A 547,038-nucleotide genomic window follows, 5' to 3' on the forward strand; every position below is an offset into this window, starting at 1 on the left:
GCCATCTGGTAGATAAAAGCGGTATTACACTTTCACTTTGAAATTCGTCCAAAAAGGCATATTTATTAGTTAAATATGAACTCATAAATGACGAGATAACTCGTCAATGGCGGTGAATGAGTTAAACATGGAAAAAGTCAGATTTTCATGACGCTAAGCGGAGTTTGACAGGTTAGGTGTGCGTTTTACAGAAAAATAATCAACACCCATGGAACATTTCTTAACCAATCAGAATAAAGCATTCAACAGGCCCGTGGTATAATTGAAAATAATGCACACCCGCCACCTGTACTCCGCTTTGGTCATGCCCCATGACCACCTTGGATGTGCATTATTTTTTTGAATAATTCAACGGCCCTTGGTCGATTATTCCTTACATAATTCAAAGCAGGACAGGAGTCAATTATTTGGCTTATACCACGGTTACCACCAGCATTGCTCTGATGGTTATTTTAAGACATTTGACAACACCCATGGAACATTTATTAGCCAATCAGAATAAAGCATACAACAAACATGTGGTATAAATGATTATTTCTATTGATATTTACCTTTATCAATAAAATAGTGTATTGTTTAATTAGCATATTTGTGTTTTGCTTTGGTACCGAAATGAATACAGTACAGAGAACTGTGAAGTTTAACTGGTATTGGACTACTGAAAGTTTGGTACCTTGACAATACTAATGTGTTACTACAGAAGATTTGTAGATTTTTTGACTATTTATGAGTATTTATAAATAGTTGCCTTCCCAATGCATGTTCTGTGGATTGCTTACCGGTCATAATAGCCCATCTCCATGATTTTCTGGCTACAGGATATGACATGGGTTTCTCCTTAAATGCAAGTTCCTGAAATTTGTACTTTATAATCCACCAGATGAAAATCATAAGTCCACCAAAAGTAACTAGTCAGGCGTCAAACTTTAATAATTCAGCTTAGAGAGGATTGTTCAAATCCCTAACCACAAATATGAGAAATAATAGTGATTCTTACCTCAGCAAACAATACAAATTATCAAAAAAAAAAAAAAAAAAACATCTGCAGATGACTGGTGGTCAACTTAGCTTTTTTCAGGCTCCGACTATTGTCATTTTCTGTTCCCAGTGTTTAAAACATTGTTTCCCAAGCAATATGCAAATGATATTGGCAAATATAAGCTGTAAACTAATGGTTGGTTACCCTCTAATAAAGATAATTTTAATTTCAGGGAAGCAAATCAAATTGCATTCGACGAAGGCTTTAGACAAAGCCCGGCGAATAAATTCCTGGGAGAAAAACCTTGTCAACATTTGCTGGCGATTGTCACAGAAGGACAGAGAGGTGAAAGACTTTCAACACGAATGACGCTTCCGCCCCATCCGAATGGACCCAGTCGTGAACTTCTCCCTATCTCAGCCCTGCAGACATCCCTTAAAATAGCCGCCGTTTGAAATCCCCCTGCAAGATTTCCTCTGTAATGTTAGAAAAGCTGAATTTTCCCAGCACTGCTAATAAACTCACCAAACCTCGGCCTTTCATCCTGCCATTTCGAATGCAGGAAGTGTGACGTGCTGATTACTTTTAAATATATTGCCTTTAACCTTCTGTCAACTAATTACCATAATACCCATCATGCCACACTGAGGAGAATAAGCGGCCGTCTCTTCTTTTGTGTAATAGTAATTGCATTCTTAATTTTAGAGGTTAAGCGTACTAATGGCACACGGGGATTCGCATTCAGGGCGGTTAGTGTGGAGCAACCTGCAGAAATGACTTCTACATGCTCAAAAACATCTCCGAGGAGTATTTAACAGTTCAAAGAGTAGTTCAGTTCACTGACAATCTGAGTGACCTCGTGGTCTGATTCATGTTTAGTTCATTGGTGCAGCTAGTAGCTTTAAATTGCTGGTAATTTTAAAAGTCTGATCCACAGGGATTCAACTAAAATGCGACTACACAGTCAACTGGCACAGTTTTTTTTTTTTTTTGAACAAAAACTAAGGAAATGCACAAGTCATATTCATCCCAAAATTATTTTGCTTTAAAAGTTACAACCATTAAAACCATTACATTTTCATTATTGGGCTCAACGTAATCTGCTAATTTTAATAAAAAGATTAAAAATCAATCATGTCAGTACTTAATATAACAGTGTATGCTTATATACTGCTGAATGTATACTATGCGTAGTGGCCTTATAATCTGTGAACTAAAGAGACAATATTAAGTATATATGTATAATGAATCATATATAAAATGGACCTGACAGGCCACTAATCTTTTCTAACCTTGTGAAGGTTGGATGTTTTCAGATAAGATATTTTCAGGATAGAAAGCAGAGAGATAAGAAATATACATTTTATAATCAAATATTGATTTTTTCATCCCCTATTTAGATGGCATGCCATCACAATGACACTGAAATCTGCGGTCACCTTTAGGATTGGGTTTTGTCATTTTTTATGTCATGTGGTGCATATGCTCACAGTTTGAATCTTTACAGCCTAGTTTGATATGATTTATTGCTTTGTTTGTTTATACAAACTGCAAGCATTGTTTAAAAGATCACATTAAGGACTTTTTATGAGTTATTGTGTCCGTTTAAAAATGGTCTTGTGTCATTTATTTTTATAATTCATGCTTGTATGCACATGTTCTGCTCTGAAGACCGTAATCTAAGTTCTTGGTAAACTCCTACACTGTCATTATGAAGTAAAGTACTGTAATCACCCACTAAGACAGCCTTTCATTACCCATCTACCCCTGATTTACATGCTGTACCTCATTCCTGATTTACACGCAATGTTCTGGATTAAAGCAACCCATACTGGACAAACCAAAACCCTTATACATTCAGGATTAACACGCACACATATACAAAGTGGGCTTTGTTTCGTTTTGGCCTGCTTGCAATATTTTAGAAAGCGATAGAAGGAGAAAACAGGAAATAATAAGAGGACGAGGAAACTTTCAGCCAAACTTTCAGGTGCACAGGTTAATGGTTAGTGTTAACCACCCTTTGGCTGCAGATAATGTTCAAATCTAACACTTTAGATTTAAAGGAGCACTCCACTTTTTTGAAAATAGGCTCATTTTCCAGCACTCCTAGAGTTAAAAGTCCGGTATTTTACCTTTCTTTCCCGCTGTCCTCCCGTATTAGTATTTTCCCTTAAATCTCCCGTATTTAAACCTGCATTATTAAAAAATAATAATACCCCGGACCCAGGCGGGGAAAAAACAAGAATACAAAGTCGGCAACAAATTTGTACAACAACTCACTAAAAGAGTAAAGGAAAGTTATGTGAAATGAAAAGAAAAACTGTAAAAGAAAAGCAATATGAAATGAAAAGAATGCGTGGAATGAAAAAAATTAACATAAAAATAAATAATGAAAAAATAATGAACAGAACAGAAATTATGCAAATAAGCCTTATAAAATGTATTAAAATGTAGTAAGGGATACTGGAGCTTAGTTGGGGTGGTGGGACTGCTCACGGTGGGCGCTGGAAAATTTCCCTTACTTTTTCAATCCAAAACTTGACAGGTATGATGTCAAGGATTCTGTTTCTCTCTCCCTGTCTCGTCCTCGACCCTGGGGACAATAAGACAAACAGACCAGTTCCTGCAACCGTGAAGGTCATCACACCGTTGATCTACTGACCGTCCTTCTACGAGATGCCCATCCGATGCCTGACCAGCGACCACCGGCGGAACCAGTTTAATTTGCTTACCCGTTCTCATACCCCAATAGTATTTATATATAAATATATATGTATCTCTCTCAAGGGTTTTTTCCCTCCTAGGAGTTTTCCCCCTGGACTAGCCAGGAGGGTTTTTCTCCTAGGGGGTTTTTTCATCCCCTGGAGAGTTTGCCACCTGTGGCTTAACTTACTACTTTACTGTATACGTTACATTTTTACTATGCTCGTTTTTCTATGCTTTTCATACATCTATTAATGTAAAGCTGCTTTGAAACAATTAACTATTGTAAAAAGCGCTATATAAATAAAATTGAATTGAATTGAATAACTACAGATGAGTCAATAAATAGAAAAAATATGGAAACCTTTGGTTATTTTTGAGCGCGATGCTAATGGTCTAATCAGATTCAATGGATTATGCTAAGCTATACTAAAAGTGGTACCGCCAGAATCGAAGATCGACTGAATGAATTCCAAAACCGTAAAACTTAAATTTCAAAAACAGTGCAGTGTTCATTTGACACTTTCTGCTGGTTTTGCCTGGTCTCACTGTTAATACATATGTTTTGATCATCGTTCTGAATCTGATCTTAAACAAAAGTCCTTTACAAAAATGCAATTATTTCCACTTTCTGCTCAAAATTTTGTAACTTTAAAAAAAGGATGGCGGGGAATGAGTTAATACGTAACTTTCAAAAACACAAAACGTATTTTTTTGTATGTTTACATAGATGCTGAAGCATACAAAAGACGTATTTGCAACATTTAATCGTAGCATTATTACATTTTTACAGCTACAAAAAATAAATTAATTAATTAAACCATTTACAAATCTTTCATACCATAAAGATTCCTGTATAATTTCCATTTAACCATTTTATCAATAGTGTTACCACCCTAACCCAAATCTTACCCTAAACCCAAACCCTGTTTATACCAAAAATAAAAATATAATCAATTTTTTTATACAATGTAATGGACAGAAATTCTAGGAAAATATTTGTTATATAACAATTAGGGGTGGGTCGTCCGATATTGGCAAAAACGGCTGGATCGAATATTGTAGAAGTCAGGGAGCAACATGAATTTACACAAAGTTGCACTTTAAATTGTCCAAAGTTGCACCTTAAATTTCATTTTGAGTTTTTGTGCTGACTAATTAAAAATGTTTCTACTAGTCCGTTTGAAACATTTAAATAAAATGAAGCAGCAGTATTGCACAATGTTTCATTGAGTCTTGAATTTGCACAGTCATTTGTTGCACAGTAAAAAGTTTGAGTTCTGTAGCTCTGTTTAAGCATAATGCTTTTTGTAGGGCTAACAAATGTGTTATTTGCAGTTTAATTGATAAAAATAGGGATAGACATGGTATTGGATCGTATCGACAGATACAGTACTCAAGGTTTTAGTATCGACATTGGGATCAGACATGAAAGTGGTGTCGGCCCAGCCCTAGTAACAATACTAACTATATAGCCTTTAAAGGATATTTTAGGCCACTAATACAGTCCTACCCAAAACAGTTTATTAAAATCATGTACTGTTAGAAATAAAAACAGACAGACAAGTGTAATCACAATAATTCATTTATTTGCAAAATTTTAAAAGCAGTACCAAAATAGTTAAAATGAGGATGTGCTGCAGCCGCAGTCATCTCTGGAGGATATGAAGTACAGAAGTATTATAGTTATTAATCCATAAGAATGTTAATCCAGATTCTCTCTGTCGTGCATTTCAAAATTCAAAAGAACATCGACTGAAAGACGTCAATGTTGCAAATCTGTGATGTAGCATGACAATGAGCGTTTGATATCACTGCCGTAAAGAAATGTGTCGTAAACTTCCTGAGGTGCAATATTTACATTTTAATTCAAAATGAACTCTCAATTTGATGTTTACGGTCGCTGCTGAGAACTGGAATTAAGATCGCTGAATAAAGATTTGAATTTGGATTTGTTCCTCGCAATCATATTAATTTAAAAAAAGTGGATGACAGCGAATTAATAATATTAACACCAATTTGAATTTATATTGTGTTTTGGTGTAATTATTGTTGCGTAGAAAAAAACTGCAAAGGAGCTGAAACAAAATAAATGGCACTGCGTCACAACATCATTTGGACCTATTTTTTTGTCATGTAAAATAAGAACATGTTGATCAACCTATCGTGAGGTAATATCTAGTTTTAACTAATGGTCTGTTGATAATGTTAAATCTGATGGGAGATTAGAGATTGTGAAAAGGTTTGATATGGTTTCAGGGATGGTGGGGAGTCGTCTGGAAATAGCTAAAGGCTGGAGGCCTGTGCTGCAGGTACATTATCTGATAAAAAGCAAAGATTCAGCCGGCTTTTCTGGAGGTGCCATTATCTACAAAGAAGAAAAGAAAAAGATAAAGAGAGAGAGATGACAGCGTGATAGTATCACCTCAGTGGTCCACTGATGGACAGTTTTCATTCACCACCTTTATGACATCACTCACTGTTTTTTGCAACTAACATAAAAAATCTCATATTTGCGTTTACTTTCCAATTACTCTTTTGTTTTCAAGTGTGTATATGTATATTTTGTCAGTGAATCATTTACAAAACAGTCCAAATGATTTGGACTTCATGAGCATCTGATCAATGTCTTACATAATTGTGGTTTTCAAATAAATAACCAGCTCATTTTATTCACATGTTTACAAAAAATATTTACTAGATGTTTTTTTTACTGGAAACAAGAAGAAAATGATTTGTTCGTCACGCTGTAGCCTCATTTCAGTCCGTGCTTTTAAAATGGAGCAGCTAAGATGCATGAGAGGAACTTTGCAATGTTCCCCAGCTTCATCCATCTACCTGTCTCTAAACATAAATAAAGTAAAATAAAATAATCTCCAGAGTCGCAGCAGGAGGTGAAGATTGATTTAGCTGAGTGTGGCAAGTCTCTGGTTATCTGCTCCCTGTTCAACCAGGCCTGCCGTTCCCAGCATCGGGATGGGAAAGTGGGGCAGTGAAGGTTCAGTAATGGAACGGAAGTCTTATCTCCCTCAGCGAGCGCCATCATGTTCCAACTGCCGGGGATTAGGCGCAATACCTCTCTGGGTAAAAAAAATCGTGCTAAAACATGGTACATAGGAAACAGGACTGCTAGCTTGATTGTTTTGATGGTAACATTCACTGCTTTAGCTATGAAAAAATAGCTACCAAAGACTATGCATGTCATTTATTTATGTTTTGTATTGTTAAAGGGATAGTTTGGCCAAAAATGATATTTAACCCATGATTTACTCACCCCCAAGCCGTCCGAGATGCATATGTCCATCATTTTTCAGACAAACATATTTTCAGTTATTTTAGAAAATGTTTTAGATCTTTCAGTTAATCAAATGTAAAGTTATGGGGTCCACGTCCTCCAAGTCCAAAAAATATGCATTTATCCCCCCAAAAAAAAATTTGCATCTCGGACGGCTTGGGGGTAAGTAAATCATGGGTTTAATATCATTTTTGGCCGAACTATCCATTTAACATAACAATGAGCAGTTCTGGAGCACCATTGACCACTATAGAAGGATAAAAACACTATGGAAGTCAATGGTGCTTTGGTTACAAACATTCCTTAAAACATCTTCCTTTGTGTTCACGAGAACAAATATATTATTTATGTTTAAAGGTGCAGTGTGTACATTTTAGCGGCATCTAGTGGTGAGGTTGCGAATTACAACCAATGGCTCAGTCCACTGCTCACCCCTCGCTTTTGAAACGCATAGAGAAACTATGGTAGCTGCCACCGGACAAAGATGTCATCTTCGGAGACAACTTAGTAAAAAAGTTTGTCCGTTAAGGGCTTCTTGGCGGCACAAAATGGCAACTTCCACGTAAGGGGACCCTCAGTGTATGTAGGTAAAAACGTCTCTTTCTAAGGTAATAAAAACATAACGGTTCATTATGAAAGGTCTTCATACACCTCTGATAATATAGTTTTGTATATTATTTAGCATTTCTGTCAAGTGATCCTTCTAAAAATTACACACTGCACCTTTAAAACAGCTTGAGAGTAAATAATGGCATATATCTCTTTAATTTATGTCTTTATTATAGTGTAAACAGTATGTAGAATTTACTGTACATTTCACAGCCAATACAATCATACAATAAATAATACAATAGGTATTCACTTTGATTTTTCCAGCTTGCATTTTTAAATGCTATTATAAAATGTGTAAATCTGAGGTGCTTATTTTAAGAGATTTTGAAAGTGTTTTGCACTGTAATCTTACAGATTTCGTTTTAAAGGAACACGCTGACTTCTTGGGACTTTAGCTTATTCAACGTATCCCCCAGATTTAAATAAGTTCCCCACAAAACATACCATACATACGATACTATTTGTACATATCATTTTCATCTCCGTGCGTCCCGTAACTCACCCACTGCTAGCTTAGCTTAGCACAAAGACTGGAAGTAAATGGCTCCAGCTAGCATACTGTTCACAATAAGTGACAAAATACAGCCAACATTTTCCTATTTATATGTTGTGATTTGTATAGTCACAGTATGTACAAATAACAAGGTCATATGAGACACAGTCATCTTTTAACCGTATACATACTGGGAACTATATTCTCAGAAGGTGAAGTACTGCTAATTGGGTGGAGGGATTATCGCAACTGAGCGAACTCTCTGGGAAAATGTTTGTCACTTATTGGGAACAGTATGCTAGCTGGAGCCATTTACTTACAGTCTTTGTGCTAAGCTAGGCTAGCGGTGAGTAGGACAGACAGAGTACGTCACGTACAGAGATGAAAAAGGTATGTATGGACTTATCTAACTCTGGGGGATATGCTGAATAAGCTAGAGTCCCAAAAAGTTGGCGTGTTCCTTTAAGGGTTAACCTCTGTAAACCTTTATTTATTGTTTTCTACCAAACATGTTTCTCTCTGTGTATGAGATTCTTTGGACATCAGTGAGTCTGTGAACAGCATGAACCCTTGTCTTTCCCTGCAGGTATACATGACTCTATATAGATGCAGGTATCTCTCTGGAGACAAATAGATCTTAAGATCAGTGGCTCCCACTTGACCTGGATAAAACTGCCCTACTTTAAATAACCAGGAGCCTTTCAGGCCCAAAACAATGAAGATTTAAAACCTCTATTTATTTACCTCCATATCACAGCGCTCCGAGTTTATCTGTCATCCTGCCGATGGGATAATGTTACTCTGGCTACACATAAAAAATGATGTGCAGCTCAATGTGAATACTTTGTCGGAGAGGAAAATATGGTTGTGCTAATAACAGTCAAGTGTCTGGCTGTAATATTCTCACCAGTCCCTCTCTCATAATAACTGTTATCAGAGCCCAACCCCGTATCGGTGTGGAATCACTTTTTCTTTCGGGTTGATAGTCAAATCTTTGTAATAGTTCATGGATCAAGCAATTGTCCAGTGCCAGTTTACAGTACAATAGATGCTACTGAAATCACCCGATGGCTCTCCATTATCAAAATAACTATTGACTTTGCAACACAAATAACTTTCGATTTTTCTCGCTTCCTTCTGCGCATTAAACACGGATTGATGCTCTTCTTCAACTTTTATAGAGTTTTGTATTCAGTGTGTTGCACTAGTGTAATTAGATGACAGATGATGATGTCATATAGATGATTATACCACGGGACCATTGAATGCTTTAATCTGATTGGCTGATGAACGTTCTGAGGTGTGCAATTATTTTCTGGGAAATGCACGGCCAATGTTGTTCCAGGTAGTTCCAGGCAGCTCTCTTGACCGCATTACAGTTCAATATCACTTTGCATAGTTAACTGTAATAACGGACTAACAAAAACAACATGACAGACTCTCTCTTTCTCTCTCTCCCGCTCGCTCTTTCTTTCTCTCCCTGTCGCCCCGATCTTTTTCTAATAACTTCATTAATAACTGCATTAGAATGCCATCAACGACTCAAGCCTCCATTGCCAGCTTTAAAATGACGAATAAACAGGCTAAAGAGCAGTTGAGACGCGGAAGAAATATTCCTACTCACAATAGCGATTTAAGTAGAAAAACCGGATGAATCCCTTTAAATATATCATGTGATTGATGTCTTGAGGTGTGGTAACCGTAATTATAAGAATTTTTTTATACGTAATTAATAATTGACGATGGGCCGTTGAATTATTGAAAAATAATGCACACCCAATGCTTCGTGTCGTGGCCGCATCACCACCTCGGATGTGCATTATTTTTCTAATAATTCAACGGCCCGTCGTCAATCATTCCTTATGTATACATTTATCTTATAAATTACAATAAAATTGTATTAAGTGTACCTACAAACATCATGCCATCGTGGGCTTGTCTAAAACTTTTCTATAAACAAAACTAAAAAACTTTTTATTGTTATAATGCAAACCAAACCTCTAAATATCTTAAATATAAGAAAATGGAGAAAGACAAAGTTGTATTTTGAATATAGAAAATGAACCTGGGCATTGTGACATATACATCATGTTTTCGTTAACGTTGTTTTTACTGACAAGACCATGCACAAGCCAATAGCATTAAAGTTAATTGTTGTCCTACCCAGTCTCACGAAATTTCTTAATATAGACACGTAACTTTTTGATTCTTTTTTCGTGATATTGCCACGAATTTCTGTGTTTTTTCATGATCGTATCACGAATTTCTGTTTACGTGTCATTGGTTACTCAACTGCTTTTTCCTATTTTCAAACCATTCAGTTTAGGCTTAGATTTGGTGTTTGCATTAGGATGTCACTTTAAGTATTGGTTTGTACAAATTTTTCAGATTTTTTTTTATATTTTCTAATTTTTAAACCATTGTCACCTGGCGTTAGGGTTAGAGTTGGGTTTGGGTAAGGATGTCATTTTATGTAAATCTAACCCTAAACCAAAGCGACAATGGTAAGAAAAAACAGTTAAGTAACCAATACGTGACAATGACACATAAACAGAAATTCGTGATACGATCACGAAAAAATTAGGAAATTTGTGAAAATATCATGAAAAAAGAATTAAAAAAGTTACGTGACTATATCACAAAATTTCGTGAGACTGTGTTTTCATGATAATAAAAAAGTCTCTTCCCCAAATTTTCATTACTGTAAAAGAAAATTTTCAATGAAACCGAGATTTAAAACCAAAATATTAAAATGTATCACACGGCTCTTTGGAATGCTTGATTCTGATTGGACAGCCACACATTTGCAGGTTTGTTATTTCCATATACCACCCTCTCAAAACTAATAACACAAGATAACCCGGATGCTGCAAATCAATTTGACAGGTACAGTTTAAAATTACACAAAAATTAAATATAAATATGTCTTTTAATAACATAATGACATTATATTTACAAATGATTAAACCAAATAGTGTGTTTGCAAAGCTATCTCATGAGAACTCGACATTTTACTATTTTACGAGTTGGCTATCTCGTATCAATTTATACGACCACGTTCATAAGTTTTGGTACGATTTGCCTTGACCCCTGTGACGTTGGGGTTAGGGGCAGGGTTATGGGTTTGGTTTCGTTGTTGTTTTTTCATGAGAATCGTATGATTTTGCACGATTAACTTCGTGTGAATTGATACGAATTAGCCAACTCCTAAAATATGTATGATTTTTCGTGAGATCACGCTGGTATTTGTGACATTTGAACCCTATTTAAAACCCAAAATAAACTGTTTTGCTCGCAAATGAGCTAATCAAATATTTCAATTCAATATTTAATGTTCCTCATCTTTCTTAGAAGGGAAATAGCCGTGTAATAAGTTGAATAATGTACAGGCAGCTGGTTGTTATGGCAAATTATAAAACGGCTCGTTCTGGTTCTTCATTCTGATTGGTTGAAACGCGTTCTAAGCCGTGATAAAATACCCCGGTAAACCCACGGTTCAGACCGCATCACAAGTATCACTGCGCCACTGTTGCTGCGTATTGATTTATGAAAATAAACACCACAGTCTTTAATCATTTTTTTATTTTTCTACCTTTGCACAATTATGGCGATATCCAGATAAATGTCAATAAATAAAACATTTCATCAATAAAGAGAAAACGTTCTCTGAAGTTTTTTTTGTCTTATTGATATTTCCGCTATTATCCACTAGAGGGCAATCTTACCCAACTTAAACACTGAGGCATTCACGCGACACAACAGCGTTGTGGTGGATTTAGCGTGTGTTTTGATCAGGCTCTGAATCTGATCTCTTACAAAGTTCTTCACAAAAATGGAATTATCTCCGCATTTAGCTGAAAATTTGAGAGGTGATAACTGATAAGACAACAAATGAAGGTAGGATGAAACGTTTTTTGATGTTGTTGGAAAGCGGATGGACTGTTCTTTCATTTGATATCTTATGTTTATTTATAGAAGATCATTTTTCTGTAAGGCATTCAACTAAAACTGGGTGGCAACTTTAAAAAAAACGCTGACGGGGAAAAAGTTAAGCATGCTTACAAACATATTTGATCATCACTTCAACAGTTGCACGATATAAATGTTAATGTATAAATTAGATGAATGTTGATTTATAAAATAAACACCACAGTCTTTAATCATATTTTCATTGTGTCTTTGCTGCGTCTCTGTTGTTTGTGAACTGCGCTCTGTTTCAGTCACACTTGATTCTGAGGAACTACTTTGTTTGGCGGAAGAGTAATATTTATACTAATATAATTACAACTTATTTGTGTTTTATTTTATAAAATCCCGCTAACGTTATGCATATGAAGTAACCGTTTTATAAACGCAATAAACCCCTCGAAGCGTTGGGTCACCAGTGCACCCTATAACAGCCAAGGGGGTTTACAACGCCCCCTAGCTGTCATAAAATGCACTGGCAACCCACTGCTTCTTGGGGTTTATTGCTTTAATTAACCCCTTCCTGATCACAACCTGATACATCATCCCTCACATAACACCCATACATGGTTGACACATAGTATTTGTGGACTGATTTTTTTTGGCAAAAAATATTTCGACTTAAAGGCGGAGTCCATGATGTTTGAAAGCCAATGTTGATATTTGAAATCACCTAAACAAACACGCCCCTACCCCAATAGAATCTGGACCTTCTGTTGATAGACCCGCCCCACACTTACGCAACCCGGCATTTGATTTGATTTGATTGGCTATAAGTGTGTTTTGGTAGTCGGCCCGTTTAATTTTCCAAAGCGTTTTTCAAACATCGTGGACTCTGCCTTTAAAGTATGATAAACATGTATTAAAAATATAAGATATAATAATTGGAAAAGTATTTATCAATATTTGTTTTAGAAAAAACTACAAAGAAAACTACATAAGAACATAAATAAACAGAAATGATTTAAAAAGAAAAAGACTGACAGTCAGAGCACATGAGATGTGTAGAGGTTTATAAGAGGAGACATATAGCCTCCGGGTGATTTGTTTAACTTTGAAAGGTTCTTTGGTTTTGTGTTAAATTCGCTGCGAGCGCACAGTACCAGATCATCTAACTCTTTTCCCAAGTGGCACCAGCTAACACTGCCTGGTTCCTGTGCGTGGGTAAGGAAGTGAGATAGCCACGAGGGAATACACGACAGATCTTGTTTGGTTAGCGGCTGCCCTGAGTCGCACTAAACAAATGAAACAAACACATGTTCGCATGTGCTTATACCTCCCGTGCTCAGCCTTATAGTTTTCAAAGGTATATCTTAAGAAGATCTTAGTTGTGTATTAAAGAGACATTTCATCCAAAAATGACATTTCTGTCAATATACACTCCCCTAAAGGATTATTAGGAACACCTGTTCAATTTCTCATTAATGTAATGGTGTGGGGGATGTTTTCTTGGCACACTTTAGGCCCCTTAGTGCCAATTGTGCATCGTTTAAATGCCACAGCCTACCTGAGCATTGTTTCTGACCATGTCCATCCCTTTATTACAACCATGTACTCATCCTCTGATGGTTACTTCCAGCAGGATAATGCACCATGTCACAAAGCTCGAATCATTTAAAATTGATTTCCTGAACATGACAATGAGTTCACTGTACTAAAATGGCCCCACAGTCACCAGATCTCAACTCAATAGGCATCTTTGGGATGTGGTGGAGCTTCGTGTCCTGGATGTGCACCCCACAAATCTCCATCAACTGCAAGATGCTATCCTATCAATATGGGCCAACATTTCTAAAGAATGCTTTCAGCACCTTGTTGAATCAATGCCATGTAGAATTAAGGCAGTTCTGAAGGTGAAAAAGGGTCAAACACAGAATTAGTATGGTGTTCCTAATAATCCTTTAGGTGAGTGTATACACTTTTTTGTAAAAACACAAAGCGTGAATGCTACTTTCTATACAATGAATGTGAATGAAGACCAACAACTAAAATGCTGGGTTGTTTTAAATCCATTGTTGGGACAAATATAAACATTTAATAAGCATTTTTTGGAGTGATTAAATAACGGTTCTTCCTGAAACAAAGCTATTGTATATTTTAAAAACCTTCCCATCGAGAGTCATTTATAAAGCATGATATCTCCCAGTCACCATTTAGTTTCATTGTATTAAAAAGAGCAAGAATCACTTTGTTGAACATTCTACTTCTTTTGTCCGCTTTGATATGTAAAAAAATGGAGAAAATAAATCCTATACTGGTCTGAATCAATACTTTAACTTTTGGGTAAACTATTGCTTTAGGGGAATTAAAAGATTTAAGTAAAGGAGACGAAGAAGAAGTTTGAGTAAAATGTGATGGGGATTACGTACATTAGGAGATGCTACCAAATCTCTACCTGTCAGTCTCCACAGCTGGAGGTTGGCCCCTCCCAGAGGCTGATGGGAAAAAATGCAAAAGCCATCCTCTCGGATAATCCATACCGAGCACTAATCTGCTGAAGTGTACTTTGAATCACCTGGTGCACTTTCTCTTGACATCGTTGTAAGCTTTGAAGTGGGAGCCCACACAAAAGGAAAATGGATGGAAAAGGCTTAATCTAACTAAAGAGAATGATGCAAGGATTACTCTTTCATCCACACGCTGAATCATTACACCCGTCGGCCGGCGCTGATGGTGCGCTTGAATAAGTGGCCATCACCGAAAGCACCGTATTTTGAAAAGGCAGGATGTGTTGTTTCATTGAAAAAGTATCGAAGTGTGTAGACTCAAGGCTTTTATATTAACCCCTTGAAAATCAAAGGCGGTGAGTGTGACGTCTCTAATTTGAAATGAAAGGAACATCCATTCATAATTTGGCCGCCCACCGCTGCACTCCGGCCCCAGAGCTCTTCAGTCATATTTCAGCTCGCACAATGTAATGCTTTTTGACAAGTAAATTGCTTGCCTTTTTGCTGATAGAGTCACACATAAATAATGAATGCTTAGTAATAGCCACAAGAATAATGCATACCAAAGACTGATGCAAATGACAAGCTTATAATTGATGACAAGGTGTGTCTATTTAGAAACATAGCTTGACGTTTATGCACCAAATAGTCATGGTCCAAAAAACATTATTATTTGTAAATGATGAATTTTGCCGCGAATGTCCATTTCCTGCTTAAAAAGTCCAGCCAAAACTAGTTTCCGATGCTGACTAGCTGCGGCCTGACAACCTCCACAATGTCATCACTGTCTATGCGAATGCATCTTTAACCTGTTTTTATAACATATTTGCCAAAAATGAGCGTTCACCAAAACTATGACCTCTCCGTCATTTCTCATTTTCGGATCTTTAACGCTCTTCGATTCTGTTTATCCAACCGTCGACTTGACCCGCACTGATAGCACACCTGGGAATGACAAAAGCAAGCCCGTCTGCCCTCCACCGCACACCGCAGAGGAGGAAAACACAGCGGACAGTGATTGAAAAGTGTCGTCAATACAAGGGTTTTGTTTTTCTTGGCTGGAACAGCTTGTTGTCTCAGAGTGACAGATGACAAGACGTTCCTGGGTGCTGAGGAGGTAGCGATGATTGCGCGAGGAATAATGAAGGGCACGCTGACAGCAAGCATGATTACATTTAGATCTTTATCTCCCCTGCCAATAACCAACAACGGCTGCTTCTTTACCTGCTGGGATTAATTAAATCAAAGATAAAGATAATAAAGGTAATTGCAACTGTCGTCATTATGCTTCATAGTTGGATGCATGCTCCTGCTGTTTACACACACACATATATACAGAGGTAGGGTAGAGGTAAAAAACACTTTCTCGTTATATATATTGGGCCCTATTTTAACGATCTAAGCGCATTGTCTAAACGGGCGTGTCCGATTCCACTTTTGCTCATTTAAAGACAGGGAAAATGGTTTGTGCGCCAAGCGCACGGCCTAAAAGGGTTGTTCCTATTCTCGTAATGAGTAATGGGTGTGTTTTGGGCGTAACGTGCAATAAACCAAAGCTAGTCTCAGCTCTCATCCCCTTTAAAAGCCTGTTGCGCTGATGCCATGCCAATTTTTTATTTAGATGCCGGAAGTTTTCATTTGTATTGAAATTGTTATTTTTTGGTATTAAAACCTTTAAAAGTGGTTTTCTTTCAGTCATGGATGTAAAATTAGCAGGCTTTTAATTGCTGTAAATGGACGGATAGCCTACATGTCAGTGTTATCTCAAAAAAATAATTTACAAATATGTGGAGAGCTGTTTCAGCACTCAGACAGTGCCGTGAGTGAGTGTTCTGAAAAGCATTACTTAAAAACGGTTCTCATCTCATCATATACAATAAATCCGTGGGCTAGTATTTAAAAAAACATTTAAAAATAAATGCAATATTGTTTAAAGCAAAACATTTAATTACTTACCAGGCTACAGGTGAAACTGCTCTTAACGTCTCATAATCGGTTCTCATTTATGTCCAAGAGACTCAATAATAATCTTTTACATTTTAATTCTTTGATTAAAAGCACCACCGGCAAAACCAGTTTAATTTCCTTACTCGTTTACATATATACAGTATATATATAGTGTGTATATATATATATATATATATATATATATATATATATATATATATATATATATATATATCCCAAGGGTTTTTTTCCTCCTAGGACTTTTTTTCTCCCGGCTAAAGAAGTCCGGGTTTTTTCTCCTATGGGGTTTTTCAACCCGGGAGTCAGCCTTCATTGGCTTAACCTAGCACCCTCTTCTATACATTACATTAGTAATACGCTCGCTTATAATGTTGTTTCATAACTGCAACAAATTCTGCTGATTATGCTATCTGTATTATGTTATGCTATCTGTCTATTTTTCTGTGTTTTTCCCTGCTTCTATTTATGTTAAGCTGCTTTGAAACAATTATTAATTGTGAAAAGCACTATATAAATAAAATTACATTGATTTGAATTGATTTTTTCATATTTTAAAACGTTTATGTGCTGCTGCGCATCCATGCGTGTAATAAGCAAATGCGCATTGTCGTCCCGTTTATAGGCGCATATTACTAATGCGCTCATTAAATAACAAAAACAATATTGCAATATTGTTTTTGTTATTTAATGAGCGTGTTAGTAATATACACCTATAAACGGGACAACAACGTAAGTCAAAATAGCAACGCACCAACAGTGCGTCTGAACACACATCTGGTCATTTTCAGACCAGAATGCCCATGTGCGCAAAATTGGGTGCAAATGCATTTGCTATTTAAACAACATGGCACTAAACGTTAAAACTAAAATTGCGCCTGGTTGAAACTAGCAAAAGACGTGTTGTGCATTGCGCTGCATTGCGCTGGGTGTATGATAAAGCCAATTGTGTGAATCATGCGAAACCGCATTTAATGTATGGTAGCTGGTACATCATGTCTCAAATGACTTTTTTTATCAACATCAAGATTTTAGGTTGAAATGTATCATCTTTAGTCATCTGGTCATCACTTCTTTTTAGATAAATTGTTTATTTATTACTTTTATTAAATATTCTTAAACACATTTTTTATTAAATCCAATCATTTATAGAACTGCACTTTTATTCAGATAATTTTATCTATAGCAATTTACAACAGTATAGGAAAATAATTAACTATTTTCCCGCCATCGTAAATTAAGAGAAAACATTTGCATAAAAAAGGTGTTCCTGATAAGGTTTTGTGTTAATCTGTAATACCGCAAGTATCCACTAGATAAAAAAACTGAAACAAAAAAATTATTTAATAATTTTAAATTCTTTCTATGTTTTGATAATCATTCTGAATCTGATCTCTAACAAATTCCTTCACAAGAAATGCATTTATTTCAGCTTTTTGCTATTTTTTTTATTTTTTTTTTAAGAAAAATACACGGATTTAAGAGTTTATAAACAGAGAAAAAATATAGATAGGATGAAACTTTTTTCCCATTTTGTTTGTTTGTTTTTTGTTTGTTTGAAAGCAGAGGGTCTGTTCTTTCATTTAATATATTTGTGTTTATATATTTATAGAAGAAAATGTTCCTGGAATGTATTTTGTAAAGCTTTTGTGAAAATCACAAAAAAATGAAGTAAAAAAATGTCTGGCAGGGAATGAGTTAATTTATTCATCTAGGTGAGACAATTTCATTTTTGAGACAATACCTACTGAACAAGTGAGAGAGAGAAAGAAAAGCAGAAGAGAAGATTAAACATCATATCCCACAGCAGGACATACTTATATATATTTCTATATGAACGTTTTTCATGAACAGCTGTGGCGGGGATCATTTATGCGAAATAAGATTTCATCTTTTTTGATCCTTTGATCAAGACATGAGAATGATTGGTGTGATGCATTAGCTTGGGAAACACTGTTCATTATGGACTGTTTAGACTTTCTAGATAAAGAAAAGGTCCTCAACGCATAGCACGCTTTTCCATCCACAAGCCATTATCTGCGGAAACTCAAGACTTCCGACTCCGCATCAAAGCCTTTTGTTATGAAAGAGGTGGAAAATTGCCGAGCATCATCTCACATGAAACAAGTAAAGGAGATCATCCCTGTGATCTTCAGCCCTCGGAGACCCACAGCCATAAACTGCATAATGATAATATTATAGGCGCCATAAAACTCTGTTTTTGTAGTCCCGCAAAGCTCGTTAGACAGAGATATCAAACTCAAAGTATTACCCTTGAATAACTTTGGCTTCAGAAGTTTAAAGATTCATTCACTTTGTATCACATATTCATTGTAGCTGCCAGTGTTTGGAATGATCTATTAATGGGAACATTTTCTTCCAATTCTTCTCTTTCTGATCTCTCAATCTGAAACGATTAATGTGAAAATATTTTTTATCTTTAATCAACCAAGTGTTCAAATCAGAGTGCGTGTGGCGGGCTTCTTAAACTAAAAGTTTTTTTTATGTTCTGTGTTGTTCATTTTCCAGTCATATCCAGTTTTACCCTTTCTGGAGACATTTTTTTGAAGATTTCTGTTTCATCAATTTTTCTGCAACAATTTCCTCATATCTCAAATCTTTTAGTTACAGAAGAATTTTGAGTCCATATCTGTGGCACAATTTTTGACTTTTTTTTAATAGAGCAGGGGTGTCAAACTCATTTCAGGCTAAGGGCCGAATGGTAAATAATGTCACTATGTGAGGGCCGGGTATTTTTTAAACCTTAGTGTGCTGATAATTGTGTTAATATTAACAAAACAAGCTACAAATTAATTAGCAAGAAAACTAGAGAAAGACACAGCTCTGTGAAAACTATATTTCAAAAAATAGCAAAAATGTAAACACTAAAGTTAGTGCACATGCGTTAGCCGCTTGCTATCGTGACTCTCTGACAGTATATTAAGAGTTTAAACAACGGCATCATACATCATTAATCCAAGCAATAAAAACGGCGATAGAAACTAACAATTTACAATCATTTAAGCATTTATGTAAGCTAACCGGGTCATAGCAAAACTGTAAGTGAGCATGTGTTAGCCACTTGCTAACATGACACTCTGACAGTATATTCAGAGTTTATTAAACAACGACATCATTCATCATTAATCCAAGCAATAAAAACGACAATAGAAACTACCATTTTACACTCATTTAAACAAGTATGTAGCACTTACAGGTTGTGGTTAGGAGACGCATGTTGTTCCAAATAAAGTGGGTACTGAACCATCTTTCATTGCCAAACATCTAGTAAATCCCTCCGTGAAAAAATAATTTTCACAGCCAAACTTTTAGTATATCCTTTCTTGAAAAAATCTTTTTAACAACAGATTCTTCATATATCTTCATCCTTTGGTAGTGAAAACAACACAAACTGAAAACACAGCGCGATATGATGTTTACACACTACCTACGTTAGCTGTGGGCAGGTCATAGTTTTCGTTTCTCCCGCGGGCAAGGCTGTACCCTGCTGAAAAAAACAGCATCAAACCAGCATGGGTATTATGCTGGTCTATGCTGGTTTAGCTGGTGGTCACCAGCATACCAGCACTAAAATACACCAAATGCTGGTATGACCAGCATAGGATGCTGGTGCTAATGCTGGTTTAGCTGGTGCTAATGCTGGTTTGGTGCTGGTTTGCTAGTAAACACCAAAACACAACTTATGCTGGTCTTGCTGGTATGCTGTTTTTTTCAGCAGGGTAGGCGGAGATTATTACACAAAGTGTTGTAAAGTGTAACGTGGATAAAGTCAGGCAGGAGATTCAAACCATATGACGACTCGTTTCAGCGATTCAGAGTCGACTCCCTACTTTAGAAGCCAATAACTTTATTAATCGTGCCCTTTTTGGTTCAACTACTTTGCACATAATTGTTTACATTGATGGACAGCTACATTTTGTATCTGTGTGGCTATTTAAAACCGTAGTTGCAATGTTAAACTGCTTTTAGCAGCCTCCCTTCCCTCTCTCTGTCCTTATTTATTTATTTATTTTTATATTTTTTGTCCATAAAGTGTGCCAGTGTGACTCTGGTCTTCCTAGACTCCCTAAACTTTTTGGTGCTACATTGACTTTTGGGAAGAAGTCTGCTGCTGTGTCTCAGGAAAAGTGAGCATTAAGGGTGCATGCTGACCGAAAAAGGGGGCCCATGAGCACCCTTTATAAAACGGTCTTGTGGACTTAACGGAAAGGCAAACAAGTCACATGAAGTGTGCAATTTGGGATGCAGCCAATGGTTACGCCGTTTTTGACTTTTATGACTCAACTTGTATACTTAAACGTTCTGATTTATTTGTATGAATTCAATATTTGGCTTGATGGCTACATCTGGTGGAAATTTTGTCTCAATAGCCCACTTAGAAATCCCCTTACTGATAAAAATGATGATTTGTCAAATACTTATTTTCCCCGCTGTATGATCGACTTTCAGATTTTGGTAACACTTAAGTTTATAATAAGCTTGTACATGTATTTGTTAACATTAGTTAAAGCATTAGCATGGAATTAGAAATACTAAAAGTAACTTACTCAACATTAAGGCAAATGTTTGATTTGAACTCCAATAAAAATGCAATTTTCTACTGGTCACATCTTTACGTGATATAAAGGTCAGGTCAGAGTTTACCACTTAAACACAAAACCATTTATAAGGGTCAATATTTTGAAATTGAGATTTATGCATTATCATCTGAAAGCCGAATAAGCTTTCCATTAATTTATGGTTTAGGAAATAGGACAATTATTGGCCGAGATGTCCAAAAAAGTATTTGGCAACTGCATCTATTGTCCAAAAGAAGTCCTTAGCAACTGCATCCTGTCACAAAAATAAAGTTTTGATATATTTATGGTAGGAAATTTCCAAAATATCTTCAGGGGACATTACTTTAATATCCTAATGATTTTTGTCATAAAAGAATAAAACATTTTTACCCATACAATGTGTTTTTGGCTATTGCTACAAATATACCAATGCAACATTTTGTGGTCCAGTGTCACAAATATCTTTGCATGAGGTTGTGTTTCCAAGCATTGCATGCGTAATGAAAGTCACTGGAACGAAAAGTGACCCAGTTAAGGTAGTTAGAATTTACAAACTATGGACTTTTTCTACAGAAAATTAGGCAGGGTTTAAGTGTCCATTAACTCACCACCATTGATGTTCATCTCGTATCCCACATTGGTACAGTATAGGCAGCAGTAGACATGAGTGTCCATTTGTAATGAGATTTCTAATGACACTTAAAATCATTAATGGAGGTGTCACATGAAAACAGACCTCAGATCTCAGCTCTCTTTTTTTAGAGCACAAGACATTTTTGCTTACTAAGGTGCAGTGTTTCATGAGGTTATATAACAAATGCATACAAATTTGTGGTTGCCACACCTTACAACGTGTATTAAAACTAAAAAGGTTGTGCTTTTCCCCTGGTGATTCACTTGGCATTTGTTGAGAAGGCTTGGGACATATGGAGGGATTTAAGCGTACAATACTTGTTTTCACGACCATATGGCTTTTGACACTTCACTTGATGGGTAACACATTAGTATGAATAACACAGGTGATGAATAATGAGGAATAAATACAATCTGTTCAACTTCCTTACATATGTGTAACTGGCTTGTCTCACACATTAACTGGCGTTGTTTGTATTTAACGTAATTAGTTACAGAGATTGTGCAGTAATTGATCTTCTCTCTCTTAACAATGTTTCAAAGTCAGAAAATGTTATTGCTTGTTCTGCGGTAGCTCATGGTTGATAAAGTTGACACAAATCAATGTCTTGTGATAGTGCAGATTAAGGGTGGTATTATCCCCTTCTGACATCACAGGGGGAGCCAAATTTCAATGAACTATTTTTTCACATGCTTGCAGAGAATGGTTTACCAAAACTAAGTTACTGGGTTGATCTTTTTCATATTTTCTAGGTTGATAGATGCACTGGGGATCAAATTGTAGCACTTAAACATGGAAAAAGCCAGATTTTCATGATATGTCCCCTTTAAGGCCTTAATGACAAATGGCAAAAATAAATATATAAAGAAAAAACCTTCCTTGAATTACAAAGGCCAAGCTTGAAAGTGTCACCAGTGTCTAAGTCTTTGGAGACCCATCTGACCACAACATATTTCAAGGTGGCAGCGAGGCCGGTCCAGCGGTTGTCCTGTGTAAGCACTACAGCAAAGAAGAGCCACCGAGGCCAAAAGATCTCTGCAATGCTGACTCCATGCATTCTGTCTTTAAGACTCTTAGCTTACAGAGTTCATCTGAGGAAATACAATTGCTCTACTTTACATAGTGTATGTTTTTACAGTACTACATAAACCAAATGGTAAATATGTATAAAATTGCTCCCCCTTTGCAGACTATTAAAGGGGACATTTCACAAGACTTTATAAAAATGTAAAATAAATATTTGGTGTCCCCAGACTACATATGTGAAGTTCTAATTCAAAATACCCCATAGATAATTTATTATAGCATGTTAAAATTTCCACTTTGTAGGTGTGAGCAAAAATGTGTTTTGGGTGTGTCTTTTAAATGCAAATGAGCTGATCTCTGCACTAAATGACAGTGCCATGGTTGGATAGTGCAGATTAAGGGGCTTTATTATCCCCTTCTGACATCACAAGCAGAACAATGACCTATTTTTACGTGCTTGCAGAGAATGGGCCGACTGATTCAAGCTGATAGAAGAGCAACTTTGACTGAAATAACCACTCTTTACAACCGAGGTATGCAGCAAAGCATTTGTGAAGCCACAACACGCACAACCTTGAGGCGTATGGGCTACAACAGCAGAAGACCCTACCGGATACCACTCATCTCCACTACAAATAGGAAAAAGAGGCTACAATTTGCACGAGCTCATCAAAATTGGACAGTTGAAGACTGGAAAAATGTTGCCTGATCTGATGAGTCTCGATTTCTGTTGAGACATTCAGATGGTAGAGTCAGAATTTGGTGTAAACAGAATGAGAACATGGATCCATCATGCCTTCTTACCACTGCGCAGGCTGATGGTGGTGGTGTAATGGTGTGGGGGATGTTTTCTTGGGACACTTTAGGCCCTTAAGTGCCAATTGGGCATCGTTTAAATGCCACAGCCTACCTGAGCGTTGTTTGTGACAATGTCCATCCCTCTGATGGCTACTTCTAGCAGGATAATGCACCATGTCACAAAGCTTGAATCATTTCAAATTGGTTTCTTGAAAATGACAATGAGTTCACTGTACTAAAATGATCCCCACAAATCTCTCTCACAAATTGAATTAATTCCCTATATTCTTATAATTTAAAATGGACTGCCCTATATGTAATGTGTGGAGTTGCTGTGAATGTACAGATTTCCACACCAGTCATGAATAACCGTACTTTTCACATATCGGATGTTCCCTAAGAGTGTGTCTGTCAGTATAGGCAGTGATGAGCAGATGACTGTTGTCATATAATCTGTTGTTTTCCAGCGGGCTGCTCATTATATCGGTAATGAAGACTCTTCCAGTGTGTATTCAGGTTGGACAGCAGTCCCTAGCGTGAAGAGCCGAGGAGGAGATAGACATATCTCTTAATCACAGAGCAGTGGTCAGACAGAGACTGAGGAACACAGACTTATAATCAACAAGCTTCTGTGTCCACAGAGACCAGATCAGTCTTTCCACCTCCAGAACCCAGGAGGACTCGGTGAAGACTCAAGCTAATCCCTCAGCCAGATCAGTGAGAGGACGAGCTGAAGCCCTTTAGCTAATGAGGCACCTGCTGAGAAACCCTCATGGTTTCATGCAATAAAACACATCAAATCAAAGACCAAGTAAATGGTGGAAAAAGAGACAGACTGAGGAGGAAGATGAAACACAGATGGTGAGTTTATTTGAAGAAACAGACTGGCTCAGTAACCTATTGATATCTATTGAAAGACAAAAAAAATTGATTCAAGAAATAAGTTTATCAATAAATACAAAGCAACTTTTGGTCTCAAACTAATTGTCCCTTAAAGAGTTAAAACTTTCAAATTTGTTTAACTTTACAACTAAAGTTAAATATTAGGACACTCTAACTCTATATATTTACTACTGTTCTGGAAAAAACGCAGACATCGCATTTGGGATTCAAAATAGATTTTAGATGGGGCAACCTTCTGATCTCTCTGATGAAGTCGATACGGAAGTGTCTTAAACTGCAATCCATCGACTGGCCAGTAGAGACAGGCTCCAAGAGGGAGTCAATTCACATAGAGCCTCATGTTAAAATGACCAAGTTTACAGTAGAAAATAATATGAAGAGTTTGGTTCCAAAAAGTGATAAACGCTAGCCTGACGTTGTCATACTCAATTCTAGTCAGAATTTGAGTCTGATACCGCTCCATTGAGCTATAATTATGAGGCGTGTCTCAACCGAAAAATGCCTCTGCACTCAATTGGATAGACCTACGACCAATCAGAGCAACGGAGTGTGTGACATACGTTGAAATAACGTCTTTTGCAGCCTGACCGAACTGCTAGTTATTTCGCTACAATGACACTAACATTGTGATTATACTAAGTCTGAGTTAGCGAACGTACATCAACACCTACTAATGTTTACAACATTTCGTTTATATCACAACATGAAGTATTTACTAAGTCATACAGTAAGACTATCTCTTACCATTTGTACGTAGAGTAAACTTCATCCACGACGATACCCATTACGTTGGCTTGAAAATATTGGAGCCTAGCACGTCCCTCCACTTATTCAGCAACCACGATTCCGGGCTTCAGAAAAGAAGCTGGCAACGACCGCTAATTATATCCATCTCGTCATGCACGCCGAGTTGCATCGCCGTGATACCAATTTCAGTGGCGACCAACTTTTGCCGAATCCCGTAGGAAGGACGGCAAAAACATCAACAAATGCCTTGCTCGCGTTTCTCTGTTCCTCTTTTAAAATCAATGCTCTGTCGATATCTTTTAGAACAGACTCAATGTCAGAATCCACACATCTGAATTCTCCAGCGGCAGCCATTTCGTTGTAAACAGATACAACACACGCGCTCTTTGGTGACGTGGTTCATTATTTACTGTTGATCATCTGTCCATCATCGTATAAAGCCCGCCCTGACAATTTGATTGGTTTGACCAGCTTTGGGTCTAGCATAGTAGCTCCTCAACAGAGAAACCCCAGACCGATCTTCCCGTTCTCAAAATGTTGTGGGCGGGGCTAAGATCGGCTGGCACCCAGATAAAAAATCCGACAAAATCCGAAATCCAAAATCTCTGCAGAATGCAATAAATCCGCTTAACAAATCAATCGAGCAGGACCAAACATCGCTGTCAAGAAAGTTCAGCAATGCCGTCCCAAGGATGACAGCAGCATGAGAGTGTTCTTAATATGAGAAAGTGTTTTGATAAATCAACTAAATGAAAATAACATGACAAAGATGAATGAACATTTATATATTGATTCAATAGATATATAGCATTTGAACAAAAAAAGTTGTTATAGTTTAGTTATTTTGTAACAAAAAATAGTGCTTTTTATCTTGTCACTTTCTTGGTATAGAAAACACATTTTTACACAAATTAGTCAAAATGAATTTATTGCGTTTTGGAACCAAACTCTTCAAATGTTTACAGCCTGTTTCAAAAAGTGTTTTTAGTCTGTATAGCTAATTTTGCCTTTCATGCCAACTGTGAGGGGGTGAATTTTTCTGTAACGTATATTAAGCCTTTAAGTTCTGCATAATTAAGGGCGTGGCCACTTGAGTGACGGGTGAACTGTCACTGCTGTCACTATAGTCAAGCTAGATGGGTATGGTTTCAGCAACCTCAGCTTCACCCACGTCCCGCCTCTTTACCCATTTTCGGTTATCCGCAAGTGATGCCAAGATGGCGACGGCAGACACAGCCTAGTGTTGGGCGATATGCCCCATTTTGAGATCGTCCTATCGTCAGCCTGTGAGATCGGCGATACACGATACTATCGGGGGGGCGGGGCAGTAGTTTACTCATTTTTTTATTTGTTAATTTTTTACTCATTATAAGTCACTTGATTGGTGGACAAAAAAGAACAAGAGCAACACCGTCATGACCGCAACCTTCTTAAAACTGATGCCTTTAATGCGAGCGCGTCATTAAAACCCTAATCATGATTACTTAATAACTGTAAAAACAAGCATCTGCGCACACACACACACGTGCGCGCACATACAAACAATTCAAGGCATTGGTTTAGTGCTGTTGCAGAAGACTACACGTGTCAAGCAGTGGTGCTCTCAGAGGTGCCTTTTAAAACGCATCGGTCCAGCGGAACGCGATCATATTTTAAACACAATCATATTTAAACACGAGGGACGTGTTGCTGCAACTCCATGAAATGCATATCATAAACAGTATTACTACCTACTGATCTGTCTTCGGACAGAGCGCAGCTCTCCGCATTTCCGTGAGAGTGAGAGAGACGCCAATATGCAGCGGGTAATATTTTAAACAAAAAGTAAAGTTTGCCTCAGCTCGCATGAAATGCATTAACCTGAACAAATACACAAGGATTACTACTTTAGTTTATGTTTAGACTTCCGACAGATGCGAGAGCGCGTGCACGTGAGACAGACAGAAGCGCAGCTGGATTTAGTGCTAGAAGGAGTCCAATACGCGCGCATTAAGTACAGGTACGTGCAAGAAGGAATTCTCTATTTACAAGCTCTCCGCGTAAAGTGAAGCCCACAAACCCTCATGCGAGGAAAAGCATGCAATGTGGATATTAATGTAAAACTATGATGATAATAATAACCATTCGCCAACTATCGTCATGACTATCGCCATGAAAGCCTCTCATTGGCGATATGTCTAAAGATCGTCGATACACGATACTATCGTCTATCGGCACAACCCTAACACAGCCTACTATTGGCTTCAAAAAAGCTCTTCACAAACCAATGGATGATGTCACATGGATATTTCATCCAACCATTGTATCACCTGTCAAATGTGGGTAGGTTTCTTCAAAAATACCAAATTTTGAGCAAAAGCTGAGATAATTGCATTTCTGTGAAGGACTTTTGATAGAAATCAGATTCAGAATGATCCTCAAAACATACACAGAGTTTGAACTGTTTGCCCTAAGGGATTACTTCCGGGTTTTATAAGTTGGGTAAGATGGCCACCTGGTGGATAATAGCGGACATACTGATTGCCGGAAAAACTCGTCATTGCCAGGGAAGCGTTTTCTCTTAATTGATGAGTTAGTATGAATCGTCCCAGCCTTACTTTCAATAGGAGGAAGCCACGCCCAGTTTAAGAGCTCCAACCTTGTTTTGGGGCTTCCGGCGCCTTTTGGAAATGTCCACACAAATAGTTGGTTCAACTTAAAAATATTACTTGACTAATTGTTTTAGGTTGAAATTAATTAAAATTTTTAAGGCAACCTGGCAAGCCACTGGCACTGAGAACCACTTGAATGTTATGGAGCTGTCTGATCAATTGTAAAAAAAAACAACAACCGCAATGCAGGTTTGGGAAGAGGGTGTGTGGCTGGCAAATGACAATTGTTAGAAAAACAGCTGCAAACACTGTATCAGGCACTTATAGGGCCCTATTTTAAGCGCATTGTCTTAAGCGTACGGTCTAAATGGGCGTGTCCAATGCCATTTAAGGACAGGGAAAATTGTTTGTGCGCCGAGCGCACGGTCGAAAAGCGTTGTTCATATTCTCCTAATGAGTAATGGGAGTATTTTGGGCATAACGTGCAATAAACCAAGGAGAGTCTTATCTCTCATCCCCTTTAAAAGCCAGTTGCGCTGGCGCTATGTCTAATCCCTATTTAGATGACGGACTTTGTAAAGTGAAAAACTAAGGGGAGGAAGAAGACCCCCAGTTTAAGAAGTTTTATTGAAATTTTTATTTATCGGATTAAAACCGTTTTCTTTCAGTCATGGAAGTACAAATAGCAGGCTTTTAATTGCTTTAATGTATTGATATCCTGCATAATCATTGTAATCTCATAAAATGATTTGCAAATATGCAAGAAAAGGTTTGTGTCATGGTCCTGTCTTCAGGTCACAGTTTTTAAGTCATAGTGACAGGATCATGGCAGCCCAATGTTTTGAGTGAGAGCACTGGCTTTGTTTTTTCATTGCCATGTGCTTTCTGTTTCGTCTCCTGACCCCGCCCCCTTGTTTCCTCGTTAATCATCCCATTATTGTTTGAATCATGTCACCTGTTCCCCTCTTGATTTGTTCCCCTATTTAATGCCATTGTGTTTGCTGTCCTGTGCTTGTTCGTTTTGTACTGTTCATGTAAGATGTCTATACTATTGTCAAGTCAAAGTCAAGTCTAAGTCTAGTGTATTTTTGTCAAGTTTATAGTCTGTTTAGTGTCAAGTTAAGTCTGTTTTGTGTTTTGTTTGCATAGTGTGTTTTGCCCCCTCGTGGGTTGTTTTCTTGTTTCTATTTTAATAAAAGTATCTCTTAAACTGTCTGCACGTGGGTTCGTCTCATGTTCCTGACAGAACGAACGAGCCACTATTGAACCCAGCAGACAGTCATCATGCATCGGACACAGGATCCCGAATGGTGGAAGTCCATCACCTCTCAGACTTTGGCGGGCAAGAGCCCGTTTCCTCCCCAGAGAGGACTCTCCCTGCAAGACTACGCCCTGGCCGTAGAGAGCAGCAAGGGAAACTATCCCGACTTCCTGGCCAGCGAATACTTTGTGGCTGGTCTCAATGATCCTCCACCTGTTCCAGAGCGGGAGAGCCTGGTCTCCCTACCCTATTGGGAGATGGTTAACCGTGTCGCTCAACAGCAACAGCCCCGGGGTGAGAGGGGGTCGTTCCAACCCAAGGCCAGACCCCTACCGTCTATTCCAGAGGGTCGCATCTGTGGGGTACTGTTGCAGGAGGACTCAGCGCTCACCACTCCAGTCCCTGCAGGCTCTGTCCAGTCCCCTGACCTCAGAGGTAAACGAGAGCGGAGAATCTCATGGGAGTCGGCCTCCGAGGGGTCCTCTTCAGAGCCTGTCACTCCCGTCACAGTACCTCTCTCTTCTCCCGTACTCTCTTCTCCTCGGCCTAAAAGGAAGAAGCGGAAGAAGGGATCTTAGGCTCTCAAGTTGGCGCAGCCAGCCCAGCCGCCGCTGTGCTCGGCGCAGTCGCCGCTGCCCTCGGCGCAGCCACTGCAGCCAGAGCTGTCTGCGCAGCCAGCCCAGCCAAGCCTGCCCGGACTCCTCGTCCCAAACCCTCTACCTCCGCCCCAGGACCTAGGATCCCTTGCCCTCCCAGCTCCACCCCACCTGGACTTCCTAATGTGAACTTTCTTGTTCCCCCACCCCCCCTCCCTTTAATTATGTTTTTGTTATGTCACCCCAACCCTGTTATTGTAAGTTGTTTGCCATTGTGTTTGGGTATTATGTTTTATTGGTTTTTCTGTTTCTCAGTATGTTTTGTCTCGTGTCTAGTGTGTTCCCTTGGGGGATGCCAGGTGGCGTCCCTTAAGAGGAGGGTCCTGTCATGGTCCTGTCTTCAGGTCACAGTTTTTAAGTCATAGTGACAGGATCATGGCAGCCCAATGTTTTGTGTGAGAGCACTGGCTTTGTTTTTTCATTGCCATGTGCTTTCTGTTTCATCTCCTGACCCCGCCCCCTTGTTTCCTCGTTAATCATCCCATTATTGTTTGAATCATGTCACCTGTTCCCCTCTTGATTTGTTCCCCTATTTAATGCCATTGTGTTTGCTGTCCTGTGCTCGTTCGTTTTGTACTGTTCATGTAAGAAGTCTATACTATTGTCAAGTCTAAGTCTAGTGTATTTTTGTTTAGTGTCAAGTCTGTTTAGTGTTTTGTTTGCATAGTGTGTTTTGCCCCCTCGTGGGTTTTGTTTTCTTGTTTCTATTTTAATAAAAGTATCTGTTAAACTGTCTGCACGTGGGTTTGTCACATGTTCCTGACAGTTTGTACTCTAAAAATAGAAACAAGAGAGAAAGAATTTACAAACGTGCGGAGAGCCAAAGCGTTTCAGCACTCGGACAGCACCATGGGATTTTTAAAAAGCATTACTTAAAATGTTTCTCATCTCATCATATCCACAGGTACAAAGTCATCATATACAATAAATCTGTGAGGTAGCATTTAAAAAACATTTAAAAATAGATGCATTTGTTTAAAGCAAAGCATTTATTTACTTACCAGGCTACAGTTGAAACAGCTCTTTACGCCTTCTAACGTCTCATAATCGATCCTAATTTATGTCCAGGAGACTCAATAATAATCTTTTACATTTTAATCCTTTAATCTATCATATTTAAAAGCGTTTTTGTGCTGCTGCGCATTCATGTATGTGATAAGCAAACCCACGTTGTCGTCCCGTATATAGGGGCATATTACTAACACGCTCTTTAAATAACAAAAACAATATTGCGCCATTGACTTTAGACTTTAGAGCAGGTTTAAGTTAATCAATGGTTTTAGTTGCCTCAAAATAGCAACTCGCCAACAATGTACCTGAACACACCTCAATTTCAGACCCGAATGCCCATTGGCGCAAAATTGGGCGCAAATGCATTTGCTATTTAAATAACATGGCGCTAAACGTGAAAATTATCATTGCGCCGGGTTAAAACTAGCAAAAGACACTTGCGTCGCGCATTGTGCTGCATTGCGCTGGGTGTATGATAGAGCCCTGTGTGCTATCGTATTTGTTCAGCATTTGAGGAATAAATGATGTTAATTTACAGAGGTAAAATTACAAAATGGCCCTGTATGAACATCATCTGAATGCATTTCACATAATAGTTAGTAAAACCTGACAATATATGTTATTATTAAAACAACTTCCAAGTAGATGAGTGAAAATACAACATCTTCCTTGTGTCACCTTGTGTGGTATGTGTGCATAGAGGTGTCAAAGAGACACAGCCTCTGGTGTACGACCTGCTGCGGTCACACACAGGTACCAGCGCTTGTTTAATGATCTGAGACCAGAAGCATTTCTTGTAATAAGCTGCAACAGGGTCCTGGAGACATCAAAAGTTTTTGCATTCTGTACATTTTTTCTATCTATGTCTTCGTATGTGTCAAACCATTTCAGATAAAATGGCTTAAAGTCATGAGAGAAAACATATGTAAATGCTTTTGTTTCGTCACTTTTGGGAAATGCTACAGATTAGAGATGGATTTTGATTATTTTTAATTGAAATAAGAAAGCTCAGGGCTTTGAGAATATGCAGGCTTTTGAGACATACACTAGAACCATCATGCATTTAAACAAATCTTTTATAAAAGCAGGAATTTAACTACGTAGATGTCTTGAGATGTTTATCACATCTGTTGGTGAAAGTTTTGCTATTTCACCAATATCCGAGAAAATGTTGAAATCAGGTCACTTAACAAATCAAATTTCACACAATTTTATTAATTACATCCTCCACCGGTCTTCTCACACAACAAACATGGCTTGCAGTAACAAAAAGCTTTAGCAGAAACTTGTTTGCAGATAAAAACAATGGAATGCAACCTGAGAGAACGTTTACAAAGCTCTCTGGGACAGGCAGCGATCTCGACTTTACACCCGAGCGACCCGAATGCCCCCTAATGTGTCAGTCTTGAAGGCAGTCACGCATGGGTCTAGCTAAAGTTTTTTTAATTGCTCCCAAATGATCAGTCGTGAGAACAATCTGGACCGAGGGTTTCTGAGTAAGGTGAGTAGCGCAGTTACTCCTGACTGAATGGTGTGATGTATCGCTGTATGTTTCTGATAGGTAAATCTTCTCCCCTCCCAACGCGTCGAGCAGCTCAGACGACACTTGATTGAGCTCCTTAAATGTTTGAAGGCATAAATAATCTTGGAATAGTGACATTTCTTTTCAAACTCTGGCAGTCTAAGTCAAGCGTGATTAATTAAAATGTGTGACATTCACCATCGAGGGATTAATTTACGAGCTTTAACTGTGTGAATCGTTTTTGTGACTGTGTGAAAGTAACAATTCAACATCACACCCTCCTTTGTGAGCACTTGGTTGACGTCAGACGTTGTTTGAGGTACTTTAGGTCTTAAGATTTGGCCAGTGGGCCATCTTTTGTTATGTTTCTGGTGACAACGGATCCAGATTTCTTTAATAAGATTAGCTGTCATGTTGTTGGTCTATATGGACTAAATTCAGCTAACAGATATGGCAACATCCTAACTGGAATTGAACACTATAGGCAGCAACAAGCAATACAACAAGTATACATTGAAATCAGCCTGATCTCACGAATTTCCGTGTAGTCACAGAATATTATGCTCATTTATTCGTGTCATTGTCACGGTCTCCACATTTTTCCGTGTCCGTACCACGGACTTTCTTTTCCGTGTCAGTTTCACGTATTGGTAACTCAATTGTTTTTCCTGTTTTCTTACCATTGTCTTTTGGGTTTTGGTTTACAACAACTTTCTGTTACATAAAATCACATCCTAACCCAAACCTAACTTTAAAGCAACACTATGTAGTTTCCATGTAAAAATGACTTACAGCTCCCCCATGTGGTTGAAAAGCGCAACAGTGCCTGGTATCAGACACTCTTCTGCAGGCAGGGGGAGGGGCGGGGCTGTGTGCTCTACCCTCCACCACCACTTTCAGAGTGTGCTTGTAGCAGCTAGGAGGTTGCTCTGGTTGCAGCAACAGTACAATTCGTCCAGTTAAAAGTTGTTCTATCACTGAAATAATTTAAGAGATGTTATTTAAAGGTAAAAAAACTACATAGTGTTGCTTTAACCCTAACGTCAGGCTACAAGTGTTAAAAAATCCGGGGAAAAAAATATAAACCAATAGATAAAGTGACATCCTAACCCAAACCCCAAATCTAACCCCAAACCCAAGCGACAATGGTTTAAAACTAATTGAGTAATCAATATGTGAAACTGACACGGAAAAGAAAGTCTATGGTACGGACACGGAAAAATGCTAAGATCTGTGACAAAGACACGGATAAATGAGCAAAATATTCCGTGACTATAGACGGTTTCAGCAGTAACAACATAAACAAGCGGCTGTCGTGGTTCGCACGTAACTTTCGGTAAACTTCGCTAAGAATAAATAACAACAAAGTTCTTTAAATATACTTTATGTATATAACAAGCAAAAAACAACACATAGATTACCTAGGAAACCAATTTTTTTTTTTATTTTCGACGAGACATTTGTTCAAGAGATCAGTTTAGCAACTAGTCAGACCATTAAAAAAACAAAACGGAAGTAAAGTTCGGATCCATACATGTATCACGTCAACGCACGTGCGTCCGATGAAACCATCTATACCACGAAAATTTGTGAGATCAGGTTGCACAAATAGATCTGCATACACAAACCACACACCTGACTCGACCCGAGTATGACATCATAAGCTTAGCATGTTGCTAAGCTAATGATGCAATATTACCCAAACAATGTTAATATAAAGATTAATTTAAGGATATATATTTGCAGGGTAAAAGATTAGTTGGTTGAACTTAAAAAATTAAGTTACATGGCTGCCTTAAAATTAAAATGAGTTCATTCAATTTAAAAATATTAGTTAACTTTAACTCTTTTTTATTTTTACTGTGTGTAGGGCCAACCCAGAGGTTAGCTTCTCAATGGTTCCCTCAGCAAAGTCAATAGGCTTTTTGACAAACATGGTTTTATTGTGGTAAAAGTGTAGTAACAGTGTTTTTTTAATCACTAACCATGGTTTAACTATGGATTTTCAATACCATGTTTATTTTGTGGGTACCATGGTTTTACTACAGTAACCATGTTTTTGTTTTAACTGTAGTAAAACCATGGTTCATATTTGTAAGGGGATTATCGCAAAAATAAGCTTTGTGATCAATTTACAACTTTTTTTTGTAAATAAAACCTAAAAACATCCCAACCCTTTCAATAAGCAACCCCTAAAATCACAGGGAAATAAAAAGTGAAAAACAATATTTTAGAAGTAGCTAATCCTGGTTGTAAGCTTAAACTTAAAACAAACTATACATTTATTTCTGAAGTCTGATTGGTTGATTAGTCTGATTGGTCAGCAACTTGTAAGCAACCACAATTTTAAAGCAGACTGATCTCACAAAAAGTCGTGTTATAGTCACAAAAAATTTGAGTAATTTATTAATGTCCACGGCATGAAATTTAGCTTTTTTCGTACCTTGAGCACAAATGTCTTTTTGATGTCACTCACAAATTTCTATAAATAGTTTTTCATGTCCGTTGCACGACCTTCTTTTTCGTGTCATTTTATGTATTGCCCTCTCATAGATCTTTCCCACTTTCTTGCCATTGTCGCATGGGGTTGGGGCTAGAATCACTTTCTGTTACATTTTTAGACATCATAATCCAACCCCCAAATCTAACCCCAACTCCAGGCAAGAATAGTTTTAAAAGCGGAAGAAAAACATAAAGAAACCAATACATAAAAGTAAATCCTAACCCACACCCTGAATCTAACCCCAAGCCACAATGATATAAAAAATGAGAAAAAAATTAGTAAACAATACATAAAATGACACGAAAAGAAAGTCGTGCTACGGGCACGAAAAACTATTTATAGAAATTCGTAATTAGAGTATCAAGACAAAGACATTCATGTTCAAGGCACCAAAAAAGCTGAATTCCGTGCCATGGACAAGCATAAATTACTAAAATTTTTCATGACTATAACACACTTTCCGAGAGATCATGTTGTTAAAAAGACATGCAAACACTTTAAAAAATTACAAGTGTGGGTAATACTGTGTTTTATGTGGTAGAATAACATGAAAATATTTCCAGATTGTGTTAACCCAAGATTTTTATTAAGGCATTTAACCAAAACCCCATTTAAAATCCTTAGATACGAAGATAAGTCCTAAAATGCTAACATAGCAGCAATTCACACAATATAGAAACAAAACTTGCAAATCATAATTTTTTCACCGTTTGTGGTCTCTCACATTTCGAAAATCTAATAAGATCTAAAAAAAATCTTTTGGTGTGGCCCTAGCTTAAGTCTACTAGGATTTTGTACAAAGCTATATATTTATGATCTTTGTTGAGTTGAAAGAGATCAATATTTTGTGGCATTCTTCTAAGACCTCTTCATCCGCTCCATTAGAAATCACTGGAGTTTGATAGAATAATTACAGTTTCTGGTTTCGATTTGTTAATCTTTGAATATGAATGTAGCACTATATTGGTCATGTCATCTTTACTATAATTTTTTGCAAAGTTGTTCTGGCTTATGCAAATATATTCAAACACGGGGTGGTCTTGCTCTTGGCAGACTTCTGGACGGAGGTCCAAGACTGGCAAAAATATTAATTTATTTAGCAAGCCTCCCGAAGAAGAGAGACCCTTCATGATGAATGGCATGGCAAAACGTCTCTTTGCTGATATATTGCATTTCCTAGGGAAAGTTTACCTTTGGAGGAAGACAGATGTTGAATTTAATCCCATAAATTTAATGTTAACCTTTCCTCTGGGTCGTATAAATCTTTTTGGCATGAAGGGAAATGTATATTCAAGCACAATTGCAACCAAGTTGTATGTGCTCCCGGAATGGAAGATTACCAGTCAACTTTATGATGTCCCATATGTGTAATCTGGTTGTTGACGCACGCTGTGGAATTGGTTGAGAGTTAAGCTTTGGTGAGTTTTGCTGAGTGCAGTCACTTCCTTAAGTTATCAGAACTTTGCAGACAAACTTCTTGTACGCACTTATTTCTGTTTCATTACAGCAGCATATGTCATTTTGGATGATTCAGCAGAATAAGTTTGCATGTTAATTTGGAAATCCTGAGAGTTGTTGTTGTTGTTGCTGTCTGTCTCTCAAGACCCATAAAAGTGATTTTAATAACTGAATTTACTGTTTCACAACATTCTTGTGACGTTATTAAAAACCTTGAGATGGAGACCATTGGAGACCCATATTTACTTCTAAAGGCAATACAGATTAAACAGCATGTAGAAAGGAATTACTAGATTAAATGAAATGAATATAATATAAAAAGAATAATACAACAATAAATGAATGATATAATTAGATTAATGATAAATAAAATAATGTAATAAATTTAATCAAACACAAATATATTTTTCTACTCAGATCTATCACTGGTCTTGAGCAAAGCAGCTAACAGAGTGAGAAACGTATTGTTATTCACAGTGAAGTGATTTTACAATTAACTCAGTGTTTTAATAAAAAAAATACACATTCTTTTCTAGGTGACATATTGAAATGTAGGTGTAAATGTGAAAGACATCCGAACCTGTGTGTCAGGTGTATAAAAAAACTGCGAGAACAATGAACAAGAGTAAAATAAGTTGAATTTTGCTTTTGATATATGAATTGTGGTTAACCATAAAACATTTAATGGATGGATTTTGGGGCCCTGTGCCCCGCAGCACCTCACCTTGATAGCTCGTTGGAACATGACATCGGCAGGGGTCTATCTTATGCCATGGCAGTTTTATAACACTTTATTATTAATATCTGCATTTATATTATCATTAATATACCATTATTAATACCATTGTCAATACTACAGTATCATTATTAATATTATTACTACTCATCATCCCTATTACAACTACTATTATCATTAATATTATTGGATATATTAAGATTACCATTATTAATATTACTATTATTTTTTATTATTTTTTATTAATATTATTATTGCTATTACTACTATTATTACTTATTATTTATATGATTTATATTTTCTTCTTTCTGATCCTTCACCCTCCCTCTAAGTATGGATGAAATTTGTATTTTTGTTAATTTGTTTATCATTACTTTTATTTCTATCTGTCATTTCATATTAATATAATTGTTCATTATTATTATTATTGTTAATAATATTCCTATTATTATTATTATTATTGCTATTATTTCCCTCCTTATCCATTTTGTTTATTTATTTACCTGTCTGTTGTTCCTTTATTCAAAAATGTTCCACTTTTAAATCCAATTACATTTACAGTTATACACACACACACACACACACACACACACACAGACACACACAAATCTTACTGGTTGTTATGTATGTTTTGTTGGTCTATGTAATTGTATTTTGCATTTCACTTCTAATCTGTAAATATTGTAATTGTCTGTTTGCAAAAAAAGAAAAATTATGGGCCCCCTTAAGCCAAAGCCCCCCCCAACCTTGCCCGTTGGCACTGTTAACTATGGCGCGCAGGTCTGTTAACAACATACAGTATACTTCTAATAAGGTGGTCAAATATTTTTACTTTACTTTTTTACTTTAAAGCAGGGGTGTCAAACTCAAGGCCCGCCCCCTCATTTCATCTGGCCCCCGAGAGCTTACAAATTATGTTAATTATGTGGCCCGCGAGAGATTACAAATTATTTTATTGTTATTATAAGTTTTATTTTTTGCAGGTTACTTTCCTTTTTTTGTCCTGCCAAAGTCTTTCTGTAATGTAATTATAGTGATATTGCGGGAGAGAGAACGCAGTGCCCCGCCCGCGCGCACTACTTGAGTGGCTGTGTCTCAATGCGAAGGCTGCAGCCTCCGGAGGTCGCATTTCCAGGCTGCATACGTCATCAAGACTGTCTTGTTTCAGAATATTAACAATGATAAAATTGAATATTATTCTTAGTTTATAGTAAATAGTTGTAATATGAGTATGACTTGCGAATGTAATGGTCAGTTAACTTAAATAAACCAGGCTTGATGACGCTGCATATGCGACCTCCGCATTTAGAAACGGACAGTCTCTGCTCGTTCTTTCTCTCCCTCTCTCACGCACGCTCACGCGAATCCAGCGAGAAAATGTTTTCGGTCTCGTTTACAGAAAAGTTTCGCGATGTACAGCTGGGATTAGTTTACAACGCGTGTATTCCCGCTAAATACGCGAACTAATGACTCATCTGAACCGATTACTTTTAATAAACGATCGAAACTATTGATCTGTAGCCTACAACACTGAACTCATGAGACGTCAGTCAATCAGACACTTAAAGCAAGGTAAAAAAAATCACAGCTTTTTTGCAAAGAGGGCAAGAAATGACAAACGAGAGTAGATGTGTCTAATAAATGCATATTGTGGTGGAGTTTGTAAAACTCTTTATTAGTATCTTAAAATGCCTCTCATTTTCTTACCTGCACAATGAAGGAAAAGAGAACATTTTGAGTGTGCTCACATACAACATGTGTTTTTGATACCACAATTAATTTTAAAATAATCTGTAGAATGGTTGTACACTATACACTTTGTCATTATTTGCCTGGGCTTCTACTTTCAAAGCTAGGTATTAATTGAGTTATTAACAAAACCAATAGTAAGCAAATGCAGAGAAAATTATGCATGTACAGTAATAAAAGAGTTGATACATTCATACAGTCGTTCAAATACAACCGGCCCTTTGAGAGCAACCGTAACACTGATGTGGCCTGGGATGAAATTGAGTTTGACACCTCTGCTTTAAAGGGTAGATTTAAATAAAGAAAAACTAAATGTTTTGGGTAGTTTTTGACTTGTAACTAACTTCTCTTAGTCTACGGCAGCCGTGGAGTGCAAAAAATAAAAATAAACGCAAACAAGAAATGACAGAGAAATTGGACATTTTGGAGAAATAAGAAATCACTACACATGATATGCATACAAAAATATATTTATTGCGGCTACAAATAAAAATTAAATTGAAAAAACATTTTTTAATTAAAAGCTGGGGCGAGCCCAGGGCCGGGCCCCCTATTGGCCCAGGCCCATTTGCACATGCATACCCTGCATGCCTAGACGCTACGCCACTGAGTGATGGGGAAGAGACCGCCTATGCTGAGTCTGAGTCAAAACCGAGTTTTTGAAGCGTCGTGACAGAGTCCGTTGGTTTTCAAATACAGTCGAGTATGAGTTAAGTCCATGTCTTTGAGGAAGCAAGTCTGAGTCGAGACCGAGACCTTTAGAAGTCGAGACCAAGACCATAAAAACATGTCAGTTTTCATATTCATGATTTAATATCACCCCAGTTAATAATCAACAGTTAGGCCTACAGACTAAGCTAAATTGGGAATTGTTTAGAGGAGCAGTCTTAACGTCTTCTGCCTATTTTTTGAGAGATAAATAAAAACTGCTCTGATGACAGTATCTTTGCATTGCACCATGGGATGTCATTTTCAAATAATGCCCGTCAACATTGCATTTTATGTTTATTGTTATGTGTTGTGTGGTTTTTTTATATGAACTTCTTCTTTCATACCATTGTTGAGTCTTGATATAAAAGAAAGCTGTCGCGTGAAGTGATGTCTGTAACTTAGCGTCCTCGCTTCTTGCTCTCTCGCTGATTGACGTGTGGGCATGCTTTTCCGGGGGAAGTGCCCATAAAAGAAATGATATGTTAGGTCTACCCATGATACGTCAGCTGGACCCATGTTCGAAATAAATTATGGGCACTTATACTTACTTATACCACGGGTCTGTTGAATGCTGCATTCTGATTGGCTGAGAAATGTTCTATGGGTGTTGATTATTTTTCTGTAAACCGCACACCTATCTTTTCAAATGTCTTAAAAATAGGCACCAGAGCAATGTTTGTGGTAACCGTGGTATAAGCGGAATAATTGACTCCGGTCATTTGAATTATTTGAAAATAATGCACACCTGCGGTGTGCCTTATTTTCTTATAATTCAATGGCTCGTCGTCAATTATTCCTTACATATGGGATGGCCAAAGAGTGAGTGAATTATGAGACAATTTTCATATATGGGTGAACTATTCCTTTAAGAAATAGAGCTGAGAGAGAGAGAGAGACCTAAGCTGTAAGCTTTGATTCATCTGATTTATCTACCTGTGTGAGAAAGTCACAGTCCGGTGATCAGCGTTGCTCACATATTTATAGCCACCCCACAAACAGATAAACAGTGCTAGTCAATAATCTGCCACATATGGGCTAAGGAAGCTTTCAAAAAATGATTAAAATTATAATTGCAATCAAGACGCTACCTGTAAATGTACTTTTCTATAGATTTGCATAGTTTATTGCTATGTTTTTGACTAGATTTTCCCATAGAGTTTTAAAGATTTGCCATTTTAAATGACACATTGCTATCATTACTTCAGAATGATTGACATTTTTTTGCCTGCGGTTTGATCTTTTGCTATTATTTTTATCTGACATCGCTTTGCCTGCCAGGCAGGTCTGTCTACGTCTGTCGATGAAGGTAGGCAAATGGGACATCTCACTTCTGCCTTATCTCACATCGGTCCGACTGCCCACGTCGTCTGTTTAATTTACCGAGGGTTGAAACCTGAAAAACCTCAGACAGTGTCAGCCTCCCCTGATCTTTCACAGGACAAAAGATGAAGCTTCGAACACAGGCCAGGCAGCTTAACTTGTGGGATTTATACTACGGCTTCCTTTTCATTTGTTCCTAAATCTGAGTTTAACTTTGACAGGCAGACGTGCTTTGTTCTGTATCTTTAGTCCCGTGCTAAAGTCTCCCTGCAGACTATTAGGAAATCTTTTCCCATGCCCCTTGTGTGATGTTGTTATGGCACGTTTAGTACTGTTTATGTAGGCCTGTACATTAATTGAAAACATTGTCATATTGTGATTTAGCCTTTGGTATTAATTGCAAGTGTTAAATGTGCGAATGGGTTCACATAATTATGAGTATGATGTCACTTTAGTCAACTGCAGAATAAAAACAGATTTCTAAATGTTTACTACTACCATCTGCTGTTCATATATGATATTTGCTGAAATATCATTTTTTATTTTCTGAAAACTCTATTAAATCACATTCAAGAAAAACATCCTCGCTCATGTCAAAATGTTCTTTTTCACTTTTCTTTAAAAATTATAATTTGTATACATCTTTTTAATTCCTGAATAGCCAATATACCGTATCACACTGCGTTAACCACCCATAATAAATGTCCCTAATTTGATAGTTAGCTCATGTTTAGAAAGCCTACACACGTTTCGCCATTAACCTCCTTTAACACAATAAAAGATATTTAAATCATTGCTTTGAAGCCGTTTCAGCGCAATTTTATTTGTTGTTGCTAAGGATACACTGTCACCATGGCAGTAAAATCATCTCTAATACTAATATCACTGCTTTGCCTTTCTGAAATAGACCACAGGGAGAAGAAAGCATAGCCATGGATAGCTGAGAAGAATATCTCTGGCCACAATCTAAGTCTGGTTAAAGGATGCTTTGTAATTTATCTTTCATAATTCAAGCCACACGTTCAGAAATAGCAATGCACCGTTTCCCTGTAGAAAAGTCAGTGCCTTCAGTTTATTAATGCAAATTGACAGACTGGCCCAAAAAATAATTTGTTTATGTGAAAACGAAAACAATGTTTTAAGATTTTACACAGTCTCTATAGAACATAAACCACTGCACTGCAAATAACAAAATAAATAACTTATATCAATGAGCATTTGATACACATTTATTTGCCTACTTTTTAATGTACTGCATATATTTATAGATTATGTTTAATTAAATATAAATTTATGTATGGAATTAATTTTTTTTTTTTTTATAAATATCAAATATACATTTATAAAGAGATTAATGGCTGTGCCTCTAACTTCGAGAAAAAAATTCAATTATGCATTTAACAGACTACGTATAATGGTGTTAAAAAGTGTTTTTGCATGTTTGTCACACTTTAATGTGTCAGATCATAAAACAAATGTAAATATTAATCAAATAACAACTTAACTGTTGTTTATCACACCTGAGTTTAGTTTTTCTAGTCACACCCATAGACTGTAAAAAAGATGGACGACGCCTGTTCGCTCTCTTTCATTGGTGAAAAGTGAAGCCGCCAGTGTCCCGATATGGCGCTGACATCTTGGGTCTTGAGTCTGCGCAATAGCGATTTCGGGACCATTCATGCGCAGTAGTGAGCAGGAAGGGAAGGCGCGAAGTCAAAACCCCGCCCTGTCTCGTAGAATGCGCATATCACACGATATCAGAGCTGTCAATCATGACGTGACACCACTGTTTTTATATCATTAAATAACTAACTAAACACAAACCTATTTTAAAAACAAACATTTGAATTTACATCAGCGTGATAAAAACTACAGTAAATGACAGAAACCAGCTTTGGAAAAAAGATAATTGAAGTGTAATTAATTTTTTTAGTTGGTCTCAAGTCCCATTGAATAACATGGGGAGGCGGGGTTTATGACCTATACTGAGACCAGTCATGGGGGGCGATCGAGACGTTTTGGCTTCACTTTTCAGGGCTTGTGCGGCACGCTTGGTCACACCCTAGTCTATTTAAGAAATCACTTAAATAAGACCTGCCTGACAAAGTGAAGTAGATCTAAAGATCCTCAAAAGCTACATATCATGTTGAGATCCAAATAAATTCAAAAACAAATGAGACAGAAAGTGATTGAGATCTATCAGTCTGGAAAAGGTTATAAAGTCATTTCTAAAGCTTTGGGACTCTAGGGATCCACAGTGAGAGCCATAATCCACAAATAGTTAAAACATGGAACAGTGGTGAACCTTCCCAGGAGTGGCCGGCCGACCAAAATTACGGCGACTCATCCAAGAGGTCACAAAACACCAGACAGCAACATCTAAAGAAGCGCAGGCCTCACTTGCCTCATTTAATGTCAGTGTTGTGCCGGAACGAGTCCATTGAACGAAAGTTCATATTTTGGGCGAACGTGAACTGAACACATTGTATTACTGCCTGATGAACGTTACTGTGAACTCATTCATTCTGGTGTCTGTGAACGGCACGCTCTCTCAGTTTAACGTCGTTTAATAGGGTGCCAGATTTCTTTTATGTTCTTTTTTTGGGTCATTTTTGCCTTTATTAGATAGACAGTAATAGGGTGAAGTATAGGGTGAAGAGAGGGGTATGGGATTGGCAAAGGACCTTCGAACTCAGGTCGCCAGAAGTGCGTCTGCACCATGTGTCGGAGCACTGTCCACTAAACCATCGGCTCCGACAGGGTGCCAGATTTCTATAGAGTCTTCCAGATGAAAATCTGACTAAAACACACTGTAAACAGGCCTTAATGTGTAGCGGGGAAAAAACACGCAATCTGGCAACACCCGCCAACAGTGTTTCACCATGGCGATGAGGATGGGAAAAATCGTACATTTCTCTGCAAACTTTGCCCGCCGGCTTTCAAACAGAAAATCCGGAATTTCGTCAAATCCACAGCAAACCTGAAACGGCACATTGAACATTGAAAGGGGGTCACACACCAGACGAGAAGCGCCTCATCTCGTCATGTATCTAAAAATCAAGCACATTATGTTCTATAGACGGTTTCATTGAACGCATGTGCACTGACGCAATACACGTCTGGATCCGAACTTTACTTCCTGTTTCGTTTTTTTTAATGGTCTGACTAGATGCTAAACTAATCTCAAATGCCTCGTCGAAAATAACAAATGTTTTGGTTTACTAGGTAATCTATGTGTTGTTTTTTTGCTTGTTATATAAATAAACTATGTTTAAAGAATTTTGTTGTTATTTATCTTAGCAGAGTTTACCGGAAGTTGCGTGCCGACCACGACAGCCGCTTGTTTATGTTGTTATTGCTTAAACCGTCTATAAATGTACGCACACACTGACTCTGGACGCTGCTGAAATCCCTACTGTGCCACAGAGCGCCACTCACATAGTTTAACAATAAATAACGATTAACATAGACTGCTAACGCATATTTTGGATCTTGAAATACAGTAGACTCTAAGCTCATGCTATTTAACATTCACGTGCGGTGTGCGATTACCATAAAATAATCTCAAATTTAGAATTTGAATTAAACAAAACATATTAAATTATACGATGCAGTGCTGTTGGTTGGTAGATATTTTTTTTTCAAGTTTTAAATATACAGAATAATGTGTAATTTTAAAAAGATAAATTAATGTATTTTATAAAATATCATAAAACTATTGCCCCCAGACCAAGCCCCCCTACAAACCACCAGCCTCCCTCCCTCAGCCCTGCCACCATCTCGCAACCCCCTCCCCAAAGTTTGAGAACCACTGCATTAGATGACTACTGCCACAATATGAAATGTAAAATAACAGTACGTACAGTAATTTGTACTTATTTTATTTTCATTCATTCAATTCTCTTTGCGCTGTCTGGTGCTTAAGACTTAACTCCGCCAAGGCCGGTCCCAAGCCCTGCTGAAATAGGAGGAGGGTTGGGTGTGGAGCTAGCAGCCCCACCCCGTTAAAAACAACAAACGACAAAAAAAATGGAAACGACAAAAAAAACTTATTTTAAGAGATGGCTATTCGTGTGAATTTGTACGATTCATATGTTAATCATATAAAAATAACATTTTTAATACAACAACAAACATAGCACAAACCCTGACGTCACTGAGGCGAATTGTACAAAAACTTTTGAATGTGGGTGTATGAATAACTATGAGATTGTTTTGGAAATAAACCAAAAACCACTTCTAGAATATATGTAAGTAAATAAATTCGTATTTCGTATGAGCTGAATAAGGTGAGTAGCTCTGCAGTGCATCAGCAATAATACGATTTAAAAGTGTGAATCAATAGGTGCTTTTATTTTAGCTTAATTTCAATTTATTCCTGTCAGAGTTGTACGTTGTTTTGTTCCTTGTTATCGTCTGCTCATCTCCCTCATTGAGTTAATTAGTTATCATCATTGTTAATTTAGTCCTAAACCTGTTTCAGTTTACCTCATTGTCCTCCTTGGGTATATACATACCGTGTCCCCCATTGTTTTTTGTCTTGTATCGTTAATGCTATGTGTGTGTATGTCTACCTGTTTATCATTTTGTATATTAAAGTTTATCATTTATTCTTACTCATCATCCTTCCACAGTCCTTTTTTTAAGGATGTATAGCAATATAGAAGCATTCAAGACCATGTTGACTCCTTCACAGTGATTTGTTTGTATGCAATAATGTAACATTATAAATTATTTGACATGCTGACATTAGTTTAATTTGGTCATCAGCGTCTTATGTAATTTATACAAATAAATTATTGACAGTTTTTATATTTTCCCTGTGCATTTTTTCCTATCTTGTTTCTTCTCAAACTCTGATATGATGTTCAGACTGTGGGGCTCTGTCCGTCACACCGCACAAACCACCTTGGCAACCTGTTTGTGATTGGATTATAGATTGATTACATGCCATTCAACCATTCACACCAGACAGAATAGAGTGAATAAGAGACAGAGTTTGCATTCAGTATAGTCTTGCAATCAGTGACAAGAAAAAAGGCCTGGATTGGAGCAGCAATCACATACTGTATGTCGCTTAAAACATCTGTGGGTATTCAAATACTTTTTCATAAATGGAAATTTCTTTAACTGTGGCTTTTGGCACATTTTGAACTTAAATGTTAACTTTTAAAAAGATCTCTTGACAAAAATGCAATATTATATACATAACTATATTATCAGTGGTGTATAAAGACCTTACAAAATAAACTGTATTGCTTTTATTAGAATGACCCGGAGGCAATCACAGCCGTGATGATATAGAGCTATATCACACGACTCCGAGAGCGATATTGCTTTTATAAAACAGTTCGACGGCACACGTTTGAAAAACGAAAACTAGAAAACAACAACAGAGTTATTTTAAAAGCCTCTTTGTTTGAGAACTACTTCTTCCGCCACGGATTTGAGGGCGGCCAGAATGACAGGTAAAACTTTCGGCTGCTTTGAAGCTCATAACAACTCAATAGACGGAAAAGCCGTTACTTTATATTACCGTTTCTTGGTCACAAAGTGTAGTTTTAAGATTAGTTCAGTCGAGAATGTATATGTATTATATTTAAATCTACAGTCGATTAGTAAAGATAGCGCCTGTTTGAACGTTTGCTTAGTGAGATTCGGTACGAATGAGAACCAAAGCATGAGCGGACGTCAGTGTTCACTCGCCCCACTGACCACCGCCCTCTCTGGGCTACATCTCTGACAGGGATTCCCTGGCTCTCATGTTGGCCTTGTTTGTTTATGATCGTCAAAATGAGATCAAATCAGCAGTATTTGGTGTCATGATCAAACTATTACTTGTTTTTTATTCATATTTAGTGTCTTTTGTGTTGTTATTGTTTTGGCGCGAGGTAAAAGTGAATAAAACTATACTTGTATAACGTTACTATTGCGTTCTCATTTATTCTTAACGCGATACGAGCACTCGGTTATTATTATTAAACTTTGTTCTTGTCAGTACTATATAAAACTGTTTTTTATAAGTGTCAGAGAGATGTTTTTGCATGCTGCTTATAAATATACCAGTGGCGATATCTCATAACATGTTTTAATAGTCACGTCACGATACAGTAAATGATCAATGTCCACATTTAAAAGCTGCAGTGCTTACCTGCAGTTCCACGGTGTTTTCGCGTTCTGATAATAGATATTGCTCCAGAAAAAAACGAGTGTTTATATTCCTCTTTCCAAGTGTTAATCGTCCACACGATGTGACAAGACATTTCTCCCATTAACTTTAACGTAAAATCCAAGAGCGCTGATCTTTGACGGAGTAATAACTTCTGATTGGGGATTCACAGACTGATTTATGAGCTAGTGAACTAATGAGACACATGGAGTGTTTAAAAACAGCGCGTCTGTGTTTTTCCATTCAGAGATGAGCCTGTTTAGAACCTCCATTCACTAGGTGGCGGAATGATACGAAAGGTGAAGCGGTTACAGTGCCTTTATCAGCACAATATCACATAGCTCTTAGCCAATCAGATTCGAGAACCAGAAAGAACTGTTGTATAAATATATATATATGTTGTATAAAATATATACACACAGTATATTCTGCATGATTTCCTTAGTATTAATATTTTTTTCTCCACACAATTGGTCATTTTGGGTCCCTTAACATGGCCGAAAACTCAACAACTTTAAGCTTTTGAACTGTTTGTGAGCATGTTTCGTCTCTACATTACCTTAGACGACGACATGTTTGTCCTGTGGCAGCTATTGTAGCTTCTCTTTGCGTTTCGAAATAGAGGTTGGTTGCATTTCGCAATCTTAACGCTAAATTTGACATGCTAAAAATATAAGTTATGCCTGAGTGAAATTCTCATCCATGCAGAAAATGAGAAAACACTCTACAGTTTCACAAAAGGTACAAATGAAACAACAACGCAGGCCATCTGTTGCCGGCATCAAATCAGTGAGAGAACACAATGACCTTTTCTGATGTCACATACAACATATGCCGGCCGGTAGAGTCAAGCTAAAGGATGTGCAAAATCTGCCAACTTAATAAACAACAGAGTTATTACAATACAGCATTAAATACTGCTGTTGTATTCCTGAGGATTTAAATATACAAGGTCGACATATGGTACAATCAGTGTCGTCAAAATGAAAAAGACAAACAAATGAGACTGCAGTATTTAAAAAATACACTCGGGATGAAACCTACAGCTACCTTTTTTTTTACTAAATCCCACGGAAAAGATATTTTTCTGCATACTGAAGTCATGTGGAGTGTCAGAGAGGATATTGGTGAAGTGGCTTAACATCTTGTGCTTACGTTTCTCTCAAAACTTGTCGAGCAGCCTCGGATGTTGGAAGTGTGAGGCAAGTAGTCTCACGGATTACTGTCGGGGCGTAAAAGAGGCAATTAATCGGAGTCTTAGAAATACTGTGATATACAGTGAAACTTCAAGGCCTTGCAGAGTCCTTTCAGACAAAATGATCCGGTGCTCACTAATTTGTGCCGAGTGGGCAGAGGGAGCGAGATGGAAAAACTTCTTTAATGTGTTTGTGCTAAAGATATGTGACTAATTGAAATATGCTGGACCGTGCCATCTATAAGCTCGTGAAAATGATCTACAGTGTGGAAAACAATGAAGCGTTTTGCAACATTTAATGAACTGCCATCAACCAAATCATTGTAAATGTAAAATGATAAATATTGCATACAGCGGACACATTGCAGCTTTGTCATTTATTTAAAGATTTTTGAAAAATTTTGTTACTTTTTCTCTATCATAATATTTTATAAAATTCATCCAGAAACAATCCTTATTTAAAGAGTAGGAGTTTAATGCTATTTTATGCATTCTGACTTATTAAAACTGTTTAAGATTTAGATTACTCATGCTAAACATAGGCAAAATGAGTATTTCTCTTCTGAATGCACTTCGCCTGGGTTCGTACAAAGTTTTTTTTCAAACATGAAAGATTCATACGTAACAATGTCTGCTTTATTTCTTTATAGGCAATTTTAGTGCAGGAAGTACAGTGGAAGTCCTTATATGGGCACTTACTTGTTATAGCGCACACACTAGTGTTGTAGTTCTCGAGACCGGTCTCGGTCTCAAGACCGATCTTAAGACCACTTTTTAAAGGTCTTGGTCTCGTCTTGGAATCGACCGCATTTTTACTCGTGCTCGTCTCGGTCTCAGACAAAGAGGACTCTGAATTTTATTTCAAGACCGGTCAAAACCACAACTGATGGCACACTGCAAAAAAATTATTTTCAAGAAAAAAATTCTTAGTATTTTTGTCTTGTTTTCAGTAAAAATATCTAAAAATTCTTAAATTAAGATGTTTTTTCTTGATGAAAAAACGAAAGTCTAGTTTTTAGAGCACTGTCCAGGTGTTTTTAAAGTAAGTTGCTTTTCAAAATCATACTTTCCATACGACTTTGAAACATGATGATTAGATTATGACAAAAAATCTGTATTTTTTTGACACAGGCATCGAACTCACACTCCTCACTATATTTATGTCATGGGTCCCACTGCCCAGCCCAGCACTTCTATCAAGAACATTTGCTTTGTTGGTGACCGAGTCCAGAAGAAAAACACAGGCGAACACAAATGCAGTTGAACAGTTGAACCTTCACCACCACAGGCTGGTCTGATTGAAAGTGGCACAGGCAAACCATTACCTCAGGACTTGCTTTTACAGTTCTCTGTGTCCTGCTGTCATTCTGGATTTGTGCTATGTAACATATGACATAAATAGCAAGAGACATTTTTCACCTCGTCCTCAGTTTCCTGCCCAACTTTACTACTTTCTTGTAAACACAGCTATTATTTATTTGTTCATTTTTTTCCAAATTCAAGTTGGAAATTCTCATAATAAGTCCATTGTGAAAACTGTAAAATTAAAGATTTCATTTTGCAATATTCAGCAAGTTATAATGAGTTAATTGCTTTATAAAGCATTGAATGGTTTTATCTTTTTATTCTATTTATAGGTCTATTTATAATGTTTAACAAGTTATCATTTAGTTTTACATAACTATTTTCTAACCTTTGAAAGTTTGCACCCTTGTATTTTGAGGGCTGGTGGTGTTTACCTCTTCATTTCTTTATTGAGGAACATTGCTCACTTGAGTTCAATATATGTGTGGCACCATGACATGTTGTTGACATGAACTTATAAGCAATCTGTTGTTGTAAATGTATTCATTTGTTTCCAGGAAAAACAAATACTCATTAAAGGTATATATTGTCTGTAGCTTGAATTTACTGTAAGTTGTTTTATATACTGTAAGTGTCTGTGACATGCAGAAACGTAAATGTTTGATGTCAGTAAGTAGCAAAGTATACAGAATAAGTCATTTTGCCACTTATTGTAGTTTCAATAAATGCAAATTTTGCTAGTTTGGTGAAGAGGTTTTAAGATCTGAATAAGTTTTCAATGCACATTTACCTATTACTTTATGCAATTATACTTAATGCAATTATCTAATCAACCAATCACATAGCAGTTGCTTCAATGCATTTAGGGGTGTGGTCCTGGTAAACACAATCTCCTGAACTCCAAACTGAATGTCAGAATGGGAAAGAAAGGTGATTTAAGAGATTTTGAGCGTGGCATGATTGTTGGTGCCAGACGGGCCGGTCTGAGTATTTCACAATCTGGGATTTTCACACTCAACCATTTCTAGGGTTTACAAAGAATGGTGTGAAAAGGGAAAAACATTCAGAATGCGGCAGTCCTGTGGGCGAAAATGCCTTGTTGATGCTAGAGGTCAGGGGAGAATGAGCCGACTGATTCAAGCTGATAGAAGAGCAACTTTGACTGAAATAACCACTCGTTATAACCGAGGTATGCAGCAAAGCATTTGTGAAGCAACAACACGCACAACTTTGAGGCGGATGGGCCTACAACATCAAAAGACCCCACCGGGTACCACTCATATCCACTACAAATAGGAAAAATAGGCTACAATTTGCACAAGCTCACAAAAATTGGACAGATGAAGACTGGAAAATGTTACCTGGTCTGATGAGTCTCGATTTCTGTTGAAATATTCAGATGATAGAGTCAGAATTTGGCGTAAACAGAATGAGAACATGGACCCATCATGCCTTGTTACCACTGTGCAGGCTGGTGGTGGTGGTGTAATGGTGTGGCTGATGTTTTCTTGGCACACTTTAGGCCCCTTAGTGCCAATTGGGCATCGTTTAAATGCCACGGCCTACCTGAGCATTGTTTCTGACCATGTCCATCCCTTTATGACCACATGTACTCATCTTCTGATAGCTACTTCCAGCAGGATAATGCACCATGTCACAAAGCTCGAATCATTTCAAATTGGTTTCTTGAACATGACAATGAGTTCACTGTACTAAATTGGCCCCCACAGTCACCAGATCTCAACTCAATAGAGGATCTTTGGGATGTGGTGGAATGGGAGCTTTGTGTCCTGGATGTGCATCCCACAAATCTCCATCAACTGCAAGATGCTATCCTATCAATATGGGCCAACATTTCTATATATATATGTGACACCAGCTCCACAATAATAGTCATATAAAATTAACCTAATCCTCCCAGAATGCCCCATTTTCAGTGTGATTAAGCTCCGCCTCCACTGACTCCTGCCACAGGAAGTCAGTTGTTTTGTGTTTGTTACTGTCTAAATTTATCTTCCTGAGAACAGATGTCACTATTCATTACTGAATTGTCCAAATCAAAAATCTAAATCAAAACCTCCTAATATGTATCATTAAGTACAGATAAGCATACATTTGGTCGCAATATGTATGTATATGTACTGTATGTTTCTTTAACGTACTAATATGGCACCAAAATGTACCTTTCCTTGGCACCAAAATTTACTTCTCAGGTGCTAATATGAAATCTTTAGGTGCAAAGATGTACTTTACAGCTCCAATGACCGCTAGGGTACATATTGTGACTTTTTTAACAGTGCATTGTAAATATTTTATTTATATGACAAACATCACTAGGCCTATAACTTAATATGAGGAATCAGTCTGGAAAACATTTTTTTATTTAAGTTTGTCTGGGTGTATTTTCCGTGTGTGTGGTGGGTTAACACATCTATGGCGGGTAGATGAAGGAAGATCTTCAGGCCCCTTGCAAACCTCATGTGAGGCGTCTCAGCACCAGATAAGACCTAATCCCTCCCAGAGAGCTGAAAAGTCAATACACACACACACACACACACACACCAAAGGAAGCTCCAAATCTTTGTCTAGAGTAGCACAGAAACAAGAATCAAAGATTTATTCTGTGCACAAACATTTAAAAAAGCCAAACCTATTTATTGAAACATAGCATAATTAAATATGAATATGAATAATTCAATATGAAGTCATGGATCTTGAATACAAGACCAGATTCAAATAAAGAAATAAAGTTAAAGGGAAAGTTCATCCAAAAATTCATTTGCTCACCTTCAAGTACGTTCTTCCAACGCTGTATAAAAGTTTTGGAGCACCATTTCCATATATATATTGAAAAAATACTTAATAAAAAGCATTGCTCAAAATATCTTCCTTTGTGTTCGTCAGAACAGAAAGATTTATACAGGGTTGGAAAAAGTTGAAGGTGAATAAATGATGACAGAATTTTCATTTTTGGGTGAACTATCCCTTTAACATGTTGGATGAAGTGTAGTTTATTTGATATTGCATGATATTCCAATTCTGTTTGGCTAATAATCACCCCTGAACTGTAGCAAGATAATGGTTGGAATTCACTGTCATTTATTATGTTATTATGCTTTATGTTTATGAGAAAACTGGTGCCAGGCTGCAGCCCTCATCTCTCATGTTCTCCTCTATCGCTTTCTCTCTCTCTCTCTCTCTCTCTCTCTCTCTCTCTCTCTCTCTCCACCTCCGCTCCGCTCCAAGTATATAGAAGCTAACGAATGACTAACATTTCCCTGGAGAGTGTGTTAAATAAATAGACCACCAGGCATTCTGACAAAATAGAAATGATCATATCATTAGACGTAACGCATCTGTCAGGAGAGAAAAGACGTTAAATTCACTTTACAATCACAAGGAGTCGCACTAAATTTGATTACCGGCTATATAAAACAGTGCGGCACATTAGCGGCATAGTAAAAATGGGCATCTCTCATAACAAGTAATGTATTTTATGATTCACAGTGCCATCATCACTGGAGTGTTTCATTTTGATTGGATCATTTTACATTTCTTTGAACAAATTAGGCTCTTCAAGTAGCGTAACGCTGCGCCTTCTTTACATCGAGCAGAGTACACATTGTCAGAAGGAATCAGAAGGAACACATTGTTTTGATTTTCTCTTTTCTTGGTGTGCACAAGGTCTGGAGACTCTGCACTTTTTAATAACAATACCAATGAGATAAAGAGAGAGAACATAAAAATGAAATATTGTGAATATTAGAAAGATGAATGTTTAAAACTGAAAAAATATCTTAAAAATTAAACAAAACTAAATACATCTCTTGTGTTGACAAATTTTCTGATTGTACTAAGTACAGTATATACAAAATACAATATTTCTACAGTATTAAAAGCTTTTTCATTTTGTCATATAGTCATACTAAGTACTTGCATTATTTTATAACAGCTAGGATTTAATACACACCGATATGAGCATTTTTATCTGGCTTGGCCATTTTAAAACTTGGATAACTGGTCTGGCTACACACTAGCACTGATCGCTGGTCTGGTCTATACTCCATCCCTGATTACTGGTCTGGCCTATACTCCAGCACTGATCGCTGGTCTGGTCTTTACTCAAGCCTTGATCGCTTGCCTGGTCTATACTCCAGCCCTGATTACTGGTCTGGCCTATACTTCAGCACTGATCGCTGGTCTGGCCTATTCTTTAGCACTGATCGCTTGTCTGGTCTATACTCCATCCCTGATTACTGGTCTGGCCTATACTCCAGCACTGATCGCTGGTCTGGTCTTTACTCAAGCCTTGATCGCTTGCCTGGTCTATACTCCAGCCCTGATTACTGGTCTGGCCTATTCTTTAGCACTGATCGCTTGTCTGGTCTATACTCCATCCCTGATTACTGGTCTGGCCTATACTCCAGCACTGATCGCTGGTCTGGTCTTTACTCAAGCCTTGATCGCTTGCCTGGTCTATACTCCAGCCCTGATTACTGGTCTGGCCTATACTTCAGCACTGATCGCTGGTCTGGCCTATTCTTTAGCACTGATCGCTTGTCTGGTCTATACTCCATCCCTGATTACTGGTCTGGCCTATACTCCAGCACTGATCGCTGGTCTGGTCTTTACTCAAGCCTTGATCGCTTGCCTGGTCTATACTCCAGCCCTGATTACTGGTCTGGCTTATACTCCAGCCCTGATTACTTGTCTGGCCTATACTCCAGCACTGATCGCTGGTCTGGTCTTTACTCAAGCCTTGATCGCTTGCCTGGTCTATACTCCAGCCCTGATTACTGGTCTGGCCTATACTCCAGCACTGATCGCTGGTCTGGCCTATTCTCCAGTCCTGATCGCTGTTCTGGTCTATATTCCAGCCCTGATTACTGGTCTAGCCTATACTCTAGCCCTGATTACTGGTCTGGCCTATTGTTTAGCACTGATCGCTGGTCTGGTCTTTACTCAAGCCTTGATTGCTTGCCTGGTCTATACTCCAGCCCTGATTACTGGTCTGGCCTATACCCTAGCCCTGATCGCTGGTCTGGCCTATTCTTTAGCACTGATCGCTTGTCTGGTCTATACTCCAGCCCTGATTTCTGGTCTGGCCTTTACTCCAGCACTGATCGCTGGTCTGGCCTATTCTCCAGTCCTGATCGCTGGTCTGGTCTATACTCCAGCTCTGATTACTGAGCTCGTCTATACTCTAGCCCTGATCGCTGGTCTGGCCTATTCTTTAGCACTGATCACTGGTCTGGTCTTTACTCAAGCCCTGATCGCTTGCCTGGTCTATACTCCAGCCCTGATTACTGGTCTGGCCTATACTCTAGCCCTGATCACTGGTCTGGCCTATTCTTTAGCACCGATCGCTTGTCTGGTCTATTCTTTAGCACTGATCGCTGGTCTGGTCTTTACTCAAGCCTTGATTGCTTGCCTGGTCTATACTCCAGCCCTGATTACTGGTCTGGCCTATACTCTAGCCCTGATCGCTGGTCTGGCCTATTCTTTAGCACTGATCGCTTGTCTGGTCTATACTCCAGCCCTGATTACTGGTCTGGCCTATACTCTAGCCCTGATCGCTGGTCTGGCCTATTCTTTAGCACTGATCGCTGGTCTGGTCTTTACTCAAGCCTTGATTGCTTGCCTGGTCTATACTCCAGCCCTGATTACTGGTCTGGCCTATACTCTAGCCCTGATTACTGGTCTGGCCTATACTCCAGCACTGATCGCTGGTCTGGCCTATTCTTTAGCACTGATCGCTTGTCTGGTCTATACTCCATCCCTAATTACTGGTCTGGCCTATACTCCAGCACTGATCGCTGGTCTGGTCTTTACTCAAGCCTTGATCGCTTGCCTGGTCTATACTCCAGCCCTGATTACTGGTCTGGCTTATACTCCAGCCCTGATTACTGGTCTGGCCTATACTCCAGCACTGATCGCTGGTCTGGTCTTTACTCAAGCCTTGATCGCTTGCCTGGTCTATACTCCAGCCCTGATTACTGGTCTGGCCTATACTCCAGCACTGATCGCTGGTCTGGCCTATTCTCCAGTCCTGATCGCTGTTCTGGTCTATATTCCAGCCCTGATAACTGGTCTAGCCTATACTCTAGCCCTGATTACTGGTCTGGCCTATTGTTTAGCACTGATCGCTGGTCTGGTCTTTACTCAAGCCTTGATTGCTTGCCTGGTCTATACTCCAGCCCTGATTACTGGTCTGGCCTGTACCCTAGCCCTGATCGCTGGTCTGGCCTATTCTTTAGCACTGATCGCTTGTCTGGTCTATACTCCAGCCCTGATTTCTGGTCTGGCCTTTACTCCAGCACTGATCGCTGGTCTGGCCTATTCTCCAGTCCTGATCGCAGGTCTGGTCTATACTCCAGCTCTGATTACTGAGCTCGTCTATACTCTAGCCCTGATCGCTGGTCTGGCCTATTCTTTAGCACTGATCACTGGTCTGGTCTTTACTCAAGCCCTGATCGCTTGCCTGGTCTATACTCCAGCCCTGATTACTGGTCTGGCCTATACTCTAGCCCTGATCACTGGTCTGGCCTATTCTTTAGCACCGATCGCTTGTCTGGTCTATTCTTTTGCACTGATCGCTGGTCTGGTCTTTACTCAAGCCTTGATTGCTTGCCTGGTCTATACTCCAGCCCTGATTACTGGTCTGGCCTATACTCTAGCCCTGATCGCTGGTCTGGCCTATTCTTTAGCACTGATCGCTTGTCTGGTCTATACTCCAGCCCTGATTACTGGTCTGGCCTTTACACCAGCACTGATTGCTGGTCTGGCCTATACTCCAGCCCTGATGATTGGTCTGGTCTATACTCCAGCACTGATCACTGGTCTGGCCTATTCTCCAGTCCTGATCACTAGTCTGGTCTATACTCCAGCTCTGATTACTGGAATCGTCTATACTCCAGCCCTGATTACTGGTCTGGCCTATACTTTAGCCCTGATCGCTGGTCTGGCCTATTCTTTAGCACTGATCGCTTGTCTGGTCTATACTTCAGCCCTGATTACTGGTTTGGCCTATACTCCAGCCCTGATTACTGGTCTGGCCTATACTCCAGCACTGATCGCTGGTCTGGCCTATTCTCCAGTCCTGATCGCTGGTCTGGTCTATACTCCAGCTTTGTTTACTGGACTCGTCTATACTCTAGCCCTGATCGCTGGTCTGGCCTATTCTTTAGCACTGATCGCTTGCCTGGTCTATACTCCAGCACTGATCGCTGGTCTGGCCTATACTCCAGCCCTGATTACTGGTCTGGCCTATACTCCAGCACTGATCGCTGGTCTGGCCTATTCTCCAGTCCTGATCGCTGGTCTGGTCTATACTCCAGCTCTGATTACTGGACTTGTCTATACTCTAGCCCTGATCGCTGGTCTGGCCTATTCTTTAGCACTGATCGCTGGTCTGGTCTTTACTCAAGCCTTGATTGCTTGCCTGGTCTATACTCCAGCCCTGATTACTGGTCTGGCCTGTACCCTAGCCCTGATCGCTGGTCTGGCCTATTCTTTAGCACTGATCGCTTGTCTGGTCTATACTCCAGCCCTGATTTCTGGTCTGGCCTTTACTCCAGCACTGATCGCTGGTCTGGCCTATTCTCCAGTCCTGATCGCAGGTCTGGTCTATACTCCAGCTCTGATTACTGAGCTCGTCTATACTCTAGCCCTGATCGCTGGTCTGGCCTATTCTTTAGCACTGATCACTGGTCTGGTCTTTACTCAAGCCCTGATCGCTTGCCTGGTCTATACTCCAGCCCTGATTACTGGTCTGGCCTATACTCTAGCCCTGATCACTGGTCTGGCCTATTCTTTAGCACCGATCGCTTGTCTGGTCTATTCTTTTGCACTGATCGCTGGTCTGGTCTTTACTCAAGCCTTGATTGCTTGCCTGGTCTATACTCCAGCCCTGATTACTGGTCTGGCCTATACTCTAGCCCTGATCGCTGGTCTGGCCTATTCTTTAGCACTGATCGCTTGTCTGGTCTATACTCCAGCCCTGATTACTGGTCTGGCCTTTACACCAGCACTGATTGCTGGTCTGGCCTATACTCCAGCCCTGATGATTGGTCTGGTCTATACTCCAGCACTGATCACTGGTCTGGCCTATTCTCCAGTCCTGATCACTAGTCTGGTCTATACTCCAGCTCTGATTACTGGAATCGTCTATACTCCAGCCCTGATTACTGGTCTGGCCTATACTTTAGCCCTGATCGCTGGTCTGGCCTATTCTTTAGCACTGATCGCTTGTCTGGTCTATACTTCAGCCCTGATTACTGGTTTGGCCTATACTCCAGCCCTGATTACTGGTCTGGCCTATACTCCAGCACTGATCGCTGGTCTGGCCTATTCTCCAGTCCTGATCGCTGGTCTGGTCTATACTCCAGCTTTGTTTACTGGACTCGTCTATACTCTAGCCCTGATCGCTGGTCTGGCCTATTCTTTAGCACTGATCGCTTGCCTGGTCTATACTCCAGCACTGATCGCTGGTCTGGCCTATACTCCAGCCCTGATTACTGGTCTGGCCTATACTCCAGCACTGATCGCTGGTCTGGCCTATTCTCCAGTCCTGATCGCTGGTCTGGTCTATACTCCAGCTCTGATTACTGGACTTGTCTATACTCTAGCCCTGATCGCTGGTCTGGCCTATTCTTTAGCACTGATCGCTTGCCTGGTCTATACTCCAGCACTGATCGCTGGTCTGGCCTATACTCCAGCCCTGACTACTGGTCTGGCCTTTACTCCAGCACTGATCGCTGGTCTGGCCTATACTCCAGCCCTGATGATTGGTCTGGTCTATACTCCAGCTCTGATTACTGGAATCGTCTATACTCTAGCCCTGATCGCTGGTCTGGCCTTTTCTTTAGCACTGATCACTGGTCTGGTCTTTACTCAAGCCTTGATTGCTTGCCTGGTCTATACTCCAGCCCTCATTATTGGTCTGGCCTATACTCTAGCCCTGATCACTGGTCTGGCCTATTGTTTAGCACTGATCGCTGGTCTGGTCTTTACTCAAGCCTTGATTGCTTGCCTGGTCTATACTCCAGCCCTGATTACTGGTCTGGCCTATACCCTAGCCCTGATCGCTGGTCTGGCCTATTCTTTAGCACTGATCGCTTGTCTGGTCTTTACTCAAACCTTGATTGCTTGCCTGGTCTATACTCCAGCCCTGATTACTGGTCTGGCCTTTACTCCACTGATCGCTGGTCTGGCCTATACTCCAGCCCTGATGATTGGTCTGGTCTATACTCCAGCTCTGATTACTGGAATCGTCTATACTCTAGCCCTGATCGCTGGTCTGGCCTATTCTTTAGCACTGATCACTGGTCTGGTCTTTACTCAAGCCTTGATTGCTTGCCTGGTCTATACTCCAGCCCTGATTACTGGTCTGGCCTATACTCTAGCCCTGATCGCTGGTCTGGCCTATTCTTTAGCACTGATCGCTTGTCTGGTCTTTACTCAAGCCTTGATTGCTTGCCTGGTCTATACTCCAGCCCTGATTACTGGTCTGGCCTTTACTCCACTGATCGCTGGTCTGGCCTATACTCCAGCCCTGATGATTGGTCTGGTCTTTACTCCAGCCCTGATTACTGGTCTGGCCTATACCCTAGCCCTGATCGCTGGTCTGGCCTATACTCCAGCACTGATCGCTGGTCTGGCCTATTCTTTAGCACTGATCGCTTGTCTGGTCTATACTCCATCCCTGATTACTGGTCTGGCCTATACTCCAGCACTGATCGCTGGTCTGGTCTTTACTCAAGCCTTGATCGCTTGCCTGGTCTATACTCCAGCCCTGATTACTGGTCTGGCCTATACTCCAGCACTGATCGCTGGTCTGGCCTATTCTTTAGCACTGATCGCTTGTCTGGTCTATACTCCATCCCTGATTACTGGTCTGGTCTATACTCCAGCACTGATCGCTGGTCTGGTCTTTACTCAAGCCTTGATCGCTTCCCTGGTCTATACTCCAGCCCTGATTACTGGTCTGGCCTATACTCTAGCCCTGATCGCTGGTCTGGCCTATTCTTTAGCACTGATCGCTTGTCTGGTCTTTACTCAAGCCTTGATTGCTTGCCTGGTCTATACTCCAGCCCTGATTACTGGTCTGGCCTTTACTCCACTGATCGCTGGTCTGGCCTATACTCCAGCCCTGATGATTGGTCTGGTCTATACTCCAGCCCTGATTACTGGTCTGGCCTATACCCTAGCACTGATCGCTGGTCTGGCCTATACTCCAGCACTGATCGCTGGTCTGGCCTATTCTTTAGCACTGATCGCTTGTCTGGTCTATACTCCATCCCTGATTACTGGTCTGGCCTATACTCCAGCACTGATCGCTGGTCTGGTCTTTACTCAAGCCTTGATCGCTTGCCTGGTCTATACTCCAGCCCTGATTACTGGTCTGGCCTATACTCCAGCACTGATCGCTGGTCTGGCCTATTCTTTAGCACTGATCGCTTGTCTGGTCTATACTCCATCCCTGATTACTGGTCTGGTCTATACTCCAGCACTGATCGCTGGTCTGGTCTTTACTCAAGCCTTGATCGCTTCCCTGGTCTATACTCCAGCCCTGATTACTGGTCTGGCCTATACTCCAGCACTGATCGCTGGTCTGGCCTATTCTCCAGTCCTGATCGCTGGTCTGGTCTATACTCCAGCCCTGATTACTGGTCTAGCCTATACTCTAGCCCTGATCACTGGTCTGGCCTATTGTTTAGCACTGATCGCTGGTCTGGTCTTTACTCAAGCCTTGATTGCTTGCCTGGTCTATAATCCAGCCCTGATTACTGGTCTGGCCTATACCCTAGCCCTGATCGCTGGTCTGGCCTATTCTTTAGCACTGATCGCTTGTCTGGTCTTTACTCAAGCCTTGATTGCTTGCCTGGTCTATACTCCAGCCCTGATTACTGGTCTGGCCTTTACTCCACTGATCGCTGGTCTGGCCTATACTCCAGCCCTGATGATTGGTCTGGTCTATACTCCAGCTCTGATTACTGGAATCGTCTATACTCTAGCCCTGATCGCTGGTCTGGCCTATTCTTTAGCACTGATCACTGGTCTGGTCTTTACTCAAGCCTTGATTGCTTGCCTGGTCTATACTCCAGCCCTGATTACTGGTCTGGCCTATACTCTAGCCCTGATCGCTGGTCTGGCCTATTCTTTAGCACTGATCGCTTGTCTGGTCTATACTCCAGCCCTGATTACTGGTCTGGCCTATACCCTAGCCCTGATCGCTGGTCTGGCCTATTCTTTAGCACTGATCGCTTGTCTGGTCTTTACTCAAGCCTTGATTGCTTGCCTGGTCTATACTCCAGCCCTGATTACTGGTCTGGCCTTTACTCCACTGATCGCTGGTCTGGCCTATACTCCAGCCCTGATGATTGGTCTGGTCTATACTCCAGCTCTGATTACTGGAATCGTCTATACTCTAGCCCTGATCGCTGGTCTGGCCTATTCTTTAGCACTGATCACTGGTCTGGTCTTTACTCAAGCCTTGATTGCTTGCCTGGTCTATACTCCAGCCCTGATTACTGGTCTGGCCTATACTCTAGCCCTGATCGCTGGTCTGGCCTATTCTTTAGCACTGATCGCTTGTCTGGTCTTTACTCAAGCCTTGATTGCTTGCCTGGTCTATACTCCAGCCCTGATTACTGGTCTGGCCTTTACTCCACTGATCGCTGGTCTGGCCTATACTCCAGCCCTGATGATTGGTCTGGTCTTTACTCCAGCCCTGATTACTGGTCTGGCCTATACCCTAGCCCTGATCGCTGGTCTGGCCTATACTCCAGCACTGATCGCTGGTCTGGCCTATTCTTTAGCACTGATCGCTTGTCTGGTCTATACTCCATCCCTGATTACTGGTCTGGCCTATACTCCAGCACTGATCGCTGGTCTGGTCTTTACTCAAGCCTTGATCGCTTGCCTGGTCTATACTCCAGCCCTGATTACTGGTCTGGCCTATACTCCAGCACTGATCGCTGGTCTGGCCTATTCTTTAGCACTGATCGCTTGTCTGGTCTATACTCCATCCCTGATTACTGGTCTGGTCTATACTCCAGCACTGATCGCTGGTCTGGTCTTTACTCAAGCCTTGATCGCTTCCCTGGTCTATACTCCAGCCCTGATTACTGGTCTGGCCTATACTCTAGCCCTGATCGCTGGTCTGGCCTATTCTTTAGCACTGATCGCTTGTCTGGTCTTTACTCAAGCCTTGATTGCTTGCCTGGTCTATACTCCAGCCCTGATTACTGGTCTGGCCTTTACTCCACTGATCGCTGGTCTGGCCTATACTCCAGCCCTGATGATTGGTCTGGTCTATACTCCAGCCCTGATTACTGGTCTGGCCTATACCCTAGCACTGATCGCTGGTCTGGCCTATACTCCAGCACTGATCGCTGGTCTGGCCTATTCTTTAGCACTGATCGCTTGTCTGGTCTATACTCCATCCCTGATTACTGGTCTGGCCTATACTCCAGCACTGATCGCTGGTCTGGTCTTTACTCAAGCCTTGATCGCTTGCCTGGTCTATACTCCAGCCCTGATTACTGGTCTGGCCTATACTCCAGCACTGATCGCTGGTCTGGCCTATTCTTTAGCACTGATCGCTTGTCTGGTCTATACTCCATCCCTGATTACTGGTCTGGTCTATACTCCAGCACTGATCGCTTGTCTGGCCTATTCTGGTCTGGCCTATACTCCAGCACTGATCGCTGGTCTGGTCTTTACTCAAGCCTTGATCGCTTGCCTGGTCTATACTCCAGCCCTGATTACTGGTCTGGCCTATACTCCAGCACTGATCGCTGGTCTGGCCTATTCTTTAGCACTGATCGCTTGTCTGGTCTATACTCCATCCCTGATTACTGGTCTGGTCTATACTCCAGCACTGATCGCTGGTCTGGTCTTTACTCAAGCCTTGATCGCTTGCCTGGTCTATACTCCAGCCCTGATTACTGGTCTGGCCTATACTCCAGCACTGATCGCTGGTCTGGCCTATTCTCCAGTCCTGATCGCTGGTCTGGTCTATACTCCAGCCCTGATTACTGGTCTAGCCTATACTCCAGTCCTGATCGCTTGTCTGGTCTATACTCCAGGCCTGATTACTGGTCTGGTCTATACTCCAGCACTGATCGCTTGTCTGGCCTATTCTGGTCTAGTCTATAGTCTAGCACTGATCGCGGGTCTGGTCTATACTCCAGCACTGATCACTGGTCTATACTCCAGTCCTGATTACTGGTCTGGCCTATACTCCAGCACTGATCACTGGTCTGGCCTATTCTTCAGCACTGAACGCTGTTCTGGTCTATACTCCAGCCCTGATGGCTGTTCTGGTCTATACTCCAGTCCTGATCACTGGTCTGGTCTATTCTTCAGCACTGATCACTGGCCTGGTCTGTACTCCAGCACTGATCACTGGTCTGGCCTATTCTTCAGCACAGAATGCTGTTCTGGTCTATACTCCAGTACTGATCGCTGGTTTGGTATATTCTTCAACACATATCACTGGTCTGGTCTAAATTAAGAAGTTATTTATAAACATAATACAAAGTTACCAGATGCAGTTATGTGTATTATAGCACAGACTATGATACTGTATGGCCTAAATATAATTTCTTTTAGCAGATGTGTGAGACAATAAAATGCACCATAGTTTTATCTCGTGCAGATGCACCACAAATGCACCTCGAAGTTCAGCACCATGGACAGCGGTCAGAAATGTGAACCATAAGTCAATGTACAATATTAAGGCCCCCACCGTACGAAGAGATAGGCTGTTTCTCAATATGCGTTCTTCAGCAATCTTGCGTCCTTGTGTCTACAGGGCGCATGAAAATACCTGCATGTGTTCTCGATATTGAAGATGCATCGAGTGCAGACTTTGGCCCTTTGGCCAAACACTCCGGACTTGTGATCCTCCTCAGAGTCCACACTTTGATGACATCATAGAGTGCAGACTTTAGGGACCCTTGGTGCAAGTCCACGTGGGTGCACTGGTGTCGTATTTTGGGACAGACTCAAGCATCAGGCCGTAAATAGGAAGAGAAGTTGCCCGTCAGTGTGAACTCCTCCCATCCATTGTTTGATTGGTCTGATTGCTCTTTTGCAAGGACTTCTGGGTTGGTAAAGTGCCCGGAGACCGCATCAAGGGGCAAAAGGGGGCGCTGATGAGCACACTTTAAAGCGTAAAAATGACAGATGGGACACCCTACGGACTCATAGACTAAGCGAGCAGCGCAATTTAAGGCCTCGAGACCGAAAGTCCACATGAAGTGCGCCATTTGGGACAGGGCCTTGCTCGCTGAAATCGCTTTATGCCCCAGAAGTCATTGTGGCAAAACAATGGCGGAGGTCAGGTGACCAACAGGAAGATCGCACACATCTCAAATCTCACAAGTGAGTTCTGTGTTCTCGCAACCTTCTGAGTTCGTTCTTCTAATGTCACCTGGCAAGACCAGTCTTCACGAGAACGCAAGTCCGTTCTTTGCGTTCTTGGAATTGAGAAACAGCCATTGGTTTTGAATTGTGGAGGAGAAAATGGAGGAGAGAAATATGTTCTCTTAAGATTATTTGGCAAAAATAATATGTTTTGTATCTAAGCCGCAGTGGAGAACAGTTGAGCAGTTTGGCTTAATTATTTACTTGACTTAAATGAAAGCGTTGTGTTCATTCTAATCCCTTCAGCAGTTGTTCTATTCTCAACCCTGAAAACCATAAGCAGTAAAATAAAGGTGCTTATTTCCCACAATTCAAATAAAGGAGACGAGGTGACACCGTGCATCATGTGAATAAAGTCTGACAGCGAATTCCTTTTGAAAGTGAGCACTTAGTCTGAAAAGCAGAATAGTTGTACTTTAAATCAACTCTATATCGGACATCAAATTTACATTAAAATAAACTGAGCTTTTCCTCAGATATAATACACATTTTTCTTTGTCTTCTGCCTGTCCTTAACCGCTCATGGGAGTCTTTAGTGAAAATTTGTGACTGAATGGTCTCTTGGTGCCAGTAGCCCATCAGTGTTGTCATGAAATTGTTATCCAATGACTCCCAAGGGATTAGTCACATGACATTTACAGCTCAAGTGATTGGCTCATAAACCCTAGCTGAGGGTAGGGTAGGTACAGTATTATTAAATTTATTTGTCATTTGGAAGTAACCATAATCTACAGTTACTAGCCCTTCATGTAGGTAGTGCCTTGCTTGTTTTTCTACAAGTGTGCAAAAATGTAATTTTGAATTTAGCATGAATCTGCTCTATTTATGTTGCTTCTGTATTCACTTTCTCTTGGGTTTGATGTATGACATGCACTGACATGTACATCCTCTCAAACACTGTATAACCTTCAGTACCTGTGTCTCTGCCTCCCCCATTTTTTTCAGATTGTGTTGCTTTTAATTCTTGTCAGTTGTGTAGATGTGATAAAAGAGGAAGTCTTTGTAAATGCTTTTCTGCCTTACACACAGCAGCTCGCACATACACACCCCATGGGGTTATCAGGAAACGGTTTGCCTCACCAAATGTTCATTATGTCCCCAGATAGTGGAATTGGCAACTTGTCACCATCATTGATTTCTTTTAAACTGCAATTTACATGGATATTTGTGGGTGTCCTTCAGGCAACCAGCGTCCCCGTAGACCAACCCAACACCCTCACCAAACCTTGCTCATACACAAAGGTAACTCTCCAGATGTACATTTTTTCCTTCTTTCTTGGAAATGTTGGAAAAGAACCTGAAAGTGACTTTTCTGTCAGCAAATATGCCGCGTTTTCAAATGCACTACCATTCTCTAGACGTTTTTTCTGCAGTAAATGTCACCAAGTAGTCGCACCGCTGGTATTTTAGATGAAGTCTAATGACATTTGACAGGAAAAAAATTGCCTTTTGTTTTGTTAGCGAAATGTCAACATCAATGCATGTATGTCTACGATTATTTCAGTTTAGAAATCTATCGATCAGCGGATTGGAGGAGTTGCTGCTGCATGGATGTGTGTTTCCAGAAGTTAATGTAAGGTTAGTCATATAAGGATAAGTGTCATTGTCATCATACTGTATTTGTGTGAACATGTCTTGCACCTTCATATTGATCATAAATCATTTTTAAATAAATCATATTTCAACTTTTTTTATTTGTTTGGTTTCTTCAGCACTTGTTCTATAAGTTTTTTTTTCATAATCCAGCTCATATCATTCCCACAGGATCATTGGAGAGTTTAAGCACACAGGAAAATCACAAACGCTTTTTGAAAGAGTTTCACCTGAGCCCCGAGGCAATCCCTGCCAAATGGCAAAATCTCAAACGTAACATCAAAGTAACACTATGTCAAACTTAGGAACACGCTTTTGAGACATAATAAAAGACAATATTTATGATGGTCTGTGTCAGAACATATTTTAGTTTTGTAGAAATGTTTAGTTTTATTAAGTTTATGATTAATGCACTGCCGTCAAACACATTTTAAATCAAAGAGGGAGAATCATCACCTGTAATCTGGGCTTTCATCTGCAGACACAACAAGAGACGAACGGAAGATTCCAGGTTCAATAGAAGTTAAGCTGTATCGACAACATCTGTGACATGATGTCAATTACCAAGGAAAATACTATTGTTTGTCCCTTAGTCTGTGAAAAAATATGTTTAAAGTAAGCCTGTACTTTTTAAAATAAAATAAAACTACAGTGGAATAATTGTTTATATATAAAAGATTAAAAGATTTTTAAAATCTTGGTTAACATTTTAGTCAAGTGTATATATATATATATATATATATATATATATATATATATATTTATATCTATGGTATAGATGATAAAATATAACAGAATTTGGATTTATTTTGGATGCTTTCTTTCACCAAGATAATTCCCATAGTTGCATTTGTGTTATGCCTTAGTTTGGATGAGTTTATTATTATTCTGTTATGTGGAAAATATATAAATAAAGAACGAGTTAGTCTGTCCAAACTTTTGGTCTGTACTGTTCACACACACACACACACACACACACACACACACACACACACGCACGCACGCACGCACTCACGCACTCACGCACGCACACACACACACACACACACACACGCACACACACACACACGCACACACACGCACACACACACACACACACTTTATTAGAATTATACATTCATTTGACAATAATGTGATACAGTTACTTACTAACCTATGAAAGAAATTGGCTATTTTTACCTGCCATGACCATATCAAAAACAGATAATTCATATTTGTGCAAAGTAAATAAATAAATAAATAATCTATACAGAAAAGATGCTAAACTTATACATATCTCACCCACTGGAATTACATTGGAAATGCATTACCGATAAATCATCCAACTACAGTATATACAGTTTCCTATACTTCTATGCTTTTATATTTCTGTTTTTTAAACTTATTTATATACTGCATTGAGCAAAAGGCCACAATATAGGTGCATTAGTGTACATGTATTTCGTTTTCAGAACTGAGGGGCTACCAACATTTTATGTGGTAATGCAATAGACAGAAGGCAACAGATGCTGTTGGGAGCTACTAAAAAAAATGTTATAGTTTAAAAGACTATAGTTCAAAATAAAGAGACACATAATTGTAAATACTGTCCAATTCTTAGTCACATCAAATGTATCATCAAAAAAAATCTTTATATCTTTTGATTTAGCATGCCAGTATTTAAGAATAATAGATTAACAAAAATCATTTCAAACAAATGTTTTTAACTTTTTTTTATTTATTTTAATTTATTTTATTTTAATAATTTTATTTAATTTATAAATATACCAAATTGTTATTTGCTGTTTATTCATAATGTATAAACGTTTGTTAATTTATACAAATTGAAATGTAAATAGTGTATATTTATTATCCTTTATTTTACCAGGAATAATCCCATTGAGAAAAAAAAAAACTCTTCCTCCAGGGAGTCCTGGCCAAAATGGCAGCACACACTTTTCACACAAAAATATTTCAAGACAGACAATAGAAAAAAATCCTGTCCAGCACTCAGAACTACAATTCTTAAAAAGGAAATATATAAAAGTTAAGTAAAACAAGAACATGATTCTTTCAGATAAGACTCCAAGAGGTTTCTAAAAATATTTAAAGATGGGAGCACATCCGGCCACAAAATACTCTCATTCCATAATCTAGGTGCTTAAGAAGAAAAGGCAGTTTTGCCGAACTCTGAGTATGATCTAGGCACAGTTAAAAGTAATTTAAAGGATGATCTAGTGTTACTACCAGAACAATAAGATAAGAGACTATATAAAAAGGCAATTTACCTATTAGAACCAACCAAATCAAACAAAGTACAATGATGGGTACATGTAGGAGCATTAGTCACAAATCGTATTGCAGCATATACTATCTAATATATGCACTGAACATTATGTTTTATGTACTTATAAATGTTGTAAATTGTTTGTATTGTTTACTGTTACCACATTGTAACTGTACAACAAAAATAACAAAATTATCTTTATTTTCGTTTTCTCTTAAAATGAAAGAAATTTCAGGATGTCTTTTTACGGACCCCTAAACTCTGACTTTAACCATTACAGAGTAAACATATCTGCAACTTTTGCTGTCCCCGCCAGATCTCACTCATCCAGTCTGCTCTTTCATCCCACAACATCCCATCCGTCACTCATTCAGGGATGAAGGCTGAGTTGCACGCCTGCATGTAATGGGACGGGATATGGGCGTGTCATCGGCCGTGATGTCAGAGCGCAGGGACTCTCATGATTGGCTCTAATTACAATCTGCGGCAGCAAATAGACACGCGTCCTGCATGATTGGATTCAAAGTGGCTGGTGCCAAAAAGCGCAGAGCGCGTAGAAGCGCTTTCAAACGCGAGGAGGACGCGTCGCTCCTGCCGAGCAAACATACATACAGACAACCAGACAGACAGTCAGACGCGCAGCACTTTTAACCCTAGTTATTTACGGCAGTGTGAGGCGGAATAAGCAGATATACCTGGAGCCTTTCGCGTGCGCAACTGAAGCAGAGCAACTCCAGAAACATCAAGCAGAACAAGTTGAACAAAAGCTGAGCGCTATGGCATCGGTGCCCAGCAGCCAAGTCAAATGCAAGTTCAAGAGGAGGAGAAGGAGAAGGTCAAAGCGAAAAGGTAAAGTTTCTTGATATTGTTATCCTTGTTTTTTCTCCTACAGCCGAAAGGTCGGAGGCAAATTGGCTCAAATTTGCAGCATTAAGTAATGCGCAGTTACGCGGTGACATTACAGTCTGTACAGTTGTTTGGTCCACATTTCCGTTTCGCGCGTCGCATCAGCATCATTTCGGAGGTTAAAGCAGCATCAGCATCGCTCCCCTGTCCAAGTTTTGGCAACATATGAAAGCTCCGTTCAGACGGACACTGATGCGTTGTTGGACGCAGACAGACACGCTTGCACCGTTTTTTTTTCTGTCTGTGAGACTCATGCTGCATTCAAACAGTGTTTTGGGGGGCTGAGTTTTGTCCTTGTCGTAACCTAAAGTATAAAATTTGACCTCACATGATGTGAGCGACTGTGAGGTTCTCGTAAGCTTGTATAAAGAAATTTCTAAATAAATAAACTCTATTATAACTATAGGCTACTATATATATAGGGTCTGCCTTATCTAACCTTTAAAAATGCTTTTTTGCTGCAACATACTGTAGTCGAGTTGATAAATAAACAATACATTTAATTTAATTTAAATAAAGCTGGTTAATTTAAACGAGAACAAACTAAGGTGATATTTACTGTAAGCTACCACACCAAAATATTTTCCAGTGTATAGCATACGTATCCTATATAGGAATGTTGAAACTATACATTACATGTACATTAGCTTTTTAAATTTATTTTTGCACCAGGCTTTTAGTTATGATACTGTAGTTTGTTCGCTGACCCTGCTGATAGGATTGGTGACACCGTTTGTTTATTTACATTATACAGTATGTATAGTTAAAGAGACATAAAAAATAGATTAACTGTGGGAATACACTTTATTACACAACTATAAAGTGTAAATAAAAACCATAGAAACACTTAGTTATGTACAGGTGGTCTAAAATGTATTTGTAAAGAGTTTTAGTTACACTGCCAATACAGATACCAAATATGCTGTATCCACCAAATTTTAACAAAAACAACTATGTTATTATATTCTCATTATTATAATTAATAGTCGTTTTATTGCCTTAATAATTTGACAACTAAGATAAATATGATTGAAATGCTGCCAATATAATTCCAATCGTTGATAATAAATCAAGTGTTTGATGGCAGTCGGGTGCCATAGCTGTGACAGGTTTGTGTGGGATCACTGCTTATCGTGTGACCCGACAGGTGCGCGGGCCACAGACTGGATGGGCTGATAGCGCGGCATTGATCGGCTGCATTGCTCCCAGTTTTGTCTCTTTGCCTTAACTGTCAGATGCATGTTGATTTTTTTCACTATCTGTATTGTTTTATCTTTAATTACCACCTTCAAATGTGCAAATCTTAGAACCATCACATCAAAAGTTCTCATAAAAGATTAAACTAAGCTCTCCAACAATGTAAACATTTTGTGTAATGTGTGTACTGTAGATGACATCAGACTGAGCGAGTGTAGATGTATTTCTGATATTTCTGATTCACGTACATCTTTCTTTAAAGACATTGTGATGCAATTATTCGTTCTAAACATTCAATAAAGATCCATTAGCAATAGGCGAGCCACATACTGCGACCTGACCTGTAGCCCAAAATATTAATAACCCAAGATATTGACTATAGCTGTAGTGTAAAACGTAGGCAAATATATTTACATAATGGAAATGACGGAATTGGTCACACAACATTAGGTCTCGCATATAAACATTAGACGAGTAAGAGAGTGTGCGTTTGTGTGTTCGAATGGTTAATTTATCAACTGAACTAATGGGGAACGATGATGCCGGACAGAAGGCGACATCTCCCCTTAATTTCCACCAGAAACCCAAAGCGATACATTTTGGAAGTGCACTTGTGTTTAACCGGTCAGCTATTTATAGCAGATTTTATCTCCATTTTCCGAATTGTGTTCGTGTTTGTTTTATAATAATCATTATCATGATGATCATCATTCTTTTGGAGACAATGCGCTTTACTCGGGGGAATCGAGGCACAATTAATCACATAAAACCAGATTACGTCAACAGATTGTTTTAACTTCTCCCATCTAATCTCTTCTAATGGAGATGAAAACGTAATTCTGTGTCTTGTTCTAATAAACGCTCATCTTTTTGAAAGCAATAACACAATTCGTTTTATTGTCCTCTTGGTAAATTTCCGGATTATATTGACATGATGGTTTAATCCCAAGCAAATGCTTCAGATTATTACAGAATGTCCGGTGCATTAAAACTGATGTGTATTCAAAAGGATGTAAGCAGATTTCGGCCCTGATGCCATTAGTCGTTTTTCTTCACAGTTTTGTTCATTTTTTAGAAAGCGTAACAGTTAGACTACAGGTTGCAGAGGTAGCAAACAATAAAAATAAAACCTTGTAACTAGGGCAGTTCTCATGATATTAAGTGTGTGCTTTTTTACTTATGTATTCAAGAATGGAAAACAGTAGGACATTTGTTGACCTCTTTAACTCGAACCACAGAAAGTCAGTCGGCATTAAGGCAACATATGTTAAATATTAAATGATGCAATGTTTAATATTTCAATGATGTAGGTAAGTGAATTAAGATTAGCTTTAAACTAGGTACAGGTTAGTCAATCTTGTAATGTTTGACTGCCCTGCTGTGGTCATACAACACAGGATTATACTTATACAAAGCCACCTTTCCAAAGACAAATGTGAGTCTTGCATTTCAGAATACTTTCGAATGTTGGTGCATTAGATTTGAGCTTTATTCATGATAATATTTTTTTAAATGCTGACACATGTGATGCTCTCATATTGTTATCATGATGGATGCCGACAGGCATTGTGTCCGACTTGTGCTGTATCACACGCGTCCTGAGATACAGAAGGTTGATCGGGTGCGGTAAGAATTTACTGACCACCAAACCAGTTTTGTTCGCGTTGCTTGGCATGCAAATCCTCATAGCTTTATTTAGTGCTTTTTATCATATCTGTTTATTTTATACATTTTAAGCTTGTGTCCGAACACGCAAACCCACCTGCCTGTCTTTTTGTGTCGCGTGTTGTGATTCAAAATATCAGATGTCTCGTAGTGCTGTTTAATAAGATTTAAACTCTTTCATTGTGACGTTTGGTAGATACAAAAGTTTTTTGGATTTAATAATAAATATATTCTTGATTTATAAATATATGATTTAGCTCAGGCATGATCCAGACACCCCGATGCACCGGAAAAGGAAATGCATTCGGTTTTGCCCCGAGTCTACTTCATTACACACTTCTCTTTGTGCACGTTGTTGATAAGGCATTTTTTTGGTGAACGCCGGTATAACACCGCTAGCATTTAAGAAGTTAATGAAGGTCGTCACCGGCGGCAACCAGAGACCATCGTGACGGCGGCGTTTGAATTCACAGACACTTCCCTGATTAAGCGTGAAATATTCCTGGTTCAGGACACACCGTCCTCCACAGTACACTTGGCTGGGGAGGGGGAAATGATATTAACACCGAACGGTTTCGGCTTCCTCCAGAGGGACCGTCGATAAAGTGACCGAAAGAAAGGAATAGCACAACTTTACAAATTAGCATAATTAGTAATTATCTCTTAATAGGCCCTCTTGGCTTTCGAGAATCTGCTCTTGATTTTCTGCTTAAAGTTCATGCGGTGTGGAGGGAACAAAACAACACGTTTTTATATGGAAATGTATCAGTACCACACAGGAGCTGTTGAGATAAACGTCCGAGTAAGGTTAGACAGTATTCACAGGACAGGAAAAGTGAATATTTATGCATTTATATGCGTTTTGCATGTAAATATAAACATGGTCTTTTTTACAAATATAGTCAAAGCTATGATGTACCCGTAACAGTTACCCATTTAAACCATTTTGTGATTCTCCATAAGTTATTCAATCGTTAATGTTACATCAGAATTTCAATGCAGTCCTTCACATCATAGCGAAATATAGATATTTTCGGTTCTGTCTTGCCCGATAATCAAAGTAAACAAACCCGCGTCTGGCGTGCGCCGTGAATGGGCTTGTTTTTTTATCAGCCTGCCCACTTGTGATGGTGCTGCGAGCAGTTATCAGATGATCAGAGTAATAATATTACAGGCTATGAGAGCTGACAGCACAAGCACATCTCCATAAATACCTCCTGCCTGGAAAAGCAGCACCGCGCTGTTATGTGGGCCACAAATCAATTAACAATGCCCACCAGACAGAACTACTGACGTGACCACTTTTAATACTGCTAAAATAGTTGCTTTGTGATCATTTTATTAATATTAATAATGGTTATACTTATGATGAGAAATGTTATAATTATTTAATTACTATTAGTAGTAATTTATGGGTGCTTTGCAATATAATCTTTATTTTACTAATGCCAAGACTAATACTACTTATGATAATAATAGTAATATTTATTAATAGTAGTAATGTATAGGTTGACAAACTATCAAATTATTACCATGACATTATCTAAATAGTCAAATGGATAAATATCTTGATTTTAATGGTTTGATGCCATAATTAATTAAATTTATTTTTTTTAGTTCATCTGTTTTTAATTCGTCTGTGTGTCTTCTTCTAAGTGACAGACCAATTCACACAAAATGTCTGTGATCAGATGTAAATATCTTTGATATAAACAACAAAATATTTGGAAATGTTATTTGCTTCCTTGTAAAAAATTAATCATATCTCTCTATCCTATATATATACAATAATATAGTTTAATTTAATTTTGTGCATTAGTATTGAATTTCCTTGCTGTCCCCTTTTTTAGCCATAGCCCACTGGTTGAAAAAGCCTTGTTTAGGATATCAGTGTGTATGTCAAAATATGATTTAAACATTATTAACACTTACAGAATGTTATTTATTCAGTCACATCAGTATTAAAACAAGTAACTGTAAATAGTGTTTTATTTTTCGGTATATTTCGTTTTTTTTAAGATCTATATTTTCCCGCCTCTTGTAATCCTCCAGAATCCATGAATCTCTGGAACCACGTTCTCCATAAAACGCTTACTTAGCGCTTAACTACCGACCGTATCCTTGCTCATGCATACGTCTGTCTATCTTGGTTACGGTATTATTATTTAGATATGAATGTAATGGCGACAGGCTTGAGTGACTGCAATATGAAAGATTTGCTTTGTCGATGATAGTGGCAGTGAAAATATATGAGGCTTTATCGCTTTCCACTCGCCGTCGGCGTTAAATAACGTTTTCCTTCCTTATGCCCTACAGTAAAGCTGCCTTCATCCATCGATTTCAGCATCCTTTAGGGGCCATGCAATACGACCACGCTTATCTAACAAATCCTTTAAAAAACATTTGTGTGCATTCGGTTTATCTGTTCTTTTATGTTGTTTAATCTGACAGATATATATTTTTTAATTACTTTGACTTCCTACTATCATTATTGGCAAAGTGACAACATTTCGTTTCTTTACTCATTGTTGTGCCAAAGCCATGTTTGTTTTTGGACAGATCTGATTTGAACAGCTGCGACACTGACACTTAACACCGGCTGCTATATTTGCATTCAAATATTGTTGGGATTGCTCATCTATTTCGTGTGATAGCCCTGAGTGTATTTGGTTTTCACACCATGATGACACTGGCATACAGTGTTGACACTCGGGGTATGATTGGGTGAGTTTTATGTACTGCTGGACAACAGTTTTTTTTCCTTTTGTGTGTGGATGAGTGACCTGTTCTGACTAGAGTTGAATGATATGTTGGACGCTGGGTAACATGAGATATCGGACTAATATGACACAAAATATATAAAAACACTGTAAATATGTGCAGTAATTGGTTAAGCCTTAAAATGTGAAAACAACGTGCTGCACCCAAGAGAAAAGCAACGAAAAGCAAGAAAAAAAACTGTAATTTTTTTTTAATTATCACCTTCACAGGTGAATGTCTTTTTTTTAGCCTGAATGTTTTATTGTACATTTGTGCTTTATTTAGAATGGCACTTGAAGTTGTTATAATTAAAACTAGCAGGTCTTCACATGTGAAGCTTAAATTTGCATTTTAAAATGAAGACAAGAAGCGTGTAAATAAGTTGAATTTTAAAACCGAAAATGTTGCAAGAACCCTCACGTTATAAGCAGACTGCACACTTACCCAACATGGCTACTTCTCATGTAAACACAATTTCTACAAGTACATACGGGCATGATGGCGTGCTACTGCATAATAGGACTATAGTCATGAATGGGTGATTCTCACGAAAACTTGGTTTTAAAAATGTCAAGCATGAAAATGTAAAAATTGCTTAAATTTACTTTTTTTTCCCGCCAGACATTGAAAAACAAAGTCTGGAGTAAATGGGAAAATTAATTTAAAATCTTTTACTTATCATTTAACACTTTTTGTAACAAAAATTTGTCCTAAAAAATCTCATTACCGCAACAGTCAGAAAACATCAACACTGACATATTTTCAAAATGACATGACAAACCTGAAAGAACATAATTTGGAGATTCTGCACATGCATTTAAAATCAAAGTATTATGCTTCTATTAATTAAATTAACATTTAATAAGCATCTGTTGCGGTAATGATAATCAAAATGTCGTGTAAGCATTCTGACAAGACAATATTTCAAATTAACTGTAAAAAAATGATCTTACCTGGTAGCCATCTTGAAGTAACTGGTCCATGTGCTTGGTCACTCAAAATCAAACTTTATTAAAATTCTGTATGTGTGCTTAAACTGTTCTCAAAAAGTGTTGCGGAGGATGAGAACATCATGTGGACAAATCATTTTCCTAATTTTTCTTCATTATTATTATACATGAATATTCAGTAAATATTTTTTCTGTCATCTAAAGTAGTCTAGCAAAACATCCATTTATTTTTTTTCTTAATATTTTTGTGTTAATTTGATTAAATTACAACATAACGCATGTTCAAACACAGCCGGACACATTGCGGTAATGAGAATTTCAGCAAAAAAATGAGATAAAATGTACAATTATAAATTCTTATGTTGAAATCACACATTGTGCAAGGTAGAACACAGTATTGTGTTAATTCTGATGCTTTTTAATGTTACTATATTACACATTTTAAAGCTAAAATCATTAGTGCCGTGGTGTTTCAATGGTTTCGTGAGAATCACCTGAATAAAGAGCGCCGTAAAGCACGATGTGTAGGTGTTTGAAGTATGCATTTCATAATAACATTTTAGCTGTGATTAAAGACTCTCACTCTTATTCTGTTCCTTTATCAATTGTTTTTCTGTTAAATATCTCTCTTTTATTTTTATTTTTTTGTAAGCCTTCTGAATCTATAGTCTGGCCATGCCAGCACATCCTCACCACCAAGTATCTCTGACCACATCTCAAAGAAATTCAATGGCTCTTCTATCATCAGACGACTCTCACTAAAGTAGTGTGTACTAAACCTAATTGAGTGCTCTATCGAGTGCAAGTGAAAATAATCTCATAACGCTTATTTAGTGTGTAAGCGTGTGCGTACGGGAGAGACAGAGATAGAAAAGCAATGATAGCAATGGCTGTATATATAGAGCTGATGATTCTGGTCTGTCTGCACAGTTGAAAGAAGGTCATTGTCCTGCTAATGTGATGGGGGTTCATTTTCACTTGAAAAGAGCGTTCGAACAAGTAGAGTCTTGAATGTGTTGCTCGCTTACATGCATGCACATATCAGTGTATTACTATACATAGACATACAAAAGTGATGTCGGTGCCATATTACCCATCTACAAAATTATTTTACATTTTTTTATAACCTGTTTATCTTATTCTTTGTACACTGTCAGTTTATCAATTGTGTATTTGGACAAAACGGACAAAAATGGACAACACGCTAAACCATTAGGGTATATTTGGGCAGTATAATTTGGCAAAAAGGCAAACCACAGTGTATTAGGGAATCTGGGGTTTGCAAAATGCATAGAGAAACAAAAGCTTATAGGTAATAAAACGTTTTATTTGTTATTAAAATTGCAATGAATTTGGAAAGAAAAACTGTAATTTGTTTTGGAATATTGTGGTGTTTTTTTTCTACAAATTACTTATCTTTAATAAATGCACGTGTCCTCATGGTCTTTAATTAAAAACGCATCCCTCACCGAAACGATCTCTCTTTACTTTCAGTCATTCGGTATGGCAGGTGGCGGGGTCGGAGAAAAGATCGCAGCCATTAGCAAATAGCAACATGACGAAACATCAAACAATTTAATCAATTCTCGATGGACGATAATTTTTTTTCATTTCAAAAACCGTTTCACTTGGCTACACGTAACCAAGTGGATAATAAGACAAAACTGTTTCCGTTTAATGGCAACTTTAATATTTGTTAATCCTCTACTGTGGTAATATTTTGTAGTTTTTTTATTATACATTTCTAAAAACATTTGTGTTGTGTTGTAATTTTTTTGCCAAGCCTCCTTAAAGTCCCCTTGAAATCAAAACTGACAATTCTTATTGTTTTATGGAATTTTGCAACGTTCATTATAAAATATCCGTGCGAGTCATTATTTAAAAAAAGAGGTGCCCTCATAAATTTTAATCAAAATTTGAAAAAGTACCTCCGCCCTCTTGTGGCGATCGTTCTCTGATGACATCAGCTACACAGCTTGGGCGAGAGCATCCGGTAACTCCGCCCTCTCCAACTGTCAATCTGCTGCAAGTAGTGTTGGAGACCGGTCTTGAGACCACTTTTTAAAGGTCTCTTCTTGAAATCAACCACATTTTTACTCGCTCTTGTCTCAGTCTCAGACAAAGAGGACTCAGAAATGTATTTCAAGACCACAACTGATGGCACATAACAAATTTATTTTTTATCATTAATTTTATGCAGTTTATTCAGGTTTGGCATTGTTTAAGTTTCTCCCAATGACAATTTTTCTAATTTTATTACTAAAAACACCTGCATTGTGTTAAGTGGATGGCACGCCATGGAAAGACAGTTCAGATTAAATGGTTAAGTTGATTTCAGCTCTTTAGTGTTTGTTCACTTTGATTTGCTTATAGACAAAGATAAATTCCCTGCAATGCCTTTGATTATTTTATCAACTTCTCTGATGGCATACAGGCACGCACGCACGCACACGCACAAACAAGAAGTGCCTAATCATTTGCATATTCCACATTTTATTATAAGTGTTTTAATGCAGTGACTTGTACTGGTCTTGGTCTTGACTTGGTCTCTACCCTTTAAAGTCTTGGACTTGTCTCGGCCTGTCTTGGTCTTGGTCATGACTTGGTCTCGGTTTAGGTGGTCTTGACTACAACACTAGCTGCAAGTTCTATTTCCGAATGAAACGCCTACTTTTCTACGTCAAATCAGTTCTCAGTGGAAAACACAAGCCACGCCCACTATTTTCCCCATGTGATATTCAGTTTGACTCAGAAATACTTAATAATACGAAAGTCGATTGCGACTTTCTGTTCACAGGGAATTTTATTTTTTCTCAAGGTAAAGCTTCAGTTTATAATCCAAACACACACTGTAAACAAAAAAAAAAATAGGTGGGAGCAAAGACTTTTTTAATCAACTCAGACTTACAAGTTTAGTATATAACTATAATAAATATAGTAAGTTACAATGACTTATAAATCTGAGTTGATTAAACAAAAAATTAAAGCATCAAATATTTTTTGACAGTGCACGAATGCAAATACATACAACATTTTTTATGCATCTTTAACTCTTTCCCCACCATTGAGGAGTAAACTCGTCAATTAAGAGAAAACGCTTCCCTGTCAATGACAAGTTTTTCCGGCAATCCATATTTCCGGTATTATCCACCAGGTGGCGCTCTTATCCAACTTATAAAACCCGGAGCAACCCCTCACATCAATCAGTATGAACTCTGTGTATGTTTTGATCATCGCTCTGAATCTGTTCAATTTTGTATTTTTGAAGAAACCTACCCATATTTGAGAGGTGAGAAAAAGAGAACAAATTATTATTATTATTTTTAAAGCAGAGGGTCTGTTCTTTCATTTGATATATTGTATGTTTATATATTTAAAGAAGAACATTTTCTGGAAGGCATTTAACTTAAAGGTGCACTGTGTAATTTTTAGCGGCATCTAGTGGTGAAGTTGCGAATTGCAACCAACGTGTTAGTCCACTGCTCACCCCTCACTTTTGAAACACATAGAGAAGCTACGGTAGCCACCACCGGACAAACATGTCATCGTCGGAGACAACTTAGTAAAAAAATTGTCAGTTTGTAGAAAAATGGCGGCACAAAACTGCAACTTCCATGTAAGGGGACCCTCGGTCTATTTAGATAAAAAGTTCTCGTACTAAGGTAATAAACACATAACGGTTCATTATGAAAGGTCTTTATACACCCCTGATAATATAGTTTTGTATATTATTTTGCATTTTTGTCAGGAGATCCTTCTGAAAAATTTCACACTGCACCTTTAATAAAAATGCTGGCAACTTTTTTTAAACGCTGGCGGGGAAAGAGTTAATGAAATATATGTATAAAGAACTAAGATGTCAATAATTTAAAGTTGCACATCCTTTTTGGCCACAACTGTACTGTACACTCTATATTTATTCTGATTGGTTGAGAAATGTTCGACACGTATGCATTATTTTTTTATTAACACACACCTAACCTGTCAAAAGGTCATAAAATAACCAGCAGAGCAATGTTTGCGGTAACTTTGGTATAAGTGGAATAATTAACTCCGGTCCTTTTAATTATTTAAAAATAATGCACACCCGCGGTGTAAAATATTTTCGCATAATTCAATGGCCAGCCATCAATTATTCCTTACATATTGTTAAGATACAAATCTAATACTTTAATAAGCAGTGTTACTCTAGTACTCAAATAAGCATTAAAATACATAGCACACACAAATAATAATAAATGTGATTTTTATGGGGGTGTATAGCTTGAATGTAGTTAAATGCGTGAATAAGTATAGACAGAGGTCACGTCGGATGTCGACATGGCTAATGATGCTGACTACTTTTGGGAACAACACTTTCATCCGGAGCGTTACCATGATGCTCACTAGGTTCAGGAACAGATCTGAAAAGTTTCTCTTACTCATAAAAACATGAAAAGCTACACATATCCAGTTTTTTTCTGAATAGTGCACCACACACGCGCACACACACATAATAATAAATGTGATTTTTATGGGGGTGTATAGCTTGAATGTAGTTAAATGCGTGAATAAGTACAGACAGAGGTCACGTCGGATGTCGACATGGCTATGGATGCTGACTACTTTTGGGAACAACACTTTCATCCGGAGCGTTACCATGATGCTCACTAGGTTCAGGAACAGATCTGTAAAGTTTCTCTTACTCATAAAAACATGAAAAGCTACACATATCCAGTTTTTTTCTGAATAGTGCACCACACACGCGCACACACACACACACACTCACACACACACACACACACATACATAACACACAGTGGCACGCTGTTGCAGAGCCTAGACAGGGCAGTGTGATGAACTCACTGCAGCAGGAGCTATTATCTTGTTGTCACCTGTTCCTGCAATTCTCCCCGCCTGCCACTCTCAGCTTGAGTTGAAAAACTATTGAGAGAGAGAGAGAGCGAGAGAGAGAGAGAGCGAGAGAGAGCGAGAGAGAGAGAGAGAGAGAGAGAGAGAGAGAGAGAGCTCTGTAATATGTACTAGCAAATTTGTGTGAAGGTCAAGAATAGAATAAAGAGCAAGTTGGCCGTGTGTAAAGTGTGTTATCGGGGTGGTGCTTGGAAATGTTGTCTAGGTACGTGCAACATTAACGCATTTGGTGGCCGGCAGTGATGGAATTTTTGCACTCCTGTGGCAAAATTCATTGAATTTGAGGTCCAGCACATCGTCAATTCTGGATGTGAGAAGCAGGTCACATGTAACTCATAGCTCACCATTGACATGGTATGGAGCGAGCAGCCGCGGAGCACAACAGGTCTCCAGTGAGGCCGCCCAGCTGTCACCGCGCGTTCATATACCTAACTGAGCTTAGCTGAGGATGAATGGCCACAAAGTATCAGGGAGACGGAGGGCGAGCAAGACAGCGAGAGAAATGGTAGACGGGGCTCGCTGCCAGATGGAGCTTACAATGTTGCTAATCTGTGTCTGCTTGTTTGTGCGAAGAGCTCCTGACAGGAACACAATTCACTTCTGTGGCTGGATCACAGTGATAGCGTTTAAGGCTTCATGTTGCCGCTGCTATCAAGAGCACAAATCTGAATGATTACAGATGCTATGTAGATATTTGTTTTTTACTTTCGTGTCATTGTTTTTGCTTTGGATTTTCCTTGTATATTTTTATTTGATTTATTAAGTTTTAATTTATATTTGTTTCTTTTAAGTTAAAGGAATAGTTAACCCAAAAATGATAAATAATGTCATTAATGACACACCCTCATGTCGTTCCAAACTCATTTATCTTAACATAGTTTAAGATGTTTTATACTTAGTCCGAGAGCTTGTTGACCCTTCATTGAAAATCTACGTACGGTATACTGCCCTCCAAAAGCTAAGTACAGTATCTACGCAAACACTGAAACTGAGAAAAATGGCTTTAAAGTTTTTTACACCAGCCAGTCAAACATGTTACTGCAATTTTGGCACACATGTTTCTCTGAAATGGGACAAAATTGAACCACGAGACTTTGTCACAAGACACAACAGATCTCGCAAAGCCCATTTTAACCCTTAACTCAATTTCGACCAAATGCGTAGTTACTGCGCTTTGGCTTTGTAGGGCAGTATACTGTCCGTGTCCAGAAAGTAAAAAAACATCATCAAAGTAGTCCATGTGACATCAGTGGGTCAGTTAGAATTTGTTAAAGTAACAAAAATACATTTTGGTCCAAAAATTATGTCTTTATTCAGCAGTCTTCTCTTCCGCGTCTGTTGTGAAGCGCATGCGCAAAACTAAAGTCACGTGACTGCAGTGACACGGATGACGTGTTATCCTCAGACATGTTTGCAACGTTTTTTTTTTTCAAACTTACAGCGTGCGTCTCCCTCAGACTGTAAACGAAAAAATAAACAGCTGTGGGGCACCAGATAACACGTCAGCTGCGTCAGACGTCATCCGTGTCCTAAACCTAAAACATCTTAAACTTTGTTTCGAAGATGAACGGAGGTCTTACGAGTTTGAAACGACATGAGGGTGAGTCATTAATGACATTATTTTTATTTTGGGGTGGACTATCTCTTTAAGGTGTTACTGTTACAGTGTAATAACACATTATAATAACAACATGTGAAGAGTTTTGTTGTTTTTATTTTTCAGAAATCGTGTTTTTTAATTGTGCATTCCAATTAATATCAATTCAACTGCAGTTGGTTTGTTTTCATTTAAACCTTCAAAACTTAAAAATACAGCTAAGTAGCACCATAAAACAAAATAATAACATGATATAATAATAAACATGTTTTGACAAAAATGTAAAAAAACTGAGTTATCTAGTTTTGCAAAACGAAACTCTTCATGTACCTACTATAGGGTTCGGTTTAGAATAAGGGTTAGTTGCATGTAATTATGCATAATTTACTATATTAATGTAATGTAACATATAACAAAGGCCTGCTGTAATATAAAGCGTTTCTCTTGCATTAAAGAGGACTTCCCTCCTTTTTGATTTGCAAATTGCAGAGCTGTGGGGCTAATGAGGGAGACACATGTTTGAATGATGTTTTTCCCCAAGGATTTATAAAGAAGAGTTGCATAATGTTGCTTTTATATGGAAGTTACACTGCTGCGCATGGAGCTCTTCAAAAGTATGCAGCCTACATGCTGTCAACTTGGTTTACACCTGCCTCAGTCTGCAGTCAAAGCCAATCACCTGAGCTGTTACTGTGGTCTCACAGCAACATGACAACGCTGATTGGCTGAAGGCACAGCAAGAACGTGAACAATCTTAAGCTTTTCGGTCACTAGCTTTTCTGCAGGATGTGATGTCGAAGGCAGCAGAAAAGAGTTTCTATTATAATTGAAACAGATGTTTTTGTTGCTTGCAGTGTAAAATAACACAATTTAAAGGTCCACTGTGGAGATTTTATTTATCTGCATCTAGTGGTGAGGTTGTGAATTGCAACCAACCACAGCTCACCCCTCTATTTCGAAATGCAGTAGAGAAGCTACGGTAGCCGCCATAGATATGTATGAAGGCTAGATGTGTTAAGGCGGAGTCTCTAACATCATCACCTGGCGGCCATCTTACCTCAGGCAGCTCGCTCACTCATAGCATTAAGGTTTAATGGTGCATGTACTTTTAAATTACCATAACTTGCATAATTTTCTACCAACGGTTTGGTTTCTTACAAACACTATTAACGTGGCTATAATTCTAGATGCTTTAACATGTTTCATATATGTTTTTAGCATAAATTTGCCGTGTCATAGGTACATCTTTGACGTTTATAACAAACCAAACCGTTTGAAACTGTAAAAAATGAAGCAAGTTATGGTCATTTAAAAGTACCTGCACCATTAAAAGACAATGCTACGAGTAAGCGAGCGCCCTGTGGTAAGATGGCCGCCAAAATGCGGGCGTTCCACTCAATTGGCCAGCTGCGAGGGCGAGACATCTAGCCTTTATACATATCTATGATAGCCGCCACCAGACAAACATGTCATCATCTGAGACAACGTACTGTATAGGGACAAAACGCGCTCTATCAATGCTATCTCACGAGAATTCGTACATATTTTATGAGTTGGCTTATTCGTATTAATTCATACGACCACATTCGTAAGTTTTGGTATGATTTGCCTTGACCCCTGTGATGTTGGGGTTCGGTAAGGGGTTCGGTTGCGTTGTTGTTGTTTCTTCATGAGAATCGTACATTTTTGCACAATTAAGTTCGTATGAATTGATACGAATTAGCCAACTTGAAAAATATGTAAGATTTTTTGTGAGATCAGACTGGCTCTATAGGACAGTTTTTCCGTTTAGGGCTACTGTAGAAACATGATGACAACTTTTATGTAAGGATACCATGTTGTATGGAGTTCATTATGTAAGGTCTTTATACACCACTGATAACATAGTTATGTATATTATACTGCATTTCCGTTAAGAGATCCTTCCAAAAGTTTTTCAATTAACATTTGTAATGAATAATCATTGAAGTTTGGAAAATTAAAGATATCTGCATATTTACAATAATTTCTAAAGAGATCTTTTTGAAAACCATTTTAATTTGTTTACATGTCCTCTCTTTCACTAATATTTTTAAGATTTTAAAACATACGGGATTCTAAATACCTGGATTACTCTTAATAATTTAACTATTCCTGTATCTCACTCAGTAGAGCATTGCATAGCAGTGCAAAGGTCATGGGTTTGATCCACAGGGAATGCACATAAATGTATAGCTTATAATGCACTGTAAGTCGCTTTGAATAACTGTCTGCCGAATACACAATGTCTTCAGATAAAAGTGTGAGTTAAATGTATAGATGAAACGTATGGTGTATGTACAGATTATTTACAGAATTTGGGCTGTAGGTTTAAGCAGGCCAATAATGGAGTCCTCCAGTGCTGATCATTTGGAGATCACCGATCAGTCCTCAGTGGAAATCTGTGTGTCTGAATTCTGGTCAATCTTGAGGAATCTATCAGGGGACATATAGACGGGCCTATTGTTAAAAGGATTAAATGTAATATCATTAGGTTTGGGACTCTAGAGCTGAGAAGCCAGCGAAATGGATTTATTGTCTAATTTTCACTCATTAGACTTCCATAATGAACACCCTGTTCGGCACACAGAAGAATTTCACTCCATGATTGAAGACATCCTGTCTGCCCCTCGCCTTGTCTATATCTACAAATTCCTCCGGCTCTCACTCCACGGGCCGGCGAAAGATTGCAATTTGATCCTTTATTGGCCATCCGCAGGGGCTAGCGGCCAAGCGTCGAAATGCCCATTATCGCCTCCTAAGCAGGTGTTGTGATGTATTGCACCTTTATCACGATGCAGATTTGTGGCAAGTTGGGCAATCCATTTTTCAATTTGGTCTCCTGCCTGAGATAAATGAACAGATGTCCATTGATTTTCTCTCTCCTGCAGTCACAAGCCTTGTTTACACCTGACAGCCACGACTTTATAGCTGAGTGATTATTTGAAGTAACACGCATTATAATTAGCCATTTTTAATTAGTCTGACAATTGGCAGCCCATTTACCGAGGTTCTAATTGTACACGTCCCGCGCCCCTCTTCTTTCCTTAACCTCCAATGAAGTGAGTCAGCTGAATTGCTTTGCAATGCTCGAGCTAAATCAATGCGACCCTCCACCCTTGCCAAGGGCCACTCACCACTTATCACACGGCTCTTTAGAGGGAGCGCTTTTTTAACACACACACTCTTTTATTGACTGGCCCGGAGCGGCCCCTAACGCTTTAGTGAAAAAACATCCATTTCAACTTAATTTAATGGTCATTATAGTTGTCCCACATTAACACTTATCGTTGCTCGTAAGGGCCAGATATATCTTCGTGATTAAACATTTCTTCCGTCTAACTTCTCCCGACTAAATAAAGACTGGATCGCATTTCCACGTTAGATATCTCTCTTAGTATGTTTGGTTATTTTTGTCTTCTGAAGGAACGTCGTGCAAAGTCCCAAAGCACATGTCATCTGCTTGTGTCTCCGATTCTATTTGACAGGATCACAAAGCCCAGAGCGTCTTCACAGGATTCTGTTCACCAGCTGGTTATTTAGCTATAAATATACACATATAAAACAAGTCTTGCTCGCTACCATCTTGTACTAATGAATGGAGTCAAGTGGCGCGCAGCAGATATGCCCCTCAAATGCACGCTGTCACCATCTATTTAATTGAGCCTTTGAAAATGGTCCTATTGTCTTAATGTCAGCGTCCCATCAGCCCACAGTAATATGTGGCTTTTACTGTTGTTGAAGCTATGACAATGTATACAGGCTCTGGTTGGAGTTTATGCTACGTTCAAACATGCAGTGATTTGATCAGTGGAGGTTGCCAGGTTGCCGTACCGTTGGATGCCCTAACATTGTTGGTGGCTTTTGAATCTGACCATGAATGTGTTGTGCTGCTGATAAAAATCAAAGTCTTCTTGCAACTTGAAGTTCTTGCAAGGGAAAGCATTTTATGTATAAACCGCAGCAGTGTATAATGCATCATATCTTGAACAAGATGAACGATCAATGCCTAAATACAAAATCTGATTTTATTATATTTTTTATTCTATCCCTGAATGTGAGTGAAAACAAATCATATAGATCAGTAAAAGCCCTTGCAGTTACATTAACTTTTCCTTCATCTTGTACAAATTCAACTACAGCAGGAGATGGATCAGCAGGACTATTGGTAATCATTATATCCTTTGGCAGCTCATTTGCATAGACTGCTGGACACACCCTTAAAGTTTGTGTCATTTATGTCGCCATAAACATACTAAAATAACTTCTGGTTGATTTTTCATCATATATAACTTTCATGATACATGCACATCTTAAATGGAGGATAGGAAGTGTTATGCACCTTCTTCAGACTCTTGCAGGTGCCACCGAAGGAGAAACAGCAAAAGAGTGATCCACAAAATAGGACCAAAAAAGTGGAGCAGTAAGAATCAGTCAGGCTCGGTGAAGAACAAACAGCCCCACGTGTCATGCTGAGTTGTGCGGCTTGCTGGGAAAGGGGGGCAGCCGTGACGTCCTCCATTGCAGGGGTCAGTGGGCCTGGTCCTCTAGAGCTGATCCTCTAAAGACCAGCCATGTACTCAGGTACAGTCATGCTCCGCAGGTGCAGGAGAAAGATGAATTCCTAGAGCTCCGAATGAGGGGTTAAGCGTTAGGGTGACTGGCTGTCCCAGTTTAGTAAAGGACAGGATGATGGATGGACTGTGCAGGTTGGAGAGGTACGGGAAAGAGGTTGTGGAGACAGGTGATAGCATTTTAAAGGAAGGCCTAAGTTGCTTTATCCTCGGCTGTTGAAGTGTGGGGTTGTTAGGGTTAAATGCGATGCACTTGTTTGTGTCGAGAGTCTAAAGGAAGGCACACGGCGGAGAAAACGAGTAGGCTTAGAGCTGTGAGGAGGCAAGGGAGAGTAGATCTCAAGCTCCATTGAGCACAATTACAGGGAAATGACAGGAGGATTGGGACAACAAAGAAGGCCGAGAGGTGCTGTTATTTGACGGAGCGATCCAGAGAGTGAAAGTTAGAAGGTTAAGGCCTTTATGTTTGTTGTCTCCCTCCTTTTGTTCTTCTCATGGTCTCAGCCGGTTAGACAGAGGTGGAGAAAAGAGCCTGGGAGTGATGGGATTAAGTTTGGCTCGTTTGAGGCAAATTGGCAGTTTCAGGGAGAAGAGGAGGGATGCTGGCGTGCAGGGAATGTCAGTGATTATTATGGGGTGGGCACAAGTCGCTGCTGCCTTGCTGTGAAGGGCCTGTGAAACACAACTCGGCTTCTGCTCAGCTTGAAGATGACAAGTACACAGTCTCTACAGGCTGGTAGTGCGCTCATCACAAAAGCCTCCGCTGTTTCTCTAGCTTCACGCCTTTGAACGGTCGCTCACACAGCAGCGAATGTTTGTCAAGACGCCAATGAACCCCTTGATCTTCATGTCTTAAACTGAGCATGTCTCTTTTAAAAGATTCATCTTGCTTTGATTCCTATGGAACCTTAAAGGGATAGTTTACCTAAAAATTGTAATTCTGTTATCCATCTTGGATCTTCAACAATGCATCACTTCCTTCTGTTAAAGAATTTCAATCTGCATGTTAAGCTTTCCAAACATGACCACTTTGCATTACATTGCAAGTTGTATGTCAGTAACAGATGGACATTTAAGTTGGTATTCATTCTTCTTTTAAATTCCGGTGAAGAGAGTCAGAGTCAAATCGGTATTCATTTTGGGGATCCTCGTCCTAATTAAGGTGGCCAGCCTGATGCAATTACAAAAGCAAATGCTTTATTATTATCTCAGTACTACAGTTTGAAAGCATTTCAGCATGTCATATGCTTTCCGCTTAGAGCACTGGGAATCACTTGGCAGCGAACGTTGCAGTGAAGGAAAAAGTGTCTGAAGCCAGGCATCACTGCTTTGAAACAGATTTTTCAGAGATGTTGCTGCACACTGTGTGTCAGTATAAAGCTACTTACATTAACATAAAAATACACATTTGTTCTAGGCAAGTAGTGAAGGGTAATAAAGGGAGAAAGACAATTGGCAGTGTTGGGGGTTTCGGAAAGTGGGACAGTTGCACAGCTGTGGTGCATTGTCAAGGGACTCCTGCATTGGTGCCACTGTATCTCATTGTCATAGAGAGTCAGGACAGGGATATCACATAGCAGGTTGTCTATTATTGCCTGATGAGTGTTTCTGGGATTTTTTGAGTTCAGGCAAAGAGTGAAAACAATGGAGGGGGCAACATATAGTTATCATTAATGCCATGTCATTTGAATTGCATTGTGGTATACTGGTTGAGGATCATATGAATGTCAAGGTTATGTTGTTTTCTTGTTTAATATAGGTTAAGGTTAGTTAAGTCCGGTTTTTATAATTTGGGGGCTTTTATGCATTTATTTGGGTAGATTTAGTAGAGAGATGACAGGAAAGTGTTGGGTGGATATAGGGGACCAGGATCGGCAAAGGATCACAGAGACGGAATCGAACTTGGGTCGCTTTGATCGCACTGCTATGTATGTTGACGCACTAACCACAGGGCTATAGGCGCAGACTTGTTTTTTGATTTACTTATTACATTGTACACTATCTCCGGATATGCATTGTTGTTATGCATACTTTATGCATTTTTAAGAGCCATTTCAGATGTCGGAATCACAGTGGTAAAGTTGTACAGTCCCAGTATTTTCATCAAAGATCAGCCACCTTTTTCCCTTAGGAGTGCTTACCAAAAGCTGCTGCTTGGGATCACTACAAGCCCATTGTCCCCATGAGGAAAGCACTTAACCTCTGTGTAAAGTTAATGGTGCTTTTCTACAATAACGTCACGAAGACACATGCAGTATACCATAGTGTGTGATATAAAAATTCTAGATTACTAAAGTTTTTAGAGCCATTTGTAAGTTCATTCATTCAAACAATGTAGCTCTGTGGTGCTTTTAACACCTCCATTTAAAGCTCACATAACACGGTTTTTGCTTATCTTGTGTTACTCTTGAGTACCTCAAGACACATCCTTCATATATCCAAAGAGTCTTTAGTTTTATCAGATTTATAAAAGCTTTACTGATTCTTTCTGAATAAACCCAACTCCCTCGAGGCGTACCGTGGGCGGAGCGAGTCATGAGCAAGCAACACACACAAAACATTATCCCACTATCTCTGGATAACTTATGATTCACTACATGTTTCTTTAGTTTTCATTATATGCACTTCCGAGCCGATTGCCAACAAAACACAAACATTTGATGCAGTTTTTCTTACCGCCCGATTGGGACCGTCCCATTTCAACGAAATCCAGCGTTAAACAAATACGCATGCACAGCTCCGCTGCTACCCCGGATAAACAAACTATATCCATTGCTTTAATAATGATGGGTTCTTTGGGAAGCTGAACAAGCTTAAATATCCCTCACAATAACAACCCACTTCTTTGGTGGCGTTAATTTCTTGTCAGCTCTTGGTTGGTGTGTGTGCACTATTATGGTTATAATGCCCATATAAGGACTTCCACTGTACTTCCTGCACTGAAATTGGCAATAAAAAATAGAGCAACACAATTACGTATGAATCTTACTGAATCTTAAAAAAACGTAACGGAACTTGCATGAACCCTGGCGAAGTGCATTCGGCACAGAAATACTCTGTCACACGTCCAATGTTAAACAGTGTTAATAAGTCAGAATGCATCTAATAGCTTTAACCCCCGCTCCCCCTTCCTTAAGAAAAGAGCCTAATACAGCAATTTTGACTCAATGAACCAATTAGTTCAGGGCAGGACTATATGTTTTTGTGCCAGAAACATATAAACCAGCTTGAATCCATTATTTTTGCAAATATCTTTTGTGACACTAGTGACACAAACTAAACACTTCACCTTCAACCTATAGATGGTTAGAGCCAACCTGTGTTATAGCAACATTACTTTTATTCACAGCCTCACACACGTTTATAGCTGTGGTATTCGAGGAGACCATCGAGATGCACACGATACTGTATATTTTTTCCGCTTCTGAAAGGTAGATTTGGGGTCATTGGTTTGTTCCATTGGCCTTTAACGTTCCATAGTATAATTCACTTCAAACGTCCTTTGTTAGTAATTTCAACGACCAGTGCTGTTAAATGCCTCTACACATTTCCAAGCCCTATCTTCAGTTCAAATAGATCAAGCGAGTTTATAGCCTTGGTTTGGTGTTTATCCCTTCCTTCGTGTCATATAAATTAGATACGTGTTACTCGGCTTGATTCTCACAGGCAGTTGGCACTACAGAGCCTGAAGTGAATGATGGTGTCAGTGAATTGCATTGACTCTCTGTCTGAATATATGGGACAGCTAAGGTGATGACAGATAAACGGGGCCCGTGAGAGAGTGCAGAGAGCCACTCCAGATTCTCATCTCAACGTATTTCACTCTGAATTATTGTCCTCTTTCACCACAGAGGGCTCTCTTGCCTATTTGGAAACCTTGCAGTCAGGCCAGTATAGGCGCGCATTTGCCTTTGCTTGCACAAACCTGTTTGCCACAAATGTCTCAGACATATTCGGAATGACATAAACAGTGAAAATTTTTGAAGAAAAGTAGTAGTATATATAAGTGTGCACTGTTTGCTAATTATGTAATACAATTATGACCTTTTACGTTGCTAATGTGAAGTATACAGCTATATCCCAGAATACATTGCACCTGCCTTGACTTGAATGAAAGCAATAGGATGTAAACAAGGAACAATTCCTTTCAGACAGATTTTATTAAATTATCAGAATTATAAGTGCATCTGACTTTGCGTCTTATTCACTAAGCATGCGAGCGCACAAATTTGTTAGTAAAATTTGCGTACGGACATTTTAACTAACAAATCATGTTTTAACAAAAACTTTCGTACTAAAAATTATTTTAAATGTATGCAAAAACGTAAGACCACACATATGCAATATGCATACATATGCATGATCAAGGAAAAAATATATATAAAATATATAACACAGATATATATTATAGGGTTCTTTTTCCTTGTCCATGATTATTGTCACATGGAAGTTGTTCTTACGTTTTTGCATACATTTAAAATAAATTTTTGTATGAAAGTTTTTGTTGAATCATGATTTATAAGTTAAAATGTTTGTACGCACATTTTACGAACAAATTTGTGTGTACGCATGCTTAGTGAACGAGACCCATTGTTTTATTGTAAATGAGAATTTTTCATCAGACACTTAATGGATTTTGTCGACAAACTGGAATTTCTTAAGCGGATTTAAGTGAAAATTAATTTGATAAAAATATTATACATGCCAAGAGATTGAATTACTGTAGCTTTATTTATTTTAAATTTATTTTATAAGTTACAATAACTATTTACTAGTCACTAGCGATAGTTTCACGTGCGCATGCAAAACTAAACTTTATTTAATTTTTGCTCCATGTCCCCTTAGGGGCTCCGTATGAATCCAAGTTGACTTTACTTAAAAATTTAAGTGAATTTTTTTACAGTGCATGTACACTTTTGCATAAAATGTGAGTTTGTTTACTTGAATTCAACTCACATAAAGCTAAGTACATAAATCAACCTGCAATTTTTTGTTTCAATCAGGGATGGCGATATAGAGACAAAAGTTATGGATTGCTTTTTTAAAAATTCAATATATGTTTATATCTGAGTACTACTGTTTGAAAGATTTGTTTCATACTGCATAATGTTACACATAAAATTTGTATTAGAAAGTATACAGTACTGTGCAGTATAATATATGTAGTTATTTGTATTCCATTCTGAGCACAGCCCTCGCCTACAAAAAATCGAAAAACACTAGACCGATAAATGAAAGTATGCCACAGTCCTTGCCATTGGCAGGTTTTGCCTGCGTTTTTTGATTGGCTCGGTTTGTTTAAGCCCAAAATGTTTCCTAATGGAGTCATCAGGCCCCACTCATTGGCTAATAGTTTAATTGAGTCCATCTGGAGGTGGCTGTGATGGGGAGGCCGTCGCCGTCTGAAGGCACACGGAGGGTAATTTGTCATCCTGTAGATTCAGTGACTGGCGTGCTGTTGCGGGGAAAACGCAGGGAAGCTTTTGGCAGCTGCCCAGAACATCAGAACTGCAATGATTGGAGAATTTTACGTTCACATGAGATTTCAGAATGGGTCCAAATATCCTCTGTGGTAGATAATTTTATTATATTTGATGCCAGGTACAACCAAACGTCCAGAGAGGTAAACAGCAGGGTGAAAATGTGGAATATTGCATTGTTACATATAATACATTGTGGACACTACAGCAATTTCGTAGGTTATAAGGCACAACATTCTGTAAACATAAATTTGGCTCCATCCATAAAAACTGCATTCATGCGATAACATCACAACAATACAGTAAGACACATTTTTCTGTTTTGCAACGCCAGACGCTCAAAGCTTTAGTTGGTGACACATGGGCCCTTGAAATATCTGTATACTGGAGCGCCTTTGAACTGTCAGCGCCTGCTCTTGTCAGCTAGCATTACTTTACCTCCCTCCCTGAATATTTATATATTTTCCAGTAAAACACATTTGATGCATTTGCATTTGCTTTTGGTGAGAAACATTTGCGATTGCAATGAAACAAAATCGGTATAGAGAGGTGTAGAGTCACATGTCATAGATGAATGGAGCCACTTTTCATTAAAAACACAGTTGTGGTCACTGCATTGACCTTTAAATGCTAGCTATAGCATGTATGCTAACTAGCTCAGGGTCATCCATGCGTTGTGACTTTATTATAACAGCAGCAGGACAATGCCCATGGGTCTAAGCCACATCTACAGACTGAGAGTTATTGTGAACTGGTTGTTTCCCGATTTGACGTTCAGAGACCAGTCAGGTTGAATGTGCCGTGGCTGCCTGAATGGAAATTGGAACGCAATGTTTCTATTAGCTCGTAACAAAGTGGAAGTCACTGAGCCGACCTTTTTCCATTCCTGCAGTTGGATATTTGTAAAATTACGTCTGGGGTCGACAAATTGTGCTCCCGTTTAAACAAAGGAGGACGTTTGGTGACACCATAATATGTAAAATGCTAATTCAAAACACAGTACTGTGACTTTATAATGTGACCTAGAACTAACAAAAACAAGGTGACTGTTTTAATGTTCCCAATGTGGAGGAACATTGCGAATAAATGTTTTAAAAAAATACTTATGGAAATATTATGTAAAACCTGTAAGTCATTTAACATTTCTTTTTCAGACCTCAACATAAATATACAGTACCAAATTAGTTTTTTATTTTTGTAAGTTACATTCACATTTATGCATTTGACAGATGCGTTTATCCACAGCAACTTGCAGTGCATTCAAATATAAAAAAATTGTCAGTATGTGTACTTCGTTGGATTGAACCCATGACTTAGTGTTTTTATCGCTTTACAAAGAGTGCTAAAAAACATTTTATGTTAATGTTTTCTGGGCAACACTTGTTGTTACATACATGTAATTATTATAGTAATAACAGAATCTAGGCATAATTACATATAACTAACCCACTAAACCACACCCTATACCTAACCCCAACCCTATAGTAAATGCATGTTGTTTATTATAAGTACTGTGTACTTGAATGTATTATTACACTGTAACAGTGAAACCTTAAAGTATAAACATTTTCTGTAAAAGTTTTCTTAGCAATTTTCTATTTAACTTGCAATCAAAGTCACTTTAGGGCAGGGGTGTCCAAATTCAGTACTGGAGGGTCAGTGTCTTGCAGAGTTTAGGTCTAACCCAAATCAAACACAAGTAACTAATTAAGGTCTTACTAAGTATACTAGAAACTTCCAGGCAGGTGTGCTGAGGCAAGGTGGAGCTAAACTCTGCTGGACAACGGTCCTCCAGGACCGGGTTTGGGAACCCCTACATTAGGGAGTCATGCGACTAGGCGGACATCTTTGCAATGCGTCTGGGCAATTATTTTAGTCATGCCAAGACTAAAGTCCTACATACTTGAATGGGAAATCGAGTGCTAACATATTTAAAACCAACAATTAAACCAGACATCAACTGTACCAAACTTATTTTTCAATGTCATCTCAGATACTGCGCATCCGTACAGGTTGTCAAGTGACTCGCATGACTCTGTACTGTATAGAGCAGGGTTCCCCAAATCTTACCCTGGAGGGCCGGAGCACTGCACTGCAGAGTTTAGCTCCAACCATGATCAAACACACTTGAGCAAGGTCTTCATGATCACTAGAAAGTCACAGGTGGGTAAGATTTATTAGGGTTTGACCTAAACTCCGTAGTGCTCCGGCCCTCCAGGGTAAGATTTGGGGAACCCTGGCATAGAGCAACAACCCAGAGAATCATCGGTTGTTATCATTAATATTTTTTCCGGGACGCGTCTAGGCAAAGATTTCGGGTGTATCTTCCGGAAGTGAATTTGTTGACCGCATACGTCATCGAGGTTTATTAATTCAGGTTCTATTTCAGAAAAGCAACAATTAAATTTCAAGGTAAGAATGAAATGTGTGACGCATGACGTATGCAGTCAAATACGACTTCCAGAAGACCACCAGAAATCCTGGCCAGGACACGTCCTGGAAAAATGCCACCTATTGTCTTATAAGCCCACACGATTTGCCCATTAATATTTTACAGAAGTAAAATGGGTTGCAGTTGCCATTTTATGTAGCCTGCCGTTGTCATACTCAATTCTAGTCAGAATTTGAGTCTGATACGGCTCCATTGGGCTGTAATTATGTTTCAACCGAACCAGGACAAAAAATGCCTCTGCACTCAATTGGATAGACCTAAAACCAATCAGAGCAAACCAAGTGTGTGACCTATTGAAATGGCGTCTTTTGCAGCCTGACCTGAACTGCTAGTTATTTCACTACAATGACACTAACATTATGATTGTACTACGTCTGAGTTAGCGAACGTACATCGACACCTACTATGTTTACAATATTTCATTCATATCACGACATTGTGAGTTATTTACTAAGTCATACAGTCAGACTATCTTTTACCATTTGTAAGTTAGATGAACTTCATCCACAGGCTTCCGAAAAGGAGCTGGCAAAGACTGCTAGTTATATCCACGTTGTCGTGCACGCAGATTTGCTCATTTTCTTTGTGTCCCATCTTCTTAGCGACCATCGGAGCCAGCTGCTAAATTAAACTTTTGCCAAATAGCGTAGGAGGGATGGCAAAAACATCTCTCGGATCAACAAATGCCTTAATCGTGTTTATCTATTCCTCTTTTAAAGTCACTGCGCTGTCGAAATATTCTAGAACAGACTCGATGGCAGAATATTCACAACTCAATTCTCCAGCGGCAGCCATCTTTGTTGTAAACGGATTCAACACAAGCGCTCTTTGGTGATGTGGTTGATTACGTTACTGTTGATCATCTGTCCATCATCGTATAAAGCCCTCCCTGACAATTTGATTGGTCCAAACAGTTTTTGTTCGAACATAGTAGGGCCACAACAGAGCGACTCCAGACAGAACTTCCTGTTTTTGAAATGATGTGGGCGGGGCTACCTTCGGCTGGCACCCAGGCTACATTTTATGCCTGAAATACCCACTAAAACCTAATCTGCTCAACATATGCATGTTTGCTAGGAACCGTCCAGAGTCCAGTCCAGTGTAAACTGCAACACACAGACATTCCTGTGTACCTTATTGACATGTGTGTGCTATGTGAACACGGATGTGCTCTGATTAAGAGGATGCAGAAGATGACAGAACTGCATTAGTTTGATGTATGTGCTGTTAGCCAGTGAGCAGCTCATTTCAAATGTAGCACCTGACTCGCACATGTAGTCACACCTGAGTGTGAGTGAAGATTTAGTGCTTGCGTCACTGTTTTGAAGTCATTTTTCGAAGTCCTGATTTATTTGTTTGGGATCCGCTAATGAATTATGTTTCTAGGTCAGGAACAAGCTAAAAAGGTAAATTACCATCATTTGTGCTAGACCGAGTATTTTTCGCATGTCTGCATGGAGAAGGCACGGCCGTTTCTCAAGAGGACCGCCGCAGAAACGACCGACACACAATAGCGAGGGGGGACATTTGTCTTCATTTTACACATGATGCATTCACCACACATTATCTCCTGGAGGCGCGGTGACACAAATATGATATGAATAACTACTGATATCTGATAAAAGCACAGGGTTTGAAAAAACAGACAGCATGCTAAAGTATTCTACAAATGTATATGTCATCTATCATTTAGAGGAGTGTTTGTTTTTGCATGGGAGCAGATTTTATACGTATTGCAATTCTTCTGCTTAATAGCAAGACTGCTCAGACATACACCAGTAGCAGTACAAGACACATAGGCTCTGTTTCAAACCCTAGAGAGCCACCTACAAGGACAACATTTTAGGCTTCATAAGCTCGTTCATGATGCAAGACAATGATGTTACAAAAGGCTGCCTTATTTTCACCAAAATCAAAGGCAGATTGCATGTGTCCAATGAGGATAAGGAAATTCCCAAATGCACTGTGACAAGCCGGGTTAATATTTTTGCATTTTATTATTTTATTTAAAATGCTAATCTAGTCGGCACATCATTATTTACTATGTTCTTACACAATGTCTTACACCAGACTTGGAACAGCGACCCAAGCTACTGTACCGCTTGGATTGTTTTACATGAAACCATGTGTTTTCTTCTGCTGTTTCCAGTCTGGTGTTTATCCTAATGAAAGCATTTTAGTCAGTCACACCTTCTCTAAGGCCCTGGAGTAAAGTCAGGTCAGCGGTGTCTCGTGAAGTCCCCCTCCTCCTCCCCTTCTGCTATCCTCCTTGCATTTTCAGGTCACCGTCGCACTGTGTGATCATGACGGTGTCAGCAAGTCACCCGCCCATTACAGACACCAGAATGAAGCTTTGACATTGACACTGTTGCTCTTCCTAAAGGGGCTGGTTTGGCGAGACATTGGCTGTGCGTGTGTGCGTGTCTCAGCGCGAGTATTAAATCAAATTTCGGGCCAACGAAGGTGTCGCGGTTGAAGGATTGTTATAATGCCGCACCTGTTTGGCAAGCCCGGCAGTTCTGTGTAATGAGCTTGGGCTTGTTTATGAGCATGTGAAAGTTCTTGTGCATGTATTTCTGTAGTTCACATATGGTCTGTGTACATTTTTTGTCTCAACTTTTTGCAAAAAAGCAATCTAGGATCACCAACTGTGATCAGCAATAGTCAAATAATTTACTTAAAATCTGTCAGAGAGTTCATTCAGTGATTCACGATTAATTTCAAAGTTTTGATGGAACGGTTGGGAAATGTCAGGAGCAGTGCAGATGTAAGCGGTCCGATAGTGGTGATTCACGTCTCCCGCCGTGTCCTCGCCCACCGCGCCTCGGTGCTCGAGCGGGTTGGGCTTGTAGGCACGTGGCTGCAAGGATTTGCTCGCTGAGGCTGGAAGTCATGCTAGATTAATTAAGAAGGAGCCTGCTGACTTTCAAGTGGCACTGGTGAAATTAACTTCACATCTCAGCCCCAAATTCTGTGTTATTTCAGCTCTGATTACGACTCTCATTGCTTTGGCTCAAATGAGCCTTAGAAGCCAGCACACAGTTGGAGACGGCCAATTCCTCAAATCAGAGCGCTGGAGATGAGGGGACCTTTTTCAAAACCCCATCAGATTAGAGAGGGTAATCATAACACAACAAAGACACGTCGATATTTGCAGTCATTTGTGGAAATGTTGATGGAGGCAGGTGTTGCGTTGAAGCGCTGATTTCTTATTTAGTTGCGTGCATTTAAAATTTTGAAGGTTGTTTTTGAGTTGCACAGAAATCATAATATTGTTTATTTCTATCCATAAGTTTTACTATATTGAGTTAGAGGTATACATTTGTTCTAAGTGTCAATTCACAGTCGTGAAATGAAGATTATCTGCATTATACCATATCTTAATTTAAGCAACCTGGCAACAGCATAGCAACATATAAACACTCTGAACATCTTAGTTATCACCTAAAGCAGACTAGCAACGCTACTGCAACCACTTTAAGCAACCTAGCAATGACATAGAAACATAAAAACACTCAGAACATCTTAGTAATCATATAGTGCCAACCTGAACCCAACTAAGCAAACACCTACAGCAAACTAGCAATGATATAGGAACATAAAAACACTTACAACATCTTAGTAACCATACAGCACCAACCTGAACCCACCTTAGCAACCACCTAAAGCAACCTAGCAATGAAATAGCAAAATAAAACACTCAGAACATCTTAGTAACCATACGGTACCAACCTAAACCCACCTTGGCAACCACCTACAGCAAACTTGTAATGGCATAGCAGCATAAACACACTCAGAACATCGTAGTAACCATACAGCGCCAACCTGAATCCAACTTAGCAACCACATACAGCAAACTAGTAATAGCAACATAAAAACACTTTCAACATCTTAGTAACCATACAGGACCAACCTTAACACACTGTAGCAACTACTTTAAGCAACCTAGCAACAACCTAGCAACATAAAAACACTCAGAAGATCTTAGTAACCATACAGCACCAACCTGAGCCCACCTTAGCAACCACCTAAAGCAACCTAGCAATGACATGGCAAAATAAAAATAACCCAGAAACACCATAGTAACCATACAGTACCAACCTGAACCCATCTTAGCAACCACCTACAGCAAACTAGTAATGGCATAGCAACAGAAAAACACTCTGAACAGGTTTGAAACCATACCGCACCAACCTGAACCCACCTTAGCAACCACTTTAAGCAACCTAGCAATGACATAGCAACATAAAAACACTTAGAACATCTTAGTAAAGATACAGCACCAACCTGAACCTACCTTAGCACCCACCTAAAGCAACCTAGCAACGACATAACAACATAAAACACTCAGAACATCTTAGTAACCATACAGCCCCAACCTGAACCAATCTTAGCAACCACCTACAGCAAACTAGTAATGGCATTGCAACATAAAACCCGTACAACATACTAGTAACCATACAGCACCTACCTTAACCCACCTTAGCAACCACTTTAAACAACCTAGCAATGAAATAGCAACATAAAACACTCATAACTTCTTAGTAACCATACAGCACCAACCTGAGCCCACCTAAGCAACCACCTAAAGCAACCTAGCAACGTTATGGCAACATAAAACACTCAGAACACCTTAGTAACCATACAGCACCAACCTGAACCAATCTTAGCAACCACCGACAACAAACTAGCAATGGCATAGCAAAATAAAAACACTCGGAGCAGGTTAGAAACCATACAGCACCAACCTGAACCAATCTTAGCAACCACCGACAACAAACTAGCAATGACATAGCAACATAAAAACACTCAGAACATCTTAGTAACCATACAGCACCAACCTGAACCCACCTTAGCAACCGCCTAAAGCAACCTACTGTAGTAACGGCATAACAGCAAAAACATTTACAACATCTTAGAACCTGAACACACCTAAAAACACTCAAGTACAAGCCAACATCACCCACTTTATTCAAAAACCTTCACTCAATGTAACAAAAAAATAATGTTGTTTCTGAAAGTGTTGAATGTGTGTGGTCTATCTGTCTGTTTCTAGAATTCTTTACGTCCATACATGTCATCATGTATTACGGTCAACTTGCACCTCCCTTTGGGACAATGGCTCCTTGTCAGGATTAGAGCAGTAGATTCAGAACAGGAGTCTGCCAAAGTCAAGAGCTGCCTGTGTGTGTGCGTATGTGTGCATGCATGCGCATGTGTGTAGTGTTAGCTGTCCAAAGATATCCCTCAACCTATAAATATCACACAAATAAGTTGTGAAGGATTTGTAAAATTTATAAACTAGTTAGCTTTTCAGATTAAACAAACATTCAACAATGCCTCAATTTGAATTTGAAGTAAACACCCAGAAAAAAGACTTGAAAAGACTTTGTCCATCCAAAAAAAAAGTGATTTATTTATCTTTTCCCAGACTTATTTATATTCGGTATATGTATTCATATATTTTTTTAGCTTTGGTTATGTAACATTTAAACACTTTTTATCTAGAATCCGTGCATCCTTGCACACAAACGTCACCTTTCTGTGTCATTTGGTATTAGCTATCCTTTAACATATACAGAGATACACACAAACACATACACACCCCTGATGTCCCTTACAGTGCCCTGCAGGTCTTTGTGTTGTTGTTGTTTTCAAAGTACCAGCCTGGTGCCCCACCTGCAAGCTGTTGTTGACCTTCCGTACCAATATCCAACCTCCATCACTGTCTCATGTCAAGTCCGTCCACCCCAGGCTCAACACACACACACACACACACACATACACAGACATCTGTACGTATCTGTACCTAATGGCACATATTAGGACCCATTTAAAGGGTACTGCCCCAGTGACAGCTAGTGTACATATTTTGACTTTTTTTTTCGAACAATGCACTTATTATAATTTGGCATATGTCCTATATACTTCATACTTCAAATCCTCAATCTGACAGATGTTTTCAACTTTCACAGACACAGAGAATATGTTCTTACTGTAAGTCAGCATTTTCTCTTGGTTAAAATATAACTTTACTATCTGTCCAAAAGTTTCACCCTGACAGAAGGTTCTGTCAGTATATGTTATTGTGAATCTGACAGCTTTTAGGACATACAGTAGCTATAGGGTGTAGTCTGGATAATTACTTAAACACACATCTCTTTATTGTCCATTGACCACACTCATTCACAAATCCACATCTTATATAAATGTAGAGGTTTAATTTCTGTTGTGTAAGACCTTCTGTCTGTTCTTGTCAAACCACTGTGTCACACCCTATGATATGTTTCTATAAAATGCTTCCAGAAAACTTCACAGAGCAATAAAGTTTTTTTATTTGGATTCAAGGGTTCAAAGTGGACAGACCTGTGCCTCTTTGGTAATTTTTTATATATTTTTTTGCATCTGTCAATCACTCTGCCTGCTGGTCGATTATCAGAAGTGGTCATTTCACCGAATATTGGTTCCAAAATCTACCGACAGCCTTGTTAACCCTCTGGGGTCCGACCATTTTGGGACACTGTCAGAGGTTCTGACATGCTCTTACATTTGGTCTTTTTTCAGTTGCTTTAAACATATTAAATGGCAATTGTCTCATACCACTGCGTTCAGCACAAACTGGGCTAAAATATTATATGAGCTACATGTACATGTTTGTATTTTTGAGAGAAAAATGTTTATGCATGGTTTTTAAAAAAGCAAATTTTTTAAGTCACTGATATAGGTCCACAAAACCCATACTAAACATGTTTTAACAAGATTTTTCTAAACAGAATCTAGTAATCTAGAGTTTTTTCTTTAAAATGATGTGAAAATCATCCTGTCTACTTATTCACATAAAACAATATATTGATTTAGAAATTGTAAGACACTTTTTGTTTTGAGGGGCCGTATGCGAGATTTTCTGTTTCTATTTTAAAGGTGCAGTTTGTAGATTTTAGCTTCATCTAGTGGTGAGATTGCGAATTGCAACCAATGGCTAAGTCCACCACTCACCCTTCCCGTTCGCAAGACATAGAGAAGCTACAGTAGCGCCAAATGTATCCACGGTGTATGTAACTAAAACGGCTCATTCTAAGGTAATAAAAACAATAGAGTTCATTATGTAAGGTCTTTATACACCACTGATAATATAGTTATGCATATAATATAGATCCTCCTAAAAGTTACACAGTGCACCTTTAATAGACCAAAAAATAAATATGGATGGTCATTAAAACTTGTCCAAAACAGGAAAGTTGGTGGAAGTCAATGACTTTTGCTCAGTACATCATGTCCTGCTTTCTATTATATAACTATCATATAAAACCCTGGTCTCTAAAATCAGCTGACCCCTAGGCATGGCATTTAACCTGAAGAAAACCTTCTTCATAGAGGGTGCAGTCAACCTGCAGTATGCCGATAACAAGGTGAAAAGAAAGTGATGTACGGTTAGTTAGATCATTATGGTCCCTTCCTCTGCTCATAATCATTACCTAACCTGTAGAATTCAAACGGGGTTTGTTCATACAGCCATTCCCACCAAATCAATGCAATCATTGTTTCATGAACTACCTCAGTCCAGTATCGCCGTGGTATATTTATTTATTTAATTATTTCATTGTATGCTGTTTGCAAGCTGCAGTGAAGTCATTGTGAAGCAATCATACTCATCTCCTGTGATTATTGAGGACACAGCGTCTGAATTCACACATATTGGAATGGCAGCGCTCTGTCATGAACCAGATCACAACATATCAGAGGTGCAGTATAATGGGAAGTTAAAGAATGACTTTGCGCTTCAGCTAGTGTGAATTCATTTCGCTTTTGTCTGGCACCAGCCACCCCGGCCATTGTTACGCTAGTCAGTGATGGAATTGGATTTTTTTTCTTTCTTTCTCCCCTTGCTGGTAGGAAACATCGTTGATTATATATATCGTTGTATTACCATAAGTTGTGATGGGAAACTTAATTAAAACAGATGGTTACAAAAGCCACCAGATGATCTTTATGTTATGATGGTAAAGGACAGAATTACAAATGTCGGCGTACACAGACTATTGGGTGATTCTCACGAAATCCAGATTCAGAAGGTGTCCAGAATCAGAATTTTTAAAAAGCCTTTGAAGACAATTTGTTTTTTGCACATATAAGATTAAGGTCTGAACTTACTATAACAATTATTTTTAGAGGATTAAAAAATATTTCCTAACATTTTTTTAGATTATCTTTATCAAAAATTATCATTTCCGCAACATGATATTATATTAACTCATTCACCGCCAGCCTTTTTGAGAAAAGTTGCCCACCTGCATTTTTGTGATTTTTACAAAATTTTCACAAAATTCCTTGCAGGAAAAATTATTTTCTATAAATATATAAACATACAAATTATATCAAATTAAAAAACACACCCTCTGCTTTCAAACAAACAATAAACAAACAAACAAACAAACAAAATGGGGAAAAAGTATAAAAAAGTATATTTACTTTTTCTACTTAATTTAACCACTGATATATGGATATTTCTCTTCCAAAAATACAACATTTTGAGCAAAAAGCTTAAAAAATTGCGTTTTTGTAAAGAAATTTATGTTACAGATCAGACTCAGAATGACTATCAAACATAAAGGCAGTTAAAATAAATCATTAAATCTTTTTAACTTCCGTTTTTGATAAATTCGGTTTGGCGCCATCTGGTGGATAAAAGCGGCATTGCACTTTCACTTTGAAATTCGTCCAGAAAGGCATATTTATTTGTTAAATATTAACTCATAAATGACGAGATAACTTGTCAATGGCAGTGAATGAGTTAAATATATGCATTTACAAACTCATGTGCTATGATAAACAAAATTTCAACTTTTATCTGGAGAGAAAAAATAAGAACTGCCTACCTGGTAGCCATCTTGAGTGTCACAGTCAATTTACAACAAATTTTTAAACAATGATTGAAAATTGTTGCGGCAGATGAGAAAATTGGTCTTGGACACATTTATTATTTGTCATTACTGTCTCTACATTTTACCAATGATTACCAAATACCACATTTCTTTACTGTAAATGTTTATAGTATAACGTGCACTGAAGCTTTTTATTTTTTAGATTTTTTAATTATAAATATTTCCATGTCAAAGAACCCAAATCCAGTCATGGACACGTTGCGGTAATGACAATTTTCCCCTTAAACGTGGAAAAAAATTGAAAAGTTTGTATGATGTCATTTGAAATCATGTGCAAAATAGTACATGAAAAGATGTTTGTAACTGTATGCTTCTTATTTTGATACTCTTACTTTGCATTTACTTTCTTTATCAAAATGTCTTATGACACCTCATAAGTCTAATTTCGCGAGAATCACCCTATTTGTCTGTTTACCTCACGTCCTTACTCCTACCTGACTTACTCCCAAGTTTTGGCTGTGATTTAAAATGTTTGAAAACCTACCAGCCCCTGTTTTTCGTACTTTATTGCTAGTCTGGCATCACTCCTGATGTAAGATCTCATATCAAGCTAATAACTCGTTCAGGGTCTAGTTCCCCGACCCAAAAAACAGCCCGCTTGCAAATTGTTAACGCAGCAAATTCATTATCCTCTGATGTTTGCTGACAATGAATTTTAAATGTCTGCCTCTGCATGCCTTACCGCACATAAAAGACACGCGTTTAGCAGCGTGTGTGTGATTTTGCTCTGAAATGGCAATGTGGCCTTTACCTCCCAGGCTGTGTGCGGTCTCGATCACTTACGTGAGTCTTTATGGCATTAAGCAAAGAACAAAAATATAGAAAGGTCACTTTTAATACCTTTACTGCACGGTAATCAATTTCGGGTTTCGAAAATGCACATGTACGTATCTCTTGCGTGTTTAGCCAGCACGCTTGCTTTCTGACAATTTACAGCCAATAGCCGTGACCTCCATTTATTACTTTGCTAAAAATTTCCTAACTTTGTGAAAGCCACGTCCAGTCGTCTTCTCATCGTTGCGAATTGAAATGAAAGCTGCGGTGCGTGTAGCATAAAAAATTCCACACAAACAAACAGGCTGTTCAGGCTGTTTCTCTCAAAGCGACATGAACCCGAGCGTAATCCTTCTTCTTGGAACCACGGTAGCGTTAAACTAACTGGAATGAGTGCGGTGCACTCGCTAAATGGAGGGAAACAGCTATTCACAATGTCCCTATAAACTGCCTGTCTTGTAAACTGGAGGATTAAAGCACACGAAATCCCCTTTCCTTATTTCCGCTGAGACAAAGCAGAGCCGGCCAAGCCACTCAACTCTCGCCATCAGCAACCAGACCTTGCCCTTGGACAACCACGGCTGCAACATAAATCTCTATGAAGCTATCCTGGCATGCATTATATAGTATAGACCTACTTAAGCTTTTTTATTTTTCATGAAGAATATCTATGAAACTTTACATGCACCGGCCCCGGGCGTTCGAGAGCATCACCACAAACAAACAGAGAACGGTTAGGCAGTTCACACCCTGTGTGGCGACCGTGTGTGCGAGCGCTATAATATTCCGCTTACTGAGTCTAGTCAAAGCCTTTAAATCCCCGGGGTCCCACTATCGTATCTACAAATCGAAATCAGCATGCGATAATATGCTTTTAATAGCAATGTACAGACGATATAATATGACATAACAGCGCATAATTTGAAACCACATTACTGTAGAGAGGCCTTTAAATGCCGAACATGCGCTGTTGTAGCCTGTAGGGTTTATTGCGGCGCTAGCTGTCGTAACCGGCCTAATGGTGGAAAGTGAACTCATTAGAGGTCCGTCACCACAAGAGAGAGTCTATTACGGGGATGATTGGAGTGCTGAAGTGCAGCTTCATTTCTATTCAGCACATGACCCGACGTGAGGAGGGGAAGTGCTTTCAAAAGAGCACGGTCAGGCTTGACTGCCGGAAGAGATTTCCTCCCTCACCACTCCCTAAATTTATCAAACACAGTTTTTTCTACCTTTCTACTTTCTTTAAATTTTTAAAAATAAATGTGCTACAAATGGTTCTTCAAAGCAATAGAAGAGCCATTCAGAGGATCCAATAACATTTATTTCTTACCTTTTCATAGTCTAAAGAATCTTTATCCACTAAAGATATGTTTGTGAAGCAGAACGATTCTGTGGATGTTAAAGGTTCTTCAGGGAACAGCCATTAAAGGAGGGGTGCATGATCTCTGAAAGCCAATAGGTGTGTTCGAGATCATCCGGCGCTGCGCAGACCGATCAGCGAGGTTTGCCGCTTGCAGTCGAGGGAGGAGCTAAAAACGGAGCTGTCAAGCAGGACACCTGCTTCTTGCCGTAGTGTTGTGTGTGACGTGTTTTCTTTTTTTTTTAAATCGCGAATGAATTGAATTAGATGGTGAATTTGATAAAAACACAACTTTTAATAAAAAGTTTGTTATTTCATTTTTATTTTATTACATGACACAATATAACATATTTACGATTATATACAAATTAACGTGTTTTACCGGTTATAACACATGAATTTATAATGTTTATTCGTTGAACTGAAGGTTGGATTAAACATGAAACGCAAGTGATAGTTGTCCTCAGTTAAGTGACCAATCACGAAGAGCTTTGTCATCATCACAACTCTGTGCAGCCGCTACTAACCGGCATGCACTGCTTCAAGTCAGCCGCCGATCGGTCTGCGCAGCGCTGCATGAAGTCAAACACACCTATTGTTTATATTTGAAATCACCTAAACAAACACGCCCCTACCCCAACAGAATCTGGACCTTCTTTTAATAGACCCGCCCCACACATATGCAACCCAGGCAACGATGACGGTTAGGAGACACGCCCCTTACTGCTGATTAGCTACAAGTGTGTTTTGGTACTCGGCCCGACTCATGCACCTTTCTGTTTTTAATGTTTGTCTCTAATGTTTTTGGGAAGCAAATTTTAGATTTTCGTTTTTGTAAATGTAGAGTCTCCTGTTAGCATCTTAAAGGGTTAGTTCACCCCAAACCACCAAGTCCTTAGATTGCCTTCAACTCATTTGCATTTAGGATGTTTTCACATCTGTAGTTTGGTTCATTTGCAAAAATGATACATTGTAGCTTTTTTAGCAGTTTTGATTCCTTTTCATACTACACTGATCGCTCTTGTCTGCACCAGTTGAAACGAACCAAAATTCAGTCATGTAATAGGATCCACAATACTCATTGGCCACATGTATTTGAACGTGTTTCCTAAACTGCTTCTCGATTGGTCAGAATCAATGTGTGCGAAATTCCAACGGAACCCCGGAAGGAAACAAAAAGAAGGAAAGACAGCAGATACCATGGACAGACGTCTGCGCGCTGTGATTATGTTTGCGTAGTTGTTATACAAACTGTTCATTTCCAGAATGAATTGCGGATGCGACTTGAAAACAAAATTTGAATTCACTACAAACGGCGAAGACACCAAATTTCTGAGGCTCCATCCTCACCTCCTCGCAGGAATGTCCGCGATCATAGTGCTAATATTGCTAATAGAAACTGTCAACAAACACTTACTCATCCGATAATGTACTCCGCATGTGACTACGGCAGCTGGTTTAGTCCAAAATGCACAGTACTTTTGCAGTTAGGTCAGTTCGATCGTGTTCTCACCACAAACGAACCGCTCTAGAGTTCGTTTGAAAACGTACCGAGACCACCCTACTGAAAAATCCAGCTAAGACCAGCTTAAGCTGGTGAGCTGGTTTTAGCTGGTCTCCCAGCTTTGTTATAGCTGGTTTTGCTGGTGTAGCAAGCTGGTCTAGCTGAACTTAGCTGGTCAGGCTGGAAGACCAGCTGACTGCCAGCATGACCAGCTTTGTCAGGCTGGGAGGACCAGCGTAAACCAGCTAGTGCCACCTTAAACTAGCTAAAACCCACTACCAGTTTATGCTACCAGTTTATGATTGTTCAATAGGGCACCTATTCAAGGAGGTCTCGGTCACTGTTTGGTCCACTTTTGGTGCACAACAGAGTTCGATTGCTGCATTCTCACCTGCCCAAACGAACTGCACCAGGTGAGCAATTGAACTCTGGTACGATTCAACCGAACTAAACAAGGCAGGTGTGAAAGCACCCTTAAAGCACATACCCAAAAACGTCACATTTTTGCTCACACCTACAAAGTGGCAATTGCAACATGCTATAATAAATTATCTAGATGCTATTTTGAGCTAAACTTCACATACATACTCGGGGTACACCAAAGATTTATTTGACATCTTAAAAAAGTCTTGTGAAATGTCCCCTTTAAGGAAACAAAAATGATTCTTCAATCGCATCGCTGTGAAGAACCATTTGAAGCACCTTTATCTTTTTAAATTGTGGTTGATCGCCATTCGAGAAATCACCCACGATTGCCCAGCGCACTCGTTTTAAAATCAAAAAGCGAAACATTCATTTAATGCCTTCATTACTCTTTGATCCTCGTATCTCCTTAAACGGAAACAATCCTTGACAACCTTATTATGATTAACATATACAATGCAGCTCTTGAGAGCACAGTCCTTCTCTAATGCCACACAAAGCCTTAATCCGCCAGCAGTTTCCCAGTCAGAGCCCATTAAACTACTGTACTGAGCACCATGGGTAACTTCATCATAGTGGCAGCTGTACTAACCCCATTAAAGAAAGCTTTCTAATTAGCCCGCACTGCAATGGGTGCTGTCTTCAGGCATGTACTTACTAAGGGTGTGTGACGAACCTCATTGTGATAGTCTTGGATGGGGTTTGTCCTCGGTAATGAGGCTGTAGCATTAGGCCGTATGCATTATGCAGAACTAGGAACATGGCTTGGTAGTTTTAGAGAGTAAACATATCAGTTTCATTCAAAGACTGAGTTTGAAGCATTGCATTTGGTAAACAAATACATTATTAATACAATAAATATGATGTTTAAAAAAAGTCAAATTTGCAGTTAATATTGTTTGAAAGATCAGCCAACATACAGTATATTGTGTTTTGGATACTGTATGCTGGGTGCCACCAACTAGACCACCACTAAACCAGCAACTTGTCTTGCATCCTGGTCTAAAATCATATTTTCAAAGAGCCAGAATGAATAGTTTTCTTACTTCCATGTAGATTTGATGAGTTTTGTTTTAAGCACTAATGTGGAATTTTTAAATGTGCTTTTTTTAAATATTTCTGTGAAATTTTAGGAGTCTTCTCACAACTGGTCTACAGATTTTTTCCCTTTTTCTGCTTAGGTTTTCTGTATAGCCAGTCACGTATGAAGACTGCCGCTCCATTGGTAGATAAGTCTTTCCCACACCGGTCTATTATTGTTGAGTCATCCATTTCCGATAAACCTGCCACTAAATGTCTAATATAAACAAAACAACTGACACTTTACATGTCAGTCAGATGGTCTGTTCCTGTATGAGCAAAAAGACCAAACAAAAAAGCCGAAAATACTTTATCACAGTTTAATACACTTTATACAGTTAACTGCAAACTGAACATCTTCATTAATTAAAATTTACAGAAGTAGATAATTGAAGCTGGTGTTCTTTATATCAGGTGACAGCGGCTGTTCAATGTAATAATTTTCTCTGGTAATTAAACCAGACATCTGCCTCACATTAGATGATCTGTCTTCCAATAGCACTTGCCAGCGACCGCTGAGCCTTCACTGTGTCCACCGGCCTCTCGTCTGTTTCTCTGATAAGCCCGACACATTTTCGCCACGCCTGCATGTGAAGTGGCAGGTGGAGAAGCATCGGTCATCAGAAATTCACTGGCTGTTATTGGCACTCACACCATCACACACATAATAGGAGTCCTAAGACGATCTGCACCTTCTTTAATTCATCTCTCCCCTCATTGGGTGTCTCTGTGCCTTTTTTTGTACACATTGGCCTTAAATTTTGAGGGCACTTTCATTAAAAAAGCCTGGGCTTTTAATGCAAAGATTGGAGGTTTAATCTTAAATAGGGGGTACATCAGAGTGGAAAGGTCTTAGGGCCAGATTTACTAAATGGGGCAAATTAGCATGAGAGCGCAATTCCAAAAAAGCGCAGATGGGAGTGGTAATATATGCGGGTTATTTACTAAAAAGGTGCAAATTAAACAACACAGGTGTAACAGCTAATATCCATGATGACCAATGCAGTCTACTTAGAGCAGCGCAAATTAGTTCAGGGTCCCAAATAGGCAAAGCTGATGAGGTGCAGGTGATCTACTAACACCTGATGCGCTTGAGTTCAGCACCACTGACATCACAGCGGACAATACGGGGTGTGAAATCCCAGCTAACGAAGCCAAAGTACACAGAGGACAAAAAAATGAAGGTTTACAAGAAGTTTCGAAACACTTGGTATTATCTTTTGTTAGTGACTCCTCTTTTATTTCCTCCAGCAAATAAAGAACATGGCTTGTCAAACAATATTTTTGAATAATATGTTCCTCTGGCATTCCAAATAAACTGTTATGTGTTAAAAATCTTCTGCCTTGTACCACACGCTCTCTGATCTCTGCGATGCCTTCTCTTATCAGGAACAAATTCAGCCATTTTTAAGCACATTAGTAAACATGAGTTAATCGCGTTGCGTAAGTCATTTAAATAATCTCCTCCCATAAGTTTTGCATCTGAAAGGGTAACTCCTAGAAATGCATTTGGAAAAATAACTAGACCACATCTTTTCAGCCCTAATTATCCACTGTGCATCTTTAAGGTCTCATTATAGACAGTAAAATCGGCGCACGTGCGGTGACGCGATTACATGTCTGCCCGGAACTTTACTTCCGGTTTCTGTTTAATGGTCTGACTAGTTGCTAAGCTGAACTCTTGAACAAATACCTCGTCGAAAATAACAAATGTTTTGGTTTCCTAGGTAATCTACGTGTTGTTCATTTTGCTTGTTATATAAATAAACTACTTTTAAAGGACTTCGTTGTTTTTTATTCTTCACTGTAAAAAAAATCAGTAGAAATTGCAGCTTGGTTGCCGGTAACTTGCCGTGGATTTGAATTTATGTTATTTACTGGTAACATTTTGTTCAGAGTTGGATGAACATTAAACATTTGCAGGTCTTTGTCTTTATAGAGTAAAACTAAAAAAAACAGCATCAAGCAAAACATTCTGGGAAGCAAAAAAAAAGGTTGATGATGATTTCTGGTTCCCAGAATGCTTTGTATGAGGCTGTTATTGTATAGTTAATATGTACTTGTTAATATTTAAAATGTATTTAACTTTGAACAAACTCCTGCCAGTAAATAACATACATCCAAATCCAGGGTAAATTACCAACAACCCAGCTGCAATAACATTGTAATTTCTACAGATTTTTTTACAGTGTTGAGTTTGTCGGAAGTTACATGTGTTCCATGAAAGCCGCTTGTTTAAGTTGTTACTGTTGAAACCATCTGTAGTTGTGTGTACGTCTTATGGCGTAGCCATGATGGCGTAGGCTACGTGTCAGTTCAATACCTGTCAAACACTCCCGTTTTTCCCGGGAGTCTCTCGTATTTCACACCTCTCTCCCGCCGGCCTCCCGTTTTGTTATTTCTCCCGGAAAACTCTCGTATTTTTAATGGAATAATACATAAATATATTATTTGAAGGATGTCCAGTTGCCAGATCTTTTATGAAACGTATCCTACTCACACAATAAACACATCATACAAATTTGAACCCATTTTTGACCGCAATCTACAACTCAGTTGCGGTGTTGATTTCTGCGCAGGTAAACGGGGAAAGTTGAATCAAGCATCACTTTTAAAAATGGCATTGGAAAGCTCAGGTGGTGTTACTGCGAAAAATTATATATAGCTGCAAATTTAACAAAACCGGCAGGACGGAGGAGTTTAATTTCTTACTGTAAATCAACATTGGCAATTCCCATGCTTTTTGCAAAGTATGTCGCACTGAATTTAGTACCGGACATGGTGGGCAAAAAGATGTAAGCAGCACAATAAATCATAACGGGACAATTGTGCTGTGGAGGCAAAGAGCATAGACATTAAAGAAATAACTAAACTTGCGCTTTGGCTGCTGGATCGTGGGTCAACGGTGCCGCCATATTAGGGGTGGAAACTGCACCATTAATCTTATAGCAACTGGAGTATCCGGGTGATTCTCATGAAAACTTGGTTTTAAAAATGTCAAGCATGAAAATTGCTTAAATTTACTTTTTTCCCACCAGACATTGAAAAACAAAGTCTGGACTAAATGGGAACATTAATTTAAAAACTTTTACTTATCATTTAACACTTTTTGTAACATAATTTAAAAAATTAGTCCTAAAAAATCTCATTACCGCAACAGTCAGAAAACATCAACACTGACATATTTTCAAAATGACATGACAAACCTGAAAGAACATAATTTGGAGATTCTGCACATGCATTTAAAATCAAAGTATTATGCTTCTATTAATTAAATTAACACTTAATAAGCATCTGTTGCGGTAATGATAATCAAAATGTCGTGTAAGCATTCTGACAAGACAATATTTCAAATTAACTGTAAAAAAATGATCTTACGTGGTAGCCATCTTGAAGTAACTGGTCCATGTGCTTGGTCACTCAAAATCAAACTTTATTAAAATTCTGTATGTGTGCTTAAACTGTTCTCAAAAAGTGTTGCGGAGGATGAGAACATCAGGCATGGACACATCATTTTCCTAATTTTTCTTCATTATTATTATACATGAATATTCAGTAAATATTTTTTCTGTCATCTAAAGTAGTCTAGCAAAACATCCATTTATTTTTTTTTCTTAAAATTTTTGTGTTAATTTGATTAAATTACAACATAACGCATGTTCAAACACAGCCGGACACATTGCGGTAATGAGAATTTCAGCAGAAAATGAGATAAAATTTCCAATTATAAATTCTTATGTTGAAATCACACATTGTGAAAGGTAGAACACAGTATTGTGTTTATTATGATGCTTTTTAATGTTACTATATTACACATTTTAAAGCTAAAATCATTAGTGCCGTGGTGTTTCAATGGTTTCGTGAGAATCACCCATCCAGTATCCATGTGTGTAACCACAGTAGCAGCGTGACTGTCAATGAAGAAGCAGCTAAGAAAGTTTAACCCACAAACGAAGAAGAACAGCAACTTGTTGTTTATGTTTTGAGAAGACCAGCAGTGATTGAAGTAAACAAACAGCGACTTTTGTTGCAGTTTCAGCTAAATCACTTTTCAACTTTGCCCATCTTTGTTCTCACCGTCGCAAACAGAAATACCTATGACGCATTATTTTTAATTTGACGGGAGGGGTTTTAGTGGACCATTCACAGCGTTTGCGGTCCACGTAGAACTGACACGCTGTTAAAAATTTGCCGGGGTGCACATCAGGCTACGCAGAGGCTACGGCGTAGACCTTACACACGACTATAAATTGGACTTTAGTAAATCCCAACAGTCTTTATTTCATGCCAAAATGAAGCAAGCTGTTAATAAATCTGGCACATAGTCTTTTGATTTTTTTATTTGAACCAGTAAGCAATGTGGGCAGAAACCGTGAAAATGGGTGTGTTTTTTATGTTTCTAAATACATAAAATATCTGATAAAAAACAAGTTGTTTCCACCCTAACTGTCTTTTCAAGCACTTATCATCAGCATTAAGTACTCCGCATGTTAGCTGGGTCATTCTGACACACTAAGTAGAGCTGTTAACAAATCACGCTAGCAACAACTGTTTGAGTTGCTTCTCTCACTCAGGTCGCATTGAAAATATTGGAGCATCTCAGCCACACATTCACCCCATTATCACCCGTCTATCCACAGCTGTCCTGCAGTGCTACACTGATCATGATGATGATGATATGATACGAATTCAACAAGACCAGGCAGCTAGTGTGTTTGCTAGCTTCTGTAAAACAGAGGAAAACAGCGGGCATAGCTTCAAGCTCATGAAACGGTTATGAGTTACCTAAAAGGTTACTTTAACACATGTATTATTAAAACTAATCCATGTATTTTTAGTTTTATGTAACAGTTGCAAATTCAGAAGGAGCGGCTTTCCAAAAAGAAGCTAAGCTTCACGCTAACTCGGTTTATGCAAGCTCCTTAATCTTCACACAGCATAATCAAAGGCTTTTTATCACCGTAGAACAAATTAGACAAGACTATGAATTATGTTTGATAGTCATGCCTTCACCTCTGAAAGTCCTTGGATTCTCATACCTTCATAACATGCTCTCAAAACCTGTTAAGCTAACAACAACACTCCCTCACCCCTATTTTTTCCTTCAGTGGTATGTTCTTTAATAAAATGCAACAATCAATCTGTTAACCTTGGGTGTAAGAGTAGACGTTTCATCGTACTCACACGCGTTGCCGCGGTTACGTGTCTGGACAGAACATAACTTCCGGTCTATAGCCGTTTCTCAATACCAAGTACGCCAAACTCGGACTTGTGTCCTTTGTAGTTCGAACTTGCAAGTTCAGACTCGCAGGAACGAACTCCTGACGCGAAATGCATTATGGGAAACTTCGCTGTCATAAGTCCACACAAGTCTCCTCTGATGCATCCTCGAAAAAATGGGCGGATCAAGAACACATCCGGGGATTTTATGTGAACTTGGGCTTGATGCGAACTTTGAATTGGAACAGTACTTGGGCCGCGTCTGATGACGTTTCACGAGTCCACGAGAACGCAAGTACAGACAAGAACGCATATTGAGAAACGGCTTATGTTTGTTTACCCAGCAGTGGTCACCAGCACTGCTAGTAAAAATATCCCATATTGTGCTCAGAAATTCTGAGCTAGTCCATGTAAAGTTAGACAATTTCATGACCTTTTAACCCATGACATGGCCACTGCTTGGCCAAGTGGATGAAGTCTTTAAGGCTAGATCAGAGGTCATAGAAAGGCTGTGCTCTCGTCTGTCAAAGCGCAAACTCATCACACTGAAATATTCATTGGAGTCATCGTCCCATAATGGACATGACCACCTTCGGTCGCAGAGGGAATAATGTGTTTCAACACGGCCATCGGTCAGCAAGCGATCCCCCTTGACTTGAACTTCCTGCCCTTATGGATCAACCCATTTCTATGCATTAGTTTCCTTGCAGAGGTTAGCACTCTGGTCTCCAGAAATCCCTGTCAGAAGCGGTGAGACATTTATAGTCCTGTCTTTGAGTGACATGCTGGGACATCTGGGTGCAAAGGACACTGTCGGCCTGCCTGGAATTATTCAGACTTAACAGATGAGACCTTGCGTAGGTCCGGTCATCAAGACAGGCTTCTCCTAAGGAGGTCATAGCACAGCTGTAGGACATTACTGATGGTGTCTCCGGTGACCCTATTTTCCTCAGGCTTTGTTTTGTTCCACCTTTCAATTAGAAATGTCAAGAGGTCTTAATTGAATGTAAGCTTTAGATGTTTCTGCTTAGTGCAGATCTTTGAACCTATATAGATGGGTTATGGGTAAAGATGTTTTCTTTAGGGTACAGATTTGCAATGGAATAGAAAATGGGACTTAGATGAAAAAAAGGCTATGTAATGAGAGAAATCATTAAATTTTGTTCCATTATTTAGCATTCACAAGGTTTTTATGAGACAAGGATTAAGGGTCTGTTTCAATCTCCAAATCAAGGTATCGTGATGCGTGCCTCAGCCAGCACAGCTGAGAAATTATGGATACTAGGGCCCACTACTGTAATATGTCTGCAGCCCTAGGGTGCATGACTAAACGTTAAAAAATCTTAGCAATAAACATTTTATTTGCAACTTGCTACATACAACAGATGTAAGAGGCAATGCGGAATGATTTTCAGGCCCTATTAAGCAATCTCTCCAACAGTTAAAAGAGTGGTATGAATTCTCGCAGGTAAATTTTACAGCAAGATTTAACCAGCAAATGAGCACTTTATTCTCATTCTAATGAGTAAATCGTGACATTTTCGCCCGTAACCTTTAATGTTAATGAACAGCATCAGGAGGTGTCACCATTTTTTTCCCCGTAGAAACACCAAGCATTCAGGAGACATCGTGTTTTTTTAACTCTATATTCTCGTACAGTTCCAGTGTTTCAAAATGACAACTGAAACCTTCCCAGAAGCTGCTTGAGCAGCTGCGGGTCATAATTACAGATTAAAGCTTTGCATTGGAAAACAAATGCTTTGTATAATCAATGGGGGCAAATCTTCTTTTGAAGCTGTCAACAGTAGATGATAATTAAAAAGGAAGTTGGCCTAAGATGCCTTACATTTTCTGGGACCTTTGTTATTTGAGTTTCTAGCCCCATCTGTGTGTTAATCAAAATGATGTTGATGGTGCATTCCTTGTAGGCCAGTCCTTATTTCTCTCATCATTTATATGAAACGCATTCAAAACACGCGGAGTGAATATCTAAAAGGCATAATATAATGAGCTCAGGTGCAAATGCCGCTAAACGCCACCTCCGCCATGTACATCTTTTCAGGTGATTTCTCAATAATAAAGAATATTTTAATGATTATGTTTGGCGAGTGTTGCTTTTTCTAAATCCGTTATAAACGATTCAAATTCCCAGTGATTATAGATTCCTGCTGATCAAAGAGCCATAAAACATGAAAGAGCTTTGAATTACATCGCCTTTGAAATTCAGAATTGATTTCAAACGGTATTATTAGTATGAATCGCGTTTATTCATCCCAGCCCTAATAATGATATTAACTACAGTAAATATTCTTGGCGCGTATTGAACTGAAAAAAATTATTCATTCAATTTGCTCAGTTTTTTGAGATAAGTGGTTGCAATGGTTTTATTCAAGCTACATTTAAACAAAAAAATTAGAAAGGCCAAACAAAACAAAAAAAACTTTTGTTTAAATGTAGCTTAAACAAACCGATTGCAACCACTTACCTTTAAAATTTGAGTAAATTGAATGAATATTTTTTTCAGTGTGTATGTTCATTAAATAATTTCACTTCAAATCTGCCTCAGGCCATTCAGAAATAATCTTTTTTTGCATAATCCGTTAAACGTCACATTGTCCTCTATGTGCACGGAAGACTTATGTAAAATGACCAGAAATCACATTCAAACTTTTACTCCCCTTGTGAGCACTTTATCCTGAATACAACTTGAATGTGCCAGCACCCCCTATGTGTGCTTCAGTTTCTTCATTTTTGCATTTTGAATTTTATCCTTTGCAATGTTTCTAGTTAAATCTTTAGTGATTTTGCAACTGTTTACTATGTCTTGTTAAAAGAAGTATGTTTTTAGAAGTGTAGTTTTTTTTACTAAAAAAACAAATAAGAGTGCATGCACTTAGAGGGTTTTGCAGTAAAAGACAAATTTGTTAAATATCAATGAAGTGACTTAAGTGACTTTTCTGAAATTAAGGTATTTTATTTACTCACAAATAACCTTTTCATTGCCATTAAAGTGAGATTACTGATCCTAAATATAGGAAAAAATGTAAAAAATGCTAATTTACAAGAAAACATGTAAGACGCCCTTAGGGCCAGATTTACTTGCACCAGCTTGCAAACAATAATTTAGGCGTTAAATAATGACTATCGGGATTTACTAAAGACGTGCAGTGGATATTTAGCGCTGTAAAGATGTGGTCTAGGTTTTTTTTTTTGCGACTGACCATATTACGGAAGCCGAGAGAGGACATGCACTATTATTATTTTTGCTTGCTTGTTTTCTCGTGATCACGACTTAATTTCTCGTGATCTCGAGATAACAAAAGTTGTTTTCTCGTGATCACGACTTAATTTTCTCATGATCTCGAGAAAACAAAAGTTGTTTTCTCGTTATCCTGACATGATAATCCAAATGTCATAATGTAATTTCCTGTCAATATAATATTGAGTGTATTTTGAAGTGGACTGCTAATGTATATGAGTTATGGGCTAATGTATACGGTCTTCGCCGTAACCACACGTGTAGCTAATGTGTAGACTTAATAAATAAATAAAGTTGGACAAATCATGTTCGTGAATTTAGGGACCATCTCTAAAGTAATACTGTACACGTTTCTATCTTCAATAGTATTTAACAGTTTATTTAAATAAATATCAACAATCTAAAAAGTGTGCATTATAGCTGACAACCACATAAACACGTTGGTTTTGTGACTGTTTGTTGACTTTCAGTCATAAATGCTGTTAAAAGTAGAAACGTGTATTGAGTGACTTAAAGACGGTCCCTAAATTCACCACTGTAAAATTGTAAATATTGACATCTATTTCCGCTTGAGCGAATCTCTGATCCAAGTAAAATCTCGTTTGTTCATCAATGCTAATTTAGCAAAATATGCTTTTGCTGTTTACAAACAAAACATCGAGTACACGTAAGCTTTAATCACATCACAAAAATACAACTTTTGTTATGTCGAGATCACGAGAAAACAACTTTTGTTATCTCGAGATAACGAGAAATTAAGTCGGGATCACGAGAAAACAAGCAAGCAAAAATAATAATAGTGCATAGCCTCTCTCGGCTTCCGTACCATATTGCATATGCATTTCTAGGAGTTTTCCAATCAGACGCAAAAGTTATGGGAGGAGATTATTTAAATGATTCATGCAACGCAGTTTACTAATGTTTGTGCGTGTGATATTACTGGTATTGGTGCCATTATTTAAAGCCGAAATAAAGCCTGTCTTAAATCATTTTGTGCTTGAAATGGCTGCAATTGTTGTTGGCATTACAGAGAGCGTGATACAAGGCAGATCATTTTTTAACACGAAACAGGTGTTTTAACACTTTGCCAAGCCATGTTATTTTTTGTTTACTGGAGGGAATTAAAGAGGACTAGGAGAAGTCATACAATACCAGGTGTTTCAAAACTTCTTGTAAACCTGTCCTCAGGTTTTTTTCAGTGTATTTTGGCTTCGGTAGCTGGGATTACACCCCCCAAATTTTCCACTGTGATGTCCGTGGTGCTGAACTCAAGCGCATCAGGTGTTAGTAGATCACCTGCACCTCATCAGCTCTGCTTATTTGCGACCCTAAACTAATTTGCGCTGCTCTTAGTAGACTGCGTTGGTCATTATGGAAATCAGCTGTTGCGCCTGTGTTATTTAATTTGCGCCTTTTGAGTAAATAACCCACAGAAATTTCCACTCCCATCAGCACTTTTTTATTTGCTAATTTTCTCCGTTTAGTAAATCTGGCTCTTAGAGGGGTTTGCAACTCTTCATATGTTGTTTATTTGTTTATGATCAGAATAAATTGCACTACGCATGAAAAGTCACGAGTAACTGTTTAACCAATGTTTGACATCTGATAGCATCATAGCTCCAGACAGACCATCCACCCTGTAAACCCAAACTAGCAATGCAAATTGGGAATTCATTGAGCTTTTTAAATAATATTATATGAGATATTACTTCCTCTCATTCATTGCATTTCATAATCTATATGAAAAGAATGCATAATAGCGTGGCCTCAGTAGATTGTTGCCTTAGAGACCGAGCTTTAAAAAAAGCAATTGTGTATATGCTGAATGTTTAGTATGATGTTCAGTTTAAACAAATGACACCAGAAGTTTAATATAAGTTATATTTGTATAGATAAATAGTCAGTTTTGGATAGCTACCGGAAAACTAAGAGCTTTTACAGCTTATTGCTAAAAACAGAGCCTTTAGGTTCTCCTGGGTTAAAATGAGACTATTTCTCATAATATTGAACATGAAGTCATGGACTGAATGGTGGGGGTTCTTTATTGCAAAAGCCAGATTAGCATTGCATGAGCTGCAATAGATCAGCTGCTGATTGGTTAAGCCTTTGGCTAGGATATCTCTTCTTACTTCAAACCCCTTTACGGATGGCCTAATGCCATCGCCTGCAGGAAAAGACACGATTTTCCTTCATATGATTATTGCGCAGATGATGGCAAAGTTATGTGCAGGCTCTTGAGACCAGACTGTGATTTTAAAATGTTGAAATGCCTTTTTACACTGAATAGTGGAACTATTAATCTCAGTTATAACTGGATATACAGTAGCTATAGGTTGCTTGTCAGCACGGACGGGGAAAGGAAAGTAACAGGCATACGTAAATGGTTTGTTATCCACATAATTCAAGCCTATAAAATCTTTTGCACATCTTTTACAGAAAACATCCATGTATCATTCTGATCCCATATGACTGAGAAAACAACATAATTTTTATTTCTCCGGTGAACTGATAACAGATAACACAGCTTTTCCTTTAGGGACGTGTAAAATTCCTGAAATTGGCATATCCTATTAAACAAAAGCTATTCAGGGGAGAATTATGGCTCGTTTTTGTCGATTTGACCCATAGTGAATTCACTCAAATTAACCTTAACTTCCATTTATCTGCCTGAATTTGGTTATTATATTATCCCCAAAGCACAATCACTTCATTTGTATCTTCATTATCTACATTCAAGCTGCGATACGGCAATAATGAGCATTTCTAGATAGAGTTTCTCAAATATCTAGATATAAAAATCTACCAAAGTCATTTTAAATTACATTCATTGAGATTAAAGTGTCACCATGGCGCTTGTTTCCTTGACAACATAGCTATTTACTAAAGCTCACTTTGAGGAGAACATAAAAAGTCTTAATTTTATTCTTTGTTATTTCATTACGTGGCCTTGTTTCAAAGCCTGTGAAACATCTTAATTACGGTTGCGGTTTGGTAAAATCAAGATAAAAGAGAATTTGTGCCTATATCAATTCAACCCCGTGTTTATTTTCATTATTAGTTGACTAGCATATTTATACAGACAGAACATTTTTGTTGCGATTCTTGATCTACAAAACAAAACGTAAAAAAAAAAACGTGCTTTTGGGAATTGATTGAGCAGGTAGGAATGTAAATAATATATAAAGTTTGCAGAATTTAATCTCAGAATTCTGTCATGTTGTCAGGCAGGAAGGAACACAGAAACAAAGAGCGCTGTACATTTCTGACAAGCTACATACAGTCGTTTTTTTCAACATAACTGATGTGCACCTCATTTGTTTGGATTTTTCAAGCAAGGCAAAAACCTAGATGATAGATGAACTTCTGCAAAGTTTTTTTTTCCATCTCCAGATACCTCAAAACGCAATACTCCATATGTGGCCGCTCCCTCCAACCCGCCTCTGTGTCGAAAAGTCTTTGGTGCTTTTTGATGTTTGCCCGTGTACTTCATTATTAAAGTGTTAATTAGTATATCTTGTCTTATGATGGCAAAGAGGACTGATATTTTAATTACCCTTCTTGTAAACTATACTGCACATTAAACATTATTTCAATGGATTAATACCTACAAAGCACAGCAGGGTCTCATTTTATTTATACAGGATCTATGTCACCCTGCCATCTGTGTGTACATAAAGTAAACACAATGTGCACCATTAGCGTCTTACAGGATGTTTACACCTGGTATTAAGATGTGTTTTGGACAGGGTGCAAAACGATTAAACCAATTAATCTAATGTAATGCACTGAGCACAATGGTTTTTCCATTGGACATGACTTCTTTAGCAAGATCTTTCATTGATAACTGAAGCGACTGCTCTTCGCCTCTTTCATTTTTGTTTTATTTTGCGAGCGTTTGAAAATTGCGCCAGCTTAATACATCAATTGTTCTGAAATATTAGCTCTTACATATACAGTGGATATAAAAAGTCTACACACCCCTGTTCAAACTGCATGTCCCCGTGACCTACAAAATGAAACCAAGATGAACCATTCTGGAACCTGCTCCAACCCAATTCCCCACCTCAAACCTATATATTAAAGTTAATAACAATAAGAATAATTTTGTGGTGAAAAAATGGCAACTAAAGTTGTACAATAACCAGGTTGCATAAGTGTGCACACCCTTTTACAATAGTGATTGTGGCAGGGTTCAGAAGCAACCAATCACATTTAGACTTAAGTTAAATATGAAGTAGTACATACCTGTCATCAATTAAAATAACTTTTTAACTATTAATGAAGTGTGCCTGGTCCTAAAGGATTTTTTCTAAGTATCATCCCACTGAAAAAGCCATTGTCTGTGTAGAGCTTACTAAGCAGGTACATGATCTCATTGTTGAAAAATATCAATCAACAGAGGGTTAAAAACATTTCCAAGACCCTGAATATACCAATAAAAAACAATAAAAAAACAATAATCCACAAATGGAGAAAATATGGCACAACATTGACATTACTAAGACCAGGAATCCACCTAAAATTTATGAGAAAACCAGAAAAAAATGGTAAGGAAGGCTGCCAAGAGGCCTGCAGCAACATTAAAAGAATTGTAACAATATCTGGCAAGTACTTTTTGCTCCCTACATGTGACAAAAATCTCCTGAATTCTTCATGTTTGGGCTATTAGCATTTTTTAACCAAAAATATTATGAAGTCCATCTAAAGTTTGTAAAAACAAATATTTCTATATCCCAAATCCATGTGGAATAATGTATTATAGTCCATTGAGACCAAAGTTGAACTTGGGCCGTTATACCAAAATATATATTTGGTGCAATAAAACCCACATCACATCACCAAATGAACACCATGCCCACAGTAAAGCATGAAGGTGACAGCATCATACTTTGTGGCTGCTTTTCTTCAGCTGGAACTGGGGTTTTTAATTAGGGTGGATTGAATAATGAATAGCTACAAATACCCATCAATTTTGACCCAAAACCTAAAGGCTTCTGCCAAAACACTTAAGATAAAGCGAAATTTCACCTTACAGCATAACAATGACAGAAAGCACACATCTAATCAACAAAGGAATTTCTTCACCAAAACAAGATCAAGGTTTTGGAATGGCCCAGCAAGAGTCCGGATCTAAATCCCATCCAAAATCTATGGGGTGATCTGAAGAGGGCTGTGCACAGGAGACACTCAACCAATTTGACAGATTTAAAATGCTTTTGCAAGGAGAAATGGCAAAATATTGCAAATTCAAAAAGTGTGAAATTGATTGACACATACCCATTAAGATGATGAATGCTGTGATAAAATCTAATGGTGCTTAAACTAAGTTTTAGTTTAAGGGTGTGCACACTTATGCAACCTGGTTATTGTACAACTTTACTTGCCATTTTTTCACCACAAAAGTTTTCTTATTGTTATTAACTTTAATATATAGGTTGGAAGTACGGAATCAAGTTGGAACAGGTTTCAAAATTATTCATCTTGTTTTCATTTTTTAAATCACAAAAACCTGCAATTTTAACAGGGGTGTGTAGACTTTTTATATCCACTGTACATGTACAAAACTCTGTGCAACATGTTTACTAATGACACAAGCAGGGAACCCTGACATAATATTAGTGCGCATCAATTTAAACCCGTCATTTCTTTAAATGTAAGCAGAGGGACTCGCCCACAGACCACCCCCTCAGTAATCAGGACAGAAGCGGCTGAAAGTGGACAAAATAGACAGATTTAAATACATGGTGTGAACATGAATGTGGCTCTCTTATCCACTTGTAATCCGATTGATCAAAACGCATATTAAAGGGGATATTTCACAAGACTTTTTTTAAGATGTCAAATAAATATTTGGTGTCCCCAGCGTGCATACGGTTTTGTTCAAAATAGCATATTAATAATTCATTATAAAATGTAAAAATTGCCACTTTGTAGGTGTGAGGAAAAATTTGCGTTTTTTTTTGGGTGTGTCATTTTAAATGCAAATGAGTTTATGAAATGCAAACACTGATCACCATGATGGTGGTTTGTTGAAATTGAAACATAATTGACCTGACAATCATTTTTTCTCTCTTTCTCTCTGCACTAAATTGCAGTGCCATGGTTGGATAGTGCGGATTAAGGGATGGTATTATTATAATAAGATCCCCTTCTGACATCACAAGGGGAGCAAAATGACCTATTTTTCACATGCTTGCAGAGAATGGTTTACCAAAACTAAATTACTGGGTTGATCTTTTTCACATTTTCTAGGTTGATAGAAACACTTGGGACCCAATTATAGCACTTTAACATGGAAAAAGTCAGATTTTCATGATATGTCCGCTTTAACAGTAAGTATACTGTAAACAGCCTCTTATTGTAGTCAGCTAAGCTTATAAGCACTACTGTGTATGTTATACTATTGCAATTTTTATGGATATGTTTAAAAAAAAAACATTTAACTTTTCGTCTAATCATTCGATGAATCTATCCAACGCATAAAATATCAGCCCAGTCTCACGAAATTTCGTTATATAGTCACATAATTTTTTTATTCTTTTTTCGTGATATTATCACGAATTTACAGTTTATTTTTGTGATCGTATAACGAAATTCCGGGTTTTGTGTAATTATCACGTATTCATTTAAATAATTTTGCGTTTGGAAGGGAAACTCCTACAAATGCAAATGAAATAAGGTCAGTTGCAAAAACAACTCCAGGCCTATTTGACAGGCTTGAGAAAGATAATCCCACTGTAAATACAGTGTATACCTGTGACATAACATCTATACAGGATAAAAGTATTTGTACTGTATACTCAGCATTAAATGCGCTGTGGATTAAGGCTGGAATGAATTCAGATCCAATAATTAGAGTCTCTGAAGTGCTTTGCAGTATCAGACATTTCAGATCAGTCAATGGTCTAACAAATTCTGTCACCTGTGCATTTTACCCCCAATATCAATGCGTTTTCTGCGGTGCCTACAGTATTTGCCTACTGCCAACTCTCAATGAGGCTCAGCCTGTTGGTTCTCACACACACACCTTTTTTCTGTCTTTTCATGTTCATGTCTTTTCATCAGAGCATTATTAGCAGCAGTTAAAGGTGCTTTGGTGTAATTATCAGACCGATGCCGACTGCACTCGTGCAGTGTTGTCTGGTATAAAGGGCCGCTCAGCAGAGCTGGCTATGAATCAATGGCTAATAAAAATGTTTGCTAAGTCCGTCTCTGACATACAGTAGAGCCTCTGTTAATGCTGGTCACAGTGGCGAGACTACTTAAAGGAATAGTCCATTTTCTTAAAAAGAAAAATCCAGATAATTTACTCACTACCATGTCATCCAAAATGTTGATGTCTTTCTTTGTGACGAGAAGAAATGTTTTTTTGAGGAAAACATTGCAGGGTTTTTCTCATTTGAATGGACTTTAATAGACACCAACAATTAATACTTAACTCAACACTTAACAGTTTTTTTCAACGGAGTTTCAAAGGACTATAAACAATAGTTTTTACAATGAAAATAACAAATATACACTTTTAAACCACAATTTCTCGTCTAGATCCGGTCCTGAAAGCGTCAGCGTGACCTCACGCAATACGTCATGACGTCAAGAGGTCACAGAGGACGAACGCAAAACTCCGGCCCAGTGTTTACAAGAGTGTTGAAAGAGTAGACACGTGACCTCCCTACGTCACTACGCATTTACGTTAGGTCGCGCTGGACCGGATCTAAACAAGAAATTGTTGTTTAAAAGTGTATATTTGTTATTTAGGTCCACAAGTGTTGAGTTAAGTATTAATTGTTGGTGTCTATTAAAGTCCATTAAAATGAGAAAAATTCTGCAATGTTTTCCTCAAAAACATAATTTCTTCTCGACTGAACAAAGAAAGACATCAACATTTTGGATGACATGGTGGTGAGTAAATTATCTGGATTTTTCTTTTAAGAAAATGGACTATTCCTTTAAGGGCCAGGGGGGCACTGGCCCACTCAGATTGAGAGTTGTGTCACCCGGTCAGAGACAAAAATAAACCCACCCATAAATTATAATAATCTTTTTAATAAAAACATGCATCATTTAGAAATAAATAACTATTTATATAAAAGGTTTATCATTTGCATGTGTTTATAAACCTTGCAAATATGCAAATATTAACATTAAAAACCATTTTAAACAATTTGAATAACATGGAGAAGGCAGGGTTTATGACCTATTCTGGGACCAGTCACTGGGGGTCGATCGAGACGTTTTGGCTTCACTTTTTGTGGCTTGTGCGGCACGCTTGGACATGACACATACACTCCAAATTATCTTGAGTTACCACAATATTTCCATAAAAACAGTCAGTTATGTCTTAAAGTGAACGCAAACGTGTGTCAGTATATGGATCTGTGCTTATTCGGTCTTGAAGTGAGAGTTCCCCTAAAGAAATTTGGTCCTTATGTTAATCAAACAACCGTAGACAAAAGGAAAATCACTTATTTAGCTTTACAAATATCAAATACTTTTCATTAAAGGAACAATATGTAAGAAATTTATATAAATGAATCATAAAATGGTCCTGATATCTCACTAGACATTAAGAAATTTCAACTTTCATTTCAAATGCTTATATCACTGACAACAGTGGTCTGGCCAGGATATTGTCATTTAAAAAGTGGAGTTGCAGCCCTCAACTGATGTTTATGTTGTCATGTTGTGTATTGGCCACCAGTTGTGTGAATGCAGTACCAGTTTTAGCCACAAGTTTTGTTATTGCAATACCAGTTTTGGCCACAATCCTACATACTGTTCCTTTAATACTACTACTGATAACTTTGTTCTTTTCTTTTTCCATATGCTACATATGCTGGGACTAGGGTAAGCCCTGTCTGGGAAACCACCCTTATATTTTAAAATGATGTAATTTAAGAGTAGGCATTGAGGTCCACCCTATTTTACCAAGGTCTACTCAGTTTAAAATTTCTGGCTTTGTCACTGGCCTTAGCCATTCTTCTTTAGCAGAATTTCAAAAACAAAAATACAGTCATGAAAAGAGAGAATTCCCCTTTTATAACACTGAACAGCTAGCGAAATAATAAAAACAGGCCTGCTCATACATATACATGACACCGTTGTTTTGGTTGAGGGAAAATGTAAGACGCGTTTAACACTTTATCGTGTTATTCTGTGTTTACTTGCTAACAAAAATAAACATTCAAGGAGGCATAGAAAAGTAGGACGTGTTCCTGGATCACAAATCCCTTGGTGTTCTTAGAGAAATATTTTAGGAGAGTCCTGAATCTTGTTTTTAAAGGACAAGTTCAGTATTTTACACTTAAAGCCCTGTTTTCAGATTGTTTATGATGAAATAGAACGGTGTTGACTGAGGTTTGGACGTGTGGTGCTGGCCCGGGAATTTTCGGGTGTTTGTTCTGTCACCTCCCACCTCTAAAATGGCTGTATAGGTGCACAGAAACAATCCTTCCTAAAATGCATTAAACTTTCGTTTACAAAGACGTGAAACTCACCGAGTGGTCAGGGGTGTTCACTGATATGATCACACAAAAATCACTGCAAAAGATGCTTTCCAACAGGTTTTATCGTAGTTTTTGTCCAACTCCATTGACTTGTATTAGATGTGCTATGAGGTACGATATTACTCTGCACCGGGAACGTTGTTTGTATTCTTGCAATTGGCAAAGGCGGATTATCGCCACCACCTGGGCTGGAGCTCTCAGCAGAAGAATATACGGGTGTGAGGCGTTTGGAAAAATAAGTTTCCAACGAATGCTAAAACACCTGTTCGAAAGCATCTTTTACAGCGATTTTTGTGTGAGTATATAAGTGAACACCCCTGACCACTCGGTGAGTTTCACGTCTTTGTAAACGAAAGTTTCATACATTTTAGGAAGGATTGTTCCTGTGCACCTATACAGCCATTGTAGAGGTGGGAGGTGAAACAAAAAAACACCCGAAAATTCTAGTGGCATATGTCGAAATTTCAGTCAAATCCATTCTATTTCATCATAAACAATCTGAAAACAGGGCTTTAAGTGTAAAATACCGAACTTGTCCTTTAAATAAACAAATTCAGACCCATATATAACAGACCAAAATGTAAAAAGAGAGAAACATTTTTTTTTTATAGGCTTAGAATGTAGATATGAAAATAAAGTGAACCTAGTATAAAAGACATAATTTACCCTAAGTGATCAAGGGCTTAGTAGGTACCATTTAAGTGCATAGACTGCAGGTTTGTTCGATTTCATATGGTTCTGTGCAGAACGATCTGTGTATGACGTCAAATACCAAGAGAGCAATTAGAAAAACCACGTGCACCATGCGAGTTGCTGTTGTGGCATCAAAATCAAAGTACATTGTGGTCTGTACAGCCATCTGAAGTGTACATTTAAAGCAGACTTGCTCCTTCTGTCAAAATAAAGGGAACGAGGGTCTGTCCATCTCACGAAGTGGAATGCACTTCAACGAACTCGGACCACCTCCTGTATATCTGCTTTTAAAATGTTTGTTTTTTTATAGAGGTTTAAATGGTTTTGGAGTATATAAATACGGTATAATCCAAAATAGCCTATGCCTAAAATAAACCATATGTGAGGCGTCAGGGATAAGTTTAGGGTTGTATAGGAGTGTCCTGTGTAAATGACATTGCACATCAGATGATAACATGATGTGCTCTCATGCAATCACTTACTGAGGCAGATGACATCGTATCCTGTCATCCCTCAACTTTCCTGTATAAAAGTGGCACAAAAGCCAGTAAAAGCGAGAACATGAATGTAGTAAATATAGGAAATCCCCACAAGGATAGGCAGTATTAATGTGTGCAGTGCTGAACAAGGACATGCTGTTTGGATACATCGGTCAAGAGTCCCTTCTGAATTTATGCTTCATTTAGTCACATGAATCCTAAACATGCAGCTGATCTCTGCTCGGATGGAAAATGCAGTACACACCCATACAAAAGCTGTCCATTCAAATAACCTTTTCTGTCCAAGGTACCTAATAAAGTTTTATATAATGTACTGTACATCATTAAGTGCCATGTGGCTCAGTAAGTAGAGCTTAAGCCTAAGCCACGAAGGTCATTGGTTCGATCCCAGGAAACACATATAGACTCAGAAAAAAGAAAGTTGCTAAATAGCACTAAAACGAATTTGTAAATTTAAATTGTAATAATATGAATTTTGTGATTGGCCTTTAAAATTTTCTCGACAATAGTGGTATCTGTCAGAAGGTATTAGCATTGCTATTGTGGAGTAGAGAGCTCTCGGGGTCAAGAATCTCTTGAGCATTGAATTATTTGTCTCTCGTTTGCATCTCTCTATCTACTTCAGTCACACTCTCATGGGTCTCAGAGCTTTAAAATGCCCTTCAACAAAGCCAGGCAGGTGGCCACCCATACAAATAAAACAAATTAATCTAGTCGCTTTACAAATAAGGAGCCCGGCTAACAGCGCGCTGCCAGAGGCTTATGTCTCACCATTATGGGAACTTGCTTAATTTGTCTTTTTTCACTCAGGAGGACAAAGTCAATGAAAGTGCTCAGCTGGCAGCTCAAAGTGTTATCTGTTTTTTACCTTTCGTTTCAATGTAAGATAAAAGATTAAAGCGTCAGCAATGTTACATTTCTTGTATTCATTGTTGATAACTTAGCATGTGAATAATGAAGCGCTTTAGTCTTTCAAAAACTGCAAAACGAATGGCATAAAATTGATTCTCAGCAAATACAGTCATGATTATGATTGTTATGTATTGTCTTCGCTAATATACACTCACCTTAAGGATTATTAGGAACACCATACTAATACTGTGTTTGACCCCCTTTCACCTTCAGAACTGTCTCAATTCTACGTGGCATTGATTCAACAAGGTGCTGAAAGCATTCTTTAGAAATGTTGGCCCATATTGATAGGATAGCATCTTGTAGTTAATTTGTGGGATGCACATCCAGGGCACGAAGCTCCCGTTCCACCACATCCCAAATATGCTCTATTGGGTTAAGATCTGGTGACTGTGGGGCCATTTTAGTACAGTGAACTCATTCTCATGTTCAAGAAACCAATTTGAAATTATTCGAGCTTTGTTACATGGCTGGCATTGGCTGCTGGAAGTAGCCATCAGAGGATGGGTACATGGTGGTCATAAAGGGATGGACATGGCCAGAAACAATGCTCAGGTAGGCCGTGGCATTTAAATGATGCCCAATTGGCACTAAGGGGCCTAAAGTGTGCCAAGAAAACATACCCCACACCATTAAACCACCACCAGCAGCCTCCACAGTGGTAACAAGGCATAATGGATCCATCTTCTCATTCTGTTTTCGAGACTCATCAGACCAGGCAACATTTTTCCAGTCTTCATCTGTCCATTTTTGGTGAGCTTGTGCAAATTGTAGCCTCTTTTTCCTATATGTAGTGGAGATGAGTGGTACCCGGTGGGGTCTTCTGCTGTTGTAGCCCATCCACCTCAAGGTTGTGCATGTTGTGGCTTCACAAATGCTTTGCTGCATACCTCGGTTGTAACGAGTGGTTATTTCAGTCAAAGTTGCTCTTCTATTAGCTTAAATCAGTCCGCCCATTCTCCTCTGACCTCTAGCATCAACAAGGCATTTTCGTCCACAGGACTGCCGCATACTGGATGTTTTTCCCTTTTCATATCATTCTTTGTAAACCCTAGAAATGGTTGTGCTTGAAAATCCCAGTAACTGAGCAGATTGTGAAATACTCAGACCGGCCCGTCTTGCACCAACATGCCACGCTCAAAATTGCTTAAATCACCTTCTTTCCCATTCTGACATTCAGTTTGGAGTTCAGGAGATTGTCTTGACCAGGACCACACTCCTAAATGCATTGAAGCAACTGCCATGTGATTGGTGGATTAGATAATTGCATTAATGAGAAATTGAACAGGTGATAATCCTTCAGGTGAGTGTATAATGATATATTAAATTTGTCTTAAAAAGTGGACAATAAGATCTGTGCTATTGAAATGTGTTTGGGTGTACAATTCGTCTTGATATTCCATACACAAACAAGAATTTAAAGCCACAACAGATTTTTTTATTTAAGCGTCAGAGTGGGTAAAGATGTTTGTGTAACAGTACATTGTGAGTTGTTGGTGCCAAAAAATGTTTTGGGTGCAAATAAATAATGTAGGATATGTCTTAATCAGGAGTGGGACCTCGGGTCCTGGAGGGCTTATGCTGCGTTCCAGGCAGGTTTTTAAACCCGTGAGTTACGACTTCAAAACCACGACTCACGACCCTATGCGTTCCAGGCAGCCTGTAACTCGTGTTTTAACAACCTTCTACCTGTGAAAGTGCACTGGAACGGCAGTCAAACCCGTGACTTCCCACCCGTGAACTCGTACTACATCGATGTACTCCCAGTTCAGAGTCGTGAGTCGTCGTTTTGAAGTCGTGAGTTACGAGTTACAGGTTGCCTGGAAGGCAGCATTAGTCCTGCAGAGTTTAGTTCCAACCCTAATCAAACACACCTGAATTTAATTTCCAAGTAATCCTGAAGACTTTAATTAGATTTTTCAGGTGTAGTTAATTAGGGTTGGAACTAAACTCTAGGTTCCCCACCCCTGGTCTAAATGAATCGTGTCAGATATGTCAGAAAATGAATCATCTACAACAATTTGAAGTCAACATTCTTTACTGTCATGCCTATTTCTTCAGCAAGGTCAAGGTGCCGTAATCTATTTTCATGTCTTGGGTTGTGTTAATGATCACTTTTACGATCCAAGGACATCACTGTAAAACCAACATGCATGCAGTGAAAATTTTTACTATTTATCAACAAAAGTCATTTGACTATAGTGAGAATAGCTATCAATTTGATTTTACACCTTCACAGGGAAGCCTTTGTATGCCCAGGAACCAGTGTTAGGAACCAGCCAGGCTTTCCCTTTTAGTATCAGTGTAGAGACTGTCTAATGTTTACTGACACTAGTGCTTGAGTGGTAATGATCGCCTTTGGTGCTTTCCACCACGTTTGTCTCAATGATGGCCGCCAGTGAACTCCAATCAATAACACAGCCAGAGAGGCCTTTCATAGCATGTTTCCTTCCTCGACTCGCCTGAGTTGTTCTCCCAGCACCTCAAGAGCTGTTTTCCTCTCTGTCATTTCTAGTCAGGCTCACTCACACTCCCTCTTCCATATTTAAGAAACAGCGTAAGCCAGCCTACTGTACTGTAGCTTGTAGTGCTGTAGTTAAAGCCACCTAAATCAAGGCCAGGTCAAGACCAAGACCAGAGTGACTCAAGACAAGACCAAGATTTTAGAAGTTGAGACCACGACAAGATTAAGACCAAAATGATTTAAGACCAAGATTTTAGAAGTTGAGGCCAAGTCAAGACTAAGCCCAGATTGACTCGAGACCAAGATTTTAAAAGTTGAGGTCAAGACTAAGACCACAGTGACTCTAGACCAAGACAAGACCAAGATTTTAGAAGTTGAGGCCAAATCAAGACTAAGACCAGAGCGATTCGAGACTAAGACAAGACCAAGTTTGACAAAGATAAGAATAAGAATAGAGTGACTTAAGATCAAGACAAGACCAAGATTTTAGAAGTTGAGACCAAGACAAGATTAAGCTCAGAGTGACTCGAGACTAAGACAGGCCCAGTTTTTTTGAAGTTGAGACAAAGATATGACTAAGAATAGAGCGTCTCAAGGCCAAGACAAGACCAAGATTTTAGAAGTTGAGACCAAAACAAGACTAAGACAAGAGCGACTTGAGACCAAGACAAGACCAAGATTTTAGAAGTTGAGACCAAGACAAGACCAAGTTTTTTTTTATTTGATACCAAGATAAAACTAAGACCAGAGCGACTTAAGACCATGACAAAACCACGATTTTAGAAGTTGAGACCAAGACAAGATGACCAAAGCGACTCGAGACCAAGACAAGACCAAGATTTTAAAAGTTGAGACCAAAACAAGACTAAGACTAGAGCGACTTGAGACCAAGACAAGACCAAGATTTTAGAAGTTGAGACTAAGGCAAGATGACCAAAGTGACTGAGACCAAGACAAGACCAAGATTTTAGAAGTTGAGACCAAGACAAGATTAAGACCAGAGTGACTCGAGACCAAGACAAGACCAAGTTTTTTTAATTTGATACCAAGATAAGATAAGAGTAAGAACAGAGTGACTTGAGACCAAGACAAGACTAAGACTAGAATGACTCGAGACCAAGACAATACCAAGATTTTAGAAGTTGAGACCAAGACAAGACTAAGACCAGAGTGATTCAAGACCAAGACAAGACCAATATTTCAGAAGTAGAGACCAAGACAAGACTAAGACCAGAGCGATTTGAGACCAAAACAAGACCAAGATTTTCGAAGTTGAGACCAAGACAAGATGACCAAAGTGACTGAGACCAAGACAAGATTTTAGAAGTTGAGACCAAGACAAGATTAAGACCAGAATGACTCGAGACCAAGACAAGACCAAGTTTTTTTAATTTGATACCAAGATAAAAGTAAGAACAGAGTGTCTTGAGATCAAGACAAGACTAAGACTAGAATGACTCGAGACCAAGACAAGACCAAGATTTTAGAAGTTGAGACCAAGACAAGACTAAGACCAGAGTGATTTGAGACCAAGACAAGACCAAGATTTCAGAAGTAGAGACCAAGACAAGACTAAGTTTTTTTTTATTTGATACCAAGATAAAACTAAGACCAGAGCGACTTAAGACCATGACAAAACCACGATTTTAGAAGTTGAGACCAAGACAAGATGACCAAAGCGACTCGAGACCAAGACAAGACCAAGATTTAAAAGTTGAGACCAAAACAAGACTAAGACTAGAGCGACTTGAGACCAAGACAAGACCAAGATTTTAGAAGTTGAGACTAAGGCAAGATGACCAAAGTGACTGAGACCAAGACAAGACCAAGATTTTAGAAGTTGAGACCAAGACAAGATTAAGACTAGAGCGACTTGAGACCAAGACAAGACCAAGATTTTAGAAGTTGAGACTAAGGCAAGATGACCAAAGTGACTGAGACCAAGACAAGACCAAGATTTTAGAAGTTGAGACCAAGACAAGATTAAGACCAGAGTGACTCGAGACCAAGACAAGACCAAGTTTTTTTAATTTGATACCAAGATAAGATAAGAGTAAGAACAGAGTGACTTGAGACCAAGACAAGACTAAGACTAGAATGACTCGAGACCAAGACAATACCAAGATTTTAGAAGTTGAGACCAAGACAAGACTAAGACCAGAGTGATTCAAGACCAAGACAAGACCAATATTTCAGAAGTAGAGACCAAGACAAGACTAAGACCAGAGCGATTTGAGACCAAGACAAGACCAAGATTTTCGAAGTTGAGACCAAGACAAGATGACCAAAGTGACTGAGACCAAGACAAGATTTTAGAAGTTGAGACCAAGACAAGATTAAGACCAGAATGACTCGAGACCAAGACAAGACCAAGTTTTTTTAATTTGATACCAAGATAAGAGTAAGAACAGAGTGTCTTGAGATCAAGACAAGACTAAGACTAGAATGACTCGAGACCAAGACAAGACCAAGATTTTAGAAGTTGAGACCAAGACAAGACTAAGACCAGAGTGATTTGAGACCAAGACAAGACCAAGATTTCAGAAGTAGAGACCAAGACAAGACTAAGACCAGAGCGATTTAAGACCAAGACAAGACCAAGATTTTCGAAGTTGAGACCAAGGCAGGGTTAGACCAAGTCAAGACCATGCAGACTAGCGCTCCTCAAAATAAACTGAAAGATCTATATAACCCAACTCTAATTTATCCCACAAAGCATTGCAACATAATTAGAAATAAGTTAATGATTGCATTTGAAGCCCGAAGGTTTACATCCAATCACATTAATGATAATAATTTAATAAATTAAATGCACCAAAATAGTGTATATATAGTGTACAATATAGTGATATCCCCACAGTTGTGGTCTTGACGGGTCTTGAAATTAAGTCCTCCTAGTCTAAATTGAGTGCAGTCACGTCCGAGACCTTCAAAAAACTTGTCTCGTGGACAAGACTGGTCTTGTGCACTATGACACTGGTAGTTTGCTTGGTCTTAGTTGGTTTCCACTGCTCAAGATTGTCTGCTTTTATGGTTTAACGCTTATACACCACAATCCCAGAAGCCCACCCACACCACACGTCCTTAAGGGGATATTTGTGCTTCGGAAGAATATTATTCCAGTATTTAATCATTTTAACTCAACAGTCATATTCTTTTCATTTCTTGATTACTCAAAGTGCGAGAAAAGTGATTTGCATAAACCGCAGCACCATTTCGTTACTGTCATTCTCATTAAAATATAATTACATTGAAGATGTGATGATCGTGTCAGAGATAATAATAAAAAGAAGAGAAAATATGTTCCAAACTAATGATTAAAATGCAACATTTTCAGTCTAAAATTTCTCGTCTGCAAAATGTTTAAGGGAAATATTAGATCGTAACCGCTATTAGATGGTAATCAGAAATAAAAGACACATATACAGCACAAACACACTTTATTCAAATGCAATAATCAGAGTGGATATTTTCTGCATTGTATGAAAAGCAGCATGTGTAATTGGTAGACTGTATGACTGATGTGTTCACAGTTTGCTGTTGAGTGATTAGCAGAGGGTGAGACATTCATTATGAATTCCTTTCAGGGGTAAAACAGGGCATTTCTAGGACATTCAGAAGGCTGTCTGAACCCCCCTCCTCCCTCCCTTCTTCATCAAGCCCTCCCTCTCCCTTTTCCTGTTAATGAGGTTTATTAAATTACAAATGTTCTTCACACGTTTTAACAAAAGATTAAATTGGCAGAGCTCTATGGGGAATATGTTTTTATAATGCAAGTGCAATTAGCAAAAGTAAGGCAGGAGTCTGAAGAACCCAAGCAAGTCTTGGCGTAGTTCAACATGAAGAGTTAGCAGACAGAAACACGGCCAATGACGGGACGTAATCCTGCACAATCATGAGGGCTTGAAAACGACACCCTGTAATTAATAGTGCCAAATTTCAAGTATAAGTTGCTGCTAACTAAACATTTAATGTACATGGACACCTTTTGCCTCAATCGGCATTTACACTTAATAATGTGATCGGATTAATGTGTGTGTTTATATGGCACAAACTTCCAATCAGATTTGATCGTTTGACATGCGCGCATTGGACAAATGTAGTTTTGCGTCATTTTAAGATGCACATACAAGCCATCTGTCCAAAATCGCTGTGCGTCTATTTCAGGTCATAATTAATAAACAACAAGGACACAGAGCTTTGTGATGTGCTGATTATCAAGCGGCAGCAAAAACACCCATTTACGTGTGCCCAATAAGCTTGTTTGACTTCACGCGGTGCTGAAGAGACCATCCGTGGCAACGAGTCCAAAGTCCACAGTTTTTCTTTGTACTGTATCGCTACAGCGGCGCTGCACAGCTCTGTTTAAAGTCGAACACACGCGTTTGTGGATCAGAGTATAAATCATGGACTGACCGGACAACGCTGTCTCATATCACTTCACAGAGAATTGGAAGGAGATTATGAAAATTTAAGAATGACAGGACAGTCACTTCATGTGACTTCCTTCAACAACATAAGCTGGTTTTCTTTGCGTCATATGTCATTACACCAATTCTACATCATTGCACATGCGCATAGCATCCCAGTTTCAGTTATCAAGCCGATCAAGTGTTTACATGTAACATGAAAACATTAAAAACAATTACAATTGTCTATGTAAACGCAGCTACTGATTGACTGGTGACTGGATGATGAAATAAGAGACAATGGATGAATGCGATTGTTGAGAACTTGGTAGATACATAAAGAAAATATAATGAAAAGGCACATATTATGGAAAATCCACTCTTCTGGTGCATTCACACCAGCCGCAGTAGAGGCGTCAAGCGTGAGTGATTTCAATTAAGGGTGTCACAATTTCGATTTGAAATCGAAATCGATCGAAATTAAGTCACAACCTCGAACTTCGAATAAATAAATGGAATTGTCGATGCTGCTACGCCCCCATAGTCACGTCTGGTTGGCTTGCCAAGCTTTTGTAGTGTAAACGCACATGTGGTTGAATGTGTTCGAACAGCCACAGGAGACCGCCTTCTCTCCGCCCATTTATTTAATCTGAGGTACTGAACACAATGTTATACGTCTTTTCTTGTGCGAACACACGGTGTACAGCGCTATTTTTAGCCTTTCATTGATAAAACTAAAGCAGCTGATCTCCGCACTTTGATTTTGCAAGCGTGTGAAAGTTGTGCAATCTTATTTCATCAATTGCGCTGAAAATTCAGAGAAAGCTCTAACATATAAATGTGCAGCATGTTTACTTACAACACAAGCAGCGGACTCCGACATAATATTTGTTTGCGTCAATATAAACTCGTCAATACTCCCGCTAGCGTTTAAATGACAAGGTGCAAAGCACTGACAGGAATGTTCATCTGACAGGAAGTTTCATTTTATCAGGCATGTGTGTGTACCATGTTTTTCCACTGGCATCAGGGTTCAAGGTCAGATATTATATTTATAAAAGTCTATTCTAAAAATGGTATAGCATTTTTTATGCTTTCAAAAAAAGTAAAAATTAAAAATGTAATCGAATCGAGGATTTGGAGAATCGTGACACCCCTAATTTCAATGTTAAGTCAATGTAAAGACACGTTGTTTATGGCGTCTGGAGGTCTCATGGCATGAATGAGAAACTTAGCACAGCTTGCTAGACGTGAATCCGCTTCATTCCCTCGTCTAGTTCACGCGAATGACACAAATTGAGCATTGCCACGGGAAATGCGTGAGTTGAAAAATCTGAACTTAGCTGGAAAATTGTGACGCCTTAACCAATCAGGAGCTTGCTCTAGTAGTGACGTGATTACAGGAAGTGAGCAGAGTCACAGAAGCCCCTCCCATGACGCAAATTTCCACGTGAATGTTTCGAATGACTACAATTTCACGCACGAATGAAGCACTAAACCCAAAATGTTCAAGCATCCAACTACATGCGAATAGCGCTTTTTTGACGCCTCTACCGTTTTTGGTGTGAATCCAGCATTACAAAGTGTTTGGACATAAATGTGTTTTGGCAGTGTGTGAACACAACAACCTTACAATAAAACAAAATCCACCTCTCCTTCTTTTTAATCCCCATTAAACCAAGCGGTCTCATTAGACATGGTGTTTTGATTTTCTTGGTAATGTGATGTTACAAAAGCAAAGCCCCGCCCACGACCAGTGACTGATGGGTTAATTTTCAGTCTATTGAGGCTATTGTCTATCTTATCTATTTTTATCTATGTTTAACCAAAAGTGCTCACTGTATGTTGGTAAGGGAGTGAGGAGCTGTAGCTCATTTGCATTTAAAGGTACACACATGAAAACAGTGCTTTTTTGCTCCCACCCAAATAGGGACATTTTGGACATGCTTTGACAAAGGATCTGTGGGGTATTTTGAGCTGAAACTTCACACACAGAGGTCATGTTTCACATTGACCTCCATGTGAGAATTACAGCATTACTGATAACATTACTAAGGACATATTATGAGGTTTCAAGGTTGCAATGTGTAGAATGGTACACATTCAGTTCTTTTGAGAACAGTGATTCGGTCATGTGAAAGCACCTTTAGTGTTATTCCTTTTTTTGTTGTTACTTAGGTAACTCATTGTTCTTTTGACCTTTCCTGTCCTACATCAAATACGAAAAAAAACTCCCTTCCTTTTTTCTTACACACAAACTTATGCCACAACAGCAGAGTCATAAGCAGAAGACATCATCTCTGAGGTGGGAAATAGGGAATTCTGTACAGTGAAAAGACCCAGTTGGCAACTTGCCCCATTTTACAGTTGTGAATAGATGATGGCAGCAGTTCAGTTTACGTTTGTTTCCTCATTTTCTTGCGAGAATACCGAGTGCCAGGATTACACATGTTCTCACAGACGTCTCTCTCTTTTTTTCTCTCTCGCTTACACACGCACACACACACACTCAAACACTCATCGCTCAGTCATAGCTCCCAGGGTTGTCTCTAAGCGTGACAGATAGATCTCCCGTTTGACTGGAAGAGGGCAGGGAAGGTTCGAATGGAGGAAGGAAAGGAAGGAATGAGGGATGACTGGCAGTCTGGACCCAGAACTGACAAGTCACAGCTAATTACACTGCTGAGAAGACCAGCTTAGGCCAGCATAAATTTTCATTCTGGTTTATACTGGTTTGGTCATGCTCTAGCTGGTCTCTAGTTGTTCTCCAGTTGTGGTTTTAGTTTTTTTGCTCAGTGGTTGCTCTCGGACTTGTCGGAGATCCCGTTTATATTTCATTTAAAGGAATAGTCTACTCATTTTCAATATTAAAATATGTTATTACCTTAACTAAGAATTGTTGATACATCCCTCTATCATCTGTGTGCGTGCACGTAAGCGCTGGAGCGCGCTGCGACGCTTCGATAGCATTTAGCTTAGCCCCATTCATTCAATGGTACCATTTAGAGATAAAGTTAGAAGTGACCAAACACATCAACGTTTTTTCTATTTAAGACGAGTAGTTATACGAGCAAGTTTGGTGGTACAAAATAAAACGTAGCGCTTTTCTAAGCGGATTTAAAAGAGAAACTATATTTTATGGCGTAATAGCACTTTTGGGAGTACTTCGACTCGGCGCAGTAACACCCTCCCTCTCCCATTATGAGAGTGAGAAGGGGAGCGGACTTTTCAGGCGAGTCGAAGTACTCCCAAAAGTGCCACCACGCCACAAAATATAGTTCCTCCTTTAAATCCGCTTAGAAAAGCGCTACGTTTTATTTTGTACCACCAAACTTGCTCGTATAACTACTCGTCTTAAATAGGAAAAACGTTGATGTGTTTGGTCACTTCTAACTTTATCTCTAAATGGTACCATTGAATGAATGGGGCCAAGCTAAATGCTATCGAAGCACACAGATGATAGAGGGATGTATCAACAATTCTTAGTTAAGGTAATAACATATTTTAATATTGAAAATGAGTAGACTATTCCTTTAAGTATTATATCAGGTAGGTTTTTGTCCCATGACCTGCGGTGCGCTTGCGGCATTCTGAAAAGTTCAGATGTTTTTTACTCGATGTGGTGCGGATGCGCCTAGAAAAACGAGCGTGTCGCACCGGGTGCGCGTCGCAACCACGTCACATGAGAGTGCATACCTTGTGCCTACATTTGAAAATAACGAACTTCAGTGTGCAAAAGACGCGATATGTGGAGAGACTGGCGGGAGAGATCCTACCAAGGATTTCACTGCATGTCATAATGTGTATGGTTGTGTATGCTTCTTTATAGCTTGGTGTGCGACTGTATAGTTTGGTGGTAGATCATTGAATTAATTGCGCAAAAGGTCATGGATTTGAACCCAGGCAACACACATGCTGCTAAAAAATGTACAGTATACCTTGTAATGGACTGTAAGTTGCTTTGGATTAAAGCAACTTACAGTCCGATTCAGGATTTGACATGTACTTTGGTGTGTAAGTGTGTATTAGTACATTAACGATATGCAAAAGGTACAAATCCCAAAGTAAACAATGACGTAAGTTATTGTTTCCAATGTAAATCTCTTTTCTTGGACTACAACAAACACACGGATTGTAGGCAACAGTTTACTTCCTGGACTTGTTGACGTGGACATAATTCCTCCCGCTTCGGACTCACAGCCTGTAAGTTAACTCCTGTTAGCATTGCATTGTGAGCGAATCTTTCAAACATGGTAAGGAGCGTCATATTTCTGCCTGACGTCAGAGGTATTCAGGCCAATCATAACGTACAGATTAGCTGATGCGGAATGAATCTCACCAGAAAAAGGTGACCAGCTATTCTTTTAAAAATTTTTAGCTGTACCTATAAACCTAGAAATCGTGAGACAAAATAGGAACTGAAAGTTTCAGTTGGTCTACTCAGATGCACACACACACACTCAAACTGTACACACTCGTCTTATCCAACAAAAGCATGCTGATGGGTTGAATTATGCTGACAGGCTCCAGTCAAAGAAGGGGGCTGTGTCACACGGAGAGAGAATGAAACATGTCTTTGTGTCAGCTGCCTCACTTTTTAAATGGATGGCCCTGCAATCTTGCCATCAGCGACTTATCTTCTCAGAAACGGAAAAAGCCGGCACCTCGAAGTACTCCATATAATAAATCACCGTAATTTGTTACAATTTTAAAAGACAAATATGACAGGATGGAATTACTTTGCAGTGCGGCAGACAGTCATTTGCAAACGCCATAAAATACAGGTATAAATCGCACACCCAGAAGTGCAACAGATCTGTCGCCGGACTCCCATTTTACCCAAGACTCTTTGGTAATTTTCCTTGGTGGCTTTTTGACCTTTCCAACATGCACAGATAAACAAGATGTTATTGAATGACTGCAGCTTTGACGCATCAGACTTGCAGAGAGAGATAGACCTGCCTACCTGTGAAAAAGAGCCTAAAGCCACACACAGGTTTGTTCAAGTGTGCCTTTCAGATGCATCGTGCGGGCGTATGACTTGCTTTTGATAGCTGCGAGAAGTGATTTGCTCTGTACATTTTTACCAGACGCCTTTCGGCACCTGCTTTTGTCAGGTTGTGCAAGGAGAAGAAGGGAAATGTCACGAAGGTGAATAGTAACAGATGCTCTTTCATCAAAATCCTTTACTTAGTGAGTGAAACCCATTATATTGTAAAACAGCCATTTAGATTTTTGTAATGTCTCAGTATTTTCTCATAGAGAGCGATCAAATTATTTGGAAGCAATGGGGATGTTTAATTAAAGTAAAAACGAAAAACCGACTCAAAAGTTTCTCACTCCTAGGTCTCTTCTGGAAGATGTCTTAAACTGTGCTCAGATTTGACGGTCAATCAAACGTCTGATCCATGCGATCAATATACATTTTTATAACTGTTTGCCTTGTATGTCAGCACATTTGTGGCCATCTTTATTTCTACTAAATCGTTTGATGATTGTGTTTTTAAAGTAAAATGATGATTTGATACTTTGTAAGGAGGAGGGGAAGTGAAGAGACAGAGGTAAGAAAAAATAGTTCTGAAATATGACTGTAATTCTGCTGGAGTGTATTGAGGATTTTCCTCGTCCCTCCGACAAAATCCCACCATTTCAAGAGATTAACCTCGGCATGCGATAAATGTTAAACTTCTTTCCCCTCCAATTTCCTTGCAGCAGACTCCAGAAGCCATAGCGCGTGCCAGATAATAAATGATCACCTAATTCACTCATGCACAAAATATATTTCTGAGGACTGGAGTAGAGAAGTCGTACCGTAGATTCTCATTTGGAGCACCGCATGTACCTACTGCTCCGTCCGAATGGACAATATATAAGCATTTTGTGAAATGCATGCATTATAATTTGTTTCCAACTATAAAGACGCAGACATTGGTAATTTTGCATTATCAAATTCCAGATTTAAGTCTAAGGTCTGAGTCATAAACGTGCTTTACGAACGGGCCTTGCAGTGACTGATTTTCTTCAAATGAAGAGAAATTAAGATATTTTTTCCAATACAGTGGATCAAACTTTGATTCTTATTGACGTCTACTGTATGATAATTTATTTCAAAATATGTTCTTTTACAAACAACACAAAACATTAGAGGGTAATTGAAAATTAACCCACAAGCATCTTTTGCAATCCACTTTTGCTAATTTAACGTTGGGAAAATGGTTTGTGCGCCTAGCACACAGTCTAAAAGGGTTGTTTCTATTCTCGTAATGTAAAAATGTAAATGATGTAAAAAAATTAGTTGTTTTCATTTGTATTGAATTTTTTTATTTTTTATTAAAACCTTTAAAAGTCGTTTTCTTTCATATGGAAGTCAAATTAGCAGGCTTTTAATTGCTATAAATGGAAGGATAGCCTCAAAAAATCTCAAAAAATAATTTACAAATATGCAAGAAAAGGTCCCCAGCTCTCGGACAGCCCGTGAGTGTTTTGAAAAGCATTACTTAAAAAGGTTCTCATTTTACTATATCCACAGATACAAAGTCATTATATATAATAAATACGTGGGGTAGCATTAAAAAAAAAAACGTAAAAATAGATGCAATATAAATAAAGCAAAACATTCAATAACTTACCAGGCTACATGTGAAGCAGCTCTTTACGCCTTCAAATGTCTCGTAATGGACCTCATTTATGTCCTTGAGACTCAATAATAATCTTTTACATTGTAATTCTTTAATTTTTCATGTTTAAAAAGGTTTATGTGCTGCTGCGCATCCATGTGATAAGCAAACGCGCGTTGTCATCCTGTTTAAAAGCGCATACTAATGCGCTCATTAAATAACAAAAACAATATTGTGCCATAGACTTCAGACCAGGTTTTAGTTGATCAATGGCGTAGTCTATTTTAGTTGCCTCAAAATAGCAACACGCCAACAATGCGCCTTAACGCACCTCATTTTCAGACCAGAACGCCCGTGGGCGCAAAATTGGGTGCAAATTCATTTGCTATTTAAACAACGTTGCGCTAAACGTGAAAATGATAATTGCACCGGGTTAAAACTAGCAAAAGTCACTTGTGTCCGGGTGTATGAAAGAGCCCTAAGTCTCAGTCTAAGTGATCAAATTATAGTCGGGTCTTTATTGTGACGTTGAATTTAGATATGTGAATCACAGCATGCAGTAGCACATCTGAAGATCATTTATGAAGAGTCGTAAGGAAGGAGCTTTGTCAAAAAAAGATGAAAGAATAATGAACAAAAACCCCCACAGCTCAAACACCTTGCGAAATGCCACCTCCCCATCTGAATTATGCATGTGGACAAACAGTGAATGACTAATTAATGTCCACGAATGGCACAACAAAGGCATCCCATCGCTCCTGTTTACTGTAAATAAGCCTTATGGCTTTTACCTCCTCAAAGCAAAGGATGCTGGGAAGGAACTGGGGTGCAAACCCAAGAGCTGGATATCCAGATGCATTAGTTTCACCTCAACACCTGTAGTCTTTACCCCACAGATAGTCTAACCACCTGCGAACAAGCAATCAATATGCTTGTGGGTTTATATAAAAATGTGAGTTTGCAGTCTTGGCTCGCACGTTGAATGTGTGACACTGCTGCCTGCTGCAGTCTGCTGATAATATGATGGAGCTGTCTGAGATGGATGCGGTCAGAAATGCAGCTATTAATATTTGTGGTGGTGTGCGTGCGGTTGAAATGTCACGGACAATCTGCCGGGCTAATGGCCCGTATTTGTTAAAGCAATGTTAATCACCTCTCTTTTACTTATAATTCACAGAATTACAGCTTTCTTGAGGCCAAACCTTAAATGGGAAAGTGTGGTTTGCGTGCTGCCTGTCATCACATTATCATTATGACACATGACTAACCTTAAGAGAATAGGTTCTTTTAGACTACCTTAACAGATTGTTAAAGCAACACTATGTAGTTTTTTTACCTTTAAATAATGTCTCTAAAATTATTCCAGTGATAGAACAACTTTTAATTGGTCAAATTGTACTGTTGCTGCAACCTGAGCAGCCTCCTAGCTGCTACAAGCACACTCTGAAAGTGGCGGTGGAGGGTAGGAAACACAGCCCCGCCCCTCCCCCTGCCTGCAGAAAAGTGTCTGATACCTGGCACTGTTGCGCTGTAAGTCATTTTACATGGAAACTACATAGTGTTGCTTTAAGGCATCACAGACGCGATCTTGACACAAAGGCTTAAAACGGTTACATAAGGTAGACAGAAACAATATGCTGCTTTTTCAAATGAAAATGAGTTTAATAATCTGTGGCAAAATTTCCTCACCAGCATATTCCTAAAGATTGAGAATACTCTTTACGTTTGTTTTACTATTTAAAAACTGACAAACTTTTTATATAAGGTTTAAAATATAAAAAATGTGCAAAAGCCACATACTAATTTATGGATTTATTTAGCTATAAAAAGTAAAAAAAATCGAATAGAATAGAAGTTTAGGTTTTTAACCGAAATAAAAATGTCTGATTAATCGATTATGAAAATATTTTTTTAGTTTTAGCTAGTGTTGTACTTTTAGAGACCACTTTTTAAAGGTCTTGGTCTCGTCTTGGAATCGACCGCATTTTTACTCGTTCTTGTCTCTGTCTCAGACAAAGAGGACTCGGAATTTTATTTCAAAATTGTATTTTGTTTGAATAAAACAACGCCCCTCTGTCTTCTTCTTCATTGGATAACTCCTCTCCCAGGGATCACAGGATAACGAATGAACACTTCGGGATCTTACCTGAAGGAGTAGGTCATCCAGAAACTTTTCGCCTACTATTTTTTGAATACTTTGGGACATACTACTCGCCTACTGCTTTTTGCCTACTACTGTAAATATTATGAAAGTAGGTGGTTTCAGATGCACCCAATATCAGTTTAGGCCAAAGTTTGTCAGCTTTGCATTTGTCTATCATGGATCAGGCATTCCCATAATGCATTTGGATGAGCTCAGTAAAGAAAGATTGAGGAGTTGAGAGAAATGTTGACTATAAATACATTAAAATTTAACCCAATTTTGTTGCATCACCATGTCACCTTAAATCACCAACTCTCAACTGAAGACTCCTAGTTACTTTTGGGTATACTCACATTCTCCTGCGAGCACATTGCAAAAAAACTTTCTTACTTAGTATTTTTGTCTTGCTTTCAGTCTAAAAATTCTTAAATTAGGATGTATTTTCTTGATGAGCAAAATGACCTAGGAAAATAACTCTAGTTTTAGACAAAATAAATAAATAAAGTAAATTAAGTCAATTAGTGCTTAAAACAAGCAAAAAATCTTGAAAAAAAAAATAAGAAAAATGTTCTTGAAATAAGTTTACTTTTTCATAAACACTTAAAGCGACACCATGTAGTTTTTCAACCTTCATAATAAATTTTCAAGACCCTTGTGATAGTATATCGACTTTAAATAGGTTGAATGACATGTCTACCATAGCCTGACAGGGTCTGTATCCTTTTACTCGTACTTTAAAACTTAGGGTTTCGGGTAGTAACCAGAGCACAAAAAAACCTACAAAATTCGACTGCTTTTCGGCATACGTCACTTCCTTCACACAAATTTTTTAACGTGAATTTTGCTGGAGGCTACTGAAGGAGTGTAGAGAGCAACTTCCATTATGTGACTCTGTGGCACCGTGTTGGTGTCATGGACCTATGGCACGGGCGACCCGGGTTCCATTCCCCTTTAAGGCAATTTTTTATATAAACTCACGATCTTTATTCATATATAAATGCGATCTTCTTTATAAATGACGACGATTATCTTGCATATAGTTCCCTGTATTCGGATGCTGCATTCACGTGTTCACGTATTTACCTTTCTTTTACTGTCTATCTATGGTTTTACATTACAATCCAGGATGCTATAGCAGTCAGTCAAACTTGCTCAAACTCACACAGTGTAAAACCAAACCCTATTTATTTACCAATCCCTATTCATTCACCAATCAGATCCGAGCGGTTCTCTCTTCTCTCTTCCTCATTTGCTGTATTTCGCTGTCACTCGATTTACTTGGATTTGGAGTGACAATTTTACACAAAAAAAGAGGAAAAATGAGCGCCATTGCGGAAAATCCTGGCTAGGGACAGAGAGACGATGCAACAATATTTGTTTGGAAAAAGGCAAGGAAATACTTCTGATCGTTTCTCAATTGGAATGCTGCAGCCTCCGGCGGTCACATATGGAGGCTGAATACGTCATCAAGCCTGGTTTATTAAGGTAAATTGAGCATTACATTCGCAAGTCATAAGCATACTGCAACAATTTACGATTAACTAAGTATAATAGTCAACTTTATAATTGTTAATATTCTGAAATAAGCTTAGAAATACGACATCCGGAGGCTGCAACCTTCAGATTGAGAAATGGCTTCTGCCACGAGTTCCTCATCAGAAAGTTGTAACATGACTGCGTTTCTCCCTGTTGTCTCAAAATGTTGATCGTTTAGCGTTTTAAAGGTTTAGTTTTAAGTTTAGTTTTAAGGTTGGCCAGTTCTTTTCCTTTGCGACAGTGCTGCGGCGCTTGTGGCCTCCATGTCTAGCGCCCGCTAGTGGCCAAAAAGTTCCGCGGTGTGCCTTTAATTTAAGAAATTTTTCTTATTCCATTAGCATTTTTTTTTTTTGCTTGTTTTTAGCATAAATTCATCTAAATTTTATATTTTTTGTCTAAATTTGACTTATTTTCCTAGGTCATTTTGCTCATTAAGAAAATACATCTTAATTTAAGAATTTTTAGACATTTTAACTGAAAACAAGACAAAAATACTAAGTAAGAAAGTCATCTTTTGCAGTGCAACGGCAGTGACGCGACGCCAATGGATCCACAATTCAGTTCGGCAAAACATGACATCATCCATTTCATGTAAACAAGAAACGTTAATGTGTACACCCTGTGTGAATGAACCGTTAGAACAATGGAGCCAAACCTAATATCATGTTTATGGTATTGTATGTGGGACACAGTCATCTATAACGTATGCCACTCAGAAATATTCACGTAATTGTATTGTGTGCATCCGGGGGCAGGTCAAGTTGAATGACAGTTGCACAGCTTGCTTTCTTATCCATCCCCGCAAGTGGCCCAAGGTGCGATAAACCAAACCGCACACTAGTTAAAAAAAACAGACTTTGAGGGCCAAACACACCTGATGAGGTTCAAGTTGGAATAATGTGTGAGTAAGCCCTTAAATCACCAAGGTCTGCAAGATTGCTATATGGTATTTTTAATTCTAAAGACCATCACCTGCATTTAAACAATTATTTTGGATATCTAACAGACATCTAAACAACTATCCAAGTTTCACTGTTAGATTGCAATGGTTATGACATTTGCCTTCAGTCCAAAAGGCAGAAATATCTGTGAAGAAGGCATATTGACAGTTCAATGGCTGTTTATGCTAGAATGGAGCCGGAGAACTAGACAGCATATCTTTCAGTAAAGTTATACGCTGAAATACCCCCTCCTTTTCCGAACACGGTTTGCCACAGTCTGCTCAAATCAAAATCACCATGTACAGTCGAGACCCCTGAAAGGTGGTATTACCTCTTTACCTTTATCCCCGGCTCTTAATTTATTCATGCACCTTTGGTTCACTTGCCAAGTTTTTACTTGTAGGTTTAAGAAGACAAACAGTGCGGCAAATCCGTCGCAGCGCTGTTTGACTAAATGACATTTTGCTCCGCCGCCATGCTAATCGCAAAGAAAACAGAGGCAGATCAGTGCTTAAGACCACTTTGTTTCAGGGTGAATGTTTCTCAATGTGTCGCTGACGAGACCCTTGAAGTGCTCGCTGGAGAAGCATTTCTGAACACACAGTCTCATTTAGTCCCAGCAGTCAGCGGTAAGATGACACATTAGTATTACATTATATTCTACCGGATATGAACACAGAGAATTTGTCTGTAACTGCACACGCATTTGTGTTTATTTCAACATTTTGATCTTAAATCCCCCCTCTGGTTTTGCATTCACATATACACTCACCTAAAGGATTATTAGGAACACCATACTAATACTGTGTTTGACCCCCTTTCGCCTTCAGAACTGCCTTTATTATATGTAGCGTTGATTCAACAAGGTGCCGAAAGCATTCTTTAGAAATGTTGGTCCATATTGATAGGATAGCATCTTGGAGTTGATGGAGATTTGTGAGATGCACATCCAGGGCACGAAGCTCCCGTTCCACCACATCCCAAAGATGCTCTATTGGGTTGAGATCTGGTTACTGTGGGGGTCATTTTAGTACAGTGAACTCATTGTCATGTTCAAGAAACCAATTTAAAATGATTCAACTTTGTGACATGGTGCGTTATCCTGCTGGAAGTAGCCATCAGAGGATGAGTACATGGTGGTCATAAAGGGATGGACATGGTCAGAAACAATGCTCAGGTAGGCCGTGGCATTTAAAGGATGCCCAATTGGCACTAAGGGGCCTAAAGTGTGCCAAGAAAACATCCCCCACACCATTACACCATCACCACCAGTCTGCAGAACAGAATGCCTTGTTATCAGGCATGATGGATCCATGTTTTCATTCTGTTTATGCCAAATTCTGATTCTACCATCTGAATGTCTCAACAGAAATTGAGACTCATCAGACCAGGCAACATATTTCCAGTCTTCAACTGTCCAATTTTGGTGAGCTTGTGCAAATTGTAGCCTCTTTTTCCTATTTGTAGTGGAGATGAGTGGTACGGTGGGGTCTTTTGATGTTGTAGCCCATCCGCCTCAAGGTTGTGTGTGTTGTGGCTTCATAAATGCTTTGCTGCATACCTCAGTTGTATCAAGTGGTTATTTCAGTCAAAGTTGCTCTTCTATCAGCTTAAATCAGTCGGCCCATTCTCCTCTGACCTCTAGCATCAACAAGGCATTTTCACCCACAGGACTGCCGCATACTGGATGTTTTTCCCTGTTTTTGTAAACCCTAGAAATGGTTGTGTGTGAAAATCCCAGTAACTCAGCAGATTGTGAAATACTCAGACCGGCCCTTCTGGACCAACAACCATGCCACGCTCAAAATTGCTTAAATCACCTTTCTTTCCCATTCTGACATTCAGTTTGGAGTTCAGGAGATTGTCTTGACCAGGACCACACCCCTGAATGCATTGAAACAACTGCCATGTGATTGATTGATTAGATAATTGCATTAATGAGAAATTGAACAGGTGTTCCTAATAATCCTTTAGGTGAGTGTATATGGGATGTACAAACATGCAAATAATATTTTAACAGGTGCACACTGTTTTGGTTGTCTAGTTTCCTTTATTCTGTAAAATAAAATAGAAAAGCAACATTTCGATCAATAAAGATTTTCATCAGACACAAAGATCTTTATTGATCGAAACATTGCTTTACTATTTCTCTTATTGTAAGAAATAAAGAAATGATCTTTAAAATTTCTTTATTTAACCTTATAATGTCAGACACAACTGCTTTTCGGCTTACATTACCAAGTCCGTATGAGCTATTGGTTAACCACGTCATTCCAATTACCACTTACAATGCCACTGGTGGTGCGGAAAATGGCACACTTCACCTTTAATGTTAATGGAATACAGGTTGCGCTGATAATTACAAATAACCACACGTCTAAAAATAGTGTTACTATTGGTAACGAAGAATGTCTTCGGGGTGAACTTGATATTTAGCTATAGAGTCTAAAACCTTATCACAGGTGGCGTTTCAGAAGGGGATGTACTCTATCAATCAAATTTTGGCCTTGACCCTACCCGTTTTATGAATGCCTACCGCCTCATTGTGATATGTCGAACCCAGGCTGCGGTGGTTCCCTACCAGATCGGTAAAGGTTCGCGATCGGTCTTTGTGTTTCTGCCGTTAATGTCAAATGAAACAGGCCTGATGTGTAACCTCCCCCACTTACACACGGTGCTGATAGAGAGCCCGAGGGCAGAGAAAACATTATTTGTCAAGAGGGAAAAGACTTTCATTTCCAGTTTGTCAGTGCGCAGGTCAGTGATTGTGTGGGTGATTTATTACACATCTGTACGAGACACGAACGGTTACTTTTGACTCTACGCTGCTCTGACAGAGTCACATTTTCACTTTGTTTTCTTCAGGCAAGTGAATTACTCCATTAAAGCCACAATCTTACAGTGGAAGTTCAAGTAGTTGTTGACTTTTTAATGCAGTACATCTTACATACTATTTTGTTATCTTTTAAGGCATGAGCTTTGTTTACTGAAGACAATTACGCATTTACACGTTTCTTTTAAATGTATGGAGCCTTAAAGGGGACATTTTAAGACTTTTTTAAGATTTCAAATAAATATTTGGTGTCCCCAGAGTACATACGTGAAGTTTTAGCTCAAAATATCATATAGATAATTTATTATAACATGTTAAAATTTCCACTTTGTAGGTGTGAGCAAAAATGTGCCGTTTTGGGTGTGTGCTTAAAAATGCAACTGAGCTGATCTGTCGTGGTTGGATAGTGCAGATTAAGGGGCTGTATTATCCCCTTCTGACATCACAAGGGGACCCAAATTTGCTATTTTTTCACATGCTTGCAGAGAATGGTTTACCAAAAGTAAGTTACTGGGTTGATCTTTTTCACATTTTTATGTTGATTAAAGCACTGGGGACCCAATTATAGCACTTAAAGTCAGATTTTCATGATATGTCCCCTTTATTAAATGAAACAGATCATACAGAAAATAAACTTGCAAAGAATGCACGACTGCCACAGCTCGTGGGCTCGCATAATGCATGTATTAACAAATGACTCACTTGCCGAAGTTGAAGCTTTGATCGTAACAGTTACGGATGAGGTAGCGAGCGAGTGAACGAGGAAGAACACAAGTTCAACGGACTGCCAGATCCCAGCTGTTTGAGGCAGCACCATTGACGTCTGTTGTCGGAAAAACATCAGGGCCGCTACTCCGAGGCACAGTGCCGGATTTGCCGCACTGTCATTTAATGAGATCGCATTGCTCATCAAGGTTCATTTGCCGTGCATAGGCAAAATAGATTTAATTAGCCCGATGCCGAGCACCGTGCGCATGACTGTAGAGTTTCCTCAGAAAAATAATGACACATTTTCATGTAACCATCAAATTCTAATTAGACTGTTGGGTTTATGGAAAGCGTTAAAGTTCAGCAAATGACAAACAAATGTGTTGCCAATTAGGCATTGTTGACAGGCATCTATGTGTGACTTTTCTCAGTCACTTTGTTCGTTTGTTAGTCATTGGGCCCGGGTTCATTGTCTTTGGGGGGAATTGATATGCTAGTGTACAGCTGAGCCCTGTACTGGGTCATTCAGGCTGGCAGTGACTGAATAGCGCCCGTTGTTGGCCTTTCTCAGCAGGATCCGGCACTTGCCAGCTAGCAGTTGCGCGTGACTGCGGAAACGGACCACCAGAGGCAGTGTGCCGGTTTGAGAGCTGAGCGTGCGGATAGAGCAGATGGGAAAGTTACGATGAACGCTGTTAGTCTCAAATATCAGGAGATCTATAGATACAAGCAAATAGGCCTATAGTAAAAATGATGTGGATTTACAAGGAATAATGATCGACACCATTGCACATTTACACTGAAGATCACCTGAATTCCCATAAAAGGTACATTTTATTACTTAGATGGTGCTGTTTCATAACTCAGGAGATTTGATTGAGTTTAACTTATTGATTTACTTGAAATAACAATTTATTTTGAACTTTTTTATTAGTAAGGAGTTGTTACAAATTATATAAAATGTATTAAGTTATTTCAATTTTATTTTTATAATTTGTAGCAACTCCTCACTAGTCGAGAAAGTTGAAATGCCTCTGTAAAAATTGCTTTGGAGAAATACGTAGTAATGTATAATGATCTGGATTTGTGTAATTTTGAAAAAGAAATGTCTAAGTTCATATTAAAATCATCAATAATTTTAATGAAAACTCTATTGGAGACATTTATGAAATACATTTTTTGTGAAAAAAAATCTCCTTCTTTCAGGAGAAATATTTAAGACGCAGGAAATGCTAAAGTTTGCATTTGGTCTCTATTTAATCTCATTGATGTTTACGAAAAATAATGGAGATATTAAAGGGATCTCATCTGTGATTTTTCTTATGGGTTGATCTTTTTTATTCCAAAATTAAATACTGATGCGTTTAAACTATTACTATTCAACTTAAAAATATAAGGCAACCAGGTAACTTACTTTTTTAACCATCTAACAAATCTTTATTTAAAGTGTGTAAATACAGCTTTTTTACTGTTAATGGATATACTAATCTGTGTAAAAAAGAGAAGTGCAGAATAGGAAAAAAATATATAAAAAATGTTTTTTAACTCTTTCCCCGCCATTGACGTGTTATCTCATCAATTAAGAGAAAACATTTGCATGAAAAAAAACTTTATATTGTGAATATCCACTATGGCAGTTACCAAATTTAATTATAATTATTAATTATTTATTAATTTTACACTCCATGTATATTTTGATAATTGTTCTGAATTTGATCTCTAACAAAATTCCTTTACAAAAAATGCAAGTATTTCAGCTTTATGCTAATTTTTTTTTTTTTTTTGAAAAATACCCATATATAAGAGTTTATAAGCAGAGAAATTTTTTTTTTCCCCTGTTTTGTTTGTTTGTTTGAAAGCAGAGGATCTGTTCTTTCATTTGATATATTTGTACGTTTATGTTTAGAAGAAAATTTTCTTGTAAAACTTTTGTGAAACTTTTCTGAAAAACACGAAAAAATGCTGGTTGGCAACTTTTAAAAAAATAAAGGCTATAGAAATATTTAATACGCAGGAAAAGCTAAAGTTTGCATTTGGTCTCCATTTAATCTCATTGGTGTTTACCACAAATAATGGAGATATTAAAGAGATCTCATCTGTGATTTTGTTTGTTTGTTTATTTCTTATGGGTTGGTCTGTTTTTTATTCCAAAAATAAATACTGAAGCATTTAAACTTTTACTGCAAAAAAACAAAAACTTTATAGTCTGTATGACATGGGTAAATGATGACCAAAATGTTTATTTTTGGGTGCAACGTTCCTTTAAATGAAAGGGTGTTAATTAACGGGAGTTTAATTAAGTGGAAAATAAACAACATTGCAATACTTAAAATAAATAATGTTTCATGTTTGCATATTAGAGTAAATGTAAACTGCAAGATTATGGCTTATTTAACACTTGGTTATCCTGGTTATGCCCAAGATAACACATATGCAATGCTCATGCGCTCATGGCATTATTTCTAGGATATTTTTTCAGTGTTTCTTAGACCTCTTTAAAACCACAATGTATATTCGTATACATGCACACACAAGTGTAATGAAGTCTAAAAAACAGCCCGTGTAATACCCCTCTCCCCCTTTTGCTGTGACTGATTTATGTATTTCCATGGCGTTTGGTCTTAATTGCATAGTCACACTTGTGTGTGAGTCAGATGGTGTCTGATGGATGCTGAATGAGAGACTGTGAAGCATCTTTCACACACTGGAATCACTTCTCTCGACGGAGCTAGATCTGGCGTAGCAACATGTGGCAGGTGGTGAAAGAGGGATGAGGGCAGGGGAAAAGAAAAGCCGGAAGGAAGAGTACATCAGCAACAGATACATCAATTATACCACCGTGTTTGAGAATCTCTCGTAGGCGTTTGGGAAACAATGACATGTTTATAATCACATAGAGCCTCCTAGTCTAGTCTAGATGTTAAGAAGTTTTTCAGTATTTCTCTGTATTGGAAACTTCTGCATTTGTGATCCAGTCAATAAAAACCCAGCTAAAATTATTTTTTAAAGGAATAACTGTTTTTTAAAATGTAAAGAACAATCAATATTAAAAATATCAAGGTTATATTTTCACAGAATGAGTATGTGTATGAAATCAATGTAACATCATTGATCGAAAACAAACTTTGATGTTCACAATTTTTAGATTACAAGACTTTAGCCTTGACTTAACAGACAGGGTCACGTAAAAACTCAGGCTTTTGGTCTGTGTTTTGGGTGCTCTGTTCTTGACTGTATCATAAAATATAGAAAATTATACTTTATGGCATAAAACTGAAACATTATTTTAATGTTAACTTCACCATTTTGCTGACTAAAATCTGATTCTGAGTTCAGTTCATGTGGTTGGTGTGAAGTGGTTTTTGATCTCAGGTATGCACCAGCAAACTTTCCTTGAAACAGTGGTATGAAAAGTGGAACACGGGTGCTATTGGTTGTCATGTAATTTACGTTTCATTCCCAGTCACTACGGTTATAGTATGAATCATGGATTTGAAGTGTAATATACATCCAATACATTTGTTTGGTTTCTCTTCACTGAATTCAATTTCGCCCTATAAAGTCCATAAAGGCTTAAGCTGGGCTTCAGTCGGCGTGTTGAGAAATAATGTGGAAGATGAGTCTCAGCAGAAAGCTGCGATTCACCTCTCCCCCCGTGGCCTTCGATCGGCACAGTTTTGCCCCAGACAGATGAGTTTTCTCTTGGGAAGCAGCGTAGGGGATGACCCAGCATGGAGCCAAAGCCACATGTTAATGCGAATGTAATCCACATCCTTCTATGGAATGATCCCCGTGAACCACTGCCAACATTGCCATGCCTGCAAGCATGCTCTCTTTAGCACTTTCTAGTAACTGAAACCCCAGCCAAGCCAGCTGAGTTTGTATGAGTATGCATTTGTGTGCATGTGTCAGTGCTTCTCTTTGTGTTTATGCAGTTTTAGTCTAGTTGACATGCATCCTTGCTTGGATATACATATACGTTTTTCTGAAGTACCTTAATGAAATGAATTATTTTATTAATGCTAACATTTAATACTGCTCATACTAGATGACCTGAACTAAAGTATTATTAAATTGAGGCATTGAGTATTGAAACTTTTGCGTGCTCACGTGAAACTAAACGTGAAACGTGAAAATAAACGCGATAGTTTCACGCAAAACTTTCACGTGCTCACGCAAAACTTTCACGTGCTCACGCAAAACTTTCGCGTGCTCACGCAAAACCTTAATGTGCAGAATTTTTTTAAAGTTTAGTTTTGGGTGCGCACAAGAAACTTTTGCTTTCACGTGCGCATGCGATAGTTTCACGTGCGCACACAAAACTAAACGCGATGGTTTCACGTCCGCACGCGATAGTTTCATGTGCGCACGCAAAACTAAACTTTATTTAATTTTTGCTCCATGGGGCTCCGTACTTTTTTAACTTAAACCAACCAACAAATCTTTATTTACAGCTTTTTTAATGTTAATGGATATACAAATCTCTGTAAAAAACAGAAGTGTAGAATTGGAATAAAATGTTTAAAAAAATTTTTTTAACTCTTTCCCTGCCATTGACGAGTTATCTCGTCAATTTATAGAAAACATTTTCATGAAAAAAAACTGTTCCTGATGAGTTTTTATGGTTATCTGTAACACCGCGATTATCCACTAGATGGCACTTACCCAATTTAGAAAAAAACGTAAGCAAATTTTGCATTTTCACACTCCGTGTATGTTTTGATAATCGTTCTGAATTTGATCTAAAACAAAATATCTTCACAAAAATGCAATTATTTCAGCTTTTTGCTAAAAAAATGTTTCTGAAGAAAAATACCCATATTTGAAAAAAAAATACAAATAGGATGAAACGTTTTTTTTCTCATTTTGTTTGTTTATTGTTTGTTTGAAAGCAGAGGGTCTGATCTTTCATGTGATATATTTGTTTGTTTATATATTTTTAGAAGAAATTTTTCCGGCAACCTTTCAAAAAAGATTTAAATAAATATAAAAATTTATTTTAAAATTCAATTATATTTACTATTATTATTTTCTGTGCTATATTTACACTACTGTTATTAAGTATAAATGTTGTTAATTATGCAAACAATAATATAATATAATATAATATAATATAATATAATATAATATAATATAATATAATATAATATAATATAATATAATATAATATAATATAATATAGGGCTGGGAAAAGATTAATCGCGATTAATCGCATACAAAATAAAAGTGATTTTTGGCATAATATATGAGTGTGTGCTGTGTGTAATTATTATGTACATATAAATACACACGCATTCATGTATGTATTTAAGAAACATTCTCATGTGTATATATATTTATTTATATTTTTATATATACAAATGATTTATAAATAAAAAAAATCTGACATGAATATGTGTGTGTGGTTAAATATACACAATCATTACACAGACATATATTATGCAAAAAAAATCACTTTTATTTTGTATGCGATTAATCACGATTAATCTTTTCCCAGCCCTATAATATAATATAATATAATATAATTTTAAATAATTAGAAATATTTCACTGTGCTATCACACTATCCATTTTCAAGTTTAGAATAGCTGTAATATTCACAAAAATAAAAACATTAAGTACAGATGCATTTATATTAAGATTAGGAATGTAATGGTGCTTTCATTCTAGGAAACGCACAGGCAAATGTATGTGCATTTAAAGTGCTAATGTTTATAACGCAGCTAATTTCAGAGAACATGTTAGCAAGGAACATTAGGACTCCGTGAACCTCGGCGGCGCAGTGAGTTAGCATTTAGCGGCCCTTTAATCTGATGACACCGCAGCTCTCTGGAAAATGGGCATGTGATATACGGAATTTAAAAGAGCCATTTACTCCGGGCTGAATGACCTGCGATGATTGCTACAGATACTGCCAGTCAAGTACAGTCGCCATTAGAAGTAAATAACTGATAATGCTGCAGTCAGCAGCCTCTTTATCCTGCTGTCCCTATTACAAAAGATTCAGGAAAGCAGCGAAGAGCATGAATAAAAGGTTGTGCGGGGCTAGTTGTCACATGAGGTACCTGTCACAAGGTTAAAGTGTAATACTTATGTAATGCTTATGAAATGTTTGTTGACCTAAAGAATGGTTTGATATTTTTGTGTCTTGCATATTTGTAATTTGACATTATGAACGGTTTAGTGATTCATAATTGTATTACTGTTTAAATCTTGCTGAAAAGCATTTTATGAGCTTATAATAGACTATTAAATGGCAGGTATCCATTATGAGAGCCTACCCCATATAGTGTGACTACTTGCGTTTGTTCAGCGAACTGTATCTTTAATTCCTAGGCAATAATGATGGAAACGTTCAGCGTACAGGTATGTGTGCATACATACTGTAAATTAACTTACAAAAATAAAATATTTATTGACAACTAGCCCCCATCTACTTTTTCGTCGCTAGCCCAGATGTGGGAACTTTCCAAATTCATTATCACAGGTCACAACAAACGTTTAAAGCTTGAAACTTTAATCTGCTGTGCTATCAAAGCGTATCCAGCATTCCCAGCGTGGAATCGCACCTTTATCGTAATGCGGTGGGTGAGTCAACAGTTAGCGTGTTTGTGAATGCAGAGCAGGTGGTCAGCGATAACCTCTGCCTATCTCTGTAGATAGCAAGGCAATCTGGAATGAAATCTACTGATGGCCGCCCCAGCTGTCAATCAACTGCCTTTGGTTCTTGCTCTCTTTTGTGTTATTGGGTGAAAGGTCATGTGAAAGACATTGCTGCGGTGCGTTATTGGTAAAACTCTAATATCTGTCCACTATATATGTTTTTAATCATCTTTTTCTCCTTTCTTCTCTCTTTGCTTCGCACAAATGGATGTTCACCTCATGCTGGGACTCTTTTAACAGGTACAGTAACCTATACGTTTCCACATACAACCATTTTTCTTTTGTCCATGGTCTTTGCTGGTCAGCATGCTGTTCATGTTGTTCACTTTAGGGACATTTGAGTGCTTTTGGGTTTGAAAATTTGTTACACAATGTCTTGTATTCAGACCCTTGTTATTAATGTTGAACCCCTGATCCTTATGGCACAATATATGACCCTTCTGTTCAAGCACCCATAATAGTAAGGAAAAAGTTCACACCCATAATAGTAAGGAAACATGGATGTAATGACTATTCACATTTTCACAATCTAAATGTTTATTATTAAATAAAAATAATGCCATTATTTACTCACCCACATTGTTTCAACTCATAATAAGCTGCGTGCACACAGCCTACACAGTGTCGGCCATCTCCTTCGATAAGGTCATTAGGAGGCGTTCCAAATTCTTGTTGCCACTTCCTGTCACCTAGTCACAGTCGCTTTTGTCACATGAAAGTTGCCAAGTATCCTTTAAAAAATCTAAATCATGCCGTTGCTAGTCGCTGATGGTGTGCACGCAACTTTATGTGGTCATTTTTCCAGTGGAGCACTAAAATGGAAATTTGAAGATACCTCACACCGTGCTTTTACAAAAAATAAAAAATAAATGCTATGATGCTGTTCAATTGAAGAAGACCAGTCCAAAAAGTGATTTAGTCCATTATGCTTATCCATATACAGTAAAAGCTGATCTTCGGGTCTGGCGGTACCACTTGTAGCATAGCTTAGCATAATCCATTGAATCTGATTAACCTATTAGCATCGCGCTAAAAATAACCAAAGAGTTTCAATATTTTCCCTATTTAAAACTTGACTCGGTTACATCGTGTACTAAGACAGACGGAAAATTAAAAGTTGCGTTATTGCTAGGGATGCTCCGATCAGGATTTTTGCAGACCGATACCGATCACCGATTTGTTGTCTTCGTGATCGGGCGATACCAATGCCAATATCGATTTTTCAAGCTGATATGCAAGTTCTTTGATGACTGTAACTGTTAACATTTTTTTTTAGATAAAGTAATACCACAGATGTTGCCTTTGTTATATTACCTTCAGTATTATATTATTGTGTTAATAGAGATTCAAATAAATTAGCACAACAAATATTTCTTCTGAAAAGAGAAATTTAATATGCCTTTAAAAAGGCTTTTTCTGTTCAAAGTAATGAAATTTAAACACTTCACAGTCTTAACTGTATGAATTAAACATTTACGCATTCGTATGAACGGTTCTTTAGTGAAGAGTAGAGAGTGATTTTATTCTCGATGAATTAGGTTACTGTAGCTTTAAGACGCGAGAGAGATCACTCCGTTCACGTGCACTGATGACTGAGGCTTCTGTGTGTCCGCACACCGGATGTACGTGGACGAGAGCAGCTGTGAGGAAAAGAAAAGTTTAAAAGCTCAAAACTTTAAAACGCATGCAAATAATAAACGTTCGGCATGAGGATGCAATTGTCCGCAATAGATGTGTGTTGTATACGCTGTTTGATGGGAATGTGAAGACGCGTCGCGCTGTTGATCGGATTACGTCCTCATAGAAAATACACATATCTCTGCAAAGGCAAAGAGAGAAATCCAAATCTGCACGTTGCACATGAGCGACGAGTTGTAAAAAATGCTCACACTGCGTAAAAATGGTCTCTAACTGCAGCCGCATTCAGAATCCCTATAAGACAAAAGTAAACAGAAAGATCGGTTCATGAGATTGGCAAATTTAGCGAGGACCGATCGAGTCATTTAATGCCGTTATCCGATCTGCAAGCCGATCGATTGGAGCATCCCTAGTTATTGCGTTGGTAATTTTTTAGCAATGCTAATGGTCTAATCAGATTCAATGAATTATGCTAAGCTATACTAAAAGTCGTACTGCCAGACGTAGAGATCGGCTGAATAGATTCCACAACGGTAAAAATCAAATGTTTAACTCTAGGGGAGCTGGAAAATGAGCATATTTTCAAAAAAGTGGAGTGTCCCTTTAACAGCACACTTTTCAAATTTCACAGTTTTAAGATGAAATAACAGCGTTTTAAGTGAATTACAACTTACATTTCATTCTGTTCCTCCCACAAAGCTATTTTGCTTGTGATATTATAACATCCGTAACTCTCCAAATGTCTTTACCTATCCAAACCTATGAAAAGAAAGGTGGTTGGTGAAATAAATTTGCTCAAACTGAACAGCGTACAAGGCTTGACAATAGACCTCTCTACATAATTGGAAAGCTAAATGTAAAAATGTAGAATAAAAGTTAATAAAACAGCTCCTTTAAATGTGCCCTTTCAGTGGTGCTGTCATATTTCAATTTGAAACACAAAGCGAAGCAATATTAGGTTCCAATGAGGCATAATAGAGAACAGAACCTGAGGTTACAATCAAATTTAAAATACCGAACATGATGGAAAGTGTGAACACGCAGCCATTATTTACCGAATAATAAAAAGACGTTCGCCATTATGAACATTCTTCCTATTACTTCTATACTACGGTGGTAATGTACTATGAAGGTTGCACTTTAGAGAGACCTTAATTAAAATGGATGCCTTGGGCATTGTGAGTGAGCTGTAATATATCATATCATTGTGTCGGAGATGCAAGGACACAGATCATTGGCTACTGAGGAATGAAGTCAAGTGATTGGATAAAATGTCACAGTTGGTTGCTGGCGATGAAGTGTTGGCTCCACAAATAGTACCAAATTGTATTTTTGTTATTGTTTGCGGTTCCATTCAAATGAAGATACTTGCTATTTGTATTAGTGAAAGTCAATGATCTCTATTAAAATAGCTATAACTTTTGGTTTGGGGGTTTTTGCTAGACATGCAAAGAAATTCCCATAACTGTATTTTCGGGGAGGGTCTGTTTTGGGGGAATGGGTCATTAAGTTAGTGCTAAAGTATGCAGGACCATTTCTTCAATAATAATAAAAAACAATAAAAAAAATAATAAATAAATGAAGTATATATAAAACATATCGTCGCTGCCTGATGAAACTTACGTATGTCCAAAACAGTTACTTTTCAGGAAGTGAAAAAAACACCGTATATCAAAAGCAGTTGAATGTAGCGTTGTCATACTTGGTACGGCATCTTTACATGTAACCATATTCTTGCCAGTGTAATGATATAATCCACATTTGACCAAAATTGAGTTTAAATGGATTTACGTGCATATTTTACAGTAACGGTGGTCGATACGCGTTCTTCCGATCATTAATTAGAATGGCCAAGTCGTGTTTCATATTGACAGATGAATACGCTCAGTTTATTAAATAGCCTACGTCTTAGTTTATTAAATATTAATTATAAATGTATTAAATGTCTCTTGCAAACTATGAAGGGACAATGAATCAATACACTGACATGGTAATACTAGACAGATACTTTGTTTGCACAATCCTACCATAATTTTGTCACTCCTAGACGTACGTCTGGCGTCAGGGGGAAACGTTTACCTTGATGAAGGAAAATCATTGTCTCACCAGGCTATTTTATCCGGTTATCCAGTGCTGAGCTTCAATGAAACTTCACGAGACCGGCATGATGCTTCCACAGGGCGGGAGATACGCGGCGTGATTGACAGCTTTGACACCAAATGGATATACGTGAAAATCAGATGACATGATTTCACAACCTTTCATTGGCCGTTTAGATATGTAAAGCATACTGTATACAGAAATTAACCTGGACATTCAATGCGTCGAAAAATCTCAAAATCGGCAAAATGGACATACGTGGTTTTCATCGGACAGCGACGATATATTTTAATCAGCATTAAAAGTAAAAAATTTAATACAAAACATTTATTTAAGACAAATTTTATATATACATATTTTGTATTATATTTTTTACTTTTAATGATTATATTATTTCTTTATTATTATGCACTGCAGTATAATTTGAATTTTTGCATAATTGGGCATGCCTGAATTTAAAAGATTCATATAGCCGCATACTTTGAAGTAAATTGATAAAAATAGTTTTATTTTACAAAAAAACTTTGTGCTCCACAACTTTTTAAAGGTGCCAATTCGGACCTGCCGGCGGGTCCGCAGAGTTTAAAGGGTTAAAGTTTATGTCTTTGTTTATTTTAAGTTATAAACAGAACTTAAACAAAATGCCCTTAGCTTTTCAATTGTGACTTACTTAGATTTGATGTTTCTATGCATGAACTCTCAACTAATGATGGACTGGAGCTACAGTACACAAGGACCGCCTCCCTCATTTCCATGTTGCGGAAAGTAATGTTAAAACTAATTTTTATTTCAACATACTCAAAAGTTTTTACTTTCTTTACTGTCTGGGTGGGTTTTTGAAGGGGAAGACGCTGCCATGTGCTGAAGAAATACAAGAGTTTGACTGACAGCTGGATCACACAGTATTGATTGAATCCGCATCTCTGCCTCTGTATGTTTTAGCTGAGCTTTGTTTGTTTGGTTTCGTTTGGAAATTCTCTTTGGTTATTACATCGTGTGGATCCAAGTTATTGCCTGGTTTGAGCAAGATTGACAATCCAGTCATCATAGCTAATCCGATCTGTAGGTGCCATTGAATTGTACGAATTATTTAAAGGGACGGTTCAGAAAGATCTAACTAATAGTTTTGGAGGTTCATAGCTTTAGTCCACCATCATGTTTATTATACGAAAAAGCAGTCAAGGTGGTTTTAATCTAAATATTGTGTTTCACAAAGAAAATGAAGATGAATAAATGATGACAGAAGTTTCGTATTTGTAACACTACGCAATATCGTATAATAAGGTGCATTGTGTAACTTTTAGAAGGATCTCTTGACAGAAATGCAATGTAATATATCGTCGCTGTCCGATGAAAACCACGTATGTCCATTTTGCTGATTTTGAGATTGAATGTCCAGGTTTATTTCCGTATACAGTATGCTTCACATATCTAAATGGCCAATGAAAAGTTGTGAAATCATGTCATCTGATTTTCACATATATCCACTTGGTGTCAAAACTGTCAATCACACCGCGTATCTCCCGCCTTGTGGAAGCATCTCGCCTGTCTTGTAAAGTTTCATCGAAGCTCAGCACTGGATAGCCAAATAAACATAGCCTGGTGAGACAATGACTTTCCTTCATTGAGGTAAACGTTTCCCCCGACGCCAGACGTACGTCTAGGCGTGACAAAATTACGGTAGGACTGTGCAAACAAAGTATCTGTCTAGCATTACAATGTCAGTGTATTGATTCATTGTCCCTTCATAGTTTGCAAGACACATGTAATAAATGTGTAATTAATATTAAATAAACTAAGCGTATTTAATAAACTAAAACGTATAAACTGAGCGTATTCATCTGTCAATATAAAACATGACTTGGCCATTCTAATTAATGATCGGAAGAACGCGTATCGACCACCGTTACTTTACAATATGCACGTATGTCCATTTAAACTCAATTTTGGTCAATGTGGATTATATAATTACACTGGCAAAAATATGGTTACATGTAAAGATGCCGTACCAAGTATGACAACGCTACATTCAACTGCTTTTGAAATACAGTTTTTTTTTACTTCCTGAAAAGTAACCGTTTTGGACATACATGAGTTTCATCGGACAGCGACGATATATAACTATATTATCAGTGGTATATAAATAAAATGTTTTTTTTTTGTGCACAATGTGCCTTATTTTGAAAGTGAGTTTTCTATTTATAGAGGTGATCTGATTACATTTTGATATTGTGCCTGATGAAGACCTGAATGTGGAAACGTTGCACTAAATTAGATTATATTTGCATTTTTTTGTCACTATGTTCTGTCTATGACGTTTGTCCTGTTGTGGCTGCAGTAGCTTATGCGTTTCAAAAATCGAGGGGTGAGCTGTTGGTTTCAATTCACACCGCTTGATGCAAATCTACACACTGGACCTTTAAGAGATATATATTTCTCTATTTTTTGCATTCACAATAGTTTTATTATTGTTATCGCTAATTGAATATTATTACTCATCATGGTCCATAAGCTTTCAGGCGTATTGCGTGATGCTATAAAACGCAGCCACACCATCTGCATATGGATTTTGTGCCATTTCCTAATCAGAGTTCTTGTTGACTTTAGTTGGCTTTATTTTTCCCACAGTATTGATGAGTCATTGTCCAAAGCCTTCGTAAATTCCAGTTAAATAGGAAGAGAAGAGAGGGTGTCAGAGTTTGGCTGTGGACCGGAGAGCAGCTGCTATTAGCCGTTAATTCTAAAACAAATTATGCAATTAGCTCCCCCATTAGAATGTAGGCCATGCAAGAGGTCGACACAACCTTCACTTGATCTACTCCTGAGTAAAGATGAGAAAAGAAGGGAAATAAAGACCCATTATATTCGTAAATGTTAGCTTTCGGTACGGGGGATTTTTGTAACGCTATACCGACTGGCTTTTATTTATAGGATTTCGCATAATGAAGTTTCAGTGGTATTCGTGTCTTAAACAAAGAGGCAAATTGTCTGTTCGTTGGAGATAATATTGTCAAGGGAGCTAGACGGTGAATTTCGTCACTCGGCCCCTGAGAAGAGGGGATTTCAAGGTGTTTATGAGAACGTTACTCTCAATAAACAGTGTATTAATTACAAAATACACTTGCATTGTCTTCAATTATGTCATCCTTGTTATTTGCTCATATTATTTCATTTCCGAGCCAATGGGTGTTTAGATGTTTTTATTTCCCGGGATTCCAATGGCTGTTCACATCCTCACGTAAAACACAGACAAACTAAGTGTTGTAATTATAGCTTTCCTCTAAAACCTAGTGCCTAGCTGTGTATTGTTTACACAAAGAAGTGCTGTTTACATGTTGTTAAGCTAAAGTACTCATATGGCGCTTTTCCATTGCATAGTACCCCACGGTTTGGTTTGGTTTGGGTTAGGTCGGGTCAGCTCACCTCACTTTGGCTTGGTTAGCTTTTCCATCGTGTTGGAGTGGGAGGGATTATAGGCGTGTCGTTATATTTGCGCGGCCTACTGCTGTGACATCATACAAGTGAGAGCGTCGTTGTACATTCCCATACATGTATTTATTTCTCAGTCCACCACAAAATAAAAATTGACCACCACAAATAGATGTTCACAAATCGTGTTTATCACTACCTCTGTCTCACATGACAGTTTCTGTTCAAACACCTGTGGCGTTAGTCGACGCACTCAGCTGAGTCTCATTTAAGTTGCATATATGCAGACATGCAAGTCGTTAATGTGCCGCCACAAACTGCAAGTCTGGAATATAAAATGTTATGGTGTTCCTGATTCTCAACCTGTGGATGTTTTTCATCGCTAAAAGGGAGCTTACAGCAAAGCACAGATGACAACAGGTTTACTCGAGACAGTGCAAGCTAGCATGAAGCTAAAGCTAATCTTTTACATTAAAGCGATGACACTGGTAGTGATGATTCTCTCAGACCAATCAGTGATCTATAGTGTTTTCACATCACATTTAGTATCAGCTCAGCTCGCTTGGAACCCCAACCGAGGTGGTACTAAAAAAAGTATCGGGTACCACGTACTGCACCCAGTGGAAAAGCCCCCAAAAGTAGGCTGACCCGACCCAAACCAACCGTGGGGTACTATGTAATAAAAAAGTGCCATAAGTATGAACCTGGACAATAATATATGGCACAAAATATTGTTCATTTACAGTTATCTTTGATAACAGTTAACTGTATTCAGTAATGCTGTGCATTATTAAATCTTATACCACAATTGTGCCGCATTACCACCTTGGGTGTGCTTTATTTTCGAATAATGTAACCCGGCCATTGTCAATTTTTCCTTACAAATATAACATTTATAATAAATTTTATCCATCATATTCAATGAAGTAGTTGCAATGCATTCTGGGATTGGTATATATGTTTGCATTTTTGCATTTATACATTTGGCAGATCCTTGATCAAAGCAAAGTGCAGTGCATTTTAGGTATAGGTTTTAATTGTATGCGTTTAATAGTATTCATGTTATTTGTCATGCTGATAAAAAACAATTGCGAAATGACGTTGTTTAGATTAACTGATGTTATGCAAATTTATTACACGGCTCTCTGGAATGCTTGATTCTGATGGTCAGTTGAGACATTTGCAGGTTCGTTCTTTTCAAATAATAACCGCTTCAAAGTAATAACGCATAGCCGGTACTACTTGTACGATTAAAATCGCTCCGCGCCAATAAAGACCAATAAAGATTACTGTTTGGCACCATCTTGTTAAGAATGGACAAGAACAAACACTGTTAAGAATGGAAAATTTCGACATTAATTTTAACATGTACGGAAAAAACAAAACATTTAAACAGTGGATAGAAGAACGAACAACGACAAGACACAGAGAGCTTACTAAGACTGAACTTGACAAAATAGAGCATGACAGCTACGAAGCCAACACACAAAGAAATACAGAATGGGCATTAAAACTTCTCAAAGACTGGCTAAAAGAGAAAAAAATGGAGACAGACAAGTATGAAGCAGAGAATCTTAATAAGGTATTACGATCATTTTATGCATCTGTGCAAAGTTTCGCGGAAGGATAAAAATGTTAATTTAAACCAAATATGCCAATAAAATGTTTAAAATTCATATTCATGTCCGTTTTTTTTTCTTATGTGACAAGTAGCCGTGTAATAAGCGGGATAATGTAGAGGCAGCCGGTAGTTATCGGGAAAATAAGCCCCTTCAGTGTGATACAAGACCTCCGCTTTGCGTCGGGTCCTGATCACACTGTCGGGGCTTATTTCCCGATAACTACCGGCTGCCTCTACATTATCCCTTACAAAATGTAATTTATTTCTTGTGCGATAAGTCATGGTGTCGGATGCGTTTTATTTAATAATATTTAAAGAATGTTCATGTGACTTTTACGCATGTCAGGTGACCTGTAAAGCAAAAAAACTTTGCAGTTTTGCGATTTATTTCTAGTTCGAAGTAAAAAAATTGCAAATAATTGCAAAAAGCTTTTTTGCGATATATGGGAATTTATGCAAATGTTTTCATTGGGCGCATTTTCAATTCGCTATTTCAATCTGCGCAATTTGAAGGGTAATGAAAACTGTTGTTTAGCTCAAGACTATAGCATTGTAAGAACCATGCTCTACTAGGTGTACATTTTTAGTTCCTCGCCACTGTTGATACGAAAGCAAATTGTAGCTGCAAAAACATGTTTAAAAGACCACTTTAGGATGAGAGATAAGTTATTTTATTTCAGTGACTCGAACAATGCTTTCATGAGGATTGCTGTGTAAAGGTTCGCCTGATAGGGTTTAAGCCAACATGGCTGGAGTAATGGGCTGGGATGCTATCTGTCCTCACCAGAGAGGTAAATGCCGCTCTTATCTTGAAATGTTTAGCCACATGTTTAAATCAATGCCAAAAGGGCAGGGATAAAATAAACAAACATGAACGCACACATACACAATGGACCTTCTGAAGCTAAAAACTCAGCAGGAATGTGTGGTCTCTGCCAATGTCAGGTCTCACAGTCTTAAGCATATGCAGGTTTAGAGGTTTAGAGATTAGGTCAAACTTTAGCTGAGCTGTCGAACAAATGGTGTGTGATTAGTTAACAATTTAACCGCATGTCTCGGAACTGGGTTAAGTTTAGAGAATCAAATGTACGAAAACATTGCTGTTATATTGCTGACTTGATGTCAAATACAGCACAATATATATATATATATATATATATATATATATATATATATATATATATATATATATATATATATATATATATATATATATATATATATATATATATATATATATATATATATATATATATATATATACTGTACAGGCACCATATGGTATAAATAGACAGGATAAATATTAATATTAATATAAATATTAAGGATATTATAAGAATATACTCTTTTTAATATAACACAGCCAACACTTATTTTAACATGACAATGGTTCTCATTCACTAAGCATGCGTACGCACAAATTTATTTGTGAAATGTGTTTTGGGACGTTTTAACTAACAAATCATGAATCAACAAAAACTTTCATACTAAAAATTATTCTAAATGTTTGCAAAAACGTAAGAACAACTTAGACCACACATGCGCAATAATCATGAACAAGGATAAAGACCCCTATAATATATATCTGTGTTATATATTTTATATAATTTTTCCTTGTTCATGATTATTGCAAATGTGTGGTTTATGTTGTTCTTATGTTTTTGCATAAATTTTAGTATGAAAGTTTTTGTTGAATTATTTATTTAACAAATGTATTCACATTTGTAAGTTAAAACATCCGTACGCACATTTTACGAACGAATTAAGAGACCCATTGTCTGTGTCCAAAATCGTCTCATATACCCTCATTCCCTATTAGTTTGTTAATATTGTCCACTTGAATTGGTGAAAGAAAACTAATTCAGACACCACTTTGGTCACTTGTGTCAAGAAGTGGGAGTTAATTTGGCACGCGCCTGACAGTGAAGCGGTAGCGTCTAGCAGTTGAGTTTTCATCGGTTGTGCATTCATTTTTTAGGTTCTTTATGACATTGAATAAGTATATTCACTATAATTTTGGACGTTGTTAGGCACGACGCGAAGCGGAGTAGCTAAAACCCCATTCGCTTTTATAAAATGCACTGTAACGCCACTGCTTTGCGGGGCTTATTGCTTTTATAAAACGGTTACTTCATATGCATAGCAGGGTTTCATAAAATAAAACACAAATAAGTTGTAATTCTATTAGTACAAATATTACTCTTCTGCCAAACAAAGTAGTTCCTCAGAATCAAGTGTGTCTGCAACAGAGCGCAGATCAGCAACACAGATGCAGCAAAGACACAATGAAAATATGATTAAAGACTGTGGTGTTTATTTTTATAAATCATCATTTATCTAATTTATACATTAACATTTATATCGTGCAACTGTTGAAATGATGATCAAATATACTTGGAAGCATGCTTAATTATTTCCACGTCAGCGTTTTAAAAAAAGGTTGCCACCCAGTTTTAGTTTAATGCCCTACAGAAAAACAATCTTCTTTAAATAAACATAAAATATATCAAATGGAACAGACCCTCCGCTTTCAAACAAACAAACAAAAAACGTTTCATCCTACCTTCATTTGTTCTCTTATCACCTCTCAAATTTTCAGCTAAATAACTTTTGTAAGAGATCAGATTCAGAGCCATGATCAAAATTTACACAGTGTTTTTAGTGTTGAGTGAATGCGTCAGTGTTTAAGTTGGGTAAGATTGCCATCTACTGGATAATAGCGGAAATATGAATTGACGAGATGACTCAACAATATTTATTGACATTTATCTGGATATCACCAATAATTGTGCAATTGTAGACAAATTAAAAATATGATTAAAGACTGTGGTGTTTTTTTTCATAAATCAGTACGTAGCAACAGTGGCGCAGTGATACTTATGTAATGCGGTCTGAACTGTGGGGTTACCGGGGTATTTTATCACGGCTTAGAACGCGTTTCAACCAATCAGAATGAAGGACGAGAACGGGGGTTTTATAATATTTCATTTTCAACGTTTTTTGAAACATTCAAATAGACTCTACTTGAATTTAATATATTTTAGTTATAATTACTTTTGTAAATCGAATTTAAAGTGGACAGAGAAATGGGAATGTTGCGTCTTTACATAATTGGTTTATTTTGTAAGTTGTTAATATTTATGAATTTATTACCCTTTAATAAATGACAATGTCCACAATGCTTTGGCTCCTTGCTTACAGCCACACAAATAGCCAAAGCTCTTTCTAAGACACAGAGCGAGTGAATAGCGGAAGTAATGGTACTGACCTCTCATCGTATTGTTTTGGGTGATAAAATGCCGCCTGATAAATGAGACCAAGTAATTGGATTATGATAAAAAGGTTTTCAGATTGCGGCATGAATGGCCATTTGAAATTGCATTAACGTTCTTGACGAAAAGGCGAAGGTAATGGTGAAAGCCCCGTCTATTCACGCTTTTGTTCTAGCTCCCGAGTCAAAGGGTACGCGTTAAAAGGAGACTTTCCTTGCTTATTGCTGATGTAATTATCTGTGTGACCACTGCACACATGAATTATGTAAAAGAAGCCGAATATTCGAAAAGCAGTTTTAGTGGCCTTTCGGAAAGATGGAGAATATTACTGCGGAGTCCTTTAGCGCTGCCGACTTCTTTGTACCTCATTATTGTTGCATAAAGGCTTTAATTTGGACCTTGTTCCTCATGTTATAGCCTTTTTCGGCCTTTACAATTTTAGAATTTTTATTAGGTCAGCAATGAAATGTCGTGCATGTCTAAATCACTTTTAAATAGTGACCGAGGCAAGGTAATACAAGGTTATTTTTGCATAACCTTTTCTTACAGAGGCAATCGTATTTAAATCCTTACTACCAGAGTTTTGTGTGTATTGAAACAAGTGCATAGCACATATAAAAAATATTCAAGCCCATCCACTTATATAATATAAAAATGCACCAAAAATTAAAATTACTGGCTGAAACAAAAAATTCGGGACATAGTTGAGTGAACTATAAATGATCATAATTAAAATGAGAGGTATTTGTGAGACCTCCAAGTGTCCAACATGCACTCTTAGAAAGGATGTGCTAATTTCGTACACATCTTTTTGTGTTAAACTTAAACCTTATAAACTTTAGCTTGAATGCACTGGAATGTGCCCAGCGTGTTTACACATGGTGCAGTTAAAAAATGTATTCTAGTAAATGGCTCGCAATAGGATGGCGAACTTGGCGTAGTGCACACCCAATTTGCTGTAATCACAAATTGTACAAGCAATTGCACAAGCAAATTAGCACCTTTTATTTAAGATCTCAGTAAATGAGTGCATTACGGGCTTTCTTGTGTTTGTCTGGAATAATCATTGATGTATATTTACATTGGGATCTTTATTAAAAATTCCAGTCAGCTGAGAGTCAGCAGAAGGGATTCTTTTTTTGTTTGTTTGTTTTTATAATTGCATTATTTACTTGATTTTTTGATTACCTATTTGTCGAAATAGCACAGATGTTTCACCCACCTCCTTTATCTCCAAAAGGATGAGCAGATGATGTGCTTCCTCAAGCTTGTTTTTTCTGCTTTATACAGCTGGAGAGGGGAAGAGCCAGACAGACTGAAGAATGCAGTGGAAACGTTTTTCGTCATTTCATTAGCCGTGTTTATATTTAGAGACTTCCCTCATTGGTCAATTGAAGATTCAGATTCATTGAAGTCCAAAAGAGTCTTGTCTCTCAGAATCGCACTAAACCCTTATTTTAATAAAACAGCACAGGTTTTATTGACAATTTTTTAGGAAACAACTTCAGCAAATGATGCTGCTCTCGTTTTAATTAAATTTGAATGCGTAAAACAAGCTTTTTGCAAACTTTGATCCAGATGCATCTAGCAAGCTCGATTTAATTTGCTGTTGCTTCTAAAATGTAACAAAATACAGTTTTGAATCATGTGTTATTCAAATAACATGTGGCTACAAATTAGGATATAAAAAAAAGTAAATTCACAGGTTATGATATTGCATTTTTGTGGACAGACAAATTGCTTGTGGTTGGAATCGTGTTGCATCACATGCAGTCATTGTTAGAAACTGAATCTTTCCAGAAAAGCCTCTCCCATGATGCATTGCAGTAAGCTCATTGATTAAAAACACTCTTTTTTTGTGTCCACATTTGCATGCTATAGTCTATTAAAATTATTGTCTTAAATCGTAGTTTGTAGGAGATGGTCCTCATTGCAGAACACGACATCCAGGGGGCGAGGTTGTGTCTAAATCCAACTCTTCCCACTTTATATACTTTGCTCCGCCAAATGAACTAGTATATTTGCGTTGTTGCAGCCTGCAATTAATTGCAACCTGTGGTCACCAACATTCGCTCTTATCAGTTTAAGTCTAAGTTTGATTAATAATATAGTCGAGAAAGATTCACAACTTAGTAAGTAATGATCACAGTTAGGTGTAAGGGGAGGTAAGGGACACGTTCGCGACAGGGTGATATCACTGAAGGGATTCATTTGCAACCTAGTTGGCTGTACATTATCCCATTTGCACGGCTATTTCTATACGAGTAAATATGGAAACATAATTTTATTTGATATCTTTTATTAGCAGATTTGTAAAAAAAAAAGTAAACCTTCTGTGAGGGAAATCTGTTTCCTAATGGCTTTAAGAAAAGATGCGTTAAAACAAGTTCAAAGTCCATACAAGATAAACATTCAATTAATTAATTTCTAAATATCATGCCATATATGTTAACTCATTCACCGCCATTGACGAGTTATCTCGTCAATTATGAGTTAATATTTAACTAATAAATATGCCTTTCTGGACGAATTTCAAAGTGAAAGTGTAACCGCTTTTATCCACTGGATGGCGCCAAACCGAATTTATCAAAAACGGAAGTTAAAAAGATTTAATGATTTATTTTAACTGCCTTTATGTTTGATAGTCATTCTGTGTCTGATCTCTAACATAAATTCCTTTACAAAAACGCAATTTTTTAAGCCTTTTGCTCAAAAGGTTGTATTTTTGAAGAGAAATATTCATATTTCAGTGGTTAAATTAAGTGGAAAAAGTACATATATAATGAAATGTTTTTTCCCCATTTTGTTAGTTTGTTTGTTTGTTTATTGTTTGTTTGAAAGCAGAGGGTGTGTTCTTTAATTTGATATATTTTGTATTTTTATATATTTATAGAAGATAATTTTCCCTGCAAGGAATTTTGTGAAACTTTTGTTAAAATCACAAAAATGCAGGTGGGCAACTTTTCTCAAAAAGGCTGGCGGTGAATGAGTTAATTAGGGTGACCATAAGTGCCATTCTTCCCAGACGCGTCCTGGCCAGGATTTCGGTGTGTCTTCCGGAAGTTGTATTTGTTAACTGCATACGCCATTCAGTGAAAAAAACATAAGACATACAATCATAGTTTCATTCTTACCTTAAAATGTAATGGTTGCTTTTCTGTAATAATAATAATAATCCTCTATGATTTATGCGGTCGACAAATAAGACTTCCGGAAGACGCACCCGAAATCCTGGCCAGGACGCGTCTGGGAAGAATGGCACGTATGGTCACCCTATGTTAATATTATGCATATTTATACTGTATACCTTTATAGGTATTAAACTGCGCATGGTAAGATTACTCGTAGTACCTGAAATGTTTTACTCCAAAACATTATAGCAAAAAACCTTACATTTCACATTAAAGGCACTACTTTTATTGTAGTCATAAGTAAAGTTTGTTTTTCCGTCAAAAGAATAACTTTATTTCGTTACGACTCAATGCGGAAATGGTAACGTAACAACAAGTGTATGACGTGTCTTGTTGTAAAACTGCCGACCAATCAAAATGCAGTGGGAAGAGACCTCTGGACCTGGATCCCGCCCCTGGATCTGGATCCAACCCCACCCCCAGGATGTCGTGTTCTGAAGTAAGGTGCTACTGGTTTGTTGGGTTGAGTATCCTTAAAGTACCCAAATGCTAAAATTAAGCACTGTCCTTGTGAGAGAGAAAGGAATTGAGTGATGCTTCACATGAATAAATTAAACTTTATTGTTAAAGGTGGGGTGCATAATTTTTGTTGGGCCGAGTAGCAAAATACACTTGTAGCCAATTAACAGTAACTGTGGGTTTACACCAGATGCGAGTTCAACGATTTGCGCGAGTAGATTACATTCAAAGTCAATGCAAAGACACGATCAGATGCGTCCTTGCTTGGGGCGATGCGAATGATGTGATATGGGCGGCGCGTTTGCCGTGAAAACACACGCTATTCGCCCTTAACACGTCTTTGCCCAAGTTGAAAATATTCAACTCGCGCGAAAAATTTGCATGACACGAAGTTAAATCCCACGAGTAATCTAGAGCGAGCAGCGCGATGCGATTGCACGCTTCGCGTTTGGTGTAAACCCACAGTAAGGGGCATGTCTACTAACCGTCATCGTTCTCTGGGTTACATACTTTTAGGACATACTATAAAAATAAGGAACATAAGGTTTTGTTAGGGTTAAGAGATAAGAGGGTTTAAAGTAGTTCCTTACCATTCTTAGCTAGTAATGTTAAAGAGCACCTATGGTCCGATACACGATTTTACATTTCCTTTGGTGTGTAAGTGTGTATTAGTACATGTTAACTCTTTCCCCGCCATTGACGAGATATCTCGTCAATCAAGAGAAAACGCTTCCCCGCCAATGACGAGTATTTCCGTCTTTTCGCAATACCGCTATTATCCACTACGTGGCGCCCTTCCGCAACTTTTTAAAACCGGAAGTATTGGCCGATGGCAAGCTGCTGCATGTCCGTGTCTGTTTTAAAGATCGCTCTGAATGGGATCTCTATGAAAAGTCGGTCACAAAAATGGAATTATCTCTGCTTTTTGCTCAAAATGTGGTGTTTTTGAAGAAACCTACCCATATTCAAAAGCTGATTACAAAAGAACTACTGAAGGTAGGATGAAACAGGTTTTTTGTTTGAAAGCAGAGGGTCTGTTCTTTCATTTGGTATATTGTGTGTTTATATATTTGAAGAAGAACATTTTCTGGAAGGCATTAAACTTTGGTGAAAATCATGAAAAACGTGGCGCTGGCTGGCAACTTTTTTTTTTAAAAACGCTGGCGTTGAAAGAGTTAACGATATGCAAAAGGTAACCCCAAGGTAAACAATGACGCGAGTTATCATCTCCAACGTAAATCTCTTTTCTTGGACTACAACAAACATATGGATTGTAGGCAACAGTTTACTTCCTGGACCGGTTGACGTGGACAAGACCGCCATTATCATAATTCCTCCTGCTTTGTCCCACAGCCTGTAAGTTAACTCCTGTTAGCATTGCATTGTAAGCGAATCTTTCAAACATGGTAAGGAGCGCCACATTTCCTGCTGACATCAGAGGTTTTCAGACCAATCACAACAAACAGATTAGCTGGCCAATCAGGGACACAGAGCTTTTCAAATCTGTGTGATATAGGAAGAGAGTGAAATCTGGAGCTACAAAAGTGTACGGTATGTGGAAAATAATGTGTTTTTTACCATAAACCACGCAAACACGTTGTATAATACCAAATATACACAAAATAAAGTTGTTTTTAGCAATGAAATAGGTGCTCTTTAAACATATTTTCTTTTAGGCTTAGAACTAGCAATTGAGCTATGGAAATGCACCGCTAAACTGCCCATGGATGTTTACCAATAGTCCGCACTTTATTGGCTTGTTAATGGATGGTTGTAAATTGCAGGCGACAAGACCTGGGAGCACCAGACCAGAGTCAGACGTTGCAAATCATCTTTTAGTTTTCCTCACAATTGCTTTCAGTGTAAGCTTTAGGGAAAACAAGTAGTAGTAATTCATGTGTTGTTATACTAGTTGAAGTATACTGCATATTCTGTTCCCTTGTGTCTACCGATGTACGTTCCTCACACTGCCTGCATTCCATCCGATCCTGCCATTAAAGCGGTGACCTGAGTGGATAAATAATCACCCTGTGCCAATTATCTTAACACACTGGCGGGTAATATTCACTCCCCTCTTTGCGCCTCTGCGTGTTGCTTCCGATAAACGCCGTGTTTGTTTAGCGCCTCTGTACATTCGCACTTCTGACACCTCCTCCCCTCGCACACAGCTGCGGGACTCACGAGTGCCGCTCGGAATCTAGACATGAACTTCTTTCTACCCAAACGTCTCCTCTAACAAGCGTATGCTTTGGGGAGACCAGGAGCGAGAGAGAGAGAGAGAGAGAGAAAGCTGTAACACGTTGTTAACAATTATTCTGCGAATTATCCCGAATCTCATTAGACTCAAGCTGCACCTTTTAACCTTGTTAGCTGTGCTAGAATGAACACTGGCCCCAGAATGCATGTTGGGAAATGAAAGGTGGATCAGCCAGGCCAAGGTGTCTGAGCTGTAAATGCAATTGAAATATAGATATAGCACAATCCGGTTTATAATAGTGAGTGACGCAACAAAATTGCGCTATTTTTGGATATTTATTGTGTTGGATGAGGGACTGCTTCACTGAGGCTGTTCAAACATGCCGTTGAAACAGGCTTATCTGTGCAAAGTTTAATGAGGAGTGGTGTGGTGTTGGTAAGTAAGACACAACAAAAGCTTTGTCGTTCATATCAGCCGGTGCACACGCCGTGGAAGAGCTGCAGGCATCGCCAGGCATGCTGGGATACACTGATATGATTCCTGTCTCTCGAAAAGCATCTTCAGTTTGACTAATTACTTTTCCACTGCTCTAAATATGCTGGTTTATGATGAAATTCGTCATGTTCTTGATGATGATAGCCATGATATGAATTCATGCATTTTAAATGCACATGCAATGCTGTTAGGCCGGGAGTAGGGAATTTAAGGAAAATAAAAAAATGTCTTCAGTATTTGTTTTCTTGGCTTGGAACCCCCTCACTTAGTCCATACTTCTTTAAGTAGTATGCAAAAGCAGACACAAATGTTTGTGCAAAGCATCGCAACTGTGCGACACATTCGTACACCAAAGGGCAATAGAGATGCAAAAACAATTGAAGAGCTCAAATGCAAAATCCCCCATCAGTGCTTCTGAAATGTTTTGTTGTAAATGAGCATTTCTTTTCAGACTCTTATTACACGGCTCGTTGGAATGCTTGATTCGGATTGGCCAGTTGCGACATTTGCAAGTTTGTTGTTCTCAGATACCAATGCTCAAAATATATAATATAGTGTAGTAAACGCTTTGACTCTTGAATGCATTCTCTGGAATCCTCTCGAACGGAGGTTTCTGGTTTCCGATTGGTTGCTGCAGAAGGTTTCTGCTTTCCGATTGGTTGCAGCCGTACCGCGTCACAGCTCATTACCATAGAGTTCAGCTGATTTCAACTCTCCTCGACGCTCACACCGCACATTACACGGCGCTGCTCGTCGGAGCTTGCTGCCGGCTCTCATTGAAAATAAATAACTTCCGGTCACTTTAACGCTTTCGCCGGTGGCGGTGGTTACACTATACATACTATACATTATCCCCAGAGGCAGTCTTAACATAAGGGCATAGGTAGGCGGCTGCTTGGGGCCCCCTACCAGCGGTCATAGTAGGGGGCCCCATCCAACCTAATAAATAAATAAACCCTAATCATTACGAACACTTCAAAAGCATAGTAAATTGTATTAATATTCTTAAGAAATACGTTGAAACTTTGAAGTAGTAGTTAAAATGTAAAATTCATGTTTATGTGTCACTACACACACATACACCCCCTTCTTTCACAATGAAATGGACTAGTCCGGAACGGTTCACGCTACGCGGCATGAAAGATAAACACTGTAAAACTTTTACAGTGTACTTCATCCATCACCCAGCACCTTAGCTTAATTGCACCTTAATGTTTGTTACTATTGTGTTATTGTATGTTTCTTGTTTTATGTATAATACTTTGGCAATGTTGTAAGTGATACAGTCATGCCAATAAAGTTCCTTTAAATTGAAATGGATAAACACAGAGTGACAGGAGGACTGGGAAAGTACACGAACAGAGACGAATTAAAACAAATATAAATACGTAAATGAAACAATCTTACCCAAGCGGCTCAAATAAAAGAAAAAAGCGATGATTGGGCTTTGGTGAGTCAACCGCCTAGTTCTGCTAGTAATATCCCTAGCCCTACACTGATAAAATGATTTTGTGGTGAAAAAACTAATTAAACTTTATGTTATGTTGGGGATGTTTTCGTGCTGTTAAGTTTTAATTTGGCCAGAACATTCTCTGTGTTTCAGCAAATGGAGTGATTTTTGGTGACAAATCTTATTTTGACACATATTTTGAGAAAATGCTTTGAAAAATTTTCAAAGATTCAACAATACACTTTAGGCAAATTCATAACCTTTTTGTTATATTCGTGATGAAAACATTCACTAAATTATACTGCTGTAAAAATCTGATAAATTCTTGATTTCAAACTTTTTTGCAAAAATTTGTTAATCAACCTCTTTAATTGCCAATGATTTTTTTCAAAAACTCACTCAAAACTGATTTGGGGATATAACACGCAGACACACACAATTACTTATTTTCAATATAAAAAGTGATTGTGGACTGGATTTTTTTTACCTTTTATCACAGTCTTGGGGATGTGAAAGATTAGTAACAACGTGGTTTTGACATATTGTTAGTTTTTGTGCAGCATCAGATTTTAATTTGTTCCCCCTCATTTACTGTCCGTGGTTGTATTTGCCCCATTGGGTTCCATCGTGACTATTAGTTTGTGTAGTGCTACACTTTGTGTGTTCTCTGCTTTCCATCTTCATTTTGGAGTAAAACCATTTTTTCGTTCTTTTTTAAAGATCGGATGGGGGCCCCATACATACCTTCGCCTTGGGCCCCAAATTTGCTAAATCCGCCACTGGCTATCCTTTATGGATTTTGCCAACAAACCGGTATTTCCAAATGGCCTGAGGCCAGGATTAGGCAGATTTGAAGAATACTGAATATTGAAAAATATTTGATGAACGTATAATACGTGCCGAAAGCATTCGGCCAATTATCTATTTTTTAACGGAGGTGGCATTTAGCGCCTTTTGCATATTCCTGCCCATCCAGCCTGATTTCACACAAAAAATTTAAGTATGAGGTGGCTATTTGTATCAATTTGTATGACGCAAATGTGTGATTATTATAGATAATAAATAGATAATAGATGGATAATTACATAATTATTATTATAATGAAGCCACATCTCTAAACCCAATGTCACTGGGGTGAAAACAGATTTGCACCATTTCTCTCTTGCAGCATATGCTAGGTTATAATTTCTAGCTAATCTACAGTTGCTAATAATAATCTACCTTAAATATACTGTAAAACTAAAAGTGAGGCCCGAACGGTCTGGATTTTGGAAGTGGGCTGTGCCGTTCTAGAAGAACTAAATCGAGTTTGGGAGGATAAAATTAGAGTCATATGTGTCACAGGCAAGGACAGATTGCTGTAGCCCAAGCGTGTTGTTGGGTGTTTTTCATGCTTGGCAGTTGCCCGTGTTGCGGTGGCCAGTAGGCGAGAGCGGTACGCTAATTGAAGTGGAGGAAACTGTGTGCTCGGGGAATACGCCTCGGTCCCCATCACCTCCACCGCCTTTGCTCCCCTGAGGTGTGTGAAATTGTTTTGGGTATCTGTGTCATAGTAGTCAAAACTTCAGTGCTGGAAGCTACTCATATACACACACATCCATATTCATTTACACAATTATAAGCTTTGTGTCTTGTAGCCCCTAAGCATACATGCCCATCTGCCTTTGATACTAGGCGTAGCCTACTATATGCACAGAAGGTGGGTGATTTTGTCTTTTTAGCACCTTTAATTAGGCTGTATAATATAATTGTCTATGTGGGAAGTATAAAGGTTAGAGCAATTATTAGCAATTATTTCAACAACTAACATTGCTTTTGTTACTCTGCAAAGCATAATAATGTAGACTGAGCAGAAGTTTGTTAAAGGCCAGGTAATTGGTAAGTATACCAATAACATTATCATCGTACCAGAAGTGGTAACAAATAACACATTTTTTATAAAAAAAGTTATACCAAAAGTGTAACCAATTTTGGTATTACAAATCATACACTCTTTTTATTAGCCAAAAGCTCAAATCATTTGATCACTAATCTAAAAACTTAACATTTTCTACTGTGCATTACAATTTTAACCCATTCTGCATGTTTATTAGATTCACTTGTGTTTAGCCTGCTAGTAATATTTGTAGGCATGGACCAAATTGAGGTCAATGGAGCCTGGGGTAACACATTGTTGAGAGGTGGGGGAAGTCAGTTGGGTGCAGCGGAGGTTGGTGCGCATGTTTGTGTCTTTTTGGCCCAGGCCTGGCAGTGAGGGAGATGAATGGTCCCCTCCACCCGCCACACTAAGTAATACGGTGGATGATAAATCGCTGCTTTCATTGACACCAAAATTGGAATCATTGGGTCCAGGAACCAAAAAACTAGGAAGGGCCCTTTTTGCTGGCACATAGTCATCAGTTAAAATGCCATACCTGAGGCCACACAGGGTATATTCCCTCCTCGCCCCTCGCTTAGATTAATGATGGGAAATGAGTCGGGGAATAGGGACCTTCTTAAGACACGGCCCCTCTGTGTTTATCGCGCCCTGGCCTCAAAAAAAAAGGTGCTTTACACTAAAAAGCTTTTTGGGGAAAAGAAACAACGAGCATTTATCTTTTTGTGTCATTTAAGGTAACACTACAGTGACAACTGGCACTGTAAATGTTGCAGGGTACATAGGGTACTTATTCAGCCTTTTCAGCAAATCAGTTTGATTAAAAAAAAAAAAAAACGTTATAAAAATGTGGTATTTGTTAAAATGCATTAGATAGCATAAATTAACAGTGAGCAATTTGCATTTTATTCATCTTTGTTAATGCCAATACAATTGTTCATGTTAGTCGATTGTGCATTCACTAAGGATAAAGGGATAGTTCAGTGGAAAATAAAAAAATAAACCCATGATTCACTCCCTCTCGTGCCATTCGAGATACATATGTCCAACACAATTTGAGTTATTTTAGAAAATGTCCTTTCACTTCCAAGCTTTTGTGATGGTAGAAAATAGGGTCTATGACTTTAAAGCCCAAAAAAGTGCACCCATCCTTTACAGAAGTAATCCAAATGGTTCCAGGGAAGCTAATAAAGGCCTTCTGAGGGTAATCTATATGATTCTGTAAAAAAAATCCATATTTTTAAATTTTATAGACTATAATCACTAGCTTCTGTTAGTGGCAAATGCACATTCACAAAAGTTTTAGAGTAGGATGACAATGCGTAGTGATGTAATGATGAACACAAAGGCACGGAGAGATCAAAACAATGCCTGTCACAAATAAGTCGTCGTCGTCTAAACCAAGGATTTTTAAGAAAATGGCGGAGGATCTCGATAGTGATGGGGACGAAACTGCCTATGCAGAGTCCGAGTCAAGACAGAGTCTTTGAAGGGTCGAGACCGAGTCCATCGGTTTTCAAATACAATCGAGTCCGAGTCAAGACCGAATCTTTGAGTCAAGACTGAGTCCTTTAAGAGTCAAGACCGAGTCGAGACCAAGACCATAAAAACATGTCAGTTTTCATATTCATGATTTCATATCACCCCAGTTAATAATCAACAGTTAGGCCTACAGACTAAGCTAGATTGGGAATTGTTTAGAAGAGCAGTCTTAACGTCTTAATATGGATTATGCTTTTACTATCATTAAAAAAACCCTACCACATGCATCATCTTCTGCCTATATTTCTAGAGATAAATAAACAGCTCTGATGGCAGTATCTTTGCGTTGTACCATTGGATGTCATTTTCAAATAATGCCCATCAACATTGCATTTTATAATTATTGTTATGTGTGTTTTTTTATATGAACATAAAAAATGCGTTGGTCTCGAGGACTCGGTCTGAAATTACGAGTCCTTCTCCTCCCACTGTGGGCCGAGACTGACTCAAGACCTTTGAAGGAACAAGTCTGAGATGAATCCGAGAAAGCAGAAATCGGTCTCGATACCGGTCTCGAGTCCAAGACCGGACTCGACTACTACATCACTAGATCTTGAAAGAAGACAACAGCATATTGAGTTACTGTAGCAAAAAGTTACTGAATTACTGTAGCAAAAACAACTCACTTTTATGTTTTGGTAAAAGTCTATTTTTATCGGATCGTATGCTACGCATAATGCGCATTGCCCGCTACAGGAAGCTAGTTATTATAGTTTATAAAGTTTCAAATATGGATATTTTTCTTACAAAATCACATCAATTAACCTCAGAAGGCCTTTATTAAGCCCCTGGAGATTACTTCTGTGAAGGATGGATGTACTTTTTGGAACATGTTTTTTAACGTTATAACGCTTGGAAGGACATTTGAAGAGTTTGGTTCCAAAACACAATAAATGAGCCTGGCTCCGCCCTCCTACGTGCTTCCGCTTAATTTTCATTTCGCTTCAGCACTACGTCTGGGACTGCTCTGTAGAGTTTCGTTTTCTCCTCCAAAAATCTGCAGGTCCAATCAGCGAACAGATGGGGGTGGCTAAGAACGATGACGTTGAGGTTGTGCGTCAGTTTGAGTAGTTCAGTAATGGCAGCGGAGAAAGACGTGAGAAAAGCTATTCGGTCCATTGTTGCAAAACTGCAGAATATACAGAAGTTAAAGCCGGAGCAAGAACCAGGTTTGCTAAGTTTTGTTCGTCTGATTATTCGTACTTGTTGTATCCGGCCGGTTTCCGCGCATGATATACATCACGACCACACGTTAGGCAGATCCTGAGTGACTCTGGGCAGATCCAATAGTTTTAAACTTCAACAGAGGACCCTCCTTAACAGAAGTAACGCTTTGCAATGAAGCGTGGCCAGACTCTCTGTACAAATGAAATGAATGTACGAGAGTCTGGTTGGACCATGCTAGCAATAAATGCCATGTAAAAAAAAATAGTTACCGCCAAAATCAGTATTGTATCAGTTTAGTATTAAAAGGTAAATTCTTAATAATCCAATATCCGCCGTGTATTTCTGTTATCTTTTCTCCGTTTATTCCCAAAACGCGATAAACGCCACTCCTCCTTCTCTGCAGAATGTAATAAATCCGCTCAACCAATCACAGCGCACCATTCCATGTGAAAGTTTGTAACAGAAAATAGTGGTTTTCATCTTGTCACTTTTTACCGAAATTCTTCGTTTACTAAAATAATTCAAATTGTGTTTGTCTGAAAGATGATAGATACATGTATCTCGGATGGCTTGAGGGTGTGTAAATCATGGGGTAATTTTCACTTTTTTTATATAAACTTCACAGAATTCCAACATCACAATGAAAGAGGCATATTTGTGCGGCACCATTACTGTGAAACTAAATGAGTGCATGTGAAATACTTGTGAATGATTACAGACCCATGTTTGAGAATGATGATTATTACTCATTCGCCACTGTTTTATGCAGATGCTGCTCATTTGCATATTTTACCCAGGTGTGACAATCAGTGGAATGGGATTATCTCTGCAAACATGGAAATTCATGTAATTCAATTTCTCCTAACAAAACAGCCCCTTTGGTATTTTAACTTTCATTACAGTCACATAAAAACGACTTTTGCAGCCATCTTTTTTATTACCCGGTTATTTATTGTTTTTCTTACACATTTACTGCACACTCTAAGCTATAATGATGTATTTTTTTTCATGTAAATGTGTCTATTCTTGTGATGACTCAACTTCAGTCACAGATATGTCAGACTAATTGCTATAATCTACTCTAACAGAAGGTCTCACCAGAGGTTCGCAAATGCATTTAACAAGCATAAACTCCTTACTAATAAATTCTGTTTTAAAAGAACAGTTCACCAAAAAATATATTTGTCATTATTCAATTACCCTTATGTCTTTACAACCTGCACATGGGTTAAAAAACAACTTAGCATTGGGTTCATCCGCTATTGCCCCAACGCTGGATTGAAAATAACCCAGCATAGCCCAGTGCTCTTAGCTAGTAATAAACCATAATTCATGGCTATCATTGGCTCTCATGGGATTATAATGGAGGGGTCAGACTAAAGGGCTCGTTATAGTCGTGCATAGGTCCTACGGCGTAGCTGCGACGGCGTAGGTTCCGCGTCGGTTTTCATTTATACTATTGCGTCGTCGTCCCCGTCGAAGCGCAAACACACGCACAAACCACTGGTTGGCAGTATCCAAGCGTGTAACTACAGTAGCAGCGCGACCGTCAAAGAAGAAGAAGCTCTGCAAGTTAACCCACAAACGAACAAGAAACAGCAACTTGTTGTGTATGATTTGAGAAGACCAGCAATGATGGAAGTAAACAAACAGCAACTTTCGTTGCAGTTTGAGTTAAATCAATCCTCAACTTGGCTCATCTTGGTCGCAAACGGAAATACCTATGACGCACTTTTTTTTACCTGACGGGAGGGGTTCTGGTGGACCAATCACAGCACTTGCGGTCCGCGTAGAACTGACGCGCTGTTCAAATTTTTGCAAGGTGCATGTCAGGCTACGCAGAGCTACGCACAGGCTACGGATAGCCTACGTCGTAGCTACGCCGTAGAACGTACGCACGACTATAAATCGCCCTTTATAAGATGAGCTTTACATCTCACAGTAAAGATCACAACCCAGTTCATGCTGTTGCCATACAATCTTTATATTTTATATTTTATATTTAGCCTGAAATTAAATTGTATGTTGTCTCCGTTCAAAACCTTAGTGAGCTGCCTTGCTGTCTACATAGGTGTCTACCTTCTAAAGCATCATCTTAATTCTCGTGGGATCAGGACTACATCAAAACATGCGTCTTTGGCAAAAGATTGATCTACTCGCTCATAAAGCAGAGTCTCTGAGTGGTCATGGGTGGGACGTACCCAATGTGACATCACATTGGTAGGGGATCCCCAACAGCCTGTTTTGTGTGACACACACACTGGTGACTCATTTTCTGATAGAAACACATTTAAAAGTGTATTTTTAAGGTTAGGGAGGGCTTTAAAATGCTGTTTAGGTAGGCGCCTCACTAAGTTTCAGAATGCATCTATATATTTTATTCAAAATTATATTGCAGAGCAGCCCTGGAAGTTAATGACAATTTATATGTGGCAGAGGTACCTTTTTAGCATACGTTGTGTACGGTAAATTGGAGGTTGTTAATGGTAGGGTTGTTAATAGTTAAAACAAACACTGTCTTACTGATGATTATACACTTGTAGGAAGGTAAAGAGGTGTTGAGAATGTTTCAAGGTTAAAGAGACTACCGTCTATGTTTATAGGGGGCAAATCAAGAGACGCAGAAGAGAAAACTTAACTTGCTATGCAGCTACTCCTCTTATGAGACATTCACATTTATGTAGCACTTAATTGGATGTGAATATCTCGTCTGGTAATGTTCGTGGTCAACTAACACTCAAAAACTTGTAGGTGATTGTAATACATTAGCTGGATAACACAGACTCGTGGGGTGTACATTGGTCTTAGCACCTCATACGTTTTTTTTTTTGTGACAAACTGAACTCATCATAAAACAGTATTTACACATTTTAAACACGCTAACTTTAGCAATTCACCATATTTAATGAATGGGATGAGATTTAAGATGTATTGAAGTTGAAATGCATTTATTGACCAATAGTACCTAGCTATCACTGGAGTGTTCAAAGAGTACACCTTTGCACTTGAAAGTGCTCATTTTAGTTGTGGGTAGGTCCTACGCGTAGCTGTGATGGCGTAGGATACGCGTAGGTTTTCATTATACTTCTGAGTCGTCATCCGTGTCAACGTGCAAACACACATGCAGAATGCTGGTAGGCAGTGTCCACGCGTGTAACCACAGTAGCAGCATGACCGTCAATGAAGAACAGCTTGGCCAGTTTAACCCACAAACGAAACGTTTGAGTTAAATCACTCTTCAACTTGGCCCATCTTTGTTCTCACCGTAGCAACTGGAAATACAGATGACGCAGGTTTTTTTTTTACCTGACGGGAGAAGTTCTAGTGGACCAATCACAGAGCTTGCAGTCTGCGTAGAATTGATGCGCTGTTAAAAATTTGGCAAGGTCCACGTCATGAGGCTACGGATAACCTACAGCATAGCTATGGCGTAAACCTTACGTACGACTATAAACTGGACTTAAGAGTTCATTTTACCCAGCATGCAATTTTGGCTAAAACAAGGGCTGTCAATTTGGGCTGTCAGTGAAAGTTTAATTCTACGTACACACCAAACACGGGGCATCGCGTTACTCGCTCTAGATTACTCACGGGTTTCAACTTCGTGTCATTGAGTTGAATATTTTCAACTTGGGCGAAGACTCGTTTGAGGCGAAAGGCGCATTTTTTTTTTTGTGACAAACTATCTGATTGCATCTTTGCATTGACTTTGTATATAATCTACTTGCGCAAATTCTTGAACTCGTGTTTGGTGTGTATGCCCCATAATAGACATAGCCCAAAAATAAACTATACGTAAATGCTTAGAACATGTAAAATAAATGAAACTTTGAACATCTGTTGACTTTGCTTACATGATAGTACAACTCCAAGTTGTTTAGGCAAAAAACGGCATGTAACCAAATTCAAGGTTATTTAGGATGGAAGTGGGTTACTCATAGCCAGACTATATCGGGTCTATAGTTAGCCAAATATATTGGTACGTCAAGGGTAGATATTTGTTCCAAATGTATACATACATGTATATAAATAGTACATATTAGGTACTATTTGTGCATCACTTTGGTTTCCAGATTAGGGGTCGAGACCCCCAAGGGGTCACGAAATAGCGAGTGGGGGTCACAAAATAATTTAATAATTTTTTTAACAGTTAGAAATATCATATTGTAACAACATATAAAAAAGTAGTTAAAATAAAAATAAAATCCAGATTTACATTATCCTCAATCGTGATAGGGGGTCGTGAATCGCTGGTACCGTTATTTTGGGGTTCGTGGGCTGAAAAGTTTGGGAAGCCTTCATATACTGTAGGGTACTGCCTTTGTGACAGCTTGGGACCACTTTTGACAATTGTTTTGGAGCCAGGTGAAAGAAGAAGAGAAACTGAAAAAGTAAGATCATTTGCTCGAAAATGAAAGTTCAGCACCATATATTTATAAAGCTAGTAATTTAAGTCAGAATAAAACAGCACTTACAACCTGTTACTTACCAGGTTAACACACAAATGTTACTTACCTGTATATGTTAGTAAAACAGGGTATCCAATAAGAAAAGTTTTAGCCATTTCTGTACAAGAATAGAGTCTGAATGTGAGTTTTTTAAAACAGTGTGTAAAAAACATTTTGCTGTTGTTAAACATAAGTTATCGAAAACGTTGACACAACCTTTGTAAGACCCAAAAGTCTCTCAAAAAGGGTTGATTAATTCAGGTCAATTTTACCGCTGGCTGTATTGTATGCAGATCTTGTTGCCAAACAGTGTAGAAAGAATGAATTAATGTCAGATCAGTTAGACTCACAAACACAAAAAATGCAGAAAATGAAAATTAGACCATGCATCTTGTCTGTTTGATATCCTCAAGCTAACAAACAGAAAACAGCACCAAAAAAGTCAGCTGAAGATCCGTGTTTATTTCACTGAGCGCACATGTCTCTATAATTTGTTGATTTTGAGGGGCCTTAAGATTTGAAAGCAATTAAAGCGGCTTGTCCAGAAGCATCAGGAGCATTTGCACGTGCTACTGTTTCAAGCTCTGCTTGCTGAAACACAGCCACAGTGTCTTTTATGACCCTGAGCCTAAAATACCAGCATGTTGCGACAAAGGAAAATAAGTGTGCCCTCAAGAGTCGCTTTCTGATCCGCGTTCCCAGGCGTGATGCTGGAATAGAGGGCTCTCTACTTGGTTCTGGAGATTCTAGACTGCTTAAAGTAGCCATACAATGTCTAAGGGTTATATAAATAGCTCGGTTTCTCCTGCCTTCAAAGGAAGAAAGAGATGAGAGCAAACAGAAGCCAGGTGTGCGACAGTCTAAGTAAAAGACATGTAGCCCTTCTTCGGATGACTCACTAATGGTGCTGCTATGTTTTATGACTTCTGAAAACACATTATGACATCACAAGGGCGGCATAGCTTTGATGTAGCCTAAACACAGAAGAGCGATAATATGCCGATATTGTCATTGGAGAACTATCAGAAAGGATTTATCTTGTTTTTTTCATTCCTCTATGATACATTTGGTAAATTAAAGTGTCTCATTTGGGGTCATTTTGAAGATAATGTGAACAAGACCACAGGGATGTCCATTTATGATGCATTAGAAGATGTTGTGGCACATGTTGACTTGAAAGACATCCAAAAGCTTTTCTTGGAGTGAGTGTGAGTCATGAGACTAATATATGTATTCGTAGGAAAACAAAGAACAGAAAAATCATTTTTATATGAAACAACCACAGTTATATTATTTAAAAGACCAGAAATTGGTGGGAATGTGATTGATGTCTCGTTATTAAGTGTGTTTGAATAGCTAGACTGGCTGGTTCTAACTTTTAAAGGGGACATTTCACGAGGTTTTTTAGGATGTCGTATAAATCTTTGGTGTCCTTTGGAGTCCATATGTGAAGTTTAAGCTCAAAATACCATATAGATCATTTATTATAACATGTTAAAATTGACACTTTGTAGGTGTTAGGAAAAATGTGCCGTTTTGGGTGTCCTTTTAAATGTAAATGAGCTGATCTCTGCACTAAACAGCAGTGCAGTGGTTGGATAGTGCAGATTAAGGGGCGGTATTATCCCCTTCTGACATCACAAGGGGTGCCAAATTTCAATGAAGTATTTTTTCACATGCTTGCAGAGAATGGTTTACCAAAACTAAGTTACTGGGTTGACCTTTTCACATTTTCTAGGTTGATAGAAGCACTGGGGACCCAATTATAGCACTTGCATGGAAAAGTTAGATTTGTATGATATGTCCCCTTTAAAGAATTATGAAAATACTCTCATAATATACTCGACCTCGTGCCATCCCAGATGTAAATGACTTCATTCATTAACATACATACATCAATAAAGTAATCAGGCTTTATAGATAAAGTAATGTTTCAGGCTTTATACATTCACAGATTATAAGGCTAGACTGTGATTCTAGGCACCTGATGCCCCATTTGCAGAAGCATTCAGGTGATCAGTGATTATAATCACTGCTCTTTTAGTGTTCACTTTTATTGCATTCTTCAGCCTCACTACACAAACAGATGCTGTGTATTCTACCTGCCTTATACTCTAAAAATGCTGGGTTATTTTCAACAGCGTTGGGTCAAAAAGAGATGAGCCCAACCCACTGGGTTGTATTTACTGGGTTTTTCAGCCCAAAATGCTGGGTTGATTTAAACCATTGTTGGGTCAAATATTAACAATTAATGGGTTAATTAAACCCAATGGTTGGGTTCTTCCCTTTTTGACCCAACACTGGGTTTTACAGTGTAGGGCCACAAACTAAAGCAAGTGCATACTAATACCAGGTATAAAAATGAATAGTTTACACCAACAATTTTAATCTTTCATCATTTACTCTCCTAATGTTGTTTCCTATCTGTATTACTCTAAATACCACTTGAAGGCTGATATTAAAATGTGTCATTAACCACCCAGCTAAATGCCAAGTAAATAAAATATGTTATCAAAATCTTGGAAAATAGGCAGAATTGTGTCCACTGTTGCCACTATAACCACGCCCCACTCATTGGGAAAAAGCTATCGTCTCTCTCAACTTTTCGGCCATGTTTTGCCCCAATTAAATAATTCTAAACACTGAAATGTGGAAAAACTGTTTAATGGTGTAACGGTGCAATTCAGTACTATGTAGTAGAGGTCTACACGGGTCCAAAAATTCCTACCCAAACCCAAAGAGACCCGTAAATGTGCTAGACTGAACCAACCCGGATCCGTCTATTATTTAAAAGCTGGACCCGGAACCGACGCGGACCCGTATATTATTTAAAAGCTGGACGCGAACCCGTCCGGGAAGACACAGACCCGACCGGCAAATATTCTTTAGATAAATGTTATTAATAAGTCAATAAACAAGTAGCGAAACTTTTTGTCTTACCCATAGAAGTTAGCATTCTCCCTCATATCCTTGTACCTGACTGTGATGCACAATTCTCATTGCCAAGAAAGTTTCATACATGTTATTCTTCTCTTGACGATTGAAATGCTTAACGATTCCAGCTTAAAAAGTCCACTTTACAGTCATGGTGATTAATAACACAGTTTTACATTTGTTGTTTATCTGGTCAACTTGCATCGTTTGCCCATTTGGATTAAAATAACGATTGCACGTTCAGTGCCATGGCTGCTTTCGTTAGCTAAACTTTAGATATAACAGCAAGACGGTCAAAGTATAATATTATAAAAATTAGAGAAGTCAGTGCAAAACGCGCGGTAAGGGGGAATAAGACCCACCTTCTAAATAAAAGAGCCAATTGTCAAAGGTAAAGTCATTGCGTCTCACTGCAGAAGCTTCTGACTGGTAGGCAGAGAAACATTAAAAGAGCACATGCGCGTTAGCTGCCTGGTTGGAGCAACCAAATCTAAACTTTTTAACGCAGTTTGAGAGTCATAGAAAAAATGTATGTGACAGTTCATCTAAGTTTTTCTTGCTGATTTTGAAATATTTTATTTAAATGTGTGTTTGTTCTCCGAGTCCGATCGACTCGGGTATGACCCACAATGCTAAACAGACCCGAGACCTGAAGTAATAGATTGAGACCCGACCCGGACCCAGCTGATCATTTAAAACATAGACCTGAATCCGTACGGGTCTCGGGTCGGGTCCTCAGGTTTCAGGTCTTCCGTGAAGACCTCTACTATGTAGTTCTTTGTAGTGTTTCAGCAATACATTTCTAACATTTCTATTGTTTTAAGAAACAACAATCTGAAATGACTTAACACAGACTTTAATAATCCAGTTTAACTGAGAAATTTTTTAAAACGTTATCTTTGGAAGTCTTTGGAAGCCATACAAAATACAGGCTACTGTAAGCTTTATTTTCGGCAGTATTAAGGCACTTTTGGACATTTTAAAGGGGACATATCATGAAAATCTGACTATTTCCATGTTTAAGTGCTATAATTGGGTCCCCAGTGCTTTTATCAACCTAGAAAATGTGAAAAAGATCAACCCAGTAACTTAGTTTTGGTAAACCATTCTTTACAAGCTTTTGAAAAAATAGGTCATTGATATTTGGCTCCCCTTGTGATGTCAGAAAGGGGATAACAACGCCCCTTAATCTGCACTATCCAAACACGGCACTGCCATTTAGTGCAAAGATCAGCTCATTTGCATTTAAAAGGACACACCCATAACGGCACATCTACAAGTTGCAATTTTAACATGCCATAATAAATTATCTATATGATATTTTGAGCTAAAACTTCACATATGTACTCCGGGGACACCAAATATTTATTTGACATCTGAAAAAAGTTGTGAAATGTCCTCTTTAAGTAAACGAAGTGATATTGTTCATTAATCTAACTAAAGCTGAAAACGTTGTAAAATGGCAGCATGCAAATTAAATGATGATATATGATTTATTTACATAGTTTCCAGTACTCTATTGCAGGCAAAGACGTCCAATCAAATAAGTTAGACATTTTTTATCTGTATTTTTTTTAAAAAGATGATTCTGGCTTTAAATGCATAGTTTTGTTTTATTATTAAGAGGAAAGAGAGCTATTTCTGTGAATGCCATAGTCATTTCACATCTGCATTAACCGCATGTACTCTGTCTTTCCAATTTCACATGCAGTTTTCGCACTAAAAAGGTCATTTTTCTAACTCTTTGTGCGCAACGCAAATCAAAACTTAACATTTAGCACATTTTGTTATTTTACGAGGCTATTTCTAAGTAGATCAAAAGCCAATAGATTAATTATCAAAACATTTTAAAACAGCTTCCTATTGATTTTTGAAACACTCTCAGTCCCCCTGTGCCTCTCTCATCTTTAATGGTGCCGTGCATGGAAAACTGCATCCGGGCTGCCCCATAATTTGAAAGTCTCAATGTATCAACATCAAACACTTCTTTAATTGACTCAGAAACACACTTAGTGCACTGCATGCGATTGGAAATGGGATATTATGAACTGTCAGTTTGCATTTGTCGGAATTTTTTGCTCTGGGATTTGGAAAAGGAATGGAAAACACAGACCGAGGTGAATAGCGGCAGTGAAAGGCTAAGTGAGCGACCATTTAAAGTCTTTATCTGTGCTCTAAACACACACGTCAATGTTTTTGTCATTCAATGTTCAGGTTGGTTCTTTATGCATTCTGTGTCCAATATTGGCCACACTTGTGCTCAGAAAGGTCAGCTGTCTCCGTTGAGCGTTTTAATAATAGCCACTATAAAAGTGAATCCGATCAAAGCATGAATCGTCACCACAGCCTTCACTCCCGTCATCTTAGCGTTTCACCTTGATAGTGGTTTCTTTATGAAGTACTTTCATTTTTGTTTTCATTCCCTTCATTTTCTCCGCGAGTCCCCAGTGAGCAGCGCCTGAAACTTATGACTAGCCATGTCTACAGGCATCACGGCGCAACCAAAGCATGGCAGAATGACAGATCGCGCCTTCAATATGTACTGACAAACAAATTAGTGAGAAGATGCTTCGCGCTGCATAACAGATGTGGTGCGCGCCGCAGTACGGAACAGCCGACAGAAAAAAAGAGAAACAACCGCTCCCCATCTGGACCAGTGAGGGCCCAGCGGGCCGCTTATTCCAAACCGAAACAAAAGAGATGGGATGCCCTGCACGTGCAATAATGACAGACATGAATGTACAAGGGGGTTACTTTAACTTTACTCAAACAAGTTTTATTTCTTTACTAACAATATCCAGTTGTGGATATGTTCTGTCATTTTTGACATTTTATTTGGAATCGTTTTTGCTTCTTTTCTTGCATCTGAAATAGAGATGCACCGATATATCGGCTAATATTTGGTCTATATATTTGGTATATATATATTAGGGATGCTCCGATCGATCGGCCGCAGATCGGTATCGGCTGATAACGGCATTAAATGACTCGATCGGTCCTCGTTAAATTTGCCGATCTCGTGAACCGATCTTTCTGTTTACTTTTGTCTGTCATGATACGGCTCCTCAATGCGGCTGCACGTAGAGACCATTTTTACGCACTGAGAGCATTTTTATAACCCGTGGCTGATGAGCGACGTGTAGATTTGCATTTCTCTCTTTGCCTTCACAGAGATATGTATATTTTCTACGAGGACGCGGTCCGGTCCTAACATCACGACCCGTCTTCACATCCCCATCAAACAGCGTATACAACACATATCTATCGCGGACAATTGCATCCTCATGTCAAAAGTTTATTATTTGCATGCGTTTTAAAGTTTTGAGCGTTTAAACTTTAATTTTCCTCACAGCTGCTCTCGTCTGCATACACCCGCCGCGCGCACACACAGCAGCCTGTCATCAGTGAGTGCACGTGGACAGAGCGATCTCTGTCAAGTCTTAAAGCTACAGTAACCTAATTCATCTCTCAATAAAATCACTATCTGCTCTTCACTAAAGAACTGTTGTACTTCATACGAATGCGTGTATATTTAATTCATACAGTAAAGACTGTTAACTGTGTATTTTCATTAGTTTTTACAGACATAAGCCTTTTTAAAGGCATATTAAATTTCTCCTTGCAGAAGAAATATTTGTTGTGCTAATTTATTTGATTCTCTATTAAAACAATAATATACCTAATTACTGCAAGTAATATAACAAAGGCAACATCTGTGGTTTTACTTTATCTAGAAATTTTTTTAAAAGTTACAGTCATCAAAGAGCTTGCATATCAGCTTGAAAAATCGGTATCAGCATTGGTATCGGCCGATCACGAAGACAACAAATCGGCCTGCAAAAATCCTGATCGGAGCATCCCTAATATATATATATATATTTTTTTTTTGATGATTAGTATCGGACGATACAGACAACCCTGTATCACGAAAAGATGTACCTATAGTAACGTAAATTTGTGAGTCTTTTCCGTCACACTGACAAGCTTTTCTGAGTTTTTGCGTGAACATTTCACATATTTCTGTTTACGCATCACTGTCATGTATTTGTTACTTAACTGTTTTGTCCTATTTTCAAACCATTGACGCTTCAGGTTAGGGTTAGATTTGGTGTTTGCATTAGGATATCACTTTAAGTATTTGGTTTATACCTTTTTTCATGATTTATTTTTTATATTTTATGATTTTTAAATAATTGTCGCCTGCTGTTAGGGTTAGAGTTGGGTTTGGGTAAGGATGTCATTTTATGTAAATCTAACCCTAAACCGAAGCGACAATGGTAAGAAATTAGGACAAAACAGTTGAGTAACAAATATACCGAGGCCCTAAGGTGACATTGGAGCAAAAAAAATCTAAACTTTAGTTTAATGTGCTCACGTGAAACTTTCGCGTGCTCACATGAAACCTTCATGTGCAGAATTTTTTTTTAAGTTTAGTTTTGCGTTCTCAAAATTAAATAAAGTTTAGTTTCGCATGCGCACGTAAAACTATCGCGTGCGCACGTAAAACTATCGCATGCTCAAGTCAAAACTTTTGCGTGCGCATGAAACTAAATCTAAACTTTAGTTTCATGTGCTCACGTGAAACTTTCATGTGCTCACGTGAAACTTTCATGTGCTCACGTGAAACCTTCATGTGCAGAATTTTTTTTTACGTTTAGTTTTGCGTGCTCAAAATTAAATAAAGTTTAGTTTTGCATGCGCACATGAAACTATTGCGTGCGCACGTAAAACTATCGCATGCTCAAGTCAAAACTTTCGTGTGCACACGCGATAGTTTCACGTGCGCATGCGATAGTTTCATGCAATAGTTTCACGTGCGCATGCGATAGTTTCATGCAATAGTTTCACGTGCGCATGCGATAGTTTCACGCGATAGTTTCACGTGTGCACACGATAGTTTCACGTGCGCACGTGAAACTATCGTGTGCACACATGAAACTATCGCATGCGCACGTGAAACTATCGCGTGTGCACGCGAAAGTTTTGACTTGAGCATGCGATAGTTTCACGTGCGCATGCGATAGTCTCACGTGTGCATGCGATAGTTTAACGAGAGCACGCAAAAGTTTAATGTGAGCATGTGAAACTAAACGCGGTAGTTTCACATGCACACGCGAAATAAACTTTCTTTAATTTTTGCTCCATGTCCCCTTAGGGGCTCCGTACAAATACGTGACAGTGACACGTAAACAGAAATGTGTGACATGTACGCACCCCCTCTGCCCCATTTCTGTGTTTTTGTCATACTTATTAGTACAGTGTGTTTCTCATGGCTGCTTGTCTATGAATAAATTGTCAGCAGAGAAAGCTTGATCTCCATCTCTTGCGATGCTGCTATCTGTGACTGAAAAACTAAAGCAACAAACAATCTACAAAAAAAATAAAAGTGACAAAAAAATAATCCTTTCATCCTAGTTACAGTGTTAAACGGCTGTCGACAGTGCCGCCGATGTTTCTCACATTGATAACGCAAACAACAAAATGAAAAAGACATTAAGAAGTGCTAGATACAGTAAGAGAAAGCACGGGTGACAATGAGAGAAACAGCGAGAAACCCTTTGCAAAGAGGAGGTGATTCATTAGATGGAAAACAGACAGGGGAAAAAGGTTCGAATGCATCCTTGTTGTGTGGTGGGTGGAAGACTGTGAATGACAGTGAGATAGTAAACAAGACGCGCTTGATCTGAGGCTGAGCGTGTCGAGCTGACGGAATAAGAGACGGAGATCTGATAATTCAGCGTGATATATGAAGTCGAGTGTCTCAGGTGAAAGGATTGAGTCTGTGGACTAGACTCAGATTAAAAACAAACATTGTCATACGGTGTAACTGTTCCTCTGCTCGATGCCACTGTGGACGTCTAGCTGAATCACAAGCATGACTATTGTTAGTAGCAACTCACAGCAGTGAGGTGGATATTAAATTGCACACAACAGTCTATGTTTTGTTATAACTGGGCTTGCAATCCTTCTTTTTAATTATGGGGTTCGCTATAGCAAACATCATTGTTACTGTTGATCACATGTATGGGTGGGGACTTGAACTAACACCTTACTTAAGGTATTAAACATGTACTACAGACTAAATGGTGTGGATTGGTAATGAGAGGGGTTGTATTACCTTTATAGGTCTTACATACAAACCAGCATATCATTAAAGTGTTAAAGTAAGATATTTTGTCGGCACTGTCAGAAAAAAGGTACAAAACTTGTACCTTTTCTGTCACTGGGGTGGTACCCTCAAAGGTTTATTTTTGTATCATTATGGGTATACAACACATTGAAATGTTTTACCTTTGGGGGTACAATATTATACCCTAAGGACCTGTTTTGTACTGTTTTAGGGGTACAAAACAGTTAACTGTACCTTTAAAGGTACACAATAGATCTTTAAGGTACAGTAATGTACCCAAAAAGTTGCAACATTGTATTATGTTTAGTTTAACTGTAAAGGTACAAAATGGAGCCTTAGGGCAGTGGTTCCCAAACTTTTTCAGCGTGTGGCCCCCCTTGTGTACCGTGCATTCCTTCGCGGCCCCCCAAATAAAATTTGTGACAAAAAAACTGTTCTAAAACTCAACATTTTAATTAAAAAAACATTAAATTATACAAAAAGGTAATGCTTTTGGTTAGTAACCTTAATTTTTTAGGTTTAATTACACAGAATTCATGATAAATTAATGTATTTCATAAAATGTCATAAAACTGGGGCCCCCCTGGCATCATCTCGCGGCTCCCCTAGGGGCCCCGGCCCCCAGTTTGAAAACCACTGCCTTAGGGTACCAACCCAGCGACAGAAAATGTACATTTTTGTACCTTTTTCTGACAGTGTAGGGAATTGGTGATTTTTTTTTATTTAACCCTAATAAGACCCTTGGGGACAATCTTACCCCTAAGCCACTTTTCTTTAGTTTCAAAACATGGTTCCCTTCATCTCAGTGGAATAAGATTTTGTGACTTTTCCAGATTATCTGTCAAGATTCATATAAAAAAACTGTGCTTGATTCGGTCGTTCTAAAGAGGCGTAAACATTTTACTTAAATAGTCCCTTTGGGGGTAAAAATGACTCCAATTGAAAATGAATGGGAAATGCAAAAACAAATATTTTCTTTTTATTTGTCAAAAAAATCAATGCATCTAGAACAAATCTGAAATTTTCAACACAGAAAAGTAGGCCTGGTACTAGAGCACAAATGCAATATAGAAAAGACATGCTCAATCACACACACACACACACAAAAAACTGATTGCTACAGAGAGCATTTTTTACAGAATTTGAAAAAAAAACAGCCACAGATGCAAAACAAAAATGTAAATTGGTGGGCTCACACAGGTGCGTGCACACACACACGCGCACACACACAAACATACAGACTCACACACACAAAGTCACAGTAAAAATTACACACACAAAGTCACAGTAAAAATTACACACACACACACACACACACACACACACACACACACACACACACACACACGCACACACATACACACACACACACACACACACACCTGCACGCAAATACAGACACACACACTAACATTCAGTCAAATTTCTGTGGCATTTTGTAAAAACAGACATTTCAAAATGCATCAAAAACTACAAAAATTTCTACTATTTAAAATAATATTTATTTTTAATGTCCTTTCTAATGTTTATTTATACATGAATTCACAAAATGTATGACTAAAGTAGTGATGTGAGCAGTTGGCCACATCCAGTGAAATGAATAGGTCTCTATGGGCCTCTGCTGGTCGAAATAATTTAATTCCTAAACTCTAATTCTTTTATGTTTTTTTTTTTCTAAACACCAAATGGCCGAATTCAACACATAACATCCAGATCAATTTCTAAAAACAATTTAAATCAAATTTAGATCATAATTTATTTGAATTTTTCACAAAAAAATTATATTTTACAGGCAAGCTAATGGTGTAGTTTAGGAATGTAGTGGTAAACAGGTGCAAAAGTACTTCATATCTCAAAAAACACAGCCTTAATGTATAGATGGGAAGTAAACAAAATATTATATATTTTTTGTATCATTAAAAATGTATATATTTTTTGTAATCACTCTTTTAATCTCTGGGGTCATTTTAACATCCGCGGAACTATAACATATACATAAAAATCGTGTCTTATGACATTGGTTCTCAAACTGGGGGCCGCGAGATGTGTCAGGGGGGCCCCCAGTTTTATTAAATACATTAATTTATCATGAATTCTGTGTTATTAAACCTAAAAAAAATAAGGCTAATACCAACAACACTACTTTGTATAATTTAATGTTTTGTTTAATTAAAATGTTAAGTTTTAGAACATACATTTTCTTTGGGGGGGCCGCAAAGGAATGCATTGTACACAAGGGGTCCGCACGCTGAAAAAGTTTGAGAACCACTGCCTTATGAGGGTTAAATTATACATTTTTGACAGAAACAAAAATAAACAACTGGTTGGCACTTAGATCAAATTGTGATTTTAATTTTTAATGACATTATTGCATATGCCGGTCTTTACAGAAATTTTATCTCTTGACTAACTTTATGGTTCCCCTTAACATTTCGATCAGTCTGAGTTGGCTTGGGGGTGTTTCATGTGTGCTAATGTCTGCCAGTAGAAGCTAGAGTATAGTGGGATAGCAATTTTCTACTTCCCAACACTTTTGGAATGAATCCCAGACACCTTCTGATGAAGCCGCCTACGGCGTTGTGTCGTGATCAGCCTCATCTTGCCCTGACTGGCCGTGGCGTCATGACCATTCGTGATGGAGTGATGGACAGAGAGTTGAGACAGGCCTCTGGAGATCCATCGTCAGTATGATAGCCAGAGTTTGAATTAGATTTCTCATTGGTGACATCATCTGGATGCAAAAGCTTAAGTCAAACACAACTCCATCTGACCTGTTTTTAATGTTGTAATAATATATAATAATAAGAATGTAGATGGGGTGTAGTGAATGTGGTTACCATTGTGTTGCTGTGGTTATTAGGGTACCCTAAATGTTTTTTTTATGCATTGAAATGCAGTTGCACTGTAAAAAAAGATTTATTGGTTGAACTTAAAAAAAAAGTTGCTTAGTTTTCACTCATAGAAGTCAACTAATATTTTCAAGTTGAATTAACTTTTAAAGGGCACCTATTATGGCCTTTTTACAAGATGCAATATAAGTTTCAGGTGTGCCCAGAATGTGTCTGTGAAGTTTCAGCTCAAAATACCCCACAGATCATTTATTATAGCATGTCCAAAATGCCCCTATTTGGCTGGGAGCAAAATGCGCTTTTTTAATGTTTGTACCTACAGCTTCTCACTTCCTTACAAACAGACAGTGAGCGCTTTCAGTTAAAATAGATCTGATTAATACAGTCTGAGTCAATAGTATCTAGTGGACAGATGATATCTCACTGAGGGTGGAAACTATGGTAATGTAGGACTGTAAGTGGGTATCGCTTCATCAATGTGACCTCACATTGATAAGAGAATCAAAACGGCATGTCTGCTTTGGTTTAATGGGTATAAAAACAAGGAACATGGATTTTTTTATTGTAGGGTGGTTGTGTTCACACACTGCCAACGAGCCCTATTTTAACGATCTAAGCACATTGTCTAAAGCCAACAGTCTAAATGGGCGTGTCCGAACCCACTTTTGCTAATTTAATGACGGGAAAAATGGTTTATGCGCCAAGCGCATGGTCTAAAAGGGTTGTTCCTATTCTTGTAATGAGTAATGGGTGTGTTTTGGGCATAAAGTGCAATAAACCAATGAGAGTCTCAGCTCTCATACCCAGAGTTGGGTAGAGTACCCAAAATCTGTACTCAAGTAAAAGTACAAGTATCAATCTAATTATTTACTTGAGTAAGAGTAAAAAAGTATTAGATGAAAAAACTACTCAAGTAGTTACTCGTTACTTCTGATCTGATAGAGAAGTAGCGCAAAAGCACTGAATTTCAGACTACTTAGAGGGTTTTCACAAACCTCACCTTAAAAGTCTCATTGTTCTGCTTATATACGTAAAACCTAGGTTAAAGTAAAGCAGCCTATCTCAGTCCTGCAATGGGTACATTAACATCACATAACGTGTCATTTGAGAAAAAATCTCAAACACACACACACAGATGTTTTTTTGACGGTTAAATCTGTATTTTTTTACGTTCGCAACACAAACTTGTCAGCATCTGCCTTTAAACATGCAAACAGTAAACAAAAAAGAACGTGTGTTTAAAGTGTGTCTGTTTGTTATCAAGTTTTTTATGAATAGGTTATTTTCATTGCCATTAAAGTGCAATTACTGATCATAAACACGAGTTTAATAACAATTATCATTTTAGAATTTCATATGGAACTTATCTGTTTGTGAAAATCAACTCTACATTTATTATAATATATAATACATGTTTCTTTAAAAACATACTTTATTTTTTTATTTTTATTCATTCTTTAGGAAGGATTTAAATAAAATCCCATTTTTATTTGAATGTATTTTCTACACATTAGTAAGGTGTCCGGATTTGTATGTAAATGCAAGACATTGTTACATTATGCTGTTCAGTTTGCTTCGTTTTGTGGGGAAATGATATGGAAATGTGCAGATGTGATTGTGCTGTTTGTATGGTTTAACTTACACTAGGATTTGTCATCGCTTGCACAAGAGTGCATATGGCAAAAACACTTGGACAGTGTGTGAAATGACCATTAATAGTGTTCAAATAGACAATACTGTGACACTTACCACTTTGTTTTTTCAGGTTGGATTTGGAATTCCTGTACGCTGCGATGTCAGCTCGTTTAGTGAACAAAGCATGCATCGCATTATGATACTATTCTATTTAAACCTTTTGGAGTGAAAACATAGACCGAACTTTAACTCACGCGTGATCTGCCTCGCACAACGCACACGCCCTCTAAGCGCGGTTGCGCGCTAAAGGGTGATGCGTATAGCCACCTCGCAACACACGCAGCCTCTCTAAGGTCTCGCGAGACTTTCAAACTTTTTTTAAATATATATTATATATTCATTAATTATTACCATTTCACAGTAGCGCAGTAACGCCGCCAAATGTAGCGAAGTAAAAGTACAGTTTTTTCACTAGAAATGTACTTGAGTAAGAGTAAAAAGTTTGTGCTGTGTGTAATTATTATGCATATATAAATATACACATATTTATGTATGAATTAAAGAAACATTTTCATCTTTATATATATTATTTATATTTTTATATATTTTAAATTATATATAAACAAAAAACAATATTTAAATAAAACATTTCTTAAATGTATATATATGTATGTGTTTGTGTTTAAATATACATAATATTTACACACATCACAAACTCATATATTATACAAAAATTCTAGATTAATCTATGCCCAGCCCTAATTTATTTACTTACCAGGCTACAGGTGAAGCAGCTCTTTACACCTTTTAAAGTCCCATAATCGGTCCTCATTTATGACCAGGATACTCAATAATAATCTTTTAAATTTGAATGCTTTCATTTTTCATATTTAAAAACTTTTTTGCGCTGCTGCGCATGTGTGTGATAAGCAAACCCGTGTTGACGTCCTGTTTATAGGTGCATATTTCTAACGCGCTCATTAAATTACAAAAACATATTGTGGCATTGACTTTAGACTTTTGAACAGGTTTTTGTTGGTCAATAGCGTAGTCTATTTTTGTTGCCTCAAAACAGCAACGCGCCAACAATGCGTCTGAACACACCTCATTTTCAGACCAGAACGCCCATGGGCGCAACATTGGGCGCAAATGCATTTGCTATTTAAACAACGTGGCGCTAAACGTGAAAATGATCAATGCGCCGGGTTGAAACTAGCCAAAGACACTTGCGTCGCGCATTGCGCTGCATTGCGCCGGGTGTATGATAGAGCCCATTGTGTCCAAACACCTTGTAAAAGTTGATTTTGCATAATAGGTTCCCTTAAAGGCAACCAGGTAACTTACTTTTTTAGTTAAACCAGTGTAGGGTGTTTTAGGAGGTTAAGGTGGTACCAAGTGGTTTTTAAGGTGTTCTTGTTGGCCCAAGTTGGAAGAGTCCATCCTTGATAATCTATGATAGTCTGGTCCCTAAATATAGATTGGATTTCTGAAAAGTTTCAAATGGTGCAAGATGAAAAAGCAGGCAAAATAATAACTCTTTTAAAGTTAAAGACAGCTAAACAAGACTACCCAGATAGACACAGGTGCAAATGCAGAGTGGCACAATTTAACATTTATTTATTCTCCCATTAGCCTGCTCCAGTGCCGCTATTACACCAAAAGGCTTTTAGGATAAATCCAGCAAATGGCTTTTTCTGCGAGTGTGGTTTACTGTATACTTGTGGTTGGCATGTACATGAGTGCTTGAGCTGAGGTTGTGAGCTAATTGCAAGTCACATTGCATGGCAGAAAGATTTTGACAGCAAAACGGGCTAAAGAATTCATAATGGAGTGCTTTGGGAGTTCATGACCTCTTCTATCAGTAAATCATAGGGTGGATGGGATCCTTGATGTTTACAGTGCTTCTTGTTTTGCCTCTCTTTTTATCTACAGATTTAACCAAAATCATATATAGCTTGTTCTCTGTAACCCATCTCATAAATATTTTACCACCTATTTTGGTATCACTATGGGCCCTATTTTAACGATCTAAGCGCATTGTCTAAAGCGCACAGCGCAACGTCTAAATGGGCGTGTCCGAATCCACTTTTGCTAATTTAACGACGGGAAAAATCGTTTTTGCGCCGAGCGCATGGTCGAAAAGGGTAGGTCCTATTGTAATGGGAGTATTTTGGGCGTAACGTGCAGTAAACCAATGAGAATCACAGCTCTCATTCCCTTTAAAAGCCAGTTGCGCTGGCGCTATGTCTAATCCCTATTTAGATGACGGACTTTGTAAACTAAAAAACTAAGCGGAGGTAGAAGATCCCCAGTTTAAGATTAATGTTAAATAATTGTGTTGTTTTTCCCTTATATTGAAATTGTTGTTTTTTTTATTAAAACCTTTAAAACCCGTTTTCTTTTAGTCATGGAAATAAAAAAGCAGGCTTTTAATTGCTTTAAATGTATGGCTATCCAATATCATCAAAAAATAATTTACAAGTATGTAAGATAAGGTTTGTACTGTAAAAATACTTTATTTGTAACAAACAGGAGATAAAGAAATTACAAAAGGCTCTCCTCACGTTTCAGCACTTTGGACAGCGTTTTTTTTAGCAAAGAGTTTTTTTAAGCATTACTTACAAATGTTTCTCATCTCGCCATATCCACAGGTACATCATATACAATAAATCCGTGAGGTAGCATTAAAAAAAAAACATTTAAAAACAGATACATTTGTTTAAAGCAAAGCATTTATTTACTTACCAGGCTGCAGGTGAAGCAGCTCTTTGCGCCTTCTAACGTCTCATAATCAGTCCCGATTTATAAATATGTCCAAGAGACTCAATAATAATCTCTTAAATTCAATCCTTTAATCTTTCATATTTAAAAGCATTTTTGTGCTGCTGCGCATTTATGTACTTTGTGATAAGCAAACCCGCGTTGTCCTCCCGTTTATAGGCGCATTTTACTAATGCGCTCTTTAAATAACATAAAACATATTGCCCCATTGACTTTAGACTTTAGACCAGGTTTTTTGTTGGTCAATGGCGTAGTCTATTTTTGTTGCCTCATAATAGCAACGCGCCAACAATGCGCCTGAACACACCTCGTTTTTCAGACCAGAACGCCCATGAGCGCAAAGGGGGCGCAAATGCATTTGCTATTTAAACAACGCGGCGCTAAACGTGAAAATTAGGGTGGAAACTAGCAAAAGACACTTGCGTCGCGCATTGCGCTGCATTGCGCCGGGTGTAAGATAGAGCCCTATATGTTGATGGTCCCCTATGACATTCGTTTGACTTTAAGGACCATTGTGCCGAGACTGTCAGCTTTATATCTTCTAAAACTTTACTGTGATGGTGTCCTAACAGATATGAAAAAAGTGTGCATTCCTGATATAAGTAAATTCATTTTCATTTAAAGAAATGTATTTTTGTTGTTTTTCTAGCTACAGTGTAGATTGATATACTGCAGTTAGATATAGATATTAAATATTTATCTTGTGACAACCTCTGATCCTCCACCCACCCTGACCAATAACACATCATCATTCCTACTGATTCCCACCTCCTAAATTATAACACATAATTCAAAAAAGCACAAAAGCTGCGCTCATTAGGTTAATTTAATCATGTTTTGTGTATGCCTGCAGCTGTAGTAGGCGGGCGATTAGGATTTGTGCCCATGGAGGGTGGTGTTTGCAGCGGCTAGTATGCTAAACCTCAGTCGCTGGCATGAAACAGAGCAACAAATGTAAAGCAGATGGCCGGTGCACTATGTCTTCTGTTGACGCTAATCAGGTGCTAACTATTATTCTGTCTGCTCGCTCAGATTGATCCTGAAACCAACGGTCCTCTTGCTTTTACATGGACTGTCGGACAAACCACTGAGTGGTTGTGCCGACAGTACTGGGGATGACCTGTGTTCAAGCCTTAAAGCTGATGTATATGTTTAATTGTTAAAGTCCACTTGAAATTAAAATTTACCATAGTAGACATGGCCATCCACAATAAAAAAATTTGTATAACTTTTTTTCATACCTTTAATCATACTATGAAAATGGCTGCTGCCAGCTGTATTTCTGAATGCAATGTCTACTACTCTAGATCAGTGGTTCCCAACCTGGGGTCCAGGCCACCTTTAGTTGAGTTCACGGGGGATCTGATATGCTGATATGCTCCAATAAAGATGCATAAAATGTAGCACTAATAATTTTATATGAAAAAGTTTTTTTTTAAATCATATGCTTATAATGCCAAGATAAGGTATTTAAATATTATCTTGTGTAAAATAATTTGAATTTTGCTTGCTACATCTCAACATGCTTGTTAGCTTAACTCTTTCCCTGCCATTGACGAGTTATCTCATCAATTAAAAGAAAACATTTGCATAAAAAAACTTTTTTTGTTAAATTTTTTTATGTTAATCTGCATTACCGCGATTATCCACTAGGCACACTTACCCAATTTATAAAAAAAACGAAGCCAAAACGTTATTTACTCATTTTAAACTCTGTGTATGTTTTAATAATCGTTCTGAATCTAGGGCCGTATTCTTAAAGATTCTAAGAGTCCTCTCGGAAAACTCTTAATTTAGCTTAAAAAGTTTTACGTAGGAGTCTTAGCTTAAGAGCGATTCAAGACTGATCTGAGAGTAACTCTGAGTAAGGAAAAGACAAAAACTTATCTTAGTGAGGAGGCGGGGTTGACCCCGTTGCTACGTGTGACACAATCTTTTGAAGACTGTGATTGGTTGGTTGTCCAAGAAGGAAGAAAAAGAGTGCTTGTAAGTATAGGATCTATATTAGCCATCAATTTGAAATTACATGTATACTTTTACCTATTATATTACATAAAAATTGAGAAAATATACAATGTATAATCAATGTATTATTTATTGACTTATTTAACATATAGTATAAACTTTATATATATATATATATATATATATATATATATATATATATATATATATATATATTTATATATGATGTTAATGTCATACTTAACATATTAGATAGGAAATAAACAGCAACACAATGTTCTGTAAGTTTGTGTGATTACTTTGTTTTATAGACGTCTGTAACAGACCTAAATCATCTCTGCTGCATAGTTGCATTTTTTCTAGTTACCGAATCTGTTACTATAGTTAATGTAGTTATTACTTTTATTTCTGGCGCTATATTATATTATTATGTCTCGGTCAGAAACATGATTCCTGCACGATCTAATTTGTTGCATGTTATTAACTTACTGTCATGCATTGTGTGCATTTGTTGTCTCCCTCTTCATGTTTTGTCCACTTTCCCGGATGCTAAAAAAACTCTTAAGCCTCTTAAAAGTCCTCGTCCGTGCTCCTAACAATTTTGACCACTTAAGACCACTTTTAAGGGTTAAGATGCTTTCTGAATTACTTTTTTCTTTACTAGGATTTTTTCTTTAATTATAAGTGTAAACGCCCACATTTCTAAGAATTTTCTTAGAATTGCGTCACTAGGAGCTACTTTTTGCATTAAGATTCTTTATAAATACGGGCCCTTATCTCTAACAAAATTCCTTCAAAAAATGCAATTATCTCAGCTTTTTGCTAAAAAAAAAATTCTTAGCAAAAAAATAGAGAAATACCCATATTTAAGAGTTTATAAGCAGAGAAAAAAATATAGATTTGAGATTGTTTGTTTGAAAGCAGAGGGTCTGTTCTTTCATTTTATATATTTGTACGTTTATATATTTTTTAAAATGAAAATTTTCCTGGAAGGCATTTTGTGAAACTTTTGTGAAAATCACAAAAAAATGCTGGCGGGCAAATTTTCAATAAATGGCTGGCGGGGAAAAATGGCTAGAGGGTTTGGGACTCGGACTGTCATATACAGTATGTACTTGGGAGGGGGGGGCAAGGAAAGAAAGTTTTGGGAACCACTGCATCAAAAAGAAAAAAACAAGCTGTGCCATCAGTTTTCTAGTTCAGTATTCTGTTTCAATTGGAAATACTTTAGTTGGTCACAACTTCCGGTTCCCTGAGACTTTTGGTTTATCCTAGACAAACATCATACTAAAGTCTTGTGAAGACAATACTAATATTTAAAACAAGTGGTCAATGTTTGGGTGATTAAAGCCCCATTAACACCGCCAACGACTAGCAGTGGCAGAGCGACATGATCTCATTCATTCCGATGTAAGTTTGGTGACGTCCAGTGACATGAGTGACCATTGGCAACAAGAAGTGGGCATGTCCCACTTCAAAGCTGAGAAAGTTGAACTTTGTGCAAATAATAAATGACTTTCAGGAGTAACTACCAATGGGAGTGAAGCAGTGGAGCTCATGTCAGTTTGTAACTGTTACTAGGACACCCAGAATTAGGAAAGCCTCCTAACAACCTAATTGAAAGAGATGGGCGACACACAGCGACAAATTGCTGGTGGTGTATACAGTACACAGCTTAACATGATCCAGTTAGCCCCTACTGGTAGATGTTGTAACTGTACGTTCTGTATTTTATTCCAAAGACATCTTTTTGTAATTAATGCAAGTGGCATAGATGCTACACTCAGCAGCTTTAAACTGTTTACTGTTATAAAAATGTATTGTTTGTAGGACCTTTACGCACACATATACACACAATGTACATGGGTATGCACACAAACACACACACACACAGATGGTTAGCAGACACGAAAGGTGTCATTGCCAAGCTCCAGCTGAGCGGCCTGACAGAAATCCGATTCCAAGCGCGGTGGTGAGACAATGCGGCCTCCCTCATTTGCCACTTTACTAGTGTTTAATCGGTGGTCTCCCAGACAGAGAGAGTGATTGAAAGAAGCGGAAAAGAGAGAGAGAGATACAAAGAGGGAGAGCGAGTCAATGATTTCCCTACTGCCTTTTTGAATAGTGTCTCTAGTGTCTCATCTGACCTGGTGGTTATGAGGAACCATGGAGAGATGTGATTGGCTCATTACCTCTGCTCGCTCCTGATAGCCGGGGAGGGAGGGCCGAGACCCCTCATGTCTTGCTCTAAATTTACACATACACTGCAAAAAATTAATGTCTTAGTTAGCTTTGTGTCTTGATTTCTTAAATAAATATTTAATTTTTTTTAATCGCAATACCTGATAATAAAAATGACCCAAGGTACCTTGTTTGCTGAAAAAATCACTTGGGATAAAAATGTCTGTGACGTAAAGATTTGAGGATTGGGTGGTTAGCTTTAGCAGTTAGCATTTGCTATACATGTCATAACTTCACACTCTGGCTACAATAGCATCAACAAGACAAAACTAAATCTTTTGCAAGCAAGATATACATTACAAATATGTTATTGCATTACAGTATGTGTTTTACCAATAGGTACCCTACTGAAAAGACCAGCTAAACCAGCCCAAGATGGTTGGCTAGATTTAGCTGGTTTCCCAGCCTGGTTTTAGCTGGTTAACTTGGTGTAGCATGTTTTTTTACACTTTCAAGTCGGTTAAGCTAGGAGACCAGCTGATCCACCAGCTTAAATCAGCTTGAATAGGCTGGATGCTTGGCCAGATGAGCTAATAAAACCAGGACAGAAAATTCTAATGGTTTTATTGGGAATTTTATTGGTTCTAATGGAATATGACCCAAAACACACTACAGTGTGTTGGTTTTTGTTGGTCTCTAATGGTAAGTATTGGTTCTATGTATTGGTTCTAAAGAAATATGGCCCAAAACACACTACAGTGTAGTGGTTTTAATGGTAAAAGCTAATGGTTCCTATTGGTACTTTAATGGAAACCATTAGAATTTTCTGTAATGGTTTTATTGTTTTATTCAGCAGGGCTGGTTGGCTGGTCTAGCTGGTTCAAGATGGAAGTAGCTGGTTTAAGCCAGTCCTCCCAGCCTGACAAGGCTGGTTAAGCTGGTTTTCCAGCCTGATCAGCTAAGACCAGCTTGACTAGCTAAAAAAATGTCACAAACTCCTCTAAAACCAGCCTGGCACACCAGCTGAAACCAGGCTGGGAGACCAGCTGCCAACCAGCTGGTTTTAGCTGTTCATTTCAGTAGGGTTAGAAGCGCAGGAAAGTAATTCGTCAGAGGAAAAGTTTCTTTAACATTTTAATCTAAACTTGAACATTTGCAATGTAAACAATGTCAGCAACATGTCGTTCAGACAGCAACTGTATAAACAGACACTGGCACTCAACGCTTTGTTTGAAGAGGATTAGAGGTCGAACACATAGGACGCGTTCTTGTTTTCTAAAACATCCCTACAGAGCAGAACCAAAAGGGGTCAGATCCAGAAAAATACAGACATAATGCATGTGTAAATGTTGTCCATTTGGCACATACAGTATGTACATAGAGTAATGATTAAACTATAGTACACACTGCAAAAAAATGACTTTCAAGAAAAATTGTACTTAGTTTTCTGTCTTGTTTTCAGTAAAAATATCAAAAAATTCTTAAATTAAGATGCTTTTTCTTGATGAGCAAAACAACCCAAGAAAATAAGTCTAGTTTTTAGACAAAACATATAAAATTTAAGTGATTTTGTGCATAAAACAAGCAAAAAAATCTGCCAATAGGGTAAGCAAAAAAATCTTGAACATTTTTCTGAAACACTAAATTCAAGAAAAATTTGACATCACTTAAATTTGACATTTTTAGTCTAAAAACTAGACTTATTTTCTTGGGTCATTTTGCTCATCAAAAAAATACATCTTAATTTAAGAATTTGATATTTTTACTGAAAACGAGACAAAAATACTAAGTAAAATTTTTCTTGAATGTCGTTTTTTGCAGTGCAAGTACTCAAGGATAGGTGTAGTGGGAACAATGGTGGCCGATGACTTTACTTCCGAGGGGTGTGAATTCAAAATATGTGTTCGGAGTGTCGTGTGAACCTAGCCTGGTAATACCATCCTCTGCTATTTTGCTTCGCTTCATAGACAGAGTCTGGCTGGGCACAATTGACAATCGTTTTCCTTCTCGTGGGAGGGGCTTGTCTGAAGTTTAAAATCATTGGTCTAAACGTAAGCCAATCACACATAACATTTAGATATGATGTGCTTTATGCGCCGGATCAGCCGCATCGATCGAATCTCTGCTGTAAAATACACGTATGATGTGAAATACCGGAGTTAACATGGCTATGAACGACTTTTGCAGATTATGTAAAGTAAATCGGGCCATAGCTAGTTGAACACTATCCTAACGGTGGCTTTCCACTCACGTCTAACGGGAGGAAAGCCCCTCTCTCCTCTCAAACTCTTCCACCAGACAACTATAACCATATGTAAATTAAATCTTCCTACCTTATTTTCTGGTTAATCAGGAATGTCACCAAAGAATGCTTGCCCACGCGTCCTCCACCATTAACTGTGAACAATATAATTCCATTCCATGATTTCTCGATCGTTGTGCACGTCAAGCTGTGCTGCACACAGTTTCTCGCTGACGATCGGTAAAGTTGATAAATTAAACTTTTCCAAAAACTTGTCGGGAGTAGGGCAACAACATAATCTCCATTCAAATGTTTAACAAACACTTTTCTTGTTCGGGTTTTAGTTGGCAAGTGCCGGTTCTCCACAACAGAGCAAATAGCTTTCTGTGTCTCCATGTCCACAACAAACTACAACCGTGACTCGGCGTTTAGCGTCTATGTCACGGCTCTCAGCCCGCCCTCTGTTCGTTGATTGGACGGTCGTTTTGAGACCGGGGGAAAACGGTTTGAATGGGAGGTATCTCAGACTGAGTACAGAAGCGTAATGAAATTTAGCGGAAGTACGAAGTCTGACGTAGTCAGGCTAGTGTGAACCATGTGCATCATGTCAAAATTTGTGCCTGCTGCAAACTCTTTGAAAGGGTTTATGATAAAAGAGACACTCACATTCACAAAATACTTGCAAGACACTAACTTTACACTAAACTCTGATGACACATGAGATTAAGCGAGTATTTGGCAAACGCGATCGTATTTTGATATGACGCGCGGCGTGATGCACATAAGTTTACATGATGCGCCGAACACATATTTTGACATGAGTCACTGAGTGGGAATACTATGGTACTTTCAATTTATACACTAGCATGGTACTGAATTTTACAGTTATATTATTCATCCATTGGTGAAAAGTGAAGCCGCCAGGTTCCCGATACGGCGCTGACATCTTGGGTCTTGAGTTTGCGCAATAGCGATTTCGGGATCAGTCCTGCGCAGTAGTGAGCAGGAAGTAAAGTCGCGAAATCAAGGCCCCGCCCTCGCAGAATGCGCATATCACAGCTGTCAATCATGACGTGACACCACCATTTTTATAGTATTAAATAACTAACTAAAAACTATTTATTTTAAAATCAAACCGTATAATGATGGCAAAGCACAGAGCTTGTTAGATACCGTTGAACTTGAAGAGACCTCCACATCATAGCACAGAATCTGTCTCAGCACTTCTGGTGATTGGTCGACGACAGTGATAGCACCACCCATCACTTATTAATGTCCTCTTCTCCTCAGTCATAATTCAGGAAGTGACACAACAGGAAGCGGACAATGGAGCCCCCGTATCCCCACTGCTGTGTGCTGACATTCAGCACTTCGCTTGTGCTATATGTGACCTACAAATCCTCCACACTTCTGATGGAGGAGAGAGAGAAAATCTCTTGACCACTGCTTGGGAAAGCAAAATAATTGGATTCCTGCTCCTTATCTCACTCAACACATTACAAGTTGTCAAAATTCCCTGCTGCCAGGCCTCGTCACGTTTCAGTCAAGCAAGAGGGATTTTGTATGGCTGGCTGATAGGTGAGACTGATTTAGATTGTGTAGGGTTTTTTGGCATCGGGGCAGTGGTTTCCGACACGTGCCTGAGGCTTTCACATGACAAGGTTTGGTGGACCGAACTGGTATGAAGATACCACGCTGATCTTTTGACTTGTGTCTTTTTTGTTGGACGTTGTTTTGATATAACAGAATTTTGCACTTTGTTTTGCTCAAGTGATTTAACTTGATTCCACTGAAATGGTGGATTTGTATTTGACTCAAGTCTATGATGTGAAATAGATGGACCCATAATCCCTTGCAAACAATAAGGTCTTAGTTGAATCCTTAAGCACAGGAAGATTTTGACATTTTCTGAAGAAAGAAATTTCTATTGCACTTTAATACCATGAGTTCTCAGTTATATTTGATGTATGTATCAACATTGTCTTATTAACATAGCATACAAACTTAAGCATTCAATTTGATTGGTTGATAGGATTGCAGGGTTATTCTGGCTCAAAATGAGATGCAGGTGTGCTGGATTGTTATTGCAGTACCTACAATGATGTTGACCAGGAACACACTGCAAAAAATGACACATGCAAAATTAAGTGTTTAAGAAAAAAGAAAACTTATTTTCAGATTTTTTTCTCACCCCATTGGCAAATATTTTTGCTTGTTTTAAGTTTAAATACTTGAATTGTATATTTTTTGTCTATAAACTTGACGTTCTTTTTTATGTCATTGTACACATCAAGAAAAAGCATCTTGATTTAAGAATTTTTAGATATTTCTACTGAAAACAAGACAAAAACTAGGGATGCATCGATAGGATTTTTGTGCCGATACCGATTTAAACAGACAACTTCTGGCCAATACCAATATCCATGCCAATACCGATATTAAACACTTGTATACGATACTATATAGTTGGTCTATTAGCTTATTTCTGGATCAAATTATTTTTACTGAACATGGATTGGATCTAATTAACTGACCAACATAATAAGAGAGGCACAAATTAAGTTAAAACAAATATAATAAGACAGCACGACAACCTTCAAAGGTGGTTTTTGTTATTCAGCATTTATTTTATTAACAATATTAACTCGTTTTTTACATATAATGGATTTCTTTATGCAGTTAATTAAAAAACAATCGATATCGGCCTTTCTCGTGCTATTGCCGATATGCCAATGGTTTCAAATTCATCAAAAATCGGCCGATAAATATCGGTGGCCGATACATCGGTGCATCACTACAAAAAACCTAAGTTAGATTTATTCATTTTTTTGCAGTGCATGTCCTACTGGACAAAATAATAAGATTATTTGGTTTTTCAGAAGAAAAGTCTGAGAATACCTATTGCTGTGAGAAATAATTTAGATATTAAACTGCAAATAATTAAATATGCTATACTTGCATTCCTGTAAAATTCGTAAAACAATATAAAATTGGTTGAAAAGCAAAACTGCATTGGAAATTTAGACATATATCTTGAATATATGTGCATTTAGTCACACTTCACAAGCAAATGTATTGTTTATTTGATTCAATTTATTTTATGGAAAACAAAATTGTAAGGAATAGGGTTTATTTGTCTTTTCTTTTGGCCCGTGTCAAAAGAACCTTTGTCTCTAAAATGATTAGTTTTCTAGACATGGCTGGGGTTCCCAGGGACCTGTGTATTCCCACGACACCCTGTAAACTAGTAGTCCGAATTAAAGGAGACAATCGCCTTTTCTCCCGAATTCCGGTATCTTTGTGGCACGGAGCACATCTTTCTTTTTAAATATATAAATTTAAGCTTAAAGGCCATAGAATGTAAAACTGTATTTACCTAGGCATAGATGAATAATACGAGCTCTATACATATCATGAGCCTTCATATGTAAACCTCGTGCATGCAAAAGACAGCTGGAAAACAGGCCAATCTCAACATAATACCAACTGTGACATCACAGTCGAGATGCACGCCCCAACATTAATTTAAACATTAATTAAAATGTTGTTACAATGCTAAAAACAAAGTTGTGACTGCTGTTGCGTTAGCGCTATATATGCTAGTTAATGCTATATGCTAACGATTAGGCTGAAGTTCTACTATTGACGTTACAGTTACGTTTTGCAGGTCCATACTGAAAAACACAAACTTTCACATCCATTAACAATCTTCAAACAATTGATTTCTCCTCAAATTCTGTATCTTCATCTGATACAGACTCAAACATAAGATCTGTTTACACACACACAGAGCTACTGAACTGAACTGCTCTGTGAACCAGCCAATCAGAGCATGGCTCAACATTATTAATGTGATATTTTTAAATAAGGTAATAATAGACTATTTCATTCATTCTATTTCATGATTTTATTGTGGTAAAAGTGTAGTAACCGTGTTTTTTGGTGTATTGGTTACTATCAGCAAAATCATGGTTTTATTACACTAACCATGAAAACATGGTTATTTTTAAAACCATGGTTATTTTGTGGTTACCGTGGTTTTACTACAGTAACCATGTTTTGTTTTAACTGTAGTAAAACCATGGTTAATTTTTGTAAAAGTCTGTATAATTTTCGCACTTAATAAAGCAACATACCTTCTATGTAGATACCAGAGAATAATTTAACAGATTATTTTAATGCACCTTTAACCATACAGTATATGCAAACATGGAAATACGTATAAAGAATAACGTATACTGTATTGCATAACATGATTTTTGTTGTGCTTTTTATGATGCTGTGAAAGTCTTATCTCTTAACTTTAAAAAACCTTCACTGCATTAACATTCATGATTAATAATGCATCAAATATTTTTTATTGAGTTTCAGCACTGCACTCTGCTAGCATTTATTTAGGTCAAAATGTAAAGAGAATATATGGAATTCAGTGTCTGTTTGTTATTGTCCTGTCTGAAGTGATCAGATTTGGAAATAAGTTGCATGTCCCATTTAAATTATTAGACCTCTATGACCGTCCATATGACCTATGGCTAGCACACCCCCATTATTACACACTTCACCCATTTCATCTTTTTTTTTTACTTTTGTCAGCCCATTAAAATTATTGATCATTATGGGATGGTAGAAAAGGTGAGATGTAATTATTGGTCCAAGCAGCTCTGTCAGTTCCCCATAGTCTGGATTGAGCCCGACAGAGTCCCTAATAGGGACCTGCAGTGTTAACAACACACACACCCTTCGGTATAGAGAAAACAAGACTGTGACTGTGACTATGTGGTCAATCAGAAAGTCAACCTAGAACCTCATTTTCCTCTGCAACCAAGCCAAGACACATATATATTATTCTGTGCAAAATGAAATGCATATACTTGACGTGTGTTATTGTGTTTGTGTCCATATGTGTATTTAACACATATATTATTCTTCAATTAGCCAGCGATAAACCATAGACTATCAAAAAGATGGACAATGTGTCACCATAGACTTCCACTGTAGAAAAATGAACTCACAAATCACTTTGCTTATAAAAAAATTGTACAAAGTATTTCAGTCCTAGATATATCTTTTGTATTTTTGCATAATTGTGTTGTAACTACAGTAAGACATTTATGGAGCCCCTAAAGGGACATGGAGCAAAAACTAAATAAAGTTTAGTTTCGCGTGGGCACGTGAAACTATCGCATGCTCACGTGAAGCTTTCGCATGCGCACGTGAAACCATCGCGTGCCCGCGTGAAAGTACCGCGTTTAGTTTTGCATGCTCACATGAAACTTTCGCGTGCGCACATGAAACGAAAGTTTCACATGAGCACGCAAAACTAAACTTTTTTTTAAAAAAAATCTGCACATGAAGGTTTTGCGTGAGCACATGAAAGTTTCACGTGAGCACATGAAACTAAACTTTAGATTTTTTTACTCCAATATCACCTTAGGGGCTTGGTAGAAATTAACCACTATGTTGTATATATTTATATTTATTATATGCTATATTTACATGTATGTGGTTTCTTATTTCTTTCCAGAAAAGATGAACATGTTGTCTGCTTTGATCGCCCCCTTTAAATACATGAGCCCAGCGGCCAATGGGACAGAAGATGAAGACACTTTGAGTCAGTATACACAATTATCAACACACAACACAACAAACCTCCTTTAAATGGTGCTACTGTATCTAGAGAAAAATAACTTCTTTTAGTGCCTAACAAAGATATCCAAGATCAGGAAAAGGAAAATTAATAAAAAATGTGCATGCCAAATTTGGCAACACAATCACTTCTTGCATCACACTGACTTTGATTTGGGGGAACAAAACAATGTTTTTGTTCCTTTAAATATTAACAATACTTGTGCCAAACTATTGATTTAGGTTTTTGAAGAAGTAATTTCAATTACGCTTTTACTTTTGTTTTGATCTAAACCTAAAATTCACAATAAATAAACATAAAATAAATTCCATATTTAAGAAACGTACTGTATACCAAAAGTACTGATACACATTTAAACTCAGAATTCATGCTTGCGTTGATGTATTAAATTGTATTTTCTCCGCTAAACTTCATTTGGTTCCGTCACAACACAGCCGGGGTGTGAAATAGAGGCTTTAATGTGCGATCAGACTTTCACACACTGAAATCTCATAACCGTCTGTTCTTCTGCATCACTAAAGCGCCTGCTTTGCATTGTATATGGGACAGATGACTTGTACCCACTTTAAGTATAGACTCCAAGCCAATTTTGTGCGGGAAAATTACAAAGTGATTTTCCAAATAGTGCCCCATTTAAGACAGTTAAGACTTTCCCACAGGAACTTTTAGGGGTGTTTTGTGTGGGGAGGTGTAACGATTTCTAATAAAATATATCAGATTTTGTATAAATTAACTTTCATCAGATCATGTTAGATTACTGCATGAAGTTGAAATGGACATCAAGCTCATACAGAGAGTCTGTAGCTATGTAAAGTAAAAAAAAAACATAATATTGTGTTATGTTTTTGCTAAAATAGTTTCAACCTAATACTGATTTTCTTTTTCAAACTCTTTTAGGCACCAGCAGTGCCGAGGTGAAGGAGAACCGTAACACAGGAAACCTCGAGGACTGCACTGTTGTACCATCAGACTGCCAAACACTCTTCCTGTCGGATTCACCCAGGGATGGGATGTCCGGGCTCAAACGAAAACGTCCATTGGAGGAGGACAATAACGGACACTTGTGCAAATTGCGTATGTACTGCAAGAAACTGGCATGGTCCGACGCACCAAAGAATGCTCTGGTCCAGCTGAACGAGCTAAAACCAGGCCTGCAGTTCCGGATGGTCTCTCAAACAGGGCCGGTACATGCACCCGTCTTCTCTATTGCCGTAGAAGTTAACGGCCTCACATTTGAGGGAACTGGCCCAACAAAGAAAAAGGCTAAGATGAAGGCAGCTGAGATGGCCCTCAAGTCATTCATCCAGTTTCCCAATGCACCGCAAGCTCAGCTGGCCATGGGTAGCTTGAGCAATCCCACAGCCGACTTCACCTCGGACCAGTCCGACTTTCCAGATACGCTATTTAAAGGGTTCGAGCCAGACGGTTGCCGCTCTGCAGAGAGCGAGCTGCTTTCTAGCGCCTTCCGCTTGCGACACACTTTGGACTTGATGGTTGTACAAGCCAGACAAGGAGACCCCTGCCTACCCCCACCTTCTCCACCTGCACCACCACCCCAGCCAAGCCCCGTCGTCCTCCTCAACGACCTGCGTCCCGGTCTGCGATATGCTTGCTTGATGGAGTGCGCGCAGGGCAAACGAGCGCACCGCAGCTTTGTCATGGCCGTTCGAGTAGACGGCAGGATATTCGAGGGCTCGGGTCGCAGTAAGAAGCAGGCGAAGAGGCAGGCGGCTTTGTGCGCCCTGCAGTCCCTCTTCAACATCAGGCTGGCACCTGAGGCGAGAGCGGGACTCCGGCCCAGCAGGATGAAATGCCCTCATTTGCCCCAGGTGAGTGTGCCAGTCCAACCGCTGGCAGCCCAACCGTTCCATACGGCGGGCCTTAATAACCAAAGCAGCGGGAATGCTGGGATACGGAACAGCCAGCCAAGACTTAATTAAGAGGGAGGAGATAATGTTTGGGGAGGCATGGGGCAGTACAGATGGATTATGGGAGAGAGTTTAGGCCGTATCACTGAACAAAATGTGGAAGCGGTTTATGTTAGCACACAGGCTTTAACATTTACTTTGGGCAGGACAGGGTGGCATATCTAGCGTAAACACACACATGTTTGTGTACTTAGGAAAGCAAAAGGACCAGAGGTAAACAGAATCTATCCGCAGATCTGTTCGAACGGAAAAATGATGTAAATGAGGGAAATTATCTTGACTCCGTAGAAAAAGCCACGCTTTGACAAATGAGGTTTTTTTCCATGTGTTTATAGAGCTGAACTGCAAAAGAATTGTTATTATGCATATTCTCTAGTCTGCTCATGTATGACACGCCAGTGTCTATAAACATTAATTCAATCTGTTGCCCAAAGGAGATTGAAAAAAAGCACAGAGCAAATCGACAAACAAACCTCCGACCCATTTTTGTCCTATTTAGTCAAATATGTAAATAGCAATCATGCCGAGGAAACAGATCTTTTTTTAAATATACTTTTTTGATCCCCAATGTGAGGGTCAAAATTTCAACATATATTCTTCTTTACACGCTTAGTTTAGCGCATAACGCAAGAATCGTTCACAAAACGACGTGGCTAATCAGTTTCGAAGTGTTTAAGTGTGTCTATGTTCTCAATGATAATGTTTGCGCACTGTATTAGCATTCAGCCCCCTTCCTGTACAGAGCCGACAGGGAAAATGTTGTCTTTCCTCTCCGAATACAGCAGCCGAACAACCTGTGCATGTTTGCCGGAGAGAAAGTTTTTCTTTCTGTCCTCGCTACGCTCTTTAACTGGATTTATAAGAGGATTTGCCTCACCGGTTTAGTTCCAGAAATGTACTTCCTTGCGGAAATTCTTGAAAATCCGAAAACAGCGTCTGCCGTTGAGTCTCTCGGAAGCGATGTCGGGAACATGAAATGCGACGTTTTTCTTCTTTTCCATCACACAGCGTCATCTGGGCAGTGGATAACCGTGTGATGATTTCTCAGTAGTGTGGAGATCTAAGGGTTGGATGGTGCTCACACCACAGCCTGTTGGGTCTCCTCATGTGCCACAGGGCCCTGCTGATAGCAGCTGTTGCCAGACTGAATTCAACACCTCACATCTCTCTATGTCTCTCTTCAGTGCAACTGTGGCTTATGTTGACTACATACATAAATTGCTTGTCATGATAACATTTCTATCTATTGTATAATACACACTGCAGTGTTTTGCAGTGAAATGCGACTTTCAAAGGATTCACATTTAAGTATTGATTTCTAATTCAAACCCTGCTTTATTATTTATTTACCATATTTTGAGTCGTTGGTTGAGGAGTGCTTGTGCCTTTAGGGGGGCAATAACACAAATAAGAGATTAAGATAAAAACGGAAAGAGAGAGATAAGGGTCACCTTTGGAAAAGGACTTGGAGACTCCGGTGGCAAGAATGCATTAATATATATATTTTTTCTGTACGAAGGGCCAACCATATAGCTTTATGTGATGCCTCCGGCAAATATGAACAATAACTTGCAGGGTAGACTTCTCCAGCACCGCTTAAATGAAAAATTGAACCGTCATCCATGCTCCATGGCTTGTTGCCCACATCCCTATGCCTCTTCACATCTCTAAATAATGACACACTCACACACATGCCCATGTACCCTGCAGGGATTTAACTGCATTCCCTATGAAAGTCAATATAACATTGAAGCAGTAATATGAAAACCAGGTACGAGCACAGACTTATTAAGTTACCTCGAAAATGTCTATCAATCATAGCACCTAGCGTTCCCTAATTTTGTTTTCTAGCCAAAAGGACACGAGTTGCAGTTGCAACCGACGAATGACCCTCGCGTGCATCTTCTCACCCAAACACTGTCACCTTTACCTTCACCATTTCGGTGGTCTCATGAGTATAAATGCAGGGGGCATCAGAAGTAAAATGATTGCTGAGTGTGGTTAGGTTGATTGGTCACTTAATCTCTCAGCACAGTCACAGATATCTGCAGCGTTGCCAAGTCAACCCATAGACCCTGCTACGACAGGAGAGAGCCAGAGTGTGAGCACAGGACGCCCGTCACCGAAACCACAGAACTTGTTCGGGTCACTGGTGTCATTAACCTTGGCCACAGAGCATTTGACTGCAGAACTGCCCTCGGCGTACCCCTAAATCACAATCATAGTTTAATCACGAATAGGTGAGATGGGACAGTTTCACCTTGCGTAATGTGTTTGAATCAGCACTTGGTAATCGTTATGGGTCGGATCAGACCAGGGAAGATGGTGTTAAAGGGAGGGGTAAGAAAGTAGAGAGACGTTTTATGGGTGAAGGCAGGGTCAGATTTTTGACTTTCAAATTTTGCATGTTGATTTCGATCGAATTTGTGTAATGTATTTAAGCATGGTAAGACCAATGGCGTCTGAACAAGGACAAGACCTACCCACTTTTAAAAACCAATGATATTGTTCTGTTCACTTGTCAGAGTGCCATCAGTCAAATCCATTCCACTAGAGGAATGTCCTAATAAATTAAACTTCGTTCCGCGTTTCAGCTACAGCCTTGACTTCTACCCTGCTGCTTCCTTAAAGAGCACCAATTATCCGATTCGTGATTTTACATGTCCTTCAGTATTGTTTTTTATTTTTTTGTAAGGTTTATTTGTAAAAATTCAAAACTAAGGCCAAGTCCTGGATTAAAGCAACACTAAAGAGTGTTTGCTCTTTGCTCCCCCTACAGGTTTGAAGTGGAATTGTCCATTACCACTGTTACATTCACTTACTTGTCAGTCCGCCACAAAATTAAAATTGACCACCACAAATAGATGTTTGCACATCGCGTTTATCACTACCTCTCTCTCACATGACAGTTTCTGTACAAACACCCGTGGCGTCTGTTGATGCTTTCCGGTGAGCCTCATATAAGTTGTATTTAAGCATATATGGGTGATTCTCACAAAAACTTGGTTTTAAAAATGACAAGCATGAAAATTTAAAAATTGCTTAAATTAACTTTTTTTTCCCACCAGACATTGAAAAACAAAGTCTGGAGTAAATGGGAACATTAATTTAAAAACTTTTACTTATCATTTAACACTTTTTGTAACATCATTAAAAAAATTAGTCCTAAAAAATCTCATTACCGCAACAGTCAGAAAACATCAACACTGACATATTTTCAAAATGACATGACAAACCTGAAAGAACATAATTTGAAGATTCTGCACATGCATTTAAAATCAAAGTATTATGCTTTTATTAATTAAGTTAACATTTAATAAGCATCTGTTGCGGTAATGATAATCAAAATGTTGTGTAAGCATTCTGACAAGACAATATTTCAAATTAACTGTAAAAAAATGATCTTACCTGGTAGCCATCTTGAAGTAACTGGTCCATGTGCTTGGTCACTCAAAATCAAACTTTATTAAAATTCTGTATGTGTGCTTAAACTGTTCTCAAAAAGTGTTGCGGAGGATGAGAACATCAGGCATGGACACATCATTTTCCTAATTTTTCTTCATTATTATTATACATGAATATTCAGTAAATATTTTTTCTGTCATCTAAAGTAGTCTAGCAAAACATCCATTTAATTTTTTTCTTAATATTTTTGTGTTAATTTGATTAAATTACAACATAACGCATGTTCAAACACAGCCGGACACATTGCGGTAATGAGAATTTCAGCAGAAAATGAGATAAAATTTCCAATTATAAATTTTTATGTTGAAATCACACATTGTGCAAGGTAGATCACAGTATTGTGTTAATTCTGATGCTTTTTAATGTTACTATATTACACATTTTAAAGTTAAATCATTAGTGCCGTGGTGTTTCAATGGTTTCGTGAGAATCACCCATATGCGGACGTGCACATCACAAATGTGCTGCCACAAACTGCAAGTCTGGAAATGTTATGAAATGGTATGGTGTTCCTGATTCTCAACCTGTGCATGTTTTTCATCGCTAAAAGGGAGTTTGGGAACTTATAGCAAAGCACAGATGACAACAGATTTACTCGAGACAGTGCCAACATGAAGGTAAAGCTAAACATTATAGTGATGACGCTGGTAGTGACGATTTTCTCAGACCAATCAGTGATCTACAGTTTTTTCGTGTCACATTTTGATATCAGCTCGGGTCGCTTGGAATCCCAACCGAGGTTGTACTAAAAAAAAGTATTGGGTACTACGTACTGCACCTATTTTGTGTTTTTAATAATTTCACCTGCTGCACCCCCACGACACAACAAAGTAAAACAGCTTTTAGGCTAATAAAGGAATTATTTAATTAAAAGGCACCAGAATACAAGAAAATTGGCAAAATTTTGTAAACTTTGAAGCGATTATAAGCTCAGTACCTTAAATAGCACAAAAACAGTTCAGTAGGCCACCATTGTTGTTATAGTTGTCAAGTACTCACGCATGCCTGTATACTGAACACTCTGCGTATGATGTCACCAATTTTTACAGATTCCTTAAAAAAAAACCTTAAAAACACATTTTCAAAAGTTTGCATTTTCAGGACCCTAAAACGGCAATCATGTAAACGAACATAAAAGGTTGTTTTTGGTTGAAAGTGTTGTCGGGTAAACGTTGCTAAAAAGCAAAACGAACCAGGAAAGAGTATTATTTTAGGACAGGTCTCAAATAGTAGGATGAGCTTATAAAGGGTTAAGTCTGTGATGGGAGGAGAATGTTGGACAACCAGGGGCCTTATTTATAAAACTGTGTGTAGAATCCTTACTAAAAGTCTACGTACGCATAAAAGCCAAAAAAGCGTACACAAAAAATAAATCTGATTTATAAAACCATGCGTATGCACACCAGCAAGCAATATTTCTTTTATAAATCACAGATCACCTGAAAATGTGCGTATGTGAATCTGCCTCACATCCCGCACTATACACGCCCATTTTTAACCATAAATAGTCGATGCAAATCACCTCCTGATTGCTGATCCTCATATTAATGAGACTGGCATCCAATTGTTAGTTCGTAAGCTAAATGCGCCCAGCCAATAAACACAAGCCATTTCGTAATCCTCCAGCATTGCAAGCACGCAGCATTTATATATTTATATATAGCAATTATATGCTGTAACACCTTGCCAAAATCACAGCATAAACAAGAAGAATCACTCAAATAAAATAGATATGTGCTTCTTTTGTGCACGCGTCTGAAAAAAATAAAGGCATTGTTAAGGGTGGAAAATAGAGAATCATGAGGTCAAGCTGAAAATTTAAAGCTGTCGAATTGCTGGAATGCCTTTCAATATTATTGCATCATTATAAAAAGAATTGTAAATTGTCATCAGAATAAAACAGACACAAGAAAATGTGTGAACTTTAAGTCTATTATATTATGTCTCATAGGTTTCTCATGCCTTTGAGATGTCTCACTGAGAAACAACATGTAGGTGTCTTGCGTTATGCTCCAATGAGTTATGTCGCTCTTTTGATATATGGATGCAGAATGTATGCATGGACTTTGACTAATCTAGCATGGTAATTTCCCCAGCAGAGTGAATTAAGACTGTTTTCATACACGTGAAGGTGACCTTGTCCAACAGCCTGCCATTTGGTGATTATTATGTCTCTCTCTCTTTTTCTCCCTCTCTCTCTTTCTTTCTCTCTCTCTCTCTCTGTTTTAACCCTCTGACTTAATCACACCAGATATAAACAACCCTCCAGCAGCCATGAAGCAAAAATCATTAATTAAGACTGCCACAAAAAATTAGAGATGGTGGGACGGTAAGAGGAAGAGAGAGAATGCAGATTGCAGAAGTGTGAAACAGACATTATCAGTGTAATTGATTAACATTATCAGCACCTACTGGCAGGATGTCCACATAACAGGCACTGTTCATTTGTAAAAACAAGGCAGTTGTTTCGATTGCCTGGGTGAAATGTGAATGTACACGCTACCATACAGTACGCAGCATATACATAAACTCAATTTGTGTAACCACGCTTTGCATTTGCAATATTTCTGCAAGGGCTTATTTGGCAACCGATAAATTGTGTATTAGGGCCTGCGTATACTTCACCCTTCGAGTCTGTTTCGTCTCTCGGACACACAGATTCCAAAGTATACTGTACCACGGATACGCACGGATGGCCACGATCGACACAAATGATTTCTTATACAAATGATTACTCTACCAGGCCATCAGGGCAGCACTGATTCATGTCACATACAAGGACATTTACCAGAGTCGGCGCCAGACCATAACTAACAGGGGGGCACGCGGCTTCCAACGTAATCAGAAACAATAACGTGCAAAAACAAGGCATAAAACATCAAATACAGTGCAAGCACATACTCATACAACTGGTAGACTGTCAGCTCATTCCCATATAAAGTGCAAATGATCACAAACTACAGTAATCAGTATATTACCATAATCACGTCGCAATTGCTGTTCACGGTCTATAGCCACACTTCACATTTAAGCTTACGTATATTAAAACAATGTTAACTTACCTTTTAAAAAAGCTGAAGGCGGCATGTGCGAACATTAAACTTCCTTAAAACAGTGTCCTGTCCTGTAGATTTGAAAATTCCACCTCAACCTTGTTGGCTTTAATCTCTGAGTTTGAGCCAACCGGTGTTTGCATGAAGACAGATGGAGCAGGCAGTGCTGGTTCGTTCTAAATGTTTTAATATCCATATTTTACAAGATCCATAATATGCCGCAAAAAACACGTTGCTAGTATCAAGTCACAATAATATGCTAAAGATGTAATGATGTACGAGACGCTGCAATGCAACCAATCAGAGAAACTGGTCTATTTTAATTTCAAAAAGCCTATATCAACTATATTTTGTTTTGATTACATTAAAAGTCATGAAACATTCAATGTTTACTTTATTTTAATTATTCTTGATATATATATTTAATTAATAAAAAACTGTGTAGGGGGGCACAACAACCTCTTTGGGGGGGCACGGCCCACAAATGCCCCCCTTGACGCCGGCCCTGACATTTACACATTTCAGATTTACTGTAAACATGGATTAGTGCAGATATACAAGCGCTGTCTCACGAGAATTCGTACATATTTTACTAGTCGGCAAATTATGGCAAGCCATTTTAACTTTTATTTGTTGAGTTCTTGATATCAACTATTCAATTTTCACTAGTTAAAATTTTAATTCTTGATATCAGAAATTACATCTCTACTAGTAACAATGTTAATTCTTGATATCTGTAATTGTATTTTCACAAGTAAAATGTCACCATAGGCTGCCATTCAAATTCAATTGTTGATATCAACAATTACATTTCCACTAGTAACAATGTTAATTCTTGATATCAACAATTCAATTCTTTATATCAAGACATTTCCACTAGTAACAATTGAATTCTTGATACAGAGAACTCGATTGTTGATATCAATAATTTAATTCTTGATATCAACAATTAACATTGTTACTAGTGGAAATGTAATTTCTGATATCAAGAATTACATTTTTAACTAGTGAAAATTGAATTCTTGATATCAAGAACTCAACGAATAAAAGTCAAAACGGCTTGCCATAGACTAATTTGTATTAATTCATACGACCACATTCAAAGATTTTTGTACGATTTGCCTTGACCCCTGTGACGTTGGGATAAGGGGTCGGGTTTCATTATTGTTTTGTTTCTTTCATGAGAATTGTACGTTTTTGCACGATTAAGAATTAGCCAACTCGTAAAATATGTACAAATTCTTGTGAAATCAGGCTGGATATACAGACATTACTATTAGAGACAATAGGCCCTATTTTAACGATCTAAGCGCATTGTCTAAAGTGCACGGTCTAAATGGGCGTGTCTGATGCCACTTTTGCTAATTTAACGACGGGAAAAATGGTTTATGCGCCAAGCGCACAGTCGAAAAGGGTTGTTCATATTTTCCTAATGAGTAATGTGTGTGTTTTGGGCATAACGTGCAATAAACCAATGAGAGTCTTATTTCTCATCCCCTTTAAAAGCCAGTTGCACTGGCCCTATGTCTAATCCCTATTTAGATGATCGACTTTGTAAACTGAAAAAATTTAAAAAAAAAGTGTTGTTTTCATTTTTATTGAAATTTTTATTTTTTAGGTTTGAAACCTTTAAAAGCCGTTTTCTTTCAGTCATAGATGTACAAATAGCAGGCTTTTATTTGCTGTAAACGTATTGATATCCTTTATAATCATTGTAATCTCATAAAATAATTAGCAAATATGCAAGAAAAGGTTTGTACTCTAAAAATACAAACAAGAGATAAAGAATTTACAAACATGCGGACAGCCAAAGCGTTTCAGCACAAGAACAGCACCATGGGATTTTTACAAAGCATTACTTAAAATATTTCTCATCTCACCATATCCACAGGTACAGTGTCATCATATACAATAAATCCGTAAGGTAGCATTTAAAAACATTTTAAAATATATGCATTTGTTAAAAGCAAAGCATTTATTTAGTTACCAGACTACAAGTGAAGCAGCTCTTTACGCTTTCTAACGTCTCATAATTAGTCCTCATTTATGTCCAAGATACTCAATAATAATATTTTACATTCAATCCTTTAATCTTTCATATTTAAAAGCATTTTTGTGCTGCTGCGAATTCATGTATGTGATAAGCAAACCCGCGTTGTCGTCCCTTTTATATAGGCGGATAATTTACTGCTCTCTCTTTAAATAACAAAAAACATATTGCGCCGTCTATGGCGTAGTCTATTTTATTTGCCTCGAAATAGCAACGCACCAACAATGCCCCTGAACACAACTCGTTTTCAGACCATAACGCCTATGGGTGCAAAAGTGGGCGCAAATGCATTTGCTATTTAAAAAACATGGCGCTAAACATGAAAATTATAATTGCGCAGGATTGAAACCAGCAAAAGGGTTGCGCATTACGCCGTGTGTATGATAGAGCCCAATACCTCTATTTTGCCATGTACATGTACACGGCATTGCTTAAATAATAAGCTCAAAATAATAAATATTTTACTTCAAATAAGTAATTTGGATTACTTTAATAATTGATGTTTGTGCTTTAAGAGCTTCATTTTGTTAACACCCATATAAGAAAATACCATGACAGCATTGTAATATAAAATTATTTGTTTGCGTTCAGCTGAAGAACGCAAGTCTTATACATGTGGAATAGCATAAGGGTTAGTCAATTTTAATATTTAGGTGAACTGTTCCTTTAACACTGAGTGCTGTTTAGACACAAAATAAATCTGCTTACAAGAGGACACCCGAGACATCATTGAAATGAGTGAAATGAGTTACTAGCAGGTGTAAGCCTCGATCTGTCTAACCTGATCAATTGTGATTGGATCACCCAGGTGTTAACAGGCCTTGTTGAATTACCTCTCTCTCCATAATCACACACGCACAAACACTCATCTATTACACCTGACTCTCTCCAGTGACTACAGCGCATGCTCATAATCATCTCCCAATGAGATCCTCACACTTCATTAAAAGCATAATCAGCTTCATTACTGCTCCATAGAAGCCCAGCTAGCAAACAGGCTCAGATAAATCACAGACGTTGTCTGGGCGTAGAAGGGGGTTATCTTACAAAACCAGGTGGAAGAATGGAGACCCGAGGAACCTATTGCATGGCCTTATGCATGTAGCATACAGTTAAATATACTACAAGCAAATATTATAATTAGATATTTCTATAAATATACTAGTAAATAGTTAATAAGACCAACTGTGGACAACACTACACTTACAGCATTCATGTGCTTCAATTGTTGCAATCGCAGCGCAACATTTTACTTAATTCTCTAAGCACATAATGCACGATAAACTTTATATCATGAACAATATTGTACTCTGCTCAGACACATAAAAATGCTTAACGTACAGTAAAATGTCCATGCATATCGTAGTAAACAATTTATAAAGCTGCTGTCAGAAGGACATTAAAACAAATGACCACATGCTTGGTATTTTATCACAGGTATGTATCACACACACACACGGCTTCAGGGCCTGGTCTGGCACAACACTGTAAGCATGATTGCTGTTTGTCTAAAGGCAAGAAATGATCTGGCACATGAGGTATGAGCAGGTAAAGAAACGGACCTGATGAGAGGAGGTGTGGGGAGGGGGGTGGAGCAGAACAAAAGACCTTCAGGATTAATTAGGCGTCAGATTGGTTGCGGGGCACGGGCGCTCTGCGCATGCAGAATGTCCTCTCCGCCCGCTGGGTCATAATTCAGGCCCGCGTACAACATGCTTGTGTATTTCGTCATTTCTTCTTTAGTGTTGTTGTTTGCTTTTACTTACGTTTGCAGCCTTATTGGGTTTTTTACAGCTTGTTGCAAAGCTTGGGAAGTTGAACTTCAAGTTGTTTCTGTGAGTTTTCTCTCTGCAGCATCGGGTTGCCATGCAAATTATTGTGCCACCGAATTCAAGTCCCATAAGAGGTTTTGACCCCATTCAGTTGTATTTTTAGTCGTGTTTGTCATTTATCTGCTGCATAGTGACACATTCTGTATCAAACATTTCAGTGGTATAAAAACGAGGAAAGCGTTAACGGACCACCTTTCAACCTTTCCGATTATGTCATTTTCCCAGGCACAGGAAATTCCAGTCTTTGAATACCGATTGGCAATTCAACAAGGAACTAATGTTATGAGCTTAATCGGTTTCCTGACCAAGAATCCTTGCACTCACTTTTGAAAGAACATTGTGATATTCAGAACATGGCTAATGTGACTCACAAAGCATTTCATCCATTTGAAATGATTAATTGTTTGAGGTGACTTTCTGGAAAACATTTCTGTGTTTAAGTGCAATGGAAAAAGTGCATGCATACTGAAGTATAAATGATTCATTCCATAAAATCTTTTAAGTAACTTAAAAATTCATACACTCACAAATGAAAATAAAGTATTTTTGCAAAGGCACTGAGTGACAACTGCATGTCAAAAATAACATGAAAGCACTTTGTAAATTACCGAGCCCCTAAGGTGACACTGGAGTAAAAAAATCTAAAGTTTAGTTTCATGTGCTCACGCGAAACCTCCATGTGCAGAATTTTTTTTTTAAAGTTCAGTTTCATGTGCGCAGGCTAAAGTTTCACGTGAGCACCCATATAAACCCAGAATTCAGCGAACGTCAAGAACAAGAAAACGGAAACATCAATCAGACCGAGACGCAGGATTTAAATTACGTTACACGGACCATGTTTAAATTTCAATGTTTCGGCACAGAAATACCAACTTTGTCTGGTATTAATAAGCTGCACATTGGAGTGCTGGCTGCTCCCCGCGGTGCTGAAGACGCGTGATGGCACTATGCACAGATATTTACGTGCAATCTATTGGAAAGCGGAGGAGTCATTCGTTGGATTAGTAAAATAACGAAATTATAGCTTTTAAATGGAAAAAAAAATGTTTACGTTTAAAAGTGCACAACTCTTCTCAAGGGGAAGAAAGCTATACTTTTCCCCTTTCGTGCAACCTATCGGAAAGCGCAGATGAGTTTGGTTAGTAAAATAATGAAATTATAGATTTAAGTACAAAATAATATTTATATAAAGAGAAATATTGACATTAAAAAGTGCAAAACTCTTCTTAAGTGGAAGTAATAAAGTAAAATAACGAATAATAATTATATAATAACGAATAATAGTTTCCAATAGGTTGCACGTAAATATATGTGCATGTGCCACCAGTACTCTGTCTAAGGGCGTCTTCAGCACCGCGGCCAGCACTACAATGCGCAGCTTATTAATACCAAACAAAGTGAACAAGTTGGTATTTCTGTGTAGAAACATTGAAATTTAAACATGGTCTGTGTAACATTATGTAAATTACGCGTCTCTGTCTGATTGTTGTTTCCGTTCTGATCTTGTTCTTGACGTTCACTGAATTCTGGGTTTATATTGCACCGCTTCAGTGCAGTATAGCCACAGAGCTATTTAACAAGCACGATCTTCCGAGATTATTATGCTACTTATAATTCATTAATAACTGCTGTTTTCTTGTGCAAAATTAAATATTTATAGTTAAATGTTTATATACATATATTAAAAAAAATAATAATTTGGGCGCACGGACGCCCCAAGGGGTCGGCGGCGCCCTTAGCATTTGCCTATTCCGCCAATGCCCAGGGCCGGCCCTGCACACGATGGTTTCACGTGAACATGCAATACTAAACTTTATTTAACTTTTGCTCCATGTCCCATTAGGGGCTCCGTATTAAATAGTCAACTGCACTGTAAAGAATTATGTTACTTTAAATTAACAAAATAAGTTATGTCACCTTTTTCAAGTCAAAACTTACAATGTGTTCGCGTGGTTTATAGTTAAAAATACATTATTTTCCACATACTGTAAATTTTTGTAGCTCCAGATTTCACTTTCTTCCTAAAACGCACGAATTTGAGAAGCTCTGTGTCCCTGATTGGCCAGCTAATCTGTACGTTGTGATTGGTCATTTCTGGTCCGAAATGAGATGCTCCTTACCATGTTTGAAAGATTCGCTCTCAGTGCAATACTGCCAGGAGTTAACTTACAGGCTGTGAGTCCGAAGTAGGTGGAATTTTGATCCGTGTCTTACAATCCGTGTGTTTGTTGTAGTCCAAGAAAAGAGATTTACGTTGGAGACGATAACTCACGTCATCATTTACTTTGGGGTTTGTACCTTTTGCATATTGTGTACATGTACTATTACACACTTACACACCAAAGGAAATGTAAAATAGTGAATCGGAGGATAGGTGCTCTTTAACTTCATGCTGCATTTTTTTACAGTGTTCACTATAATAAATGTTTTCAAAAGTAATTTGATAGTTTTTGTTTTAAGAACAGACTATATTTTATTTTTGTCTTTTTTACTGAAAATCTTCAGATAAGGGTGAGTTACCTTGTGTTTTTTTAATTTAATTAATTAATTATTTTTTTATTTTTTCATTTTTGAGAGATCCATTCCTTTATTAAATATGGGCATTGCTGATTTTAGACCATTGCATCAACGGTGCTTTTCCATTCCATGAATGCATTTATAATAAATAAGCTGAGGTACATAACACATACGTCTGTCGAGACGTGTCTTTTCTATCCATTTTAGCCTTTTATGCATTCAACACTTTTGACATGTACAGTGAAGGCATTTGCGGTATTCAAGTTGCCTCACCACCTCAGCACGAACAGGGAATTTCCATTTACTGCGAATCTCTCAATATATGAAACACTGACATTTTTAAACCTCACCTCCACTAATGGAGATCACACTCCACACAGGTGGCTAAATGAATAATGACAGGGCACATTTAGTTCTTGTAGCTCAATTGGAAGAGCATTGGGTTGGCAGTGCGGTTGTGGGTTTGAATCCCAGGGAGCACACATACAGTCTAAAAATGCTGGGTTATTTTCAACCCAGCATTGGGTCAAATGGGGACAAACCATGGGTGTAAAATAAGCGGGGGGCATACCCCCCCACACATACACACACTTTGAAATAAAGATGATTCTGTCCCCAGCACTTTTCAACGCAGGTTCTGGCTAGAGGGGATACAGCTATGGCCAAATATTGTGAGATGTTTGGTTTAGGATTAGGTTGATACACCTAAAACCTAAATTCCGTAAAATGTTGGGGGTAGGATTAGGATGAGAACAGCACTCATCCGGCGAGATTTCAGATTTTGGCCATAGCTGTATCCCTTCTAGCTTTCTACTCGCCGCCACCATTCCCTGCATTGTTTTATGTTTGTACTAAGATTGAAGAGAAGTAACATATAACTAATTATAGGTGAGCATTATAAGGCAAATCATTTTTTAAATATATAAATATATAATCTACTGACAGCCCTGCCACCCACCAATTTTAACTCTTTTACCGCCAGCGTTTTTTTTTTTAAGTTGCCAGCCAGCGCCAGCGTTTTTCATGATTTTCACAAAAGTTTAATGCCTTCCAGAAAATGTTCTTCTTCAAATATATAAACATACAATATACCAAATGAAAGAACAGACCCTCTGCTTTCAAACAAAACCGTTTCATCCTACCTTCAGTAGTTCTTTTGTAATCAGCTTTTGAATATGGGTAGGTTTCTGCAAAAACACCAAATTTTTAACAAAAAGCAGAGATAATTCCATTTTTGTGACGGACTTTTCATAGAGATCCCATTCAGAGCGATCTTTAAAACAGACACGGACATGCAGCAGCTTGCCATAGGGCAGTACTTCCGGTTTTAAAAAGTTGTGGAAGGGCGCCACCTAGTGGAAAAATAGTGGTATTGCAGAAATACGGAAATACTCGTCGTTGGCGGGGAGGCGTTTTCTCTTGGTTGGCGAGATATCTCGTCAATGGCGGGGAAAGAGTTAAAGAGCACCTATTGTCCAATTCATTTTTTTTTATTTCCTTTGGTGTGTCAGTGTGTATTAGTACATGTTAACGATATGCAAAGGGTACAAACCCCAAAGTAAACAATGACGCGAGTTATAGTCTCCAACGTACATTTCTCTGACTACAACTAACACTCGGATTGTAGGCAACAGTTTACTTCCTGGGATTGATTTGTAGACAAGACCGACATTATCATTATTCCTCCCGCTTCGGACTCACAGCCTGTAAGTTAACTCCTGTTAAGGAGCGTCATGTTTCCGGCTGACGTCAAAGGTATTCAGGCCAATCACAATGTACAGCTTAAAGGAATAGTCTTCTCATTTTCAATATTAAACTATGTTATTACCTTAACTAAGAATTGTTGATGCATCCCTCTATCATCTGTGTGCGTGCGCGTGGGCGCTGGGGCGTGCTGCGACGCTTCGATGGCGTTTGGCTTGGCCCCATTCATTCAGTGGTGCCATTTGGAGATGAAGTTGGAAGTGGCCAAACACATCAACGTTTTTCTCATTTAAGACGAGTAGTTATATGAGCAAGTTTGGTGGTACAAAATAAAACGTAGCGCTTTTCTAAGCGGATTTAAAAGAGGAACTATATTTTATGGCGTAATAGCACTTTTGGGAGTACTTCGACACGCCTGAAAAGTCCGCTCCCCTTCTCCCTCTCATAATGGGAGAGGGAGGGCGTTACTGCGCCGAGTTGAAGTACTCCCATAAGTGCTATTACGCCATAAAATATAGTTCCTCTTTTAAATCCGCTTAGAAAAGCGCTACGTTTTATTTTGTACCACCAAACTTGCTCGTATAACTACTCGTCTTAAATAGGAAAAACGTTGATGTGTTTGGTCACTTCTAACTTTATCTCTAAATGGTAGCATTGAATGAATGGGGCTAAGCTAAATGCTATCGAAGCGTCGCAGCGCACTCCAGCGCTTACGTGCACGCACACAGATGATAGAGGGATGTATCAACACTTAAGGTAATAACATATTTTAATATTGAAAATGAGTAGACTATTCCTTTAACAAAAATGTATGGTATGTGGAAAATAATGTTTTTTTTTTTTACATAAACCTCGCAAACACATTGTATTATACCAAATACACAAAATAACATTGTTTTTAGCAATGAAATAGGTGCACTTTAATATGCCGGCTACGCCCCTGTGACAAACCAGCCGTTGGGTTAAATTAACCCAGAAAATGTTTATATTTGACCCAAGAATGGGTTAAAACAACCCAGCATTTTAGGTTGAAACAACCCTGCATAGGTTAAATGACAACCCAAGAGGTTGGGGTGGTCCCTGGGTTGAAAATAACCCAGCATTTATAGAGTGTTTGATATACATTGAATGCATTGTTAATTGCTTTGGATAAAACCGTCTGCCAAATGCATAAATGTAAACGTTTGAGTGTATCTCTAATGTACCTCTCGTAGCTCCATCTTGTGGTGATCTTACAAACTAACTAGAGTTAAAAAACTTAATAATAGACATTGACATCTCTACCTGTGCATGCCTCAGTGACTGCCATGTCAAATTAGTACCTTTCGATTTGTACACAAGTGTCAAGGCACAACAGTGTGTGATACACCGGGGTCTGTCATATGTACTGAAATCTCAGTTCAGCTGCTGTAACCACCCACACAGAACCATTAACCACCATGTTAAACATCCGCTAGATGCCGAACTCTCTCCCAGAGAGCATGAGGGAGGGTTACCGAGGTTTCAATACAGCAGCTAGTTTTACACACCAGCTATCACCTTCCAATTATAGGTGGGAGCGATGTGACCACAGATCAGTGCTGTAAATCAGACCGGCTAGCGTACGAGCACAGTTGGATGCGAAGGTTACGACTTCCAGCAATGATATGTCCCTGGGTGATCCACTCGAGGAAAAACGCGGTACCATAATTGACTTTGCCTGCTGCTACACCAAGTGTACAGCACCCTGGACAAACCGACGGCTAATGATGGAAATCTGTGTCAGGAGAGGTCACAAATTGATATGCAGGTTTAATAACCATCTGACACGATGCGGAAAGCTTTAGTTCACGGGATAGTGGTTCTGATGAGTTTGTCATGTTGTGTTAATAATACAACGATTTCTGGCTGGAATATAATTGACTGAAGGGAGCGTGCTTTTATAGCTGGACTGTACAAAACTCTGGGTGCATTTTATTGTAAATCGCTTACCAGTTTAGTTTCTTTTAAATGTCTGTGCCAGCCTTTTCGTGTTCATAAGAGATGTATAGTCTTGTGCTATTTCACCTTTGTTATTGACGTCATGTTAGGTGAAGCATGCAAGCGAGAATTCTGCAAGTGTGCCATTATTTGAATGATGAATCACGCTGTACGAGCCCACACTCCTGCTGTGTGTCCTTTACAAACAATAAATTCATTTCCACTGTTATTTCTCATCTGAAAGAAATGGGGTTGCTATAATCTTGGTCTGACCACTGACTTTTTTAGAGTCCCACAGCATCATCCTCTTCTTGCAGTTTCATTGGCTAATGCTTTTCTTGGAGAAAGTGTGGACACCTGATCCGGAGGTTTTTGTTCTGAACCATTTGTGACATGAAAAGACATTAAAGGTCCCGCCTTTCTGTGTTTTTGAAGCTTTGATTGTGTTAACAGTGCGCAATATAACATGTGTCCATGTTTCACGTGGAAAAAAAACGCGGTATTTTACTATTTTTCACACAATTTACTTATCTGTATAGCGCTATTTTCACTGTCCTAAAAACGGGCTGATGTCTTCTTTGTTCTATGAAGTCCCTCCATCAGAAATACATAACGAGTTCTGATTGTGTAGTTTGTTTATTGTGTTGTGATTCGATAGCAGCTTAGCTTGCCGTTAGCTTAGTTGGTGACTGACGTATTCCTGTGGGCGGAGTTTAGTCAAAAAACTGTTCTAGTGACATCATTAAAGCAGGAAGTAGAGTGCTGTAGTCCAAACCGGCCGTTCACTGTACACTGTAAAAAATACTGTAGAAGTTACAGTATTACTGGGTATTACTGGCAACTAGCTGCCAGTAACTTACTGTAGATTTTACATTTATGTTATTTACTGGCAACAGTTTGTTCAAAGTTAAATGAACATAAAACATTTTCAGTCTTTATATTAAAGCAATAAGTCCCATGAATCAGTGGGTTACCACTGCTTCGCGGGGTTTATTGCTTTTATAAAACGGTTAAATCATATGCACAACGTTAGCAGGATTTCATAAAATAAAACACAATAAGTTGTAATTATATTAGTACAAAGATTACTCTTCCGCTGAACAAAGTAGTTAACAGAGCGCAGTTCACAACCAACACAGACGCAGCAAAGACACAATGAAAATATGATTAAAGACTGTGGTGTTTATTGTTATATATCACGTTCATCTAAAATATACATTAACATTTATATCGTGCAACTGTTGAAGTGATGATCAAATATGCGTGGAAGCATGCTTAACGTTAACTCTTTCCCCGTCAGCGTTTTTTTTTTAAGTTGCCACTTAAATGCCTTACAGAAAAAATGATCTTTAAATAAACATAAAAATATCAAATGAAAGAACAGACACTCCACTTAAAAAAAGTTTCATCCTACCTTCATTTGTTTTCTTATCACCTCTCAAAGATAATTAATTTTTTGTGAAGAACTTTTGTAAGAGATGAACATTACTACACGGTGTTTTCAGTGTTGAGTGAATGCGTCAGTGTTTAAGTTGGGTAAGATCGTCATCTAGTGGATAATACCGGATGTATGAATTTGAGGTAGAAACTCCTCAGAGAACGTTTTCTCTTTATTGATGAGATGACTCAACATTTATCTGGATATCGCCATCAATTGTGCAATTGTAGAATATATGATTAAAGACTGTGGTGTTTATTTTCATAAATCAGTATGCAGCAACAGTGGCGCAGTGATATTTATGTGTTGCAGTCTGAACTGTGGGGTTACCGGGGTATTTTATCACGGCTTACAACGCTTTTCAACCAATCAGAATGAAGAACCAGAACGAGCCGTTTTATAATCTACAGTAAGTTACTGGCAACCAGCTGTATAATTACAGCAAATGTTTACAGTGTAGGCTTTAAAGGGGGAATTATGTTAAAGAAAATATATTTCCTGGCAATGAACTTTGAGCTTTATCATTTTACAGGTTTAATTTATGCTATTATAGCAAAATTACACACTAACTATAGGGTTTAAAAAATGGGATAAGGAAGAACGTGACCTTTAAGCCTTTCGAGGGTGATAAGATTTTAGTTTTTACATTATGTTTGGGATTGTAGATCTTAAATCTGTGATGTCTGCATACAGTAACAGACAAAGTCATAGTGCCTTCAAATATCACAATAGAAAAAGTTTCAATCAAAGCAAAGAAATATGTCAGAATTGTGTATAGATTTTCTAGCCGTACTTTTAAGGTAAGTCAAAAATAGTTTTGCTTTCTGGTGGGTTGATAAACAATTTTGTGTATCAGCCAACCAATCAGCCTGGAAGTTGCACATTTAGATTTTTGTGTGAACATTTAGAATCGCATAAGCCCCGTCTGATCTCAGAGACAGTATCTGCTTTGTTCTTGCTTTATTTTGGTTTATGGGAATTTGTATGAATCTGTCGATTTTTGTGCATTTTGAAAATGTATGAAAATAAAGCAAGTTGGACTTTCAGATATGTTTTCAGACCCTACTACGTCTTAATCACACTTGAAAAACAGATTAGTTCACCCCAAAATTAAAAAATATATATATTATTTGCACATTTATTTACTCAATGTGAAGTTGCATTGGTTCTTGCGTGTCTCACAACTGGTCGTCATATGAGTTTCGATGAAACACACAGTCATGAAACACACGAGAACCAATGCAATTCCATGTGCAAAACATATTTAAAGTTGTCATTGTTTGCTTACATTACATGTGTGGTGACTAATTAAAGAGTAACTAAACCCTAAACCAACTTTTTTTAGTTAATGATCTGTAAGAATGGGGCTTTATAAGTGCTGTTTATTCATTATAGTAACTTTTTTGACATTTGGATATAAAGTGTTTCAATACTACAATAGCCTATATGGTGTAAAATCGCCTAAGTGCTGCCCCCTTCAGGTTGAACGGTGGCTACTGCAGTTAAATTTTCCTATTGGATGTTGGATCCAAAAAATACGTTGTGACTAACCAGGTTCAAGCTCACCACGCCCTTGTTACCCTACAGTCACATTAGCTACAAAAGTGAGCGATACAGAGCGGCACGCACCTGCTTGATGGGCGTTCCTTAGCTAGTATCTAAAAGCGGTATCAAAAGTCACTTCAGAGGTATATTGTTAAGTTATAAGAACGATATTTTTGGATTTCAAAAGTATTTATTTCTCGATAAAAGTAACAAAATATATGAGATAAAATGCCAAACTTATCAGATATATACAGAAATACGCATTTTCCGCCATCTTTAATTATTTTCTTCGTCACGCTGCCCCTTCACTCCGATTGGCAGTCGCTTTGTCGCATCGCTCAGCATTTGCATAAAATAGCCTGCTTATCTATTTTGGCCACACCTTGCTTGTGCAGAGGCGAGCTCGTCGCTTGTCGCCGGCAAACGGCCACTCCCATTGAAAATGAATGGTAGCCTGTCGCTCTGTCTCTTGTAGCTAATGTGACTGGGGGGTAACGATCTCACCACACACTTGGTACGATCTCAGTTCGTCCCCTCTATCTCCATTGGGGTCTGCCCACGTTTCTTGCATTTTTCAAATATTGCCAGTGGGTGGAGTCAGGCCCTGTCCAGGGGTTTAGTTACTCTTTAAAAGCTCAAAATATTACTTTTTTTCTCGGAAATCTATAAATTCAGAAGACATCTATTAAAGTCGCCGTGAAACGGAAGTAACAATTGCCTAATTTTACCCGTGGTGACTTATATCCGAGTGAAACCAGATTCTGAAATGAAATTAGGCAGGGCTGGATTTGAATTTGTCCATCGAGATCTGATAGGATAATTTGAAGTTGGGTCGTGTTGCTAATTGCTAATCACAGCTATCTTCTCCAGGACCCAGCCCACCTGCCATACCATATAAGGAGGGGAAGAGATTTGCATTTTTGATTAAAGGTTAGGGCACATTAACAAAGAAATAATGAAGCTCACAGATAAGTCATTTGTAAAAAATACCACAATATTCGATAACATATTAGTTTACAAAAATGCTCAAAATTGTGTATTTTTTAAGAAACCTACGCATATTTGAGAGGTGATAAAAAAAGGCAGATTGAGATATTTGTTTGTTTGAATGCAGAGGGTAAAATATGATAATTTTCTGGATTTCAAATTTTTTAACTTTGTAAAAATCATAAAAAAACACTGGTGGGGAAAGAGTTAATGATGGATGGATGCACTTTTGGAGCTTTGAAATGTTAATTCTCGGTCAGCACTATTATAAAATAGCAAAGAAGAGCCAATATATTATTTTTATATAAATCTGACTGTCTTCAGCTGAAGAAAGACTTAAACATCTTGGATGACATGGGGATGAGTAAATAATCAGTAAATTTTCATTTTGGGGTTGAACTACCCCTTTTAACATCACTCGCAAAGACCGAATGCACATCACACATCAATAAGCACACATCAAGCAAAATAACTTACATCAGGTACTCTGACTTTACCAATCTCCAACACGCCACAACGTACGTCTGACATTTTCTCTTGATTCCTTGTTGACTGTTTAGAATTTGAAAAGAACACCTGAAGCTATGAATCAAATGTCAGGTGTTGCAGTCTAGTGGAACCATATCAATACTGAGTGATATATGACCTGCTGGAGGGTTTTCACAAGGCACACGAGTGTCCAGATTATTCGACCATGCCGGAAAGGCCAATCCATGAAAAGGTTTAGTGCTCGTGCGGTACCCATGGGTTTGGACGCTGGCTACACTTTTTCTTTCTTAACAGCTGAAATTTGTACCCTATTTCACACCCTGTTTTTAGTCATTCCTGTGAATTTGAGGCAGGATTTGGTTTGGCACCATATATGGAGGGTTTCTTCAAAGGAGACCGGCTGGGTTTGAAGTGCTGTCTGGGATGATGCGCAGTGCTGTGGCTGGTATCTTCAAGGGAAGCAGAGATGATGGAGTCGCGATGTGTCTGGTTGATGGTCAGAACATTCTCGCTTAAAGAAAACAACAAAATGCTGCTTCACAGGGTGTTTAAATGCGTCTCATCTCTCGTAGCAGATGGAAAGTCCTTGTTCGGCTTTAGTCGCAGCATTTGAGGCTGCGTGTGCAAATTTTTCCAGTCGTAGGTTGATTTGCTGGATGTATTTCACTTTAACACCTCATAATAATGACTGGGCACCAGTCACAAATTAGTTTAAAGTTTTGTGCGTTAACATTAAATTAAAATGATATTTAAGTGACAAAATTACAGCCAATCAGGGTGTATTTAATGTTAAAAATATGCATTGAAATTACGACTAGGCATTGAAATTAAATAAGAAGTCTCCAAAAGGTTTTGATTAGGAATGGTTTACTTTTTGTCTGAATCCAAGTGCATACTGTCCGATTGTGGCCACGAATTGGAAATCCTAAGTCCATTTTTAAGTCTAGGTCAAAACATGTTTATCATTATGTTATCATGTTATTATTTTGTTTTATGGTGCTACTTAGCTGTATTTTTTAAGTTATGAAGGTTTAAATCAAAACAAACCAACTGCAGTTGAATTAAAATTAATTGAAATGCACAACCAAAAAACGAGATTTCTGAACAATTAAATAAACGGTGGTTATCTCGTTTTGCAACGAAACTCTTCATATGTAACACGTGACCTCCCTACGTCACTACGCATTTACGTTAGGTCGCGCTGGACCGGTCATTTTCTTGTCAAAAATGACAATCGTTTCGCTAGATAAGACCCTTATGCCTCGTTTGGGATCGTTTATAGTCATTTGAAACTCCGTTGAAAAAACTGTTAAATGTTAAGTATTAAATGTTGGGCTCTATTAAAGTCCATTCCAATGAGAAAAAAACTGCAATGTTTTCCTCAAAAAACATAATTTCTTTTCGACTGAACAAAGAAAGACATCAACATTTTGGATGACATGGTCGTGAGTAAATTATCTGGATTTTTCTTTTAAGAAAATGGACTAATCCTTTAAGTTTTCTGTTTACTGTGGGAGGGGTGGTCACCATTTATATACCTTCAGGACACTTAAAATATTATGTCACAAGTTAAGTTTAGTTATTTGTTTAATACTTTTTGAAGCTTCAAGAGTCAATCACCATCCACTCCCATAGTAACCAGAAAACCCTTCAAGCTTCAAATGGACCCAAAAGTGTTAAATAAAGCTACTCCACTTGACTTGTGTCATATATTCGAAGTGTCCTCAAGAGATATTTAATGAACTATTTCTTGTTGTGGATATCGCTGATGTTTCAGTTGTTGTACAAAAAGTAAACATCCTAAAACTGCCACAACAGTTCAATTTGCAATAAAAGACCCTTGCAGAAAAGTCACATGAATTTCACATGTGCAAATTCACACGTGAAATGTGTGTTTTGGAACGTTTTTGTGTGGGTCCTGTGTGAATCACATTTGAAATCAGTGGAGCACATGTTGTGACATGTTGTCCACATGTCAAAAATTGTCACCACATTATGCATGTGATCACATATGTCACGAGTTCAGTTGAGTCAATTGTTTAACACTTTTGGGTCTTTTCGAAGCTCAGTCACCATCCACTCCCATAGTAACCAGAAACCCCAAAACAATCCTTTTTAAAAAAATCTGCATTTGGGGTTTGAAGAACTAAGAAAGACATTGGGGGATCAAACTTCATGAGTGTGAGGAAATCATAACAAAGTTTTCATTTGTGAGCGAACTATCCCTTTAATGATAACTAAGGTCCTACAGTGTGATATGAGTCTAAGCTAGCAGAGCCGGCCCGTCCAACAGGCAATACAGGCGATTGCCTGGGGCCCCGCGACAAGACGAGGGCCCTCCATGCATAAAAATTATTTTGTGGTTGCACAAATCTCATAGACGCGACCAGCAGGCAGTACACACTGTGTGCGCATGGACCTTATTGTTTAAAATAGAGATCACAAAGATGGTAGGTGAAAAAAACACAGGGATTGAACAACAGGATAAATTCCCCACACATCAATCTACAGTAAAAATTATAATAAATACAAAACCTTAGTATAAGTAAAGACATAAAACATTAATTTGCATAATGTTAAAGGGACACTTCACCCATTTGCATTAAGCTTTGTATAGTTAGAACCCCAGTCATGTTTTTGAATGGTCGTGCATCATTTCCTCAGTTCCCGCTGAGACGGGAGAAATACAGATTTCAATGTTGCACTTCCTTCTTTCAATGATGTAAAAATCATCATTTTGTATCATTGAAAGAAGGAAGTCCAATATCTTTGTTGAGGGAGTGAGACTACAAACACCCCTTTTCACGGTCAAATAGGCACCAAATTATAAATGTATGTCACTTAACGACTACAAATATGACACACTTTCAGTAAAGATTAATGTTTCTACGGAAGAAATGCTCCTTTAATGACACAATGGCGCTTGCGGAGGTGTGTCTCATTGCGCATGCTTGGAAATGAAACATTTTGGATTATGGGTAATGTAGTTTCGTAAAACAACACAATGTATACGTTACATCTTTCAATAAAGATAAAAACAAGACTTATTTTAGTGAGGTAGGCTTTGGCAAACTATGGCATAAAACCATACGTTGTAGGAGGTGAAGAGAAAAAGAGGAAAGCCGAGGTATTTTCTGCTTTACATTGTTTAATGCCTATGCTAATTTAAAAACATTAGAAAAATGTCCATCACCCTTTCTAAATTAACCCACATGAAAAAAGACTATTATACTGTATAATTTACTGCAGTAAACTGTATAGTAAAATTTTTAGATACTAAAAATATACTATAGTAGGGTTCAAAAATAGTATACAGAATACTGTATCACCCTATAGTAATTATTTTGTATTAATATCCATGATATTTGTATTGATAGATACAGTACTGTACTTCTGTTGCACTAACAGCATATTGCATAACGTGTTTCACTTAATAAAAACATCTACACTTAAATACATTTTCATTTTTTTTTGTTTTAATTCAACTTGTCAAATTGCATTGCTATGATTTTTTTTTCACCAGTGTGGCCCATTTTCAAGGTCTCGCCTAGGGCCCCATAACCCCAAGGGCCGGCCCTGATAGCTAGGATTATATTTGTAAAAATTTTACTGCTTAATTCATATTTAGATCTGTTTTTGATCAAATCCATATTTGATCCATCTTGTTTTAAGTAAATTGAAGTCTTTGGTGTTAGTTGTGGGCATAATGAGGATAGCAATTCTGTGGCCTTTCTGTCTACAGGGCACTTTACCATCAGACGTGGATTAATGAATGGTGTGTTAACACCCCTTGCGGTCAGACGAGGGTCTGCCTGAGTGGCGCTTGTTAAGAGCTCTCTCTCTCTCTCTCTCTCTCTCTCTTTCTCTCGCTCTCTTTCTCTCGCGATCTGTTTCTTCTCCTGTACCCCCTCACAGCCTCTATCCCTCCGTCCTCCTCCTCCTCACGATTTCATTGTAAGGGGCAGGTCATGTTATGCCTTTGAAGTAGCCTCTTGCCTGTCCCCTTTATTTGATGCATTATGTATAAAGGCATTATTAAGCCATTTTCCTCTTACCCTTGGTTTTGTATCTTGACAGAAGGGTTAATCGGGAGGGATTGGTGCTGAGCCTTTAAAACACAGTCTTACCTACTGCCGCCTCTATTTTTCTACCACATTTTCGTCAGGTACACATAAGCTTATTTACGACAGTGGAGCTGCTAGTTGTTCTATTTAAACTTATTTGAAATAGTAAAACTTCAGTCAAGCTAGTCTTGAAAAATCAGTATAGCTAGCAACAGAATGATGAAATATGCATATGACTGCCCGGATTGGTGAACTACACCTCGAAACACAGATAATACAGGGTCGAATGCACACGGGCTGAGAATTAAGGCCATGCAGGGCCACACTGGTCGCCAGCACAGATTGAACTGATCCTAAAAGCTGCTTTTGAATCTGTTTGCCCGTTCTGTATGTTCAGATGGCCTTGTTGGAGCAGGACAGTTTTTGGGCGTCAGATCCATGCGCACACGACCACACGCTCCCTATCCAACAACATCTGTTTTATATGGCTGCAGAAGTGCAGATGAGTCCATCTGTAATAATGTGATTACGATCCTCGCCGCAGGTTTGTTAGTGCGCATCTGCGTTATGACCTGGAAAATAACTTTACTGAGCTTGATCGTCAATGTGTTTTTTAACCGCACCATTTGTCACTCTCACCCTAAAGAGCCGTTCGGACTGACGTTGATTTGCAGCTGCAAAGTACATTTTTAAATAAAAGTTGCCGATGCGACGATGTGAAGCAAACTTTATGCAAATGAGCCGAAATGCGGTAATTCAACTAATGTACAGTGCAGATGCTGGAGTCGAGGAACGCTCACTAGCAGCCAATCGCACGTGTTTGTTGCCAATTTAAACACTGGTAGTGTGAACGCACCCTTTAACTTCTAAGACATGATTTCACCCCTCGGGTCTCTTTTCACGTTGCGGTGTTTTGTTTCGGATTGCGATGTGTCTGCGTCTTTAATGTGAATATCCCCGTGAGTACTGTACCAGCTGTTCAACACTGTAGTAGCTAGGTAACAAGTCAGAAAGAAATGCAAACTTCACAGTTTAACCTATGCTTTTTATTTAGCACAACTTCCACAGATCAACAGCAAAAAATATAAGCTGCACACCAAAGACAACTGTTGCAGGGACTAGCAGCAATGCGTTATACTAAAACTATGTTATACACAATAAATATATATATATTTTAAGGTAAATTATTAGGTATTATGTTGCAACCAAAAGATGGCTATTCATAAAAATTTTACAAGGTATCTTACAACCCATGAGATCATGGTTGCATCATCATTTGATGTTCAATGTTATAAAAACTGGATCCTGAAGCAAATCCAGGTAAAAACTACATTCCACTTTTTTGAAAATATGCTCATTTTCCAGCTCCCCTAGAGTTAAACATTTGATTTTTAGTGTTTTGGAATCCATTCAGCTGATCTCCGGGTCTGGCGCTAGAACTTTTAGCATAGATTAGCATAATCCATTGAATCTGATTAGACCATTAGCATCGCGCTAAAAATAACAAAAGAGTTTTGATATTTTTCCTATTTAAAACTTGACTTTTCTGTAGTTACATCGTGTACTAAGACAGACGAAAAAGCGGTTGCTTTTGCCTTGGTTACTTTCAATAGCAGGGGACTATTTTCGGGCAGTGCGTAATATCACTACGCCTGCTGCAGCCATGTTACAGCAGCTAAGTCTTTGATTATTACGCCGGAATGAGAGTATAGTTCCTAGCCATACAGGCCTAGAAAATCACAACTTTTAATTTTCTGTCTGTCAGTACACGATGTAACTACAGAAGAGTCAAGTTTTAAATAAGAAAAATATTGAAACTCTTTGGTTATTTTTTAGCTCGATGCTAATGGTCTAATCAGATTCAATAGATTGTGCTAAGCTATGCTAAAAGTGCTAGCGTCAGACCCGGAGATCAGCTGAATGGATTCCAAAATGGTAAGAATCAAATGTTTAACTCTAGGGGAGCTGGAAAATTAGAATTTTTTCAAAAAAGTGGAATGTCCCTTCAACAGAAGCAAAGCTTCCTAATAGTTCCTAAACAGGCCATTGCTTTTATCAGGTCAGCTTGTTCCTACACAACCTCCTTTTTCATAGTAGAGGTCATCTGTACCAGGCCACCGATTTGTCATGATCCCCGTTGGCTATAGGGTCAAGCCCACTGTCCATCCCTCAGGTTAGGTCTTTTTTATAGCGTGGAAGGACCAATGCTTTCCAGACGTTATTTGTGTTGTGGTTCTTCAAATGGGACAGATGAAAAGGCGATGTGTTTTACAACACTGGTGGGTCAGCCAGGCTGATCTGACTGACAGCTCCCCGCTGATAGAGCAGAAAGCGTGGCCGGCTGAAAATCTGTCCCGCAAGCTGCAGGGCCATCTGGACCTTCCACACGTTAAAAGGTTGGACGCGGTTTCAGGCGACATCACAGTTCATTGCGAAAAGCTTTGTCAGCAGTTTTCTTGTTTCCTTTTTTGTTTTTGCGGAGTTGGAACAAAACTGTAAACCCTGAGAAAAGCAAGAAATGGTGAGGTCCTTGTAAAGCCGAGGTGAGAGTTAATAGCGTGGGTTACGGCAGACAAACGGGATGGGTGCCTGGCACTTTGAGATGTTTTCAAAGCTCCTGAGGCAGGCTACCAACGAATATTGATTTTCAAAAGACCCATCCCGGGCAGCAGGCAGGAGGATGATATAGCCACGGAAAGACACTATTAAAACTTGGTGAATGAATTGTTAAATACCTCTATAAAGAAATAGGAGACATGGCCCCATTTCGTTGCAGGCACGAGTGCTCTGTTGGGCCCTGATAAGCGTTTGGGGGGAGGTTTCTGACAGATGGCCCTCACACGCGCCGTCCTATGATTGGATTCTCTCATGCTGGAGACTGTAAAGCATGGAGTCGTCACGGTCGCACTGCTAACAAATATATGATGCTTGAGTCACACAGCAGATGCAATTAATGGTGGGAGGGTTGCATGTTGTGTTGAGAAGAATTCTATTTAAAGGAACACGTGATTGTTTTGGCTTGAGTTTGAAGGATTTTAAGATTTATTAGGATGAACAATAAAACATATAACACATTTTATAATTAATTTTTACTTTTCCAGTAACATTAATATGTAAGTCCAATAACATAGTTGGTATTGTTGATTTATCAAGCAAACAGGTGTGTTGAAGCAGCATTGTATTCCAATTGTAATTGGTTTTACAATCTGAACATTGAAACTGAATCTCTTTCAACTCTCAACGCCAGCTTATTTAAAAAAGTTTTCATTGGAATCAGTTGAAAACATGCGCCGGCCGCGGGAAAAAACGCTGAGCGCCGGCTTATTTAAAAAAACGCTGAGTTTTCATTAGAATCAGTTGAAAAAATGCGCCGGCCACGTGCGTAAAAGCTTTGGTGTGCACGCCCCTTTAATGTCATGTACTGTTTGACATATATTTTACTGTAGTTTATAAAATGGTTCCAATTCTTGATTCTGATTGGTCAATAGCTGTGCTTTATTCACGATAAAACACGGCTATGACCGCTTCACCCAAAGGTTTTATTTATCACAGCGCCCTTAGCAACACCCTCAGCAACCACACGTATCAGTTTTAGAATGGTTTGATGTTTCTTTTTGAGCTTTCATGCATATTACACATTGGAACGTTGTTGCTCACGGTCAGGGACTATTTTTTTCTAGCGTTGTGCCTAATGCTGCGTTCAGACCAGCCGTGGTAGAGGCGTCAAGCCAGGGTGATTTCAATGTTAAGTCAATGTGAAGACGCGTTGATGCGCAAATGAGATGTTTAGCGTGGTAGACGCGATTCCGCCTCATTTGCGTGTGAAGTTCGCGCGAATGGCGCAAATTGAGCGTTGCCATGGGAAACGTGCGAGTTAAAAAATTTGAACTTTGGCGGAAAAACATGCTCTAGTAGTGCCGTGATTACAGAAAGCGAGCGGCGTCGCAGAAGCCCCTCCCATGACACGAATTTCCGCGTGAATGTCTCGATGACTAGAATGTCACGCTTGGCTTTCACACACGAATGAAGCGAGTAAATTCAAAATGTTCAAGCGGCAAACTAGACACGGTAGATGCGAATTTGATGCCTCAAATGCGGCTGGTGTGAAACCACAGTAACAACGCCCTTCAGTTGTTACTTATTAATGATACAGCACAGCCTCTTGTACCTTATTGCTTACATAAATATAAGCAGCACAGTGCAAAGCTTCATGTGCTTGTTGCATAATATTTAGGACCTATAATAGATAAATGCTATGCTTGCTTTCCTAATAATACTCTATATGCATGTCAAATCTGATGCAATGCTTATGACATATAAATGCGCACACTTTAATAAGGATTGGTTGGTTCAACTTAAAAAAGTAAGTTACCTGGTTGCCTTAAGCTTTTGAGTTAATTCAACTTAAAACTATTAGTAAAAATGTGCACTGTGTACATTTTAGAAGGATATCTTGACAGAAATGCAATATAATATACATAACTATATTATAAAAACCTTACATAATGAACTGTATTGTTTTTATTACTTTAGATTGAGACATTTTTATCTACATACATCACGGGTCTCCTTGTATGGAATTTGCTGTCATGTTTCTACAGTAGCCCTAAATGGACAAACTGTTCTACAGAGCGCGTTTCATCTATTGTGTCTCAGACGACATCATGTTTGTCCTGTAGCTGCTACTGTAGCTTTTCTTTGCGTTTCGAAATTGAGGGCGGTTGCAATTTGCAATCACAACACTAGATGTCGCTAAAAAAACACATTACACCTTTAACTCAAAACAAGTTGTGTAAAGTTTTTTTGGCCTTTTACATTTCAAAAATAATGCAAAAAAAAAAAAAATTTGTGAAGAAAGTAATAATTTCTTATACGTTTCCTAAATTTAGTTGGTAGAGTTGGTTGATAGGCAGAGGGCAAAATCTTAGTTGTTCACATACAGTAAGAAAGAGTTTAGAGTAAAATATATCTTTCTCTCTGCTCACCTGAGCACATGCAGCAGAAATCTCTGCATACGCCTTTTCCTGCAGAGGACATTATGCATTGCCAAGACCATTTTGTCAGCCAGATGTCCCAGAGGAACAGACTTCTGGGTCAGGAATCAGTCGGGAAAAGTTCCCTGTTGACATTTGTGTTCCTAGCACAATATTGACTTCTGAGGGGGGATGATGACTCCAGTATACTGACAATCTACATTACATTAAAAAAGACTGCTGGAAAAAGAGCTGAAACCTGTTTAAATGTTAAGGCATTGGTTATGTTTACATCATATTTGAACAATTGTCTGAATTTTTCAACAATTTGCAAAATAAAATTGTATTACTTAATACCACTGCAAATATTAGAAGTTGGGGAGGCTTGTGGAAGATACTATGGCTCTTTGGTTTCATGCAATAATTAATATTGTGTATATTTTGCCCATAATAAATGCATGTATTTATATTTATATTTGTTTCATGCAATAATCAATATTGTATATATTTTGCCCATAATAAATGCATTTATTTATATTTATATTTGTTTAATGCAATAATTAATATTGCATATATTTTGCCCATAATAAATGCATTTATTTATTTATATTTATATTTACACTGAAAAAAAGATTTATTCAATTTACTAATTTTTTTTTTAAGGTAAGCGGTCGCAAACAATTTATTTAAGCTACATTTAAACAAAAGTTGTTTGTTTTGTTTTGCTTATTTTTTTTTTTTTTAAATGTAGCTTAAATACATTTTTTGCGACCGCTTACCTTAAAAAGTTGAGTAAATTGAATGAATAATTTTTTTCAGTGTATATTTATATTATTACTATATTATATAAAGCAGTATATAATCAGTCTGGCCAACACAGTGTTTTTTTAAGAACCTTCTTTTCCAACTATAAAATCTTCTAGGCAAGTGTAAAGCGTTCTTTTTTATTTAAATTATTTTGGATGCTTTTTGCATTGAACATCATAATGACAAAATGATTTGCTTCCAAAAGTGAATGGAATGGAATAAGTAGCACAATTTTAAAAGTTATAAACCATGATCTTACCAAATAGCACTAATATGTGTAGTGCAGTGTGTCATATTTGATTTTTTCTTCCCAGACAGCCGAAACATCCATCAAAAGATTTGTTTTTTTGCTTTGACACATGCTTTACACCTTGCAACCAGAAAAAGGACTCGGATTGCAGTTCTTCTCTGATTTGTCAGAGTCGTCTTTTTGCACGATTAACAAGCAACACAAATTCTGTAGCACTGTGCCAGAGACTAAATCACAGTTTTTCCTCTTTATTTTCCCTCCTTTTCATGGCCTCTTTCAAGGTATTAGAGTTCCTTTTGAGTGCTCTGAATATTTTATTCCTGCCTTTGATAACTAATTTCAGTCCATTACCTGCAAGAGGTTTTTTTTATTTTTCAAATCAGTGCGACATTATTCGTTATTCAGAGTCGTGAATACAGATTTATGCTAAAGACTTCATTATTGTGGCATATCTTCAAAAGAAATCAAATGATTTGATTGCCATTAATGGTTTGTGTTGAGACAAGTCTTTGAAATTTAAAAGCTCATAATGTACTGTTGGCATGTACCAAACAAAAGGCAGACGCCACTTAATTCTCCTGAAATAGCCGGAGCTCTGGATGTGCCTTTCACTTTCTATATATTTATTTCATTTCCATATACTCTTCTCTGTTTGTGAATGTGTGTTTGCTAGAAGCATCACTAGTACTATTTCTCATACACTCCAACAAATCCTAAACATTAAAGTCAATATGAAATTGAAATTGACAGTTCTTATTTTTTATGGAATATTGTAGATTTTTTAAATTATTAATCCGTGTTCTTATTTTTAAAAATCCATTTGCCATATAATCTTTAATCAAAAATGTACCCCTGTCACAAATTATGACATGAAGGCAGGGCAACGCATATCATTATCATTGTTTATGTCATTTATCCATTCTCCCAAATGCGCCTCTACCAGCAGCAGGTGAAATTTGATATATTGGAGTATGAAATTTTATACAGAAATTATCCAATTTTTGTACCACCAAACTTGCTCGTATAACTACTCGTCTTAAATAGGAAAAACGTTGATGTGTTTGGTCACTTCTAACTTTATCTCTAAATGGTACCATTGAATGAATGGGGCTAAGCTAAATGCTATCGAAGCGTCGCAGCGCGCTCCAGCGCTTACGTGCACGCACACAGATGATAGAGGGATGTATCAACAATTCTTAGTTAAGGTAATAACATAGTTTAATATTGAAAATGAGTAGACTATTCCTTTAAGCAATCAGAATTTAACTTATTATAATATTAAAGTACCGAGCCCTAAAGGTGACATTGGAGTAAAAAACATCAAAAATTTAGTTTCATGTGCTCACGCGAAACCCTCATGTGCAGATTTTTTTTTAAAGTTTAGTTTTGCGTGCGCATGTGAAACTATCGCTTGGCACACGTGAAAGCGAAAGTTTCACGTTCACCCGGGATAGTTTCATGTGCGCCATTAAAATAAACGTGATAGTTTCACGTGCGCACACAAAACTAAACTTTTTTTTCTTCATGTCCCCTTAGGGGCTACGTATTAAAGTAATAATAAAATAAAATAAAATAAAATAATAAAATAAAATAAAATAAAATAAAATAAAATAAAATAAAATAAAATAAAATAAAATAAAATAAAATAAAATAAAATAAAATAAAATAAAATAAAATAAAATAAAATAAAGAGTTATGATATAATTACTATACATGACTTATAAGGACAGACAGGAGACATTAGAGACCAATATATTATATTTTGACTTGGGCCAATAAGAAACATCCTTGCAACTTCTTAGCCACGTCCTTAGCCGTCATCACACCACGAACTTCGCTTTAATATATTTTCTCACTCACCCTCATTCATTGCAACCATATGTTGAATTTATAACGTATCTCGGGCACATTGAGTCAAACTGTCTCTGAACGTGGGTGTCAATCCAACGCTAGGCCACGCCTCTGTCTTTAAAGTGTGGAAATGTTTGGCATCCCTCGTAATCCTTTTAATGTCACCAATAAAAGATGTTTTATTAAGGTGACATTGGGCTTAGTGTTTAATTACCACTGAGAGACATTTAAAGGTGTCTGTGCTGCTGGCTCGGCAGGCTCACGCTAAAGGCGCACACTTGTTTTTAACTGCCAGCTAAAGAGCCGCTCGTCATTTAAAACAATCAAAAAGCTGATTGATGATGACACACTAAACATATTACTGATATTTTTAAGGTATAATCTCTATCATATAATCCCCAATATCAAAGTAAGAAATTATATATTGCATAAAGACACTTAATCCTATTCGTATTTCCTGTAACATTGCATTAGCAGTGCAAAGGTTGTGGGTTCGATTCCCAGTAAGTCATTTTGCTGCATAAATAGCATATATGTAAGTGTAATTAATTGTGGCAAATTTACCCAAACGTTCTTATAATGCTCCCCATTGTTTTATATTACATTTTATATTATTTATATGGTAACACTTTATTTTACGGTGTCTTTTTTACACATGCTACATGTAATTATTATAGTAATAACAGTTAATTATGCATAATTACATGCAACTAACCCTAAACCAAACCCTAATCCTAACCCCAACCCTATAGTAAGTACATGTTATTAATGATTATTACTTAGTACTTAAATGTATACTTACATTGTAACAGTGATGCCGTAAAATAAAGTGTGACCATTTATATTAATGTGTTTGGCAGATGCTTTTATTTGATGTTCTTGCGAATCAAATCTGTAACCTTGCCTTACTCTCCAGTTGACCTACAGTATTCTGTCAGAAAAAATGGTACTTAGAAGGACAGTATCATTTAAAAAGGTCCTAACATGCATCGTTTAGGTACAGATATGTATACATGTGGATTTGATACCAATATATACCTGTGAGGTGCTAATATGAACTCTTTAGGTGGAAAAGTACTGGTCCACAGTGTTCAAATTATGTTAAAGATTATGAGGAGGTCCCCCAGCTAGGCCCCCATAGCCAAGCCCCCGTCATTATTGGTCGCCGTGATTTTACAAAGTAAGATGTGATCCTGGATTAACGTTCTTATCAAAGTAACCCCAAATTACCCTTAACTCCAACCCTAACCATTTTTATTCCTCAAATAAGTGTGAAATATCCTACCCTATCTCACGGCAAGTTGTGTTATAGTCACAAAATATTTGATTAATTTATTATTAATTAATTATTATATTTGACAAGGTTTTCCGCTTTTTTCGCGCCATATAGTACGAATGTCATTTTTTGTGTCACTCAGCAGGAATGTATTTAAATAATTTTTTGTGTCCGTGGCACGACTTTCTTTATTGTGTCATTTTATATTTTGTTTTCTCAAAATTAAAACAATGAGAAAACAAAATATAAAAGAAAGAAAGTCGAAAAACCATATATATTATAGAAATTGGTGCTGAGTGACACAACAAAGACATTTGTGCTCAATGGCACAAAAAAAGTGGAAAATCGTGTAAATAACACAAATAAATGTATCAATTTTTTTTTTACTATATGACACGACTTGCCGTGAGACTAGGTTGGAAATATCAGTTTGAGAAGATTTAAAAAAAACTAACCCAATCCTAAATCTAACCTGTCAATTCCTCCAGAAAACAGCGTGAGGCGCACTTTTTTATTTAAGACAGAAATCTTTTGAATTAGTTTATTCCGAAATTTGGACAAATAATGCACAATATCGCTTTGCGGAGATTTTCATAAATTTTTAATTCGTTTATTATTTTAATTTTAATAAAAACCAGGGGACCCCCAATTTATATTTTTGTGCTTGATAGGGGGTCCCTCAATGTTTAAAGGAGGTCTGGGACCAGCCCTTCCTCCTCAATTCGAACACTGCTGCCCCAGTGACCGCTAGGGACATTTTTAGACCATTTTTTTTCATAATACAAAATTAACTCACACAACATCTAAAGTACAAATATTTTCAATGCAATCGTATTAGCATTATATGGAAAAAGCTCTTGCACTACTGGTTTTTAAATGTATTAGGTTGATTCTTAAATAATTAACAGCTTGTTTCACACATACAAATTCAGAGGCATAAAAATGTTTACGAATCATCTGGTTACATTAATATAATATTTAATTATATACACATCGCATACACTGATACTGTATGCAATACTGTCTTTCCACATGTAAACAATGCATGCATATGAAAATAATTAAAAACAAATGAGCTCATGTTAGTATTTTTTGGCTGTCAAGCTCATGTTCACATTATTGTTAAGAGGTGTGCCGAGTCCACAGGCGGGCGCATCACTATTATGCTAAGACTGTTCTCCAATCAGTTCATCAGCGGCCACATGCTGTGAACATCCTCAGTAAAGAGGTGTGCATCTGTTTCTCTCCCTGAGCACTTTGCCTTCACTTTATTCAACCAGCTGCCTGGCCGACCCCTCAGAAGTCATAATTATTATGTGACACAGTGTGTGTGTGTGTGTGTGTGTGTGTCCTGTATGAATATGCTCCTGCCTGCATACGCAGCTAATTGCCACAGACAGTACCATAACAACATGGTGTGATAAATCTAGGAACAGCTGTACGGGACAGGGTGGGCTCAAACCTGTCTGTTGAATTCAGACACAGTGTCCAGGTTATTTTTCAGCCTGGTGGCCTCAACCTCGTGCCCGTCGAGATGGACAGATGGTCCATTTGAGACGCAACCAAACTAATCACGCTGTTCCATTAGCGAAAGTGTCTCTGATAAACGCCTGACCACGAGCGCCCGTGGTCTCCTCACCATCCAATTACTCTATCGATGGACAATGTTTTGACACATATTAATTGGGTCACCGTGTTAGTATGTGAAAAGAAAAAACGCCACAGGGAAAGTCATTGTGCGATCATGAAATAGCAACGGTAGCTCGCTGAGCTGCTCCTTAAATATACATGAGCTATATGATAAAAATCTCACATCTATATGAAATTTCCAGAGACATAAAGATATTATTCTTTATCATATAGACCTCAATGAGATTATAAATATAAATGTTTTGAGTATTATCTATAATAATATTATCTAAATATTATCTACCTATTTCGAAGTCACTAAGCAAATGTAATTTGTGACATTGACCTTTCTTGTTTCTATTAAAGCACACGTTGAAAAATGTTCATGATGGGATAACATTGATCATTGTTTTTTGCACAAAGTTGTGGAGCTTGAGTGCATTTATACATAGTTTTTATTGTTTTTAAAAATATATCCACACTATCAAAAAAATGGCCCCGAGTTGTCATTGGGATGATACCTTTTTAAAATGTACACCACTGCAACTAAGGAGTTTATATTAGTACCTCAGGGGTACATGGGTCAGTGACGAAAACTGTTTGGCAAGATGAGAAATTCAAAAATATTTGTAAAAATCTTGTTTTAAAGCATGCATCAGGTTTATTTCAATGCATGTAGTGTATTTATGTTAATTGTATGCAATAAAAAATTACATTTGCACCATTTTTATGAAAGTTAAGACTGAATTGACCTCAAAATGGTCAAATGGTGTAACCGCCAATTGCGCCAAAGAATGAGAAATATTAAATTTTTTTATCCAGCTTGATGGCATGTAAACATAATCATAAAAAAGTCATTTTAAAATATAATTTTATTAGTTATTTCTAAATGTTAATTTTAATGCTTTTTTGTAATATTTGTTCTGACATATGCTGAAAACAGCTCTGTTTTCTAAATAATCTTTGACAAATGATGTAAAAATGTATGTAAAAAATCATATTACACTAAAATAGATGATTATATTTTATTCCACATTTTTTATGAATATATTTATATTTTCATTTTAAAAAAATACTAGTTACACCACATTGACATTTTTGCAATAATCCCCCAAATATTCTTTCAAAATAAAAAATAAAACCAGAAATGTTAGACTTGGTCCTCAAAAAAAAGAGAATGTATGCAAGTAATCTTCACATTTATTTTAAAATTTTAACCCTTTTACATTTAATTGAACCATACGCACACAAAATAATTAACATCATGTCACTGACCCACATATTGGTACCAAAAAGTGCATATTAGTACTTCTTAAAATGCATATTGGTACCAAAATATGTACATATACACTCACCTAAAGGATTATTAGGAACACCTGTTCAATTTCTCATTAATGCAATGGTGTAATGGTGTGGGGGATGTTTTCTTGGCACACTTTAGTGCCAACTGGACATCGTTTAAATGCCACGGCCTACCTGAGCATTGTTTCTGACCATGTCCATCCCTTTATGACCACCATGTACCCATCCTCTGATGTCTACTTCCAGCAGGATAATGCACCATGTCTCAAAGCTGGAATCATTTCAAATTGGTTTCTTGAACATGATAATGAGTTCACTGTACTAAAATGGCCCCCACAGTCGCCAGATCTCAACCCAATAGAGCATCTTTGGGATGTGGTGGAACGGGAGTCTCATGCCCTGGATGTGCATCCCACAAATCTCCATCAACTGCAAGATGTTATCCTATCAATATGGGCCAACATTTCTAAAGAATGCTTTCAGCACCTTGTTGAATCAATGCCACGTAGAATTAAGGCAGTTCTGAAGGCGAAAGGGGGTCAAACACAGTATTAGTGGTGTTCCTAATAATCCTTTAGGTGAGTATATGTACCTTAATGGTTCTTATTAGGACATATTTAAAGTGTACTGCTCCAGTGACAGCATGGGAGCATTTTTGACCACGTATTTGACAGTGAACAATATAATGTTTGTCTTTGTAATTGAATGCTCCACCATGTGATGTTATTATACACGTACACAAAACTATCAACCACATTGAAAATATTTTTATGCAGGCAGCAAACTTATAAAGAACTCATTGTGTTTGGCAGGAGTTTGCGGATGCGATTTTTCACCTGGTTCGGGAGAAATACACAGAGCTGGCCGGATGCTCCTCGCTGCTGCATGCACGTCACAAAGGCCTGGCGGGCATCGTCATGACCAGAGGTATGGCAACGTTTCAATCGGCTTGTGAATTATTTAACCAGTTCAATATCGAGAGAGAAAGCACCTCTACGTCTCTGTCTGTCTTCTGAGCATGGCAGCACCTCTGCTGAGTTTGGAGCTTCGTATGAAATATTTAGTATTTTATCACCTGTGAAACAAAAATTGACAATATGAGTCAAACAGCCGTCAAAAATGAACTGAAATGATTCACAGAAACTGAAGCTCTTTTTTCAAACATTTAAAAATTTGTACTTTTTCTAAAGAAAATTAAATTAGAAATGTGCCATGCTAAATTCATCAACACCATTGTTGGACATTGTACTGTAGATGGTTACTAGGGTGTTGCTGTTCTGCTGTTGAACTCTGAAACAATGCTGGGTTGTTTAAACCAATGGTTTGAATGGCTAAACATTTGGACAAACCCAACCATTAGGCTAACTTAGGGACAAGGATTAGACTAGTCCTAGATTAAAACTAAATGTAAGAACTGTCCAAACTAAAAATAACTTGCACTGACATATCTTAAAATACACCAGTGCCCTTTGTTTTGTCTCAAAATGCACAAAAAGTAATGTTTTTAGTAAGGCCGGGAAACTGGCCCTTTAGGTGCACTGTCTTTTTTGCCCCGGTGACGGACAGCTAAGAACAATTTTTTCTTAGGGTGTTCACAAGGGTGTTGCATACTAGGTTCCATTAGACAGTTTTACTTAACCCACAAAAGAACCCATACCTTAAAGTCTCCTTGTTATACCTTGTTATAATCTAGTCCCTTAATATGTCTTATGGTGCTTTTCCATTGCATAGTACCCCACGGCTTGGTTTGGGTCCGATACTTTTTTATAGTACCACCTCGGTCGGGGGTTCCAAGCGGCCTGAGCTGATACCAAAACGTGACGCAAAAACACTGTAGATCAGCGATTGGTCTGAGAGAATCCTCACTACCAGCATCATTGCTATAATGTAAAAGATTAGCTTTACGTTTATGCTAGCTTGCGCTGTCTTGAGTAAACCTGTTGTCATCTGTGCTTTGCTGTAAGTTCCCAAACTCCCTTTCAGCAATGAAAAACATACACAGGTTGAGAACCAGGAACACCATAATGCTGCGTCAAACGCAAAATGCACAAAAAGCACCATTTGCGTGTACCGTGCAATACGGTCAATTCGTGCGCACTAGACATGAGAATGAGGCGGAATTGTGTCTACCGCGCCGTGCTTAATGCCTCATTTGCGCTGCAAGACCTCCAGACGCACAATTCGCACGAACTAGACGCGCGAATGAGGCGGAATCGCGTCTACCACAACATGCGAATTGCCTCATTCACGCAGCGAGACCTCCAGACGCGCGTCAACGCGTCTTCACATTGAATTAACATTGAAATCACTCACACTTGACGCTAGTGTTGTAGTCAAGACCACCTAAAACGAGACCAAGTCATGACCAAGACCAAGGCAGGCCGAGACCGAGACAAGACCAAGACTTTAAAGGGTCGAGACCAAGTCAAGACCAAGACCAAGACAGGCCGAGAACACTAAAGAGCTGAAATCAACTTAACCATTTATTCTGAACTGTCTTTTCATGGCTTGCCATCCACTTAACACAATGCAGTCGTTTTTAGTAATAAAATTAGAAAAAATGTCATCGGGAGAAACTTCATCAACATCATGTCAAACCTGAATAAACTGCATAAAATTAATGATTTGATGTGCCATCAGTTGTGGTCTTGACCGGTCTTGAAATAAAATACTGAGTCCTCTTTGTCTGAGACCGAGACGAGACGGAGTGGTCGATTCCAAGACGAGACCAAGACCGCGAGAACTACAACACTACTTGACGCCTCTACTGCGGCTGGTGTAAACACAGCATAACAGTTTTTTTCCAGACTTTTAGCTTGTGGGGGAACATTCGAGACACGCACGTCCGCATATATGGTGTAATGCAACTTAAATGAGGCTCAGCGGAGCGCATCGACCGACGCCACGGGTGTTTGTGCAGAAACTGTCATGTGAGACAAAGGTAGTGATAAACGTGATATGCAAACATCTATTTGTGGTGGTCAATTTAAATTTTGTGGCGGAAATAAGTGAATGTATATAGGAATGTACAACGACGCTCTCACTTGTATGATGTCACAGCAGTAGGCAGCACAAATATAACGACACGCCTATAATCCCTCCCACTCCGAAATGTGTTACTAAACTCGATGGAAAAGCTAATCAAGGCAAAGTCAGGTGAGCTGATCCGACCTAACCCAAACCAAACCGTGGGGTACTATGCAATGGAAAAGCGCCAGATTCTCCCTTTCATACTGTATATGTGACCCTAATGTGCTTCTAATCTCATTATTACCTTATGGAACTTTAGTCTGGATTTAACCATACTGGTAGCCTGGTTACATATAATCCTATATCCATATATATAACATTTAAAATAATCAAAGCAAGCCCAGTTGGTTGATGTTTTATATGTTTGTCTGTGTGAGAACCGGCTGCAGGATTTCAGGAGTCATTGCGGGATCAGTATTAAGTTTCTCTTTTGAAGACCTCAGCTCATCAATTTAGACTTCAGTGAGATCTGACCTAATCTCTCTCTCTCTCTTTCTTTCTCTCTCTCTCTCTCTCTCTCTTTCTTGCTGTGTCGGCCTCACAGTAATTGCAGAGTTTGTTTATTAAGACTGTTATCTTCAAAGATCCAGACATGGGTGCCCCAGAATTTGTGGCAAGCGAGCAGACAGGCAAACTTGACAGAAACACTGGGGGTTCTGTTTGCCGCCCTTTGAGCATCTATTGAATCTTTCAGACTGGCACGGGCACCGGTAGAATATTAATGCGGGTCCAACGTCGAACGATGGGACTTTCACAGAGGGTGTCGTAACCTGTGCGAAAGTGGACTCTTATTGGATTATTTCATCCGGTAACGCAAAAGAAACAGACGCGGCTTGAATCAGATGGTGTGAATAATCTTATTTCAACGTAGCGTGGTACGGATGCTGAGATATTGGGGTTTAAACTTTAGATGCATAGCAATTCTGAAGTGGAGAAACATATATCAATGCTGGAAAATGAGTGTTAATGGTGGGTGTGTATTGAATTTGACCGCCGGTGTCCAAAAGTTTTCTTCTGAAGACAGATGTTTCACATAGTTAAATGTGACACTGCATCGGTATTTCGTCGTATTAGTCAAGATTAAGGTGTAAAATCAAAAATTTAAGAGGACAAAATGCGCATGTTATTCAAAATAAAAAATACTGTCAAAGTTTTATAGCTGTATTGACTTATATGGTGACTTTGAAAGCCCCCGTTGCTCAGAAATAAACTCTGAAATAGTGAATGTAGATCATATTTATTTTTGGCTGATCTGCCTCTTTAAAAGTCAGCCATTGAAAACCTCGCAGTAACCCCGCTGTACCGTTCATGGTTTCTGTTCATGATTATGAGCAATAATGTAATGATGATGATGTGCACCATTCTGACCTCATTTAAAATTCAAGCGTTTTATCATGCAAGAGCAACTTAAGGGTCAATTCATGGCTCTCTGATTCCATTTTTGGTCTAATGGGATGTAAATGACTTCATAGATGTTGACCTCGGCCGTTTGATCTGATAAGCTTGATCTTTTTTCAGAAAGAAAATCCTGGATTTTTCCCTTATGATAAAATGACACTTTTCTAGTGTATCTAACAAATACGTCTGTCTTTTCCAGTGAATCCACGGCGGACTATCCTAAACTCCCCAAAGCAGTGGACGCATAAAACTCCATCTAATGATTCCTTATGATTTGATGGCCTCATAAAGGAGCTGATGAACTGCGTTCTTCCCTTGTTTTGCGAAACAAAACTCATTTAGGAAATGTGGGGGTAATGATGCTTATTAAGCTCATATCAGCATATGGGCTTTCCCCAGACAGACTTCCTCTGGAGTGACCCATGCAGTGATTAATAGTGTCTTGCTCAGACAGTGGCTAAGTTTGGAAATGCATACTGTCATACTAAAGTACTCGTATTAAGTTTGCAGCATACATACTTTTTCTGTATGGATGGATTACACCTAGAACTTTAGAAAGGAAAATAATAGTATAGAGAGTACAACAGAATGTACTACCCACAATGCTTGTCATCCATATTCAGTGTATTATAAATCAGAAACGATATCAACCAGGATTGTCTATATTTATTATTTGTTTAGGCTGCAAATAATTTACAAATTCTCTATAACAACCCACAATAGCCATACTGTATCAATATGCAATGTGAAGGACTGTCTGTATATTATTAGATGTATATTGTGTAATGCATTGCACATACTATTTAAAATGAACACTTGGCAATGCATTGCATGATAGAAAAGTAAATAAATAATCTGGTTTTCTTTTCTAAACATAGCCAAACTCTCTTTCTTTTGTCTAAGACATGCTGAGTAAAAACAGAGGAGCTAGGAGAACTTTCATTGGAAATGAATGCTGTGATAAGGGAGGGGTGTGAATACTGCTAAACTTTTGCTTTTTTAAGAAACCTCTGTAACATCTGCAGTGCAGGTCTGAGGCCTGCAGCATAAACACAGCTGAATATATTAAGGATTTTTGGGTGTTGTCAGTGTGTTAACACCTGTCTCTGTTTATACTTTTATACATAGATAAAGTTTATTATTGTACTTTTATTCTTTTTAGCTAATTTTATCTCAGTTTATATGTATGGTATTATTTGTGGTTAATAATTATTGTATACTCTATAATAAATTATAGCAATTAAATATGAATTATACAAAATTATATATACATTCTGAGATTTAGATAAAGTATATTTATGGATTTGTCAGATGCTTTAATCCAAAGTTTCATTCATGCTTTCATACCACAGTCGAAGTGTGGACAGGGACATGCAGAGGTAGCGGATCCATACGCAGATGGTTTATTAACAAAAACTAAGTGATTCAAGTAATGAAACATGCAATACAAAACATGAAACGGAAACAAACACAAAACCAAACCAAGTAATCCACATGTAACAACTGACAAAAGACAATGGAAACACTAGGATTACAGTATATATATATATATATACAAAATGGGTTAACAAGATAAACCAGGGCAAAGAGCACAGAGAGTTCAGAGATTGCCATTTTGGCCAGGGCGGAAAGTTTAGGAGACATGTAAACAGCCATCTCGGCAAGGGCAGAGAGTCTTGGGAACTCGGGAGCAGGCATCTTGGAGAGGGTAGAACAAGTATCCTGCCCTATAGTGTAAGATACTTGGACTGAGGAAACACAAGACATGACTGTGACAGAGCCAAAGAGTGGCTTTCAGATGCTCCCAACATACAAGAGACCAGGTGCAGAGCAAAAAGCCAGGGAGACGGCTGCGGGACCAGAGAGGCGCTGGCGGGACCAGAGACCAGGAAGGTGCTGTCAGGACCTGAGACTAGGGAGAGGTGCTGGTGAGACAGGAGATCAGGGAGACGCCGGTGAGACCAGAGACCAGGGAGGCGTTGGCGGGACAGGAGATCAGGGAGACGCCGGTGAGACCAGAGACTAGGGAGGCGCTGGCGGGACCAGAGACCAGGAAGACGCCGGTGAGACCAGAGACCAGGGAGGCGTTGACGGGACCAGAGACCAGGGGGAGATGCTGGCAGGACCAGAAACCAGGGAGAAGCGCTGGTGGGACCAGAGACCAGGGAGACGCCAGTGAGACCAGAGACCAGGGAGGCACTGGCAAAACCAGAGAACAGAGAGGCACTGGCAGGATCAGAGAAAAGGGAGGCACTGGCGGGACCAGTGACTAGGGAGAGGCGCTGGCGGGAAAGGAGACCAGAGAGACGCCGTTGAGACCAGAGAGGCGCTGGCGGGACCAGAGACCAGGGAGACACCGGTGAGTCCCGAGACCAGGGAGGCACTGGTGGGGCCAGAGACCAGGGAGACGCCGATGAGTCCAGAGACCAGAGAGGGGCTGGCAGGACCAGAGACCAGGGAGAGGTGCTGGCGGGACCAGAGACCAGGGAGAAGCACTGGCTGGACCAGAGACCAGGGAGATGCCGGTGAGACCAGAGACCAGAGAGGCGCTGGCGGGACCAGAAACCAGGGAGAGGCGCTGGCGGGACCAGAGACCAGGGTGGCACCGATGGCAACAGGAATCTGGGTAAAAACAGAGAACAGGGAAGCACCGGAGCATTAGGAACCAGAGAGGAACTGGAGAAACACGGTGCTGCCGGTGATGCTCTGGAAACCAAGTTAGCGAGATTAGGTACAGACATCTTGGCCAAAGTGGAAAGTCTTGGGAACTTGGACAGGGCAGAACAAGTACCCTATCCCAATAGTGTAAGAAAAGTACAGAAAAAGAAAAAGTTTAAAGATTCTGAATTATTTCAAGGTTGCTAATAAAATGAAAATGATAAAATTAGATTTATTGTTAGAATTGCTTACATTTTATTTTAATGATTTTATTAACCCCTTCAAACCTGATTTTTTTCAGGGGCAGTACCCTTTAAAAAGGTCCCAATATGCAACATCAGGTATACATTTAGTACTAATATGTATCTTTGACTAATATGAACTCTTTAGGTGCAAAGCTGTACTTTTTAAAGTGGTACAGCCCCAGTGACCGCTGAGGTACATATTTTGACAATTTTTTTTTCTGACAGTGTGGACCTTATTGGTCTCAAAATAAACCCTACTGTTTAAAAAAAATAACAGCATTATTATTATTAAAAATAATGAACAGATTGCATTTTCCAACACAGAGTTGTTTTTATAATTTTTTTTTTTTTGATATTTTGCCTTTACCCAGAATTGTACTGAAGGCTAAAGAGAGCGGCAGTGATGTTCACATCCAGCAGTGCTTGTCTCTGTACCCACCTCACTGGCACTATGTGCCTTTCTTTCCGAGATGTTGATGATTATTGCTCTTCTAAAAGCAGCAGTGCCCACAGGCCTGAACACCCCCACATACTGAGACATAAGAGCCTGTACAACAATTTCATGCCGATACAGAGAGAAATGACTGCACACTTCCTTTCTTTTTTGCTGCCATCACCAGATTGATCTAAACTATTATTAAACGCTTCTGCGAGAACAGTAACGGATGGGTGGGTGAGGTGTTCGCTCGCTATTTTTCTAGAAAGTGCTGTTGGGTAAAGACGGCTAAATGCAAACCTGAGCATACTGTGCGTTGCACAGGTGTTTGCTGGGATAGCACAGGTAGGGCAGGTGTAGATGGGGCAACCAGCTGGTGTTTAATCTTCAAGGGAACATTTAGGGGTTGCAGTTGGTCTTTGATAGATGGCGAGGTAGAGTTCATATAATAGTGAGCGAATAGAAGAACATAACTCATCGTGATGGGTTTTGCGCTGGGCAGCTGCTCTGTCCTCCTTTAGGATTTATTTTCAAGGAGTATAAAGATTTTCTTATCGTTCACCACATATCACATGCAATAAAAATGTTAGCATGATTGCCATAAAATGTGCAATAATGCTTCATTTATTCCACTGTAAAAAAATATTCACCAGTAAAAACATTTTCTCAGGCATGTTTAGAAAATATGCTCAAACAATTTAATTTAATTTAGGCCTAATCCTGGCATTATCTAAGCCTTGTCTGTGAAACCAGGCCATTGTGTTTTACACAAGCTATGTATGTCACATAAACCTTAATTTAACATGAACAATATAAGCGTACAAAAAGAGCTTCTTTTCTTTGGCTCCTGTATTCATCTCCCACAACCTCTCCGTCTCTCTCTTCTGGATCAGCAGGCAGTAAAAGGTGCAAGAATGGATTTCAAAGGCTATGCCTTTAACCCCACCTCAATATTAGTTTTTATTATTGTTATTGCCATCGCCGCACTAGTGGCAGCCAGGCAGCGCTGTGCAATACCGCCTGGGCCCTGACTGATAAAAGCTCATATGTTGCCTCTAGCCCGCAGGTCTACAGGAGGCTACGTTTTTGAAGTGATGGAGAGATACAGTAGATATTATTTTCTCCACCACACAGAGCTTTATGGTTGAGCATGCTGAGACATCCAGTCACACGCTTGAGTCGTTCTCCCATCCAAAGCGCGAACACTTCTGTTCGTGTCGAATCGCAGGTCCAGCAGCTGTGAGAGAGCTACGGTGGACCGCGGCAGGTGGAGATGATTTTGTGCCGGGGTTGTGGGTTTTGTCTCGCTGATGAAAATGTCACAAGCTTTGTGTGCTTTGTGTCCAGCACGGCACAGCAAGTTAGGAGTCACTCATCCTTGTGTTGAGACCTAATTTGCGACAAATTTGTAGTTATATATCTCTTCTGATATATATCTGTGTTATGATGCGCTACTTTCTCAGTGAATCTGTCAAGAATATGTCTGTCATATTCAGCCGCTCCCAAAAATGAATAGAAATCAATAAATAACATTATGGCTAAAGAAATAAAGACCTTTATTAATTTATTTTAAAGGCGCTCTAAGCGAATTGACGCGTTTTAGACCATAAAACATTTTTTGTTACATACAGCAAACATCTCCTCACTATCTGCATGCTGCCTGTCCGCTGATCAAACTGTAAAAAAACGCGATCTCTGTAGACAGCTCTGGCTCGACAAACGGCAATATCAACATAGTGGCCAAACCTAGCACAACAAAACATAACAAAGTGTTCCAGCCAATAAACGACAAGAAGGATTTGGGGGTGGGGGTTGGGCGCGTTCATGAAAGCACGGACGGAAAAGGGAGGGGGAGGCGTTAGCTACGCTCCGTTTGTTTGAAAACAGTTCAAACATCAACAGGAAGTGACGTCGCACATTGTTCGCTTAGAGAGCCTTTAATAAGAATGCAGAATAGAAATGCTTGTAAGGAAGACCAACAAAATGCTCAACTGGTAGATCATTGTGCTAGCAATGCAAAAAATTGTGGGTTCGCTTTCGAGGGAATAAACATACTTATTTATTTATTTATTTATTCATTTATTTATTTATTTTAAAGGTATAATGCACATCAATTGACTTTTTTGCCAGAGTTAGCAAACACACTCATTTTCATCTGTCGTCCCTAAAGTCAACACAACATCATATTACAAAAAAACATAAACAAATGTAAAAAGAATAAAAGAAAAAGTGATAAGTATTATTTTAAATCACAAAACAAAGGGGCAGTAGCCAAAATAAGGTAAGCAGTTTTGGAATAAATGTATACATTGAATGCATCGCAAGCCTTTTTAGATAAAGACCTCTGTTGTGTTTAGTTAACCACTTTGCATGAAAAATGAATAACAGGTTTTAATGATTTACATGATTTGCTATCCGTTTCAAAATAGTTTGTGCCGTTCCATCTTTCAGTAACAAAATAATGCATTGTGAAATGTGCCAAACAATCCATTAAGATCAGATAAATGATGAGACATAAACTGTACCCTGTTTTTGTTGTGTTATGATATTTATTCAGTTTTGTTTTAATTATTTAAAGCCATTCTAGCATTTTTATGTTTGATATGATGTGTTTCAGGTCTGGATCTCAGACATGCCCAAGTGGTGGCACTATCGACCGGGACAAAATGTATTAATGGAGAGTATATCAGTGACCGGGGTTTGGTGGTCAATGACTGCCATGCAGAGATCACAACTAGACGAGCCCTGTTGCGGTTTCTATACTCTCACCTGGAGTTACACCTCAGGTAACTTATACACACACTCCATAAACATTCCATAGAATAGAATAGTAATGCACAATGTCTGGGTAAATTTAGGACAGAACACACGCTGGGCTAACTTGACCCATTAAGTTTGGTTGTTCATTTTAATCCAGCAAATGGGTTGTGTTTAACCCAAAAAGATGGTTTCATTTTATTTAAATATTGAATTAATTTTACTTCATAAATGGGTTAATATTATTATCATTATTTATGTTTATTTTATTTTGCACATACACTCACCTAAAGGATTATTATGAACACCTGTTCAATTTCTCATTAATGCAATGGTGTAATGGTGTGGGGGCTGTTTTCTTGGCACACTTTAGGCCCCTTAGTGCCAATTGTGCATCGTTTAGATGCCACGGCCTACCTGAGCATTGTTTCAGACCATGTCCATCCCTTCATAAACACCATGTATCTATCCTCTGATGGCTACTTCCAGCAGGATAATGCATCATGTCACAAAGCTCGAATTATTTCAAATTGGTTTCTTGAACATGACAATGAGTTCACTGTACTAAAATGGCCCCCACACTCACCAGATCTCAACCCAATAGAGCATCTTTGGGATGTGGTGGAATGAGAGCTTCGTGCCCTGAATGTGCATCCCACAAATCTCCATCAACTACAAGATGCTATCCTATCGACAAAATTTCTAAAGAATGCTTTCAGCACCTTGTTGAATCAATACCATGTAGAATTAAGGCAGTTCTGAAGGTGAAAGGGGGTCAAACACAGTATTAGTATGGTGTTCCTAATAATCCTTTAAGTGAGTGTACACCACGTTAATGTACTTAAATATTAAATATAAACCAAAAACTGGAATAAAAATGATGCTAATATGCTTTGGAATGTATGTTTTCCAAAGAAAAACACTGATAAAATATGAATACTTAAAAATGTACACTGTAAAAAAATTCTGTAGAAATTACAGTATTTATAGGTATTACTGGCAACTAGCTGCCAGTAACTTACTGTAGATTTGAAATGTATGTTATTTACTGGCAACAGTTTGTTTAAAGTTAAATGAACATGAAACGTTTTCAGTTTTTATCTTTTACAGTAAGTTACTGGCAACCAGCTGCATAATTACAGCAATTTTTTTACAATGTAGAAAGTAAAAATACTTTAGTAGTGTCCGCTTCTGCCTAATCCTCACAGAAAACGTTTTGCTATTTTATATTTTCAAAAAACATAATTCTGTATGATTTATAAGCTTGGGACCAAAAAATGTCCCCATAAGGTCAAATAATTACTGGTATTTCTATCGTGCAGGTACACACACACGCAGACACGCTCTTCTCCAAGTAGCACATTTTTCACCAAGCACAGGATCTGGATGTACTTTCAAATGTGTTACTTTCATTTCTTCATTCATAAAGGATTTGCATTATCGTGTGGGTCTGGTGTTGGAGGTATCAGTACGCCTCTATGAAGACTCTAAATGTCTTCCTTGATGCTGCAGATTCCTGTAATGTCATATTTGCATACGAGTCTTCACAAAGTGCATTATCTGCAGCTAAATAGACCCACCCGGCTGGCTCTGGAGTCTAGTTTAGCAGATAAGTCATTGTGCTCGCCAAATAAAATACCACAACGGCTATCAACACCTTTCTCGATGGACAGATCTAGAGCAACACAACTCCACCCCTGACATCACAGCTCAGCTCAGGTGCTAATTAGAGGCGATGATGTTTTCGTACGTAATGCGTTCCCCGCGCACAGTTCATCTCTATGCCGAAACGTTTTTGTAGATGGTCACAGTGTGGCGGTAATGATAATTACAATGATGATATGTGTAAAAGTGGGGCGGCCCAGCTGGAAACGTCCTCCCTACAGCTGACTAGCTGCAGATCATCCAGGTTAAAAAAATGCAGCTTGCTGGTTTGGCAGCTATTTATTCTAACCTTGTTTTGACAGAGTAATGATTTGAGATTTCCAATGAAGGTGACAGTGACTGAAGTAGCCTTGGTCACGGCAAGGCCAATATTTGTCTTCTTTGTGTCTTCGGTCCATTATTAGCAGAGACGGTGGGTGCAAAGCATTTTGAGACGTGGCTGTTTCTCATGTCTCTTCTCTCGTTTCTTTGTTTCTGCCCGGGGTCTGTGATCACTCTGAAGCAAACGGAAAGAAGACTGGGAACAATCGATCTTCGTACGGCACAAAGACTCGTGTTTGAGACTGAGAGAGAACATCCTCTTCCACATGTACATCAGCACTTCGCCCTGCGGTGACGCCCGTGTCAACTCACCATACGAAATCACCTCTGATTGTAAGATTCATTGTCTATTTTGTCTCCACATGTCTTATACTTTTTTTACATGCTATTTCTTTTCTCTTAAAGGCGAAATTAAATTGAAATGAAAACTGTCATGTGTTTTGCAATAGTTTGGTATTTTTTACAAATGACTTATCTGTAAGCTTTATTATTTAAAAAAAATGCCCTTATAATTAAAAACACAAATGGCAGGTGGGCGGGGAAAAGATTGCAGGAATTAGTTCTTGATGGACGAATTCAAATACCGGCCTATTGTTTTTTATTTAAGAAGCCATTTCACTGGGATATACGTTACCAAGGGGAAATTAAGACAATCGCTAAATCCATTTCATGGTGACTTTAACTCATTCCCTGCCAGCCCTTTTTTTTATAAAGTTGCCAGCCGGCATTTTTTGTGATTTTCACAAAGTGCCTTTCAGGAAAAATGTCTTCTATAAATATATAAACATACAAATATATAAAACGAAAGAACAGACCCTCTGCTTTTAAAAAACAAACAAACAGGGGAAAAATGTTTCATTCGATCTTTATTTGTTTTCTTTTTGTAACCTCTCCAATATGGGTAGACTTCTTCAAAATTTTAAGCAAAAAGTTGAAATAATTGCATTTTTGGGAAGGAATTTGGTTAGAGTTCAGATCCAAAATGAAGATTAAAACATACACTGAGTATAAAATTAATTAAATTCATTTTTGCATCAGTTTTTTATAAATTGGGTAGTGCATAATAGGGGAATTACAGATTACCGTAAAAACGCGTCTGGAAAGCATTATTTGCAGGTAAATGTTTTCTCTTAATTGACGAGATAACTTGTGAATGGCGAGTTATGGGAAAGAGTTAAGCTATAGTTTTTCCTTTTTTTTTTCATTTGTACCGTACTTTCCGGACAATAAGCCGCACCGGACCATAAGCCGCATCATTCAAAAATGCGTCATTAAGACAAAATAATATATATAAGTCACAGTGGACTACTAAACATCACGTTTATTTAGGAAATTATTTCACAAAATCCAAGCCGAAGAACAGACATTTAATCTGGAAAGGCAAGTTATTCAACTAAACAATAGCAGACAGAACAGCAGGCTAAATAGACATCTGTATGTTAAAGTAATATTATCAGTTATTTAAACGATAAATCATAGCATACAGAACTTACCTGGAAGGTTGAAGAAGCTAAAATAAGTGAACAAGCCAACTAGCGTGAAGTTCGCATACTCGTCATTCCACATCATTGAATTCATTGAATTACATAAATACAGAAGCAGCATATAGCGGACTCTCGCGGCTGTAGACAGTAATGTTGTCTCTTGCCTCATAAATGTCAAAATTAATTCATACTGACTTACAAGGCGCACTTGACTATAAGACACAGCACCAGCCAAGTTATGAAAAAAACGCAGCTTATAGACCGAAAAATACGGTATCTTTGGGCCTCAGTTATCAATCTAACGTAGAAACAAGTGCAGATCTGTGCGCAAATACTGTATCATCTTAAGAGAGCAGGTTTACGTGTGATTCGTGAAACATTTGCATGCTTCCAATCTCATCGTACAAATGATCTTACGTTGATAAATGGGGTCATCTTAATTTGAATATTACGCCCATATTACGGCCATATAAATAAAGCCTCGGCCTTAGAGTTTATAACATGAAGAAACGTAACCCGGAACTTCTCCATGGATACTGAACTTTAAACTTTCAAGTTTAAAGAGTAACTAAACCATAAACCAACTTTTTTTAGTTAATGATCTGTAAGAATGATGCTTTATTAGTGCTGTTCATTGATTTTAGTAAGTTTTTTGACATTTGGATATAAAGTGTTTCAATACTACAATATATGGTGTAAAAACGTCTGAGTGCTGCCCTCTTCAGGTTGAACGGTGGCTCCTGCAGTTGAATTTTCCTATTGGATGTTGGGTACAAAAAATAACTCGTGACGTAAGCAGGTTCAAGCTTACCACGCCCTTGTTACGATCTCACCACACACTTGGTACGAGCTTAGTTCATCCCCTCTATATCAGTTGGGATCTGCCCACTTTCTTGCATTTTTCAAATATTGTGAGTGGGTGGAGTCAGGCTCTGACCAGGGGTTTAGTTACGCTTTAAACGAAAAAGCTTGAAAAGCTAAATAAAATGAATTTGGAAAAATACAGTTGGGAACATTGAAACGACTTTCTTATGTAGTATTTTGTCTTGTTATTAGTACAAATATCAAAAAATTCTTGATGAGCAAAATGACCTAAGAAAATAGGTCTAGTTTTTAGACAAAAAAATATAAAAATTTAAGTGACTTTATGCATGAATCAAGCAAAAAAATCTGTCAATGGGGTAAGCAAAAAATCTTGAACATTTTTCTTAAACACTAAACTTTTTTGCTTGTTTAATCCAGAAATTCACCTAAATTTGATTTTTTTTGTCTTAAAACTAGACTTATTTTCTTGGGTCGTTTTGCTCATCAAGAAAAAGCATCTGAACACCGCAAAAAAATTATTTTCAAAAAAAAAAAATTCTTAGTATTTTTGTCTTGTTTTCAGTAAAGATAAGTTGCTTTTTCTTGATGAGCAAACGACCCAAAAAAATAAGTCTAGTACTTAGACCAAAAATATCAAATTTAAGTGATTTTGTGCACAAAACAAGCAAAAAAATCTTGAAAATTTTTCTGAAACACTAAATTCAAGACAAATTCAAGAAAAAATTGCTTATTTGCTTGTTTTATGCACAAAATCACTTAAATCTGATATTTTGGTCTAAAAACTAGACTTATTTTCTTGGGTCGTTTTGCTCATCAAGAAAAAGCATCTTAATTTAAGAATTTTTAGATATTTTTACTGAAAACAAGACAAAAATATTAAGAATTTTTTTCTTGAAAATCATTTTTTGCAGTGAATATTTGTGAGCTGTCTGTGAAATCCAGCCCAAAGTCTCATAATCTAATAATGAGATTTGGAGCATTAAAGTTTCATTGATTTCTTATCTTTGACATGACCTTAATCAGTCAATATTAAAGATATAAAAGTTATATTTTCACAGAATGTTCCTTACATTATGTAGGATGATTTATGTAGAAAACAGTAAATCACATGACTTTATTCGGGTTTTACAGGCAGGGTCACATATCATAAATAGATCATATACAGTGCTAAATGTGTACCAGATAAAAACAGGATATAAAAATAAATATAGTAATAGATTCAATTGACTTGCATAACCAACTTGCACGTAGCATTTTTTTACAGTGTAGTCAGTCATATACAAATCATTAATACTTTTTGTGTTTATATATTGTCAATTCAGTGCACACCAACAGACACTTGGTGAAGAAGTTTCACAGCCATCTTCGAACAAAGATCGAATCGGGTGAGGGTACGCTGCCTGTGAAATGCACAGTACCTGTACAGACATGGGACGGAGTCCTTCAAGGACAGAGACTCATAACCATGTCCTGCACCGACAAGATTTCCAGGTCAGTAATGAAACCGTTTAGCTCTCGACTTCCTGTACACATAAAAGACTCTCATTGACTAGACATTATAGACCTCGTGAATTTGCTTAACAAGCTATTTCCTATTAAAGCCTGAAGTTCGAGCAGGTCATATAGAAGGGCTCTTCACCTTTTATTTTAATAGACAGTAAGCTTTAGTTACTGTATGTCACAGCCATAAACATAACTGCTAGTTGCAGAGGGTATAAGGGGATAGGAAACAACTTTAGTCCTAAACACTCAAATCCAATTCTCCTCTTAATGCAGAAGAGAATGTCATTGCCAGCAACAAAGGGCTGATATTATCACTTGGCGCTCTTATCTCTTAAGTGAAAGTAAATAGGCAGGACAAAAAATTGGATATGTGTCAAAATATCGGATCAGTCCGTCAAGCTTTGCAGTGTAAATATAGCCAAGGTCAGTACCAAAGGTGACATTGTGGTCTTCTGGAACAGTTCACACAGCACACAGTGTGCTTTCGTATGAGTTAAGACCCACCATCCCGATGGTATGATTTCTGAAGCATGAATGCTGGACAGTGTATTGATTTAAAGGTTTAACTTTATTAGAGGATTAGTTTTTATGAGGGTGAGTTAGCTCTGTTTAAACAGGGTGACTTTTACACGCCATTATAATGTCAGATGGAAAAGGTTGCTGTGATATTTGCCTTGAGGTAGGGAGTCGACCAAACCAATCTATGCAGATATGTGGGAATAGCGTATATCAGACCATACCGATATGGTATTGTCTCATCCCGTATCCCACTAGGAAAAAATACCAAAACTCTTTATACCTCCTAGCCCTAGAATGACCTACTGAACAAGTAAATAATTTACCTGGGTAGGTAAATGTAAAGTTTGGCAAACAACACACACCATAGGAACAATATAAACATCCTCCAGCGCCTTTCAGGTTCTTGCACTCTCAGAAACAAAGGTACAAAAGCTGTTTCTTGGACAGTACCCTTTCAAAAAGGTACTCAAAGGTACATATTGGTAGTTTAAAGATACTTATTGGTACCTAAAGTTCACAGATTTGTCACTCTAAGGTTGTGTACACATTTGTAGTTCGGTTGTCTTTGTTCCTTTGGTTTGAACCATCAACTAAAAAGCTTATAAATTTTTTTAAAAGAGTCAAAGAATTTTTATGTTATAATAATAAAATAAAATAAATGATCTTCCATGTTGTGCCAATTGTGTGATTTTTAGGGTTGTTGGTTTGTTTAGATGTCTTTGGTCCGTGTTAGTCAAACCGCCCCGGGTCTGCTTGTTTGGTGCTCACCAAGTTCGAGGTGGTAGTATTCGGGTGTTTTCACACATGTTGGTGCCCACCGTGGTGCGGCCTCGGAGTGCACCAAATTACATTGTATAATTTTTCAGTAAGTGCGGTTCGTGTTCACATATGTTGTTTTTACTGTAGTCGAAACACCGCACCGTAAACCATGTGACAACGGTCAGCACTGTCATTGGTCTCTGACAGCTCTTACCCCATGACCATACCCCACGTTTCCACGACTGGAAGAGCGAAGCTAGCAAGATGTGAAGATAAACGATGCACGTCTTTGCAAAGTTTCTTTGCTTTAAAGGGGCCATGGCATGAAAATCTGACTTTTTCCATGTTTAAGTGCTATGATTGGGTCCCCAGTGCTTCTATCAACCTAGAAAATGTGATAAAGATCAACCCAGTAAGTTAGTTTTGGTAAACCATTCTCTACAAGCACATGAAAAAATAGGTCATTGAAATGTGGCTCTCCTTATGATGTCATAAGGAGCTCTTATTATAATAATACCACCCCTTAATCTGCACTATCCAATCACAGCACTGACATTTAGTGCAGAGAAAAAGAGAGAGAGAGAAAAAATAATTCACAGCACAATTGAGTTCCAATTGCAACAAACCACCATCATGGATGTTGGGGGGGATTGTTAGGGTTCTGGAAATTTCCCTTATTTTTAAAAACCCAATCTTGACAGGTATGGTTATAAGAATGGAGAAATATTTGCTAAGGCATGATACAAAAGAGTCTGATTACTCCAGTTTCTGGCATTGTTATGGTTGTGTATCACATTGACACTCTGTCCACACCCTTTACACACACACACACACACACACACACACACACACACACACAAAGATGCATTTGAGTTTACTACCATATGCTTTATTTAATAACCATCATAAGTTGACATTGACAAAAGGAGACAAGATTTGTGAACGTCCCCGGTCTTTTGTACACTTTCAGGTGTCACTGGGGTGGTACCTTTTTAAAAAGTACACTTGTGTACCTAATAGGTGCATATTGGTGCCACAAAGGTACAGATAGTTACATTGGAAGTACATACTGGTGTCTCAGAATGGTATATATTAGGACCTTTTTAAAGGTGCAGTGTGTAAGTTTTAGCGCCATCTAGTGGTGAGGTTGCGAATTGCAACCAACGGCTCAGTCCACTACTCACCTGTTGCTTTTGAAACACACAGAGAAGCTACGGTAGCTGCCACCGGACAAACATGCATCGTCGGAGACGACTTAGTAAAAAAAGTTTGTCCGTTAAGGGCTTCTGTAGAAACATGGCTGCACAAAATGGCGACTTCCATGTAAGGGGACCCTCTGTGTATGTAGATAAAACGTCTCATTCTAAGGCAATAAACATATAACGGTTAACTATGAAAAGTCTTTATACACCCCTGATAATATAGTTTTGTATATTATTTTGCATTTCTGTCAAGAGATCCTTCTAAAAATTACACACTGCACCTTTAAATGGGACCATCCCAGTGATTCTTGTCCAAACATGTTTATTATTATGTTATCATGATATTATTTTGTTTTATGGTGCTATACTTAAGCAATAAGGTACGAGAGGCTGTGCTGTATCGTGAATAAGTAACGGCTGAAGGGCGTTGTTAGGCACGACGCGAAGCGGAGTTCATGCAACCCCTTCAGCCGTTACTTATTCACGATACAGCACTTGCCTCGAGTACCTTATTGCTTTTATAAAACGGTTACCACACAATATTAAAGTAAAAAATATATTAGTGCAACTTTCATGAAGATAAATCAATAAAAGCATTCCTTCCGCTAGAAAAAATAGTCCCTGAATGGAAACAACAACATGGAAGCTCAAATAAAAACAACAAACTGTTCTCAGACTTTGTCTCATTATATGTTTATGTGTTGCTAAGGGTGTTGCTAAGGGCGCAGTGATATTAAATAGAAACGTTGTGTGAAGCGGTCATAGCAGTGTTTTATCGTGAATAAAGCACACCTATTGACCAATCAGAATCAAGGATTGGAACTAACCGTTTTATAACAAGGCTGTATTTTTTAAGTTATGAACGTTTAAATCAAAACAAACCACCTGCAGTTGAATTGATATTAATTGGAATGCACAACCAAAAAACGAGATTTCTGAAAAAAAAACACAGAGTTATCTTGTTTTGCAACAAAACGCTTATATATATATAAGCGCCTTATTTTATTGTCATACTGCATTTCCTTTGAGAAGACGACAAAGATTATTGCTAAGGAAAAATTATTTACACTATTTATGTATTGTATTTATACATTATAGCAAGATTTTTTATACATGTAAAAAACTGTAATTACTATTATAGATTAATTTGTGTTATCACATAGCCTTGATGAATTGACTATTTTTCTATAATGTAAAACAGATTAAAGAATGACCCTATTGAAAGAGTTATTGTTATTTAGGGATAGGGTTGTCTTGAGATTCACCAAAATCAGGGCTGGGAGAGAGTCAATTAAACAAAATAATCGACGAAATGGTTTACAAACTATTTTTTTTCTACTCTTTTTTCTACTAAAAATGATGTCCTTTCTATGTGGTGGTGTTTCCCACAATCCTCATTATAAATGAATACATTTCCACCTGTTTCTTATTTCATCCGGTACATCTCCCACCTCGTCTTTGAGTGCATGTATGTTAGGCTGGATTCAATGACACACAGTCACACTCACAGGTCAATCTCTGTCCCCAGGACCATTAATTCGACCAATCAGATTGCATCGCCCGGGACCCCAAGGGTCTGATTCTATCTGGCCAGGTCATTGTGCGGAGTAAAAGTAATTACTTTTATAAAAAAACACAGAATGAGATAGAAAAGAGGATCCAGATCGCCTGGACCACCGCTCGTTCTCCATTTTATATCCTTGTGAGTTATTTGACTCTTTTGTTGAGCCCACAACTCAGAGGGGCCGTTGATCAAGGTCACCATCAAGTGCAGAGCGGAAAAGAGGTTTAAAGTCCTTATAGTCCCTTATAGACCAACACCATTTATCTGCACTGTCCTCAACCAACTCCCTCTTTTTCCATCCTCGGTCGCACTCGTTTTTTTCATCAGTTCATCATGTTTCCGGACCTCAAATCATTATCTGTTATCCCACTCTGCTTTCCTCCTTCGCTTCATCACTGCGTCTGTCTGACCACCACATGAAAGCTGTGCTGTGATAATAGGAACCGATCAATGTCACAGTTTCGGCCAGTCTTTATATTATACTTGCAGTTAAGCAGTGTTTTAAGTTTTAAATTCTGAAGCTTTCTGTTCATGTGCAATGTTTTTTATTATTTGTGTTTAAAATCCATCAATTTTACATTTATGCATTTTGACGCTTTTATCTAGTGCATTACAGGGTATCCATTTTTTTCTATAGCTCTACCATTGAGCTATACATAAGCATTAAAATATTATAATATCTGTACATACAGTATATATAGCACATATACATGGGCGTCGGAACCATTATACTGTATGAAGACCAATGATATTGGACCCACTATTACTATTTCTCTTATATAGCGCATATGTCTATTTACATGTCAAAGTGCCGTCCGTCAAATCCATTGCACTAGATCAGTGTTTCTCAAACTTTTTCAGCCCAAGGACCACTTTATCTTCCAATTTTATTCTGAGGACCACCTAACAGAATTAAACATACCGTAACAGCCTAGGTCCCAATTAATGTCATTCCAAAGAGCCATTTAGTTTAAAACTGAGGTGGTTGGTATAGGAAGTCTATAGTTAGACCTAACAATAAAATGCTGAAAAAAAATGTTCCCCTTAATGTCCAATATCACTGAAATTACAGGGATTTTACACATGAAACAAAAACAAGTACATAAACAAAACAAAAGATTTTAGCTGCTTTCAGTTGACGCTTGATCTTTTCTTTTGACTCCACTTTGGTTTAGCCACCGAACCAGTGTTGTGTTAAAACAGAATGGCAAGAACTGATATCACAGTTTCACAAGTGCATTAAAATCTACTTAAATAAGTGATAAGTGACGATTGTATAAACACTTGCCTAGTTTAGGTCATCTTTGGCGGACCACTAGGGTTGGTTGGCGGACCACTAGTGGTCCGCGGACCACACTTTAAGAATTACTGCACTAGAGGAATGCCCTATACAATTAAACTGCGTTTTAGCTACAGCCTTGACATCCACACTGCTGCTTCCTTAGATTCATTCCACTTGTTTCATTACATTTTGTGTTTTCACTACTTTCATTCCGGCATTCCCGCGACACAACAAGTACAGACACTGCAAAAAATGACTTTCTTATTACGTTTTCTTTTTTTCTTTTTTTTCAGTAGAAATATGTAAAAATTCTTAAATCGAGATGAGTTTTCTTGATGAGCAAAACTACCTTAGAAAATAAGTCTAGTTTTAAGACAATCTATATACAATTTAATTGAATTTGTGCTTAAAACAAGCAAATTTATCTGCCGATGGGGTGAGAAAAAATATTTTTTCTTAAAACACTTGATTCAAGAATTTTTCTCAGATATTTTGGCTTGTTTTAAGCACAATTTCACCTAATATTTATGTTTTTTGTCTAAAAACTAGACTAATTTTCTTAGGTCATTGTGCTCATCAAGAAAATACATCCCGATTTAAAGGAACAGTACACTGCAAAAAATGATTTTCAAGAAAAAAATTCTTAGTATTTTTGTCTTGTTTTTAGGAAAAATATCGAAAAAATTTAAATTAAGATGCTTTTTCTTGATGAGCAAACTAACCCAAGAAAATAAGTCTAGTATTTAGACCAAAAATATTAAATTTAAGTGATTTTGTGCATAAACCAAGCAAAAATATCTGCCAATGGGGTAAGCAAATTTTTTGCTTACCCCATTGGTAGATTTTTTTTGCTTGTTTTATGCACAAAATCACTTAAATTTAATATTTTTGGTCCGAAAAACAAAACAAAAATACACTGTACACTTTTTTCGTACACATTTCTGGAAACCCTGTGAGAAAACAAAGCTCTGACATTCCATTGAGGAAGAGAATCAGTCGTGTTCACGTGGATAATAATGACCAGTTATCATGATCAGCTAAACATTGGATTCTCAAAAATATGCAAAGTTCGCGGCATAGACTTTCTAAAAGACATCCAAGAGTTTTGCTTGAGGCAGTTAGTGAAGTCAAAAAGTTTGGTTCTCCTGAATTGCTTGTAGATGTTAAAAAGTGGAGAGATATGCTTCAAACAGACATTTAACGGGAGCGTCTCATTGGTGTGGCTGTTGATGAAGTGCACAACGTTGTTCTGTGGTGTGTAATGTTGTTTATTTAGATGCTATTCGGTTGCGGCTGGTTATTTCAATAACTGACTTGTTGCCAGCCGGTTCGTTATTGTGGGGAGTCCGAAATGTGATGCTAGACGAAACAAACTGTGATTGGCGGTTTGACATGTTGGTCAAACAGCTCGTGGGCGGGCTTTATCCAGAAAAAGCAGCGAAAAACACCAGACCTTCAGTATTGAAGGTCTGGCTACGGGAGATTACTTACAACCCAGCATTGGGTTAAAAAGAGACAAGCCCAGCCCAACAATGAGTTAAAACATCTCAGCATTGTGGATTGAAGCAACCCAGCTTAACACTGCAACCCATTATGTTGGGTTTGTCCCATTTTAACCCAAAGCTTTTTTAGATTAAAAGTTGACAAAATTGGTATTTTTGGGTGAACTATCCCTTTAAGAATTTATCTTTGGTCTGATTTTGGGGCACTTTTGTCCTTATCAGTGGCAATTGGATTCATTTGTGATCCAGGATCCGATCGGCAGTGCTTGTGATATTTGCGATTATTGTTGGAAGGCAGTAAGGTATGCCGAGCTGATTGAGTGGAGTGGATGTTTAATTAAGTTGATGACTGCTTTAATTGAAGGCATAAATGGCAAGCCTGTGAATATGATCCGTCATATTCCATTTGAGTTTTATGTAGATGAACGCATTACTTTAAATGGCCCAGCGTTTTACGACACGGGAGGAGAGGGAGGAAGCTGGGAGCGATGGAGGCCAGAAGTGTGTGTGTGGGGGGTGTTAGGAAGGTTAGGAAGAGGGTATGAGAGAGAGGCTCCCCGCTTTACTTTTTCTACAGCAGCCAGATGGCTGTCTTTTCTTGCATGAGATTAAAAGATGTTTCTAATTCACAGCATTGCGTCCTGGGTAAATTAATATTGCAGGACCAAATTGTTCCCGTTTTGGATCTGAGAGAGAGAGAGAAAGAAGGAATAAAACATAACATTTTGTCTTTAAAAGAGGAAGAGTCTCAAACAGATTGTTGCTCAGGTAAATGGATCCATATTTGAAGAGCGACCCGTGTTAATTGACTGCTTGGGAAAGCAAAAACTGTAATGGCTTTTTATTAGTCATGAATAGAGATGAACAGACAGAGAGAGGTGCCTGAAATCATTAACGCATTATAAAGAGACATTAATTACGCAAAAGAACAATGATGTGAAAAAATTTGTAAATGATTGCGCTTTTTATAAATACATTAGTGCAAACTGAGGTTAAGAGGAAAATGTTTATTCCATCTGGTGTGGTATCGGATTAAAGGAATAGTCTACTCATTTTCAATATTAAAATATGTTATTACCTTAACTAAGAATTGTTGATACATCCCTCTATCATCTGTGTGCGTGCACGTAAGCGCTGGAGCGCGCTGCGACGCTTCGATAGCATTTAGCTTAGCCCCATTCATTCAATGGTACCATTTAGAGATAAAGTTAGAAGTGACCAAACACATCAACGTTTTTCCTATTTAAGACGAGTAGTTATACGAGCAAGTTTGGTGGTACAAAATAAAACGTAGCGCTTTTCTAAGCGTATTTAAAAGAGGAACTATATTTTATGGCGTAATAGCACTTTTGGGAGTACTTCGACTCGCCTGAAAAGTCCGCTCCCCTTCTCACTCTCATAATGGGAGAGGGAGGGTGTTACTGCGCCGAGTCGAAGTACTCCCAAAAGTGCTATTACGCCATAAAATATAGTTCCTCTTTTAAATCCGCTTAGAAAAGCGCTACGTTTTATTTTGTACCACCAAACTTGCTCGTATAACTACTCGTCTTAAATAGGAAAAACGTTGATGTGTTTGGTCACTTCTAACTTTATCTCTAAATGGTACCATTGAATGAATGGGGCTAAGCTAAATGCTATCGAAGCGTCGCAGCGCGCTCCAGCGCTTAAGTGCACGCACACAGATGATAGAGGGATGCATCAACAATTCTTAGATAAGGTAATAACATATTTTAATATTGAAAATGAGTACACTATTCCTTTAAGGGTACAGGCTGTGAGCCAATATTTTTTTTACAATATACATTTCTTGATCTAACTGAGGCACAAATAGCCTTTCACAAAAGAACATAACTCACAACAGTATGCAAACACTAATGTGGCTAAATTACTCTGACCCTTGAATGCCATTTTCTGTTGTGTGAGCGTGTTTATACATATCATTAGCATACATTAAGGAGGTTGGCCAATGGACCAATCACTAACTTTCAGCTTTATTCGCTCCTAAACTCTTTAAACTCTTAAATCCTGTCATCATTTACCATCATTCAAATGATGGTAAGCACACAGTTTGACGGCACCTTTCGACTTCGAATACTGTGGAAGTCAATGGGTACCGTCCTGTCTACTGTGTGCTTACCATCATTTATCAAAGTATCTTCTTTTGTGTTCATCAGAGTAAAGAAATTCATAGAGGAATTGAACAAAATGAGGGTGAGTAAATGATGACAGAATTTTCATTTTTTTTGGTGAACTATCCCTTAAATCAACCTCACACACTTTTCCTCTCTATAGGTGGAATGTGCTCGGCCTACAGGGGGCGCTGCTCAGTCACTTCGTGGAGCCGGTGTATCTGTACAGTCTGACAGTGGGCAGCCTGAAACACACGGGTCATTTGTCCAGGATGATGAACCACAGGTTGGAGAGAGTCGGACCTCTGCCCACGTGCTACCGCCGCACACAGCCTTTACTCAGCGGTAAAGCTTTCTTTTCACAGTGCTAATTATTTAGTCGCACTTATGCACAGGGGAGGTCATTAAAGTACATTTTACTTTATGCACAGTAGTACTTAACTAACGTTACATAAGTATTAAATTGTAGCTCTAAACTCTATAAATTTAAGAAATAATGACCTGTTTGGGTAGGGTACAGAATATAAAGTACTCAAGTATTACTGTATTCAAGTACATTTTATCAGAGTGCTTTTCCTTTTTTCTACTTTACTACATTCTTAGCATAATATCACGCTTTTTATTTTACTACATTTCAATTCAAATATCACTTAACTCTTTCACCGCCAGCATTTTTCATGATTTTCACAAAAGTTTAATGTCTTCCAGAAAATGCTCCTTTTTAAATATATAAACATACAATATATATTTATTAACAACAGCAGTAAATACTGTCAAGAAATGTACATGAATTATACTGTCAACTTGTTTATGCGGATTGTATTTTATAATCTTGATCATGGTTTCGGATAAAAGTGATTTAAGACTTTTAATGACAAATGTCGAGAGGGCATTATTGTTACATTACAATAATGCGCGAACCTCTCAGTTGGCGGGTTTCTTTTGATTTCGTGTGCATTCAGGTATGCGCTGAATTTCTCTCCGCTCTTGCCCTGAGAGTGTGCACGCAATCTCTTCAATCACTCCCAAGCAATTGTTTTATCTTTCTCGAAGACTCTTTAGAGTCATCTTTAGAATTCGCAAATTCATCAGCTCTCACGCGCTCTCTGGAAGGTGGAGCTTTGGTCCGCGTTTAAACAAACGGTCTCTCTGCGTTGCGCTGGGTGCAGAGTGCTCATGGGAGTTGTAGTTTCCCAGTGTCGCATTACGCATCGTTTATCATTTCGCATAACTTTTGAGAAAACTACAATTAAAAAATTATATTCAACCTGCCTAAGTGGCTAGTGGGATTCCATTTTGCTGTCTATGAAGTCTGTCTGAAAGCATTTCTCTAGGCTGCCATTGACTCATGATGCAGCGAGGCAACAAGTCAGCTGTCTAAGCTTTCGGAAGCACCCTAGGTGTACGTTAGTGGTAGGGACAAAACAACTGACTGGAAACTACTGAACTAAGCATCACGGCAGAAACATTAATTCGTGAAAGAGAGAGTCATTCTCAGCAATATTGGCCTAGAAAACAGAATTTGAAAAGAGATGGAGTTGTGGCCAAAATGGAAAATCCTAATCCTACCCCCAAACCTTAACCCAACATTTAATGGGATTAAGGCTGTAGCTGTATTCCATCTAGCCAAAATGAAGAGAAAGACGACATGCATTGCATTCGCGTTCTTCTCACAATTATGAGCGTAGACATATTGATCTAACCGTGGATGGATCTTGAGTATAGAAGCCCTGTGATTGCAATGACTATTTGAAGTATCACACACTGTGGAAATGTTTGTGGAATTTTTTTCATTATTCGTACAAATACGATAATTATTGTACATCTGGCAAATCTGCTAGTGGCTAAACTCATCTCTGAAACATACCTTGTTGAAAATAAAATATGTGCCTGCAACAGATGCTTCGAAAGGGTTTATGATAAAAGAGACGCTCACGTTTGCTAGATATTCGCTTAATGTTATGTCTAATCAGAGTTTAGTGTTAAGTAAGTGTCTTGCGAGACATGAGCATCTCTTTTATCATGAATCCTTTTGACACGTATGCAGTTGAACTAACCACTCACATAACACCGCAAACACATATTTAGTTTTTTCACTGAACACATATTTTGACATGACGAGCCACCCACAAGACACCTATTTTTTTACTATACCAAGGGCCACTGCTTGTTATCAGAAATAGACTACTGTAAAAAATTCTTGTTATTTTTGAGTCTATGTGAAAGTCTACCGGAAGTTGCGTTTAGTCCACAAAAGACGTATGTTTATGTTGTTTGCTGCTGAAACTAAAAATCTTACTTCTGTATTATAGATAATGTAACGCATAACACACTTTTTATTATCCGAAGAGTGCGCGCATACTGTATGCGCACTGCCAGATTTTTAAAACCTCCCGTACATTGTACGAATAGGTCGCACGTGCGTGTATAGGAGAATTTGTCGCAATACGCATGCGTCGAAGTCAGCGCACGTCAAAAAAAACCTATGCTTTGTTGGGACGACTATTAGCGTAAGCATTAAAAAACAGACTTAAAATGCACATAAAGTGCAACCAAAATTTTTCTATCTTGTATTGTTCTCTCCACCTGCTCTAAACAGATGGTCCCTCTCAAACTCACCTCATTGGTTGAGCAAATATTATAGACCGTTTCAGCAGTAACAACATAAACAAGCGGCTGCACGTAACTTCCGGTAAAATCCGCTAAGAATAAATAACAAAAAAGTCCTTTAAACATAGTTTATTTATATAACAAGCAAAAAAACAACACATAGATTACCTAGGAAACCAAAACATTTGTTATTTTCTAAGAGGCATTTGTTCAAGAGATCAGTTTAGCAACTAGTCAGACCTTAAAAAAAACGAAACCGGAAGTAAGGTTAGGATCCAGACGTGTATCACGTGCGTCCGATGAAACCGTCTATACCGCTCAAACAAAAATATTCAACATGATCTCACAACGTTCCGTGGGATAGTTGCTAATTTTTTCATGGCATTCTCACGGATCTCCGTATTTTTCTGTGGCCCTGCCACGGACTTTCTTTTCCGTGGCATTCTCACGGATTGGTTACTCAACTGCTTTTTCCTATTTTCAAACCATTGTCGCTTCGGTCTAGGGTTAGATTTGGTGTTTGCGTTAGTAAGTCACTTTAAGTATTGGTTTATACTATTTGGTGTTGGGGTTAGAGTTGGGTTTGGGTAGGGAAAAATAGGAAAATAGGATAAAACAGTTGAGTAACCAATCTGTGAGAATGCCACCCGAAAAGAAAGTCCGAAAAATGCGGAGATCCGTGAGAATGCCACGGAAAAATGAGCACAAAATTCTGTGACTATGCCAGAGAAATTCGTGAGATCAGGTTGAAAATATTGCAGTTTTGCTATTCCACTTAATGTCACTAGAGCTACACAAAATACACACTTAGCAAGCAAGAGTTTCTTTGTCAAAATTTTAAAGGCATTGGTGTTAAGCTGATCGAGAGGTTGCCAAGTTGGCTATGCTTGTTCATCAAATTGACCAGTACCAAACTGGCCTTAAACAGTATAAATCAGACTCAAAACATTTATTCTGACTCTCTTATATGTTATAGTTGTTACCTAAATAATAAGAGAAACGTTGCCTACACTGTCAGAAAAAAGCTGTACCTTTTTTGCCACTGGGTTGCTATCCTAAGGTATCCTGGTATCCCCCCCTTACATTTAACTGGTACAAAATTGTTCAAAGGTACACAATGAGTCATTATAATATTGTACCCCAAAAGGTACAACATTTCAATGTGTTGTATAATAAAGATACAAAAATGTAAATTTACCCCAGTGACAGAAATGGTAGTACCTTTTTTCTGAGTGTTTATATCCAATAACTAAAAAATTCAATCCTCACCTGTGCTGTAGTAGACATTACCTTAAGCACATTACACATTACCTTTATTATTTATTACGGGACAGACAGACCGCACTATTGGATCCACCCATCCTCCAAATCAATCTCATCAAATAGCTTATCACTGCCACTGAAGAGAACGAGCAGCTTTCACTCTTCCTCTCTCGCCCAATGGACCGTACGTCTCAGGCACGGCCCGTTTCACCACCATTGATGAGCTTCTTTCTTTGTGTGGACTCTCTTGTTTGGGGAAAATGGACTGGTTATTTTAAGCACTGCCATCATAAAGGGCCGCAGAGTTTCCGAGACGCAGTCGAGATCTCTTATCATAGGGGAAGCAAATGACCCCTTCAGTCAGGAAGCTAAAGCGAGGCTGTCCTTTAAAACACGGGTCATACCTGCACTTAATGTTTGGACGCTTCGGCATAGCACTTATGTATAATACAAAATGTCACTGTTAGCAGGTAGCAATAGCCGTTTTAGAAATACAGCAATCAAATTTAGTGGCGTCTTGCATGAGATGCTCTGCATGATGGCAGAGATATAAAACGTGAAAAGATATAAATGTGAAGGTAATTTTGCTAAATAAGGTTGTATTTTGTTACATAAATACTAAATTGAAGCTACGGACAACAGTGATTTTAAAAATAATAGTCTTTGTTTGGTCGGTTAACAGAGAAAAATATTAACTCTTTCCCCGCCAGCCAGCGCCAGCATTTTTTATGATTTTCACAAAAGTTTAATGCCTTCCAGGAAATGTTCTTCTTTTAATATACATACAATATATAAAAATTAAAGAATAGTAATAATACCGCCCTTGCGATTCAGAATCGATATCAGACAGGTATTGTAGTATGTATCGCAAAATATCGTTCCCCCCTATGAAGAATGTGACTGGCCGAGCCTGGTTGAGTTTGAAAAAATAAAATGGCAGCCAAGGAAGCAACTGGAGCACAAATTTAATGTAAATAGAGTTAGATTTTCACTTTTACACTTTTTACACATTTTGCTATTGAGAAATTAGTATTGTATTTTTAAATATGCGATTTATATTTTAAACAGAATTCCATTACGTTGCCTATGAAGTCTGTCCGAATTCGTTCTTGGAGCCGCCGTCATGCCTCCGAAGTCATTGCCTCATGAGGCAGCTGCCTAGGCTTTCGGGCACAGCCCCAGTTTCAGTTATCAATCCGATCAAGTGATTACATGTCATTTTGAGCAGATTATTTTTAATCGGTTTGGCTCTTTTTATTCCGAATGAGGTATTTACATGGAGCATTTTCATTCCGATTGAACATTTAAAACCAATTACAATTGTCCAGGTAAACAAATGTTGCTAGTCACTGACCGTGTGCATGCAGCTTAAAGAGACACTCCACTTTTTTGGAAAATATGCTCATTTTCCAGCTCCACTAGAGTTAAGGGCTCGTTATAGTTGTGCGTAAGTCCTATGGTGTAGCCGCGACGGGGTAGGTTCCACGTCGGTTTTCATTTATACTTTTACGTCGACGTGCAAACACACCCGCAGACTGCTGATAGGCAATACCACATAGAACTGACATACTGTTAAAATTTTTGCGACGTGCACGTCAGGCTACGCAGAGCTACGCACAGGCTATGGATAACCTATGGTGTAGCTACGCCGTAGAGCTAACGCACGACCATAAATTGGGCTTTAAGCATCTGTTTTTTGCCATTTTGGAATCCATTAAACTGATCTCCGGGTCTGGCGCTAGCATTTTTAGCATAGCTTAGCATAATCCATTGAATCTGACTAGACCATTAGCGTCCCGCTAAAAAATAACCAAAGAGTTTCAATATTTTTCCTGTAGTTACATTGTGTACTAGACCGACAGAAAATTAAAAATTGCGATTTTCTAGACAGATATGGCTAATATAGTAACTCTTTGGTTATTTTTAGTGCAATGCTAATAATCTAATCAGATTCAATGGATTATGCTAAACTATGCTAAAAGTGGTAGGGGTTGACCCGGAGATCAGCTGAATGGATTCCAAAAAGGTAAAAATCAAGTGTTTAACTTTAGGGAAGCTGGAAAATTAGCATATTAAAAAAAATATATGGAGTGTCCCTTTTAGGGGGTGTGCACACCAAAACTGTTACGCCCACGGCCAGTACATGTTTTCAATTGTTTCCAATAAAAGCTCTGCGTTTTTCAAATAAGCCAGCAGCTAGCGGGTTTCTTCCGCGCTGAAAACCGGCGCCCGACGGTTTTTTCGCGCTCAGCGCTAAGTGCCGAGAGTTGAAAAATATTCAACTTTGGGTAAAAAGCTCCACTCGTCAATGTCAGTTTTCACGCCGCCGTCCAATCCCAGTGGAGGAGGGGCGGGACAAATATCACAGCAACCAACCGTCTCACAGCTGACGTATCAGAGCTACCAAAGCGCTTAGCTGAAGAAAGCTTGCACTCAGTTGATAAACAGCTGGCATTCGGCGTTGTCCAGGCGTTTTCAGCCATGTTTAAAAATGTTGGTGTGCAAAAACCCTAAGGGTTCTCATTTATAAAGCGTGCATACAGACAGATTTCATCATAAAGCGTGTATACCCAAAAATCAGGTTTTTGGAAATATAATCCATTCTTGCTGCTTGAAAAAGGTTTAAACATTAAAAAGTGCTCTTTTATATGACAATAATCGTTTAAAGGTGGAGATCTGAAACTGATCAGCCGCGCACAAGTTCAAGATCATTTATAAATTTCACATCTGAAAGAAAGGGGTACACGCGTTTTCTGCACATACGTTCAGTTTATGAATCACACGTACGCATTTTTAATAAATTATCGTAAGATCAAATGTAGGCAGCATTTTATAAATAATACCCAAGGTGTCTTAGCTCACACACTTTACACATTAGCAAAACGTTAATAAAAAAGATACAAAACATTACAAGCTAGCACCTAGCAACAGACATATTTAAAACCCAGCAATCACGTTTAGTGGTGTCTTGAGTAAAATAATTGCAATGACGTATAGACAACAACACCGAGAATGACAGTAAATAATTAAAACTGCTTGCAGGAAAATAAAAATGAAATGCTCTGTTACCGACACAAAGGGATAAACTGGAGGAAGAGTATAACAATTTAATAAAGAGAGAGAAAATGGTATGAGAGGGCTCTTGGCATTATAACAAAAAAAGAAATGTTATTAAAGCAGACAATCTATTACCTGTTTGAAGCCATTAAGAGAGAATCTGAGATTAAAGACACAAAAAGATTAAATTCTGCTATCATTATTTCAAACTTGGATGTGATTTTATTTTACATATTCCAGAATGTCCAAAGTATAGCTATTAGCATTCACACCAACACCCAAACAGCCATTTGAATTCAAAAGGATTTTGATTGGCTGTCAATGGATATCACTTTGAAATTCTCTTAAATTTTGGAAGATTTGTTCAGTCATTTTGGAACTCAAATATGAGCACTCCGAAGGTTTTTGCAATATTTAATCTTAAAACGGAGACTAAATTATAAAATATTTTATATTTATGCATTCCCTACTGAAAAATCCAGCTTAGACCAGCATAAGCTTGGTTTTAGCTGGTGTTTTGGTCACTATTTAAGCTGGTCTAGCTGGACCTAGCTGGTAATGCTGGAAGAACAGCTGGCCCACCAGCTTGACCAGCTTTGGCAGGCTGGAAGGACCAGCTTAGACCAGCTTATGCTGGTCTTTGCTGGATTTTTCAGTAGGGTTTGGCGCTTTTACCCAAGACGACTTATAAGGTATACATTTTATCAGTATGTGTGGTTCTTGGGAATCAAACCCAAAACTTTGGGCTTCCAACTTGATGCTCCACTAGCTGAGCTACACTGTCAAAAATAAAGGTACGAAGCTGTCACTGGGGCAGTACCCTTTAAAAAAGGTCCCAATATGTACCATTTAGGTACAAATATGTACCTTTAAAGGTACATTTTGGCAGTTCAAAGTACTAATATGCCCTCTTTGGGTACAAAGGTGTACCTTTTTGAAAGGGTACTGTCCCAGTGACAACTTTTGTACCTTTATTTCTGAGAGTGTACAGGAACAAATTTATGGTTGACCATGTCTTTTAAACTAAATTTTGGTTTCTTTTTAACCCAAATCTGGGTAAATATTGGCCAGAACTTGTTCCAAATGGAATGCCTTTGCAATGCAGACATGAAAATGCCTTGATACTTTAAGACTGAAAGAATGGCGTGTTAATTGGTGTAGCCGAGCGGCAATGATTGAGGAGCCCAAGAGATTCTTTGTGGTTGGAACCAGTGTTTACTGCGAAGATAGCACAGACGACACTCGCCTGCTAATGAAACACTTCAGCAATCACATGTTTAATAGAACCTCCCTTGAGTGCTTTTCTTCTTTTGCTTTCCTTCACCGATTCTCTTTGTTTTTTCCATGTGCTGTAGGCCTAAGCAGCAGTGACTGCAGACAGCAGGGGAAGTCCGCATGTTACAGTGTCAACTGGACATCAGGTGATGCCCAAATGGAGGTGCTCAACGCATCTACCGGAAAGAGGAGGGATTCTGGAGCCCCATCCAGACTTTGCAAACATGCGCTTTTTGCACGGTGGATCAGACTCTATAGGAAGGTGAGCACGGAAGAGTGTTTTTAATTAACATTGCATGCTTCGGCATCCTACATTTATTAAGCGAATAGTTCACCTAAAAATGAAAAAGTTACTTCAAACAATTCAAGGTGTAATATCATAGCTCTTTTCAGCTTTGTAATGGCATTGGATGGTGCCCCATTTTTTAAAGCTCCAAAAAGTGCATCCATCTATCAAAAACGAATCCACACATTTATTAAAGCTCACATAACACACACTGTTTCTGAATTTCTGATGTTAATCTGGAGTACCTATAGAGTAGTATGACATCCTTTATATCTCTGAAGAGTCTTTAGTTTAATCAGATTTATAAAAGAAAGATTAGCTTTACCGAATCTTTCCGATAACGTACGAAAAAATGAAGAAGGAGGAGTTACTACCGCGGGAGGAGCGAGTACGAGCCATGCAACACTATACAACACTGTTTAACTTATGATTCACTACATGTTCGTGTCATTTATATAATATGCATGCACCTATTTCCAACATAAGACAGAAATCTTACTTATCGCATGCAACTCATGACCCGGTTGGGACTTTTCAGTGAAATCCAGCATCAAACACACACGCAAAATTCCGCTGCTGATAATAAACTATATCCATTGTTTTCATATGGCTCCTTACATCCAAAAACACATTTCTTCTTTTGTGCCATTGTTGAGATTTGAAATTAAACAAAGCTGTCGCGTGATGTGATGTTTGTAAGTTCTAGCGTCTCCCACTGATTGACGGGTGGGCGGGGTTTTCTGAGGGAAGTGCCCATATAAAAAAGTGATACGTATAGAAACCCCTGAAAAAACTTTCCTAAACTTGTACGAACCCTGGCGAAGTGCATTCGGCACAGAAATACTCTATAACATGCCCAACTGCGTTTTTTGACACTTTGCCTACGTTTAGCATGAGGAAACAACTCTATAACCGTGTTAATAAGTAAGAATGCATGAAATGCATGTCTTCTGAAGTGAAGCAATGTGTTTTTGTAATGTTGCCTTCCTCCTGACCTAAACTCTCTCGTAAACACGACCATAGTTTATAAAGTTTGAAATATGTTATCACTTCACTTGAGAAGACATTTCAAAACATTTTAACTGTATAGATTAGTTCTTGATGGGAAAATAGGACACTATCCAATACCATTATAAAGCTGTAAAGAGACATTATTTAGTATAACTCCGACTGTGTTTGGCTGAAAGAGAAAAAGTAATATTCAATTCAATTTTATTTATATAGCGCTTTTCACAATTGTTAATTGTTTCAAAGCAGCTTTACATGAATAAATGTAGGGAAAAACATGGATAATATAAGAAGACAACAGCGGCTAAGAATAAACCGTACAAGCGAGCATAGTAATAATGTAATGTATACAGTAAAGTGCTAAAGTTAAGCCAATGTTGGCTGACTCTCCCGGGGAGAAACCCCCCCTAGGAGAAAAACCCTGTGGGAAAACTCCTAGGAGGATAAAAACCCTTGAGAGAGATTAATATATATTTATATATATATATATAAACACAATAGGGATAGGAAACGGGTAAGCAGATTAAACTGGTTCAGCCGGTGGTCGTTGGTCGCGTATTGGTGGGCATCACATTGAAGGACAGCCAGTAGATCAGTGGTGTGATGACTATCACAGCAGCAAGAACTGGGTCTGTTTGTCTCATTGTCCTCGGAGTCGAGACAGGGAGAGAAAAACAGAATCCTATTAGGATAGGGGCCGTTCGCATGTAATGCAAGTGTCATACAGTATTGTGGTTTAAAATCCGCTCCATTCCAGACAGGCTACCTATTGCGGCATAAGTATATTACCCAGATGAGTTATGTGAATGCTTTGTTCTGGACAAACTAGCTATTGCGGGATAGGTACATTTACTTGACATTTTATGTGAACGCTTTGTTAAAGAAGAATGTCTTAAGCTTAGATGTAAAGTGATCTGCAAAATTTAAGTAATATACACCTAGGATGCTTAAAGGGACACACATTTTTTTTTTGAAAATATGCTCATTTTCCAGCTCTCCTTAACTCTAGGGAAGCTGGAAAATGAGCATATTTTCAAAAAAGTGGTGTGTCCCTTTAAGTAAAATATGACCTAATTTTCATTTTGGGGTGAACTATTCCTTTAAGCAACTTTGGCCTAAAACAAAACTCATCTGAACACATCTTGGTTTCACATAAAAATGAGAATAAAAAAACAACACCTAAATTCATGCCAAATAGGAGCTAAAGCAAGAATTTCTGAAGTAATTCCCAAAATAATGCATATAAAGAATGCATTCACATTCATGTAGAGTACTTGACTATGTCATAATGTCATATTATGCAACCTATTCCTACTATATGTGCAGTATGCAATGATTTTTTTATGTCCAATATGACTAATGATAAGGAAGTAATACTATTAATACCTATTAAAACTATTACATTAATACACCAATAATAATACCTATGATTTTCATGTCCATCTTGACTTTATGCCCTTCACCAAATTAAGCATGCAGCATAGGGAGGTCATGTGGCAACAATTCAGTGTAAATCGTTTATTTCATACTACACTTATAGTATTTCATAGCCTTGAAGTCAATGAATTGAAGAGTATGACTTGCAATCTTTTAATGATCAGCTCCGATCCTGTGGCATTTTTTCAGGTCGAAACTAGTTGATAATGAAGCATTTATTAGGAGATGGAAAAGCGTAGGGCAAAATTAGGTCCACATCATGTAAATGTATGGAAGAGATGCCGACTGCCGTACCAAATGCTGGCAGTTAAAGTCTAATGACTGTGGAAATGGTAATCATCTTGAAAAGCACTTGAGCGGCTTCCCATGGCAAACTCTCAGCGCACGCAGTCAGGGATGCAGGAGCGCGAGCACTAATCTCCAAAGTAACTTTTCTTTTCTCTGAGCCCCTCCGTTCGACGCATCCCTTCTTTTTTTTGGTGTGTGCGAGTGTGCGACAAAGAAATGCACAAAAGCACGGAGAATGTTCAATTGCTTGTGAAATTTAAATGGAGAGATTACACAGCTGCTCAAACGCCACGTTTTTGCCGGCTCATTCGTTTTGTTTTGCTCTCTCACCATATCTTTCTTTTGTCTCTCGTCCCATCTTTCCCCATTTTTTCTTTCTTTCTTAAATTTTCATTCTTTCTTTTTGTTTTATGTTTGATTCTTTTTTGTTTGTCATTCTTTCTGGTTTGTTTCTTTTTGTTTGTCTTTTTTGTTTGTTTGTCATCATTTGTTTTCTCTGGTTTGTTTGTTTCTTTTTTGTTTATCATTTCTTCTGGTTTGTTTGTTTGTTTCTTTTTTGTCAATTCTTTCTGATTTGTTTGTTTCTTTTTGTTTGTCATTGTTTTCTCTGGTTTTTGTTTGTTTATTTATTTTTTTGTCATTTCTTCTGATTTGTTTGTTTATTTTTTTGTTTGTCATTTCTTCTCGTTTGTTTTTTTTTTTTTGTTTGTCTTTTTGTTTGTTTGTCTTCATGTTTTCTCTAGTTTGTTTGTTTCTTTTTATCTATCTTTTTGTTTGTTTGTCATCATTTGTTTTCTCTGGTTTGTTTGTTTCTTTTTTGTTTATCATTTCTTCTGGTTTGTTTTTTTGTTTGTTTCTTTTTTGTCATTCTTTCTGATTTGTTTGTTTCTTTTTGTTTGTCATTGTTTTCTCTGGTTTTTGTTTGTTTATTTATTTTTTTGTCATTTCTTCTGATTTGTTTGTTTATTTTTTTGTTTGTCATTTCTTCTTGTTTGTTTGTTTATTTTGTTTCTTTTTGTTTGTCTTTTTGTTTGTTTGGCTTCATGTTTTCTCTAGTTTGTTTGTTTCTTTTTATCTATCTTTTTGTTTGTGTGTCATCATTTGTTTTCTCTTGTTTCTTTTTGGTTTATCTTTTTGTTTGTTTGTCATCATTTGTTTTCTCTGGTCTGTTTGTTTGTTTGTTTGTTTGTTTGTTTGTTTTTGCCATTTCTTCTCGTTTGTTTGTTTCTTTTTGTTTGTCATTTCTTCTCGTTTGTTTGTTTCTTTTTTGTTTGTCTTTTTTGTTTGTTTGTCATCATGTTTTTCTTTAGTTTGTTTGTTTCTTTTTTGTTTGTCTTTTTTGTTTGTTTGTCATCATGTTTTTCTTTAGTTTGTTTGTTTCTTTTTTGTTTATCTTTTTGTTTGTTTGTCATCATGTTTTCTCTAGCTTGTTTGCTTCTTTTTTGTTTGTTTGTCATCATGTTTTCTCTAGTTTGTTTGTTTCTTTTTATCTATCTTTTTGTTTGTGTGTCATCATTTGTTTTCTCTTGTTTCTTTTTGGTTTATCTTTTTGTTTGTTTGTCATCATTTGTTTTTTGCCATTTCTTCTCGTTTGTTTGTTTATTTTTGTTTGTCATTTCTTCTCGTTTGTTTGTTTCTTTTTTGTTTGTCTTTTTGTTTGTTTGTCATCATGTTTTCTCTAGTTTGTTTGTTTCTTTTTTGTTTATCTTTTTGTTTGTCATTATTTGTTTTCTCTAGTTTGTTGTTTCTTTTTTATTCATTTTTTTTGTTTGTTTGTCATCATGTTTTCTCTAGTTTGTTTGTTTCTTTTTTGTTTATCTTTTTGTTTGTTTGTCATCATGTTTTCTCTTGATTGCTTCTTTTTTGTTTGTTTGTCATCATGTTTTCTCTAGTTTGTTTGTTTCTCTTTTGTTTCTCTTTTTGTTTGTTTTTCATTATTTGTTTTCTCTAGTTTTTTATCTATCTTTTTGTTTGTTTGTCATCATGTTTTCTCTAGCTTGTTTGCTTCTTTTTTGTTTGTTTGTCATCATTTGTTTTCTCTGGTTTGTTTGTTTCTTTTTTGCTGTTTTCCTTTTTACATTTTTTTCTTTAACACTTTGCCACTTTCACCTTCTTTATTTCTTTTGCTGTTTGTTTGTTTGTTTGTTTATCTTTGTTATTTAAAAAAATAGATTTAACACTTTCTTTCAACTCCTTAATGTTTGTTTTCTTTCTCCGTATAGCTGGTGGTTGGTGGAGCTCCTCAGAGTGACACGTCGCTTTTATACTGTGAAGCAAAGCAGGCGGCTGGCACTTACCAGACTGTGAAGCTGCAGTGGTTGAAGGGTCTACAAGAAGCAGGACTAGGGACCTGGGTCAGGAAACCACCTGAGCAGGAAAACTTCACTATGACTGTATGAGTGTGAAAGCCTGACCTGATATCATCCCATCACCACTAAAACCACCCACACCCTCCACCAACCAGCTACAACCAGAGCCCTTTCTCATCCAGTCAACAACGTCCCACTGCCAGAAATACTTCACGGGAAGATGATGAAGGTGTTGTCAATATAGTAAACCTAAAATGGATGGAACGTCCTAGGATCAATAAAGATTATCAACAGCATTTGTGACATATTGTTGATCACCACAAAAATTGACTTTGTCCCTCAGGTTATTCTTCATTGTTAAGTAATATATTGTGGTAAAAATAAAACTGGTATGAAAGCGGGTACGGAAAGTTTAAAAGCAGAAATGTGATACTCACAATATTTTTATTAAATTACACCTGAATTATACATACAACATATGAGATAGGACTACTTTTCTAGATGAACGAACTTATAGTTATGCCAATAACTGTTAACTATTACCTAAAGGTATTACCCATTACACTGTAAAAAAACGTTATTGTAGTTATGCAGCTGTTTGCCAGTAACTTACTGTAGATTTAAATGTATGTTGTTGACTGGCAGCGGTTTGTTCAAAGTTAAATAAATATTAAACATAAACAAGTCTTTGTCTTTACAGGGTAAAACTAAAATGCAAAGCATTCTGGGAACAAAAATACTCATCAACCTTTTTCTGTTTTTTTTCTTGTTCCCAGAATGCTTTGCATGGGGCTGTTATTTTATAGTTTTATTCTGTAAAGGTAAAGTTAATGTTTATTTAACTTTAAACAAACTGTTGCAGGTAAATAAAGTGAATTTAAATCTACAGTAAGTTACTGTCATTTCTACAGACATTTTTAACAGTGTAGGTCAAATCCCATTCTGGGGCCTCATTTATAAAGCGTGCGTACGCAAAGATTTGATCTTAGACCGTGTGTACGCTCAAATCCACTCCAACGCTCAGATTTATAAAACACGTCTTTGACGTGGAAAAGTACTTACCTCCATGTCAGGTTCCGACTTGACGTACGCACGTTTCCTTGTGGCAATATTGCAGGTAGGGATATTCTGAACTTTTATAACGCCATCATGCCGTTTCCACGTCGTCATCTGTATTAGACCTTAGATCGGGACCAAAAAACCAAGCCCGACCCTACTGAAGCCCGGCCGGACACATTAACTGGTATTATGAGCCCGAGCTCAAATTAAACCCGACAATGTTTTAATAGTGTGCAGTGATGTTCTCAACTACAATTCAGAGTTGTTTGAACTTCAGAAATCTGTTCAGAATTATCTTAATGAACTAATGCAACAAGGACGAAGCATGTAAACTGCGATGTTTGTTTATTCAATGGAGACGTAAAAAACGCGTGCATGCAATAATGATGCACACAGAAAATAGAAGAATAAACTATAGAGAAGGTCTACTACTCTAAAATAATTTAACAAGGTTTTAGAATATATTTTAAACAAAATATGTTGGCCTATTTTGATATTTTAAAATGTAGGGCTATTCATATGCAAAAATGCATCCATAGGTTCAGAAAAAGATTTTCTAGTTCGTCATCTTTTCAAAAAAAATAAAAAATAAATATAGCAAAATTGTTTTGTGGTGTTTAACGCACATGTTAATGTTACAGAACATGTGCTTTATTAAATAAAAGTAAAAACTATCAAATTCAATGATTAAAAGGACGTGAAAGGAACTAAATTTTAAAGGCTCGATGTAGCCTAGGACATGCGACATTTAAGAGTGGTGGTTATTTCAAAAATTTATAAAAATTATTCCCATGCATCGATTTTAATGTTAAATATCTGTAAATAAAAAAATGAATCCATATGGAATATATTCCAACAGTTTAGGATACGATCTATGAATTTTAAAGTCGAAAAATCTCTTATTTTTACACCACCGCACCAAAACTTTAAAGACACAAATATTACGTATACGTGTAAAACTATATTTAAACGAAACCCGTGAATTGAAAGGTCCGCTAATTGAAAGGCCTTAACTCGAGTGATGTCAATAAAGTTTCCATGTTAGAATTTAGAAATATTGAAAAATTAACCTCTTATGGAACGGCTGAAATTCCACAAGACGTTGCACAATTAACATGACATCCGAATATTTCATTATAAATCATGAATGAAAAGTGAGATTCGAACGAATGTCCGTTAGTGAACTAATTGTATACACTATTTATATCGTAATTCGGTCAGAAACGTCAAGATTATAAGATGAACAAATCATTTTGGATTAAAAGGCTTGGATATTCCATTTCCTTGGACTTTTGGGGATTTATGAACAATTTGTTTTGGACAATTTCACCGAAGCGGATAAAGGGAAGATTTTGAAGGCAAGTAAATATCCTTGGCACCGCCCGGTTCAGGTAACTAACAACTAGATTACAGTTTTATGAAATCATATTATGCTTTGTGTGTGTGCTTAATGGAATTCCTAAAGTCTAAGCTTTACAACGATGTGCCGCATGACCGTATATTTTGAAGATTTAATGCTTCAAAGTTACAATGACGTAATGCAGCCTCACGTGCAAGGGAGGGGGTGTACCGTGTACAGCACAGTGTTCCTTATCAGGTTAAAGGTGCAGTGTGTAAATTTTTGCGACATCTAGTGGTGAGGTTACAAATTGCTGCCAACGGCTCAGTTTACTGCTCACCCCTCACTTTTGAAACACATAAAGAAGCTACGGTAGCCACCACCAAACAAACATGTCATCATCAGAGGAAAACGTTTTTCCCGTTGAGAGGTTATGTAGAAACATGGCGGCCCAAAATGGCGACTTCCATGTAAGGGGACCCTTGTTGTATGCAGATAAAAACATCTCATTCTAAGGTAATAAACACATAACGGTTCATTATGAAAGGTCTTTATACACCCCTAATGATATAGTTTTGTATATAATTTTGCATTTCTGTCAAGAGATCCTTCTAAAAATTACACACTGCACCTTTATCTCTTTCACCGCCAGCGTTTTTTAAAAAAGTTGCCAGCCAGCGCCAGCGTTTTTCATGATTTTCACCAAAGTTTAATGCCTTCCAGAAAATGTTCTTCTTTAAATATATAAACATACAATATACCAAATGAAGGAACAGACCCTCGGCTTTCAAAAAAAAAAAAAAAAGTTTCATCCTACCTTCAGTAGTTCGTTTGTAATCAGCTTTTGAATATGGGTAGGTTTCTGCAAAAACACCACATTTTGAGCAAATAGCTGAGATAATTCCATTTTTGTGACGGACTTTTCATAGAGATCCCATTCAGAGCGATCTTTAAAACAGACCCGGACATGCAGCCGCTTGCCATAGGGCAATACTTCCGGGTTTAAAAAGTTGCCACCTGGTGGATATTAGCGGTATTGCGGAAACACAGAAAATCTCGTCATTGGCGGGGAAGCGTTTTCTCTTAATTGACGAGATATCTCGTCAATGGCGGTGAAAGAGTTAAGCAAACGACAACAAAGATGTTTTTTTGACCACTTGGCATTGTAGCAGTCAGAGAATTTGGCCTTTGATAATTGAATATTTATATGCTAATGAATAAATTAGGGGCGTTTACAAGACGGAGTTCTTGAAATTGTGCGCTGCTGAATGCTCTTAGATCATTTCTGATTTATAAACTGCACATCTGGAAAAGTGCGTACGCTCCTTTTCTCTGAATTACAAGTACGATCATTTCAGAAACGGTCTTAGATGAAATATAGGATAGTCCCTACGTCACACTTTTATAAATGAGGCCCCTGGTATCATTGTGCATCTCATGAAATCTTTTAGGATAGGTATTGTGATCATGACACCAAAATATCAAGATGAGATATAGATCAGTAAGCAGCTCTCAAACCATCATGTATCTTAACATCTTGTAGCTATATTTTGAAATCAGTATGCATTTATGCCAACTCCTAATTTTTTGACACAATTTTGTAAACTATTGAAGCCAGAGTACGGTTCATCACTCCAAATTAAAACGCATCACAATAACGTCACCAGAGACCTCACGTAAGTTGGGTCACGCATTTGAAACAGGGACGATTTTCCTCAAGATTGTCACTTTCTCTTCACATTTGTCAGGTATCCTTTACCTGCCATTCAAACGTGTACATGTTAACCTCGCCAAAGTGAAAGGCAGGTGCCGTCTTGTCATTATCTACCCGTTTCCGGATGGCCTGCCCCTGAAGAGCTCCGACACGCTGTCCAATTAGAGGTCCTGTCACAGTGATGCGTCCCCAGTTTTCCTCCCTCTCCTTTCTCCTTTGGTTCATCCGTACGATTCTCTAAAATGAGGTGAAAAGGAGAAAAACAGTGTAGGTTTGACATTGTAAAGACAGGTTAATTCAGTCCCATTTTGGGTGTGCAGGCTGAAGGTAATGGTTTCAAGCTAATGTAAATGGTGCCATTACGACACCCCGGGTCTTTCAAGCCCACTTGCTGTTTTTTGAGTCGGTACAGCTTGCTGCTTTAATACCTCGATCCACGCTCCCGTTCACAGGTGATGTGCCATTTCTCTGCGGGCTTTCTTTTGTGTGTCAGAGCTGTATCTTTACACAGCGGTTCAAAGCAGAGACTTGCGTGAAAAGAAAAGGGAAAAGTCGACGGTTTGATGTAGACACAAAAGAAAATAGAGTTTAATACCAGCTTTAAGAGTTCAAATAGAGATCATAAGTAAAACCGAGCACATCCCCGACCCTTTGCCTTTGAAAGGCATGCCAGTTTGCCCGATGTTTAACCAATTAGTCTATTATTATGTTATAGATTTATGCTTTTGTTTGGTTAAGTATACATCAAAATTTTCTGTCTTAGATTATCACTTGTTTCTTGTGTACTAAAAACATCACCCTTGATTATATTTTAATTGACTGAAACGTTTATCATTTTAATTGATTCATTTGCATAATGTTTGTTACAGTGTGAGATCACGCTGCTTTGATATACCATAACTCCTTTGTAGTGTACATTTTCATTTGCTTTCAGCATATATTTTCGTAGCCACTTTGTCATTTCTTGACAACATGTCATGTAAACACGTTTAACAAACAGTTCGAGATGTTACAGGGGCATCTAGTGGTGATAAGATGTATTTGTATTCTCATGTCTTCCCTACTTAATGTGCATCTCTTCACTGTTCAATATCTGTACATCCCAAATGTGATAAACTTCTTGTCTACCGAAATACAATATTATTAGAAAGATTTTAAGAGTGCAAACATTTGATCAAGCATTTGCTGTCCTTCTCTTCTAAATCTCCTACACAGTCCTCTACAGATTGAAAATGTCAATAGTAGACATTTTTAGTTCATAATCTGCTAGTTTATAAGTGCACGTGTTTATGTACCACTCTTTTATACTTGGTAAAACACAGTGTTTGGAATAGGTCAATCGGATGTTTTGGAAATATTTATTTTATTTCTCTTAAGCTTTTTTTATCATAACCCCCTGACAAACGTGTTGCATTAAGTACTTCAGCTGTAAGGCATGACTGAATGGCAATATTGTAATAATGACTGTACATTTTGTAAAAATTTGTAAAATGACTGAAGACTAAAAGAAAAACTATAAGAGCTCTCAATAAAGTGTACATTTAAATCCACAAGCATATGCTGCTAAGGTCAGTTTCACCTTAAAAGTGAATGTTTATGTGAATAAAACCAAAAACAGTTACTGTGGTTTACTTTGCTTATATTCATTTTGAAAACATTATATTAAATATTTACGATTAATGGGGAAAAACATAAAACATTTTGGGTTGCTTTCCTGGACAGGGTTTAGATTAATCCATTAATCGTGATTAATCTATTGCAGAATAAAGGTTTTTGTTTTGATCACATATTTGTGTTATGTATATATAAATATGCACACATGCATGTATTTTAAGAAAGAAAAAAGGTATTTATATATAATATTAATTAAACAATGAAAATACAAATGTATATTCACATGTTAACATTTCTTAAATATATACACTGCAAAAAAAGGATTTTGAAGAAAAAAATCTTAGTATTTTTGTCTTGTTTTCAGTAAAAATATCTAAAAAATCTGCAAATTGGATAAGCAATTGGATTTATTTCTTGAATTTAGATTTATTTGGATTTATTTCTTGAAACGTTCAAGATTTCAAGAATGGGCTTACCCCATTGGCAGATTTTTTTGCTTGTTTTATGCACAAAATCACTTAAATTTGATATTTTTTGTCTAAAAATGAGACTTATTTTCTTGGGTCGTTTTGCCCATCAAGATTTTTTTTTCTTCAAAATATTTTTTTTTTTTGCAGTGTATATATTTAAGAAATGTTAACATGTGAATATAAATTTGTATTTTCATATTGTTTAATTAATATTATATATAAATACATGTGTATATATATATATATATATATATATATTTTTTTTTTTTTTCTTCTTGAAAATCTTTTTTTTTGTACATGCATGTGTGTGTATTTACTTATACAAAGTTATTATACACAGTATATGATTATCATACAGTATATGATGTAAACAAAAACCTGTATCGCAATTAATCGTTATGCAACCCTAATCCAGCACTAGGCCTTAGTTAGGTAATTTAAGTAGTTTTTACAAACAAAACCTTACAAAAACATTACTGGTGTGCATCTTGAGACAAAACAATAACACTGATATTTGTTAAGATATGTCAGTGCAAGATGTTTTTAAATTAGGGGGGCTCAAACATGCATTTTATTCTGGGACTAGGATAAGCCCTGTTCGGGAAACTGCCCCGTAAAGTCTGATGCTTTCATATAAATGTCAGAAACAAATGGTCAAAATATGTGCCCAAGCTGTCACTGGGGCGGCACTCTTTCAAAAAGTACATGTTTGCATCTAAAGAGTTCATAAAAATATGCATTAATATCTCAAAGGTACATATCTGTATCTAATTGTGCATATTAGGACCTTTTTAAGGGGGTACATATTTTGACCATTTGTTTTTAACAGTGTAGGTTGGATTGTTTATTTATTCTTAAAACCATCCCAGCATCTATATCTATATATGAAGATTTTCGTTGCAAAACGAGATAACCACCGTTTTTTTTAATTTTTCAGAAATCTAGTTTTTTGGTTGTGCATTCCAATTAATTTCAATTCAACTGCAGTTGGTTTGTTTTGATTTAAACCTTCATAACTTAAAAAATACAGCTAAGTAGCACCATAAAACAAAATAATAACATGATAATAAACATGTTTTGACAAAAATGTTAAAAAATGGATTTATCTCGTTTTGCTATGAAACTCTTCATATTTATGGCGAGCGCTGGTTAATCCACACAAGTTATATCATTACATTATTACATCAAGCTATTTCAGTACATATATCTAAACATTGTTAAACTAAGATTGTTCTTGAATTATAGGGACACTCCACTTTTTATAAAATATGCTCTTTTTCCAGCTCCCCTTGAGTTAAACATTTGATTTTTACCGTTTTGGAATCCATTCAGCCGATTTCGGGGTCTGGTGGAACCACTTTTAGCATAGCTAAGCATAATCCATTGAATCTGATTAGACCATTAGCATCGCGCTAAAAATAACCAAAGAGTTTCGATATTTTTCCTATTTAAAACTAAAATGATATTACGCAGCGCCTGAAATATTAACTTTCAATAGCAGGGCACTATTTTCAGGCACTGCGTAATATCATTGCATCTCCTGCAGCCATGTTACAGCAGCAAAGTCCTTGATTATTATCCTAGCCATATCGGCCTAGAAAAGTGCAACTTTTAATTTTCTTTTGGTCTTAGTACACGACATAACTACAGAAGAGTCAAGTTTTCAATAGGAAAAATATCGAAATTCTGGTTATTTTTGAGCGCGATGCTAATGGTCTAATCAGATTCAATGGATTGTGCTAAGCTATGCTAAAAGTGCTAGCGCCAGACCCGGAGATCGGCAGTTTTTTTCCTTGTTTTAACCCTGTAAAAACCCTCGGTTTAAAATCTAATAAAGTATACCTGTACATGTTTTTTTCTCCTCAAAACCACATTTACACAACTTAAAAAGTCCTAATGTTTGACCCTGTAATGATTTTGAATGGTAGACTTTGTAAATAGGATTGCTTTCCTGGCTGCGAACTTACAAAACCTGCAAAACTGCCTTGAGGAACATGACCTTTTTTACTGGACTAAATAAATCAACAAGCACGTAAGTAAAATGCCTAAAATATTTTTTCTGTGATTAATTATGTGTCTAGATCATGCAGATTTTAAGATACAGCTGAATGTTTTGATTATATACGATTTTAATCTTATGTCAAGTCAATGTTGTAGTTTTACAACGTTGGGTTGAAGGGTAACAAAATGTACCTGTGCACCTTGCACATTACATGAATTTGCTGTTCTTCTAAACTGTTAAAAATTTACTTTTTTAATCATTTTTTGTAGCAACAAAATATAATATTGATGTTAAATGTCTATTTTGAGTTTTAATCAAAGTTTTAAGATTATTAAATAAGTTTATAGGAAATTAATCATTTATTTGAGAATTTGAAAGTATTTATGCGCCAATATTTGAAACTAAATATTCTTAGCTGGTCCTGTTATCTTGCCTGGGCTTTGTTTGCTCAAATATCTGTTTTCTGCATGACGGGCAGGTGATAATGTTTTGGAATGTGGGGTGGGGGTATAGGTGATATTAGCATTATAAATAGAGGACAAAACATTTCCTAGACAGTATTGGTGAATTCTGTGGAATGTAGAAATGTGATTGGAAGTGATTTGCATCTTGCGTCTTATCTACAATGTGGTATGATGTCATTTATATCATGTAAATTTGAAAAAAGTGACTGAGATGGGACTCTGATATAACTGATGAGGAGGAATGTGGTGATGCCTCTCAACTATAAAAGAGAAATTAAAAACTTTGTCTGTCCATATGATGATAATGTGGACATGAAGGCAACAAAACCAAGCCATTCATGAACACAGACCTTGCCCCATGACAGGTATTAAAAGGATAAAAAAGGATTTTATTAGTCTCAATACTGATATTTCTGTTATTGGCATCACTAATGATGCCATCTCCTTTCATATACCACTGGAGTACCTCCGAAGGATTGCGGCAAAAGACGTGATCAAGGCTCTGACAGATAACACCAATTAGTACAGTTTCCAAAAGAGAGAAGTTTTCATAAACAACATAATAGGATTACTATCATTGAACATGTCTGTAAACACAGTAAATACCAGTTTTCTTTCAGTTTATCTGGTTTAGTAAATACAAACTGAGCATATTTTTATAATAAATTATTTTTCATAAACATATGATTTTGTCTAATTATTATGTATTGTGTGATTATGTATATGGGGGTGATTCTCACGAAAACTTGGTTTTAAAAATGTCAAGCATGAAAATGTAAAATTGCTTAAATTTACTTTTTTTCCCACCAGACATTGAAAAACAAAGTCTGGAGTAAATGGGAACATTAATTTAAAAACTTTTACTTATCATTTAACACTTTTTGTAACATAATTTAAAAAATTAGTCCTAAAAAATCTCATTACCGCAACAGTCAGAAAACATCAACACTGACATATTTTCAAAATGGCATGACAAACCTGAAAGAACATAATTTGGAGATTCTGCACATGCATTTAAAATCAAAGTATTATGCTTCTATTAATTAAATTAACATTTAATAAGCATCTGTTGCGGTAATGATAATCAAAATGTTGTGTAAGCATTCTGACAAGACAATATTTTAAATTAACTGTAAAAAAAATGATCTTACCTGGTAGCCATCTTGAAGTAACTGGTCCATGTGCTTGGTCACTCAAAATCAAACTTTATTAAAATTCTGTATGTGTGCTTAAACTGTTCTCAAAAAGTGTTGCGGAGGATGAGAACATCAGGCATGGACACATCATTTTCCTAATTTTTCTTCATTACTATTATACATGAATATTCAGTAAATATTTTTTCTGTCATCTAAAGTAGTCTAGCAAAACATCCATTTTTTTTTTCTTAATATTTTTGTGTTAATTTGATTAAATTACAACATAACGCATGTTCAAACACAGCTTGACAAATTGCGGTAACGAAAATTTCAGCAGAAAATGAGATAAAACTTACAATTATAAATTCTTATGTTGAAATCACACATTGTGCAAGGTAGAACACAGTATTGTGTTAATTCTGATGCTTTTTAATGTTACTTTATTACACATTTTAAAGCTAAAATCATTAGTGCCGTGGTGTTTCAATGGTTTCGTGAGAATCACCCATTGATATATAGGATACTATTATTGGGCTACATAAGCAGTACACCCTGCAGAGTAACTCTTAGATGTTATTAACATTTGTTGAGACAGTGAGTATAATCACAGCAATTCTGCTACACCAAAGGCCCAATGCTGTAATATTACAACATTTCCATAAAAACTTACCAAAATGTAAAAAATGTAAAAACCCAATGATTTTTTTAGATATTTGTACTGAAAACAAGACAAAAAAATACTAAGTAAGAAAGTAATTTTTGCAGTGTAACATGCATGTTTTTGGCCTGGAGCACCTGGAGTAAACCCACGCTGACACAGAGAACTTGGGGCATGAACCGGGGGCCTGTGCACACTGTGCCGCCCCCTTTAAATGAGAACCAACAAGGATGTGACTATTGAAAAATGTCACTTTATTCTGAAGCCAGGCAGTGAATGATTTTTATTGATTCTACTTTACATTTCTAAATTGTCTTAAGCTGCAATACATAGTTTTTCCAATACAGTAAATGAGGTTACTCTTGAATAGAAGAAAAATAAGAAATGGCTCAATACCGAATACCCAACAGATTGTTATACAAGTCAGATCTACAACATTTTTACAAAACATTCTGAGTCAAATGTGTGCATGATTGTAGCTCATTGACAGTTGAGTAAAAGCCATTTATATGCCGTTTTACATACATTTCATCTCTGTCAAATACGGAGAGTCCGTTAAAATGAACATCATACAAATATTACATCATGAACATCTTTTTCGTGGAACTTACTGACCTGTTTACATGGAAAAATACGATAATAGTTTTCCACCTGCATTTCTACTCATGTAGTTTTGGTTATAATTAGTATAATCACTGCATTACTGAACTATAACAACCTAATAACAAGTCACGTAAATGACCGACAGCATCTGCAGTGATGCTTTTTTCTGTACATACATCACACAGAGTCTAATGTACATATCTGCAAACCTATCAAGGATCAGTAGCATTGAGAACGTCACCGACAACATTTGGTCCAATAATTACCGACAAATATTTCAATATTGAACACAGCTGAAAACCTCTTTATTCTTAAGTATAGCAGACTTAAAAGCCATTTCAATGAAACATCAAACATCAATTTTCAGTACTCTATAAACAGTCAAACTACTACTTACAATGTCTTTTTGTTGTTGTTTTCAAATAGGTGAAGAACAAGATTCGACAGCAATTATACAGCATTTCGCTTCACATTTGACAAAGAGCTGGATTTATCATGCAAATGCACTGCGGCGATACTGAAAGAAGCTGATTGGCCGCGTGAACGACGGTTCCAATCAGAACGTCGGGAAGGTGCGGATCCGTAAATGTGATTGCAGATTTTCTTTCACAAAGGCAGAGTGCTCTAAGGTTTCTTTTGAAGGCTCGTCTCTATACAAAGCGAAGCCGAAACCAAGAAAAAATTCTAAAATGCTATCGTAAAATAAAATGCTATCTGTACAAACTGAACACATTGCACAACAAAAACACAGCTAAAGTGTAAAATTATTTGAACGTAACAGCAACCATAGGTTTTAATAATGCCCCAATCTCTCAGAATTCACGAATGCCAGCTTGAATCATGCAAAAACAGGGTAACAAGACTTCACCACACTATATGACCTCAGAGAAGACAGCGTAGATATGCAGAAGGACTATGGTATTAAACATCAGCTGTTCTTTGAAGCCTGTTGTTGTCCGCTGATGTCGATAGCACACACACACTGTTCAAAGCATGACAGGATGACCGCGAGACAGGAGACGGCAACTGGTATGAAGCACTGAATCGTATCGTATATGAAGTAAATCTACTGCAGGTGTTGCACCAAAGCACACGTTTCAGAGGATTCAGTGGCGATTGTGCGGATGGGCTGTGCTAAGCTTGTATACGCGTGTAAAACTGTGCAAACGTGGGATGCGGGTGCCAGCCCGTCACTTATCCTGTAGCAGGGCAGGGATGTTGATGCTCCAGCCGATGGCCTGGCGGTCGAAGCCACAAGTGAAGAGATTACAGGCTTGATTTTCTTCATTCCACGCCGAGCAGCACACCATCCGACGATGACCCTGTGCAAATAATGTAAAACGTTGGGGTCAGTCACATGCAAATTTACAATTTTAGCTATGATAATAAAGACGCTATAGCTCAGTTTTAATAGTGAACATGTGAAGCTGTCTGTAAAATCCAGACTAAACTCTCTAACTCTTTGACACGACATTACTCAGATAAAGGTTATTTTTCACACAATTTTCTTTACATTAGGCAGGATAATTTTTATGGAGGACTGGGAGTGCAAAAATTATAAATAAATACATGCACAAATAAATATATAAAACAAACATAAATAAATAAATACAAAAATAAATATGCAGAGAAATATAAAAAACAAACATAAATGAGTATTGCAACTTTGATTTCTTTATTTTTGTATTAAAATATTTTTAAAACATTTATTTATTTCTGAATTTAATTATTCATTTTCATTTATTATTTTATTAATTTCCACATTTATTTATTTATTTATGTATTAATGTTTTTACATTTATTTATTTATAAATTTATTTATTTCCACATGTATTTATTTATACATTTATTTATTTTCACACATATTTATTTATACATTTCCATGTTTAATATATTAATGAGGAGGGGGCGTGTTTTTCTTCAGCCATAGCAATGGAGCACAGAGTGGCAATGCTTGTGTAGACACGTGTTCTGAGGCCACAACAGTCACATCTTTTGCTCTTACAAAATGACACGCAAGGGAAGAGCGTGGACGTGATTTTGAGTGCACTCTTGCATTACATAAGGAGTTATGACAGAGACGCTCCAAAATTTGTGAGGCATTTCATTCACTGCAGAGGCGGGGTAGGTTGGAGAGTTCGTGTTGGTTTGCTACGGATAAAACGCTTAATGCGAAACTAAACCCAGAACATTTGCCTGCTGATAGGAGGAGGTGTCCGGACGGGTCGTGTGTTGCAACTTGCACTGGTGTTTGAGGCACGTTGGAAGAGAAGACTGAGCCCACGACGGCACAGTATTTCAGGCACATGAATGATCACATCACGCGTTGTTTATACAAAATTAGCAAACGTGAATGTTAAAATGACTTTCAGTCACGTTTCAAACACAATATTCAATATGTTTGTGTGCATCAGTGAAAGTGCGTGTGGTTTTTCGCCTTATCGTGCACAATCCTCGTCGACATTAAGCTCCATCAATGATCTTTCAGCTGCATTTAGCGTTTATTAAATATGATCAGTGTACTAGATTATTTCACTTGCACACCCTATCGTGTCTCACTGTCTGTTACCTGACCTGTTAAAGATGCGGTTTCTGTAATGTGTGCAAAAATCCCGAACGGATGTTTATAACGCGATGTTCGGGGTAAAGAATATGCATGCTTATCCTGTAAATACATACAAAAACAGTGATATTAAATTACTTATACGGTGATTTTTGCCATTTCGCCCACCTCTCTCAAAATTCATTTCACTTGCACTACACTCAAAATCACGTCCACGCTCTTCCCTTGCGTGTCATTTTGTAAGAGTAAAAGATGTGACTGTTGTGGCCTCAGTACACGTGTCTACACAAGCATTGCCACTCTGTGCTCCATTGCTATGGCTGGAGAAAAACACGCCCCCTCCTCATTAACATATTAGACACAGAAATGTATAAATAAATGTGTGTGGAAATAAATAAATAAATGTATAAATAAATAAATACAAAAATAATTAAAATGTTCACATTAAAACATAAATAAATACATAAATGTGGAAATTAATAAAACAATTAATAAAAAATGTATAATTACATACAGAAATAAATAAATGTTTTCAAAATATTTTAATACAAAAATAAAAAAATCAAAGTTGCAATACTTATTTATATTTGTTTTATATATTTATTTGTACATGTATTTATTCATAATTTTTGCACTCCCAGTCCTCCATAGATTTTATGTACAAAACACAAATCTTTATTAGAGACTGGGTCATATGCGTTACATTTTGTAAGCTGGGTTGTTGCAACAATTTATCTAAAATCAAAAAGGGATGAATCCAACCTGTTGTGTTGTAATTTAACCTGTGCTGTTTAGTTTCAATCCAAAATGCTGGGTTGTTTTAACCTATCGTTAGGTCAAATACAAACATTTTCTGGGTTTATTAACCCAGTGGCTGAGTTTGTACATTTCTGACCCAACGCTGGGTTGTAAGATATTTTTTGATGCTGTACAGAAAAAAATAAATTAAAAAATACTTCATGTATGTTTTAACAGAATTGATCAGTGAAGTAATATGTAGGGCTGTCAAAATATTAATCACATTCAAAATAAAGTTTTTTTTAATAATATATGTATTTGCGCTGTGTGTAATTATATATATATATATATATATATATATATATATAACAATTATACATAAATACACATTTTCTTAAATGTATACATGTATGTGTGTATTTATATATGTAATAATTACACACAATACACACACAAAAACATTATACAAACTTTTATTTTGTATGCGATTACTCGCGATTAATCTTTTGACAGCCCTAGTAAAATGTGTAGGATGGTATACACAGTACAATAATTACTCAAAATGAAAGTCATTTATTTTTGTTTTGTACAATGTGTGTGTAAATTTCTTTGAATTGCAATGCAGTATATTATTTTTAGGCAATCCTCTAGGCTTTTGACAGAAATGCATTCAAACATACTATCTGGTGCATAAAGAGTTTGACCAATATGAAGCAAGAAAAGAGAATAAAGGCTTCTCTCTCTCTCTCTCTCTCTCATGTACCTGTCTATTGCTCCGTGGAAGGCGAGCCAGACGAACCCCATTCATGTCGAATAGCCTGACCTGTCTGTTGTCATGCGGTAGAGCAATGATTCTTTGGTTCGCTGAGACGCTTATCCTGCACAATAAACGAAACAAAAATACTGAGAAGTATACATGAATAAAAAAAGAAACCAAATATGAAATGAATCAAATTACAATCTACCATTTAGAAATATTACCCTAATACAGGGGTCGCCAAAGCACATTCTATTAACAGTCTCAATTGTAATTGTTTATTTATTACATATTTTTATATTAGCTTGTTAACATTACTAACAATACTAAAACATATCAACAAGTAAAATAAAATCAACAAATAAAACAACTAAGTTTGAGTAGACTATATCAAAAAGTAGCTCTCCAGATTGTTTTATTCATTGTGTAGCCCTTGCTCACAAAAAAGTTGGAGATATATTTTCATAGAAATTTTAGTTAGGATCTTATATTATTTGCTTTTAGATTTATATGCTTGTGGTATCAATATGCTAAAAGCTAACAATTTTACCCCTCTATAGCTCAGTGGTAGAGCATTGCATTAGCAGCGCAGAAGTTCATGGGTTCGAAGGGAACACACATACTGCCAAATGCATAAATGTAAATTTATCAAGCTGTTAAAGAAGTTATTCAACTTCGCAGAAGTTTCCACAACAAGCCGTGTGTTCAGAAACAATAAGCCTCAGGAAGCCGTTCTTACACCTCGCTAACCTGCTACTCTTACCTATTAACAGCCGAGTCGGTGCGGATGGTAGCAATCGGAGATCTCATGTTCTTCAGGTCCCACACCTTGACGGTGCGATCGTCACTTCCAGACACCACGTTGTCCCCCACAGTGAAAACGGCTGACGTCACAGTGCTGAAAAAAATAATGGTCTGTCAATAAAGAGACACAACTTTAATCTCCTGTGCTGCAATCACAAAAAACACCTTCAACAAACTAAACAGCAAAGAACTATGTGTAAAAACGAACACGCGTTGTTATGTGGTACTAGAAATAATGGTGTTTGAGGTAGAGGTCTTCCCGGGTCCACTTAGATCCAAAAACCCGAGGTCCGACCCGAGACCTGAGTGGGTCCAGGTCTAAAAGTTTCACGTGTGCCTCAGACATGGGTCAAGTATAATATCAGCGACATGGGGCCTCGGGTAATTTAATATGAATGTGTTTTTGCTAAACAAACCCAAGAAAACCTGAAGTATCTTGCACATGTGCATCGAATCCTTTTCTAGCCCCCTGTTTGCCAAGAGCGCTTGCAACATCCTGTGGCTGGCAGTAGGCTAATTTTCATTGAGCCAGACCCGTCAATCAATTTTGAATGTACATTTTAGTGGTTACCTTGCTGTCATCGTCAGATAACAAATGGAGCAGCTGGCCGAATTGGTTGCGAGGCCTACGGGGTTTCTTTCTGACTGGTGCATAAGGGGCAACAGACTGCCCACATTTCGGTGCTGTTTACATTCGGGTCCAGTCGAGTAGAAAAAATTGCCACTGGGTTTGATTAGAGTATAATTTTCTTGGGTTTTTCTCTGGTTGGGTCTTTCTTTAAAAAATACATATATGCACCTCGGGTTCGGGTAAAAGGTGATTCTGGTCACTTCAGGTCAGGTACATTCTTTGGATTCGAGAAAACCTCTAGTTTAAGGATCTCATCTGTTCACATAATTTTAGCATTTTTTCTGATCAGGAGTAGCCCAGGAACTGTTGTTGCTGAGTTTTAAAATGTTGTATAACTGAGATCCCAATCGTGCTTTGAAATATTTGTGTCCTTGAGCAAGACTCCAAATGCCAGATTGCTCCAGCAGGGACTGTCCCTCAAATAAAAGTGTAGTGTGAGGTGAAGTAAGTGACTTTGAATGAAAACCATCAGCAAAATGGCAAGACCTAAAAGTAACAAGCTCAGCACTGAAGTATTTCTCGAAAGAAAGATACGCTGCGTCCGAACTGCTTACTTCCCTGCTATATAGTAGGCGAAAAGCAGTAGGCGAGACGAGTAGTATGTCCGAATTCATGGTATTTGTAAAACAGTAGGTCAAAAGTACCGAGATGACCTATTACTCCTGGCAAGATTTTAAAGTGTGCATTTGATGGACACTTTACTATCTCGTGAGCCCCAGGGAGGGGAGTCACCTCTTGAAGAAGAAGGAGAGTCGTCATTTTAAAAACCGTCAAAAAGAAATGGATAATTTTGAGGACCTGACGTACATTTCAAAGTAGAACATCACAGGCTGTCATCTCGTAATTACCTAACTACAACATGACGTGAATGCAGCAAAAGTCCCAAAAGTGGATAACACCTCATGCTATCCGAAGACTTTCTACACAACACAGCATGTAACTTCTGTGATGACAAGCGTTGCAAGGCTTGAAATGGTTTTGAAATTGAATATTCCCAACAAATGATATTATCCCCATGATGAAATTATCTCTCCCCTGGTCGAAAACACCACCCTCTGCCCCAGTACAGGGCACAGAGCTCCAGCAGCCTGGGCAGAACGAGGCAGCGAGATGTGTATGTGTGTGGGATTCGAGACAGTCTGGGCGAACAGCAGGAAAGTCAGCAACCCTCAGGGTCACAGCGCACATTTAACTGCTCCGCTCAGCACACACTTCCATTTAATGGACCTTAATATTTCTAATCTATCACGTCATTCCCCGCTGACATTTCTCTCCTCTTTGTGTTCCCTCGTCTCAAGAGAGAAATGAAAAAAGGAAAGGGCCGGAGTCTTTGCTCCGCTCGCCTCCAGCCGCGCTAATTTGAATTGACATGATATTAAGGTTTAATTAGGGGCTAAATTCCGCTGCATTAAGGATTTAGGGTTGGGTCTGGCCGTACTTAACAGCTTTGCTCGGCTCGCTCCGGCACAGTTCACATCTAAAGTGAAGCGTGGAAACGCTTTCTGACATTGCGGGTTGCCACCGGAAAGCAGAGGTGGGGGTAGCGGTGGGGCCGATAATAGATTAAAAGCTTGATTAAAATCCTATTACAACTCAAATGATATTTTGGGAATGTTCGGTTTCCCCAGAGACCACTGACAAGGAAGGTCGGGACTCATTAGGGGAAGGGGAGTGTGTGCATTTAATAGAGATCCAGTTCAGGGGTATAGAGTAATAAACTCCTCAAAACAATGAAGGCAAGGTATCATCTTAAAACTGTGTTGCCAAGTCTGTAGTTTTGCAGCAGAATTGGGCGGTTGCCATTGTTTGCCTCTCCCCCCCAAGAATTTTCTTTATTGGGTGCTGGTATTTGGGATATGGTCATTGGGCTAGTTCTGAAATGTGATTGTGCTAGTTTTGTTATGCAGATCTGGCAACCCAGTCCTAAAACGGAAACAATCATATTCCAGATTGTTCTTTGGATGGGTGCTGTCCAGCTCCCAAACTACAAAAAATTATAAATCACCAGAATACTAACAGGTCTATGTAGGTTTGTAACTCCGTAAGGGAAAGTAACTGATCGCAAAATGTTCACATAGTTGAAATTATGAATTTGTGTAACGGGGTACAATGATATATTCTGGCATCTGCTTTTATCCAAAGACACTTACTCACTACAGGTTCAGCCCTCATGATGTAACCCGAGGTTAAGTGTCCTGCTGTTCAAGGGCACAACGGTGCTGGTTCATTGATCAACCTATTTGGAGCTCGAACCTACAGCTTTTTGGCAACCAGCCCAGATCTTTAACAGAGACGCAGAACTATGGTAGGCTTGTCAGCAAGCATTAACCTGATCTGTCTCAAAGGATACATCAGCTGTGATCGTTCCCCAGTGAGAAACCCATCGCGACATGTTACCAGGGACAGCAGGTGTGTCCCCCACTTTCTGTCTTAAACACACTTGTGACAGTTTCAGACAGCAAATGCCTTGCAGTGGAAGATGGGAGTGAATGCTTTGACCTCTGTGTTCAGCGACCCATCTGTCATGTCTTATTTGTACCGTGTCACTTATTTGCAGCATCATTAGATGATCAGTAGATGATGTTTTGGCACTGTCTGCTATCCTTTTGAGTGCTTACATACTATAACAGATTCACAATACCTGTGGTAGAGTTCAAGTATCAAGACCATATATTTCAAACCCAAGTCTAAGTCAAGTGAAGCCTGGACAGTGCTGGAAATTCAAAAAGATCCTCTGACAGAGGAATTGATAGACATGAGTGCATCGCTTTTTGAGGACGTGAACATATCCTGGTGAGTTTGAAACAAAGAGGGAATACATTGAATTACATTTCTGAAAAGAAACTGGATGAGCTGCAGCAAAAGCTGAGCTTTAGTTTTGGTTCAGGAAGGAAAGTTGTGCGGTGACGTTTCCTTTAACCATAACTTAGTTTGTTGCTGATCTTGACACAAGCAATAATTAATAGACACATTCTTAATGTATCACGCTTTGTCGCGGTCTGTCAGATAACGAATCCTGTGCGTACCTAGATGCATGGTGTTGTACGACACTACAGGGGCCTTTCCATTCGTGTTCACACTACGCTTACCATAATCACCACTGAGAACATCACGGATAAACATAATCTAACTCCTATAGGGATAAAGTGGCACTTTTGAAAGTTTTCCTACACTTATGCTGCGAACAGCAGAAAACAGTGGGCAAAGGCATGACTGTTTCATCTAAGTGTCCATATGCTGGAATGCTGCGCTCATGGTGCGTCCCTATGATGTGGGTTATTGGAGTGAGTCAGGCATATGTCAGCTGTACTACACAACTGAGATGAACTTCCCTCACAATACTGTACGGACAGTTTAACGGCCTCCGTCAGGAACGTACATAACGTACTGTCACATGTCAAAGAGTTACTGTACATATCCCAGTGCTGTGTCTTCGAAAAGATTCATCAAATGTGGTGTTGTTCATCTGTGAGAGATTTCAAGGGTCTGTGACGTTAGTCAAAGATCATCACTTAAACTATGCATGATGTACTCACCCACCTAGTGTATGAATTTTAGAAGAGTAGTATCATCCCAAATGGAACACAAAGGGGCGGTTTCCCGGACAGGGATTAGACTAGTCCTAGACTAAAATAAATGTAAGAGTTGTCCAAACTGAAAACAACTTGCACTGACATATCTTAAAATACATCTGTGTCCTTTGTTTTGCCTCAAAATGCACACAGGTAATGTTTTTAGTAAGACATGTTTGTTAAAACTAGTTATATTTCATATTAAACTAAGGCCTAGTCCTGGCTTAAACTAATCCCTGTCCAGGAAACCACCTCATAATGTTTTTTACCAAGTCAATTTGTACAATGTTCTAGTGATAGACCGATATTTCGGCCGGCCCGATTTTTGCGAGTTTTATGTGTATCGGCATCGCATTGGCTGATACGTGGCTGCTGTGTTTGCCGATTTTTTCCAGCATTATTTACAGACAGAGTGCTGGAAGCTGCAAGCTACTGCAGGTCACGTGACTAAAAACAACTAACCTTTCCATGACAACATTGAAAGCTCAGCCTAACAGCTGATCATAACTGGAAAAAATAAATGTAAGAACTGTCCAAAATAATAACATCTCTTTTCAACATATCTTAAAATACATCAGTGCCCTGTGCAGTAACAGGCATGTTTGTTAAAACTAGTTATATTTCCTAACTAAGCTCTAGTCCTAGTTTAAGATAATTCCTGTCCGGGAAACCACTCATATATATATATATATTTGTAGTAGTAAAGTGCTAGAAATCAATATCCTTTGCTGATAGTTCCTCGTCATTGTGGAGAGTGCAGTTCATGGTTCCATAGCACCCTCACCTGTTTTTACTATGTTAAATATAGTTTTTTAAGTTCAATAAATGTTACTTTTTTTAAATTGAGACTTGTAACATTTGGCATCATCGTGTTATTTTTATGATGTAAATTAAGTGAGCAAAAGCAGTATTGGCTCCAAATATCGGCTCAAGAAAATCGGCAGCCTGTATCGGTCATCGGCTAAGGCCGATGAAACAAAAATCGGTATCGGCACGAAAAAAATCCATATCGGTCAATCCCTACAATGTTCTTTTAATGTCATTGTTATTTCTTTTGTTCAACATTATTTCAGTAAGTGTCAGACTGAAATGTAACCAACTCCGGAGGCGACTTTGCTCCCACAGCATCTGATAGCCCCCCCTCTCTTATGTTACATAAGCAAAGCCGTGACCGTTGAGCTCAGCTCATACCACAACCTGAGACGACGGCATCTTTTGTGTTTGTGTAAACGCTTGTCTGTTTACGTAGAAGCCAGTTAGCGGCAAGGGAAGGTGACGCAAACGGTAATTGAGTGGTGTCTTGCCCCTTCCCCTTCACTCGGTCTCGAGGGGCAAGGGGAAGACGAAGACAAAGGAGAAGGGGTAAGACAGAGAAATGAGATTGGCCCTTAACTCTTTCCCCGCCATTGACATGTTAACTTGTCAATTAATAGAAAACGCTTTCCTGCCAATGACAACTTTTTCTGCAATCCATATTTCCGCTATTATCCACCATGTGGCACTCTACCCAACTTAACACAAAAGCAACCCCTCAGGTCAAGCAGTAAGACCTTTTGAGGATCACTCTGAATCTAATCTCTATCAAAAGTCCTTCACAAAAATGCAATTATCTCAGTTTTTGCTCAAAATGTTGTATTTTTGGAGAAACCTACCCTTATTTGAGAAACAATAAAAAGAGAACAAATGAAGGTAGGATGCAACTTTTTTGTTTGAAAGCCTGTTGTTTTATTTTATATATTGTATGTTTATATATTTAAAGAAGAACAATTTCTGGAAGGCATTCAACTTTTGTGAAAATCATAAAAAATGCTGGAGCTGGCTGGCAACTTAAAAAAAAAAATGCTGTCGGGGAAAGAGTTAAAGTGCACATTCTTTTTTTGGTATTTTTCATGTGAACACATTACTTGCACTACTTATACTAGAAAATGGCATAGAATAGTGCATTAGTGTCTGATTTGGGAGTACAATTTCTCACGTCTTTAATGACGCGTGATGTCATTGGGAAGGCAGAAGTACCATCTGACGTCCGGAAACAAGAGAGTTAAAGCACGAATACCATGATGTCTCTTCATTTCACAGTGTTGAATACAATGTACGGAAGAGCTTCGGTGTTCCTATTGGTCAACGTCACAGTTCTGACAACCCGTCACAGAGGACCGGAAAAATTAAACATGGCAGTTTTTCCACTGAGACATCATGAAGCATCCCAGTTATGTGGTGTTGGTGTTGTGTCATGACACACTACACAAGATAAAACGACTGATTCCTATCCCCGTTGGCGTTTACAAATCACCACAACACCCTACGTCAAACGGATTGTGCCAAAATTGTGTAGTCTGAAGGTGGCATTAGACAGCCAAGCAAATGTGTGTGATGCCATGTGGAGTCCAAAATACTGAGAATACACAGAGGTTTATTACGCCCGACTCAAATCATGCATGTCTCCCGTGTGCACAGCATGAATGAATATAAACCCAGGCTGTCGGAAGGTGTGTAAGTGCGCGAGTGTGCATTTGGTCTTTAGGAGGTCTTTAGCTCCTGCCAGGACTGGTGCAGAGCTCATTTATCTTATAGTCCCAGGGCAGCAGAGCATTCACTCCTACTGACAACACAACCCCCCCCTCTCTCTCTCTACCTCTCTCTCTCTCTCTCTCTCTCTCACCTGTGACTCAATCAGTTCACACACTGTACTGTACGCCACTCATTACACCCAACAGCTGTCTCATCAGCCCACACACACATCTGCATACAGAAACACTCATGCACGCTTATAAATAAACCTATTTTCCCCATAAAGATCTCATTCATTACGTCTTGCAATACATTTCCATGTCAAATCAGGTGTTTATACATTTATGCAAAACTCACGGAGGCGTTGAGGTTCTTGCCAGGGCATTGCTATTCCCCCATATATTGCAGTTAACCTAAAAATGAACCCTCACCCTCAGGCCTAGACCAATATATCGTCAGCATCGTATCCCATCCTTACTGTCAAGCCCTGAATTGCACATCTCTGTGCAATAGGACAAGCACTTGTCGCAACAAGTATCGCAACAAAGAAGCTACTCAATACTTTTCTGAAGTCATGCCACACCAGTTTCTGAAGTCAATAGGATATAAACTGGGGTTAATGTCTTAGGGCTCAGTGGCAGGTGAATTTAATAACCCAAAACAATTAATTATATGATTTTAGTGCTGTTAGTTTTTACAACTACTCACACTGCACAAACAAAGCCCACAGACTGCACGAACAGTAGAAAAGTTGGGTAAAAATGATTTGCACAGCGCTACTGTCATATTCAGGTAACACCCATCTTCACTTCATTTACACTATGAGGTGTGCACTAACATACCTGAAAGGAGTGAAAAAGTCAAAACCTTTCTGTTAAAGGTGTTATATTACAAAAAAAAAGTTTTGTGCCTTTTTAATCTACTATGTAGACTCAAATTCAACACAGCCCCCTATGATTTGCATGATGCTGTGTACTGTTGGATGTAAAGAAAGGTATGTACGTTTCTCGCAAACAATGACAAGCGTTGCCTCATCAAAGCGCAAGCAGGTTTCTTCGAAGCCTAGCACAAAGCAGACTAAAGGTACAGTACCACTTCTCACACGTTTCTTCCCACGTCCGCCTTGCTCACCCACACGTCTGCACAATGCAACGCTCTTCACATCTATTTACCAAAGTGTATAGCTCGTATACACTCATCTAAAGGAGTATTAGGAACACCAAACTAATACTGTGTTTGACCCTCTTTCGCCTTCAGAACTGCCTTAATTCTACGTGGCATTGATTCAACAAGGTGCTGAAAGCATTCTTCAGAAATGTTGGCCCATATTGATAAGATAGCATCTTGCAGTTGATGGAGATTTGTGGGATGCATATCAAGGGCACGAAGCTCCCGTTCCACCACATCCCAAAGATGCTCTATTGGGTTGAGATCTGGTGACTGTGGGGGCCATTTTAGTACAGTGATCTCATTGTCATGTTCAAGAAACCAATTTGAAATGATTCGAGCTTTGTGACATGGTGCATTATCCTGCTAGAAGTTGCTATCAGAGGATGGGTACATGGTGGTCATAAAGGGATGGACATGCTCAGAAACAATGCTCAGGTAGGCTGTGGCATTTAAACGATGCCCAATTGGCACTAAGGGGCCTTAAAGTGTGCCAAGAAAACATCCCCCACATCATTACACCACCACCACCACCAGCACAGTGTTAACAAGGCATGATGGATCCATGTTCTCATTCTGTTTACGACAAATTCTGACTCTACCATCTGAATGTCTCAACAAAAATCGAGACTCATCAGACCAGGCAACATTTTTCCAGTCTTTACCTGTCCAATTTTGGTGAGCTCGTTCAAATTGTAGCCTCTTTTTTCTATTTGTAGTGGAGATGAGTTGTACCCGGTGGGGTCTTTTGCTGTTGTAGCCCATCTGCATCAAGGTTGTGCGTGTTGTGGCTTCACAAATGCTTTGCTGCATACCTCGGTTGTAACGAGTGGTCATTTCTGTCAAAGTTGCTCTTCTATCAGCTTGAATCAGTCAGCCTATTCTCCTTTGACCTCTAGCATCAACAAGGCATTTTCGGGCATCAATGAGGCACAGGACTGCCGCAGACTGGATGTTTTTCCCTTTTCACACCATTCTTTGTTAACCCTAGAAATGGTTGTGCGTGAAAATCACAGTAACTGAGCAGAAATTGAACAGGTGTTCCTAATAATCCTTAAGGTGAGTGTATTTCCCTCAGACATGAGGCCTTACGAAGCACACACACAGGAGTATCGGTACCGGCAGTCAACACACGTGTGATCATTAAACTAAGTTTTCTTTCTTTTTTAGTCAACATAAACAGCTGGATAATTATCATTATATCGAAACAGTGCAGTCTGTCTTCAGCCTTAAGGTGATAATATAGCCTGCGGCTTTCTGTGTCAGAAATGTTCATTACACACCAAAAATGAAAATCACTCACTACTCTTAACTACTCTTAACTATGGCAGCTGTACATAAAAAAGCACTTTAATTTGAATGATTTTAGCGTGTGTGTGATTTATGCGTGTGCGGGTCGGGTAACAGGCCAAATATTAATGGTTCTGGGCGGGTGCGGATTTAATTTTGATATTATTACTTTGCGGGTACGGACCTGAGAGGGTCTCCAAAAATGGACCCGTGCAGGACTCCATGTTTTGGTACTCAGCTCGACACCCTAAGTGTTTTTCAAAAATCATGCACCCTGCCTTTAATGTTTTCAATTTATAAGATATGCTTTTTGACTACTCATATGTTTCCACATCGTACATCCATTATATTGCATTCTCGTACCTTACTGGGCAAATTTTATAATCAATAAAGTTGCAGATAATCTACAGTCTCGATCATCAGAAATCTGCAAGATCCAAACACTGAGCCCCCAAGCAAAGATATCCGAATGGCTCCTGTCGTTTCACCGAGACTTAAGGACAGTAATTGACTTTGCACAGAGCGGCTGACAGTGGGAAGCGTGCACTAGTACGGAGACTAATCTCATTACACGAATTGTCTATATGAGAGCATTAAGCCGGGATCTGACAGAATTATACATGTCGGCCTTGAACATAATGAGCGGCGTGTAATCCTCAGTAATCAAAGACTTCAGCGCCTCCTCATATCTGCCTTAACCACCACTAAACACCAGGCAACTCATTTTACACGACATCAAAACATAACCCAGACTATGGCCAGCGAAAGGCGTTATGCATGATGGGGATTGTTCCAGAAACGAAAGGGAAGAAATTAACGATCCAAATAAAATCTGATGTAGGAAAGTTTGAAGAAACTTGAATGTGGAGAGTTTATGTAAACTATGAAATATCTGCAAATCCTGCACTGCCATCTAGTGGTTAGAATGAATGAGTGCAACAAAGACATTCAGGCTGCTATTTTCATAATAGTCCAATTAATCCTTATGAACTATAAACATCAGGAACTCATTACGCACAGTTTGCACTACAAGGATGACTGATCCATCTGACTTTAATAAATTTTACAAATGAATATCACACCAACCACAGCAATATTTAGAAACCAGAATAGCATAGAGCCGTGAGCTCTTCTGACTTAGACCAATTAAAAACCACCTAGTTACCATCTAGCAATGGCGTCAGGCTTGTAACTCGAATGTCACCTGTTCGATTCTCAAGACCAAGGCAGCGACTGAGGTGCCCTTAAACAAGGCACCTTATCCCAAAGTGCTACCGGGCACTGCTGTGACCGCTGCCCACTGCTCCGGGTGAGTTAAATGCAGAGGTAAAATTTTGAGTATGTGATATTTAAATCACATTCAATGTCCTAGCAACAAGACTTGAGATGGGGTGACTCACTCTGTGTGACCCTGGAAGACATTCACCGAGTGGATGGAAGGATCTCTGAAATCCCAGAGGCGGAAGGTTGTGTCCCTGGATGAGGTCACCACCAGGCGCTGTGTGGGATGAGTACAGCAGTGGGTCAACTCTTGATCGTGACCTGCAAAACACACACATATACACATATGAGCCTGAATCACCGGGACTATTGGAAAATATAAACTAGGAAAACCGTGTGGACCTGTGAGGGTGTGCACCAATTCAGAGGTTTCTACATCATAAAGATTGGCAGCACGGTCCCAGGATGCAGTCACCACCTGCTTTCCTCCCACCAGCCAATCAGCTGCAATCACCACCCCCTGGTGGCTTTTCAAGGTTGTCGTGGCAACACGGATGGTGGGGCATTCACTGGGCCCATCCACCTCCCCGTCGGCCTCGTCTTTATCTGAGAAATCCACGTCATCGTCCAGCGAGGACTGAGATATTTCACATAGACACGATTACGGATAATAATAAATTGTTTATGAGATTACAGCTTACTGAAAACTTAAATGAATGTTGGGAAAGTGGTGGAAAAAATAAAAGACACTTACATTTCTCAGTGAATTAATATTTTAAAGAGTACTACATGATTTAGTCAGACAGCAGATTAAGAAATGAGGTAAACCATTCCTTCATCTAAAATAAAAAGTGGCCTACATTGAAAACATGTAAATTATACAGAACTTTTTAGTATATATAAAGTTCAATCCTATTATTGTCGTGTGCTTCAAAAACACTAAAAGAATTATTAATGGAATTGTTAAGGAGCCAGAATCATTAAAATCCTATTGATTCCCATTCCTAATGGAAAAAGATAGGAGAGATAGATGGGATCTGATGGAGGTGGGAGGAGCATCACTACATTAAAGGTGCGTGTGGTTTAATACTTACACTGATGTCAGCTGGCGGCTGGGGAAGTGGCAGCTGTACCATGTAACGCCAGATGTGTGCAGTCTGGTCCCCGGACGCTGTCAGAAAACACACACAAAACAAACACAGATGTACTGTGAGTATCAGATTAAAAGAAGAACAGTCAAATAATATGAGAAAAGCATTAGGAGGGCGGGCAGACAGTTACATTAGAGTCATGTGACTTCAGTTGGGAGATAAAACAACAGCATTAGAGTAAGATATCTAGCAGTTGCTTTTAGGCATTAACAATGGACAATAACATTATCAGAAATGTCTGTCTACGGTCAATGCGAGGAAACTTTCAGTCTTTTAAAGTAAAAAATAATTACAGCAGACGAGTTTGGACCGGCATGAGGTCAAGTTATTAATGACAAAATTATTAACTATTTATTAAAGGGCACATATTATGCCCATTTTTGAAAGAATAGAAGTCTTATGCTGCGTTTACACCAGCCACGGTAGAGGCGTAAAGCACAAGTGATTTCAATGTTAAGTCAATGTGAAGACGCGTTGATGTGTGTCTGGAGGTCTCGTGGTGCGAATGTGGCGCGGTGCGAATGCGGTGCGGTAAATGCGATTCCGCCAAATTCGCGCGTCTAGTTCGAGCGAATAGAGCGTCTATAGCAGTATGCGCAAATGGTGCTTTTCGTGCATTTTGCATTTGATGCGAATTTTCGTGCCGCGTTAACCAATCAGGAGCCTGCTTGCTGTTGTGGCGGCAGCCCAACCAAGAGTCACTCATTCAACATGGAGGAACGCTTGATATTGTCCGTGAGCAGTCACCCGGAGCTATACAACACAAGTTCTTATTTCTATAAAGACAGTAATAAAAAGGACCTCGCTTGGAAGAGTGTAAGTGAGGACATTGGGCAACCTGGTAAGTTGTCAATACACCTTTCCCTTTTGAGTCACGTGATGTTTATTAACCCGCGGCATTCCCGCAGTTTTTAAAATAAATGTTCCCCCTATAGTAAGGTTACCCAAATACAAACCAGTAACTCTCTCGCTGAATGCACGATCAACATCCGCCATCTTGCAAACAGACAACCACGTAGCACTTGCCCCTCCCACAAGAAGCGGATTTTGCCTCTGATGCGCGTCAAATGCTTGCTTTTCCCACGCGTCTACTTCGCTCTAGATGTGCGAATGCATTCAAAATGTTCAAGCGGCAAACTAGACGCGGTAGACACGATATTGACGCCTCAAACGCGGCTGGTGTGAACCAATGGTCAATTGTGCTTAGAATGTGTCTGTAAAGTTTCTGCTTGAAGGAACATGCCGACTTTTTGTGACTTAAGCTTATTCACCATATCCCCACCGCTAGCCTAGCTTAGCACAAAGACTGGAAGTAAATGGCTTCAGCTAGCATACTTCTTCCAATAAGTGACAAAATAACACCAACATTTTCCTATTTATTGTGATTTGCCCGCAGCACCTGAGAAGCCCCGTGGTAAGGAGCGCAAGTGTCCAAGTAGCCGTGCTTCGCCTTCTGAGAATATAGTTCCCAGTATGTATACGGTTAAAAGATGGCTGTGTCTCATATGAACTTGGTATTTGTACATAACATATAAATAGGAAAATTTTGGTGTAATTTTGTAACTTGCTGAGAGCAGTATGCTAGCTGGAGCCATTTACTTCAAGTCTTTGTGCTAAGCTAGTGCATCAGACAGAGTTACGGGGTGCACGGAGATGAAAAGAGTATGTGTGGACTTATCTAACTCTGGGGGATAGGGTAAATAAGCCAAAGTCCCAAAAAGTTGGCGTTTCTTTAAAATACCCCACAGATCATTTATTAAAGCATGTCCAAAATGCCCCTATTTGGGTCGGAGCAAAAAAAGCGCTGTTTTCATGTGTGTACCTTTAAATGCAAATGAGCTACTGCTCCTCACTCCCTTACCAACAGACAGCGAGCGCTTTTGGTTAAAAATAAATCCGATTCATGTGAATACGGTCTGAGATAATAGTACCTTTAGCCGCATGAGCGCTACAACATGCCATCAAACACATTCAGAAAATCTTTTGGGTAAAATGAATCAGGCAGTCAGAGGCTGTGGGCAGGGCTTTGTTTTTGTGATGTCACATTAACAAGAGAATAAACAGCATGTCTAATGAGACTGCTTTGATTTAATGGGGATCAAAAAGAAGGAAAGGGTGGATTTTTTTTCCATTTTATGGTTGTCGTGTTAATGACATTGATGTCCAAACAATCACCTTCCAAAAGATTTTGCATAAAAATGTGTGCTTTAAAAATAAACAATAGCATTTTACATTTTGTTCATGCCCAAATTGTTCACATCATCCTAATATGTTTTTGTTTTTTTTAATCACTACTCAATCAACATTTATTTATACAGCCCTTTACAACCCTCAAGGTGAACCAAAGTGCGTTCCAATAAAAACAAAACAATAAAGACAAAAAAAATGAATAAAAACAATAAATATATAAAATACACACAAATACAAAAAAAAATGTCACAGCTAGATATTTTTAAAGCCAGTCTAAATACTTTAAAATCTTGTTTTAAAATCAATAAGATTGTGCTAATGTTGTTCTCGATTCTAACAAGAATTAGTCATAATACAGCAGGGTTGCCGTCATTGCGAAACAAGCTAGACAGATATACCTGTAAGTGCCATCTGTTCTGTAGGGTGGAACTTAATGGAGTTTACTGCAAGAATAGGAGACAAACAATCATTAGAGACAAGAATCTAAGACTAACTTACCCAAAACACTGAGATATATCATCTGAAAACATTAAACTCTGAATACAACTACAGTTTACTGAGCATACACATCCACACACAAGCACAGAGCAAAAAGACCTACAAACCTGATCCAGCATGACCGACGTATTTTAACAGACATTTCCCAGTCTCAATACTCCACAGCATTGAACAGTGATCTACAATACATAATGCAGACAGATGTTTGTCTAGATGTTCAATGTATTTACCATTAAATGTGTAGCAAAAAGTTGACCTGAAATGATGTAATGTGTGAAAAATAATGGGACAAACTACAGCCTATTAGTATTTTTTTAAACTGTGGTTGCCTTTTAACGCCTGGCCAGGGACAACAGATGAAAATGTTCCTATTGGGCTGCATCATATTGATTTTAAGCCTTTCCCACTATCACAAAAAAGGCAAGTCTAGCTGTGGTTGGTGTACCGGCTGAGGCCGTGCCCAGAACTAGCGGCTGAACCCGAGTCACGGCCAGATCCCATATCCCGTCTCTGTGACCCACATATTCCTTCGCCAGTTGACAGACCGCACGTGACGTGGTTGCTTTGAAACTGGACACGATCTGAGGGACGAATGAAAAGAAGTTAGCACGTGATCAGATGTTCCGCCCACACACAAACACAGATGTTTAACTACAAGATGAAACAAAAGCAGCGCAGAAGCATGGGATACTCAATGTCTCTACATTTATAACACACTGCATGTGGTTATACTGCTGGAATGTATGAACACATCGCATTCAGTCATACAGTCTCTCAAACAGGATCAAAGCTTATGAGTGTGTAGTCAATACTTCTGTAATGATAATAAAAAACCAAAAAATCTCAAATACCTTGCCATGGTGACAAAAAAAAGTTAGCAAAATCTTTACTATATTTACTAGAAAATCTTAAAAAAATAAAAACACTTTGCATTGACAATTATTAAGCATACAAAACATATGACTGTGAGAAAAGTACAATTCAGTCTAAAAACAATGAGAGACGTTCACAAAATTGCTCAAATTAACACTTATATTGGATTATATTTAAATGATGATGGATTGTTGACTGTAGATGGCCCGTAATACTGTATGTATTAAACAAAACTAATTACAAAGTAACTGTATTTTGAGATAAAAATGTAATAAATCCCTATTTTTAGCATGTATACACGGTACTACTGAATCTTTAGTACTAACCATTTTAAATAGGCCTACTGTATGTGGGTACTGCTTAACAATAAGGTTGTATTTGTTAACATTAGTAAATACACTAGCTAGTGTGAACTAACAATGAGCACTATAGTTTTCAGCATCTTTGTTAATGTTAGTTAATGCCAATACAATTGTCCATGTTAGTTCATTGTGTATTAACTAATGTTGACAGTTACAGCTTTTGCTACCTACTGCGAAGAAAATAAGTATTTGACACATCAGCATTTTTATCAGTAAGGGGATTTCTAAGTGGGCTATTGAAACAAAATTTCCACCAGATGTAGCCATCGAGCCAAATATTGAATTCATACAAAGAAATCAGAACATTTAAGTATACAAGTTGAGTCATAATAAAAAATAGGGAAATGACAAAGGGAATAAGTATTGAACACAGAGAACAAGGTGCAAAACGTCATAGAAAGCCAGGAGATCACCTGAAATCTGTCAGTATTGAGAGAGAAACCCTGCCCCCTATCAGTACTAATTGATATCAGCTGCTTTACTCCTAATTGATGGCCTATAAAGGCTTCTCGTTACCCAGGAGGCACATAGGAAAGACTTCATGATGGGTAAAAGCAAAGAATTCTCTCAAGATATCTTCATAATCTTATCGTTGAAAAGCATTTTGATGGGAATGCTTATGAGCAGTCCAAAGAATAATCAGGAGAGTTCTCCAAGAGCCAATAACCACTCGGGCAGAACTTCAGGAAGTTCAGCAGGTACTGTTGTTTCAAAGACAACTATAAGCAATGCACTGAACCGCCATGGCATCCATGGACGCTCACCACGCAATACTTCATTGCTGAACAAAAAGCATGTTAAAGTTTGCAAAAAGAGCATTTGGAGAAGCCTATGGTTTATTGGGAGACTATAGTATGGTCTGATGAAAGCAAAATTGAACATTTTCCACAGACCATGTTTGGAGAAGAACACCATACCAACAGTTAAGTTTGGGGGTGGAAACATCATGGTTTGGGCCTGCTTTTTAGCAAGGGGTACTGGCAGACTTCATATTATTAAAGGCAGGATGAATGGAGAAATGTACCGGGACATTATGGATACAAATCTGCTACCATTTACCAGAAAGCTGAAAATGAAAACAGGGCAGACATTTCAGCAAAACAATGATCCCAAACACAAGGCCAAGGAAACAATGAATCACCTGACCTAAATCCCATAGAAAATCTATGGAGAGAACTGAAGATCAAAGTTCATAAAAGAGACCCAAGGAACCTTCAAGACTTAAATACCATTTGTGTGGAAGAATGGGCCAGAAACACTCCTGAGCAATGCAGACAACTGGTCTCTCCATACAAGAGATGTCTAAAAGCTGTAATCACTAACAAAGGCTTTTCTACAAAGTATTAAATAAGGGGTGTCATTTCACTTTATTTATTATGACTCAACTTGTATACTTAAATGTTCTGATTTCTTTATATGAATTCAATATTTGGCTTGATGGCTACAGTACATCTGGTGGAAATTTTGTGTCAATAGCTCACTTAGAAATCCCCTTACTAATAAAAATGCTTGTGTGTCAAATACTTATTTTCCCCACTGTATATTGACAACACATCAAGTTCATATAATTTATTCAAACAATGAATAAATATACAATGCTACCGTTTTAACAGATGCATGATATATATCTGATTTTATGGTCAACGTTTTTTCAGCATGAGTCTGATTTGGTCAATATTATAATATTTTAATGCCCAATTTTACTTACAATTTTTTCAGTCACAGTATAAACTTTCTATATCAGTGCATCCCTTTCGTATTTATAATACGTATGTTTTAAACAAAGAAGTATTGAAGTACAGTTTTAATTAAAAGCAAGGAAGCAAATGACTTTTATAAAGCAATGGATTGTATGCAAGCACATTGATATGCAGCCTACAGCTACTGATAAGCTCTCAATTTCACTAAAGGTTAAGACCAAACACAGCAAGCACAAATGATGTCAACACTGAAAATGCTCTTCAGTTTATATTAAATGATGTATTATCGACAAAAAAAAAAAAAAATGAAACCAAATTGACTGAGATTATTTGGCGTTTGACGAAACATACAATAAACCCAAGTTTATTAGGACAGCTTTGTCTAATATGCTACATTAATCTTGTGTACAGCACCATTCATGAATGCAAGCCCACAGGAAGGCGTTTACTCATGCATATAACAGTCAAATAAAACTATACTTAGTTTTAACTAAAACTCAGAAAAAGGCACACTAGGAAATCCAGGTTATATTATTCAAACAAAAGCTTGATCATATAAAATAAAAACAACAATAACAAACAATGTATGGGTGATTCTCACGAAACCAGTGAAACACCACGGCACTAATGATTTTAGCTTTAAAGTGTGTAATATAGTAACATTAAAAAGCATCAGAATTAACACAATACTGTGTTCTACCTTGCACAATGTGTGATTTCAACATAAGAATTTATAATTGTAAGTTTTATCTCATTTTCTGCTGAAATTCTCATTACCGCAATGTGTCCGGCTGTGTTTGAACATGCGTTATGTTGTAATTTAATCAAATTAACACAAAAATATTAAGAAAAAAAAAATAAATGGATGTTTTGCTAGACTACTTTAGATGACAAAAAAAATATTTACTGAATATTCATGTATAATAATAATGAAGAAAAAATAGGAAAATGATGTGTCCATGCCTGATGTTCTCGTCCTCCGCAACACTTTTTGAGAACAGTTTAAGCACACATACAGAATTTTAATAAAGTTTGATTTTGAGTGACCAAGCACATGGACCAGTTACTTTAAGATGGCTACCAGGTAAGATCATTTTTTTTTACAGTTAATTTGAAATATTGTCTTGTCAGAATGCTTACACGACATTTTGATTATCATTACCGCAACAGATGCTTATTAAATGTTAATTTAATTAATAGAAGCATAATACTTTGATTTTAAATGCATGTGCAGAATCTCCAAATTATGTTCTTTCAGGTTTGTCATGTCATTTTGAAAATATGTCAGTGTTGATGTTTTCTGACTGTTGCGGTAATGAGATTTTTTAGGACAAATTTTTTAAATTATGTTACAAAAAGTGTTAAATGATAAGTAAAAGTTTTTAAATTAATGTTCCCATTTACTCCAGACTTTGTTTTTCAATGTCTGGTGGGAAAAAAAGTAAATTTAAGCAATTTTTACATTTTCATGCTTGACATTTTTAAAACCAAGTTTGCGTGAGAATCACCCGTATAGTGTTTCAAGGAAATGAAAATATAAATATAAAAATCTTAAAAATACAAAACCAACAGCTACCTCTTTTTGATCATTTATCAAAATATTTCTACATTTTTTTTGTTATATAATAAATCATGGAAGACAACAGCCAAAAAAAACCAAAAAAAAAAAAGTGAAACTGGCAACAAAATATCAAGCAAATCCGATAGCTTTGAACGTTTCGAAAGTATGTAAATTTTAAAGATTACCCATCAAGAGAGCATTTTCAACACAAACTACACGAGAAACACCAGCTAACGTTCACTTCAATGGGGTAAAGAGTATTTTTGTGTTTTCTCATCTGGAAAGTCTACAGAGTTTTGAGGGGCAGGGATGACACCACTTTACAGAACTAGTCAGCAGGGGGATCAACTTCTTTTATAAACTGTGATACATTTTAAACAGGGTTAAAAGAAAACTTAACTGTCAGTTTGTTAAAACAAACCTGTCACAACAAGACCATGATTCATGTGTGTATATATAAATATCCTTGCTTGTACCCCATAGCCCTGGGTCATCCCGGCCAACACTTTGGCCATGGTCACCATCAAGATATTTGGCCTTTGCATATTTGTCCCGTTTGTGTGTAAGATTCTTATTGGTGATAGAAGATTTGTTGAACTGATGTTACAATGAAATCATCAGCCAATGAGAAGCTCAACACAGCATCGAAATCTTGAACTAATTCAAGATTTAAATTTGCTTAGGCCAAATCTTTTAATGGGGTCAAATTTGCTGGCAGGGAAGATGATGTGTGTCAAAGAAGTTTCTAAAGCCAAGACAATGGTACTGTAAGCAATATTTCTCACAACTTTTCTTGTTACCCACTAGTTTTGAGTCGAGTTAGTGTTAGAATATATACCTCACTGTCAAAGCACATTATTATGTGAAAGAAAGCAGGTTATGATGACCCCCAACTGTTGGATAGTTCATGCATTTTGGCACACTGAGGAGTAAATTACCCATGAGTCTCCACCCCATAACTCCCAGTTCCCCACATTGAAGTTGCGAGGTCCACCTACTTTCCCCGGGAAAGAATTTGAGCGCTACATCAGTGAGACCGAGAGAAGAGAAACATTTTAATCTGTGAGGTCTGTGAAACAGCATCATTCACTAAACCACATTTTAGTTCTTTACTGCTGAATCTATAGGTACAAATAGTACCTTTTTTTTAATGTGAGGAAAACTATAAGATTCAAAACAGCTTTCGAAAAGCGTTTAATCTCAGTCAGCCCTTTGTGTGAGATAAAGCAACTGTGCCCGAAATGCGTTTGTGGAAATGACACTGAAAGAACCTTCAGTCAAATAGAAACACTTAAGACAAAACACAAAGATCAAAATAAGCACTATATATAAAGCATGTCTAAAGTCTGCTACCAAACCAGTGCATACTTTTCAATGCATCAATGCATATCTTTGAATGACCTATTGTTTTTAACTTTCTATTTTTACGGTCAATACCAGCACACTTCCTTTACTAGGGTAAAACAAGTCTAAAGCTGTAAAGGTTTTAGTACTGTCGAGTAAGTGAAGCGATGGCATTTGAAACTAAAGGTCAAAGATGAAAAGCCAAAGATCAAGGTCAAAACACTGTTAGCGTGGCAAAAGAGGGGAGACACAAGATAGTTGACAAATAAACCATAAATGTGTCATATGGTGTGACATAACAAACATTAGAGCACCTATTACATAGCTAAAAACAAGATTATTTCTCATGAATTGGATAACAGGTGCTCTTTAAAGAATTAGTACATTTTCTTTTAAAAAATCCAGATAATTTACTCAGCACCATGTCATCCAAAATGTTGATGTCTTTCTTTGTTCAGTTGAGAACAAATTATGTTTTTTGAGGAAAACATTTCAGGATTTTTCTCATTTTAATGGACTTTAATGGACCCCAACACATGACAGCTTTAATGCAGTTTAAAATTGCAGTTTCAAAGGACTCTAAATGATCCCAAACGAGGCATAGGGGTCTTATCCAGCAAAATGATTGTCATTCTTTGACAAGAAAAACAAAAAATATGCACTTTTAAACCACAACTTCTCATCTATCGCCGGTCCTGTGATGCACCAGCGCGACCTCACGCAATACGTCATCATGTCAAGAGGTCACTGATGATGTATGCAAAACTACGCTCCAGTGTTTACAAGTGTGGAGAAAGAGGATGTCTTTGTGTCAGTATATTGTTTAAAATGGTCCGCAAATGTGCGTTTCGTATATGTAACACGTGACCTTTCTACGTCACTAGGCAATTATGTGAGTTCGCGTCACAGGACCGGAGATACACGAGAAGTTGTGGTCCAAAAGTGCATATTTTTTATTTTTCTTCTCAAAAATGACAATCGTTTCACTAGATAAGACCCTTATGCCTCGTCTGGGAGTCCTTTGAAACTACGTTGAAAAAAACGTGTTGAGTTAAGTGTTAAGTGTTGGTGTCCATCAAAGTCCATCCAAATGAGAAAAATCCCGGAATGCCCTCCCCAAAAAACGCAATTTCTTCTCGAAGGAACAAAGACAGACACCAACACCCTGGACAACATGCCGGCGAGCAAACCATCTGGATCTCCTTCAAGAAAATGGACTAATCCTTTAAGATAAATCTCTCTCAAGCTATTTGTATATTATGACGGTTTTTCTATGTCACATCATGTGACACATAACATGTCAACTACACATGTAATGGGTACAATGCACAGTGTAATGTAATTATAACCAAAAGTTTGCGTTTTAAAAGACGTCTAATAGCCGTCCAAACACAGTCCAGACGTCTAGGCTAAAAACAAGGCAAAATCTGGGATGTCGGTGAAAATTTAACATGAAATAATAAATAAATGAAACCAAACACCTTGTAATCACTGTTAACCTACATAATAGAATATCAGACAGCAAGTTATTTAAACCAAAATGACATGAAAGCACATTCAAGTTTATTTTGGCTAGAAGTGGGTTACTCATAGCCGGACTATATCGGGTCTATAGTTAACCTAGAAGGTGAAATGATGCCTATTGCATGCCGGGAATAGATTTGTTGCGATTCGGATGTGCAAAGTGGCCTATGGTGACACATCATTCACATATTTGTTAAAAGTACATATGTACTGTAAAATTAAGCAACAAAAATTAGAAGCCTTAAATGCATTAAATGTTATGAAAATTGTTAAGCTGGTTAATTGAGATTTTGAAGTAAATGTAAGTTTTTTTTTTATAGTGTGTACTCTCTCACAATATACTTACACTACATCTTTACAGATCCAGATATGGGGAAGAAGATCTTCTTGCTGCCATTATATTTAAACGTTTTTAACATTTTCTTTAACAAAAATCAATTCTTAATTTTATTCTTTCATAAATCTTCAGGAGTTAAAATATCAATTTTTTTAACTGGGGCTTTTACTCCCTTGTTGACTATTAGCTGCCAATTGTTGTGTATTCTGACAACCCTTGCTTAATGCTAAAGTATTTACATTTGTTAAATAACCAAATCTGTTTGCTGGCAAATACCAGGACTTTACACTGTGATATTAAAGCATTATATTGAGATTAGTGATGTTTACCAGGAGAAATATTCAAAGCTTGAACCAGAATAACGTGCGAGTTTTATCCTGGGTAAAATGTGAGTCATTTTAAGTAAACAAAATTATACCTTGCTTGTTGAGGCCTTGTATGTTGTCTTTAGTTTTTGGGACAGTTGACTTGTACTGTGACTAGCTGCAAACAAAAAAATATGAATGAATTATGACAGAAGAAAAATTACGACAGAAACTGAAAACTTTAAAATGTAACTCAAAATTATTTGATCAATAGTACTATTTCTATATCATAAAATGTCAGATAAGGATACATCTTTAAACACAAGTTATGTATTAAGTTATGCTCTTGCTTTGAACCAACAGAAGCCAGCTTTATTATTTATTTGTTTATTGATCTGATATTACAGTTGAAGAACAACAGCTAATTGTTAAATATGTTCTGTGTACCTTTTGTTTTCAAGGCTCCTTTGCTGAGATCGCCTCCATCGACTGTCTGTCCCTCTCCAGCCAAACGTTCATTCAGCGAATCAATCTCTCTCCTCACTGTACCATTCAAAACAACACAAGATCATCAATTAAACGGGCCCTACTTATGCCAAAATAAATTAAATAGACACTACTGTTGACAGTACTCAACTCCAAGTTTTCAATGTAGAGATTTTCAAATTCACGTTCAATCTGTCCGAATAGATCCATTAGGTTGCTCCTTATGGCCATCGGCAACTTAGAGTCCTAAAAACAGAGTCAAACAATCAAAGCAAATACTTAAAAATTAGATTTTAATTAATTAAGGACATTTTATGTATTGTTTATTGTACTCTAGGTCAGTGGTTTTCAAACTGGGGGCCGCGAGATGGTGCCAGGGGGGCCCCAGTTTTATGAGATTTTATGAAATACATTAATTTATCATGAATTCTGTGTAATTAAACCTAAAAAAAATAAGGCTACTAACCAAAAGCACTACTATTTTGTATAATTTAATGTTTTTTTTTTTTTAATTAAAATGTTGAGTTTTAGAACAGTTTTTTGTCACAAACTTTCTTTGGGGGGCCGCGAAGGAATGCACCATACACAAGGGGGGCCGCACGCTGAAAAAGTTTGGGAACCACTGCTCTAGGTAATACAAAACAGACAAATAAAAAGAAACTAGTAAACAACAAAATCAAAACAGGGGAGATTTGGCTGTAAAAATCAAACAAATATCACAGATCTAAAAATAAACACTTCTGCTTTTAAGCCTTGACATCAATTATTGATTTTTTTTAAAAGGAAATAGCTTCTTTCATATTTTTTATGACTCCGGTTTAGTGCACAAAAACAAACATTGGACAGGATGCAACAAGAAATATTTATTTATAAAACGGGCGGTTCTGGTTGTTCATTCTGATTGGTTGAAACACCTTCTGAGCTGTGATAAAATACCCCGGTAACTGCACGATTCAGACATTACATAAGTATCAATGCGCCACTGTTGCTACGTAGCCTACTGATTAATGAAAATAAACACCACAGTCTTTAATCATATTTAAATTTTTCAACAATTCCACAATTAATGACAATCCAGATAAATATTAATAAACATTGTTTAGTTATCTCGTCAATTAAAGAAAATCGTTTCCTTGAGGAGTATTAACCAATCGGCTATTATCCACGAGGTTGCGCTTTTACACAAGTTAAACACTGAAGCATTCACTCAGTTCAAACTCTGTGTTATGTTTTGAGAATCACTCTGAATCTGATCTCCGCAAAAATGGAATTATCTCAGCTCTCAAATTTTGAGCAAAAAGCGAATAAAAAGAGAACAAATGAAGGTAGGATGAAACATTTGTTTTGTGTTTGAAAACATATTTACACACTTCAACAGTTACACGATATAAAAGTTAATGTAAATTAATTACATTAATGTTAATTTATGAAAATAAACACCAGTCTTTAATCATATTTTCATTGTGTCTTTGCTCCGTCTGTGTTGATTGGGAACCGCTCTGTTGCAGACACCATTCAGAGGAACTACTTTGTTAGGCGGAAGAGTAATATTTGTACTAATATAATTCCATGTTATTTGCTTTGTTTTATTTTATAAAATTCGCCTATGCATATGAAGTAAACGTTTTATAAAAGCAATAAGCCCCACGAAGATGTGGTGTTACAGTGCATTTTATAACATCTAAGGGGGTTTTAGGCATGCACTCCACTTCGCGTCATGCCTAACAACGCCCCTTAGCTGTTATAAAAGCACTGTAACCCACTACTTCTTGGGGCTTATTGCTTTAAAGGCGGAGTCCAAGATGTTTGAAAAACGCTTTGGAAAAGGAGACGGGCCGACTACCAAAACACACTTATAGCCAATCAAATCAAATCAAATGCCGGGTTGCGTATGTGTGGGGCGGGTCTATCAACAGAAAGTCCAGATTCTATTGGGGTAGGGGCGTGTTTGTTTAGGTGATTTCAAATATCAACATTGGCTTTCAAACATCAAGGACTCCGCCTTTAATATACAGTACTGTGCAAAAGTCTTAGGCCGCCACCATCAGCTTTGTTGTTTTAGCAAAGTTTAAATGTCCATCCATATTTATTTTTCACTCTTTTAGTACGATACAAACAGAAAATACAGGAAATATGTACACAAAATTAAAAACAAAATAATTTTCAGTACTAAATGTCTTCTTCAGGCATCAGTCAGTATTTAGTGTGACCTCTCTAGGCATGAAACACATCTTGAGCTTTTTTGAGGAGACTGAAGTCCTGAAGTCATTTAATTAGAATTAGAAATTAGGATTTAATTTCATTTAGGTTTAAGAGATCCTGCAACTCCAGTGAAAGTGGAGTTTACCCTAAATACCTGACACTTCGGCTTATACTTTTATACTGTTTTAATACTATACACATTTACGGTATTTTCTGGATGTGTTCTATTAAAGAGACTATACCATTGCAAAAAAAGTAATATAATGGTGGCATGGTGACCTTAGACATTGCACAGTACTGTATACACACACACACAAAACACAATTAACCTAGCATACTTACCTCCGTTTTCAAAGCTAAGAATGTCCAAATAAGACTTTTAACCTGATTAAAACTAGCCAGAAAAAGCAGTCCACAAACAAACATTGTTGGGACAAGTGTCCATGTCCAATAACTGCTTCAGTATGACCGGTGTTGTCTTGCCAAAGTAACACAATTGTATAACGATGAAAATAGTGTGTCAAAGCTACACAACCTCCACTGTCATTACCACATGTACACATGTGTGAGAGAGAGAGAAAGAGAGAGAGAGAGAGAGAGAGAGAGAGAGAGAGAGAGAGAGAGACTCGCCATCTTCTTATTAAGCGGCTCAATCCAAAAACTTGTGGTAACCATAGCAACTGGACATAATGACAGCATTGAGAGGGTGAAAGGTGGTATAGTCTAAATCCAGTCAACGGTTTACAGTACACACTGCCAATCAGAAATCAACCCACAGAGGAACCGACAGAACAATCGAACCCCAGTGTGGGCCGCTCCTTAAAAATGTATGAGACTGTAGAGCATTGAGGGGGCCATAGATACCCCCAGTATCAATGAGAATGGACGAACCAGGCAGCATCACATATCAAGTCAAACAAACATGAGCTGCACTACTGTAAAAATGTCTTGGCTAATTAAAAAAGACGGAGTCTTGAAAAGCAAACAAACTAAGGCTTAGTTCACACAGCAGGTCTTAATGCTCAGTTCAGATTTTGTGGAGAATTGTTATTTTTTTGTGTTGTTGTTCACATTATCATTTAAATGTGACTGCCATATACGGCCCTGAAGTACGCAGAAGACGGACCACATATATTAAAGTGGCCTAGGTCTGATTTGAAATATCAGATTTTTGCTATTCACAGTCCTTCCAGACAAAATTCAGAGTTTTTTTGTGATTGTTGCGGGTAATAATCTTTTTCTTATAAAATGCGATGGAATATGCGAGATATTTATGCAATTTTCTGCAATGAAACTGCGGGAACTTGCGAAAACGGCGGGAACTTGCGAAAACGGCGGGAACTCGCGAAAACTTCCCGCAGGAACGGCGGGAACTCGCGAAAACTTCCCGCAGGAACGGCGGGAACTCGCGAAAACTTCCCGCAGGAACGGCGGGAACTCGCGAAAACTTCCCGCAGGAACGGCGGGAACTCGCGAAAACTTCCCGCAGGAACGGCGGGAACTCGCGAAAACTTCCCGCAGGAACGGCGGGAACTCGCGAAAACTTCCCGCAGGAACGGCGGGAACTCGCGAAAACTTCCCGCAGGAACGGCGGGAACTCGCGAAAACTTCCCGCAGGAACGGCGGGAACTCGCGAAAACTTCCCGCGAAAACGGCGGGAACTCGCGAAAACGGCGGGAACTCGCGAAAACGGCGAGAACTCGCGAAAACGGCGGGAACTCGCGAAAACGGCGGGAACTCGCGAAAACGGCGGGAACGGCGGGAACTTGCGAAAACTGCGGTCGCGTAATTACGTCACTTCATAATGTTCCCATGGCAACGACTACGCTCGTGTTAAGTAAATGCGACATTTTTCAACTTTCTGCTAAGATATATGTGACTTTTGCTACGAAAATGCGGGGATTATGAAATCATGCAAGCCACGTGCATATTTTGCACGTGGAAATCTGCAATATATGTGGCAAAAGTGCGGCGTATTTTAAAAAATGCGGCTCCTGCATAAATATGCGTACTTTGTCTGATTATGCATTGAATCATGCGATCGCATAATTGCGTTTTTCTGGAGGGACTGTATTCAGACTGTCAGGAGATAAAACGGATTTGGGTCACATTCGCCTGCAGTGTGAACGTAGCCTAATATATCCATGACAAGTTCCCTTAATTATATTATATCCAGGTTAAAAACACATCTGAATGTGATTCCAGTGCCTAGTACAGACTGTCATCACCACAGGTTACCGGCTATTTTTACATATTTTTTACTGATTAATTTAAATGTAAGTTTTGACAATATTTTATTTAAATCCGGGAATTGAGATTTTTCACACTCCCTCCCGCATTCGCGCTATGTCCCTTAGCTCTATTCTTTAAAACAAACAAACAAAAGTACAACTGACTGAAACCATGATCAAAACCTCACGCAGCAGCTGTACCTGTTAAATGCACATGAAACTCTCTCGTCTCTCGCCAGCATTCTAATGTTAGCAAATATTGCTAGCGGACTCATACACATGCGAGACTCTGTCTGTGAAAACCAGACTAAAGTCTCAAATCTAAGTGTGAGATAAAGAGCATCACAGTTTGATTTCAAGCATTTATTTTACTATAATTTAAACTTACTCTGTCAATATTAAGTTTATATTTTTACAGAATGTTCTTTCCACTGTGTAGGTTTATTTTTATGTAGAAAACACACAAATAAAGTGTAAACCACAAATAAACACTAGAGCTGGGTTTTCAAAGGCAGGCTCACAATTATCCAGTGGAGGAAGGTAAAGGTTTTTGAGTTAAGGTTCATACACACCATATCATGTATGTTTAATCTTTGTTTAAGAATGTTGCATTTTCTCTAAATATTTGATTTTTGTACTGTATTTTTTTCTGTTGAAAATTTACATTTGCACAATAAATCATCTTATAGCTAAAGACATGGTAGGTTTCTGACTAAACACTGATAATAGTGGTCAAACACAATAGTAAATGTAATAGGTGTGTATTTTTAAGACTTTAGATAGCTAGGCTGGCTTGTATTTTTGGTGCGAAATAAGATTGGTAAGAGGCCCAACCTCATATTCTTTCATAGGGCCCAGAATCGCTAGTGGTGCCCCTGCATAAATTCATTATTTTATTAATAATTTGAATAATGAAAAATCTAATCAAATTTTAAACAAATCATAGGTTTAATGGTGCAGTGTGTAAATTTTAGCGGCATCTAGTGGTGAGGTGCTGGTGAATTGAAACCAATGGCTCAGTCTACTGCTTACCCCTCGTTTTTTAATCACAGAAAAGCTAAGGCAGCCCCCACCGGACAAACATGTCATCGAAGACAACTTACAACTTAAAAAAAAGTTTGTCCATTGAAGGCTTCTGTAGAAACATGGCGGCACAAAATGGCGGCTTCCATGTAAGGGGACCCTCGATATATGTAGATAAAAACGTCTCATTCTAAGGTAATAAACACATAACGGCTCATTATGAAAATGTCTTTATACACCCCTGATAATATAGTTTTGTGTATTATTTTGCATTTCGGTCAAGAGATCCATCTAAAAATTACACACTACACCTTTAAAGAAACTAAAGTTCTAATCCAAGTACAATAAAGGAGCGTTATCAACATGAAAATGAATTCACTTTTTTAAAAATCTATGCAGAAATTAGGCATTGTTTCGAAATACAATTGTAGCCTAAATGTAAAAACTAGACCTGAAACATATGTTTAGGCATTTTTATGTTTTGTTGTATTTGATTGTAGTTTAAGTACACAGTCATAATCTCACATCACATGTTAAAGGTCCCGTTCTTTCTGTGTTTTTGAAGCTTTGATTATGTTTACGTTGCGCAATATAAAATGTGTTCATGTTTCACGTGTAAAAAACGCAGTATTTTTCACACAATTTACTTATCTGTATAGCGCTGTCTTCACTGTCATCAAAACGGGTTGATGTCTTGTTCTATGAAGTCCCTCCTTCAGAAATACGTAGCGAGTTCTGATTGTGTAGTTTGTTTAGTGTGTTGTGATTCGATAGCTTAGCTTGCCGTTAGCTTAGCTGGCGACTGGCGTATTCCTGAGTTTAGTCAAAAAACTGTTCTAGTGACGTCATTACAGCAGGAAGTAGAGGGCTGTAGTCCAAACCGACCGTTCGCTGTAGGCTTTAAAAGGTTTTCAGCAACCAGCCACCTCATCTTCACCCACTTCCCGCCTCTTTACCCATTTTCGGATATATGCGAGTGATGCGCGGTGACGCACAGTCAAGATGGCGACGGCAGGGAACGCCTACTATTGGCTTCAAAAACGATCTTCAAAAACCTATGGTTGATGTCACGACTACTTCGTCCATCTTTTTTTACAGTCTGGTTTAAGGTGCAGTGTGTAATTTTTAAAAGGATCTCTTGACAGAAATGCAAAATAATATACAAAACTATATTATCAGGGGTGTAGAAAGACCTTGCATAATGAACCGTTATGTGTTTATTACCTTAGAATGAGATGTTTTTGTCTTCATACCGGGGGTTCCCTTACATGGAAGTCGCCATCTTGTGCTGCCATGTTTCTACAGAAACCCTTAACTGACAAACTTTTTTACTAAGTTGACGCCGAAGATGCCATGTTTATCTGGTGGCGGCTACCGTAGCTTCTCTATGCGTTTCAATTCGTTGCAATTCGCAACCTCACCACTAGATGCCACCTTTAACCAGATGTTTTGTATAAAAACAATGGTATTAGAAAAAGAGAATCTTACGGCAGTATTGTTGTAGTTATGTTTTAAGTTGACTAGTAAAAAAAAATAGAAAATCGTGAATCGGTCAAATGTTCTGAAAAAAAAAGTAGATTAAAATCGGCCAGCCCTACCACAGGTTCACACATTTACCCACAATTGATTTGCCTACGCACTTACAATGTGTCAGCTGAGTATACACGGCTATGTTTGCATTCTGCTGTCAGGTATGTCTCCGGTCTAAACTACATTCAGTGTGAAAATTACAGGATCAGCTTACTTTTCAATGGAATTGCAATGGGAATCTCAATCTTACTTTGTGGTTACATAAAAATATTTTATATAATATGTAGACTTTTTACTATTAAAGAACCCTTTAAATTAAGGTTTTGACCCCCTTTGATGGAATGGGTGAACTTCTCATAAAACTTCGTAATGTAAATCTAAAGCCTGATTTACATGAACAGAGACGTCTCTTATCACTATCACACTCCAGTAATGTTTGCATAAGGAATGTCGCTTGATAACTGGATCTGAATTCCACAGACACGGATACATTACAGTACTCAATCAATGGAGGAACTACTCATTGACAGTAATGCTTAACTTTTATCTTTTCTGTTCACAACGTGCCGCTTGGACTTTGTATTTTCTATCACAACTCCTGTGTTTACACCTGTTTAACTGAACCGAATCATTCACAGTAAACACAAGCTTGAGTTATTATAATCTTTTATTATGGCTTTTTTAGTTATTGCTAGTCTACTCCCATATGATTTCATTTGTAAGATTTAATGTGTGCTCCTCCGCAATTTTACAAAAAGATGATCTAAACAGTACATATGCCAACTGGCATGATGCAAAACAATGTTGCAAAACTGGCTCAGTGTCTTTTATGTCTACAGTACATGTCTGGAGGGTACAGAACGCTCCAACAATAGTTTCTTTCAGTGTTCCTAACTACATTCTTCAACCGTGCCTTTATTAAATCACATGATAGATCATTTTAAAAACAGAAAGAAATAAAAGAACGTACCTGGCCCTCCAGCATGTCTCTCTGCATGCCTGGTCTGTCCTGCTCGGTGCTGTTGGTCCTCCGAATGGAGAGACTGTGCGACTTGCGCTTCTGTTTGACTTGACGGGCGGCTGCGCTGTTTCCACTTTCAACAGGCATCACTCCTCAGTGACCTTCCCCCTAGGCACTTCCTACCTGAAACTGAGCAAACAGACCGCATGGTTTGTCCCATCTCGATGCAGCGCAGGAAATAACGTGCTCCTTGTTTAATACGCTAGAACCTATTTCTGAATGTGATAGTGTAAATATAATGCTGAATATTGAGAGGCAGGAAGCTGTGGTTGATGAGAGACTTGAGAAACTTGTTGGTGTTAATGGTAGGGTGTAGACTGATGTCATACTAGTTAAGTATATAAACATTATTACAATGCATTTTTTATGAAATGTGTAAAAGAGAGAATGTTTTTACTGTGCAAGTGAATCGGACAATGAATTGGAATGTAAGGGTGAATTTCACAAACGCAGAATGACTTTTGACAAGAAAAAAAAAGAAATAAAATTTTTATTTCAGACATTAATGTTTATGCACGTGATGGGATAATGTATTAGAAGTGTTACATATTGTGAAGTGTTACCAAGAATACAGTAAGGTTATATTTGTTTATTAGTCAATGCATTAGCTAACTTGAACTAACAATGAACGAAACAATGTCAAAAGTTGTAAGTATTTAATATTACTTAATGCATATGAACAATTGTATAGGCATTAACTAACATTAACAAAGATTAAAAAGTACTACTAAAAAAAGGTATTTTTGTTAGCGGATACATTTACTAATGTTAACAATACAACATTGTTATAAAGTGTTATCTAATTCTTTTAAAAAAATAATAATAATCTAGGGCTACAAAACAATTAATCGCAACTAATCGTTTAGAAAATTAAAGTTTTTGTTTACATCACATATGTTTGTACTGCGTATAATAATTATGTATATATAAAGTCACATGCATGTATAAAAATCTAATTAAATATTAAGTTTTTCTTAATTATAAATAATTCGGTCTGGGAAAAGATTAATCGCGATTAATCACATACAAAACAAAAGTATATGTGTGTGTCCTGTGTGTAATTACTCTGTATACATAAACACATACACATTCATGTATGCATTTAAGAAACATTTACACGTGTATATATATATTTATATATATTTTTTATATATTCTATATTATATATGTAAGCAATAAGGTACGAGAGGCTGCGCTGCACCGTGAACAAGCAACGGCCGAAGGGCGTTGCTAGGCACGACGCGAAGCGGAGTGCCCGCAACCCCTTCAGCCGTTACCCACTCACGACACAGCACTTGCCTCGAGTACCTTATTGCTTTTATAAAACGGTTACCACACAATATTAAAGTAAAAAAATATTAGTGCAACTTTCATGAAGTTAAATCAATAAAAGCATCCCTTCCGCTACAAAAAATAGTCCCTGACTGCGAACAACAACATGAAAGCTCAAATAAAAACAACAAACTGTTCTCAGACTTTGTCTCATTATATGTTTATGTGTTGCTAAGGGTGTTGCTAAGGGCGCAGTGATATTAAATAGAACCGTTGGGTGAAGCGGTCATAGCAGTGTTTTATCGTGAATAAAGCACACCTATTGACCAATCAGAATCAAGGATTGGAACTAACCGTTTTATAAAAATTAAAAACAAATTGATATATAAATTAAAAAAAAATTGACATGAATATATGAATATGTGTGTGTGGTTAATAATAATTACACACAGTACACACACAAACATTATGCAAAAAAATATTATATTGTATGCGAATAATCTTTTCCCAGCCAAATAAATAATATGAATTATATAAATATACAAATGTATACACATGTAAATATTTCCTAAATATATATTTGCATTTGTGTGTATTTATACACTCACCTAAAGGATTATTAGGAACACCTGTTCAATTTCTCATTAATGCAATGGTGTAATGGTGTGGGGGATGTTTTCTTGGCACACTTTAGGCCCCTTAGTGCCAATTGGGCATCGTTTAAATACCACGGCCTACCTGAGCATTGTTTCTGACTATGTCCATCCCTTTATGACAACCATGTATGTACCCATCCTCTGATGGCTACTTCCAGCAGAATAATGCACCATGTCACAAACCTCAAATCATTTCAAATTAGTTTCTTGAACATGACGACGAGTTCACTTTACTAAAATTGCCCCCCACAGTCACCAGATCTCAACCCAATAGAGCATCTTTGGGATGTGGTGGAACGGGAGCTTCATGCCCTGGATGTGCATCCCACAAATCTCCATCAACTGCAAGATGCTATCCTATTAATATGGGCCAACATTTCTAAAGAATGCTTTCAGCACCTTGTTGAATCAATGCCACGTAGAATTAAGGCAGTTCTGAAGGGGAAAGGGGGTCAAACACAGTATTAGTATGGTGTTCCTAATCATCCTTTAGGTGAGTGTATATACGTAATTATATATGTGTGTGTACTGTATATAATAATGTAAACAAAAACTTGAATTCTGCAAACAATTTGTCGCGATTAATCATTTTGCAGCGCTTAAAAAAATCATTTCTTATTACAGTAATATGGGAGCTGTTTATAATTGTCATGCCACAAATAAACTATTAAAGTTTTTTTTTTTAAATAAATAAAATTAGTGAGATTCACCTGTTAAAACCATTTTTTTCTGCCCGGGCGATTAATGTTTAATGTACCACATAACGAACGTTAAGGAAATTGATGTCATTATTAGAAATCCTAAAGCAAGCAAGCCATTATTTAAAGTAACACAGACAGATGTTAATGTCAGCCTAAGCATTTTAAAAAGTTCATAAGACATTAAATTTGTATGAACAGACATGACAGTAATTAAGAAGCATGCAAAAGAAAAACAAATACCAGGCATGAAGAGCAGTGAATGATAAACAAAGCAGACATCCTCAGACGACCACTTAAAGTGATGAAGATCGCAGCAGGAGGCCCCGGGGCCGCAGTCCGGCACTGAACACAAAACAACACGATCTATCGGTTCACAAACATGACAATGATGAATGAAAAGCTACAGGCATGGAGCGCATCTTACAGCATTCTCACAACCTAAAATAACAACAGGTTATGTGAACAACATGTGCATGAAGAAAGAGACGTTAAACAGACAGGTATTAGGTGATCAGGTTAGTGGCTGGCTTCGAAACTCACATACAGTATAACAAATATGCACATGCATGGATTATACACCTACAGTACCATGCCTCATATCGTATATGACGCTTTTAAGCCATGCAATATAAGTGAAAAGATTACATAACTACATCTGACTTTAAAGGTGAAATTTAAATTAGATTTGCTTAATTTATATACATAAAAAGTACTGTCTAGACATACCAAACATTCACAGCACGTCAAATCAAGTCAGTCGCTCCTGTAGCTCGATTGGTAGAGCATTAGGTTAATAACAATAACGCAAAAATGTCCCTCAGACACACGCACGCGCGCGCGCATACACACACACCTTTTCCAACAAAAAACAACAACCTTACATGCTGACTTGTGTGTGTTGTCTTGTGAGTGTTGTCTTGTGAAATGAAGCGATCATAAACACACGTAAGCGCGCGAGCTGTGCAATCTGATGCAAGGTCAGCTGGCCTGCCCAGAGAACCCACAGCACTAACGCACAACATGAAATATTGTAACACAGCTGTTATCTGTCCTTTAATATCAGCTGTGTACTTTGTCAGCTGTAAAGGCAAACACAAACTGCGATCAGCAAATACAAATGATCACAAACATTAGCGGCTCTGCTCCCAATAATACTCACAATTATTTCTACAGATTCAGAGGGTCTCAGTGTCTGTCATTCGATGATGATGGGCTGCTGTGTTTTTGAGTCTCCCAGCATGATCCACAAACTCACTGGTTATATGTGTGTAAATAAATTCACCAGGATTTTGACACTCGGATGTTTTTATCAAATCCGATACTGTGAGCGGACTGTGAAGTGAGAGGAAATTACCCCAGAACAGACGCGCCCGGACGTTGCACTTCAAAATAAAAGTCGCACTACCGGTAGATAATAGCCATACTAATTATTTATCGTTTCCAATACATTTATTAAGCTGTATTAAACATGACATTTATCCAAATAAAATTAAATAGACAATAGGTAGAAATTTTGAAAACATTATTAAAAATATACAGCTTCCCCAAATAATAAACTAATTAAAAAATTATAATGAAATAATAAATAATAAACTAAATATGAATCTAGTTAATAGAAGAATGCCTTGAATGTAATTTAAAAACACTTTTTGTAAAAAGAAAATCTGCAATGTCTGACTATTGTACACGTTTAATTTTAAATATAAAAAAATCTGTAATTTTAATTGATTTACTAATTTTTTAAATATAAAAAATCAATAACCAAAGATTTTCTTTTACCGTTGTCCTTTTTCGTCAGCCATACCCGGAAACGATCGTGACTGAATAACTACCAATCCGAAGACGGTTTGATAACCAACAACCAATTAAAACACTTGAAACAGTACTTGCTTGTGGGTGGAGAATTATTGGGCTTGTCAAACCAGCAGCGATTAGTTGGTTTCTGACTGTTGCATGTATGATCTGTGTAGTTAAATCGACAGTTTGAGCATAATCGCTGAAGTAGTATACGTGTGTGTATAGCGCTGCTTTACCGTAAAGTTATTACGCCGTGTTTATATTGTTTAGTTTGATTGTGGTGTGATGGCGCGTGTGTAGTGTAGTGAAGTGTGATTGGTCTGTGCAGTGAGTCTGCTTATGGCGTGTGTGTTATGGGCGTTGCGCATACACGCGCTCGGCTGCAGATCAGCGGCTGCGCAGCTGATGAGAGTCAATAAATATAGAGCAGGAACAGACATAGCGCATTTACGTGCTTTACAGGACACAACTCTGCAAAGGTGAGACTATTAACATCATATTAACAGCGTTATACTTCAATATCTTAATATAGAATCAACTTCTTGAGCTGATGGTACAGTAAATTATGTTTACAGAATCTGTTGGTCTGTACTGCTCTTAGTTCCATTTTGTTGTCAGTATTTATTATTGTTCATTATGTTGAATGTATTTTTGTTGTTATTCTTATTATTACTAATATCGTTTTTAATATGTTTTACTGTTTTTGTTTGTGATTTTGCTTGTCTTCTGTTTAACATTAGCTGGTATATTATTTGGCAGCTATTACAGTACTTTAAAGGGATAGTTCACCCAAAAATGAAAATTCTGTAATCATTTACTTACTATTTTGTTTGTACAAACCTGTATAAATTTCTTTGTTCTGATGAACACAAATGAAGATATTTTGAGGAATGTGTGTAACTGTTCATGAGCCCCATTTACTTAAATAGTATTATGGAAGTAAATGGGGATCACTATCAAAATTGTCATTTGTGAACTATCCCTTTAAGCCTATACTATTATTATACCTATAAATAATAACATATTATATTAGTTTATATTATGTTAGTTTATTATTATATTAGACTATACTATGTGTATATTTTGTACTTTGGCATGATAGTTTTTGGGTATGTGTGTTAATAACTTATATTAAGTTACTTTTCTTTTACAGAAAGTTATATTTTTTGTTGCAATAATAAGGTGTTTGTTAGGTTATTTGTAGTACATTGTTGTTTAATTTACCATTTTATTTAAGTGTAAATTTAAATTTTATTTAAGTTACTTCAAAATTATGTATTTATTATTATGTAATACATTTTATTATTGTTATATATGTATTACAGAAAGTGTTACTATATGTACTTTATTAGATTTAGTTTGTTAGTTATTGCATGATAAAAAAATAATGTTTTAGGTGAATGTGACTGACTAAGTTTGTGTATATACAGTCAGGTAAGACGGCTCAGTGCACCTGTCAGGATGCCGGAGATTAATATGGATAATCTGGATGAAAAGCAAGTCCAGTTGCTTTCAGAGATGTGTATTCTGATCGATGAGGACGACAAAAAGATTGGAGCTGACAGCAAGAAAAACTGTCATCTAAACTCGAACATTGATAAAGGTAATGTGTTTGCATAATGCATCTTAAATTCATACACATCATATAGACGGTTTCAGCAGTAACAACATAAACACGCAGCTTTCGTGGTCATCATGTAACTTCCGGTAAGCTCTGCGAAGAATAAATAACAACAAAGTACTTTTGAAGTAGTTTATTTATATAACAAGCAAAATAAACAACACGTAGATTACATAGGAACCCAAAACATTTGTTATTTTCGACGAGGTATTTGTTTAAGAGTTCAGTTTCAGCAACTAGTCAGACCATTAAACAAACAGAAACCGGAAGTAAATTTCGGACCAGACGCTTATCGCGTCACCGCACTTGCGCCCGATGAAACGGTCTATATGTTGCAATAAATATCTTTCATTATTTGTATGATTTTAGTGAATGTCACATTTAAGGGCAAGAATTCAGGCATTTAGCAGATGCTTTTATCCAAAGCGACTTACAAAAGCGTGGAAAACTGCAAAGCGATGTGAAATAGTAAAGCAATAATATGAGAAGTGCCGAAGAAAGTCCTTTTTAGCTTACGAAGTTTTACCGATCAATGGAGACACAACCTTTATAGGGGGAGACATAGGTTTATTTATTTATTATTTTTTTAAGAGACAGGACAAAAAATTTAATGCAGGATAAATATAGTAATACAATAGTGTGTATTATGTCTTCTGTGAGTGTAGTCGAAGGTCTTGTTTGGTACTTTAATAATTTGAACAGTATTAATGCAAATGCATAAATGTAAATATACTGTGTAAATATACTACTCACTGTTTAAATGCCAGTGCAACCTAATTACATCAACTGACATTAAGTAATTTACCTGTTTACTCACCTACAGGGTTATTGCATCGAGCATTTAGTGTTTTCCTGTTTAACAGTGACGAGAAGCTGCTCCTACAGCAGAGATCCGATGCCAAAATCACTTTTCCGGGTGAGTTAAACATGCATACACTCACAAGGCCACTTATTTGAATTTTTTAAAGCATCCCATTGGCTCTTCCTCCACAGGCTGTTTTACAAATACCTGCTGTAGCCACCCTTTACACACATCTAATGAACTGGAAGAAAAGGACGCCATAGGGGTTCGAACAGCTGCACAGAGACGTCTGCAAGCTGAGCTCGGCATTCCTGTGGATCAGGTATTATTATGAGAAATGAAAATGTTTATTCACAAAAAATAGCCTGCATGTGGCATAAAATGAATGAATAGAAATGCTACCAGTTAGATTTCTCTAAATATTTATTGTCTCATGCTTTCCACCAGGTGCCCCCAGAAGAGATGACCTACCTCACTCGCATCCACTACAAAGCCCAGTCAGACGGTGTTTGGGGTGAGCATGAGATTGACTACATCCTCTTCATGCAAAAAGATGTGGATCTGAATCCAGACCCGAATGAGATCCAGAGCCACTGTTACGTCTCTAAAGAAGAGCTGAAGGAGATCCTGGAGAAAGCCAAGAAGAACGAGTTAAAGGTTACACCGTGGTTCAGCCTCATCGCAGAAACCTTCCTCTTCAAGTGGTGGGACAACCTCCATGACCTCAAACAGTTCATCGATCACAACAGGATTCACCGAATGTGAACACCATGCTAAATGATTAGACACTTTTTCTTATGAAAGACTGTATAGTTTATAATTTTAGCTATGAAGAGAAGTTGTGCAGCCTTTGTAAATGTAAACTTGTTGTCCTTTATTATTAGCATTGACCTTCTGCTGTTGGATTTAAGGATTACTTGTTTCTACTTTGAGGGCATAGGTGTAATATGGCTGTAATGTCACAGATTAAGCATTTGTTATTTTTCTGTAATTTTTTTTTTTACAAAATTAGGTTTTGCCAACAAGTACTTTGTTTGAAGTGCCTAGATTCAAATGGGACTGAAGAGACAATATTTAATGTAGATTATTAGACTATCAGTTTGAGCTGTCAAACAATTAATCACGATTAATCGTATACAAAATAAAAGTTTGCATTTGCATAATATATGTGTGTGTACTGTGTGTAATTATTATATATAAATACACACACACATACATGTAAGAAATGTAAGAAAAAATGTATTATATAGTATTTTTTTAAGTTTATATAAAATATATAAATAAATATATATTTAAACGTAATTGCTTTTTTAAATATATACATATGTGTGTGTAATTTTATATATATATATATATATATATATATATATATATATATATATATATATATATATATATATATATATATATATATATATATATATATATATATATAATATTTGCACACACGTATACACACACAAACTTTTATTTTGTAAACGATTATTCACGATTAGTTGTTTGACAGTCCTACTCTCAGTGTTTACAATGATGTAAAGTAATTTTTAGAAAGTGAAATAAAAGTTGGTTTGAAGTTTTATTTATTTCAATGTAAAGCATAATGTGCAGTCAACTTGTCATTTTTGCAGATTTACTTCACACACATTACTAACACAATTACTGTACATTAATACGATGTTACTTTAATTAATATAAATTAATAAATGGCAATGAAATAAGAATTTGTATTGTGAGAAACCCAAGCGACTAAAAATATTACATTAAATTTCATACAGTAAACTAACAACAGTTTATGATGCATAACTACGTAAATTGCGTAGCGTAGTTACGTAGCGTGAAGGAATGATTGTGACCTGCCGTACGTACTCAAATGTAAATTGCGCGTAATGCCTTCAATTGATTATGAGAGCAACACGTTTTATTTATTTATTTTTCTTTTTCAAGTCAAAGCAAAACAAGTAGACATTTATACATTTGCAACAGTGAATTGTGATGGTTTGTAAAAATTATAGGCGGAATTGTTACATTTATAATTAATTGTAGGCTATTGATCATAAGTCTGTTGACGGTTTCTTCTTATACTTGTGTTTAATAATTTACACCTTTCTGACCTGCTAATAAAATTATTACTAGTAAATAAAATAAAAAGCTCAATGTACAGTCAGATCTTAATATGTTTATTTGTAATAAAGTGGCAGCTTGGGTTTTAGCAACTGCAACTTCTATGCAGCAGATGGCAGCAAATTCTAACAACCACACATTAACCAGTTAGAAACTTGAAAAAAAAGGCAGTATTTGACTGTGCATTTTGACTTTTATTAATTCAAAAACCCAGCAATAAACAACAATTTATGTTGTATTGTATTGTTTTATTGAAACCATGTTTCTCATTGTCACTGTGTGGCTATTAAACAAAAAATATGTGAGTTTGAAAAACAAAAAGCCCTAGTATTTGTAATGTATACGCTATGATAAAGAGAAGTCATTCACTAAAGCAGAGCATTGGAACTGAAAAACTGCACTCATTGTAGAGGCTTATACATAAAATACACATTATAAATACTAGGGCTTCTGTTTTTCAAACTCACCTTATCAAATCAATAATACTGTAACGACATGTAAATACATTTATAACGAGCCAAATGGGCTCTGAAATGCTTAGGTTAATTTAAATCTTAAAACCTCAAATTTAGATGGGTTTATATTTCCCCCTTGCATGATTAAATGGCGTATGTTCCACAAGCACAAATCCCTTCTGTCAATGTTTTCGCAGTCCATAGAAAACACTCAGATGTTTATGGAAAACGAGCTGTTGTAGAGGGCTGGCACATGGATTTGGATTTTCCATGGAGAATATTGGGATGGGGGATGGGTGCAGACGATGAATGACCAGCAGGGGGCGCCTACAGGATTAAAAATCACAAAATCTAGCAAACGCATCTGCAGCACAAGCAGGGCCAGATTAACACTTTGTTATACCCTGGGCAACAATATTCAAGGGCCCCATCATCACGACCCCAGGATCACCATAATATGGTCATATACAGAATATATTACTGTATTATACAGTACATATACTCAATACCTTAAATTCTAACTGTCATCGGGTGTATTTTGATTTACAAATATTTAAATGCTAATACAAATGCACTACTATGTCCCCTATCAAAGACATTCACTCACATATGATGCTATGAAAACAAAACACATCAGCATTTGCATAATCTCCGACTGTAAAAGTAAGCTGGCGGTGTAGAAAAGTCCTGGCTTAGCTGAGTTGTCCTCGTCATTGACGGAAGCTCACTTAACAGAACTTTTTAATTAATACACATTTAAGATGACCATGGATTAAGTTTAATTTGCATAGTCATTGATATACAAAGCTTATTTTTTGCATATACAAGCATTGTCTAAAAATGAAAATAGGCTTTTACTTAATTATTATTACAAGAACATCATATAGCCTAATATTAGACACCCAAACCAAAGTGAAGAACATTATCTTTAATTTGAAGTCTGAACTGAACATCAACGCAGACATGATTTTCCTCACAGAAGTTTAAGATCATATAGGCTACATCTTGAACGTAGATATATAAATGAACACAGGGAAAGGAAGTTTAACACTGTGGCAAACATGCTGAAAGGCAGCTAAAAATCATCAGGACATATACAATTTTATTTTATTGGAGCCTTACCTCCAGATAAAGTAATCCAAACTGGATTGATGATTTAAATGTTGTTTACTCACATGTGCGTTGTTAACTCTCCGGATTTTATGTTGTGCACTGCTTCACTCGTTCAACTCTCCACATGGTAGGTTTGTTTACAGTGTCGCGTGAACAGCTACACTGCAGGTTCGACTTCATTTGGCGCTAAGCAGACCTCTTGATGATGTCAATGTACCGCGAGAGCGATTCAAAGCAGATTTCTTCATGTGATAACTGGAATCGCTCTCGCGCTACTTTGCTGTCACTCGCCTGTGGGTTCTCTGCTCCCCAGTCACTTTTGCGCCGCTATAGTAATTTGATTTCATACGCCGATCGGATCGCGCAGATACCTGCGTATCACGTAGACTACACCACTGTTTATACTTTATATTTTCTGCGTTTCTGATAACCTTTTCCTTTTTTAATTTCCGCTTTGCGCTCCGAATTAGCTTCTCCGTGTCTCGTTTTCTCTGTTGTACCAAAGCCTTGCGTCACGTAATGCTTGGCGAACCTTTGACCCACCTCATGCGGACTGACCAATGAGAAGAGGGTCTTAACCTGAGGCCCTCTCTTCATTGGTCAGTCCGCATGAGACTCAACCGCTCTCAACTTACGTTCAAAGTAATAAGCGCAGCGTCTCTCTTTGCAGCGCAAAAGCCCGTGTTGACAGTTTGTTTAATATAAAGCGGCGAGCGGGAGATTACCAGATACAGTATTTTGCTCGTGCCCTTGCTGCCCTGGGCCCTTTGGAGGTCTTGGGCCCCTGGGCAATTGCCCAGTTGCCCATATGGTTAATCCGGCCCTGAGCACAAGGGAAGCAGACGTATTTATTATGGATGATATGCTGAAAACAATGTACCCATCCAGATATTACACTGTGTCCCTTGCAGTGCATTGTACGATGTGTTCTGACACCACATGTGAAAATGTTACAATTTAACACTTTCTAATTCAATGCCAAACCTTTTATTACAAAATACATTATCATTTTAATAATCTTAGTTCAGGTTTAAAACCTAATGATCTATGTCATTTCATCATGACGTATTAAACATCCAAAAAGCATTTTGTGTGCTTTAATAGAAATAAAGAAAATTAATATTTTGTACAAAAGTGTTTGCATTGCCAATCTTACTAATTTGCTTATAAGGGCCTGATCTGATATTTCCAATTCTTTAACTGTACATTTCTTTTTGATGTGTTAAAGCACCTATGCCCATTTTTACAAGATGTAAGCTAATATAGGTCTCGGGTGTGCCTACATTGTGTCTGTGAAGTTTCAGCTCATAATACACAGATAATGTGTTATAGCATGTCCAAAATGCCCCTATTTGGGTATAAAGGGCCATTTCATGTCTGTACCTTTAAATGCAAATGAGCTACCGCTCCTCACTTCCGTAACAGACAGTGAGGCAATAGTATATGTAGCTGCATTAGCTCTACAATGTGCTAACAAACACATTCAGAAAAGCTTTTGGGTCAAATTAACTGCAGTCAGTCAGTGGTCATGGGTGGGGCTTTATCAGTGTGACATCGCATTAACAAGAGAATCAAAACAGCATGTCTAATGAAACTGCTGTGGTTAAATGGGGATTAAAAACGTGGGTGGATTTTTTTCATTGTCGGGTTGTTGTGTTCACAGATTTATGTCCAAACACTTTGTAAAAGGGGACTTTGCATAAAATGGGCCCTTTAAACACAATTTCATGAAGCAGTAATATGGAATGTAACATGCAAAAATATCAAGCCACTATTTGGGCCAACTAGTATTGTATATTTGTATATTCAAAACACATATGCCAATCATGTTACCAAAAAAACAAAAATTGGTTCAATATTACTATTTGCATTATCCATTAACTTTGCGACTTGACTTGCTAATTTTTGCCTTGTTTGACAATATGACTAAAATAAATCTCAGCTTACACTGAAAGAAAGAGCCGGGCCTTATCTAGAAAACCGAATTTAAGAGAGATAAGAGGGGTGGTATTATCCCCTTCTCTCATCACAAGGGGAGCCAAATTTGACCTATTTTTCACATGCTTGCATTTTTCACATGCTTGTTTTGTTTTTACCAAAACTAAGTTACTTGGATGTTAATTCATTGTTACTGGAATGAGCTTTTCGACTGTATTGGAAGCAATTAGCCATTTAGAACATCCTATCATAAACAACATATCACTAATGCAACTACATATCAACATCCTGACAACCATTAACAACATTTTAGCCAGTGAATCAACTGCAAACATATATTCTAGCTGCTAATATAATAGTTAGCCATAATAGCCATCATTCAATAACAGCCTTTACATTTAAATGTCGAAGGATCAGATAATGCTTTCCCACAGCAAAAGTAAGAGACACATGATCTTTAGAGGAAACTATCTATTTGTTTTGTGTGTATTGCAAAATATGTATTGTCTTTTACAAATTTTATTAACAATGATCCTCAAACTTTTATATTAGCCTAAAATTATGTTTTTTAGATGCTTTCTGAACTATTTTCCATTTAGGTTTATCATTAATTTATTAGTATTTCTTTTTTAGCATGCATTTGCGTAACAACTAGATTTTCTAGCAGTCAATCGGCTTTAGTGCATCCTTAAGTGTAAATCTATGGGATTGATTCATTGTTTACCAGGTAAAAGCCCAAAGACCTGATAACAAATTGTGCAGGATGTGACAGTTTTATACTGGAATGGGGTTTATCTGTACAAACCTTATTATGTTGAGCACACCTGCTGTGATTATAACGTGTCTGTTAAAAGCGCTCGGTACATCCACAGTTAATTACTTTTCCCACCATATGATCAGATTAAATTCGTGTCGTACCCACGCAGAACATCCTAATTTGTATGCCCAGCTTCAATGCAAAAGTATTTTGTCATACTACCGAGGCAATACAAGCACGGCTCTTTTTTCTGTATACATTTGTCAGAAAAAGACAGACAGAAGATGTTTCAGCTCCCTTGAGAGGCATGAGAAAGAAAATGGTAAACAATTGCAGAAGGAACACAAGTTTTGGGATTTTTTTAAAGGGGACATTTCTCAAGACTTTTTTAAGATGACAAATAAATCTTTGGTGTCACCAGAGTACGTATGTGAAGTTCTAGCTCAAAATACCATTTTTTTTATAGCATGTTAAAATTGCCAGTTTGTAGGTGTGAGCAAAAATGTTTTTTTTTTGTATTTTGTATTGTATTTTTTTATCACTATTCAATTAAAATGTAAAATATAAAAAAGTAAACACTTGCAATAAAAAGTACTGTAAAAATAAAAGTCAGTTTTTGGAATAAAAAGTAAGAAGTACAATAAAAGTACAAATACCCATAAATATAAAACTATTTGGTAACACTTTACAATAAGGTTGTATTGGTAACAATTATTTAATGCATTAGCATGAACAATAAAGAATATTCTACAACATTTATGTTAGTTCATGTTCATTTCGGCATTTACTAATACATTTATCAAATCAACATTAATTAATGCACCATGAACTAACATAAATAATTATATTGACATTAACTATATTAACAAGAATTAATACATGACATGCTGACAAAATACAACCTTATTGTAAAGTTTACAACAAAATTGGTTTGTAACCAATTTAAAACATAAGAAACCATTTCGGGTATCCTGGAGAGGTGACGTCTCCGAACCCCAACGTCTTGATACCGGGGTGCCTCAAGGCTCTGTGCTTGGACCGCTGCTCTTTTCGATATACATGACATCCTTGGGCTCTGTCGTTCGAAAACATGGCTTTTCCTACCACTGCTATGCAGACGACACTCAATTCCACTTGTCTGATGATGGTTTCTGCCCGCATCTCGGCATGGCTGAGGGACATCTCACTCTGGATGAAGGATCACCATCTCCAGCTTAATTTGCTTGTCATATCATCTGAACCAAAGATTCAGCACAACCTTTTCATTCAGCTAGGTTCCTCGACCATCACGCCTGCCAGGACGGCCAAAAACCTGGGAGTGGTCATTGATGATGTTGCCAGCACCGCTGGAAAATTAGACCTTTCCTAGATGAGCATGCTATGCAGGTCCTGGTCCAAGCTCTTGTCCTGTCCAGGCTGGACTACTGCAATGCGCTACTGGCAGGGCTTCCAGCCCGCACGACCAAACCCCTAAAGATGATTCAGAACGCAGCGTCAAGAGTGGTCTTCAATGAGCCAAAGAGGGCGCACGTCACTCCTCTCTTTGTCAAGTTACACTGGCTTCCTATAGCAGCTCGCATCAAATTTAAGGCTCTGCTCCTGGCCTTTGAAACCACCACTGGGTCAGTACCCCCTTACCTTCGCTTACTTATAGAGCCTTATGTACCCTCTCGATCACTGCGCTCTGCCACCGAGCGACGTCTTGTGGTGCCATCTCAAAAAGGTGTCAAAGCAGTTAAAATGAATTCATCATAAATAAAACACGGCTTTTGAACAATCAGAATCAAGGACTGGAGATAACTGTTTTATAAAAAAATATTTGACCGCTTTGACCGCTGCTCCCAGCAATTCTGTGGCAGCGTATGAAAGTGGTGAATACTTGAGACAAATATACTGTAGTCTTTTAATATTTTACACCTGGAGGCTTTGATTTGTTCTTCTGTGATCTTCAGCTGTGTATCCATTCATCTTTAGAAAGAAAATAAGAATAGATAGGAAATCAGAATCTGTGTTGGCCTGCTTTGTGTGCTGTGCATCTGTGACATACTTATCTTGACACTTCCATCAGCATGAGATGCCAGGTCTGACCTATAACAATGTCTCATAGCATTACTCTTTGTCCTGGCCGCAGGCTTTTAGAATAAAGGTTAAGATGATGTAATACACAAGTGTACAAATACATCTGGCCATTCATGCAGATGGTACTAATCTGGAATATGACACTGGTTGTTTTGACTAAAAAAAACACCTAAAACAATTCACAGGAGAACATTTTGTACCAATATCTATGTGTGGAAATACATAAAGTTTACATTTAACCAGAAACAGCACAGTTTGAAAATCGCATGCTTTGTTGCGTGTCTATGTTTTCAATGTAGGTCAGCTTGCCTTGTTTTAAAGCTCTTATAACATGACTCACAAACAAAGCAGCATGCACACTTGATGATGGCACAGTGTTTCATCTAAAATGCAGGAGTTGCATGCTTTTAAAACTGGCTGAGATAAAGAGATTTATTCCCTTCAAGTCAAACAAACATGATGCAAAAACGTTTCTTTTTATAAATAGGGCATATTCATGAATCATGCATGACAATGTATTTATTTTTCATAAAGGTGACATATGCTTTTAGATAGTGAGTATTTAGAAAATAATTAATGTTGGTCATAAAATTAATCATCATTGTAAATGTTGTGATGATTTTAATACACTTTTTTGCTATTAAGTTTCCAAAATAATGAATTAAGTTAGTAGACCATAGCTTGTGTTTATAAGAGCATATACATAAAATCTAAATAAACCGTCTTTGCTCTGTTTCTGGTCTTATATGAATGTTTTGAATGTATTTTCTTTTGTACTCTTGTCAAAATATAATGCAAATAAAAAAAAAAAATTGTGTGTCTAAATTTCAATATCAATAGCAAGTAGCTTCATTGTCAAAATTAACCTTTTCAATGAATGCTTCATTAAAAAATGTCCAATCACTACAACATTAGAAAAATTATACGTTTCCTATCTGAGCATGCTGCACAAGTCCTAGTCCAAGCTCTTGTCCTGTCCAGACTGGACTAAAAACCATTTCTAGGGTTTACAAAGAATGGTGTGAAAAGGGAAAAACATCCAGTATGTGGCAGTCCTGTAAGCATAAATGCCTTGTCGATGCTAGAGATCAGAGGAGAATGAGCCGACTGATTCAAGCTGATAGAAGAGCAACTTTGACTGAAATAACTGCTCGTTACAACCGATGTATGCAGTGAAGCATTTGTGAAGTCACAACACGCACAACCTTGAGGCGGATGGGCTACAACAGCAGAAGACCACACCGGGTACCACTCATCTCCACTACAAATAGGAAAAAGAGGCTACAATTTGCACATGCTCACCAAAATTGGATAGTTGAAGACTGGAAAAATGTTGCCTGGTCTGATGTGTCTCGATTTCTGTTCAGACATTTAGATAGTAGAGTCAGAATTTGGCGTAAAAAGATGAATGAATCCATCATGCCTTGTTACCACTGTGCAGGCTGGTGGTGGTGGTGTAATGGTGTGGGGGATGTTTTCTTGGCACACTTTAGTGCCAACTGGGCATCGTTTAAATACCACGGTCTACTTGAGCATTGTTTCTGACCATGTCCATCCCTTTATGACCACCATGTACTCATCCTCTGATGGCTACTTCATGCAGGATTATGCACCATGTCACAAAGCTCGAATCATTTGAAATTGGTTTCTTGAACATGACACTGAGTTCACTGTACTAAAATGGCCCCCACAGTCACCGGATCTCAACCCAATAGAGCATCTTTGGGATGTGGTGGAATGGGAGCTTCGTGCTCTGGATGTGCATCCCACAAATCTCCATCAACTCAAGATGCTATCAATATGGGACAACATTTCTAAAGAATGCTTTCAGCACCTTGTTGAATTAATGCCACGTAGAAGTAAGGCAGTTCTGAAGGCGAAAGTGGGTCAAACACAGTATTAGTATGGTGTTCCTAATAATCTATGTAAATGTAAAATCTGGTAAATTAAAAATGCAATATGCATTTTTAACCCAGAATGTGTTCTGTCCAAGATTTACCCATTATGGGTCAAAAATAACCCAGCCACATTTAGAGTAAACAGTAGCATTTTGAATGTTAGTGGCAACAATGGGTATTTTTCCAAAATGATGGTCCCTCTAAAATAAACAAATCCATCCTAACTGATATGCATCTGCGCATTCTGTCATTACTTAGGTGCTAACAACAATTCATGTCAGTAGATGCAGGAACAGAAAGCATCTCAGATCCTCACATTTGTTGCCATGACCATATATTTCTTCAAAAAACAAAATTACTTGTGCTCAATATAAGTATTGGTTATTTGTGCTTAGGGTGTAAGTAATACGCTTTGCTCCTATCAAAGTTTACAAACAATTCATGACACAAATCATGAGTTGTGCTATTACTTTTCTAAAAAGTGAGATTTTGCATGCTGATAAAATAGGCATAAGTGTCACAGACCCAAATATCTTTACTTTTATTTACACAATCACCTGGAACTCGCTGGCCCCCAAAACAGTTTAACAACTGCTTAGCAACACCCTGGCAATCACCCAGAACATACCAGAAATCTGATCTAGCATTGTCTTCAGGAGATGGGAAAATAGTTGTAAAAATTGGCCAAGTGTCACGTGTCATCTCTCTCTGTAACCATTATGAAGAGACAGAGAGAGAGAGAGAGAGAGAGAGAGAGAGAGAGAGAGAGAGAGAGAGAGAGAGAGAGAGAGAGAGATAGGAAAAAGGGGAGAAATAGAAACACAGTGGCTTATAATATTGAGAAAAAATAGCAGAAACTATAGTGTTTAGTTGTTATCAGCCCATCCCAGACAGCCTGAGCTGCCGAAATATCTCCTTTCCCCAGCACATCCCACTGTAATTACAGCTGACAGACAGACACATTCACACTAACACATACAGAAACAGCCCAACATCACTGCCTCCTACAGTCTCATTGCCTGAACCAAACTAATTCCCGTAAGTAAACTTTCTGTGAGAACCCAGTCTGCTTTACATTTACACTGTCAAGTGGCACATAATCTTACAAACTTAATGTCATGTGTGTTTAGCAGTCAACATGCATATTGATAAAATCTATACCTTGTCTGCCAAATGGGTGATTCTCGCGAAATTAGACTTATGAGATGTCATGAAACATTTTGATAAAGTAAGAGTATCAAAATAAGAAGCATATAGTTACATCTCTTCATGTACTATTTTGCACATGATTTCAAATGACATCATACAAACCAATTTTGTTGCTTTTTCCACATTTAAGGGGAACATTTTCATTACCGCAACTTGTCCATGACTGGATTTGGGTTCGTTGACATGGAAATATTTATAATTAAAAAATCTAAAAAAAATAAAAAGCTTCAGTGTATGTTATATATAAACATTTACAATAAAGAAATGTGGTATTTGGTGATCATTGGTAAATGTACAGACAATAATAAGGAATATAAATGTGTCCAAGACCAATTTTCTCATCCTCCACAACAATTTTCAATCATGGTTTAAGCCCTCAAGGAACTAACATTTAAAAAAATAGTTGGAAGGGACATAATTGACTGTGACACTCAAGATGGCTACCAGGTAACCAGTTCTTATTTTTTCTCTCCAGATAAAAGTTGAAATTTTGTTTTTCATAGTACCTAGACAACTTTTTAGTTCTCATTACCGAAACATTAATTTGTAAATGCATATATTTAATGTAATATCATGTTGCGGTAATGATCATTTTTTATAATGATAATCTAAAAATTTTAATAATTCTATAGGAAATATGTTTTAAATCCTCTAAAAATAATGGTTATAGTTAGTTCAGACCTTAATCTTATATGTGCAAAAAAAATTGGCTTCAATGGCTTTTTTTAAGGGTGTTTATATTGGGCAATGTGTTCATGTTTCACGTGTAAAAAAACGTGGTATTTTTCGCACAATTTACTTATCTGTATAGCGCTGTTTTCACTGTCCTCAAAACAGGCTGATGTCTTCCTTGTTATGTGACATCCCTCCTTCAGAAATACGTAACAAGTTCTGATTGTGTAGTTTGTTTAGTGTGCTGTGATTCGATAGCAGCTTGCTTAGCAGAACCGTTTGAGCCAAAGCTGGTGACTGACGTATTCCTGTGGGCGGAGTTTAGTCAACGAATTGTTTTACTGACGTCATTAAAGCAGGAAATATAGGGCTGTAGTCCAAACCGGCCGTTCGTTGTAGACTTTTAAAGAGGAATTCTATTGAAGAAAATATATCGCCTGGCAGTGAACTTTGAGCTTTATCATTTTACAGGTATTATTTATTCTATTATAGCAACATTACACACTAACTAGGGTTTAAAAATGGTATCAGGAAGAACGTGACCTTTAATCTTATATGTGCAAAAAAATTTGGCTTCAAGGGCTTTTTAAAAAAATAAAAGCTTTAGTCCATGTTATACTATAAACATTTACAGTAAAGAAACATGCGGTATTTGGTGATCATTGGTAAATGTAGAGACAATAATAAAGAATATAAATGTGTCCAAGACCAATTTTCTCATCCTCCACAACAATTTTCAATCATTGTTTAAGCCCTCAATGAACTAACATTTTCAACAACAAAAAAAATAGTTGGAAGGGACATAATTGAGGTAAGCAGTTCTTATATTTTCAGATAAAAGTTGAAATTTTGTTTGTCATAGTACCTAGACAACTTTTTAGTTTTCATTACCGAAACATGACTTTGTAAATGCATATATTTAATATAATATCATGTTGTGGTAATGATTATTTTTAATAATGATAATCTAAAAAAATTAAATAATTCTATAGGAAGTATTTTTTTAAATACTAAAAATAATCTCTAAAAATAATGGATATAGTAAGTTCATACCTTAATATTATAAGTGCAAAAAAAAGTTGGTTTCAAGGGCTTTTAAAAAAAATCTGATGCTGGACACCTTCTAAGTCTGGATTTCGTGAGAATCACCCAAATGCGTAAATGCTTTCTCTAAAATCAGGTGAAAACCAAAGAACCTGAAATCTGGACATCAGCGTGAGTCACATACTTGTTACAATTCGGTCCCAGCTTTCATGCAGCTCAGTACAAAGCGCTGTGCATTACTGATAATGATGCCATTGGACAGACTTCATTTTAGCAACCAAGCCACCTGTGATGTTTTAAGATATCAGGCAGAATATCAATGCCTTTATTCTGCTTGCTGGCAGATATTATCAGACTGAATCAGACAGCCACAGGGAACGTTGAGCACTGAATACCGAATTCACAGCTAGACTGCTTGATACAAAGTGGCAGATGTGCTAGAGATAGCAGGCGGTTAATGTGATGTTTCTTGCAATGGGACACGCTACACTTATTCTAAAATTATTTTTAAAACCTTTTATTAATTGGTAGTGTTTGCTCAACGAGAGTCAGGGACACAAACAGAGACAGTAGGATCTAAACAATCCAAATGTTAACTTTTAAAGAGCATCAAATGCTTAAATGACATCACTTTGTTTTTTATAATAAATGTTCCTCTATTATGATGCTGTATTTGGTCAGTTTATTGGCACATGAACAAGCGCAGTGATGGAGTACGATGGACTGGAGAAGGCCGTGTGTTTGTTCTCGTGAGAGCATGGGAGATTAATTACATCATTGGCCTCATCTTCCTAAAAAGACTGCTGCTAATCTGTTGCCATGGCAACCTGATGTTGCAGCGAAGGATGCACAATGACTACCTTGTCATGCTTCGTGTCTCTGTGTGTGATATTACAGGTTCAAAATGTCAATACCACGTAATTTATTTCTTACAGGCCACCCATGGAATTTTTTCTTTTTTAGCACAACCTAAATCTGTCTTTCTATATGTGATATCATGCATGCGTACATGGAGTGGTGGTGATTTACAGACAGGTCAGAGATAAAGGCTGCATTAAATGTTGCATGTCTTTATCTCGGTCATTGAGATACCTGAGGTGCACCATCTGCTCTTTTATTTTCATCCCAGACATCCATGCACAAAAACTAGAGCTGTAGTTTTATTACAAACCTGCATGGTGTTATTTTTACAGTGAAATATATAAAACAAGATCACATCTTTGTATGACCACACGCCTGCAGAAGTCGAATATTGTCCTTCAATAAAAATAATTATACCTGTCAGAAGAATTTGTGCTTTTGCTGTGAATACCAAAAATAATTTATCATTCTTTATAGTACAATAAATTATAGATTTGAGAGCATTTTACTGCAACTTTTAGAAAAAATGTAGAAATAACTGGGTTAACTGATGCAATACAATTGTCATTTTTTGTTAAATGTTACATTTACAGCATTTAAAACTAACCAAACATCTGCAATGCATTAGACTTTATACATTTATAATCTATATAACACATTCATTCTAAATCAAAGAAAAATAATCAAGTGTGTGTTGGCTACAGTTTATGTTTCACTTTCTCAAAAATATGAGTGATCTTTCATTTCCCATTATTTTTTATTTTGATGTAATTCATGTGCACATTATTGAACTTTTTTTGTTTCACTTGTACATGCAAAATGTTTTGTCCTGACTTTAAAATGTATAAATAGGCTAAGAAGCATTCATTCTTGCAGACTGATCTCATGGAAAGTCGTGTTATAGTCACAAAAATTTGATTAATTTATTTGTGTCCATGGCACAAAATTCAGCTTTTTTTCCTGCCTTGAGCACGAATGTCTTTTTCGTGTCACCTGCACAAATTTCTATAAATAGTTATTTGTGTACATGGCACGACTTTCTTTTTTGTGTCATTCCATGTATTGTTTTCTCTTTTTTTTTCCCTATTTTTGCATCATTGGGGTTAGATTTGGGGGTTGGGTTAGGATGTACTTTTATGTATTGGTTTTTAACATGTTTTTCTTCCGCTTTTAAAACTATTCTCATCTGGAGTTGGGGTAAGGATGTCTAAAAATTAAACAGAAAGTGATTTCGTGTTATAGTAACGAAAAATCTTGTTAATTTATTTGTGTCCATGGCACGAAATTCAGCTTTTTTCTTGCCTTGAGCGCAAATGTCTTTTTCTTGTCACTCGTACAAATTTCTATAAATAGTTTTTCATGGCTTTGGGGTTAAAATCACTTTCTGTTACATTTTTAGTTTTCCAAAAGCACCGTAAGGCTAAGTAGATCGTTAAACGATCGTACGAATCATCTTAGAATTACAGGCTGTTTCCCAAAAGCTTCGTTACTTAAGTTGCACTTGAAAATCATCGTAGATCTACGAGTGCTCTGGAGTAATCGTTTATTCATAAGTGCATCGTAAGACAACAGAGTTACAAGGTCACCTGCAGGACAACCAGCAAATTGCACTCCTGCAATGACGATAATGTAATGTTTAAATGTTTATTTATTTATTGGGTTCTTCTTTGTTTATTTTATATTAAATATATAATATAATATATTTAAAATTCAAATGAGAAATCAAATTTAAATGACTAAACATAAATTAATGAAGAAGGAAAACGTATTTTGTACAAGTTAGTAAAAGTTTTTTGTATTTTGGTAAAAGTTGGTATAGCAAATTGATAAATGGTTTATACCGATTGCTGCTATAATTCATCTAAACATTGTTTTGAAGGGAAATGGCATCTAATTAAAGAAACCAAATAAATATTTACGGTACAATGCAATAATCCATAATAATAAATAAACATAGATAATAAACAACAAATAATAATAATAATCTAAACTATAATAGAAACGCAGAAGGCATTTCGCAGTGGGACGAGTCCTAACTAAATACGGAAAAGAATATTTAATAAATTACTAAAACATTTAAAAACTCATTGAACAATAATTAAAATATATTATTAAAAATATTAGTGCACATTGGCTGATGATCATAAGCCTAAACAAGCTTCTGCTACAAATTCGAGTCATTCTATTGGTGACATTTCAGCACTTGACAAATGGATAGCGACTCGTAAGTAGCACTTAAAACCCAGCTGCGAGCGATCGTTTCACGTGCATTTGGGAAACGCACGTAAATGAACAACGAATGTTCGTTAAGTAGCTCGTAGAAAGTGCTCTTAATTGCTAAGTTCAATCGTTATCGGGAAACCCAGCCCTGAATTCTAACCCCAACTCCAGGCGAGAATAGTTTTAAAAGCGTAAGAAAACCATGTCGAAACCAATACATAAAAGTACATCCTAACACAAATCTAACACCAACCCCAAGCAACAATGATTTAAAAATAGGGGGGGGAATTAGAAAACAATACATAAAATGAATAAAGAAAGTCGTCCTACGCACACGAAAAACTATTTATAGAAATTCGTGCTGAGTGCCATGAAAAAGACATAAGTGCTCGAGCCACGAAAAAAGCTGAATTTCGTGCCATCCCTTACGAAACAAAAATATACTGCAGTATATTGGAAAATATCATGTAATATCATGCAACATATTCCCATGGGAGTTAATATTTCTATTTTCCAATATATTGCAATATATTCACAGACCATATGTATATATATTTATACAAAATATATCCCAAACAAGATTTTTTTCAAGTAATATATTAGTAAATAAATGTTCCTTTCATAAGGGATGGACATGAATAAATAAATCAAAATTTGCATGACTATAACAAGACATGCTGCGAGATCGTTTGAATTTTTGGTTGTGGAATATTCATACATTGTAAGATAAAAAGCTTTCAGTATTTCTGTTGTGATGGCATTCATACGGCATCATATTGTGTCTCTTTAAAGGTACAGTATCACATATACAATTATATTGTATGAAGTTTCTGTAGCTCAGTGGGTAGAGCATTGTGTGTACCTTTGTAATACTAATATCTATATTTGTGGCACTAATATGAATTTGAAAAACTCGGTGTACCTGATTGGCCAGCTAATCTGTACGTTGTGATTGGCCTGAATACCTCTGAATACGTCAGCCGGAAATGTGACGCTTCTTACCATGTATGAAAGATTCAGTTGCCAACAGGAATTAACTTGCAGGCTGTGAGTCCAAAGCGGAATTATGATAATGTTGTACTTGTCTACATCACCAATCTCAGGAAGTAAACTGTTGCCTACAATCCGTGTGTTTGTTGTAGTCCAAGCAAAGAGATTTACGTTGGAGACGATAACTCGCATCATTATTTACTTTGGGGTTTGTACCTTTTGCATATTGTTAACATGTACTAATACCACACTTACACCAATGGAAATGTAAAATCGTAAATCGGACAAAAGGTGCTCTTTAAATGTTTTATTTCTTATTTCAGGTTATTTATATAGTTACAGCAATAAGCAGCTATTTTACTCCAATATCCTCCAATGAAAATGCTTTGCATTGCTACAAAAACAGATGCTCTGATACTCAGGCTCATTTGAAAATTTGATTTGGTTACCATGGAAACAAATTAACTTATAAAGATGGGTGTAAGGCTTGTCGTAATGAGTAAAAGCTAATCTTGCTTAGTTATAATTAGCATTCATCTTTCTGTAGTCTTTTTTGTGTTTTCTACATAAAATCATCCTACATAATGTACATTCTGTGAAAATATAACCTTGATATCTTAAATATTGATTTAGTGGTCATTAAAATCACATTTTTAATACTCCTAATCTCATTATTAGATTATGAGACTTTAGCCTGGATTTCACAGGCAGGCTCACCCATAAATGTAGATGTACATAATGAGCAATACATTATAAAGCTATAAATGCTCTCTGCTATGCTAATGTAGTGATGTAGTGCTCACTTGCTCCAGTACTGTACATCAGCATTGATCTTTTTAGGTCCATTAGTAAATCTGGGCTTCCACGCTGCTTTAATTTGATCTTGTAGCCCTCCAGAGAGACAGTCAGCTCCTTAACAAGAGCCTTCTCGACAAGACCAATGCCCCCATAACAGATTCGGTCTGCCCTGAGGATGAGAAGCTCTCTCCAATGAGAGCCAGACTGTTACACAGATCTGCAGCAGACCGCACAGTGTCATGTGGCTTGTGACCCACGTAATGGTGCTATCTCGCCTCTGTGGTTTGGTCTTTTGTTTCTGTGGTGCTCAATCTCAGCTTTAACAACCCTTTCATCTTTTCTCATGCTTTCTCTTGTGCTTTCATCTCCACCAGCATCCACAACTCCAGCGGCAGTGCTGTGTTTGTGAGAAAACATAAAAGAATTGTAAAAAATTGAGTGGTCGCAACTATTCAAAGCAGAGGATGTTGTATGTCTTTTTTTAGCTTTGGGGTGATTGACAGATCAAATCTTCCCAACAAAGATTGCTATCAGGTCTAAATTCAACCTGGTCACATGCTCGGCACATGCTTTTCGATGGTATAGGACTTTTTAGTGTTATCACAGTCACGCATGTAGATGAAATCTGAGATGTTGTTCATCACAGTCACAGAGTTAGCGCTGCATTCAACACCTGCTGCAAAATGGCACCGAATTATTAATGGTGCTGGCAGTTTTTTACAACCCTTAAGGCTCAAAGCACAGTCATTGGGAGTACATAAACATACATGCTCCTAGCTATTTAAAATCAATATCACGAATCACTGTGTAGTATGAAATATGTCAGAGCGAGATTCATAAACCGATGCAAGTGTGCTTTGCATTCTCAATGTTGTTGATGCAGGGTGGCTTTAGCATTAAGGTTCTGCTAATACTGTCAGGTTAACAACTGTTACATTTACATTTATGTTTCTGGCAGACATCTATACATTTATATTATCAGTATGTGTATAATGGGATTGAACCCATGACCTTTGCTTTGCTTTTGAAATGCTAACAGTTGAATGTGCACTGTTAAAGAAAAGCAACCCTGCTGAAAAAACAATAAAACCATTACAGAAAATTCTAATGGTTTCTATTAAAATACCAATAGGAACATTAACTTTTACCATTAAAACCACTACACTGTAGTGTGTTTTGGGCCATATTCCATCAGAACCAATACATATTCCATTAGAACCAATACATAGAACCAATACATACCATTAGAGACCAACAAAGACCAATACACTGTAGTGTGTTTTGTGCCATATTCCATTAGAACCAATACATAGAACCAATAGAACCAATACATACCATTAGAGACCAACAAAGACCAATACACTGTAGTGTGTTTTGTGCCATATTCCATTAGAACCAATACATAGAACCAATAGAACCAATACATACCATTAGAGACCAACAAAGACCAATACACTGCAGTGTGTTTTGGGCCATATTCCATTAGAATCAATACATAGAACCAATAGAACCAATACATACCATTACAGACCAACAAAAGCCAATACACTGCAGTGTGTTTTGGGCCATATTCCATTAGAACCAATACATAGAACCAATACATACCATTAGAGACCAACAAAGACCAATACACTGTAGTGTGTTTTTGGCCATATTCTATTAGAACCAATACATAGAACCAATAGAACCAATACATACTATTAGAGACCAACAAAAACCAAAACACTTTAGTGTGTTTTGGGTCATATTCCATTAAAACCAATACATGGAACCAATAGAACCAATACATACCATTAGAGACCAACAAAAGCCAATACATGGTAGTGTGTTTTGTGCCATATTCCATTAGAACCAATACATAGAACCAATAGAACCAATACATACTATTAGAGACCAACAAAAACCAAAACACTGTAGTGTGTTTTGGGCCATATTCCATTAGAACCAATACATAGAACCAATAGAACCAATACATACCATTAGAGACCAACAAAAGCCAATACACTGTTGTGTGTTTTGGGCCATATTCTATTAGAACCAATACACCGAACCAATTCATATCATTAGAGACCAACAAAAACCAAAACACTGTAGTGTGTTTTGGGCCATATTCCATTAGAACCAATACATAGAACCAATAGAACCAACACATACCATTAGAGACCAACAAAAGCCAATACACTGTAGTGTGTTTTGGGCCATATTCCATTAGAACCAATACATAGAACCAATAGAACCAATACATACCATTAGAGACCAACAAAAGCCAATACACTGTAGTGTGTTTTGGGCCATATTCCATTAGAACCAATACATAGAACCAATAGAACCAATACATACCATTAGAGACCAACAAAAGCCAATACACTGTAGTGTGTTTTGGGCCATATTCTATTAGAACCAATACACAGAACCAATTCATATCATTAGAGACCAACAAAAACCAAAACACTGTAGTGTGTTTTGGGCCATATTCCATTAGAACCAATACATAGAACCAATAGAACCAATACATACCATTACAGACCAACAAAAGCCAATACACTGCAGTGTGTTTTGGGCCATATTCCATTAGAACCAATACATAGAACCAATACATACCATTAGAGACCAACAAAGACCAATACACTGTAGTGTGTTTTTGGCCATATTCTATTAGAACCAATACATAGAACCAATAGAACCAATACATACTATTAGAGACCAACAAAAACCAAAACACTTTAGTGTGTTTTGGGTCATATTCCATTAAAACCAATACATGGAACCAATAGAACCAATACATACCATTAGAGACCAACAAAAGCCAATACATGGTAGTGTGTTTTGTGCCATATTCCATTAGAACCAATACATAGAACCAATAGAACCAATACATACTATTAGAGACCAACAAAAACCAAAACACTGTAGTGTGTTTTGGGCCATATTCCATTAGAACCAATACATAGAACCAATAGAACCAATACATACCATTAGAGACCAACAAAAGCCAATACACTGTTGTGTGTTTTGGGCCATATTCTATTAGAACCAATACACCGAACCAATTCATATCATTAGAGACCAACAAAAACCAAAACACTGTAGTGTGTTTTGGGCCATATTCCATTAGAACCAATACATAGAACCAATAGAACCAACACATACCATTAGAGACCAACAAAAGCCAATACACTGGAGTGTGGTTTGAGCCATATTCCATTAGAACCAAGACATAGAACCAATAACACCAATACATACCATTAGAGACCAACAAAGGCCAATACACTGTAGTGTGTTTTGGGCCATATTCCATTAGAACCAATACATAGAACCAATAGAACCAATACATACCATTAGAGACCAACAAAAGCCAATACACTGTAGTGTGTTTTGGGCCATATTCTATTAGAACCAATACACAGAACCAATTCATATCATTAGAGACCAACAAAAACCAAAACACTGTAGTGTGTTTTGGGCCATATTCCATTAGAACCAATACATAGAACCAATAGAACCAACACATACCATTAGAGACCAACAAAAGCCAATACACTGTAGTGTGTTTTGGGCCATATTCCATTAGAACCAAAACATAGAACCAATATATATATATATATATATATATATATATATATATATATATATATATATATATATATATATATATATATACCATATAGATAATTTATTATATCATGTTAAAATTGTCACTTTGTAGGTGTGAGCAAAAATGTGCTGTTTTTGTGTGTGTCCTTTAAAATGCAAATGAGCTGATCTCTGCACTAAATGGTAGTGTCGTGGTTGTATAATAAAGCAATAAGCCCCAAGAAGCAGTGGGTTACCAGTGCATTTTATAACAGCTAAGGGGCATTGTTAGGCACAACGCAAAGCGGAGTGCCTAAAACCCCCTTAGCTGTTATAAAATGCACTGTAACCCCAATGCTTTGCAGGGCTTATTGCTTTTATAAAACGGTTACTTCATATTCATAATGTAAGCGGGATTTCATAAAATAAAACACAAATAAGTTGTCATTAATATTGACATTTATCTGGATATCGCCATAATTGTGCAATTGTATACAAATAAAAAATATGATTAAAGACTGTGGTGTTTTTTTTGCATAAATCAGTACTCAGCAACAGTGGCGCAGTGATACTTATGTAATACAGTCTGAACCGTGGGTTTACCGGGGTATTTTATCACGGCTTAGAACGCGTTTCAACCAAGAACCAGAATGAAGAACCAGAACTGCCTGTTTTATAATGCAGATTAGGGGCGGTGTTATCCCCTTCTGACATCACAAGGGGAGCCAAATTTCAATGACCTATTATTTCACATGCTTGCAAAGAATGGTTTACCAAAACTAAGTTACTGGGTTGATCTTTTCACATTTGCGTCAATTATAGCACTAAAACATGAAAAAAGACAGATTTTTATTATATTTCCCCATTAAATATTGAATTCATTCATTGTAAAAAATATATAATAATATATAAGCTGTGTTTCAAAATGCTCTCTGCAGTATGTCCTTTGTAGGGTGTTTTTTTCTATTTAAAATGCATGGGATAACAGTAGTTTATTTATTAAATATAGTAAAAGAACATAATTACAGTTGTTTTTGGTTTTCCTTAAGCCAATAAACATGACAAATGTGACCAATGAATTTTAACATTTAGAGAGACAATCTACGCAGGTATTATTATACGGTACTTTTATTATGCAAAAATATAAACAGCCTGCCAGGTACATGATGTTTCACTCACTTATTTTCGGTTATTTTCTGCCCATACAGGGGTCATTCGATAAATAGGAAAATGATGAGTGAGTGGTTGTGGACACAAAAGTAGTGTTTTTTTATATATAAAATGACAAGCTTTTTTATCAAAGCACTTCCTGATACCATTGTGGAAACATTAAATAAATGTTTCATACAGTATCTCAATGTAAATGTTCTGAAAAGTGTATACTGGCATGCAGTCACTACTAAAAACTCCAGGCTTTTATGCATATGAATCTGGCTTGAGAAAAAGAGGCTATAAAAACACATTGTGAAACTGTCAGTGTTTAATCCCCAAACCTGCACAGAAATAGGATTTCCTCGCACTACTGCAGAGATCATCCAATGCGGCTTAAAATAGGCTACCAAACCTATGTATGTGTCAACATCTCCAAGCCCCACTTTTGTTTTTCTCTCTGCTGCCTTATTGCTCATTCGGAGTCTTTATCTGCCGAGATCAAATCCCAGCAGACTACAGGCATGAAGGTTAGGACACTACCAGGTTGGCATCTTATGGTTATAGTGTGACTGCAAACATGTTTACAGTTTTGCCTTTATTTTCGCCAGCTGTCGCTGCTGCCCCCCTTTGATGTGATGACCCTCTGCATCATAGCTCTCCACGTTCCCATTGGCTAATTTAAGACGCATGAGTCATAGCCTCATATCTTGTTTATCAATTCTGAAGGGTTAGTTCAGTTCACCTGTCTGAAAAGGACTGATTAACCCCGCTTCTGTTTGTTCATCTGCTGCAGGCTGTTGAAGCGTAAAGCTCAATTATGATTGGACAGGAGGGCATGATTGCTGTGTGATTGCAATGTAATTGCGTGTAATTATGAGATGTCATTTCTGCACTTCACCGTTGTATTTATAGATGAAAGCTCTGCGGTTGGTTAATTTGTTCTTCATCATTTAAATCTGGTTAAAAGAAAACATAGAAGACATTAAACAACAAGATTTTAAAACATTTTTTCCATTGCTATGTGGTTGCTAGGGTGATTTGAATTGTTGCAATTGTTGAACATATCACATATTTTAATACCAATTCCTTGTGCAATATATTGCTAACTGGACAATAGCTGCACTAAATGGACAATGTCTGTACATATGAACTGTTCTCTGTATGTGCTTTTATAATTACAATCATATTGTGTGCTTGTAATGATGTTTGTATTAGTTTATGTCTTATTTAACTAACAATGCAGTGTAGTGCCTCTATGCTAAAATGTGGACTAAAGGACGCCCAAAACCAGCAACAAATCCCTTGTACACTCAGCACATTTGATCAATAAAGCCTCTGTTCTGTTCTATTATATTCTATTTCATTCCATTCGATTCCTTTCTTTTCTTTTCTTTTCTTTTCTTTTCTTTTCTTTTCTTTTCTTTTCTTTTCTTTTCTTTTCTTTTCTCTTTTCTTTTCTTTTCTTTTCTTTTCTTTTCTATTCTATTCTATTCTATTCTATTCTATTCTATTCTATTCTATTCTATTCTATTCTATTCTATTCTATTCTATTCTTGTCAGGACTCTGCCTTGAAGTCTTGTGTTATATTTGTATTTTGTCATGGTGGCAGAGTTCTGGCAGTCCCAGGCCTTATGTGGAGTTCATGCCTTGTTTACTGTGGCATGTGCCTCCGGTGTCTTGTCATTGTCCCCGCCCCCCTCGTCCTCCTGCTTATTGTTAATTATTACGTATTCCCATCACCTGTTCCCTCCTCGTTATCTTGTTTAGTTTCTCTTATATAATGTTCTCTTGTCCTTGTTTCTGTGCAGGTTAATTTTGTATTGTCAGTGGTGTGTAGTTGTATGTTTTCCAGTCAAGTATCAAGTATTGTCAAGTCAAGAGTTTAATAGTCTAGTCTAGTGTTTTGTGTCTGTCTATGGTGTATGCCCCCACGTGGGCTTTTGTTTTTGTCTTGTTTTATATTAAAGTCTTTTGTTAACCCCTTCATCGTCCGCTATTGGGTTCATCTGTCCAAAACCCTAACTATTCTATTCTGTTCATTCCATTTCATTCTATTCTATTCTATTCCATTCCATTGTATTCTATTCTATTCCATTGTATTCTGTTCAATTCCATTCTATTCTAGTCTATTTCATTTCATTTCATTTCATTTCATTCCATTCCATTCCATTCCATTCCATTGTATTCTATTTTATTCTATTCCAATCCATTTCATTTTTGTCTCAAAATTCAACTCAACTGTATTGCATTTTTGTAATTTTTGCAATGGGCCTGATACCGTGTTCCATGTTTTTAATGAATGTCCACGGTTAGAGCCACTTTTTGCATTGTTGGAAGGGATCTTGGTAGGGTTGGGCTTTGTTTTTAACAAAATGATTTTTATTTATGGATACAAGTATTCCAAAGCAAACAAAGAGCGTTGTACTTTTGCCAATTTCATAATCGGTCAGGCAAAATTGGCTATTTGGAAGACTTGTAGGCTTTCTATTGAAGGACGAACAGTTAATGTTTTGAGAATGTTCAAGGCATTAGTTGAATCGCGAATAAGGGTGGAATACATATTTTTCAAAACTACAGACAATATGGTTGAATTTACATACAAATGGTGTGCAAATAGTTGCTTGTTTGCAGTTGATGATTCTTTGATATTTGTTTGGTAATTTTTGTGAGTAACTTTTGTATTACTGTGTAGAATGTGTAATTTAACTGATTAAAGATATATTTAAACCTCAATCCATTTCATTGTATTATATTCTATTCCATTATATTACATTGAATTCCATCATTTTACCCTCCATTGTATTCTATTGTATTCTATTCCATTCCATTTAATTCCATTGTATTCCATTTTATTCATTCCATTCTATTCCATTGAATCCCACTGAATTCCATCCTTTTACACTCCATTGTATTGTATTGTCTTGTATTCCATTCCATTCAGTTGTGTTCCATTCCATTCTATTCCATTTAATTCCATTCCATTCCATTCCATTCTGTTCTATTCCATTCCATTCCATTCTATTCCATTCCATTCCATTCTATTACTTTCATTTCCATTCAATTCCATTCCATTCCATTCCATTCCATTTCATTCCATTCCATTCCATTCCATTCCATTCCATTCCATTCCATTCCATTCTATTCTATTCTATTCCATTCCATTACATTACATTACATTACATTACATTACATTACATTACATTACATTACATTATATTACATCCTTTTACACTCCATTGTATTGTATTATATTCCATTCCATTCTATTGTATTGTATTATATTCCATTTCATTCCATTGTATTGTATTGTCAGGGTTTTGTGTTTGTTATTGCATTTGTTTCAGTTCATTGTTAATCATCTTGTTTAGTACTCCTTGTTATCTCATTTCATCATTATTAGTCACACTTGTGTTTGATTATAGTTAAGTTCTTACACCTGATCATTGTTATGTTTGATTTTCACTACCCTATATATTCTGCTCCGACGTGTTTGTTCCTTGAAAGGTCATTATACGTCAAATGTTATGCTGTTCCTCGTCTTCGTTGTATGGTTTCGAATAAAGTTCCAGAGTAGATATTGAGAATCTTGTTTCCTTGTCATCGTTGTTGTATTAAGTAAGAGTTAGATACGTTACATGTATTCTATTCCATTCCTTTTTATTCTATTCCATTCCATTCCATTGTATTTTATTACTTTTTTATTTTATTTAATCACATTCCATTCCATTGTTTTCTATTACTTTCTATTACATTCAATTTCATCGCATTCCTTTCCATTGTATTCCATTTCATTGTTCCATTCCATTCCATTGTATTCCATTCCATTCCCTTCTAGTCCATTTCGGTTCATTTCATTCCATTGTATTCCATTCCATTGTATTCTAGTCCATTCCATTCCATTTCACTACATTCCATTGTATTCTATTGTATTCCATTGTATTCAATTGTATTATATTCTATTGCATTCTATTCCATTATATTGTATTCCATTCCATTTCATTCCATTCTTGTTTATGTCTATTCTATTCCAACCACAAAACAAGACAAAGAGAAAATGAGAAAATTCTTTTTTTATGTTAAGTCAGACATGAAAAATACAGACTTTGCAATAAGTGGCCAGATAATGAAGAGCTTCTAAGAGCCTCATAATTTAATTACGTCTCTTTGTTGTGGGAGAGACCTTAGAGAGAAAACCAGAGCATCCCTAGCTAGCTTCATCTTGTAAATACAGCTTTTCTTAGTGCTTTAGACCATTTCAGATCAGCAAATTAATTTTTTTAAACCCTTTCTTCAACTCACACATCATCAAGTCAGTTGTGCACAACATTAAAGCAAATTCTCATTGTTTTGGACAAATTGCAAATGGTTTGGTACATTTATGCAGTAACTACTATTCTAGTAGTTCCTAGAATAGCAAAGTCCACCAAAGGAGGGGGAGCTTTTTCCCCACCTGGCACCTAAACTGTGAAACAGCCTTCCTGACACTGTTCAGGGCTCGGACACTCTTTCAGTTTAAACCTAGATAAAATAATTTTTTCAGCCTAGCACACATACTTGCATCCTATAACTTTGCATTAAGTTATAAATAACTTATGAATAACTTTTTTCTACCTAAAAGGCTATAAACAGCAGCTACGCTAATTTACTGTATGTGCTTTTCTGATGCTTATCCCGAGGTTACTAGCAATTATGCAAGCTCCAGTCAGAATCCTGACAGATGACCCAGCACAAATGAAAAGATCACACCGGCTTTTGCAAGAACATCAGACGACGCCAGTGCTGGACTACAAACTAGCCTATATGTTTTTAATTTTAGGTGTATTCTACATTGTGTTCTATTGTAAAGCTGATTTGTGACAGTGTAAACTGTCAAAAATGTTACATACAAATAAATGTACAGCGGGAAAATAAGTATTTGACACATTTTTATCAGTAAGGGGATTTCTAAGTGGGCTATTGACACAAAATTTCCACCAGATGTAGCCATCAAGCCAAATATTGAATTCATACAAAGAAATCAGAACATTTAAGTATACAAGTTGAGTCATAATAAATAGTGTGAAATGACACAGTGAATAAGTATTTACACACACTTTATTTAATACTTTGTCGAAAGGCCTCTAGATGACTCTTGTATGGAGAGATCACTTGTCTGCATTGCTCAGAAGTGATTCTGGCCCATTCTTCCACACAAATGGTCTTTAAATCTTGAAGGTTCCTAGGACCTCTTTTATGAACTTTGATCTATAGTTCTCTCCATAGATTTTCTATGGGATTTAGGTCAGGTGATTGACTAACACTCTATTGTTTCCTTGCGCTTGTGTTTGGGATTATTGTCTTGCTAAAATGTTCACCCTCTTTTCATTTTCATTATCTAGAATGTCCCAATACATTTCTCCATTCACCCTGCCTTCAATAATATGAAGTCTGCCAGTACCACTTGCTGAAAAGCAGCCCCAAACCATGATGCATCCACCCCCAAACTTAACTGTTGGTATGGTGTTCTTGAGGTGGCAGTGTCATTTCTTCTCCAAACATGGTGTGTAGAATGACTGCCAAAAAGTTCAATTTTGCTTTCATCTGACCATACTATAGTCTCCCAATAATCCACAGGCTTCTCCAAATGCTCTTTCGCAAACTTTAACCAAGCCTCAACATGCTTTTTGTTCAGCAATGGAGTCTTGCGTGGTGAGCATGCATGGATGCCATGGTGGTTCAGTGCATTGCTTATATATTTTTTTTAAAACAACAGTACCTGCTGATGCAAGGTCTTCATGAAGTTCTGCCCGAGTGGTTCTTGACTCTCCTGATTATTCTTTGGACTCTTCTGACAGGGATCTTACGTGGAGCACCTGATCGTGGCCGGTTTATGGTGAAGTGATGTTTTTTCCATTTCCGGATAATGGCCACCACAGTGCTCACAGGAAGATTCGGCATTCTGGAAATGCGCCTATAACCATTCCCATCAAAATGCTTTTCAACAATAAATTATGAAGATATCTTGAGATAGTTCTTTTGTTTTACCCATCATAAAGTCTTTCCTGTGTGCCTCCTGGGTAATGAGAAGCCTTTATAGGCCATCAATAAGGAAAAAATTAGCTGATATCAATTAGTACTGATAGGGGGCAGGGTTTCTCTCTCAATACTGACAGTTTTCAGGTGATCTCCTGGCTTTCTATGCCATTTTGCACCTTGTTCTCTTCATGTGTTCAATACCTATTCCGTGTGTCATTTCACTCTATTTATTACGACTCAACTTGTATACTTAAATGTTCTGATTTTTTTTATGAATTCATATTTGCTTGATGGCTACATCTGGTGGAAATTTTGTCAATAGCCCACTAAGAAATCCCCTTACTGATTAAAATGCTGATGTGTCAAATACTTATTTTCCCCGCTGTAAATTAAATATGTACAATTTGTCCAAATGTTTCCAACATTTTCCATACCCCAGGGTGTGTAAAAGTAAAGTTGTAAATGTAAATTCTGTCTCACATAGGTGTGCACTAATGAGTAACTTCATTCTGTTGAAACTGAAGAAGTGCTGCCATGTTATTTTACCATCATCATTATCAAACTGTAGCCATGTTTCTCAAATAAACTGATACATATTATTGTGTACCCTTGTTATATTGACAACATGTCTAAACATTTTGATCATTTTGTTTATGAACAAAGACACAAGGACTTGTCATTTTGATGACACTGACATGTTCACTGATGCAAATTATTTACTTTTGAGAGATGAACTAAGTTACAGGCTTTTCTGCAGAATCCATGCTGTTGTGCTGTGTGTATGAATTGTTTTGAGAAATGCACTTTACATTTTGACTAAAGCGACTGAGAAAAACTGTAATGACATGCAACTAGACCAAGCATACATCTCTGTGGTTGTACTTTATGTCAATTCCTATTAGTGTGGTGTAGTGTAGTCCTATTAGTTGGTGTGAAAAGAGATTTAATAGGTGTTAGTGAGCTGGGGTTGTGTGTGCTGCAGTGCTGCCTTGGGAAAACTATTTTAATAGGCACCTCATAGTTACCTGGGGAGGAAATAACAAAAAATTACTGTAAAAAAGTATTCAATTCAGTGTCAAGGCATTTACAAATCAGTGAAGCTATAGTGAACCATATTGTAGGTGGTCTTATTTGTAATGGTCAATAACCCAAACCTCTGATAAAAACACTTGAAAAACTCTTGAAACATCAGAAATTCGCTTAAAATAACCTGTTTATCAGTTTAGTTTAGTTTACTTGTGGGCCACTACCCTTACGAAAATTAACCATGGTTTTACTCCAGTTAAAACCAAAAAACATGGTTATTGTAGTAAAACCATAGTTTTGCTGATAGTAATCAATACACCAAAAACATGGTTACTACACTTTTACCGCAACAAAATCATGGTTAATTTTCGTAAGGGTATAGTTTAGACAGATTTTTTTCATTTCTCCATCTCCAATTTCCATCTGTTAAATTTTGTTTCTTTTATTTCTCATATGAGACTACACACTGAGCTCACGCATGCAGTGTAACAGCTGTAATCTCACATTATGACTCAGATGAGAGCTTGTTTTCTTGCACTAACATTGCTAAGGGCAATCTTATTCCCTTAGATATACAAGCTAGAAAGATCAAATAGGTGATTAAATGATTTTCCCATGTTTCTATATACATTATGTACAGTAAATTTAAGCAGACGACATCTTTTCTTGCATTTCCATAGTGATAAAAAAATGTGTTAAATTCCTAAACTATTTCCTTAAATTTTGATGTTCCTGCCCTTTGAGATTCATGCACAACCTTTATTTGACTTGCTAAACCATTTGTTTAGCTTATAGTTCACTTTTAATTAAAAATGTACATTTACATTTAGTCATTTAGCGGTAACACTTTACAATAACAGTACATGAATAATCATGTACTAATACATAAATTAATAATTACTTTAATATGAAGTAATGATAAGTTAAGCCATGTACTAATCAATAACTAACCATAACTATGTCATGAGTCATATGAATTCATGCATGAATTACAGCCACCTTAACTACACATTAATACATGTTTGTTAGTTAATGCATTAATTAACACTTTGGGTAACCGAAATAAAACATGCTCTAAAACAGTGGTCAAATAAAGATGCATAAAATGTTCCACTTATAATTTTAGAAACAAAAGATATTTTTCAAATTCATGTGCTCACAATACCAAGATAGCAGGTAGTTAAAGTATTTTAATTGTTCTCTATTTTTGTGTGCTTGTCAATGTAGATTGCAAAATCAAAAGGAAGGTGGATGTAAACGTTACAGCCTACAACAGGCTGTTAGCTCGTTGCACTTGTGGTCTGCTGCTTTTGGCGCTGTCAAAATATTTCAGTTAAAATCATTCTGACTATTCATCAGAAATGACAAACATGTTAACCAAAGTCACAATGCCAAATGTATAGTGTTCATATAAAGACCATCAAACCGTCAATCTTACCAGTTTATTTGTGAAAGCTATTAAAATGTTATCTTGATGTTATTTTAATTATTGTTTAATAAATGTTTCGCATTGTATCAGGATCAGCGTTCAGCCAGGGGCGGATCTACGAGTGGATTGACAGCTTGCCCATCCAATCAGATTCATGGAAATACATTATGTTTTTTCATTCAAACCGTAATTCTTCAAACATTTGAACTATCAAAAAATTTGAATTGCTCCTAAAGAAAACAAATTGCGCTTTTTGGCAATATATGGTTTATTACGGTAATGTCTTGCTTTCCGTCCACCAATCGCTGCTGTCATCTAGAGCGGAAGAGGCGGGTTTGAGGAGAGCGCGGTAGGTTAGATTGCACTGAGTAGCAGATTCGTGTGAACGTGTGGATCACTGCGGTAAAGAAAAGACTTCTAAATAAAAACGGTGTACACCAGCAACACTAAAGTAAACTCGCTCTTGGTGGCTCGGGACTTGACGGCCCGACTGGACTGTTTAAGTTGATTTTCAATAAAGCAGTGTTGAATTTTTTGCTTCTGGGTCCTCTATGTTTCAGAACCAGTGCTTAGGTAAGCCACGGGCGTTTAGCTAAATAAATGCTCAATGCTTAAATAGTTAATCGTAAATCGTTGTAATATGCTTATGACTTGCGAATGTTATGCTTATTTAATTGAAATAAACCAAGCTTAATGACGTATGCAGCCTGCATATCCGACCTCCGGAGGATGCAGCCTTCTGTTTGAGAGACGGCCGATTGTAATACAGTTAGATTGAATAACGTAATTCCATCTTAAAATGTACAAAACTGATGGAAAAAACACAGTAATTTTATCTTCCCAATTAACGCAAGTTAAAAAAAGTATGTGAATTCTTTTGGCCCGCAGAAGTATAGATGCCCACCCATCAAAAACACTTTCTGCCTCCGCCACTGGGTAACTTATATTTTTATTTGTTAATGTATGATAAGGTCATGACTTTACTAAGGGGGCACATCATTTCTAACTCATCGTTAACTACTCATAAACTAACATAAATTCATGATTTGTTAATGTATGATTAGGTCATGACTTTACTTGAGGGGGCACATCATTACTAACTCATCGTTAATTACTCATAAACTAACAAAAATTCATGATTTGTTAATGTATGATTGGGTCATGACTTTACTTGAAGGGGCACATCATTATTAACTCATCGTTAACTACTCATAAACTAACATAAATTCATGATTTGTTATGGTATGATTAGGTCATGACTTTACTTGAAGGGGCACATCATTATTAAATCATCGTTAACTACCCATAAACTAACATAAATTCATGATTTGTTAATGTATGATTAGGTCATGACTTTACTTGAGGGGGCACATCATTATTAACTACTCATAAACTAACATAAATTAATGACTTGTTAATGTAATATTGTGTAGGCCCTACACAATGACTTTTCTTGGAGGGGTACACTGTTAAAAAGTTATCAATTACACATTCTATACAAATTCAGCTCATCTAATTTTTGGTGGTTTTAAAGGAGAGGAGCAAATGTGAAAATTGGTCAGACATTTGGAAGGGGTAATAATGGCTTAAAAGAAGAACAAGACAGATACTGTATGTGCATTTTGATAATAAGACAAGCCAGTTCACACAATAACCATCGTCTGTAGGCTAATACTGATTTAAATTTAGAAAGAATAGCGTCTGTCGCTCTTAATGGCAGCAGTGGAACTAATTTTAATTATTAATCCATAATTGCACATTTAATGATTAAGGTTAACTGTAAATGTTGCAAGAAATACAGTGCCATTCAATGTTTTTAGCTCAGCTGCAGGAGCAAATGTATAAACAGTTTTGCATTACAAACCTAAACATTTTGAATTAACAAAAGTTATTTTCGTTCTTCTACAGAGCTTGTTTGATATGGGGTACGCAAAGTGTTAATTAATGCATTAACTAACAAACATTTATTAATGTGTAGTTAAGGTGGGTGTAATTCATGCATGAATTCATATGACTCATAACATAGTTACGGTTAGTTATTGATTAGTAAATAGCTTAACTCATCATTAGTTCATATTAAACTGATTATTAATTTATGTATTAGTACATGATTAATTATGTACTGTTATTGTAAAGTGTTACCCATTTAGCAGACGCTTTTGTCCAAAGCAACTTACAAATGAGGAACAGACACAACACAAGAACAGAAATACATAAGTGCACTGGAAATAGTCTCATCAAGTCTAACACAGTATATATAGCCATGGGTTCGTTTTTTTTTTACATTTTTCAAAATGTATGTTTTTATGTTATATGTATTTATAACCTACTTTGTTTAGTGTTGTTGTTGCATATGGCTCTAGGGTGGCCATTCGTGCCAGTTCCGTCAGACACGTCCCGAACATGTTTTCGGGTTCGTTCTCCGGAAGTCGCGTTGGTCGACCGCATACGTCATCAAAAGGTTTAATATTTCGGGTTTAATTTCAGAAAAGCAACCGTTACATTCCAAGGTAAGAATGAAACTACAATGATTGTATGTCTTAAAAGTAGTGATGCACCGATGTATCGGCCGCCGATATTTATCGGCCGATTTTTGATGAATTTGAAACCATCGGCATATCGGCAATAGCACGAGAAAGGCCGATACCGATTGTTTATTACTTAACTGCATAAAGAAATCAATTATATGTAAAAAAAAATGAGCTAATGTTGTTAATAAAATAAATGCTGAATAGCAAAAACCACCTTTGAAGGTTGTTATGCTGTCTTATTATATTTCTTTTAGCTTAATTTGTGCCTCTCTTATTATGTTGGTCAGTTGAATGTTTATTAGATCCAATCCATTTTTAGTAAAAATAATTTGATGCAGAAATAAACTAGCTAATAGACCAACTGTATAGTATTGTATTAGTAGTTTTTTAATATCGGCATCGGTATCGACCAGAAGTTGTCTGTTTAAATCGGTATCGGCCCAAAAATATCCTATCGGTGCATCCCTACTTAAAAGAAATAAATCTTAATTTTCTAATGTATTTTAACAGAATTGTGATGACGTATGCGGTCGAGCAACACGACTTCCGGAGAACGAACCCGAAAACATGTTCGGGACGTGTCCGGCGGAACTGGCACGAATGGCCACCCTATGTCATGATAAATTATGAGAGATGAGGAAGCAGTTGCGAGTGAACAATGAAAGTTTATTAAAGCACACTTTAAACAGGAAACACAGGAACGAAGGACAACGGTGGAGCCTGAGTGCGGGTGAAGGTGACGGCGTTGGTGGAGTGATGATCAGTGGTGTAAATCCAAACTGATGACCGGAAACATCCACGCGGAGACGAGACGACACGACCCAACACAATAACAGGTACATCCACAAACGGGTAAGTCCAAGTGCGAGTATCCAACTGTTGAGTGTAAGGATCTGGCAGAGAAACAGAGAAACTGGTGAGTATATATGGAGTTGATGTAATGATGAACAGCTGTGCCGCTGATTAGGGTCTAATGAGAGTGCAGACAGGTGAAGACACTTATCCCTGGCAGGAACAGTCTGCTGACTGTGACAGTACCCCCCCCTTGAGGAGTGGCTACCAGACACTTCCAGAGGCTAGAGATCAGGTGGGAGGTGGACTGGTGGAAGAGCAGGGGGAGGGACGGAGGGCCAGGCCCGTGAAGAGGCCAGGATCCGGGAAACCAGGACGAGGCTGACCGATCAGGGGGCCAAGGAGGAGCCGCCGGTGGGATCAGAGGCCAAGGTGGAGCCACAGATGGGACCAGAGACCAAGGCGGAGCCGCAGGCGGAGCCAGAGACCAGTACGGACGTAGAGACCATGGTGGGGCTGGTGGTAACAGGAACCTGGGTAGAGGGCGGAAGCAGACAGAGGCCCTCTGGGCCATGTTAGTGGTGGCAGAAAACTTGTGGAGCTCAGGATCGGCCTTCTTGGACCCGGCAGAGAGTTCAGAAAGCATGGGATCGGCCATCTTGGGCCAGGCAGAGAGTTCAGGGAACTCTGGAACAGCATACTTGGTCGAGATAGATATCTCATGGGACTCCAATTCAAACTCTTCTTCCATAATGAGAGGTGCATAGAACTCACGTGACCTTAGGGGAACTAGTGGCTCCATTGTGGCAGAGAGAGTGCGTGGTTCAGGTTCGGACCTTTTAGTCCTGACATCGAAGAACACAGGTTCAAATCCTCCAGCCGTGCGAGGGTGTTCAGAGGATTCATGTTTGTGAGTTTGGGTAATGCCCTGTGGAACAGATGTACAGAAAACAGACCACACCCAACACAACGCCAGAGCAAACATAGATGCTTCATAAAGTTTGTAAAGTTCAAGAAGCTCTTGAGGTTTGAGTAATCCCAGTGGCCAGAACAGTTTCATTGTCTTAGCATCATGAACAATGGTAATTTCATGTGAAAAGGTGACTTTGTTGGCTATAAACAGTTCCACAGAATCATTTACTATTAACGAATCACTTTGAAATGACTCACTCAAAGGTGATTCGTCCAGAGAATCAGTGAAGAGTTCAATCAGCGAATCAGTAGAGAGTTCACCTTGAGAAACAGTGGAGAGCTTGCTCGGAGAATCAGCGGACGATTCGTTAGGTATTTCACTGGGCACAGATTCTAGGAATTGAGGCTCGAAAGACTTGTTAGACTCAAAATTCTCACTTGACTCAAAAATCTCATTAGGCTCAAACATCTCACATGACTCAAAAATTTCATGGGTAACAGAGAGTACCTGTGGTTCAGGATCCGATGATCCAGTTGAGTTGAAGAGTTCAGTTGATTCAGGTTCGAGTCCACCAGTCCTAACAGGTTGGTCAGATGATTTGGGTTCAAGAGCTTGTGAGGTTTCCTGTTGAGCTGAAGAGCAACACATAGTTCCAACAGTACCCACAGGTAGAGCATCAGCAGGAGATTTAAACAGTTCAAAATATTCATTTAAACTGGATGTTTCAAATGAGTTGAATCCTTTCATCAATTCCCGAGATTCGGAGAGGTTCACCGAGTCGTTAGTGTGGATCGGTTCTTTTGAACCAGACAGTTCACCTAGCTCAATAGACTTCGGTATCTCACTCGTTTTGGAAAGCTCACTGGGAGAAAGGAGCAGTCTTGGAATTCCGGTCGCTCGAACCGACATTATCGGGCTATCCGTTACACAGACCAGGCGACGACGTGGAACTTTGACAGAGTCAATGGAACCGGAGACTGACTCATACACCGAGTCGGATACGGCGGCAGCTGGACTGAGTTCGGACACCAGCTCTGACAAGACAGGGCTAAACAATGCAGTGTCCGGGGCACCAATGGTTTGCTCTGGGTTAACAGGCAGCACTGGCTTCTTCCTCTTCCTGCGATTACGGGGTTTATGTGGTGGTTGAACAATTATGGGCTCAAACGGCATTTCAGTCCTCTGTACAGGGGCGGAGACCGTGACGGAGGATTCCCATAAATCCCGACGGCTGCGGTTGTACAGATAACTCACGAAGCCCCAAAAATCCAATACTTCCAGCCCGTCCATCTCCCACCGAGGCAGAGGGTCATCCAGACAATGGTTGAGCCAGCTCTTTTGTTCCGACTTATTGAGTCCCAGACCATAAGCGCGGGTCCAAAAGACCTGAGCAAAATCCAGAATTGACTCACCCCGCTGCCGGAGGGAAGCCAAACTCCTCCGTCTCTCTCCCCACTCTCTCTCTGAGGAAGGAGGGCGATCACTGTGGGGCTGAGACATCCCGGAGTACACTCGCTGCTTCCAATCTTGGCCAGATCCTTCTGTCATGATAAATTATGAGAGATGAGGAAGCAGTTGCGAGTGAACAATGAAAGTTTATTAAAGCACACTTTAAACAGGAAACACAGGAACGAAGGACAACGGTGGAGCCTGAGTGCGGGTGAAGGTGACGGCGTTGGTGGAGTGATGATCAGTGGTGTAAATCCAAACTGATGACCGGAAACATCCACGCGGAGACGAGACGACACGACCCAACACAATAACAGGTACATCCACAAACGGGTAAGTCCAAGTGCGAGTATCCAACTGTTGAGTGTAAGGATCTGGCAGAGAAACAGAGAAACTGGTGAGTATATATGGAGTTGATGTAATGATGAACAGCTGTGCCGGTGATTAGGGTCTAATGAGAGTGCAGACAGGTGAAGACACTTATCCCCGGCAGGAACAGTCTGCTGACTGTGACACCCTATATGGCTCGGTCTCTACAGAAAATGTTTACTAAACAGGATTTGCATTTCTCTACATTTTGGATGGTACCTTGCAGACTCATTTGTTAAAACTGGGACAGCATTTTGTGTTCCACAGATCTGAAAAAATTGAGCTAAACATGGCCAACTGTTAATTTAACCTTAAAGCACTACCACCTTACTTTTGATTGATTGATTGGTTGACTGGTTGGTTGATTGATTGACTGACTGATTGATTGACTGACTGATTGACTGACTGACTGACTGACTGGTTGATTGATTGACTGACTGACTGGTTGATTGATTGATTGATTGATTGATTTTTTATTTATCCTCAAGAGAAAATTTGTTCCACCATAGATGTGTACATACATGATACAAACATATATAACATTAACAACATAAATATATACATATACATATACAGAGAGCATACCGGACATGTCAATGGCTGATTCCTATTGATGTAGAGCTCGTATAGATACAGGAACAAAACTCTTACTAAACTTTCTATACATCAGTAACCTAAACCTACGGCCAGAGGGCAGAGGAATAAAATACGGTTTACGGTTTTTTGTCTTTCTCAACGTGAATGTCGGGACACTATCCCATAAATTTGGAATATGGATGCCAATAATTTTACTTAAATTTTTCTTTAAGAATTTATTCTTGTTGGTAACTTTAAGTGTATAGAAAAAACAAATGGCACCATAAGTAAGGACTGGCTCAATAATACTGCGATACAGAAGCAGAAGACGACATGCTCTTATTCGTTTACATTGCGTTTGGGTGAAGTTACATCACTCCTGAGATTTGCCTTTGTTAGCATTTAACAAGCATTGGACTGAAATAATCACAATACATCTAAAAATTATGATTAAAGGCCAAACTTGATTGGCTTCTTAAATTTACAGCTGTATACTGTATATAGCCAACTACCTGAGTCTGTATATTTTTAAGAAAGACTGCGTTTATCAAGGGTTTTAAAGTTGTTTGTGTCAGCTAGTGCACATTTTAGCTTAGTGCACATTTTTGACACATTGTCAACATCTGGCAAAAATAAAGCAGCAAAAAAGCAATTGTGGAATCAGGTCCATGTCATTTTTAAATGTATTCCTAAATGAAAGACATTGTCTACTGTATGTGTATGAATGACACTAATTCACTTTCTAATGAAATAGAACTTCATAACATAACGCAAAACAGGCCAAACAAATTAAACAATGTTTTTAAAAGATTATCCTCAACATTGAATTGGAAATGTGGCTTTAGAGTTTCAACTAAAGTCAGCATTTATCTCAATACTACATTTACTGTCAATATGTGAAACTGAGATGTATGTACAGTATTCACCTGCTAATGCCTTAATAGTGTGGACGTGTTACTGTACACAAACCCTACTGTCCTTAATTTATCACTCCCGGTGAGTGGAAGCTGGAGATCAATTCATCATTTGTCTCATCCCTGCTGAAAAAAACAGCATACCAGCAAGACCAGACCAGCATATGTTGTGTTTTGGTGCTGGTTTGCTAGCGAACACCAGCTAAACCAGCACCAGCTTTAGCACCAGCTAAACCAGCACCAAACCAGCATTAGCACCAGCTAAGCCAGCACCAAACCAGCATTAGCACCAGCATCCCATGCTGCTCATACCAGCAAGACCAGCATAATACCCATGCTGGTCCATGCTGGTGTGATGCTGGTTTTTTCAGCAGGTATAGCAGATATTTGCAATCAAACAAGCTGTCTCTGGCCATTTCAGATTACATAGATTCCTGTTTTTTATCTGGAGCACAAAATATGAGGTAAACCAGAAAAATGGTCAATAAACAGTCTCTGTCTGTACACCATTGCGTGGTTCATATATTAGTACCTCAGAGGTACATATTGGTACCAAATGTATACATACAGTATCTGTAGGCTACCTAAATGGTATATTAGGACCTTTTTTAAAGCGAATGTCCCAGTGAAGTGCACCAAATGTGACAATATGTGCTTTGACATACTGTATGTGGAGCTCTCGTGAATAAAAAGTAAAACTACACTATGTCATAATAATTTTGTGCTGACGTATCCTGAACTCAGACAGTCAAATCCGCTGACTGGTGCTTAGATAAAAAGAGTGAATAATTCGGGAGGACAGCTCTTTTAATGCCGCTGCTCAGTGAGGTTTGAAGAGCATTGCAAATTTATTTTCCATTTTCTCCTGCAAGCAAACACCAATTTATGGCAGCAACACTACACAACACTAAAGGTACAAATAAGGTACAAAATGAAGGTACAAAATCTGTCACTGGGACGGTGCCCTTTAAAAGTTCCTTTAGGAACAGATATGCACCTTTGAGGCAGGGCTATGTACCATGAAGGCACCAATATATACCTCTGAGGTACTAATATTCAGCGGTATAAAGGTGTACTTTTATGTACTTTTCAGTTATTTCTGAGAGTTAACAAAACATCATAAAACTATAATTTTTCTACAATTGCACACTTAATGGTGATATCCAGATAAATGTCAATAAATATTGTTGAAGTAACCTTTTTATAAAAGCAATAAGCCCCGCAAAGCTGTGGGGTTACGTCGTGCCTAACAACGCCCCTTAGCTGTTATAAAATGCACATGTAACCCACCGCTTCTTGGGGCTTATTGCTTTATTAAACAATATTACATTGGTCCATTTTGAATTTGTGTTTATTTAATTGTTCATCATGTTTTGTTCATCATATGTAATGTATCAAGTGTATCAAAGTTGTACATTAAAAAATCTTAGCAGTCAAATGCTGAGTCAACAGCTTCTCTCTCATCCCATCATTGTGCCATCTGTATGCCCTGATGCCAGCTGTGTGGGTAGCGTTTTGACATTGAGAGATGTGTGACTTTGATCCTGTTAAACTTGGAGCACATATTTTCCATATTGAATAGATGTGACTGACAAAAGAGCATGATTAACATGCCGGTTCATTATTTCTATGATAGGACTCCAATAGAAGAGGAGAGATGAGAGATTGTAGGTCTGATGAACTGAGTTATTATGATAAAATATTAAATCATTCTAAGTGCCTTCAGATCTCATTCAATAAGTTCTGAGATCAAAAAGACACAGTTAAATTGCTGTAGCTGCATGGAAAAAGGAAAATCAGTGGAGAAGGAAGATGGAAGATATTTTGAGGAATGTTTGCAAACTAGTGCTGCAACGACGCGTCGACGTCATCGATTACGTCGACTATGAAAATACGTCGACATGCGTAAAATGCGTCGACGCGTCGCTGTTTACATTCATTTCGCGTAATGGCGGCTTCTGCTCCTGGCAGTGTTATCCATACATTGATTTGTTTGTGTGCGCCACAAAATCAACAATGGCCGCAACATTTAACGTTACATTTTTATTTTCATTTAAAACGGCTTCATTTATTGTTGTGCGCGCTCGGTGGTGCCTCTCTTGTGCACGCGCGCTCTCTCTCTCTTTCTCTGCGTGAAGCCCCTAGAGACAGCGCCTCTCATACATGACACTGAATGAAAGAATTAAAAGTTGGCTGTGTTTTGTACTTGCATTTTCACGTAAACGTCAGATGTTACTGGCAGAGAAGACGACTGTTTCGAGTTTATCATGAAAGATTAGCAGTGTTTTCCCACACAAACAGGGTATGTGCTTGTGCGCGAGCTCTCTCTCCTATGCCCGCGCATGCCTTCTGTAGTAACTCTGTGTAATGGCAATTTTTTAATTTGCGCCGAATTGTGAGTTGTCATGCCACCGGGTTGAAGGTTGCTGCTGCCAGCACTTATTCAGCCCCACTCGCGTAAAATGCCGGCTTTAAAAATGTTAGCGCAAGACGCACGGGTTGCTTTTCAAAGCGCTCGCCTGTGAACACGAGTTTAGATTCAGATGCGTCTGTATTTGAGGGCGTTTGCCGCGCGTCTAGATGCGCGACCTGATACGAACGGCCACTTAAATGAAAATGAGACAAATAATGAATGATCTATGAGTAGTTATATTATTCATCGTCTTCTGATAACAAAAACTTATTTGATGCAAAACTCATCAGTTTATTTAAAACGTTTCATATGAATATAATGTTTTCTTAAGTAAAACAAGTCCATTCAATATTTGTTCTTTTATGAAAGGTATTTGGCAATGTACATGATCCAAGTACTAAAAATTAAGATAAGGATTTTTTATTTTTCCTCCTGTTCCTCTGCATACTTGATAAATCTTGCTTGTGTATTCTGTATATCAGGAGTTTCTAAACTTTTTCAACCCAACAGGTAATCTCAAGACCCACCATTTTTTTAAAATAGAAATATAGGGGAAAACACAAACACATTTGTTCCCTTTTAGTAGCTTTTGAATATGTTTAATTGAATAATATAAAAATACCTTATCTTAGGGCTGCAAGATTAGAGCAAAAATCATAATTGTTTACTGTATTTGCATTGATTTGGAAATTATCTATTTAAAAAAATACAATGAATTGCAAGGATGCAGAAAACAGTTCACTATTGCACACTTATGTATATGCTACTGAGGATTTAACTGTATTATTTTAATATAGTCAGTCATGAACTAAAGTGGGCCGGTCTAAGTCATGAAACTCCATGGGCTGAAAATGAGTCCCACTCCGGCCCTGGGTGGTTTCCATTAGCTTAAGCTAGGACTAGACCTTAGTTTAATTAAAAAATATAATTAGTTTAAACAAACATGCTTTACTAAAAACATTACTTGTGTGCATTTTGAGGCCAAACTAAGGGCACTGGTGTATTTTAAAATATGTCAGTGCAAGATGTTTTCAGTTTGGACAGCTCTTATATTTATTTTAGTCTAGGACTAGTCTAATCCCTGTCTGGGAAACTGCCCCTATATATCTGACAACAGAACAGATAATATGTGAAAATAGCATTCAGTTGTGTTAAAATACAATAAAACAAACAATAACTGTCAGATCAGACAGAGAGTAGAAAACAGATTATCCAACAGATTAAATAGCTAATCAAAAAAGAACACTGTATTAATAATAAAAAATAGTCGTTAGACTAGTCGACTAATCGGAAAAATAATCGCTAGATTAGTCGACAGAAGAAATAGTCGTTAGTTGCAGCTCTATTGCAAACCCTATTCCCCAAAGATTCCTCAAAATATTTTCATTCGTGTTCATCAGAACAAATAAATGTATACAGGTTTGTAACAACATGAGAGTGAGTAAATGATGACAGAATTTTCATTTTTGGGTGAACTATCCCCTTACTTTTAACCAGTTTAATTTTGTTAGAATTTAAAGATATGCAGATGACTTAAAAGTCCCGTTCTTTCTGTGTTTTTGAAGCTTTGATTGTGTTTACAGTGTGCAATATAACATGTTCATGTTTCATTCACACACTTTAATTATCTCTATAGCTCTGTTTTCACTGTCCTAAAAACAGTCTGATGTCTTCCTTTTTCTATGAAGTCCCTCCTTCAGAAATACGTATCGAGTTCTGATTGTGCAGCTTGTTTAGTGTGTTGTAATTCGATAGCAGCTTAGCTTGCCGTTAGCTTAGCTGGCGACTGACGTATTCCTGTGGGCGGAGTTTAGTCAAATAACTGTTTTACTGACATCATTAAAGCAGGAAGTAGAGGACTGTAGTCCAAACCAGCCATTTGTTGTAGGCTTTGAAAGTCGAATTCTGTTAAAGAAAATATATCGCCTGGCAGTGAACTTTGAGCTTTATCATTTTAAAGGTATTATTTATGTTATTATAGCAACATTACACACTAACTAGGGTTTAAAAATAGGATCAAAAACGTGACCTTTAAAGGAATATTCCATTTTCTTAAAAGAAAAATCCAGATAATTTACTCACCACAATGTCATCCAAAATGTTGATGTCTTTCTTTGTTCAGTTGAGAAGAAATTATGTTTTTTGAGGAAAACATTGCAGGATTTTTCTCATTTTAATGAACTTTAATAGACACCAACATTTAATACTTAACTCAACACTTAACAGTTTTTTTCAACGGAGTTTCAAAGGTCTTATAAACGATCCCAAACGAGACATAAGGGTCTTATCTAGCAAAACGATTGTCATTTTTGACAAGAAAAATAACAAATATACACTTTTAAAGCACAACTTTTCGTTTAGGTCCGGTCCAGCGCGACCTAACGTAAGTGCGTACTGACGTAGGGAGGTCACGTGTTACATATATAAAACGCACATTTGCGGACCATTGTAAACAATAAACGGACACAAAGATATTAATTAGTATCAGTTGACATACAACAACGTAGGAACGGTCCTCTTTCACCCCACTTGTAAACACTGGGGCGGAGTTTCGCATTCGTCCTCTGTGACCTCTTGACATGATGACGTATTGCGTCGGGTCACGCTAGCGCATGACGACCGGATCTAAACCAGAAGTTGTGCTTTAAAAGTGTATATTTTTTATTTTTATTGTCAAAAACGACAATCGTTTTGCCAGACAAGACCCCCGCGCCCCGCCTGGGATCGTTCATAGTCCTCTGAAACTCCGTTGAAAAAAACTGTTAAGTGTTAAGTATTAAATGTTGGTGTCTATTAAAGTCCACCAAAATGAGAAAAATCCTGCAATGTTTTCCTCAAAAAACATAATTTCTTCTCGACTGAACAAAGAAAGACATTAACATTTTGGATGACATTGTTGTGAGTAAATTATCTGGATTTTTCTTTTAAGAAAATGGAATATTCCTTTAAATGACCAAATCTTTGTGCGTTTATTTACTATTAGCATTATACACACTCTGAGGGGTTGTGTGCACCAAAACTTTTAAACGCGTCTGAAAACGCCTGGAGGAGACTGATTCCCAGCTGTTTTTCAGCTGAGCGTTTTGGTAGCTGTGATACTTGAGCTGTGAGCCTGTTGGTTGTTGTGATACTTGTCCCGCCCCTCCTCCACTGTGATTGGACGGCCGTGTGAGAACTGAGATTGACGAGCGGAGCTTTTCACCCATAGTTGAATCTCTTTCAACTCTCGACGCTCAGCTCCGAGCGCAGAAAAACCACCAAGCGCAGGATTTCAGCAGGGAAAAAGGCCGCTAGCTGCTGGATTATTTGAAAAACGCCAAGCTTCCATTGGAAAACATGCGCCTGCCGCGGGCGTAAAAGCTTTGGTGTGCACGCCCCCTAGAAAAAGGATGTGTTCATGTTTTACACATTTTTTGTGTATTATGCTATTTAAAGGGACACTCCACCTTTTTTGAAAATAGGCTCATTTTCCAGCACCCCTAGAGTTAAACATTTGATTGTTACCGTTTTGGAATCCATTCAGCTGATCTCCGAGTCTGGCGCTAGCACTTTTAGCATAGCTTACTAGCATAATCCATTAAATCTGATTAGACCATAAGCATCGTGCTTAAAAAGTAACCAAAGAGTTTTAATATTTTTCCTATTTTAAACTTGACTCTTCTGTAGTTACATCGTGTACTAAGACCGACGGAAAATTAAAAGTTGCGATTTACTAGGCAGATATGGCTAGGAACTATACTCTCATTCTGGCAAAATAATCAAGGACTTTGCTGCCGTAACATGGCTGAATGAGGCACAATGATCAGTTAAATGGATTCCAAAACGGTAAAAATCAAAGGGGAGCTGGAAATTTTGCATATTTGTAAGTGCAACTGGCTTTTAAAGAGGATGGGAGATGAGACTCTCATACGTTAGAATTCATCTCCAGAGATATAAATCAGATTATAGTAGTCTACTTTGGGAAACTGCATAGATAGCATGTGGTTTGCTGATGAGATGCGAGAGAGTATAATGTGGGTGGATGGACTGAGTTTAATTTTAGAGAGGAGGAGTTGGATTAAAGTATCACATGTGTTATGAATCAGCGTTGGTCTGAAATCCTCACAGGACTTTACTGAGTTAATAGAGTTCAGTCAAGTGTTTATTCAGCTCATAAAGCAATCATTTCACCAGCACTTTCTAATAAGCTCCTATTATAGTCACAGTAATGATTCGTGTCAATAAAAGCTTTTTCATTTTATACAGTAACTTCGCTGTCACATGATACTAGATACACAAATTGCCTAATCGAGAGTAAGTCACAGATTCATTAATGTATAACTCAGTACATTCCTTTAAAACGCTCTGTTTCTTTAAATACAGTTTTCCTTTTATACCCATATAGAAGAAACAAGCAAATGGTGTGCACATAAAATAAACATGTTGAAGATGTCTCTTGAGATGTTTGGCAATGCTATTCATAGTGTTATGGGTAAACAGGGCCTGTAGCCGTCTAAAAAATATAAGACTGCATTAAAGTGAAAGAGCTGGACTCGTATGCATATCTCTTAGTCACACGTCCTAAAGTATGAATTATTTACAGTGTTGCCAAGTCCAACATTTTTCTGCGAAATTGGAAACTCCTCTTAAACTGTAGCTGCAGGTTGTTTATTTGTCCGCGGGGTTGAAGGTCGTTCTTAAGGCATGATGATCTTATTTATGAAATCAGACCGTGTTTATAATTTATTTACATTGATCTTTAAGAAGAAATGTTGGGTATTGTGTAAAAGTGAATGTAAATATGTATTTTAGGTATGGACATGGAATATTTTGAGTCTACGCATTTGGTCATTGGGCTATTTTTGGGCTAGTTTTGATTTGCATTTGCCCTGGTTTTTTTACGCAGACCTGATCATTCACTACTTAATTCCCTGGCTGACAATAAAAGCTGTGCACTCTGATCAGTCAGTCTAATTCATTTAATGCAGATCATAAAACATACAGATGAGGTCACCCAAATTCATATGAATTAGCCACAGCATAAAATTGTTACGGGAACGTTTAGTCGCTGCTGTGAGTTCACACCAGTCGCGTTTGAGGCGTCAAATTTGCGTCTACCACGTCTAGTTTGCCACTTGAGCCTTTTGAGTTTACTCGCATCATTCGCGCCTGACTGTGGGTTCACACCAGATGCGAGTTCAACGATTTGCGCGAGTACATTACATACAAAGTACAAAGTCAATGCAAAGACGCGATCAGACTCGTCTTCACGTGGGGCAATGCGAATGACGCAATATGGGCGGCGCGTTTGATGCAAAAACATGTGCTATTCACCTCAAACGCGTCTTCGCCCAACTCAATCGAAAAATTAGAATAACACAAAATTAAATCCCGCGAGTAATCTAGAGCGAGTAACGCGATGCCCCGCATTTGGTGTGTACGTTGCATAAAAGCTGCGCGTGAAATTCTATTCATCGAGACATTCAGGCGGAAATTCGCGTCATGGGAGGGGCTTCTGCGACTCCGCTCGCATCCTGTAATCATGTCACTACTAGAGCAAGTTCCTGATTGGTTAAGACGCCACGTTTTTCCGTCAAAGTTCAAATTTTTCAACTTGCGAGTTGATCAGATGCGTCCTTGCATGGGGCGATGCAATTATGCGATATGGGCGGCGCGTTTGCCGTGAAAACACGTGCTAATCGCCTCAGATGCGTCTTCGCCCAAGTTAAAAATATTCAACTCGAGAGAAAAATTAGCATGACACAAAGTTAAATCCCGCGAGTAATCTAGAGCGAGCACGCTTTGCGTTTGGTGTAAACCCACAGTAATGCTGCGTTCAGACCAGCCGTCGATGAGCACTGTGCTGCTTTACACTGACTGCACTTTTAACTCAAGTCACTTTTACTTCTGTTTCATTCTTTTTAATATTTTAAACTGTTTTTATTAAAATCACATTTATTTTCTTTAATTGTTATCCTAAATTCTTATGTATCTTTGTTTTTATTGTGATTTTATCATGTATCTATTATTTTTACATTTTCTTTTTTCTCATTTCTATGTAAAGCACTTTGAATGACCTTTGTGTATGAAATGTGCTATACAAATAAACTTGCCTTGCCTTGCCTTGCCTTGCCTTGCCTTGCCTAGAGGTGTCAAGCGCAAGTGATTTAAATGTTAAGTCAATGTAAAGACGCGTTGAAGCGCGTCTGGAGGTCTCGCGGGCGCGAATGAGGCGTTTAGCACGGCAGACACAATTCCGCCTCATGCCGTGAATTGAGAGTTGCCGCGGCAAACGTGTGATTTGGTTAACACGGTGCGTTTTTTTCACCAAAGTTTAAACTGTTCAAGTCCCGCGAGACCTCCAGACGCGCATCTACGCGTCTTTACATTGACTTAACATTGAAATCACTCACGCTTGACACCTCTACCGCGGCAGCATTACTGTGGGTTTATACCAAACGCGAAGCGTGCTCGCTCTAGAATTAATTTTGTGTCATGCAAATTTTTCGCTGGAGTTGAATATTTTTTACTTGTGCGAAGACGCATTTGAGGCAATTAGAACGTGTTTTCACGACAAACGCACCGCCCATATCGCATCTTTCGCATCGCCCCATGCGAGGACGCATCTGATCGCGTCTTTGCATTGACTCGCGCAAATCGTTAAACTCGCATCTGGTGTAAACCCACAGTTACAATTTGATCTGAAAAATTTAGCTTTTTGGTTTTAAGTACACCCCTTTGCTCAGCCAACTCAAAGGCTTTGGCTGTAAATTTTGTTTCATCACACACGCCTGCAAAGGCCAGATAGAGGCTGCAGAGATGGAAAGCACAATTGAAATCGACTGGGTTCATCCTGCCTTGCAAAGATTAACCCAAAATTAAGCCATAAAACAGCAGCTAATTCCAACACACAGATTTGGTTCCCGCAATACAACACGCTTTAGCAAGCGTTTTAATTAAAGGGGATTGCATCATTTTATTGTTAAGAGACAACTATAAAGCATTCATAGGCTTCCTTTAATACGTTCTTATAGGTTAGGTTTGTTACGCAAATAGCTCAGATGAATAAATGATGAGTTTAAAAACTAGACAGAGACTCTATGGCAATACATCTCCAGTATCATCATTTCATGTCTCTTCCCATGCGCTCTTAATGGAGGTTAATAGAGATTGATCCTAAAACCTTATAGAGACTAATGACTGTACAAGGAGTCCATAGAGTCTTTTAATAACTCACATAGAATATTAGTTATGATTAATCAGATTGGCCCAGCCAAACAGTTCATATAGTGATTATATCAATCCACAGAGGGCATGTGTAGAGAATATTGTATACAAAATATACATTTTCCAGTTAAAAAATAATAACCAATCACCTCTGGTCTTTTACATTTGTCATTTTTTTCATTGATATTTGATTTGTTTCAAACTTAAAGGGGACATTTCACAAAACATTTTTTAGATGTCAAAAAATCTTTGGTGTCCCCAAAGTACATTATGTGAAGTTTTAGCTCAATATAGATGTGCCGTTTTGGGTGTGTCCTTTTAAAATGCAAATGAGCTGATTATGCACTAAATGACAGTGCCGTGGTTGGATAGTGCAGATTAAGGGGCGGTATTATCCCCTTCTGACATCACAAGGGGGGCCAAATTTCAATTAGCTATATTTTCACATGCTTGCAGAGAATGATTTACCAAAACTAAGTTACTGGCTTGATCTTTTTCACATTTTTCTAGATTGATAAAAGCACCGGGGACCCAATTATAGCACTTAAACATGAAAAAAGGCACATTTTCATGATGATGTCCCCTTTAAGGTCACAAAGAAGACATTATGGCTGTGTGTGTTCCAGGTAATGAACATATAATTGCAACCCTCTGTCACAGTTAAACTTTGTATCGCTGCAGTTATTGTAACCCCAGTACAATTATTGTGTCTCTCAGAGACCATGATAACATCATGAGAAGCAAGTGTGAGGAGAGCTCAGCTCATTAGCTCACCATGGGCATCTGGGAATGTTCTGCAATACAGTTACAAAACCAGAGAAACATTTGTTATCTCAGACGGAGAGCATAACATTGAAGTGATTTCAGATTATAGAGGTCTACAGACTCAAATAATATGTGCAATATTGAGATCAGTTTCTGTTTGTAATAAAATTGTCATCTGATATTTGCATCTTCTGTTGAATTAAAGTCTAGGTAAAATTAGCTGCATAATTCACAAAGAATTGATTTTGTGTTTTTGCTCATGAAAAGTATAGAAAATTATTTAGAGTTGTGTCCAAAGACTTCCTGTTTAATAGTTATTTATGTTGTTGCTCAAAGTAATAACTTAGCATTGCTTATATATGCAAATCATAATCCATACTGAAAAAAAAATTTCTCTGGCCAAAAATATGTTTTAAATATATACTACATTTATTTTGTAGTATTATATTAATATATTAAATATATTTTTGAATTTGAAAATATGTTTAGTTTTAACCTTCGTATATATTAACATGTATTTTTTTTTAAATAAGGGCAACAAATACATTTCTAATTTTATAACTCATACGGCAAAAAATATATTTTCCTGGTAAAGTATAAAAGTTTCTATAAAATGTATAAAGTTTAAAAATATAAGCGTGTATAAAATATAAACTCTTACTTATTTTTTGCACTTGAAAAATTATTTAGAGTTGTAAACTCCCTGTTTAATAATTATTTATGTTGTTGCTCAAAGTAATAACTTAGCATTGCTAATATATGCAAAGCATAATCCATACTGCAAAAAAAAAGAATTTCTCTGGCCAAAAATATGCTTTAAATACATTCATTTTGTAGAATTATATTAATATATTAAATATATTTTGAATTTGAAAATATATTTAGTTTTAACCTTCATATATTAACGTAAAAAGTAATACCTATCTAACTTATAAAAATTGAGGCAAGTGGCTGCATTTGATGTTTTAAGTTGAGTCAACTTGTACACTGTAAAAAATACTTTGCTGCCTTAAAATTTTTTGTTGGATCGGCTCGGATTTGCAAGTCATTTCAACTTACTATTATTTATCTTGACTAGAGATGAGTTGTTATAACTACAGGTAAGTTGTTATAACTTATAAATTTGAGTTGACTTTTCTCAACTATATTTTATAAGTTGTGACAACTAATTTCTGTTGACATGACTTGTAAATCTGAGTTGATTCAACAAAAAATTTTAAGGCAGCAAAGTTTTTTTTACAGTGTAGCCTTTTTTAAGTATAATATTAAGTGTAATATTACTTAATACAAACGCAACAAAATTAAGTTGAGTTAACTAATTGTTCTAGTATTACTCAGTTTAATTTACTTTTCTTGGTACAGGTAACTTTTTTATGGTTTGTTGTTGTTTCCATTAACACAGATTTAGACTTTATCTTTCTGTGAGATGAGGGCACGAATTGTTTATTCAATCAACGCGCCCACCCAGTTTAGTTTTGGGCAGCTGTAAAGCACGGCATACTTCAGTATGCAGTCTATACTCAGGCAAGAGTTTTCTGAACAATGGTAACTACAAAACTCAAAGATGAAACAAAAACTCTTCTAAATCTCGAAGATAAATGAACATTAAACACTAAAAAGTCTTTCTTTTTAGTTGAAAACACATAAAATAGCATTTAAATTTCACTGTCCAAATGCAGTCTCATGCAAAGCATGCTGGGAACTACGAGTCTTCTTCAACACAAAATTACTAAGTTAATTTCCTTCTTACAAATTTAAGTGGATTATACATGATAAAATGAAGCTAAATTTACTCAATAAAGTGTTCATTTGGAATTACTCAAATTATTCGTATTTTTATGTTATTTTAACTCAAATTTTGATTAAAAAACAAGAATTAATTTTTTTTAATACAGTTTACTCGTTTTATCTTTGTTAAATTTACTAAGGCACAGAAACACTTTTTTACAGTGTATTTAGAAATATATTGGAGGGCAACAAATACATTTCTAATTGTATAACTCATATGGCAAAAAATATATTTTTCCTGGCCAAAATATGAAAGTTTATATAAAATATATAAAGTTTAAAAAATATAAGCATGTATAAAATATAAAATCTTAAGTATGTTTTGCAATTAAAAATATATTTACTTTTAACCTTTTCAAATCTATGATGTTTGTAACATACAAAGATTTTCTTCCAATGTGATGTGAATATAAATACTATATTAAAAAAAATTGAAAAATAAATGTTAAATATGTAAACATATTTCAAAATATTTTAGTATCCTACCCTTTTTTCCTATCTTTCATTTTTCCTGTCAAATGTAGAAATTTCTAGTGTAATGCCCATAACTAGGCACACTGAAATTACCATCTGTCAATCATTGTACAAATGAAAGAAGGAAGTGACAACCGTCCTCCACTCAAGAGCAAATAACCTCGAGGTTCCTGAATTCTGCCTTCAACCAGTCACTGAAAATGAGAAAATCTCCTCCATTTCAAATCTCTCACTTCCGACAGATCCAAACATCAAAAAGACAACCAGCTTTTACTGCAGTGCAAATTGTAAAGTAAAAAACAGTAGTTTTTCTTCCATTAAACCTCTTTATTATCACACATTTGGCATATAAATTTATTGCTTCAGTATATGTTTTACATCTACGTAAGGTTGATAAAAATGTGCTTTAAACCATGCGGGTTGACTGATGTCAGTATGAAAGGAAAATTAACAATGTAATATTTTCTCGTGAAATTAAGTGTTGCATTTTTAATGAAGCTGACAAGAAATAAAATGGTACCATTAACAGCCATATACGAAAAGCTGACTTTGAGTGCGAAATAGTAAAAACACAAGGTGTTTCATTTAAAATAAATTATTTTAGTAAAAAAGTGCAGCTTCTATTGAATTTTCTATTAACCATTTTAAACAAGCAAACACGTACATAAGACTATAACAGACCTAAAGAAATAGCGTGCTGTGGAAAACAACTAAACCAAAAATACATTGCTATTTCTATATAATGTATCCAAGACTAAATGTTATATCTGTGCTTGTTATACATGGGATAGAGCTACAGTAGATGTTATAAATGGGGTTTGCTTAGGCATGCATCACGGGTAGAGGAACAAACTCTTACTGCACAGACATGTGCCACAGACATGAATGATACCTCAAAACCTTGTTGTGAGAGACCCGAGAGACCCTGTATTCAGGAAAAACAACATTGTGGTGATTTGTGGATGGGTTATTTTGACTTGGGCAAGCAGGAGACCAAGACATCACTGACTAAACCTTAAAACAACACAATGCCACTCACAACATCCCAGAATTGTTTTGCAAGCATTGTTTTGCTACAATAATTTATATTCCTTTTCATTAAAGATAGGTGGTACAAAAATAGCGTTTTACTCTACCTCAGATTAATCAATAAACAGCTAGGTGTCCATTTCGAATCAATCAATATCAGTCCACAATAAAAGTGAGACAGAAATGAAGGAAAGCAGGAAAATCGAAGGAAAAGAAAGGAAGATAGGGGACAGCTAACAATTGTAGATGATGTACAAGGTAATTGTATATGAAGTTTGGTAATTGAAGTTGGATGTGTAAGCTCACATCCTTCTATTATGTGATGTCAAAGAGCTTCTGACGCACGACACATTGATCTTTGAGACTTGTTATTAGATGTAGGCTATGGACAGCGTATAGTGATGCCGAAGATTTACAGATAGACATCTCAGCCTTAAGACATAGAGGAAATAAATGCTCCTTTCTTTTGTTTGTCAATGTTTGATCCATCATCAGAAATAAATCCGTTTAAATGAAAAATGCTGGTTGTGCTGAATGCCAAAAGCATTTGGTTTTTCTGTTTACTGACGTCTACACATTTCTGCGGAAATGATCTGAGTCACTCTTCAGTTGAAATTTGCTTTCATAATCTCTGTTTTCTTTTGTATAATATGATAAAGTCCAACATAAGAGCCCATAAGAAAAACATAAGCGCTTGCTTCTCAACAACATGGTGACATGGTCTCTGTGAAATAATGGGATTATGTTCCTTGTCTTATCCTTATCTTCTTTTCTGTTTGTCTCTTGGCTCACACAGACATCCAATATTGTACATACTGAGAGGCAGAGCTAGGTAAAATATTACATGTAATCTGGATCACGTCATTTCACAAATCAAGTGCATGTAGTTCAATTGCATTACATTTTAAAATACTCGTAAGAGTACAATCACTTTTTATTGTTACAAATTCCAATGCATGGATTACGTTACATATTACTTTCCTATTTTTCCCTACATTTTAGCTTTCAAAAGCTTTTATGAGCCAACTGATGCACAGGTGCAGGCATCATGTTTTATATGTGTATTCTGTTCTTCACATCTTCACATACAATACTGTATGTCAAAATAGTAAAACATTGTCCTCCTTAAGTATTCGAACGGTACTTTTACACAGGGCGTAACCGTTGACGCTTCCCATTCACTTTTAATGGGTGACTGTCAGGAATCACGAGGCGGAGAACCCAGATGCAGACGTTTAACACAAAACTTTATTAACAATAACATAAAGGCCCACGAGGGAGCAAATAACTCACAAGACAGGAAACATGGCATACATGAGACAAAACGAACCAGCACAGGACAGCAAACACAAGGACACTAAATAGGGGAGCAAATCAAGAGGGAACAGGTGACATGAATCAAACTATAATTAGGTGATTAACAAGGAGACAAGGGGGCGGGGTTTTAGGCAAGACAGGCAAGGCACATGGCCAGATAAACAAAGCCAAGTGCCTTAACATAAAACACATGGGCTGTCATGATCCTGCCACAAGGAACAAAACTATGACAAGAAGGCAGGACCATGACACTAGCCCTTCCTCAAGGGACGCCACCTGGCGTCCCAAAAGGGCACACACAACTAACAAGACAAAATGAGAGATCAAGGACACAATACATTTAACAAATCAGGGCAAGAATAAATAGAGAACAATAGGTCAGGGAACAATATAAACAACAAACATGAATGTACAAGAATGTTCAGGATGGGTGGGCAAGTTAGGGAATTAGTCCTTGATCAGGGGATACAATAAAAGTAGAGCCGGAGTCCAGGCAGGTAAGACAGGGGGACTTGGAATGGGTTCATGTGAAACCCAGCCATCAAAGCCAACCGTGGCTCAGAACAGCACCACTGGTTGAGACAAAGTTGTCCGAGGCGAAGTCGGACTGGGACGGACTGTTCAAGGAAGCCCCCATGGCTAACCACCCAGGAACACTCTTGGCTCCCCGTCCGGGAACACACCCTCGCGGTTCCCCATCCGGGATCACGCACTTCGCGGCTCACCATCCAGGGACACACACTTGAGGCCCACCGACCGGGATACACATCCTTGCAGCTCCTTGTCCGGGATCACGCCCTCACGGCTCACCGTTGGGATCACACCCTCATGGATCCCCATCCGGGATCACACAATTTGCGGCTCACCGTCCAGGGACACACACACTCATGGATCACCAACCGGGATCACGCCCTCACGGTTCACCGTCCAGGAAACTCACAAGGCTCACCGTCTGCTGGGTTCAATGCTGGCTGGTTCGTTCTGTCAGGAATCACGAGGCGGAGAACCCAGATGCAGACGTTTAACACAAAACTTTATTAACAATAACATAAAGGCCCACGAGGGAGCACAATAACTCACAAGACAGGAAACATGGCATACATGAGACAAAACGAACCAGCACAGGACAGCAAACACAAGGACACTAAATAGGGGAGCAAATCAAGAGGGAACAGGTGACATGAATCAAACTATAATTAGGTGATTAACAAGGAGACAAGGGGGCGGGGTTATAGACAAGACAGGCAAGGCACATGGCCAGATAAACAAAGCCAAGTGCCTTAACATAAAACACATGGGCTGTCATGATCCTGCCACAAGGAACAAAACTATGACAAGAAGGCAGGACCATGACAGGTGACGTCATGCGTTGCCGAACTAAATTGTGGATCCATCTGCGCCGCGTCAGTGCCGTTGCTCGCGGCAGAAGTTGAACATTTCTCAACATTTCAAGCGGCAACGCGTGCGTCAGCCAATCAGATCGCATTATGCAAATAACCTAGGCAGAGCCAGCCAATTACGTTTATTGGAGACCGGAGCATGTGTTGCGGCCACTGTCATGGCAAGCCTTCCGTCAAGCGTTAATACTTTCGCCCCGTGTCAATGTGCCGTAAATGTATTCAAAAAGTAATCAGATTACGTTACACAAAAATGAGTAATCTAATAGATTAGGTTACTGACTACAAATTTCGACATGTAGTTTGTAATCAATAACTGATTACAATTCCTAAGTAATCTAACCAGCTCTGCAGGTAAATAATAAAAGTGTATATGTACAAAATTATTTTATATTAATTTATTATTTAGATAAGCAAACTATTTTTGCATTTAGAACACGATCTTGTGGAATTTATTACGTTTTTTCAGTGGTGGCAACTGGCAAATTTTTATTAATTCGTTCAACCACATTTGTACGTTTTGGTATGATTTGCCTTAGCACTTGTGACGTTGGGGAAAGGGCGGAGTTAGGATAGTAATTGCGTAATGCCGTGGAAAGGTCACGTGTTACATATATGAAACGCATATTTCTGACACAAAGACATTAATTAGTATCATTCCACATACAACAACGTCGGAACGGTCCTCTTTCTTCACACTTGTAAACACTGGGAAGTAGTTTCGATACGTCATCCGTGACCTCTTGATGTGCTGACGTATTGCGTTAGGTCGCGCTAGGGCGTCACATAACTGGAGATAGACGAGAAGTTGTGGTTAAAAAAGCATATTTTTCTTGCCAAAAATGACAATCGTTTCGCTATTAGACTCTTATGCCTCATTTGGGATCGTTTATAGTCCTTTGAAGCTGCAATTTTAAACTGCATTAAAACTGTGACATGTACGTGTTGAGGTCCATTAAAGTCCATTAAAATTAGAAAAATCCTGGAATGTTTTCTTCAAAAAAACTAATTTCTTCTTGACTGAACAAAGAAAGACATCAACATTTTGGATGGTGGTGAGTAAATTATCTGGATTTTTTTTTAAAGAAAATTTACCAATCCTTTAAGTGCACGCATTGAAAAAAGATAGGGATGTATTAATCCATCTAAGTTGAGGTAAGAACATAGTCAAATATTGAAAAATGTTGGTGTTTTCCTTAAAAGACCAAAAACTTTGACATTAGCATTGCTACCTTTGTAAGTATTGTTGTTTTCTCAAGAAAAGCAAATCTACTTAAATACCTCATTTATGCCGGCTTTGCAAAACAGTTCTCATCTGTAAACCCCTAGTTGTTGTCGTTATTGCCACTGGGCAAGGGTTTTAACTGCTAAAGTTTTAAGAAATATGTTGTCAACATGATTTCAACTTTTGTCTTGTTGGAGAAGTAAAATGCACTCCACATTTCTCTTTTTTTGTAGCTCGACTGGTAAAGCTTATGGGTTTAATCCTAAAAATGTAAAGCTTTAATGCACTCTAAGTCGCTTTGGCTAAAAGCATCCACCAGGTTTTACATTAGATTATATTAACGGATGAGAAACATCTATTTCAACAAATTTTGACTGATGAATCCTTACATGCATGCTTACATATGATTATCACTGTAGGTGAAACATTCATAGCAAAAGTTTTATTCCACAAACACGCCCAAAATTGAGTGAAGGTGTATGACCTATGGAGACAGCACCTGCCCCTACTGACAAACAAATCAGTGTTATTCAATAAATGACTGGGGCAGCAATGATAATAAATAAAGATGGAAATGCTGAGTACAGAGGCTTTGTGTTGTGAGTGATATGAAATCACTGGAGTTATAAAATACATCCCACTAGATTTAGCAATGCAACTCAATGTTGTGTCTGTGCAAGCAGACAGCAGTAGGAGTTGCTGTCCCATAAGAGATGGAGAGCCCACATCAACCATTCTAATTTAGGCCTCATATCTCTATGTGATTCACTTTCACCTGGCTGGACTTTCACAGAGATGGAGAAAGAAAGTTGTAATTCAATACAAGTGTTCGTGGATTTTGAACAAACCGCCTTTAAAATTCAACTTTTTTGCTTCTAAGAAAGTTGCTGGGCTTTGAAGTATTTTAAATGTTTCCAGACTAATGATTACTTGGTCTATAGAGAAGGAGCAGTGGTCCCTTTTATATACAGCGGGGAAAATAAGTATTTGACACATCAGCGTTTTTATCAGTAAGGGGATTTCTAAGCGGGCTATTGACACACAATTTCCACCAGATGTAGCCATCAAGGCAAATGTTGAGTTCATACAAAGAAATCAGAACATTTAAGTATACAAGTTGAGTCATAATAAATAAAGTTTTGTTATAAGGCTTACATTCGTAAGTTATAAAAAAAAACGTTTATTGTTGTACTGTACCTAAACTGTCTCACCCCATGGCGTCAATGTTTGACGGCACTTGACCATGCGTCGGTGTGTTGGCGCGGGGGGTATGCCTTTCGCGTCGATTTTTGACGAGCTGGGGACTTCAATACTATTGGGTCCGTTGCATTCTCTTTCCTATTTTCTTACCATTTTCGCGTCGGTTTAGGGTTAGATTTACATAATGACATCCCTACCCAAACCTGACCCTAACCCCAACGCCAGGTGACAACTGTTTAATTTCGCGTACCTAATAGTATTGAAGCAGTGTTGGGGGTAATGAGTTACAAAGTAACGGATTACAGTAACTATATTACTTTTTTGGGTAACGAAGTAAAGTAACGCATTACACTAATAATATTGGTAACTACACTACTTTACTAGACTATAGGAACGCGCTTTCCTGCGTTACCCAAGCAGTGTTTGCCTGGGTGTAAAGTTCTGTCTGTTTAAGTGGTGCGTGCATGCGTGTCCCTGTACGTGTGCCGTTGCCATAGAGATTGATTTGACGTAGCTGCTGGTGCAAAGGGGAGCGGGAAATGAAGACGGAGGGTTTCAGCCACTGGGGCGATTCACATTACTTTCAGCGTATTGCTCTAAAGTACAAAAATATTCGTGTGAAATGCACACTATGCCCACACGACAAGTGTCTTTCAACTGCTGACAACGCGATGAGCAACCTGTCTGAGCATTTGTAAGCCCAGCATGGCAATACAACACTTGTGGCGAAAGATCCTGCTTAATTTACCGGTCAGGGATCGAGAGGTCCGAAGACGGAATTAGGTAAGTTAATGAACCTCAATCGAGTCAGAGCCAGAGCATAATTCTTTTAAAGAAAATTATTTGAACGTAACCCGAACAGCAATGTCGCGTGCGCCCAATTTATAGAAAAAAGCCAGGAGTCAGGACCGCTGTTTTCTTCATAATCTTACTTCCAAATCTAATCCTATAAACTTTTCGGTGTTTGATGAATCGCTGTTACCGCCCTGCCAGACTGTCTTAAATAGAGAAATAAGTTAATTCCTTGATTTGCGTTGTTGATTCATTTATAAATAATTCCCCCAAGGGTTTAGTTTGTCCGCAAAAAGCATTAAAGTGAATAGAACGTGATGATTACGTCTTTCTTTGGTGAAAAAATAATAAAATAAATAAGCCTATATTAAATGTGTTTCACTTAAATAATTAGCAAATTAACAAAACGAATTCAAAAGTAGCCTATAGCCTATATGAGTTTATTTTTTGTGTGACGTGCTCCCAAACCGATGCAGCACAAAACACTTTTTACCTATTTAAAATAGCACAATGTTTTGTTATTATTGCGAGTGTTACTTTACATAAATAAATGTACACATTACAGCTTTGAATGTTGTTTTACTTTTATTTGTATGACCATAATTTAAGGTAATTTAAGGTAATGCAAAATGCAAGCTCCTCACGCGTTTCATGCCATCACCCGCGTGGGTTTACACAGGGCAGCGAGAAAGAGACATTAAACTTTAAACATTTAACATTCTACTTGAGTTTTTTTGGACATCCCTTTGGAATCACTGCAATCATATCATCAATTTATAAGGTAATAATAAATATAAGCGCAGCGCTTATGAGTGTTCAAACACTGCTGTCCGCTCAGCTGTCAATCTGCCGACCCTCACAAAGTTTCACATTAAATGATAATATATTTGAACAGTCACGGTCCTGTGCTTATTTCTGTCAATGTTCTGCATGAAGATCTTTAAAGGTTTCTACTTACATCACGATTTGCGGTGCGGCCGGTCGCAAACTTTATGTAAAACGGTATGAAATAAATTGATGCTGATGTCGGATAACGGGTCAACTGTTATTTTAATCACGCGGATGCGGTTTATCAAACAGGACTGTGCATGACTCGTATAAGGAAAATGGAATGACAACATGAAAATTATAAAATAGCCTAACTTGCGGTGTTAAAGGGACAGTTCACCCAAAAATAAAAAATTCCGTCATCATCAACTCTCCCCCATTTTGTTACAAACCTGCACAAATTTCCTTACGAAGCAACATATTTTAAGAAATGTTAACAACCAAACCAAGCATGAGCCCCATTCACTTCTATAGTAGGAAAAAATAATACTATTGAAGTGAATGGGACTCATGAATGGTTTGGTTACAAACATTCCTCAAAATATTTTCATTCATGTTCACCAGAACAAAGACATTTATACAGGTTTGTAACAACATGAGAGTGAGTAAATTATACAGAATTGAAATTTTTGGGCGAACTATAAATCCGATGGGGTCAAAAATTAGGGTGCACCTAACTTTTGTGCTGGTGCACCTAAGAAAAAATGTTAGACGCACCAGTGCAACCAGTGCAAAAAGTTATTGTAGAGCCCTGGCCGGTCATTTAAAGTAGTCACTCGTCATCAGCCGACCCCGCCTAAACCATGTCCATGTATCTATGTGGTAAATTAAGAAAAAGGAAAGTAAAGTAATAAGTAGTGAAGTTACTTTTCAAATACAGTAACTAGTAAAGTAATCTCATTACAATTTAAAGAAGTAACTAGTAACTAGTAACTAATTACATTTTTTGAGTAACTACCCCAACACTGTATTGAAGTCCCCAGTTCGTCAAAAAATGACGCGAAAGGTATACCCTCCGCGTCAACATATTGACGCATGGTCAAGTGTCGTCAAATATTGACGCCATGGGGTGAGACTGTGTTGAAACTGTATAGTTGCAAAACCATAATTTATTTTTGAAAGAGATCACTGTATAAAAAATGCAACATGACGTTTTAGCTTAATTATGCAAGCCAATTCAACCTATTTTGTAAGTTTGGACTTGTAATAAGTTGACATAACTTAGAAAAACAAGCTGAAACTGTTAGACTTAATTTGTTAAAGGGGACATATCATGAAAATCTGACTTTTTCCATGTTTGAATGCTATAATTGGGTACCCATATCAACCTAGATAATGTGAAAAAGATCAACCCAGTAACTTAGTTTTGGTAAACCATTCACTGCAAGCATGTAAAAAATAGGTAATTGAAATTTGGCTCCCCTTGTGATGTCAGAAGGGGATAATACCGCCCCTTAATCAAACCATGACACTGCCATTTAGTGCAGAGATCAACTCATTTGCATTTTAAGGACACACGCAAAAACTGCACATTTTTTTGCTCACACCTACAAAGTGTCAATTTTAAAATGTTATAATAAATTATCTATATGGTATTTGGGCTAAAACTTCACATACGTACTCTTGGGACACCAAATATTTATTTGACATATTAAAAAGTTAAAGTGACATAAAATTACAACGAAGTTACCACTGAATATATCGTATAATAGTATTAGCTAACCCGCTTAGAAAATTAATCATGGTTTATTGATTGATTGATTGATTACAAATAATGATTCATTTAAATGGATGGTCTTTAAGGGAGATTTTTGTATATCGTGCCCCATTCTAATGACTTTTATTAAGTAGCCTTTTATTCATTAACTAATTAATTTCTATCAATAGATTTTTTCCCAGTTAATCTCACAAGTAATTGACAGCATCATGACCATTTCTAATAAGATCAATTCAGTGTACGTATGCGCATCTTATGATCTTTGTTTTATGCAATATTCACAAGGTCCACCCCACCCTCGCCGTGTCGGAAAGGAAATAAGTGGGTTTGTCTAAGAGGAATTTGGCTCTGTCTTGCACCCCAGCAGAAACACGAGCGTCGAGAGTGCGCGGAGCATCGCGTGGATAATGCGCGCACATTGGAGACTTCCAGCGCGTCCATGAAGCAGAGGATGGAGACATGGCAAGCGCAATTCTCCATATCTTGAACTAAATGAACTAAAACACTGATGTTTAATTTTCAAGAGCTGTAAAGACTGCCGGATCCTGCATTTGACAAAGCGTGGTAAGTTGAAACGGCTTGCTTTGATTCATTTCATGTGCAGGCTATGAAGGCGCGATGCACGCTCGTGATATTTGTTAGATGAGAATCACTAAAACGACGCCTTACTGATGCGTCGACTGCGTAACAGTATTTTTAAATGTCAAAATAATACAGAATCTATTATGCATATAAAAATGGATTTGCAACTGAGCCATATGCACATTTCAAAATTAGTGAAATTGTATACAAAGAAATGCAACATAAAAAGACAAAAACGCATGGTTTGCAAATGCAATAACTGACTAGAAAAGCATATTTCTATTTGTGATGCACATCCAAATATAGCACATCTTTATTGCTTTTAAATAATAATAGGCGCATACATAATAATAAGTCATCTGTTTCTTAGTGTTACAAAAGACAGCTTATTACAAACATCAGAGATTTCAGGCTGTAGTGCTTCAGACCACCAATAAAATCTCATCTTTCTCCTAACAAGGTTTCTCCTGTATCGAGGTGTGCCATGGGGACAATATGCCAATATAATTCAGAGGAGCTCTATCATACAATATGACATTTTTTTCGAGTTATCAGGTTAGAGGATAATAGGTAGACGCTCATCAGGACGATATTGTTGCCCCCTGGTGGGGCTGTTGGTTAGTGGTGAATGGTGATTTATATTTGCTCACAATGAGGTGAAAATCAGATCAGATTTTGTTATACACGATAACCTACCAAAATATAAGCAAAATACGTGATTTGTTATTCAAGTTAAGCAATATTTTGAATTAGAAATAAATTAATGTATTGCGCTTAAATTTCCCCTCATGTTACATAATTTCTTACCCATCATACTGAATTAAACTCTGCTTATCTGAGCAGGCGCTTCAGCACTTAAATATAGAAATTGCTTTACACATGGGGCTGGGAGAGAGAAAGAGAGAGAGAGAGAGAGAGAGAGAGAGAGAGAGAGAAATAAAGACATAGACATGGAGAGCAGTGAAAAGGGAGACCACTGAAGCAGTGAGTTATGAATTATGTAAGAGTTTCATCTGCATTTAAGTGAGACACTCATGCAAGATTGAGTTGACACAGTTATAAATATGCTCACTGTTAAATACAACCCACATTTACAACAGCGTTTAAGGTTGACCGTAAAACCCAAAAATATGAATTTTGACATTATGTATTTCTCATGTCCATTACAATGAAATCATATGACATTGTATGCAAAAGCATGTTAGAAAGAAAGTTTTCTATAACAGGAAAGTAAATAGTAAATCTTTTGTTGAAAAGCATATCCGAGATTCTGCTTATTTTGTGTTTACTGAGAAAAAATAACAGAAATAGCATACATTAGTAAATAATATAATTTGCAATGCTTGAGTCAACCATTCCTTTATAAAACAGCCAAATAAAAAGTGTGCAAGTCATGAAAATGCAATGCCAAATATTGTATCAAGTATCAGTTTTCATGTAGTACAGTGGTTCCCATCTTGCTTCCTTACAACCCAGGGACATATGACCTTTAAAAATACTGTTTATATACAATTAATTGTGGGAAATTTTATATATCTTTATTTGACCACAAAGCATATCAGATCCCATTTTCCTGGTTGTGGCTAGAAAGGATACAGCCAACATCTCATGAAATCTCACCAGATGAGAGCTGTTTTCATCCTAATCCTACCCTCAAGTCTAACCCTAAACTAAACATTTCATAGGATTTAGGCCGTACAGTAGCTGTATCCTATCTAGCCAGATCTCATTGTAATCCTATCCCCAAACCAAATCCTAAACCCAACATTTTGCGAGATTTGGCCTTAGCTGTACCCCCTAGCCAGAACTTGTGCTCTGTACCGTGCCCGGGCGCAGTTTGGTTAATCACGCCCTGGCCGGCTTGCAGAGGTGGGCTGGAGGCTGTTCACTTGGGCTCAGGCGCAGAAGGCGCAGTGGGATCGCTAATCGCACCAGAGCGCGTTTAAGGGCGCACTCACATTATCCAAACCAAACCATGCCCCAGCGCAATTGTCACCCCTCCCTACTCCCCCAGATGCACGCACTTACACTATACTTTTATCGATCTGAGCCCGGGCATGCTTTTGTCATTAGGATGCCATTGTTTTGAAAAAAAGCAGGAAGTAAAGCATTCTCTTAACACTGGAACCCATCGTAATGTTAAGTCTGTGTTTTTTATTTGGAGTCATTTGGTGCGCGATGACAGACATCCCTCCCACATGTCATCATATTGCTTTTTGATCTGTCACGTGTGCAGCTCGGACATTCACGTAACCCCGCTGTGCGCATCAGAAGGTTTTAACAAAGGCAGATTAAGGTGAGTGGTTGCGCAACTAACGTCTTCACCTTTTGAATCGTGCTCAGGCCTTCCGCACCTATGCCCAAGTGAACCGCGTTCCAGCCCACCTCTGCAACCCGGCCGGGGTGCGATTAACCAATCCGCGCCCGGGCGCGGTACAGAGCGATTACACTAGTCAAACATACCGGGCTCTGGGAATCAAACATGCCCAAGCGTGGTATGGTTTGGATAGTGTGAGTACACCCTAAGAAGAGACGTCAATTGCGCGGCAACTCACCTTCATCTGTTTCCGTAAAAACCTTCTGATGCGCACAGCAGGGTTACATGAATGTCCATGCTGCATCAACATGTGAGAGGGCTGTCTGTCATTGCATGCCAAATGACTCTGAATAAAAAACACAGACTTAACATTACGGTGGGTTCCAGTGTTAGGACAGTGCTTTACTTCCTGCTTTTTTTTCAAAACAATCGCATTCCTAATGACGAAAGCGTGCCCGGATCGATAAAAGTACCGTGTGACTGCGTGCTTCTGGAGGAGTAGGGTGAGGGGACAAACGTGCTGGGGCATTGTTTGGTTGGGATAATGTGATCCCTTAGATTGGGAATCACTGTGTTATATATTTTTGTTTCTTTACAACATCAGTTTATCCTGTAATGTTCATCTTTCACAGTTCTTCTATAGGTGAAGAAAATGGATCCATCCCCTACAAGGCAGTATGGTTCAAAAAAGAGGGTTAAAATTCATCCAAACACAGTAACGGTGAAATACGCCACACATTTTCCCCAGCCGGGCGATGAGGGATATGACGATGCTCCGTCTTTTGAGGACTTCAGTGCGTTCATGGACAATAACCCCAGTAAGAGACTGGTGTCAGAGAGCGGCCACAGCAGGACTTTATTCGGCACTATGGATTCCCTTCCCAGGCCCGAGCAGAAAGACAAAGGAGTTGGCGGACAGCTCGCCAGCTTTGGGGAGGCCTCGGTTCTGGCCTCGCGAGTCACCTGGGGTGCTCTTTTTGGGGCGGCCATCGCGCACGGCTGCGTGGCCCTCATCACGCGCCTAGCGGCCGATCGCTCTAAAGTGCCATCATTAGAGCTCATCTTTATCCGCTCTGTGATTCAAATGTTGTCCGTATTGGTGGTCCTTTACTACAAGGAAGCTCCCTTTGGGCCCAAGGGCTATCGGTTACGATTGTTCTTCTATGGGGTTTGCAACGTCATCTCGATAACGTGCGCTTATACGTCCTTCGCCATCGTCCCTCCCAGCAACGGCACCATCATGTGGCGGGCGACCACCACGGTTTTCAGCGCCATTCTGGCCTTCCTGCTTCTAGACGAACGTCTCGGTTACACGGATGTAGTGACTGTTGTAGGTAGTCTTTTTGGCCTGTGCCTGGTCATGATCCCCAACATCGCCAACGAAGAGAAGTCCCCTCTGGGTTTCTGGAAAGAAGCCTTCGGGTACACCATGACTGTGATGGCGGGGCTCACCGCGGCTCTGTCCATGATAGTGTACAGGGCCATCAAGGAGCGAGTCAGCATGTGGACTGCGCTCTTCACATTTGGCTGGACGGGCACCGTGTGGGGGGCGTCGACCATGTTTATCATGCAAGAACCCATCATCCCATTGGATGGCGAGACCTGGGGCTATCTCATCGGAATATGCATCTGCTCCACCGTGGCATTTTTGGGCGTCTACTATGCCCTTAACAAGTTTCACCCTGCGCTTGTTAGCACCGTGCAGCATCTGGAAATTGTGGTAGCCATGCTTCTTCAGCTCATCGTGTTGCGAATGATCCCATCCATGTATGATGTCTTCGGGGCTCTGATCATCATGCTCAGTGTGTTCGTTCTGACGGGTCTCAAGCTGTACCGGGTAGGCAGGGCCATTCGACAGGATTACCAGGAGATCTTGGACTCGCCGATCAAATGAGCATGTCGACGTGCGTGTATTCGTGTGCATGAGGGGGTTTGTATATGTGTGTGCGTGTGTGTGTGTGTGCAGTGTTTACCAGCCCCCTTCTCTTACAAATGTGCAATCAATGAATGTCTGGATCTTTGACATTTATTTTCACTCGTGTCTTTGGAGGAGTGCCATTGGTGTAATGTCTTTGCTAACTGTTGATGTGTGAAAATAAAAAACAGTGATCTATAGTGCCCCCTCTGTTAGCATTTTTCTGGTGCCACTGATGCAAGAATAAGATGCAATAAATCATACTGAGCAGATACGCTTTCATTTATATATAGTTGCATTATTATATGTTGCTTATTAGGCCACACCCATGTTTATTCTTATTGTTCAGGTTGCCTGTTTATCTTGTTTAGTGTTCATTAATGTCGAGGATGAGGGCATGTCACACATCATGCCCGTGCTAGCACCTGCCCAGTTTGACTAGCTTAAGTGATTGATTTGTGCCAAAATACAATCAGACATGATGAGCCTATTTATTTTGCTCATAACACAGTTGAGCAGGTGCTTTGTTATTGCTTCATTACATGTCAGAACAGACTAATAATGAACCATTTGAGGGCACAGCACAAGATTCGATCCATCAGTCTGTATTTATACACTGTCAGGAAAAAATGGTCAAAATATGTATCCCAGCTGTGGCTGGGGCGGTATCCTTTTAAAGGGACACTCCACTTTTTTTGAAAATATGCTCCTTTTCCATCTCCCCTAGAGTTAAACATTTGATTTTTGGCTTTTTGGAGTCCATTCGGTCGATCTCCGGGTCTGGCGGTACCATTTTTGGCATGGCTTGGCATAGTCCGTTGGGTCTGATTGGACCATGGCATCGCGCTAAAAAATAACCAAAGAGTTTTGATTTTTTTTTTTTACATGGCTGCAGGAGGCACAATGACATTACGCAGCACCTGAAAATAGTCCCCTTGGTAACTTTCAATAGCAGAGAACTATTTTCGGGCACTGCAAAATATTACTGCGCCTCCTTACGAGAGCGAAGTCCTTGATTATTACGCCAGAATGAGAGTATAGTTCCTAGCCATATCTGCCTAGAAAATCATAACTTTTAATTTGATGTTGATATTAGTAGACGATGTAACTACAGAAGAGTCAAGTTTTAAATAGGAAAAAATATCCAAACTCTTCGTTTTTTTTTTGACGCGATGCTGATGGTCTGGTCAGATTCGGTGGATTGTGCTAAGCTATGCTGGGGGTGGTTCCGCCAGGCCCGGGGATCGGCTGAATGGATTCCAAAACAGTGGAGATCAGGTGTTTCACCCTAGGCGAGCCTTAAAATTAGTATATTTTCGAAAAAAGTGTAGTGTCCCTTTAAAAAGTACAGCTTTGGACCTAAAGGATTCATATTAGTATCTAAAAGGTACATAATAGTACCAAATGTATACATAGCTGTAAAAAGGGGGGTTATTGGTGGGTTTTAGTATAATTAAAAATGCCCATGCACTATAGGGATCCCCATTAGGACTTTTAAAGGGTACTGTCCAAGTGTTGTCCATATTGGTGGTCCTTTACTACAAGGGGTATCAGTTACACTAAGGGGTTTACTACATCATCTCAAATCTCCCAGCAACAGCACCATCATGTGACATGCGACCACCACAGTTTTTAAGATTTAATCCATCAGCCTGTATTTATACACTGTCAGACAAAATGGTCAAAATATCCACCTTTTTCTCAAACGCGGAAGTAAGTAATGTGACGTATTTCCTTTCCGGTTCAATAGCCAGCCGGTAGAAAACAGTGTAGTGGGAGCACGCATTAAACATGATTTAAACAGTTAATATGTACTTACACCTGCCATGTATGAGCCAGTGTGAGGATGAAATGAAGAAGTGGCTTGATATGTGAAGATATATTCAATCATTTCGAGTTGTTGATCGGAAGTGACGGGTCTTCAATGCGCAAATATAAAAGCACAGAGACATATACCAGTATCTTTACAATGAGTGTTTGTACATGGAATTTACAAAGACTTCATGTTTTTAACTTTTCAGGGGCTGGCTTAAAATTTCACAACTGTCTCTCTGGTGTGAGTTTTTTTTTTAAACGGTAATTTTTAATGGACTTGTTTATGGCGACACATCAAGCTTCACGCGATCCGACACAGTCAGCATTATATTTCTTATTCAACACATTGTACGTTTTTTGACCAAACCATAATAAACATATTAAACTACTACATGTATTGAGTATTGTTTTCGTTTTATGAAAATATTATTACATCGCTCCACTAGGTGGAGACATGAACTTAACAAAAGTATACATAACAAAGTATGTGCAAACACACTTTTATAAACATTAACTAACCAGATTATGTCGTATATATTCTGTACTGTAATTTTTGCAGTAATATATAGTAGCAGAATAAATAAATCTGCATATTTTCATCAACATAATATTAGTTGTTTTAAAAAAAAATGTATTTATTGTTTACTTTCTATGAAAGGTTTTACTGGATGGATTTGTAAATACAGATCATGATTGCATGTGAGCAACATACACATTCAGTTCTTGTGCATGGATTATGATTAAAACTAGAGATTTACTGCGTTTTCATTAGCTATTATGGCAACCCCTTACTGCACAAATTATGTCGGTCTTCCTGTATTTCATAATAAACCTTCAACAGCCAGTCAAAACAGCACACTTGTGTCCTTCGCAATAGACTTCCATTAGCTGTGGCTCAGCGGAACTCAAAAACAGGACAGCTCAAAGATGGCGGCGCCCACATTTGCGTCAAGAAACAGGTGGATATATCCCAATTGTCACATATTAGTATCTCAAAGGTACATATTGGTACCAAATGTATACATAGTTGTACCCAATGGTACATATTAGGACCTTTTTAATGGGTGCTGTCCAAGTGTAGTCTGTATTGGTGGTCCTTACTAAAAGGAGGCTCCCTTTGGTCCTAAGGGGAATCGGTCAGATTTGTTCTTCTGCTTACTTCAGCACACCTGCCTTTTTAGGGAACAAAAAGCTTGATTATCAGGTTGTAGGTGAACTTTGCAGAAAAGTAGACTGTTCTAAGGGGGTTGCTATGTCATACATGTCCTTCGAGATTGTTCCTCTCAGAAACAGCACCATCATGTGGTGGACAACCAGACCACCGTGAACATTCGATCTATCAGCCTTATTGTCCAAGAGACAGCTGGGATATAAACAGTATTTTGACAGTGAATATAGACTTATATTTAGATTAATCCATATTTCTATATCTTAGGTGTCTTGACCACAATGATTTTAAACATTCGATCCATCAGCCTGTTTTTATTTAATTTTTTGTCCAAGTTACAGCTACAGTATTTTGATGGTGAATATTGACTTATATTCAGATTAACCCATATTTATATATCTTAGGCGTCTTGAAAAATGTTAGCCTGTAAATCTGTATACTGATGTTTTACAATCCTGATTCAGTCAAGGCAATGTATGCCATACTTACAAGTGACTGAAAATTTTAAGTTTGAAGTGGTATTTGAGTCAATGACGAAACAAGCTCCTGAAACATTTTTTAAAAAAAACGTTTAAAAATGCTTGTAATGCATTTATATTTTAGCAGTGAGGTGGCTAAGACACAAATCACAGAGAAAACCTTCAACCCCTTCAGTCGTGACTGCATTCTCAATAAAGTATGCCTTTGAGTGCTCTTACTGCTGAGACATTAATAATAAAGATATTAAGAATGCAAAGCAAGAAATATCATATTATTTTGCACGTGAGTGTGTAGTGTACTCACTCTGAGCACCTGTAAGGGGAGTTGGATCAGTAATGTCATGTCATGATCCCATTTGCCTCCTGATATATACATCTCTACTTTCTAAGCTGTCATATATAGTACAGTACAGGCATTATGAAAATCTGCCGTTTTCCATGTCATAATTGGTGCGATAATTGGGTCCCCAATGCTTGTATCAACTTAGAAAATGTGAAAAGGAACAACCCAGTAACTTAGTTTGGTAGGTTGAAAAGGTCATTGAAATTTGGCTCCCCTTGTGATGTCAGAAGGGGATAATACCGCCCCTTAATCTGCACTATCCAACCACAGCAATGTTATTTAGTGCAGAGATCAGCTCATTTGCATTTAAAGGGGACATTTCACAAGACTTTTTAAAGATGTCAAATAAATCTTTGGTGTCTCCAGGGTATGTATGTGAAGTTTTAGCTTAAAATACCACATAGATAATTTATTATAGCATGTTAAAATTGGCACTTTGTAGGTGTGAGCAAAAATTTGCCATTTTTGGGTGTGTCCTTTAAAATGCAAATGAACTGATCTGTGCACTAAATGGCAGTGCTGTGGTTGGATAATGCAGATTAAGGGGCGGTATTATCCCCTACTGACATCACAGGGGGAGGCACATTTCTATAACCTATTTTTTACATGCTTGCAGAGAATGGTTTACCAAAATTAAGTTACTAGGTTGATCTTTTTTCACATTTTCTAGGTTTATAGAAGCACTGAGGACCCAATTATAGCAAGTCAGATTTTCATGATATGTCCCCTTAAAAAGGAAACACCCAAAATGGCACTACGAAGTGTCAATTTTAACATGTTATAATAATTTATCTAGATGATATTTTGAGCTAAAACTTCACATACATACTTTGGGGACACCAAAGATTTATTTGATATCTTAAAAATGTCTTGTTAAATTTTCCCTTTAAAGTAACCATAAATATAAAAAGTCATCATCTTAATGGTCTATGGCAGGATCTCACTGTAAATAACATCAGCTGCTTTGCTCCTTATGTTTACTTGTGCTTGTTTAAAAATTTCATTTCATTATTTTTCTAAACCTATCATAACAGTGATATTTACAGGTAAGTCAATTTAATCATTGTGTCCCTCGGGGATATGAAACCTATAGTCATGATGGAAACACTATTTGGCCGAGCCTGGAGATATTTTTGTAATAAATCTTTTAAAAGGCAAGCACAAGAGATTTCCCAAGTGTTCCACAAGGAGGCACATAGAAGCCTTGGAGACAAAGAAATAGAAAAAAGAGTTCGTCAATTAAAATGCAATATTCATTCACCCTCAGGTTGTTCAAAGATATGCAACTGCTTTCTTGGTTGAACAAAAAAATTAAAAGGATTTGATTAATCTTTATGCAACTCTTTTCATACAATTGCATAGTGAACATGTTTTCCATTTGACTTGTACACTATTTTCAAAGCTTATTAAGCCATCTGTGCATAGATTGAACATTATTCCAGATCCTGTAAAAAATGTCACATGGCTTTCAAATAAAAAACAGTAGCTATAATTTTGTATTAAATGGCATCTGTAGCTTGATGCTAAACTAACATCTTTGGGTTGTGCATCTGTTATCAAGTGTCAATTATATTTTAGGTTAAGAAATGAAATATTACATACGATACGCTCTTTAATATAAAAGTGCTATACAATGACATAAGTTTTATTTTCTAAGTATGGGTCCATTTCACAAAAGGTGCTACTAAGGTACACAAAACCAGTCTACTGCTATATTACAATATTTTGACTTTTCCTTCTCAATATGAAATGTCCTTGCTATTCCACCCATGCGTTGCCCGCTTTATGAATTCACATATGACTGAGCCTATCTGATTAAACGAACAGTATACTGATACTGAAGTATTATGAAAAAGTGACCATATCTCAGCTCTCTTCTCACTTTCATTCATGAGCATGAAATTGGGAGGCTGCAGGGCTCTTATGGTTCTGAGATTAAGGACAGGAGAAGGCAGGGGTGGGATGAGAGATGTACAGTGAAGTCCATCTGTTGGTACAGGAAACAGATTGCATCCTGCCGTATGTTATGCACTCCTCTAATGGCTCTATCAGTCATGTGTGAGGAACTTTGAATGTGGTCAGATAGTCACTCTCTCCTGTTAGTCTAAGGCCAAAACAGATTCAAAGATATTATTATTATTGTGCACAAAACACATCCTGTTATTCAATTTTATTTAACATATAGGAAACTGGAAATGCTTCTGTTTTGCATTTTTTTTTATTCAATACAAACATTTTCATTACAAAGTCTATAAGCAGCATAACAATTTGAGTGAAATTCAATAGGAATTTATATGAAATTACATAATATGAATATGAAATGTATTAGAATTTTGTATTAGTATTATGTAATGACAGATTGTACTTGAACTGAAATGAACCTGATGATCATGTGTTTTCCCAGCATGATCCAGCATGATGGAGATAGGAAATCTAAGATTTTGTTTAAATGGGTTAACATTGCCAGAAAGTGTAATTGTAGTGATCTAAATAGTGTCCTAAAAAGGTTATTTTTAATTTTTGTCAAAGAATTTAACTTTATAATCATATAAGCTATTTAGGCCTATATTGCCAGGTTAAAAAAACATTAATGCAGATAAGATTGGCTATTTTGGTAACGTAACAGGTAATTATCTCACGCCAGTAAACTTTAAAGGTTTGATATAACATTTATAACATTTGATAAGCGTATAGACTAGAAAATATAGATGATTCTGATTATTTTTATTGCTGATGTTTAAAGAGGCCATGACTTTTTCCATGTTTAAGTGCTATGATTGGGTCCCCAGTGCTTCTATCAACCTAGAAAATGTGAAAAAGATCAACCCAGTAACTTAGTTTTGGTAAACCATTCTTTACAAGAACATGAAAAAATAGGTTGTTGAAATTTGGCTTTCCTTATGATGTCATTAGGAGCTCTTATTATAATAATACCACCCCTTAAAGGCGGAGTCCACGATGTTTGAAAAACGGTTTAGAAAAGGAGACGGGCCGACTACCAAAACACACTTATAGCCAATCAAATCAAATCAAATGCCGGGTTGCGTATGTGTGGGGCAGGTCTATCAACAGAAGGTCCAGATTCTATTGGGGTAGGGGCGTGTTTGTTTAGGTGATTTCAAATATCAACATTGGCTTTCAAACATCATGGACTCCGCCTTTAATCTGCACTATCCAACCACAGCACTGCCATTTAGTGCAGAGAAAAGCACAATTGAGTTTTAATTGCAACAAACCACCATCATTGTGATCAGTGTTTGAATTTCATCAGCTCATTTGCATTTTAAAGGACACACCCAAAACGGCACATTTTTGCACACGCCTACAAAGTGGTTAGTTTAACGTGCTATAATTAATTATTTATATGGTATTTTGAGCTAAAATTTCACATATGTGCTCTGGGGACACCAAAGATTTATTTGACATCTTAAAAAAGTCTTATGCCATGGCCCCTTTAAATTTTTTTTATAAACTTTCTTTAAGGATATTATTATTTAATAAAATAAATATTAGTATGTATTATGTAAATAATATACTTAAAACCAATTATTATTTATATTGAATATTTTTAATTTCTAAACATTACCAATATTATTAATTCAATATGTTTAATTGATTTATATATTGTACTCACGCACAATTTTTATTTTTAACAAATTGAAGTTTAATTTATAAAGTATATTTTCAACAAATCCCGAAACTCCACACTGTCCATTAAATTAAAGCACGTACTGTATCGGCGTTCGGGTTGACCGCAGCCTATATATTTGATGGACGTGGCAATGCACCAATGATAAACAAGATTACTCTTGGGCATCCAATGGGTAACTGGGAAAACTGTATTAGCCCCGCCTCTAATAGCAGGTTAGATGTGGCAATAGTGAGTTAGGTAGAAGCGCAGTTCTCACGCTGCTGCTGCTGGATGCATTGGAAAGCCCTTCCCTTGAAACATAGCGAATATGTAGCGGAGAAAAAAACCGTATGCAATCTGTTTACTTCTCGTCATCGACCGTGTGCTTTATACACAACTGAACAACACGAGACAAAGCTGCAGATCGGAACATTCAAGGGTGAGATGAAACGCATTTCTCAGAGATTTTAAGAGTTTTATGATTGATTGTTGTAGCGTATACAGCTAAAGCAATGGATCAGATGGGTTAACTGCTTTGAAAACACCACCATCATCACGTTATTTAAAGTCATCATATCGTTTAACGAATGAAACGATTTCATAACTGTGTCATGGATAAATAAACGCAATTGTCTTTGTTGTTGCAGTAATGGGGTTTGTGTAAAGATTGTGATCAGGCCTAACGTAACTCTGCTGTGATTGTAGGACAATCATTACCTCATATGTATATATACAGGATAGATAATATAGGTCGTATTTATTTATGAAATGCTTGGTTTAAATACGTTTATTATTAAGTCTTGCAGGGAAAGTATTGAATTGGAGTTAAATTTACACTTTGGCTTTGTTTAAATATTTGCAAAGAAATGTCTATTGGGTGTTTATTATAGTTTTTCCTGTAACATCTCTTCAAATGGTCTTTTCTAATTGGCACTTGACTAAAGAGTCATTGTTTTTTATTTTGTGTTTTTTATCACACACAGTTATCAAGACAACACATTGTTCACAAATTGCTCTCCTACACAATTTACTAATCAAATATGATTTCTTTTTATTGAAAATATTTCCTTAAGCTTTGTTAGTGCTTTCACATTGAGCTGTGAGTTTCGATCAGAATGTTGAGATGAAGCTTCAGTTTCTCGGCAAACATGCAAGACTACAAACATCAAAGTGTTTGCATTTGTATATCGTACTTTCATTTACGGTTTCTTTCGATTGCTAGCACAACACAATTATTCATAGTTAAGAATTTGCAGCTGTTCAACTTTGACTTGCAACTCTTTTTCTCACGCTAAAAGAAATCCCATTGACTTCAAACAAGGAACCGAATCACATCCATACACCATAATATTATAGGGACTTACGGCTATATTGGCTTGGGTCAATAACAAGGCTTTGAACCGGTTCACGGAACGAAAACGAAAACCAGAAACGTTTGATGTTTTGCAAGGAACAGAAACGAAACCAGAAACTTTCCACTGGAACAGAATCGTTCATTTAAAATAATGGTAACCGGTTAGTACCGTTTTTTTTTTGTTCTTTGACAAGATTGCTGTGCAGTATGACTCGGTAAAGTTCACTTCTGGTCGTCGACTCATTGGCGAAATGAGAAACGTGCCACCAGCAAGTAGCCTACTCAAGCCCAAGTCTATAATGCTCAATCATAAGAGGAAATTTTGTAGGCAACCAAGTATCTCAAGATGTTTTTTTTATACTAAATAGTGGTGTAACGGATCGCAGTTGATCTGTGATCCGTACAGATCACGACTCGCGGTTCAGCTCGCATGTGATTAGCAGATTTATACGCAAATTTCAAGAGGGTGAAAGTTGATCATTTGCATTTCAAAGGCTCGCAAATGTTAACACTTAGGTGATTTTAAACAATTTAACTGCAAAAGACGCTAAAGTGAGCAATTTTCTGTACGCACAGACGCACATGCGGTTGAATGTGTCCGGTCCAACTCCAATCAAACGTGATTATCCCTATGACCTTTAAAGATCAGAACTCTTGATGTATAAACTTGAGAGTTGCATTACTGTGTCTCATGCTGTACTCCATTAAAATACATTTAGCGAATAAAGCACTGAAAAACAATGTAATTTTCACTTTATGTGGAGGGACTGTTTATGCTGCATCTTCTTCCCGAAGCGCAGTTTGGAATTTGTCTTCCGTCTGTGTGTATGCGCGTGTTTAAGTGCACTCAAAAGTGCATACACGGAAAGACGTGTTTCAAAAAGCAAGCCAACAATCTTTCTGTTCTTGACAGGACACATACAAACAAAATTATCTCGAAATACCACCGTATGCTTTTTCTAATAAAAACATTTACGTTGTTTGCCAATAAATGACATGGCAGAAATTGTCCTCGTCTTAATTTATGTATAATGCTGAAACAAATGTAGGCATGTCAGAATTACAGTTATGTCGCTTACTTAATGTAGCCTTTTTAATGTTTGATGACAAGATAGAGAAAATTATGTAGACTAATAATTTAAGTTTAATGTCTTAATGATCAGCCTACTTATTTTTATGTCCCACAAATGACATGGAACGTTATTAACCGGTTCAGGAACTTTATTTTTTTGTTCAGGAATGTCAATTTTAAGGTTGAACCGAAAACCGGAAACGTTAAAATACTGTTTCTCTTTGGAACGAACCAAATGGGAAAAAAATCTGGTTCAAAGCCCTGGCCAATAAGCAAAAATTTAGCAGGCACACGGAACACCCTAATAACCGCATAGCAACCAAGTTAAAACTGCTCCGTACACCTTAGCAATCACATAGCAATGCCCTGGTATTTTTGGCAGTGAGTTATTATATTTAATAATTTAGTAATTTTGTTTGTAACAGGATGTGTTGGATCAACCGTGTTAAGTGTCTTTGTTTGCATCTTGTGGGGTGCGGTGCATTGCCCTGCAAAAATCTGCACACATCACCTCCTGTCAAACTATAGTACGCGGGTTCCTCCCTAACCTGGCTGATTCATAAACATTACTAACTTTAGCACACACACACACGATCCATGCACACGGTATGCGCTTTAACTTTTATTTTATTTTATTGTTTATATGCTGTGTGCGTTGATGTGTTTTGTGTTTATCTGATGGCATGGTGTTAGGGTAAGGCCCGTACATTATCTGAATTACAGGGATGTGCGGTCGTAACTACTGTTATTTGATTCTCCACTGTCTTCTTATTAAAGTAACCCGGTATTCACTGTCTGAGGCCAGGCCGTTCATAAAGTAGCCAAAGAGCTTTACGTTTTTTGTTTTTCCATGACCTCAGTTGTATGCGCGCGCGTGCGTGAATGTTTTGGGCCCGGGGCAGCTGGCGAATAGTGTAGTTTCTGTAATTATTGTCACACTGACAGGTCTCTCCGCAGCCTCTCATTAAGTTAAAAAAGGAAAATAGCTAGAGAGCAAACGCAAATGAATGACTGAGAGACATTTTTTTCTGAGGTCCCGGATCCCACTGAGCTGAGGGGCCCGGATCAAGGAGAAAGGGTTGGGGGATCTGGTGAAAGCAGCTATTTATATTTTGTAATTTCCTCTAGAGGTGAGTCGCCCCATGAGTAGGATTGGCAGAAATTGGACGGCGTATCTGTGGGGAGCCGTTTCTCTTTCTTCACCCCGTCGTCCTCAGACGTGGCTCTGTAAGCACAGCAGTCTCATTCAAGCGTCGTGACCCCCTGCTTTCAGAGGTGCACCTGCTGTTCAGTCGCCTGCAGTGACGTGGCATTGATTTGCCACACGTGTCTCTCTCTTTCAATGTGCCAAAAGCAACTGCGGTATTACGTTTCGGGGCCTTTAAGGGCTTTTAAGTTTGCTGGCACTGTGCTTGAGCTGAAATATGGGTTTCCTGTGTCTTAGCTTTCAGGACTCTTATTTAATTCTATGGTACCGATTGATAACTATATTTAAATACTGCGGTATACATGGTATTGTGGTACTTAAAAAAAATACAGTTTTTGTTAGTGGAGATGTAGAGGTTTTGTCTATTCAATTTGTTTCCTTTGGAAATAATAATCGTGAAAGTGCTAGAAAAAACGTTTAACTTTAATACTCATAAGATTTATTTCATGCATTGCTGAATTTAGAAATGCATTAGAACAGAATTGAACATAATGCAAAGTACCTTTCCAAGAGGACAATTTACCTGCATTAGCCCGCATTTATATTTTTGCAGTTGCCGGACGCTTTTATCAAAAGTGCATTCAAGCTACATTTTACTGTGTGTGTGTGTGTGTTTCCTGATATTGAACCCATGACCTTTTGCGCTGCTAAACCCTGTTGCTCAGTTTTATCTCTGAGGCAAACTAGTTTCATAGCATCAGTTATTGTTAGCGTAGCTAAACCAGTGACCTATAGCTTACTACATAAACAACCCTTCGAAACAGGGATGTCAAACTCATTGGCTATGTTTACATGCACAGAAATTTGTCAATCTGATTGAATTTAATACGATTGAAAGATACGACGATACATGCACCCTAAACATTGCAATCTGTTTAAATGTTCGTTTACATGTACATTCTATAGAATCCCAATCCAACGTCTGCGCAAGCGCACAGCCAGGGTTGCCAGATTCGAGTATCTGAACCATCCCAAATGGACATTCAAAACTAGCCCAAAAGCATCCCAATGACTATTCACAGTCCAAATACCAATAACTTATGAACAAAATACTCATCTTTAACCCGCAGAAAAAAAACAACAACTGGAGGAAACAGTTTAAACAGTAGCCCAAATCTAAACTCGAAAAAAGCAGAGGACTTGGCAACGCTTTGCTGCGGACAGCATCTCTCGTCGAGTTCACACTTTATCTCTGGATTAAAGTCAAAGCGGAGTTGGAGAAAGTTGTTCTTAAGAAGTTTTCAGATATAGGTGATGAAAACACACTTTTCAAAAGTCACAACACTATATATTGCTTTAGCCTAATGTTTTAAAAGTACACATAAACGCGGCAGAATGTACATTGCGTTACCCCAGTAACCTTACCTTAACAATGCATGATGCCACTGCCTTACTATTGCGTGTTTCTCTGAGGAGAATCATGTGATATAATAGTTTAATATAAGACGTGAACTTAAACACAATTGTTCTGGGCATGTGCACGATGTATTTTTGCATCCGATTGAGAAAATACTGCGATTCACGCGTTTACATGCGTACTTTTCTCCTGCGGATCAGATCACAGATCGGAGTACACCAACCCCTTCAATACGATCCAAATTTGCATCCGATCGTCCTCAATCGTATTGATTAAGGTGTTTACATGAAGGCTTTTCAATACGATTTAGCCATCAATACGATTTCAAAGGGATTATTTGGTTGCATGTAAACATACCTAGTTCAGGCTGAGAGTTGGATGTACACGTTTTGCTGCTTTTCGCATGTCTCCTATTTAAACTAGACACATGCAAGTGCCGCGTCCTGTCTGAAAGCGTTTTTAAAATATGTATTTAATATTCAACAATAGATCATCATGCAGCCCTGATTCGACACCTTTGGGGGCCGTATGCTTGACACTTTGCTTCAGACAGTACCCTAACTGTCGCGTATAGCACACGAATTTGGAAGCCTTTCTTGATTTAGTATATAAAAAGTTTAGTTCCAAAATGCGATAAACGTCATTTTTAAAAATTAAAATGGTTACCGCCAAAATCAGTATTGTATCAGTTCAGTATTAAAAAGTAAATTCTTAAGTTTATGCAAAATCCAATATCCGCCGTGTTATTCTGTCATCTTTTCTCCCTTTTTTCCCAAAATGCGATAAACGTCAGTCCTCCTTCTCTGCAGAATGGAATAAATGCGCTCAACAAATCACAGCGCACTATTCCACGCATTGTAAACAATAATGGTGACGTGATAAATACACACAGAATCCTAGTTTTCCTCAAGTACTTTGTACTTCGTGATCAACAAACAAAAACAAAATAATACTGTTAATGGCATTGATAAACGTGGTGGTTTTCTGTGACGGGAAAGAAACGTAACCCATCAAAATCGAATAATTTAGAGGCACTCCCAAGGATGACAGCAGCAATGACAGTGTTCTTAATATTACAAAGTAAGTGTTTTGATTAATGCCATTAATGTTTATTTTAAACTAGTATATTATTATACCACTAGTCAACTACATGAATATAACATGGCAAAGATGAATGCACATTTATATATTGATTCAATAGATTTATAGCATTTTGAAAATAAAAATATTGCATTTTGTGGAAATAATAAATAGTTTTTATAATAAATCTTTGAAAATCAAGTTTTGAATATTGAATGTTATTATAACCTAAAGATGCTATGTGAAAGTTTGTTCATCTTGTCACTTTCTTGGTATTGAAAACACATTTTTACCGAAATTAGTCAAAATGGATTTATTGCGTTTTGAAACCAAACTCTTCATATCTGATGTTTTTTTAATGCATTGTACTTGCAGTTATAATGTGTTAATTTCTTGTACAGTCCTACCCTGTGTTTTCTGTACATTTGTTTACAGAGTATTATATTTGTTTATAAAATGTATAAAACACTGTCACTGTCAAAGGGGTGTCTACACAAGGCTACCTAAAATATACATGTAATTTATGCCTTGGTCAATCTAGAGTATAGACTTTCATTTCAATTGGCCATTTATATGCTTGCAAATGAGGCAGATCGAAAAATATTGTATTTTGGCATGTTCAAGTTTTGTTAAATTGCATGTTTAAAGTTTAGTTTTACATGGCATTAATCACATAATGTCTATAGATAACTCTGTCGCCCCCATGTGTTAAAAGTTGGCAGTGCATTGTGTTAGCCAAGCATCTGTGTTTGCATACTCGCACAAATTATGTTTTCCAAAAACAGTCTAATAAGTGTGCTAGTGTGTATCAGAGGAACGTGTTGCAATACTCAAATCTACCTTTAGTTACTCAACACATGTTTCTGTTCTCCATTTTTCATTAATGATGTTTGGTTGAGTGGTTTTACATGGGCTTACTCAAGCAAACGCAGTGAGGTCACAAGGGAGAAAGTATAAACACCAGTCAGACACTCGTAAAGTTGACCAATAGCAGAGCTCTGACCGTACTGTACACATCATAAGCTGCATGGAAACAGACACATTTTTACCAGATTAGAGTTCATTTATTTTGAGTATTACTCATTAGAGGAGATTGAAGGAGATAAAAGTGGTAATAGAAAATGTCTTTATGGTTAAGAAGCAATTTTCACTTCTGTAGTTAGAATTTAATTTAGTAAGCATTTTATAGTCTTCTTGTGGGTTGTTTTAACCAAGATAGAAAGAGTTGTTTGTGCCATTTCCTTTTTTTTCAGTATCTAGTTTCAGTCCTTATAGGGCCAGATAAACAGTGTCACTTTAGTTCATCTCAGATCAAAGTCAACATCAAATCAAAATAGACCCTACTGGACTAGACTAGTGAGTGTTGTGTTTCAGGAAACTCACCTAAAGGATTATTAGGAACACTTGTTAAATTTCTCAATGTAGTTATCTAATCAACCAATCACATGGCAGTTGCTTCAATGCATTTAGGGGTGCGGTCCTGGTCAAGACAAACTCCTAAACTCCAAACTGAATGTCAGAATGGGAAAGAAAGGGGATTTAAGCGATTTTGAGCGTGGCATGGTTGTTGGTGCCAGACGGGCCGTTCTGAGTATTTCACAATCTGCTCAGTTACAGGGATTTTCACACACAACCATTTCTAGGGTTTACAAAGAATGGTGTGAAAAGGAAAAACATCCAGTACACAGCAAAATCACTGGTGTTAAAATAACACCCACAGTGTCAAATTTAACACCGGCAAAGTGTGTATATGTGTCCACACTACACTGTGTTAATTTAGTCAAAAGTGTAGTGTTAATTTAACAACACCCATTATATGTTAATTTAACACTCAATATTGTTAAATTTTACACTTTGTTCACACTATTCATTGTTGTTTCCACACTACACTGGTGTTGGCACAGAAATAGAGTGTTAAAAATTAACACTCCTAATTTAAGGTCAACACTAGGGATGGGCGATATGGCCTAAAATCCATATTGCGTTATACATTGCAGCCTCTTGCGATAGCGATATGTATTGCGATATAATAATTTCAATAGACTCGTTTCAGAACAGGTTATTTAGACCCTTACAAAAGCCAAACTGCTAAAAAAGTAAGTAAAAGTAAACCGTTATGGCCAGATTAGTCTTGTTACCTCTCTTAGCTGGAACTTTTGCCTGACACACTCTACAGCAGGTGTGTCCAGACTTTTTTGTGTGGTGATCTACTTTTAAAATGATAAAGCCGACAAGATCTATCTGCTAAAAAACACAGTTAATTATTTTTATAACACTAAACACTTTAAATGCTTGTGGGGACTATACTGCATATATATATTACTAGACCATAATGCCAATTTCGCGCATGGAGCAGCAGTTAACTTATGTAACTTATGGCTTAAATCCAAAAAATAGATGTTGCATCTGTCTTTTTCACGAGTTCCTCTGTTTCGCTGACGCTTTCATCCATGTTTATTCGGCTGCAGCTCGTGGCTCTAAAGTTTGCGGGTAGATTGTGTCTTCAACACGCATTATCGCGATAGTGCAATAGATTTAAAATCTCTATCGTATGCCAATTTTCTATCGTTTATATTGCATATCGTTTATATTGCCCATCCCTAGTCAACACCAGTGTAATGTGAATTCAACAATGTTAAGTGTTAAAATACTGAGTAATAGCCACTTTTGTTGCTAATGGGTTGTTTCTATAAAAGAAAAATGACAAGAAATATTGCAAAACCTCTTTTTATTAAAGTACATCACATTTAATATTTACATTGATACACACAACACTTTGCATTTAATACTGCTTATTTAAATACCTCAGCTACAATTAGAATACAGAATACAGTATGGAATAATGAAAGTTATCTTATACCACAGCGCAGTGACATGAAAACCACTTATTATAAGGTCTTTAATAAATCAAATAAGAGTTAAAAAAAATTAGCCACCCTACTCAAAACTTGAACATTAAAATACATGCAATTACCTTATCGGCAAGCAGAAATGCTTATCCTTCACAATACTAAAGATTTTTCCATAACAAAACAGACATTTCAATTCAAAAGACATTTCATTTTTCTTAAACACGTTCCAACCTGGTATTTAGTTCTGTAGTTGTTTTACTGTACAGTAGTGGAAGGCTGCATCAGTGGTCTTCATCATGGAGGGAATGGCTTTTTGGTCCAGAATGATGCAAAAATTCTGGATGCAACTTTTGTTCCCAACGCAGAGCAGGCAGGGCTGTGCTGATTCATCCACCTCAAAGCATGGATTGATGCTCATCACCTAAGTGTGTTTTAAAAGAGTGTATTTGATCAATGTATTTGATGTGTATTTATGAACTTGTATGCACTTACATGGGGTGAACAATGCAAGCAAACTAACTGCTGAATAAATAACTAGAACAAAATACCAAAAAAACTTACACAGCACAATCAGTAGCTTCAGTTGCACATTGACCCTCTCCAGTCTTTCCTCCTTTCACAAATGAAAGCAAGAGGTGAATGAGTCAGGGAAGAGCTGCCACATCACTGTCCCGTCCTAGCAAAACACAATTTAAACACCATGAGTATACAGTTAAACTTTAAAACCGTAAAAGTAGCAAACCCATTTACACTTACCATATTTAAACTCCTGTTGACCAGACAGAGGGTCATCCATATCTTCATCAGGATATAGGCTGCAATTATCCTTTAATTGTTGTATGTTGGCTATTTTGCAATACATCACCTCAGCATATTTCTGCAGATTTTCAAAGACAAAAAGGGTCAAGAAAATACCAAAAAGGATGCAGTTTTAACCGTTATTTGAATAAAAATCATCTCAGTATAATCATGTTAGAGACAGTGTACAGTACTAAAGTACTGTGTGTACTCACATAACTAGTTGGTAAGCTCTTATCCTCCAAACTGGGTTAAGAAATAACAGTTCCAGAATTCATGGGTATGCCGTATTCAAATATAGTCTGGTAGCGTCCTATCACAAAAAAAATGACAATAAAGACTCTGAAAACTCAACATTCTTTTTATATTAAAAACAGCACTCAAGACAATATGAATCTTCATTTATACATTTTCAAATTATTAACCAATTTGATTGCTATTTAATATGATATCAATAGCAAAACGATGTATGAGAAGATAATATATTTTTATTAAAATTGGCAGCAGGTCATGTCACTTTCTTGCCTGATTAATAACCATAATATGTATAAAACTACATATACTAAAAAGATTGGTTAACTGTTCAGTTATGTCAAATAAAATGATTTATATGTATAAATATATAAACTTACCTTCTGTAATGAATTTATATAAGTATTAGCAGTCGTTTCTCATTGGAAGTCATCCATGTCAGGTCTTCTTTAATAAACTGCCCTAAAAACAGCATCTCTTCTGAATGATTTGAAGCACTCAGTGTGTACTTTTACCAAACTAGCATCTATAATGACAGAAAAACAAATGTTCGCCATACACGTTTTACACTTTCGTATGTATTTGCTATTTGCATCTGTCTGACATCTAGCGCCACGAAAAGCTTACAACACACAATGCATCCAATCTGTGCATATTCTGAGGTAAAATGAATTGTTGGTTTGGCGATATTTTCCCTGTTTGCATACATCTAAAAAAAAAAACACATGACGATGCGGTTGCTGTTTTCTCCGTGTTTTTTTAGTAATTTGAATAATTAACCGATATCCGTGCACTCACGTGCATGTAAACGACCTCGTTAACTCACGGTATCTAGCCTATATGATTACCTCATAACGAGCATCATATGGTGAATAAACGAGCTCTCATTTAACTTAATTTCATACCTTCAATTTGTAGTGCATGTCGCGTTTTATCATGGTTCAATTCTTACATTCATTCATATCTCCTGTTAATATTATCCTTCTTGGTTAAAACTTTTAGCTAGCAGTTTAACTTTATACCAAACTAACAAGGGAACAACGTAACACAAGGTAACGTTAGCTCTGATTAAACTGAACCAAATAACGAACAAAGGGGAAATAAAATGGGAAAAATATCTTATTTAGGTTTTTTGGCAAATGGCTGCGTAGAGTCAGACAGAGAAATAACAGTTTAATTTAGCTAAACCATGTAAATATTATTAAACTTATTTACCTCATCTCTTCAGTCCTCCTTTGAAAGAAAATGGCGGTAAAATCCCTGACAGGAAATGTTTAGTGGAGGCGTGGCTTGTTTTACACCGCTCAGAGTGAAATCTGATAACACCCTTGTTTCACACTGACACTGTTGTGGATATAACACTGGCCTAGCAATGGCAGTGTTATTTTATTACCAGATAGTGTTAAAACAGCATCAACACTGTGTATTTAACACCATCCCTGAAAATTTAACACTGGTGATTTTGCTGTGTATGTGGCAGTCCTGTGGGTGAAAATGCCTTGTTGATGCTAGAGGTCAGAGGTGAATGGGACGACTGATTTAAGCTGATAGAAGAGCAACTTTGACTAAAATAACCACTCTTTACAACCGAGGTATGCAGCAAAGCATTTGTGAAGCCACAACACGCACAACCTTGAGGCGGATGGCTACAACAGCAGAAGACCCCACCGGGTACCACTCATCTCCACTACAAATAGGAAAAGAGGCTACAATTTGCACAAGCTCACCCAAATTGGACAGTTGAAGACTGGAAAAATGTTGCCTGGTCTGAGGAGTCTCGATTTCTGTTGAGACATTCAGATGGTAGAGTCAGAATTTGGCGTAAACAGAATGAGAACATGGAACATGGTGGTGGTGGTGGTGTAATGGTGTGGGGGATGTTTTCTTGGCACACTTTAGGTCGCTTAGTGCCAATTGGGCATCGTTTAAATGCCACGGCCTATCTGAGCATTGTTTCTGACCATGTCCATCTCTTTATGACCACCATGTACATATCCTCTGATGGCTACTTCCAGCAGGATAATGCACCATGTCACAAAGCTCGAATCATTTTTAAATTGGTTCTTGAACATGACAATGAGTTCACTGTACTAAAATGGCCCCGACAGTCACCAGATCTCAACCCAATAGAGCATCTTTGGGATGTGTTGGAACGGGATATATACAGCTGCACAACATGCGAGCTGGTTAAAAAGCTTACTTCTGACCAGTGGTGGGAAACATTTGGATCCCCATGATTCGATTCAGAATCGATTCTCAACTTGCTAATTTGCTGGAGTGTAACAATACATCAATATGGATCGATGCATCAATGCCACACATCAATTTGAATTTTGCCACACACTCCTAAGCCTGAGTGGCCTCATGGGATCAAAACGTGTCCATCTGATGATGAGAAATCTCAGCAGAACCAGTAGACCACCATGGTATTTCTCACTGTGTTTGCATACCGAGGTTTCGCTCATATTACTCATTTTGCACGCTGATATTTGCATACTATATACTATGGAAGTATGTGTTCAGCTATGAATGAATTGCTTATGGTTGATTAAACCTGAGGGTACTTAAACATCCAAAAAAAAAAACACTTCATTTTTAAAGCTAACATGTGTTTCCTGGGCACGTGCAATGGCACGCTTGCATTGACGCACCTCACCTTTAAACACCTGTGTGTTTGATCAGCAGAGACCGTGAAACTGAAATATTTGACCTGAATCTGTAAATAGGCCAGCAGAGAAACAGGTGTTGTGTGTAGTGTCTCCTACACTTACCCCATTCTCAAAATAAGCTCTTATGTGATGAAATTTAGATCTTTTGCCAAAGTATTTACTGCATTTACCTCTTGTCAATGTGCCAGGGCTCACGGGACTGCTATCTGAAATTAAAAAAGAAATAATGGAGATAAAGAGATCCAGTTATCTTTTCAGATGCGCTTGCTGTTCGGGTTTGCTATCTGTGTGGTTTAGATATTGGCAGATATTTTGACTGCAGCTATGAATGCAGCTTTATACAGGATATGGGTATTTTCCATGGCCCATTTTTATAAACCTGTCAGTCAGTTGTTTAACATGAGAACAAATTGCAGGTTTAGGATTGCTCTGTTTACAATGATAATGCAGCTAAACTGTTACTGTATAGCAAGGTAGCAACATTTGCAATACCTTGAGTTTGGGTCGTGGTTTGATTTGGTGTGATGTGGTAGAGACATTTAAAGGCATGTTGTTCTGCTAAATCCCTGTTTACTAAATGTTTTATCTCTCTGTCGTGGCGACTGTAGGTCACAGGTGTACAAAAATATGCGATGTGTGTGTACATATACAGACTATTATACTGCACAGTCAGTCGGTACATCAGATGCATGTTATGATTAACTAAGATGGTATAAACCCTTTCAAAATTGCAGGATACAATGTGATTTATAATCTGGGTGATTGCTGTGAGCGCTGGTGTCGTGCAGCTTACTTCCAGGGTCACAAAGTACACCCTATTTCTTACAACATACACAGACGACTTGCTGATTTGTGTTAATATGAAAATCTGATTTACTCACTTGTTTTACTCGCGTGTTTTTTCTGAACTAGATGAACATTTACCTCACGACCCCAAATGTGCCATGATTAATGTTAATGGTATTTATTTGATGTTAATGTGAGCAAAGTGCACTTACCTGTAAAATATATTTTAAATTTGGTTTGCCTCAGTACTTTTTTTTTTACATGTGTAGAAATTGTTAAAAAAAACATGATAATATTGATTACCTTGGTGATTGTGATTATTATAACCGTGACGTAAAAGGTCGCACCAAACACTATGGGTGCACACCAGAAGTCAGGACTGGTGTGAAAACACTGCGCTCCGTACATCACTATAAATCAGTCTTTTATGGCTGCTTGAATACATTCAACATTACTAGCGTCTACACCACAAAGCAATATAATATTACTTTTAAAGGGCCGTTCACATTATAACTAGGGTTGTAACGGTATGAGATTTCCACGGTATGATAATCGTCTCAGAAACTATCGCGGTTTCACGGTTTGGCAGTATTTAACACTTATTATTATAAACATTAACTACAATGACCCTTAAATTAATAAAAAACAGATAGGGGGTTTGGGTTGAACATATGGTTTATTATGTCAAACTTTTTTGGAAAAAACAACACTTTTGAAAAATATTAACTTTGATTCTTAATTTATTACTATTTTTAATTTTATTTTTTTAAATAAAATGATGAAATACTTATTAAATTATCTGAGAGCTGCTCTGGATGTATTCATTTGTTCACGTCGTCATATAGTGAGTGAAAATAGTGAGTGAGTATAGTTTTTATTATATATCAACTATAATCAAGTATAATCAACTTAAATTGATCTGTAACATAAATCACTTAAATGGGCTTTAGTGTCGCCTTTTGCAGCCACTTTTCGTCCACATTACTTGCAAACTGGTGTGGTGACGCGATAAGCGCCTGGTCTGAACTTTACTTACGGTTTCTGTTTGTTTAATGGTCTGACTAGTTGCTGAAACGGAACTCTTAAACAAATACCTCGTCGAAAATTACAAATGTTTTGGGTTCCTATGTAATCTACGTGTTGTTTATTTTGCTTGTTATATAAATAAACTACTTTAAAAGGACTTTATTGTTACTTATTCTTCGCAGAGTTTACCGGAAGTTACATGATGACCATGAAAGCTGCGTGTTTATGTTGTTACTGCTGAAACCGTCTATAGCGTCCACATTATAACAATAACTTTATGCTAATTCGCTCACGCGCAACTCTCGCAAATACTTGCCTTTAATGGCATTAACTTTTATTGGATATTTCTTGTATTAAAAACTTTTGCAATTGTTTACGTGTCACTGAATGTGTAAATATGCTGTTTTGTTGCATTTACACAGCGGGTAACCGCTGTGGCGGCGCTGTGGGCAACACTCTAGTGAGAGCGTTCAGCGTTGTACAAGACGCGCTTTATCAAAACAGAAAGATCAAAGACGGCAAACAGCAGCACTTTTTTCAAGCCTGCACCATCAACGTGATCAAACATTAGTAATACTACACACATTATTTAAAAATATACTTGGGTACTTAATTGCTTGTGTCTTTACTTATTATTGAATCGGCATCGAAGCAAGTAAATCAATACCGAATTGAAACAAAGCCGCAAGAATCGAAATCGAATCGAATTGTGAAATTCCTAACAATACCCAGCCCTAGTAGCCCAGTGTGGTATGAAAAAAGCATTACGTAGTGAATTTCACAGCAACTGCATCAGCGCTGGATACCTGAGGTAATTTTATGTTATAGACCAACACATTGAGCTTTTCCACTTTCATTTAAAGTGCGCGTGCACTTGAAGTTCAAATAGATTTGATTGGCTGTCAATGGTTTATCGTTCATCAGGTGGGGGGAAATCTAACTACCTGTAGTTTTGTAAAAATTTACAAATGCTAACATTGTCTTCTATGATGTGTAACACAAATGCTAACATTGTCTTCTATGATGTGTAACACAACTAACTCTGTTAACATCTAAAAAAATGTTGGTTAGAGTTTCAAGATGCTTTAAATGCTTTTTCGACTACTTCTGAATTTGGTCAAAAGTGGACAAGCAAAAAAACATTTCACTCCCCTTTTATACCTCTACGCAGATGCAGTATGCACCAAACTAATTTTAATCACGTTGGGCCGAAATAATGTGTGAGAAATGGGTAGCAGATATTTAACAGATGGTTCTGTGGTTAAACAGCCAGAATTTATAGATTAAACAGCACATTTTATTAGTCTTTGTTGGGAAATGGTTGGTTAAATTATGACCCTGCCATTACCACAAGGTATACTACATTGAATCTTAAAATGACTCCACACTGAGATATGTAAAAGCTGCCAGCACATTTATTTATTTTGTCATTTGTTAATGCTTTTATTGGCATTCAGCTTCCACATATAATAATAATAATAATAATAATAATACATTTAAATATATATTGCAATAAATATTTAAAGCCAGCAAAGGTCTGATAAGTGCGATCATAAGTATAGTCATATGTGCTTTTGGTATGGACAATGTCATAGGAAGCTTTTATAATGAAACCTGAGGCAATCTGACTTCGATTTTAGCCAAAAGATGTTAAAATTGGTTTCAAAAGACAACTATTTTTCTTCTATGACTCACTCTGTCTCATCTCTGAGCCCTATATAAGGCTTAATAAACTGCAGTCTTTTGTTTCAAGGGATGTGTGGCCATCCCGTTTCACACACTTACGTAAGCGCACCATTCCCCTTCTCTTCCTAAATCAACAGGCCTGGATTTCTCCTCTAAATCTCACATCAACATTAGTGTCGCTTTAATGATTTAGAATGATGAAGTTTTGTGTGTTCAGCTGTGCTGATGTGATATAGTCATCCTCATTGATGGAGTATGGGATATGTGAAACCAGGCTTCGATGATGGTCTTCTTTAAAGATGATGGATTGGTTTTAAACTTGAGCTCTCATATCTCTTGAGTGGTTGTAAATGCTGTCCGAGTTAAATGGAAAATAGGATAATAGCCAAAAAAAGGTTGTGTTTGGAATGGCACACTAGCAAACTATAGAGACAGAGTGCAGTTATGTGTCTAAAAACGAGCGTTTAAAGACACAAAAGTGGATCTCCGACTATGGTTCCCTCTAGTGGGCGTAGTTCTACTAATAGTAGTACTATGAAACGTTGCTTGTATCCACTTTTGTGTTTTGGGGTCGACAGCTTATAAAAACATATGTCTGGGTTTTTTGGCTTGTTAGCTGTACATCTTGTCACACAGCAGCTTTTGGGCATTATTCTGCATTTTGTTATAAGCCAGCAATGACAAGGAGGCAGCCTCTCGTATTAAGTCAATGGAGACGGATAGATTGTTTCCCCACCGGTGGACGTGGTTTTCAGGTTATGATGTGTTGCGCTCTATTACAATTCTGCATGTATATTACGTATACTGTACACCTAATGCAGTTTTTTCATCAGCTTGTTAAGGAGACATGGGCTGTTTCCCACTATGCGTTCTTCAGCGATCTTGCGTCCTTGTGTCCTTGCTCTACGTCATCATTAACTGTCGAAGTTCAATTCCAATTCTCAAGAATGCAAGTACAGAGGATGCGTGAAATTACCCGGATGTGTTCTTGATATCGAGGATGCATCGAGTGCAGACTTGCGCGTTGAAATCTGGGGAGGTCACGTGACCAGCAGGAAGATTGCACACATCTCAATTCTCACAGGTGCGTTTTGTGTTCTCGCGACCTTCTGAGTTTGTTCTTCCAAGGTCGCCTGGCAAGACCAGTCTCCATGAGAACGCAAGTCCATTCTTTACGTTCTTGGAATTGAGAAACTGCCATGTTTACCATTTTTTGAAGTAGGCTAATAAGTGGAATCAGGTGTTTTGAATAAGGAGACATATTAAACTTTGGCTGTTTCTCAATATATGCGTTCTTCAGCGATCTTGCGTCCTTGTGTCCTCGCTCTACGTCATCATTAACAGTCGAAGTTCAATTCCAATTCTCAAGAACGCAAGTACAGAGGACGCATGAAAATACCCGGATGAGTTCTTGATATCAAGGATGCATCGAGTGCAGACTTGCGCACTGAAATCTGGGGAGGTCACGTGACCAGCAGGAAGATCGCGCACATCTCAATTCTCACAGGTGCGTTTTGTGTTCTCGCGACCTTCTGAGTTTGTTCTTCCAAAGTCGCCTGGCAAGACCAGTCTCCACGAGAACACAAGTCCGTTCTTTGCGTTCTTAGAATTGAGAAACAGCCTTTTTGTCAGGGGGACTTCAAAGACCAGCGCTGCGTCCCAAACCGCCTACTTCACGAAGTAGTGCTTTTTACATACTATATAGTATGGAAGTAGGCGGTTTGGGATGCAGCGCAGGATTGGGAAGCACTGATTTAGAGCAGTCGTTCTCAACTCCAGTCCTCGGCCCCCCTCCCAGAAAATTTTAGATGTCTCCTTATATGAAACACCTGAATCCACTCATCAGGCTCCTGCCAGAATGTTGGAAACGTTTAATTAATTAACACACTAAGAAGCTGATGAGCTGAATCAGGTGTTTTATATATGGAGACATCTAAAATGTTCTGGGTGTTGTGATTGCGTGTTGTCAATAGAAGTTACAAGACTGCGTCTTTCTTGAATTGCCTGAATCGTAAAAAAACTGAAATTATGGATAAAGGTCGTTTGGGGGGTCGAATCGGGATCACAATCTTTTAACAATTAATTGTGCAGCTCTACTAAAGAAAAATGCAATACGCGATAACTTAATAATAATGCAATATATGATATGCGATATGAAAATGCTTAAAGTTGGTCAAATTGTTAAATCATAATAGAAAATAATTAAAAAAGAAAAACACGTTTTACAGTCGTTCTGGGAAAAGAAAGCATCAGTCTCTCTGTGTCTCAACAGTGTCTGTGTTACCCGCTTCAACCTAAAACTTTGATAACTTTTTGAATATTAAAATCTGCAATAAGCATGTTGCAATGTGCACATTTGGGATATTTCAAGAATGTTTATCTATCTTTCAGCCTTACTAACAGATGACATCGTGAAAACAAATTAACACAGTTCTATTGAAGTTTAAACCCAAACCATATTTAGGGACCAGAGCGTCCTAGAAAATAACAATAACCAGTGCTTTTTCAGTCGACACAACGATTCAACCAATGTTTCTGAATTATTTCCTGCTCAATGTTCTGCTTAGCTAGGAAATGACTCGCATTTTCAGTTTTCATCCATATCCATAAAACAGACGAGGTACACAGTGGATTGTGGTGTCACACGGTAATTTAACCATCATTAATTCTGCTGTCTTATATTTATCATCCATCACTCTTCTGCCGCCCTCAGGATCATCACATTCTTTGAGGGCACCTTAAAGCTTCCCAAGCCCTCTGATCTTCAGGGTGGGCGCCTTCGGCTGTCTGTCTCTAATCAAGCTATCACTGTAGTGTTGTCAGGCCCTGGTGGCAGACTGAAAAGTTGCAGCAGAAACACAGAGGAAGTGGTAAGCGACTTCATCAGCCTCTCACCTCAGACAATACGGCGAGGAAATTGTGCACTTTTAGTCTGCAGCAATGTGTGTCAGATGTAGCTTTATTGCGGCAATGGTTGCATCGCTACAGAGGCAGCTGTAGATCTCATTTGTTTTGGTTTGCACTGCAGCAAGAGCTCTTACCGCTCTTCCATTGAATGCGGCAGATAGTAGTAACACATTTCCAGGGGAGTGGTGAACACTTAGAAGTTAAAGAGCAGGATTACCTGTTAACCAATCGGCGGTTCAGGCTATTCAGTATGAAGAAGAGAGAATGTTACTGGATTGTTCGCCATGCCCAGACTAGGAACCCTTGCTAAGGAGCCTGGATTTTACAGATAAGGTGGGATCAGGTGCTTTTACTTTACAAACTACTTATTATTATTCTCACGCTTAAAGGAATTGTGGCACCCACAAATCTCACTTTGGTCACAGTGGTATAGCTTGTCGAGTGTTATATTTGTGTTGTATGTGTGTCTGTGAAACCATGACGGTTTTCCAAAACCTAGTGAGCTGCCTCGTGGTCTACATAGGCCGATGGCTAACTGAAATAATGCCACAAGTAATTGATTTGCAATTCTCTACATAGACTGAAGGTTACTCAAGGTCTTTTATATGATTGCTGCAGAGCGTTCTGGGATTGCCTTCATTGTAAGGTTTTGAAACTAAGCCCGTGACAGCATAGGGGCTAATCACACCAAACACATTTATGGCAGTTGCAGGCGCCTTTTTTGAATGATTCTATTCTATGGAAAGTGAGCGTATGCGTGCTGTTTATGCACGGTGAATGCTTTTGAAGGAGCGCTGAGAGCAGAAAGCACCCGACGTCATTCGTGTCTTTCCATTGTCCAATCGAATGAGGGGAGAGGCAGGTCTATTGATGTAGTGACGTAAGTTTACAGTTTAATTTTAAAGTTTCTGCTAATATGACAGTTGACAGCAAAAGATGCGTCAGTGGTTTCCTAGCAATAAAAAGTCAGCGCCGTACTGCTTTTTTTTTTAAGTTATCAAAAATGCCAGTGTGGCGCGCCTTGCGTTAACATGCGTTTAAAATGCGTTTGGTGTGATTAGCCCCTTAGATTTGTTGAGCTTGTAAGATGGTTCAATGGTGATCAAAGCTGTTCTGTGCGTTGCATGTGTTAAACAATGTCCTTTTCACCCTGTTTTCTGTACTGAACTTTGTGTACAGTATTGAGTCCATCGAGTCAGACCTGCTTGATCTTATCGGCAGCTTTGAACGTTATTGTAGCCTTGATTGACGATTGGTTAGAATATGGCCCAGATTTAAATGAGAGAGAATGAAGACCACAAACTTCAGATTTGTTTAGTTTTCCAACCTTGCTTTAGTTTGCATTTCTTATGACAGCGCTGTGGCTTTGTTAGAACACCATTTTATACCATCAGTTATTTAAAGGATATTTGCAGTAAAATACCCAAAAACCACTAGCCCAGTGTTATAGTTTGTCCAGCTGATTACTATCAATATCTCTAATGTTTTCAACTACATGTAAATCGTGAGAAAATTGCCATTCTAAAAAGTGACACGGGGCAGTGCATTCGCCTGTCAATTAGGGTTGTGACAATTAATATCGGGCAAATGTGCGTTTTCTCAATGAATGAATTTGAATGATTATGATTGTCCCAAAGCTGTCAGCGCGGTCTGACTTCGTCCGTTCTAAATGCTGTAATCTATATTTTTTGTTCACACAGCGCTTACCGGTAAATTACTTAAATAACTTTACAACCTCTCTTGCTGGTAAATTGGCACCAGAAAGTTTCTTTTCACACATGACCTGTTAACTGCAATTTACCAGTAAAGACTGTATGTCTGGTAAACTTGAGACTGTGGAAGCTTCTGTGTTTGGTAGATATAACACTTTCATTTTCAGATTACAAAAATATATTCAAGCCTTTTTGTTATACTCTTTCATACTTGATCTCATGACTAGCAGCTGACCCAGGTTATTTTCGGTATGTCAGTGTTTAAGTCCCTTGTTTGTAGTGATGAGTTTTTAGGGTTGCAAGCCTGATGCATGCTGAAAGAATGAGAATAAAATTGTGAGGAATGCATCTGTATCTTGTGTTTGCACTTTCTACTCCAACTCCAATGTCAAAGTGAAGGGGTTTCTGGGGCAACAGAATTTGGGCTGAATGGCAGATGTCATTTTCAGCTCATTTTAGCTCTCATAGATGGACTACAGCACAGGTGTGATGTTGTGTAGAGCTTTGTAAAGTGCATTTCTTTCTGAGGTTTCAAACTTGAGAAGTACAGATGCAGGTGATCTTCTGCGTATTTGTATTCAGTGTTTCCCACAGATCTAAAATATACTTGTGGGTGGTAGCCGATAAAAACCCACCGACAAAAAATGGTCTAAGATACGTGTGACAACAACTAGTAATGTTGGATCGTAACTCAATACTTTGATTAATTGATTAATACTTTGATAACCCCACAATCTCCTTGTAAAAAATGTGCATTCTCTTTAGCATGAACAAAGCTGACTGAACTTTACTGTTTTATCACTGATATATGAAGCAATATTTGTGAAGATGACCCCTTTTGAAGGGATTTATTAACATTGTGAGCAGTGTAGAAAGACTATGAAACCCTATACAGTATGTATAGGATATTGATGATAGACAAGGTTGGTCTATACATTATACATAGGTCTAGAGATTATAAATGTGATGGGTTTATGTAGAAACGGTAAAAGTGCTTCTCTTTCTACTCCTCTATTGCAGATTAAAAAAATCTTAATCCACTCATTATTTCAGATTTAAAAGTCTACTTGCTGTCTGACAATGAGTGAATTTACATTACAGCTTTGCGTTTTTTTTATGTCTTAATTCATCTTACATAAGAACTGTTTGCCTGTATAAGCTATAATTGCTCATTTAGTACAAAGGGCTTGACATTAGCATTACTTATTTGCTACCATCTTTGTTCTCTCTGAGCAAACATTTTAGATATAAAAGACGGTTCATTAATATATTATTATTATAAAAATGGGAAAGAAAGTGAAGCGTGTTGTTATCGCCATAAAGCCCTTTCACACAGACATTACGGACAATACACGGAAAATGCATTTGGGATTTGTCCGGGATCGTTTGATTTTTGGTTCATTAACACTGACAATGATTTTCCAAAATCTGTACATGCATTCACACAGATGCCCTTAAGATCCTGTAAAGACATGTGACTGTTTAAAGTCTTTAACTTGGTAGATTTTTTTCTCCGTAGCGTCTGAAGTTTGCTGCTTATCTGTTATTTCTCTCACCAGAAACCACTGGCGTGCATTTTTGTTTGATAAATCAAACATTGTCATTATTACGGAAGAAGAGAAAAGACAAAATTTGATGCCAGATATACATGCTCGAGTAAAGTCAATGGGTCTCATTCACTAAGCATGTGTACGCACAAATTTGTGAGTGAGATGTGCGTACAGATGTTTTTACGAACAAATCGTGATTCAACAAAAACTTTTATCAAAATGTTTTCTAATAGTACGCAAAAATTCAAGAAAACCTAAACCACTCATACGCAATATCACGTACACTATAATCAAATACTAGGCTATAATTATCATGTTTATAATAATGTTGATACTAGGGCTGCACGATTTGGGTAATTTTTCCCATTGCGGTTATTGATGCTAATATTGCGATGTACAGTTGCGATTATAATAAATGGTATCATGAGTCAACTTGATTAGTTTTAAGGAAAATCCACACACAGTTTAGTGATAATGCTAAAATGTGTATTTGTAAAACTAGAAATGTTTTCGTATTGCCACGTGATGTAGCAACTGCTCAGTGTCAGTAATCCTAAATCCAAAATACCGCCTTACAACAGACGTAGAGTTTTTTTTTAGCTACCAGATCACTGTCAATCTCCTCTGCATCCATCTTCGCTCTGGTATTTCCGCGCTGCGCACACACAAGTGACGACGCACGCCACACACGTACATGCCACAGGTGCACTGCCTTTTTTGTTTGTTTTTCTTTCTTTTTTTAAACAGCAAGGAAAATCATCAAACTGTTATCAAACTGAAAGTTTGTGTTAACAAGTCCACACATTTATTTATTTAATATAATTGCAACATTTTGCTGTCATATAATCGCACAGGCTGACATCGCGATTGCGATGCGATTAATTGTGCAGCACTTGTTGATACATAAAATTTACAAAAGATGCAAAGCAAAACGGTACTTTACTGATAATAAATATGATCATGGATTTCTTTTCGTGCTCTTTTGCTTCTTTGACCAACTGCTCTAAAGTTTTCTGTGGACCAGCGCTGCGGAAAACCCTTAAGGCCGGGGTATACCTTTTTTCTGCGTCCGGCTTGCGCGCACATACGCGTCCGGGCAGCTTTCCAAGTATACTCCCCGCGGCTACACGCGGATGGCTGCGTTTGACACTATACGCAATACAAATGATTTCTTATTCAAATTATTAGTCTAACAGGCCGTCATGGCAGCACTAATTTGGTGACATTTAAAGTACATTAAAACATTAGGATAGGTGAAGAAAAGTAACTGATCCGCCATTGCAAACACAGTTTAGTACAAACAAGAAGACAACAAAGAACAGGAATCAAACATTATGGTAACAAACATGCTCCACAGCTTTCTGTTCTTGGAAGAAGTAAAAGTTAAAGAAGAAAAACGATAGTGTGTGTGCAAATGCTGTCTATTTCCTTTGTATAATTGTTTGTAGTGGAGTGCCCTGTCTAAAAATTTTCACGCGCATGCGCTGTTGTACGCGGACTGTACGCGGACCCTCCTGATAGCGAAAATGACGTCATGCGGACGGCGCGCATACACGGACGTCCCTTGTATACTTTCGGCTCTATATGTAGCTGTTTTGGCCGTGTTTTATGCAAATTACCAACCTCGTGCATGCGGCCTATCAGGTAGAACACTCCAAATTTACATGTATTATACTGATGTGTGTTTTATTAGATGTAAGATGGACTATAATGTAGTATCCTGCTTGTCTTATGCAGTGGTAAATGCAGGCTACCTTCATTTCTAATTTTGTTTAAATGAGTAAAGGTAAGTTGTCTTGGTTGTAAGATATTGACCACAACTTGGCAAAACGTAACGTTGTAAACAGGCCTGATAGACTGCAGCGGTGAACCTTTTGCATATGTAAGGCATATAGGCGTAGTACTTGTTGTTTGTCGTTTCTATGATCACAAGTCCAAACATGGTTTTAAAGTTTTTGTATCCTTACCTTACCCAATGTGTTACATTTTGCTCAAACCACCCTGGCAAAGTTGATCGATCAACAAACTCATTCAAAATATTTTTTTATTATCATGAAAATACCTGAAACAATCTGAAGAATGGCGATATAAATATATAAACTACAGCCCTAGTATTATACCTATACACAAAATAACAATGTTTTTAGCAACAAAATAGGTGCTCTTTAAGTCTGAAGTCTAAAGCATAATCTTATAGTGTTATGCTCAACATGTAGTTTTTGTACAAATTTTAAAAAATATTGCTTAACCAGATTTTTCTAACCAGTCACTGTGCACATGTTGCAGAAATAATAGAATGAATAATAGTTTGCTTTTCTGAACATATTGAAGTTAGCATAGTGAGCTTTCAACACACCAGCTATTAGGGTTTTTTGAAGTGGATAGATGACAGAAGAAAGGATATCTGAAGAGCAAAAGTAGTGATGAAAAGATTTGTGTAGTAGTGATCTAGATTAGTGTGTGGTGTACGATTGGCCCTCTTGTTGTGTTCCCTGGCTGTGAGCTCCAGCTATGCAGTGGGAGTTGACAGTCTGTTGGCTTTGTCTGATAGATTTAGGGAGTGTCTCACTGTCTGTCTCTGGACACTGTTGTTAACTTTGCCTCCCGGCATTCATTCATCTAATTAGTGAAGCTTCTAATGAGTTCAAATTCCTAATTTCACATCACACAACTGAACGTAGTTTACTTCGCAGGCTAGAAAACAAACCAAAACGTGAACACTTTTTGGTTGTAAAAGGCTAGCAGTGTAAGATTATTTAGAAAACACTTTAGGTGTTTGTTATAAATATTCAAGTAAAATGTTGTGTACCTGATAAACCAACCCTATCTCATGGCAGTTCATAAGTATTTTGGCTAATTGGAATGAATTCATAAAGTCTAATTTGCATGTTTTTGTACGGTCTGGCCAAAGGCTATAACAGTATTTATGCACCGTGTCAGACATTCCCAAGGAGATAATTAGTCATTTTTGGCCAACAGGTGAAATATCTGAGAGAGCAAGACAAAATGGCTTGCAGTATGCATTCAAGATATATATCCACGACATAATATGCAACCGCTTTTCGAAAATAATTTTATCAAAATTGAAGCTAAAGCCTATAACTTAGTAGCCTTGCTCCGCCCTCCTACGTGCTTTCACTTAATTTTCATTTCGCTTCAGTACTACGTCTGGGACTGCTGTGTAGAGTTTCGTTTTCTCCTGCAAAAATCTGCAGGTCCAATCAGGGAACAGAGGGGGGTGGCTAAGAACGATGACGTTGAGGTCGTGCATAAGTTTGAGTTGTAGTTCAGTAATTGCAGCGGAGAAAGACGTGAGAAAAGCTATTGTTGCAAAACTTCAGAATATACAGAAGTTAAAGCCGGAGCAAGAACAATGTTTGCTAAGTTTTGTTGGTTCCGGCGCATGATATACGTCACGACCACACTTTAGCGATTGGCTATGGCAGATCCTGAGTGACTCTGGGCAGATCCAATAGTTTTAAACTTCAACAGAGGACCCTCCTTAACGGAAGTAACGCTTTGCAATGGAGCGTGGCCAGACTCTCTGTACAAATGAAATTAATGTACGAGAGTCTGGTTGGACCAGGCTAATAACTTGGGTCCCACTGCAACCCGCCTCATACGCTGACCATTCAAATGGGAAACGCACAAATTGAGGAACAGCTTTGTTCATGCACAGCAGGGTAAGTGAAATTTGTGAAAATAATCAAATCATTATAAATCAAACAGCTTATCTTGTGGAATAAATGCAAGACATCAGCCTGACCACTGTGCAATAATAACAATCTCCCTTATATAGAACTAACCCCAGGAGAGCTGTAATTGGATTGGGGTACTCGGGTAGGCCGTCCATTAACAAAATGCTAATTTTTTTTAAAGTATGTCAGTCAGTCTCCGTCTTGCGTTTAATCGTCTTATTTTACGTTCAAATATATTCATTATGAATAAAGAACCATCGTTATTTCCAAGCAATGATGTGCTGAGTTAGCTAGCTAGCTAGTTAGCAGGCTAATATTAAAGGAATAGTCTACTCATTTTCAATATTAAAATATGTTATTACCTTAACTAAGAACTGTTGATACATCCCTCTATCATCTGTGTGCGTGCACGTAAGCGCTGGAGCGCGCTGCGACGCTTCGATAGCATTTAGCTTAGCCCCATTCATTCAATGGTACCAATCAGAGATAAAGTTAGAAGTGACCAAACACATCAACGTTTTTCCTATTTAAGACGAGTAGTTATACGAGCAAGTTTGGTGGTACAAAATAAAACTTAGCGCTTTTCTAAGCGGATTTAAAGGAGGAACTATATTTTATGGCGTAATAGCACTTTTGGGAGTACTTCGACTCAGCGCAGTAACACCCTCCCTCTCCCATTATGAGAGTGAGAAGGGGAGCGGACTTTTCAGGCGAGTCGAAGTACTCCCAAAAGTGCTATTACGCCATAAAATATAGTTCCTCTTTTAAATCCACTTAGAAAAGCGCTACGTTTTATTTTGTACCACCAAACTTGCTCGTATAACTACTCGTCTTAAATATGAAAAACGTTGATGTGTTTGGTCACTTCTAACTTTATCTCTTAATGGTACCATTGAATGAATGGGGCTAAGCTAAATGCTATTGAAGCGTCGCAGCGCGCTCCAGCGCTTACGTGCACGCACACAGATGATAGAGGGATGTATCAACAGTTCTTAGTTAAGGTAATAACATATTTTAATATTGAAAATGAGTAGACTATTCCTTTTAGCAAACATAGGTGTTTTTGTTATTATCCTGTGGACATTTAGTTGTGAATGAGGCCTTCCACACTGCTTGATCCACGTCTGGCATTTCTCCCCTTCTTTTCCTCCGTCCAAACTTTTAGGATACTGAGTATCAGATTTACACAACATTTCCGGTTGCAAAACCACAATTGACCTGTGGCGGTTTTTGGGTGTGGCTTAGTGAAGGGTCAATTGTATGTGTTTTCCATTTGCTGTAAAGGGGCCTTTTCACAAAAAAGTTTTTACTTGTATTTTTTTATATGTTAGGCCCGTTTGTGTTGTGTCGTGAATGTGAAAATTAACTTCTACCTCCTCTGTCAGCTCTAGCCAATGAAAAGAAATAAGCAGAGAAATCAGGTCAATTAGAGAAGCTCCTCAGTGTGACGTGAAATTGATTGAGCTTATTACTATTCATGAGCTCTCCAACTTGAGAGCGCGCCCATATAATACATGTAGTTCAGTGAGTGTTCCTAACAAGTTTCAGCAAGGATGGCTGAGCGTCAACCGTGCCGTATTCGGGCCATTGTTTTTGTCGAGAGACATCATTCCTATTAAACGAGGTAATCATAACAGTTGCTACATGTTTGAATGTTCAGAAGAACGCTGGATTTGAAGAGAGACTGTGATTAAAAAGCAATGCTACTCCATCAATATTGGATCTGGACATAAGCTTATGTGAATAAAACGCATTAGTACTATGTGTCACTATCAGTGGCGGCTGGGACTTCTCTTCCAAGGGACACGAATTCATGCGAATTCATGCTGCACATGCGTCGACAGGGATTATGATAAAAGACACACGTGTGGGCGTTTACTTCCAAGTCGTCAATGCGGCTGGCCCATCAAAATGGATCATTTCTCGAACCAGCCTCAAAACCAGGGTACAAAATGGCCTATTACTTATTGCTTTTGATTTTTTTGGATGTAAAAGCCACATGAACGTCATGAGTAGACCTCAGACAAAAGGAAAAAACATTAAAAACGACAGAGGAAGGACACCTTTAATTAAATGCATTATATATCTGTATTATATCAACCACACTGCTCTTTAGACATCGGTATTTACATTGGCAATTTAAAACGCCATATTGGTCGATAGGGTTGTTTAGGGATGGGACGATTACCGGTTTCACGATTAACCATGATAAAATGTCCTGACGGTTAGTATTATAGTTTAAAATGTAATTATCATTACAACCGTGTTTGATTACCGTGATTTTGAAAACTCCCGGTAAATCCTTTCCAGACAGAATCAGCTTGACGCACACGCGCGTGAAACATTGGTTTTTGCACGAGAAGGCGTGGCGGAAGGCAGTAACAGGTGCACTGTGTTATAATGCGTTGCTTATGTGTGCATTTGATGTTCTTATTTAAGGTACTGTTCATTAAAACAGGTTCATACATCTCAGGGCTCCATGTTAATGTTCATTTAATGCAGGGGTGTCCAATACGACCAGTCGATCGCAAATGCAATGCCGGTAGATCGCACATTTAGTTAATAACTGTGTATGCTGCTCTACGCCTCCACACCCTTTACTTAAAACAAAGCGCCAAATTGGCATTATGGTCTTAGAAACAAGTCTTTTTGAGCTGCTGCGCATTTCTTCTCAAGTGTGTTTTTATCAATCTTATGCCTGCCTGCTGCAGCTGAATCGTCTAACTTCCGAAATTTGGATGCACATTCTTGTATGTGCGCGCGACCGACCGAACGAGAGAGAGAGAGATGCATCTGATAATGTTGTCATTTTCTAGTTTATTTCATCAAAACCGCATCTCCGCTATTCCGCTATAAGGAGTACTCGGCATGTACTCAATGATTTTTTTAACTCCTCAAAAAGAATGGAGTAATGGTGACAGCCCTAAATTCAACGTAGAAATAGTCCTCCTAACACACATTTAAAGTGTTATTAAAACATGTAACAGTGTTTTGTTAAAAAATGTTTTTTAGCAGGTAGTTCTTGTCGGCTTTATCATTTTAAAAGTAGATTACCACACAAAAAAGGCTGGACACCCCTGATTTAATGTTTATGCTTAAAAAAGTGCATATAGCTGCTAATTGTATTTGTTGTTTGCTGATTTTCAAAAATACAACTTGTTAAAATGTTTTCAGTGTGTGTATCAGTTCTTTTTGAACATTTCCATCTCAATTTAAGAAAATCATGATAATATTGATAACCGTGATAACTTTGGTCACTATAATCATGATATGAAATTTACTAACCGTCCCATCCCTAGGGTTGTTCCAATAGACGTATCGTGTATCGACGATCGTCCTCGCATGTGAGGGTTTGTGGGCTTCACTTTGCGTGAGAGACCGTGGAGTCCTTCTAGCACCTAAACTTGTAATACGCATGACTCGGTCTCTTCCTTGCACATGAACTTGTAATACGCGTGGCTCTGACATTTCCTTCCACTAGAGAGGTTGTTAGGCGCGCAGGGGTTTAAAACCAGCGAATGTGGTGTTCCCACTCCCTGGCACGCAGGAAATTTCAGAGCGCCTGTGCTTTAAAAATTGTGCTCGGATTAATGGCATCAGTTTTGAGAAGGTTACGGTCGTGACAGTGTTGCCTTTAGAGTAAATCAGCGTTTTTTTTGCCCACCAATCAAGTGACCTGTCATAAATTTGTAAAAAATTAACAAATAAATACTATTGTGTATCGTCAATTTCACAGGCAATAGTACAATCTCAAAATAGGCATATCGCCGAAAACTATTGGTCAACCACTAGTAGACGGCAAGACATAAGGCACTATCTTACACCGGCGCAATGCGCGACGCAAGTGTCTTTTGCTAGTTTCCACCCTGCGCAATTATCATTTTCACGTTTAGCGCCACGTTGTTTAAATAGCAAATGCATTTGCACCCCCTTTTGCGCCCATGGGCATTCTGTCAATGGCGCAATATGTTTTTTGTTATTTAAAGAGCGCATTATTAATATGCGCCTATAAACGGGAGGACAACGCGGGTTAGCTTATTACATAGTACATGAATGCGCAGCAGCACAAAAATGCTTTTAAATATGAAAGATTAAAGGATTGAATGTAAAAGATTATTATTGAGTCTCTTGGACATAAATGAGGACTAAATATGAGACGTTAGAAGGTGTAAAGAGCTGCTTCACCTGCAGCCTGGTAAGTAAATAAATGCTTTGCTTGAAACAAATGCATATGTTTTTTTTTTAAATGCTACCTCACGGATTTATTGTATATGATGACTCTGTACCTGTGGATATGGTGAGATGAGAAACATTTTTAAGTAATGCTTAAAAAAAACCTTGTGACGCTGTCCAAGTGCTGAATCGTGCGGAGAGCCGTTTGTAAATTCTTTATCTCCTGTTTGTTATAAAATAAAGTATTTTTAGAGTACAAACCTTATCTTACATACTTGTAAATTATTTTTTGATGATATTGGATAGCCATACATTTAAAGCAATTACAAGCCTGCTTTTTTACTTCCATGACTAAAAGAAAACGGGTTTTAAAGGTTTTAATAAAAAAATAACAATTTCAATACAAGTGAAAAACAACACAATTATTTAACATTAATCTTAACTTCTTCCTCCGCTTAGTTTTTCATTTTACAAAGTCCGTCATCTAAATAGGGATTAGACATAGCGCCAGTGCAACTGGCTAATGGGGATGAGAGCTGTAACTCTCATTGGTTTATTGCACGTCACGCCCAAAATACTCCCATTACAATAGGACCAACCCTTTTCGACCATGCTCTCGGTGCACAAACCATTTTTCCCGTCGTTAAATTAGCAAAAGTGGATTCGGACACGCCCATTTAGACGTTGCGCTGTGCGCTTTAGACAATGCGCTTAGATCATTAAAATAGGGCCCTTAGTATTTATAAACATTAATTCACAGATATGTGCTTTATTGTTTTCACTGATGTACAGGCTCTTGAAATAATTTCATTATCATGTCTGCATAGGAATTTCATGATTGCTTCTGCCTCCAAAAATTCTGAATCATACAAAGTATACAGTATCCGGTATGATGCAGTTCAGTCGCATTGGCATGTCCTGCTTTTACTGTTTGCGCACTACTTCTGGATCTGGCTTTTCCCCCGCTATCTTCCTGGTGTTTGGACAATAGACAATCGCTGGCTATCATTCTAGAGGAAATGATCTCTCGCTTTGACTGTGCAGAAATCATTTGACTATAAACTTTTCGTGGAGGCCTAAAACAATGGTCATGTTCATCCATTATTTATTTAGTCAAATGACACACAATCTCTGTGGAGAAACGATCGTCTTTGATGGGTAAACGGTGGCATATTCTCTGTGTGTATTTGAGGGCGTGACCAACATTACCATCGTCTGTGTTTCATGCCAGACAGTTCAGCCAGGAGATGCATTTCATTGTTTCTCCCAATAAACGTTTTGGTTCGTTTCCATTTTTTTCCCTTGATGATAAATGATAACTCAATAACTTTATATCTAACAGATGTCTTTGTTTCTTTTTTTTAAGGTCTACCTTAGGGCATCTCAACTCAGATTCCCACAGCTTTGATGCAGCACAGGTAAGCATTTGAAGCTACTGCTTTATATGTGCCTCATTTTGTGCAGAATATTTTTTTTAAGTAGCAACCTGACAAAAAAAATGTTGTGACAAACTTTGATGTGACATTTCTGAAATTTAAGACAGATAATTGCCAGTACTTTCCTGGGTGGTTGCTAGGGTGTTGCTAAGTGGTTTTCTGGTGCGGTTGTTTAGGACAGTGGTTCTTAAACTTTTTCGGTGTGCCGCTTTTCTGAGGTTTAATTACACAGAATTTATGATAAATAAATGTATTTTATACAATGTAATTAAATTATATTCCCCCCATATTAAGAACCACTGGCTTAGGGGGTTTTTAAAGGTTGGTTAGGGAGTTTGGCATAAAGGAATAATTCATCCAAATATTCTCAAAATGTATTCATGCCATTTCAGATGTATGACTTCCTTTTTTTTTGTTGAACACAAACTATTTATAACCATTTATATGCCATCATGTTGTCTTCATATGGGGGTCAACATGGTGAGGCTCCAAAAAGCACAAACATCATCCAAATGACTCTGAAGTACAATGTCATGCTGTATTTAACTTACCATACTACACTGTATATTGCTATGGATGTGTGATGTATTGATGACTAAATTGTATGTTTTCTCTAAGAAACGTATCGTTTCACTGGAAGACTTATTATGTGGTTACTTTAATGATTGATGTATGTGCCTTATGGAGCTTTTACCATGTTAAGCCCCATATAAGACAGCAATGTGATACCATTTTAGTATATATATTTTTTTTGTTTAACTGAAAAAAAGGAAGTCATATACATCATGAGTTGCTGGACTTGTAAATGCTGTCATTTTCACACTTGTAGGCCTGTTTCACACATGCTGTTCATTCAATCTATTTATTACAGCAGCTGCATGGACGATTCTAGAATTCAATAGGAGAAAGTATTAAAAATTAATATGAATTAGGCATGAAAATCCCTCACCTTTCGGCAAAATTCGCCGTTTTGAAGGCCAAAAAAGTGACCCACGTGAATAGATTCGATGAGAAAACATTTTTGGGGGGGAGGGGGGATGCGCGCGTTGTTTGTGGACGCGCCCTTCGCTGTCATCCAACATGTATCCCACACATTAGATTTGTTTGAGTTCATGCTGCGTTGCAAAACCCGACAGGCAGGCAGGTGACATCAAAGTATCACGAGAGTGAATTGAGAAGCCATAAGGAAGTCTGCTTTCGAACGGCTCTCGCGCTACTGTGATGTCATCCGCATTTCTGTGTTCTTCGTCATACAAGCTTGTTGAAGATGCATAGAGCGACTGCCTTCGGGACGTAAAGTCAACACAAAACGCTGTAACACTATCATTTTGGAATTGTAAGGCATCAACCAATGAAAACAACATATCTACACAGACTGCCACTGCAAAGTGACCTAAAATATTTTTGTTGGAATGGATTGGAACGAATTATGGACGTACTTCTCGCTTGTAAGTCACATTGGCTGTAAGTACTTAAATGTAAATATGGTGAAACTGCAAAATATTGCATGAAATGCTGTAATAAGAGCATACTATTATTAATAATGTTAATAAGAAAGTTTACAGTAACATTTAAGCGATTTTAGACTATTTGAGCGGCAAAGATGCTAAAGTGAACTGTTTTCAGTGCTCATACGCGCACAAACTCAAAAGCCCACGCCCCAACGCGCGTTTCAAAAATCAAACGCATATTTTTTTGGGCTTGACAGGAGATATACGCACAAACTATATTGTCGTTTATTATAAGTGAGAAGTTGATCATGTGTCAGTGTATAGATCGCTTCTCCGTTGTTAAAGGGACAGTTCGTCTTATAAGTAATGCTTATGTTTGATTCATTATGTTAATCAAACTACAAAAGACAAAAGGAAATCACTTTTATAGCTTTAAAAAGATTAATTATATTTAATTTATAGAATAAAAACAGTGTTATGTTAATTTGATACTGTTTTTTCTACCTAATCAATATTGTTAGATCTTACTTTATTTGTAACTTTGTTCTTTTCTATTTTATATGCTTGTAATGTCTTGATTTGTTCTTATTTTATTTTCCCACATCACTTTTTTGCTTATCTGAAAATTATTCAACCCATGACTCAAAAACCATAATGTAATTCATTTAACCAGTACTATATTCATTCATTTTAAATTAGATGTAGGCCTTCAGGTCCACCCTGTTGCAAGGCCAACTTAAAATTGTATAACCTTGCGACTGATGGTCAGATTATGGCAAAATAAAATTATTGCAGATTTAAAATAGTAAGGGAATGCTTCTTGTTACAGCTTTCCACATTTATCAACCCGTTTAATTAAACATGGTTTCTGTTACTAGTTAAATGTTTACATTTTAAATTTGAAAGAACTAAATAATTGAAATAATGGTCATAATGTATTTTTTGCGTATGTTATGGTGTGCATTTTGTTTCTGCGCACATGGAGGGATGTTGCGTTCCTTCCTTCTTTTTTGTCCTTGGCCAATCACATGCCTGAAGAATAAATAAGTTAAGTTACAGCATGTTCCCTAATGAGGCCATAATATTTACTCTGGGGGGGTCCTCCCACCTCGCGGCCCCATCAGAGGCCACATCGCCCCTCGAGCGCCCTTCTTACCTTTTTCGTACAAACACACACACTGCAATCAAATGTGCTACATCACAATCATCATCAATGCTCATGCACACAGTACATTTGTGGGCACTGAATGTTGTTTTCTGAAAAGCAAGCAACTTATTTGATAATATGATTTTGCACAACGATTAAGATATAATTAGAATTAAGATATTATCGCATACAATATCTTGCACGCTCCTAGGTACAGCCTATTTCTTTGACTTTGTGGTGTATTATGGTTCACAACTCGGATCTGAAATACAGCTGACAGATCTTAAAAAAAAGATTTTGTGTGAGATTTTGTGTGAGGTTGTGTTTGAAAAGATTAGGTATGTACTTGGATGTTTAGATCGTGATGCCCAGTTTTGTTACGGCCCACTCCTAATAACATGTTTTCAATTTATCCCTATTGTTAAATACAATGTAGTGACCTCGAAATCTTAATGTTAGTCATTATTGTATGTATAGCGCCATAGCTAATAAAACAAGAGTCCAGAGATCTTTGTAAAGTAGGACACCATGTTTTGGCCTGAATAGGAAAGGTAAACAAAGATGTTAATTCAATCTGACAGCCAGATTTGTTGTCCTGAGCCCTTAAGGTCGGTAAATCGGTATACAATTACAATCTAACAAGCAATTATTTTTACACTTTATACACTTTTAAAGTACAACTTCTCGTCTAGATCTGGTCCAGCGTGACCTAATGTAAATGTGTAGTGACATAGGTAGGTCACGTGTTACATATATAAAACGCACATTTGCGGACCATTGTAAACAATAAACTGACACAAAGACGTATCAGTTGACATACAACAACGTAGGAACGGTCCTCTTTCTCAACACTTGTAAACACTGGGGCGGAGTTTCGCGTTCGTCTTCTGTGACCTCTTGACGTCATGACGTATTGCGTGGGGTCGCGCTGACGCATCACGACCGGATCTAGACGAGAAGTTGTGCTTTGGGGGTGTATATTTGTTGTTTTTCTTGTCAAAAATGACAATCGTTTTGCTTTGAAAAAAAAACTGTTTCGTGTTGAGTTGGGTGTTAATTGTTGGTGTCTATTAAAGTCCATTAAAATGAGAAAAATCCTGCAATGTTTTCCTCAAAAAACATCATTTCTTCTCGAATGAACAAAGAAAGACATCAACATTTTGGATGACATGTTGGTGAGTAAATTATCTAGATTTTTCTTTTGAGAAAATTGAATATTCCTTTAAGGCCCTACTTTGTGCACAGATGACGTATATTAATATTATTACTTTCAGTGCACCTAATAAATAGTTTTTTATCAGTTAGTAAAGACAGTTTCAAGTAATATTGCAAAAAATTATAAAACAAAACATCCTCTTTTGTGCCTTTAATCTAGAATAAATATTTTAATAGATTGAAAGCCTTAGTAATTATGTGGTATGTATGTAATTCTTGCAACGGGTATTGAAATTTAAGTCAACATAATCCATTTAAAAAAATGGATTTGTGACATTAGGCCATGTGGCTCCTTGCAGAACTTGCTCTTAAAGCGACAGTAGCCCATATTTTCCTGATCTAAAAATGATTATATGATCCAAACTGTGAGTTTTGCGACCCATTGAAACCACTATTAAATGGTAAGTAGTAGATCCAGTGTGAAGAAGAGCAGAAACAGTTGGCTTGCATGGAAATCCAGATGTTTCCAGCATCAGAAACAACAACAAGAAGAATAGCAAAGCAAATACTGTGGTCAGTGGCTCTTGGCTTTGCATTGTTGGCAAAATTTGGCTTGTGGTGAAAATTTATTAAGGAACTCAGTGCTATGCCCTCAACATCAAGTGGCATTTTCTTATCTATGACTTTTTATTGGATATTTCAGATGCAAAATTGTTATTTTAGATGCATTGGGTCAGGCTTGGTTACACAGTTCAACATCAGGATCATGTGTATTTTGATTACGGTTTGTATTCGTTCCTTGCTCCATGTGCACATGTCAGAATTTGTTAGGATTGTTCAAGAAGACCACTTTGATCTTGAAATTAGACATCGGAAAAACCTTCAAGACCTCAAAATCTGTTTTTAAATTTGCTAAAGAAAAGCTTTTTCCACTACGTAACTTAAAATAAATTTTTGTCCTCCGCAGTGTCGAAATCAATCCAAGATGACGGAAGAGGTGATTGTCATCGCCAAGTTTGATTACATGGCCCAGCAGGACCAAGAGCTGGACATTAAGAAGAACGAACGCCTCTGGCTTTTAGATGACTCCAAGTCGTGGTGGCGGGTTCGCAACGCTACCAACAAGACGGGCTTTGTGCCGTCCAACTACGTAGAAAGAAAAAACAGTGCCAGGAAAGCCTCGATTGTCAAGAACCTCAAAGACACTTTAGGTAACGTCACAATGTTTTACTCAAGAATGGTTTAATAGTCACCTAGCTCACATATTCACATTGCCTGTTTCCAAACAATGAAAGTGCTTAAATGTTGGTGTTTTCATGGTTTTGAAAACCTGTATTGTTTCACAAAAGTTGCATAAAGGTTGTTATAAACTGGTTGGGGGTAGGGTTAATGTGGTGTGTGAATGCAGCATGTGAATATTTGCAGAATGAGGGCTACCACAGAAGTCCAACCTAGAAGAGCAGTTTTTGTGTTCAGAAAAGATCAAATATTCACAGAATGATTGTCCAAATCCTGACACATTTATTAGCGTGATATCTAGCTGGTTGTGTACAGTGGTACAGCGCAGAAAACTCATCACCATATATGGTAAAGGAGGAAGGAAACGAAAATAAAAATCTCATTGGTTCTTGATCTCTTATCATGCTTTGCATCTCCAAGTAGATTTGAAATTTGTAAATATAGTGCTAATATAATGTAAAGATAATGTTAAATGTGCATGTGTCTTCCACAAAGCTGTTGTATGCTTTAAAAAATTGTATTTATTTTTTATTAACTATTATTTAAGCTACTTTCTTGAAAAAACAAAATTGTTTGTGAGAAAATATGCAAATTCACTTCTCTATTTTAAATCGTTTTAGATATATTTGTGTCTAATTGGGTAATCTATGCGGTTCAGTATCTAGGGCAGCATGTTAGTCATTTCCTGAGAAGTCTCGCTTTGACCACAGTCATGGTTCGTGCACAGATGCACAAGATGATACAGTACTGCAGTTTTCAAGCCAGCGATACCTGCGTGTGAAAGGGTTTATGTCCGACTACGTGCTAGCTACAGTATAACACAACTTCAGTGCATTTTTTCTCAGGTATGTTAAATGGCTGTACTTTGATTTATACAAGAGTTGTGGATTTTTGCTTGTTGCTTTTTGGCGTGCACTGATTGACACTAAAGGCGTCAAGGTAATTGTTACGATTAAAACCTACCTTCTTTGTTGTATACTGTTTTTTTGGCATTGCATTTGTTGAGTCTGCTTTGTTTAATATGCAAATTATGTTAATTAGAAGAAATTAATTTAGCTAAATCTGTTGAGATGCATGAATGAGCTTAAAAGCATAAAAAAGAAGCGTATTAATTTCATTATGCAGATCTTTCGTAATTCTCATGACCAACTTTAGATCTAGTTTCCAGAATGTCGCGTGTCAAATTTACCCTAGAGAAAGAGATTGAGGAATATGTCAGTCTTTAAAATATTATTTGTCCTAATATAAAGTATTATTTATTTGATATATTTTATGCATTAAAATATAGAAGTTAAAAAAATCTAAATGATTATGTTGCATTTTATCACTCAGAAGTATAATATATAAGGAAATACGAAAAAGCAGAACATTAAAAAACTGTAGGCTTACTGTGCTATACGTTGAAGTAAAAATTTTAAGAGCTGCTTAAAACTAGGGATGTTCATTTTAGTTAATTTTTCCCAATGACAACCATAGCTTAACCGAACATTAACCGTTAAATGATAAGATTTTAATATTAAATTGTCATTCAGTAAAAAAAATACAGTTGACTGTTTTCTGTTAGCTGGTAAAACAATTCAAACATTTTATTTAATTTGAACATGCAAGTAACAGATCAACAACAGAACTTGGATTCATATAAAATTTCATTATCAAACTTTCACGCAACATTACATTATCGAAGAGCACGCAATCTGTCTAAAGGATTAATATCCAAAGAGGGCAGATAGTTTCTTTTTTAGTTACCGCAATTGCCATATCTAAAACAATACACAATTTAAAAAAAAAGTTTGCTTTTGCGTCGTCTTTCTCTGTGCGAAAAAAAATGTTTATGGACTAGGACAGAGGCCATCAGCGAAGGTCTGTCCGGACGTGCACGGGAGATTGAGACTCGAGTATGGACACATATGCAGTAGAAATTATTTTGGGGGACACTACACGGACACTACAACTACGTCCATCTTTTTTTACAGTCTATGGCTATTTCACATAATAGATGTTTATATATATAACACAGTTCAAAGATTTTTAATGCTACATGTTATTTGGACAATTAGCTTTTAATATTTTGTGATTGTTGTTGTTGAGTCTTTTGTTTGATCTGAGACATTAAACTGTCCAATGGGCTACAGAATAATATTTTAGATCTGGCAAATTCCTTAGTTTTCCAGCATATTCTTCTGCATATTTGATCCCTTTCCAACAGATGACTTCATGATATTGAGATTCATCTTTTTATACTGAAGATAATTGAGACTCGCACGCTAAAAAAATGCTGGATTCATTTCAAACCATGCAGCGTTGGATAAAAAGGGACAAACACAGCATTTTGGATTGAAATAACCTAGGTTAAATTAGGTTCCTCCTGTTTTGACCAAACGCTGGGCTGAAAATAACCCAGCTTTTTTTTTTTGTGTGTGTGCATACAACTGTTACATAAGATATAAAAACATTTACATACCAGGAGTATGTAGATTTTAAAAGGATGGTCAGTGTGAATTGTTATTATTTCGTCTACCCGGGGACATGTAAATATCCTCTTTTATCCAAAGGGAATTAATGCATAAAAATTTTAGGAAAATAATAATAATTAACTCTTTTGATTATATTGTTCCAAGGTTTGCATACTTCTTTGTTTAAAAATTAATGTTACAATAAAATACTTTGAATTTGTCGGAAAATGAGATGTGCTGAAAAATGCTCCAGAAGGGACAAAACTAGAAAGATTAAATCAGAGTATTAATTCACTTTTATGATCTCAGATGTTCATTATAGGAAGTCTATGTGACTGGAATGTGAATGGTGGTGTCAGGAGATAAGAAAGATTGAAACAGAGAAGATTTGAAAGATTAGCTCATCATGTTCATGTTCAGACTAGACCACATGCTTTAAACTCCTGAGGATCACTCTGAAAATGCCACTCGCAGCTGTCAGTAGGAATTAAATGCATGTTAGTGTAATGCATATCAGTTTTACTACACATTAGTCTGGTCATTTTAGCATTTTACCAGCATTTGTTACATGATGTGTCATTTCTGATATGTGAAATTCAGACATAAGCTCATCTGCATCTGAGTGTGATTTTCAATCATTGATTTCAATCTTTGGCTTTACTTGCTCAATACTAAAGATATCAAGTTTTTATTTTAACAGTATGCTCTTTACATTATGGAGAATGATTTTATGTAGAAAACAGTAACCCACAAAAAAAGACTTGGCTGGGTTTCACGGAATTGATTTTGTGAGCTTTTCCGCATGTGTGACTAAACTCAATCTGATTTAGATTCATTACTTTATATGGTTTCCTCAAGAGTCCTGATTAATTTCTTAAAGAAAAGGTTTTGGCTAATAAATACAGGCTTATTACTGTTTGATGTATGCAAGCAACATGTTCTCTTTAATCTTCAAGTTAGTATAATCTTAGCTTTTCTGTGATGGTTTTACGGAGTTGTGTGTCTCTGCTCTCAGCATACAGAAAAAGGAGAAACTTAATTACATTTACATTTAGCTGAGATACGAAACCTTTTACATCACCTAAAACACGCTACAAGTTAAATTTTTCCAGAGTTGCAACACAGCTACAAAAAGTGATCTGAAAGTTATCAGATAAAGAAAGAAACTTAGCAAATTCATAATCCAAGAAAAGGGACCACAGAGATCAAGTAATGAAATGAATCTAAACGCAAAAGGTGGGTTACGCAATTTTCTATCGTTAAATAAAACACAGAATGCATAAAAATCGGATAGATTTTTGTTATACTTATTGTTGTTCAGTTGCTTTTGGATATAATTAATATAACTATTATAATTATGTAATAATAGGCTATAACTTATTATTTAGGGCAGTTTGTGTATTTGCAAAACTGTTTGACAGTGAAAAAAGGGTTTTAACTCTTTCCTCGCGAGCATTTTTTTTACAAAGTTGCCAGACAGCGCCAGCGTTTTTTATGATTTTCACAAAAGTTTAATGCCTTCCAGAAAATTTTGTGAAGAAAACAAATATATAAACATACAATATATCAAATGAAAGAACAGATTCTCTACTTTTAGCACCTTTCAAATATGGGTAGGTTTCTTCAGAATTACCAAATTTTGAAGATAATTGCATTTTTTGTTAGCGATCAGATTCAGTACAATGATCAAAACACAGAGTTCTTACTGTTTTTGGATCTGTGGTTGCTTCAGTGTTTTATAAGGTGTTTAGGAGCAACACCTAGTGGATAATAGCGGTATTGCGGAAAGCCGGAAATTTTCATCATTGGCAGGGAACGTTTGCTCTTATTTGAAAATAGTTAACTCTTTCCCCGCCATTGACGAGATAACTCGTCAATTAAGAGAAAACGCTTCCCTGTCAATTATGGAAATTTCCGGCTTTCCGCAATACCGCTATTATCCACCTCACTTCCGCAACTTATACAACCCGGTAGGGGTGGGCGGAATGACCAAAAATCTATTCCACGGAATGAGTCATTTTATTTCACGGAACGGTATATTTCTCGGTATAAATGTTTTTCAGTTTATATTGTTTTTTATTATAAAAATGTACAGAAATTTGCCACTCACTCTAGCTTTTAACTAAATGCTCACTGCAGTTTTAAATTATGAGCAATTTAAAGTTAATAATGTTAAAGTGAAAATGCCCAAAAGATAACAACAGTTTAAGTCTTGATTAGACAGAATCTTGTTTATAATTGAGTTATTAATTTTATGGACCGTTGGAGCTATAGTATGCCTTTATTGTATTTTGTATTTATGCATACATTACATTAAAAATAGGCAATATGTAAAATGAACAGGTATAAATATATGCAAAAACCGACAGACAGGATGAATACCTATAGCCTATATGAGAGACGGAGCTCTGGATATTATAAATGTGACAGGTGCTATGATGTGATGATCATGAAGTCTGTTTTAAGGTCTAGACACCCTTACTTTCTATTAGACCTTAACATTTGCGTCTCTTTCTCGTATTTCCGATCAATGTTTGTATAAGCATATGGCGTGTCAAACTACATCGCTCCAGCAGCCCACGTGTCACTGATATTAAGCTTGCTTAAATTTGAGAAAGCTTTACAACTATTAGCATTATGTTCGAGAAGAACCCTTTATTTGGCGTCGCAGCTCCTTGCGCTTGCCTAGAGACCTCTGCACGCGAGAGACCGGCCGGCTGCTGCATGTGGAGAGAGAGAGAGTGTGGGCGAGAGAGAGAGAGAGAAAGAGCGAGCGAGCGTCTCGCTGCGAGACCCGCGGTGGATTCACTGGCACTTATTATAAAAATTACAGAAATAACTCGTTCATTTTTTATGAGTGAATTATTTTACATGTTTCTCCGTCACACTAAGTCTAACATGCGTGAGGGTAGAGTTAGCCACGCCCACTTATTTGCATTCCACGGAATAGAAAAATCCGTTACGTCTGACATTTTATTCCGCGGTAACGGAATATACCGTCATACCGCCCAGCCCTAACCCGGAAGTAGCGCCTCACGTGAAAGAGAAAGAAATCTGTGTATTTGAGAGGTAATAAAAAGAGAACTAATGAAGGTAGGATGAAACGGGTTTTTTTGTTTGAAAGCAGAGGGTCTGTTCTTTTTTATTTGATATATTGTTTGTTTATATACTTAAAAAAGTAAAATTTTCTGGAAGTCATCAAACTTTTGTGAAAATCATGAAAAATGTTTGCGCTGGCAGGCAACTTTTTTTTAAAACGCTGGCAGGGAAAGAGTTAATGTTAACATTCAAATTGACATTTGAATTATAGAATATATATATATATATATATATATAGACGGTTTCATCGGACGCACGTGATACACGTCTGGATCCAAACCTTACTTCCGGTTTCGTTTTTTAATGGTCTGACTAGTTGCTAAACTGATCTCTTGAACAAATACCTCGTCGAAAATAACAAATGTTTTGGCTTCCTAGGTAATCTGTGTTGTGTTTTTTGCTTGTTATATAAATAAACTACGTTTAAAGAACTTTGTTGTTATTTATTCTTAGCGGAGTTTACCGGAAGTTCGTGCGGACCGCGACAGCCGCATGTTTATGTTGTTACTGCTGAAACGGTCTATATATATATATATATATAGACATCCCTGGTTTTGTTTGATCAGAAACCGCTCTTTGTTTAAGTATAAGTTTATTACTATTTATTACACGGCACTCTTAAATGCTCGATTCTGATTGGCCAGCCACAACATTCCAAGGTTCGTTCTTTTCAGATAACTACTGCTTAAAACTAATAACACACGTTAATGCTGCAAATCATTTTGACAGGTACGGTTTAATATTACTCACAAATAATATATAAATATGTATTTTAATAACATTATATTTACAAATGATTAAACTAAATTGTGTGTTCATGACATTTGATTGTCTTGTTTATCTTATCTTAAAACCGAAAATAAATGTTTTTTTCCTTGCGGAAGGTCTGTATTCATTTAAAATAAGCAAATAAATTATTTCAATTCAATATTTATTGTTTCTTACCTTAAATAGCTGTGTAATAAACAGGATAATGTACTGTCAGCATATCTTTCATACTTCCGGGTTATTTCTGCGATAACAACCTGGTGCCTATACATTATCCCTTACATAGGTGCAGGTGCTGGTATCATATGCCAAATATTTAATATCAGTCCAACGTCAGGTGAACATTAAGGCGAAGTATTCCTTTAAATAATGTACCACAATTTCAGTGGTAGCAGGTCTGAGGTATGTGGCTTCCTTATTGACGTTGACGTGCCTGCTGTTGTGGCACATAAAAAAGTTCCACATGAAACCGTGATAGTCTCAGATGTTAATAGCTAAAAAAAATTAAAATGTTATAATACTCCAAAGAATTACATGATACTACAACAGCAAATATCCAAACAATGTAGTAATGCCACGATACTACTTTATTTGTCAGTGTAACCATGTTGTTGTCAATGAAAACATGCAAAGCAGGGAGATATTGGCAGTCAGGGTTGCCTACTTAGTCACCATAGGCGCCATGAGTAAGCTATGTGTAAATGGGTGGGCGAGGTGGGGGGGTTTATTCATACTAAAGGAGTGATCAGTTCTGATTGGCTCATACTGGTCACATGGTCAGGCAGCTTGATTGTTGTGCAGGCAGTGAGCAGTTGACTCGCGGCTGGGTGTTCACATGGAATAGCTGCACAGCTGCTAAGGGAAGTGCCGAGTTGCCGGGAGAGCCCAAAATGGATATGGCTAACCTCTTCAAACATTTCTTTCGTGAGTTTACGTGATTTTCTTCCCATTTTGTTATCTGAAAAGTATAGTTTTTGATAGAAGTTGTGTCTCAGAGTTGTTGGTTACGGGATTAGGACGGTTTGAAAGGCTTTTTGTTACTAACCCCCACCCCACATCCACACACATGGTCTTTGCTCTTTTTTCCTCCAATGGTTTGGAAACTTTAGTATTTCCTAATTTGTTTTGAAACTAAATGAGCGAATAGATAAACTTGGTTTGGAAATTTTTGAAACTTGGCTTGGAAAGTCTTTTTTTCCCACTGTCTGTTAGTGGAGCAGCTGGGCGGGCAGAGCTCTGAAAAGCCTGTAATTGTACTTCACACACACACACACACACACACACACACACACACACACACACACAGCAATCAACGCAGTGTAAAGACTTCTACTATTTCTTGTGCACATAAACTCTCCTGTTACACCCGACTGGAATTTTCTTGCCCGGCACAATCCTCCTTTAAGAGCTTTCATCTTTTGAAGCTCACAGATCCATGTTGTTTTCCTGTAGTTCGAGTGTTAGGGGTCTGCTGTCGTGGGGGTTTCTTCACGTTAGTGGGCAGAAATTGGGTAACGTCAGTCCTCTTGTGAAACACTGAAAGCATTGTGTCATCTTTACTGGCTGAGATGATTGATGAAACTCATATCTCTTCTGGGAGAGCTGCTGGAGGAATGAATATATTACTTTCCACGGCCGCTGGTTCTTATATGCTGTCATGTTTTCAAAGGCCCGGACGTGCCCCATTGTGTAGCGCTACAGTAATGACCGTTTATATGTTTGTAATTCATGTTTTCAGTGGTCATTTCATTGATGAAATGTAAAACATCTGTCAGCATGTTGCTTCCAATGCATGTATGATTCGCTTACTTAAATGTAATATAAAGAAATTGTTTTGATATTTTGCAAAGTAAAGTTTGTCGATCTCTTCTGTTTTTGCTGCATACAGGGTTCGCACGGGTCCTTGAAATCCTTGAAAGTTTGTGAATCTGGGGGAAAAAATCAAGGCTCTGGGAAGTTTTTGACAATATACGTACATAGATACAGGTCATTGAAAGTGCTTGTAGTGCTTGTATATTTTTATGCATGAAGTTTTCTGAAAAAAAAAATCTGTATTATTCCCTGTGTAGTGTAGGATAATATCATAAAAATTCTAGACATTATAAGCACACATGCTAAACTGTTCGCTTTAAATGCTTATATCTTCTGTATGAGAATGTTGATTCATACCAAAATGCTTTTTTCATAGTTGTGTTTGACAAATGAAAACGTCTCGGGTTACGTATGTAACTGTTGTTCCCTGAGAAGGGAACGAGACGCTGCGTCTCCCTTGCCATACTTCCTGCGTCCCTGTAACGCCGTCTTTTGCAATATTTCAGATAGCGATATACTTCCTGGCTCCCACATCACCCGGCCTTTGTCGTTAAGCCTCACCATTGGTTGAATTTGATATGCGCATTTATACGCACTTAACACTGGAGGTGTCCCCAAAGTGTCACCGCAAGTGAAGCAGCGTGAGTTCCCTCGAAAGGGAACTGTAACAATGTATCTTTAAAGGTAACACGATGTAACATTGCTCTCACTTGAAATGTGTCCCACATTTAGTCCTTGAATTTGAGGGTATTAGACCTGAACCCCATTCACACAGACCTCTGGTCCCAGAAAATACCCGTAAAAATGCCAGACAAGCGTCTGTGTGAACAAAAACTCGTTCCGTTAATTTTCTGGGATGGTTGCCGGAAAGAGGACCTAGTAAGATACGCGGGTAACCCTCTGTGTGAACAAGAATGCCGTAAAGGGCGTGTCGAAGTGAGGACGCGCGCGTCATCATCACAACACAAGTTATGGTTCAACTCCTTACAACGACAGATAACATGCATATAAACATTCACCACGAGAAATGTTGCAACTAGATTGAAGCAGTTATCAGGAAATGATATATGAGACCCATAAACAATGACGCACGTGCTGTGGTGAGGACGCGCGTGTCATGGCAACATGAAGTTGGTTCAACTCTTTAAAATGAGGGATTTACAACATTCACTACGAGAAATGTCAGCATACTAGACTGAAGCAGATATCAGGTAAGTTAGCTCGTTACTTCCTGCGTTGAAACGGAGATCATTCAGCAGCATAAAAGAATATCGCGTCACGTGCACATTTGAGCTATAATAAACGAAAATACCCGCATGTCGTTCCAACGAGATATATTGTTCAGCTCCTCAAAATGCGTGTTTTAAATGCATATAAACAATCACGATGAGAAATGTCTGAAAACTGTATCAAAGCAGAAATCAGGGAGCTCGTCAAATATCCACTCTGAAGCTGAGATCATTCACCAGAATAGAACTGTGCATTCACGCGCTCCTTTGTAGTCTTATTATAAACAAAAATGCACGCGAGTTGTTTCTGGAGAGAGAAATAATACATAATATGCAAACTTCAGACGCTGCGTAGAAGAGAGGGCGGGACTTTCAACATGTCACGTGTCTTTCCGGGACCATCAGATGCCGTGTAATCTTGGCAGTGTGAACGAACAAAAACTCTAACTATCCTGGAAAAATCCAGGATGCATTTTATGTGTATTTTACGGAATTTCTGTGTGAAAAGGGCTCTGGAAAGTCCTTGAAAGGTCCTTGAATTTGAAGTTAACTAAGGTGTGGGAAACCTTGTGCATAGCTCCACCCACCTCTAATGCCATATACAACGTATGCACTTTCTGTAGCTTCTGAAGTCAGGCTAAAATTGAACTGATTAGTCATTGATTTTGTTTACTGCCATTGTTATTAAAGGATTAGTCAATTTTCTTAAAAAAAAAAAATCCAGATAATTTACTCAGCACCATGTCATCCAAAATGTTGATGTCTTTCTTTGTTCAGTCGAGAAGAAATTATGTTTTTTGAGGAATTCATTACAGGATTTTTCTTATTTTAATCGACTTTAATGAACCCCAACACTTAACAGTTTTAATACAGTTTAAAATTGCAGTTTTAAAGGATTCCCAACGAGGCATAAGGGTCTTATCTAGCGAAATGATTGTCATTTTTGGCAAGAAAAATAAAAAATATGCACTTTTTAACCACAACTTCTTGCCAGTGCGACCTCACGTTATATGTCATCACGTCAAGAGAGGTCACGGATGACGTATGTGAAACTACGCCCCAGTGTTTACAAGTGTGGAGAAAGAGGACCTTTCCGACGTTGTTGTATGTCGAATAATACTAATCTTTGTGTCAGTTTATTGATTAAAATAGTTCGCAAATGTGCGTTTCATATATGTAACACGTGACCTTTCCACGGCATTACGCAATCACGTGAGGTCGCGCTGGCGCGTCACAGGACTGGAGATATACGAGAAGTTGTGGTTTAAAAGTCCATATTTTTTATTTTTCTTGTCAAAAATGATAATCGTTTCGCTAGATAAGACCCTTATGCCTCATTTGGGATTGTTAAGAGTACTTTGAAACTGCAATTTTAAACTGCATTAAAACTGTTAAGTGTTGGGGTCCATTAAAGTCCATTAAAATGAGAAAAATCCTGGAATGGTTTCCTCAAAAAACATAATTTCTTCTCGACTGAACAAAGAAAGACATCAACATTTTGGATGACATGGTGGTAAGTAAATTATCTGGATTTTTTGTAAGAAAGTGGACTTATCCTTTAAAACTCATTCATGTATATTTAAATATGCCATGTAAAAATGCATTGCCTAAGGTTTCAGACAGGCCAACGGCATTGGTTTTTATGTGTTACGTAACTCTTCAAAGCGTGGCATACATTCAAATAAATGAAGTGCAAATAATATTTGGTATTGGCAAGCTTTTCAGCAAATAACAAATTAGTTTTGGGCCGTTTATTTCCACAAAACTGTTGCTTGGGTCGGAGCCGATGGCGTAGTGGGCAGTGCTCCGACATATATGCTAAACACACTTTTGAATCCTGGTTCAAGGACGTTCTCGTACCCCCCACTTCATCCTGTCCTCTCATTACATTACTATATATCAAATAAAGTCAAAATGGGCCCCCCAAAAAAGATTGCATGGATTTAGAAAACATGTAATATGGCTTGGAAGTCATACACTTTTCTAGTTTCTATACTTTTGCATCTTGAGGTATTATTATATTTTAGGTGCATTTGATGTCTAAAGTCTTTATTATTTTCTGCTCTTTTATAAATAGTTATATTTTTAATAACTTCATGGATGATAACAATATATTTTCTGTGAAAGAAAATATATTTTACATATAGTGTTTTACAGCCAGTTCTGTTACATAATATTAACACTGTTACTCTATTTTGGTAACCGAGTTTACAAGTAACAGAATTGACACTGACTAATTTGGGCAACAGAAAATCATGATTTTCAGATACAGAAAATATTATTTTGTTATCTTGATCCATAACAATGAGTACCAACTTTGCAATTATAAAATCAACCCAGTGGTATCAGTATATCGATATCAGATTTCTTTGAAATGTCATGAGGTTGCATCATTTTTCTTCAGTTCATTCAAGATCAAACTACATGAGAGTTGTCCAGATAGATCCTAAGAGTTTTTGCATCCTTTTTTACTTCAGTCCCCCTTTCTCTCTCTTCCTGTCGTTCAGCCTGCACTCGTAGCGGAAGTGCTCTAATTTTAAACAGATTTCTCCCCAGATCTGTGGAGCCTGTGAGGGAGGAAGTGAGGAAACCGGGATTGTTGATTCACTGCAGCGTCAGCCCATCCGTCTGTTTTTCTCCACTTCCCACTTCGCCATTAATTTTTTTTCATATACTCGTAAAGTCTTCCTCTTTAAAAATCACCGCAAGATAATTCTTTGCTTTGTTTGAGCATTGGCATAAACACAGCTTAAATCCAGATAGTCTAGTGCCGGTTTTACTGTTTCCTCTCATCCACACAGAAGGATGTGATGGATGCTTTCTGGAAGGCTGTTACTGATCGCTCTGTATACGTGGATGGACCGTGACCCCCATATGGCTGTGTGAAGAGCTCTCGACAGCTTTACTCGAGCCAAACAAGCACAGATGTGTGACTGAGGCTATTTTTACCAGCAAATGCTGTCAGACTACAAGCGAAATGAGCTGCAACAATGAGTGAATCTCAGGAAATAGCTGTTCACCACATTTTGTTCTCATTACTTTATTGCGATGCAATGCAAATGTACACAGTTACGTTTATGCATCTGGCAGATTTTATCTTTATTTTATCAGAGCGACTTGCGTATATACATTTTCATCAGCGTGTCTGATCGAACCCATGATGTTTCGCACTGTTATGGCAATTTTCCACTGATTAAGCTACAGGAAAACCTTACAATTTAAACAGTATGGTAGTATTAGTTTTATTTAATTCGTATTAATTAAATGGTTATGTGCAGACAGGATTTTTTTTGTTGTATCACAGTAATCTTTTTGTATTGTGGTAATGATAATACGTTTTGAAAATGAGAACTTGCTTGGATGGGACGGTATGAAAATTTCATATCATGATTATAGTGACCAAAGTTATCACGGTTATCGATATTATGGTGGTTTTGTTAAAATGAGATGGAAATGTTCAAAAACAACTGATACATACACTGAAAACATTTAAAAAGTTTTATTTTTGAAAATCACAATTTAATATTTCATGTCCCTGAAATTATTTCTGTGGTAAAAAATACATAAATCTAATAAGTGTAGTGTGAATGGATATTATACATTCTCCCTTAAATGCCTTTTTGTGCACTAAACTATGTTGCATGTGCGTGTCTGCGTCAAACTGATTCTGGCTGGACAGGATTTACCGCAAGTTTTCAATATCACGGTAATCAAACACGGTTGTAATGAAAATTCAATTTTAAACGTTAATACTAACCGTCAGGACATTTTATCGTGGTCAATCGTGAAACCGGTTATCGTCCCAGGCCTTGTTATAGTTGTGGATAGGTCCTGCGGCGTAGGTTCCGCGTTGGTTTTCATTTCTACTTTTGCGTCGTCTTTCGCGCTGACATGCAAACACACGCGCAGACCGCTGGTAGGCAGTATCCACGCATGTAACCACAGTAGCAGTGCGACCGTCAAAGAAGAAGCAGCTTGCAAAGTTAACCCACAAACGAAGAAACAGCAACTTGTTGTGTATGATTTGGGAAGACCAGCAATGATGGAAGTAAATAAACAGCGACTTTTGTTGCAGTTAAATCACTCCTCAACTTGGCTCATCTTTGTTTTCACAGTCGCAAACGAAAATATCTATGACGCAGTTTTTTACCTGACGGGAGGGGTTCTGGTGGACCAATCACAGTGCTTGCAGTCCGCGTATAACTGACCAAAAGAACTGGTCAAGGTGGTCTAGATTTTTCAATATTTTACTACGTTTTTACCTCAACTTAGACGAATGAATACATACCCATCTTATTTCAAAGCGTACACTTGATTTTTGTACAGTACGTCGTGAATGTGTTAGCATTTAGCCTAGCCCCATTCATTCCTTAGGATCCAAAAATAGATGAATTTAGAAGCCACCAAACACTTCCATGTTTTCCCTATTTAAAGACTATTACATGAGTAGTTACACCAGTAACCCCCCCTTCAGACAGCCAGCGACCAGCATAGCAGAGCGACGCAATCTCATTAATTTCAATGAAAACCGGGCGACTTCCGGCAGCACGAGCAAAAGTGACCATTGGCGGCCGTATGGGCGTGTCCAGTGACGCGAGAAAGTTAAGAAAAGTTTAACTTTATGCAAATGTCGAGCGAATGTCGGGAGCGACTACTAATGAGAACGAAGCAGTGGAGTTCACGTCATCCTTCTCTCGTCAGTAACTGGCGTGGATGGTACTCATTTGTTTATGACAAGCAGATTTAGAAACGCCTCATTGAAGGAGACGGGCGACACACAGCGATAACATCGATGGCTGTCTGAATGCGGCGTAAGTATGGTGGTACATAGCGTGGCGATTTTTTTAAAGTGGATAAATATTGACGCACAGTAATATTGATGGAAGTTGAGCGAGATGCGGAGTAGTCAGGACTGTGATGATGATGATGAGGTCGAAGTGCTGAAAAAAGTGCTCTTCCGCCATACAATATAGTTCTCATTTTTATCCACTTAGTGTTTGGTGGCTTCTAAATTCATCCCTGTTTGGATCTTAAGGAATGAATGGGGCTAGGCTAAATGCTAACACATTTACGACACGCTGTACAAAGATTAAGTGCACGCATTGAAAAAAGATACGTATGTAATAATTTGTCTAAGTTGAGGTAAGAACATAGTAAAATATTGAAAAACGGTGGTGAGTTCCTTTAAGGACTTTATGCATTTAGATTTTTGAGGTAAATTATGTCTATTCTGCATCTACATACTTTTCAGTTTCTATAGTTTAAGGTTTTTTTATTTTAAGGCATCTTCGACAAGATGGTTCTTGTCGTATTTGTACATCAAGCAAGCGTGTGTTTTGTCGCACAGACAGTGAGGCTCGTGCATTTAAAGAAAGGTCTGTGGTTTACAGTTGCTTCTGCTAGAGATCTTTTGATGTCTCATCTTTCTCGAGTTGAAAGAATCTCTTGTTTTCCACTTCGCTCTGAGCCCGGCATACCAGATTGGAAATGAAGTGATTTTCTTTTCTTCATACCTTTCTATATTGTTTTTATAAACCCAAAACGTGTTTGTTGTTAAGCATTGGCTTGATATCTCTACCCTGCTTGCTTGCTTTCTTGAATGTGGTTTGCTGGCAGCTGTATGTAAGCTGTCTATCAATTTTACAGATGATTTTAAGATACGTGGTTGACTGTTAAAGACATACAATGGTTTTTTGGACATGGTATTTTGATAACGTCCAATAAGATCATGTTTTAATTACGTAGTCGTCTCAAGGACCAGTATCTTTACCAATATATTGCTTGGATATTTTTAATATGACAGATTAACTCATTTATCCGAGTCTGATAATGGTGTATTTTAAAAATCATGCTTTTGTCGTGATACCACCACTATACCATGGTATGACCCTAGTAATTTTTAAATCTTTCTTCATCCCTATTTTTTTTCACAATGTGGTTCCTGTATCTAAAAACAATAGGATGAACAGACCAGAGGAAACGACTAATACGAGTTAGCTCATGTTGCACTCAGGGGAAAGATTGTAAAATGGAGGGGAAGTGAAATTCATTGGTCGGATGAAGGAGAGACTTCGGATAGGTTTGTCTATGCTGAGCTCTTAATGGTTGTTGTACTGTTAGCGTATTAACTGTTGATTTTAGTGAAACATAATTGAGCTTTTACAATAATATTCGAGAGGTAAATATATAGATGCTTTTGAGTTATACTAAGCATACAGCTTCCTTCCTGATGCGTGCTTTGAACACGTTCACTTCACTTTATTGTCTGTTCCTAGGAACAGAAATTCATCTTCGATACTGGCACAATGTAACAAACAATACCGAAACTCACAACACACACTTCAAGTAGCATAATGAAAACATGTACATATAATACCTAAAACCAAACATAATAAAACACGTTTATATACTTTAACTGATAGCATATGCAATAGCAAATTTTAAATAAGAGATTATTTAAAACTGGAATAAATGATCTCTTGTAAACATTCCTTTTTGCCATCGGCACCCTCAATCTCCAAAATTGAGAGGATGACTTTGATCTGAATATACAGCGATTGCTTTATCCTTCATAAAAGCTGGATTACTCTATTCAGGAAACATGCTACAGCTTTATACGTTTGTATTATCAGCAGCCGACTACAGCACATTTTGCAGGATTGAAGTAATGTTTCCACCAAATATTTTTCCGAATATTTTCTCATAATTTACTCATCCTCATCCCAAAGTAAAACCAAAACAAAAACATCACAATGCTAATGTAAAAGCGTCAAATATGGCGGCACGTAGATAACATCAAATCTTATTGGTTCTTACATGTCTCGTGACAAATTGACATGCATTTCATCTAGGACTACCAATCGATTAAAATATTTAATTTAGATTAATCGCATGATTGTCATGAGTTACCTCGCGATTAATCGTAACTTAAAGGAATAGTCTACTCATTTTCAATATTAAAATATGTTATTACCTTAACTAAGAATTGTTGATACATCCCTCTATCATCTGTGTGCGCGCTGCGACACTTTGATAGCATTTAGCTTAGCCCCATTCATTCAATTGTATCATTTAGAGATAAAGTTAGAAGTGACCAAACACATCAACGTTTTTCCTATTTAAGACGAGTAGTTATACAAGCAAGTTTGGTGGTACAAAATAAAACGTAGCGCTTTTCTAAGCGGATTTACAAGAGGAACTATATTTTATGGCGTAATAGCACTTTTGGGAGTACTTCGATTCGGCGCAGTAACACCCTCCCTCTCCCATTATGAGAGTGAGAAGGGGAGCGGACTTTTCAGGCGAGTCGAATCAACACTGGCTGCACAACATTTTTTTTTATGATTCTCATTTATATTTTATGGTTTGAAATGGCTTAATTCATTGTTGTGAGCACTCCGCGTGATTTTGTCGCGTTTATAAATCAGGATTTCAGCAGAGTTAAAGGAACAGCTGGTTGGATTAAACATGAATTACTGGGTCATGTTTAGTCACTACTTTATAGTCTACTTGTTTTATGTCTGATAACAGAACAGATAATATATAAAAATAGCATTCAGTTGTGTTAAAATGCAATATAACATGACAGATCTAAAAGTAGAAAGATTTGAAAACAAGTGAAACATTTCAAGTGCCAACACTCGATGAAACGCAAACACGTGATGAGGTCACATATATGCTAAATAGCGTGTGACGTCATCACCGCCACACAGTCTCGCAAAATCCTGTGGGAAACACTTATCTATATCTGTTTATCGATAGATAGATGGATGGATGTCCAGAACACTTCAGCAGCCACCTGCAACCTAAACTCTCACCATGATATAACTGTGTGTGTGTGTGTTAATGTGGTTTGTTTGTCAAAGCAAAAATGTTAGAAGAACTGAAAATGTCATGTAGTGAGTTAACTCTCCATTTCAGTTTTACTTTTTTGAGTCGAGACCATATAGACTCACTAATCCAGTGACTTGCTGGGGGGATCACCTTGCCTGTCTCGTGGAGTAACACCAGACAGATCACGTGCACAAAAACAACCACAGTCTGCATGTTCACACATCTCACAATAGTGTATTTTATAAATTTGACTATGTATAAGGATAAGGAATCACATTTTGGAAAGCTCTTTGTAGTTCATCCAGTATTTAAACTCACTTTGACACGCTTTTACACCATTCAAATATTTATTTTCTTTCAGGAAAGTCTTTGAATTTGTTGCACTCGTGTTGTCAAAAGGTTGACAGGCACAGGCACTAACATGTCCACACGTAGGGCATGACACGCTCTAGTTACTATTGCTATACACTACACGTTTGCTTCCTGATCACGTTGGCCATGCAAATGTCTGTGTCCCATAATCTGGCAGAGGTTTAGCCAGAGGCAAATTTAGGAATTTGTGTATTTGTAATGCAAAGCAGATAGTTAAAGGCAACCGAAAGCTCAGAGTTAATTCGACCGGTCTTGAGCTTCGATAAGCATTTCGCTCGGAGCATAAAGGGCTTTATGCTTTCACTTAGTTAACCTTTAACCTCACAGCAAGCCTAAAGTAAACTAGGTAATTTCCTCCAAGAGAGTGATTTCGGAAGGCATCTCAGTTGTCAAGTATACATTTAAGAAATATTTACACACTTTACACACATCTAACACACTTAAATCATATAGACCATAAACACAAACTGTTTTATTGTTACCCATTTTGTTATTTGATACAAAATTATGACATGTTATTACAAAATAATAATAATATAATAAACCACAATATACTAGGGCTGCAAAACGATTAATCGCAACTATATTCACAAATATATGCATACGCATACACATACACTCAGATGCAAGTATACATTTAAGAAATATTTACATGTGCATATAATAATAATAATAATAATAATAATATAAGATAATAAACCACAATATACTAGGGCTGCAAAACGATTAATCGCAACTATATTCACAAATATATGCATACGCATACACATACACTCAGATGTAAGTATACATTTAAGAAATATTTACATGTGCATATAATAATAATAATAATAATAATATAAGATAATAAACCACAATATACTAGGGCTGCAAAAAGATTAATCGCGACTATATTCACAAATATATGCATACGCATACACATACACTCAGATGCAAGTATACATTTAAGAAATATTTACATGTGCATATAATAATAATAATAATAATATAAGATAATAAACCACAATATACTAGGGCTGCAAAAAGATTAATCGCGACTATATTCGTGATTTTATTTATTTATTTATTTATTTACATACTCAGATGCAAGAATACATTTAAGAAATATTTGCATGTGCATAATAATAATAATAATAATAATAATAATAATAATAATAAAAGATAATAAACCACAATATACTAGGGCTGCAAAACGATTAATCACGACTATATTTGTGATTTTATTTCTTTCTTTATTTATATACTCAGATGCAAATATACATTTAAGAAATATTTGCATGTGCATATAATAATAATAATAATAATAATATAAGATAATAAACCACAATATACTAGGGCTGCAAAACGATTAATCGCGACTATATTCGTGATTTTATTTCTTTATTTATTTATATACTCAGATGCAAGTATACATTTAAGAAATATTTGCATGTGCATATAATAATAATAATAATAATAATAATAATAATATAAGATAATAAACCACAATATACTAGGGCTGCAAAACGATTAATCGCGACTATATTTGTGATTTTATTTATTTATACACTCAGATGCAAGTATACATTTAAGAAATATTTACATGTGTATATACATTTTTTATATTTAAATATAATTTACATTGTGTTTATAATTATAAATACTTAATATATAAATAGATTTTTTTCAAACAAAATTATGCATGTGTGTGTATTTATACATACTTATTATACACAGTACACACAAATATGATGTAAACAAAAACTTTTATTTTGCAAACAATTAGTTGTGATTAATGGTTTTGCAACCCTACAATATACATAAAATCATCCTACACAATGTAAAGAACAAACCTTTCTATCTTGAATATTGACTAAAATCCAAATGAAACTTTGGTGCTCCTACTCATAAATTAGATTGAGACTTTAGCCTGTATTTCAAAGATAGGGTCACATTTTATACCATCATTATAAATCTCTGCAATACTTTTCTGTATGTTTTGCACAAAGGAAGAATTTATCTGTGTAAGGGGTTTTGTATTTGTCCCGTTACACACTGCCAAGTGGACATTCCTTCATGGTAACACTATTCACAATCTCTCGCCAGACCGGTCGACATGGTCAAAATGCCTCAGGGTATGATATTCCCTTGTAATCCTTCGGCCTGGCCCACTTGGCTTGACCTGACACGGTTGGACAGGGCGTGATCCTCAGCAGCTTCTGTGAATCCACCCAAACACGCCCTCACTCATGGCCTCCCTGTGGAGGAGTCTGATGGGTGTGGTGGTCATTCCAGTGCATTGTGGGATGTCTTTTCACGGTCAGCTGGATGTTTTCACTTTTGATAAAGATAATGAATTCTCTTTTTACTGAGATAAGTTTCTTGTGATTCAGACTTTTATGAATCACATAAATGTGATTGTGTTCTCAAAGTCACAAACTGATGACAGCTTTATTTAACAAAAATAAATGTTTGACTTATAATAAAAAGAAGGATTTAGAGAGAATGGGCCTGCATCACTATATGATTATTATTATTATTGCTCCTACTTTACTTTTCTGTTGCTCTTGCATGCTTGATCACATGGGCATAATTGAATCATCCCCTTACCCAAGGAGGAAGTAAAAAATGCACATGACTTGTCATGTGATCTGTAAGTGGTAAAGAGTGGTGAGAATCTGATTAGTTAGCTCTGATTGGTCGGGTTTAAAACCGGATCGATTCTTTGGGCACATTGCTCTAGCAGCCGGGAAGTGTATTAGGTACTGTAAGTGATACTGCTCTTTAACATGTGTTTGGACAGGTTTACCATTCACTCTTGCCCTGCCTGTTGGTGCCTGTATCAAACTACAATGCTCTTTGGTTTAACAGATGATTTTGACAAGAGTTTTTGAAGAAAAATCCAATAACTGGCCAAATAATGTGATATGGTAGTGACCAAAAGTGATGTCCAATTTTGAACACTTGATTTTTTCACCCTTTGATTGAATATTTTATTGAAGATGCATTAAAAATGTTGTATGCATGTTGCATTGGAGTATAAACCGACGTTCAGCTTTGAAAAGAAGTTAAGGAGGCTTGGCAAAAAATTACCCACAACACGTGCAGTTTATAAAGGCATAGCCCAGGACAATGACTACAAAATATTACCACAAAAGCGATTAACAAATATTTATAACAGATAAAATTGTAGTCAGTATACAGCGTGGGAACTTTTGGTTTTCTATGCAATTTTACTTCGAGTAAATAATTTAGGTCAAAGGGGTTCGGCTGATAAAAATCGTTTGAAAACCCCTGGTTTAAACCAACCCAAGGGGTCAATAAAAGCAAATATGGTACAAATCCCCTCGGACATCACGTTTGCCCACTGCTGTGTATGATATGCAGTGTGATTAATGTTTTAGGCTTTATTTCAGTTTGAACCAGGGGTGGGCAATATGACCAAAATAAACAACCATATACTAGGGCTGCAAAACAATCACGACTATATTCGCAAATATTTATTTATTTATACACTCAAATGCATGTATACTTTTAAGAAATATTTACATGTGTATATAATAATAACAATAATAATATAAGATAATAAACAACAATATACTAGGGCTGCAAAACGATTAATCATGACTATATTCGCAAATATTTATTTATTTATACACTCAGATGCAAGTATACATTAAAGAAATATTTAAATTTGTATATAATAATAATAATAATAATAATATAAGATATTATAAGGCAAAATGATTAATCACGATTATAATCGCGAATATATTTATTTATTTATTTATTTATTTACTCAGATGCAAGTATACCTTTAAGAAATATTTACATGTGTATATAATAATAATAATATATTAGGGGTGGGCAATATGACCAAAATCTCCTATTTTTTTATTTTTATAAGGTTTTTCTGTTATTAAACTCTTTAATAGCATTCTCACAAAAACCTTAAACAACCATAAAAAGAAGATAAAAACAAACAAAACTCAAGATCAATGAAGATAAATAGGCAGTGATGAATGAATGATAATAAATAATAATAAATAATTATGTATGTATGTAATGTAATGTTATGTATGTATGTAATGTATGTAATTTTTTTTAAGGTAGAAAAGTGATTTAGTTAAGAGCAGTGAGAGATTTTTTCTCAATGCTGTTTGATAAACATGAGTGAATATATTTATATTTAACGATTAATCATGACTATATTCGCAAATATTTATTTATTTATACACTCAGATGCAAGTATACATTAAAGAAATATTTAAATTTGTATATAATAATAATAATAATAATATAAGATATTATTATGAGTGACAGACAGGAGCAAAATTATTTAACTTCCCCTTTAAGACCAAAGTCCAATATACTGTTACACATGCGTTTTCTCTTTTAGCTGTTCACTTTCTCTTAAGACCTAAATTGTCGTGTTTATGAGGATATTTGCAAAGATGGGAATTTTGGCGCATATATGTATATAAGGCCAATAACGCAGCAAAATGCTCACAAGCTTAATGAGCAGTGGTTGTGCGACTTGTGCGCTTATCACGGACAGAAACAGCGCACACACATAGATCTGTTGTTTGTGTTTCAGTGGCTTAAAATAACTTGTTTTAAAACTGCAGGGCTTAAATACGTCTACAAACGTTACGTTTTCTTTACCACACGCACAGGAGCGTGACGTGGGCGCTTAACCTTGATAGAGACGATAGTCCAAAATCTCAAGCAGTTGACAATTTTCTACCAGTTAATCATGTCTACCGATTATGAAATTTGGCTGACTGTTAATTGTCTAATAAATTCTGAGAATTATGACGATTAATTGCCTGTTCAGGGCTTTGCCGATTATGCCAATTAATTGTCAGTTTTATTGCTTTCGACATTTAATTCTTATAATCTTTTTTGTTTGTTCATGAAATTATTTTCACACATGATCCTACTAAGGTCATATTAGTAGGCTACTGGACCACATGTCTGTAGTGGCTGCAAAAAAAATGTTTACAGATCCTTAAGAATAACATCTTTCACTTCCCTAAATTTGGAATTGCTGTTTTTGAAATGTATGTTTTACCTGGCAGTTCAAAGTTTTGCAGCATTTCTTTAAAGCTGTTTACCACTGTATTGAATGGCTATGGCTTTGATTTTTTGCGTTACACTGTCAGTTAAGGAGCGCCATCTGATTTATCTCATTTATACAGGCACTGCAGCTCCCCCTTGTGTTTTTTAAAGAGTTCGTGCAATCATTGCGGTGATCTGAAATCATCGCGATGAGGTCAAACAATCGCGATGGAGACGATTATTTAATCATTGTGACAGCCCTACTACCGGTTTATCGCACAGCCCTAGTTTGAACTTTTGAGAAATTAAAATATAAAACAAAAATATGTTTCACAATCTCTGATCACTGATCATCTTCCACACATCTGAGCACACACAAGTACTAACATTCGTTTGCCAGTCTCATTGTTAACATTTTGACTATACATATTAACCTTATAAAGTATTAAAATCATTCAATTTTTTTGGGAAACCTTTGCAATAGGCATGTTGTGATATGCAGATCTGTGATATTTCAATAATTTAAAAATATTTTACTTATTCAGTAGCTGTTAAAAACAAATTCTCATGCAGTAAAGCATGTATCCTTCATAGATGAGACAATTCCAGAATGCAGTGCAATGAAGACATTGTTGGCTCTTTTCGAGTTTAACTGCTCAGCATGGTCGCGTCATTGTTGGTGTCCGTTGCTCATGTTGTACTTAAGTTCAAAATGACTCAAGTTGCTTCAAATAAATGTAATTCGACTACTTGTATGTACGATCAAACTCCTAAAAGTACTTTTTTTTGCAGGAATCGGTAAGGTGAAACGGAAAGCAGGCATGCGTGACACAGCCTCCAACGCCGACTCTGACTTCTACCAGGACAACGGCGAACGTCTGTATGACCTGAACCTCCCTGCGCTTGTGAAATTCAGCTACAATGCCGAGCGAGAAGACGAGCTGTCGCTGGTTAAGGGGACGAGGGTCATAGTCATGGAAAAGTGCAGCGATGGTTGGTGGAGGGGGAGCTACAACGGCCGGTCGGGCTGGTTCCCGTCCAATTACGTGACGGAGGATGCCGACGGATCGGCGAGCAACGACTCGGCCGGGCTGTCGGAGAAGTTAGCCGCCGTCGTTCACAGTGCGAACGGCAATCGGGTGCTGCACACGGTACAGGCACTCTACCCGTTCAGCTCGGGCAACGACGAGGAGCTGAACTTCGAGAAGGGAGAGGTTATGGATGTTGTGGAGAAGCCGGAAAACGACCCGGAGTGGTGGAAGTGTCGCAAAGCCGACGGTCAGATGGGACTCGTGCCAAAAAACTACGTCACTGTGCTGCAGGAGTCGCACAACTCGGCCAGCATGGCCGGGCCACCCACGCCAGACTGTGACTACATTGAGCCTTCCTCCAGCGGACGATTCGCTGGCAAGCAGTGGTACTACGGGAAGGTGACGCGTCATCAGGCGGAGGTGGCACTTAACCAGAGAGGCGTAGAGGGAGACTTTCTCATCCGAGATAGCGAGTCTTCTGTAAGTAAAAAACTTTTTCTTGATTAATTTGGGAAACCCCAAGTGTAAAAATTTTGAAATGTGTGCTTTATTTTTAACTAGATAGCTGTGTAGTCACCATCATAGTTCACTATTTTACTTTGCTGAAGCTTATGCAAGAGCATTGTTTCAAAACTTAGTGTGCTGAAGAAATACACTGCAAAAAATTATTTTCTTACTTTTATTTTTTTTCTTGTTTTCAGTAGAAATATCTAAAAATTCTTAAATTAAGATGTATTTTCTTGATGAGCAAAATGACCTAGGAAAATAAGTCTAGTTTTTAAACAAAAAATATCAAATTTAAGCAAATTTGTGCTCAAAACAAGCAAGAAAATCTGCCAATGGAATAAGAATTTTTTTCGGAATTAAGTGTTTATGAAAAAAGTTTTAAAAAAAAATTCTTATTCCACACTGCAAAAAATGATTTTGAAGAAAAAAATTCTTAGTATTTTTTTCTTGTTTTCAGTAAAAATATCTAAAAAATCTTAAATTAAGAGTTTTTCTTGATGTGCAAAATGACCTAAGAAAATAAGTCTGGTTTTTAAGTTTAATTTAAGTGGTTATGTGCATAAAACAAGCAAAATGCCAATGGGGTAAGCAAAAAATCTTGAACATTTTTCTTAAATTCAAGAAAAATTCAAGGATAATTCAGAAATTTGCTTACCCCATTGGCAGATTTTTTGCTTGTTTTAAGCACTAATTTATTTGAAGTTAGACCTATTTTCTTAGGTCATTTTGCTCATCAAGAAAATCCATCTTGATTTAAGAATTTTTAGATATTTTTACTGAAAAAATCCACAAATACTAAGTAAGAAATAAAAAATTCAAGAAAAAAATTCTTAGTATTTTTGTCTTGTTTTCAGTAAAAAATATCTAAAGATTCTTAAATTAAGATGCTTTTTCTTGATGATTTTAGACCAAAAATATCAAATTTAAGTTCTTTTGTGCATAAAACAAGCAAAAAATCTGCCAATGGGGTAAGCAAATTTTTCTTGAATTTAGTGTTTAAGAAAAATGTTTAAGATTTTTTGTTTACCCCATTGGCAGATTTCTTTTGCTCGTTTCATGCACAAAATCACTTAAATTTGATATTTTTGGACTAAAAACTAGACTTATTTTTCTTAGGTCATTTGCTCATCAAATAAATTCATCTTAATTTAAGAATTTTTAGGTATTTCTACTGAAAACAAGACAAAAATTCTAAGACAGATTTTCAAGAAAAAAATTCTTAGTACTTTTTTAGTCTTGTTTTCAGTAGAAATAACTTAAAAATTCTTAAATCAAGATGTATTGTCTTGATGAGCAAAATGACCTAAGAAAATAAATCTAGTTTTTAAACAAAAATGATACAATTTAAGTGAATTTGTGCTTAAAACAAGCAAAACACATCTGCCAATGGGGTGAGAAAATTTTGCTGAATTTTTCTTATATTAAGTAAATCCAAGAAATATTTTTTTTGCTTGTTTAAAGCACAAATTCACTTCTATTTGATATGTTTTGTCTAAAAACTAGACTTATTTTTCTTAGGTCATTTGCTAATCAAGAAAATACATCTTAATTTAAGAATTTTTAGATATTTCTACTGAAAACAAGACAAAAATATTAAGTAAGAAAGTCATTTTTTTCAGTGTAGTCATGTTATGACGCAACATGCTAATGCTAATCATTTGTTTCTTAGTCACTCATTCTTTGTCGTAACCAGTAGCCCACAACCAGATAAGGAATCTGTATTAACACATTTTTTGTCTTTCTCTACAAATTCTTCTAGCCCAATGACTTTTCAATATCGCTGAAAGCGCCGTCCAAAAACAAGCATTTCAAAGTCCAACTGAAGGACAACCTGTACTGCATCGGACAGCGCAAGTTCAACACAATGGAGGAGCTGGTGGAACACTACAAAAAAGCGCCCATCTTCACCAGCGAACAGGGTGACAAACTCTACCTGGTCAAGGCTCTCGCCGCCTCCTGATCCCAGTAGGAGAACCCAGTTAACAAAGACTACATTTCCAGACAGACAGATTGGGAATATCAAGCATTCCATTAAAGGGAGGTACAGACGGACAATGGACTCCCGTTTATTCGCTCGGAATTTCATTGTGGGAAACGCCCAAGTATCAAAATACAGTACGTTTAGATCATAGGTCATGCAATGGATTTTGATGTCAACATGTATTAGGAATGACAAACTAGGTCTTTTTTTGATAATATATACACATGTATATTCTTTACATTGGTTGAAAACGAATCCTTGAACTTTCTGCCAATTTTTTTTTGTCTTTTACGTTTCTGCTGGTAAAGTTGAAATGGTGGCAGAAGGCTGTTCAACACATACTGTCTGTGTCTGCCTGCATTGCCTGAACAACACAAAGTGAATTTAACGTCATTTGCTATATTTATTAGGAATCGATATTTCTGCCAAATGCTCAAACAATAAAAGTGAGTGACCAAAACTTGCTTATTATGAGGATTTGTCGCAATATTTCGAATATAGTGATTCATCCGATTCAAGTTTGAACTTGATTTCAACTGCAAGATGATTCAGTTATCGCCTATGTAAGCCTTAACTTTAGGCGATGACTGTATGAGGGGTAAAAATGACAGAAGTTCAACTTCCCTGACAATCGAAATTGGTGCAAAACATTGCTGTTTGTACTGTTGTCAACAAGGCATCTTGTGTCTATACCATCTTTGCCATGTCAAAAGGCTAAGCTGTGATTGCTGTTTCTTGTTCGACATGTATTTGAATGAACCTGGGAGCATGTGCAAGAGTTGTGCAACATCTTTTTTTTAGCCTGAAGATGAACCACAGTGGTGCTTTTCTGAGTCAGTATTGTACCAATAAAGCTGTCTTTTCTGATCGAGGCGAAGATCTAGTCGGCTTCACAGATGTGCGGTTTCGTTATCTTTGCTCGTGCATTTGTTGAATGATGTTCGGCTTGATACTCATTTGGTTGACAATAGTACACTTTCTCGGATGAGCGGACACGTGTTGTAGCTTTGAAGGTCATTGAACGGAGCATTGTTCGCTTAAGGAAGAACCCACCTCGCTTTGCGATCGAAATCCACAGAGTCGCTTCCTTATGTTTTCCATCGGGTTGATAAATGGCTGAGGTGCTGAGAGATGCATCACTGGGGATCTGGCCTTTATATGTCAAATTGTGCAGATAAGGATGTTTGGAACGTCTCGGTTTCAATTTGGAACAACATGGAAGTTCCTTTTTATTCCCTGGACTGAGCTTTTCTCATCACTACGACCGTGATCGCTTCTCCAGCTGTGTTGGAGTCGGACTGGGGTACGACTTGAAGAATGGGGATTTTTAAGGGAGTGTAAGATTGCTGAAGCTCCTGGAGTATAGTATGGTAAATGTTATGGTTGGAGTGGACATCTGAGATGTGGAGCAAAAAGGACATTTTGTTGTTTAGGACTGTGGATAACTAGTTTTGCTTTACCTTCTTGGTCTTGACCAAACACAGTACTAAACTTAACTCGTTTATAATTTTGTACGTATCCATATTAGCATCTGGGCTAATTGAGTTAGCTTCTACCAAGTGACGGATGAATTGGCTAAAATACTATATTTCTGTATAACAGACATATGGCCTTTAACACTAACAACTAAAGATAGGGGAAGTGTTTTTCTTGCGGTCTCATTAAGACCAATTTGTCATTGAATGCCGCTGGTTCAGCATGATAGTCCGACCACGTAGTTTGTTTTATCGTGCCTTCATCTCAGTTGCTGGAACCAAAGTTTTGGTGTTCCTCTATGCTTTTTTAAGACACACATTTTTGTTTGAGTATTGCTTTGCATGTGCGTAACACATCCCTGATATGTGACTGATGTAAAAGGACCATGTACTCTTCATGCAAACCTCCTGTTGGGGAACTGATCATCATCATACGCTTAAACTTGTCTACTGACTAAAGTGACCTTACCAAATGGACCTTAGTCACGGTTGTATAATAAATTAAACACAAATAAATACAGTCTGTTCAATGGGTCATACTGTTTTGTAACTTTGTACCAAAAAAGAATTTCAGAAACTGGAAAACTTGAGTTATAAAAATTAAACTGATATTTATTATTATTATAAGTAAAAAACTAAGGTCAACTTTTCTAGCAAACATCACAGTTACCATTAGTGTCTGCAGTGGATTCAGTTGTATGGAGGACCAAACCTGCAATAATAAAAAAAAATGTAAAAATGGAAAGAAAAAAATAAACAAATACACCCATTAGTGTCTGCAGTGGATTCAGTTGTATGGAGGACCAAACCTGCAATAATTAAAAAAAAATTAAAAATGGAAAGAAAAAAATAAATAAATACACCCATTAGTGTCTGCAGTGGATTCAGTTGTATGGAGGACCAAACCTGCAATAATTAAAAAATGTAAAAATGGGATGAAAAAAATAAATAAATACACCCATTAGTGTCTGCAGTGGATTCAGTTGTATGGAGGACCAAACTTGCAATAATTTAAAAAAATGTCAAAATGGAAAGAAAAAAATAAACAAATACACCCATTAGTGTCTGCAGTGGATTCAGTTGTATGGAGGACCAAACCTGCAATAATTATAAAATAAAAGTAAAAATGGATTAAATAAATAAATAAATACACCCATTAGTGTCTGCAGTGGATTCAGTTGTATGGAGGACCAAACCTGCAATAATTAAAAAAAATGTAAAAATGAAAAGAAAAAAATAAATAAATACACCCATTTGTGTCTGCAGTGGATTCAGTTGTATGGAGGACCAAACCTGCAATAATTTAAAAAAAAATGTAAAAATGGAAAGAAAAAAATAAATAAATACACCCATTAATGTATGCGGTGGATTCAGTTGTATGGAGGACCAAACCTACAATAATTAAAAATAAATGTAAAAATAGAAAAAATATAGAAATTGCTTGGTTAAACAAATACAAAACTTTTCATTTAGTTTAGTCCTGACTTTAATGATTAATAATAAATGTAATTAATTAATAAATAATCAGGCTTTTTTGGATGGTTTCGTTCTTCATAGCAGCTGTTGGTTGTGAAAAGCAGCCATGCAGTTACTGCGGGTGTATTTACAAATGCATTTACATTTGTGTCCACTGAGTGTCATCAACCTACCTTTTGATGACATTGATGCTTCCAGACTTGATGATGATGATGTGAAGAAGCACATAATACTACTTTCTAACTATGGTTTACTTAGATCTGATGTTTCTATACATGAGCTCTCAACCAATGATGAGCTGGAGGTGCGCAAGGACCGCCTCTCTTATTTCCTCGTGGCACACATTAATCGTTAAAAGATCGTGATCTCGATTCGACCCCCCCAAACGATCCTAATTTAGCATTTCAACGATTCAGGTAATTATATTTTTAAGGAGGAAAGACGCAGTTTCGTCAGTTCTCTCGACAACACGCAATCACAGCGGCCGCAATGACATCTTGACGTCTCATTTATTATTGCGCAAGCCAGATGTGCTCATGTTCGCTCCACTGGTACAGCGGATGCTTTCGCCGAGAAGTTAGACAGAAAGAAACAGAAACTAAAGAGAATGAGTGAGGCAGAGCAATGCGCAGGTACGTCCGACAAGAACCTTGACGTTGTTTTAGTACCAAAAAGAGGATCTTATTCCGGATCTCATTCCTTCCGAAAGGGTTTTTAGCACAGGGGGAAACATTGGCTGCGTTCGTCCAAATAACCACACTTGCTGTCTTCGCACTTGACTGTTAAAATTACGTTTTCTTGTATTTGGCCCAAGTGTAGTGGGCATGAAGATTAAGGGTGCATGTAGATTTATTCACCCGATGGACGTTCACGCTGCCAGTGAGGGCAACAAAAAACGCTCAAATGCATTCTCTGGAAATCTCTCAAGCGGAGATTTCCACCTTCCGATTGGTTGGCGCCTAACATTTCCACCTTGCAATTGGTTGGCGCCGAACCGCGTCATAGCTCATTACCATAAAGTAACGTTAATCTATGTCTAGTTAAAATGTATATTTTAATTTTTTTTTCTTTAAATAAAATGAATACATAATACTCTACAATTAACATTAACTGAATTTAAAGATTATGTACACTTTCAGAAGCATAATTCTTTGCACCTGTAAAAACTAATGTTCAACTAATGTTCAGGGTTGTACATCTTTAAAATTAACAAAGTTCTTGAGAATCGTGATCTTAATTTTAGGCAAAAGAATCGTGATTCTCCTTTTATACAGAATCGTGCAGCTCTACACAGAAGTACAGAAATATAAAAAATGCATAAATATGGAAAAATAGATGTGAAACTATTTTTATAAGGAAATAAATACGTGTGGTAAAAAATAAATGAACGCATTAAAATAAAATATTTAAATAATACAAAAAATAAACACTTTAGTAAGAAATATAATATTCAGAACTATGACTTGTACTTGTTTAGGTCATTTATTCCTTTTACATTTATTTATTTTTAATTATTTCAAGTTTGGTCCTCCATATAGTTGCGGTGGCGATTTTAAACCTGTCGGCTTATGAGGTAGTTTATTTCAAGTCTGCAAGAAGTCTATGTTTTATGCTTAACTAGCAAAAGGTTATTGTTGTGTGTGTGACCAAATCACTATCTTGCTGTCTACATCATGGATATTTATATGTCGATGGATACAGTATATGTGGTTTTAAACAACTTGTAGACCCAAAACCTCATTTTCATCAGGATTGTGTAACAGAACTTTAATTTCTAGGTGAGACTGAAATAAAGATCCAGAGTCCGAATGTTTTTTTTTTAATGTTTTATTCTGGACATCCTACGTACAAGCAAGCATTTATTAAAAAATAAAACTGTAGTTGTAGTTGATATTTTTCATACAAAATCACATCTTTTTCATGCCACGCGTTATGGCACTGCCAGTTTGTTCTGCATTTCCATAGATTACACTGAAAGTCTTTAATTCACAGTACAATGTGGAAATGTCAAATCTGAAATGAACTTCACATTAATTACTTCAGATTTTCAAAAACAATTCAAAACGTTCAAACTTGTCTGTGATTTAAGAAAAGAAAGGACCTGAGAGGGAACGTATGTATGCCATGTGATCATTACGACAAAACAATGACGCGTGTCTATATTGTTCCCTTAATACAGAACATACTACCCAAGATTTCTCAACTGAAGCCAGGGGACATCCCCGTAATGATGAAAACAAAACATGAACAAATTTGAGTGCTAAAGGGTTTCTTTAGTCTTACAAAATGTCATGCAGTTCACATCGAGAGGATATCAAGCAAGAAAGCCATGCAAACACTGATGGTAATCTATTTATAGTTTGATAATACTATTATATATCTGGTCCATAACACTTGAAAATATTGTCATCGTTTACTCACTCTCATGTTGTTACAAACCTGTATAAATTTCTTTGTTCTGATGAACACGGAGGATGTCTGTAACTAAAATATTCCTCAAAATATCGTCTCTCATGTTTATCAGAACAAAGAAATCAATACAGGTTTGCAACAACACAAGGGAGAGCAAACGACGACACAAGTTTCATTTTTGGGTGAACTGTCCCTTTAAGAGAGTAACTGCTACAGGTCCTATAGATCAACTGCTCCCTCTACTGGCCAACATAAGAGGATACTCCTATAAACAACATGCACTCTCTTCATTCGTTTATTTGGCTGCATCCCAATTTTCATATTATTCACACTAAATTAAATTAGAAGTGGAGCATCCCATATATCCCAATATTTGCTAGATGCTAATGCTTCTCTATAGATACAAAATGTACTTTATCTCCTTCATAATATCAGAACTGCAGCGTCTTTTTATGTAGCATGACCAAAAAACATGCATACATTTAAGCATATTAAAAGTATGTGAATGGGGATGCAGCCTTTGCATGCATGTTTCCTTATAATAATATGTTGAAATATTCTGAAAAGCTGTACGCAATGCATAAGGGAAAGTATGCTCACCCTGTCAAACTCTCAATCACTTTAGTAAAGGAACCACAGGCGTCCTCTTTTTCTCGTTGGTCTTACCAGTTCATACTGAACCACTGAGGGTTTTAAGGTCAGTGAAGGCTGTCTTAACTGTGCTTTTCACTATTTCTGGCTTTAGTCCGCTGGCTATTCACATATCATTGCATGATTACACCAAAATAAATTACTTTGTAAACACTCTGAAATTTCCAAGATGTTTAACTATTAATTGACTGAAAATGTGATAAATACAATTGAATCAAAGTGCAAACGTTTGGAATATTCTCTGGTAAATACAGCTTAAGCTTACTCTAAAAAATGCAAGGTTATTTTCAAACCAGCAGTGGGGTAAAAAAGGGACGAATCTAGTTGTTGGGTTAAATAAACCAGGAAAATAACAATAGGTTAACACAGTGCTTCTCAATTATTTTCTATCACGCCCCCCCATAGGAAGAGGTAAACATTTTGCGCCCCCCCCCCAACTCTCCGCCCGCAACTGTAAAAGTATAATTTGTCTATAAAATTACACATCTGCAAAACATTGTATCCTTATTAACATTGAGAAAACACAAAAAAAGAAATATCAATCAACTTACACCAAAGAATAACTTTATTAACATTGTTTTTTAGTCTGTAACAGAAAAGACTTAAAATGCATCAATTTGCCTGAAATAAAAAAAATCAATCCTTATTTAAAGTATAATATTTTTTGTCCATTTGATACTGAAAAATTTTATTAAATATAATCAATAAATAATAATAAAAACCACAAGGGGCTTATCAGCGTGATTGGGGTGTAATGTCTTTAAGTGACGGTGCAAAAAAATCACTTCCTAAAAAAGTATTTTCCCCGGGATCTCACGAGCCCCCCCTGGGGGTCCCGCCCCACTATTTGAGAAGCACTGGGTTAACACGACCCAACATAAGCTAAATTACAACACAACGCTGGGTTGAATAATAACCCAGCAGTTTTTAAGGTAAATATAAGCAACACATGTGGCCTGCTGTTCAGTACAACACGGGATCATTTTGATCTTTGTGGAAATGTACAAAAAAATGTAGGTAGGTACACTGTAAAAAAATAGGCAGCATTTTTGTCAAATAAACATTTTTTTATGTTACTTTAACTTAACAAATTGATTTTTTTGTTTGTTTCATGCACAAATTTGATATGTTTAAGTCTAGTTTTTAGACCAAAACTATTTTTTTATGTTACTTTAACTTAACTAAAATTGAATACAAATTAAAAAGTTGAACAATTTAAAAAAAAATTGATTTTACAAGTTATGTCAACTTATCACAAGGCAAATCTTAGTAGGTTGAATTGACTTGCAAAACCAATTTTTTTTTACTTCATGCTGCATTTTTACAGTGTATAGGTACAGTGCAAAAAAAATATTTTCAAGAAAACATTTTCTTAGTATTTTTGTCGTTTTCAGTAAAAACATCTAACAATTCCTAAACTAAGATGCTTTTTTGATGATTTTTGGAGTAGTTTTTAGACCAAAAATATAAAATCTAAGTGATTTTGTGGATAAAACAAGCAAAAAAAATCTGCCAATGGGGTAAGCAAAAACTCTTGAAAATTTTTCTTAAACACTAAATTCAAGAAAAAATTTGCTTACCCCATTGGCAGATTTTTTTGCTTGTTTTATGCACAAAATCACCCAAACTTGATATTTTTGGTCCAAAAACTAGACTTATTTTCTTGGCTCGTTTTGCTCATCAAGAAAAAGCATCTTAATTTCATAACTTTTAGATGTTTTTACTGAAAACAAGACAAAAATACTAAGACATTTTTTTTCTTAAATCATTTTTTGCAGTGTAGGTAGATATTTTAATTACCGTAGTAAAGGTAAATTTGTTGCGCAGCCATCCATAGACACATAAGACATTGCATGTACAAATCTAAATTAAAAACAAAACAAAAAAATGTTTATACAGTTTGCTGCTTACTAGAGTTTACTTTTACAAAAGAATGCAAATGCTCAAAAATACAACTTCATATTTTTTTCAAAAATACAAATAATACAAACTTCATATTCAGTCTGACTGAGTGCATTTTAGTAATTTTATTATCAGTGCAGTGTAAAAAAAATCCTTGTTACACTTAACATTTTAAGTTTAAACAACTTTTCAACTTTCTTGACTAGTGTGGAGTTGGTATAAATTTAAAAAATAAAGTTGAATGGGCTTAAGTTATAGCAACTTCTAACTAGTCAAAAAGTTGAAATGAATTATTAATTCAAGTTTAATCTTAAACATTCAAGTGCTACAAGGAATCAATTTTTACAGTGTGGTGATTGACAGCAAGCCACAAATGCTGTTGTAGCAAACCCAGAATATTTCTTTAAGCTCTGTGTGATTCTTCTTAAACCTAAATCAAAACTGAATACTGATTTAGTTCAATTAAATGTAAGGCATATAATATTGATGTGATAAGAGCGGATATTAGAAGTAGAGTAAGTCTGAAATGGCTCCTGGAAGATGGGTCATTACTTGCACGCGGATCCACCAGTGCGGTTCCATAGGATTGTAGCGCGTATACGGCCGCTTCGATGTGATTGCATCTGTGATGTCATCTAATACCGGCTCTATTTCTCGCTGGCCGCTGTTGCAGTAGGAACGCATGAGAGCCATGTGCTGGTCAAAGTGAGCCTTCCCATAATCCTCCTGAACACCGGGGGGCGCCTCCTTCCATAGCTTCTCTGCCGTTGACGTTACTATATCGCGCGTAAGGATGCCCGTTGCCACGATAAAGTTTCCCGGTTCAATGACGGACACTTTGACACCCCAGGTCTTCATTTCATACCTGAGACAGTCAGAAAAAGCCTCCACGCCATATTTGGAAACACAGTAAGGGGATCGGAGAGCGTTTCCCATTCTGCCGTACATGCTGGCCAGATTCACCACACGTCCTGTGATGAAAGAAGTTTACAGTGTTATAACTAAAGTCTTTGGAAAAGTATATTTTTTACCAATAAATTGTAGATTAACATAAAAATGGGAATATGCTGTATATTTGTGTGGGAAAAGAAGAAAGAATGGAAACTTGTGATTGATGCACAATGTATAATGTTCCCTGATGTATAGTGACCTATGCACTGTTAAAGGGACACTCCACTTTCTTGAAAACACGCTCACTTTCCAGCTCCCCTAGAGTTAAACATTTGATTTTTGCCGTTTTGGAATACATTCAGCTGATCTCTGGGGCTGGCGGTACTACTTTTAGCATAGCTTAGCACAATCCATTGAATCTGATTAGACCATTAGCATCACGCTATAAATAACCAAAGAGTTTCGATATTTTTTGTAACATGGCTGCAGGAGGTCCAATGACATTACGCAGCACCTGAAAATAGTCCCTTTGGTAACTTTCAATAGCAGGGGACTATTTTCGGGCACTGCATAATACCTTTGCGCCTCCTGTAGCCATGTTACAGCAGCAAAGTCATTGATTATTACACCAGAATGAGAGTATAGTTCCTAGCCATATCTGCCTAGAAAATCACAACTTTTAATTTTCCGTCCATATTAGTACACGATGTAACTACAGAAGAGTCAAGTTTGAAATAGGAAAAATATCAAAACTCTTTGGTTATATTTTAGCGTGATGCTAATGGTCTAATCAGATTCAATGGATTATGCTAAGCTATGCTAAAAGTGCTAGCGCAGGACCTGGAGATCGGCTGAATGGATTCCAAAACGGTAAAAATCGAATGTTTCACTCTAGGGGGGCCTTAAAATAATTATATTTTCAAAAAAAGTTGAGTGTCCCTTTAACAGCACGAGGTAAAGGAACACACACATGACTCCACACTAAAGTAAAAAAAAACCTGGCTGAAGTCTATCTGTGTTAACTACAGGAAAAGGTGGAAAATAATTGGGAAAACATTGCTTAGTGAAGGTTAACAGCAGCAGTTACTGTTGAAAAACATTAACATTTATCAGTTAAGTCCCTTTGAGAGAGGTTAGTTTACTCAGCGGACATCTTGGCCAACACTCACCATAGTTAAAAATGTAGCTTACATTTTAAACACTTTTTACATTGTGTCAATAATGGTATCTTAAATTGTGAATCTTAAGCTAAAAAAATAAGCATAACAGGATGCTACATTATTTAAACTACCAAAAAGCCATTTGCCTCTCTTATTGAAAGGACACTGGGTCTCATTCACTAAGCATGCATACGGACGTTTTAACTAATAAATCTTGATTTAACAAAAACGTTCATACTAAAATTTATTTTAAATGTATGCAAAGATATAAGAAAAACTTAGACCACACATATGCCATGATCATGAATGAGAAAAAAATATATAAAATATAAAACACAAATATATTATAGGGTTCTTCTTCCTTGTCCATGATTATTGCGCACGTGTGGTCTAAGTTGTTCTTACGTTTTTGCAAACATTTAGAAGAAATTTTAGTATGAAAGTTTTCATTATTTGTTAGTTAAAACATCCAAATGCATATTTCACCAACAAATTTGTGCGTATGCATGCTTAGTGAATGAGACCCATTGTGTGGTTTGTCTTTTCCTCATTATATGGTCTCTAAGGAATAATGGATAGGCAGCAGGTTGTTATCACAGAAATAAGGCTTACACAAAAAATATCAAATTAAAGTGAATTTGTCCTTAATACAAGCAAAACAAATCTGCCAATGGGGTAAGCACATTTTTTTACATTTTAAGTGTTTAAGAAAAAGTTCAAGATTTTTTTCTGACGCCATTGGCAGATTTTTTTGATTGTTTTATACACAAATTCAATTATATTTGATATTTTTTGTCTAAAAATTAGACTTATTTTCTTCTGTCATTTTGCTAATCAAGAAAATGCATCTTGATTTAATATTTTTTTTATATTAGTACTTAAAACAAGACAAAAATACTATATATACCTGTATACTAAATCTATATACTATAAATATATTGTGAAATTCATACTTTTTAAAAACAAACTTGGTCAGACTTCTTTAAAGGGGACATTTTACAAGACTTTTTTTAAGATGTAAAATTAATCTTTGGTGTCCCTAAACTATGTATGTGAAGTTTTAGCTCAAAATATCATATAGATAATTTATTATAGCATGTTAAAATTGACACTTTGTAGGTGTGTGCAAAATGTGCCGTTTTGGGTGTGTCCTTTTACATGCAAATGAGCTTATCTCTGCACTAAATGGCAGTGCCATGGTTGGATAGTTTAGATTAAGGGGTGGTATTATCCCCTTATGACATCACAAGGGGAGCCACATTTTTAATTGCCTATTTTTCACATGCTTGCAGAGAATGGTTTACCAAAACTAAGTTACTGGGTTGATCTTTCACACATTTTCTAGGTTGAAAGAAGCACAGGAGACACAATTATAGCATTTAAACATGGATAAAGTCAGATTTTCATGATATATCCCCTTTAAACATTTTACCTTTAGCCCTGCGTATAAAAGGCAGAAAGGCTTTGGTTACGCTGATCATTCCCCATAGATTAACCTCTGCAACCTGCTTGTATGTCTCCATGGTTGTGAACTCCACCTCACCAAAGGTTGAGATCCCAGCATTGTTCACAATAGCCCACAATCCTGCACAACATGAGATCAGAATGATTCGATTTCAAATTTAACAAGTTCACACTATGCAATATGGGAAAATAGAGATAAATCAATCACCACCTTTCTCTGGGTCTTCCAGGTTGGCTTTCACAAACTCAACGGCCTGGGACACCTGCTCCTCATTGCAAACATCCAGCTGTACAACCTTTAACTTTTCCGAATGAAGATTTTCCAGAACTTTTGCACCTTCTCCATCCTCATGAGACACAAATACATAACATTTTAAGCACAGTTGTTAGTTAACATTAGGACTGAGTGGTATAAAGTACAGTGTAAATGTGTCAGAGAATCGTAACGCATAATTTTGAAGAAAAAAGGGAGTTGCAGAATCATCTGCAAGAATCTTGTGAAATACATTTCTCCATTCAACAGTTGAGGTAAAAGAGAAGCTAAAACCTGTTGCACATTGCAAGAATAGTTGAGCCATTACCTTTGAAAGACAACCGGCAAACACAGTAAAGCCAAGCTTATGCAAGTGCTTAGCCAACGCATGTCCAAATCCACTGTCACAGCCAGTAATGAGCACAGCCTTCCCGTCAACCTACAACGGCAATGGCATCACACTGAATAATTTATTTTGCTACGTTTCATTTACAAATGTATGCAATGTTATCATGCATGTTCCCTTTGGATCAAACCCAATGACCCTTACATTGCTAACACAAAGCACTCCCAATGAAGCTCATGCTACAGTAAATTATAGTTTAATTATAAAACATTTTCTTTTCATGACTTTAAAAGACTTTTGGAAGTTTTCCATGATTTCCGAGACAATGCATTGCATTTATAAAGAAAACAAACAGAAATACACGTATTGCTCATAATAAGAGCTCATCACATAAACGCATTACATTTTCTACAGATGTTAAATGCAAACTATTGTACTGTATAATGCCACGCATGAACTGCATCCTGCATGCATGTATCTGACACAACTATATTACAAGCTAAGCGTTTGTGTAGCTGGTATCGTCTGAAAAGCTGCTTTATGAAGTTTGTATGCATGTGCGCGCGCACACTGTACTTTACCTTTACAGTTCCTCTGGGCAGTCGCGGTACGGCTACATACAGAACGAACAGCGCGTACACGAGCACGATGCACTCAGTGACGCTCGCCTCCGGAAAGCCGCAGGATCGCGCGAAGAGGTTCAGCACGGACGGCAGGCCGAAACCCAGCACGAGCGTCAGAAACACCGAGAACCCGACGAGGAGCGCTCCTCTCAACACCGCCAGCGCAGCCATCTTGAAGAACTGTTGACAAATCGCACGGGGGCGGGGCTATGGAGTCTTAGCTCATGAATTATGCACGATGCAAATGATCGCCTGTAGTACAGGGGTGGTGCTATCGGTATAAATTACGATAATTATTATAATATTTAATATTAAGACATTTAGCTAAGTTAGAAAAATAACTTTGTAAATAATAATATTAATATTATATATATATAAATGCGTGGGTTGGTGTGTGTGCGTGCGTGTATAGAGGGTATGCACATGACGTCACCGTCGGCGAGAGGGACTGCGGTTACGCCCACTGGGTGGCAAAAGACAGAGCGGCAGCATTTGAGTAGGCGAAAACACGGTGAAAACGCGTCGAAATGGGAAAAAGCTGTTGTGCGGTAGACTGTACTAACAGATTAACAAGATTTCTGGGCTATTGTTTTACAGACTGCAAAAAAAACATCGCAGAAATAAATAGATCGTTAATGCAAACGTCCACAGACCACAGGTGGGTTGATAAGTTGCTGGGGTCACTATCAAGCAAAGGTTTTACTTTTACTTAAAAGTTTTTTCAAGTATTTGTATTTTATCCGTGTTTTTCTTTGGAAAACACATTCCAAAGCATATTATCATTATTTTGTACTCAATTACATGTCATAAATGCACGTGTTTGTTTTACATTTAATATTTAAGTACATTAACGTACTTTTACTCAAGTAAAAGTACACAATTTTAATGTAAGTAGGTATTAAATAAATTTTAATATGCAATATTAAAGAATGATTATATGCTTTAGAAAAATTTTCCCAATACAAACATCCTCATAAAGCACAGATGTTTTGAAAATGTAACTAATGTAACTAAGTATTGTCCACCTCTGCTATCAAGTCAATTTAAGCTGATAATAGTCAGTTTTACTGGCATTCTCGCAGCAGCCTATGAAAACCAGCCATTTTGTTGCACGTTTTGCCACTCAACCGGGCAAGCTCTCGCATGGTCACGTGGAAAAGTGACGTCAATGCATACCCTCTGTTAAACACTGCGTGACGTACCTTCAAATTCCCTATTAAAGTTAGGTAAAACGAATATTCAGGTTTAACCTTAACAAACTTTAAATCACATTGTTTTGGTGAATGTGTTAGTGTAACAATGCAAAGTCGGCAACATAAAAGCTCCAAAAGTATAAAAAGTATTTATTATTTAAAAACTAGTGGCGTAACGCTTCGAGCACGCAGGCTCTTCATCATTTTTATATAAATAAATAATATTATAAATATTTATAAATAATATAAATATTTTTTATACTTTTGGAGCTTTGGTGTTGCCGACTTTGCATTGTTACACTATTACGTTTTTTTTTTTTTTTTTTTTTGTTGAGTACCCAATTTAGATTGATGTGCGTGCTTTAGCCTGCTTTTTGGTGAATATTCAAAAGTTATTGGTCACATGCACAACTACACTTTTTTATTCATGCACAACTAGAAAAACTTGGTATGACGTAGACTGTTTATGACAAAAAACAATTATACACAGTAGAAGTATTAAACTAAAAACAGAAAGAAAGCTAAAATGTAACATAGCCTACAAAAAATAGGATTAAATTATTGAGGATTTAAGATTAAAGCAAATTAGGACAACTACTCTAATGATATTGATCTTGGTAATATGTTCTTGTAATGTTTGAAGACACCTACCTTTTTCTTACTTTTATAGTATATGATAATGCAGTCAAGTTTATTTTTTTTGAGCATATTGCACAGATAAATCGACACAATATAAACTTGAAAATCTGGATAAGTGTTAGTAGATATGTGAAACATATTACAATGAATACTTAAAGACAAAACTAGGCATTAGGCTATAAACCAACATAAACAAGATAAACAATGAGAATAGGCATTTATCCTATTAGACATTTGACTCAATACCATAAGGTTACTATACACGGTTGTACAGTATAGTATATTAAATAAAATTGAGTGCTTTGTAGACTCTCACATATACAGTAGTCAATTCAGTCAAGTTGTTTCATAATAAAATTATATTGATGTGTATGTGACCTAAATCCTTTGTCTAGCAAATCATAAGTTCATATCTAGACATTATATACTTCCATCATCATAAAGCTTAATCATAAAGACACAACAGTTTAGACTTTCCTTTGATCTCTCATTGATGAAGAATGTTACACAAAAAAGTGTGTCTAATCTCACTTAAACCACTTTACTATAATAAACTAATCAGAAATGTAGTCACCCAGAAAGAAACTTAACTCTGTCTTTGATAACTATAATTCTGTTTTCATATTGCTTCCTGTTTGCTTGGCTGGTTTTTTACACTGTCCATTTGTTTAAATAGGTTGTTCAAGACTACCAGCTACAAACTGAAACTAGTGTAAAGATAAGATATGCAGAATATTCAGTTAACATTTGGAGCGCTATAGTTAGTTCATGCAAAATATAATAAACCAGAGACGTTAGTGAGGCTGTAATTGATACATAACAGCCAAAACTACAGTAGGGTAGATGTTTTTAACCATTTATAATCTCAGGTGATTTTAGCCACAGTATTCGTCTTCCTCAATCTGCTGTAATGCATATGTGGAGCTACAGAGAAGAACGTGACCCGCCACTCTGGCTGCGTTCAAGACACATCGCAATAAAGACCTGCAGAAAGAAAACAGCATAAGGGTGACATTTCTGAACAAAACAAATATGAGAATACGTTGAAGACATTATCGTATATGTAGCATGCATCTCAGATCTGATACCATGGTAATATAATGTTTTACATTTGCAGTTTCTTTTTCAAATTTGTAGTACAGACATTTTTAAATATACATCATTTCCCTCGTATTAATATGCAAACATGTGAAAGATCAGACAAGCTGACCTCTTTACTGGATCCAGAATTTATGGTGAAAAATAATCTCTGTGCACCATTACAGGACATGATTTATCACACCCCAATGAGGAAAATAAAGCCAATGGAAGAATGTGAGCGAGAATTAAAATCTGCCAAAATTCTAGGGTCAGATATTAAACAAGCACAATCTAAAACGATACAGAAGCTAAGGTGGTGACATTTATAAGGCTATATGTAAGGCTTAATAAGGATGTTAAGGTGTGCATCAAGACTATTACTGTCTTTCATTGTTTTGTTTTTGTGCTCTTACTTCAAGATCTCCTTGGCTTTGTAGCAGTGGATGTCATATGAGAGTGTATATATTTCATGAAATGTGGCTTTAACAGTAAGACAACCCAGAAAGTCTTGTGGGTTTAGTTTATACAGGTCAAAGCTCAGATTGGCAACTCCTTTCCTCTTTGGTTGTGTGGAACTTGATATAATCTGTGAAACAAAAAAAGGGGTGAAACAAATATCTTTTTTTTATTTATGCAAAAAAGAACATTAAACAAGAAAATAAATTTAAGTATACAAATCACACAAAACATAAAATCATAATAATTAACAATCATTCTAAAATGATTCTCCAAAACTCAAAGCTTACAATAAACGACCCTCATTCCAAATATTCATACATCTTGCTTTGTATATCTCAAAACAAATACCTATCTGTATTACAAGTAAATGATTGAAACAAGAGCCAACAGATCTGCATCGAAAATCCTTTATGTTTCTAATCACATTTTATGTTTAAAACTAAGAAGTGAACTGAGATTCTCATGATATAGGGAATATAATACTGATTATACTTGTCTGTTTTATTGTATGCACAATTTTAAATATGCTGTGTTACAGCATTTTGTGTGTAACATGCTACCCAGTCTCCTGAGGATGCGTATAAATAGCACGAAGTGTAAAACTCGTGCAATACATACGCCAAATTCCACTTTGGCATACATATGATACGCCAGTCCTTCCCATTCACTTAAACGGTGCATCTTTTTTTGTCGTTTTATTTATTGGTTTCTCAAAATTTTCCTGTTTTTTAAACCATTTTCGCTTGGGTTTAGGGTTAGATTTTAGATTTGCTTAATATACAGGTTTCTCCATGTTTTTGTCTATATTTAAGCCATGGTCGCTTGGAGTTGGGGTTTGGGTTAGGATGTCATTTTTATATAACAAAAAGTTGTTCTAACCCTAAACCCAAGCGAAAATGATAAAAAATAGCCCAAAAATTGAGAAACCAATAAATAAAACGACAAAAAAAGATGCATCGTTTAAGTGAATGGGAAGGACTGGCGTATCATATGCACGCCAAAGTGGAATTTGGCGTATGTATTGCACGAGTTTTACACTTCGTGCTATTTATACGCATCTTCAGGAGACTGGGGTGCACATAATTTTTGTCCTGGTTCTCAAAGGAGTACCTGAAGATGTTGCTTGGTACTCAAACTATTTTCACTCAAAAAAATTAACTTTCACTTTTGCCAATTGTACTTAATTCTTTCATGTTGTGATTACTTTAAAAAATCTATTTAACAATGTGAACTTAATTTAATGTAGTTCATTCAACAAAAAAGTGTGTTAAATGAAAATTTTCACGTTCAATTAAATCAATTGTTTGTTGACTCTAGTAATGTGTGTTAAGTTTACTTAAACTTTTTTTTTAAATGAACAAAATTATTGTTTGTTGAGATTACTTAAACAAATTTTGTGGAACCTGTTGACATAATATTTTTAATTAAACCCAACATTTCATATTTTTTTTGAGTGATGGCACAGACATCCATGCTGTCATCATCACTAATCTTCTGACTCTCTTTGCCATTTCTTTGGTTTAAGCATAGTAGACGATAATGTAAATAAAATAAAATAAAATATGCCTGGTTATTGTTTTGAACCCGTATAACCTTCATAAATAACTACTAGCCTAATATAAATTTCAAATATTGTTAAAGTAAATGGTTAGTAATAAAAAAAATTCAATTATGAGCAATAGCACAAATAAATACAATAAAACAAACATACAAATGAAATAAACAGTGCTGTTCATGTTTTCAGGTTGGTTTTTAGGTAAAGTACAGAAACTACAAAATTATTATTTTAGAGCAGTGGGCATTTTTTATTTTATCGTGCATGCGTACCTGCCAGTTATGTGCACCTGTCTTAATTAATTTATTACATCTTTTGGAGTGCTGGGTTATATATGTGTAATATACAAAGCAAAAAACAAAACGTAGAAAGCATACAACTTTTAACCTTACCTGTTTATTTGGGGTCCAAACTTTTCCTTTCTCTAGGACCATAAATAGTGTGTTAGTTGGTAGAGACTGAAAAAAAGCCTCAGTGTCCACCACAGTCCCATCATCCTCTAGGACCAGAGTGAGGGCATGACACGTTAGCAGAAAAGAACTGGCCACCTATGTATATATGTATAGAGAGAGAGATGTTTATCACATGTTTAAATAATTGACAAATTAAATAATTATTATCAATATAAAGATATTGCAAGTATGCAGATTGGCCAAAAGTTATTCTTTCTCTCAAGCTTAAATAAGCAGCTCTGACATGCATGTCACAGCTGTTCGATATGTATGCAGAGATACACTCTTAGAAAGAATGTGTTAAAGGTGCAGTGTGTAAATGTTAGCGGCATCTAGTGGTGAGGTTGTGAATTGCAACCAACGGCTCAGTCCACTGCTCACCCCTCGCTTTTGAAACACATAGAGAAGCTACAGTAGCCACCACCGGACAAACATGTCATCGTCAGAGACAACTTAATAAAAAAAATTGTCTGTTAAGGGCTTCTGTAGAAACATGGCGGCCCAAAATGGTGACTTCCATGTAAGGGGACCCTCTGTGTATGTAGATAAAAACATCTCATTCTAAGATAATAAACACATAACGGTTCATTATGAAAGGTCTTACACCCCTGATAATATAGTTTTGTGTATTATTTTGCATTTCTGTCAAAAGATCCTACTAAAAATTACACACTGCACCTTTAAAAACAACACATTAGTGTTGATTCTGGGACAACACATAAAATGTGTTGTCCCAGAATCCACCCATCTCTGTGTTATTATTAAAACAACACATTTTGTGTTACTTTAACAACAACTTGTGTTATATTTTAACACAAAATCAACACTAAATTACACATAATGTGTAAAAAGCTTAACGCACAAAGATGTGTAAAAAATTAACACCTCCTTGCTAAGAGTGTAGTATACAATAGCGACACTTCCGTTTGCTTAAAACCATGTTTAAATAAAAAAGTCATTTTTATTAATATGTAACAGTTTCACAAAGGCCATCACAGCTAAAGAGGCTGTATAGGAATGTTTAATCTGCAATGAAATTTTTAACTATTGCACAACTTCAGATGATTTATAAACACAGTTTATTTTTGGAATCAAAATCTAGTTTTTCCAGCCATGAAAAAGAATAGATTGCAATTAAAAAAGGACAGACAAAATCCACTGGCACATGTTATTAATGCAAATATAAAACAAAACAAAAATGTTTGTCTTGTTAAAGAAATGTAAAAAGATGTAAAAATGTCAAATTAAGCAAAGACTATAAAAAAGTGGTGAATTGAGGTAAATTGGAGAAGGTGGAATTAAGTGTCCCAATATACTTGAATTCATTCTATATACTGTATTTAGTGCATATAGGCCTGGTTAAATCAAGTCCATTATTACTATATGAGGGAATATGTTTGATAATGGCCTAATGTGTTCTTCTTAAAGTTCAAAATGAATTTCCATCACAAACTTAATAAATACATTTGAGTATAAAGAACTTTACAACACACGTGTTGATTGTTTTCACTTTTTTCACCACAGGTACAGATATCAGACCTTGTCCATGAGATCTTCCAGAGAGGTGGCCGTAAAACCTTTTCTCCTGCGGCGGTTCTGTGTGCAAACCCTGTATGGCCGGGGCTGTGGGGGAGACACCATTCGCTGTGTGAGAGAGTTCTGCACCGATGACACAGACCTACAGCACAAAAGTCATTTGTGTTTATTTACCATTCATTTTCAATATGAGAGAGTATTGAAATATGTCACTTCTGCTGTGTTGACCAGATAGACTCAACTTGTTTAAAAATCTAGAAATAGCAGCTTTAAAAAAAGGATTTGTGATGTAGCATACTGTAGTGACCTAGACAAACTATTTACTGAACAATACGATTATTATAAGGGAATTAGGTTATAGTTATACAAACTGTAAGAGCGCTGTTGACTGTTTCTGTAGTTAAAAATAACCAGATTTTTAGGTTAAAACATTTTGCACACAGAAACTAATCTAGGCGGTTAGGCTATATTTTAGGTGAAAAGTAAATGAGATATAAATTTATTCTATAAGGACACACATTATAGATCTATATGTACTATGATGTTACATAAAAAATCCTGGGTTTGGTAAAATACAGACAAGTCAATACAACTGTTGTATTTAAATTAACCTATGGTGGGTGGTTTCAACCAATGGTTAGGACCAGTGGCGCCCGGTGACTTTTTTTGAGGGCACGTGATGCAAAGCTCGTCAGAACATATACTTTGCATATTTGCATCATGCGACATGTCAAAATACGTGCCTTTAAAAGGGGTTTATGGTTAAAGAGACGCTCATGTTTGCCAGATACTCGCTTAATCTCATGTGCAATCCGAGTCTAATGTTAAGTGAGTGTCTTGAGAGTATTTTGTGAACATACTCTTTTATCATTAACCCATGCGTGTGCAGCAGGCACATGTTTTGACATGACGCATAATGCACATAGGTTCACATTTTGACATGATGAGCAACACACATGACACTCCGAACACAAATTTTGAATATGCGCCCCTCGGAAGAGAAGTCACCAGCCGCCACTGGTTAAAACAAATATGGCAACCCTATATCACAAAATTTTGTACCTATATAGGCACGTATGGACCAACGTGACAATGTCACGTTTTGCCGCATTTGAGCGTGAGCATGTCACGCTTTTCTTTTTGTGTCACTGTCACGTATTGGTTACTCAACTTTTTTGTCTTATTTTCAAACCATTGTGGCTTCAGTTTAGGGTTAGATTTGGTGCTTGCGTTAGTATGTCACTTTAAGTATTGGTTTATAAAAAAAAGATACAAGACTTCTTTTATATTTTCTCAACTTTAACCAATTGTCGCCTGACGTTGGGGTTAGAGTTGGGTTTGGGTATGGATGTCCTTTTATGTAAATCTAACCCTTAACCGAAGCGACAATGGTAAGAAATTAGGACAAAAAAGTTGAGTAACCAATACGTGACAATGACACAAACAGAAAAGCATGACATGCTCACGCTCAAACGTGGCAAAATGTGACATTGTCGCACAGGTCCATGCGTTCCTGTAGGTACATAATTTCATGATATAGGGTTGAATATGGACATTGTCTAAGTTAATTTAAGCCATTAGTTGGGTTTGTCTATATTTTTTATAATTAAATGAATTACAAAAACAATTTGAACTTTCAAAACATAAAATAATAGGTTAAAATGACTTGCATAAACAATCTTGTTTTAACGTCATGCTCCATTTTTTTACAGTGCATTAAGGGTTAATCCAACTCAGCATTTTTAGAATACAAAATGCATTTAAAATTTTAATTTTTGCTTAATTAAATATTACCTTTAAATATTTAGTTTTTAAAGAAATAAATGTAAAATATAAAGTATATAAATATAATTTATATAATATTTAAATGTATATAACTTGCTAAAATATAGGCTAACTTTAATTATCTAGATGAAATTTAAGAAAGAAGCCCAATAATGTCTTACCTTATTAAAGATGTGGGAACTAAAGCTTTTGCATACTCCATACTTGACAAAACCATGATTTTAAAAACAAGAATTGAACTGGAGCAGTAAAAACCCTTCTCAGCAGCAAATGTGTCTGACCCACAGAGGGAATTTGTGCTAAAGGCTGATGTAATAACTTAAGCACCAGTAATATTAACACATCTCTCTCATTATTGGTTGTTGGAGGATTAGAAATCTTGTTTTGATGTGGAATAGATTTGTGTTTTGGTGAATGCTTAGTACACATTACAGTAAACATTTGTTGATGGATTATGTATTGTTGTTTATCATATTTTAGAATAATAGTAAACTCATCAAGACTATGGAATATCACATAATAAAACTGTTAATTTGTAACATCTTCAATGTAGCACCTTTTGCATATAATTTGGAAAAAACACCAAATACTTCAGATCAGAAGATCCAGAGTAAACATTTCCTTCAAGTTTTCCTAAACTTGGTGTGTCTGTGATGTAATAGCATTATGAAATTTGATATTTCTAACACATCTGCTGGCCATTAGTGTTTTGCAAAGAAATGGAGTAAAGGCAACAAATGATGAGTTACTGAGTCAAAGATGATGAATTACTGAGAAAAAAGCATGTTTGTAAATATAAAAAGACTAGATTGTTCTTGAAAACAATCTGGCTTTTGGGCCTTTGAGCTGATGTTATCTGGTTATTATGAGACTGACACTATGACCAGCTGTTTAATAGTCAGAACAAAAATGGGATAAAGCCTAATAATGTGCATAAATAACAATTGTAATTTTCAGTAAATGATAACATAATTATAATACTTTTACTCATTTCTCTCTATTGTCATTTCAATTTCAATATATTTTAAAGTTTGTTTTGTTTAGAACTGTCAAAGGCGTGGTCACGCGATGCATGTGACTTTTCTCTTCGCGGTCTAGTATGGACCAATCACATCGTCTCATGATGTGTTTTATTGCACCCATATCTCCAAGACAACAACCGTCAAGCGAATTAAATGTCTTATAGAAAAATTTGACTCACTGAACAAACTTTCTTTGCCAATTTAGTGTAAATCTTGAGTCAGCAAGTGCCATGTGGATAATACAAATCTAACTCTCCAACCACCAGGTGGCAGTCACAAACTTCTAACAGTTGTGGGCCACGCTGAACTGGGATAAAGTAAGAGTAAGCTCATGTCTGATTGGCTGATGATCAGTCTAGTAGGCGGGATCGTATGATCTTCCAGATGATTGACAGTAGCCCGGCGCATCGACTGATTATAAACTTTGATCTTTTTGTGTTTGTGTAATGGCAGCTGTGTTCAAATTCATCTCACCGTGGAGATTTGTCCGATTAGCTCGGTAAGATCTACATTAAACGTAATGTTTAAATGTGACGGTTGATTTTGGACAGTTTTAGACTTCAGGTGCATTGATCTTCTTGTCTGCAGAATATGTTTGTATAATCGTTATAACAATACTACCGTACACTTGGTTTATACGGTGTGTATGTAACGTTATTTTTAAATAAAACAAGCAATCTTTGTGTTCGCGGTGACCTTTACCCTAAATCATGATGTCAGATCTTCACCCCTCACTCACTTTCTCTCTCTCCCTCCCTCTCTCTCCCTCTCTACACACGACTTTTTATGCATTTATATATACATAAAGAATTTCAATTAATGAAGTGTGACGGTATTTTAAAGCCCTTTTTGCAAACATGTTAATATATCATGTTTTATTGTATTTCTATACAGAGTATCTAAGGCTTCATTCATTCCCTGTGTTCAGCTGCACAGAACTGCCGCAGTAATGAGAGCAACAGTAGATGATTTTAACAGGGCCAAAGAGCAACTAGGCACTTTGAAAAAGGACCCGGGGAATGAGGTCAAACTCAAAATATATGCACTCTTTAAACAGGTGAGAAATTAGGAAGTCATTTAAGTAAATGTCAAGGAAATGAATCTGACCGAGGGTTTCCAACCTTTTTTTTTTATATTTTTATATTTATCTACTTTTTTGTTTTACACTCACCTAAAGGATTGTTAGGAACACATGTTCAATTTCTCATTAATGCAATGGTGTGGGGGATGTTTTCTTGGCACACTTTAGCCCATTAGTGCCAATTGGGCATCGTTTAAATGCCACGGCCTACCTGAGCATTGTTTCTGACCATGTCCATCCCTTTATGACCACCATGTACCCATCCTCTGATGGCTACTTCCAGCAGGATAATGCACCATGTCACAAAGCTTAAATCATTTCAAATTGGTTTCTTGGACATGACAATGAGTTCACTGTACTAAAATGGTCCCCACAGTCACCAGATCTCAACCAAATAGAGCATTTTTGGGATCTGGTGGAACGAGAGTCTCGTGCCCTGGATGTGCATCCCACAAATCTCCATCAACTGCAAGATGCTATCCTATCAATATGGGCCAACATTTCTAAAGAATGCTTTCAGCACCTTGTTGAATCAATGCCATGTAGAATTAAGGCAGTTCTGAAGGTGAAAAGGGGTCAAACACAGTATTAGTATGGTGTTCCTATAATCCTTTAGGTGAGTGTACTTGTTGATTTTTTTATCATTGTTTATGTAATAAATGTAATGTTATGTAATAAATATGTAATAAATAAATATTACACTTGAGACTAATAGAATCTGCTTTGGTGGGCACCTCACAGACCCTGTGCGGGCAACCTGGTGATTGTGGGCACCATGTTGGAGGCCACTGGTTTAGACAGATCTTCGTACTGACTGTACCTGTACCTTAATATGTCAGCAAACATACTGATCAAATACAGATTGACTTTAAAATGCGCTCTTTACTGGATAAAAGTGTCTGCTTACGTGTGTGTGTGTGTGTAAATAAATACAATTCAAGAAAAATAAATGAAATAAAATCTAGTCATGTAAATCCACATATTTTAGTATGTGATCTAAACACTAGTTACACTAGTACTGTACAAATCCTGTCCTATGTTTCTGTTGTGAATGATCAGGCCACTCAGGGACCCTGTAACACCCCTAAACCTGGCATGCTGGACTTTGTCAACAAAGCGAAATGGGATGCCTGGAAAAGTCTGGGGTCTGTGTCACAGGTAGGAGAACACAACAAACACAATCTCATGTGTTTTATTTGTCAAAAAACACCACAATATGAATAGTCAGTTAGAAAGCTAAAAGTTACAATTTAGGATGGTGTATACAAACCACTCTGTAGCATACAGTATAACGCCTGTTTCACACATACTCCCTATGCAGTGCGTTTGTCATGCATATTTTCTATGTGCCCATGTTAACAGGCATGTGTTTTATGTTTGAAATGTAACTATTAGGAAGAGGCCAGGCAGAAATATGTGGAGCTCATTGCATCGCTGTTGGAATCAGAAGCCCCTGCGGTGGCACCACAGCCTACTGGGAGTGCAAAGATCTTTCAGACCCTGCTGGTCAGCACAGAGGACAACATCACCACCATTCGCCTGAACAGACCTGAGAAGAAAAACGCAATCACTGTGGAGGTGAATTCTTTATTAAAATTATGACTGAGACTGAGCAAGATAGATACTACTAAACCACTAAACCCGTTGCATTCAGAAAGTTGTCAGACTCCTTGACCTTTTTTCATTTTTTTTTATGTTGTAGCCTAATTCTGTAGTCATTGACATCATTTTTTTATTGATCTGAATACTCACTGTATACATCTTTAAAGACCTTTTGCGAGTAGACGTCACAGTTACGTCACGCGCCCAATGTGGTGGCAGAAAAACAGTGGAAATGAATTAGACACGAGAGAAACGAACAATATAACTCACTAGAAACTGTCTTGTTGTGCTGTCGAGTGTCAGAATAGGAATGCCAAAAAAGAGTACCTTAATTTTTATAGTATACCGTCGTCGAAGACACCATTTGAAGATAAACGTAGGTGTATATGGTTGCAATAAGCCCTCAACCGGACAGACTGGAGTGATGAAATCATCTGAAAATCTTTTAATAATTAGAATAGAAAATAATTAGAGAAGATGTCTGGCGTTTTGTCAAAGTCACTATAGGGTTTTCATCACGTTACATTTAAAATGTATTATCAATAATTTCACCATTTGTTAAATATTTCATAACTTTTTCGTTTTCTATTACTTCTTTTTACCTTATATCTTAAGGGGGTCACACACCGGCCGCGCAGCTCAGCCCCGCGCCGTTCTAAAAAAATCAAACGCATTGTTTTCTATGAGTATACACACACTGGCGCCGCCAGGTGGCACCTGTCTCCGCTGCCCAGCTGTGACTCAGGAAGTTGCTCAAATCCCTGTCGCACCACACAGTGCCACTCACATAGATTAACATTAAATAACATCATATTTGTCCCAACTTATTAACGATTAACATTAGCTACTAACGTATATTTTGCATTTTGAAGTAGACGCTATCTGACGAAGCTCGCGCTATTTAAAGGACAAGTTCAGTATTTTACACTTAAAGCCCTGTTTTCAGAATGTTTATGATGAAATAGAACGGTTTTGACTGAAATTTTGACATATGACGCTGGCCCGTCGGGTGTTTGTTCTATCACCTCCGACCTTTACAATGGCTGTATAGGTGCACAGGAACAATCCTTCCTAAAATGCATTAAACTTTCGTTTACAAAACGTGAAACTCGCCGAGTGGTCAGGGGTGTTCACTGATATGCTTACACAAAAATCACTGCAAAAGATGCTTTTTTTTCTAACTTGTCAAATGTCTTAATAATAGGCACCAGAGCAATGTTTGTGGTAACCGTGGTATAAGAGGAATAATTGACCCCGGTCCTTTGAATTATGTAAAGAATAATTGACGACGGGCCATTGAATTATAAGAAAATAATGCACACCCAAGGTAGTAATGCCATTACACATTTGGTGTGCATTATTTTCAAATAAAAAGGACCAATTATTCTGCATATACCACGGTTACCTAGAACATTGCTCTGGTGCCTATTATTAAAAATATTTAACACGTATGGAACATTTCTTAGCCAATCAGAATAAAGCATTCAACAGACCCGTGGTATAATTGAAAATAATGACACATTACCCCATCGGGTGTGCATAATTTTTTTATAATTAAATGGCCCGTTGTCATTTATTCCTTACATATTTCTAACAAGAATTATATCCACAATGTCTTTGTTTACCTTAGACGTTACCTAAGGATTATAAAATAAATGTTTTTTCCTTATGTTTTTGTATATTGCAGATGTACAATGAGTTGACTGAGGCTCTTGAACTTGCTGGCAAAGATGATTCTGTCATTACAGTGATGACGGGTATGTGACATTTAAAATGTCACTGCGTTATGATGTTCAGTCATTTCCATTTTATTAAAAACAATGTCTTTATGTGCATATCGTTGTTTTAATGGCTGTAAAGGCAGTGGAGATTATTACTGCAGTGGAAACGACCTGAACAACTTCACTAACCTCCCAGCGGGTGGCGTAGAGGCGCTGGCAAAGGAATCTGGCGAGTTATTAAGGTAAAGTAGTTTTAAACAGTAGCGGCTGGTGACTGCTCTTCTGAGGGGCGCAAATTCAAATTATGTGTTTGGAGTGTCATGTGTGTTGCTCGTGTTTGCAAAATATCAAAATACACGCAAGACACTCCCTTAAGAGTAAACTCTGATTATGCATGAGATTATCTGGCAAACACAAGCGTCTTTTTTATCCTAAATCCTTTAGACGCGTCTGCAGCAGGCACTTATTTTGACAAGATACATGATCCACATGGATCACTCGACACGCCAAACACATATTTTGAAATTACAAACCACACACATGACGGGCTACATACATGTTGTGACGAACTTCGCATCGTGCGCCCTCGAAAAAGAGGTCACCGGCTGCCACTGGTTTTAAACCAGTTCGTGATAGTACACTTCTTATGGACACATATGTGCTTACATTATTAAGGAGGTATGTAAAGGCATATATCGACTTCCCCAAACCTCTCATTGGAGTTATAAATGGACCTGCAGTAGGCGTGTCAGTCACGCTGTTAGGACTTTTTGATGTTGTTTATGCCACAGAAAGGGTAAAAAGATTTTTTTAAAGTAAACTTTTTATTTCTGTTCAGGATTCATTGAAGTGTCTTTGTTTGATTGTATTTTTATTTCCCATTTTTTGTGATTGTAGGCAACGTTTCATACGCCCTTCAGTCAGCTGGGACAGAGTCCTGAGGGCTGCTCTTCATATCTTTTCCCTAAAGTGATGGGTGCAGCAAAGGTACCCGCATACACGGTCAAAATTCAAGATTAAAACGATGAGATTAAAAATGTTTTAAACTTAATTCTATACAAGTTATCCAGCAGGCCTCAATGATCCTCAGATCATGTCGAGGAGTGGTTTGTTATCAGTTTTCAAAATAACTAAAGTTTTGTGCCAGGTGAACAATGAAATGGCTGAAAAAACTCTTAGATTTAGTAAATGAAAAAAAAGACTTTTCATGCTTTATTCACAAAAGCGACCACGCCAACACCTACAAACTTTCTAGAAAGTAAGACCCTGTTTACATCAGAGCATTTGCGTTTTAAAACGACATTTTAAAATGAAAACAATCCTCGTTTATACTGGCATTTTAAAAATAATCTTCATCCACACTATATACGACCATAAACGCATAAAAACATGACCAATCACGTAACTGGGCATGCGCATAAAAGTTTAAAATAACTTATTACTCTAATAATAGCTTAACTTTGCGCATTTATGCAGCCTAGGGGTGTGCGATATTGACAAAAATTCATACGTGTATCCTTTGCTGGCAACTACAACAGACACTATTTTTGAAGCTATAAAAATGTGTTTGGGAAAGTAATATGATTCATAGGTTAATGTTGATGTTATAAACCAAACAGAGAGGTCTTTATAATTTAAAAAGGAAGCATTCAAGTGAACAGTACTAAACAGGAGCGAACTTGAAGCAAAAATAAATTTCAGCAAATGCAAACTTCAATCCAACATAATAAGAGGTGAAGTATAGGCATAGCCTACAGAAATGCTTATTGCTTTAATGTAGGGAGTTTCTATTCAGTCATTCCACGCTGTTATATTTATAATAGTTCATTGTTCGCAGTTCATATATATGATTTTATAGTCCATTTGAAACTTTTCGTACGGACTGACTGTATTCTTCAGAAAAACACCAAATAACTTATCTTCCCTTACCTGTCGCTGTTCAGTGCTGTGTGTTCCCTCACACACCTTCACCGACAAAAAAGTGTGGCCGGCTAAAGTATTAAAAATGAATATGACGTTAAGTGTGCGAGGTCCGTGCACGTCCTCGGCTAGCAACACAGAAATAGCAAAAAGGCTAAACGAGCATTAAATATTAATATGATGTTGACTTTATTAATTTTATTGTTAAATTTATATTCACAAAACTTATTAACAAAACATCGATTAAAATTAAGAGACAAATTATATGAAACGAAATTAATTTTAAAGTAGCAAACAAAACTTAAATTAAACTCGAAAATAATGTCTGACCCATTACAATTCTCCCTTCTTATTGACCTTTACAACGCCCTATATGATGTTTAAAATTACAGTCTATCTTTCATAATAAGCTGACTAAATTTAAACAAACCATAAACAACAATATTCAAACCCAACAATACTTAAACATATATATATATATACAGACATTATCTATAAGGATACATTTTAAAACAATCTGATATAGCGTTTATAATAGCTGGTTGGTAGATGTTTACTATTTTTGGCAAAACCTCCGTTGCAAACCTCCATTTACCTGAATAAAAATAATTTTTACTTTGAAAATGATGCGCTGTCACGTTAACATCAGCTGTTCGTTTACATAAGACTCCGTCTACGTTCATTTACACTGCAGCGCAACGTCTGAGTTCTCAAACTGAAACAGGCTCTTCAGAGTTTGCGAACGCATCCGTTTATGAGGGTCGAAAACGGTGGCGTAGTGTAAATAAAAGGCGTAAACGTGGCAAAAGTAATGCGTTTTAAAAAGTAAACGCATTAATGTAAACATAGCCTAAAATGAAGCTCCCTGACAATAGTAGGATTTTGTCAGTATCTTCCCAAATATATTCCCCAGCTGGTTAGTTAATTGTTTATTTACTGTGTGACTGTCATCTCTATGTGCAGGCCAATGAGATGTTGTTGTTCAATAAGAAGGTGACGGCCACCCAGGCCTGTGAATTGGGTCTTGTGACCGAAGTCTTTCCTGACAGCAGCTTTCAGACGGAGGTGTGGACCAGACTGAAGGCCTACGCCAAACTGCCCAGAAATGTAAGTGCATGAATGTACAGCTCCTCTCATTTTTGTCAAGAGTAAAAGGAAGTATTGATTAAAGATTTAAAGTCGCTTTGGATAAAAAGAATAATATGGCTAAACGAATCTTGATTCAGTGTTGTTTTGTGATCACGATCTCTCTCTCTTTTACCCCACCAGTCTTTGGCCCTATCGAAGCAGTTGATTCGAGGGGTAGAGAAAGAGAAACTTCACGCTGTGAATGACGCAGAGGTGGAGAGATTGGTGGAGCGCTGGCTTTCAGATGAGTGCATGCAGGCCATCATGAGCTTCTTCCAGTCTAAATCTAAACTGTGAGAAGAGACCAAGATGTTCCCGTTCATAGAGTGTCAGATGAACTTGAAATTAACCTGCAAGCCAGTTAACTTTACCCACATCCACACTTTAATATTGTATTAATAATGTATTGTCCAAGATTGTGTAGACTTGAATAGTACTGGATACTGTACGTTACGATCACATTATACGTATCATTTCATTTAAAGTGTAACATAATTTAAAAGCAGGTTAAACCATTCTTTCAATTACCAGATGTGCACTTAGCAACACGTCAGTTAAATAAGTGCCTTATTGATTATTGAGTATAGTGACCACATTTACACCTAAACCCAGCAGTATATTTTCAGTAAATTCTTAATGACTTTTAGGTTTTAATATCATTTTGAAACCCTAACGGCAAGTGATTTTTTTATATTACATAGCACAACATTTTTGTGACGGGGTTTATACTGTATACATTCTGCAACAAAGACGTATCATGGTATTACAGTATTTTTCTTTGTTTTGGACACGTACCATGGTAATACTATGGTATGAGAGTAATACCACACTTATCAGTAAATGTTTCATTTTGGTATTTTATTAAAATGTGATATTCAAAATGCTTGTTGTTACAACGTGTATCCAGCAGATGGCGCACTACACCACAGTAAAGTTTAACTTTAAGGCCCAGTTTCACACACAAAGTTTAGCTAAAGCCAGTACTAGGCCTTAGTTAAATTAAGACATACTAGGGTGGTTTCCCGGACAGAGATTAGTTTAAGCCAGGACTAGGCTTTAGTTTAATTAGGAAATATAGCTTGTTTGAACAAACATGTCTTACTAAAAACATTACTTTTTGAGGCAGAACAAAGGACACTGATGTATTTTAAGATATGTCAGTGCAAGTTGTTTTCAGTTTGGACAGCTCTTATATTTATTTTAGTCTAGGCCATATCCCTGTCCGGGAAACTGCCCTATTTTTTATAAACATGCCTTAAGCCCGGGATACACTGCATGATTATTGTCTGTCCCAGACGAAAGTTTGCCATTGTGAAACAATCGTCGCGATTTCTGTGATCGTGGCTCTTCATCGGTGGTCCTATTTCGTACAGTGAGAAAGGTTCAAAGACGGTCGTTTTCCCGGTCTTGCGTCCAAAGATAGCCTATGATAGTTTTCTGACAGTGTCAGAAATCCAGCATGATCACCGCACAGTGTGTTTGCTGCTACAAGCTGCGCACTGGTATTTGTTTACCACGAGCGCATGCTGGTGACGTTGCGCTAACGTGTGACGCAGCTGCCGAAGCTTCCGTGTCATCATCGTACAGTCTACATGCCTGTCGTACCCGAGTTTAAACAATTCATGACACACAGTGTGATAAGGTAATGATCTTATAGGAGGGGAAAAATCCTGCAGTGCATTCCGGGCTTTAGATCAGTGCTTCCCAATCCTGGTCCTCGAGGACCCACTCACAAAAAGTTTAAGGCCCTTTCCCAAATGGCACACTCCGAACTTGCGGTCCTCCTCAGAGTCCACACTTTAGTGCAGACTTTAGGGACCCTTGATGCGAGTCCACGTGGGTGCACCGGAGTCGTATTTTTGGACAGACTCGAGCGTCACACTGGAAATAGGAAGAAAGGTCGCCCGTCAGTGTGAACTCCTCCCTTCCGTCGTCTGATTGGTCTGATTGCTCTTTCGCAAGGACTTGTGGGTTGGTAAAGTGCGCAAAGCCTGCTGCAGTGCGGGCTTAGCCAAAAAACGCATCACAGGTGCAAAGGGGGCACTGATGAGCACACTTCGGAGTATAAAAATGACAGAGGATACACCCTACGAACTCGTAGACTAAGTGAGCACGCGCAATTTAAGGCCACAAGACCAAAAGTCCTCATGAAGTGCGCCATTTGGGACAGGGATGTCTCCTTGTGTAACACACCTGATTTAACTCATCAGCTTTTTAGGCAGACATGTTTGCCATTTTGGAAGGAGGCTGATTAGTTGAATCAGGTGTGTTAAACATCTAAGGGACCCTTGATGCGAGTCCACGTGGGTGCACCGGAGCCGTATTTTGGGACAGACAAGAGCGTCATGCTGGAAATAGGTAGAGAAGTTGCCCGTCAGTGTGAACACCTCCCTTCCGTCGTCTGATTGCTCTTTCGCAAGGACTTGTGGGTTGGTAAAGTGCGCGAAGTCTGCTGCAGTGTGGGCTTCGCCAAAAACCGCATCATAGGTGCAAAGGGGGCACTGATGAGCACACTTCGGAGAATAAAAATGACAGAGGGGACACCGTACGGACTCGTGGACTGAGTGAGCACATGCAATTTAAGGCCACGAGACAGAAAGTCCACATGAAGTGCGCCATTTTGGACAGGATTTAAAAAGTTTTGGGAGGGGGTCCTTGAGGACCGGGATTGGGAAGCACTGCCTTAGATAAATGCCATGGCTCAAACACGTGTTTTAGTCTAGGACTAGCTAGCTATTCATGCATCTCCCCAAATTTAACTCAAAGCAATGAGCTCATCTAACATTTGAAGCTGCACATGCTTTGCATCTTTAACTTGATTTGCATAACCTCTGCGTGACCGATAGCAAACCCTATTTTTTAGCTGTTTTATGAAAAGAAGTTCAAGCGACAGTCCTGCTGAAAGGTTAGGAGCCCCTTATCTTCAGTGGGCACAATAACCCTGTCTGGAGTTTGTGGTTATCGATTTGTCTCCGTTAAGGTTCACAAACTCAATATGCCACTGGAGATTATGAGTGGCAGGAACACGTAATTCCTCAGCTTTTCCCACAACGTCTGTACGTTTGAAGAGAATAAAAGGAGACAGTGGATTATTTAATCGATAGCGCTTTACTGTGCAACATCATTCAGATAAATGCCCGTCTGCTTCAGACTTGAGAACCGGTCAAGCGATGAGTTTTCCTGCGTATGTAAAAAGTCATTAGAAAAGTGTGTTTTTATTCAAATATCTAGACGTGACACGTGATGTCATGGATAAATCCATTTGCGTTTTGCATTTGTGTTGCCGGGAAACCTCATGATGTTATTCACGATCTGATAATGCGACTTGCTGCATGATGCTGCTGTGTAAGTTGGATAGATAACATGGATCGCTTGAAATCTCCGGTCGAGTTGTACAGCATATTATTTGACCGCTAGATGCCACGATTGAACAATCAAGATCCAGCATTCCATGAAAACAGATCATGTACAAAACATCCTGTTTTATTAGGAAATCCAAGACAGGAAAGACAATTGTGTTAATCAAAACATTTCATGATGATGTCCACATTCTGCATAGCTTTGCTCATGAGGGGAAAACATTGGGTGTACTCATAAAAATATCACTTAAACAAGACTACTTGAAATTAGATATACTTGTGTAAAGATTAAACCTACGTAAAAATGCCGGAATCTTTCTGGCATAAATCCCATTCCTGTCTCTCTCCACTGTTTTTCAATAAAAAGGTTGTAAAAATCCATAAACAAAATGAAAAAGCAGGTGGACCTTTAAAGACTCCCAGCTGAAATGATGATGCCGCCGTGGCTCTCTGCTCATAAAACAATGAGCGAAAACTGAAGGCCTGGTTGTCCCGGTCTCTGTGACATGCATTTTTCCTCTTACTGTTTGACAGGTAGTGGTTAAAAATGCTGACATGAACGAGCAATCTGCTTTAATTTGAGATTACCCATAGGAACTGTCCTAGAGTCACTTAAATAAAAAACAATGGACCCCCTAAAACATCTGGATTGCTTCCTGTCTGATGGTTTTTTACTCTCCGGAGTAAAGATTTAACCTCACAGCTAAGGACAAAGAAGCAACGTTAAGCTTTAGATTTCACTCCATGCCCCAGTTTTAGGACGACACTCGAATATGAAAATCCCACAAGATGGTAATCTCTAAAATTTAAGCATGGCTGTTTCGAGTTACGTCGCTCATACGCCGACTACTTATGTCATCTGTGGCGCGATCCGTAATATACTTTCCAGCTAAACGGATGCATTAGGAATCTTTCGGGTAGTCCAGCATGAGGCTATAAAACACAGACCTTTCCAAGTCTCGTAAAGCTGCAGGTTGTGATTTAAAGGCCATCTTCCTCTCTGAGCTTGGGTTTCACCCACTGTATGCGTTTTCTGTCTTCATCACCATTACGTTCTCATGTTCATTGTCAGGACGTCCTTTCTGTGCGCTACTGCAAATGTCAGCTGCAGGGGTAAGAATAGGTTACACCTTGTACAAACAGGGGAATAGCAGGAGTAAGCCACCAGGTGCTGGGATAGAAGGCAAAACACATCCATCACACATCCACCACGAAGCTCCGCTATTGGCAGGATTACATGGCCGGTTCACGGTAGCGTTGTCTGCTCGGTGTAGAGTTCCTAAGAACAGGAAATTGATGGGAAATGCAATGATCATGAAGAGTTACCGGTGGAAACAGGATAATATAAAAAATGGTCTTGATTCTGATTGGGCAATAGTTGTGTTTTTTTTTTTTTTTGATGAAACACAGTTATGACTCTCATGTCCCTCATTGCCTATTCCCCACTAATATGAAGAAGTGCATGAAAACGAGAGGAAATTTAAACACTTGAACTTTGCCAGAAACGCTCAAAAAGACGTGAACATTAATTTAAAGCAAGTATCCATGGAGTAGCGTGCTGCATCCCAAATGGCGCACTTGATGTGGGCTCATGGACCTGTAATGCCCGCTGTGTGCACGTGTCCGTTAAGTCCACAAGACCGCAGGGTGTCCCATTTGTCATTTTATGTTTCAAAAGGGTGCGCCCCTTTTGATATGCACACTGACCCTTAACCTATGGTGTGTGTGGGTTGTGTGTGTGTGGATGTTGGGGTGGTCCCGGATCTCTTATAAGCATTGAGGAGAAGGAGGGGGTCCCCTGTTATTTATTATAAATAAAATACTACATTTAAAAATCTCATGTAGCGCTGCCATAAAGCGGTGCTGCCTATTTTTTTGAGTACTTTGATGATCTTTTTATTATTATATTTATTATATATTATAAATTATATTTATTATATGGACAGTATACCGTACATAGATTTTCAATGAAGGGTCAGCAAGCTCTCAGACTAAATCTAAAATCTTAAACTGTGTTCTAAAGATGAACAGAGGTCTTACAAGTTTGACACGACATGAGGGTGAGTCATAAATGACATTATTTTCATTTTTGGGTGAACTATCCCTTTAACATTCCAGGGTCCAAAAACGCGGCACCGCGTTTTGATGAGTTCTCTCCTCATCAAAGCAGAATCAACTTAAAATACTCCATTAAAAATCATACACTTACGTGTTATAGATCATTTGAAACTGTGAAGGGTCTTTCTTTAATTTGTGTACATTCACAGTAACAACAAATCTTTGTGGTTTTGTCAGATAAAGAAAATAAACAGGGTGCACATTCAGACATCTCTCTCTTCGCCAGCTGTCTCTCAAAACACGTAAAAAAAATCAGTTGAAACTCTGTGAATACTCGTCACACAAACCTGATACACATATCATATCCAAAGAAAGCCTGAAATGTCAGGGTTTCCTGCAGCACATTTCAGTTCAGGCGGCCCGCCTAAGCTTGGAAACCCTACCGCCTTAACTAGATCGTCCAAAAAAAAGAATGTGCTGCACAAAAGGCCGTGAGGTGCATTTCGGAGTATATCGCGTACGCGCTTCACATTGCGAGCAGGGACGCGCACCACACGGCCGAAATGAGAAAGACGTGGTCCGGACCATCACTGTCTGGAGGATAACTAGCCAGTTGATAAAACGCGTGTCCGTGAGAACTGTAAGTGGATTTATGTTTGGGGTTTATTTAAGCCTGTTATTGCATTAGTCTATAGTTCTTCTAATTTTAAAGTAAGTTAGCTGGTGATTTTGTTGTTTGAGCAACCTGCTCTTGCTCACTTTATTTATGTGCATTATTTACATGCTACAGTAGTTACACTCCTATAAGATAATGTAATTAATAGTGGGAAATAATCAGTTTTTACAATTTTTGCGCCATCTATCATCGTTCGCCTGACGTTCTACATCTGCTTTAGTTTGTGTTTATTAACCCTTTAGTTTCACTTCATCACGCAGCTATTCCTATTAGAGCTATCCGTTAAAAACATTTAATTCATTAATAATCTAGTATGTGTTCATTTTCTGTCATAGTTTCTTCAAAATGAAGTTTTATTTAAGTGTTTTAAATAAAAATATTTTAATTTTCATCATGACGCATACGCCCCGTCCCTTTGATTGCCATGCTCTCTGCCCCACCCACTCGCCCAACCCTACCACCATAACTAACAAATTTTCTGCGGGCAACCCTGAATGTCTACTTAAAACAAGCTAATTATAATCGAAAACAAATATTGCCCGTTTATATAATCTGTATTGAAGTAAAGAGAGTACAGTTTTTCCTGACTAAGCTCATTATCTCTAATGCGGTCACGCCCACAGGCGGTACCCGGTATTCACATGATAATGAACAGACGAACAGTTCAAACAATGTCAAACAAAGCATAAAGTTTGATCAGATTTAAAGACATAACTGCGTGTTTGGATGATAAACATTATGCACACATGTGAGGAAGATCTTCAGTTATCTGGTACATAATGTTTTTTTAGCAGCATCTAGTGGTGTGATTGGGAATTGCAACCAACCTCAATTTCGAACGCAATGAGAAAATACATTAGCTGCCACACGACAAAGATGTCATCATCTGAGACAACATAAGGGCCCTGTCCCAAATGGCACACTCTGGACTTGCGGACTTCCTAAGAAGCCACACTTTCATGATATCATGTAGTGCAGACTTTAGGGACCCTTGACGCGAGTCCACGAGGGTCGGGTGTCACAGCAGAAATAGGAGGAGAAGTTGCCCATCAGTGTGAACTCCTCCCATTCGTCGTCTGATTGCTCTTTTGCAAGGACTTCTGGGTGGGTAAAGTGTGTGAAGCCTGCAGCAGTGCGGGCTTCGCCGAAGACCCTATCATGGGGTGCAAAGGGGGTGCTGATGAGCACACTTCGGAAAGTAAAAATGACAGATGGGACACCTTACGGACTCGTGGAACAAGGACGAAGGGCAGTTTGTTGAATGCATTGTCTGTTGAAGGCTACTATAGAAACATGATGGTGACTTCCACGAGACCCGTGGTGTCTGTAAATAAAAACAGCTCATTCTAAGGTAAAAAAATACAGTTTACACCACTGATAATATAGTTATGTATTTTATACTGCATTTCTGTCAAGAGATACTCCTAAAAGTCCCACAATGCACCTTTAAAGCATACTGCAGTATCCCAATAAAACACTATCCAACAGGCATTAGTAGAGCACATCAAAGAGATTTGTGAATCGCATGATGACCTTGTGAATGACTTGCCCGTGCTTTAGTTGAGTTCATCAATGGATAATCTGCAGGAAGATGTGTTCATAACAAATGAACCTCCTCTGACCTCCTCACATTCCTCCTTAAAGGGATTTAGGAGACCTCAAGGCCGCTCACGTGATCTCTCTCAAACATAGCACTGATATGCCCTGACAGAGAGTGGCTTGAGGTAATTGTGCCAACCGCCAGACAGACTATAGACTACTTTTCACATATTGAAGAACTATACTGTACACACTGGCCCAGATAAGAGAGATCTAGACGTCTGCTGCTTCATTAAAATGGGGTCATTTATGGCCAAGCACTTAAGATTATGGTGTATTATATACACAGTAAGCACATATTGCATTTAGAAATAGGGTTGACCACTAATCCAAATGTGTTTGTTCAGTATAGAAAGCACATCAGTACTCACACGTATTGTTTTTGTAGATTTCGATATATACAGTTCAGTTGCGACTACAAAAATAACTTATGTTTCTCTGTACTTTTAAGGAAATGTTTGCATTGTTGCAATTATGCCTGACTCAGTTACAGTACGGTGGATTGACATAATGTAAGGAACGTGCTCACAAACCGACGTACCTCTTTAGCTTATCAATCTCTACTATCAATATTTTTAAAAACCCATCAAACAACCTCCTCTGCCGCTGCTGTAGTTGTCGCTGTCCAGTTGTCTGTCAAATATGGCCATTCAGCCAATATGTCTCAGAAGTTAGTGTGTAGAAAATGGCAGAAATTTTAAAAACCCATGCAGCTTTCAAAGCCGACGTTTGGAAGCATTTTGGCTTAAAAAAAGTAAAAAATAATCAGCTATATTTTTTTTACATTTTTGATTAAAAAAAAGTATTGCAATGTATTGTATTGTATGGTGATACATTGTATCATGAACCGTGTATCATGATACATATCTTATTGTGAGGCCAATACCCAGCCCTAGTTGCAACAAAGGTCTTAACTGTCACCCTTACCTAACTGTTTATACTAAGTATTTTACGGTAGTCTCTGCCAAAACACGGCAATGGAGCAGCGGTTGCTATAGTTACAAAATCTCACAACGTAACCAAATCAACGCACGCAGCTCAACAGACGGCGGATTTGTGTACAATGAATGTCGCAAATAACAGACTGTAAAGTACCGCATGTATAAAAAGTAATTCAAATTTGAAGCACTTTAAATTGACTGACGATCAAACAGCTATTCTCCTAATAAATGCGCATCATTTTTTTCTCAGGGATTATTTAGATCGTTAGAAATGCGCGTTGGTACTTCATTTTCTTAAAGTGACACTTTGTAGCTTTTCAACCTTCATAATATATTTTCAAGACCCTTGTGATGGTACGGTCGATTTAAAATAGGTTGAATGACATGTCTACCATAGCCTGACGGGGTCTGTATCGCTTTTACTCATACTTGGGGTTTCGGGTAGTAACCCGAGCACAAAAGAACTACAAAATTGGCCTGGTTTACGGCAACGTCACTTCCTCAAATTCGGACGTGAGAGCACAACTATTTATTTATTTTTTGAACGTGAATTTTGCTAGAGGCTACTTGTTTATGGGATTACTTTTGTACCAATAAAAATGAACGCAAACTTTCAAGAAACGAACGAAAATGTGAAATGAGAATATAGAAAAACACTCTGAAAATAAAAATAAACTCAAAGGCATTTTCTTTGGTTGTTTTGCTCATCAAGAAAAAGCATCTGAATTTAAGAATTTTTAGATATATTTACTGAAAACAAGACAAAAGTACTAAGTAACAAAGTCATTTTTTGCAGTGTAATGCCTTCCAGAAAACGTTCTTCTTTAAATATATAAACAAACAATATATCAAATGAAAACAAACTCTCTGCAACCTATCTTCATATGTCCCCTTTTATTACCTCTCAAATGGGTAGGTTTCTTCAAAAATACAACATTTTGAGATCAGATTCAGAGCGATGATCAAAACATACTAATTTTTTACTGTTTTTGAATCAGTGGATGATTCAGTGTTTAATAAGTTTGGTAAGAGCACCACCTAGTGCGTAATAACGGAAATATGGATTGCCGGAAAAACTCGTCATTGTCAGGGAAGCGTTTTCTCTTAATGGCGAGGAAATAGTTAAGTTGCTAAACTGCAAAAAATGATTTTCAAGAAAAAAAATTCTTAGTATTTTTGTCTTGTTTTCAGTAAAAATACCTAAAAATTCTTAAATTAAGATGAGCAAAACGACCCAAGAAAATAGGTCTAGAATTTGGGTGATTTTGTGAATAAAACAGGCAGGGAGAGATCTGCCAATGGGGTGAGCTAATTTGACTTGAATTTTTCTTGAATTTACTGTTTAAGAGAAATGTTCAAGATTTTTTTGCTTGCCCCATTGGTAGATTTTTTTGTTTGTTTTATGAACAAAATTACTTGAATTTGATATTTTTGGTCTAAAAACTGGACTTGTTTTCTTGGGTCGTTTTGCTCATCAAGAAAAAGCATCTTAATTTGGGAATTTTTTTGATTTTTTTACTGAAACAAGACAAAATTACTAAGATTTTTTCTTAAATCATTTTTTTTTTGCAGTGTATACACTAAAAATACATTATAGAGAATCAATGCTATCATCAGTGCCAATGTGTCTGAAGTAAGAACTTGATTTGAATGCAAGCATGCACAAGATATTAGTTACTGTGATACTTGCATAGCTTTGTGTGGGGAATAGACCAAAAATACTGTATGGCTTTAGAAGAACTGTAATATACACTGGCAGAAAAAAATGTTCAAAATATGCACCCCAATTGTTCTGGGTCTGTTCCTTTTCAAAAAATACGCATTTGCACCTAAATAGTTCACGTTAGTATCTCACAAGTAAGGTAAGTTAAACATAATGCTACTAAATATATACATATATGTGGCTTTCCTGAGTTTGCCAAGTGGTTGATGTCCTTAGGGCAGTGCTTCTCAAATAGTGGGGCGGGACCCCCAGGGGGGGCTCGAAGCAACACCAGGGGGGGCGCGCGAGACCCCGGGGAAAATACTTTTTCAGGAAGTAATTTTTTTTGCATCGTCACTTAAAGACATTACACCCCAAACACGCTGATAAGCTGCTTGAGTTTTTTATTATTATTTACGGATTATATTTAATTTAATTTTTCAGTATCAAATGGTCAAAAAATATGCTGTAAATAAGGATTGATTTTTTTTATTTCAGGCAAATTGATGCATTTTAAGTCTTTTCAGTTACAGACTAAAAAAACAATGTTTCACTAGTTCACACTTACAAATAAGTTGGTAAGATTAAATTAGTAAACGTATTTGGCGTGCTGTCCGGGGAGAGGGCTCTGAGCTCCGAAATGGGCCCGAACGCAGAGTATCCCCCCCCCCCAGTTTAGGAATTAACCTGGTGAGTGAGAGGTGATGGGGTGGTGGAGGGATTCTGAAGACTGCAGAGGATCTTTGCAGAGTCAAACTGTGACTTATATATTGCTTGCCTTTGTCCTGATTGGGTAGATATGATGATTACTGATTGAGGACATCTGGTGGTACTAGAGTATCTGTTGATTACTGATTATAGACAGCTTGAAGTACTTAAGTGGTTTATTTGACGTGCTCCTCCCGAACTATGTTAATAAAACATCATTTCACGAGTTCACACTTACAAATAAGTTGGTAAGATTAAATTAGTAAACGTATTTGGCGTGCTGTCCGGGGAGAGGGCTCTGAGCTCGGAAATGGGCCCGAACGCAGAGTATCCCCCCAAAAAGCAAAATTAACTTATTCGGACAGCAGCCGGGAACTGTACCCCCCAAAAAAAAGAAATGATGAGGCTGATGTTGGCTGTGTTTGCTATGCATCCGATGGGAGTTCAATACTCGCTGCGATTGGAACCGTCTGACGGAAGTTCAATACTCACTGTGATTGTACAGGAAAGCCTCGGTTGAAAATTATGTGGACGGTTTATATTTGGAGGGCTTTTTGCGGCCTCCGACGGGAGTTCAATACTCGCTGAAATCAGAGCCATCCGACGGGAGTTCAATACTCGCTGCGATCGGACGAGTAAGCCCTCACTGATGATGGGGTGAATGAATTAAATTGGGAGGGTCTTGCAGCATCCGACGGGAGTTCAATACTCACTGTGATCGGAACCCGTCCGACGGGAGTTCAATACTCGCTGCGATCGGACGAGTAAGCCCTCACTGATGATAAGGTAGGCAATTTATATCAGGAGGGCTTTGCGGCATCCGACGGGAGTTCAATACTCGCTGCGATCGGAACTCGTCCGACGGGAGTTCAATACTCACTGCGATCGGACGAGTAAGCCCTCACTGATGATGGGGTGAATGAATTATATTGGGAGGGTCTTGCAGCATCCAACGGGAGTTCAATTCTCACTGTGATCGGAACCCGTCCGACGGTAGTTCAATACTCGCTGCGATCGGACGAGTAAGCCCTCACTGATGATAAGGTAGGCAATTTATATCAGGAGGGCTTTGCAGCATCTGACGGGAGTTCAATACTCGCTGCGATCAGAACCCGTCGGACGGGTGAGACCCCGTTTGTCGATTACGTGGACGATTTGTATTAGAAAGGCTTTGCGGCATCCGACGGGAGTTCAATACTCACTGTGATCGGAACCCATCCGACGGGAGTTCAATACTCACTGCGATCGGATGGGTAAGCCCTCCATTGGCAATGAGGTGGACAATTTATTTGGGAGGGCTTTGCGGCATCCGACGAGAGTTCAATACTCGCTGCGATCGGAACCCGTCCGACGGGAGTTCAATACTCGCTGCGATCGGACGGGTAAGCCATCGCTGATGACGAGGTGGATGTTTGATTATTTTCGATTTGGTGGAGTTTGCGGCGTCTGGCAGGACTTCAGTACTCAATGTGATCAGGCGGTTAAGCCCCTGCTGACTATAAGGTGTACATTTAGTACATTTGAAGGCCTAGATGTAGGCCGAAACATGTTGGTGGTATTTTTAGGTTCCATTATGAACTAGCACCTTTATTAAAGCGGTTTTATAATTAAGAAGAGTGCCTTGGTGTCCTTTTGTTATTTTTTGATACATTTGGTTATTTTAGATTTGGAGGGCTTTGCAGCGTCCGACGGGAGTTCAATACTCACTGCGATCGGACGGGTAAGCCATCGCTGATGACGAGGTGGATGTTTGGTTATTTTCGATTTGGTGGACTTTTGCGGGGTCTGGCAGGACTTCAGTACTCAATGTGATCAGGCGGTTCAGCCCATGCTGACTATAAGGTGTACATTTGGTACATTTGAAGGCCTGGATGTAGGCCGAAACATGTTGGTGGTATTTTTAAGTTCCATTATGAACTAGCACCTTTATTAAAGCGGTTTTATAATTAAGAAGAGTGCCTTGGTGTCCTTTTGTTATTTTTGATACATTTGGTTATTTTAGATTTGGAGGGCTTTGCGGCGTCCAACGGGAGTTCAATACTCACTGCGATCGGACGGGTAAGCCCTCGCTGATGACAAGATGGATGTTTGGTTATTTTAGATTTGGAGGACTTTTATGGCATTTGACGGGACTTCAGTACTCACTGTGATCGGATGGGTAAGCCCCCGCTGTCGATGAGATGAACATTTGGTTATTTTAGATTTGGAGGGCTTTGCGGCGTCCGACGGGAGTTCGATACACACTGCGATTAGATGGTAAGTCCTTGCTGACAACGAGGTGAATGTTTGGTTATTTTAGATTGGGAGGGCTTTTGCGCCGTCTGACGGGAGTTCAATACTCGCTGGGATTGGACGGGTAACCCCCTGTGGATGTAGACTTGAATACGTTAAGTTATTACCAATTGGGAGGGCTCTAGCACCATCCTAAGAGAGTTCAATACTCCCTGCGATCGTATGGCTAAGCCCCTCCGACAATCGAACGGGTTAGAGTTGGTTTGCTGATAAGAGTTTGGTGCGCTTTTTTGATGTGGAAGCGGTTAGAGCAAGCATCACTACCGCAGCAGTGGAAAAAACTGACCCTCCGTTAGAGCATAGGAAACATCACTGCGGCGGTTGAAAAACTAAACTTCTGCGGGAGCAGGGAAAACATAATTGTTGCAGCAGGAAATTTATTGAGTATACAATATAGCTGGTTGTGTGTAAATTTAGTTGCTTTAAGAAATCCTCGTACCTACGTCGATCAGACTTTTGAATTGATGTTGGTTAATAATAATGATAATAATGATATTTATAAATTATAAATGTTTTGTGTACTTGTATAGTTTGTATTGTATGGTATATTGTATTATGTTTTATGGTCAGTGCATGTGGACTAGGGGTGAGCAGCGGAGTTTGTATTTGTATTCGTAACGATCTCAAAATTGTTTGAATCTGAACACAGCAAAATCACCAGCGTCAAATCCACTCCGCCAGCGCACACACGGGCACCACTACTAGGTCTGGTGGCACTCTTATAAACACCAGCAGCATACATCCAACACCGGCGACTCCACTGCGTAATTTTTGTTTTGAAAATAAAATGCAGGACTTGCTTAATGTTAAAAGGGGTTATTAAGAGATAAAGTTTGGAACTTGATTGGTGTTAAAAAGTTAAGATAGATGAAACTTGAAAACGATCTTCCAGGCGCTGAATGACAGATTCAAAGCATGCATGGACGAGCAAGTGCGCGACCTCAATATATACACACACGCAAGGTTGATACTGTAATTGTATATTGTTTTTAAAAGCTATCATGTCCGGTTCTGCTGTAAATCATGGATGGATGAAGTTGTGGCTGCAGGTTAAGCATCAAGCCAATGCAGTCTGGGATCGAGATGTTTAATAAATCGTCTAAAAGGTGAATGACGTAGGAATTGCAAAGTTGTTAAGGAGAACCCATCAAATGCTTCTAGAAGCATATAAAAAATCTCTGGTATCTTTGCAGGCAAGTAAAAATTCTCTATCCCATAAATCCAGATGACTGAGCATCACTTTTAAATGCACAGGTGATACCTACTTTGCCAGCCGAGCACCACGACTGATGTTTTTGATCAGGGTTACAACTTGATCAATGTTATAATAGTGAAGAGAAAATCTTGGATAGCGTTTATCAAAAGCCGTGTTTAAGTAACTAAAATATAATCTTTATATGACAGTAAGTTGAATGCGTGTCCGTATGACGTTTCCCAGATAGGTACGTTTGCAAGATGTCTGTTAAAGATCTGGAGATCTGGAACACATCTGGTGTGTAAAACATCTTACAAAGGTTTAAGAATGCATATAAAGCAGCTCATTCTAAATTAAAAAACATCTTGCAGGCATCTTCAACATGTCAATATGACATCTTTTAGGAAACGTCTCAGAGACACGTTGCAAATGAGCAAAAAATCTAAATACGTCTTGCAGATGTAAACGCAGACATCAAATAGACGTCTACGAGGTGTACCTGTGCCATTAGGGTTAACACCTTGTTACATGTTTTAATGAAAACCCTGTTTAATATAACAGACCACTGGCTGATATTGTGCGATTTTTGATAAATTTTATGTTAATGTTAAATAAACTTACATTTTGCCCGTCAGTCATCTCCTCAGTTTATGCAAAATGGTATCAGCATGGAAGCGTACTGATGTTGAACATTTACTATTCGTTACATGCATGCCCAAGATGTATGGTGAATACAGATTATGCATGGGAATATTGTCTTATTTCGAGTCGGGGTGGCTGTTGAGCAGGTCTGAAAGTGAGTAACTTCTGGATCGTTGCTGTTTGGAGACACAAATGTTTAAAACGATTCAGTCCAAATTGGAGAACGGTTTTAACTTGTTTGCCTTAAAGAACCAGTTCAAGATAATGATTCGTTCACAAACTAAACAGACATCATTAGTCATCACAAATAGTATTTGGGGATGGGATGCTTTCAACGTAGCCGGGTTTAAACAGTGCTTGAGGCCGGGCAATGAATACTGATGGTAAAGCGAAGCTTCGAATCCAATTGCTTCAACAATGATTCACTGTTTCTAAGCACTAGAAAAGCCTAGATATGGCACCACCTGCTGGTGAAAACATACTACACACTTTATACAAATTCCACCAGGCAGAGATAGGCTCTCACTTGGGGGGGCAAGACAATAGAAGAAGGGAGCTGAGGAAGAGAAGACGAATATATGGCGTCCGGGCCTGTACCGGTAGCGGAGGCAGCCTCACGCTACAGTGTTCGGTCAGGCCACAGCCAGAGGACAGGATTAGAAGGAGAAGCCTGTTCCACTAGCGGAGACATGCTCACGCTTAGGAATGGCGAATAATGGAAGGAAGCTGAGGAAGGGAAGAATATAGGGCGTCTGGGCCTGTACCGGTAGCGGAGGCAGCCTCACGCTACAGTGTTCGGTCAGGCCACAGCCATAGGACAGGATTAGAAGGAGAAGCCTGTTCCACTAGCGGAGACATGCTCACGCTTAGGAATGGCGAATAATGGAAGAAAGCTGAGGAAGAGAAGAATATAGGGCGTCTGGGCCTGTACCGGTAGCGGAGGCAGCCTCACGCTACAGTGTTCGGTCAGGCCACAGCCATAGGACAGGATTAGAAGGAGAAGCCTGTTCCACTAGCGGAGACATGCTCGCGCTTAGGAATGGCAAATAATGGAAGAAAGCTGAGGAAGAGAAGAATATAGGGCGTCTGGGCCTGTACCGGTAGCGGAGGCAGCCTCACGCTACAGTGTTCGGTCAGGCCACAGCCATAGGACAGGATTAGAAGGAGAAGCCTGTTCCACTAGCGGAGACATGCTCACGCTTAGGAATGGCGAATAATGGAAGGAGGAAGAGAAGAATATAGGGGGTCCAGGCCTGTACCGGTAGCGGAGGCAGCCTCACGCTATAGTTTTCGGTCAGGCCACAGCTAGAGGACAGGATTAGAAGGAGAAGCCTGTTCCACTAGCGGAGACATGCTCACGCTTTGGAATGGCGAATAATGGAAGGAGGAAGCTGAGGAAGAAAATAGGGTGTCCGGGCCTGTGCCGGTAGCGATGGCAGCCTCGCTCTACAGTTTTCAGTCAGAACGTGATTAGAATGAGAAGGATCCTGGGTCTGAGCCGCTAGCGGAGCCATGCTCACGCTGAGAGGTTGCCATGCGTTGCCGATGGCTGTTGCTGATGATCCATAGCATGATCCGGCCGTGCTGGAGACTGTAACATCTACTCTAGAGCAAGGGTCTAAGCACATTCTATTAAGACAATTGTAATATTTATTTATTACATATTTTCTATATTAGCTTGGATTGGTTTATGCATGTTAACATTTTAAACAATACTAAAACATATTAACAAGTAAAACAAAAAATTTTGAGTAGACTAAATCAAAAAGTTGCCCTCCAGACTGTTTTATCCATTGTGGTAGCCCTTGCTAACAAAAAGTTTGGAGACCCATGGTCTAGAGCTTCTGAAGACTGCAGAGGATCTTTGCAGAGTCAAAATGTGACTTATATATGGCTTGCCTTTGTCGTGATTGGGTAGATATGATGATTACTGATTGAGGACATCTGGTGGTACTAGAGTATCTGTTGATTACTGATTATAGACAGCTGGAAGTACTTAAGTGGTTTATTTGACGTGCTCCTCCCGAACTACGTTAATAAAACATCATTAATAAAGTTATTCTTTGTTGTAGTTGATTGATATTTATTTTTGTGTTTTCTTTAATGTTAATAAGGATACAATGTTTTGCAGATGTGTAATTTTATAGACAAATTATACTATTTACAGTCCCGGCGGAGAGTTGGGGGGCACGAAATGTTTACTTCTTCCTAGGGGGGGCGTGACAGAAAATAATTGAGAAGCACTGCCTTAGGGCAACATTATATTGGGGCGGTTTCCCGGACTAGGATTAGCTTAATCCAGGACTAGGCCTTAGTTTAATTAGGAAATATAACTAGTTTTAACAAACATGCCTTACTAAAAACATTTCCTGTGTGCATTTTGAGGTAAAATAAAGGACACTGATGTATTTTAAGATATGTAAGTGCAAGTTGTTTTCAGTTTGGAGAGCTCTTAAAAGTGTTTAAGTCTAGGACTAGTCTAATCCCTGTCCGGGAAACCGCCCCTTTAAGTTTTACAACCAGGATTAGCTGCTTCTAGACTATCGTTTTTCACTTATCATTTTCCTTGAGGGTTCTGTTATGGTTGGGGTGGGATTAGTTTTTATTTACAAAAATGTTGTCATAGGGTCAACACAAAATGTTGCCCTTAGGACATCACTCAATTGGCAAAATTAGGTAGAGCACACATAATTACTTAAATGGCACATATTAGAACATTGTAGACGGTACTGCCCCAGTGACAGCTATGGTACACATTTTGACAATTTAGATACTATTTTAGAGCTTGACACGCATTGTTCAATATATGTTACGTTTGGAAAATGGGCATGGAAGTAATTTTAAAGTAAAAATGTTTGACTTTTCTTTTTAACGCAGGCATCTCTAGACATATTTGTGTTTTAATACGTCCACTCACTGTAATTTGCTTTCGCATTAGCCGAATGACAAATGAGTAAATGACTAACACGCAAGCTGTAATTCTGGTTGTTCATATTCAATAAGACCTATACACAAAGCCATGCCACCCTCCGCTGGCTCTCATTAGCTTGTGATGATGCAGTGCATGAATCAACTCTTGTTACGGGTTTCCACGCTTCATTAGGATCCCAGCTGAGATCCAGGTTTGTCCACAGGAAGCCGTGCTCTTGATTCAGCTGGCTGGAGATGTAAAAGAGAAACGCAGGTGTCTGCATGACAGAAACACTAAACTAACCCTTTCTGACAAATCCTACCGTCGGTGCCATTAAAGCCGAAAACATCTCTTCAGCCTGTGATGTCATTCTTTCATGTAGTCAAGCGTCTGTTGTAGCTTCACGTGTTTACTCAGCGAGAGAGATTTCATGGTGTTGAGAGAGCCACAGCGAAGCCTCTCAGCTGCGAAGCAATGCATTACTTTTTGTTTGATCTGTGCCGTCATCAAAGGGTCTGTGTGCATGTGGTATTGTGGGTTTTTTTTTTTTTTTGTTGAAAAAAGGACAAACGAAAATCTGGTGACACGTCCGGCAACCTGCTTCAAACAGACTGACGATGGTGTCATGGAGAATGCATAACCCTCCACCCCATCATAACTAATTCCACTTGGCATAAGAACAAGGCTAACTCGATTCCTTCAAAATGCTGACACGAAAGCTTTTGATGCTATTGTTAGAAGACACATTCGAAAAGTGAAATGTTAGTCCACAACACGAGATCTCTGTTTGTTTAACTGGAAATCTGAGATGTGTAGTCGTCGCATGGATAAAGAGCATCAATCAATGTGATAAATGTGTGGGAGTCACATCACGTTTCAAAAGAACATGAAGAGGAAACGTTACAATAAAAGACAATATGAGCATACTTGTTGCACCAGTGTTTCCCCGAGCTCTTCACATTTTTATTCTTGCTGAGCACAATATGTTTTGGTTGAGCAAAAAAAACTTGTATACCTTCTATAGCAGTGTTTCCTATCTATATGTCCTGTTAAATAAATAAAAATCATATGCATTTTTAATAAACCATCTGTAGGAAAGTTTTTTTTGTATTAGGTTAGTTATAATACATGTATAGCTTAACCTCCTCTTTGAGGTGTTTCATTTATATACAGTAAAAATAGTGACACATGAACTCTGCGGGATTTGTTTTGGAGACAGATTTTTTTAATTTCCTCTTGTGCTGATAAAAGTCTGAAATCTCAGCACTATTCTATTTTATATTACAGTTCTTTCTGGTTCTCGAATCTGATTGGCTAAGAGCTATACGATATTGTACTGATAACGGCACAGTAACCGCTTCACCTTTCGTATCATTCCGCCACCTAGTGAATGGAGGTTCTAAACAGGCTCATCTCTTAATGGAAAAACACAGACGCCCTGTTTTTAAACACTCTCTGTGTGTCTCATTAGTTTACTAGCTCATAAATCAGTCTGTGAATCCCCAAACGGAAGTTATTATTCCGTCAAAGATCAGCGCTCTTGGATGTTACGTTAAACTTAATGGGATTAATGTCTTGTCATATCGTGTGGACGATTAACACTTGGAAAGAGGAATGTAACTTAAACACTCGTTTTTTTCTGGAGCTATATCTCTTATCAGAACGCGAAAACACCGTGGAACTGCAGGTAAGCACCGCAGCTTTTAAATGTGGACATTGATCATTTATTTAATCGCGACGTGACTATTAAAACATGTTATGAGATATCGCCACTGGTATATTTATAAGCAGCATGCAAAAACATCTCTCTGACACTTATAAAAAACAGTTTTATATAGTACTGACAAGAACGAAGTCTAATAATAATAACCGAGTGCTCGTATCGCGTTAAGATGAAATGGTAAACCAACAGTAACATTAGTTTTATTAACTTTTACCTCGCGCCAAAAACAATAACAACACAAAAGACACTAAATATGAATAAGAAAACAAGTAATAGTTTTATCATGACACCAAATACTGCTGATTTGATCTAATTTTTGATCATCAGGCCAACATGAGAGCCGGGGAATCCCTGTCAGAGATGTAGCCCAGAGAGGGCGGTGGTCAGCGGGGCGAGTGAACACTGACGTCCGCTCATGCTTTGGTTCTCATACGTACCGAATCTCACTAAGCAAACGTTCAAACAGGCGCTATCTTTACTAATCGACTGCAGATTTAAATATAATACATATATATTCTCGACTGAACTAATCTTAAAACTACACTTTGTGACCAAGAAATTGAACTATTTAAAAACGGCGAATCCGTCCATTGAGTTAATATGAGATTCAAAGCAGCCGAAAGTGTTACCTGTCATTCTGGCCGCCCTCAAATCCGTGGCAGAAGTAGTAGTTCTCAAACAAAGAGGCTTTTAAAATTACTCCGTTGTTGTTTTCTAGTTTTCGTTTTTCAAACATGTCGAACTGTTGTATAAAGAGCTATATCACACTCCTACTCGAGCGATATTGCTTAAATATATTCAATTCAATTGACTTTTATTTGTATAGCGCTTTTCACAATTATTATGTATCAAAAAATAATCAAAAAGTTGATTTATTTCACTAATTCCATTCAAAAAGTGAAAGTTGTATATTATATTCATTCATTAGACACAGACTGATATTCAAATCTTTATTTCTTTTAATTCTGATAACTATAACTATGACAACTGAGGAAAATCCCAAATTCAGTATCTCAGAAAATTAGAATATTACTTAAGACTAATACAAGAAGGATTTTTAGGAATCTTGGCCAACTGAAAAGTATGAACATGAAATGTATGAGCATGTACAGCACTCAAAACTTAGTTCTATTGCCTGAATTGCTGCAGCAATGTGGTGTGGCATGTAGTCGATCAGTCTGTGGCACTGCTCAGGTGTTATGAGAGCCCAGGTTGCTCTGATAGTGGCCTTCAGTTCTTCTGCATTGTTGCTTTGGCTCTATGTGTACGTGCCAAGTCCTGTTGGAAAATTAAATCTGCATCTCCATAAAGTTGGTTAGCAGCAGGAAGCATGCAGTGCTCTAAAACTTCCTGGTATATGGCTGCGTTCACCTTGGACCTCCGAAAATGCAGTGGACCAACACCAGCAGATAACATGGCACCCCAAACCATCACTGACTGTGGAAACTTTACACTGGACCTCAAGCAACATGGATTGTGTGCCTTTCCTCTCTTGCTCCAGACTCTGGGACCCTGATTTCCAAAGGAAATGCTAAATTTACTTTCATCAAGGACCACGCAGCAGCAGTCCAGTCCTTTTTGAAGGCAAGACGCTTCTGATGCTCTCTGTTGTTCAAGAGTGGCTTGACACAAGGAATGCTACAGCTGAAAGCCAGCTCTTGGATACATCTATGCGTAGTGGTTCTTGATGCACTGACTTCAGCTGCAGTCCACTCTTTGTGAATCTCCCACACATTTTTGAATGGATTTTGCTTTACAATCCTCTCCAGGGTGCGGTTATTCCTATTGCTTGTACACTTTTTTCTACCACATCTTTTCCTTCCCTTCGCCTCTCTATTAATATGCTTGGAGCTCTGTAAACAGCCAGCCTCTTTTGGTTGTCTCAAGGTGTCAGTGGTCGTCTTTTGGACAACTGTCAAGTCAGCAGTCTTTCCCATGATTGTGTAGCCTACAGAACTAGTCTGAGAGACCATTTAAAGGCTTTTGCAGGTGTTTTGAGTTTATTAGGTGAGAGTGTGGCACCAGATGTCTTCAAAATTGAACCTTTTAACAATATTCAAATTTTCTGAGATACTAAACTTGTGATTTTCCTTATACCCCGTTTACACGAAGAAAAGACGCATATATTTCCCTGCGGTTTGGCCTGTCATTTACACGAAAACCGCGTTTTTATTACAGAAAACTGTAATTTCAGAAAACAGAAATTATTTCTAAAACCTCCGGCCAAAGTGGATATTTCTGATTACCCGGTTATGTGTTGCCGTGTCAACTGGGAGAAACTGGGTTTTAGGTTCTTAAACGTCACATTTTGCGCCAGAAAATGTTTAACGTCATGAGAGCGCCCTTACAGTTTGTTTGGCTACTGATCAATCAGGTTTATGTTGGCTGAATCCCAAACCGCCTACTTCCATACTATATAGTATGTAAAAAGCGCTACTTTGCATACTATATAGTATGGAAGTAGGCGGTTTGGGATTCAGCCCATGTTTGCTGTTATGAAAGGAACAGGAAGTCGCTCGTGTTCTTCGTTGGTGTCGATTCTGACGATTTTGATTGGCTTGCATGGCTGTATTCCCCTTCCTACACTGCCTCCCACAGGTTTGGCATAGTTATTATGCGGCTTGATGGCGTATTTATGCGGGTTGATGTAAATGGAAAGTTTTTTTGAAAACGATGTTGTGTGCACGATGTTATTATTGAAAACGGAGGCGGGAAAGTATTCGTTTCTTAAAATACCCGGCTATGTGTAAATGTAGCCTTAGTTGTCAGTGATAATAATCCAAATTAAAAGAAATAAACATTAAAATATACATAGTCTGTGTGTAATGAATGACATTTCATTAAATTCAAGTAACTTTCCCAGTTTGGCTTCATTGCGTCCTCCATGGCACATTCTCTAAGCACAACATTTAAAGAGCTTCTGCACTTCACCATCTTTATATGCGAAGCCCTTAAAATAACAACCAAACATATAGTTCAGCTTTCAATTTGAGTTATTTAAACGCATCAAGCGATGGTTGACTGCCACACAATCCATTGCGATGATTTTAATTCGCACTGACCTTCAACTTTGAGGTATCAGCTGCTTATGTCAAAAACTATTAACTCTCATGAGACATGAAGTGACTTCAGACTAGCACTGTAAGAAAAAATATTTCTTTGGCATTGAATGAATAGCACTATTCTACTTTCTTTTTATTAAGCAAACAAAGGCACTGGCAGTGATTTACTGTGGGTCATCTTGTTGGACATGCACTATTTTGGATCTGTATGTAGTCTGGATCATTGAATCCCAGCTGTGTCCCAGGCTCATGGAGGTCCTCAAAATGCTGACTAAGGGAAAAACTGACTCTCTTCAATGTTATGATTGACACTGTTTGCTGCCTCAGCAGACGCTGGACAAACACAAATATGAAAATGCTGGTTCTGTCACCTCATTTAAGAGTCCCAAATTAAACAAATATAAATACGTCAGATATTACACAACCTTACTGTTTCCAAACTCTTGGTCCCATTTAGTTCATGCTGACCCATTCGACTGTATTTGTGAGTTAGCATCTGTACACCAGAAAGGCCAAAATCTTCAGCAAATAACAGAGAAAGCTGTTGCCGAGAGAATGCTTACCGTTTTGTAACAGGCAATAAAACATAATTCGTGAGAAGCTGTAAGCGATGCTGTAGGGAGGGTGGGGGTGCGTCTGGAAGGGTTTCGATGCTCTGCACCTTTGTGACTTCTTTATCAGATGAGCCATTCACTTTAGGACGACGTCCAACATACTGTAGACACACTCACAGACTACATACTGTAAAGTCAATCGAGAATAATGTTTTCACAGGATACAAAAATATCATAAAAGATAAATTCACAGAACCTAAATCTCCTTATGATGGCCCCCATTTATCTACAAAATCATCATTATGCTCTAATAGACATCATAAGGAAATTTAGGTCTAAGTTCAGACCACAACCCTATTGAGCCAATTTGGGATGAGTTGGAAAATGATCCGCACTTGTACATTCAAAGTCCTTGACTTAAGTTGCAGAAGCCGTGGGATAACATTACGGATGAAGTTCTGTGGAAATACCTTGACACTATGCCAGAGAGATGTGCTGCTGTTATTGCTACAATTGGTGGACATGCCAAATATTAATAATCAAAGTGGATAAAAACACTACGACTCACTCAATCAGATTCGAGATACAATAATTAGTATACAATATTATAAATAATTTCATGCAGTTTCCAACACTCTTTAAAGGGGACATTTCACAAGACTTGTTTAAGATGTCAAAAATGTATCTCCAGAGTACATATGTTAAGTTTTAGCTCAAAATACCCAACAGATAATTTATTATAACATGTTAAAATAGCCACTTTGTAGGTGTGAGCAAAAATTTGCCGTTTTGGGGTGTGTCCTTTAAAATGCAAATGAGCTGATCTCTGCACTAAATGGCAGTGCTGTGTTTGGATAGTGCAGATTAACGGGCGGTATTATCCCCTTCTGACATCACAAATGGAGCCAAATTTCAATGACCTATTTTTTACATGCTCAAAGAGAATGGTTTACCAAAATTAAGTTACTGGGTTGATCTTATTCACATTTTCTAGGTTGATAAAAGCATTGGGGACCCAATTACAGCACTTTAAACAAACGTGTTAACAACACACGTGTTGTGTCTAGTTAAGAACAACACATTTAATGTCTGTGTTATTTTTCGAACAACACAAAAATCAACATGAAATGACACATAATGTGTTAAATATGATAGCACAAAACAATGTGTAAAAAATGAACACATCCTTTCTTGTGAAGGATCCTAAAGTCAAGCCAACAACACGAAACGGATCTGATGCATTCGCCAGCATCCAAGTGGTTTGCATTAAAGGAAATAAAGTTTTAAGTGGATGTCTAGACGATTCGAAGTGCATGGAGAGAAGCGTGCAAAAATTCCCCGTTTTCCCTTTACATGAGCTTTTTCACACAATCATCACACATTTTTTAATTATCCATGTTTGAATAATAAAAAATCTTCACAGTCACAAAAAATTGAGAAAGTCGTCTTTAAAGTAATTGAGGATTTCAGCTGGTGTTTTTTGGTGTGTTAGATAAAAGACAAATGGTTAAAAAGCAAAGAGATCAAAGCTGGTACAGTAGAAGAATTTCAACAAATTAACTAAGATGAGCACAATGTTCCTTTACTGGTCAAGCACCACAATTCAGATCTTTTGGAAACAATAAAATGATATTGATTTGTAAAGTGTTTCATGAACTGCATTGTTATTTTTTATTTCATGTTCTCTGAGGTCCACTTATAATGTTAGTAGGGAGAGCGGGGCACAAACAAACACTTTTCGGCTTTGGATCTATCGTTCAAAAAATCTTTAAGTAAGATTAGTAATTTAGATTAAATAATGATTAATAATTACATAAATATTCTGTCTATATACTAAAGGTGGATATTGTTTATATATCTGCCTATAATTGATAGATATCCACACATTCATCCATCCATGATCCTTCATCTAATCATCAATGCATATAAACAGATATTTTTTAAAAGGGCTGCACAATTAAGACCAAAAATCATAATTGTGAGTTATTTCCCCTGATATTGTATTAACAGTTATCATTTTGATGAATAGTATTTACATTGTTTTCATTATCATTGTATACCTGAGGCAAGTACACTAAAAAGAATCGGAAGATGAAAGATAAAGGGTAAAAAGAAGTTTTAAAAATACCTGATTTGACTTCTCCTCGTGACTTCTCCTCCTTTTTTCTCCAGCAAATTAAACATAGCATGGCTTGGCAAACTTTTAACAAAAGCATGTTCCTCTGGCAAACTAAATTTAAATACTTTCCCCCAATTAATGTTGCGTCTGAAAGGAAAACTTCTGCAAATGCATATGCAATAAGGTCGCACAAATAACACATTTTAAGAGCTAAATATCCACGGCGTGTCTTTAAGTTCAGTAGGTACTTAACGCCAAAATGATGGTTTGTGCAAGCTGCTAGTAAATCTGGTCCTTAAAGGGGTCATATGATGAAATTTTGAAAGATGTAAAATAAGTCTTTGGCGTTCCCACAGTCTGTATGTGAAGTTTTATCACAGAACACCCCACAGATAATTAATTATTGCATGTCAAAATTGCCATTTTGTAGGCCTGAGCAAAAATGTGCCGTTTTGGGTGTGTCTTTTAAAATGCAAATGAGCTGATAAAATGCAAACACTGATCGCAATTATGGCGGTTTGTTAAAATAAACATGCTAAGTCAGTGCTTTATACTTTAATGTTTAAAATAAATTAATTAATTAATAATACTAATTATTTGTCTGTAAAACACAACTTTGGATTAGTTTCGACGAAGGGGTACTTTCGCGTTGGTTGACGCTGAGTCAGACGGACGAGCTCTGCGCTGTCATATATCAACACTATGCAGTGTTTTCAAACTCATAATGTTTATTTTAGATTTCAGACATTTAAATACACATAAGCACTGGTAAAACAATAGGCTATCGTTTGTAAAATACACCCTGATGTCTGTGGAAGCAGCAATAAAAATCTATTCAAATAAGATGATAATTTGCAAATAATAAATAACAATTATTTTCAGATAATAATCATTTGCCGACGTGTGTTATTCATATCAGTAACACGGTCTCACACCCATGGCGTCAATATTTGACGACACTTGACCATGCGTCAATATGTTGACGCGGAGGGTATACCTTTCGCGTCATTTTTTGACGAACTGGGGACTTCAATACTATTAGGTACGCGAAATTAAACAGTTGTCGCCTGGCATTGGGGTTAGGGAAAGGTTTGGGTAGGGATGTCATTATGTAAATCTAACCCTAAACCGACGCGAAAATGGTAGAAAATGGTAAGAAAATACGAAAGAGAATGCAACGGACTTAATAGTATTGAAGTCCCCAGTTCGTCAAAAAATGACGCGAAAGGTATACCCTCCGCGTCAACATATTGACGCATGGTCAAGTGTCGTCAAATATTGACGCCATGGAGTGAGACTGGGTTGATATCAGACAAACACAGTGGAAGCAACTATAAAGTTTACTCTATTGTTATAAAGGTTATAATGATACTTGTTTGAAAGATGGAGATGCGCATCTGTCAATCAGATATTACATAACAGAGCGAGCGAGGCCAGAGACGAACGTGCTGGAAATAATATATGGAATATTTTGTGCATCTTTGAATAACTGTAAGAATACATTTCCTTTAAATATCATTTTTGTTATATAAAGTTTTAAGAGATAATAATGTTTTATCCACTTTTATTGCTTATATCTAGACTTATGGTTAACAGCGTGTTTGGCGCATTTAGCTTACCTCAGAGTTTATTTCAGTAATTTGCTGTTTTTCCGGTAATAATAATACAATTTACATGTCAATCCTGCTTCCTTGTCTGTTTATTAATTTCATTATGCTGTTATGTTAAGTTATAGCCTATGGGGATATTAATTGCCATATGAGACGTCTATTGCCGTTATATAAATCCTCTCGTCTAATATTCAAATCATATGCGGAATAATGTGTGCATCTTTAAATAACTGTATGAAAGTTCCTTTGAAAATATATATATTTTTCAAAGTTTTGAGAAATAATGTAGTTAGGATATTTATTGTAGACGTTTAATTGCCGTTAAATGCTCTCGTCCATAATATGGAAATCACATAGGACATAGCTACCCAGTCTCCTGAGGATGCGTACAAACAGCACGAAGTGCAAAACTCGCGCAACACATACGCCAAATTCCACCCTGGCGTGCACACGACACGCAAGTCCCTCCCATTCACTTAAATGGGGCATCTTTTTTGTCGTTTTATTTATTGGTTTCTCAATTTTTTTCAAGCCATTTTCGCTTGGGTTTAGGGTTAGATTTTAGATTTGCTTAATGAGGTAATTTAATATACAGGTTTCTCCATGTTTTTGTCCATATTTAAGCCATGGTCGCTGGGAGTTGGGGTTAGAGTTGGGGTTTGGGTTAGGATGTCATTTTTATATAACAAAAAGTTGTTCTAACCCTAAACCCAAGCGAAAATGGTAAAAAAAGCAAAAAAACTGAGAAACCAATAAATAAAACGACAAAAAAAAGATGCCCCGTTTAAGTAAATGGGAAGTACTTGCGTATCATATGCACGCCAAAGTGGAATTTGGCGTATGTATTGCACGAGTTTTACACTTCGTGCTATTTATACGCATCTTCAGGACATAGGCTATATAATGTGGTGTACTGCACAGTTACCCTGCTAATTTTAATTTATATGTGGAGATAAATACACCTTTGCAAATCTGTTGATTTAATCCATTCATGTCCTGACCACAGGCTAGAAATTTTAAACATCTTTAGGGGCTAATCACACCAAATGCGCTTTAAACGCTTGGAAAAGCAAGGCGCACTGTTTTTATTAAAAAAAGAGCAGTGCGACGCGCTTTATATATTGCTAAGCAACCACAGAGTCAGCTGTCTTGTCAATCAAATATTGAAGCGTGAGCGCTCTTTTGCTGTTAACTGTCATATTAGCAGAAACTTTAAAAAGAGGACGCTTGCTCTGACCTTGTTTGAGGGTGAGAGGTGCACAAACATGCAGGAGAGAGTGAGCGAGTGGAGTCCGGTTCTTCATAGCAACTGTAAACTTCACTCGCCAGAACGTAAGGCCCGCATCTCCCCTCATTCGATTGGACAATGGAAAGACGCGAATGACGTCGGGCGCTTCTCCGCTCTCAGCGTTTCTTCCAAAGCGCATGCTGCGGCTGGCGGCAAAAACCGCAAGGCGCTCGGCGCACATATACAGCGCGCAAACGCTCCCTGCCCATAGAATATCATTCAAAAAAGGCGCCTGGAACTGCCATAAACGCTTTTGGTGTGATTAGCCCCTAAATCCACACTTATAATATCTCATGATCTATCATCATTAGTGAATTTCTGGTTACCTGTGCTATGCAGTTGCATATGGAGTGTTTTATGGACCGCTGCATTTAAAAATATGTCTTTTCAAAGAGAGATCTCAGTGTATCATTGATGGTATAAAGTTAAGCCCCCTCAACAATTTCACATGCCCCCTCAGTCATTTCATTCTGCAGCCAGGCCTGTGTGTACAACAGACATTTTTTACAACAGACAACTATAAACTGTCATCTCTGCTCACTGCAAATGGTTTTAAGCCATTAAGTTGAAGACATAAGCACATCAGCCTCAGGTAAGTTCTGCCATGCTGAATGTTTGCAGGAACTCTACAGTTGAACCGGTGCAGGTTTGCAGTAATAACATTGAAACATCACTCCGGTGTCTTTCTCCACTTTCATTATCTAACTCTGAATGACAGGAAATAAAAACAAGCAGAAATGCTGTAAGGAGAGGATAAAATGACATCATGCTGTTAGGCAAAACTGTTTTAGATCAAACGTGGGCACTTCAGGTGTGCAGTGGGACTTCAGTAAAGCCACACAGAAGTGAGTCACAGCCAGCCGGGATTTTAGATGAGAGAAAATGAAAGCGTGTGCCAGAAATAAGTGTGGGTGTGTAAACCTTCCCTCCAGCAATGTGAGTGTGGAGTGGGATCCCATCACTGCGTCACTCTGTCTCATCTATCTCTCCTGAAGAGATCACAGACATATACGCACACAGCTTTTTTCAGTGTAAACCCAGGGTTTGTGTTCCTGTCACAGCCCATTCTGAAGGATTAAGACACACTTACTGAGAATGAATTGAACTGGATAGGATGATCTAAAAAAAAGAATTTATTTCCAAGACCAAATTTTATAAAACCCTGCAAAATACAACAATGCCACCTATTTCCCACATGTTTCGCAAATGAGAAGTATGAGATTAGGTTGAGTTTAACCAGCCTGATCTCACAAGATTTGTACATATTTTATGAGTTGGCTAATTCGATAACCTGATCTCAGAAATTTTTGTGTTATAGTCAGGGAATATTTGCTCATTTATCCGTGTCATTGTCACGAATCTCCGCATTTTTCCGTGTCTGTACCACGGACTTTCTTTTCCATGTCAATTGGTTACTCAATTGTTTTTCCTATTTATAAACCATTGTTGCTTAGGTTTGGGGTTAGATTTCGGGTTTGGGTTAGGATGTCACTTTAACTATTGGTTTATACTATTTTTAACGGATTTTTAAACAATTGTCACCTGATGTTAGAGTTGGGTTTGGGTTAGGATGTCATATTATGTAACAGAAACACATAATTACATAATGGTAAGAAAATAAGAAAAACAATTGAGTAACAAATACGTGAAACTGACACGAAAAAATGTGTAGATCCATGACAATGACAAGGTTAAATTAGCAAAATATTCTGTGACTATAACACGGAAATTCGTGATATCAGCTAGCGAATAAAGCTAATCATGCAAATACGTACGATTATCATAAAAAACAAGGATGAACCCTTACCCTCAATTTCCACCGACTGCGGAGCGGCTGCAGATCGGCTGCGCTGCGTTACGGCTCCGCACTCCGCCGTCCGTCAATACCCACCGGATCCGTATTTGTTACAGAGCGGCTGCGTGCTGAAGTGACGAGGACCCGTGAGTTCTCGCAAATTCACATGAAGATCGCGCGATATCTAGTTCTGTCTCCGCCCATTATGACGTTGAATTATGACGTTATTACAAACCAGCCCAGATCCCAACATGAGATCTCGTGAATTCAGGTATGCTCACGCGATAAAGTCATGGCTCCGCCCTGCGGAGCTGTCCGGCATCCGTCAAAAATAGAAGCTCGGCGTATTTGTGAAGGAGAGCTGCGGATGGCCGGAGCTGTGACGGATTCGGAACGCAGTCAGTGGAAATACACACATTGACTTGAATGGAAACCGATTGACTCCGCCGCCGCTCCGCAACGGATCCGCAGCCGCTCCGCAGTCGGTGGAAATTGAGGGTAACCCTAACTTTACAGGGGCAAAGGCAAATCAATTCAATTTTATTTATATATCGCTTTTCACAATTGCTAATTGTTTCAAATCAGCTTTTTATTAATAGAAGCAGAGAACACACAAAAATAAGTAGCAAAATGAATAAACTTTACAAGTGAGCATATTAATAATTGTAACGTATAGAAAAGGGTGCTAAGTTAAGCCAATGTCGGCTGACTCCCCAGGGTTGAAAAACACCCTGGGAGAAAAACCTCCTGACTTTTTTAAGCCTAGGAGGAAAAAAGTCCTAGGAGGGAAAAACCCTAGGGAGATATATATATATATATATATACACTGTAAAAAAATTCCGTAGAAATTACAATGTTATTGCAGCTGGGTTGCCGGTAATTTACCGTAGATTTAAATTTATGTTATTTACTGGCAAGAGTTTGTTCAAAGTTAAATAAATTTGAAATATTAACAAGTCTTTATCTTTACAGAATGAAACTATACAATAACAGCCTCATACAAAGCATTCTGGGAAAAAGAAATCATCATCAACCTTTTTCTGTTTTTTGCTTCAGATTTTGTTTCACAGCAAGTTTTGTTTTTTTAGTTCTACTCTGCAAAGACAAAGACCTGTAAATGTTTAATGTTCATTTAACTTTGAACAAAATGTTGCCAGTAAAAAACATAAATGTAAATCTACGGTAAGTTACCGGCAACCCAGCTGCAATTTCTACGGAATTTTTTTACAGTGTATATATATATATATATATGGGATGTAAACGGATGTAAACGGATAAGGAGATTAAACGGGTTCCGTCGATGGTCGTTGGTCAGGCATCGGCTGCTCATCACGTTGAAGGACGGCCAGTAGATCAGTGGTGTGTTGACCTCCACGTCTGTTTGTCTCAATGTCCTTGGGTTTAAGGACAAGACAGGGAGAGAAAAACAAAATCCTAATAGCGTAGGGGCTGTTCACATGTAATGCAAGTGTCACACAGTGTTGTGTCTTAATATATGCTCGGTTTCAGACAGGCTAGCTATTGCGGCATTAGTATATTACCAAGACGAGTTATGTGAATGCTTTGTTCCGTACAGGCTAACTATTGCGAGTACATTTACTAGAAAAATTATGTGAATGCTTTGTTAAAGAAAAAAGTTTAGATTTAAAGATTTAAATCGTACAAAAATGTAGAAATGTGGTCGTACGAATTAATCAATGCTATCTCATGGCAATTCGTACGTATTTTACGAGGTGGATTATTCATATTAATTCGTATGACCACATTCGTACATTTTGTACGATTTGCCTTGACCCCTGTCATGTTGGGGTTTCGTTATTGTTTTTATGATAATTGTACGCTTTTGCACGATTAACTTTGTATGAATTCATACGAATTACCCAACTCCTAAAATACAAAAGAATATCCATGACATAGCTTTTTTCCATGAGCTAGAGATTTTTGTGCATTTTTGATAATGTTTCTCAGTTCTTGCATACTCACATTAGCTTGTGAGGCTTTTCATGAACAAGAGAAATCTTGGTCATCACGTTTAAAGGACAAGTTCGGTATTTTACACTTAAAGCCCTGTTTTCAGATTGTTTATGGTGAAATAGAACGGATTTGACTGAAATTTCGACATATGCGGCTGCCCCGCGAATTTTCGGGTGTTTGTTGTTTCACCTCCCACCTCTACAATGGCTATATAGGTGCACAGAAACAATCCTTTCTAAAATGCATTAAACTTTCGTTTACAAAGACGTGAAACTCAGCGAGTGGTCAGGGGTGTTCACTGAAATGCTCACACAAAAATTGCTACAAAAGATGCTTTCCAACAGGTGTTTTAGCATTCGTTGTATACTTGTGTACCTATTTTTCCAAACGCCTCACACCCGTATATTCTTCTGCTGAGAGTTTGAATAATAGACACTCCAGCCCAGTTGGTGGCGATAATCGACCTTTGCCATTTGCAAGAATACAAGCAAAGTTCCCGGCGCGGAGTAATACCGTACCTCACAGCACATCTAATACAAGTCAATGGAGTTGGACAAAAACTACGATAAAACCTGTTGGAAAGCGTCTTTTGCGGCGATTTTTGATATCAATGAACACCCCTGACCACTCGGTGAGTTTCACATCTTTGTAAATGAGAGTTTAATGCATTTTGGGAAGGATTGTTCCTGTGCGCCTGTAGACCCATTGTAGAGGTGGGAGGTGATAGAAAAAACACCCGCAAATTCTTGGGACAGCATCATATGTCCAAATTTCAGACAAAACCGTTTTATTTCATCATAAACAATCTAAAAACAGGGCTTAAAGTGTAAAAATACCGATATTGTCATTTAATTGCCTAAATAATAGGACTTTTTTTTTTACCATCAGACAGCATTTGGAAAGTAATTGCCAAACATTATTTAACTCTACAGTCTTACTACTTACAGTCCATAGTGTCTCATTTATTTCTATTTTTATTTCTCCAAACTCGTAAACTCGATGCCTAAATAAAACATAGTCTAAACTATATTTAGAAAAAGAGCAATTACGATGATTCACGTCCTGTCCCATAGGAAAATTTGAGCAATTTTATTGCTCAAAGTAAACACAAGCTCATGGCAAACATGTAGACTTGTGATGTCATTTGTTAGGTAGCGGCTGAAAGCACTTACTGTTATTTAAATATGAAAGATGAGTTCGGTACACATTTATATGTTGCACGGTATACACAGAGAGCTTTTTAAAAGCATCATTGAAATTTTAAGCATTACACTCCACGTGTTTTTATAAATACCCGTATTTAGATATATACAAGTTAAGCGGGTGACAGATACAGCATATGGTTTTCTTCAGGAAATTTTCTTATAAACATTTATGCTCCAACAGTATTTTGAGATGAAACTGCAGTGTGTGTGAAGACAGAGTCATCTATAGTCATCTAAAGATGTCATAAGATTTTTTTTTAATACAAGGAATATGTATAATGTAAACTAATGTTTCACAACGAGACAAGCCTTATTCATCGCCTTGTGCCGACATGACCACTGTGGTATCTGGTATTACCTCAAATCCTGTTTTGTCATCAAACTCACAATTCCAAAGGAAGCTGCGCTGTTGCGATAACTACTGTCATTGTTTATATATTCTGTGTATACAACCAACCACAGATGAAGTAACAAGTGATACGTGTTTTACCTTATAAGTCACCATAAATGAGAAGGCAGACTCATGGTTTGATCTAAATGTGGGAATATACCAGAAGATGCAAGAGAGCTTATGACCTACTCACTGTATATCCAAGTATGATTTTGATGTTATAAAGAGTTTCTTAAGAAAAGTTAAAATATACCGAGATTACACAATCTGTCATATAGCCTACAGTAAGAGAGATGATGGGATTAGGAAAGTGTTTTTCTGAGAAGCATTTCTTAGGGGGCATTTACAGTACAGGACCGTTAAAAAAACGAAAAACTTTTATGCGTTTCGATAACGGCCTGAGAAACCTACGTTTTTGAAAATGTCTTTGTATAAATGCACAATAACACACATTTGTGAAACAGTGACATCATGCACATGATGCATTTGATAATATTGTCATCTGTATGCGAAACATTTGAAAAACAAAATGCATTGCTGTATTTAAACGCACACTTTAGCCTTAATTTGTTATCCATTGATAGCTCACGGATTCCTGTCTGGAAGAAATAAATGAGATATTCTTTTTTTATCGGAAAATGTATGATGTGCTGAAGACAACAGTTCATCATTATTTATGAGACAATAAACAACACTTGGTTACCAAATTCAGATGAGGATGTTTCAGATTTTTCTATCGACAAAGGACATCAAGTAACAGCCGATGATAAATAAGTGCTACTTAAAGAAGTGTGATTGAAGAAAACCTTCCTCTTCCTGACCATCTTTCCAAAAGTTTAGAGTATTTAAAAAATTACACAGGAAAAAATGGGAAAAATAAAAAGGACTCCATGTTCTCCGCCAAATATTGTGTCATATCACACATATCCGCATGCCAAAAACTAGGCAATGGGAACGTCTGCAAGCACTCAGCATACACACACTGGTCTAATTATAAAAATGAAAGAAAACACAAAAGCCCCCAAAGACTTTCTTCACCTTATAGCCATTAAAACCGAACAGGAAGCTAAAGCAAACACCTCCAGCCTAAAAAAAGGTACAAACGTCTAAAAAGGTCTTAATATGTACCATTTTTGGCACCTTTTTTGAAAAGGTACAACACTTTTGTACCTTAATGTACCTTTTTATTTTTAAGGGTTATGTGTGCTATACTTTACTTTACTATATTCTTTACTCTTTAATATGGTGGCTGCTGACTCACTGACCAGCCAAATCCCATCATCCTCCAATAATCCCAAACAGTGGTTCCATGATTCAGCCAATCCGTGAATCAGCTGCAGTCATACGTTTCACGTCAAACTATGTCTGGACTGCCGGAAGTGAGAATTATCCGAAAGTGCGAAATTCCAGCTGTGGTTTTTCCACAAAAGGGCATTTGTGTTAAGACTACTGTGCGTTTAACGGATGTGAAAGAGTTGCATTTGTTAGATTATGATTATTAATAGCTGCATTGTATTTTGTTATGGCGTCAACATAAAATCAAAACTGACCAAGATGTGTAACCACACACACACTGTTGCATTTAAGACATCACATATGACTGCAAGTGTTTAAACAAAAATATATACAGGAATGCAAGTGACACACCGGTATAAGTGCTGTCTAGCCGTTCCACCCACCAACTTCAATCCCTGTCTTCCCACCTAACTCACTTTATCCTTCCTATTCTTCCCAGGCCAGGTTTGTCTAGAAAGTGCCAGAACAATCTAGATCAACAGATGAGTTTTTGGCCCAGAAACAAATTTCATTGAATCAAATATTAGCAATTCATACATATTTTACGAGGTGGCTAATATTACCACTGAAATTGATCATGTTTAAGTGTAAGCTTGATGTAATCCATCAGCTGTTTCTACTTATACAGCAATTATTTTACTGATATTATCAATGATGGTTCACAGAAACAATCTGGTGTTGGACTGTTGCAGAATACAAGACAATGAATTTGCACATGGCCCCAAAATGCCCCAATCTTAAAAATATGATTAAATAATACACACTGTACCAGAAA

General features: G+C 37.6%; 8 protein-coding genes, 1 long non-coding RNA gene and 1 pseudogene across 17 annotated transcripts; 6 read left to right on the forward strand and 4 right to left on the reverse strand.

The window, feature by feature from the left end:
• Window positions 1–68,052: 68,052 nt before the first annotated feature.
• Window positions 68,053–295,710, forward strand: adarb2 (adenosine deaminase RNA specific B2 (inactive)). Of its 2 annotated transcripts, XM_055181760.2 has the most exons (10): window positions 68,053–68,479; window positions 213,756–213,842; window positions 214,776–215,707; window positions 253,810–253,924; window positions 263,382–263,550; window positions 265,689–265,840; window positions 269,139–269,307; window positions 278,440–278,621; window positions 286,562–286,743; window positions 291,723–295,710. In XM_055181760.2, the coding sequence occupies exons 1-10, from the start codon at window positions 68,407–68,409 to the stop codon at window positions 291,897–291,899; spliced, it is 2,238 nt and encodes a 745-aa protein (XP_055037735.2). In that variant the 5' UTR covers window positions 68,053–68,406; the 3' UTR covers window positions 291,900–295,710. The 2 variants fall into 2 exon arrangements, with proteins under 2 accessions (XP_055037735.2, XP_073719853.1); XM_073863752.1 differs by lacking the exons at window positions 68,053–68,479; window positions 291,723–295,710 and adding an exon at window positions 150,629–150,794 and having other exon boundaries at window positions 286,562–287,417.
• A 6,788-nt stretch (window positions 295,711–302,498) lies between these two features.
• wdr37 (WD repeat domain 37) lies at window positions 302,499–343,010 on the reverse strand. Of its 5 annotated transcripts, none has more exons than XM_073864077.1 (16): window positions 342,869–343,010; window positions 341,330–341,431; window positions 338,410–338,589; window positions 330,599–330,699; window positions 330,415–330,506; window positions 330,081–330,145; window positions 327,396–327,479; window positions 322,407–322,542; window positions 322,069–322,140; window positions 321,862–321,906; window positions 319,217–319,293; window positions 318,525–318,759; window positions 318,302–318,443; window positions 307,690–307,824; window positions 306,933–307,047; window positions 302,499–304,190 (listed from the first exon to the last, which is right to left on the reverse strand). In XM_073864077.1, the coding sequence occupies exons 3-16, from the start codon at window positions 338,545–338,547 to the stop codon at window positions 304,059–304,061; spliced, it is 1,569 nt and encodes a 522-aa protein (XP_073720178.1). In that variant the 5' UTR covers window positions 338,548–338,589; window positions 341,330–341,431; window positions 342,869–343,010; the 3' UTR covers window positions 302,499–304,058. The 5 variants fall into 5 exon arrangements, with proteins under 5 accessions (XP_073720178.1, XP_073720175.1, XP_073720176.1 ...); XM_073864074.1 differs by lacking the exon at window positions 342,869–343,010 and adding an exon at window positions 342,249–342,487; XM_073864075.1 differs by lacking the exon at window positions 342,869–343,010 and adding an exon at window positions 342,249–342,487 and having other exon boundaries at window positions 341,330–341,452.
• A 38-nt stretch (window positions 343,011–343,048) lies between these two features.
• idi1 (isopentenyl-diphosphate delta isomerase 1) lies at window positions 343,049–346,309 on the forward strand. Its single transcript, XM_055181767.2, has 5 exons — window positions 343,049–343,365; window positions 344,317–344,489; window positions 345,331–345,423; window positions 345,501–345,631; window positions 345,757–346,309. The coding sequence occupies exons 1-5, from the start codon at window positions 343,226–343,228 to the stop codon at window positions 346,072–346,074; spliced, it is 855 nt and encodes a 284-aa protein (XP_055037742.2). The 5' UTR covers window positions 343,049–343,225; the 3' UTR covers window positions 346,075–346,309.
• A 6,474-nt stretch (window positions 346,310–352,783) lies between these two features.
• On the forward strand, window positions 352,784–353,448 carry LOC141362033 (uncharacterized; annotated as a pseudogene).
• Window positions 353,449–406,673: 53,225 nt separating this feature from the next.
• Window positions 406,674–411,372, forward strand: slc35g2b (solute carrier family 35 member G2b). The gene is made up of 2 exons (XM_055183032.2): window positions 406,674–406,919; window positions 409,887–411,372. Exon 2 carries the CDS (start codon window positions 409,907–409,909, stop codon window positions 411,146–411,148), a length of 1,242 nt encoding a protein of 413 aa, XP_055039007.1. The 5' UTR covers window positions 406,674–406,919; window positions 409,887–409,906; the 3' UTR covers window positions 411,149–411,372.
• Window positions 411,373–418,862: 7,490 nt separating this feature from the next.
• Window positions 418,863–483,346, forward strand: nck1b (NCK adaptor protein 1b). Of its 3 annotated transcripts, XM_055181515.2 has the most exons (6): window positions 418,863–419,044; window positions 437,458–437,614; window positions 450,151–450,202; window positions 454,941–455,184; window positions 478,611–479,329; window positions 481,116–483,346. In XM_055181515.2, the coding sequence occupies exons 4-6, from the start codon at window positions 454,959–454,961 to the stop codon at window positions 481,314–481,316; spliced, it is 1,146 nt and encodes a 381-aa protein (XP_055037490.1). In that variant the 5' UTR covers window positions 418,863–419,044; window positions 437,458–437,614; window positions 450,151–450,202; window positions 454,941–454,958; the 3' UTR covers window positions 481,317–483,346. The 3 variants fall into 3 exon arrangements, with proteins under 3 accessions (XP_055037490.1, XP_055037489.1, XP_055037491.1); XM_055181514.2 differs by lacking the exon at window positions 437,458–437,614; XM_055181516.2 differs by lacking the exons at window positions 418,863–419,044; window positions 437,458–437,614; window positions 450,151–450,202; window positions 454,941–455,184 and adding an exon at window positions 462,285–462,456.
• LOC129444583 (uncharacterized) lies at window positions 427,310–430,048 on the reverse strand. 2 transcript variants are annotated; one of them, XR_012368142.1, is made up of 6 exons: window positions 429,793–430,048; window positions 428,958–429,103; window positions 428,541–428,638; window positions 428,284–428,404; window positions 428,089–428,203; window positions 427,312–427,948 (listed from the first exon to the last, which is right to left on the reverse strand). It is a non-coding gene; the product is annotated as an uncharacterized lncRNA (long non-coding RNA). The 2 variants fall into 2 exon arrangements; XR_012368141.1 differs by having other exon boundaries at window positions 427,310–427,948; window positions 428,958–430,048.
• Window positions 483,347–488,949: 5,603 nt separating the features above from the next.
• bdh1 (3-hydroxybutyrate dehydrogenase, type 1) lies at window positions 488,950–494,189 on the reverse strand. Its single transcript, XM_055181518.2, has 5 exons — window positions 493,949–494,189; window positions 493,350–493,460; window positions 492,980–493,115; window positions 492,737–492,889; window positions 488,950–490,224 (listed from the first exon to the last, which is right to left on the reverse strand). Exons 1-5 carry the CDS (start codon window positions 494,159–494,161, stop codon window positions 489,758–489,760), a joined length of 1,080 nt encoding a protein of 359 aa, XP_055037493.2. The 5' UTR covers window positions 494,162–494,189; the 3' UTR covers window positions 488,950–489,757.
• Window positions 494,190–495,857: 1,668 nt separating this feature from the next.
• cidea (cell death inducing DFFA like effector a) lies at window positions 495,858–503,007 on the reverse strand. The gene is made up of 5 exons (XM_055182349.2): window positions 502,851–503,007; window positions 500,908–501,046; window positions 499,309–499,464; window positions 497,316–497,488; window positions 495,858–496,806 (listed from the first exon to the last, which is right to left on the reverse strand). Exons 1-5 carry the CDS (start codon window positions 502,904–502,906, stop codon window positions 496,698–496,700), a joined length of 633 nt encoding a protein of 210 aa, XP_055038324.1. The 5' UTR covers window positions 502,907–503,007; the 3' UTR covers window positions 495,858–496,697.
• Window positions 503,008–504,050: 1,043 nt separating this feature from the next.
• eci2 (enoyl-CoA delta isomerase 2) lies at window positions 504,051–512,044 on the forward strand. The gene is made up of 10 exons (XM_055182348.2): window positions 504,051–504,210; window positions 504,606–504,768; window positions 505,852–505,950; window positions 506,188–506,370; window positions 508,082–508,151; window positions 508,255–508,357; window positions 508,791–508,911; window positions 509,013–509,102; window positions 510,999–511,142; window positions 511,305–512,044. The coding sequence occupies exons 1-10, from the start codon at window positions 504,158–504,160 to the stop codon at window positions 511,458–511,460; spliced, it is 1,182 nt and encodes a 393-aa protein (XP_055038323.1). The 5' UTR covers window positions 504,051–504,157; the 3' UTR covers window positions 511,461–512,044.
• Window positions 512,045–547,038: the final 34,994 nt, after the last annotated feature.

This window comes from Misgurnus anguillicaudatus, chromosome 25 (genome assembly GCF_027580225.2).
Source record: "Misgurnus anguillicaudatus chromosome 25, ASM2758022v2, whole genome shotgun sequence".
Taxonomy (NCBI): domain Eukaryota; kingdom Metazoa; phylum Chordata; class Actinopteri; order Cypriniformes; family Cobitidae; genus Misgurnus; species Misgurnus anguillicaudatus.

Coding starts and splice junctions, on each gene's coding strand:
- cidea (XM_055182349.2), bottom strand. CDS start 502,906: ATGGTTTTGTCAAGTATGGAGTATGCAAAAGCTTTAGTTCCCACATCT. Junction 499,465..500,907: donor TGGAAGATCTCATGGACAAG/GTCTGATATCTG, acceptor ATATATACATAG/GTGGCCAGTTCTTTTCTGCT. Junction 496,807..497,315: donor AAAGCCAAGGAGATCTTGAA/GTAAGAGCACAA, acceptor TTCTTTCTGCAG/GTCTTTATTGCGATGTGTCT.
- idi1 (XM_055181767.2), top strand. CDS start 343,226: ATGGCGTGTGTGTTATGGGCGTTGCGCATACACGCGCTCGGCTGCAGA. Junction 345,424..345,500: donor TGCCAAAATCACTTTTCCGG/GTGAGTTAAACA, acceptor CTTCCTCCACAG/GCTGTTTTACAAATACCTGC. Junction 345,632..345,756: donor TCGGCATTCCTGTGGATCAG/GTATTATTATGA, acceptor GCTTTCCACCAG/GTGCCCCCAGAAGAGATGAC.
- nck1b (XM_055181515.2), top strand. CDS start 454,959: ATGACGGAAGAGGTGATTGTCATCGCCAAGTTTGATTACATGGCCCAG. Junction 455,185..478,610: donor GAACCTCAAAGACACTTTAG/GTAACGTCACAA, acceptor TTTTTTTTGCAG/GAATCGGTAAGGTGAAACGG. Junction 479,330..481,115: donor TCCGAGATAGCGAGTCTTCT/GTAAGTAAAAAA, acceptor AAATTCTTCTAG/CCCAATGACTTTTCAATATC.
- adarb2 (XM_055181760.2), top strand. CDS start 68,407: ATGGCATCGGTGCCCAGCAGCCAAGTCAAATGCAAGTTCAAGAGGAGG. Junction 213,843..214,775: donor AGAAGATGAAGACACTTTGA/GTCAGTATACAC, acceptor AAACTCTTTTAG/GCACCAGCAGTGCCGAGGTG. Junction 215,708..253,809: donor AATGCCCTCATTTGCCCCAG/GTGAGTGTGCCA, acceptor TGTGTTTGGCAG/GAGTTTGCGGATGCGATTTT.
- wdr37 (XM_073864077.1), bottom strand. CDS start 338,547: ATGCCTGTTGAAAGTGGAAACAGCGCAGCCGCCCGTCAAGTCAAACAG. Junction 330,700..338,409: donor GAGACATGCTGGAGGGCCAG/GTACGTTCTTTT, acceptor CTCTGTTTTTAG/GACTCTAAGTTGCCGATGGC. Junction 318,760..319,216: donor AGCCGCCAGCTGACATCAGT/GTAAGTATTAAA, acceptor GAAATATCTCAG/TCCTCGCTGGACGATGACGT.
- slc35g2b (XM_055183032.2), top strand. CDS start 409,907: ATGGATCCATCCCCTACAAGGCAGTATGGTTCAAAAAAGAGGGTTAAA.
- bdh1 (XM_055181518.2), bottom strand. CDS start 494,161: ATGGCTGCGCTGGCGGTGTTGAGAGGAGCGCTCCTCGTCGGGTTCTCG. Junction 493,116..493,349: donor TTGCCGGTTGTCTTTCAAAG/GTAATGGCTCAA, acceptor GTGTCTCATGAG/GATGGAGAAGGTGCAAAAGT. Junction 490,225..492,736: donor TTTTATACGCAGGGCTAAAG/GTAAAATGTTTA, acceptor CTTTCATCACAG/GACGTGTGGTGAATCTGGCC.
- eci2 (XM_055182348.2), top strand. CDS start 504,158: ATGGCAGCTGTGTTCAAATTCATCTCACCGTGGAGATTTGTCCGATTA. Junction 508,152..508,254: donor TGTCATTACAGTGATGACGG/GTATGTGACATT, acceptor ATGGCTGTAAAG/GCAGTGGAGATTATTACTGC. Junction 511,143..511,304: donor ACGCCAAACTGCCCAGAAAT/GTAAGTGCATGA, acceptor TTACCCCACCAG/TCTTTGGCCCTATCGAAGCA.